The sequence below is a fragment of the Dromiciops gliroides genome, chromosome 4 (genome assembly GCF_019393635.1).
Source record: "Dromiciops gliroides isolate mDroGli1 chromosome 4, mDroGli1.pri, whole genome shotgun sequence".
NCBI classification, from domain to species: Eukaryota; Metazoa; Chordata; class Mammalia; order Microbiotheria; family Microbiotheriidae; genus Dromiciops; species Dromiciops gliroides.
Window position 1 is genome coordinate 208,254,179 of NC_057864.1, and position 485,036 is coordinate 208,739,214.

General features: G+C 37.9%; 5 protein-coding genes and 1 long non-coding RNA gene across 14 annotated transcripts; 2 read left to right on the forward strand and 4 right to left on the reverse strand.

The window, feature by feature from the left end:
- The first annotated feature begins 43,133 nt into the window (after positions 1-43,133).
- Positions 43,134-96,700, forward strand: WIPI1 (WD repeat domain, phosphoinositide interacting 1). Of its 4 annotated transcripts, none has more exons than XM_043963171.1 (13): positions 43,134-43,397; positions 49,043-49,125; positions 55,090-55,259; positions 67,206-67,302; positions 85,864-85,961; positions 86,655-86,747; positions 87,696-87,766; positions 88,447-88,554; positions 93,116-93,280; positions 93,642-93,749; positions 94,546-94,667; positions 95,040-95,140; positions 96,090-96,700. In XM_043963171.1, the coding sequence occupies exons 1-13, from the start codon at positions 43,312-43,314 to the stop codon at positions 96,135-96,137; spliced, it is 1,350 nt and encodes a 449-aa protein (XP_043819106.1). In that variant the 5' UTR covers positions 43,134-43,311; the 3' UTR covers positions 96,138-96,700. The 4 variants fall into 4 exon arrangements, with proteins under 4 accessions (XP_043819106.1, XP_043819107.1, XP_043819109.1 ...); XM_043963172.1 differs by having other exon boundaries at positions 93,119-93,280; XM_043963174.1 differs by lacking the exon at positions 43,134-43,397 and adding an exon at positions 43,491-43,549.
- A 310-nt stretch (positions 96,701-97,010) lies between these two features.
- On the reverse strand, positions 97,011-283,096 carry ARSG (arylsulfatase G). 6 transcript variants are annotated; one of them, XM_043963164.1, is made up of 14 exons: positions 282,808-283,096; positions 278,656-278,709; positions 255,004-255,074; positions 180,881-181,715; positions 161,163-161,350; positions 159,075-159,122; positions 150,463-150,577; positions 148,400-148,537; positions 129,595-129,791; positions 127,550-127,630; positions 113,445-113,553; positions 104,650-104,770; positions 99,498-99,588; positions 97,011-97,800 (listed from the first exon to the last, which is right to left on the reverse strand). In XM_043963164.1, the coding sequence occupies exons 4-14, from the start codon at positions 181,096-181,098 to the stop codon at positions 97,526-97,528; spliced, it is 1,581 nt and encodes a 526-aa protein (XP_043819099.1). In that variant the 5' UTR covers positions 181,099-181,715; positions 255,004-255,074; positions 278,656-278,709; positions 282,808-283,096; the 3' UTR covers positions 97,011-97,525. The 6 variants fall into 6 exon arrangements, with proteins under 6 accessions (XP_043819099.1, XP_043819101.1, XP_043819100.1 ...); XM_043963166.1 differs by lacking the exon at positions 255,004-255,074; XM_043963165.1 differs by lacking the exons at positions 255,004-255,074; positions 278,656-278,709; positions 282,808-283,096 and adding exons at positions 224,335-224,378; positions 225,603-225,752.
- On the reverse strand, positions 115,825-116,055 carry LOC122725836 (small integral membrane protein 1-like). Its single transcript, XM_043963176.1, has one exon. It carries the CDS (start codon positions 116,053-116,055, stop codon positions 115,825-115,827), a length of 231 nt encoding a protein of 76 aa, XP_043819111.1.
- On the forward strand, positions 226,078-275,134 carry SLC16A6 (solute carrier family 16 member 6). Its single transcript, XM_043963170.1, has 6 exons — positions 226,078-226,222; positions 243,390-243,625; positions 263,497-263,640; positions 264,169-264,297; positions 270,495-271,307; positions 273,248-275,134. The coding sequence occupies exons 2-6, from the start codon at positions 243,397-243,399 to the stop codon at positions 273,493-273,495; spliced, it is 1,563 nt and encodes a 520-aa protein (XP_043819105.1). The 5' UTR covers positions 226,078-226,222; positions 243,390-243,396; the 3' UTR covers positions 273,496-275,134.
- A 35,951-nt stretch (positions 283,097-319,047) lies between the features above and the next one.
- On the reverse strand, positions 319,048-334,191 carry LOC122726041. The gene is made up of 5 exons (XR_006352769.1): positions 333,985-334,191; positions 333,017-333,176; positions 322,302-322,366; positions 321,401-321,440; positions 319,048-319,545 (listed from the first exon to the last, which is right to left on the reverse strand). It is a non-coding gene; the product is annotated as an uncharacterized LOC122726041 (long non-coding RNA).
- Positions 334,192-360,184: 25,993 nt separating this feature from the next.
- On the reverse strand, positions 360,185-424,004 carry GNA13 (G protein subunit alpha 13). Its single transcript, XM_044002785.1, has 4 exons — positions 423,518-424,004; positions 420,700-420,926; positions 372,569-372,619; positions 360,185-365,883 (listed from the first exon to the last, which is right to left on the reverse strand). The coding sequence occupies exons 1-4, from the start codon at positions 423,798-423,800 to the stop codon at positions 365,311-365,313; spliced, it is 1,134 nt and encodes a 377-aa protein (XP_043858720.1). The 5' UTR covers positions 423,801-424,004; the 3' UTR covers positions 360,185-365,310.
- Between the last annotated feature and the right edge of the window lie 61,032 nt (positions 424,005-485,036).

A 485,036-nucleotide genomic window follows, 5' to 3' on the forward strand; every position in this document is an offset into this window, starting at 1 on the left:
GTCCACTAAAACCCTTAGGTATTTTTCAGAATAACTATCTAACTGTGATTCCTCCATCTTACTCTTGTGATGTTGATTTTTTGGTACATTTTTTTTACATTGATCCATATTGCATTTCTTTATTACTCTTTATTTTTTTTCCAAATTCTAAACTTAAACATTTCCAGATGCAAAGCAGAACTGGAAAAGAGGGCAATATATGAAACCATCAGCAAGATAATGTGATAGGTGGAGTGGAAGATCTGGACTCAGGAAGGCCTGAGTTCAAATCTGACCTCAGACTAGCTGAGTGACCCTGGCAAATTACTTAACCTAATTTCTGCTTATTGCCATATTCACCTGTAAAATGGGAATAATAATAACAACCTTCCATAGTTGTGTGAGAATCAAATAATAATTATAAAGTACTTAGCACAGTGCCTGGCACAGAGTAGGTGCTATATAAGTATTAGCAATTATTATTATCACCCTTTCATACTCCTTGCTTCTTTTTTTAAAGTATATAATAAATTCCATATTACTTTCAAAACTACCCCACTTGTTTGTGCTTCTTTCCAAACTTCCTTCTTTTTTTAATCAAAAAATTATTTTATGACTTTCTAGTTACATGTAAAGATAGTTTTCAACATTTGTTTTTATAAGATTTCTAGTTTCAAATCTTTCTTCCTCCCTCCCTCCTCTCTCTCCCTCCCTCCTCTCCCTCCCCCCTCCCCAAGCAATCTGATAAAGGTTATATATGTACAATCACATTAAATATATTTCTGAATTAGTCATGCTGTGAAAAAAGAATCAGAGAAAAAGGGAAAAACCTCAAAAAACAAAAACAAAAAAAGTAGAAATAGTATGGTTCAATCTGCATCTAGATTCCACAGTTCTTCTGGGGGGGATTGGAGAGCATTTTTCATCTTGAGTCCTTTGGAACTATCTTGGACCATTGTATTGATGAGAAGAGTCAAGTCTATCACAATTGATCAATACACAATGTTGTTGATACTGTGTACAATGTTCTCCTAGTTCAGCTCATCTCACTAAGCCTCAGTTCACATAAGCCTTTCCAGGTTTCTCTGAAATCCACTTGCTCATTGTTTCTTACAGCACAATAGTATCCCATTACATTCATATACCACAACTTGTTCAGCCATTCCCCAATCGATGAACATCCCCTCAATTTCCAATTCCTTGCCACCCCATAAAGAGCAGCTATAATTATTTTTGTACATGTGGGTCCTTTCCTTTTTTTATGATCTCTTTGGGAAAAAAAACTAATAGTAGTATTGCTGGGTCAAAGGTTGTGCACAGCTTTATAGCCCTTTGGGCATAATTCCAAACTGCTCTCCAGAATGGTTGGATCAGTTAGTTCACAGCTCCAGCAATAATGCATTAGTGTTCCAATTTTTCCACAGCTTCTCCAACATTTATTATTTTCCTTTTTTGTCATCTTAGCCAATCTGATAGGTGTCAGGTGGTACCTCAGAGTTGTTTTAATTTGCATCTCTCTAATCAATAGTGATTTAGAGCATTTTTTTCCTATGGCAATAAATAGATAGCTTTGATTTCTTCATCAGAAAACTGCCTGTTTATATCCTTTGACCATTTCTCAATTGGGGAATGACTTGGATTCTTATAAATTTGATTTAGTTCCCAATATATTTTAGAAATGAGGCCTTTATCAGAAATACTGCCTATGAAAATTGTTTCCCAGCTTTCTGCTTCCCTTCTAATTTTGGATGCATTGCTTCTGTTTGTACAAAACTTTTTTAATTTAATGTAGTCAAAATCATCCATTTTGCATTTCATAATATTCTGTATCTCTCATTTGGTCATAAACTGTTCTCCTTTCCATAAATCTGAGAGGTAAACTATTCCTTCTTCTCCTAATTTAGCTATGGTGTCACCTTTTATATCTAAATCATGTACCCATTTTAATCTTATTTTAGTAAAAGTGTAAGATATTGCTCTATGCCTAGTTGCTGCTATACTATCTTCCAGTTTTCCCAGAAGTTTTTGTCAAGTGCTGAATTCCTATTCCAGAAGCTGGAGTCTTTGGATTTATCAAACAGTACATTACTAACCTATTCCATTGATCATCTAGTCTATTTCTTAGCCAGTACCAAAAAGTTTTGATGACTGCCACTTTCCAGTAAAGCTTCAGATTTGGTAGAACTAGCCCATCTTCCTGCGCATTTTTTTTTTTCATTAGTTCCCTTGATATTCTTGACCTTTTGTTCTTCCAGATGGATTTTTAAATTATTTTTTCTAGTTCTATAATCTGAACTTTCTTCTATCCTCTTCCATATGTTTAAAAAAAAAACCATTTCAATGACCCTCTTTTTTTCTGGCACCACTGTTACTAACTTCCTTCTACCCCACCAACCACCCCCTTCCACATCCACAGAGAGAGAGAGAGAGAGAGAGAAAGAGAAAGGGAGACTGAGACTTGTGGCAATAAACTCAGCCAAGCAAAACATATTCTCACAGTGGACATTTAAAAAAAAAAGAAGAAGTATGTCACTAGTTTTACCTTGAGTTAATCAGTTCTCTGTCAGGAAGTAAGTTATCATTTGTCCCCTGGAGGTATGATTGGCCATTGCATTGAACAAAGCTCTTAAGTCTTTCAAGGTTGTTTTTCTTTACAATTTTGCTTTCCTTGTATAGATGACTCTTCTTGTTCTTTTTTTTTGGGGGGGGGGGCAAGGCAAAGAGGGTCAAGTGACTTGCCCGGGTTCACAAAGCTAGTAAGTGTGTAAGTGTTAAGGGTCTGAGGTTAGATTTGAACTCAGGTCCTCCTGAATCCAGAGCTGGTGCTTTATCCACTGCATCACCTAGCTGCCCCTACTCTTCTTGTTCTGCTCACTTCACTTCCCAAGATTATCTGAAATTATCTCCTTTATAATTTATTAAAGTGAAATATTCCATTAACTTCATATACCACAATTTGTTGGGGCATTCCTTAATTCACCCCACCCACCTTAGATACTAGGTTGTTGTTGCTATTTTTTAAATACTCACCTCAGGATCAGAAAGTTTATTTTGCTGCCAATTATTCCCTCACCAGTATTATCCTCCCTCTACCTATCTCCTCTTATTTCTTTTTTGAGTTTGATGAATGTTTATACCAAATTGTTTGTGAGTGAGTGTGCATTCATCTCCTCCCTGGTTCAGATATCAAAAACATATTTGTATAATAAAAGGAGGTTAGTAAGATTAGGCTTTTTTCACATTTTTTGCCAACAGTTTATAAAATTAATTATTCTATATGCAATTAATTGCTCTTTGAGTGTTTGGTAGAAATTACTTCTAAGTCATCCTATAGTTTTTCCTTTGGAGTTCATTTTTTACTTATTTAATTTCTTTTTCTGAGATTGGGTTATTTAAATTCTCAGTTTCTTGTTTTGTTTATCTGGGTATTTTCATTTTTTTGTAATTATTTAACCATTTTATTTAAGTTATCAATTTTCATCATATAATTGGATAAAAGAGTATTTGATAATGTCTTTTATTTAATCCTTATTTGTTGTGAATTCTTTTCATTTTCCATACCAAAATTTTAGTTTGCTTCACTCTCTTTCAAAATTAGATTAAGTGGGTTTTTTTAAGCTCCTAAGGTTTTTTAAAAATCATTTTAAATTTTTTACTTTAATTTTGTAATCTCTTCTTTGACTTCAGAATTTCCATTTTAGTGTTTCATTTTGTAATGATTGAAATGACGCCACCTGCTGGAGGCACTGTAGAAAAGCTCTGCCATGAGGTGAAGGTCCCTGAGGGCCAGACCATGCGTCTTTTCTTTAGCATCAGGAAGTGACTTTTGCTTTTGGGAGGAAGAAGGGGGAGCCTGGTACTCTGACTCCCTTTCTTTCCTGTGGACTCTGGGGGAGAGCGGAGCTAGAAATGCACTCTCCCTTTAATAGATACATGAATGTAGGCCTTTCTCTCTCTCTTTACCAAATTCTTATTCTCCTTAATAAAATGCTTAAAAGTCTAACTCTTGCTAAAGCTTATAATTTATTGGTGACCACTCATTGGATATTTTAGACAGACTAGCTAGAATTTTAGCCTTAACAGATGGCTGACCACGAAGAGGAAAGCTGAAACCTATCTTCTGATCTTCCGGTTGGGTAAGAAATTTCCCCTACCCTGTTCCTTTAAACTGCTAAGTACCTTTAAATTTTCAAATGGACCTTTTAAACTCCCTAATTACCCTATTTTTTATTTTAGTCTGTTTAACCAGACAAATGGGAGATAAGATCATGTTAATGCTTTGTTTTTGTGGATTTTCTATTTTTATTTTTGTTAGAAGAGCCAGCAAGGTGCTCACACAAGGGTGCTCCCCCTCTTCCAGCCATGCTTTTTCAGAGAAATCTCTGATTTCTGCAGCTTTTCCAAGTTCTAACACTAATTGTTCCTCTAATTTTGCATGCCTGGAGGCAATGACCCAACCTCTAAAAGCTTTTAATCCCCTAGCAGTGGGGGAAGGGGAACGGCCTCAGTTCAAAATCAAGTCTGATTCAAATTGCTGCCCTGGTCCCTCCCCTCCTCTCCAGACCCCACCTTCTACTCCTCCCTTGGCCAAGGCCCTTGATTCCCTTGCCAGGGAAGTCCAGAGATCTAATGCGCATGCACAGCTTTCTCTACCTGCATTTGCAGCTTCAGGCTCAGCCCTTCCCCAGCCTGGCTGTTCTTCTAACTCAACCTTAGAAAGCCCTTTAAATTCCAGATAGGCTTGTTTTGTTCATAATTTTGCTAATCTGCTTTTGTCTTTAATTAGTAACCTTATAAAGCATTTGTATGGTGAAAGGACTGATAGACAATATAGAGGGGTTAAGGAAGAAAAACTTAAGCTGAATAAAAATGTCAATCATCATCATAGTTCAAGACTCCACTTCTTTTGCCATGGAAGGGTACATATTTTACAGAAATGTAGAAGTAAGTAGCAAGGTATTGATATGAGTATTGGGGATTTTAGATATCGGAATCAAGTGTTCTAAATTCACTCAGAGTAATAGTATTAGTTCAGAGGTTACATAGGATTTATATGCTATTACATCTACATTTTGAAATTAATGGTATGGGTCTATTTTCATGCTTTTGAGATTGTGTTTTATACTTAGCTTTTAAAAAAAGAGAATATCTGTAAAAGCTTTTTATAGTCATGTGATCAAGTTTATGTTTTATAATACTCTTACTAATATTAAGTTCATATTCATTTATATTTCCCTAGCTTGAATTTCATTGTCTTTTATTGTTCTATGTGTATTTTCTTCTATTCATTCATCTATCTAATTTTGAAACATTGCAAGATGGTTTTGATTTCATAATACAATGTTAATTCTAGGAGTATTGTGCTCCCATATTCTGAGTTGTTTGTTTTTGCTATTTTTTTTCTCTCAACTGATTATTTGATCAAACTCTTTAAAGCATTTCCCTGGCAAATTGGTTGCCATGGCAAGTGTAAATTGATTCTAGAAGTATTACTTTTGATAAGCATATTCCTTTTTTCTTTTTTTTTCTTTTCTTTCTTTTTTTTATTAGTGAGACAATTGGGGTTAAGTGACTTGCCTAGGGTCACACAGCTAGTAAGTGTTAAGTGTCTGAGGCCGGATTTGAACTCAGATACTCCTGACTCCAGGGCCGGTGCTCTATCCACTGTGCCATCTAGCTGCCCAATAAGCATATTCCAAAAAAAAAAAAAAGAGAGAGGGGAACATTTGTAAAAGTTTTCTTTTTTCAAAAAAAAAAAGTTTTCTTTGGGATTGTGTTGTACTTTAACTTGTATTTAAATATGTTCCAATTTTTCACAAAAGTAATTGTATACTTAGTATAAAAAAAAGGTATTATTTGAAATTGTTGCATAATTTTATATTATATTCTGAGTCAAGGTACATTAACATTTTTTGCGATTTATCCTCAATTTTTAAATCCATATGAGACTCAGATTATGGGAATTTATCATTTAAGACATTAATTGCCTTTATTCTGGGTTATCAGATGCCAGTTGGTCAAGATGCCATCCAATCACAAGAAGAATATATGCAAGAGCAGACAGTGAACTGTCACATGAGGGGAGACATGCATGAAGTCAAGGTATGGCCGAGGGAACAGCTTTTGACAAATGTTGAAGCTGGATTCTCTTGGTTTAATATTTTATTTTATTTTTCCCCACAATACTGTACAGATGGCTGGAAGTTTTGATGCCACCCATCTCCTTCTTCACCTGGCTTCTATGCCCCCTCCTATATGCCTGATGCCACAGACATCTCAATCCCATGCATCTGATTAAATCTGACTCAGTTTCCTCCAAAATGTTCAGTGGCATGGACATATATTCCATCCACCTATTTTAAGCCTGGCATACTGCATGGGCAGTATATATTGCTCAAGTGTGGGAATGCTCATATCCCGTCATTTCTCTGTTCTTTTATGGTAATCCCCATAATTATCTCAGGTGTCATGATAAATACAGTGTTGAATTTGGCATTGACATCTGTTACCAATTATATTAGATTTTTAAATTTCTCATAATGGCATGAGGATAATTAGGCAGGAGATGCAAGAAGTGATGAAACAAAGATAAAAATTATTTTTAAAAATTAATATCGCAGCAATTGTCTTCTCAATTAACCCTCCACAAGGGGGGACTATAGTAATATTAAGTTTTAAAGACTATTTCAATTTTTGTTTTATTATATGTTTCATGTGTAACAACTAAGATTCTGAATTCCCTTAGACATGTTTTTGAGAATTTTCATTGTTTGATTTGATTGTTGACAAAGCTATTTTAAAGTTGTGTCAAGCTCAGTTTTGTAGGAAATTTTCCTGGCTGATTACCAGCATCCACACATCAACCCTTGAAAAGATTTCCATTCCATGACTACACCTAGAGGACATCTGAGAAAAGACTTTCAGAGACTTTAAATGAACAGTTTTGTTTTGTTGTTGTTGCTTTTTTTCTTTTTCTCTTTCTGTTATAATATACACCATCACGTACTCTCTGCAGAGGCCCTCCCTTTGCAAGACCAATGTCAAAGCGCCGGTTCATGAGGACAAAAAATTGCCCCTCTGGACAAAACTTTCCTCTCTCCCTTTTCTATATTGTTATTAACATATTGTTAGTTAGCATAGGTTATTATATTCTGTTATTTTTGACTGTTTCATAAAGGAAACGTCCCGTTTCTTGAAGAAACAAAGCAGGGACTGTAATGATTGGAATGACGCCACCTGCTGGAGACTTACTGTAGAAAAGCTCTGCCATGAGGTGGTCTCTGAGGGCCAGACCATGCATCTTTTCTTTGGTGTCAGGAAGTGACATTTGCTTGTGGGAGAAAGAACTGGGGAGCCTGGTGCTCTGACTCTCTCTCTTTCCTGTGGACTCTGGCAGGGAGCGGAGCTAGAAATGAGCTCTCCCTTTAATAGATACATGAATGTAGGCCTTTCTCTCTCTCTTTACCAAATTCTTATTCTCCTTAATAAAATGCTTAAAAGTCTAACTCTTGCTAAAGCTTATAATTTATTGGCAACCACTCATTAGATATTTTAGACAGACTAGCTAGAATTTTAGCCTTAACAATTTGTTTGTTTTTTTAATTTACTGCTTTCCTAGGATTTTCTTTTATTATTCTGAGAAGGAGATGATAGGTTTCACCAAACTTCTAAAGGGGCTTATGACACACAAAAAGCTAAGGACTCTTGATATAGGGATACACATTTTCCACTGTAAGATATAAAGGGCTTTTTGTCAATGCCCAAAGGCCCCAACCAGAGGAAATTAATCTAGACAGATTGAGTTAAGTGAGACTGATTGAGAGCTATTGACTTTGCTGATTAGCCTACTTAAAGTTAATTAAATTAAAACCACACCTGCCTGACTCCCAAGAAGAAGTGTTCTCAGAGGCTGTGGACTACAATATCAATAGGAGACCAGCCTCAACCAATCAGCTTGAAGGATGGCCCCTTCCTATGAGGGAGACAGGAAGTAGGAAGGGAGGCTGGCTCCCTGGATCTGGCATCTTTTGTTCTGGAACCTCAGGTTGGTGGCTGAGGGAAGGAGGAGAAGGAGTCCATTCTGAACCTTAGGGTAGAAAGGCTTTCTTTCTCAATTTTCTGAACTCCATGTGTTCTCTACTAACCCCTAATATACTTTAATAAATGCTTAATGCCTAAACTGTTGCTGAAGCTTCCTACTTATAAGTAAATCCTAGCTAGTTTCCCCCACACACGGGGGGCAGAAAAAGGCGACCATACACATTAGATTTTAAACATCACACCACTAAGGACTGCTTTGGCTGCATCACAAATATAGGTTACCACATTGTTATCAATTTCTTCAATGAAATTATTGTTTCTGTGATTTGTTCTTTGACCCCACAAATTCTTTTAGATTTAGTTTTTTTGGTCTTCAATTAATTTTAAATTAATATATTGACCCTATATTGAATATATACTTTGTACAATATATTGACCCTATATTGAATGTACATTTTATTTTGTAGACAGTAGATATATTTAATTTTTCTGCACTTATTTATGGAGTTTCTAAGCCCTAATACAAGGTCATTTTTTAAATTATGGTATGCATAGTCAAGAAATATGTATGCTGTTTTTATTCCTATTTGGTAATTAGCAGAGTTCTATCATATTTAACTTTTTTAGTCTGTCTAAGGCTGGATTTGAATGCAGGTCTTTCTGACTTTAGACCTGGCACTCTATCCATTGTGCCACCTATATGTCCTACCACTAAATTAACATACCACAGTTTAGTCAGCTATTCCCCAGTTGATAATGATAATAATAGCTAACACTTACATAGCCCTTACTATGTGCCAGGCATTGTGCTAAGCACTTTACAATTACTATCTCATTTGATCCTTACAACAATCTTGGGAAGTACAAATGAAGAAACTGAGGGAAACAGATGGTTAAGTGACTTGTCTAGGAGTTGCTAGTTCTTTGCTACTACAAAAACAACAACAACAAAACTCCTATAAATATCTTTGTACATGTTCATTTTTCTTTTTCTTAGATCTATTGGGGATATAGTCGTAGTAATGGTCAAAAATATGACCATTTGGGATATGGCTCCAAATTACATTCCAAATTGGCCAGATCAGTACATAGTATTACCAACAGTGTGTTATTGTTCCTGTTTTCCAAGAACCCCTTCATCATCTATCATAATAGGTATGAGGTGGGACCTCAGAGTTGTTATAATGTGCTTGTCTCTATTCATGACATTGGTTTCTTCCTTTTAAAACTCTGTTCATATTTTCTCATCATTTAAACATTGTGGAAGGGTTTTTATTCTTAGCAAGTTGAATCAATTCCTTGGTATCTTGGAAATTAGAACTTTATCAGAGTTGTTGCAAAGATGTTCCTCCCAGTTTTAATTTTCCCTTTTAATTTTAGTTATATTGGTTTTGTTTGTATAAAAACTTTCCAATTTTATGTCATCAACTACCTATACCCTTTGACCCAGCAATACCACTACTTGGTATATTTCTGAATATAATTAGGGAAAAGGGAAAAGAACCTACATGTTCTAAGATGTTTATAGCAACTCTCTAAAATGTTTATAGCAGCAAAGAACTGGAAATTGCAGAGATGCCCATCAATTGGGGAATGCCTGAACAGGTTGTGGTATATGATTGTAATAGAATACTACTTTGCTATAAGAAATAATTAGCTCAATGATCTTAGAAAAACATGAAAAGAATTGCATGAAACAGGATGAGCAAAATGAGCAGAACCAAGAGAACATTATATGTGGTAACAGCAATATTGTTTTTAAGAACAACTTTAGCTACTTAAGTCATTTTGACTATTATAAATACCCAAATTAACTATAAAGGACATATGAAGAAAGATGCTATCTGCATCAAGAGAAAAAACTGATAAATAGATGTATAGAATAATTTAACATAGATATGTATAAATATATATGTATAACAATTTGTGTCTAATGGTAGCAATGGGGGGGGGGGGCAGAAGGGGAGAGAAAAAGAAATTTACCTGTTTACCTGACAATTTTGTTGTATATTTGAAAGGAAAAGCAAATTGTGCACAGTAGATCTGCAGTTTCATTTTCATGTACAATCATCTTTTTTATTGTACTATGTTATGGAAAAGCTTATTTTATTCCATAAATTAAAAATAAAATTTAAACAAAAGGTATTTAGGAACCTCATCGTAAAAAATCTGAAATTTTTAGGTTTAATTGCTAACTTAATTAAAGTCTATTTTCTTTAGTTCAATAAATTAAAATGTTCTTTGTGATTGTGAAAAAAATAAATTTTTGTCATCAAAACTGTTTATGATCTGTGAATTTCTGTCTTTTATTTCATCATGAACTTTTCCACTATCCATAAATCCAAAAGGCAATTTCTTCTTTGCTCCTATAATCTGTTTATAATGTGACCTAATAATAATTGTTACTCTAATACCATTGATATAAAACCTACTATAGACCAAGTACCATGCTAAGTGTTTTACAAATGGTATCTCATTTTTATACTCACAACAACCCTGGGAGGTAGGTACTATTATTATCCTCATTTTATAGTTGAACAAAAAGAGGGAAACAGAAATTAAGTGACTTACTCAAGGTCACACAGCTAGTAAGTTTTGTTTTGGTGGGACAATTAGGATTAAGTGACTTGTCCAGGGTCACACAACTAGTAAATGTCAAGTGTCTGAGGCCATATTTGAACTCAGGTCCTCCTGAATCCAGGGCTGGTGCTTTATCCACTATGTCACCTAGCTGCTCCAGCTAGTAACTTTCCAAGGCCATATTTGAGCTCAGGTCTTCCTGACTCCAAGTCTAGTGTTCTATCCCCTAGCTTCTTAAATTGTGGGCCTCAACCCCATATGGGGTTGCTTAACTTAATGAGGGAGTTGCAAATAATTTGGCAACAGTAAAAGGTTATGTATACCTATATACCCAGGATCACATAAAAATTTCTTGGGAACAAAGGGGTCACCAGTGGAAAAAGTTTAAGAAGCCCTGCTTTATCCACTATACTACCTAAGTCATGTATCTATATGTAATTTATCTTGGTGAGTAGGGTGAGCCTGGCTCAGGCCAGTACCTTGTTACTTCATATTTGATGATGATGATAAAACATGAGGCATTCCTTCATAAGTCATTCAACATTTAACAAAAGTAGTCTTACTTATTCATAGCATCTGAAAGGATATTCAACAAAGGTATCTAGAACTTAGCGTGGGTAGAAGTAGTCCTCCTTGACTCCATATGAAAACATGTCTGATCAATAGGGCAAGATGTGGTGAATCATGTTTTTGGGATACCCATAAAATTTGAAGGTTCCATAGCTGAGTAGGTGGGTTTTTATGTCCTTAGGCAACCAGAAAGCCAAGTCAATATTTTTAGAGGCTACTAGGAAGTCAAATCAAGGCAATCTGAGCTTTAGGCCCTGAACTAATCAAGTCCCAGGGGAAGCATTAGTAGTTTTTCAAAGAAAAACTAGCCTAACTTACATTGAAGAAGGAGTTAGGATATTGCTCTCCCCACACTTAGTATGTGGTTTGAGGAATTGGTCTGTCTCTACTTTCTGCCAGAATGCTTTCCAGTTTTTTCCAATCTTTTTTTAAAAATCAAATAGCAAGTCCTTACTCTAGTCGCTGGGGCCTCTTATATTTTCTCTTCTTATGTTCCCCCTTATGTTGTTGTTCAGTTATCCAGTATTACTCTTCATAACCTCATTTGGAGTTTTCTTGACAAAGATCCTGGAGTAGTTTGCCATTTCCTTCCCCAGCTCACTTTATAGATGAGAAAATTGAGGCAGAGAAGCTCACAGATTTTGTTGACAATTTTTTTTTTCACAATCACAAAGAACAAGGTATGACTTACCCAGGGTCACACAGTAAGTATTTGTCAAACCCTGAAAATAAATGACCAAAAAGTCACAGAGGTTATGCAATTGTTGTTAACTCTGAAAAATATACCAAAGAGCTCACAGAATTAATCATAATTGTTAATTCTGAAAAATAAAATAAAACCAAATAGCTAACAATGGTTATAAGCAAAAAGCATTCCTTATTACATTGGAAGAGGGAAACTAGACATGTGTGCCAGGGCTTCCTCTAGGAGGAGAACAAGGCAGTGAGGCTAAACCTTGATATATATAATTGTGGCTAGACAAAGAAACATGCAGTGTGGTGTAGCAACAGTGGTGAGGCATAACAGCAACAAGGCAAGGTAGCCTAGTGACAAAAAGTCCCTTTATAGCAGGGCTTCATGGCTGGGCCTGCTGGTGCTTGCCCAAGCTCAGGGATCATCATTTCTGTGATTTACCTGCAGCAGAGTTCATCCAGAGGATAAGCACAGGGGGCAGCTAGGTGGCGCAGTGGATAGAGCACCAGCCCTGGAGTCAGGAGTACCTGAGTTAAAATCTGGCCTCAGACACTTAACATTTACTAGCTGTGTGATCCTAGGCAAGTCGCTTAACCCCAATTGCCTCACTAAAAAACAAAAACAAAAACAGAGGATAAGCACAAAGGATTGTTGTTATACCAAGCTCAGGGTACAGCTTGCTTGCTAGACCTTAACTCTGGAAAACAGAAAGGTGTATCCTAATGGTAAAAAGAGAGGGGTGAAAAGAGAGGGTTGGTCTTGGCATGGAGATCTCTGATTCTACCCTCTTTCTTAAATCCCCCTCTACATCTCTCAAGAAAAGAAAAAGAAAGAAAACAAAAGAAACAAAAAAGTATAGTCAAGCAAAGCATGTTCTCACATTGGTCACATCCAAAAATGTATTTCTGTTCTACATATTAGTTTATTATCTCTCTGTTATGCGTTATGAGATTATTTTTATTTTAATCTTTGCTGGAGTACTTGTGTAAGAGCTAGGCTCTTAAGCACTTGCTCAATCTACCACCTTTTTACACATCCAATTTTTAAAAAATTATGTATACCTATCCAGATCCATGATCCAATCCTGGGTTTTATTTCACCAAGTCTCAGTAATATCTATGGGGTCAAATTTGCCTCCTTTCCTTAGGACCTGTAGGTCCCTTTGTTTGTTAAACTTTTGTTTAGATATTTATTTAAAACATTTGAGAATGTGTTTTACTACTGCTTCCTTTCTTGAATTTCGTCTCCTCTAAATTTCTGGGTATCTTAACTGTTAATCTTCCTTTTTTTTTTTTTTTAGCTACTCCCTAACAGATCTAATTTGGGAGATGTACATAGTCTTCTCCCTCCTCTTTCCTTTTTAGTTTAACTTCATTTGATTTGATTTGCAAGCCATCTGACAAATAGATTCTTTGGTAGATAGTTGGTGAATATACTCCCCAGAAATATGTCATCTCTTTATTTTAAGCCATGTTCAAGGGACCCAAATTCCATCCTCAGACACCACCTTCTTAGCCACTTCCCATATTAATTTTTCTCCAATGGACAACAGTGAGGAAAACATAACCTGTGCCCCTATTGTTTTCAATTTCTTGCCCATGTGGAAATTTATTTTGATTTGGGGACCCTACCTTTAGGCTGAGATTAGAAAGCCTTAGGCCCTCAGGGTCTCTTCTGTGTGGGAGGTGCTGGTGCCCCTCCCCCTCTGCTTCAGCTGAGCCCAAAAGCCCCATGGGCTGTACAAGACACCAGGTCAGACAGCTGGGGGAAAAAAGCCCCCAGCCCCCTCTGACCTGAGCGGAGCTATCCAAAAGATCCTGGATAGCCTGTGCTGAGGCACGTGAGGCTGGAGTGCACCCCCACCACCGCCACCAGTGGCAGCCCTGGCTAGAGGATTAGCTTGGTCTGTGGGGGCGCAGGAAGCCCCGAGATTTGAGTGGAGAGAAGAAAAGGTATATATAGACCTGGGAGTTAGACAGCAAGGGATCGTTCAGACGGACGAGAGGAGGCGGAGAAGAGGTCAAGTGGCAGCTGACGAGATTAGAAAGGTTGGAGCGTAGCAGACTAGAGATGGGGCTACAAGGGCGCAGGAGAAGACAAGAAGGACTAGGAGCAGGGAAAAGAGAGGCCGAAGGGCAGACTGACGGAGCAGACAGACAGAAGGTCGGTGAGAGAGAAACACCGGGGTTCAGGGGTGGCAGTAAGGAGAGGAAAGTTAGAAGCAGGGGGATTTACAAAGTGAAAGGGGCTTGGAGTTAGAATAAAGTACCTGAGTGCCCTAGGGCAAGCGGCAGCTAAGGCCCTTATTGTATTAAAGAAGTTCCAAAGAGACACAGTATCTAGAGATGCACAGCAATGCAGTCAGGGTGTATGTTTTATTTCCCTGTATTCTTAATTTTAAATAGTATTTCATAAATAAACTCTGCTTTGATTATTTAGTTAAGAGGCTTCTTAATCCTTTGCTTATCTATTTGGGAGCAGTGTGGTGGAACTTTATAAACGGCCCACATTAAACTGATAGCAGTCAGATAGACAGATAGCCAAATAGTCAACAGTCCCCAGATTAAGTACCCCAATCAAATTACTCCCCCCAAATTAGGCTAGTCATCAAAAATATTCCACAATTGAATGGTGACCTCGGCAGGACTTATGCCCCAATTATAATTTTCCTAAACCTATAATTTTTCATTTAGTTATAATTTTTCATAAATCAAATTATATAATTTTCCCAGATTATATATAGTTATTAATAATTTTTTTTTACACCCAAGACTTCATAATCATTGGCAATACCTTTTAGGTTCCTTCTGGCAGTATCATTTGGTTTTTTGGTTTTTTGGTTTTTTTGGGTTTTTTTTACATATAAGGTATTTTATTTTTTCCGTTACATGTAAAGATAGTTCTCAACTTTTGTTTATACAAGCTTTACAATTTCAGATATTTCTCCCTCCCTCCCCTCCTTCCCCCCTCCCCTAGACAGCAGGTAATCTGATATAGGTTATATCTATATATCTATATACATATACATATATATATATACACACACATATATATACACATAATAACATTAATCCTATTTCTGCATTAATCCTGTTACAAGAGAAAAAATCAGAGCAGTGATGCAAAACCTCAAAATAGAAAAAAAAAAAACCAGCACCCAAAACAAAAGAAATAGTATGGTTCAATCAGCATCTATACTCCACAGTTCTTTTTTTTTTTCCTTGGATTTGGAGATCCTCTTCTATCATGAGTTCCCTGGAACTCTTCTGTACCATTGCATTGGTGAGAAGAATATAGTCCATCACAGTAGGTCAACACTCAATGTTGATGATACTGTGTACAATGTTCTTCTGGTTCTCTGGCAGTATCATTTGTACACATGTGAATTACCAAAAGTGAGTAATGCCATTTTTTCTGATAAATTTTGTGCAGTTCTATTGTGTCTTGGATACCTGCCCTGGGAAGACAATAGACCTCTTTTTCGCTATCATGTATAATAATAGTTATCTCAGTATCTTTGAGCACAGAATCACAAACTATTACTACTCTTCAATTCTTCCTCTTACCTTTACTAAATTTGTTTCATTTAATAGCATCTTTAGCTCTACTTTATCATTCTTTGGAGGGACAAGCACCTTTTCCCTCCTTGTAGTATCTAATTCCCTCTTCAGGAAGAGTCTCAACTTTGTTTTTAAATTCTAACTGTACAGCTAGCCTCTTCCTTCCCTTTCTCCTCTGTGCAAAACTCTTCTGCTCTAACATTCTATCTCACATTGTTTCTGCCTCCACCTCAGATCTATATTGCCCGCCCCCCGCAATGAAGCCTCATTTCTCTTTACTTAAGGAATATTTTATCCACCTTAGAAGTAACTGTGAGCTTCTTGAGAGTGGGGATTGTATTTTACCTATCTTTGTATTCCCAAAGCTTAGCACATTGCCTGGCATATAGTATATGTTTTCTAAATATATACTTACTGACTTAAAACCTGGAATGTAGAGAATCATTCTATATATCCCTTCACCTTTTCCACTAGGAAGACAATCAACCTAGAAAAAGCTATGAGTCACCATGACCAGCTAAGAAGGATGCTGAATTGTAGAGTGCTCCCATGTTAAGGCTGTCTTTTCTTTTGACTTCTCTGTGTCTAGGGTTGAATTACAACTCTTTGCCTCTGACAACTATCAAACTCAGGATTAGAAATTATCAAGTCTGGGCAGCTAGGTGAGCACCGGCCCTGGAGTCAGGTTGACCTGAGTCCAAATCCGGCCTCAGACACTTGACACTTACTAGCTGTGTGACCCTGGGCAAGTCACTTAACCCCCATTGCCTCACCAAAAAAAAAAAAAGAAAAAGAAATTATCAAGTCTGTCTTGGATCAATTTTCTTGGCATGCAAATGTATTTGAATAAGGTAAGGTGAAGTAGTCAAAATAATTGTCTCCCATACAGTTTGCTTAAAGACAATGGGGAAAAAACTGTACATACCAACATTTTATACTTACATGGGGGCAGCTTGAAGACTGCCTGGGTATTTTAGTCTAAAGAAGGGAAAATTTAGGAATACAAGATTTCTATCTTCAAGTACTTAAGACATTTTCAAGTGGGAAAGGGATTTCCTCATTTCTCATTCTAACACAGACCCAGTAGCAATGAATAGAAGGAGCAGAGAGGCAGATGTAGACTTGATATCAAGAAAAAACTTCCTACTAATTAGAACAATCAAAGTACAACATACTTTCTCAGGAAGTGGTGGGTTCAGTTTCAAAGGAAGTCTTATAGGAAAGACTAGATGTTCATTTGGTGTGGGTTAGTGGATAGAGCCCAAAAGACCCTATTTCAAAAATTGGCTTAAATACTCACTAGCTATGGGATACTGGGCATATGCTTCAGTTTCCTCACCTAAAAAATGGGAACAATAAAATACTTTGCGGGGGCGGCTAGGTGGCGCAGTGGATAAAGCACTGGCCCTGGATTCAGGAGTACCTGAGTTCAAATCCGGCCTCAGACACTTGACACTTACTAGCTGTGTGACCCTGGGCAAGTCACTTAACCCCCATTGCTCCTCACAAAAAACAAAACAAAACCAAAAAACCAAAAAACAACAACAACAAAAAACTTTGCAAGGTTCTTATAAGGATTAAATGAAATAATATATGAAAAGTATTTTGCAAACCTGAAATGTAAAGGTGAAGTGTTTTCCAGTGGGGGATTGGTTTGGACTAGGTGACTGCTTAAAACCTTGCTTATTCTGAAATTCTGTGATTCTGAGAGTTTCCCAAGGTAGTCATTTCCCAAACTCCTTTCCAACAACTGGAGTAAACATTTCAGTCACTAGGTGGCATCATTTGCAAATCATCTGCTGTGCTGGTAGGCAAATCCTCTGAAGAAATGAAGTCCTTTTGATTAGTCTTCCTGCCTCAAGTCCATTCTTTACTTAGTTGTCAAATTGACTTTCCTATAGCACAAATCTGACCACATCACACACAAACTCACACATACAAATACACACACATACACACACACACCCCCCCCAATATGTCATGATTCCTGAATCTAACCTTCCTGAGACTGAAAATAGCAAGTTCCTTCAATTGATAAATTGCTATGGTGAAAAACAAACATAATTTATCAGACAAAATTCCCCTAAACCAAATTCTTTATCTCCCACCTAAATAACTAGGAAATTTTATAATGGAGTAAATGAGCCATCATCAATGTCCATAAACAAATCCTTGTCCAGTTCCCTCACACTTCCCCTTTGTATTTATCTTACAAAGGTGGTCATACTGTGACACAGGTCTATGGTTTCTCATTGCCTTCTCCTTTCTCTGTCTTCACATTCCCATCTCTATTAGAATGAAATGAAGAGTTGGAATTGAGTTCAAATCCTGCCTTTAACTTCTTAGAAGCTATGTGACCTTAGACAATTAATTTAAACTCTTTGAGTCTCAGTTTCTTCATCTTGAAAATTGGACTAATAATGTTATAGCAACTACCTCAAGCACTTTTTGTTATGAGGCCCAAATGAGATAGTATTTGTAAACAGATTTTTTTAAAACTCTAAGATAAATGTTATCTACTCCTACTTTTCCTACTGCTATAGCTCCAGATCGCCCTTCTGTATCAGGGGCTCAGCACAGCAGGCCTGGTACACATATCAAGGAAGGCCTGGTAGATAACACCTGACATAAGACAACAACCTCTTAACTGACCTGCCAAACGTGTTGCAACACCAGATCCGCCACAAAACATAAATATCCTGATTTCAGTTCTCCAACTTTGTCTTGACGACAGGCTGACTCTTCAACTATAGGTATAAAACCAGTTGTGCTGGTAATTGCACGCCCAAGAAGCTAGAATATCATTCAAAAGAAATTTATAAAATGTCTCCTATGTTCCCAACCCCATGCTAGGCACATGCCAAAGGGAGTTTAAACAAAGTAACTTGCACCAGGCTAGGCGTATACGCTCAATGAATACTTATGAATAAAAAAACCATTGAAAAATGCTAATAATTCCAAAAAATGGCCATTGTTTTATTTACTTTATTTTTAAAGCATGTGATTCAGTGGAGAAAAAAATGATGACTTGAAATCTGCATCAATGGAGGGAATAGTAAAACCACAAGATCACAGATCAATGTGAATATTTAAGAATACATGAAGGACTGAAGATCCCTATACTGAAGTACAGAACTATCTTGAAGGTCTATAAAATGAAGAACTGTTTGAAGAAACAAAATTCCTTCCAAGAAAAAGAGAGCAAGGCAAGACAGTATATAATAAAGTATTCAGTTGTACGGGGCACCCAGTAAATGTTACAGGAATTAAAATAAAAGGGGAAATCAGTTTGGATCAGGGTAATAGGGAAAGGGTCTATAGAAGAGGAGACCTTCAAGGTGGACCCTGAAAGATGATGGGTAGTATTTAAATGGAAGCAAGAAGAACAGGGGTAAGACTGAATGTATGGGGGCAGCTAGGTGGCGCAGTGGATAGAGCACCGGCCCTGGAGTCAGGAGTACCTGAGTTCAAATCTGGCCTCAGAAACTTAACACTTACTAGCTGTGTGACCCTGGGCAAGTCACTTAACCCCAATTGCCTCACTAAAAAAAAAAAAAAAGACTGAATATATGGGAGAGTATAAAGATGAACCTGTACCGGAATAGAATGTTGGACAGGCAGACAGACGTAGATAAGCAGACAGACAAATAGACATAGAGCACTTATTAAATGTGTTTTAGGCACCATGCTAAGCACAGGAGATACAATATGAACAGGCAAGACAGTTCCTTTAGGGAATTTACAGTGTAAAGCAATAAATAAATACAAGGATTCTACTGGAGAGTATCACAACATCAGAACTGAGTAGGACCTTAGAGGTCACCTAATATTTTATAGAAAAAATAATTCAGTCCCAGAAAGGGGAAATTACATCCAAGTTCACAAAGCTTGTTTCACACAAAGTTTGTTAGATAGGATGTAGGCAAAATTTGGAAATCATTTACTAAGCAACTACCATGTGCCAGACACTATACTAACTAAACACTGAGGATACAAAGGAAAAAACAAAACAAAACACTGCCCTCAAGTATGACATTCTGCTTGAGGAAACAATATGTGCACAGTTAAAGAAACAGGAAATACATAGAAATCAATACAAAGTAATTTCAGAGACGGAGCGAACTGTAACAAAGAACAACAGGAAAGGCCTTGTGGCTGAGCCTTAAAAGGAGCTACAGATCCTAAAAGGCAGCACATTTCAGGCATAGAGGAAGTCTGGGAGACTGAATGTGAGTATGGGGGACAGCAGAGAGGCCCAGTTTGAATGGAAGATAGAGCACATAAGAGAAGAGTAATATGAAATTGGTCTGGAGCCAGATTGTGAAGGACTTAAAATGCCAAACAGAAGAAAATTTATACTAGAGGCAATAAGTAATTGAAGAAAATCTTGAGTAGAGGAGTGCAATGGTCAGATTAGTGCTCTTAAAAATATCCATGGAGTATGGATTAAAAGAAGGAGAGCCTAGAAGAAAGTAGACCAATAAGGAGACTATTGCAATAATTCAGGCAAAAAGTTAAGGGAGCTAAATTAGAGTGATGGCTATAGGAGTGGAGAAGAGGGGATGTGGGGGTGCTTTAGAGGTAAAAACAAGACAACAAATGATTGGATATGGGATATAAAGGATTGAAGACTTGAAGATGACTCCAAGACTGTAAAACCTGGGTGCCTGGAAGGATAACGGAGCCCTCAGTTAATATAGGAAACTATCATAAAGATGACACTGGAACCCATGGGGCCTGCCTGATGAAATCACCGAAAGTTCATAGATCAATCAGTAAAATCTATTAAAGTACTTGCTATGTGCCTGAAACTGTCCTAGGCATTGGAGATGCAAATACAAAAAATGAAATAAACCCTACTTACTAGGAACTTACATTCTAATGGGGGAATCAAGAAGTAAATATCTAAATATATACACCATTAATCTAAAGATTCCCTTTTTTGATTTGTATTTCGAGGCTCAAATTCTGTCTAGGTATAAATTCAGATGTGACTATAAATACTGTCTCTGGCCTTTATTTATCTTTTTCCTGCTCCAATCTTGGATTGCAGTGGATATTAGCCCCACATTTGGGACCTGTTCCAAGGGTCGTCTCTTTGATCTCCTGGCCACTTTAGCCCCAGGGGCTGTCTCCCAAAGAGAACACTGGGTGGGTCTATTGTGTTTATGCTAGAACTGCTCCACCTCTGTACCTCAAAAGCTTTGTACAATAAGCACAAGACATAGAACATGCTAAACCAGTTTATGTATGCACATAGAGCAAATAGCTGTCAGCTGATCAGCACAAACATTGAAACATATGAACCAAAGCTTTCTCACTGAGGTGGAAAAGTGGGTTTTCCTGCTTGAGTACTGATGTAAGGTAGACAGTTGGGGGACAGAAACCAGAGATTGGGGGAGGTAGAGGATAATATTTCTTAGGGGTTGTCTCATTCAACTGGATATGCTTTGTGATACCACATGGATGCCACAGCCAAAGTTCTTTGGTCATCAGTTCTCACAGTCCCTCTGGATACAGGCCCTGGGGACTCAGATGGTAAGTTCTAGCTGCACTCAAAGGTCCCCTGTCAAGATGAGTTTGTCCAATATTCCAGTACCTCACCTCCCTCTTATCTTCTCACCTTTCGAAATCTCCTTCCCAGAATACTCCATGAACCAATCATGGTCACATTCACACACATAATCTCTGGGGTATCTTTCCCCAGAATATCAGTTGCTATGCATTCTGGGTATAATAGCAATTAGCCTAGTTCCCATCACCTAAAGGCCAAATGTGTTACATTTTACCCACACCCCCGTAGATAAGGGTATCTAAGTTCTCTGTCATTAGATCCAGCACCCATCAATGGTGTTTTCCCAGTTGTAGGAGGGTTCCCCAGCAATGCAGTTGCACTAAACCACTTAATAGCTGAATTAGTTTTTACAAAGGAATATTTATATTTACTTCAAAGGAATAGCAAGAATAAACACTCAAACATCCCCCACTCCCATCCCCCAACAGCTGGGAGCATAATCTTCTCCCCATCACCACCACCTCAGTTTCTGGCAAGAGGAAGGGGATTAGGTTCACAGTTTAGCTCAGTTCCTATATAGCACAATCCCAAATTCCAAGTCCAGAGTCCTACTTGGGCTCTAGTCCCTGGCACCCTAACTTCTCAGGGCTTCCTTGCTGGAATGGCTACACATGCAGCCTAGAATCCTGACTCCAAAGTTGCCATGTGCAAACTCCCAGGTCCGGTGAGGATTCTACCGCTTATACTGAGAACTGAAAAGAACAAGGTAAAGAAACCAAAACACAAACCCCAGGCTGATTCTTGGGGCCACTGGGTAAAAGGAGGACCAGGTCAAAAAAAAAAAAAAAAAGGAGGACCAGGTCAGTTCATGACGCACACACTGTGAGTGAATAACAACCTTCACCCTCTCTGGACACAGCAGGAGAAGGTGTATTCCACTCTGGCAGTTGAAAAAGTCTTTTCAACTACATAACCAATGGAAAGAAGCCATTCTGACCCATGTAGTAGGGGAAGGCAGGATGTCTTCTCTCAGAAGCAGGATGCCTCAATGTTAGGTGGTCTGGGCATCTTCCAAAGCCCCCATGACATGAGAATCTGAGCCTCCCCAAACAGGAGCTACACACAAGAAGATGTTGAAACTGATGCCCAGTGAAATAAGTGGAACTGGGAGAACAATGTACATGATGACCACAGTCATGTAAAGCAAAACTACACTGAAAGACATCAGAACTCTAATCAGTACAGTAATTAGCCACAACTTCAGAAGACTAATAGTGAAGTATGCTTCCTTCCTCTCAACAGAGAAGTGGTGAACTACAGGTTTAGAATGTTGTATTTGTGTATGCTTATGTATGTGTATTAGACATGACCAGTATTTTGATTTGTTTTCTTAATTGTACTTATTTGTTACAAGAGATTATTTTTATTTAGAAGTGGGGAGCTATTGGGAAATGACAGTAATGTAAAAAGAAGAGCATAAATAAATCATTTTAAAAGAAAAATAGAAGTAAATGAGATATGAAGAAGTAAAGACAAGTACAGTTTTATCTAGGAATTTGGTTATGAAAGGGAGGAAACTGATTTGACAAGTGGCTGGGTCAAACGAAGGTTATTAGAGATGGGGGACAACTGGGTATATCTATAGACAATATGAAGGAATGTATAAAGAGCACTAAACTTAGAATCGTGGGACCTGATTTTAAAATCTGTATCTGCTACTTTCTACCTATGGGACCTAGGATAAATCGCCTAATTTCCATGAGAATAGGTTTCTTCTCTTAAACAGACTAGATTAACTTTAAGGTCCATTTAATTGAGAGGAAATTATTTAAGGGGCGGCCTCCTGGAGAAAACTAGAAGGGAGAAAATCAAGAGCTCAAGAAGAGAGAAGGGCATAGATATGATAAGGAAAAGAACTCTCTCTTCCTCCTAGACTGGAGCAAATAAGGAGAGAATGGAGATGGATACTGAAGGAATAGGAGATGAAAAATTTGAGAGAAAAGAGAGCTTATGACAGATGGCATTAATTTTCTAAATAAAATATGCAGCAAGGTTCTTTGTTGAGAGGAAGGAGGGTGATAGAACTGCCTTAAGGAGAGAAGAGAATGTTTGGAATAGATGCTGTAGGAAGTGTGAAAGGGGGGAGGGTGTCAATCAGAGAAGAGTATAAGGATAGCCGTGCAGCACTATTTATGCAGTTGAGAGTAAATAACATAATTTTGTAGTGGACCTCATCAGCACAGTAGTGTGACTTCCTTCAGCATCATTTGAGTAGGAAGGAGAAAGGATTGGATTTAGGAGGACACATGGTCACAGGTCAGGGGGGAAAGGGATATGAATGTAAGGAATTAAACTGAGCAGTGATCTATAGATTAAGAAAGGAGATAAGTGAGATGATGAAAGCAGGGGGTGACAGACTGGGAAAGCAGGGAGCTGTACTGTGACTAGGGGATTTGACCTCTTACACTAAATATGTCCCAAACTGAGCTCATTATCCCCACCAGCACCACCACTACCACCAAACCTTCCCTTCTTTTAAATGTCCCTGTTTCTGTTGAAAGTACCAACATCCTTCCAGGGTTCAAGGTTTATAACCTTGTATGTTCTTCACTCCTCTCTCTCCCTCAGCCCACATGTCCATTCACTTGCCAAATCTTGATGTTGCTACCTCTGATACATGTTTCACATCTGATCCCTTCTCTCTATTCATACAGTTTACAAGCTTAGTCAGGTTCTCAACACCTCTCACCCAGATTACGGTAACTGGTGTCATCAATCCCCACTTACATCCTTCTTGTGCTTTCCTTAAGTACAGATCTGACTATTTGAATTCTCTACTCAATCAAATCTAGTGCCTTCCTATTTCCTCTAAGATAAAATATAGGCTCCTCTACTTAGCTTTTTTTTTTTTTTTTTTAGTGAGGCAATTGGGGTTAAGTGACTTGCCCAGGGTCACACAGCTAGTAAGTGTTAAGTGTCTGAGGCCGGATTTGAACTCAGGTACTCCTGACTCCAGGGCCAGTGCTCTATCCACTGCGCCATCCAGCTGCCCCTCTACTTAGCTTTTAAAGCCCTAGACAATCTGCCCCCAACCTATCTGTCCAGCCTCACTGGATTGGATCACCTTTCCTCCTGTAATCTTCAATTCAACTAAACTGGCTTTCTCTCTGTTCCTCAAGAACACCCCATCTATCCTAGTACCTATGCATTGTCTGCTCCCATATCTGGAATGCACACTCCTTTATTATTTCAACCTCAAAGAGTCTCTTCTTTCCTTATGAAGGAGCTTAAATACCATCTTCTACATGAAGCCTTTTCTGATGCCCCCAACTATCAGTGAGCGCCCTTCCTCCCCATCTATTTTGTATGTAACTATTTTGTATATATTTTCTCCCCAACTACATTGTATTTAGTTACATTGTATCTATTTTATTAATAATTTCATAGCTACGCCAAATATATATATTTGTTTTGGGTTTTTTGAGGAGCAATGAGGATTAAGTGACTTGCCCAGGGTCACACAGCTAGCGACAAGTGTCTGAGGCTGAATTTGAACTCAAGTCCTCCTGAATCCAGGGCCTGTGCTCTATCCACTGTGCCACCTAGCTGTCCCCGCCATATATATTTGTAACAAAGATCCTGGAATATATTCTTCCAGCTCTCACTGGCATTGGCAGGCTGAGTCCTCAGCTTAAGGCTGCTTCTTCTCTCCTTATCATTTTAGGGTATCCTAAGGGGCTTGGAGTGTCTTCTGGATGCTATAGCTCACAAGTTCCAACTCATGTGCTTCCCCTTATGATTGTTAATTAATATTAGCCAGAAAATTTGCTCTCATAAAGGAGTATTTTGCTAAGGTGGTATAGAAAGAACAGCTGAAGAAAATATGTCTCTGACAGACTCTCCCATTAGTACATATAGATCTCAGAAGAAAGTGGGCTCAAGATTGGAGTTCATATGATAAAAGGGTAACTCAAAGCTCCAGGAATTCTTTTTCTGGAGTCCCCAAATTGTTCCTCTTAGGTATGGCGGCCTTTTCTGCTGGGTTGCTTGTAGAGTCCTGAGCCTGCATTTGCTTGCTGTATCCAGTATGTCTTTGGTTCCCAATATCCACACTACCATAATAATCGTTGCTATTTTGGGGACACTGATGGGATGTTGAGAAGTCCAAATCTTCCAACCTTTGAAGTTTACAGTGTTCTCAATGGTAGAGAGGGCAGAGGTGTTAAATCTCCCCCACCTCCACAACCACCAAGGGATTCCCTCTCCTCTGAGCTTCCAAGTAGTCAAATGATGGGTTCTGAATTGGTTTGCTATTTTATATAAGACCCACCAGGCAGATGGTAAAGATATCAGTTTAGTAAATTTTATTAATTTGTTCCCATCTAGTTCATGCCTCTTGATTGATTTAGTAGATGCACATTTTGTTAGTTGCATCAAATAAGGTAAAGTGAGATTGACTCAACTGACCCCCTGATAGACAGATAGATAGATAATAGATAGATAAATAGATGGATGCTTGCTGTGGCCCTCATTAAGATGTTTTGAGTAAGGATAATTTTACTTTTTATACTTGTATCCCCAATACCCAACATAATGCCTGATATATAGCAAATACTAAATACTTGTTGATTGTGGTGCAATAAGTTTAAGAAAAAATAGGTTTAAGAGGTACAAATCACATGGATAAATGGAAAGATAGATTATAGCCAGTGGGATTTAAAGTTCTGGATTGCTGGTTGAAATAAATGAAAAATAACTTATTTAATAAATTAAACAAATAATAATACAAATAATCATTAAACTAAATAAATAATCATTGAACTAAATGGAAAATTATTATTACAGAAAATGTAAGGCAACTTATATCAAAAATAATTGATCTGTAAAAGTAGATAAAGGGGATATTAAGAATCATCAGACTTTCTTAAAATCATGACCAATCCAAACACTTAAAATTATAAAAGAAAACCACCCATATCTCTTCAATCCATAAGTAAAAAAAAAAAAAAGTAAGAACAGCAAGAATCTACCAGTTACCACTTTCTAAAAAATGAAAACTCAGGAATTCCATAGTCAAGGAAAAAATATTTCAAGGAGTCAGAAAGGAAGACTTCACACATCATGGGACTACAATCAGGCTTGCACAAGCCTGTGCTTCAACTACAATAAAGGAGAGAAAATGTTGGAATACAATTTTCTCAAAGGTTTAACACCAACAATAATTCATCTTGCAAGAGTGAGTATAATTCTATAGGTTGGCAATGGGGAGAAAGGGAGGAAATTAATACTTAATATAATAAGGAACTTTAAAACATTCCTGATGAAAAGACAAATATAATACAAATTTCAAGAGAAAACCAGAAATGTAAATACATTTGAGGACATGGAAGGAGATGACCACTGATGAAGTACTTTAATTCTAATAGGTGGAGAGGGGAAAAAAATGTTCTTTCAAGACTCTAACATCTTCAGAGGTCCCAGAGGGAGTTGAATAAGTGAAACAGAAAAATCTTGGTAGCATTTTTTTGTTCTCTTTTGAGGGTCTTAAAAGAAGAAATAAAATGGAGCAGAAAAGGAATACACTAGAGAAAAAATGAAGAGAAAGGGAGTACAACTATTTGTCATAATTAACCATCTGAGAAGAAAAATATATAAACATGGAGGAAGATGTAGGAGGAGCAGAATCACATGAACCTCAATTATAATTAAACTGGACAAAAGCGGTGACAGTGAAAATAGTCATGGTTAAAAAAGATCAACAGGGAAACTACATGATATTTAAAGGTACCACTGACAATGAAATAACATCAATATTTAATACACAACAAACAGTTTGACATCCATTTAAGTACTAAAGGGGTGACTACTGATAGTGATAATGATAAAGAAAAGAAAGAAAAAACCTCAATGAAACTTTTTTGTTAATGCACAGAAGAAAATAGAAGGAATTTCAGAGGGTGATAGAGACAAATGGGATAGCACTTTAACTGCATTGAACTTATATACTTGCAGGAAAAAAAATGAGTTCACGACTTCAATAAGATACTCTTTTTTCTGTTCACTGTATATGGAAATATTCATTTTTGTTGAATTTTAAATAATAGCAAATTATAATGGAAATCTTAGAAAACCTAATATGAATCTTTACAAGGCAAAGCAACTTTTAGAATCAACTAAAAGAGAAGAAACAATCAAAAGAATAAAGCAAAGGAAAATAGCAAAAGGTGCAATAAAAGAAAGCTAATAAATTTTAAAATGTGAGGAAATTTTTTTTTTGGTTTTTTTTTTTTAGTGAGGCAATTTGGGGTTAAGTGACTTGCCCAGGGTCACACAGCTAGTAAGTGTTAAGTGTCTGAGGCTGGATTTGAACTCAGGTACTCCTGACTCCAGGACCGGTGCTCTATTCACTGTGCCACCTAGCTGCCCCAAATGTGAGGAAATTTTGAACACAAGTTAGAGAGAAAAGAGAAGGGACAAAAGAGGAGAAGAAAAAGATAAAGAATGAAAATAAATAAAAAGAAACCAACAATTCAAATAAAACTCCCAAACTTGGGAAAGAGTAGACAAATAGATGTAGGGGAGTAAAGAGCCCATTAGAAGACATTAGCATTCAAGAAGTTTAAGCAAAGCTAAACACAGGAACAAAAAAAGGATTCTAAAAGAGGAAGGGGATTTTTAAAAGATATTAAAAAGCAAACAAAGATAGAGATGGAGGAAAACATAAATCCAATACTCATAACTTCAAATGTAAGTAGACTAAATAATCTAATATTAATAATAATAATAATAAACACTCTAGGATTTACAAAGCACTTTGCTTATCTCATTTGATCCTCACAACAACCTTCTGATGTAGATGCTCTAAGTAATCCCATTTTATAGATGAAGAAATTGAGAATGAGAAAGACTGAATAACTTGCCCAATTTCAGATAGTTAATAAGTGCCTGAGGCAAGATCTGAACTCAGGAATCTTCCTAGGTCCAAGTCCATCACTCTATCTATGGCACCATCTGGCTAACTTCAATGTAATAAAAGGAAAGAGGGTAGTAGAATGAATAACAAAACAAAGCATCTGCAAGATATATCAATTAATATTATTAATTATTTTGATTGCGTTCCTAATACTAATCTATCTTCACTAGGAATACAACTGGTCCAATACCAGTACTAGGTATCCCAAAGATATCCCAAAAAGAGAAAAAGAACTATTTGTACAAAAATATTTATAGCAGCTCTTTTTGTAGTGGCTAAGAATTAGAAATCAAAGGAATGTCCATCGATTGGGGAATGGCTAAACAAGCTGTGGTATATGATGGTGATTGGAATATTATTGTGAAAGAAAGGCCTGGAAAGACTTGTATGAATTGATGTATACTGAAGTGAGCAGAACCTAGAGAATGTTGTGCACAATGACAAGAATATTGTTTGATGAAGAACTGTGAATTACAACTATTCTCAGTAATACAATAATCTAAGACATTCCCAAAGGACTAATGATGAAGCATACTATCCACCTCCAAAGAAAGAACTGATATTGATTGAACATGCTATTTTTCATTTTCACCATTTTTTTCTATTATTCAAGTTTGTTTATACAAAATGACAAATATAGTAATGTTTTATATGCATAACCTATATCTTATCTCTTGCCACCTTAGGGAGGACAGAGAGGAGGAAAGAAAGGAGGGATAGAATTTGGAACTCAAAACTTTAAATAAAAATGTTTATTATTTTTAAAAAAGAAATACAACATGGTCATAATTTTTTTAAAAAAATTAATTGTTGAGGAAGCTAGGTGGTGCAGTGGATGAAGCACTGGCCCTGGATTCAGAAGTACCTGAGTTCAAATCCAGCCTCAAATACTTGACACTTACTAGCTGTGTGACCCTGGGCAAGTAACTTAACCCTCATTGCCCTGAAAAAAAAAATTGTTGTAGTCTTTTTGCCAGAATGTTGTTATTGTTTTTTTAAATTTTTGAATCAATAGTTATGAATATTAAGGAAAGAGTTGACAAACAGCAGGAAGGGAAGAGGAAAGATAAACATATTTCTTTTTCTTTGCTTTATTCTTTCTTCGTTTTGGTATTAGGATTACATATGTAACATATATAATATACATATATTTACATACACATGATAAATATATAACAAAAGTGTTTTGTGGAATTATTTCTTCTTCAATTTTTGAGAATTTGTGTAGTATAGGTACTAATAATTTCTTAAAAGTTTAATAGAATTCCCCTATAAATCCATTAAGACCAAGACTTTTTTCCTTTGGTTGTTCTTTTTCTTCTATTTCTTTTCCAATTCTGAGATTAGATTACTTAAGATTTCTATTTGGTATACTGTTAGTTTGGTTATTTAAAAAATATAATCATATTTTTTCTTTAGTGTTCTCAGTTTTATGAGCTTTACATAGTAGAGTCTGATAATTTTTTCTATTCTAGTTATGCTGTGATTTGGTCTTTTTCATTTTGTTGATTGGATTTTCTGCTTTCTTCTTTTTAATAAGATTGGCTAAAAGGGTGGCTAGGTGTCACAATGGATAGAACACTATCCTGGAATCAAGAAGACTCATCTTCCTGAGTTCAAATTTGACCTCACACACTTACTAGCTGTGTGACTCTGGGCCCATTTGCCTTAGTTCCCTCATCTATAAAATGAGCTGGAGAAGGAAATGGCAAACCCCTCCAGTATCTTTGCCAAGAAAACCCCAAATGGAATCTTGAAAAGTCAGACATGACTGAAAAATGACTGAACAACAAAGAGTTTATCACTTGTTAGTCTTCTTAACTAGCTTTTCATTTATTAGTTCTATAATTTTTGATTTTCAATTCATCTTTTTCTCAAATTTTAAAAATTTTCTCTTCTGTGTTTATTTTATGTTTATTTCTGGGCTTTCTAATTTTTGAATGTATGTTCAGTTCATTAGTATTATTTTCCTATTTTGTTAGTGTGTTTTTAAGGTTATAATTTTTCCTCTGAGGATTGCTTTAGCTGAATCCCATAAATTCTGATACATTGTCTCATCATTATCATTATCTTTCATATAATTACTGTTTCAGTGATTTGGTCCTTGACCCATGCCTTATTTAGATGATCATTATTGTCTCCCTTTAGGCCTGTGGTTCTTATTTGTACCCCCTGAATTGACTAGGTTGTTTTTTTTTCTTTTTAATGTATTATACTCAATAAAGGATATGTCATGTTCATTTGCATATATGTGTGTATATATGTAAATTTATTTATTTATTTATTTTTCTGTGCTCTAATGAATTATTTATTTTGGGGAAAGTGCCTCATTGTACCAAGAACTCTGTATGTTATTTAGTGGTCCCATTCAGAAGGCATGATAAATATTTTAACCACAAATTCTTTAACAATATGTTCATATTAGATTTTCCATTTTGTTTCTGTTTCTGTTAGGAAACAACATTGAGAGAGGAATACTAAAGTCATCTGCTTTTATTTTATTATTGCCTAAGTCTTTGCAATTGAGTTAAGTTTTACTTTATGATTTTAATGCAATTTGGAGCATATACATTTTTGTTAATATTTTTATTTAAAGTTTTGAGTTCCAAATTCTATCCCTCCTTCCTTCCCTCCTCTCCCTCCTCCTCGAGGCAGTAAGCAGTCAGATATAGATTATACATGTGCAATTATGTAAAACATTACCATATTAGTCATTTGAGCATATAAATGTAATGATATTTATTTGTTGTCTATGGTCTCTTTAAAAAATGCAATATCTTTAATTCTCTGTTTCCACTCTGAATTTTAATTTTTATTTTGTCTGATAGAATAATTGCATCTTTTTTATTCACCTGATTGGTAGTAAATTTTGTTGCAGCCTCTCATATATATAGATATGTATGTATGTATGCGTGTATATGTATATGTATACATCTTTACTTTTTAGACATGTTTCTTGTAAGCAACGTTGTGTGAGGTTTTGTTTTCTTATACAATGTTACTCTTTCATTTTATTGAATTGTTCGATCTGTTTACATACATAAGTATGAGTTAGATTTGTTTTCTTTAGAGATGTCCAATATTTTTTAACTCCCCCATCACATCTCCCTGGCCCCACCTCCTTTTTGAGAAGAAAGCATTTTTATACAAAGTTCTTTATATGTGTTTGAGCCTTTCTGAATTTCAGATAAGAGTGGGAATCATGAGATTCCCCATTCCTCTGTTTGCATATTGTTTTTCTTGGCAACCTCAATTAAAGAGTAAATCCCTGGGGGCAGGTAGGTGGTGCAGTGGATAGAGCACCCACCCTGGATTCAGGAGGACCTGAGTTCAAATCCGACCTCAGATACTTAACACTTACTAGCTGTGTGATCCTGGGCAAGTCACTTAACCCTCATTGCCTCATAATCCCTTACCCTTCTTCCTTATTTCTCCCCAAGTACATGCCCTTTTTCTCTTAAAGGCAACAAAACAAATATACTCTCATGTTTATATGTTACTTAACATTCTATAACATTTGAAGACAGTGAGATTCAGAAGGGATACTTACTTCTTCTGCCCTTTATTAGAATATAAATACTTTGGGCAGCTAAGTGGTGCAGTGGATAAAGCACCAGGCCTGGATACAGGAGTACCTGAGTTCAAATCCAGCCTCAGACACTTGACATTAGCTGTGTGACCCTGGGCAAGTCACTTAAGCCTCAAAAAAATTTTTTTTAATTAAAAAATTTAGAATATAAATACTTCATCATTGTTTAGCTCCTTCTGCTTGCTCAAATTTAACCTCCTTCCTAGATTCCTTCACTCATGAGATTATATTTCAAAGTTTCTAAGCAATATTGTTCTTTATATCAGGAATAATGCTTGAAAATTCTTTCTGTTATTAAACCTTTTTCCATTATAGGATTATATTCAGTTTTGTCCAGTAAGTTATTCAGTTATAAACTTTTATCTTTCACCTTTGTAGTGCTATACTCCAAAATTTTTCTCTTTAGCAAAGTTGTAGCATAGTCTTCTGTTATTCCTGACTATGATTCTTTGGTATTTGAACTTTATGGCTGCTCGCAATATTTTTACTTTGACTTGGAAGCTCTAGATTTTTACTATCAGTTAACAAGTATTTATTAAACCCACTATGTACCAGGTACTGTGCTAGATCCTGGAGATAAAAATATAATGAATGAAATAATCCCTACTAACAAGGAGTTTATATTCTAATAGGAGACAAAGTACATATGTAATTAAATACAGAATAAATACAAAGGGAATAATAATAATAACTCATATTTATATGATACTTAAGGTCTGCAAAGCACTTTATAAACATCTCATTTTATTCTTATGACAACCCTGGGAGGTAGGTGCTATTATTATCTTCACTTTATAGTTGAGGAAACTGAGACTAATAGAGGTCAAGTGACTTGCCCAAAGTCACACAGCTAGAAAGTATTTAGTGATGTATTTAAGTTCAAATCTTCCTGACTCCAATGCTCTATCTACTGTGCTACCTAGCTGCCTAAATTGAAAAATGCAAAGTTGTTGTTGTTGTTGTTCATTCTTTTTTTTTTTTTTGTGAAGCAATTGGGGTTAAATGACTTGCCCAGGGTCACATAGCTAGTAAGTGTTAAGTGTCTGAGGCTGGATTTGAACTTAGGTCCTCCTGAATCCAGGGCCAGTGCTCTATCCACTGCGCCACCTAGCTGCCCATTGTTGTTCATTCTTGAAGAGGACCATGAATTGCATTTAAATGAGGCAAAGCTGTGCAAAGTCACTAGCCTCACTCTCTCCTCCAGAGCCATCTGGGTCCAATGGCAAGATACATATTAGGATGACTGGAGATTGCACTAGATGTTTGAGTCAATTTGGGATAATGGACTTGCCCAGGGTCACAAAGCTTATAAGAATCTGAGGTGAAATCTGAACTCAGGTACTCCCAACTTTAGGGGCAGTGCTCTATCAACTGTCCTACCTAGCTGCCAAAATTTTAAAATACAAAGTAATTAACTACAAAGTAGTTAGGGAGGGAGTTGGAGGAATCAGGACAAGATTCATGTAGAAGGTGGTACCTGAGTGGAATCATGAAGGAAGATAAGGATTCTATGGGGCAGAAATGAGGAGGGGGTGCATTCCAAGCATATGGGTCATCAACTGCAAAGGCACAGATATGGGAGATGAAATATCATTTGTAAGGAACAAATAAAAATGAAGTTGGAAAGATAAATTGGATACGGGTGGTGAAGGGTTTTAAAAACTAAACAAGCAAACAAACAAACAAAAAACTAAACAAAGAAGTTATGGCTTAGAGACAATTGGAAGCCCCTGGAACTTATTGAGCAAGAGAATGACATAGATATGCACTAATTAAAAATCACTTTGTCAGCAATGTGTAGGATGGACTGGTGTGGTGAGAGACTTGAGAGAGGGAGACCAATTAGGAAGGAGGCCTCTGCAATCACCTAGGCAAAGGATGATAGCTGTTTGAAAAGAGAAAAATGGTTAGATTATAGAGTTGTAGAGGTAAAACCAGAAAAATTTGGCATTAGATTGGACATGTGAAGTGAGGAAAAGTAAGGAGTAACAATAACAATGAAATTATAATGACATTCTTGGGGGTTTTCAGTTTGTGGTTTCTTCTAGGAGGTGACTAGTGGATTCTTTCTATTTTCATTTTGTCTTCTGGTTCTAATAGATTGGGGTAGTTTTCTTTCATTATCTTTTGTAATATGGCATCAAGGTTTTTTGTTGGTCCTGATTCTCAGGGAGGCCATTCTTCCCCCCACCCCCAGGGCAATGAGGGTTAAGTGACTTGCACAGGGTCAGACAGCTAGTGTCAAGTGTTTGAGGCTGGATTTGAACTCAGGTCCTCCTGAATCCAGGGTTGGTGCTTTATCCACTGCACCACCTAGCTGCCCCCTGAGGCCAGTGATTCTTAATTTCTTTTCAACATGTTTTCCAGGTCTGTTGTTTTCGATAGGAAATATCTTACACTTTCTTCGATTTTTTTTTTTACTTTGTCCTAGTATTTTTGTGTCATTGAGTTCTGCTTTTTCCATTTTGTTTTTTTGAACCTGGATAAGATTTTCTACCTTCTATTTTGATCTCTTCATTTTCCTTCTATTTTCTTCCCTTCAGAGCTCTAATTTGTCATTTTATTTCTATTTCTTGCTTCATTTCTTTCAATCACTCCTGTAGTGGTTCTACCCATGTCATTTTTTTCCTTATTAGGCCCTTCTTTGTTTGCTTTGGAGTTAGTCTTTTCTTCCAGGTTTAACTCTTGGGCTTCTCTGAACCCAAAGTATTTCTTTGTGTGTGTGTGTGTGTGTGTGTGTGTGTGTGTGTGTGTGTGTTGTTTTGTTTTGTTTTTGCTGGGCAATGAGGGTTAAGTGACTTGCCCAGGGCCACACAGCTAGTAAGTGTCAAGTGTCTGAGGTCGGATTTGAACTCAGGTACTCCTGAATCCAGGGCCGGTGCTTTATCCACTGTGCCACCTAGCTGCCCCATAGTATTTCTTAACATCTGTTTATTCTCATGTTCTCTATCACTGACCCCTTTCCAGCACTCACAGGCTTCAGTTCTATTCACTGATCCTTGTGATGATTTTCTGGTACAATCCTTCTCCTAGCCTCTGCTGGCTTCTGGCCATCCTTTTGTGTAGGTCTGGGCCACACCTACTACATATTGCCATTTTAACTGGAAGTGTGGAATGAAACATTGTTCATGGTCTCCACTAGGTGGTGGTCTAGGGTAAAGAACAGCTTTGGTCCCATGACTACTGCTCCTTTTATTTAGCTGGCAGGTAGAAAGTCAAAGCACTACCAATGATTTCAATTGCCAGATTTAATGACCATTTCTCAGTCTTGATCCTCTTGAGTTCTTTGCACTGTTCTTTCCTCTTAGAGAACTGTCTTCTTATTAATTCATCATCCATGTGATGCCTAGTCAGGATATACTGAAAGGCTCCATTTTGGGATCTTTTCTCTTTTTTCTCAAAAATCTCACTTGGTGATGTCATCAGCCCTGATAATTGCAATTACCATTTCTATGCAGATGACTTCCAAACCTAAATATCCAGTCCCACTCTCTCTCCAGGGCTCCAGTCCTACATCACAAGTTGTCTATAAACCATTTCAAACTTTATGTCCCATACACATTTTGAATTTAACATGTCCAAAACAGAGCCCATTGCCTTTCTCCTCAAACTCATTCCCTTTCTGGATTTTCCTATTACTATCCTGGGCAGTACAATTTTTCCATTGATCCAGTTTTGCAATGTTGGTATCATCTTTGACTCTTCACTCCCAGATCTAATAAGTATCATCAAAATCTCTCGCACAGTCACCTCCACATACTTGGCTACCACTTAGTTTTCAGGCCCTTGTCACCTCTCACCTGGACTCTTACAATATACTTTTATTTGGTTTCTCTATCTCAAGCCTTTCTTTCACCTCTCCAATATATCCTCCACACAGTTGCTAAGGTTATTTTCTAAAGCACAAGTCTGACCATATCACCACTCCCTCCCCACATACACATACTCAATAAACTCAGTGACTCCCTATTATCTCTAAGGTCGATTACTAATTCCTCTTATTCATTACTTGCCTCAGTGTCCTTGGCAGTCATCCATACTGACCTTTCTGCTCCTCATATTCAACAATTCATTTTAGATCTCTGTACTTCTTTGCATTGGCTTTTCCCCATGCCCAGAATAAATTCCCTCCTTATTGGATTACCTCCTCTTGGATTACCATCAGTTGTGGAAATGTGACAGCTGCCCCTAAGATATCTGGATGATACACTCAAACTGGAAAAAATGTTCTTTGTGATATGAGGAGAAAGCACGTGGGTCCTTAGGATTCCTCTGTAAAGAATTACACTCTCGCACAAGACCTAATTAGGAATAAAAGAACATGTTTACTGGGGTACAAGAGAAACTGGCAGGGAGGAAGGTTTTGCAGAAACAAAATGCTTTCCTCCCTGACTAGCTCGGGGAGCGCCCTTTTATAGGGTTTAGATTGGGTGGGTAAGAGTCTCTTACTGGGTGAGGGGCTGGGGGTCCTCCCACGTTGCGCTAGGGTAGGAGGAATCCCTCCTGAGCAATCTGGTGGTGGGTGTCAACTTTGTCCTGATGGGTCTAAACAGTCTGCTGGGGGTAGGCTCCAGGTGGTCTTCTCCTGGATTACCTCATCCAGGTGCTCAGGAGGACTGGAATGTAGGGTGGTGGTCCTGGAGCATGTTCAGTTCGATCTGGTGCCGCTTATCTCTTTTGGGTGTGTGTGTGTCCTTGATTGAGTTCAAGGAGAGGTCTACTTGATTTCAAGGGAAAACCCCTGAGGTTTCAAGGAAAAAGCTCCTTGAACTTCCCAGAGAACTGTTGGGGTAACCGGGGCCCATAATCCTCCCATGACATTTGGCAGATGAATAAAACTTTTTCTTTGTCTTCTTTAGCTATAGAAATATGTAATATTTACTATGTAAATCTAAGAATGTTAACAACTGGATGCCTCATTAGGCAATCCAGAGAATATAGTATATTGGTCCATTTAATGTCTTTTGTCCAAAGTCTGGTAGTTAATAGACATTTGTATCTTTCCATTTCTCATTATCACTGTAATAGGTGATAGATTTAGGCTGCTGAATTCTTTGATGATACAAATGATCAACAGTTCTTCTAGACAGTCTTTCTTGGTTTCCATCCCTGATTGTTCCAGACAGTTAGTTGTGTAGCAGAGCCCACTCATGCATTGGGGAAATGCCTGTTCTCTCAATGAGCTTTTGCTTCAACCAATCCTTTCAGTCTTCTGGTACTATATTAGGGAATCACCAAGGTCAAAGTATCCACTACTGAGTTTACAAAGCCAGTGTTCTCATAATATGCACTACCAATGTTTGTCTTCATTCTCTAGTAGGCTTCTGCACAGACTGCACTGGTAAGTATGCAGATAAAATATGTAGATAGAGAATTGCAACTTGTATCCTGCTGATATTTTGAATAAGGTGGAATTGTTTTCAACCTGTATACATTGATATTTTTGTAAATACATAGACATATTAAGGTGACAGAAATAAAATGGAGATCATTAAAATATCAATAACGTTTTTCAAGTAACAAAATACATCAAATAACAATGTGAATAACATGCAGTAAATAAAAACTTTCTTAAAGTCACTTAAATCTGTTTCATCAACAAAGCAGAACAATTAAGAACATCAATAAAACATTTTGCACAATAATATTTCATTTTTAGAGTAGAATAGAATAGATAGATTAGGGAGAAAGATTTGTTTGTTTGAGGCCTAAGGACAACACCCAACAAAAACAGAAAAAAAAAACCAAAACTGGTAAGGAAACAGAACATTTCTGGAAGAAATTGCTATATTATGGTGCATTCAAAACCCCAAAACAAACAAAAAAGATAATGTGAAGGTGAAATAATAGAATGCTTAGGGTTGGAAGAAAAACAAGCCCCCCTCCCCAAACACACACACACACACACACACACACACACACACATCCCTTCCAGAGTAGAGAAATGAAAATCCTAAAATAGGATAGGGGCCCGATCTGTGATTTCATTGGTTTAGGAATTTCTCAAGTGAGATAACCACCTTTAACAATGTAGATCAGCATTTTCCCTGAAATTTATAATCTTGGGAAATTGCCTAGAGGATTGAGAGATTAAGTGACTTGCCCAGGGCCATGTAGCTAATTTGTGTAAGAAGAGACTTGAACTCCTTTAGGCCTTCCCATTTTCCAGGCTGGTTCTCCATCCAATACCTGTGTTGCCTTTCATAGATATAAAGAAACAAAGTGATATTAGGAACAAAACAAACAAAAACAGGATTGAAAATGGGGAGGGGGGGGGCACAGTGGATAAAGCACTGTCCCTGGATTCAGGAGACCCGAGTTCAAATCCAGCTCAGACATTTGACACTCACTAGCTGTGTGACCTTGGGGCAAAGTCACTTAACCCCCTTCCCCCTTCCCCCCCTCAAAAAAAAAATCAATGAATAAACGAAAAGATATTTAAAATTAAGCATCTGGGACACAAGAGCCCAAAAAAATGGAATGTGCCAAAATTCTTTCCAGCCAGCATCAACTCAACCTGAGCCAAGGACTAGGTCAATTTCAAAAACTCACCAATAATCCCAAGCAAAAGTGGGGATTGAAATGACTATTTTTAAAAATTATTATTATTATTATGACTACTTAAAAAACTTAAGTCCCAATAATTGGGAATAGTAACAAGAGAAAAAAAAAGACAATCTTTCAAAATTAATCCCCAAGGATAAAGTATCTAGATGTAAAATTGTAAGGAGTCCCCAAGTGTCAGGATTTTATTGGAGAAAAGGATGAGAGGTGCCCATTTGTAACATTTGTATAGGGCCACCAAATACAACACTTGATGTGTCCCACATTTAGGGGGGCCTCCTTTCCCAAGCTTGGCTTGCTTTTTCCTCAAGGACTAATCTCTGTTAGGTCTAGGAGAAATTTTACAATTTGTGTCATTAATTCCTCTCTGCTTATAGACTCTTGATTATGAAAGCATGCTTTGTTAGGGGCCCTATTTCAATGTACCTCCATAGTATCTGTGAGGGAAGCTAGGTGGTAAAATGGATAGATTGCTGGGCCTGGAGTCAGGAAGACCCAGATTCAAATCCAGCCGCAGGGGCAGCTAGGTGGCACAGTGGATAGAGCGTTGGCCATGGATTCAGGAGGACCTGAGTTCAAATCTGGCCTCAGACACTTGACATTCACTAGCTGTGTGACCCTGGGCAAGTCACTTAACTCTCACTGCCCCTAAGAAAGAAAGAAAGAAAGAAAGAAAGAAAGAAAGGAAGGAAGGAAGGAAGGAAGGAAGGAAGGAAGGAAGGAAGGAAGGAAGGAAGGAAGGAAGGAAGGAAGGAAGGAAGGAAGGAAGGAAGAGAGAGAGAGAGAAAGAAAGAAAGAAAGAAAGAAAGAAAGAAAGAAAGAAAGAAAGAAAGAAAGAAAGAAAGAAAGAAAGATCCAGTCTCAGATACTTACTAGTTGTGTGGCCCTGGGCAAGTCTTTTAACCCTGTTTACCTCCGTTTCTTCATCTGTAAAAGGAAGTGACAAACCACTTCAGTATCTTTGCCAAGAAAACATCAAATGGGGTCATGAAGAGCTGAACTACAATAATAACAAGTATTTGTGATGTTTGAATGGAGTCACTGTTTGCTTCTCTTCTTTCCATAAGATTCAATCTTGCTGAAGCCATTGATTTACAAAAATCCAAACCTTTGCCATCTGTACCTGCTCAATACAGATCACACAAATAAGGATTAGTAATCACCAGATTTTCTTTTATACAATGTTGTTGTTGTTCAGTTGTTTCAGACTCTTCATGATCCCACATAAGGTTTTCTTGACAAGGACACTGGAGTTCTTTGGCATTTCCTTCTCCAAGATCATTTTACAGATGAGGAAACTGAGGTAAATGGGGTTAAAATACTTGCCCAGGAGCACACAACTAGTAAATGTCTGAGGCTGGATTTGAACTCAGGTCTTCCTGACTCCAAGGACGAGGGCTCTATGTACTTCACCATTTAGCTGCCCCTTTATACAAAGTAGGGGAATAAAAACTGTAGCAATGAAAGGACAGTGAATAGTGACAGTAGGAAAAGTTCATTTGCATAGGAAAAAGCCAGTGGCTCCTACTGCTGACTACAGATAAAGAATAAACTTTTCTCCCTGTGTTCAATCCTTTTCCCAAGAGAGAAAACTGTCCATGACCTTAAAGGAGAAACAAGCTTTGAGCCAGTCCCTCTTTAATCTGTAAATGAAGGGAATGTACTTTTCCTCTGGTTACTCTAGTCTCTCCAGCTCACCAGTTCTTGGCCAAGGGCAAAGAACACTCATCAACTTCTGATTCAACATTAACTGCTTATGGGGTCTTGGAGAAAGTAGAGACCAGGAAGCATCCACTTGACCTTTATTGCCTTTCTCCCCATGTGATGGGTAACAGGAAGACAGAAGTTGGTAAAAGGTGGTATAGAACCTTGAATGACATGGTAATAGGTATAAATGAGGAGCTAGTCAAGGTTTTTGTAGAGGAGGATGACATGATCATATGTGTGTTTGTTTCTACTGTGATGCAGTGCCAGAGATGACTAATTGCTGTTTTCTAAGTATCTTATTTAACTGTGATTATTATGAAGCCTTTTTTTTCTTTCTGACATAGCACCCCTATTAAAAATGTTTGATCTTTATTATTGGCTTCACTATGGCTGAGTCAGAAAGTGTTTGACATTTCCTGAGCTTTCCTTTTACTTTGACCCATTTGCTGTCTGGAGTCCAGTAAAGATGGTTTTTTGTCATTATTTCTTATAAATTCCATGCTTCTTATGAGGTAGTTTGTGCTGTTGTTTCACTAATTTTTCCAGCATGATACTGGTGAACCCTCACTTCAAGCAAAACTAATGTATCCAAATTTTATACCCTCCCACTAGCATGTTTGAAAAATAAAAGATCCTTAGGAACATGAGGTAGGAAGTTTTAGAGAAATTTTTGGTCTAACCTCTTCGTTTACAAAAGAAGAAACTGAGGTACAAAGAAGTGAACTAGCTTGCTCAAGACTTCTCAGGAAACAAATATCAGAGATGGGATTGAAATTCAGATCTTGTGGCTCAGTGTACCTTCTGTAGAGGCAGTACAGTGTAGAAGAAAGAATATTGAATGTAAGAAGGCATTTGGTTTTGAATCTGGTTCTAATACTAACATGTTGTGTGACCTAGGGCAAGTAATTAAATCCCTCTGAACATAGCCAATGTGCTGATTTGTTTTGTGGTACTTTGTTATAAGGGAGGGTTCTATTGTGAGGAGGGAAGGAGAGTCACTGGAAAATGATGTCAGTGTTGTTAAAAATATGACATTAACAACAACAAAAACCTTTGTTGTCTTCTCTTAAGAGTAATAATGTTGGGGGCAGCTAGGTGGCGCAGTGGATAAAGCACCAGCCCTGGATTCAGGAGTATCTGAGTTCAAATCTGGCCTCAGACACTTTACACTTACTAGCTGTGTGACCCTGGGCAAGTCACTTAACCCCCATGGCCCACCAAAAAAAAAAAAGAGTAATAATGTTAATATTAATATTGTAACCCATATGTCAATAGGTCCCTTAGACCTGGATTTTCTAGGTGGAATAGGTTCAACAGGGAGGAGGTTGGAGGTAGGGAAGTGGGAAAAAAAAAGGACCTAATGGTAATAATTCTCGAAGTCTCCTGTTGGAACATCAGAATTGAGTTTGTGTTTCTCTAAGGGCTCCTAGGCTACCAAACCATTAACAGAGAGCATCTTTATTAAATGCATGGAAAGAAAGAGAATGAACTCTGACCCAAGTTCCTTTAGCAAATCAATAGTTATAATCCTCTATCAGAGAACTCAACTTCCTTGTCCAATAAATTCAGTCACAGTCATTGAAAAGCAGGTGAAATACTATTAGTGTGAATGGAATAGAAGACTTCAGGGCAATCCAACTCATTACTTTGAAGCTTCTCTTGACAATGTTTTCTCCGTTGCTCCCAGGAACATACGACTAACCTCAAACCTGTAGCTGTCTCAGTTACTGCCTCTCAGCACATCCCACAGCTCTCCAGGCACTCACACTGGCACAACCAACTCAGCTTTCCAAGTACATGTGCCTCAAGGCTCTCCTTCAGCCAGTAATGATTATTTTGGAACTGCTTGGATCCTTTCAGCATGAATCCGGTGGTACGCACCCACTACATTTATAACACCTACCTCACACTCACAGCTGTTTTGAAGAAAGGGCCTTTTAACTTTCAAGTGCCAGCTTAGGTTGTCGTGAGCTATTTTTGTTCCATGATCACATATGGCCTATACCACATTGTCTTTTTTTGTTTGCTTGCTTTATGAAAGGAAGAACAATAGGAAAACTTTTAAAGATACACTTGTGCACTTGGTATGAAACAATGTACACAATAAAGTCAGTTTACATATAGCTTTCCAGGAACGAATCAATTCTACAAAGTGAAGTACACGTACAAGTTTACTCTCATTTGTTCTCAAATCTTTTGAGGTCTGTTATGTCCTCTTCACCTTACAGTTGCAGCCTAGAGACCTTAAGCCTTTTGCTTCCCGTTGCAGTGACTCAGAGCCAGATCTAGAAATAGAACCCAGCATTCCAAATGCCATTCTAACCAGTAGGTATTGTGCAAATTATCTTGCTTCTCTAAATAGAACACTGACTACTGTACAGATGACTTAGGTTTATAAGGCTGAGCTGGCAGGTGATGTTCCTTTGACTTGGAACATTTGAGTGAAGTAGCAGCACACCTAAACAGAAGTTTTCACTCATTGCAGAGTATAGTATTTTGAAAACAAGAAGTCTTGAACCAAACCATAAATATACCTTTAAAGTGCCTTATTATTCCTTTATTAGAGAGAAGGAAGGGAACGTGGAGCAGAATGAAAAGACGGCCAGGTCTTTTCCACCCCGGGACACTAGGGCTTGAAATGAAATTCAGGATGTCTAACTCAAAGACTGATATTATCCAATCCACCTTTTCTGCCTTTCCTTGATTCTAGGTCCATAGCTTCTAAATGTGTACCTTCTCTCTGCTCTCCTCCTCCAAGGTTGTTTATTTATAACTTAGGACTCTAAGGACTCCTTCCTTGAGGAATTTAAAGCACTGGAAAGGCACAAGTTAACAGAAGGAATGACTTTCCAAATTTCAAAGAAATGAATTAATTCAATTCAATTCAACAAACTGAATTCCCTTATGGTTCGAAGCTGTGTTCTTTTTCCCTGCCGTTAAGAAACAAGTTTTGGGAAGTATCTTCACCTTGAATTCTAATGCCCTTTAATGAAATCTACGCTTTGTTTACCGGGAAAAGGTTAGTAAAAATAAAGTTACGGAAGCCGGGGATGCAGGACTGCATTAGGCAATGGGGCTGCCTCAAGGTGCACTCACCAGAGGCTCCAGATGTGCCTATCCTTCCTAAGGGACCTCAGCTTAGCACCTCTCCGCCCCACAGTCCAAGCGAAGAAAACACTACCACGTGGCCTCCAGCCACGTAGTTAAACCCTTGGTCCAATGAGCTACGGCGTCGCGGGGCCGGGGGCCGGGTTCCTCACGGAGAAGCACCGCCCCCAGCCGCAGAAGATTGGCCGAGCTGGCAGCCCCACCCTGATGTGGGGTGGCTACCAATGGCAGGCGGCGGTTCGTGGCCCCACCCAGTCAGCTGCTCGGCGGCGCCGGGCTGCCAGCTGTGGAGGTGGGCCCCAGGGTCCGAGCGGGGAGGGGGGGGGCTTGAGGAGCCGCTGCCGCCGAGAGCCTTCACCAGGCGGCTGTTGCAATCCGGGGTGCTCGCGACCCGCCCTCGCCTGTCAGGCTTAGCCCTTTCCCCCGTCCCCCATGGAGGGTGAGGCGGTCGAAGCCCCCTCCGGTGGGGCGGAGGCCGAAGCCGGGCTCAGCTGCTTCTCCTTCAACCAGGATCGCACGTAAGCAGCGCTGCCACCTCCACCCCTCCGAGGCCTATCGCCTTGAGACTACCAGCGGGGAGGGCAGGACCTGTCGCGACCGGCGCCGAGATGACGTCTCCTCCTCCTTTCCTTCCTTTGAGAGCCAGAGGGGGCGGCCCGCAAGGGGAGAGGTGTCATGTCGCCGCTTTGGGGCGATGGGGGTGGGGGAGAGAGAGTGTGAGAGAGACTGGCAGTCACGTGAGGGTCACATGATTCTCGCCCCCCAACTTTCCTATCTCAATGCCTGATTTCAACCCAGCTATTCAAAGCGAGTTCCACCCAAACCAAAGGCCGCTGGGCTTAAACTAGAGAGGTGGGGGTGGGGTGGGGTTGAAGGGGCGGAACGCGGTGGAGGGAAAGGGGAGGAAAGAAGAACGGAAGCAGAAAAAGGAGGGTCGGTCCAATGGTGGGAAGATAGGAGGAGGAGGGGAGGGGAGGGGAGAAAGGGAGCAGTGCTGTTTGGTCAAAGCAGAGAGGAGAAGAGCTTGAGAAATGAGAAGCCGAAGCCCAGCACATAGTAGGTGTTTCATAACTGCTTGTTAACTCCACCTCAGGAACATGCTAGAGGAGGTTAGAAAGGGGATCCAGGAGAATGAGTGTAAAGAGTTGTTTTCCCATTTGTCCCTTGCCACGGTAACGTGGCAACCGCGCTGGGACTTGGGACAAAGATGTGGCAGTCTTTTCACCTAACCCCTTCCTGCCTTGGTGTTAGGGCAGCCTGCTAGCCATTGATCCAGCCAATCTTCAAGCACTATAGCTTTGGCTTTTCTGCTTGGCTTTTTTCATTTATCTCATGTGACAATCAGAAGAGCCTTTTGCACAAAGGTTAACTTTGCCAGAGGAGTTGAGCATCGCATTGTCTTAAGTAAAATTCTGTATGTATTTTTTTAAGTTTAGAGACACTGCTAGGCACTGGGGGGGGGGGGGCGGGGGCGGGGAGGGGCTGTGCCCTCGAGGAGCTTAATATAACTCTTTGGTTCTCCTCTTTGGGCCTGGTTGTTAGCCGTAGTTGCTTAATCATACAGCATGAGGTTGTTAAACTGTAATTTAGTTTTTTTGACCCAATACACCAGACTCCTTTTCAGAAACTATTAAGTGTTTTCCTTACAACCATATGGACAGCCTTCTTTCAGATGTAGCCTCAGATCATCAGAGTTGGCTACCTACCTCCTGTTCTCACTTCTGGTTGTGCCAGTTTTTGTTGTCCTCATCTGTAAAATGGAAATAATAATAGCATTTACATCACAGGGTTGTTGGGAGGCTGCACTATATAAATGCCAGCTATGATTCTTCTGAGTGGATTTTATGCTTCAGAGCTATGCTAATATTGAACATGAGAGTGGTATAATTAAGGTCATCCTGTACTCTATGTAGCCCAGCTCTTCATTCACCCTATTTTTATTTTAAAATATATTGGGGGGGGGGGAGCTAGGTGGTGCAGGGGATAAGGCACAGGCCCTGGATTCAGGAGGACCTGAGTTCAAATTCGGCCTCAGACACTTGGCACTTACTAGCTGTGTGACCCTGGGCAAGTCACTTAACCCCCATTGCCAGGCAAAAAACAAAACAAAACCAAAACACAAACCATATTGTGCTTCGAAACGTGGCTTTGTTTGAAAAGCTTTGTGTAACTGAGCAGCACAACAGCTTGGCCTTGATAACATTTTAAGGTTTTGTAAGATGTGTTTTGCAAGAAGGTAATGTTGTTGAAATGCCTGGGTGATATTGTTCTTCCCAACTGAATACAGGTTAGAAAGAAGGGAGTCTGTCTGCAAATTAATAATAGATGTCTGAAAATTTATGTTAGAATCCATTTTATAATGGATTTGAAGTAGCGATGCTAACTTCTATCATAATTTTTAAACATTATTGAATAAATCTCAGCTTTTACTGAACATTATTTTCAAATCTGTGAGGGATGTTTGATTAACTTCCTCAGTCCCTACTCTCATTTCTTTTTCTTTTTCTTTTTCTTTTTTAAGAAGGAAGTTCTCTATTGGGCAGTCTAATCTCATCTATAAATAAAAGTTGTCGTTATAGTCCCTGTGAACCATGGATTATATGACATGGTTTTAAAATAAATCATTGCCCAGCATCAGACATGTTTAGCGTGTTAAATTCTTTGTAAAGATGTAGGTTGACACTTAAGAATATAAAAGACATAACTTATGAGTGCCTGTGTTAATAACACATACTTTTAAGAAAAGGGGCTTTTTGAAGCCTCTTTTCATAAGCAGCAACATGAACTGACTATTGTGGTAAATCTTAAAAAGAAGCTCTAAAAGTGAAATCCTTGATTCAAATTTAGACTGATCTCTAGATCTTTTCTTGTGGCTAGTGATCAGAATTTTGAATTAATAGGAATCATATTATTTCTCACAGACAAAATGAGGATATTTAGCTCCATAGTTCAAGTAACAGCACTATTTGAAAACTATTATAGAATGCTAAGTATTTCAGTCGATGCTATATGATAATAAGCAACATTTTCCCCTTCCCCCTCCATAAATTTAAGATTTAGGTATATAGTTAAGTGCTTCTTTGTTTATTTTAAAGTAGTAATGTAAGTTCCTCTTGGGATCTTGGTTTGTTTTTTCAGTTACTAAAGCTATACTGGTGCTCAAGCTAAAAGAAACCTTTTAAAAAAATTTTAATTTTATTTTATTGGGGGGGGGCAGGGCAATGAGGGTCACACAGCTAGTAGGTGTCAAGTGTCTGAGGTCGGATTTGAATTCAGGTCCTCCTGAATCCAGGGCGGGTGCTTTATCCACTGCACCACCTAGCTGCCCAAAGAACCCTATTTTAAAGCAAATATTTAACCTAAGACTGGCTTTTTAGCTGGTTGAGGTTGTTAAAGACAGGAACAGTTACTATGCTCTGTAGAAGTTGACTGTATCAGCATATGATTAGAAGGTGTGGAAGTCCAGTCTTATGTTAATGAAAGAAAAGGCTATAGCCCCATAATAATGATCATTGCTTCACTTTAATATATAATATATATAACAATAATTTAATATATTCTTTACAACAAAGTTTAATTTCCACCCTTAATAATTTTACCAAAGTAGGTAATAATATACATTATATTTAGCACTTTAAGGTTTGCAAAGAACATTACAAACACTTCATTTGATCCTCATAACCCTGTGAAACAGTATGTTTCTGTGGTTAGAGAATGCTCTCTTACTCAGCAAGATCTAGATTCAAGTGTTGCTGCTACAAAGTAGCCTTGTGACCCTGGACAAATCACTTAACCTCTTTGAGCCCCAGGCAGAACAGGTATGTATCATAGATTTAGGGAGTTTCCTCCCTGAGCATTCCCTACACAAATGAAATCCTAGGTCCAGACAAAGTAAGAACTTTAGAAGAAGGTATTAAAGGATTAGAGACATTAATTAGCATCGTCATTTTCCAAACTGAAATGGAGGTTACATGACTTGCCCATGGTCACACAACTACTACTGAGTTTTGGTGGCAGAGGTCCAACCCATATTTCCTTGTCTCCAAGGTCCAAAACAAAATCTTCTGTGATCATTCCACCTCTGTTTACTGTTATACTAGGATTCTGTTTCGTTCACTGCTAATGTAGAAGCAGATTATTAAGAACAAAACAATAAGCTGAAAACATAAATTGGGATTCAAGAAGATCTTGACCTGCCTCTCTCTGTAGTCAACTGGGCTTGTTTCCTCATGGAAGTCAAGAGACCCTAGAGTTACATTTAAGAATTAGCTATGGCAGGGGGCAGCTAGGTGGTGCAGTGGATAAAGCACCGGCCCTGGGGGCAGCTAGATGGAGCAGTGGATAGAGCACCGGCCCTGGAGTCAGGAGTACCTGAGTTCAAATCCAGCCTCAGACACTTGACACTTACTAGCTGTGTGACCCTGGGCAAGTCACTTAACCCCAATTGCCTCACTAAAAAAAACCAAAAACAAACAAAAAAGCACCGGCCCTGGATTCAGGAGGACCTGAGTTCAAATCCGGCCTCAGACACTTGACACTTACTAGCTGTGTGACCCTGGGCAAGTCGCTTAACCCCCATTGCTCTGCCCCCCCCCCAAAAAAAGAATTAGCTATGGCATCTATAATCATATGAAAAAATGCTCTAGATCACGATTGATCAGAGAAATGCAAATTAAAGCAACTCTGAGGTATCACCTCACACCTTATCAGAGTGGCAAATATAACAAAAATGGAAAATATTGGATGTTGGAGGGGATGTGGAAGAGCTGGGATGCTAATCCACTGTTGGTGGAGTTGTAAAAAGATCCAACCATTCTAGAGAGTAATTTGGAACTATGCCCAAAGGGCTATAGAACTGTACATACCCTTTGATCCAGAAATACCACTGCTAGGTTTATATCCCAAAGACATCCCCCAAAAGAGAAAAAGACCTATTTGTACAAAAATATCTATAGCAGCTCTTTTTGTGGTGGATGAGAATTGGAAATCAAAGGAATGCCCATCAATTGGGGAATGGCTTAAACAAGCTGTGGTATTTGATGGTGATGGAATATTATTGTGCTATAAGAAAATGACAAGCAGGATGATTTCAGAAGGGCCTGGAAAGACTTGTATGAACTGATATATAGTGAAGTGAACAGAACCAAGAGAACACTGTGCACAGAAACAGCAATATTGTTTGAGGAAGAATTGTAAATGACTTAACTATTCTCAACAATACAATGATCCAAGACAACCCGAAAGGACTGTTGATGAAACATACTATTCACCTCCAAAGAAAGAACTGATATTGATTGAACATAAACTAAAGCATGCCATTTTTTACTCTTTCATTTTTTCTTTTATTCAAGTTTTCTTATACAAAATGACTAATATGGTAATGTTTTACATAATCATACATGTATAACCCATATCTGATTGCTTATGACCTCAGGGAAGTATAAGAGGAGGGAGAGAAGGGGGGATAAAAATTGGAACTCAAAACTATCAATAAAAATGTTAATTATTAAAAAAAGAATTAGTTATGCCACTCAGTTGAAACATGAAAAGCTAAATCATATTCATTTTTATTTTGTCTGAATTGCACTAAATAATTGGTTCAACTTATTTTTAAAAACCTAAACTTACTGATTATTTTGATTTCTTATGAACATAGTTTTAGCTAATATAAATTTATTCTTTAGGATGATGGATTTTATTCATTCATTATTTTTGAGCTGATGGAAAACAACCATTTGCTATTCAATATCACTGTCTTTATTACTTCTTCAGCAAACCAAAAAACTCCTAAGTACCAGAGAGGGGTAGTAGTCAATGATAATTCAGAAATACCCCTATCTCATTGCTACCTAACTTTTAAGAAAACTTTGTATTTAGTAGGTTTTCACATCATTTATAAAGAGGCTGTTCAGTTTTATGACCTTAAATTATTTACAGTTTGTATTTTAAATTTAATTGACCCCTTCATTTTGATTATAGCTCTGCCTACCTGCCAAAATGTACCTGATCGTATAGGAACTTACCAGTTCAGATTCAGAATGTATGTGTGTGTTCTTGGCAGACAATGTGCTTTACTGGGTTGAGGGGAAAGAAAGAGGGTTTGTTTCATTAGGCTACTGAACTACAATGCATGTGGTCATTTCCATTCTTTTATCTATTTCAGATCCCTAGCAATTGGAACCAAAACTGGATATAGGTTATTTTCCTTGAGTTCTGTGGAACAGCTAGACCAAGTCCATGAAAGCAGTAAGTCATTGTTTAATTTCATTCCTACTAAGTCATCATTTTAAATGTTAATTTCTAGTATTGGAAAACCCTCCTCTTCAACCCCTCCCCCCCTCCTTTCCTTGTTCCTAACAAACTTAGTCTTGATTTTCCAGGATTTGAAATGGATCATGGAACTGCCTCATCTTACTTTAAAACAAAAGGTTGGGGGAGGCAATTACTGATCTATTAGGTGATAACTCAAATAAAATTCCATTGTATAAATAACCTTATTTGAAATCCCTTTATTTGAGACAGTTTTGCTAACACTTTTTAAAGGTTTTAGTTACATATGAGAAGCAACATGATGTAGTAGAAAGGGAATTGGAATTGTAAAACCTGGGTTCAGATCCTGACCCTACAGTTGACTAGTTTTGTGACTTTAGTCAAGTCACCTAATCTTTATGGGGCTTAATTTCCTCATTTGTAAGATATGTACAATGATAGACATGATCTACCTACCTCACCAAGTTGTTGTGAGGAAGTTGCTAGTAAACTATAAAGTGCTATATAAATGTGAACTTTTGTTTGTTTTGGGGGTTGGGTTTTGTTTTTTGGGGTTTTTTGTTTGTTTATTTTTGGTGTAGATATGATTTAATTAGTAGAAGGAACTTCCAGAGAAGAAATTCCTTCTGCCAGTGCAAATCAGGAACTGTTCTGCAATTTGTAGTCTTCAAAAATTCTTTGGGATTTTCTGAGAATGTGACTTATCCAGCATCACATAGCCTGTGGACTTGAATCAGGTCCTGCTGAATCCCATTACATCATGCCACTATTATTATTTTATGCTATATTTACTATTTTATTGAACTAGTTAATAAGGATTTATTAAGTATTTAATGTGTGTAGGTACTGTGCTAAGCTCTGGGAATACAAAGAAAGGCAAAAGATTGTCCCTGCCTTCAAGGAGTTTACATTCTATAGATGCAAATAACTGTACAAACAAACTATATGCAGGATAAATAGGAAATAATCAACAGAGGGAAGTCACTAGAATTAAGAGGGATTGGGAAAGACTTCCTGTAGAAGGTGGGATTTTAACTGGCACTTGAAGGAAACCAAGAGGCAGAGACAAGAAGGGAGAACATTCCATGCATGGAAAGCCAATGAAAATGTCTGGAGCTGAGATAGAATGCCTTATTTGAAGAATAGCAAGGAGACCAGCATAATAATAATAGTAATAGCTGACATTTATATAGTGCTTACTATGTGCCAGGCATTATGCTAAGTACTTTACAATTATTATCTTATTTGATTCTCACAACAACTTTGGGAGGTAGGTGCTATTATTATCTCCATTTTATAGACGAGGAAACTGAAAAAATCAAGGGTTAAGTGACTTACCCAGGTTCACACACAACTAATAAGTGTCCGAGGCCAGATTTTAACCCAGGTTTTCCTGACCTTAGGCCTGGCATTCTATCCATTGTGCTACCTAACTGCTCTACTAAATTGAAGAGTACACGGCAGGCTATAAGGTGTAAGAAAACTGAAGAAGACTGAGGGAGGTAGGTTATGGTGGGCTTTGAACTAATACATAACTAGTCAGTCACCTTTGCCTTATTGTTTGTCAGCCTATGGAAGATTGTCAACATTTGCTTCTGTGGCTATGGAAGTATAAAAAAACTTATTCCTTAGCTTTAATAGTAGCACCCACCTTATTTATGTGGTATCAGTATTACAGAGATCTAAAGCTTCTGCTACATATTTTTAAATCATTCAGTCTCACGAATAATTCCCTGGTAGCACAAATAGTTCTGGAAAACTAAGGTTGCACAAGATTATAGGGGACTTTTAATGTCAGGCAAGAAAACTTTATCTTTACTTGGGTGGAACAGGGATCTAATTGTTGTTATTCAGTCATGTCTGATTCTTTGTGACCCCATTTGGGGTTTTCTTGACAAATATTGGAGTAATTTGCTCTTTCCTTCTCCAATTCATTTTACAGGCGAGGAGAATAAGGCAACAGAGTTATGTGACTTGCCCCCGGTCACACAGCTAGTAAGTGTCTGAGGCTGGATTTGAACTCAGGTACTCCTGACTCCAGGGCCGGTGTTCTATCCACTGCACCACCTAGCTGCCCTTAAGTACAGATTTTTTTAAGAAGCTTAGCAGTGAGGAGGAGAGAAATGTGTGACTTGGTAGTGAAAGGGCTTTTTTTTTTTTTTAGATTGGGAAAACCTGAGCAGGTTTGTAGGCAGATGCATTATCAATAGCAAAAGACTGAAGATGAATGAGAGAGAGGATGATCAAAAAATGTGCCCTCCTTTCCCCATCTTATAGAGGGAGAAACTAAGGCCCAGGGAAGTAAACTGACTTTCTCAAGTTCACTCATGGAGTAAGCATCAGAGGTTAAAAAAAAAAACTCCCAAGAACATCATAACAAAAATTCTGTGTACCCAGATCAAAGAAAAATTACCACAAATGGCCAGACAGAAAGTTCAAAACCAGGGAACCACAGTCAAGATCACATAAGACTTGGCAGCTACACCTTTAAAGAAGAAAAAATCATGGCATATGATATTCCAAAAGGCAAAAGATAATGACTTACAACCAAGGATAACTTACATTGTAAGACTAGGGGAAAGAACCTTTAGTGGAATAGCATAGAAGACTTTGGAGCATTCTTTTTTTAAAAAAGGTTTGCATAGTATTTTATATATATTATTTCATTTGATCTTCATGATAACCCTGTGAGGGATAAGTATTATTATTATTATCTCCATTAAAAACATTTTTTTGGCATTTTTATTTAAAGTTTTGAGTTCCAAATTCTAGTCCTTTCCCCTTCCCCTCCCCCTTCCCTGAGACAGTAAGCAATCAGTTATAGGTTCTACATGTGAAACATTTCCATATTAGTCATTTTGTATAAGAAGACATATAAAAGGAAAAAAAACTGAAAGAGAAAGGAAGGAAAGAAAGGATGTTTCAGTCTGTATTCAATCAATATTAGTTTTTTCTCTGGAGGTAGACAGCATGCTTCGTCTTAATCCTTTAGGATTGTATTGCTGATGATATCTAAGTAATTCACAGTTCTTCATCAACAATATTGCTGTCACTGTGCACATCGTTCTCCTGGTTTTGTTCACTGCACCACCTAGCCGCCCCACAGTGTGTAACTTTCAAAGCCATTTAGAGGGATTGATCTTAAGAACAGGGATAGCTCATCTTCTGTGGCCAGAGAGAAAGGATGCTATTATTTAAGATTGGAGAAATGGGGGGGGGGGTGGCGCAGCTAGGTGGCATAATGGATAAAGCACTGGCCCTGGATTCAGGAGGACCTGAGTTCAAATCTGGTCTCAGACTCTTGACACTTACTAGCTGTGTGTCCTTGGGCAAGTCACTTAATCCTCATTGCCCCATAAAAACAAACAAACAAGATTGGAGAAATGGGAGTGAATAACTGAGGGAGTTCTTGCCAGTTGGCCCCAATACTCACTGGAATCACTAAATCATCTGTTGCTAAGAAGAGAATTTTGGAAAGAAGAGAAGGTTTGGAGTTATTGTGGAGAATGAGATGAGTCAATAAGAATAGGGCAGCAGGATTGTTGAGCAATAGCAATACTAGCTGAGCTTATTCCCCATGAATTTGTAGTAGATGAAGACAGCTCAATTTTGTGACAGTGATGCTCAGCAGCCATAGAAGAGCAATAGAAGAATCTTATCATGGACGTTGACCATAGATTAGGATCAGTAGAATTTAGAGGACAGTCAACTCTCCAACTGTATTATAAAGTCATAGTGCTCAAAACTATTTGAATAATAATTTTTTAAAATAACAAAAAAAGATCAGTGGAATAGACTAGATAAGCAAGAAGAAAAAGTTCTAATGGTTGAAGAACATAAATTATTGGGGGAAGGATTTTTTTTTTTTTGACAAATACTGTTTGTTGAAAGAACTGAAAATCAGCTTGACACAAATTAGGTTTAGCCCAAACAGACATCATATATATATTCCATTATAAGGTCAGAATAGATAGCCTGAATATAAAAAGTTACATCATAAATGTAGAGAATGAGAATAGATATTTTTCACAACTATGGCAAGGGGGAAAATTATTAGCCAGACAAAGGATAGAGAAGATCAAAAGAGAAATAGGTTTTCTGATTCTATAGTAGAATTAAAAGGCTTTTTCATCCATGAAATCAATAAAAATAGAAAAAAAAAGAAAAATTGTGGTAGAGGAAAAAATAATTTGTATTAAATATTATTGAAAAGAATGTCTAAGATATATAAGGAAGTGACACAAATATATAACACAGAGAACTATCCCTCAATAAATAATAACTGGTTAAAGGAAATGAAGTTTTCAAAAGGATTGCAAACCATAAATGTCCATTTGAGAAAAATTCAAAATTACTTAATAGAAAGAAATGCAAATGAAAATAACTCCAAGAGTTCATTTCACCATGATCTGGCAAAAGATGACCAAAAAATGAGACCAGTCAATGTTGGAGGAGCTGTGGGAATAAGTATATTAACATACTGGTGGAGCTATGACTTGAACCATTTTCTCTATCAGTTTAGAATTATGCAAAAATAGCAACTGTAATGTCCTAGCCTTTGACCTATTGATCCCACTATTAAGTACAGAGCCCAAGGAAGTAAAAAAGTAGAAATAAAGGTCAAATATTTAACAAAATATTCATAGCAGCTTTTAAATTTTTTTCCTTTTATTGTTTTCCAAAATATATGTAAAAACAAATCTTGACATCAGTTTTTAAAAACTTTGTGTTCCAACTTCTGTTCCTCCCTCCCTTCCCACCCCTCACCCAAAAGAGCTCAAGCAATTCAAAATAAGTTATACATGAGTAGTCATGGAAAACATTACCACATTAGATAGGTTGTGAGAGAAAACAGTTAAAAAACAAAACTTCAGATTAAGGAATTGTCAAAGAAAAAAAATTTTTTTAAATGTGTTTCCATCTGTTTTCAGATACCATCAGTTCTTTCTCTGTATATAGGTTGTGATTTTCATAAGTCCTTCAGGGTTATATTGGATCATTGCCTCGCTGAAAATACCCACATGCTGGAAATAGAGACTAGAAGACTAGGGAAACTAAGGGTATAGATTAAGCTATATGACCACACTTCTCTTGATAATGCCTCTCAATATTAGGTGCAAGAGAGAATTGGAGAATTTTAGAGACTACAGTACTTCTTTACTAGTTCCATGTTTGTCTTACAACCTAGGAAAAGGCAAACTACACTGAGATTTATAAACCTCTGTGGTTTATAAAGCACACTAATTAATGGGTCACCTTGTTATAAAGTAGAAAAAGGAAGCCCAGATGGGTAGTGTGACTTACTTAGTGTCACACAGAAAGTTAGTGATAGAAATGAGATGCCAAGTGCCTTCCACTGTTGATTACCCACAATTTATCCTGTTTACATCTTGTTTGTACATACTTGCTTTTTGACTCTCCCATTAGACCATGAGATCCTTGAGAGCAAAACTGTTTGGGTTTGTTTTTTTTTCTTTCTTTGTATCCTGATCACTTAGCACAGTGCCTGGCACATAGAAGCATGCAATAAATGCTTGTTGACTGACTGTTTTATAGCCCATGGAGTCATCTCTGTCATTTTGAATTTTTAAAAAGTAAATTGAAATGCTTAGAGAAGAAATAAAAGTAACATTGTTTTAAAGTCACAATTAGGGGGCAGCTAGGTGGTGCAGTGGGTAGAGCACTGGCCCTGGATTCAGGAGGACCTGAGTTCAAGGATACTTGACACTTACTAGCTGTGTGACCCTGGGCAAGTCACTTAACCCCAATTGCCTCACCAAAAAAAAAAGTCACGATTAAAACTGTTTACTAATGGTTCATATATTGTGAGTAGAACTTGAAGAAAGTTAATAACTGGAGATTAACTCAAGGCTCCTAAGCTTGATACTCCTGTATAGTATTCTCTTTGTAAATAGCATTTTTTTTTTCTTCCCCATTTAGGTGAAATCCCAGATGTCTACATTGTAGAGCGCCTCTTCTCTAGTAGCTTGGTTGTTGTGGTTAGTCACACAAAACCACGGCAGATGAATGTGTATCATTTCAAAAAGGGTACAGAAATCTGTAACTACAGCTATTCTAGCAACATCCTGTCTATAAGGCTGAACCGACAGGTAAGGAAGGAAAGTCCCCTTTTTTGGACAGTATGAATTAATGACAATGATATTGCAAAAATCTGCATAAAATAGTAAACAGTACTGCTCATAAGCATCCATTATTCTGCCTTGGAAGATGAATTTTTATTCTAAAATAGTGCTTCATTTGACTTCTCTGTCTTCCACTCTCCCAATAAGTTAAATGCTCATTAAGGTGTTTTATGGGCTTTCTGCCTAGAGGCAGCTAGGTGGCACAGTGGATAGAGCATCAGGATGACCTTACTTTGAATCCAACCTCAGACACTATCTCTGTGACCCCAACCAATTCTTTTATGCACTATCTGCCTCAGTTTCATCTATAATAGCCCCTACCTCCCAAAGTTGTGAGAATTCAATTAGATTGTGCTTATATAGTGATTAGCACAATGCCTGGCACATAATAATAAATGCTTGTTTCCTTCTTTCCTTTTGGTTCTCTAGTTCTAATAGATTTATAGTAGTCAAATTAATGTATAAATTATTATAATTGGTGTTGTCCATTTCTGATGTTCCTTTCTCATTGATGATTCCCTGTTTAGTTCAGGCCTGAGGTGTTTCATGTATACGTCTCAGGAATTTTAGGAAGATCATGACATGTGGAGATGTATAGGAGTCCAACTCCCTCACAAATCCCCCAGGAAAGCTCTAAAAGTGAACCACTAAAGGAGTCATGACAAAATCAAAGTGAAACTCTAAACTTTTGTATCCAGTCCAAGACTGCACAAGGAAGCTGCCAGAATCCAGTAAAAACATTTAGAAGAGAGAAAAGCTGGATAGGTAGAAGGCTGGACAGTCATGCAAACAGCCAGGTCCCACAAGAAGAGACAGGGCCAGACCCTAATCCAGCCAGGGAACCTATACTCAAGATTCTCCAAAAGACAGGACCAGATCAGTGCTAGCACAGCCCATTCCCCAACCTTCATGGGAAGAAGAGCCAGAACAGCTCCCAGTGCAGGGCCTGTACCGACAGAGCCCACACAGAAGGCATTGCGGAAAACAGGGGCATACTTGTCCAAGAGTAGTGCTGACCCCAGAGCTTCTGCCAGAGATAGGATCAGACAGTGTCCAAACAGCCCATGCGCAAGTCACAGAGGGGCCATAGTAAGATGAAGGGTCAGGCTAACACCTGGAAGATAAAACACCTGGGGTCTTAGAGGCCTCCTACCAACACAATTGACAACATTTGGTTGGGTCAGGGTCAAAGGGATGGAGCCAACTCCAACTTAGGGACTGCGCCAGGAGAAGGAGACAGAAAAAGGAGCCAAAGCCCAAAGCTAAATTAAGCCACCAGGAGATTAAGCTGCAAACCAAGGATTCCTGTAGATGTTAGGACCTAGTCTTAGCCATGTCATCTAGGACCAAGTAGGGCCTGCCCACACCATCTAAGCATATAAAAGAATCAGGGGGCAGCTAGGTGGCACAACGGATAAAGCACCAACCCTGGATTTAGGAGGACCTGAGTTCAAATCCTACCTTAGACACTTGACACTTACTAGTTGTGTGACCCTGGGCAAGTCACTTAACCCTCATTGCCCTGCAAAAATAAGAAAAAAAAAGTATAAAAGAACCATAGTCTGACCCAAACACAAATCTCCAATCCAGAAACTGACTGGAGATCTGGGTAAACAGAAGAAAGACTACAAGAGTACCTGTAAAAAAATGAAATGATACAAAGATGAACATGCTGGAAAACATCTCAAGGACCAGACTACCTAGTGGTCATGACCAAAATAAATAAATAAATAAATAAATAGCCAGCATTTCATATTTCAGGAAATCAACCAAAAACTGCTAGATCTTTTAGAATTAGAGGGTAAAATGATAATAGAAAAAATGCACCCTGTATCTCCTGTGGTATGAGCAATATTCTCATCCCTGCCCTTGTGCAAGTTAGGCTAAGGGTTTTTTTCTCCCTCAAAAGTTTTTCAAATCATCCTTGAGATTTTGTTGGCTCAAAGGCTCAAGCTCTTGACTTCACTTCTTGGTTACCTGAATACAAAGCATCCCCAAGGAACTCCAGGTTCTATTTGATGCATCTGTGGTGAAAAATAATGGGAATTTCAGGCAATGAAGCTTTGCTCAGATCCATGTTGAATATCTCCTCCTGCTCTGGCTAAGTAAATTTTCTTTTGTTAACCTTTGAATGAATTCTCAGTATCTTTTTTTTTCCCAAAAAAATTGAACCTAAACTCCCACGGGACTGCCTTGAGACAGGCCGAATTTGCAAACTGCCTAAAAAAAAAAAACCCAAATGAAAACATCCAAAAATGTCATAAACCAAAATATACCTTCCAGGTAAAAAAAAAATACTGAAAGAACTCAATTGTATGCCATATTATTATGTCATTATTCATTCTTCTTGCTTTTACTAATTTTGTTTTTTACTCTGACAAGTGGTCTGAATACTCATAGGTAGCTGATAAAAGGAAAACGTCCACATCAATAATGAGGTTTTTTCCCTGATCATTAAAATTTACTTCATTTTTTTTGGCAATAATATTTGCTATTTGCCATGTCTAGCACTTAATTATTTTTCTCAAGTGTTCATGGCATAGCAACCTGAGACTTCTGTTTATTCTACAAGATTTTGGTTTCTTTCATTCTTTTTCCCTGATCCATGGTTTTGCATATAATTCATGACATCTTTATTTTTTCATACCTTTGCATTGAAGTAATCAAATATCAGAATATTTATGCATTTAATTTGGAAGATGTGATAAATTTTTTTAAATTGAATTTAATTTATTTATTCGGTACATTTTAAGGTCCAAACTATCTCTCTCCATCTCTAGTGGTGTGCACTAGAGAAGGCCATCATTTGACACATATATATAGAGGACAATATAGACATGTAGACATATTTATATATATACATATGTCTGTGTATATGTATATGTATGTAAAACCATAATATGTAAACTTCTATTTGTCTGTTCTTTCTCTGGAAATAGATAGCATATTCCTTCATAGGTCCTTTGTAGGTAATTTGCATATTGATAATACTCAGGACAGTTTAGTCATTCAGTTATTCTTTGATTAATATTGCTGTTACTATATGCAACATTCTCTTGGTTCTGTTCATTTCATTCTTGATCATTTCATGCAAGTCTTTACATGTTTTTAAGTCAACTTGCTCATCATTTTTACAGCATAGTAGCATTCCATTACAATCACAACTTGTTTAGCCATTCCCTAGTTGATGGGTATCCCCTCAGTTTCCAATTATTTGCCACCAAAAAGAGAGCCGCTATAAATATTTTAGAACATATAGCTTCTTTTCCTTTTTTCCTGATCACCCTGGGAAACAGACCTAATAATGGTATTTCTTGGTCAAAGGTTATACATAGTTTTATAACTCTTTGGACATAATTCCATATTGATCTCCAAAATGGTTGGGTCAGTTCACAGTTCTACCAGCAGTGTATTTGTGTCCCAATTTTTCTATAACCCTTCCAACATTTTTTATTTTCCTGTTCTATCATTTTAGCCAATCTGATAGGTGTAAGATGATATCTCAAAGTTGTTTTAATTTGCATTTCTCTAATCAGTAATGACTTAGAGCATTTTTCATATGACTTTCATATAGCTTTGATTTTTTTTCATCCAAAAACCACCTGTTCATATCTTTTGACCATTTATCACTTAGGGAATGACTCATATTCTTATAAATATGACACAGTTCTCTATATATTTGAGAGATGAGATCTTTATCTGAGAAATTATTTATAAAATTTTCCTCCAATTTTCTATTTTCCTTCTAATCTTGTCTACATTGATTTTATTTGTACAAAACCTTTAAAATTAAATGTAGTTGAAATGATTCATTTTACATCTCACAATGTTCTCTATCTCTTGTTTATTCATAAATTCTCATATCTGTTCCATGTTCTCCTAATTTACTTATGATAACTTCCTTTGCATCTAGGTCATGAATCCATTTTGACATTATCTTGGTAAATGGTGTGAGATATTGGTCTACACCTAGTTTCTGTCACACTGCTTTCTAGTTTTCCAACAATTTTTACCAAATAGCAAATTCTTATTCCAAAAGCCTAAATCTTTACATTGGTCAAACACAAGGTTACTACCATCATTTACTACTGTGTATTGTATATCTCCTGTGTTCCACTGATTCTCCTTTCTATTTCTTAGCCAGTAAGCAGATAGTTTTGATAATTACCACCTTATAATACAGTTTAAAATCTGGTACTGCTTAGCTTCCTTCCTTCACATTTTTTTTCATTACTTCCTTTGTTATCTTTACCTTTTGTTCTTCCAAATGAATTTTGTTTTTTTCTAGTGCGGTAAAATAATTTTTAGTGCTTTAATTGGGATAATAAGATTAGTTTAGGTAAAATTGTCATTTTTATCTTATTGGCTATACCTACCCTTGAACAATTTATATTTCTCCAGTTACTTAAATCTGACTTTATTTGTATAGAGTGTTTTTTTTGTTTTGTTTTGTTTTGTTTTGCAGGCAGTGGGGGTTAAATGACTTACCCAGGGTCACACAGCTAGTAAGTGTCAAGTGTCTGAGGCTGGATTTGAACTCAGGTACTCCTGAATTCAGGGCCGATGCTTTAACCACTGCACCATCTAGCTGCCCCTGTATAGAGTGTTTTATAATTTTGTTCATTATAGTTCTTGAATTTGTCTTGGCAGGTATATTCCCAGGTATTTTATGTGGGGAATCTCTTACTATCTATCTCTTCTTTTAGGGTTTTGTCGGGGATATATAGAAATGTTAATGATTTATGTGGGTTTATTTTATATTTTGCTACTTTGCTAAAATTTCAACTAGTTTTTAAAATTGAATCTCTAGGATTTTCCAAGCATATTATATCATTTGCAAAAAGAGACAGTTTCATTACCTCATTGCCCATTCTGATCCTTCAGTTTCTTTTTCTTCTCTTATTGCTATTCTAGCATATCTAATACAATATTGAATAATGGTGATAAGAGGCATCGTTATTTTACTTCTGATCTTACTGGGAAGACTTCTAGCTTATCCTCATTACAAATAATACTTGCTGATGGTTTTAGATAGACATTTCTTATCATTTTAAGGAAAAATCCATTTATACCTATACTTTCAGGTACTTCTTTTTTTTTTTTTTGTGAGGCAATTGGGGTTAAGTGACTTGCTCAGGGTCACACAGCTATTAAGTGTCAAGTCTCTGAGGCCGGAGTTGAACTCAGGTCCTCCTGAATCCAGGGCCGGTGCTCTATCCATTGTGCTACCTAGCTGCCCCCCATACCTATACTTTCAAGTGTTTTAATAGGAATTAGTGTTGTGTTTTGTCAAAAGCTTTTTCTGTATCTATTGATATAACCAAAAGATTTTTGATACTTTCTTGATATAAACATGGAGTTCTTCATAGAATTTCTCTGCTTTTTCATGCTTGTCACCCACTGTTGATATGTAAGGTGCAATTGTTTTTCAAGGTCATCTTTTTTTAAATATGTTTTCCAGTACTGCCATGTAAGATAACCAGACTTCCCATGAAATAACATTTCTTATTGCTCTTGTATGCAATAAAACCCACTCTGTTTACTCCTGTTTTTGTTCCTTCAAGCAGTATCTATAAGCCAACTTTCCATTTAGGTGTAGCTTCCTTTTTTCTTCTGGTATCATTTATATCAATCATCAAGAATGATATGATTTAGGGGCAGCTAGGTGGTGCAGTGGATGGAGCACCGGCCCTGGAATGAGGAGTACCTGGGTTCAAATCTGGCCTCAGACACTTAACACTTACTAGCTGTGTGACCCTGGGCAAGTCACTTAACCCCAATTGCCTCACTAAAAAAAAAAAAAAAAAGAATGATATGATTTAGCTCCTCTACCAATATATTCATATCACAGGGGCCCTACTGGATCTCACATTTAGAGTACCATTAGTCAATTTGCAACCTATAGATCATCTAAAACCTGTGGCATTCTCAGCATGGTCTGTTCCTCCCCTTCCCTTCCCTCCCCGGTCCCCATCACTCATGTCATTATCACTACAAAAGTAGAAGGGGCAACATGGGACTAAGAGCCATTTTCTGCTTTTTCTCTGTTTCATAGATAACCATAGCCAAACATAAAACCAAATATCTTTATTAACACATTTTATTAATGGTACAAAATATTTTATATTACTAAAAGGGCAGATTTTAACAAGGAAGAGAACATTGGGAGTTTAAAGGGGAAGGAAGAAAGTAAAAGGCTTTTTTGGGGGGCCTATTCTGCCCTACTGCTGAGATATAAAATTCCCAAAATAATTTTGTTTGTTAAAGGGAGAAAATGTTTTATAAACCTGTTTGTGGGAAGATATTTTCATTGAGATAATGATTTCATTTAGATCACCACTAAATTATGTGGAAATTAGGTTGGTTACAGGTTCTAAAATTCTTCCCTATGAAGTATGTTTTTTATATAGAGCAGAGTGTGGAACTTGAATGTATGAACTGTAGAAGGAACAAGGGAGGAATGATTTATATTAAGTGAATGAGAGGTAATCTGAGTGAATTTCTAATTGAAAGCTTTTAAGGGAAATGTTTGATAAAGTGCTGCTTTTATTGGACTTCAAATTAATTATGTGTCAACAGAGTAAAATGACAACTAAGGGTCATAATGCTCAGGACTAACAGAGTAGTAAAATCCTGGTGATGTCACTTCTGCCATATTATGTCAGCATGACATTGTACAGTGGATGTTGACATATTTGACAGTGTGCAGAGGGGGCAAAATGGTAAGGGGATTTGAGTTCATGCCTTTGTGATTTTTTTCTAAATATGTTTGATTATTTATATACTAGATTTATTTCCCATACACCTTTTTTTTTTTTTTAGTAAGGCAATTGGGGTTAAATGACTTGCCCAGGGTCACACAGCTAGTAAGTGTTTTAAGTGTCTGAGGCCAGATTTGAACTCAGGTACTCCTGACTCCAGGGCCGGTGCTCTAGCTACTGCACCACCTAGCTGCCCCATACCTATGTGATTGAAGGAACTGGGAATGTTTAACATGGAGAAAAGAGTTAGTTACCTTAAAGTATGTGAAGAACTGTCAAATGGAAGAAGAAATAGACTTCTTCTTGGCCACAGAAGACAGAGTCAAGATCAGGGGGTGAAAGTTGCCAAGAAACACCTTTAGAAAAGGAAAAACTTTTTTAATGAATAAAATTGTTTAAAAGTAGAATGGGCATAAATCCTGGTGATCACTTGCTGTAATCTCCTTGCTGATATCTTATTTAAGATTTTAGCATCAATATTCATTAGGGAAATTGGTCTATAATTTTCTTTCTCTGTTTTTGCTTTGCCTGGTTTTGGTATCACCACCATATTTGTGTCATAAAACGAATTTGGTAGAACTCCTTCTTCACCTATTTTTCCAAATAATTTGTATAATATTGGAATTAATTGTTCTTTAAATGTTTGGTAAAATTCACCCGTAAACCCATCTGGCCCTGGGGATTTTTTCTTAGGGAGTTCATTAATGGCTTGTTCAATTTCTTTTTCTAATATGGGTTTATTTAAGGATTTTATTTCTTCTTCAGTTAACCTGGGAAGTTTGTATTTTGGTAAATATCCATCCATTTCATTTAGATTGTCAAATTTATTGGCATACAGTTGGGCAAAATAATTCCTAATTATTGCTTTAATTTCCACTTCATTGGTGGTAACATCACCCTTTTCATTTTTGATACTGGTAATTTGGTTTTCTTCTTTCTTTTTTTTAATCAAATTAACCAATATTTTATCTATTTTATTGTTTTTTTCATAAAACCAGCTCTTAGTTTTATTGATTAATTCTATAGTTTTTTTGCTTTCAATCTTATTAATTTCTCCTTTAATTTTCAGGATCTCTAATTTAGTGTCTAATTGGGGATTTCTAATTTGTTCTTTTTCTAGCTTTTTAAGTTGCATGCTCAATTCATTAATCTCCTCTTTCTCTTTTTTATTCATGTAAGCATTTAGAGCTATAAATTTTCCCCTAAGCACTGCTTTGGCTGCATCCCATAGATTTTGGTATGTTGTCTCATTGTTGTCATTCTCTTGGATATAGTTATTGATTGTTTCTATGATTTCTTGTTTGGCCCATTCATTCTTTAGAATGAAATTATTTAGTTTCCAATTGATTTTCATTCTACTTTTCCCTGGCTCTCTCTTACATGTAATTTTTATTGCATCATGATCTGAAAAGGATGCATTTACTATTTCTGCCTTTCTACATTTGACTATGATGTTTTTGTGCCCTGATACATGGTCAGTTTTTGAAAATGTGCCATGTACTGCTGCGAAAAAGGTATATTCCTTTCTATCCCCATTCAATTTTCTCCAGACATCTATCATGTCTAACTTTTCTAGTAATCTATTCACCTCTTTCACTTCTTTCTTATTTATTTTTCAGCTAGATATATCTAATTTTGAGAGGGGGAGATTCAGGTCCTCCACTAGTATAGTATTACTGTCTAATTCCTCTTGTAACTCATTTAACTTCTCCTCTAAGAACTTGGATGCTATACCACTTGGCGCATACATATTTAATATTGATATTACTTCATTATCTATAGTACCTTTAAGCAAGATGTAATTTCCTTCCTTATCTCTTTTAATGAGATCTATTTTTGCCTGCACTTTGTCTGAGATAAGGATTGCTACCCCTGCTTTTTTTACCTTAGCTGAGGCATAATGTATCTCTCTGCTTCAAATGTGTTTCTTGTAAACAGCATATTGTAGGATTCTGGTTTTTAATCCACTCTGCAATTCGGTTCCGTTTTATAGCAGAGTTCATCCCATTCACATTCACAGTTATTATTACTGTCTATTCCCCTCCATTCTATTTACCCCCTTTGTACTTTCCCCCCCTTCTTTCACCCTATTCCTCCTCACCGACGTTTTACTTCTTACCCCTGCCTCCCCCGATCTGCCCTCCCTTTTTATCACCCCCCCTCTCTTTTCTTTACCCTTTTCTCCCTTGCTTTTGTCCTCCCTTCTATCAGTTCCCCCCTTTCCCTTCCCCTTTTGCTTCCCTAAAGAATGAGTTAAGTTTCTTTATCCCAATGAATGTATATGTTATTCCCTCTTTGAATCAAATCTAATGAGAATAGGGTTGAAACAATGTTCCCCCCTCCTTTCTTTCCCTCTATTGTAATAGGTTTTTTTTCACCTCTTCATATGATATAATTCATCCCATTCCACCTTCCCTTTCCTCTCCTCCCCATAGACTCCCTTTTTAACCCCTTAATTCTTTTTTGTATCATATCAAAGACAATTTATATTTATACCCTCTATGTAAAGTCCTTCTCTCTGCCCAAATACATTTACAATTCTTAAGAGTTATGAGTATTATCTTCCTGTGGAGGGATATAAACAGTTTAACCTAATAGGGTAACCTTTTTTTTTCCCCCCTCTGTTTACCTTTTTAAACTTCTCTTGAGTCTTGTATGTTGAGATCAAATTTTCTATTCAGTTCTGGTCTTTTCACCAGGAAAGATTGAAAGTCCCCAATGTTATTAAATGTCCATCTTTTCCCCTGAAAGAAAATGCACATTTTTGCTGGGTAATAGATTCTTGGCTGCAATCCAAGCTCCTTTGCCTTCCGGAATATCATATTCCAAGCCTTGCGGTCCTTTAATGTTGAAGCTGCCAGGTCCTGAGCAATCCTGACTGTGGCTCCATGATATTTAAATTGCTTCTTTCTGGCTGCTTGGAATATTTTCTCCTTCACCTGATAATTCTGGAATTTGGCTACAGTATTCCTTGGAGTTTTCCTTTTGGGGTCTCTTTCAGGAGGTGATCGGTGGATTCTTTCAATGATGATTTTATCCTCTGATTCTATGGTATCAGGGCAGTTCTCCTTAATAATATCCTGGAGTATGGTGTCTAGATTCTTTTTCTGGTCATGGCTTTCAGGCAGTCCAATGATTCTCAAATTCTCTCTCCTCGATCTGTTTTCCAGATCAGTTGTCTTTCCAATGAGGTATTTCACATTTTCTTCTATTTTTTCATTCTTTTCATTCTGCTTGACTGATTCCTGGTGTCTCCTGGATTCCTTATCTTCCAACTGTCTAATTTAATTTTTAAGGCATTGTTTTCTTCAGTAAGATTATGTACCTTTTTTTCCATTTGGCCAAGTGAATTTTTTAAGGCATTGTTTTCTTCAGTGAAATTATGCACTTTTTTTTCCATTTGGTCAGTCAATCTTTGTGCTTCCTTTTCCAAGCTGCTGATTCTTTTTTCATAGTTTTCTTGTTTTGCTTTCATTTCTCTCCCCATTTTTTCTTCTACCTCTCTCAATTGATTTTTTAAATCCTTTTTGAGCTCTTCCAGGAAGGCTTTTTGTTCTTGAGACCAATTTACCTTCCCTCCTGAGGAGGGAATTTGAGGCTATTGTCCTCATCTGAGTTTGTGTTGGCTTCTTCCCTATTGATACAGAAGCTCTCAATGGAGAGAGCTCTTTTTTGCTTCTTACTCATTATTGCAGCTTATTTATTTATTTTTTAAGTTGAGGTCTGCTCTGGGGGCACCAGGGTCCCTGTTTTGGGCTTCTTGTGCAGGGGTATAGGTGCTGTGTGACCGGCTTTTTACTCTGAGGCCTTTATGGTGTGTGGAGATCCCCCACCCTGCACTTCCTGTCTGATTGCACTTGGCCAGCCAGGCGCCCGATCTTGGCATCTGATCCCGCCTGACCCATTCGTGGCCCTCTCGGCCGGTGCAGGTAGGTTTTTCCACTGTCCTTCTTGGCCACCAGATTTTTGAACCAGGTTCCAGGGGCCTCAGTTGTTTGGCTGTGGCCCGCAGCTCCTGCTGACTTGCCCTGACCCCCTCTGCGCTAGGTTGCTGCCCTGCGCTGGGCCTCCCTTTTGCCCGAGTCAGACCGACCTTTTCCTGAAGTCTTCTAAATTATCTCTGGTTGGAGGACTGTGTCTCTCTGTCTCTTTGCAGGTTCTGTAATTTCAGAATCCATCCAGAGGCTTGATTTAATGTTCTTTTTGAGGGAACAGAAGGAGAGCTCAGGCAGCTTGCTGCTTCCTCTCCGCCATCTTGGCTCCGCCCCCCTCTATGATATTTCTAACAAGTGGTCATCCAGCTTCTATTTGAAGGCTTCTAGTGATCATGTAGGCAGAAGCAAAGAACAGTAGGAAGAGTTCAGAAAGAAGATCTGGATTCAAATCCTGACCCCATTTCTTGCTATCTTTGTGATCTTGGACAAGTCGTTAACCTTTTCAAGGCCTAAGCTATTTTTTCTGTAAAATGAGAAGTTTGACTTAAAAATCTCTAAAGTCCTCTCCAGCTCCAAACCCTATAAAACTTTACCTTTTGGATGCATTAAGTTTTCAGGTAGCTCTAATTGTAAGTTTTTCCTTTGAGTGAAAATGACTTCTTCGCAATTTCAACTCACTAGTTTTAATTTTGCCCCAAGGATCAAAGTAAAACAATGTTAATCCCTCTCCCCATGGCAGTTTGAGGACAGCCCCTTTTCTTCTCTTCCACACATCAAAAATTCCCCAGTTCCTTGAATCAGCCTCTGACATGATTTTGAGTCCACATACTATTCTAGTCACTCTTCATCTGTCCCACTCTAGCTTTTCAGTTTGATTCTAAAATGTAGTACCTAGAAGTAAACCCAATACACTAGATGTGGTCTGACAAGAGCAGAGTATAATAGGACAATTACTTTCCTTGTTTTGACCACGTCATTCTGTTAATGCAACCAAAGATTCCATTAGCTTTTTGAATGATTGAATCCACTCAAAGACCCCAATCTCTGGAGGGTTTTGTTTTACATGAACAATGTGTCATCTAGCAATTTCTTCCCTCTTGTATTTTAAGTTTTTAAAGAACTTCACATTTATTCCTCAGTAACTTCATTTAGTCCACCCTGTACTTATTAAAGGAATTTGGTTCAGTAGCTATCTATGCATGTCTGTGTGGTTGCAGAGGCTGCTGGTGTGCCTGGAGGAATCCATTTATATTCACAACATTAAAGATATGAAGCTATTGAAGACTATCCTGGATATACCTGTAAACCCAACCGGTAAGTAAAAAAAAAATTCTACAAAAAACAAATACTCTAAAGAATTCATGTATGGATGCTTTTCTCTTATATATTAGGTTTATGCTCAGACAGAAAATTCTTAAGTTTTTTCATACTTGAAAAACCTTAAGCTTTTCTTTTTTGCCTTGAAGCTTTGTTTTAAGGATGGTGAATTAAAATTGTATAACGCTGTGAATTGTGTGTAAGAACAGTGTAGGTACCATTGCAACCTCATTGAGACTCTTTTTTTTTTTTTTTTTTTTTTTTGCGGGGCAATGGGGGTTAAGTGACTTGCTCAGGGTCACACAGCTAGTAAGTGTCAAGTGTCTGAGGCCGGATTTGAACTCAGGTACTCCTGAATCCAGGGCCGGTGCTTTATCCACTGCACCACCTAGCCGCCCCTGAGACTCATTTTTTAAAAAGCATAGGGGGCCTTAACCCCCATCGCCCCGCAAAAAAACAAACAAAACAAAACAAAACAAAAAAAAAGCATAGGGGGCAGCTAGATGGCGCAGTGGATAAAGCACCGGCCCTGGATTCAGGAGTACCTGAGTTCAAATCCGGCCTCAGACACTTGACACTTACTAGCTGTGTGACCCTGAGCAAGTCACTTAACCCCTATTGCCTGCAAACCCCCCCCCCCCAAAAAAAAAAAAAAAAAAACATAGACAGAGGCGGCTAGGTGGCACAGTGGATAGAGCACCAGCCCTGGAGTCAGGAATACCTGAGTTCAAATCTGGCCTCAGACACTTGACACTTACTAGCTGTGTGACCCTGGGCAAGTCACTTAACCCCAGTTGCCTCACTTTAAAAAAAAAAAAAGCATAGACAGCCCTTTCAAGGTGATTTATTTGTTCATTTTATGAAATTGATGTTGGCAGTATCTCAGAATGTGAGAAGCTTGTCAAGTTGTTAGTTTTTTTTTTTTAAAGATTCCCTAAAAATGCAAAAGTTGTCATTAGAATAAAGAAGCTTGAAATTGGTCTGTTTTGTACACCAAGGAAAGAGAAAAAGATACATAGAATCTTCTCTCTCTCTCTCTCTCTCTCTCTCTCTCTCTCTCTCTCTCTCTCTTTTGGTGGGGAAATGAGGATTAAGTGACTTACCCAGGGTCACACAGCTGGTGTCTAATGTCTAAGGCCGGATTTGAACTCAGGTCCTCCTGAATCCAGTGCCTGTGCTTTATCCACTGTGCCACCTAGCTGCTTCTTACATAGAATCTTAAAGAATTAAATTCATTTCTAGGGAATCTCTCTGCTCCAGCAATAAGCTAAAGTGGAGTTTGACTAATGGAGGAAACATTGTACGAAAAATTTTACCTACACAGTGGGCCAAAAGTCACAAATATAACTCCTTTATTTTTTGTTTTTAATTCTCAATATGATAGCATCATGTATAGGATACACAGGAAATGAATTTACATTATGTGTAAAAAATCAAATCTCATAAATGGCAAACAATGAAAGTAAAAATTTATTTTCAAAAAATTATTAAGGGGGCATCTAGGTGGCACAGTGGATAAAGCACCAGCCCTGGATTCAGGAGGCCTTGAGTTCAAACCCGGCTTCAGATACTTGACACTAGCTGTGTGACCATAGGCAAGTCACTTAACCCTCATTCCCCTGCCCCCAAAAACAAAAACCAAAAAAACCTTCGGACCCCTTGGTGACTTTTGGCCCACCCTGTATAAGAGCTGTATAGAGAGCTATTAAAGTTTAAAACTGTGCTGTAACTTTTCGGACAACCTGTATATGGTGTAAATCAGTCAGTAAATATCTATTAAGCACAGTGCTGGGCACTGTGCTAAGCAGTGGGAATACACTTGTTTTTCTTTGCAAAGGCAAAAGCCAGCCCCTACTTGAGAAGCTCACAATCTAATGAGGGAGACAACATGCAAACAGTAATGTACAAAGGAGCTATGTACAGGATAAATTGGAGATAATCAACAAAGGGGAGGCCACCAGAATTAAGAGGGATTGAGAAAGGCTTCCTTTGTAAAACGGGATTTTAGCTGGGATTTGAAGGGAGTCAGGAAGCAGAGATGGAGGGAGAACATTCTGTGCAGGAAATGCTCAGAGTTGGGAGATGTAGTATGGAGTTCAAGGAACAGCAAGGAGTCTAGATTCACTAGATCAAAGATGTAGGGAAGTCTAACATTATGAAGACTGGAGGGGGTGGCAATTATGAAGTGATTTGAATGTCAGCAAGATTGGGCCTGCACTTGAGGAAAATCACTTTGGCAGCTGAATGGAGGAGAAACTTGTGGCAGGCACACTGACTAGCAGGCTACTGCAGTAGTCTAGATGTGAGGAGATGAGAGTCTATACCAGGGTGGTAGCAGTATCAGAGGAGAGAGAGAGGTACATTTGAGAGATGTTATAAAGGTAGAATTGAGAACAGATTGGATATTTACCAAAAGGTTGGATATAAAAGTCAAGGATTCCCTGAGAGTTTGGTTTTTTTAAAGGATGATGGAGACACAGAATATTTATATATAGTAAAGGGGAGAGTGAAGATTATTGACCAGGTGAGGGTGGTAGAGAAAGAAAAATGTGTTGGTGAAGATGGAATCGATTTGGATCAAGGACACATGGTATAAGGGTTTGCCCTGATAAGGAGAAGGGCCACTTCTTCATGTAAAACAGGGATGAAGGAGATCGTGGGAGAAGCCATCTGGGGGATTTGAGATGAGGAGGAGGAAAGAAAAGGGACCTCTTGGAGAATGGCTTCAATTTTTTCAGTGAAGCAATTGACAAGATTCTTAACTGACAGGTTGGAAGAGGGGATGCAAAGGGAAGCTTGAAGAGATTTGGAAAGGTTTGGAGCAGCTGTTCTGGTGAGTGGGATAGCAAATCAGGATGGTGTAAAAGGATTGTATTATTGCAGTGAGTCAAGTTGAGATGGTTTAACAATAAATTTGTAGTAGACCCAGGCATCATAGTTTCATGACTTTCTGTAGCTCCACTCGGTAGCACATGAATAGGAGTGAAAGCAGTGGATGAGGGAAATAAACCATAGTTGGGGTTTCAGGATCAGTGACAGTACAAGGGAGTATAGGGCTTAAGTCTAGACGATAGTATAAAGGTAAACCGATTCTCTAAGGGGTTCTCCTCTCTTCTGTCTCTAAGAGGGGTATTAGGCTAGAATTATATCTTTCTTCTAAATCTCAATTATTTGTAGTCTGGGTTTATGATGAGTTTAAAGTAAATTTTCCTGATTGCTCTCAAGGGAAGGGTAACATTTAGCTACTGTCACTGTTAACTACTTAGTTCCCTCCCACCAAATTCTGGTTACAAAAAAGACCATCATAAATAGTTTGTTAATTAAATAGCTCTTTGTCAAAGTAAGCAGTAAACAGAAATTGGGGGAGTTATATAGATTAGACCAGACCAAAGAATTCACACAAGTAAATGAACTCTCTAGCTGGGGTAGCTGAAGGAAACAGAACAGTCTCATGGAGGGAGTCTGGTTTTGGGAATCTTTAGGGTTTCAGGCACTGAGAATAAAGAGACATGGTGGAATCCAGTTTCTCCATATGTTGGTGGCTCTGGGGAACTCTTCATTCCAGTCTTAAAGTGTGGCCACCTTTCTCTCATGTGTCCACCTTACACAACATTCTGGTTTAAAGAAATCTCTCAGCCAATCAGGAATCACATCTTCCTCCACACATACAACAGGCAGCATAACAGGTCTTTCCTAGACTTGGGCAGGAATAGGGTTACAAATGTTTACTGTCAATGTTATTATCAATTTGAATATACAAGAAGAGGAGGGACAAATTACTGTTCCACAAACAGTAAACAGGCCAAATTGGCTGGAATGTAGCACTTGTGAAGGTAAATAATGTGAAAAGTTTGGAAAGATAAGGTGAAATCAGATTGTAAATGAAGTTAATTGTCAAGGTGAGTTTTTATTTTTTCTTAAAGGCAATAGGGAACCACAATTGAGCAGGGGAATGATGTGGTGAAACCTGTGCTTTAAGAATATTATTTTGTTTAAAGAAGAGAAGGAGCAAAGCCAGAAAGAACAACTAGAAAGTTCTTGCTGTAGTCCAGGCAAGAGTTGATAGGGATCTGACATAGGTTGGTGGTAAGAAGGGGATAGATTCAATGGAGTGTTGTAAGCATAGAATAAATGAGACCTGGTCACAGGGTATGAGGGGTGAAGGAGATGGAAAAGTTGAAAATGACTTCCAACTGAGGTGGGCAGGCCACCTAGCTCTCATACACTCACTCCAGCAAAAAGCTAAAATGTGAACCATTCTGAATAATCAAGAAGTCCACTGAAAAACTAGTGATTTCTTCTACCTTACAAGTTAGAAACCCATGGATAGAACGAAAGGGAACCACCAGCAAGGCCAGTGCCAACACAGGTAAACAAGCCAGCATCCTCCCAGTGTGACCGGAGATACATAAAACCTGAAGGGCTCTTATGTCCCAAGGAAGCAAGAGGTGAGGGTCCCCCAGAAAAAGCCCTCGGGTGGGGCTCCAAGAAGCCTCAGGGAGCAGCAGGTGTATAGGGGTTCCAGAGTCTCCAGCACTCTTTCTTAAGATGCCATAGAGTGCCCAGATGATCTAGAGTTCTGAATCTCAAAGATCAGTGGAACATAACCTAGGGGCACAGGGGCCAACATAGGAATTGAGGGGAACCAGGATGAGACCAAGCAGCATTGACCACCTCTGGTCAGCACAGAGCAAAGCCTGACCTTGCACAAAGCCCAGTTCAGGAGCTAAAGCTGGAGAGGTGACTAAACCAAAAAACACCTGTATGAAAAACATATGTGTGTGTGCGTGTCTGTAGCATGTAGTGTATATGTGTGTGTGTGTGTGTGTATGATCTAGAGAATTCTTTTGAAAGGGCAAGAGGAATTCTTAACAACTGCAAGTAGAGACTCAAAAAAAAAAAGATACTACAGAAGGACTAAATGAATACTTAGAAGAAATGAAGCAAAGAAACTGAAGGAAGAAATTGAAAGGCTAATAAATGGCTTAGAAGAGAAAGTAGTAAACCTTACCTAAGTAACAGACTCACTGAAAACTAGAATAGACCAAACATAAATCAATGATTCCACTGGACAGAAAGAAATATTAGAATAAAATCAAAAATTTTTAAGGTACCTGATATCAAAAAGTGATGTGGAAAATGGGTCAAAGAGAGACAATATAAGAGTTGTTGGGGGAGGAAAAAAAGAGTTATTGGAGGGGCAGCTAAGTGGCACAGTGGATAAGGCATCAGCCCTGGATTCAGGAGGACCTGAGTTCAAATCCAGCCTCAGATACTTGATACTTAATAGCTGTGTAACCCTGGGCAGGCCACTTAACCCTCATTGCCCTGCCAAAAAAAAGAGTTATTGGACTCTGAAAGCCAGTGAAAGCCATAATTTAAAAGGGGTGTGTGTGGCTGGGTACTATATAGCTAGTTCTTGCTTTTTGTAAATTTGCATTAAAGATTTCTGAAAGAAATCTGCATTCCAAAAAGACACCTATGTTAACTTTACCGTCCAGTACCATGATCTCTCTCTCTTTTCACTCCTACCCCTTGGCTTGGCACTCAACAGCATCCCACCACTACCTCCACACAAACAAACAAACAAAAAACCCAAAAAAAACACCCTTTAAAAAGACCCTCCAAGTGAAAGCAGAAGAACAGATGCTCAGAGAGATGACCACCACCAGACTGGGGGCTTGGTTCCTGTGTAAGAAAGGAAACGTTTGCCCTGCTCTGCCCACTGCCTCCACGTCTGGCCCCTACACATCTGTCTTTTGTCCATTCTCTGCAGGTACTGAGTGCCTGTCCCTGACCCCTTTGTGTCACCTATCCTCTCATCTTATGTCATCTACCTGTCCTACATCCATGTCTGGCCCTCCTTCTCTCCCTCTCCCCCTCTCCCCTGTATGTTCTTTCCCTTAGTTCTGTCCAGGCCCCCATGTGGCTGGCTCCATGTGTTCCAACTCCTGCTCTCACTTCTCTATCCTCAGCCCACATGTGTCCTTGGACCATGTACTAGTACCTTCCTTCCATGGGCATGAGGCCCCTTTTTATCTCCCTCCCTTCCTTCCCCATTTCTTTGGGCAAATTCGCATTTCATTAAAATCACTTTACATAGAGATATGCAGAATGATCCACTTATATAAAGCAAGAAATGTTTATATTTTGAGAAATACTAAATGAAAACTGTCCAGATAAATTAGAACTAGAGGGCAAAGATAGACAAATGTACAATCATGTCCAGAAAGACTCCTCCCAAAAGAAAAAGTCCTAGAAATCTCATAGCCAAAATCCCATATTTTTTAAAACAATATTTTGTAAGAATATCAAAAGAAGCATTTAAAGTATGAAGGAATCACAAAAGCAGTGGTAACTTAAAACTATAAATGAGAGAAAATCTTGAAATATAGTATTCCAAAAAGCAAAAGATAATGTCTTACAACTAGAATAAATTACCCTGCAAAACTGAGTATAATCATACAAGGAAAAAATTGTACCTCCACTGGAATTGAGATCTTTATTGAATTCCTGATGAAAAGACCAGAGCTGAATAGGAAATTTAAAATCCAAACGGAAGATTCTAAAGAAAGGTGGATTTATTTGTGCAATTGGAAGGAACTATATGTTGACATATTGCTAACTTTCTAGTAGAGGGAGAAGAAACAAATATCTCTTCAGAACTTTAATGACTTTTTTAAAAAATCTGAATCTAGGGGGCAGCTAGGTGGCGCAGTGGATAAAGCACCGGCCCTGGATTCAGGAGTACCTGAGTTCAAATCCAGCCTCAGACACTTAACACTTACTAGCTGTGTGACCGTGGGCAAGTCACTTAACCCCCATTGTCTTACCAAAAAAAAAAATCTGAATCTAAACATCAAATAAAATACATATTCTATGTTGCATAATAGAATATAAAAAGAGGACTGTGCGTGAAACTGCAGATAGATGTTTTGAACAGCTTGTTTTTTAAGTAATTTCTACCTGTAGTTTTCTTTGTGCCTGTGCTTATTTCTGACCTTCTGTCTTCTTCATTGCATTTTTTTAAAAGAGAAGATGTGTCACTGACCTTAATTTCTTTCTGTTGAGAGAGAGAGAGAGAGAGAGAGAGAGAGAGAGAGAGACAAGACAAGACAAGACAAGACAAAACTGACCTAAGGGTAGATTGGTTCTATTCTGAGAGTTTTATGACAGCAAAGAAAAGATATGGTAAAATATATTCTTAATGTAGAAAGGAGGGAGAAAGGGGTGGGGGGGTAGAACTTGCTATTTCTCATAATAGGAATGTTTAAGAAGAAAAATATAAAAACATGGAGGAAAGGGTGGAGAGGAAGCAGGCATCGGATGAACCTCACTCTTATCTGAAATGGACACACCTCTCCAGCTTTAATATCAGTATAGAAATATACTGATATTAAATATGTCAAATTCAACAGCAATAACAAGTGGAGATGGGGGTGGAAGTTAAACTGGAGGATAATACCAAGAAGGGAATAGTAGAAAGGAAAACAAACTTTCTCATTCTAACGAAGAGAATTAAAAAAAAATTAGACTCTAAGGGAATGTACATTAATGGGGGAATCACTGAACAAATTATAGTAAATTAGTGTACTGGAACATTATCATGCTGTAAGAAATGATGAAAGAAAGACTATTTCAAAGAATACTGTATAGCATGAACTGATATAGAGAGAAGTGAGCAGAACTGGAACAGTTCTTAGGACATCCACATTGTAAAGCAAAAAGGATTCTGAAAGACTTGAGAACTCTGATCAGTACAATAACCAACTGCAGTTCCAGAGGACTAATGATGAAGCATACTGTCCACGTCCTGACAAAGATGTGATAGTCCAGAGTAAGACTTAATGTTTTGGATATGCTCAGCTTATGCTGCATATTAGTTCTAAGGGTTTGGTTTTGTTTTTCCAGGGGAGAATGGAAGACAGGTGGAAAAATAGATTTGTGTTCATTGAAAAAAAGTTAAATTTAATTATATAAAATCATAAAAACATCTCTTCAAGGTGTGAAGGGTTAACAAATTTAAATAGAAGGAGTTAGCTGCACAGATGAAATGATAAATCTATTGACATCATCTAGTGAAGTTGTAAGAAGAATGGCTCAGAGAATCTTATCTTTGTATGTTCTAATTCCTAGTGGGTTTATATGTCAGATTGAAGAGCACTCATCTAAATAATTAGGACTGCCCATTTCTAATGTCACTTGGGTTTCCTGAACAACTCATAAATAATGACTATAAAACTACCAGTTCAATCCATTTCCGACATAACCATTATTTTCTTTAATTTTGTGACAATGTCATGCCTTCTCCTGTTGTGTCAAAGATTGCATATGATTTCCTTGAAGCTGTTGAGCAACAAGAAAACTCAATTTCCTGGCAGCCAGCAGTTCTTAATCTGAGCAATTCAGAGACATAAAGCATCAGAAAGATTTACCACCTCTACCTATGACCATGACAGTACTTAGAACCTTTCATGGAATATTGACAGAATAACCCAGTCCACATAGAAATATATATATTTATGCATTATATATATATATATATATGCAAAACCAGATCAGTAGTCATTTTATTCCAGGGTCTGTTCATCCTCCATAGATGTGGTAAACTGTTAATGGAAATTTTGTATCACAGGCCAAAGTTGTTTCTTATCCTAACTGGTGATTGATAGACAGTGATAAAGGCTGAAGTCTTTAATAGGTAGTTGTACTGCCTGAAAAAATACAGTGTAAATTAAAAATCCTAGGAATCCAAGAGGTTTGGATTCTGGCCCTGATTCTGCCAAGTAGATTATAGTTAATATCAATAAAATAACTGTTTGGCACTTAAGAAAATTTTTGTTATTTCTTTACGTAATATCAATTCACAACTCATATTGAAGCCCAATTCCTGGTGAAATTTGGCAGAGGAGGCACACTGGTGCAATTTTTTAGTCTAAGCCTAAAAAAAGTGTGTTTTTAGTTTCACATGACCTAAAATTGTTTCAAAAGCTGGTTGTTTTAGTGTGGGACCTAGGCTAAAAGTTGTTATATCATTTTGGAATTTCTGGTGCCTCCATTGAGACCAGCACAAGTGTTAGTGATTTTGATTGGCTTATTACCAGGTAGAATTATAAAATGGATGAGATTTGTCTTAGCCCATCATTCTAGGTAATGGTAATAGAAAGAATGCTGTCTTAAAGTCTAAAGAAGTAGGTAGACCTTCTGATTCTAACACCAATTTTGTTTCCCTGGTTAGCCATTTGACTTTTCATCCTGTTTCCTCATCTGTATAAAGAGGATAATAATACCCCACAGAGTTGTAGAAAAGTTCTTTGGCCCTTAAGTGCTGCTAACTCCTATTGTTTGTCCTTCTTTGTAGAAGAGGACCATGACATTGGAGAGGTGATGTCATGACTTGCAGTGAATTGAATTTAAGTGAGGAAAGGCTGTGCAAAGTCACCAGCCTCACTCTCTCCTCCAGAGCCATCTGGGTCCAGTGGCAAGATATAGATCAGGACCACTGGAGATGGCCTCCCTTAAAGTGCTATATAAATGTAAATGTTTTATTATTGATGAAAATGTACTGTTTTCATTCTGTACCTACAGTCCACCTCTTCACCAAGAAGTGGCAGGTATAGTTTATCATCAGTTTTTGGAGTCATGCTTGGTCATTTCATTGATCATGGTTCTTTAGTCTTTCAAACAGTTTTTCTTTACAGTGTTATTTTATAACAAACTTCTGGTTCTTTGACTTCACTTTGCATCAGTTCTCCGAATCGGTCCTTTTTGCATTTCTTGTAGTACAATAATTGGGCAGCTAGGTGGCATAGTGGATAGAGTTTGGGGCCTGGTATCAGGAAGACCTGAGTTCAAGTCCAGCGTCAAACACTAGCTTTGTGACCCTGGGCAAGGCATTTAACCCTTCTTGTCTCAATTTCTTCATTTAAATGAGCTGGAGAAAGAAATGGCAAACTGCTCCTGTATCTTTGCCAAGAAAATTCCAAATGGGATGATGAAGAATCAGACACGACTGAAACAACTGAACAACAATAGTGCAATAATATTCCATTACAGTCATATATCATTATTTATTCAGCTGTGCCCCACTGAAACAAAAAGTGCTGCTATAAGTGGTTTTGTTCATATGGCTCATTTTGCTATCTTTGGATTCTTTGGAATATATACACAGTTTAATACCTTTTGAATATAGTACCAAATTGCTCCCCAGGATAATCAGATCAATTCACAAGAACAAAAACAGTACATGTAGTGTCATTTTACTTCCTTTTTTAGTCATCTTTGTCAAACTGATGAGGATGTTAGAATCTCAGAACTGCTTTTAATTGCAGTTTATTATAGAAAGAATTATAGAATTTAGTGTGAGATGTTATAAGCCTAATTTTTCCCAAACTACTTTCCAATTTTCTCAGTAGTTTGTGTTGAATAGTCAGTCCATACCCCAGTATTTGGTATCATGAAGTGTTTGGAACACTGTTTCTGTAATGCTTACTATGTGATAATGTAGTTTGAGATCTGATACTGCTATACCCCCTTCCAACTTTTTTCATTATTTTCTTTGAAATTTTTGACCTTATGTGCCTCCAAATGACTATTATGAAATATAAAATTATTATTATATTTTAATATTCTTTGGCTTAGTTCTATAAAGTTATCCTTTGGTGATTGATTGGTAGGGGTCTGATTTTTGTTTTTTGTTTTCTGTTTTTGCGGGTCAGTGGGGGTTAAGTGACTTGCCCAGGGTCACCCAGCTAGTAAGTATCAAGTGTCTAAGGCCGGATTTGAACTCAGGACCTCCTGAATCCAGGGCCGGTGCTTTATCCACTGTGCTACCTAGCTGCCCCCGGGGTCTGATTTTTAAAATTACTTTAGATGGCATCCTTTTGATTATACTAATACATCCTAACCATGAATGTCTTTTAATTATTCACTTCTATATTTCTATAAGGAGCGTTTTATAGTTTTATCCCTATTTTTCCTTTTCCTTGAAAGCTCTAGACTTTTTCTATGGAATTCTTGGATGTTTTTAGTTTGAAGCTTCTTTCTATTTTCATTTTACCTTCTAGTTCTAATACATCTTGAGATGTTTTCTTTTATAATTTCTTGAAATATACTGTCCAGAGTTTTTCTTTGGTCTTGGTTTACAGGGAGTCTGAATCTTATATCGTCTCTCCTTGACCAGATTTCCAGGTCAGTTGTTTCTGATAATAGATATCTTATTTTCTTTCATTTCTCAAACTTTTGGCTTTATTCCATTCTTTCTTGTCTTGTGGAATCATTTAGTAGTGTTGGCTTCATTCTATTTTTCAGTATTTGGGGAAGGTTTTCCACCTTTTGTTCTAATCTTTTTAGTCTGCTTCCAGTTGTTTTCTCCCAAACTCTCATTTCATTCTTCATTTCATTTTCTTCCCTCTTAGATTATTTCTTCCAGCTCCTCTTTTAGTACTTGTGGTCAAGCCATTTTTTCCCCTCTGAGACTCTTCTTATAGTTGTTCTAGGGTTATTCTCTTCCGAATTTAACTCTTAGGCTTCTCTTACCACGTAGTGCTTCTTTGCTGTGTTTAGTGTCTTCTATTTAATTATATTTTCAGCCTGAGTTTTTGGATTGGGATTTTATGTTTGGAATAATCTTCTCTAGCCCTCTTGGATAGGTTGGGTAAGCCTTGTTTGTTCCTGTCCCCTCTAGTCTGGAGACTATTGATATAACTGACATATGGTCCCACCCTGTTTCAGTTCTTGACTTTTGTTTTAGTTTCCTGCTGGATCATTGTAGGGTTAGGCCTTGGCTAGCTCTCCACTTTGCATGATCTTCAGTTGATTCAGGTCCCTGATAGAGGACCTCAGTCTGATCTTGGAGACTGTTGCTCTTGGGCTTTTTTCAGTAGTCCTTTTGTTGCTGGTAGGCAGGCATTAAATTGCTCCTGTCTCCTAGTTTGACTCCCAGTGCTCAGAGGGGAGTACTCACCCAGGCCCCATGTCCCTGTACACAGGGTCTGTCACAGCAGCTTCTATCTCTCACTTCTGTTCTGACAGTCTAGGATCAAGATCTGGCTTCAGGCACTGAATTATTGGAGTCAGCATAGGTTAGCAGTGCCCTTGTCCGGAGTGTAGAATGACTTCAGGTAGATTTGCAGCAGTTTGCTGTGGTTCGTCTCTTCTCCCTGCCTCTGGGAACTTCCTCTAGGTTTCAGCTATTTTCCTGGTACAACCCTTCTCTCTCTCTCCCCTACTTCTGTATTTATCTGAGCTGTGCAATTCTGGACTAAATGGAAGAAGTGATTTGTTTTTTGTTTTTTGTTTTTAATTGACTTAGGGGCAGCTAGGTGGCACAGTGGATAGAGTACTGGCCTTGGATTCAGGAGGACCTGAGTTCAAATCCGGCCTCAGACACTTGACACTTACTAGCTGTGTGACCCTGGGCAAGTCACTTAACCCCAACTGCCTCACCAAAAATTTAAAAAAAAAATTTTTTTTATTGACTTATCAGTGGTTTTTCTGTGAGCCTTTTCAGATATCTGGGGTTTCCTTGGGAAAACTGAACTTATCTATGTCCTTTGATATCACCATCTTAACTGGAAAGTATAGCTGGAAGTTTCTACCAAAAACTGGCTACTTTTCTTCTGGGGAAATAAAGTTGACAGAAATATGTAATAATGGAAAGTATGCTAAGCTGGACTTCTGAAGTAAGAAAATGTGGACATAAGTTCCAGGAATATTATTTATTGGCTATATGACCAAGTCACTTAAATTCTCTGATCCCCAGTGTATTCATCATTAAAGTGAGGATAGTAATATGTAACAGCCTAACTCAAGGTTCTTGGAAATATTAAATGATATGACATGTATAAAACACCATATACAATATCCCAGAAGTCATACTGAACTTTAAACTATTAAACCTTAACACTCTGTATCATTTTAAGCTATTAGTGCTTAACCTGGTCTAGAAGAGGGCTTCATAAACTTTTTCCACTTGCGACCCCTTTTTTGACCAAGAAATTTTTACGCGACCCCAGGTGTATAGGTATACTAATCAAACATTTACTGATAAATCATAAAATTTATTTTGAAACAATTCTTTGGTATGCATCTTATTTTACTATTAAGGATGGAAGCAAATTTGCATACTAATGAGATGGATGTGCTTGTTGATTCTTTTCATACAGAATTAAATCTTGGTAATATTTGATACTGCATTTGATACTACATTTTTCAGAGTTGATCAATATTTTGATTTTAGAATTGTCAATGCTGAGAATGCCACTTCACATAAATGTACAGTACCAAATGGCATAAGTATGTTTAGGACCATATCAGAAATTGTTGGAAATTCTGTCCTAATCTTGAGCCAAAATTCACTTAGCATTTTTTTTAGGAAACTCAAGTTTTAAACCTGTGTCGCATGATAATGTCAAATTCTTCTTGAACTTTTAATGACAGATGACTGACATTTTTTATTTCAATTGAGTATGGTTTATGAACCCAACTTAGTTTTTTAGAATCAAAATTTGAAGGGAAGTATTTCTGAAACTGTCTCCAGGTACTTCAGATGATCAATTATAACTCTTACTATTAAATCTTTGGAAAGGTTTTTTTTCTTTTTTTTTTTTCTTTTTTTTTTTTTTTTAGTGAGGCAGTTGGGGTTAAGTGACTTGCCCAGGGTCACACAGCCAGTAATTGTTAAGTGTCTGAGGCCGGATTTGAACTCAGGTCCTCCTGAATCCAGGGCCGGTGCTCTATCTGGAAAGGTTATTTTCAATTATAAAATCATCTGTAGCTATAAACATTTCTAAAGAACCATTTTCCACCCTATTCTTCCATATGTTAACTTTTTAAGTAAAACTTTCAATTTTATCTTTTAACATAAATGTTACAATTTTTTCCTTGAAGTGACATGTTTAAATGATTGAGTTTTTCGAAAATATCCAACAAATAACAGTTTTGAAAGCCATAAGTCATTATGAAAAAAATTCTCAAAATTTGAGTCCTGCTCAGTCAAAAATATAACAACCTAACTTTCAATTTCAATAATCTGTTTAAACTTCGCCCTCTTAAGAGCCACTTTACCTCTGCATGTATTAATAAACTTGTGTTAATTGGAGTCCATTTCTTTGCAAAGGTTTGAAAACAAATGACTGTTAAGGACAAGGCTTTTAATGAAGTTAATGATTTTGATAGTATAACAAAGCACAGCATCTAACTGGTGATATTTTTTTGACAATGCGTGCTTCCCAGTGGATCATGCAGTGAGTAAAAGCAACACGTTCATTACCACCAGCTTTAACTTTTGCTACAAATCCAACCTTCTCACCCATCATTGCTCCAGCACTCTGTACAGACTCCAATGCAGTTTTTCTACTGTAAACCTTCATTTGTGAAAAATTCAACTTTAAGATACATATCTTCTCCTTTTGTATGCCCTTCCAAAGGGCGACAAAACAATAATTCTCCATGTATGCTTCCTTCATAAACATATCTTACGTAAAGTAACAACTGTGCCATGTTAGAAATATCAGTTGTTTCATCTAACTGAATTGCAAACTTTGGGCTGCTCCTAAGCCTGGTAATGAACTGCTGGAATTGGCTATTACTAATTTCAGAAAGTCCTTTGGAAACAGTATCATTCGATAAAGGAATTTTATGAATTTCATCTCCATACTTTTTCCCATGAACTATTTCAGACATAGCAGCAAGTAACAAGAGATCTTCTATCAGGGCTTTTTAGTTTTTGCAATTAAATAAGAAGTTTTGTAAGATGCAAGTAAATACTTTTTGTTGACAGTAACAAATTTTCCAAAGCATTGTTTTTCTTTATTTGAAGATTTTCAAAGTCATTCAAAATATTCCTTTGATCTATTGCAGTCTGCTGCATGCTTGGTATTAAACTGTTTTAGTTTGGCTGGTTTCATGCTCTCCCCATCCAAAACTTCATTACAAATCAAGCAAAGAGGTTTTTCCCATACCATCATCATTATTAGAAATAAATCCATATTGCAAAAATGATTCAACATATTTTCTTTTTCTTGTCAATTTAAGTGTACTACAACCTGGTAGTGAAGACTCCGCCACATTGTCATTAGTATTGTTTTCTCTTCTGTGTAAATTTAGCTACTTATCCATAACCAAAAGATATTTTTGTTCTAAAATATAAATAAGTATTGCAAATAATTTCTCAAATGAATACTAGCTTTAGTTTATGAAATTACATTTGTTTGTGCTTAATTATAAAAATTGATGTTCACATTTACACATACAGCAGTGATGGTGGAGAAATATTATTAAAGGGCTTTTGTCTTGCTGCATTTAAACGTTTGTTTCTGTAAAAGAAGGAAATAACAGCAATTTTTAAAATCAAACATTCTAATACAATCCAATCCAAGGATATACTAAATTGATACTTACATGCTGAGGAATGATGGTAAGAAAATATTAAAAGTCTTTATTTTCCATAATTAAACTATTATGTTTCTGGAGGAGCAGAAAACTTTGTATGTACAGTAAAACACTGCAATTTATAACATACAATAGTTTCAAATCTGAGCTGCGGTGTTTTTTTGTTTGTTTTGGTTTGGTTTTTTGTGGGGCAATGAGGGTTAAATGACTTGCCCAGGGTCACACAGCTAATGTCAAGTGTCTGAGGCCAGATTTGAACAGAGGTCCTCCTGAATCCAGGGCCAATGCTTTATCCACTGTGCCACCCAGCTGCCCCCCAGCTGAGGTGTTTCTGACAGCACTCATTGGTGTTGCGTGGCATGATGGCATGTGCTGTGCGGAATGCACATGTTTTATGTTCAAAAGCAAGGCTGCAGTGAAATTATGCTGCCAGGAGCACCTAGGATTCATTACACATTTGATTTTGAATTAATTTTTGGTCGTGCATTCAGAAACCTTTTATTGTTACCAAATTTTTCGCAGCCCCCACATTCATTTCCCACAGTTTAAGAAGCCTTGGCCTAGAATATGTTTTCTGGAGTGTAATTTTGCAAAAGAGCTGCCTAGTATTGAGACATGTTCCACTTTTAGGATTCATACATGCATTACAGTACTTAAGTGACTTTTGGAGGAGAGTTTATAGTTTAAGGAGGAGTAGAGTTATGGGACTTCATTATTAGAGAGAACCTCTACCTAGGGATCATTGGTACATGCTGTGGTTTGACAGACCAAGGATTTGGCACAACAGTCCTTAATGTACCAACCTTTAATTTTGTCCTAGTCGAAAGGCTTATGATTATCTTGCTTTTGCCTTGGAGATGCTCCTTGTTACTTTTTCCTTTGAATTTGGAAATGATGTATGGACTTTGGTTTACAATGCTATTCTCCCAAACTATATTTACAAAATGTATAGCAAAACTTGCTTCGAGTCCCTTCCATTTCCAATCCATCCTAGGTAGCTACTACCAAATTAATTTTCCTGAAACACTCCTTTTTTTAATGAGTCACTCCCACATTCAAAACCTTCAGTGACTTTCAGTGGCCTACTGACCTTTTTGGATGAAATCCAAACTCCTTAGCCTAACATTTAAGGCCTTCCAAAATCTGACCTCTATCCCCACAGAGTTTCCAGCTTTCTCTCATATTCCTTGCTTATACAAACACTCTAGCCAAACTCATTTCTATACTTGAAGTCTTATTCTTCCCTCCCCATTCTCAAATGCTATTCCTTTCCTTTCAGAAGAGCACTTCCTTTCAGTTGCCTTTGGCTTGCCAGTAATATGGATCAGAAGAATGATTGGGATTCCAAGAGCAAGGGTGGTTTCTTTGTTAAGACAAGCCCAAGAAATCTCTCAGTACAGGAGTGGGCAATTAGCACTGCTGCAGAGCCTCCATTGCATATAACTTAGATCCCAGGGCCCAACTTAGCTATTTTCCTGACATTTATCTCTGGTAGGTAATAAGAACAGTTATGATATTGGTTATTGTTAGACATAGGTGGAGGGGAGGCTACGGTTCAAATCAGTGTGTGATTTAATTTTTCCTTTGTTTGCATTTTAATTAATAGATTGGGGTATATTTTACCCCTGTAAACTTTTCTACATTTACATTAATCCTTATCATAGCCAGCCAGCTAACTAGCTAGCTGTGGCCTTTAAATGACTAAGTTCATTCTCTCCTGCCTATTTGTTGTTACTCAGTCGTGTCCTACTCTTCATGGCCCATTTGGGGTTTTCTTGGCAAAAATGCTGGAGGAGTTTACCATCTCCTTCCTAGACAGTTTTACAGATGAGGAAACCGAGGCAAACAGGGTTAAGTGACTTGCCCAGGATCATACAGCTAGTAAGTATCTGAAGCTGGATTTAACTCAGGTATTCCTGACTCCAGGCCTGGCGCTCTTTCTTCTGTGCCACCTAGCTGCCTGTTTAGGTTTTTTCAAACATTTCAAAATCCATATTCTGGTATTCGAGGGGAAAGGGAATTTAACCTTACTAACTTCTTGAATTCAATAATGCAATATAAACTTTTGTGGTAATCTCTTGTTATAAGAATACTCCTACTTCAAAACAGAATGCTTTGGAATTTTGTTTTACTGGATTTGTGTTTTTGATATATGGAATTCTAGACAAGGAAAAGTCCTCTACCAAAGCAGATCAGCACCTGTTTTGCAACATGTATAGCCTCCATGAGGCACTGAGTGTTTGTCTTGCCCAGGATCATAGAATTACATAGACTCAAAGCTAGAAGGAACCTTGGAGGCCATCAAGTTCAATCCCCCTTTCACCCTCTTTGCAGATGAGGAATCTGAGGCACAAAGAGGTTGTGATTTGTCTAGGGTCATTCAGTCTCTATTCCTGAGGCAGAATTTGAACCTATGTCTTCCCATTTCCAAGTCAGTGACCATCCATTATGCCATGTTGCATAGCCACTATATGTGTCAGATGCTGAACTTGAACCTAGCTGTCTTCCTGCCTCTGAAGCCAGCTTTCCAATCACTATTCCATACACCTTTAATTTTTAAAAAATTACTAGATGTAAATAAAAATATATTATTTAATCCACTGGCCTGGCTGCATAGCATTTAAGGTGTATGTGTGGTCTCTTTAACCGGAGAATCCTAAGAAACTTTTTACCCAATGAAATCACCCAATTCTTATCATGGCACAACATTTGGTCTTAGAAATCAGTAATGTCTCTATCATCAGACTCTCCCTTCCAGTATATCAGCCTCCAGTTTGAAATGACCAGCGAGTTATGTTTAATCATCTGTAACCAGTGGCTTCTTACAAGAAATTTCTTTTTTACCAACATAAACAACTGAAGGAGAATGAGAATGAAAACAGGTGCTGTTTCAGAGCCCCGGGGGCTGGAATTTGAAAGCATTTTTTAAAATTCCAAAATCTAATTGCTTAGCTCCAAAAAAGTTCAGTTTTGTTTCCCATGACCAAAGTTAAACAAACACTGAGTTCTTTCCTGGGGCATTCACTTTGGTTGGGATAATAAACAAAGGAAACCGTCCCCAGAGCACTTTTCCTCATTTGCCACTAGGTGGTGCTATAGTTAGTCATTTAAATAGCTGCTTAAAAAACGAACTTATTTCCACTCTCAATCTATCTCCTTTACCAGGTTTGTGTGCCCTCTCTATTAACCATTCCAATTCTTACCTTGCCTACCCTGGAAGCCTGACTACTGGGGAGATTGTGCTTTATGATGGAAATACTCTGGTAAGTTGACTATAACTTGACTTTTCCAGATGTGATTATAACTACCTGCCTGCTAATAAATGAGACAGTTATGGGTAAAATGCAGAGCTGCACAAAGGAGAGATAAAATAATTATCTTTATACTTCCCTGGACACTCTAGTAGGGTAAGGTATGCAGAGGAAGGTGGCAGCCAGGAACAAAAGATATTTGCTTTAAGGCCAGCCAACCAGCTAGTAATCCAAGGCGACTATGAGGCAAAGTGAGATGCTAACTTTGGGATGATTGTCAGTTGGAGATATTTTGGTATGCAGTGTCATAACTCTGGCCAGTGTATAGCTGTTAATGTCTCCTTCTTTTAGGGCTCACAGGGAGTACCACTGATGCTTTGGGAAGAATCTGAGATTAGGGACAGTGATATATCTAAGAAGATATCCACCTTTATTCTGTAATATCATTTGACTTGCCTGTACGACCATCTATCCGAAGGCAGGAAAGGAGATAGGATTATTCTTGGAATTGGTATGCTGACAATTCCATTTGTGAAAATTAATGGTGAAGGACTAGTTTTATGTATGTATGGCCTGTGTGGGAAGAGAGAATGGCAGAGGGAATACAGTAAGATAAGTAGAGAATCTGAGATGAGGATGAAGGAAAAGGAATCTCTGCCTTCTTCCCAAGTTAAATAAATCTCTTTTGTTCCTTGTCCTTAACAGAAAACAGTCTGCACAATTCCTGCCCATGATGGCCCACTGGCTGCCATCACCTTCAACTCTGTGGGATCCAAGCTAGCTAGTGCTTCTGAGAAAGTGAGTGGATATGACTGCCTGTTGCCGAATTCTTTTTCTTCCAAAGTGCAATGACATGGGGAAGAAAGTTTGTGGCAGTGTCTGGACTTCATATTGCTACATTGTGACTGGCAGCATCTGTCCCTACCAAGGATAAGCTTCAGAATGAAGTTTGCTAGTATTTGTGTGTGTGTGTGTGGGGGGGGGTGTGTGGGTGTGGGTGTGTGTATCACATTCAACAAATGAATTTATTCAACCTGTAAATATATACTAAGTGCCTACTGTAGAAAAGGTATTCTGCTTGGGGACATGGGGAGCATAAGATGAGTATAATATAGTTCCTGCCTTCATGGAATTTAAATCTAGTAGGAGAACTAAGCCTTTTGTGCAAAAAGCTAAAATATAAGGCAGCATGTGATGAGTACCATAAGAGTGGTGGTGAAATGTGATGTTAGTAGTTCAGAGGAGAGAGAGCTCACTTCTATCAGGGGGAATGAAGGAAGGCTTCATAGAAGAGTTGGCATTTGGGGGGCCTTGAAAGATAGTTCAGGGGGCAGCTAGATGGCGCAGTGGATAGAGCACCGGCCCTGGAATCAGGAGTACCTGAGTTCAAATCCAGCCTCAGACACTTAACACTTAACTAGCTGTGTGACCCTGGGCAAGTCACTTAACCCCAATTGCCTCACTAAAAAAAAAAAAAAAAAGAAAGATAGTTCAGATTTCCACAGGCAGGGATGAATAACGTTCTAGACATAGGAAACAGTTGCATGAGAAAAGGCATGTTTTGTGCAAGATGCAAGACGTGTTTGGGGAAAGGCACTTGGAAATAGATGTGTCCCGCCCCAGTGATAAAAGGCTTTACTTTGTACTACCTCAAAAAGGCATGTAAATAAGTGATAAAAATGGAAAAATATCTACATGAAACCCTTAATGGCTATGAAATTTTAACTTTGTTGTTTTCCCCCCCAGGGCACAGTCATCCGGGTGTTTTCTGTCCCTGAAGGACAAAAGCTCTATGAGTTTAGGAGAGGAATGAAGAGGTCCGTGTTAAATTTAAAATCCATTTAAAAGTATACCTGGGGATCATACACTGGAATAACTGGGAGACAAGTAGGGTGTGGGAGTTGTGGATATATGTGTCTCCTCTGTTAGAGAATGTGAGAAACAGAAAAATGTAACCAAGTAGTGTACTCCAAGGCTCCACTCAGTGCCTAGCAGAACCAAAAACAAAGAAGCTATTTGACTGATCATAATCCAGCTATTGGAGTCTTTCCTCGTGTGTGCATATGAGGGGTTGGCAAGAAAGGATCCAAGGAGATTGAGTACATAATCCACAGGAAATTATTAATGGCATCCATTTAGGACAGAAAAGTATTATTACTGTTTCCATGCAGAATACTGCTTATTTCGTGAGAAGAGAGATGCAAAGTAGTTATTTGGAACTCTGTCAGATTTTAAAGGCATTGAAGCATCTGGCAGGCAGACAAGGTGCCTCTAATGGCCAATAAGAAAAGAAATGACTCTTCCTGATGTTTTGGACATGATCATAACCTTTTATTGAATCATTTGACCTTGTAACATCTAGTTATTCAGGACTTATGGAAGATGATTTCAGATCACATTAATAACTTTGCCTTCTACAAGGCTTGGTTATCTATCTAGCCTTTCAGTGATATCTCTAGCTTTTTCCTAACCAATGAAAATATTCCCTTGTTACTAGGTATGTGAATATCAACTCTCTAGTTTTCAGCATGGACTCACAGTTCCTCTGTGCATCCAGCAACACGGAAACAGTACACATCTTCAAACTGGACAACCTTACCTCCAGGCAAGTATCACAGTGGGAGTGGAGTGAAGCCGCATCCTCTTCAAACTCCTCTCCATGCAAATTACCCTGATTTCCTTGTCCTTATTTTTCAAACTAAGAAATAAAAGGCATGATTTAGTTTGAAGATATTTTGGTCCCTAACTAGTAAATGTTAGTGCCTTTGATTAGCATAAAAGCCACCTTTTATTTCTGTAAGTCAGAAATATAACATATCCCTTATACTTGATAAAAGAGCCTATGGAAACAGGTGAAGATCATGAAGATCTATCTTTCTAGACTTAGGTGATGCCCATGAATGTGACAAGGCCAGAAGTTGCAGAGTTTTGTTAATGTCGGAAGCATCTTAGAACTCTTTATAACTTCATTTCTTAGCAAGTAGAATGTAAGTATCAGGTTATATTTATTAAGTATTTTTCTTGGGCACATAGACCTATATTAGAAGCTTTTTCTGGTTTTTTCCCTGTATGCCTGCTGTTTCTCTTGAATGTGATATAATGGGAAGCATTTGAACAATCTAGGAAATCCTAAGAACAATAAAATTCCGAAGGAATTGTTGAAAGCCTTAAGAGAATTGGCCAGAGTTGGCCACTGCTAATGCATACTCTCCCCATACATCTTTCCCTTCTCCTCCTTCTCCCCCTCCCCCTTCTCTTTTCCTTTCCCAGCAGCCTCCCTCAGGGCTATTGCAATGGGCCTGCTTTATTTTTTAGTTAATTTTTATTTATTTTATTTGTGATTTCTAGAGTAAAACAAGCATTTGAATAACATAGTATAATAAAAAAGATGATTGCACAAGAAACTGCAAATCTATTATGTACAACTTTTAAATATATAACAAAGTTATCATGTAAGTTTCCTTTTTTCTTTTCTTCTCCTTCCCACCCACTCTAGAGATAGCTCCCATTAGACACAAATAGGTATATATTTGTAAAATCATTCTATACATATTTCTATTTATCAGTCCCTTCTCTGGATGCAGATAACATCTTTCTTCATAGGTCTTTTGTAAATTAATTTGAATATTTATAATAGTCAAAATGACTTGTGCTCAAAATTGTTCTTAAAACAATATTGTTGTTATTGTATACAATGTTATCTTGGTTCTGTTCATTTCATTCTTCATTATTTCGTACTAGTCTTTCCATGTTTTTCTAAAATCAATGAACTCATCATTTCTTATAGCACAGTAATATTACATCACAATCAAATACCACAACTTGTTCAGCCATTCTCCAGTTGATCGCTATCCCTGCAATTTCCAATATTTTGCTACCATAAAAGGAGCTGCTATAAATATTTTAGAATATATAGATTCTTTTGCTTTTTCCCTGATTATCTTTGGAAATAGACCTGGTGGTGCTTGTTCAAAGGGTACAGGCAATTTAATAACTTCGGCAGGGGCAGTGAGGTGCCGCAGTGGATAAAGCACCAGCCCTGGATTGAGGAGGACCTGAGTTCAAATCTGGCCTCGGACACTTGACACTAGCTGTGTGACCCTGGGCAAATCACTTAACCCTCAATGCCCCACAAAAACAAACAAACAAACAAAAAAACACTCTTTGGCAGAATTCTAGATTGCTCTCCAAAATGGTTGGATCGGCTCACAATTCCACCACCAATGAATTAGTGTTTCAATTCTCCCACATCCCCTCCAACATTAGTTGCTTTCTTCTTCAGTCATTTTAGCCAATCTGATAGGTTTAAAATGGTATCTCAAGATTGTTTTAATTTGCATTTCTCTAGTCAATAATGATTTAGAGCATTTTTTCATATGACTAAAAATTGTTTTGATTTCTTCATTGGAAAACTGCCAGTTAATATCCTTTGACCATTTATCAATTAGGGAATGACTCATATTCTTATAGCTTTGACAAAGTTCTTTATATGAGATATGAGACGTTTATCTGAGAAACTGTCTATAAAATTTTTTCCCCAATTTTCTGCTTTCCTTCTTATATTGGATATATTTGTTTTATTTGTACAAAAACATAATGTAATTAAAGTTATCCAGTTTATACCTCACTCTGCTCTCATTTATTGATAAATTGTTCACCTCTCCATGAGTCTGATAAGCAGTATGCTCCATGTTCTTCAAATTTTTTTGTATCTCTTTATATCTAGTTTTATTTTTAAAAAACCTTTTCGGGGGCAGCTAGGTGGCGCAGTGGATAGAGCACCGGCCCTGGAGTCAGGAGTACCTGAGTTCAAATCCGGCCTCAGACACTTAACACTTACTAGCTGTATGACCCTGGGCAAGTCACTTAACCCCAATTGCCTCACTAAAAACAAACAAGCAAACAAACAAAAAACAAAAAAAAACAAAAACAAAACCTTTTCATACAGATAAAATCAGATTTAAATAACTGGAAAAATATTAATTGTTCATGGGTAGGCATGGCCAATATAATAAACATGACAATTTAACCACATTTATATATTCAGTGCTATCCCAGTTACATTACCAAAAAATATTTTGCTGAATTAGAAAAAACAATAGGAAAATTCATTTGGAAGAACAGAAAATCAAGAATATCAAAGGAAATAATGAAAAATGTAAAGGAAGGAGGTTTAGCAGTACTACATTATAAAGTATTAACTATCAAAACTATCTGGTATTGGCTAAGAAATAGAATTGAACGTAGACATCCAATTTATAGCAGCAAATATAGTAACTTTTTATTTGACAAATGTAAAGACTTGAGATTTTGGAATAAGAATTCATTGTTTGGTTAAAATTGTTGGGAAAACTGGAAAGTAGTATGGAAGAAATTGAGCATAGAACAATATCTTACACCATTTATCAACAGATCAAAAAGGGCCTGCCTTAGGCAGTAAATAATGGTAGTCTCATAACAACTGATTCCTTTTCTCAAGGAGCTTAGAAACTCCAGGTTCCATATCGAATTAATATTTATAGAATGTCTTTAATAAGGAAGGCAGTTAAAGCACACAGAGGTTTAATGACTTGACCAAGATTACACTGAAAGTACAGTTGGTTTTGATAGAGCTTGCCAGAGCCAGTCTTTTCTAGAATAAGTCCATTTATTTTTTACAAGAAATAAAAAAAAAAAAAAAACTCCAACCAGGATCCATTAATACTGACCTTCATGTTTCAGTACATCTCTTCCTCAACCCTTTCACACTCTTAGGTTGCATAAACTTGTTGTGGAGGAATCTTTCTGCACAGTCAGGGTGACTTATATTCTGGCTTTTGCCTGCATTACTCTGCTGAAATTCCTCTGATCAAGTTACTGATAATCTTTGAATTATCACACCGAATGGCTTTTTTCTTAGTTCTCATTCTTTCTTGACTCCTTTGAAGCAGTTGGCATTATTGACCACTTCTTTCTTCCTAAAGCTTGCACCTCCCTTGTTTTCCCTAACATTAATGTCCTAGCTTTCTTCTAACTATTCAGGCCATTCCTTTTCCATCTCCTTCACAGGGTGTATGTACTCTTCCATAAATTTTAGTGTACTAAAGGCTTAGTCCTCAGCCTTTTCATCTTCTTTTTATACTTTCGTCATTCATTTTCAGGAACCCATTGTGCTATAGCATACACTTTTTTTCAGTACTAGTGCTTTGGAGTTGTAACGATTGGAATGACGCCTCCTGGCTGGCTCACCATACTGTAGGGCTCAAATTTAATATATGGAGCATTAATTGGGTGACTCGCCAAATATTGGGGTCCTGGAAATAATGAGGGAACCTCTAGGTTCAAAGCTCCCTCCCCTCCGAACTGCCTTTTCAGATATTTCTCCCAGGCCAATGAGAAAGGAGCCTTACGGCTTCTTTTCCACAAAAGGATCAGATTTTTATTACTTGGGAATTGATTAAACAACAAAGGTGAAATTAATAAAAATCAAAGATAAGGAAATAGGGGAAAAGAAATACAGATAAATTCTCCTAACTCTAACCTAAGTCTATACAATCCCCAGTTCCTTTCCAATTAAGCTAATTCAAAGGAATGCAAGGTTTTTTGTGTTCACTCACCATACCAGGGACATCTGCTAGTTTCTTGCATCACCAGGAAAATGGAGGAGAGAGAGCAGGCGAGCAGGAGCATTCTGGAAGTGGCTTAGCCTCCCCTCATGGAGCATTCAGTCTCCCTCCCCCAAAAGGGGAGGTCCTTCAAAAAGTTGCCTATGGAAAGGTTTCTCCTTCTGATCTCAGTAGCATACATAACTTCAGGGTGGGCCAGGTGTGGCCCCTCCTAAATGAGTCAGCTAAAACTCCAATAATTTTTACCACAGAGTGTACACATATGTAACAATTTAAACCAAGAATCTACGTGGCATTTCTAAATGATAAATAGCCCTTGATATAAGAACAATAATCCCTAGGATATTCTACCATAGAAATGGCACCAAGACATGGAATTTTACCTCATCCCACTGAATGCAACAAATAATATTTTGACCTGGTAGTTTTTTGTTTTTGTTCTTTCTTTTTGTTTTTACTATCAAAGCAGAATTTTAAGTCCATACTAATGGCATTAATGCTTTGGTAGGTACTTATGTCTGCAATTCAGATATATCATTGCCTCTTCATTGTCCCCCCCAGTAGTCCAGAAGAGCCCTCAACCTGGAGTGGTTACATGGGAAAGATGTTCATGGCTGCTACCAACTACCTCCCTTCTCAAGTGTCAGATATGATGAACCAGGACAGAGCCTTTGCCACTGTGCGTTTGAATTTCTCTGGTCAGAAGAATATCTGCACCCTCTCTACGTATGTATGGCATTGCCCTCTTCCTTCTCTGATTTACAGAGATTGAGATGGAATAAGACCTTGTAATTTAGGACCTTGTTCACTGAACTAAAATAACTTCTGGTGAGGATGATGTTCTGACTTTGCATGTTGCCCCTCTGTGCAGACACACACTCATGCTAGAAGAATTAATAGCCCCTATTTATGAGTTAATGTTGCTATTTAGTTAAAGTAGCTTTTTTTATGAAGCTTTTGTGTCAGAGGGATTTCATTATGTAAGGAAAAGAGATATTAACACTGACCCCAATAGATTTTTCATCAAAAGGTGGCCTGTTTGCACAATTCTGTCACAGCCAAATTCCATGTTTTCATTTGCTCTTAGTATTCAGAAGTTACCAAGGTTATTAGTTATATCATCTGATGGACGACTTTACATCTATAATCTGGACCCTCAGGATGGAGGAGAATGTATCTTAATCAAGACCCACAGGTAAAAATGATTGTTTTAAGAATGACAAACTTTCAAAAGTGTCAGAAGAGCTGCCTGCTTAAAGTAGGTTCTAAGATCAGGAACATGCTTCAGGGCTTTTGCTTTATTGTCATCAACAATTACAGGTGTTTATAGAGTACCTGACAATGTTGAGTGGGCCTGAGTCCACATATCCTTTAGTTTTCAATGAACATTTTAGAAACTTCACAAATCTTTAAACTTTGCCCCTGTGCCACCTTGTAGGTGACTCTGGGCTCTTAAGACTATGCCAATGGACCACAAGCACTGGCAAGTCCTCCAGAGCTGGAAAGGCTTCAAATACAGGTCTAGTGATAGACTATTTGTCTGCCACTCAAGGACCAGCCTGCCTAAATTCAGAGGGAATCATCTCAACCCTGTACACAGGGACTCTCAAAGACCTTTTACTAAATCAAAGGTATGAACTGTGTCTTTAGATGAATTACTCACACCAGTGAAATCACAGGTTGAAGTTTAACAGTCATTCACAATGTTTTCCTGCTTAGTCCTTTCTTTAGTGCTTAAATGGCTTCTGTAACCAAATACAGGATGATCTATTCCTATAAGGCAGATAGGAATGGTGATAATGTCTTTTTCTTGGTGTTTGCTTCCCTTAGCTATTTTGAAGTTTATGTTACCCCTCTCATAAGTTAAAATATAACCTCAGTTTGTGCTGCCCTAGAAGTGCTGGTGAGTCCATAGACCCTGGTTCTTTCTTTGAAAACATTTTAGTTATAATAAATTTCTTTTTCTTTTTCCCTAAATTGATGAAATTTAGCTTACTTGGCTCAGAAAAGACAGATGAAAATAAAGAAAATGACCTCAGGCCTCCGTTACCTCAGTCTTATGCAGCAACAGTAGCCAGACCAGGCACCACATCTTTGTCCTCAACAGTGCCAGGTGAGCAGAAATCAGACTGATGTGCTGTGATACTTCTAACCATTTGCTTATTCCTCCCAAGGTGATGTTTACAAACATTTTCTTTCCCTTAGTTATTTTTTGCCACACAAGTGATGCACTTTGTCTTTGGCAAACATGAAATTCATGTTGTCCTGATGATTGGCGTCAATCCTTTGAAAACAAGTTGGCTAGTTTTGACTGATATTTTTCAGCTTCATCTTTCATGCATCCATACCAGCAATACAAATGCAAGAAGTTGTATCATGCTTTCTAGTTTTCCCATATTTTTCTGTAGTTCTATCCAGAGCCATCAATTAAATGGGGACAGTCTGGCACTTCTCATTTCTCGTGTTTCTCCTTCTGGCCTTCCAGGTTATTCCGAGGATGGTGGGGCACTTCGAGGAGAGGTTATCCCAGAACATGAGTTTGCAACGGGACCAGTGTGTCTTGATGATGAGAATGAGTTTCCTCCTGTGAGCATTAGGAGCCCCTAAATGAGTGCTTCAGACTGCACAATAAGAAGACATTCTCCTCCAAGAGGCGAAGTCACTTTCCCATTCTGTTAACCTAGCCTATAATAACTAATTATCTCCACTGATATTCAAAAAGCCATAAAATAATTTTTATATCACATGCTTAAAATCTTAAAGAAAAGTAATTAGCTATATGCTTAATATTGGCAGCAGTTAGAATAGTAGGATACTAACCCAGGGAGCTTTTGGATTGACTGGCCTAAATAAGATCAGAGGCCTGAAAAACTTTTCTCTGGCTTTTATACCTTTTATTTATCATAACTAGCAACTTACTATAACAAAACTGGATTTTCCTTAGATTTCTAAGGATGCTTTGGGGGTGGGGTGGGGAGAACTGTTTTTATCCTTGTGGAGATAATATTTTTCCAGTGATAGGCTACTTTTTCAGGATGGAGGCCCACAATATAGAATTGGTAACTGCTGTAACCTTGAAAGGCACTGTTGTGTGCAAGAGGATCATCAGTTATTGTTTCATTGCCATGCCAACCCACATAAGTCTAAGTGTTTGTTTAGTTCAATCTTGCCCACATAGCTAAAGATGGTAGAGTTGGAACTAATGATGTTTATTGATTGTTTCAATAGTAAGTAAGGTGTATTCAGTGTTTACAACCAAGATGAGCCTTTTAAAATGGAATCAATGTATATGTACATTTATAGTCACAATTTTCTGGAATCATGCCAGAACAGTTGTTAAAAGTCTACTTATGAATAAGGTGGGTAGTTTTTCAATAGTCTCAAGTGTGGATTAATGTATGGATAGACTAACAAATCAAGCATAGCATGTCCTGTCCCCTATTGACTTTGCATGGACTCAGATCTCTTTATAACACACCCTGATTAACAGCCGCTTCCTAGAAAGAGTAAGGACATTTTGTTTTGATTTTGGTAGATAATCTTGTGCCGTGGAAGTCAGAAGGGCAAAACGAAGCAGTCATGATGAGAAGCACACCTCAGAATTCAGCACATCCCTTGTATCAGGTGGTTTTGGAAAACAAAACAAAACAAAACAAAACAAGGTGGAAGAATGGATTTGTATTTGTATGAGATAGACACAGGGTGGTGTGGATGGAAGAAGTAACTTCCCAGGTGCTCCACTTTTTTTAAACTACAGTATATTCTTAAATTCTTAACCATGTTTTCCTCAGCCCTGGTTTTTCATTGGGTGTGGTATACATTATATGCACATTACTCTAAAAATATCTTAAAACTACAGTGTAAATGCTAACATAACCATATTGGTATGTAATTGAAATTTTGTAAAAAAAAAAAAAAAGGGCATCCTTTTACAATTTGTGCTTTGTGCAAATGTATTTATGGGGGGAAATCCCATTAAATTGTATTTCTTTGTACAGTATATTACACACACACACACACACACACACACACACACACACACACGGAGATTATTTTACCCAGACAAGTATTTTTGCAATAACTACTGGAGAAAAAAAAACATTTATTACGTTTTGAAGAGATCAGTAATAAAATCATGACAATGCATTTATAAGTTGTTCATTTTTCTTTATGGGCTTGGGGAGCAGGAGGAATTTCAGAAACCTTGAGACTACAATTCCATCTTCTAAAAAACCACAGATAATATAGAAACAGGTTTTGTATGATCAATATCATATTTCTTGCCTTCTCAAAGGATTGGGAAATGGCAAAACAGAGGAAAAGAATTTGGAACTCAAAATTTTTAAAAATGAATGTTTAGGGGCAGCTAGATGGTGCAGTAGATAGAGCACCAGCCCTGGATTCAGGAGTACCGGAGTTTAAATCTGACCTCAGACACTTAACACTTACTAGCTGTGTGACCCTGAGCAAGTCACTTAACCCCAATTGCCTCACAAAAAAAAAAAGTTTAAAATGTTTTAATGTAATTGAGAAATAATTAATGAAATTAATAAAAATATATTTTAAAAAATAAAAACCACAGAGAATCTTGACCATTGAAGGACCTGAATGAATACTTCTGGCCTCATACTCTAGCAATTAATCTGTTGGTTTTTTTTTTTATCCTAACGACATATCAATTGGGATAAACCTAGTATGAATTAGCTATTGGAATTGGAGACAACTATTCTAATCTCTACAAAATCAGCTCTTTGCCTAAAACAGCTGTTTTCCTGAATTGGTTTATTCTAAATCTGGCATGAAAAATAAATGATAGTATATGCTAAATGGTGGTTTTGAAACAAGACCCCAGATTTTGTTTTGAAAACCATAGTGGTTAGAAAATTGAAAATCCCAGAAGACTGAAATCTGGAAGCCTATATGATTTCTTTCTTTTTCTCTGTCTTCCCCTGGCTGAAACATTGAGGCTAATTATGGGAATTGGCATTGGCAAGCTATCTGCAGTACACTGCAACAGGGGATCACTGAAGGATCATGAGAATAGTCTGCTACTGAAGTGTTATCACCTGAGATATCCTGAAGACCATCAAAAAGAACCTTTGTGACTTTAGGCAATATATCCTGGTAGATAGCACTACTGCTGTCTAAGGGTTCACATTCTTTAGGGTCCTCTTGTAGGTTGAAAATAAGAGGAAGTTTGTGATGCAGTTCAGGTCCAACACTCCCATCACAAGCTTTTGCACCACCTAGAGAGGAGGGGAAGAAAAAGAATACATTAAATTCTGCTATTGTGGCCTAGTGTTGCAAGTACCAGAATTCCAGAGGTTGGAATGGTGTGTAAGTATGCCTCAAATTTTATAACAAGTATGCCAGAACTCACGTGTACAGGTGAGTGCTAGCCCCTCCAAGTAGGCTCCTGGAAGCTTATTAATTAATGCCATTGTTTAGTATGCCTTTTGGAGTTAGTCATCCTGTGGCATCCTCTGGTGAATATCCTCTGGTGGCAAATCCTCATTCATGGAGGGTGCAATTCCAAATATGTTTTAAGTGCAGGAAACATCATCAGAATAAGTGTACAGTTTTCAGTTGTAACCTCTTTGAAGATGACAAAAGCTCATTTTATGTATATGTTTTGGTAGTGGTATCAAATTCAAATAAAAATAGGGGCCAGTAAATCATACATAAGAATCCCTGTGGGCTGCATATTGAATTAGAAAACCACATGTTTTTCTTTTAATTGATACCTTAAAATCACCTTAAAAACAGATAGGAATTACATTTTAATCTGGTTCAGACACATTTGGGAGTATTGCAGCCCAAGGGCCACATGTTTGGATACCTCTGCTTTAGGTAGTCCCATCTGAGCATCAGCTTTTATGATGCTAAGGGCTCAATGGCAAAGGTAATTAGCTTTAATATTTTGAGGGGCGAGGCAATGAGGGTTAAGTGACACAGCTAGTAAGTGTCAAGTGTCTGAGGCCGGATTTGAACTCAGATTCTCCTGAATCCAGGGCTGGTGCTTTATCTACTGCACCACCTAGCTGCCCCAATTAGCTTTAATATTAAGCCAGAGGCCCCATCCATCTTGAATAGTTTAATATATTTGATGTGAAAGTATAATAGATATCTTGTGTGAGCCTGAGGTTTTTGAGAATATCATAATAAAGTTCTGTCATTAAAGTTTCGACTTAATTCACTTGAGAGAAATACCAGAAATGCTTTTTCACATTTGCCTCTATCTACCAATATACTCAGGAGAAGTAATTTTCGTACTTGATTAAAATTCCTTTAAAAGTTCAATAATGGCTAGCCCAAATCAAAACCTAGTTTGTGTATCTGAGATTGGCCATCCAGACTGATTCAGCCCCAATTCCTAAATAGTCCTTTGAGACAATTAATGACTGAACCAAAACGCACCAAGAGGACTGCGTGGTTTTCTAAATAGACCTTTTAAGAGTCTATTTCTGATGCTGGCTCTTGCTAAGTAAATTGCACTTTAACTGTCTCTAGGCTTCTACGTAGTGTTCATCCATTTATAATGTATGAATAAAATGGAACAACTATAGTGAAAGAGGATTTCAAGAGTGCAAGAAATAGCTCTGAACTTGCTGTGAGATAGAACAGACTAGAAGGATCATATTGAATAATTATGAGCACAATGGAGTCCATCAGTAGCCTGTGGTTAAATGCAGTTGAGAGAAAGGGGCAGAGGTTGCTTAGGGAATTGTTGAGGTGTTCATCTTATAGAACTCCAGTAAGAGTCAACTACAGCTTCAGAAGAAATTCTAGACTAGGAAGCTCAATGGAGTAGACATAGGGGATACAGCCTGGGGGTCTAAGTAGAAGGGGACTGGAAAATGAAATGAATCTTAATACACCAATAAATGAACTTTCTGTTGAAAAATAGGTTAGGGGAAGTTAGGATAGGAAAAGTGAGTCTTACCAGTGATATAAAAGGCCTTGTATTGCCCTAGACGAACTGTCTCTAGGGCACCATAACTTCCAGCTGCCCCACTGTTAGGATGAAACAGCACCTAAAAGAGGAACCAGTGACTTGATTGCAGTGACATGATGCCACAGGAAAAGCAACGCTTTCCTGTACTTCCCATACACAGAAAGTGACCTAGCTAGCATCCTCACTGGAGCTTCTGAGCAGTTCCCTATACATTCAGACATTTTTCTAAGTTGCTCACCGTATGTAAATTACAACTCTCAATTATCTGTGGGTGTAGGCCACACACACACACACACACACACACACACATACACATACACACAGTCAGATCAAAGATAACCCCATAGATCAAGTTTGCATCAAGCAATTCCTCCTTAGCAGATTTGTCACAGGTTGTGAACTATTCACAGTGACTTCTGATCAGAGAATCTTAAAAAAAAAAAAAAAAAGCAAACCAACAATTTGATTTGATCACAGATGAGAAAAGAAGCAAGTAGAAACAGGAATTTCCCTTTTCCCAAGGAAAGGGTGAAGGATTTTGTAGAAAATGTTTGTAAATTATCATTGTATTTGGTAGGATGATAGGTTTGGTTTCTGCATTCTTACCTCAAATGAATCATGACTATATATCATGGGAAGGAGCTTATATGATTCAAAGTTTCCATTGGGCTCAAAAATTAGAAACATCTGCTGTAGTGGTAAATATCTGTTCCACTAAGTTTAGTTGATTTGTTTTATGATTATTTCACCTAATGTGTAAACCACACTTGTTACCTTTAATGCTTTTGAGGGCCCCAACTACCACTAATGTTATCTTAGCCCACTTCCAAAAATGAAAATAAACTGAAACTTAAAACTCCTTCATTTATTTCTCCCCTGCAGAGAGCCAGGATATTGGCCAAAGCAGATAGTTCATTCTTCTTTCTCAAAAAGAACCTGGCACTTCAGCAAAGCTAACAATTCCATTTTGGGTGTCCTAAGAGATATGCATTATGACTAATAGAATAACAAACATACACATGAACTTTTCATGAGGACACTTCCCTTCTAAGGAGGCCTGTCTTGAGTTAGTAATAACTTCTCTGGGTGTATGAAGAGACTCTACTTCAGCACCTGGTCATGTGCCTTTTGTTCTGTTCTGAAAGCTGTGTGAGGGGGAGTACTGTTTGCTTCAGTAAGTCACTCTGAAACTAGACCTTGACTTTTAGTGCCAAAGTGATTGACCTTTCTCATTTATGTTCAGAAAAGGGATGAGACAAGTAGTCAGTCTTCTCTCCTCCCCTTTCCCCCCCCCATCCTACCCTTTGTCATGCTGTGAGAGTAGGAAAGGAATATTTAGTACTAGAGACCTTCTTAAAGAGATCGTTGTGCATGAAAATAAAATGAGCCCATCTCATTCACATCTGCTTAACTTAGGATGTTCCCAGTTACATTTTTGTACCTAAGGCAGCCTCCAACTGGGCTGGTCTGGGCTGATAATGAACCATCTTGGACAACTTGCATTCCTCGACACCTTGAAACGAGGAAGCGTTGAGGTTGGTCCACATGCATGTTGACAACCTGGTGTACCATCATCATGACATTGTAACTTTCAGTTTCAAAATGAGAAGCAAGAAGGCTACGTTGATTAACAGTGTACTATCCAGAAACAAGGGAGGTGGTGGGCCTTCTTTGTTCTGTCCTGATCAGATGAATGTCAGGAGTATCCTATTTAGTTTGGAGCTCCACATCTTAAGAAGAACATTTGCAAACTGGAAGGCAAAATGCCTCAAATCCAGATCTTATGAAGAACAACTGAAGAAACTAGAGATGTATTTAACCTAAAAAAAGATTTGTTGGAGAAGGGAGGGATATCATTGATGTCTTCAGATATTTAAAAGACTATCATCAGAGTAGATTTAGTCTTCAAGAGTCCAGGATGCAGAACTTATAGAGCCACATGTTTTTTGTTTGTTTATTTGAGTTTTTTTTTTCATTTTGTTTTGTGAGTTTTTTTCAGGGCAATGAGAGTTAAGTGACTTGCCCAGGGTCACACAGCTAGTAAGTGTCAAGTGTCTGAGGCCAGATTTGAACTTATGTCCTCCTGAATCCAGGGTCGGTGCTCTATCCACTGTGCCACCTAGCTGCCCCCACAAGCCACATGTTTTGGCTTAGAGGAAGTGAGGTGGTATAGTGGATAGAGTGCAAGGGCCTGAAGTCAGGAAGACTTAGATACTAGTTGTATGACCCTGGGCAAGTCACTTAAGCTCTATCTGCCCTAGTTTCCACAACTGTAAAATGAGCATAATAATAGAACCCACCTTCCAGGATCAAATGAGAATATCTGCAAAGCACTTAGCATAGGGTCTGGCATACAGTAGGTGCTTAATGCTTCTTTTCTTCCCCTAGTGGAAAAAGGGGCTCTAAGAATTTGAGCTTAACCAATTGGAAAAGGCAGAATTATGGGGTAGTGAGTTCCCCACTGTCCTGCATTTCAACACAGGCTATACAACTACAGGTCACTAATGCTGTAGTAGGAATTGCTCCAGAGGGCAGGAGACCTCTAAAGTCCCTTCCAATGCTGAGATTCTAAGAATCTAGGGAAAGGGTTGGAAGGGCTCTCTCTACTTGCTTATCAGATGGAGACACACACACGAACACACAGGATGATTGTAAGAACAAACGGAAGTCAGTATCTTCTTGCAACCTCCTTCAGTTTCAGATCTCTGTTGCCTGTTCTAGCTCAGGTTCAGTAGGGGTTATAACATTTTATTTGGTGTCAATTCCACCTCTGTGTAAACATGAACATGGGGCTACACTGGAGACTAATAAGAACCCAGAAATGTGGAAAGAAGTACCTCCTACCTTAAAACCTGGAGCAAATAAACTCTTCTGCATCTTGGGGGGGGAGGGGGAAGAGAAGTGAATTTGGAAGTCAAGGCTGAATTCAAATCATTGTCTTCTACCTATGTGACTTTAGACAAGTTTTCATAGAGACTCAGTTTCCTGCTCTGTTGAATTAAGATATTAGGACAGCTAATTTCTTAAAGTCCCTTCCAACTCTAAAATCCTATGTGTCTACAACCAGAAGTCTTTTATTTTAGAAGTAAGGATGTGGAGAGTTGGCCAGACAACTTGTTGTTTAACATAGAGTTGATTGGGGCAGTTAGGTGGCACAGTGGATAAAGCACCAGCCCTAGGTTCAGGAGTACCTGAGTTCAAATCTGGCCTCAGCCACTTGACACTTACTAGCTGTGTGACCCTGGGCAAGTCACTTAACCCCCATTGCCCTGCAACAAAAACAAAAACAAATTTAAAAAAAAACCATAGAGTTGATTTACCTCTCCAAGTCTAGGGATTTCATTTACAAAATGAAGTCTGGGTGCAGAAAAGAGATTTCAGGGATTTTACAAGCCATAGGGGCAGATAGGTAGCCCAGTGGATAGAGTGCCAGGACTGGCATCAAGAAGACTCATCTTCCTGAGTTCAAATCTGGCCTCGGACACTATCTGTGTGACCCTGGGCAAGTTACTTAACCCTGTTTGCCTCAGTTTCCTCATCTGTAAAACGAGCTGGAGAAGGGAATGTCAAACCACTCCAGTATCTTTGCCAAGAAGACCCCAAATGGGGTCATGAAGAGTTGGACATGACCAGAACAACCCAACGACAAGAAGCCATAAAGATAGCTTCTTTGGTTCCTTAACTAGGGAAGTGGTCACAAGGTGTTTTTTTTTAAATAAATGCTAATGTTTTCCTTCAGTAAGCTTCACCTCCTTTTTTCTTTTGGCAAAAGGAAGCTTCATGGAAATTACTAGGTAATGATTAATAGTAATAATAATACTACTATTATAATAGCATTTATATAGTGCTTTAAGATTTACAAAACATTTAACATTTATTATTTCACTTGTTCTTTACAGCAGTCCTGTGAAGAAGTTGTAGTTGTTATCCTCATTTTATAGATGAGGAAACTGAGGCTGAGAAAAGTTAAGTGATTTGCTCCAAGTCAACAAGTTAAGTATCTAAGGCAGGATTTGAACTTGGGTCTTCCCAACTTCAATCAAGCTCTTTATCCATTTATACCATCTAGCTGCCAACAACACTGATATTTCCTGCCTGCTTCCCTCACCTCAGTCATTACTTTAAAAAGAGTCCATTGAAAGACTGATCACTCAAGCAATACCTAGCTTCAGGCAGATCAAATAGGATCAGTGCCTAGACTCGTACATTCATTGCTTCAGGAGGCTGGCAGATGACTGAGCGCACAATGTATATAGAGTCCTGCCTTAGGTGTATGGAGGATGGCAGAAAACTAGAAGGTACATCAGTACCGTTAGACAGCTGGGAGAATTAACAAAAGAATCCTAGATCTAGAAGGGACCTCAGAGACCATCTAATCCAGAGAACCTGAACAAGAGTCACGAGTCAGGAGGACCTGAGTTCAAATCTGGCCTCAGACATTTACTTGCTGTGTGACTCTGGGCAAGTCACTTAACCCTGAATGCCTCCAAAAAGAAAAAGAAAAGAGGTCATCTGGTCTTTTCTTAAAAGATCTCCAATGAGTTGGTCAGCACTCACCACCCCACCCCACTCTCAACCAGAGAGAGTCTGTTCCACTTTTGGATAGCTCTAATCATTAGAAAGTTTTCCTTACATCAAACCTACCCCTGCAACTTCCATCCACCCCCACCCCCAGTTTTGTTCTAGAGGGCCACGCAGAATGAATCTAATTCCTCTTCCCGATAACAGCCACTAAAATACTTGAAAACAGTGATCACGGGCCTCCCAAGTATAAAATAAAGTCACAGAACAAATTAAGAAACAACCTAAGAAGCCTCGTGATACATGTATACCCCAACTTGAAGAAAATCAACATATGGAATTGTTTAGAATCATGTCCTTCATTTCACAAAAGTCTTCCCTTCAGGGATCTTTAAATTGTGAATGTCCTTAATATAGTCAAAATAGGATTTGTTTTCCACAAATACAACTTTTCAGATACCTAGTTATTGCCTAAAGTGAGGCATCCATGTAGAGCAAAAGCTGAAGACTTCTGTGTTTCAGGGATACAAAGCATATAGCAGTCATAGGAGAGTGATACACACACACATACCACACACAGAGAATAGTCTCAGACTGAGCAAAAAACTCTTTTACTCACCCTATGCCCAGTTTGGGAGCGTCCAAAAAGAACTTCTGATATGTCCAGACCATCAAAATGTCGCCTGGGGGGCAGGCTCACCTTGGCCAAAGATGCTATAGTTGGAAAGATGTCAAGCACACTGTAAGGAAACAGATGTTGGACAAGTCATCTGGCAGAGTCTACTTTTTTTTTTTTTAATTTTTTTTTGTGGAGCAATGAGGGTTAAGTGACTTGCCCAAGGTCACACAGCTAGTAAGTGTCAAGTGTCTGAGATCGGATTTGAACTCAGGTCCTCCTGAATCCAGGGCCAGTACTTTATCCACTGCACCATCTAGCTGCCCCAGGGTCTACTCTTTTAACTAGTATTTGCAACAAGTTAGAAGGCAAGGTAAAAAATTCTAATGATAATTTCAGTTGACATGGTCTGCTTTTCTCTCTGTATTTCTGTCATTCATAGGATTTAGCCATGATCTCTGGGTTCTTATCTCACATCACCAACTGACTTTCAGACATCTCAAAATGGATGGACAGTAAACATCTTAAACTCAACATGCACAAAACTGCAATCATTCCTTCCCTCTAAATTCTCACCTGACAAATTCCCTATTACAGTCAAGGGTACCACTATCCTCAAGTCCCTTAGGCTAACAACTTAGCTGTCATCCTCAATTCCTTATCCCCTCCCCCCATCCAGATCCAATTTGTTGTCAAGGTCTTTCGATTTCACCTTTGCAACATCACTTTAATATGTCCCCTTATATCCTCTGACACTTGCCACCATTCTAGTGCAAGTCTTCAATGCCTCATGCCTGGAATATTGTAACAGGTTGCTGGTAGGAGGTCTCCTTGCCTCAAGTCTCTCCCTACTCCAATCCATCCTTCATTTAGTCACTAAAGTGATTTGGACTATCTGAGGACCATGATCCAAAAGAAGAGCCTGGACAGCATATTTCACAACATTATCAAGAACTGCCCCAATGTCTTAGAACCAAAGAAAAAAATAGTCACTGAAAGAATCCACCAATCACCTCCTGAAAGAGACCCCAAAAAGAAAACTCCAAGGAATATCGTAGCTAAATTCCATAATTATCACATAAAGGATAAAATACTGCAATCAGCCAGAAAGAAACAATTTAAATAGCAACAATCAGGATTACACAGGACCTGGCATCTTCAACATTAAAGGATTAGAGGGCTTGGAATATGATATTCCAGAGGGCAAAGGAACTGGAATTACAATGAAAATGTACTACCCAGAAAAATTAAGCATAATCTTTCAGGGGAAAGATGGACATTTAATGACATAGGGGACTTTAAAACTTTCCTAATGAAAAGCCCAGAACTGAACAGAAAATTCAATCTACAAATACAAGGCTCAAGAGAAACATGAAAAAGTAAAACAGGGGAAAGAACAAAACATGTTATACAGTAAGGTTAAAATATTTACATCCCTACATGGGAAGATACTTATAACTCTTGAGACTGTATCTTTATTAAGGCAGATAGGCTTACACACAGACCGAAGGTGTGGGTATGAGTTGATTCTGATGTGATGATATTAAAAAAAACCAAGGGGTAACAAGGATTATATTAGGAGAAAGAAAGGCAGAATGGGGTAAATCAAATCACATGAAGAGGCACAGAAGACCTATTATAATAGAGGGAAAGAAGGGAGGAGTGAGCATTGTTTCAACCTTACTCTCATTTGATTTGGTTCAAAGAGGGAACAACATACACAGGTGGGTATAGAATTCTATCTCACCCTATAGGGAAGTAAAAGGGGAAAGAGGAAAGAAAAGGGTGGGGTGCTGACAGAAGGGAGGGGAAAGAGCAAAGGAGGTGGGACTGATAGAAGGGAGGGCAAAACTAGGAGTTGAAAGAGGAAAGGGCAAAAGGGAGGTGGGGCTGATAGAAGGAAGGGTGGACTGAGGGAGGTGGTAGCCAGAAACAAAACACTATTGAGAAGGGACGGGGAAAAGGAAAGAGAAAATTATAAATAAAGTAGAAAATGGGATGCAGGGAAATACACAAATAATCATAATTGTGAATGGGAATGGGAAAAACTCCTATAAAAAGGAAGCAGATAGCAGAGTGAATTAAAAAAAACAGAATCCTACAATATGTTGTTTACAATAAACACATTTGAAGCAAAGAGATACACACAGAGTAAAGGTAAAAGGCTGGAGGAGAATATATTTTGCTTCAGCTGAAGTAAAAAAAGCCGAAGTAGTAATCCTTATCTCAGACAAAGAAAAAGAAAAAGAAAAAATAGACCTCATTAAAAGAGATAAGAAGGAAACTATATCTTGCTAAAAGGTACCATAGACAATGAAACAATATCAATACTAAACATATGTGCCAAGTGGTACAGCATCCAAATTCTTGGAGAAGTTAAGTGGGTTACAGGAAGAAATAGATAGCAAAATTATATTAGTGGAGGACCTCAACCTCCCCCTCTCAGAATTAGATAAATCTAACCACAAAATAAGAAAGAAGTTAAGGAGGTGAATAGAATTTTAGAAAAATTAAATATGGTAGACCTCTGGAGAAAACTGAATGGGAATAGAAAAGAATATACCTTTTTCTCAGTACTACTTGTCACATACACAAAAATTGACCATTTATTAGGGCATAAAAACCTCACAATCAAATGCCAAAAGGCAGAAATATTAAATGCATCTTTTTCAAATCATGATGCAATAAAATTATGTGTAATTAAGGACCAATTAAAGATAGACCAAAAATTAATTGGTAACTAAATAATCTCATCCTAAAGAATGAGTGGGTCAAACAATAAATCATAGAAACGATCAATAATTTAATCCAAGAGAATGACAATAATGAGACAACGTACCAAAATGTATGGGAAGTAGCCAAAGCAGTTTTTAGGGAAAATTTTATATCTCTAAGTGCCTACATGAATAAAATAGAAAAAAAGGAGATCAATGAATTGGGCATGTAACTAAAAAGCTAGAAAAAGAGCAAATTAAAAATTCCCAATTAGAAATTAACAAAACTGAAAATAAGATAATTATAGAATAAATAAAATTAAGCTGGTTCTATGTAAAAACAGATAAAACTTTGGTTAATTTGATTTTTTGATTTTTTAAAAAAGAAAGGAGAAAACCAAATTACCAGCATCAAAAATGAAAAGGGTGAACTTACCACCAACGAAGAGGAAATTAAAGTAATAATTAGGAACTATTTTGCCCCACTATATGCCAATAAATTTGACAATCTAAATTAAATGGAGGAATATTTACAAAAATATAAATTGTTCAGGTTAACAGAAGAAGAAACAAAATGCTTAAGTAAGCCCATTTTAGAAAAAGAAATTGAACAAGCTATCAATGAACTCCCTAAGAAAAAATCTCCAGGGCCAGATGGGTTTAACAAGTGAATTCTATCAAACATTTAAACAATTAATTCTAATACTATACAAACTATTTAGAAAAATAGGTGAAGAAGGGATCCTACCAAATTCCTTTTATGAAACAAATATAATACGGATACCTAAACCAGGAAGAGCAAAAACAGAGAAAGAAAATTATAGACCAATCTCCCTAATGAATATTAATGCAAAAATTCTAAATAGAATATTATCAAAGAGATTACAGCAATTTATCACCAGGATAATACACTATGACCAGGTGGGATTTAAACCAGGAATGAAGGGCTGGTTCAATATTAGGAAAACTATCAACATAATTGACCACATCAATAACAAAACTAACCAAGATCATATGATTATCTCAATCGATACAGAGAAAGCTTTTGACAAAATAAAGCACCCATTTCTATTAAAAACACTAGAGAGCACAGGAATAAATGGAGCTTTCCTTAAGATGACGCAAACAGTATTTATCTTAAACCATCAGCAAGCAGTGTTTGTAATGGAGATAAGATAGAAATATTTTCAATAAGATTAGGGGTGAAACAATAATGCTTGCTGGCTCCAGGAGAAGAGAGTGAAGGAAGGGTGGGAGAAAAATTTGGAACTCAAAAAAATCTTTACATGTAATTGGAAAAAATAAAATAAAATAATACATTAAAAATGATTCTGCAAGCTAGGCTAACGCAAAATGTGATCTAAGAATTACCAGAAAAACAAGCTGATTTTCAAAGAGGCAAAGGAAATAGAGATTAAATTGCCAACATTTGCTGGATTACGGAGAAAGCAAAGGAGTTGCAGAAAAATATCTACTTTGCTTCAATGACCACACGAAAGCCTTTGACTGTGTGAATCATAACAAAACGTGGCAAGTCCTCGAAGAGAGGTGAGTAGCAAATCATCTTACTTATTTCCTGGGGAACCTGTATGTGGGTCAAGAAGCAGCTGTTAGAACCAAACATGGAACAACTGATTGGTTTAAGATTGGGAAAGGAGAATAACAAAGTTGTATACTGTCACTTCATCTATTTAACTTACATCATGCAAAATGCAAGGCTGATGAATCAAAAGCCAGAATTAAGGTTTCTGGGAGAAATATCAACAATTTTAGATATGCAAGAGGATATCGCTCTGATGGCAGAAAGTGATGAAGAATTAAGAAGCCTCTTGAGAGTAAAAGAGGAGGGGCAGCTAGGTGGCACAGTGGATAGAGCACCGGCCCTGGAGTCAGGAGTACCTGAGTTCAAATCCGGCTTCAGACACTTAACACTTACTAGCTGTGTGACCATGGGCAAGTCACTTAACCCCAATTGCCTCACTAAAAAAAAAGAAAAGAAAAGAAAGAGAGTAAAAGAGGAGGGTGTAAAAGGCATAACATTAAAAAAAACAAAACCTAAGATCATGGCAACTAGTCCTATCACTTCCTGGCAAATAGAGGGAGAAGAAATGGAATCAGAGTTTATATTCCTGGATTCAATGATCACTGCAGAGAGTGACTGCAGTGTTAATTAAAAGGCACTTGCTCCTTGTAAGGAAAGCTATGTTAAATCTGGATAGCATACTAAAAACAGTGACATCACCTTGCCACAAAGGAATGTATAGTCAAAGCTAGGTTTTTCCAGTAGTGAAGTATGGCTGTGAGACTCAAGAGCTGAAAGCCACAGAATCCATGCTTTCAAATTGAATGGCTGAACAGGTTTTGGTATATGATTATGACGGAATACTACTGTGCTATAAGAAATTATGAGCTCAGTGAGCTTAGAAAAACATGGAAAGAAATTGTGGTGCTGGAGAAGACTTTTGAGAGTCCCTTGGACAGCAAGGAAAACAAATCAGTCAATATTTAAAGAAATTAATTCCAACTACTCATTGGAAGGACAAATTTGTAAGCTGAAGCTTAAATACTTTGGCCACGTGATGAAAAGACAAGACTCATTTAAAAAGACCCTGATGTTGGGAAAGATTGAAGGCAAAAGGAGAAGAAGATGAGATGAATGGTGTCAAAGAAGCAACAAACATGAGCTTGGACAGATTTTGGGAGCAAGTCGGGGATATAAGAGCCTAGAATGCTATGATCCACGGGGTCACAAAGAGTCAGAAAGAACTGAAAAAATGAAAAACAATAGCCTACTAGCAAAAATGTTCCTTAGGTTTACTATATAAGCTTACCCAACCTAGGTAAAAGTCATTCACCTAGGAAAAATATATCTGTCTGCTGGAGAGCTGGGAGGTATGGGAGGTGGACAGTATAATATCATGACTATATCTCCCTTCTTATATTTATTTCACTAGAGCTCAAATTCAAACAGATTTGCATTTTCTAGCCACATACAGAACAGTATGAGGCCCTGGAATATGACAAAAGGAAGCAAGAAATGTTTAAAATCTATAATTCTAAACTTCAAAACTTTATCTTGAAACTTCTAGTTTAATCGGTTTGTTACTTCTCTATATCAGAATCCAAAGCTTGTGTTTCCTTATAGTCCTTGGCATTTATTAATTTATTTCACTTGATTTTTATATTTTAAAAAGTTCAGAAGGCTTTCTGAACTTGATAAGCAAATAAATTTATTCAAAGTACTTTATTAAAAAGGGAGAGGAGTCTGTCCTACTAAGATCTACTCAACAAACATTTGTTGAATGCAATAGATGATACAGGCAAGACATGGTGCTGGGCACTGAACATAGGTCATGGTTTTCAGATAATCCAATAATTTTCATATTATCTCTCCTGGACCTATTTTCCAGGTCAGCAGTTTTTCCAAGAAGATATTTCACATTGCCCTCTATTTTGTTATTCATTTGGATTTGCTTTTTTGTGTCTTGGTTTCTCATAAAGTCACTGGCTTCCATTTGTTCAATCCTAATTCTTAGGCAATTATTTTCATGAGAGAGCTTTTCCATTTGGCTTTTCAAGCTGTTGACTTTCTTCTCGTGTCTTTCCTGCATTACTCTCATTTCTCTTTCCAGTTTTTCCTCTACCTCTCTAACTTTATCTTCAAAGTCCTTTTTGAGCACCTCTTTGGCCTGAGATCAACTGATATTATTCTTGGAAGCTTTAGATATAGGGGCCCTGATGTTGACATCTTCCTCTGAGGGTGTACCTTGATCTTCTTTGTCACTGAAGAAACTTTCTATGGTCCTCACCTTTTTCTGTCTGCTTATCTTGCCTTTCTTTTACTTGACTTTTAGCTCCTTAAAGTGGGGCACTGTTTCCAGGCTGCAGTATCCCAAGCTTCAGGAGGTCCCAGGTGGTATGGTTTAAGGAGGAGCAGGTTCTTTACTCACCTGTTTCCTTGTCCATAGATGACCCCAGACCAACTTGCTAATCAATCAGCTTTGTGTGTTGTGGTTGTCAGCTCTGACGAGCCTGTGCCCCTCCCCAACCTGGGCCACTGCTACTCAAGCCTGCCTCCTGGTTCTCAGCAGGAGTGAAAAACCCAAGTTCAGTCTCAACACCAGCATAGACCGCTGTAGTCTCCCCCCTGCCAAGGGCTCAGCCCTCTCACCAGACTGTGAGCTTAGTTCCAGACGACACTGGCGCTTCAGCTGATTCAGAGGCTCTGGGGGTCTCCCTCTCTGGTGAGGCCTTCCTGGGACTGGATCTGTGTCAGGGTGACTATGGGGTTGGGCTCCACTCCTGTCTCAGCACAGCAGCTCCCTCCTTCTGACCTTCCAAGCCGTTCTTGGTTAAAAGATGATTTCAGCACATTCTTCTGTGGGTTTTGCTGCTCCAGGCATTGTCCTATGGCATTATTTGGATGTTTTTTGGAGTGATCATGTCATGAGTTCAAGAGCTCACTGCCTTTCCTCTGCCATCTTGGCACCGCCCTGGAAGTCCCATAATTCTATTTTTTAAAAAAGAATGGGGCAGGGGGGCAGTTAGGTAGTACAGTGGATAAACTACTGGCCTGGATTCAGGAAGACCTGAGTTCAAATCCGGCCTCAGACACTTGACACTTCCTAGCTGTGTGACCCTGGGCAAGTCACTTAACCCTCATTGCCCCACAAAAAAAAAAGAAAAAAGATGATTGCAGTGACATACATCGCTGGAACTTGCCTTACAGAACAGAAATAAACAGGCATTTTTAAAAAAGGTACTTGTGTTGGTATTCAGTCATACTACTGAATTACAAATTCGAGTTGCAGAGAGACAAATTTAGTATGGAAATGAGTTTTACATGATTGCACATATATAACCTATATCAAATTGCTTATTGTCTTAGGGAAGGGAAAGGGGAGGGCAAGAGGGAGAAAATTTGGAATTCCAAAATATGTTTAAATGATTGTTAAAGGGACAGCTAGATGGCACAGGGGTTAGAGCACTGGCCCTGGAGTCAGGAGGATCTGAATTCAAATCCCATTCAAATCCAGCTTCAGATATTTGTTAGCTGTGTCACCCTGGGCAAGTCATAAAAAAGATTGTTAAAAATTGTCTTTATATGTAATTGCAAAAATAAAATACTATTTTAAAAGAGAGAGACATCTAAATCTAAGCCTAAGCTTTATATAAGGAAAAACTTCTAACCAATTAAAGCCATCCTCAAATAGGACAGGCTATCTTAAGATGCATGAAGTTCCCTTTCACCAGAGATTTTTCAGCATAAACTAGATTACTTCTTTGGGGGAATACTGTAAAAGGCCTTCTTATTCGGGGACCAACTAGGCTGTATGACCCTTCTACTTCTTTTTTTTTTTTTAGTGAGGCAATTGGGGTTAAGTGACTTGCCCAGGGTCACGCAGCTAGTAAGTGTTAAGTGTCTGAGGCCAGATTTGAACTCGACCCTTCTACTTCTAAGAGTCTATAATTTTTCATATCTTTAATGATCCAGCCTTATTTGATCCTGAGGAGAAGAGAATTTCCCTAGCCTCTTTGGACAAGCTAGGTTTTATGTTTATCAATTTGTTAACTGCAGTAGAATTAGATTATGTTTAATTAGCATATCAAATTAAGTACCGAAAAACACTTTGCTTTCTTAAATAGGTTCCATTCCTTGGAAAATTATGGGAAAAAAAGTAAAGTATCTTTGATATCCTCCCACTAATGATGAAGTAGAAAAAATTAAGGACCTGGGCTCAAATTCTGATTTTGTCATTGTTACCATGAGACTCTAGATCATTCACTTAGCCTCTCTGGCCCTCAGTTCTTTTATCTGTGAAATGAGGGTATTAGACTCCAATGATTACCAGATGCTCTTGCTCCAAAATACTCCTGCCTTCCCTGAGACTCTACATGCCCAAACCATGTCTATCTACCCTTCCCAAGCAGTGTCCCCTGCTCTAAACCTACCCTTCCTTTCTACATACTATCAAAACTGCAGCTAGCTGCCTCAGCAGCCCAATGAATAAATGATAGTTTCTTGACATTTATGATTTTTCCTATTTTAAAATTTACAGTGGCAAGGCAGTTTTAGCTTCCCACCTTAACAAAGCAGTGCTGGTAACATTGGCCGGCACTCTGTTGGGCCAATAAGCTATAGCTGGTACACGGTGCCCTCCTTCCCATGTGGTCTGCTTGGCTGAGCTTCCCCCTGCAAGAGAAGTTAGAGGCCATTTATTAGCTTATGACTGCAACCTAAAAGTGCTTCTCTTCAGCCAGGGATTTGTGATTAGCAAACTGTTCTTATGAGCTAAGAATTTCCAACAATTAAAATAAAGGAACAATTTGGAATCACTAGAGCAGAGTTACCCAATTCAGTGGAACCCAGGAGGCTGGAAAAGATGAAATCGTGTTTTACAGAAAAGTCTTGAAGGTAACTTGAATTAACTATGAATATTCCTCCCAATCTCACCCTCACTTGAGAGAAACCAAAATTTCGTTATTTCTTTTTTTTTCTTTTTCTTTTTTTTTGGTGAGGCAATTGGGGTTAAGTGACTTGTCCAAGGATCACACAGCTAGTAAGTGTTAAGTGTCTGAGGCCAGATTTGAACTCAGGTCCTTCTGAATCCAGGGCTGGTGCTCTATCCACTGCACCACCTAGCTGCCCTAAGATCAAAATTTCAATAGTTAATGTGCAAAGCACCCTCCCAAGCCAAATATTGTATACAGTTTACACATAACTTAGCCATATATCCCCATGTTTTTCTAGCCTGAATAATGAAAACAATTATGCTGACTTGGAGGAAAGAGGGAGAAAAAGGCATTTGTGTTGATCTGTAGTCATATTACTGCAAAGTGAACTTTTGATGTTCCAGGCCAAGCATAACATACAAGAAATGTTCTAAATTCTTTGTTCTTTCCCATAACCAACTTTGGAGAACCCCCTTTTTTATTTTTTTTGCCTTTTTGTTTTGTTTTGTTTTGTTTTGTTCACACAACAAGTGGCTGTTTATTACAATCCTTCCAGTCTAGGACCTTTTTTCCTTCATATTATTCTGCCTCTCTGAAAAGGCACGAGAAGTGGGGAGGGGGGCATGGAGGCTTAGGCTCAACCCCCAGGACACCCCAGTCCTTCATGGCTCAGCCTCTGCCTCTTTGGCAAGGTCACAGATCAGGAGAGAAGGCTCCTCAGCTTGGGGGGCTACTTTCTCCTGGCTCTGAGAGTCTTTGTGGCACCTGTGTCCAGGGGTCATTGGAAATATCAGGGCCTCAATGCAGATTCACTGGGGCTTCCTTCCTTCAGGGTAGGCCAGGGGATATTATTCCCTAGGATTTAGTGCAGCAATTGAGGGCAAATCCAGGGGAGGGGGCAAAGGGCTAACTTTAGAGTGGATACCTCTGAGAGTAGCTCCAGAGCTGAAGGTTTGAGACCCCCTCACACACATAAAGGGGACACAGCTGTGAGCCTGTGAGTCTAGGGGAAGACCCTGGGCCCTGGGCCTGGGGGTTAAGGCTATGAATTTCCCTGCTGACCCCCGGGACCATGGGAAACTTTTGGCTTTGCTAGGATTCCGTGTTGAACCATTGTCATAGAAGCATGGATTTAGAGATGGAAGGGGCCTTCACAATCTGGTCTCATTTTAGAGTTGAGGCAACTGAGGCCCAGAGATGGTGACTTTCTCAACTCTCCCATGCTTACACAACATAAATGGGATAGTCAGGATTTTAACCAAGTACCTCTTTCCCATACATGATGCTTCCTCTTTTAAAAAATTTTTGCTGGAAATAAGTGGGCCACTGCCTTTCTCTCCCTCAACAAACTTCTGCTGAAATCAGAGTTCATGGCCAGGGGCAGAGCAGGGAGCAGGGAGGAGAGGTCACAGCCTACGGAGGTAGATTTTACCCCCACCACCTTTGACTGGAGCAGGGATGGGTGGAAATGGAACTCTAGAAGCTGTGGTGATGAGTGACCTGTGCCCTGGCCTCTCCCACCTTTCTCGGACCTTTGGCTGTCAAGCCACAGATCCAAAGGAGAGGTCATCTGATCAAGGCAACCAAGGAGGGGCCGGGTGGGAGAGAGATGCAGTCCTGGGCTTCAGTAACTCTCCCTGTGGGTGGAATGTGGTAGGGGAAGGCTGGGATGTGGACAGCTTAGTCTGGAATTCTATACTGGGGCAGGGGAGAAGTCTGTGCATTAGTGTATGTCTTTTTCTGTGTCCATCTGTCTCCATGTATGGCTATCTCTTCTGTACAGGGCCTAAGTGTCTGTCAGTCTTGGTATGTGGCTCTCTCCCTGAAAAAAGAAAAAAGATTGTCCCTGCCTCTGTGTGTGTGTGTATGTGTGTGTGTGTGTATCTATATCTATAAATGTGTGTGCCCCCAGGGGCCAGCCTGGCCCAGTGATCTGAGCCAGAAAGTAAGAGGTCTCTGGGTAGGTGGACGAGGGCTCCTGGTAAAGGTCTCCAGCAGATTCAGACAAGCGCTACTTGCACTTGTGGATATAATAGCCGGTGACGTAGCCAATGATGAAGATGATCCAGAACATAATGATTTTGCCTGCTACCTTCATGGAAATGCCCAGCTTCCTGGTGCATAATTTGGTGTAGATCTGCTCACAGCCGGAGCTCTCGGAGGCCTGCACGTTCATGCTGACCTCATCATGGCTGTTGCTCCACCTGCTGTACTGGACACCGCTCTCTTGGGGTTCCATCATTCTGAGGTGACCTTAAGTTCCAAGTGCAGAGCAAGGAGTTGCTCTGGTAGATGAAGTCCCCCAACAGAAGCTTGTTCTTCTCAGTCTTAGGAGAGGGTGTTGGGTCCAGAGGTGCAGCCCTCCCTCTCTCTCACCTGCAGCTCCCTACCTGTCCTCCCTACCTGTCTTGGATGAAAACTTCCGTTTCTCTCTGGTCTTTGGCAGGAGTTGCCATGGGGCAAGGCCACTAATGCAGCTCACTGGACTGTTCTCTTTTTTGCCTTTTAAAAAAAGTCTCAGGGCAGCTAGATGGCGCAGTGGATAAAGCGCCGGCCCTGGATTCAGGAGTACCTGAGTTCAAATTCGGCCTCAGACACTTAATTAACACTTACTAGCTGTGTGACCCTGGGCAAGTCACTTAACCCCAATTGCCTCACCAAAAAAAAAAAAAATCATTAAAAAAAGTCTCATCTCATATGTAAATAAATAGAACTTTGGAAATACATTTTGGTTATATACAGTTTACAACAGAAAACATTTATGTTAGTGTTCTCTCTAAAAGCCTACTTGTTGGGGCAGCTAGATGGCGCAGTGGTTAAAGCACCGGCCCTGGATTCAGCAGTACCTGAGTTCAAATCCGGCCTCAGACACTTGACACTTACTAGCTGTGTGACCGTGGGCAAGTCACTTAACCCCCATTGCCTAAAAAAAAAAAAAGAAAAAAGAAAAAAAAAAAAGCCTACTTGTATTCAAAACTCATTTCTCCTCAAAAATGAAGAGTCTCAGTTCATTCTGAATCACTCTTGTTAATGGAATGGATGCCTGCTCCTTCATTTCTGGGATGCATTCCCTCCTTTTCTTCATCTGCTAAAGTCTTTCTCATCCTTCAAGGCCCATCTCTGAAGCCACCAACTCCATGAAAAAGCCTTTTTTTAATCTCCTTGCATCGGCCTTCAGTTAAAAAGTGATCTCTCTCAATAGAAAGAGAAATTAAAGTAACAGTAGATGATATAAAATACTTGGGAGTCTACTTGCCAAGACAAACCCAGGAACTCTATGAACACAATTACCAAACACTTTTCACACAAATCAAATCAGATCTAAAAAAATTGGAAAGTTATCAATTGATCATGGATAGGCAGAGCTAATATAATAAAAATGATAATTCTACCTAAATTAATTTACTTATTCAGTACCATACCAAACAGACTACCTAAAAATGATTTTATAGAGCTAGAAAAAATAATAACAAAATTCATATGGAAAAACAAAAAGTCAAGAATATCAAGAGAAATGATGAAAAAAAATGCACAGGAAGGTGGGTTAGCTGTACCAAATCTGGAGCTATACTATAAAGTAGCCATGATCAAAACTATCTGGTACTGGCTAAGAAATAGAGTGGAGGATCAATGGAATATGCTAGGTACAGGAGACACAGTAGTAAATGACATTAATAATGTACTATTTGATAAACCCAAAGACTCCAGCTTCTGGGATAGGAATTCAGTATTTGGCAAAAACTGCTGGGAAAACTGGAAGATAGTATGGCAGAAATTAGGCACAGACCAACACCTTACACCGTATACTAAAATAAGGTCAAAATGGGTACATGATTTAGACATAAGAGGTGATGCCAAAGGTAAATTAGGAGAAGAAGGAATAATCTACCTTTCAGATCTTTGGAAAGGAGAACAGTTTATAACCAAATGAGATAGAGAATATTATGAAATGCAAAATGGATGATTTTGATTACATTAAAAAGGTTTTATACAAACAGAAGCAATGTATCCAAAATTAAAAGGGATGGAGAAAGCTGGGAAACAATTTTTATGGCCAGTACATCTGATAAAGGTCTCATTTCTAAAATATATAGGGAACTAAATAAAATTTATAAGAATCCAAGTCATTCCCCAATTAAGAAATGGTCTAAGGATATGAACAGGCAGTTTTCTGATGAAGAAATCAAAGCTATCTATTCCCATATGAAAAAATGCTCTAAATCACTATTGATTAGAGATGCAAATTAAAACAACTCTGAGGTACCACCTGACACCTATCAGATTGGCCAATATGACAAAAAAAGGAAAATAATAAATGTTGGAGAAGCTGTGGAAAAATTGGAACACTAATGCATTGTTGGTGGAGCTGTAAACTGATCCAACATTCTGGAGAGCAATCTGGAATTATGCCCAAAGGGCTATAAAGCTGTGCATATCCTTTGACCCAGCAATACCACTTTTGGGTCTTTTTCCCAAAGAGATCATAGAAAAGGGAAAGGGACCCACATGTACAAAAATATTTATAGCTGCTCTTTTTGTGGTGGCAAGGAATTGGAAATTGAGGGGTTGCCCATCAATTGGGGAATGGATGAACAAGTTGTGGTATATGAATGTAATGGAATTCTATTGTGCTGTAAGAAATGATGAGCAGGGGGGCAGCTTGGTGGCTCAGTGGATAAAGCACTGGCCTTGGATTCAGGAGTACCTGAGTTCAAATCCGGCCTCAGACACTTGACACTAGCTGTGTGACCCTGGGCAAGTCACTTAACCCTCATTGCCCTGTAAAAAGAAAAAAAAAGAAAAAGAAAAAAAAAGAAAAAAAAGAAAGAAATGATGAGCAGGAAGAGTTCAGAGAAACCTGGAAGGACTTGCATGAACTGATGATGAGTGAGATGAGCAGAACCAGAAGAACATTGTACACAATATCATCAACATTGCGTGTTGATCAACTGTGATGGACTAGATTCTTCTCACCAATGCAATGGTACAAGAGAGTTCCAGGGGACTCGTGATGGAAGGGGATCTCCAAATCCAGGAAAAAAAAAAAAAAGAACTGTGGAGTATGGATGCTGATTGAACAATACTATTTCTTTTGTTTTGGGGGCTGTGTTTCTATTTTGAGGTTTTTCCTTATTGCTCTGATTCTTCTCTTATAACATGACTAATGCAGAAATATGTTTAATGTTATATATATAAAACCTATATCTGATTATCTGCTGTCTAGAGGAGGGGGGAGGAAGGGAGAAAATTGGAAATTGGAAATCTTATATAAACAAATGTTGAAAACTATCTTTATATGTAACTGGAAAAAAATAAAATACTTTTATTTTTAAAAATTGCTGGGGGCAGCTAGGTGGCGCAGTGGATAGAGCACTGGCCCTGGGGTCAGGAGGACCTGAGTTCAAATCCAGCCTCAGACACTTAACACTTCCTAGCTGTGTGACCCTGGGCAAGTCACTTAACCCCAATTGCCTCACCAAAAAAAAAAAAAAAAATTGCTTCCAGTTCTAAAGCATGTAAACATTTAGCCTCTCCAAAGTTCAGTTTCCTTAGCTGTGAAACATGGATAATATGTATACTATTTGTCTCACAGAATTGGTTTTTTAAAAGTCTTTTGTATCCCTTACTATGCAATACAAATAAAAGCTATTATTTTCCTTAAAAAACAAACCAAAAAAAAAGTTCTCTCTCTCTCTCTGCAAATGAGCTGGTCAAATCTATTTATAAAAAGCCAGGAATGGAGTCAGTCTAGTGATAAGATTGTCCCTCATGAGCTAAGAGTTTGTTTCTGTGTCTTTCCTCTGGCTCTGGGAAAGTGGAATGGGCTTAGAGTTGAAAATATTGAGAAATATCAAAACCCAGAGCTGCCTGGTAATTATTGGACAAATGGTCCTTACAGGAATAATGACCTATTCTTCAGAGATTAAAATCAGGTGGCATATAGAGTAGTCATCCCGAGCTATAATGAGGTTGTCCATGGAGATCCTCAATCCCAGAGACCCAAGAGGTTTAACCCAAAGAAAAGAACTAGTCCAAAAGCAGTAACTACTTAGGAATGTATCTGTTTTTTGTTCTAAAGAGGTCGGTATCTGGGGAAGAGAATCTTTTGCAAGAATCTCAGAAACCGGGACAGCTAGGTGGCACAGTGGATAGAGCACCGGCCCTGGATTCAGGAGGACCTGAGTTCAAGTTCGGCCTCAGACACTTAACACTTACTAGCTGTGTGACCCTGGGCAAGTCACTTAACCCCAAATGCCTCACCAAAAAAAAAAAAGAGAGAGAGAGAGTCTCAGAAACCAAGACTCTGAAGAGGAAAAGACAGCTCACTTCATAAGGAGGGCAAAAGTCATGGTTTATTTCTCCTAAGGAAGGATTTTGTTGGTCCATTATTGGACAGCTGCTATTCTAAAGGAACTGGATTATTTTTTGGTTTTGGTTTTAAGGCTCAAGATTCTACTCTAAAAGGTTATTGCAGTGACCACACTTCTCAAAAGGAAGAAATAACACTGTAGCCAAGGACTTCAGTGGAAATTCTATAAGTACATGCCCAGTGGGACCATGCCCAGCAGCATCTGGCATAGACTACATCGATAACAGAGCATCTTCCAAGGGAGCCACATCTGGTATTGACCATGCACTCAGCAGAGTAGTGGCGGATGGTTGAGCCCACTAAAGCAGCATCCGTGGAAGCTGCATGACTAGCAGAAACCATTGGAGAATAGGTCCAACAAGTACAGTGAAATGACGTCACTAGAAGACAGAAGCAGATGTTATTACTACCTCATTAAAATTAAATGATACATTTTAGAAAAACCTCTGCCTAACAGAAGATCAAATATAATCTCTTTGTTATTCTTTGTATATTAAGCTGTTTATATTAATTGATAATTAAGTTAATAATTAATTAATCGTTAAGAACATTTAAATGTTGCAAAGGCAGCAGTCCAAAAAAATAAAAAAAATTTTAAAAGGCAGCAGTCCTACAGAATCAAAGAGTGAGTCACCCTCAGCCACAGGCATTCCCTTCATGTGTGTTCCTCCATGCATGGATCCCGACTACACATGTTCCCCCCCTCCACACATGTTCTCTAAGAGTGTCCAATCTTCCCACGGATGCCGTGTCACAGTTTTATGGGGAAATGTTTAATTGGTACTTTTCTTATTCTGCCACTAGGTGGCACCATAGCGCACAAGGTTCTGGTCCTGGAATCAGGAAAATTAGTGTTCAAATACTGCCTCAGATACTTAATTGCTGTGTTACCCTAAGCAAGTCACTTAACTTCTATCTGCCTATGATTCCTCAATTGTAAAATGGGGATAATAGTCCCTAAATCCCAGGGTTTTTGTAAGGATCATATGAGATAATATTTGTTAAGTACTTAACATAGTGCCTGTATGCTAAACAAGCATGTTCCTCACTCCCCCACTAGTTTTGCTTTGAACTGGGAAAATAACATACTAGATGACTACAATTTTTATTTATTTTTGGTGAGGCAATGAGGGCTAAGTGACTTGCCCAGGGTCACACAGCTAGTAAGTGTCAAGTGTCTGAGGCTGGATTTGAGCTCACGCCCTCCTGAATCCAAGGCCAGTGCTTTATCTATCCACTGCACCACCTAGCTGCCCCCATGACTATAATTTAAAAGGAAGAAACAATAAGATGAAACTGAACCTTGCACAATCATAATGACCAAGTATGGATCTGAAGAAAAGTTGAGAAAATGTACCCCCCTCTCTTGGGTTACCTTACTATGAGTGTGGAATATTGAATATGCCATCAGATACGATAAATGTGTTGATTGTTTTTGCTGAACCAACTTTTTTTTCTCATTCTTTTTTTGTTTGTTTGTTTGTTACCAGGGGTGGCTCACTGGCTAGAGTGAGAGGAAGGATATACTTGGAAATGAATATGACGTAAAAACAGAAGGTTGCAGGCACGATTTAGATTAGGTAATACCATCAAAGTACTCTGGTGAGACCTCACTCTGAACTTCCTGAATCTCTTTCAGAGACGTCCTCTCTCACTTTCTCAATCTCTAGCAGATAACCCTGACCCAGACAGATTCAAAGGTATCACCAACAACCTTTAAATGATAATTTACCTAGAAGCAAGCACAGGCTTCCCTGCCTACCTGCCCATTCTCCCACTGCATGGAAAGTCAAGGATGCAGAATATTGCTTCCCAGTGGAAAAGGTTATGCAACAACCTGATAGCATCAAATTATAAACTGTCAAGGTCTCCTAGGCGCAGCAGGATGCCAAATACACAAACACAACAGAATGCTTCCTCATCACTGGGAGATGTAGAGGGGGGAAGGGAGGCACAGCAATTCTGCTCTTCAAATTAAGCCAAAGAAGCAGACAGAGGGGCATTCATCTTGGGGAAAAAACAAGTCGTCACTTCCACACTAAATAGGAAATTAGGTCTGGGGGCAGTGTCAGGAAGGGGAGGAGTGGTGATTCCTAGGACCCTGCATCTAAGTCATATGCTGCATGGGATTATTATATATTTAGAGATCAGGGGATCTTAACATTTATTTGTGTGTGTGTGTGTGTGTGTGTGTGTGTGTGTGTGTGTGTGTGTAAGACAGACTCCTCTGGCAGCCTGATGAAACCTATGGACCCCTTCTCAGAAAATTTTTAAACACAAAATAAAATGCATAAGTTTGCAAATGAAACCAACTATGCTGAACCATAATATTCAAAATATATATTTTTTAATTGTTCATAGACCCCAGGCCAAAAGCCCCAGTGCCAGAGGTCATCTAACTCATTTCCCTCATTTTACAACTGAGGAAACTGCAGTTCAAAAAGATGCCTCAAATCGCCCAAGATCACACAATACCCAGACAAATCCCCTTCCTCAGCCCTCCAGAGACTCCTAGCCTGTAACTGGGGCTTGTGCAGGAGCTATGGGGCTGTTGTCTTTACACATTCTATCCTTTAGCCTGGACAAAAGACAGAATCCTGAGCCCCTCCCCCTTAACCTATTCTAGCTAATGAGAAGCCTAGGATAGAATGTGGTCCAACCCCCTCATCACTCATAAAAGCGTCAATGCCAAGCTGAGCATCCCCACCAAGAGACAACAAAGTGGAGGGAAGGCTCCGCCTCATGGGCCTCATAGGATCAGCAGCTCCTCTGTGGCGGCCTCATCAGGTAGCAGAAAGGGAGCGCAAAGTAGGGCTTAGTGAAGTGCTTGAGAACCAAAGCAGCTCTCAGCCTGATGCGATAGGCTAGTTTTCAGTCTGCGCTGTGGTACTGTATATCCTACATGACTGTGAACACACCAACCACCTTCAGACACCCTTCCATCTGATCTAAAAGGGTTTCTCCAAGCAGGATCCCCCCAAACCAGGAAATGCTGAAATTCAAATGAGAAGAAAATCCAGTCTAGACACCTGACTGAAACAGGGGACCCCCAGAATTAAGTCTCCAATTTTACAATAAATTCACTTTCTCAGGTATCTAAAATCCACATAATTAAAAATAATTTGGACTATGACCTTGTATACCTGTCATATTTTTAAATTTTCATTTTTTCTAGTATCAAGACTTTTGTAAAACAACAAGAACAACAAAACAACCTGACATTAAGAATATAATTTGAGTTATTTTCAAATTTTGTAACTGAAAAAAATACCTAATTGGTTTTATTATGGAATTATCGCCTTTGTACCTCTCCCAATTCTCCTCCACTAAGTTTTTATCTCCTACAGTCATCTAGGGCAATGGTTCTCAAAGTGTGGTCTGGGAGTTCCTGGGGACCTTCAAGAATCTTTCAGGGAATCTACAAGGTCAAAACTTTTCATAATAATACTAACAGGCTTTAATTTCTTTCTTTTTTTTTTTTTTGAGGGGCAATGGGGGTTTAGTGACTTGCCCAAGGTGACACAGCTAGTAAGTGTCAAGTGACTGAGACCGGATTTGAACTCAGGTACTCCTGAATCCAGCACCGATGCTTTATCCACTGTGCCATCTAGCTGCCCCCAGGCTTTAATTTCTAATTTGGTAAATATCAATAGATAGAACCCCCATAAACAAAAGCATTTTGGGGTCCCCAATAATTGTTAAGATCATAAAGGAGTCCTGAGACCTCAAAACTTTGAGAACACTGATCTAGGGCAGGCTTAGCCAATGGTATGATTTGTGGATCATTTCAGGTAGAGAAATAGGAGGTAGCACAGTATAATTGAGAGGATATTGGATTTGGGGCCAGAGGACCTAAGTTTTTGGGAAGGGGAGGAAGAGAAAGAAGGAGAGGGAGATGAAGAGGGAGAGGGAAGACAGAGACAGAGAGAGACAGAGATACAGAGACAGAGAGAGAAAGGGAGAGGCTAATTGGAGAGAATGATATAGTCAGGAGAACTGGTTTCTCCAGGCAAAGCTACTATTTGTGTGTGAGTTACTTTACCTCTGAGTCACAGTGTCCTTACCTATAAAACAAGGAGGTTGAATCTCTGAGCTACCTTATGGTTTTAAATCTTAAGAGTTAAAAGGGTTGGTTTATCTGTAGGTGCTATCCTTTTTGACAAAGACTACTGAAAAGTGGCAGGATAACATCAGGTCCTCAAGAGACAGGGGGTAGCCCTCCCCAAAGTCATACACTGCACATCCCAAAGGACACATTATGAGGGACATAGTGTGGAAGAGGGTATTCAATCAAATTATAAAAAGCATGTGATCTCTCTCTGTAGTTTAAACCCAGAGTACAACATCCAAAGTCCAGGAAACTCTTGTGTCTATGTATGTGAGCCAAGACATTTTTTCTCCTACAGTTCCTGTTTCCCCCCTCATTACCGCCCCCCTTACACCTCATTCATACTCTGCAAAGCATACTCTTGGAGGGGAGGAACAGGCCTTCCTGTAACTTTAGAAGAGGCCAGGATGTTATATTATACTAGGGAAATTTTTCTTCACAGCCAAAAAGGAAGCATAGTGTAGAGAGCATCCCAAGGAGTCAGGTTGCATCCCAGCAACAATGCTAGCTGTGTGATCTTGGACAAGTTATTTCCTCTCTCTGAACCCCAGTGCCCTTACCAGTAAAACCAGAGGCTTGGACTTAATGTTCACTAAGGTCCCTTCTAGCTTCTCTGATATCTCTGGATGCTTTGCTGCTTCATTTCACATTGTGGTTATTTATAACTTCTACTCTGTAGGTGAGAGCCTTGTGCTAATGAGAACAGTAGGGTAGGGACAGTCCAGTCACTCAGCAGGTCAGTTAGTTTCAAAAACAGAAAAAACAAACCCTTTTCCTGGTCACAGACCACTTCCTCCAAGCCTAATTAGATGTTTCAAAAATGCATCACAAAAGGGATCAACTGAGATATCATATGTCCTATTGATTTCCCCTCTTCTCCCTACCCCTTCTGTAAAGTATAAGGTCCCTGAAGGAAAAATACTGTATCATTTTGATTTTTGTATCCCCAGGACAAGCAAATTGCCTTGAACTTAGTAGGTTCTTAAATGTTTATTGAACTGAATTGAAATGATGGTTCAATAGGTCACCCTTACATAGGAAGATTCTCACTGTTCATGTTCCTTACTTGGCACACTAAAGAAACTTGTTTCCTTGTAAACATCTATGCTGCTAAATGCATATTTATATGCATTTTGGTTTTATAATAAGCAACAAAAACAAAAACAAAAAAACAACTCAACTTTAGATTCTCTTGGCTCCTTTGTTTCTAGTTTCTTGCCCATCACCCCTTTTGTTTTTCATTAGAACATTAAAGAAGCTATACTGACCTAGTCCTATCCCCAGAGGGGACAGGGAGTGTCAATAATTAAACTGTAAGGAAGCAAGAATCATAATTGTGGGCATAGGAAAAAGTACTCATACCACCATAACATCCATATCAAGCATATACCTACCTATTCCACAATCTCAGCCTTTAGTCTATACCAACTTATCCCAAGTACAAGACCAAAAATCAAAAATCAGAACTGGAAGAGGCTTTAGATATCATTTCTTCTAACCTCCTCACTTTACCAATAGAGAAAGAGTTCCAGGGAAGCTAAGTGTTTGCTCAAAGTCCCAACAGAATCAGGACTCCAATAAACTCCTAGCCTACAGATTTTTCCACTGTACCACATTATCTCAGCCCTAGTAGCTAGTCATAAAACTAAAAAGTCCTAGTTTGAAGAAGAGGATCCATCTAGATCAGAATTTTAACACCAAATAGCATTTTATTTTTACTCTCAACCAGAATCATTCTATTTTCTATTTAGACAACCATTTTACTATTAAAATTAGTGGAACACACCCTCAGGAATACTCAAGCTAGCATTCATGCTCAATGGCTGGGTCTGCAACAGGCAGCTGCTACCATGGGTTCCAGAGGCAATCCTATGAACCTGTAATCCTAATGTCATAGCTCATGAGCCCCTACCTGTATGCTTCTCATTAACGATCAGCCAATAGAGTCAACTGGCTCTTAACAAAGGCATTTGCTGGAATGACAGGGTAGGATATTGACAAAACATTTCCCCTCAAACCAAAAATGCACACAGCATACACAGGAAGAATAGGTTCATACTTAAAGTATGACGGCAAGAGGGCACATTGTAGAATACCTATGTGGTAAAGGTAATTCACAAACCCTGGAAACATAGAACCTGGTGATGCTTTCTCTCTTCATCAAGACCTCAGAAAGCTCTCTTTGGATACATTGACTCTGCTGACCATATTGCTTGGCTGGGTTTCTAAGGTCTGCTTTTGTTCATACCTGTCTCCTGTTACTCCTGTCAGGTGTCTCATTCTTCAGAGTTGCTTCCTCCCTCGAGTGATTGCCTCCCTGTGTCTGTATCTATCTACAGGATATATCTCTGCTCCCTCTGCTAGATTGTCTCCTATTGGTCACATAGCTCTGCTTCAAAGTGATATGGCCAATAGGAGGTAGGGAGAGGATAAAGAAACTGCCTCCCCTCTATCAACAGTGATTCCTTCTCTCAGGAGCCTCCATCTTCCTCCACTTCAATCCTATGATTGCATCAAGTGAGTTGGTAAGGATGGAGGAAGGAAGTCATATTTCCCCTTCCTTTACTTCCTGAGCATACACTAAAAGGTAGCCTGGGGACACACCTTTCCCAAGGTGCTGGATGGCAAGGTAAATAGGTCCAGGGTTTTAAAGTTTGCTCATGGATCATCAAAAATCTACTATACTTCTAAATCCCTCTGGATTTAAAATCAATTCTTTATTATCTATTTTGTGATTCTCATAAAATATATTATAGGATCACAAGATCATAGGGGGAAAGAAAGCCAGAAACTGTAGAATTCAGAGAAAGGAAAGATGAAGAGCTTACCATGAATCAATCTAATCATAAAGACATGAAATAAGTGAGATTATAACTGGGCCTTTAAGGATGAGTAAGATTTACATCAGCTGAGGTTAGGGAGCAGTACAGAAGAAAAAATTGTAGAAGACCAAGTAGAAAGGCATGAGAAAAGCTGAAGGTTCTGTTTGGGACCAGTTTGGCCAGAATGGAAGGCTTGGTTTATATGAGAGAACCATAAAAGACAATGCTAGAAAAGGCAGTTACAGGCCATATTTTTCTTCTTCCTGAACTTCCTGAAGTTGATCAGTATGGCTACCATCATTTTACTAGGGCAAGAGTGATACTCTTGAAAGCAGAACGTGAGGGACACAAATCTCAGCTTCCCAGTGTAAGCTACCACATTAAATCCCAGCTGAGTCCCTTTCTACTAAAATAGAGGGGAGGGCCTATCCCCTACCTCTATTAGTTTGCCATAGTCCAGAGAAGGGTCCCACATTTCCTGCCAGCTCGCACTTCTGTGACCATGGGCCATTGTCCCCTGGAAGCAAAAAACGCAGGATATAAAAGTTGAGACAACCTGTGACAATCATTAGTCATCCTAATTCAAAAAGAAGTCAAAGTCAATACATTTGCTACTTAAAGGGTAGTTTTAATAAGTAGTCAACAGATATCCTGACTACTACAACATAGTATTAATGAGGTAAAAAACAACAACACTGGCATTCACATAGTTCTTTATGATTTTTAAATTTATATACACAGAGGCACATATATGTACATATGTACCTGTGTGCGTGTGTATATATGGTATATGCCTTCCATATATACATATATACACACACACACAGATACACATGCATTGTTGATGATGAGTTGTTTCAGTCATGTCTGACTCTTCAACACTCCGTTTGGGGCTTTCTTGGCCAAGATACTGGAGTGGTTTGCCACTCCCTTCTCTAGTGATCTGGATTCCAAGTCCAATGTTCAATCTACTGTGCTACCTTGCTGCCCAAATCTCTTACTGTAGCCCAAAGCTATTTTTGTTTGTTTGTTTTATGGACCATCAACTCTTCCTCTGAATCCAGAATCCTAGAAACTCACTATTTGCCAGCCCTGAGCTTACCGCTGAATTGTTTCTGCACCAAGAGAATACTCATGGCATTTCTGTAGAAACAGGTCATGGTTGAAAGGGTTAAACATTCAGTGGCTCAGCACCCTCAGCCAGGCTCATATTTGGGTTAGAATAGCTTTCCCTCCGGCCTCTTTAATTACCATAAAGAATAATGACTAATTGATACTAAGAAATGGAGTAGGCAAATAGGGTTTTGAAACATTGTTTTATTATTAGTGAGTATTAGGCAGGTATTGAATGGATGGGCACTCAGTGAACATCCCCCCCCCCACTTTACATATGAGAAAGTTAAAGTTCCAAGGTCAAATGACTTTTCCATGATTGTATAGCCAAGAAATGTCAGCATTGGGATTCAATTCCATGTCTCCTGACTTACATCAAGTACTTTTTCCATGATTCCACAAGAAACCAAAATTGTTGGATTCATCCCTGCTTGCTTTTATTTAGAAAAATGTCACTTTATTAAATATGTCACCAGCCCAAGCCAACACTAGTCAACCATCTTACGGATAGGTTCCATTGTTAACAAGTGGGCAAGAGAAGAGAAGGTATAGCCTATCACTATTTTTAGAAAAAAATAACTCTAGGTAATACTGGCTTTTGGATGGTGAGCACATTCCTATTTCTTGAGCACTCTATAACAGCACAAAATTGTATTTAGCTTTAAATGTGGTTCTTCCCCTTAAGGTGCTCATTATTATGCCAATCCTGGCATTGATTTACTTTCAGAAACAGATAGATATGCTCTCCTCAGGCTAGGTATAACTTATTTGAGACCCTTTTATATGACTTTTTATTTCCCTTTTAGATCTGAATCCAAATGAGTAACTGAGTTCAATAAGTCATCACTAGTGACCCTGAAGTCACTAATTCAGCTCAGCTATTGTCTAAATAGCCAAAAGCCCTCAACCCCAGAAATAATATTTACTAAGGACATTTTTATTAGCTAATGGTGAGGTATACTTGAAGACTATATTGGTCTATAATGTCAAAGTGATTCACTGGCAACTAAGACACATATTCAGAAACCACCAGAGTTCATCCAATCAATCCAGAACCTAGGAAAAAGTCAAGTTCACTTCCAGACTATTTGTTTTTAATCTGAGTTATCCTGTTCTTAAAGCCTTGGTCTGAGAGGTTCCAATATTCAATTCCTACTCAGTTCCTCCTACACATAGGAACAACCTGATAAATGTTTACTGAATTGAACTGAACTGAACTGAATGACAGGTATGAGAAAATTGTCATAAGTTTTCTCTCCCTTAATGAAGTATAAACTTTGTTTTTCCTCTATTCTGGGAGTGAGACAGCAAGGATTTTAATCTGGTTTATATATTACATCTTGGTTAGGCTGCTTTTTACTACTTTACCTGTGAACCAGAGGAATGTGTTTTCCTTCACTGTGCTGTCAACTTTGTCCTTTATCCTGCCAACCAAGCTGTCCATCTCCCGTAAGCTTTGCCTGTAGAGCCTTTGACCTGGTAAGTCTGCTGACCGATGAGTCACAGTCAAGGGAACATGCATGTGAGTTAGGGCAAGGTACAGAAAGAAAGGCTGACCACTCTCACTGAAATTGAAATGGGGAAAATAGTCAATTTTCAATTATCTTAATGAGGAATGTCCAGAGCCATTTAGTTAAAATTATATTAAAATTTTAAATTACCTTTCCTCAGCTATCCACAATGCTCTTAGATTATCATCTTTCCCATCAAATTCCACCCCTCCCCTCAGCCCAATCAGTTTGCATAGTTTTTATGAAAGCCCTTCACAACTTGGTCCCTTCCTACAATTTTTGTTTTCTTACACCTTGCTACCTTCCACATATTCTGTGATCTAGGGACAATGGCCTCCTTGAATAAGACATTTCCTCTACAAAATATGGGATATTCCAAGCCTGGAATTCTCTCTCTCCTCATCTCTACCTCTAGTTTCCCTGAATTCTTTCAAGTCCTTGCTAAAGTCCCATCTTATATAAAAAGCCTTTCTTAATCCTCCCTAATGCTAGTACCTTCTCTCTAAGATTAAGTCTAATTTATCCTTTACATATCTTTGTATATAATTATTTGAATGTTATCCCCTCCCTCCTCCATTAGACTGAACTCCTTGAAAACATGGGCTGTTTTTGTTCTTTCTTTGTATTCCCAGTATTTAGCAGACTGCCTGGCTATGCTATATTATGTGCATAATAGGTGTTTAATAAATGTTGGTTGACATGACTTACATGTCCTCAGGTAACAAAGTAAGATTGAGAAAAAGCCATAGTTAAAGTCAATTTATTGGGAAAAAAAATTTATGTGGCATATCTGCTATGCCATGTTGCCATTCATAATATATACCAAATTAACTAAAGCCCATTTTTTTTTTGGCAGGGCTATTGGGGGGTGAGGGGGGGGTTGTTAAGGCCCAGGGCCACACAGCTAGTAAGTGTCAAGTATCTGAGGTCAGATTTGAACTTAGGTATTCCTGAATCCAGGGCTGATGCTTTATCCACCACGCCACCTAGCTTCCCCCTAAAGCCCAATTTAAAAATATATATATTTCTTTGAACTAGCTGTTAATTTACTTTACCTGTAACCACACTTCCATCCCTGTTATTAGTAAAAATAAATGGTTAACTAGCTGTGTGACCCTGGGCAAGTCACTTAACCCTCATTGCTCTGCAAACCAAAAAAAAAAAAAAAAGCACTAAAAATAAATGGTTAAAGGAAACAAAATTCAAGAGCCAAATATAACCACAATAGGTTCTGTGATCTAATCCATTTGACCTAAGTAAATTTTTATTAGTCTGCCAAACTTCTATTGCTAAAGGTCCTTATTTTTTAAAAAATCTGTGAACTTGGGCAGCTAGGTGGCATAGTGGATAAAGCATTGGCCCTGGATTCAGGAGGACCTGAGTTCAAGTCCAGCCTCAGACACTTGACACTTACTAGCTGTGTGACCTGGGCAAGTCACTTAATCCTCATTGCCCTACAAAATAAAATAAAATAAAATAAAATCTGTGAAGTTAACTGCCCCCCTCCCCCACTGCATCCTATTCTCCCACCTCTGGCTCCCTCCTTGAGTGCAGTCTCTGCACTCAAGAATCCACAAAGATCTAAAAAACCTCAAATGGCTAGAATGCGATTCTATTTGAATAGAATGAAATGTGATGGGGATAAATGTAAAATCCTACACCTAGGTCCAAAAATTCTACTTTAAAAGTATAGAAGGGGGCAGCTAGGAGGCACAGTGGATAAAGCACCGGCCCTGGATTCAGGCCCTGAGTTCAAATCCAGCCTCAGACACCTGACACTTACTAGCTGTGTGACCCTGGGCAAGTCACTTAATCCTCATTGCCCTGCGCCCCTCCCCCCCAAAAAAAGTATAGGAGAGGGGAGAGGTGACTAGACGACTATTCTTATACTAAAAACCTGGTGATTTTAGTGGACTGCAATGCAGGAGGGGTCCACAGTAAAACACACAAACCAAAAAGATAATGTTATCCAAGGCTACATTAAGAAAGACACAGGAGCATCAGTGAAATAAGAGCAAATCTAGCAACAATATTCAGTTCTGGGTATCACATAGGAGTCACACAGACAAGCTGCAATTCATTCAGAAAAAGCCTGAAGTTTGAGATAGTGCCTCTCCCCAATTTCCAACTTGGAAACTTTAACTTTAACATAAACTTCCAACTTTAACATAAAGTTCAAAGTCAAGAAATATGCTGGGAAAATGAGCAAACAACAACAACAACACAAAAGGACCTGACTATAAAAAGGTACTTTGGTAACAAGGAAGATCAAAACACAAATTCAAAAGAAGACAATGATGTAAAACAGTCACAAGCAAAGCCTCAAAGGGAAAAAAAAAAATTGAATTGGACACAAGCCCAACAAGAATTCCTGAAAGAACTAAAAATGATTTTATTAATCAAATAAGAGTGGTAAATGAAAACAGGGGATGAGTCCTACAAGAAAATTCTGAAAAGACAGTAGATTGATAAAAAGAGGCACAAAAAATACCAAAGGGGACAGCTAGGTGGCACAGTGGACAGAGTGCCGGCCCTGGATTCAGGAGGACCTGAGTTCAAATCTTCCCTCAGACACTTGACACTTACTTGCTGTGTGACCCTGGGCAAGTCACTTAACCCTCATGGCCCTGCCCCTTCCTCCAAAAAAAAATACTGAAGAAAATAATACCTTGAAAAACAAAAGTATCCAAATGGTAAATGGTACAAAACCTCACTGATGAAAATAATTCCTTAAAAATTAGAATTGGGCAAGTGGAAGCTAATGAATCCATGAGATACAATAAAACAAAATCAAAAGAATGAAAAAAGTATAGAAAATGTAGAGTATCTTATCAGAAAAAACAACTTAACTGGAAAATAGATCAAGAAGAGATAATTTAAGAATTATTGGACTGCCTGAAAGCCATAATCAAAGAAAAGGCTTAGACATCATATTTCAAGAAATTACAAAGGAAAACTTCCCCAATATCAATAAAAAGTGAAAGAATCCACTGATCACCTCCTGAAAGAGATCCTAAAATGTAAACTTCCAGGAATATTATAGCCAAATTCCAAGCTCCCAGGTCAAAAAGAAAATACTGGACAGCTAGGTGGCGCAGTGGATAAAGCACTGGCCCTGAATTCAGGAGCACCTGAGTTCAAAGCCGGCCTCAGACACTTGACAATTACTAGCTGTGTGACCCTGAGCAAGTCACTTCACCCTCATTGCCCCTCAAAAAAACAAACAAACAAAAAAGAAAATACTTCAAGTAGTCAGAAAGAAAATAATCAAATATGGAGCCATAGTCAGGCAGGATCACACAAGATTTCACAGTTACCACACTATAGGAGTAGAGGACTTGGAGTATGATATTCCAGAAGGGAAGGCAACAGGATTACAACCAAGAATAACCTACCCAGTCAAACTGGATATAACATTTGGGGGGAATTTGGGGTGGACATCTAATAAAATAGAGAAATTTTAACCATTTCTGATGAAGATACCAGAAATTAATAGAAAATTTTACTTTCAAATATAAGACTCAAGAGAAGCATAAAAAAGTAAACATGTAAGAGAAATCATAAGGAACTCAATAAGCTGTTTATATTCCTATATGGGAAGATTTTATATATATAAAATTCCTAAGAACATTATCATTTTTAGGGGAGTTAAAAGGACTCTGTATAGATAGAGTATGCAGGAATGAGTTGATTATGTTGGGATGATCTCCAAAAAATGGATAGGTGAAAAGAGGAATATACTGGGAGAAGAGAGAAGGGAGAGGAAAAATTAGATAAATTATCTTACATAAAAGATGCACACAAGAAAAAGTTTTTACACTAGAGAATGAAAATGGAGGAGTAAGGTCAGTGCTTGAACCTCATCTGAATTGGTTCAAAGAGGGAAGAAATACACACACACACACACACACACACATACACATATATACGCACATATACATATGCATGCATATATATATACACACATCCATACATTCAACTAGGTATAGAAAAATCTATATTACCCAATAGAGAAGTAGAAGGGGAAGAGGATGAAAGAAGAGAAGGTAATAAAAGGGAGGACAGATTAAGAGAGGCAGTGGTCAGAAGCAAAACATACTTTTGAGGAGGAACAGGATAAAAAGAGAAACCGAAACAGAAGAAAAGGATAGAGAGAAATATTCATTTGGTAATCATAACTGTGAATGGAATGAACTCACCCATAAAACAGAAGTAGATAGCAGAATGGATTAGAAACCAGAATCACACACAGAGAGCTAAAATAAAAGTCTGGAACAGAATCTATTATGTTTCAGCTAGAGTAAAGAAGACAGGGCTAGCAATTATGATCTGAGACAGTAAAACCATAATTGGGGAAGGGGGTAACCTCAACTTTCCCTTCTCAGAGCTATATAAATCCTACCATAAAATAAGTAAGAAAGAAGTTAAGGATAAGAATAAAATTTTAGAAGAGTTAGATATGATAAACCTCTGGAGGTGAATGGGAATAGAAAGGAGCATTACCTTTTTTTCCTCAGATGTACATGGCATCTTCACAAAAATTCACCATATATTAGGGCATAAAAACCTCACAAGCAAATGCAAAAAAAGCAGAAATATTAAATGCACTATTTCCAGGCCATAATACAATAAAAATTACATTGAATAAAAGGCCATAGAAGCATAGATGAAAAATTATTTGGAAATTTAATAAGCTAATCCTAAAGAATGAGTGGATTAAAGAATAATAGAAACAATCAATAATTTGGTTAAACAAAATTACACTGAAACAACATATCAAAATTTGTGGGATGCAGCCAAAGTAGTACCACGGGAGAAATTTATATCTCTAAATGCATACTTCAATAAAGGAGAGAAGGAACAGATCGATGAATTAGGCATACAAATTTTTTAAAAATACTAAAAAAGAATAACATTTAAAAACCTAATTAAAAAACAAAACAGAAATACTAAAATCAAAGGTGAGCTTAATAAAATTGAAAAAATATTTTTATTTGAAAATTTAACAGCTGGTTTTTTAAAAAAAACCAATAAAATAGATAAACCATTGGCTATTTTGATTTTTTTAAAAAAGAAAGAGACTCTCAGAATGGGCAGGGATCTCATAGGTCTCTCTGATTAGGAGCTCTTTGAGGGCAGAGACTGCCTTTTGCTTCTTTTTTGTATCCTTAGCACTTAGCACAGTGCTGGCACATAGTTGATGCTTAATAAATGTTTATTGACTAACTGAAAAAGAATTCTTTACATCTGTCATTTCTTGTAGCACAGTAATAATATCCTCAGTTCCTCTGTAAAATCAATTGAAGAAGGAAATGGCAAACCACTCAAGTATCTTTGCCAAGAAAACCCCAAATAGGGTCATGAAACATTGGACAAAACTGAAATGACTGAGCAACAATAATACTATCCCATTAAATTCACATATTACAATTTTGTCCCTCATTCTCCTGTTGATACCACCTCTTACTGTTATGACTATCTTTATACCTTTGGGCAATTCTCTTCTTCTCCCTGGGCCTCTGTTTTTTCATCTGTAACAATGGGATAATACTTAAAATACCTGCCTTGTAGGAATGTTATGAGGAAAAAACTTGAAAAATCTTAAGGTGCTAAAGGGGATGATCATAGATTTAAAGTTGGAAGAGACCTCATAGGTTACTTAGTCCAACCTCCTTATTATATAAGGGAAGAAACTAAAGCCCCCAAAAAGTTAAATGGCTTCACCAAGGTCACACAGAAAGTAAGTGAGAAAGATGGGATCTGAACCCAGGTTTTCTGATTCTCAATTACAGCATTATTGCTGGCACATCATGCTGCCTCTCATCATGCTGCCTCTCATAAATTGTTATTGCAATTACAGTCTTGACATGCACTTACGATTGGTGCAATTTAACACAAAAACTGCCTCCAAATTTCCTTCCTATTCTGGAGAAACTTTATCTTATACTTCTTTTAGTTACAAAGGCAGTCGAGTATTTTCTCTCTAATCCTGTGCCAAACAGGTCTTCTCAAAGCTGCTCACCTCACTTCAGGTTCTTCTCTAGACTGTGCCTATAGAAGCTTTATGATCAAATTTTTCTCTTTCAAGGACACTAATCCATAAGAAACGTTCAAGAGCAACAATTCTACTTTCCCCGATGCAGTCCCTCATGTTTCTGCCTCCAATTTCTCTGACAATTTTTTATTAGTGTCTTTTATCATCAATCTTCAGATTGCTACTCCTCCCCTTTTCTCCCCTCCTCAGGCACCACTTTGGCTTCCAGTGTCCTATGCTGTGTCACCTCCTAGGAAGTTATCTTTCCAGCCATATATTTTCTGACCTCTTCTCTTGATATAAACACAAATAAGAGTATGTCTAAAATCCATTGACATTTTTATTAATGTGATGCAAGTCAATTGGGGACAGGACAGGAAAATAACATTTTCAGACCATGCGTGTTTTGTGGAAGAGAGATTCTAGTTATACCAAAAAAGACTGTATAATAAGCCATCCATGTGCATAGGTAGAGAAAAGCAGATTGTCTTGAATGAAACTACCATTGTTTAAATTTTTCTTTAACCTTCTGGTTTCTTACAAATTCAGGTCAGACAGAGAATGTAGCCTTAGTTAGGTGACTAGACGGGTAGATTGGTCACTCACCTGCTTTCCCATGGTGTGCTTAATATCTTTCTAATTAGAGATTGTTGGCCAGGCGAACCTGCCCGCCTTGGAGCACCTCAGTCACCTGGATACATTAGATTTCTTCAGACCCTTCTATACTGGACACCAGGTGAGTAAAAAATATGCTTTTATGTGGAGTTTATACTTTTCTTATTGCTCCTTTGTTCTATAAGTCCATCCCCGCAAAATTTAGGAAAGTCTTCAGCCTGTGTTCCATGGGAATGCCTCACTTTGTGCAACAGAAGTTTATCTGAAAAGTTGCATGTTAAATGTCTTTGTAGAAACTGAATTATATTTTGAAGTCACTCTAGAGGCATAATGAAAAAATTAGAAGGAAAACTGAGTAGAAAACTTGTCAAGTCCACTTTAGAAGGATTCTTGTTCAGATTTGGGTTGGACTAACTGTCCTCTGAGGTCCCTTTCAATGGTGAGATTTTGTAAGTTTGTTTCAATGTTTAATAACTACAAAAGTTCACAAGTTTCTGGTTTTTTTTAAAGGTCTAATCTCTTTTTCCCCATCTAATTTAAGCCTCTTGTTTTGTAGTAAGTGAAACTAGAGAATAGTTGGCATCCATTCATCTTCTCAATCTGGCGTTCTTAACCTGAGATATGTGAATAGTAAAATATATTTTTGTGATATATAACAATGTAATTGGCTTCTTTGTCATCCTAAGTATTTTATTTTAAGGACTTAAAAACATGACTCTGAGATGGAGTTCATAGATTTCATCAGACTGCCAAAGGGGTCTATGAAACAAAAGAGGTTAAGAACCCTTGATCTTTATAATTAGTTTTTCAAATGTGGCACTGCATTGTATACAGATAGAGAGCTAGAAAGGATCTTGGAAATCATACGTCTAATACCCTAATTTTTGTGAATGAGGAAACTGATATACAGACTCAAACCCATGTCTCCAAAACCAGCCCACTCTCCATTGTCCCACACTGTCTTTTTTTTTTTTTATTTGATTGATTTATTTATTTTGTGGGGCAATGAGGGTTAAGTGACTTGCCCAGGGTCACACAGCTAGCACATATCAAGGGTCTGAGGCTGGATTTGAACTCAGTTCCTCCTGAATCCAGGGCTGGTGCTTTATCCACTGCACCACCTAGCTGCCCCATCCCACACTGTCTTTTGAAGATCTTAATGGAATTATGGCTCAGCCTTCCTCTTCTTCAGGGTGAATAATCAGCACTTTTTGTTCTATTTTGCTTTTTTAAAAATAATAATAAACATTTTTATTTAAGGTTTTGAGTTCCAAATTCTATCCCTCTTTTCGTCCTTCTTCTTCCCCCTTTCTGAGACAGTATGCGATCAGATATAGGTTATACATGTGCTATTATGTAAAAAATTACCATATTAGTATTTTCATATAAGAAAACTCAAAAGAAAAAAATGGAAGAAATAAAGTGAAAAATAGCATGCTTTGGTCTGTATTCAATCAATATCAGTTCTTTCTTTGGAGGTGGACAGTATGCTTCATCATTAGTCCTTTGGGATTGTCTTGGATCACTGTATTGCTGAGAATAATTAAGTCATTCACAGTTCTTCATCAAACAATATGGCTGTCTCTGTGTATAATGTTCTCCTGGTTCTGTTCACTTCATTATACATCAGTTCATATAAGTCTTTCCAGAAACATTCTCCACATACAGAAAAAAGAACTATGGATTCTGAATGCAGAATGAACCATACTGTTTCTACTTTTTTTTCTTTTGTGAGGTTTTTCCCTTGTGTTCTGATTCTTCTTTCACAACATGACTAATAAAGAAATGTGTTTAATGTGATTGTACATATATAACCTATATCAGATTGCTTTCTGTCTTGGGGAGGGAGGAGAAAAATTTAGAACTAAAAATCTTATGAAAATAAATGTTGAAAACTATCTTTACATGCAACTGGAAAATAATAAAATACTTTTATGATAAAACAAAACAAAACAAAAACATGTAAGTCTTTCCAGGCATTTCTGAAATCATCCTTTTTGCCATTTCTTATATCACAGTATTATTCCATTACACTCATACCGCAGCTTGTTTAGCCATTCCCCAGTTGATGGCTGTTCCTTTGATTTCCAATTCTTAGCCACCACAAAAGAGCTGCTATAAATATTTTTGCTCTTTTTGGGGATGTCTTTGGGATATAAGCCTAACAGTAGTATTGCTGGACCAAAGGGTATGCACAGTTCTATAGCCCTTTGGGCATAATTCTAAATTGCTCTCCAGGGGCAGCTAGGTAGAACAGTGGATAAAGCACCAGCCTTGGATTCAGGAGGACCTGAGTTTGAACCTGGCCTCAGATACTTTATACATACTAGTTCTGTGACCCTGGGCAAGTCACTTAACCTTCATTGCCCTGCCAAAAAAAAAAATTGCTCTCCAGAATGGTTGGATCTTTTCACAACTCCATCAACAGTAGATTAGAATCCCAGTTTTCCCACACCCTCTCCAACATCTGACATTTTCGTTTTTTGTTACATTTGCCACTCTGATAGGTGTGAGGTGATACCTGAGAGTTGTTTTAATTTGCATTTCTCTGAATAATAGTTACTTACAGCATTTTTTCATATGACCATAGATGGCATTGATTTCTCTGTCTGAAAACTGCCTGTTCATGTCCTTTGACCATTTATCACTTGGGGAAAGACTTGCATTTTTATAAATTTGACTCAGTTCTCTATATATTTGAGAAATGAGGCCTTTATCAGAAATACTTGTTTCAAAAATTCTTTCCCAGTTTTCTGCTTTCCTTGTAATCTTGGTTATACCAGTTTTGTTGGATCAGTGTTTTATAAAAGAATGCTCCGGGGTGGGGGGTGCAGTTAGGTGGCACAGTGGATAAAGCACTGGCCCTGGATTCAGGAGGACCTGAGTTCAAATCTGGCCTCAGACACTTGCCACTTACTAGCTGTGTGACCCTGGGCAAGTCACTTAACCCTCATTGCCCTGCCCCCCCCCCCAAAAAGTTCCCTGGACCTGTAGAAGCCCTCCTTAGGTCATGACAGAGCCTGTAAGATCACAAACTGTTGACACGTTGGGAAGGATAGTGACAAAGTAAAGGAGTAATCAAGAGGTAGGTGATAGAGGTATGTTATTTTTACTAGCAGGGAGTCAAGGAAATTTAGAAAGTTATTGATGTGACATGGAAAACCCCAGGATCAGGGCCTCCTATTTTGAGAATATACTTCCCAAATCTATTCTGCAATCAGAGAGGGGGCAAGCCCAGAGAAAATTAGAACAGTTTTTCAGAAACAGGAGTAGAGTTAGTAATTGCCTCCCCTGTGGGATTCAAAAGCTCCATAATGATCCCTTCCCCTCCCCCCAAAATAGTATTATAGGATTTAGAGCTAGAAGGGGCATTACAGACTACCCACTCTAATAGGATGATTTTATAGATGGAGAAACTGAGACCAAAAGAGGTTAAAGAATATGCTTAAGGTGATACAGATTTTAAGTATCAGATCTGGATGCATGTCTTCTCCTCTCTAATACTCTGCCTCCATCTCCTCCATGAATACTCAATTTTCCTACCAATATAGGTTGTCCTTTGTCTCAGGGCAGTAAAGTGGACCATTATCTTGAGAATTGCCTTGTTAAAACACATGTGACCTACCATTAAAAATCAGGAAAATAGATGGAGATATCCTTCACAAGTATGGCTATAGGGAAAATTCTTAAACAAAAGATAGAGAAGGTCACAAAAGACAAAATAGATCAATTATGTGTCTTTAAAAAAATTTGAGTGAACAAAATAAAGATGTCTAGGATAAGAAAGGAGACTGTTAATTGAGAGAAAGACCTTGATATCAAGATATCAAATATCTCAGATAAGAATGTGACAACTAAGGTATATGGGGAACAGGGAGTTTTCCAACTCCCTTCCCTCAACCAGTAAGGCAAGGGAAAAGACTGAAGGTGTAGCCAGTACTAGAAAGGGCAATTTGTAATTGAGGGAAGGCAGGTTTCAATGATAGTTAGAAGATGCAAGGAATGGGGGAGGGAGGAAAAGATTTAGGATCTCCCATATATGTTCCCTTCTTTCCTCGGACACTTGCCACCACTAAGGTGCAGATTCTCATTACCTCAACACCTCGACAATTGCAATAGCCTGCTTGTTGGTCACTCTGCCATAAATTTTTCCCAACTCCAGTCCATCCTTTAGTTGCTAAAGTGATCTTCCTAAAGCAAATATCTAACCATGTTATAACATGCCACACCCCATTCAATAAATTCTGACATCTTTCTATCACCTCCAAAATCAAAGTTAAAATCCTTGAATTTCAATGCCTGTCATAACTTTTCCCATACACTCACATTCTTACACTTTACACTCCTCATGTACCTTGTGATACAATGACACTGGTCTCCTTGCTGCCCTTTACACACAAAAACTCCATCTCTGGATTCTGGGCATTTTCATTAGCTGTTTCTCATGCCTGGAATTCTTTCCCTCCCTATCTCCACCTTGGCTTCCTTTAAGTTTCAGCTAAAATCCTACTTTCTACAAGAAGTTTTTTCTTTAATTCTCTTAATTCTAGTGCCTTCCCTCTGTTAATTATTTCCAATTTATTCTGTATGTAGCTTGTTTGTATGTTGTCTCCCCCATTAGATTTGAGCTGGGAGAGGCCACGAATTGTCTTTTGCTGTTCTTTGTATCTCCAGAGCTTAGCACAGTACCTGATACCTAGAGACACTTAATATTTATTGACTGACTAAAAACTTAGAAATCCCACTGCTAGACATATACTCTATAAAGGTCAAAAACAGAAAGAAAGGCCCCATATATACCAAAATATTCATAGCAAATCTTTTTATGGCAGCAGAGAATTTGAAGAAAAGTAGGTGACCATTAACTAGGAAATGACTGGACAAATTTTTGTATATGTAATGGAATATTATCTATTCTATTCTGTTCTGTTCTTATATATAATAATATAAATAACAAAAATAAAAATTCAGAGAAACATAGGAAGACGAACTGATGCAGAATCATGAAAACATTTTTTAAAAACAAAAGATCTAAAATATTAAGGGGAATGATGAAAAGAAGTATGGTTGTGTAAGGGTCTAAAATTCTAGCTAAACTATCTAAAATCTAATGAGTGGTCATCAATAAATTATAAGCTTTAGCAAGAGTATTTAAATGTTTAAGTATTTATTAAAGAGCATTAGGATCAGAGAGAAAGGTAAAAATGTAACTATTTCTAAGAGACCCTATCATGCAACCCACCATGGCAAGGTTAGGAACCAAAAGAGACTGAACCCCTCCGCCAGCATACGCTTCCTACTTCCTGTCCTTCTCCCAGAAATGGGAGGCTCCTCAAGGTGTTTGGCTGGTAGCCTTGATAATCAGTACCCACAAGCAAATGTCACTTCCTGACACTAAGGACCTTGACCACATGGCTTGCCCTCAGAGGCCTTCACCTCATGGTGGTACTTTGCTACAGTAAGTCTCCAGCAGATGGCATCATTCCAATCGTTACAGTTGAAAGTAGAATAGCACATCCAGACCTCAAACTAGATTATAAAGCAGCAGTCCAACCATCAAAATGATCCAGTACAGTTTAAAAATATAGAGAGAAATCAATGGAACAGACTAGACAAGGGAGAATCAGAATCAATGGAACTCAATAATCTAGTGTTTGATCAAGTAGAAAATGCAAACTACTTAGGAAGAAGCAACTTATCTGGGACAACTAGAAAGCAGTCTAGCAGAAGTTAGGCTTAGACCAAAACATCAAAAAACATTTCATAATATATTCTAAATGCAGACACAATCTTCATATTAAAGATCATGCCATAAAAAATTAGAAGAGAAATAGCAGATGAATTCTTAGCCAAACAAGAGATAGAAGCAAATGCTAAAAATTTAATTGTTAACTTTGATGGGGCAGCTAGGTAGAACAGTGGATAAAGCACAGGCCCTGGATTCAGGAGAACCTGAATTCAAATCTGACCTCCAGACACTTGACACTAGCTGTGTGACTTTGGGCAAGTCACTTAACCCTCATTGCCCCACAAACAAACAAACAAACAAAAAAATGATAACTTTGATTACATGAAACTGAAAAGCTTCTGCATGGACAACATTAAAGCATGTAGGTTAAGAAAGAAAGTGGTTTAATGAGGAAAACAATGTTTTTCTATAAAAGTTCTCATATTGGTTTGGTATTCAAAATGTACAAACAATAAACATATTATAAGACTAGTAGCTATTCCCCAATAGATAAGTGGCCAATAGATATGAACAAAAAGTTCTCAAAAGAACCACAAACCACATGAAAGAATGTTCTACATCACTAATAATAAGAAAAACATAAATAAAAACAACTCTGTAGTTTCGCCTCACACCTTCAAATTGTCAAACTTTACAAAAATGGCAAGTCAATGTTGGAAGGGTTGTGGCATGCTAATATATTGTTGGTGGAGCCGTGAAATGGTACAACAGTTTTGGAAAGCAATTTGGAATTATACAAATAAAGTGACTATAATGTTCATACCCTTTAAACCAGAGACTCTTTTACTGGACTTACACTTCCAAGGAAGCCATCAATAAGAAGAAAGTCCCCATATACACAAAAATAGTTATAGCCATACTTTTTGTGATAGAAAAGAATTGGAAACAAAGTAGATAGATACCCATTAATTAAGGAATGTATAACCAAACTGTAGTGTGTGAATGTAATAGAATGCTACTGCACTATAGGAAATTATATATGTGATATAGAGAAACATGAAAAAATCTACATGAACTGATGCAGAATGAAGTAAGCAGAGCCAAGAAAAGAATATATACAGTTACAAAAATGTAAATGGAAAGAAAACCACATACCAAAAAATCAAAAGTGAATGTGATAAAATTATAAAGATCAAGCATGACTCTAGTGAAGAGATATGAGAGAATACCTCCGGCCCACCCCTTTGTGAAGGTGTGAGGTCCACAAGTGTTAACATGTTTTTGGACTTTTTCAACATATTGATCAGATGTACTGACTTTTTTTTTCTCTTTAAAAAATACTGTTTGTTATATGGGATGGCTCTCTAGAAGGGATAGGAGAAGAGATAGTTGGATTAACTATGGTGATATAAGAAATATATCAATAAAAAACTTTTTTAAAAATGAATGGCGGGGCAGCTAGGTGGCGCAGTGGATAGAGCACCGGCCCTGGAGTCAGGAGTACCTGAGTTCAAATCCAGCCTCAGACACTTAACACTTACTAGCTGTGTGACCCTAGGCAAGTCACTTAACCCCAACTGCCTCACTAAAAAAAAAAAAAAACTGAATGGGACTAAAAATTAAAAAATAAATACAATGCATGTAAACCTTACTAAGAGAAGGGTGAAGGGTGTGGGGCTTTTCCATTAACATCATGGCATGGATCAGCTGGTCAGACAAACAAGCTGTCCTACAGGAAAGCTTAGCGCAGGGTTTAGAGAGAATGAGACACAGGAGTACATTTCAATTGGGCTGGGGAGGGGTTTAGCAGGAAAGCCCCACAGTCACAGGAATTGTGACTCTAACTGCTTGGCAGGAGGATTATTGAAGAGGGAATTTCTGGGGCAAATATTCAGAGGGTGGGATGAGGGAGTAAAGGGGGCTTCTGGTCAATATAGCCTTCTTTAAAATTTTTCCTCAAAGGATTAGAGGATTTTCCAGATTTAAGTACACTGCAGTGTATCTGCTGTATTTATTCTTTCCCCATCCCATTATCTACCAGGTCAGCACTCTGCCTGCTGCCTAATCTAGCTCAAATCCTGGTTTAGCCTTCAGCATAGTCGTCTTGGAGCCATTGATCTGAATTTAAATTAAAGGACTAGAATTTAGCACTAAAAGAGACCTTAGAAAACACTTAGTTCTACCTTAAAGTCACACAGGTAAAAAGTATCAAGTCCAGAATTCAAACTATACATTCTCCAATTCAAATTTAGCACTCTTTTCACTATACTATGTCATCTTGAGCATCCAAGTAAAAGGTAGGGGAAAAGGCCCCCAGCTCAGGCATACTTGCAATGACAGGGTTGTTCATACTATCTATGCCTATTAACATATGATACAGATGACAGGGCACAGGATTTAGAGTCAAAGAACCTGAGTCTCAATCCTGGCTCCATCACACAGAATTACATCTCTAAATCTGTCCTGTCCACCTGTGCCCCACCCCAATCCTGGGAATTCTCACGGAGCTCTAACTCACTCCAGTTCTAGCCTGACTTCTACTGGCCACCGTCTTCACCCCCTTCACACAGATGGTTCTCAGATCTATTTATCTAATCTTAATCTCTCTCCTGAATTCTGGTCTCAATCTCCAACTGCCTCTCGGACATTTAAACTGTGTGTCCCATATCTTAAACTCATCATGTCCAAAACTGAATTCGCTATCTTTCCATTCTCCCTTCTTCCTAACTTCTCTATTACTATTGAAGACACCACTATCCCCCTAATCATCCAGGCTTACAATTTAGTTGTCATCCTCAACTCCTAACTCTCACTTACCCCACATATCTAATCTGTTGCCAAGACTCATCTTTTTTCCCTTTACAATATCACTGGAATATCCTTTCCTTTACTGGACTATCACTTGGACTTAGTCTCTCTGCCTCATCTTTCCCCACTCTATTCCATCCTCCACCCATCTGACAAAGTAATATTTACAAAGAACAAGCCTGGTCAAGTCACTACCTTCCCCTACTCAATAACTATTAGCTCTAGTATCAAATATAAAATCTTCTGTTTGGCTTTTAAAGCCCTTCATGTCCTGGTCTCTTCCTACCTTTTCAGTCTTATATTTTACTCCCCTCTATATACTACCTTTGCTTCCATGATTCAGTGACACCGGCCTCTCTTGATAGTCCTTACATACAACACTCCATTGACTGATTTTGTGTCTTTCCATAATGGCTGTTCCCAACCCCCCCAACCCCCAGTGCTCCTCCTCTTCCCCTCTGCCTCCTGGCTCCCCTGTCTTACTTCAAGACAGCTCAAATCCTGCTTTCTGTAAGAGGCTTTTCCTAGTCCTTACCCAGTCCCCGTGCTAGAGCCTTCCCTCTGAGATTACCTCCAATTTACATATGTGTGGGTGCACATATACATGTACATATATGCATACACACATGCATACATGTGTGTATACATATTATATGTACATAGTAGTTTGCCTGTTGTCTTCCCCATTAGAATGTGAGCTCTCTGAGAAGAGGGACTAGTTTTGCCTTTCTCTGCATCTCCAGCACTTAGCATAGTACTTGGAATATAGTTAATGTTCCACAAATGCTTTTTGACTTATTGACTTGAATATTTACTATTTGTGAAAGACTGCAGCCTTGGGCAAGTAATTTAACCTTTCTGCACCTGTTTCTTTTTTTTTTTTTTTTTTTTTTGCGGGGCAGTGGGGGTTAAGTGACTTGCCCAGGGCCACACAGCTAGTAAGTGTCAAGTGTGTGAGGCCAGATTTGAACTCAGGTACTCCTGAATCCAGGGCCGGTGCTTTATCCATTGCGCCACCTAGCTGCCCCTCTGCACCTGTTTCTTTATCTGTAGGCATAGGATTAGATAATAAAAATAATAGCTAGCATTTATATAATACCTACTACTATTAAGAATCCCTTCCTGGGGGCAGCTAGGTGGTGCAATGGATAGAGCACCAGCCCTGGAGTCAAGAAGACCTGAGTTCAAATCCGGCCTCAGACACTTGACATGTACTAGCTGTGTGACCCTGGACAAGCCACTTAACCCCAATTGCCTCACCCCCCCCCAAAAAAAATCCCTTCCTGGATCACTTGCATAACTCAATGCAACTTTGAACTATGCCATACAGGGTTACACAAGACAGAAGGGTGATAGTGCAGAGTTCTGACACAAGGTGATCCACTGGAGAAGGAAATGGCAAACCACTCCAGTATCTTGGCCAAAAAAAAAAAAACTCATGGATAGTATTAGCTTGGACAGATGCCAGGAGATAGTGGCAGACAGAAGGGCCTGGCATGTTATGGTCCATGGAGTTACAAAGAGTCAGACATGACTGAATGACTGAACAACAACAACTACTACTACTAACATTTATTTAGCACCATATGCCAGGCACTGTGCTTTATAATGATTATCCTATTTGGCCCTTACCCTGGCAGGTAAGTGCTAGTTACTATCCCCTTTGTACAGTTGAGGAAACTAAGGCAGACAGAGGTAATATGACTTGCCAAGTGTCACACAGCTAGTAAGCGTCTGAGGTCAGATTCTAACTTTAGCCTTCCTAACTCCAGTTATAGAGAATCTTTAAGATTTCTTCCAGTTTGGGGGGCAGCTAGGTGGTGCAGTGAATAAAGTACCAGCCCTGGATTCAGGAGGACCTGAGTTCAAATCCGACTTCAGACACTTGACACTTACTAGCTGTGTGACCCTGTACAAGTCACTTAACCCACACCCCAAATTCTTTTTCTTCCAGTTTTAAATTCCATGAACTCCCTCTCTTCTGTATTTGGCACACTCCCTATGGGTCTAATCAAGGCATAATTTGGCAGTTTTTCCAGACCAGACGAGTCTAACTTGACAGTCTTGGGGAAGAAGACACAGGACGGATTTTTCTGTTAACCTTAGATGAAGTAAACGCAAGATTTTTTGTTTGTTTGTTTTAGTCAGATCCTGTGGAAACTGGAAGGCCAAGGAATTAATTAACTTCAGTTAACTAAACTAATTCAGCCCCACTGAAATCCTCATCAGATGCCTCATCAGTGACCCAGGATTCTTCAAGGAAGAAAAGCAAGTAGGTGACACAGTTTATTAAGCACCTACCATTTATTAAACCAAACCCAACATGGCTTTTTGTTTTCATTTTTTACCAGATAACCATATTCCATTCTCCTAGAAAGATGCATTTGCTTATTTAGAGATTTTCTGAAGTTACCTAGCAATAATGGCCATAGGAGCCAGAATATTTCTCCAAGGGTCCTAAAAACCATGAAGATATACTCTCTGGGGCTACCCAGCCTATCCTCTCAGGTTCTCGTGTGCTTGAAACAAACCTTTCAGTAAAAAAGAAAATTGGGACAGAAAATGTTTGTGATCCAAAAGTGGAGATAACCCTGCTTATCAAAATGTACCACCAAGCCAATAGTTTTGAGTGAGGCAATAACAGGCGGTAACAAAGAAACCCTTCCTCCCCTCCCTCAAGAAGCTCACATTCTTATCTCTAAGATTCCCTTGAAGCAACATAGAACACCTGAGTTCCTCAAGCTCCTGTGATTGCTGTGATCCAAATGAGGTTCACCAATAGGTCAGATACTGTTCAAGAATAAGTATTTTCATGGATCTCTGTACTGGCATGCCAGAGTCATTTAAACATATATGATCTGGGGGTTAAGTGTTTTGCATCATCTAGTAACCCTTTGGTCTGTTTTTCCACCTCAAATAAATCCAAATCATAGAATATGAGAGAAAGGACTGTAGAGCCTGTCCAATTCAAACCCCTCATTGTACAGGAGAGGAATCCAGGGAGGGTGTGAATTCTGCCCATGGTAGAGCTGGGACTTGAACCCAGGTATTGTAATTCCTGATTCAGAGCCAAACGTTGACTGTATTTATCTCTGGTAGCAGAGTGACAGGAAAATAACTCTACTTAGCACAGCAAACGCCACTCTACCCTGAGTTTTCTCGGCATTTATGCGGGAAAAGGGGGGCTTCCCCTGGGACTGGTCCTTGTGAGTAGGGAGGTGGCCTGATTTTTTGGAGGCTATGACAGCAAAAGGGTAAGCCTGGAAGAGGTCTTAACAAGTTGGAAAGGCTTTGGGTGTGAGCAGGGCAAATGTTCTGTGTGTCTGTCATCCCAAAGCCCAGCCCAACTTAATAAGCACAAAGAACAAACATAAACTAAGTGAAAAAGTCTCTTTGGCTAGACCATCTACTAAGATGAGGAGGCCCTAGGAAACTGAGTCATTGGAGGGAAAGACTCACCACACCAAAGAAATCATGGATCTCCTTAAATATCAGTTACCCAAGTGCCCCACCTACCTTGCCTGCTGGATGAATTGTGTAGCTTTCTCTGCAAACTTTTCTGCAAGACTCATGAGATTCACCGGCTGCTCCACAATGATGAGATTCTCATACAGAGGAAGACCCACGTCAGGATAACAGTTTTCCCCAGGGCTGCTGTGTAGAAACCACAAATACTAGTTTTACTCATTGTAATAAGCAAAGCAATTGTGTAGCCTTGTGGGGAGGAAGTGTTTTTTCATTTAGCCGTGTAAATAAACACAAAATCCTTACCAGTCATGCCTAAAATGTCTACCAGCTTCCCATTCTCTACTCCCCTGGGAAGATATGTTTGCTCATCCTGAGCAAATAGATATATTTTCCAGGCTATTGGAATGAATGCTCAAAACACTCATAACTCTCTTCACTAATTTGCTATTGTTGGCCTCGTTTTTATGAATGAATAATCACAGACAGAATCGTAGGATGTCAGAACTGGCAGGGATCTTGGAGATTGTCTAGTCCCACTTCATTTTACATAGGAATAAACTGAGTTCTAAAAAGAGGAAGGTCCCAAGAGTGAGAAAGGAAGGAAGAAAACAGCATTTATTGTTGACCTATGCTAAGGGCTTCATAATTATTATTTCACTTGATCCTTATAACCATTCATTATTGTTATTATCCCCATTTCATAGTTAAGAAAACTGAGACAGTCACAAGTTAAGTGACTTGTCCAGGATCACACAGTTAATAAATGTCTGAGAGTTGATTTGGACTCAGGCCTTCCTGACTACAGGACCTGTGTTCTATTTACGCTATTGTGTTGCTTCTATCACTTAAATTATATTTCTTTATGACTTTCAGATTTATAGACCATTTTCTTGGCAACAATCCTGTGTGTCAGGTGTTCCACAAGTGTGTGCACACATACACACAAACACATATCCTAGCACTGAATTTCAGAACTGAATCTTTCTTTATGAAAGAGACCAAAAGGTCAGCTAGAGTAACCACCAGTGACCAAGCTTAAGAAAAACAGAGAAAATGATGTAGAGTCCCCTTGGATTCCAAACATTTATAATTGTAACTTCACTGAGATTCTCTCCCTTCTAGGAACCTGTGTGTAAGGCCTCAGCCAACAGCCTTTTCTGCTTGGCTTCATTATTTGTTGAAAGGAGATTAATGGTCACATCACGTGTATCTGAGGGCTTGGTGTTTATATCAGGTGACTCACAGGCTTGGAACTTGAAAGTTCCATAGGGTCATCTACAAGGAAAAGTTCATCATTCAATTTAACTAGCAATTATTGAGCCCACCTTTATGTTCTAGACTCTGTGGTAGGTGCTGGATATACAAAGGCAAAAATTTTTTTTTAAATAGTCCTTGCTTTCAGGGAGCTAATATTCTACTTGGGGGAGGGAGGAAGGAATGGGGAATGACATGTACATAGAAAAAATCAGTACAAAATATAGAAAAAGTATATTGGGAGGGGAATGGGTGGGCTCAGAAAAGAAACTAAGGATTTACTCAGGCATGGGGATGAGCACATAACGGTGAAAGATAGAAGGGTATAGGAAATAGCAAATAGGTCATTTTAAACAGATCATAGCAGTGACTCGATTTCCCCAGTCTCTGACCTATAAAAATAAGGAGGTGTACAAAGTGGATCTCTAAGGTTTCTTTTAACCCTGATATCCTATGATTCTAACCAACCGGTCAAATATACACACATAATTCCCCAAGTAATGTGCCTGTGAAAAGAGAATATTATCACTTTATTTTTTCCACTTAGTATAGAGGCTGCATTTGTTTAAGTCATGTTCTATATGAATATAGGTCTTTTTACTCCTACTCCCCAGTTGAATATAAGCTCCTAGGAAGAATTTTTTTTTCACTTTTGTCTTTGTATGCCCAGCACCTAGCATAGTGTCTGGTACATAAAGGTGAATTTAATTGAGTGATGTACCTTGTAAATGGCTAAGAAGGTCTCTGCCTACACCATTAATGTCTACCTTCTCTGGTAGTAAGGTATGACTTCTACTTAATTCAATTTCTATGGACCCACATGTAGATGAGTACCTAAGGGTTGCTTTGGATATTACCTTTGAGATAGAGTCTCTGCAGGTGGGCAGGCCGGGCAGGGTGGGTGATTGTAGCCAGGGGTGTCGCTGCAGCCCATGTCATGGCTGTAAGGAATTCCAAAGTAGTAACTGAAGCCTGTGGTCAAAGCAAGGAGGTTAGCCTCCCAAATCACAGCAGTGTTGTCCTAGCAGCAGCATTCTCTCATGACCTCCTGGTTTTTAATTCCCAATAATTTAATAGCACAAGGTATGCAATTTAAAAGGGATTTGATTCACATCCCCTTCCTTGTATTCAAAGGAAAATGTTGCTAGCTTCTAGCTGTAAGCCTCAATCTGCAAACTTGGAAACAGCATTCTGCAAGTAAAGGATTAACCCACATGTGGAAGAACTGATGACAAAGAATTTATGGAGTACTTGGGCTCCTGGTTCTATCAGATATTACTATCAAGGTGTAACTTTATTTAGGCACAAAGCAAAATCAAATGATATTCAGACATTCTTCCACAGATCTTCTCTCCCACATAAGCAGTTATCTTGAGGCTATATCTACACACAGGAAGAAGCAATATAAGGTGGAAAAGGTATTGGAATTGGAAGCAAAGCATCTGGATTCAAATTCTGACTATTTATTTGGGGAAAGCACCTAATTAACCTTACTGCTCCTCTTCCTTCATTTGTAAAATAAAAAGTCTGACTAGGATGATCTCGAAGGTCTCTTCCAGCCCTAAATCTATGATACCAAGATCTTTCAAAGCTAGTATATCCAGAAGACTTAGATAATACACATATAATTTCAAAATTCTCCACTTGGTTTTGCTTTTGTGTATGGACACAGCCTCAATAAACACAATAATAATAATTCATAATGTTGTAAAATTTAAGGTTTTCAAAATGCTTTACATACATTATTATATTTTAACTTATAACAACCTTGTGAAGTTGGGGCTACTTCCCATTTTAAGAGGAATAATTTGAATAATAATTCCCATTTTACAGATGCTTAAGATGAAGCTCACAAAGATTTAAATGACTGATAGGGTCAAATGGGTATTAATGTGTGAGGTGGGATTCCCTGTTCTTCCAGACTCCAAGTCCAGTCCCCTATCTGATATACCAAAAGAGATAATGTTTAAAAGCTGGAGTGTCCTTATAAGGCTAGTCTCAAAAAGCATTTCTAGTCACAAAGTCCTCAGAGAGTTTGATAGAGAACTACCCTTCTATAGTTTGCTGCTACAGAATTGGATATCCCATAGTTCAGATCACATCCTCAAACTGTAAGTATATTCAGTAAACATTGGCTATAACATGGTGAGCTTAGCTTGGTGAGCATGTCACCCAACACCAGCTTATAATGGAGTTCCACTTTATTGACTCGTAATCTAGTGATCTTCCCATGCCATCACTCAGTTTCCATCTGTAGAGCTTAGGGGGAAAGGAAACCAAATTGTTTCTGAAAAAGGGCTGACCAGAGGAAATGATGTTAATTCGGGAGGGAAAATATATTAGCAATCTCCCATACTCACTATTCAGTTCCCTACCCTTGCATACCCTCTCATTCTCACCCCTTACCTCTTTTATTTTTTTCAATGTGTATTTTTTTTTCCGGTGAGGCAACTGGGGTTAAGTGACTTGCCCAGGGTCACACAGCTAGTAAGTGTTAAGTGTCTGAGGCCGGATTTGAACTCAGGACCTCCTGGATCCAGGGCTAGTGCTTCATCCACTGTGCCACCTAGCTGCCCCCCTTACCTCTTTTATTGAGACAACTTTCTGCCTCGGTCTCTTCAGGCAAATGATATAATAATACCTACCTCATTGGAAGGCATTTAACACAGTGTCCAGCACATAGTATGCACTTAATAAATGCTGGTTACCCCCTTTCCTTATGCTATCCTCTACCTTCCATGCAAAAAGTTTTATGGCCCAAAGCCCTATGGTCCTTTCTAATTGGTTAAGGGCTTGTCTACATACTGTGATGTGGTTATAGGAAAATTCCTTAATTCTTCATCTGCTTTGTTGCTTAACTGGTTAATTCAATTAAAGGGAAAACATCAACACTTACATAAATACAATGTAATTTTGGAAGCACTGATAAGTGGGGAAACCAGGAAAGACACTATGCAGAAAGTAGGACTTGAACTCAACTCCTAAGAGACCTAAGGATACTACCAGGCAGAAGAAGGAGGGAGAGCATTCCATCCATGGAAACAAAGGCATGGAGGTAGAAGATGGAATGTTCTAAACTTTCTCAACTTTCCTTCTATCTTCTCCTAAACCACTAAATATCCTCACTTCTCATTCCCTCCAGTTTTGGAGAGAAATACCCAAGCTAACTCCTTCACCTCTGCTCTCAGTGAAGCTCAGAATTGGAAGAGACAACAGGAGTCATCTCATCCAACTCATACCTAAAACGGAATCCACTTTATAAAATTCTAAGACTACAAATGGTAATCTAGCCTCCCCTTGAAGACTTTCATTTATAGGGAACTCGATATGTTTTATCCTATCCCCTCCTACTTCCTATGTGAACTCCATCAGTCATTCCTTCTCATGAATTATCCTTCATAAAGACAGGTCTATTCAGAAAGATATACCCCTATTCAGAAACAACTTGGTTAGAAACAGAGTGATGAAGTAGGAAGATCACTAGACTGTGAACTACTCAGTAAGGCGGAACTCCATTAAAAGCTGGTGCTGGGTGACACATTCATCGAGCTAAGCTCATCATGTTATGCCCAATGAATGTATACTGGGTGTACTTATGTTTTGAGGATGTGATCTGGCCTAAATGATATCCAAATACTGTAACAACAAACCATGTTATAACAGGGAAGCACTCTATCAAGCTCACTGAGGTTTTCTGTGATTAGAAATGCTTTTTGAGGGCAGCTAGGTGGCGCAGTGGATAAAGCACTGGCCTTGGATTCAGGAGTACCTGAGTTCAAATCCGGCCTCAGACACTTAACACTTACTAGCTGTGTGACCCTGGGCAAGTCACTTAACCCAACTGCCTCACTTTAAAAAAAAAAAAAAAGAAATGCTTTTTGAGGTCAGGATTATAAGGACACTCCAGCTTTTAAATATTATTTCTTTGGGTACATTGGATAGGGGACTGGACTTGGAATCAGGAAGACATGTAGCTTGTCTCTTTCCCCTATATACATATGTTATTGCCTTGGTTCTACGACCCTTAAGAATGACCATCTTATCTCTCTATCCCTTCATTCTTTCATTGCCAAATTTCTAGGAAGTAGTCTACCCTTACTGCTTCATTATTCATTTACTCCTCAACTTTTGCAATTTAACTTCAATCCCCACCACTTCTCTGTAACAGCTCTAAGAACATTAATAATCTCCTTATCATAACATAAGATCTTTTACTTTTCTTTTTCTCCTTGGGGCAATGAGGGCTAAGTGATTTGCCCAGGATGACACAGCTAGTGTCCATTGTCTGAGGCTGGATTTGAACCCAGGTCCTTCTGAATCCAGGGCCTGTGCTTTATCTACTGCTCTACTTAGCTGCCCCCATAATCTCCTTATCACTAAATCAAATGCTCTTTTTCTGTCTTTAGTCTTCTATATAACATTTGACTCTGTTGACCACACTTCCTTGAAATTCTCTTCTCTTGGCATCAATCTCTTTCAACATACTTGTCCTATCTTATCTTTGTTTATTCATACATTCTCCTATGCTAGGAACAAAGATCCTCCCTCCACCTCCATCTACTGAAGTCCCTTGCCCCTTCAAGGCAAAAGGCATTGGGTTCCCCCTTATAGAAGGCTAGGTTACCACTGGTTGGGTATGTTGTCAAGGAGATTCTTAAGAATTCGGGTATGGAAAAAAAAAAAGAATTCAGGTATGGGTTGGCCCATTTAGCTTCTGAGACAAATCAAAGACACTGTAATTCTTTACTTTTCTAAGTCAATCTCTTCCATGAAGTCCTATCTGTTTCAACCTCACCTGAAAGTAATATCTCCCCTCAGATTTCTCATAGCCCATTGCTTAGGCCTCTCTTTTGCATTTATCATACCGTACTGGATCATAGTTCTCTATATGTCATTTCCTGCTCTGACCTCCATTAAAAGATTAGCTCCTTGAAAGCGGGGCTGAACTCATGTCTATATTTTTATCCCTAAAAAGTGCCTAACACAGTGCCTTGTATATTGTAAGCACTTAATAAATGGTTGCTGAATTTGATTGAATTTATTGGAGCTCTGGTGTGGAATTTTTAAAAAGAGGGGAAGAAGCAGACAGTTTTTGGATGTATAAGGGACTTGTGGCTATGATTATCATAGACAGGGGTGGGTGCACAGATGTCTAAAATAGTAGATGTTTAGTAACTTGGGGAGCATGCCATGTTCCACATCGTGAAAAAGACATCTATTATCTCTTATATCTATAGCCTCCTCTCCATTCCCACTACCATCGCCCTCATCCAGGTTCTCTTTGTGACTCAGTCATACTATTGCAATATTCTCCTGGCAGGTCTTCTTCTATCTTCTCTCTCTCCTAATCAATCTTTCACATTCCTACCAGAGTGAGATGAGAGTCTTTCCTATTCACAGATCTGGTCATGTCATTCCTCTGTTGAAGAATAGCCAGTGCCTGCCTTACTGTCTTATAAATAAATGTATAATGTTTGGTATGATAATAGGAGGATCTAACAGTCTCCCTTGCCACCTCTATCCCTGCCATGTGAGATAGGGAAAATGGGAAGCATTTATTAAGTACTTACTATGGGCCAGGCATGGTGCTAAGTGCTTTACAAATATTATCTCATTTAATCCTCACAACAGCCTTGGAAGGTAAGCACTATTACCGTCTTCACTTGAGAGCTGAGAAACTGAGGCAGGTAGAGGTTAAGTGACTTACCCAAAGTCACACAGTTAGTCAGTGTGTAAGAAAAGATCTGAATTTAGGGCTTCCTGTCTCTAAGCCCAGTGCTCTATCCACTACCTCACCTAGCTAGTTGGCTCTTGTCCTTAAAAGGTACTGAAATGGTCAGTGAGACTTAATTGGCCCATGCCATTGATGCAGCTTCCTGGTTGCCTGATTTCCAAAAAACAGAAATAGAAACAAAACAACAACAACAAAAAAACCACCCACACAAAAACACGAGGAGTTGCAGCTGGTCCCTGAGGCTTCTGAGCAGCAGACCAATACAGACAGTGTGACCAATACTGGCACTGGCACTGGCACTGGCAAGCTGTACTCTGCTCAATCAGCACCAAATCCCATATGGGGTTGTGACCCACAGTTTAAGAAACTAGGCTCTAGTCAAACTGGTTTACTTTATTTCCTAAACATGCTTTGAGCTTCCTCTATACCTTTGAGCACAATGTTCTCTAAATCTCTAATGCTTCCCTACTACCTTTTTTTTTTAAATTAAAAATTTTTTTTTCCTCCTACCTTTTTGCTTGTTGAATTCCTACCCATCTTTTTAAAACATCACTTCTTCCATGAATATCTCCCAGATCTCCCAGTTCTGATAATGCTCTTCTTCCAAAGACCTGCCATAACACTGTTGTGTACTTCTTTAACAAATTTGTCATGGACTATTACGTATTATACTTATCTGTATTGTTCCTTTATTGGACTTTAAGTTTCATAGGACTATTTCTTCTCTACATTTTGTATCTCCTCTAAAACAGAACACTTCATGCAGTATTAAAAACTATTAATGAATACTTTTTGAATGAATGAATGACCATTGGGTAAAAGTACATTGGTAGAATGGGTTCAGAGGTAGAAAACAGTAAAGTTATAGGATTTTCAAATTAGTTGCACCCTCAGAAATCACCTAAACTAATCTTTTTAATTTTGTTGAAGAAACTGGGGCTTTCAATCTCAGAGAGCTAGATCCAGTGGATTTCCTGCCTCCCCCTAACTGACTTCATGGTCATGGGTAGGGAGAGTATGCCAGCAAAAACAGATGAACCAGATGTGCCACTTGCCTCAGGTTAGTGACAGAACTAAAAAACAGAATCTAGATATCCTAATTCCCATTGTGCTGCTTTTTGGACCGTAACAGGAATTTTTAAATGTCATAGAATCCTATCCTGAAATATCATGGGGGTGAGGGAGAAGAATATAGAGAATAGAGAAAGATGAGAAATGTAGGAGTATGGAGTTAAAGACTGAAAAGGATCCACTAATCTAATAAGAAAGGACATATAGATTGTGTGATCAACTATGAATAATTTCGCTCTTCTCAGCAATACAATGATCCAAGATAGTTCTACAGGACTCATGATGGAAAATGTTATGCACATCCAGAGAAAGAACTGATGGAATCTAACTACAGATCGAAGTATACTATCTTCATTTTATTTTTTTCATGTTTTTTTTTTCTTTTGGTCTGTTTCTTCTTTCACAATATGACTAATATGGAAATATGTTTTACATGATTGCACATAAACAACCTATATCAAATTGCTCAGGTAGGGTGGAGGAATGGGAGGGAGGGAGAAAATTTGGAACTGAAAATTTTTTTAAATGAATGTCTTTATATGTAGAAAAAACCAAAATGCTATTTTTAAAAGGACATGCAGAGGGGGCGGCTAGGTGGCGCAGTGGGTAAAGCACCAGCCCTGGATTCAGGAGTTCCTGAGTTCAAATCTGGCCTCAGACACTTGACACTTACTAGCTGTGTGACCCTGGGCAAGTCATTAGAGGGTAGATGCTACATCAGGTCTAGAGTAACCCCATGGTACCTATTTTTAAAACTCATGATCACCACCCCGATCTGTGGGCTTCCTCTTAACAGGCAGGCAGTTACCCCAATTAGCTCAAAGCAATGGCATTTACTAATATGGCAGAGGAAGAACAGTAGTGATAAAACGTCTCCACCATAAAACTGAGCTGACATTGTTATAGATACCCACAGTACTTGTGGGAAGAGTGGGCACAAACTTAGAGTATGATGGCAGTAAGGCATATAGCTGGGGAATGCATGCAGCCAAAGCGATTCATTCCTCTGGTACCATTTATTGCTGGGCCTCGAAGTCCTTACTTTTTTTGTGTAAGCTTCTTGTGGTACAACTGACGATGCCCAGAACTAGCTCTCTAAATTCCAAATCCAACTCTCTTCTCTGCTGTCAGGGGTCACACTCCTCAAAGATGCTTCTGGCCTTTTTATCTGGGTCTGTCTAGGGAGTGTGTGTGTGTGTGTGTGTGTGTGTGTGTGTGTGTGTGTGTGTGTGTATACACTCAACTGTTGCCTGCTGCCTGGACTCTCTCAACTTGCTTGCTTGCTGGATGTAGTGTCTTTTTTCTGGGTCAGTAACACCATTGCTAGGCACCATGACTGATGGGTATAGATGGGAAGAACTTTCTTTCTTCTCTTACCAAGAGGTGAAGAGTTGTGTTTTTCTATAACTACTGCTTCTCTTCAACTGCCTCAAATTCACTGGACTGTGTTTTCTAAGGGTCACTGGGATGGGGGGGGGGTGGGTGGGAGGTGGCCAATGATTATGTTTCCTCCTGACTCAGAGAGCAAAGTATCTATACTTTGAAAAGGATTGACAGGGTGTTAACACCTCACTAACTAAGCATACCATTATTTATGATTAAATCCTATAACTGGTATCAACTGAACTGGTTGGGGATGTGAGGGAACCAATCTTACTCCCTCATACATTAATAAAATAGTATTAAATTAGATGATTTCCAAGATCTTTTCCAAATCTCAGACTTAATTCTATGAAACTAGGGATTTCTAATGAAAATGTTCAATGCAATCAACAGGGATTCTGAGGAATCAATAATAATAGCTGACATTTATATATACTTTAAGGTTTGCAAAGCATTGTACTTGTGTTATCATATTTGATTTTGACAACAACCCTATGAGGCAGGTTGTTGTTTAGTCATTTTCAGTCATATCCAACTTTTTGTGACCCTTTTGAGGGTTTTCTTGGCAAAGATAGTTAAGTAGTTTGCCACTTTATTATCCTCACAACCACCTTATGAGGTAGATACTATTTTACAAACAAGGTAGATACCATTTTACAAACAAGGAAGCTAAGACTCAGAGAGGTTAAAATGACTTGCCCATAGTCACAGGCAGGATTTGAACCCAAATCTCCCTGAAACCAAGACCAACACTGTCCCATGAGGCCAAATGATACAATCACTGGAAAGAAAAATACAACAACACTAGAAATTGAATGACTAGTGAAATTAATGTGGTTTCCTTGAAAATGTCATACCCATTAGCTATAAAATAAAAGGATTGGACTAAGTTTCTAACATCACTAACTTTCAAATCTGTGCATCTTTTATCACATAAAAAACCATGAGAGGGGAAAAAAAACTATTCTGAAACATCCTAAAAGAAAAGTCATCAGGACAGAAGAGAGCGGAAAGAAAATGTTATTTGGAAATAAAGCCTAAGTGAGAGGGACCCAAAGCTGTATAGCAGCGGGAGAGGCCTGATGGAGCAGTGTATTCACTGTATAGCAGTGAAATGAGGCTGCTAATGTACTAGGAGATTAACTCAGAAAAAAAATACAGCAGTGAATTCTCTGGTGGAAGGCAGGGAAGTGATTTCAAAGGACACCATCTCATTTTCATAGAGTTTTTTTCCCCTTCAAATAACAAATACCCTCCCTACCCCCTTCCAAGAATCCTTACCACGGAAATTGGGTTGGTAAAGGCCATGGTGACCAAGATGCCATTTGCCTGTTGGAAAACAAGAAAGAAGGTGATCAGTGTGGTTCCCTGTTCACACTCTCCCTTCATTTAGAGGGCTGAGGAAACAGACTGTCCTCCGTTAAGCTTTTCATTTAAGAAAGGAGAGCCAAAAGGTACTAAAAAGAGCTGTGTCAAGCAAGCCCTTGCCTCTAAGGAATGCAAGCCAGCATCCACTGGGAGACAACAAGTAAGAACTAGAGACACAACTAAACAAACAGGAAAAAGAATGGAGAAAGGAAGGTTGGCTACTGGGAAACCTAAAGAATTTGGTGAACTGAAAAGGCTGCCTCTGCCCTCTCTACAGAAAGGATTCAGAGGAACAGAGGAACAAGTTCCTGTTGTCCCTTCCTCCTAACACACAAGTCCCCCCACCCCCACCCCCACCACCCCACCAACTCTCTTGTTCCCTGTGGAGTTAAATTGATATGAATTACTGAAGACAGACTAGGTTTCCATGCACAGAATATCAGGGACACCTGCATTCTTGCCTGTCTCACCATCCTTCCCCTTCTGCCACACGTTAAACATGGCCAAAATGAGAAGGGAAAGAAACAGAAAAATAAGAAATCCACAGGGGTATTTCCTTCACACCTGCCATTCCCAAACTGCAAAGTGCTTGGGTATTCTCAAGGGCTACACAGCGCAAAGCTGAGGGCAGACTAGGCCCTAGAGGGAAACTTAAGCAAAAGGATTTTTTTAGTTTCACAAAAACAATGAATACTATACTTCAGCTTGATTTCCCTTAAAATTATTCCATGGTAAACTGGAAGGGTCTTACTACTGTAGGTAAAAGTAAGGTTACTTTGAGGACTGCATCCTGCTCCTTTTCTAAGCAAAGTAGATCTCTAGTTTACCAGAGGAAACTTAAAACAGCAAACACACCCAGCATGAAGACCCAAAGCATTTGGTTTTGTTGGCATAATCTCTCTGCCCATGAAGTCTGTTTAGGGGGACAGCGGGAAACCCACTGGATCTGACTCTCTGAGATGGAAAGCAAATTTCCCCAACAGCACATGCACTCTCATGATGCTGGTGATCTATTTATATTTTAAGAGAGTTGGGAAAGGAAAGGAGAAGGGAGAAAAATTGTGAGACCCCAAACTCTATTAAATCCATCTTACTTATGAAAGTAAAACAAGGCAGGATGAAACTGGCATGAGCTAGGGACAGAAAGAGGAGGGAACAAGCATTTATTACACACTTACTGTGTGCCAGGCACTGTATAAAACACTTTAAAATCTTATCTCTTTTGATCCTCACAATAACCCTGTGAGGTGTGGTGCTATTATTATCACTGTTTTACAATAGAGGAAACTGAGGCACAGAGGTTAAGTGACTTGCCTAGGACCACATAGCCAGCAAGTGTCTGAGACTATATGTCAACCAGTTTTCCTGTTTCTAAGCCTAATAGCCTAATAATCTGCCATCCCACCTAGCTGCCTAGATGGCTGGGGGCAGCCTCATATGGAAAATGAAGGAGGACATTAGCATGCCAACTTTTCATTGAATTCATTTCAACAGTCATTTATTATGTGCCAAGCACTGGAGATACAGAGACAGAATGAAACAGTCCCTGGGAAAATACAAAGTATGTGCAAAGTAACGCAGCCTAGGGTGCCTGGATGGTACAGTGGCTGGAGTGCCAGGGCTGGAGTCAGGAAGACTTTTCCTGATTTCAAATCCAGCCCATACACTTCCTAGCTGTGTGACCCTGGACAAGTCACTTCACCCTGTTTGCCTCAGTTTCCTCATCTATAAAATGAGCTGGAGAAGGAAATGGCAAACCACTCCAGTATCTTTTGCCAAGAAGACCCCAGTGGGCTCATGATGAGTTGGCTACAACTCAACAACAACAACAAAAACAACTGCAGCCTCATTTTAAGAGGGAGAAAGCTCTAACAACTCAGAGGATCAGAAAAGGCTTTGTATAGGAGGAGATGGGAGTTGAGCAATGCTTAGAGGTAAAATGGGGACTCTGAAGCAGAGGTGAGGAGACAGAGTTCATGCATGTGAAACTTGTAGTATTACCTATCATTCCTGTGATGTAACCAGACTCTTGGAGCACCTGGGCTAAGGTGGTTTCATTGAGTGGAAGGCCCCCCACTGAGCTGATTGCAAAGTTGTGTGTAACTCCATTTCTCAGCCCAAGCCTTCCAGTAAGCAGGCTGGCCCGGGACGGGGAGCAGGTAGAGGCCGCAGCATGAAAATCCACAAACCTGAAAGGAAAAGACTGTGGGAAGAAACTACAAAGCACGGAATGAGTGCTAAAAGGGGAAATTTATTGCAGAGAATCGTAGGACTGGAAAGAACCTCAGAAATCATTTAGTCCAACTGCCTCACTTGAAAAGTAAGAACCCTGAGACAAAGGACAGGGCCACTGAGCCTTTGCTCCAGCACATTGAATATTTGGGGGGGGGGGCAGTGAGGATTAAGTGACTTGCCCAGGGTCACACAGCTAGTAAGTGTTAAATGTCTGAGGCCAGATTTGAACTCATGTCCTCCTGAATCCAGGGCCGGTGCTTTATCCACTGCACCACCTAGCTGTCCCTAGCACATTAAAATTTAGAAGGTATTGATAGACCCTTCATTTCAGCAGTAAAAACAACTGTGCCTAGCACCCAGATAGCAATAATAATTTGTGAAAATAGGAAGTTAGTCCTCTCTTCCCCTCCCCCTACAGTAATATTCCCATTCAAAGTTCTTAAAATGTCCAGGAGTTTGTTTTCCTTCTCATAGGGCAATATCCTGGGGTTTCACCTCCTTGTATCCCATCTTCTCTTCCACCTTGCCAATGAACTGAAGCTTGTGGAAGGCAGAGACCGGGTCATTTTCCATCTTTGAATTCCCAGTATTTAGTACACAATACCCTGTGCATAATGCTTAATAAATATGTGTTGAAAGAATGATGAAGCCTACAAACAATGCTCAGTTAGGTGGGTGAATGAGAACATGGCATATTGGAAAGAATACTGGATTTAGAGATGGAAGAGTTCAATTGAAATTTGGATAGACTTCTTCTCCAAGTGACCTTGGCTAAATCACTTCACTTGTCTGGGTGCATATGCTCTTTATTGTCCCTTCCAGTTTTTACATTTTATGAGACAGAAACCTTGAAATCAAGGAATTTTACATCCTTCCCTTTCAGAAGTTGTGATTAAATTGCTAAATGAACCAATTTGAATTTCACCTCTTCTTAGCCCCTCCCATGGTAGATGGGGGAGGCAAGTAATAAAGCAAAAAAGAGGCTTTATTATTTGGAAAATGTTCTTTTCCAAGTCAACCTGGGAAGGCTCTGACCAACTGAAAGAACAAGGGCTTTAATTAAAGGCTGAAAATAGAATGTAAAACAAGACAAAAATATGAAGCCAGACATTACAGCAGAACGGCTAATAGAAAAATCAATGCACATTAAAACACAGACAGACACAAACCAAAGTAATCTGACATTGAATAAATTAAATGTATTAGAGTTACAGCACTTTAGTGCTGGAAGTGACCAGCTCAACAAGGTAAATAAGGCCCTTCCAACATAGATCACTGCTAAGTTAAACAGGTCCAGTCTCTGTTTCCAAGAGATCTAAAATAGAAGAGAGGAATTTTGAAATTGTTTTTTAAATTATCACTTGAATGAAAACCTCTCTTGTGCTATCACATATTTTGAGGCCTCAAAGGGGAGATTTTTAAAAAAAATAATTTCCTTTCCCCCCCTGTCTGCTTTGACATTAGACAGTTTTAGTAGTATATTTCAAGAAGAGTAGAGAGCAGCACCCAACTCAGCTATCCTGATTGGTAGTTGAGTTGAAATTGCACCAAACACAGCCTACTATATATCTAGCTGACTCCAGACCACACTTCCCAACTCATCCTGGTTCCCACCAAGACACCAGGGCCTGCTAAGTATGGGCCTCTCGCCATTTGACCAGAAACTTATGCATAGCTTCCCTTTCTACTCCACACCCTTCCCTGCACCTCTAGCTCCAGAAATAGTAATCAAATCAATACAAGCATTGCTACTGGAAGGGAGGAGGAGGTTCTGCCATTTTCTAGTCATGTCTGACTCTTCATGACCCCATTTGAGGTCTTCTTAGCAAAGACACTGGAGCGGTTTGCTATTTTCTTCTCTGGCTCATTTTACAGATGAGGAAACTGAGGCAAACTGGGTTAAGTGACTTGCCCAGGGTCACAGAGTTCACAAGTGTCTGAAGTCAGATTTGAACTCAGGAAGATGAAGAAGAAGATCGGGCTCTCTATCCACTGTGCCACCTAGCCACCCTCTTTTATATAGGAAAGGATGTGACAATTAATTGCCCTCTATGTCCATTCACCATCCCTGTGACTCCCCAGACAAAAACTCTCTTCTCAGCCTGCCTAATGTCCTATATGTCTTTTATACCCCCAATTACAATATAAGTTCCTTGAGGTCTAGATCTGTCTCACTTCTGTATTTGTAGCTAATGTCTGGTACATGGTAGGTGTTTACTACATGTTTATATTTCATTCCTCAGTGTCTGAAATTTCACCCTTAAAAATTTAACCTTTAGAACTTTCCTTTAAAATGCAAATGCTCCAGGAAGGAATACACATGAAACTTATCCAATAATTCAGTAAATATTTATAGAGCCTGGAGTCTCTACCTTGTACAAGATACTGATGAATGAGATAGTTCTTATTCTCAAGGAGTTTATAGTTTACAACATAAAATATTCATGTATAGTACCTTATTTTATCACAAAAAGCTGTGAGGTAGGTGATTATTATTTCCATTTTACAAATAAGAAAAATGAGACTCAGAAGTTATGTGGCCTGTCCAATGTTACATGGTTAGTACACAGCACTTGGACTGAGGTGTTTTGACAACATTTCTACTGTCTAGTTAACCACACTGCCTCTCAATTCATACAAGCAATAAAGGATGTTTTCCTTCTAAAAAGAGGAGCAGGCACCTAAAACCATTGGTCAAGAGCAGGGAAAAGACTCAGAAAGAGTTAGTAAGAGGCACCAGTGTTGGCCTTCTTCTTAAAGACTAGTCCTTCTCTTTATACTTTGAAACCCTTTTGATGATACCAATTGTGTTCACCTAGAATGAGTACACTTGGCATGCTTCTTCTCAAATTTCTTTTTACTATTCATATTATCACCTCCATTTAAAAATTTTTATTTATGTTCTTTATTTTTATGTGACCTTCATGTCCACAATTTATCCCCCTTCCCCAGTAAACCATCCCTTATAATAAAGAAAAAAGAAATAAAAAAGTACTATAAAATTAACCAACACATCAACTGAGTATGACAGCATATGCATTATTGGGTACTTACAGCAAAGAAAGGAGAAAGGAGTATTTTTTCCATTCTTTGAGGACAGACTTGGTTATTATAATTACACCCCAAAGTCTGAGAGTTTTGTTGTTATTGTCGCTCTTTCCATTTTACATTGTTGTAGTCATTGCACATAAAGTTTTCTGGTTCTACTTCCTTCTCTCTCTGATCATCAGTTCATGTCTTCCCATGATTTTATGAATTCTTCATATTTTTCTTTTCTTACATTACAATAATATTTTGTTACATTCAAGTACAGTGATTAACCAACCATTCCCCAATCAATGGGAGTCTACAATGTTATCCATTCTCTAGTCAATGGGCATCTATTTTGTTTCCATTTCTTTGTTACCACAAAAAGGGCTGATTTGAATGTTTTGGAATTTATAGAAACTTTCGGGCTTTGAGCTCATTGGGGTAGATCCCTTGGTCAAAGAACACAGACATTTTACTCACTATTTAAAAAAACATAAATTCCTGGCTACTTTTCAGAATGGTTCAGCCAATTCACAACCCCACCCATGATGTATTTTTCAATCATCAATCAGCAAGTACTTATTTAGTACCAACTATGTGCCAGGCACCAAATACAGAAAAGTAAAAGTCAAATGCTTCCTGCTGTATTTATATTCTATCAGGCATGTTGTAGTGCACAGATTCTGAATGTGGAATGGGAGAAGACTAGGTTCAAATCCTACCTCTGATACTTAATAGTTGTCTGACCTCTGGGCCCCAGGTACCTCCTCTGTAAGACTGGGGAAGGGGAGGAAGCTCTAAGTATGTAATCCTATGATCCCTAAAATCACTTATTCTGTCGGTCTCATTTTTCTCCCCTATAAAATGAAGAGGTTGGACTAGATCAATTAATTTTCAATCAATCAACAAGTTTATATTAAGTGCTTACTTGTGCCAGGCACAGGAAATAAGTGCTGGGAATACACAGACAAAAGTGAAAAAGCTTCTGCCCTCATAAGGCTTATATTCTAAAGAAGAAAACAGCATAATGTATATAAATACATACATAACTTATACAAAATGAATACAAGGAAGTTTTGGGGAGAAGGGCATTAGCAGCTATGTAGATTGGGAAAGGCTTCAAAAGGGTAGCACTTGAGCTGGGTGACTGGAAGGAAAGTGGTGCTAGCATCTATGTAGTGCTGAAAAGTTTACAAAACTTTACAAATATTATTTCAAATATTTTACAAATATTATTTACAAATTTGCTTTACAAATACTATTTCATTTCATCTTCAAAACAACCCTGAGAGGTAGATGCTATTCTTATCCCCAAATTACAGATGAGGAAACTGAGGCAGACAGAGGTTAAGTGACTTGCCCAGGGTCATACAGCTAGTAGATCCCAATAGGGAATTTAGGAAGAAGGATAGATTGGAATGAAAGTTTAATTTTGTTTAGGACTCTGAAGTTCTTACAGGAAATCCAGTTCAAAACATCAATTAGACAGTGATGTAGGAAGAATAAATAGGGTAAAGGGAAGCATTTATTAAGTACCTAATGTGTGCTAGGCAAAAACATCTCATATGATTCTATTATGACTGATTATGTAAATCTGGAAGTCAGTTGCATAAAGATGATAGCTAAACCCATAGGAGCTGATGAGATCAACTAAGGGAGAAAGTGTAGAAAAATAAGAGAAAGAAAGACCGAGATAGACTTTTGGAGATACCTCAGTGAAAGAGCAGGACATGGATTTTTCAGCAAAGGAGACTGAGAAGAAATGTCTTGATTTGCCTTTCATTTCATTAACCATTCCCTTATTTTGACTACTGTCACTTACCTCATGATTTAAGGAGCTACAGAAGCTAAGTGATAAATAATGTTTTTACTATTATTGTTGTCAGTTTTACTTATTGCCTACCATAGATATTTTGGGTAAAATAAACTTTTGTAATCCTTTATCGTAATCCTTTTTGCTCGGGTGTTGAGTTAATAGTTTTCTCTGGAGCACTGCCACTTGGAGTCTGAAAAATGTGCTTATCAAAAGTGCCGCAATATTTTTTTAAAAATTTTCTTCTAATTTTTGCAAAGGTTTTGCTCCCCCCCCCACCCCAGCTCAAATAATAGAAGTCCCTGCCAAAGTCAATGTTTATTGGAGTCTAAGCTGAGCAGACAGGCCATCCTTGAGAGAACCACCACCTCCCAAAGTCACAGGCAATAAAATATCATCCTTAGGTTAATTATGGATCCATCATAGGTTTTCCTCCAGACAACAGGCATCTATACCTGAAGGTGTTGTGGATCAGTGACCAATTATGGGTAAGAAAGAGACTGTCCATGGGTGAGGCTTCTATGCTCTAGATAATTAGCATTCAGAAAAGATTGTTCACAAGCTCAGGCACATACCATCAGGCCAATTTGTGCTTATAAATCTTCAATAATGTTTGAAGAAAAAAAAAAAGAATGTTTGAAGAGCACAAAGACTAATAAATAAAGACTGGTGGTAGAAGTGTGGATTTTTTACCATCTAAAAGAAATACATCACAATCAAAGATATCCTGCAATCCTCAAATAAATATGTATACTTCTATTTGTATTAGTGTAGAAAAGACTGGGGGCAGCTAGGCGGCGCAGTGGATGGAGCACTGGCCCTGGATTCCGGAGGACCTGAGTTCAAATCTGGCCTCAGACATTTAACACTTACTAGCTGTGTGACCCTGGGCAAGTCACTTAATCCCAATTGCCTCACCAAAGGAAAAAAAAAAAAAGACTGGTGCAGAGTCAGTTACAAGCCCAGAGGATATTTTTCCTCATTTGAAAGTACCCATTGTGATTAAGAGCAGCATTTGCATTCCAAGCACTGATATTCATCTACAGGAATTAATCTTTGTAATGAATCATATCTTTCAATAAATCTCACTGGAATAGAAGTGAGTGGTGCTTTCACCTTTTAGATGTGCCTGGATAACATTTACCACCATTCATTTAAAGAACATTAATTGTTAGTTGTTAGGTTATGGATTGGGAGAGCCTGATCACCTTTCTTACCCTTCAGATTAACCCCAAGAACCCAGATCACAGAGGGGTCAGACAGGAGAACCAAGAGAAAGCAGTGTCATTAAACTTGCATAAGTAAAGGCTGATCAACAATGCTAAAAAGGATTAGAATTTAGGATAGTAAGGATGTATTAGGATTCAAAAAAGGCATCAGATTTGGCAATTAAGAGGTAATTAAGGGACATCTAGGTATGGATAGAGCACCAGCCCCAGGAGGACCTGAGTTCAAAATCCAGCCTCAGACACTTAAGGCTGACTAGCACTGTGACCCTGGGCAAGTTACTTAACCCCAATTGTCTCACCAAAAAAAAAAAAAAAGTAACAAAAGAGGTAATTTTTTTTAAAAAGAGGTAATTCATAGATGACTCCAAAAAAACATCCAAATAATGCCATAGGACAATTCCTGGAGCAGCAAAACCCACAGAAGAATGTGCTGAGATCATTTTCCAACCAAGGATAGCTTGGAAGGTCAGAAGAAGGGAGCTGCTGTGCTGATACAGGTGTAGAGCCCAACCCCACAGTCACCCAGACATAGACCCAGTTCCAGGAAGGCCTCACCAGAGAAAGAGACCCCCAAAGCCTCTGAATCAGCTGTAGTGCCAGTGTCGTCTGGAACTAAGCTCACAGTCTGGTGAGAGGGCTGAGCCCTTGGCAGGGGGGAGATTACAGGGGTCTATGCTGGTGCTAAGGCAGAACTTGGGTTTTTCACCCCTGCTAGGAACCAAGAGGTAGGCTTGAGTAGCAGTGGCCCAGGTGGGAAAGGGGCACAGGCTTGTCAGAGCTGACAACCACAACACACAAAGCTGATTGATTAGCAAGTTGGTCTGGGGTCATCTATGGACCAGGGAACAGGCCAGGTGAGTGAAGAACCTGATCCTCCTTAAATCATGCCACCTGGGACCTCCTGAAGCTTGGAACAGTGCAGCCTGAAAACAGTGCCCCACTTTAAGGAGCTAAAAGTCAAGTAAAAAAAAGGCAATATGAGCAGACAGAGAAACGTGAGGACTATAGAAAGTTTCTTTAGTGACAAGGAAGATCAAGGTACACCCTCAGGGGAAGATGTCAACATCAGGGCCCCTATATCTAAAACTTCTAAGAAAAATATGAATTGGTCTCAGGCCATAGAGGTGCTCAAAAAGGACTTTGAAGATAAAGTTAGAGAGGTAGAGGAAAAAATGGAAAGAGAAATGAGGGTGATGCAGGAAAGACATGAGAAAAAAGTCAATAGCTTGTAAAGCCAAATGGAAAAGCTGACGAAAGTGATTGCCTAAGAATTAGGATTGAACAAATGGAAGCTAGTGACTTTATGAGAAACCAAGACACAATAAAGCAAATCCAAATGAATAACAAAATAGAGGGCAATGTGAAATGTCTTCTTGGAAAAACTGCTGACCTGGAAAATAGATCCAGGAGAGATAATTTGAAAATTATTAGTCTACCTGAAAACCATGATCAAGAAATGAGCTTAGACATCATCTTCCAAGAAATTTTCAAGGAAATTTGCCCTAATATTCTAGAAGCAGAAGGTAAAATAAAAAGAGGTAACTCATAAATGTGGAGATAGCAGTTTAGAGTGAAAGATGAGTCTGGAAACTAGATCACAAAGGGTTAATAAGTAAGAAAAGAAGAAGTAGAGATAAGCAACATATTCAGATTTCTCTAGGAGTTTGGTTGAGAAAAGAGGGGAAATAATAGGATGATAAATAAAGGATAGCCTGGGAAGATGTTGGGTCTTTAAGGTTTAGGAGATTGTCCTGTTTGTAGACAGCAGGGAGGGAACCAGTAGATGGAAAGAGATCAAAGGTTTGAGAGTGAGATGGGGAGATGATTGTGAGGTCAATAAGTTAGAGAAGATGGGAAGGAATAGGATTTGGATACAGGGAGACAGGTTAGTCTTACATGGAAAATGTCAACCTCTTTATCAGAGTATTAGTGTGTTTATGTTACCACAGCCCTTCCCACACTGACCATTCTTATACTTTGTCATCTTTGCCACTTTGTTGGGGGCGAGATAAAAATTCAGGGTTGTTTTCATTCGTATTTTTTCTTATTGTTAGAGGTTTGGAGCAAACTTTCATATGGTTGCTAGTAGTTTGTAATTCTTTAGAGAACTGTTCATATTTTTGGACCACAAATCCTTTGGAAATTAGCTTTCAGCTTTATATATTTGCATTAAGTCCTTTAGGTATGAGACCCTTCTCAGATATATTTGATGCAAATGTTTTTCCCAACTGACAGCTTCCCTTCTTGCCCTGGTTGCACTGATTTTGTTCATGCAAAGCTTTTTAATTTCATGGAATTCAAATTAATCTGCCTTATGCTGAGCAATCACCTCATCCCTTGATTGAATTGTTTGAATAACAGCTCTCCCCCATCCATTTCTATAAAAGGTACTTGATCTAGTTGTCTTCCAATTTTTCAGTGGTGCAACCGAAGCAACCATTAATATATAATCTATTTTGAGCTTATTTTGCTGTATAATTTAAGGACATTGGTCTAAATGAATTTCTACTAGATCACTTTCTAGTTTTCCCAATAATTCTTGTCAAATAGAGGGTACTTCATTAAGTAATTTATTTTCTCAGATTTATTGAACACTCAATTTCATTTTCAATGTGCTAATACGAACCCACAAATGTCTTTGAAAGTGATGGTCCAACTTGGGTAATCTCTAAGGCTAATGGTTTTTTTAGGCAAAAACTCAGTCAAATTAGTAAAGAAAAGCAAAAGTAAGGTTCTGTTGAAGGGTAAGGCCAGGGTGGGTGGGGGTAGTCATCTAGGGGCCCCTGGCTGAAGAAAGCAATATTGCTTTATGTAGTGAAGGCAGAGTTGATGCTGTGAATAAAGCCTCCTCACAAATGGATCCAAAATTATACTTTCCAGTTAACAATAGCACTTATACCACATAAACAATGATAACCCATCATTCTTTTGGGGGGTGGGGGGCGGCAATGTCGGTTAAGTGACTTGCCCAGTGTCACACAGCTAGTAAGTGTCAAGTGTTTGAGGCAGGATCTGAACTCGGGTCCTCCTTAATCCAGGGCTAGTGACTTATCCACTGTGCCACCTACCTGCCTGATAACCCATCATTCTTTTTTTTTTTTTTTTTGCAGGGCAATGGGGGTTAAGTGACTTGCCCAGGGTCACACAGCTAGTAAGTGTCAAGTGTCTGAGGCCGGATTTTAACTCAGGTACTGAATCCAGGGCCGGTGCTTTATCCACTGTGCCACCTAGCCACCCCCTAACCCATCATTCTTAACACAAGACATAATAGAGATGCCCTCTTCTCCTCCTCTATGCTCCACTGTAAAACCAAGCATACAGTTAAATGCACAGGGTGGCTAAGTTAAATTATGTAGAGTAAAGCATGCTGGCACTTGGCTCTAATTTCAGCTTCTGAGTGATTAAGAATAGGTCCATATTTAGATCTGGAAAGGATCTTTAAAATCACCTAGTCCAATGGGGCAGCTAGGTGGCACAGTGGATAGAGCACCAGCCCTGGAGTCAGGAGGATCTGAGTTCAAATCCGGCCTCAGACACTTAACACTTACTAGCTGTGTGACCCTGGGCAAGTCACTTAATCCCAACTGCCTCACTAAAAAAAAAAAAATCACCTAGTCCAACTACTACATTTAAAAGATGATGAAGCCAAGACCCATAGAGGTAAAGTATCTTGCTCCAAGTCATACATACAGAAAGTAAACAGTGAAGATGAAATTTGAACTCAGGTCCTCTAACTCCCAATCCAATGTTCTTTCCATTATACATTTCACATCTCTCCACAATTTATCAGGGATCTCTAATTGTCAAATCCTATGGCCTTCTCTCAATCTTCAATCTCTATGAAGGAGCTTCTGACCTTGTAGATCACTTTGATACTTTCTAGGTTTTTGGGACACTACTTTTTTCCAGGTTCTCTTACCTATCAAACTACTCCTTCTCAGTCTCATTTGCTGGATCCTCCTCCAGGTCCTGCCTTCTAACTATAGGTGACCCTCAGAGTTCTGTGCTGGACCCTCTTTTTTCTTTTCCCTGTAATCCACTTCACCAGTTCTCATAGATTTAATTACCACATCTATACTGATGATTCTCAAGTCTTCTCATCCTGCCCCCAACCTCTCTGCTGATCTGCAATCTTGCATCTCCAACTAACTTTCAGACATCTTTAAATGGTGACTGATAGACACCTTAAACCCAATATATACAAAACTGAACTCATTATCTCTCTCCCTAAACACTTCCCACCTTCTAACATCCCTATTACTGTTGGCTGACACCATCCTCCAGGCTTCCCAGGCTTATAGCCAAGGTGTCATTCTCAACTCTTCATTATCTTTCCCCTCTCATATCCAATTTGTTGCCAAGGTCTATTGATTTCACCTTTTCAACATCTGCTGAATATGGCTTTTTCTCTCCTCTGACATTGCTACCACTTTGGTACAAGCCCTCATCATCTCATGTCTGAACTATTGCAATAGCCCACTGATGAGCCAGCCTTCCTCGAGTCTCTACCCACTCCAACCTATCCTTAATTCACTTAAATGGCTTTCCAAAAGCCCCATAACATCCCTCTACTTAATGAGCTCCAGAAATTGTCTATCACCTCCAGGATCAAATACAAAATCCACTGCTTGGTGTTCAAAGCCCTTCATAACCTAGCCTTTCCAGTCTTCTTATACCTTGTTCCTTGCCATGCATTCTTCAATCCAATTACATTGACCCCACCCCCCCTTGCTATTCCATGAACAAGATACTCCATCAGAATTCTATTTCAGGCATTTTCTCTATCTTCCATGCATGGAATACTCTTCCTGTTCATCTTTACCTACTGGCTTCCTTTAAGGTCCAGTTAAAATATTATCTTCTACAGGAAGCCTTTCTCTACCCATCTTAATTCTAGTACCTTCCCTCTTTTAATTATTTCCTTTCTATTCTGTATATAGCTTGTTTGTACAAATTTGTTTGCTTATTGTCTCCCTCATTAGATTGTAAGGTCCTTGAGGACAGAAATACCTTTTGCCTCTTTTTGTTTTATCCCAAGAACTTAGCATAATGCCTAAAATGTAGTAGTCATTTAAGAGAGCTGGCACCATTTGCTGACTGACTGATCTCTAATCTTCAGTTTTCTTAGTTGTAAGATGTCTATAACATTTGTCCTTCCTCCCTTACAGTTTTGAAGTTTACTGTGAGGTTTGTTTAAAAAGCACTGGCCTAGATGGTGGAGAGAAGCCAGGAAGCTGCCTGAGCTTTCCCATGTTTCCCTCAAAAACAACATTAAATCAAGCCTCTAAACAGATTCTGGAACTACAGAACCTACAAAAAGAGACACAATCCTCCTACTTGAGATAATTTAGAAGGCTTCAGGAAAGGTTGGTCTCACCTGGGCAAAAGGGAAGGGCAGCTCAGCTGACTCACCAACTCACCAGTGGCTCAGCCAACTCACTGGGAGCTTGACATAGCTGAAGCTCAACGCAGTTGCAGCTTGACACTGCTGAGAGTGGTGCAGCTGAGAGCAGTAAGAAGCCTGCAACAGTGACCCCTGTGCCCCAGGAGTCAATTTCTTTATAAGTTTAAAAATAGACTACAATATGAGTAAGAAACAAAAAAGGACCTTTACTATTGACAGCTTCTATGGTGAAAGGAAGGACCAAAACTCAAACTCAGATGAGTTTCTCAAAATGACTACAAGTGGGAAGATGATCTTGTCTCAAGACCAAAAAACCTTCTTTGAAGAGCTCAAAAAGGCTTTTAAAAACCAAATGAGGGGTAGCTAGGTGGCACAGTGGATAGAGCAGCGGCCCTGGATTCAGGAGGAACTGAGTTCAAATCCAGCCTCAGACACTTGACACTAGCTGTGTGACCCTGGGCAAGTCACTTAACTCCAATTGCCTCACCAAAAACCAAAACGAAAAAACAAAAATTGAGAGAGAGAGAAGAAAAAATAGAAAAAGAAATGAGAGTTACTCTGGAAAAAGAAGCACAAAAACTGGGTGAAGAAAACGATTCCTTAAAAAATACAATGGGCCAAATGGGAGAAAAAATTGGCCAAATGGAAAAGGAAGTGCAAAATCTTACTGAGGAAAAAAAATTGGGCAGATGGAAGACAATGACTCCATGAGACACCAAGAATCCATCAAGAAGAACCAAAAGACTGAAAAAATAGAGGAAAATGTGAAATACCTCATTGGAAAGACAACTGACCTAGAAAATAGATCCAGGAGAGCTAATTTGAGAATTACTGGACTACCTGAAAGCCATGATCAGAAAAAGAGTCTAGATACCATACTCTAGGAAATCAAGGAGAACTGCCCTGATATTGTAGAATCAGAGGATAATACTGTCAAGTTAAAAGAATCCACCAATCACCTCCTGAAAGAGACCCCAAAAGGAAAACTCCAAGGAATATTGTAGCCAAACTTCAGAATTATCAGGTGAAGGAAAAAATGCTCCAAGTAACCAGAAAGAAACCATTTAAATATAATGGAGCCACAGTCAGGATTGCACAGGACCTGGAAGCTTCAACATTAAAGGATTGCAGGGCTTGGAATATGATATTCTGGAAGGCAAAGGAACTTGTATTACAACCAATAACCAACTACCCAGAAAAACTGATCATTATCTTTCAGGGAAAAGATGGACATTCAATGAAATAGGGGGCTTCCAAGATTTCCTGGGGGAAAAAAAAAAGACCATAACTGAACAGAAAATTTGATCTCCAAATACAAGACTCAAGAGAAGTATAACGAGGTAAACAAGGCTGGGGTGGGGGCGGGGGGGGGGGGAATGTTGTTCAATGAGGTTAAACTGTTTACCTCCCTATGAGGGAGAATAATACTTTTAAATCTTGGGATCTGTATCTCTGTTAAGGTATTATTATTAAATTAACTTTGATGTGATGATATAAAGAAACTTAAGGGGCAGAATAAAAGGAGACTGGGGGAGGAGAGGAGGTGGAGGTGGAATGGGGTTAATTTCATTATGTAAAGAACCCATTACAATTGAGGGAAATAAGGGAGGGGTGAGCGTTGTTTCAACCTTACTCTCATCAGATTTGGTTCAAGGAGGGAATAATATACACTCCCATTTGTATAAAGAAACTTACCTTGCACTTTTTTTTTTTTAAGTGAGGCAATTGGGGTTAAGTGACTTGCCCAGGGTCACACAGCTAGTAAGTGTTAAGTGTCTGAGGCCAGATTTGAACTTGGGTACTCCTGACTCCAGGGCTGGTGCTCTATCCACTGCGCCACCTAGCTGCCCTCACTTAGCTTACACTTTAAGGAAGCAAAAGGGGAAGGGGAAAAGGATGGTACTGATAGAAGGGAGGGCAGAAGCAGGGAAGAAAAGGGTAAAGAAAACGGAGGGGAGCTGATAAAAGGGAGGGCAGATTGGGGGAGGCAGGGGTAAGAAGCATAACCTTGGTGAGGAGGAATAGGGTGAAAGAAGAGGGAAAAAGTATAAAGCGGGTAATAGAATGGAGAGAAAGAGACAGTTAGTAATAATAACTGTGAATGTGAATGGGATGAACTCTGACATAAAACAAAAGTGAATAGCAGAGTGGATTAAAAACCAAAATCCTACAATATGCTGTTTGCAAGAAACACATTTGAAGAAGAAAGATACACACAGAGTAAAGGTAAAAGGTTGGAGCAGAATATATTATGCTTCAGCTGAAGTAAAAAAAGCAGGGGTAGCAATCCTTATCTCAGACAAAGCAAAAGCAAAAATAGATCTAATTAAAAGAGATAAGGAAGGAAACTATATCTTGCTAAAAGGTACCATAGATAATGAAGTAATATCAATACTAAACATGTATGCACCAAGTGGTGTAGCATCCAAATTCTTAGAGGAGAGGTTAAAAATGAGCTACAAGATGAAATAGACAGCAAAACTATACTAGTGGGGGATATGAATCTTCCCCTCTCAGAATTAGATAAATCTAGCCACAACATAAATAGGAAAGAAGTTAAAGAGGTGAATAGAATGTTAGAAAAGTTAGACATGATAGATGTCTGGAGAAAACTGAATGGGGATAGAAAGGAATATACCTTTTTCTCAGTGGTACATAGCACATATTCAAAAATTAACCATATATTAGGGCACAAAAACCTCATAGTCAAATGTAGAAAGGCAGAAATAGTAAATGCATCCTTCTCAGATAATGATGCAATAAAAATTATATGTAATAAAGAGCCATGGAAAGGTAGACTGAAAATTAATTGGAAACTAAATAATCTCATCCTAAAGAATGAGTGGATAAAACAACAAATCATAGAAACAATCAGTGATGTCATCCAAGAGAATGACAATAATGAGGCAACATACCAAAACTTATGGGATGCAGCCAAAGCAGTGCTTAGGAGAAATTTTATATCTCTAAATGCTTACATGAATAAAAAAGAGAAAGAGGAGGTCAACAAAGCTCAGCAGCAAGAGATAGAAATTCCATTTAAAAGAACTGTAGACAATATAAAATACTTGGGAGTCTACCTGCCAAGACAAACCCAGGAACTATATGAACACAATTACAAGACACTTTTCAAACAAATAAAATCAGATCTCAATAATTGGAAAAATATCAATTGCTCGTGGACAGGCTGAGCTAATATAATAAAAATGACAGCACCTAAATTAATATTCTTATTCAGTGCCATACCAATCAGACTACCTAAAAATTATTTTATAGAGTTAGAAAAAATAATAACAAAATTCATCTGGAAGAACAAAAAGTCAAGAATACCAAGGGAACAAATGAAAAAAAAAATACACAAGAAAACAGACTAGCTGTACCAAATTTGAAGCTATACTATAAAGCGGCAGTCATCAAAACTATTTGGTACTGGCTAAGAAATAGAATGGTAGATGAGTGGAATAGTTTAGGCACAGGAGACACAGTAGTAAATGACTATAGTAATCTACTGTTTGATAAACCCAAAGATTCCAGCTTCTGGGATACAAACTCAGTATCTGACAAAAACTGCTGGGAAAACTGGAAGATAGTATGGCAGAAACTAGGCATAGACCACCATCTTACATTGTATACCAAAATAAGGTCAAAATGGGTACAAGATTTAGACATAAAGGGTGATACCATAGATAAATTAGGAGAGGAAGTAGTAGTTTACCTCTCAAATCTATGGAGAGGAAAACAATTTATGTCCAGACAAAAGATAGAGAATATTATGAAATACAAGATGGATGACTTTGATTACATTAAATTAAAAAGTTTTTGTACAAACAGAAGCAATGCAGCCAAAATTAGAAGGGAGGCAGAAAGCTGGGAAACAATTTTTACAGCCAGAATTTCTGATAAAGGCCTCATTTCTAAAACATATAGGGAACTAAATCAAATTTATAGGAATCCAAGTCATTCCCCAATTGAGAAATGGTCAAAGGCAGTTTTCTGATAAAGAAATCAAAGCTATCTATTGCCACATGAAAAAATGTTCTAAATCACTATTGATCAGAGAAATGCAAATTAAAACAACTCTGAAGAAAAAAACTAACACCTATCATATTGGATAACATGACAAAAAAGGAAAATAATAAATGTTGGAGAAGCTGTGGAAAAATTGGAGCACCAATGCATTGTTGGTGGAGCTGTGAACTGATCCAACCATTCTGGAGAGTAATTTGGAACTATGCCCAAAGGGCTATGGGACTGTTCATACCCTTTATCACCACTAAGTCTGTATCCCAAAGGGATAATAGAGGAGAGAAAAGCACCCACATGTACAAAAATATTTATAGCAGCTCTCTTTGTGGAAATGAAGGGAATGCCCTTCAATTGGGGAATGGCTAAACAAGTTGTAGTACATGAATGTAATGGAATACTGTTGTGCTGTAAGAAATGATGAGCAGGAGGAGTTCAGAGAAACCTGGAAGGACTTACATGAACTGATGCTGACTGAGAGGAGCAGAACCAGGAGAACACTGTACACAGTAATAGCAACATTGTATGATGAACAATGGGGATAGACTTGGCTCTTCTCAGCAGTGCGATGATCCAAAACAATTTCAAAGAACTCACGATAGAAAATGTTCTCAACATCCAGAAAAAAGAACTGTGGATAACGAATGCAGATTGAACCATACTGTTTCTACTATTGGCCATTTTTTTCCCTTTCTTTTTTGAAGCTTTTCCCTTGTGCTCTGATTCTTTTTTCACAATATGACTAATGCAGAAATATGTTTCATGTGATTGTACATATATAACCTATATCAGATTGCTTTCTGTCTTGGGGAGGAGGGAGGGAATGGAGGGTAGGAGAAAAATTTGGAATTAAAAATCCTATGAGGGGGCAGCTAGGTGGTGCAGTGGATAAAGCACCAGCCCTGAATTCAGGAGGACCTGAGTTCAAATCTGGCCTCAGACGCTTGACACTTACTAGCTGTGTGACTCTAGGCAAGTCACTTAACCCACATTGCCCTGCAAAAAAAATAAAATTTTTTAAAATCCTATGAAAACAAATGTTGAAAACTATCCTTACATGTAACTGGAAATAATAAAATACTTTTATTTTTAAAAATAAGAAAAGAAAAAGCACTGGCCTTAAATCAGAAGACCTGGGTTTAAATTCTTACTAATTTAAAGGAAGTCACTTAACTTCTGTGGACTTCAGTTTTCTCATTTGTAAAATGAACAAGGGAGACTAGATAACCTTTAGGATCTCTTCTAACTCTCTGATTCCATGCAAGTGTTTTTAATGTGCAACATAAATGTAAGCTATTACTATTGATTGATTCTTTAGCCACTGACGTCCCTCAAGTTGTGTCTGGTACCCCTAAGATGACAGGGAGTGGCCACAACTACTCAGGATTTTTGACAGAAAGATCATGGCAACATTGGGAGATTTAACTAAAAAGAGTGGGACAACATGACTGAATATCTGGGAAGATGGAGAGATTGGTGTTGTAGGAAGGAGTACAGGAAGACAGAGAAACAGAAGGGCTCTATGGGGTATGAAGACAAAGCAATGGCAGGAAAAGTCCAAGGAGACTAAACTTTCTCCCCAAATTCAAAAGAGGAAGTCATTGTCTCCCCCTCCTTTCACTCCTTTACTCCATCCCCAATGAAGACAAGAATAGAAAGGGCTACGAACCTATCCTTGTGCTAGAGGATATGGGGAGGTCAGGGCCGCTGAATTCCTGGGCTACCTTCTTTAGGGGAAAGAGCCAACACCTTCTCCTCTAGCACATGTGGCTTCTCCTTGTATGTTTGAGTACCTTGGTTATTTTAACCTTTTATTATGCAAAAATGCCAATATGTTTTGAAAATGCAAGACTATGTAATATAATTGATGTTTTATTTGCTATTCTCTGCAAACTGACAGGTAACAATTTATTCAATATTCTCAAACCAGTTTTTGGAATTTCATAAGCAAGAAAGTGAGATGCAGTAAAGTTTGGTATTTCCCCAAAACTAGCAAGAAAACTAGAGAAAGACTAGCAAAAGTGAGTAATAATGGCAGTCCTAGAAGCATGTTTTTCATATACTTGTCATGATCCAGCAAATTGGTCTCCCCAATCTCTCCCCTTTCCAATCTCTCCTCCGTACAGATACCAAATTTAGGTTCCTAAAACACACACTAGATTATGTCACCACCACTCCCCACTCAAATGTAGTCAATGACTTCTAAGATAAAATACAAAAACAAAAACAAACTAAGAAAGAAAAGCCATGTCTGGAATATACTCCCTCCTCACCTTCACACCTCATAGAAGCACTAGCTTCCTTCAAAACAGCTTAGGTGCTACAACATAAATGAGGAATTTCCTGAACCCTATTCTCCCAGGGCTTTTAACATTTTCACCTCTTGAAATGACTTTGTTTTAATTATATGTATGTGTATTTTATCTCCCCATTAGAATATAAATTCCTCAATTGAAAAGATTGTTTCCTTTTTTACGTTTTTCTCACCAAAATGTAACCCAATACCTGGGACATAGTAGCATAACATAGCACAACATAGAAGGTGCTTTTAAAAAATATTTGTGAAATCAAATTGAATATCAACCAACTAGTAAAAAAACAATAAACAAAAAACACAAACCATAAAATTTTCAGTTTGAGATGTCTACTGCCAATCAGTCACCTCTCTCACTTTCATCATATGACCACTGTGGTTTGAACACTTTGTTAGAGATAAAAAATAAAGAGCTGTACAAAATAGTATTTGCATAAAGAGCCCTTCCAAGTTTTCACTTTGGCCTGGCTGAGAGGATCTCAGAGGGAACCGGCCTAAATGACTATGGCTTAAAGTATTCTCATTAGTATTTATCTGATAATCTGTTAGAGATTTAAAGAATTAATTAGTCAGTACCTCTATGAAGACTTAATATGTTGGACTGAGTCTATAACATTTACCAACTCTGTTTTACAGATTAGAAAAAAATGAAATAGAGGAAGACTGACTTTAACTGGCCTGGTTAGCTTACCAGTTGCACAGACAAGAATGAAATCAAGGAGTTAACTGATGCAGACATGTTATCAGCATTTGTTTGTGGGATGAAGTGATAAAAGATATTTGGAGCCAGTATTTAATGAAAAAGCTGGCTCATTTCAGGGAGACCCCCAATAATGGTCACATTATTTAATTTCTCTGAGCCTTAATTTCTTCATCAGTAACATAGTTGCTCTGTGGATCAAATGAAATGATGCCTATAAAGTACTCTGTAACCAAAAAGCACTTGAAATTTGTGAGTCATTATTTATGATACTATCACATGCAATTAGCTGTGCTTTATATAGGCCAAGGGCAGTGAGGTGGTACAGTGGATAGAGTGCCAAGGCTGGAGTCAGGAACACCTGAGTTCAAATCTGGCCTTGGACCCTTTCTGTGACCCTGGAAAAGTCATTTATTTCTGTTTTCCTCAGTTTCCTCATCTGTAAAATAAGCTAGAGAAGAAATTGGCAAACCACTCCAGTATCTTGGCCAAGAAAACCCCAAATGGGGTCACAAAGATTCAGACACTCCTGAAATGACTCGACAACAACATATGGGACAATTGTGTGTTTCTTTTGCCTGGGGGTGTGCTATTGAATAGCTTATGTTAAAGAGGAGATCATTTTCATCATGAGAAAGCATATATCAAATATGAAATGGTCAGTGACAATAGACTGGGCACCACATAATCACTATAAATAGACCTGGTCTTTGTACCTCTAGAACCTCTTGATTATACTCAGGCCCAGAATGAGATGTCAACCAAAGAGATGTCAACAAAGAGGCATGGTTATCTTTTTAAGACTCACCTCATGGAGCAGCTAGGTGGCGCAGTGGATAAAGCACCGGCCCTGGATTCAGGAGGTCCTGAGTTCAAATCTGGCCTCAGACACTTGATACTTAATAGCTGTGTGACCCTGGGCAAGTCACTTAACCCCCACTGCCCCACCAAAAAAAAAAAAAAAGACTCACCTCATTCCTTCTGCGGCCATCTTATCCAGTTGTGGAGTGTCCTTTATTTCTGCCCAGTTTGCCCCCAAGTCACCCCATCCCATATCATCAGCCAAAATGATTATAAAATTAGGCCTCTTGAGTCCTGTCTTCCCATAGAAAAGAAAATCCACAATAGAGTAAAACAATCCTGTTAAACTTGTACCCAGCAGCAAAACTTTCAGGAAAAGTCCCCCCATTGTTTTAAGGGGCTGGATTCCTATAATCTGGGTCAGTGAAATAGGTGGTACCACTCCAAATTTTTCCTTTAGTTCTCTTCTACTTGTCCCTCAGGAGACAGGAACAACACAGAAAAAAATGTTCTCCCTTCGGGTGGTGGCAACACCAAGAATAAGGTTAACAGACTATGATTCTGGGAGGTGGGCACGTAAGGAAACTTGTAGCCCACAAGATGGCTTCTCTCCCTATTGGTGAACCTTATCACTCACCAGACAGCTAGATCTATATATTACACTGACTTTTGATGTTTACATCTGGAGTCCACTGAAAAAAACTAGCTTTCTTTTTCCTTTTCTTTCTTTTCCTTTTTTTAAAGAAGTTCCAAGGGTTGTTGCCCCAAATTCTTCTACAGTTTCTGTATCACGGTCACTTGGAAAATGACTCAGCTTTGCAGTCATGAAAATAACTAATGTTATTTGAGCTTCAAGGCAGCCTCACATCTGCTTGGGGTGCCGCTCCCTATGAGATGAGTTCAGGCAGCTGCAGAACACCTGGATGTTCTAGTGGATGCATTGGACATAGAGAGAGGGTTCAAATTCCAGATGCTAGAATGCTTCATTTCTTCTGCAAGTTTTTTCTGAAAACATACAAACACACACACACACACACATTGGAGAAGAAAATTAGAGTTGAAACTGCCAGCACAGCTGTGTTTTATTCAGTAGGTTGGGAAAGAATGGCTTTTCCATGACAACAGATGTTTTCTTCCCTATTCAAATATTTAACCTGTACATCAGTTTCTCTGCCTCCAAAATAGCGATGATGCCATTTCCAAATGACCTGATTCATGAGGACTGGAAAAAACAATAATCTTTCAAAAACACATTGCCACATCCCCTGAAGGAGGGGAGTAGAAATAAAGGGGAATGATTCCATTAGGATTCCATTCTTTGTAATAATGATGTTATCAAATAAAATCATTATGCAAAAATTCTCATTAACACAGATTCATAATAATTAATTAATAAACAACTAACATTTATACAGCATTTTAAGGAGAATTAAAATGAACCTTGGAAACCATCTAGTCTAACCCCCTTATTTTGCAGATGAGCAAACCAAGGCCCAAGGACATGAAATCACTTATCCAAGTTGGGATTTAAACCTAGGTCCTCTGACTCTAGAGTCAAGTGCTTTCCCACTTGTACTACATTGCAACACCTTACATAAACTGTAGCATTTTTTAAAGAAAGAAACTATGCTCTCTTTTCAACCTGACATGTATCCTTTAATAAGGTATCTAAAAAGATGATGGAAAACTAGATTATGATGAGTCTGGGCATAGACTAGACTAGAAAGAACTAGAAAAACAGAGAAGTTGCCCTACTTAACTAATTATATCTGTCTCCTTGTGAAGAAAAAGAAAGTAAGAAATTAGAGTGGGAAATGGAATCAGCATGAGGCCAGTGTCTCTAGTACATTAAGGAGTCTTCATTCACAAGGTCACTAAGGAGATCAGTGGGCAGAGGCACTGGGAAATATAAAGGACATGAATTTAGAATAAGACATTCAGGAATGGATATTTCCATTCAGCTAGGACTGGCATTATGACAGATGCTATTTTCATTAGTGCACTAATAAGGTACATGTCTGATGCTACAAAACCATCTAACCCAACCATTCACAGTCAATCAGTCAACAAGCATTTATTAAGTACCTACTATGTGCCAGATACTGGGCTAAATGCTGAGAATACAAAATAAAAGCAAAAAATACATACCCTGCTCTCAAGGAGTTCATAGACTAATGGAGTGTGTGTGTGTGGGGGGAGGACAGCATGCAACAACTTACAGAAATATAATATAACAAACTGGACATAATCAACAGGAAAAGCACTTGTATTAAGCAAGATCAAGAAAGACTTCTTTTAGAAGGTAAGATTTTAGTTGGGACTTGAAAGCAGTCAGAGAAAGCAGTAGATGGAGATGAGGAAGGAAAGAACTCCAGGAATAGGGCACAGCTACTGAAAACACTCAATCAGAAGATGGAGTGTCTCTTGTGAGGAAAAGCAAGGAAGCTAGTGTCATTTGGATGGTGGAGAGAAGCCAGGAAGTTGGGTGAACTCTTCCCAGTTTCCCTGGGAAACAACAGATTCTGGAGCTACAGAACCTACAAAAAGAGAAAGTGAAACAATCTTCCAGGCCCTCGATCCTGACTCAGCAAACTAGTGGCACAGCAGGTCAGCTGTGAGGCTCCCAGCCCCAACTCAGAAAGCAAACTGCCAGCCAGGGAAACCCCACACACTACAGGCTTGATTAGGCCATACCACCCCAGCACAGTGAGCCCCTGAGACCCTAGAGCAGAAAGCCAGTGATCAGGCCCCTAGTCCCCAGCACAGGAAGCTTGGGGGTAATGCCCCCTGTACCTCAGGAGAAGAGTACAACTTTTAATCTAATGAAATAGAAAAAAAAAAACAAAAACAAAAATTAATGAAATAGGCTAAAATAAGTAAGAAGCAGAAAAGAACCCTGACTATAGAAAGCTACTATGGTGACAGGGAAGACCAAAACACGAAGTCAAAAGAGGACAATACTGTCAAAATACCTGCATGTAAAGTGTCAAAGGGGAAGATGAATTGGTGTCAAGATCAAAAAACCTTCTTGGAAGAGCTCAAAAAGGATTTTAAAAATCAAATAAAAGAGGAAGAGGAAAAATTGGGAAAATAAATGAGTTATGCAAGAGTGGGTCAACAGTTTAGGACAAGATCGACTGAAGAAAACAGTTCCATAAAAAATGTAATTGGCCAAATGGGAAAAAAATACAATGAAGAATACAACTCCTTAAAAAGTAGAATTGAGGGGCAGCTAGATGGCGCAGTGGTTAAAGCACCGGCCCTGGATTCAGGAGTACCTGAGTTCAAATCCGGCCTCAGACACTTAACACTTACTAGCTGTGTGACCCTGGGCAAGTCATTTAACCCCCATTGCCCCACAAAAAAAAAAAAGTAGAATTGAGGGGGCAGCTAGGTGGTGCAGTGGATAAAGCACTGGCCCTGTATTCAGGAGTACCTGGGTTCAAATCCGGCCTGAGACACTTGACACTTACTAGCTGTGTGACCCTGGGCAAGTCACTTAACCCCCATTGCCCCGCAAAAAAGGAAAAAAAAAGTAGAATTGACCAAATGGGACAGGAGGTATAAAAGCTGACTGAAGAAAATAATTCCTTAAAAATTAGAATTGGGCAACTAGAAGCCAATGACTATGAGGCATAAAGAATTAATCAAACAGAATAAAAAAATGGACAAATAGAAGAAAATGTAAAATACTTCATCAGAAAAACAACTGACTTGGATAATAGATCCAGGAGAGATAATTTAAGAATTATTGGACTACCTGAAAGCCAGGATCAGAAAGGATGGGAGGAAGGGAGGAATAGAGGAAGGAAGGAAGGAAGGAAGGAAGGAAGGAAGGAAGGAAGGAAGGAAGGAAGGAAGGAAGGAAGGAAGGAAGAAAGAAAGAAAGAAAGAAAGAAAGAAAGAAAGAAAGAAAGAAAGAAAGAAAGAAAGAAAGAAAGAAAGAAAGAAAGAAAGAAAGAAAGAAAGAAAGAAAGAAAGAAGGAAAGAAAGAAAGAAAAGTGGTTAAAGGTAGAAGAGAAGAGGACCCAGGTTAGAACCATACAGGACATTCATGGTTAATAGAGATGACATGGATGAAGATTCAGCAAAGGAAGCTGAGGACTAGTCAAATAGGTAGGATGTGAGCCAGGAGGGAGCAATGTCATGAAAATCTAGAGAGAAGTTAATATATCAAAGAAAAGAGGATGGTTGATAGTGCCAAGAGCTGCAGAAAGGTCAATAAGGATGAGGATGGGGCCATTAGATTTGGAAAAATGGACTGAGAGCAGGGGTAGAGGTTGGTGGGGGGCAGGGAGGGAAATAGGAAAAGAATTACAATCCTGAATCATCTGAACAACTTGGAAGTAGCAATGACTTTGAGTTGAGAATCCTATCTCTCATACTTGCAGTATTTATTTATTTAAAAAAAATTTTTTTGAGGCAATAGGGGTTAAGGGATTTGCCCAAGGTCACACAGCTAGTAAGTGTCTGAGGTCAGATTTGAACTGAGGTTTTCCTGACTCCAGGGCTGGTGCTCTATCCACTACACCACCTAGCTGCCCCCTGTATTCATTTATAAAATGAAATGATGGGGCTGGGTAGCTTCTGAATTTCTACTAGCTCAACAGCTATGATTTTATGAAGGTCAGTAGAGGTGGGGGGATTATGGGTGTGGAATAGCGCAACTACTTTGTGTTGATGAGCTTATTGTTTTGCTGAATTGCTTATTTTCTTCTTTTTTTTTTTAATCTTTCTTATAAGAGATGGCTTACTGGGTAGAGGAGGGGGTAGGGATATGTAAGGAAATGAATGTGATATAAAAATAAAAGACATGAATAAAATTGAATTCTTTTAAAGGATGGGCAGATAGATGTTTAATCAAAATAAAAGAAACTCCAAGACAACAGACACAGTCATCTGGTTGTCAATGAATCCATTGTGCAGAAATGCAAATCTTTCTGAATTCCAAAATGAGACTCATACTTTCAAATTTAATTTTAATCAAGTAGTATTTGTGGGGAGGGTAAAAAAAGCATCTCTCTTTCCCTAGAATAACAATATGCACACAAAGAATGTTTAATACTTGTGGATTGACTCCTGTTTTCTTTTAAAAGCAGCTAACCTAGAGTAGATGGAGTAGACAGAGCACAGTGGATAGAGTACCTGGCCTGGAATCAGGGAGATCTGAATTCAAATATGGCCTTAGACACTAGCTGTGTGACCCTGGGCAAGTCACTTAACCGCTGTTTGCCTCAGTTTCCTCTTCTGTAAAATGGGCCTAATAATTACACCTACCTCCCAGATTTTCATTTTCTTCCTCCTCCTCCTCCTCCTCCTCCTCCTCCTCCTCTTCTTCTTCTTCTTCTTTTGCTGGGCAATGAGAGTTAAGTAACTTGCCCAAGGTTACACAGCTAGTAAGTGTCAAGTGTCTGAGGCCAGATTTGAACTCAGGTACTGCTTTATCCACTGTGCCACTTAGCTGCCCCGCAAGGTTTTCTTCTTAAAGCTACTGAGGTTATCACTCTAAAAGGTTTCATTTTTTGTAAGTAATCTATTTGTGTTAGTCTAGCTCAAACAAGGGATTTAAAGGTATATATTTGCTTAAGAAGAAGCCTGCCCTCCCCCTCAAAAGGAGCAAATAGAGATTGTTTTCTTTATTGTTTTCCAATATAAAGTTTCTTAGGGATTTGCCACTAGAAAAGAATGGACATAAGTTAATTAATCTAACCTTTCTCTTTCATTCCACCCCTTCCCCACCCCCACCCCTACCAGTATACTCTGTAGGGAAAGATTTAATTACCTATCCTGTCCCCAATTTTTTATTGAAGGGAAAAAGTAAGCTAAGATTAAGAGACCTGCTTATAGCCACAGATGGAAGTCAAGGTCAAGGCTGAGACATGGAGCTCAGGTGCCCAGATGAATCTGGCCTTCATCCTTGCTTGCAGAAATCATTATCTCTGCATTTTCCATCTCTGTTCAACACTCTTTTATTCCTCCCACACATCTCATTTTAAAAAATAGAGACAAAGAGAATAGACACAGAAAAGAGGGAAACTTCAACTATGGGGAAAAAAAGATGCTTCATGCTGCCAGAGAGAATAAAACTTCTATTCCCTCATCTTCTAGACTTGGTAATTTGATTCAACAAACACTTATTAGGTACCCACTATGTGCTTAATGTGCTTAACCCACCCAATCTACTGTGATAGGATTACACTGAACTGAGAAGGATGTTAAAGGCCATCTTGTCCAATCCTCTTATTTTACAAATGAAGAAACTGAGGCCTAGGGAGGTTGTGACTTGCCCAAGTTCATACAGCTTGTGAGCATCAAGGGTGGAATTTGAACCCAGTTCCCACAACCCGAGAAACAGTGCTCTTTCCTCTGCACCACATTGCCTGCCCAGAAGCTCTAAATATATCATGCACAGATGAATAATATAGTTCTTGTCCTCAGAGAGTTTACAGTATAGCAAGGCATGTTGAGAATACAGCTGGACAGAATTAGACCTACATTTGAATTCTGACACTCTATATGCCTTGGTAAAGTCACTTAATCTTCAAGATGCTCACTTTCCTCATATGCAAAATAAAAGTGATAATAAGGAACAAGGATTTATTAAGCAACTCCTATGAGCCAGGCACTGTGCTTTGTGCTTTTTCATTTGATCCACATAAAAACTATGAGGTAAGTGCTATAATTATCCTCATTTTATAGCTGAGGATACTTTGGCAGACAAAGTCTCATAACTAGTAAGTCCTTGAGGCCAGATTTGAACTATGGTTTTCCTGAATCCAATCTCAGTACTTTATCCACCTCACTGATACATTAGTATACATACAAAACTAAGAGAATTCCAGATCCTCCTCATATTAAGTAGAACTGTCCAGTGGCAGACTTCTGAGAGGACATGGACAAGAGTCATATAAGATGGACAAGCAATATGGATTGTGATCATCATTGGAGGGAATGCTTACATTACTGAGATCACAGATCTATTGAAATTCTGGAATACTGGAGTATCTATCACATGGAGATATTATAAGGAAAGTGCTCTGAAAACTTGAAAAGGCTATAGGAATAGCAATACTAATAATAGATGAGACAGGGACTCAATTGACCATAATGATTGAGAGCATGAGTTGAGTTGACATTCACATAATACATATATATAGAGCACCAGTACAAATGAAGGACTATGAGAATTTTAAGAACAAGGATAAGGAGGAATCAGGAAAGTCCTTAAGAGGAAACTGAAGGGGATGCTGAGAGATTTTTAAAGATTTCAGTAGGACTTGGCTATCTCACACAATATGTTCCACAAAAAAGGATCACTTATTTCAAGTCACTTGTTACCCCTCAAAAAAAAAGACCAAAAGTTCAGGTTGTTAAACCAGACTCTCCCAGGATGAGCATAAACTACTTTCTAGTACTTTTTCTCCTGGCAAGTAGCTTCCACTATCTGGAGACTATTTGTTTCAACAATAACCTCAGCATGTTCCCCGGTCACACATCCTTAGCAGGGAAGATAGGTGCATTTGAATTTTTTTTTCTGCTTCATTGCATTCATTCATCTTTAGGCTAGAAAAGCCAATGAGTATGACTCATTGGTTGTGAATAGAAGAAAAAGGAAAAGAAACAAGTTGAAGCAAAGAAGATGAAACCATGCTTCACTTGAAAGTTCTTTAGGCCTGAAAGTCTAAAGCAGAGATGTTTTGGAGGAGATACATAAGCTGTCTTCAGATATTTGAAGGGCTATCATGTGGAAGAAGGATTAGGTCTATTTTGCTTAGATTGATTTGTTTTTCCAGAGGTCACAGAAATAAGAATACTAGGTAGAAGTTTCAGTGAAGCATATTCAGGCTTGATATCAGGAAAAACTTCCTAACCATTCAAGCTGTCCAAAAGTATAACAGGTTGCTTCAAGAGACAACCATTTTTCAAGGATACTATAGTGAGGATACCTCTTCACATCAAAGTTAACCTAGAGACATCAGAGATATCTACTAACTGAAATTCTATGATTCTAAGAATAATAATCCAAGGACTAGATAACCAGGCTGAATAGTTGAGAGTTAAATGTTTATCAGCTTCTAGAGACTCCAGGCTTTGGTATCTTACCCTTGGACAAACACACTGGCTCCTGGATGGGCCATCTCTCTATCTATCTAAGGCTCTCCTGGAGAGTCTTAAAAACAGCTGCAATAACAAAAATAAGGTTGAGCACTCTCTTGACAAAATATCTTGTTGGTTTTCTACAGCAACTGGATGAGCTATAGTTAAGAGAGACAAAGATAGATTTTGAAGTCATCTGCATAGAGATAATAATTGAACCCTTAGAGTTTTTACTTTTTGTTTTTGTTTGTTTGTTTTGTTTTTGCGGGGCAATGAGGGTTAAGTGACTTGCCCAGGGTCACACAGCTAGTAAGTGCCAAGTGTCTAAGGCCAAATTTGAACTCAGGACCTCCTGAATCCAGGGCCGGTACTTTATCTACTGCACCACCTAGCTGCCCCAAACCCTTAGAGTTAATGAGGTCACTAAAAGAGAAAGGGCATAGAAAGAGAATAATACTAATGTAATAGCTAACATTTATATAGAGTTTTGAGATTTGGAAAATTCTTTACATGTTATCTCATTTAATCTTCACATAAATACTGTGAGGTAGGTATGATTATTTTACATATTAGAAAGCCAAGAGTGAGAGTATTTAAGTGTCTTGCCCAGTGTCACATAGCTAGTACACACCTGAGGCTGAATTTGAACTCATCTTCCTGATTTCAGACTCAGTATTATGTCTTGTGGAGCACTGAAAAGAGAAGAGAGTTCAGAACTGTCCTTTGGGAAGATACTTAGGTTTAGGACAAGAACAAGAGCAAGATGGCATAGCTAAGTGAAAGAATTTTAAGAATGGGGAGATCTGAAATTCGTAAGAAGAGGAGGACCCAGTAGATAAAGAGAAATTGACCATGAAAGAGGGTCTGATTGAAGGGGCAACATTTCAGAGATATTGGTTCAGGGGTACAATTTCAGGAACCAGACTTAGAAAGGAGAAGGCCCCTCCCTCATTTTCAGAAACTAGAAAGAAAAAAAAAAAGGCAACTAATGAAGAAGAGTATTAAGGAATAGACTAGGAGAGAAAAGGGAGTTCAAGACACACACGGTATATTTTCTCAATAAAGTAGAAGGTATGGTACTCTTCTGAAGGAGAAGGGGGAAGGGATGTTGTAGGAGAATAGAGATAATAAAAGGTGTGGAACAGTTAATATGGAGAATGTGATAGAGTCAATCAGGCAAGAATAAAAGGATTATCATGCAGAAAGGAAGGTCCATTTGAGATTAGATTTTTAAAATATGTGATGGAAGCTATCAGAATAGTTTTTACTTTTAGCTATGTACAGCAGCATGCAAGTAGGAGGAAGAAGGTGGCTGAAACAGCAAGACACTCTGAAGGAGAGACAGGAACCAGCATGTGTTAGGCAAGTCAAACTATCACCAACACCCCCTTGACTATCATGTCCTATTAGACCCTCATGGAGACAGCATAGAACACTGAGCCCAGGAGTCTTGGGAGTAGCAGTGACCCCCAAATCGCCAGACCTGCTTTCAATCAAGCCCCTGCAACCATCATTGAGAAAAGAAATAATTGTGGAAAAGGGGGTCCACCTTCCTCATTGCCACCAACAACTGCTGACCATCTGCCACCATCAGGGAGATAAGCACAGAAGTCATGGGACTGACAGCACCCCACAAATAGCACACCAATTGTGCTTTCAGCCTAGCCCCCACAGCTAGTCAACTCCTGTGGAGAAGGGGCTCTTCAACCCTACCAAATGCCAACAAACTGCCATTTGCAGGGTGGACAAATCAGCCTAGCTGAAGCCTGGGGAAGAAACGGGAGTTAGCATGTGCCAGGCAGGTCAGGCCATTACTTGCAAAGACCAGTGTATGCCCTCAGAATCTGATGGGAACAGCCCAGGACCCTGACTCAAAGAATCTTGCTAATATCAATGCTTCCAGCCCAGTGGGAAGTAACCCCAGGGGATATATAGCCTGGCAACTACTCCTGCAGGTGCTAGAACCACAGCTATTAAAGAAAAGAAAGTCCTCCTCCCCAAAATCTTTGGTCCTGTCAAATGGTTCAACATCAGTGAAAATTACATTAGTGAGACATTGCCATCTGCTTTGCTGTAGCACCCTAAAGACCTGGGCACCTTTTTTTCTGCCCTGCTGCTCAGATTTTTCATATGTATTCTCTCCCTCATTATAATGGGAGCTCCTCGAGGTCTCACTTTTCTATTTATATCCCCAAGCCTTAGACTTTGTGCTCTGTACATAATAAGCATTTTAGGGGGTGGGCCAATGTGGGTTAAGTGTCTTGGCCAGGGTCACACAATTAGTAAGTGTTAAGTGTCTGAGGCTGGATTTGAACTCAGGTCCTCCTGAATCCAGGGCTGGTGCTTTATCCACTGTGCCACCTAGCTGCCCCATAATAAGCATTTAATAAGTGCTTTCTTCACTCATTCATTCACGATGAAGGTCATATAGAGTTGAAGTTTGGCAAGGTATTATTGGCAAAAAATATAAATAAAGGGACAAAAGAGTCAGAGGTTGAGGACAGCATGTAGTTGAACTAGTCATCTACAGAGACAGCACTGGAGGCTTAAAATATAATGGCAGAAGTAGAACTCAAACACTCAATAATATTACCAAAAATAATAGAGGAAAGCCAAAAAACTGAAAAGTTAGAATATGTGAGCTATCTGCTATTTAAAAAAAAATGACTTAGAAAACAGGATGAGATCATTTGAGAATAACTGAACTTGGAGAACCAGCAAAATGATAGAAGAAATAGTGTAGCAGGGGTCTTCTCACAACTACTCTAGCAAAGGATAAAAGGAACACCAGACCAAGAGGTGGTAGGGAAATAGAAGGAAAAACTATAGCGGGTGTCTTTTTCCAGGCCAAATCAGCACAGGGAGACAGACAGAGGCCTGCAGACATTGAAAAAGGTTGTCTAGCCTGGAAGAACCACACAGGTAACTGCTAGTGTAGCTACTGAAGCTGAGAGCATCATGGACCTATAGCTGTCACTTTGAGCTTGGACTTGAGTAGCAGAGCAGCAGAACGATCATGACTATAGCCTGAAGCTTTGACTTTTAGAGGGGACCCTGAAAAAAGAGGGAAAATGCATTTGTGTTGCTTTGATCCTAGAGCCTTAGAATGCTGAGACCAGGGCTAGGACCTGAGGCTGTATACTTGTGCAGGGAGCAGCTGCCTATTGGAACTCCAGACAGGGAGTAGTTTGCAGCTCCATAGCTCAGATTCTGAAAGGGAGTCAGGAGTCTTCAGGATGCTTGCCTCTTGTTGCTGTGCATACCCTGTCTACTCCTCTGCCACTGGGCTGCCCTTGTTGAGAGGATCTGATTCATTATCTGAGCCCTTAGGACTTACATCTCTACCCATTGCCCATAATGCAGTCTATCTGCTGCTTCTGAGGCCCACATCTCTGTTAACTATTGTCTGCTACCGCTGGGGCCCTGTGTCTCAGTCTGCTTCTTCCCTACCCTTATCCCTCAGCATCTTTGTTTTCTGCCCACTCTTCGAGGGTCAATTGCATAATTGTCACTCCTTAGCCCTGAGCTCTTCTGCCCTTTACTGGAACTGAATTCAGTGTTGTTATAGAATTGAGCCCAATTGCTATGATATTACTGGGGTATGACTCTGCCCAACTTTGTACACCTGACTCTACTATTCTCTGCAGAATACTGCAGAGAACTGAGCTTCTGTGTTCAGAAGTAATTTGGGCTCTATGTCTGCTGCTGTCGCTGCGGCCTGACTCCAACCCCCCCCCCCCACACCCACACACACATACTGGGGGATAGAGGGAGAGCAAACAGAAAAAAACAACAAAGCCAGAGACCCCCTTAGGCCAGTACATGCTCTATTACCCATGTGCAAATCGTAGCTATTTCTGCTGAAGTTGGGGAAGTACTAAATACTGCTGGGCCCTGAGTTCTGTGCTCTTCAAAGGTCTCTCACTAAAACCTCCACTAGAATTCATAGTTCATAGTACTGAGGTGAGGTGGAAACTTTTCAAACTGATGCAGCACCCCTGCCTGTCTTTAACTAAATAAATTGGATACAATTGGTACATGTGTCCATGTCCCCAATTCCAGAAATACTTCTAGGTTGTTGAGAATTCTGCATTGTCCTTTCAAGTGCCTCCCACAAAGGTTTGCAATCAAAATCTTGCAACAAAATCCTTCTAGCAAAACTATAGTTGGTCTCTCAAATTCCAAATTAAAACACACACACACACACACACACACACACAGAGTTTCTAAAGCATAATTGTTAGATCACCCCAAAATTCCCAGAGACCTGTGTTGCCATTTTCAAATTGTTAGGGTCCCTCAATAGCTGGTTATGTCCATATAAAATTATAGGAATGAGGACTATTTGTTCAGCTATATAGTCATTTCCAGAGACAACTTAAACAAATATTACTCCTTTAAAGCTGATAAAGTCCTCCTTTCAAGAAATATCCCCCTGAGGTGATAGGTTAAGGAGGCTCAGTAGCTAAACAAAGGAATCTGGTTCTAACAAGTGCTGAGCAGAACAAGTTCTAAATTTGCACATTCTTAGGCTGATGTGATATGATCTCTAATCACCTAATAGTAGATGATGCCTCACAGTAAACAAGCACCATTTCTAGCAGCATTACCAAAAGTGTCACCAGAAGCATCTAATCTTGGTTTTCCTTCCAATTCACTGCTCATCTCCCACTCCAAAGAGGTCATCATATTCCAGTCCTACAAGACTACAATTTTCCTGGGTTAAACCTGACTCAGGTTAGTCCCCTGGTGGTTTAGGTTTGATATTGGTACAAAAGATACTTCTGGGTCATTCAACAGTTAACAAAAAGAGATTTACTTAGCAATAAAAGAAGGATATTCAACAAGGATAGGCATTAAAGACAACTCAAATTGGTTCAGTTGAGCTGAGCTACTTTGCCTATACGTACTAGCCATGATGATCCATCAACCAAGCATCAGAATGCCCCTGAAGTTTCTTATGGCTACTGTATTCTAGCAATGAGGAAATGGTGGCAGCAGTCTGAGCCTTTAGTACCTTAAGTGGACCAAGTTTCAAAGAACACATTAATACCATTTAAGGAAAAATTAGCCTAATTTACATGGGAGAAGGGATTAGAATAGTAATGTCACAATAATCTACAACCAAAGCTTCTCACACAAACAAAACTTGGCAACAAAGTCAACTAGGATTTCAGGAATAAAATGAAGTAAGAGTTTTAAAAATTATATTATAAATGGCATAAAAACACTAGAAGAAAGATTTAGAAAGGAAATGAGATCAGCCCTAGGGAAAAGAGTTGGAATGGAAATAAAGAGTTCACTACAGGAGCTACAAAGTATCACCTAAGTAACAGACTCCCAGAAAATAACAGTGGAACAAACAAGTAAAAAACTCAATGAGACAATGATAAATACTGAGATAAATTGAAAAGAATTAAAATGGAAAAAAAAATAAAAGAAAATGTGTTATCTCCTTTCAATAACAAGTGACCTAGAACAATCCCAAGTATGAGATAAAGGAAAAAAAGAATCAAAGATAATCCTGAGTTTTCAAACATGGGTTACTAGGAGGGTTCATAAGGCTATTAGCAGAAAGAGTTACCCATCTCCTACTTAAGAGCAATGCACAATGTATTATAAAAGATGATTTTTCTCTGAGGTAGAAAGATGAATCTAAGATTAATATAGATCCAATTTTCACCTTGAACTCCCACATAATAACAATAAATTAACCCATTGGAACATAAAAAAAAATAACTGACCTAGAATACATGTCAAGGAGAGTAAACATGAGACTAGCTAAAAACTACACCCCTCCAAAAAACAGAAAACAAAACCATGGATATTCTATTTCAAGAAATGAGTAATTGATCAACAAGTACTTATTAAGTATCTCCTAAGCACTGGGAATTACAGAAAAACAATCTCATGTTCTAATGGGAAAGACAACATGAAAACACTTAAATATAACAAGATACACACAGTGTACATGGAAGGTGTCTAGCTCCTGAAGGAAGATACTTTTTGTTAGTGGAGGACAGGAGGGTACAGAAAAAGATCTGAACTATCTTGAAGGAATCCTGGGAATGACAAGAAAGAGCATTCTAGACATAGAGAACAGCCAGTAAAAGGTGATTTGAGTAAAGAGATAGTGTCACACGTGAGAAACAGCAAGTTAGTTTTGCTGAATAGAATTCATGGAGCACAGTAAAGTATCAGAAGACTGGAAAGCTTGAAAGAAGCAAGTATATCAAGGGCTTTAAAGGGAAAACAAGATTCTATATCAAATCCTAGAGGTAATCAAGAGCAATAAGAATTTGAGTAAAAGAGTGATGTGCTTTAAGAGAATAATTTTGGCAGATGAATGGAGTATAACCTAGAGTTGGGAGAAACTTGGGATGTGAAAACTAGCCAAAGCTCTTAGAAAAGCAAATGGCTTTTGAATAGCAAAGGGAAAACAGACAAACTCCTGATCCCTTCCTGAAAGTCCCAAATGAAAAATCCCAGAAATATCACAACTAAACTCCAGAGCTTCTAGGCCAAATTTTTTAAATACTGTAAGCAAGCAAGAAGAAAGCATTCAAGGGGTCACAGTCAGGAATATACAAAATTTGGCAGCATTATAAAGAGGAGAGTTTGGAAAACTTCATTCCAAAAAGTAAAACATAAAGGCTTCCAAGCAAGAGTAATTTACTGGATGAAATTATATGATCCTACAGGGGGAAAGTGAATCTTTAATCAGAAAGGGAATTTGTGAGCATTCTTAATGAAAAGACCAGAGTTGAGGAGAAAATTTGAAATGCAAACATTGGAGTCAAAAGAAACACAAGATAAGGTTGAGCAATTGGAAAGTATAATACAAGGATGAATTATATACATTCTAAAAATGGGTAAATTAACAAACACGTGTCCCTTCACATTCCTAAAATTATCAATTTTAGAGCCTAGCAATGTTTTTATTAAGTTTTGATGATCTTAGAGAAAAAATAAAAGGGAATACACAAAGGAATAAAAGGAGGAAAAGGGGAGTGAAAATATTTGTCATAATCAAGGTATGCAAGAAGAAGATTAAGCAAACAAGAAGTAAAACTGGGGGATTAGATGTCACTAGAGACTAACTTTTATCTGACCCAGACAAAAGAGAATAGGAGAGACAGAGAGTTTGGTGTTCAAACAATGCATTTAACTAAAGGTAGAAACCATCCAAGAACTGGTGAGGAGAAAGGAAGGAATAAAAGAGAGTAGATTAGGAGGGATTAGACATTAGCAAAAGAAAAGAAGTCGAAATTCTTAGTAAGGATCATGATGGGTGATCTAAAATGAAAAAAAGGATAAGAACATGGTATCAGAGTTTGGATAAAGAGAAAAGAAAAGGGACCGGGGAGAAGAAGCAAATTGCATAAAATAAAGATCACTAATGTTGAGGAAACTCACCATCCACTTTTTAGTAAACAGGGAGATGGAGGAAAAGCGAGAAAAATATAATAGGGTATGATGGATGTACAATCATAACTATGGGGCAGCTAGGTGGTGCAGTGGATAAAGCACTGGCCCTGGATTCAGGAGGACCTCAGTTCAAATCTGGCCTCAGACACTTGACATTTACTAGCTGTGTGACCTTGGGCAAGTCACTTAACCCTCATTGCCCCACCCCAAAAAAATCATAACTATGAAGGTGAAGAGGAAGAACTCAACTACAAAGTGAAGAAAAGGATAGGAGAATGGATTAGAAGGCATAATCTAATATGCTTTTACAAAAAACACATTTGAAACAAAAATTCACACAGAGTTTAGATAAGGGACTGAAGCAAAATCTATTCTACTTCAGGTGAACTAAAAAAAAAGATAGAGCAATCATGTTCTCAGATAAGGAAACAGTAACATTATACTTGATTATAAAAAATAGTGAAACTGCAGTATCCTGAAAAGCACCTTAGAAAATGAATAAATATCAACACATAATTTATGTTCATCAAACAGCATAGCATCTAAATACCTAAAGGAAAAGTTGAACAATTTACAGGGAGAAATATACAGTAAAATTATAATAGCTGAAAACCCAAAAGTACCTATTTCACACCTTAAAAATTAGCAAAAATAAACAAGAATTAAGTTACGGACCTGAATAGAATTTTAGAAAAAAAAATATATATATATGTCTTTGGTAAATACCAAATTGGAAAAGAAAATGTATACATATTGCTCAGTAGTATAGGTGCAATACAAAAATTGACTATGTATTAGGATATAAAAAGCTCATAAAGAAATGCAGAAAAACAGAAGTATTAAACATTATATTCAGTAAATGGCCTTTGAAAAAAGCATTAAAAATTAACTAAAGAATAAACAATTTAATCCTAACATTGTTGGGTAAAAGAACAAATATTGAAACAATAGATAATTTTGTCAAAGCAAGTGACAATGAGACAACATATCAAAACTTTTGGGATGTAGTCAGAGCAGTTCTTACAGTTCTATATATGTGTGTATGTGTGTGTGTGTGTGTATACACATACATATATACATATATACACATACACATACATATACATATACATATGCATGTATATATGTGTATATATTTCTAAACACTTTCATAACAAAAGTGGGAAAGAATTGGTCAATTAGTTGGGCATAAAGCTAAAAAACAAGAAAAGCGTCAAATTTTTTTAAAAAATTAAACAGCAAAATTGAAATTCTGAAAAATCAAAGAAAATATGAACAGAATTGAAAGCAAAAAACAAATAAAACCAAACTGTTCAACAAAATAAGGAAGTGGTTTTTTTTAAACCAATAAAATAGATAAGCCAAAAGCTTGTCTGATTTTTTAAAGGACAAGGAAAATCAAATTGCTAGTACAAAAATGAATAGGAATTCAAAACAAATGAAAAAACAATAAAAGGAAATATTAGAAATATTTTGTCCAATTATACATTAACAAAACAATGTAATGTTTTGCAAAAAAAATGCAATGACAATGTAAAACAATGGCAATAGAAATAAAATGGCTGAATATTTAGGAAAAAAAAACACAATGGGGCAGCTAGGTGGCGCAGTGGATAGAGCACTGGCCCTGTAGTCAGGAGGACCTGAGTTCAAATTTGGCCTCAGACACTTAACACTTACTAGCTGTGTGACCCTGGGCAAGTCACTTAACCCCAATTGCCTCACCAAAAAAAGAAAAAAAAAGAAAAGAAAAGAAAAAAACACACAAAATGCCCAGATTAAGAAAGAGAATTTAAATAATCCAGTCTCAGAAAAATAAATTGAATAAGCCACAAATGAACTCTAAATGAAACAAAAGCTGAGGACTGATGAATTTATAAATAAATTCTATCAAACATTAAAATAATGTCATTTCAACATTTCATATACTGTTTTTAAAAATAGGAAAAAGAAGGATTTTATTACATTCCTTCCATGACACAAAAATGGTTTTAATGCCAAAAACAGGGGGACACAAAATAAAGAAAACATTAGATAAAAATCCCAAAGAAATACGGACACAAAAAATTTCAATTAAATATTATCAAATAAGTTTTAGCAACATATCAAAAAATCATAAACAATTACAGGATTGAATTCATGCTAAGAATACAAGGGTAGCTCAATATGAAGGAAACTATAAAAATAAGATACTCTATTCATAACAAAAACAATCAGACATATGCTTACATCAATAGATGCAGAAAAAGGTTTTGAGAAACTACAACACCCATTTCACTTTAAAATACTATTAATTAATTTAAGCATTATCTACCTAGCATGATATGTTACGGGGATAAACTAAAGGCTTTTCCAATAAGATCAAGGGTAAAGCAAGGATGTCTATTTACATGATTATTATTTGATATTATGCCAGAGATGCTCATGATAACAAGAAAACAAGAAAAAGAAGTTGTGAACAGGGCAGACAGCATAGATTTATTAAATATTTACTATGTGCCAGGCACTGTAAGAAAATGCTGGGAAACAAATACAAGCAAAAAGAAAGACAGTCCCTGCTCTTAAGTTACTTGCAATCTAATGGGGGAAGACAAAGGAAAGTGGGTATTGAAGGTAACCAATGTGAGGACATGGTGTTTATATGGACAGTCAGAAAGGAGGTCCTGGGGGCTAATGGATGTTCCAGGGTGAGTCATGATGATGAAGTCTAGAAAGTCAGAAACACGGTCTGGAGGGGAACAAGTATAGACTAAAAGGAAACAAACATCACTTTTACAGATTTGATACTGGTCTACTTCGAGAACTCTGGGGAGTCAAATAAAATTAACTGATACAATTAATAATTTCAATGAGCACAGTGAATTGAGTGCCAGGTCTGGAGTCAGGGAGACACACCTTCATGAGTTCAAATCTGGTCTCAGAAACTTACTAGTTAGATGACCCTAGGCAAATCCCTTAATCCTGTTAGCCTCAGTTTCCTATCTATAAAATGAGCTGGAGAAGGAAACAGCAAACCACTCCAGTATTTTTGCCAAGAAAACCTCAAATAGTGTCACAAAGACTTGGACACAAATTAAAAATGACTGAACAATAAATTTAATAAAGAAGCAAGCTATAAAAATAAGCCCACATAAATCACTAACCTCCCTACATGTTACTAATGAAATCATCTGCACATTCCAGAGGAAGAAATGAAAGGTTCTAGGTACAGAGTTTCTACAGAATCTCTGAGTCTTAACATGATGACTGACCCTACTGTACTGGTGAATCAGACATCTATATAACTGTGTTACATTGTCTAAAATATCTTTGCTTACTCAACATAGGATTAAACTATGTATTTCCTAGAATCCCTAGATCCCAAACAATAGTACTTTCTGGGAACTTATAGGATCTAGGACAATGGTTCCTAATTTTTTTTCTTGTAATCTCAGGACCCCTTAAATCAAGTGGGGAAGAGCGGTTTCACCTAGGCAGCCTACAACTTTAAATGATCAGGAACAGGGAATAAGCAAGTGGGGGGTTCCTGGTCTTAGGACAATGAAGTATTACAGAGTTAGTAAATGTTTGAGCTGGGACTTAGAACCCAGGTCTTAGTGAAAGACCTGTTTTCTTTCTTTTTCTCATCAGAACTTCCCTACTTTGTACTCCATTGACTTCCACTCTCCTGTGTGTATTGCTTTGCAAGTGTTCTCTTTCCAGGGTGTGATCTGTCTCCCCAACTAGAGTGCATGCTCTTTCAGGAGAGAGACATCAATCTTCTACTCTTCTCTTACTCCCATGGGGCCTAGAAGAGTTTCACGAAGGTCCTTCCTTCTAGGAGCAACCAAAAGCCAATCAGTTTTACTGCAGTAAAGGATTTAAGTTGTACACTGAAAACAAACATGAAAACAAAAGGCTTACCCAAAACTGTGTGTAAATTATGTCAGACTGCATGGAAACACCCTTAGCACCTGTATCACTGAATGCTTTGAAGCCCTTGCTGACTAAAGTCAGGTTTGACTACTGGACAGAACATCAGGCTTGGAGTCAAGAAGATCTGAGTTCAAATCTCATCTAAGACACTTCCTTGCTGTGTGACCCTGGGGAAGTCACCCAGATCTTGTTTGCCTTAGTTCCTCATCAATAAAATGGAGGCATTCTGGAGAAAGAAATGGCAAACCACTCCAGTATCTTTGTAGAGTTAGACAGGACTGAGTGACTGAACAACAACATGTAAGAAAGATTTGTTAGATTCTCCATTTTAGGTAAAACAAAGGATCTATGTAGCATTAAAAATGAATGTTATTTATACTTTTTTGTTTAAAATATCAGTTTTTTCTTTCTCTATAGAACCCTCATTCACACTATCCACAGCCCAAGGCCCCAAACGGAACCCTCCATTATGACATCATCCCCTGCTCCCCCCAAAAAGCAGTTAAGGAAGGGGTGGAAAAAATACCAAATACAATGACCCTGACAGTGTATGTAATGTTCTGCCCTTGTAGTCAATAAATACCAGACCTTTCTACCACAGGACATTTTTGATTCATGGTCTCTATTCAGTAGGGAATAGTTCAATATCACTAATCCTCTATATTTGACAAAGTAGCTTCTAATTGAAATTCCTTGACTTTTTTTTTTTTAAGTGTGAGAGACCTCAAACCAGACTCTATTTCCTGGTGATACTTCATCTAGAAATTGTACAATGCCAGAAAATCCAGTGGTGACATATGATAGATGGCCATCTTTCAAGCTATAACAGATTGTCAGTCCTGTCCTAGTGAAGAATCATATGGCAGGATTTTCCCATGAATTGTCAAGAACAAGTCTGAGAAACCTGGTAAGGAAATAGTTGGGTTGCCTTCCAATGTGGCTTTGGGTAACAGTTCTAGAGGTAAGCATCATTCAAAATCTAACACCATATTACAAGGTGATCCTTCTTTATTTATCTGTTGTATTTGACACTATTGGTCACCTTCTCCTTCTAGATGTTCTCTCATTTAGGTTTTCATAATACTGTTCTCTCCTGGGTAGTGCATATATCTGACTATTTCTTCTGTATTTCCTTTGCTGTCCCATTTTCTATATCATATTCCTAATTATAATTGTTCCCCAAGTTTTCTCATTATAGCACAATAATATTCCATTACATTCATATACCACAACTTGTTCAGCCATTCCTCAACTGATGGCTATCCCCTCAATTAACAATTCTTTGCCACTACAAAGTGAGATGCTAGAAATATTTTTGTACAGGTGGGTCCTTTTCCCTTTTTTATGATCTCTTTCAGAAACAGACCTAAATAATGGTATTGCTGGGTCAAAGGGTATGCACAGTCCCATAGCACTTTGGGAATAGTTCCAAATTGCTCTCCTGAATAGTTGGATCATTTCACAACTCGATCAACAATGTATTAGTGTTCCAATTTTTCCACAACTCCAACATTTATTGTTTTTATTTTTCTGTCATATTAGCCAATTTGATAGTTGTGAGGTGGTACCTCAAAGTTGTTTTAATTTGTATTTCTCTAATCAATAGTGATTTAGAACATTTTTTCATATGGCAATAGATAGCTTTGATTTCTTCATCTGAAAACTGCCTGTTCATATCCTTTGACCAAATCTGATTCAGTTCTCTATATATTTTAGAAATGAGGCCTTTATCAGAAACACTGGCTATAAAAATTGTTTCCTAGCTTTCTGCTTTCCTTCTAATCTTGGCTGCATTGTTTCTGTTTGTGTAAAATCTTTTTAATTTAAGGTAATCAAAATGATCCATTTTGCATTTCATAATGTTCTCTATCTCTTGTTTGGTCATAAATTCTTCTCTCCATAGATCTGAGAGGTAAACTATTCCTTCCTTTCCTAATTTGCATATGGAATCACCCTTTATGTCTAAATAATGTACCCATTTTAACTTGACATTGGTGTACGGTATAAGATGTTGGTCTAGTTTCTGCTCTACCATCTTCCAGTTTTCCCCGAATTTTTGTCAAATAGTGAGTTTTTATCCCAGAAGCTGGAGTGTTTGGGTTTATCAAAGAGTAGATTACTATAGTCATTTACTACTGTCTCCTAAGTCTTCTCCTAAGCCTTCTTTTCTTCTATATTTTTCTCTCTTAGTAACTTTATCACTTATAGGTTTAATTATTTTATATATGCAGACAACATATATCTACATGTGTATACACATATGTGCACGTGGTATGCATATATGTGCACATATGTGTATTGTGCATGTATACACATGCAGACACATACAGAAAGAGAGAACAACCCTTCCCCTCAGCCTCTCACTAGAACTTCAGTCCCACATCACCAATTACCTATTGAACATTTCAAAATGGATGTCTTGGAGACATCTTAAACTCAAAATGTCCAAAATGAAGCTCATTCTCTTCTTTCCCATCATTCACTTTTTGAAAGTTTCCTATTTCTATCAAAGGCACCACTATCCTTCCAGTATTACAAGTTCATAACCTTATCATTATATTCAACGGGTCACTCTCCACTCAACATATTCCATCAGTCATCAAATATTGACATTTGAACCTTTACAATATCATTCACACCCAACTTTTTCTCTCTATTCACAGAGCTACCACCTTAATTTCAGGTCTTCATGATTTCTCACTAGATTATTGCAACAGCTTCCTAATTTGTCTTCCTGCTTCTAGTCTATACTACACACTGCTGCCAACATAAATACCCTTAGCAGGATATGTGACCCACCCAGTCAACTCCAATGGTTTCTTAATGCTTTTAGGGCAAAATGTAAATTGCTCTGTTTAGTTTTTAAGGCCCTGCTCCAATCTATTTTTCCAGTTTCCCACTGGAACATGACTTTGCATCCCATCCTCTCTCTTCATTATATGTGACATCCCATCTCCCATCTCCAGGCCTTTGCACTAGCTGTCACTTATGCTAAGAATGCACTCCTTCCTTACTTCCACCTCATGGAACTCCTCTCTTCCTTTAAATTGCAGATCAAGTGCCATCTTCTGCATGAAGCCTTACTGATACCCCCAATTGCTAGTTCTCTCTCCCTCAAATCACTTGTTTTTAACTATCATATCTAATTGCTTTGTATATGTTTATATTTGTTCACTTTCTATTTATACTATAGGTATTTACATACATAATTCTCTTCCCTATTAGAATGTAAGGTCCTGTGAAGAAGGTTTTGTTTCACTCTTTGTACTTGTATCCTGGGTATCTGACACATAGTAATAGATGTTTAATAAGTACTTGTTGATAAATTCCAATGTCTCATTATGTCATTGAGATATTCATGAGTTCTTGAAAAATAGGTCACTGAAGCACAGGGTCTGATGGTTTTACCAAGTTGGAAAGGTTTTGAGCACTGGCATAGAAACAAGCTGTGTCTGTTTTCTGAGGACTAACTAACTAATGTTGGGTGAAGCTCATCATTGGAAAGCTGGTCAAAAGGTGATGATTTTTTTTTGGCCACATTAACTTATGAAGAATGATTTGGTACAGAGGAAAATGTGTCAGGTTTGGAATTAGAAGACCTGGATCCTTATACCAGCTCTTCAACTGTGTGACTTTTGGCAAATCCCTTCATATCTCTTAGACTCAGTTCCTCATCTGTAAAATGAGAAGGTTGGATTAAATGGCTTCTAAATTCCTATCTAGTTATAATTCTTGGATCTTTTGAGACATGGATAGATAGTAATTTGCCTCAGTGGAGGGTACATCCACATCCATGAGATCATGGTTCTTAAGTATTTGAAAAAAATACTATGTCCAATATACTGTGCTGGGTCTTAGGGGAGATACAAATAATAAGATACAATCTTGGCCCTCAAATCCAGTAGATAAGGCATGTATGCAAGCAAAAACATAAATTAGAATATGGTAAGTACAAGAGAAGAGTACTAGAAGACCAGATGAGAAAGAGATCACCACCAGCTGGAAAGATCTGGGAAAAGTTCATGGATTAAATGAATCCATCTGTATGCCTAACATGTCTACATTCCTTCACTCCTTCAAAATTCAACTCCATTTCAAATTTAAAAAGTCTTCTAGTTGGAGTCTCTTAATTTTCACTTATTGACATCCTGCTGTAAAGTTTTCTTAAGAAATTTTCAGGTGTGTGTTCTATCCCCAACTAGACTGTGAGACATGGAAGGGTGGAGATCATATCTCTTTTTAATCACTTTCCCAGAATAGATGTTGGTACACTTTGGGAGTCAGAAGACAAACAATGAAATAACAAATACTAAACAAATACAGTGTGATTTCCTCTTCCCTCTACCTATCCAGATTCCTGTTCTGCAATCTAGCTTACATAAGGGGACCTTTCAACTCACTTTGCTAAGAGTTAAGTGCTCCTCTCCTTGAAATCCTCCAGGCGCTAGGGAGGATCAAGTGTGCCAGTTTATACAATCAGATTTCTTTCTTTTGGGTCTATCTTCTCTATGTCTTCCTATCCCATGTAGATAGATGTTGTGTTTCCATATAGTTTAAGTGTTTTCAAATAGTTCATGTCTGATCTCAAGCAATATAGATATATGTAGTTGTAGTGTGCATAAAATTGGAAAACTAAGCAAACATTGTATGCAATTTTCAAAGGTATATAAATTAGTGATGGTAAACATGGGAGAAGTTGTTGACCCCACATGTTAAAGCATTTTGTGGATTTATAGAAATGTTAGTGCTACAAACACCTTAGTAAGTCACAAGTAGGGCAGTATGAGACAGTGGAAAAAGTACAGAATTTGGACTAAGAGGACCTGGATTAGATTTCCAGCTCTGTTCCTCACCACCTATGTAAACTCTGGCATATTACTTAACCTCTCTGGCCTTCGATTTCTTTATCTGCGAAATGAGGACATTGAACTTGATTATAGGTATCTTTCAGCTCTAAATTTATATGACCTTGCATGGTAGTATAAATTGGTACCGAGTGAAATGAGCAGAACCAGAAGAACAATTTGTACAATAACAGCAATATTTTAAAGCTCATCAATTTTGAAAGTCTTAGTAACACTGATCAACACAATGACCAACCACAATTCTAAAGGACTCATGATGAAAAATGCCATCCACCTTCAGGTAGAGAGATGATGGACTCATATTGCAGATTTAATCATATTTTCTTCTCTTTTCTCTGCGGGGAGGGGAATATAACTAATGAGGGAATTTATTTTGCATGACTATACATATTTATAATGGGTTTTGTTTTCCTTGCTTTCTCAGTTGATGGAAGGGAGGGGAGGAGAGGAAAAGGAGGTGATTTGAACTTGAAAATCAAACAAAATTTTTTAAAATGTTATAACCTTCTCCCCTACCCCCACCCCCACCCCTTAACACAGAGGGAAACCGAACCTCTCTTCTGATTAGCCTTGACAAGACACATCAAGAAAAATAATTTTTTATACTTTAATTGAAGACAGTAAAGCTGAGTGGATGGAAGTCTGGTCATGAAATGAAGGAGACCTAAACTCAAGCCCTGTCTCTGATACACACTAGCTATGTGACCATAAGTAAGTCTTTTAACTCTCAGTGCCCCTGGCATTGCTAAGACTGTAGTTGTTGGTCTTCACTAAATCATAACCAACCACACCAGGAGTTTTCTACACTTATGAAATCCAGGCCCACCAAAAATGAACTCTGGAAAAGGCAACTTGAACTTGCCCTAAGAAATCCATATTTAACTAGCAAAATCAGGTATGCTTGTGTCCCATACAACCCAAGATAATGATTCTCAACCTGTTTTTGAAATCATAAAGACTTGTTCACCAGAGTCAGTTTCATGACCCACAATTTCTGCTCCTAAAAGTTCTATAGAGCCTACAGCTAATTTTACAACTGAAGCTATGAAAATTTGTTTGGTTCTGATTTTTTTCTTTCTGGAGAATTTTATATTGCCTGAAGTAAAAAGGACAGAATCAAGTGAGAGTTGATTAAGAGGAGATGGAACTTGATTTAGACCTGGAGAAACTGCATAGTGGTTTTAATGATTTGAAACTGTTCACAACCACAGAGGTCCATTTCTTTCAAAAAATCTTCCTAAGTGATGAGGTATGACTTTAATTCACTATGTGGTAAAAAGTTTTAACAGTCGGTTAGATAATGGAGAGACACCAGTTTTTTTTAGGACCACCCTTTTGGGGAGGAGACCAACAGCATGAGCTACGCACGCCAGATTGCCTGCTGAGCACTCGACTTCCAGGGTGCAAGCTTAAAAGGCAAGGAGAGAACGGAAGTGGGGCCTTTTTTTCCTGCTCCGCTGGTCTCCTGGCTGCACTGCACAGACAGACGCGGACTGGAGTTTGACTCAGCCCAGCTCTCGGTTAACAGCACGCACTTGACTCGGTCTCTCGCCCCAAAGGCGGCCTTCCGCTTTTGGTGAGTTTTATACGGAATATAGACTAAGCCTAGACTTAAGACGATTTGTATTGTATTTCTACTTTCCTATCCTTCTAATCAACATCACCTTGTGACTACCATACAATAAAAGCTCTATCTAGAAAACCAGAAGCTTCTTCCATTTACTAGTCTGGGAGATAAATTAAGGGAAAGGTTAAGTAGGGTAGATTTATGATCTAATATCCAATTTTAATCTCACAACTATAACCTCTAAAGGATGAAAGTTGCAAATAACTCACAGAACAATGAATGCTGAGGTTATAAGTAGTCTATAAGCATGATATCTGTGGGAAGCAACATAAAAGGCATTGTTATGGGGTACGTATTGCTGGAAAAGAAGAGACAAGATCAGCAGCCTAAAGGTACATTGTTAGTTAAGTGATCAAAGGATATAAACAAACAGTATTCACATATAAACAAAATATTCACAACTAAATGAAAGAATGCTCTAAATCACTAATAGTAACAGAGATGAAAATCAAAATAACCCTGAGGTTTCACCTCACAACCTGCAAATTGGCAAAGATGACCAACAAATGGCACTAGTCAATTACATTTTGGGGTTACAGGTCCACTACTATATCATTGGTGAAGCTGTGAAATGGTATGACCATTTTTGGAAAGCAACTTGGAATTATGCAAATAAAGTGAATATGAGTGTATATCCATACCCTTCATACCAAAGATCCTATTACTGGGCTTATAACCCCAAGGAAGTTGCCAATAAAAAGAAAATTCCCATCCATATAAACCAAAATATAAATTGCATCATTTTTTGTGATAGGAAAGCAATGGATTGAAAAGAATTTTGCGATCGAAAGAATTGGAAACAAAGTAGATGCCCATCAATTGAGGACTGGTTAAACAAATTGTTGCACATAAATGTAAATGAGTATTACTGTGCTTTAAGAAAAAATTAATTAAGATGAATACAGAGAAGCAGGGAAAGATCTACATGAACTGAGACAGAGTGAAGTAAACAGAGTCAAGAAAACAATACACACAATGTCTATAACAATGTAAATGGGGTAAAAACAACTATTAACATACACACACAAATCAAAAGTGAATACAGTAAAATAACAAAGATCAAGCATGGCTTGAGTGAAGAAACAAGAGAAGACAACCCCAATCTGCCACTTTATGGAGGTGAGAGGTCCACAGTTATTGGGCATTAAACATATTTTATATCTTTTCAATTCATTGATCAGTTGTGCTGATTTTTTTTTCTTCCTCTTCCTTTTTTTGTCTTTTAAAAAATGCTATTTGTTATATGGGATGGCTCTCTGAGAAGGGAAGAGAAAGGATACTGGGGGAAATTATGATGAGGTTTTTAAAAAATCAATAAAAACAAAAAAGAAAAGAAAAGTATATTGTTATCCACAAGATGAAGGCCGCTAGCACATTGGATGGACCTACTATGAAGATTGACAGAAAGCCTGGACAAAATGAACATAAGATGTAAAGGTGTAAAGGAAGGGCAAATGACATCAGCAGAGGGAATGACACATTCATCAATGAACAAAAGTCAAACCACCATGTTACAAAAGGTTAACTTAAGTGATAAGATAACTGATTAGACCTAAACTTGGAAAGTTTGCAAGTACTTTATTTGCCCAACAAAATTACTATCAGCACTGTCAAGAGTGCTTCTCCATTTGAAACATCAAAACATTGACAAACCTTTGTACCAACAGATTGATCCTTACAAAGTATTTTCAAGTACATCCAGGGATGTTGTGAGCTTTACATGAGATAATGGATATAAAGCAATTTGTAAACCTTAAAGTGTTATGTAAATGGAAGATATTATCATCAACCAGGCCTCCAGTTGAATAATAACTTATTCCCTGAGCCTTCTACTACATCCTGTTAGGCTTGAATGATGTTTATGAAGCAATAAAAAGATGTGCTGGTAAATGTTTAACAACCAGGCTCTTGGGGCGGCGGGGGGGGGGGCAGGGGGGGAGGGGGGATGAATGCACAAATACAACATTTTCTTAATTTTTAGACAATTAACAAAATATTTTTTTAAAAAAAAAATATATATACATACAAATAATACACAAACTATACACACACAAACACAAACTTAATATAAAGAGGTAGATGAGCTCCAAGAATTGGGGAATTCAGGAAAAGCTTCCTATAAGAAGTAGTATTTGAGCTGAAGGGAAGCTAGGGATTCCCAAAAGTTGGAGAAGAGAAGGGAGAACATTCTAGACATGTAAAATACAAATAGAATGTCATGTATGGAGAACAGATGGAAGACTATTTTGGTTGGTTATAGAGTAATAGTTAAGAGTTAGAATATATCCAGCCCTAACCTTATTCCTGAGCTTCAGTTTTGCAATATCAACTATCTCTTGTACATCTTGAACTAGATGTCCTGTAAGATCTCAAACTCAATATGTCTAAAACCAGAACTCATTATGTCTCCCCAAAACCCTTTCCCTTGTCCTAATTTCCCTAAAGTGCCAGTCTGACTATATCACCCCACCAATCAATTCCAGTGGCTCCCTATAATGTTTAAGATCAAATATAAAATGGTTTGTTCACCTTCCAAAGACCTTCATAAATTGGCCTTTTCCTACTTTTCCTTTTTTTTTTTGCGGGGCAATGGGGATTAAGTGACTTGTCCAGGGTCACACAGCTAATAAGTGTCAAGTGTCTGAGGCCAGATTTGAACTCAGGTACTCCTGAATCCAGGGCTGGTGCTTTACCCACTGCGCCACCTAGCTGCCCCTCTTTCCTGTCTTCTTACACCTTACTCTTCCTACCCCCACTAACCTACTTGCTGTTCCTGGTGTTTTGTCTGTGTGTGTGTGTGTGTGTGTGTGTGTTTAAATAGAAATAAGTGCTGTAGTTTGTGAAAAGCTTTCTCTGCATCTATTGAGAGAATCATATGATTTTGGTTAGTTCTGTTATTGATGTGGTCAATTATGTAGATAGTTTTCCTAATGTTGAACCAGCCCTGCATTCCTGGTATAAATTCCACCTGGTCATAGTATATCATCCTGATGATAAATTGCCGTAATTTCTTTGCTAGTATTCTATTTAGAATTTTTGCATCAATTTTCATTAGGGAGACTGGTCTGTAATTGCCATTCTCTGTTTTTGCTCTTCCTTATTTAGGTATCAGCACCATATTTGTCTCATAAAAGGAATTTGGTAGGATTCCTTCTTCACCTATTTTTCCAAATAGTTTGTATAATATTGGAACTGTTCTTTAAATGTTTGGTAGAATTCACTTGTTAAACCAATTTGGCCCTGGAGATTTTTTCTTAGGGAGTTCATTGATGGCTTGTTCAATTTCTTTTTCTAAAACAGGCTTATTTGAGGATTTTATTTCCTTTTATGTTAACCTGGGCAGTTTATATTCTTGTAGATTTTCATCTATTTCATTTAATTGTCAAATTTATTGGCATATAGTTGGGCAGAATAGTTCATAATTATTGCTTTAATTTCCTCTTCATTGGTGGTGAGTTCACCCTTTTCATTTTTGATGCTGGTAATTTGGTTTTCTTCTTTCTTTTTTAAAAATCAAATTAACCAAATGTTTGTCTTTTTCATTGTGTTTTTTTTTCATAGAACCAGCTATTAGTTTTATTTATTAATTCTATAGTTTTCTTACTTTCAATTTTATTAATCTCTTCTTTAATTTTCAAAATTTCTAATCTGGGGTTTAATTGGGGATTTTTTTCTAGCTTTTTTAGTTGCATGCCCAATTCATTGATCTCTTCTTTCTCTATTTTATTCATGTAGGCATTTAAAGATATAAAAGTTCCCCTAAGAATTGCTTTGGATACATCCCATAAGTTTTGGCATGTTGTCTCATTATTGTCATTCTCTTGAATGAAGTTATTGACTTTTTCTATGATTTGTTGTTTGACCCACTCATTCTTTAGGATGAAATTATTTAGTTTCCAATTAATTTTTGGTCTACCTTTCATTGGTCCTTTATTACACATAGTTTTTATGGCATCATGATCTGAAAAGGATGCATTTACTATTTCTGCCTTTCTGCATTTGACTGTGAGGTTTTTATACCTTAACACATGGTCTATTTTTGTGTATGTGACATGTATCACTGAGAAAAAGTATGTTCTTTTCTATCTCCATTAATTTTCTCCAGCGGTCTATCATATTTAATTTTTCCAAAATTCTATTCACCTCCTTAATGTCTTTCTTATTTATTTTGTGGTTAGATTTATCTAGTTCTGAGAGGGATGTTGAAATATAGTTTTGTTGTCTATTTCTTCACTCGCTTAACTTCTCTAAGAATTGGGATGCTGTACCTCCTGGTGCATATATGTTTAATATTGATATTACTTCATTATCTATGGTACCTTTTAGCAAGATGTAGTTTCCTTCCTTATCTCTTTTAATTAGGTCTCTTTTACTTTTTCTTTGTCTGAGCTAAGGATTGCTAGCCTGGGTGTTTTTTTTTCTGTTTTTTTTTTTAATTTAAATTTTCTTTTGTGTGTGAGGCAATTGGGGTTAAGTAACTTGCCCAGGGTCACACAGCTATTAAGTGTTAAGTGTCTGAGGCTGGATTTGAATTCAGGTACTCCTGACTCCAGGGCCAGTGCTCTATCCACTGCTCCACCTAGCTGCTCCCCCCCTTTTTTTTTTAACTTAACTGAAGCATAATATATTCTGCTTCAGCCTTTTACCTTTATTCTATGTGTATCTCTCTGCTTCAAATGTGTTTCTTGTAAAAAACATATTGGTTTTTAATTCACTCTGCTACCTGCTTCCATTTTATAAGAGAGTTCATCTCATTCACATTCAGAGTTATGATTCCTGTGTATTTCCCTGCATCCTATTTCCCCCCTTATTTATACTTTTTTCTTTCCTTTTCCCTGTCCCTTCTCACTAGTGTTTTGTTTCTGGCCTCCCTCAGTATACTCTCCCTTCTATCAGCCCCACTCCCTTTTGCCCTTTCCCCTTTCAACTCCCAGTTTTGCCCTCCCTCCTATCAACTCCACCTCCCATTTGCCCTTTCCTCTTTCACCTCCTAGTTTTGCCCTCCCTTCTATCAGCACCCTACCCTTTTCTTTCTCTTTTCACCTTTTATTTCCCTATAGGGTAAAATAAAATTCTATTCTCAACTGAGTGTATGTTATTCCATCTTTGAGCCAAATCAGATGAGAGTAGGGTTAAAACAATGCTCACCCCTCCCTTCTTTCCCTCTATTGTAATAGGTCTTCTGTGCCTCTTCATGTGATGTGATATACCCCATTCTGCCTCCCCTTTCCTCTCCTCCCAGTATAATCCATTTTGTTAACCTTTAAGGTTTTTAAAAAATATACCATCACATCAGAATCAACTAATACCCAAACCTTCTGTCTGTGTGTACTCCTCCTATCTACCTTAATAAAGATATAGTTCTCAAGAGTTAAAAGTATATTCTTCCCATGTAGGGATGTAAACATTTTAACCTTATTGAATAATGTGTTTGGGGGTTTTCCCCCAATTTACCTTTTCAGTTCTGGGCTTTTCATTAGGAAAGTTTTAAAGTCTCCTATTTCATTGAATGGCTATCTTTCCCCCTGAAAGATTATGCATAATTTTGCTGGGTAATACATTTTCATTGTAATCCAAGTTCCTTGGCCCTCTGGAATATCATATTCCAATTGTTCTAATCCTTTAATATTGAAACTGCCAAGTCTTGTGTGATTCTGATTGTTGTACCTCAATATTTAAATTGTTTCTTTCTGGCTACTTGCAGTATTTTCTCCTTTACTTAATAATTCTGGAATTTGGCTACAATATTTCTTGGAGTTTTCCTTTTGGGGTCTCTTTCAAGAGGTGATCAGTGAATTCTTTCAATGACTAATTTTTCCTCTGGTTCTAAGACTTTGGAGGCAGTTCTCCTTGATAATGTCATGAAATATGTTGTCCAGGCCCTTTTTTTAGATCATGGTCCTCAGGTAGTGCAATTCTTAGGTTTTTCCTCCTGGATCTATTTTCCAGGTCTGTTGTTTTTCTGAAGAATTATTTTATATTTTCATCTACTTTTATAGTCTTTTGATTCTGTTTTACTTCTTCCTGCTGTCTCACTGAGTCCTTACCTTCTATCTGCCCAATTCTATTTTTTAAGGAATTATTTTACCCAGCTTTTGCACCTCCTTTTCCATTTGTACAATTGTATTTTTTTAAGGCATTAATTTTTCCCCAGACTTTGACTTTCTTTTGCATAACTCTAATTTTTTTTTCCCAATTTTTCTTCTACCTCTCTTATTTAGATTATAAAAACCTTTTTGAGTTCTTCCAAGAAGGCATTTTGGTCTTGAGACCAATTCCTCTTCCCCCTTAAGGCTTCACATTGTTTTTTGACATTGTTGTCCTCTTCTGAGTTTATGTTTTGATCCTTCCTGTTGCCACAGTAATTTTCTATGGTGAGGCTTCTTTTCTGTTTCTTATTCATATTTTAGCCTCTTTTATGCCTTTTAAAGTTGAGTTCTACTCCTAGGGTATAGTGTGAGAGTAGCCAAAGTTTTTTAAGAATTCTTTTCATAATGTTTTTTTGTGAGATAAAAGTTTAAAAGAGTTCTTTCAGGAAAGAAATCCTCCTCATCCTTTCTCTCTGTATCTCAGTCTCTCTTTAGTTATACAAGTTTACAGTCTATTCAGAAAGACGATTAAGCTGCTAGTCTCTCAAGAGTCTCTTTGCTCTTAAAGAGAAAACAATATGGTCTTTGTGGGCGAAGCTATGGAACCTAGTATTACATATCTAGGCAACTTGAGCCTAGACATTGTTGTATCTTCAAATACACTTGCTTCCCACTTTATCAACTTTTTCAAGTCCTACAATATGTACCTTCACACCATCTCTGACACACAAAGGATGCACATACTTCTGTTCTTATCACCCGCAAATGTCCTATTTCCATAATCCATGACTGAAACTTATCAGTTGATATGGTTGACCACCATTTCCTTTTTCACATGCTCTCAAATTCCTATGTTTCCATGATATTGCTCTGAGTCCCTTGAGTAGTTGTCATTTTTAAGGAAAAGAATTTGGTTTTCTTCTCTTCTTTTATAAATCAGTTGATCTGTTCATATATTTTGTTAATTTTTTAAAAAGAAAAACATTTAAGTTACTAATTTCCTTTCTCCATTCAATGGTCTTTTGCTTTCAATTTTATTAATCTCTTCTTTAATTTTTATAATTTCTACCTCATTATTTAGTTGGGGGTTTCCCCCTCAGACTTGCTTTCCATGTTTCCTTCCTTTCCAACTTTCTCTATACCCCTCCTAAATCTATTCTCCATTCTCAATGCAACCTCTATTCATTCCATCTTTCCCTATTTTCCCAAGACACTCTTTGTTCTGTCCTCACTTTTCTTCCTTCAAAATCTTACTCCTTTAGTTAACCAGTTCAATTTTTCACAGTCTTCAACCCTCCCATCCCTCGCCTCTTCCTCTCTCCCTGGTAAATTTTCATTCTGTATCCACTGACTCTTTTCATGCTTCCTTGAAATATGCTCAGATCTCCTTTTCCTAGCCAAACTCCTAGAGAAGGAGTAGTAGCTGTTTTTCTTTTAAAAATTAACAAAATATATACCTAATTAAATCACCTGTTTTCTTCTTTTTTTCATAAATAATAAACATTTTTATTTAAAGTTTTGAGTTCCAAATTCTACTCCTCTGTCCCTCCCTCCTCTCCCCCCACCTGAGTTGGTAAGCAATTTATATTCCATCTCTGTACTTTTTCACCTCCCACTCACTTCTTTTTTTTTTTTTCAGGACAATGGGGTTAAGTGACTTGCCCAGGGTCACACAGCTGGTAAGTGTCTGAGGCCAGATTTGAACTCAGGTACTCCTGAATCCAGGACTGGTGCTTTATCCACTGCACCACCTAGCCGCCCCTCCCACTCACTTCTTAATGTCTTGAAATTGGATTATATCCTCAAGTATTTGGCTCAAATTGCTCACTCCCAGGTCACCAATAATCTTTATTGCTAAATACACTGGTCTTTTTCCTGTTCTTAACTTACTTGACCCTCTTTCTATCAGTTGATACTGTTGACCACCCCTTCATCCATATGTTCTCAACTCACTGGGCCTCCATGACATTTCTCTGAGTTCCTTCAGTAGTTGGCATTTTAAATTTTTACTTTTTTTAGTGAGGCAATTGGGGTTAAGTGACTTGCCCAGGGTCACACAGCTAGTAAGTGTCAAGTGTCTGAGGCCGGATTTGAACTCTGGTTCTCCTGAATCTAGGGCCAGTGCTTTATCCACTACACCACCTAGCTGCCCCTAGTAGTTGGCATTTTTAAGAAAAAGAATTTTGTTTTGGGGCAGCTAGGTGGTGTAGTGGATAAAGCACTGGCCCTAGATTCAGGAGAACCAGAGTTCAAATCCGGCCTCAGACACTTGACACTTACTAGCTGTGTGACCCTGGGCAAGTCACTTAACCCCCATTGCCCTGTAAAAAACAAAAACAAAAACAAACAAAAAATTTTGGTTTCTCTTCTCTACTCTCTCTCTCTTTTTTTTTTGGTGGGGCAATGAGTGTTAAGTGACTTGCCCAGGGTCACACAGCTAGTAAGTGTCAAGTGTCTGAAGCCAGATTTGAACTCAGGTCCTCCTGAATCCAGGGCCGGTGTTTTACCCACTTTGCCACCTAGCTGCCCCCCTTCTCTCTCTTTTTTAAATCAAGTGATCCATGTATAACCTATATCAGATTGCTTACTACCTCAGGTGGGGGGAGGGGAGGGAGGGATAGAGGAATAGAATTTGGAACTCAAAACTTGAAATAAAAATGTTTATTATTTATGAAAAAAAAGAAAAAACTGATGATTTAGTTATATATTTTATTAATTTTAAAAAGAAAAACAGCTACTAGTTTTATTTGTCAATTCAGTGATATTTTTGCTTCCAATTTTTTTTAATCTTTTACTTAGTTTTTATAATTTCTACTTTGTTTTTAAGTTGGGGATTTTCCCCTTCAGAATTGTTTTTTTGCTGCATGCCCTAGAGAAGGTATTTTGTCTCATTACTGTCATTTTCTTTGATGGAATATCAATTGTTTCTATAAATTATTCTTTGCCTCCCACCCAGGTTCTTTAGAATTGGTCTTTAGAACTTTGTCTCCTTATTGAATACAATTTCATTGCATTATAATCTACCTTTTTGGTGAGGCCTTCATGTCCTAATATATGGATAATTCTGTACATGTATTATGTATAGATAAAAGTATGTAAATTCCTATCTATTCCCATTCAGTAATTGCCAGAGATCAATCATTTCTAATTTTTCTAAAGTTCTATTCAGATCCTTAACTTCTTTTTTGTTCATCTTTTGCTAAATATCTGAAAAAGGTACATTAAGGATCCCTACTATTGTAGTTTTACTATCTACTTCTCCTTTTAATTCAAATTTTCCTTTAAGCATTTAAAAGATGTTATTACATGCAAATACATATATATATTAAGTATTGATACTGATTTTTATCATGCTTTTAAGCATTATTCAACTTCCCTTATCTATTTTTATCTATCTATATTATACACTTATCGGAAATCATGATTGTTACACCTGATTTTTTAGTACAGCTGAAGCTTAATAGATTTTGTATTAACCCTTAATTCTAACTCCATGTGAATCTTTGTGTTTGAAGTGTTTCTTGTAAACAACATATTGTCAGTTTGTTTTCAAACCATTCTGCTATCGTCTTTTGTTTTGCAGGTTCATTGGTTCTATTCGTGTTCACAATTATGAGTGTTAATTGTGTATTTCTTGCTACCCTGTCTTCTTGTATTTTTTTATCTTTGAACCCACCTTCAAAAGAAAGTGGTAGAAAAGAGAAAATTTGCCTGACACTTCTAATCCTATAAGTAAAACAGTCTACTTTCTTTTTGTTGTAGCTCTTCTTTTCTCTTTACCTTACTCTAATCCCAGATTTTTATTCTTTCTTCCTTTCCTTTTAACTCTCCTTCATGTTTCTCTCCTTCCTCTTCAAATTCCTCTGGAATTTGTTTTGCTCATGACTATTCCCTTACCTATCCTGCTCTCCCTCTCTGACCACACTCTACTCTTCCCTTGTTCCTATCTCCTCCTATTCCTGTTTTGAGCTTAACATCATTCTGTATTAAAATCTTGGGGAGGGAGGTGCTTGGAAGAATGTAGTGTTCAGTCTTTATCTGACTCAGATGAAAGTGAGGTTCATGGGATTCCCATCTCCCTCCCCCCCCCCCACTCCTTCCTCCATTATACAATGATAATTTCATTCCCTTTCAAACTTCTGTGATTTTCACTTTTCTCTATGACACCTAAGGATATGAGGGTTCTGAGAAGATGTGGACAATAGTCAATAAACATTTATTAAGTACCCACTATGTGTCAGGCATTGTGCTAAGTGCTGGAGATACAAAGAAAAGCATAAAACAGTTTGTTCCTTCAAGGAGCTTACAATCTAATGAAGGAAGACAAACACATAAAAAGAAGTTGAAAAGTGGAGGTAGGGAAAAGGGAAGGAGGACCCCACACAGGGGTATGAACAAGTCCTGGGCCAGGGTGGGAAATGATCTAAGAAAAGAGATTCCCTGATTCCCCCTTAAAAAGTATAGGATTAGGAAGAAGCTCTTCCTTCAGGCAGGAACTATTTTGCTTTTCTCTTTGTATCCCTAGGGTCCAGCACAGTGCCTTGCAGATGCTTAATAAATCCTTGTTGATTAATTAAGGATAAAATGTACTTAGAAATTTCTTCATCAAGCTCCTTATGCAAGTGTAAGTTAAAAATTCAAAGTATTAATTCTGGTTCAGTGAAGTATATACTTACTAACCTAAACTCTGAGACTTTGGCTGAAAGGGAGTTAGGGGAGAAGTTGGGAGTATTCATAAACAACCTCCCTAATCTTCCCTGCCCCTCTTTGATATCAAGGGTATCAAAAACACTTTTCTCCAGATATAATTTTGACTAAAGACCAACCCCATTTCCTGAGTTTGGGGTGTTAACACATATATGTCCACACTCACAGAACTATAGGTTTTAAACCTTGAACAATTCAATGAACTTAGTCCAAGCTTAGGATCAACAGAGTTGGTAAACGTTTTATTCTTATTTGAAATCCAGTGTCAGACTTGCTTAACCATCAAACATCAAGAGTTTGAGGATTATAACTTTGATGGAAAGCAGGCAGGCCAACTGTGAACAAAGGAATTTATTTTCATGCAAATTTCCCTAAGCAGAAAAGAAAGAAGAGTTGTGCATAAACAGGCTACATAGAGCTTATTTCCCAGGAATGTGTATAAGAGTTTTAAAAGTTAACCATAATGGCTTGCTTCATTGTGATGAAGAACTATGAGGACACTTTGCCTACTTTCTGAGTTGTTGCAAACATAAAAGAGATTAGAAATAATTTCTTGATTTTTCTGGTTCTGTACTGAGATTCCAAAAGTTCTTTTGTTGTTGTTGTTGTTTAGTCATTTCAGTCGTGTCCGACTCTTCATGACCCCATTTGGGGTTTTCTTGGCAAAGATACTGGAGTGGTTTGCCATTTCCTTCTCCAGCTCATTTTTCAGATGAAGGATTGAGGCAAACAGGATGAAGTGACTTGCCCAGGGTCACACAGCTGGTAAGTGTCCCAGGCCTGATCTGAACTCACAAAAAATACTGTGCTCTATCCACTGCAAACTAAATAGTTAGGTGTTTCTCTTTCTTTTGGGCTGGTGGGGATGGAAGGGTGTTGATTAACTTTATAAAGCAATGAGTTTCCATGCTGCCCCCAATGGATTGAATAAGCAAGGCTAAGCTTTGCAGTACTTCAATTCAGACAAAAGTACATATACTAAATTTGAAATTAGCAATGGTGAGAGGGACCTTGGCTTTATAATTGTCTCAAGTACCCAAAAGTAGATAGATGATCTACTTTTCTCCTGGCTAAGCAACAAAGGAAGACAGACAGAGGTGGGTAGGGAAGAGATAAAATGTGCATGCCTAAAATGTGTCAATGTTTATGTTTCAAAAACATTTCTGAAAATTATCAATTGTTCTGGATTATCTGTGCCTATGTATTCTCTTGATAAATGAGAGTTAACAAAATATAAAGACAGAATCATGGATGATAATGAATTTGAAAAACCAGATTTAATTTGGGCCAAACCTGATAGAAAGGATTCAAATTTGCAGTGCCCAAGGCAACTGGTGTACTAAAACTCTGTAAGGAATATGGCGTATGTTGACTGTGACAACAAAATCATCAAGTTGGAAGGAAGCTGAAGATATCAGTTTTCCCTTACCTTTTTAGCTTTCTCTCAAATTACTTTTCTCCATGCACTCTGAGACTCACTCCATCTAAACTTGACTATTCTCTGTCCCAAGAACATACTCTGAGCTTTCTTTCCTTCCTTCTTCTACTAAACTAGAAGCCTTTTAAAGTCAGGAGCTGTCATCTACACTTTGTATCTTCCCCATGAAAGAAGATACTTAATAAATTTCTGGTGAATTGAATTGAATTGTTTCATTCCTGGCAGGAGTATACCTAAACCAAACCCAGTGGAAATGTAATCCAATATTTAAGAACATTGTTGTTAATACTCCTCTTGCAGAACTAACTCCTCTGTAGTCCATTTCTTTTTGTTCCATTATAGAATAGCTAACACTTAACATATACCTCACAATCATCATAGGGAATATAAAATAAGAGTATCATCATCTTCGGCTAAGGAAATAAAAACTCAAAGAAGTAGAGTAATTTGCCACACAGCTAGTAAGTGGTAATGTATCCCTGGTCTACTGAATCTGAGGTCCCTTGATTTGGAGCCATAAGACTTTAGTTAAAACCCTGGGTCTATACCACTTAATAGCTGTGTGACCTTGAACAAGTCACTTCACCATTCTGTGCCTCAGTTCCTTCACCTGTAAAATGAAAGGGTTGGACTAGACAATCTCTTAAGTTCCCTTCCAGGGATAAAATCCTATGATTCTATATTTCTAAATCCATTGCTCCTTCCTAGGTCATATTGCCTCTGTCTTCGATGCATAGAGAGAACATTATTTGATCATGGGGTCACAGAATTTGAGAGCTGAAAGGAAGCTTAGTATCTATCTAGTCAAAGCCACATAAAAGAGATCCCCATTATTACATATCCAACAAATGGTTATCCACCTTCTGCTTGAAGACCATCTTGGCTGCATTCCTCAGATATCTAATAAATCTAATAAATTCCTTTCATGAACTATGGCAGCCAGAACTGAACACAATACACAGAAGATCTGATGAGCTCAGAGTACAACAGGACAAATGATATTGCCTATTTTTGAAAGCTATTCTTAATGAAACCCAAGAAATTAAAAATTGACTTTTTTTTTTTTTTTTGCTTCTACATGCCCGGGGTTGACTCACATTGAGCTCCAAGATCTTTATCAGAACTGCTGACAAGCCATGTTTCCTCCACCTTAAACTTGTTTTTGTTTTTTTGTTTTTTCCATTTATCTCTACTGGATATCATCTTATTAAATCCAGCCCAATGCTCTAGACTGTTAAAAGTCCTTTTGGATCTTGACTGAGTGATCCAGCTTGGAAGTGCAAAACTCAAACAGAAATGAAGGCTACTAATCTGTATATAGGGAACCCTGTGAGACACATATGGACTTAGTTTTAAAATGTAATATTATTATATTTTATTATATGTGCATTTATCTTGTTAACTATTTCCTATATTTTTTATTCTGGTTTGCCCATACTGGTTAGTGTTGTGGTTAAGTGTCTGACACCTCTGACCCAGCTATCCTTCACAGCTTAGTGTCATCTACAAATCTAATAAACATCTATGCCTTTATCTAGGTCATTGATTAAAATGTTAAACAGCAAAGGGCCAAATACCAGTACCTGGAATGTTCAACTGGAGACTTCCAGCCAAGGTAACACTGAACCATTGACAATTGCTCTTTGAGTTCATTCCCATTCAACTAAGTCTGAATCCCTTTGTATGAGCATCTAATCCATCTCTATATATATCTTCTCAACAAAATATATACTACTACCACTACCAATAATATCATTTATATAGCACTTATTATGTGCCAAATTGTATAGTGCCAGTACAAGTATTATCTTATTTAATGCTCACAATGACCCTGCAAGTTAGGTGCTATTATTATTTCCATTTTCTCAGTTGAAGAAACTGACTTTCCCAGCTTCACATAATTAACAAGTGTCTGAGGCTGGATTTGAACTCATGTTTTCCTGGCTCCAGTCCTGGTACCCCATCCACTGTACCTCCTAGCTACATAGAGATACTTTATCAAAAGATTTGCTAAAATCTAATAAACTATACCTATACCCTCATCTACTAGTTTAGAAATCCTAGAAATGAAGATATCTAGCCACACCTGTTCTTGATGAAGCTATGTAAAGCATATAACTACAGCTTTCCTATCTAAAAGTTTTACATCCATCTCTTCATTCTTTCAAGAATTTTCCCAAGAATCAAAGTCAAGCTCACTGAGATTGTAGACTCTGTTCCTTCTTTTTTTGAAAATTGAGATATTTCTCTTTCTCCATTCTTTGTGGTACCTTCCCAGTTTTCCTTAATTTTTCAAATATTACTGAAAGCAGTTCAGTAATCACACCTGCCAATTCTCTCTGCATCCAAGGAGGTAGTACATTTGGGACAGGTGACTTGAATTCATCAAGGGCAATTAATTATCTTCTTACTATCTCCTTGCATATCTTGTTTATCAAGTCTTTGCAAGTCATCTTTGTCTTGTTATTTCTAATACAGAGGTCATCTTTGTCATCTTTAAATTTAATGACTTTTATCAGTCATTGATCAAAATGTTAAACATGTTATCCTTTGCAAAGAAAACAGAAACAAAATAGAATTGAGTAACTCTGCCCTTTTTTAGTTGTCAGTTAGCATCCTATTTGCCTGGGAGCAAAGGTTCTAAACTTTTTTTCTCCTATCATAGCTTTATTTATATTATAGCTTTTTAAAAGCACTGTTTGTTGTCCTTGGCTTTTATTTTCAATTTTACATTATCCTTAATAGTCCACCTATCACACCCTCAGACTTTGAATATCAATCCCCATTTTTAAGCCAAAAACAAAAAGAAGAATGTAATGTATATAGTCTTACTATGTGCTAGTCACCAAGCTAAGTGCCAGAGAAAGTGAGGCATCTGAATCTTCTATATAGAAGTACCTTGTTTGAATTCATACAACCAACTGGTGGTGGAAGTAACATTAACTGAAGTTTGTTTTCCAAGACAAGACTGTTTGTATAGTAATGGTTGGTTTATGTAGAATTAATTCTACCTAACAAAAATCTCTACTAACTGGTAGTTCTTTGCTTTTAAGAACAATGATAACCAATGTTCTTGATGCCTACATCTCTGTAAGACTCTAATCATCAAAGAAAGATTAAATAATACTCAGTATTGTTTTACAATATAAAAAAATTGTATATTATTACAAATGATATTCGGTTTAGGTATATTTTATTGTATATTTACTCAGATAGGTAAGTTAAAATGGTCATCAAAACAAATATTCTAGTGGATCTGTGATCTCATGGTGAGGATATCTGGGTAACAATGTAGGCCCAAGCCATCCAAATATGTTGGGTATCTTCATCCCATTTATGTTAGACTGTGTGCAAACCCAAAACAGTCTATTAGTGACATTACATTACATTCATTTAGAGACCAAACAGACATCCATTACACTCCCAAGCATTTTAACACTGGCTTCTGGGACCTAAAAGAAATTAAGGGGCAAGGAAAAAATTTAATTGAAATTTAATTTGCTTGCCTTTCTTCTCCACCCCTACCCCCCAACTCCAGATATACATCTTTAAGTTTTGAGCTCTCCACACATCGTAGCTATGACTCCTTAAGGATGAAGGCCTTTCTCTGGGCAGACAAGAAAGTCTAATCTGCAGAGACGTGAATTGTGTGACTAGGGCTGGTTTCCTTGGGGAAGATTTGAAGGATAACTTGCAGTATATGAGCTCTTTTCCACAGATATAAATCCCTGATAGGGTTAATTGGTGGTTAGAGGTGAGGAGGCATGTGGAAATGTTTTGCATGACACGTATAACTTATATTGAATTGCTCGAGTTCTTAAGGTAGGGTGGGGAGGGAGGGAAGAAGAGAATTTGGAACACAAAGTTTTAAAAATTGATGTTAAAATTTGTTTTTACATGTAATTTGGGAAAATAAAATTCTAAATAAAAATAAAGTTAGAGGTGAGGATACTGAAAAGCATCTAGCTGTTTATTAGTCATAGGCTCAAGTAAAACTACAACCAGGGTCGGGAACTGGAGCATTGTCCAGGGCCCCCAAAGTGAAATGGTGTCAACACTCTTTTACCAGGTACCATAGAATCTGACAGTTGGAAGAGACTCCAGTGTTCATCTAGTCCAAATCATAACTAAAAGGAATCCACACTATAACATACCTAGCAAACAGTTATCCAATGGTTATCTTGAAAGCCTCCAAGGATGAAACACCACCCCTCTCAAAACAGTCTATTTTGAACAATCCTAAGTATTATGAAACTTTTTTCCCCCTCCGCCACTCTACTTGTCTGCTCTACCTCCATAACAGCAGCACAGCCCTTCCAGGACAATTTTACCTGGAGACCAACTCAATTATTGGTGAGTCCCTACATAGAACTTCCTTATCCGGAGAAGGTAGCCCATTGCCCTATTCACTCCCCATTTTCTGACTCACTTTCTTCTCTGTTCCGCCACCAGATGAGTCTGCTTTATCCTCCACCTTGGCTGCCCGGTTCCCATGAGAGGATTTTCTTTCCCCAACCCCACCTTCCAGCTCCTTTTATGTTTTTTCTTCCCTTATTAGAATGTGAGCTCTTTCAGAATAGGGGTTTCCTTGTTTTCTTATCTTTATATCCCCAGCACCTTTCAAGGCTAAATTTGTCTTTTTGCAGCTTCTAACCATTGTTCCTGACTTTATCCTCTGGAGCCAAACAGAACAAGTAGAATACCTCTTCCAAATGATAGCTCTTCAAATATTTGAACACAGCTATCCAGTCAATCAAAACCATTTAAGTACATACCAGGCACTGTGCTAAGTGCTAGGGGTGTAAAGAAAGTCAAGAGGCAGTCCCCGTTGTCTTCTAGGAGCTCACAATCTAATGGGGGGAAGACAATATATAAAAAGAAACTGAAAAGGTGTAGAGGGAGAAGGGAATATGAAGATGCCCAGCCCCACTCCACTTCCCCCGTGTTCTCTTCTGCCGGCTAAAAACACCCAGTTCTCTCATTCTATCCTCACATGAAATAGACCCAAGGCCCTTAACCATCCCACTTGTCCAGCTCTGGAGGAGCTCCATTTCATCACTGTCCTTAATCTATGGCACCTAGGTCCAAACACAATGTTCCAGAAGAGGTCTAACAGTTTGGAGCACCTTCCTATTCCTGCAAGCTCTGCCTCTCACCAGACAGGATGTTATTTGCTTTGGGGGAGGGCTAATATATCATGGACAACTAGTATTGAGATTTCAATTCACTAGGATTCTCTCACCACCCAACCCCCCAGTCTTTTCCAGACCAACTGATGCCTAACTATATGTGTCCCATATTTGTACCTGTGGAAAGCTGGGGGTTTTTTTGGTACCCAAATGTAACTTTAAATTAATCTCTACTGAATATCATCTTACTAGATTCAGTCCAGTGTTCATTGATTCTTGTCATTCAGTGAAAAGTTGTTTTGTGCCTTTGGCAAATTTGATAAGCATACCTTTATCAAAGTCTTTGGTCGTCAGAGTACTTCACTGAGACTTCCTGCCCCGCAGACCAAAAAAAAAAAAATGCATGTTATATTTTGAATTTCTTGTATTATGCATTATTGTGTATTATTTATATAAACACATGTAATTGATATGAAGAAAAGTGTGCATACACACTTTGCTACTGGAAAACATGTTCCTTTACCATACTCTGTGACTGTGGGCTCCTCTGAGGTGGGGAGGGTGTGGGAAGGGGAAGGGTGGCTCAAAACCAAAGTAAAAGGTTTGAGATGGCCCTTTAGATCGGACATTCGTTCTTCCCTGGAAACTTTCTAGCCAAGGGTAAGCCACCCATCTCTCAGCTGGGAGGGGTTAGCACTGGGAACCGAGCTATGCTGACTCAGCCTTTGCGCATCCGGCTTCTCCCAGCCCTTCTAACGTAACGGTGGCTGCGGCAGGGCAGCTCCGGAGGCAAAGAAGGAACTGGATGCGCTCCCTTTGGGCAATCTGGGACCCTGTTCCTTGAAGCCAGGGTGGGGTAAGGGGCCCAGCGGGGATGTATAAGTGGATGAGAATGTGGAAAGGAAAGGAGTGGGAGACCAAAAGAACCTGGATTTTAAAAAGCCACAAGCGTCTCACACCCAAACTGGAAGGAACCTGTTTTTCAAAGGGCGGCTCCGAGTCACCGCAGCCGCTGCCACAACCACAGTCACAACCACCCGGAGCGCAGCGCAGGACCCTCGCCTCACGCGCTCTAAGCCTCAGCCCACCCCCAATTCCTGTTGGCACAGGCGTGCTTTAGTTCCACAAGCAGCCGTAGGAGGGGAAGGATGACTGGGACGAGAGAATCTAAGAGCTGGCTGCCAAGCCTAGTGCAAGGTCTACAACGCGTCTTTAAGCTGGGGAGGAAAGGGAGGTGGTCACAGGTTCATAATGGGAAGGTGGGAAGCCTGTCTCCATTTGCAGTCCGCTACCACGCTACTCATGCATTTCTACCCATGTTTTGGGCTAGTGATGACCAAAGGTGTAATTTATCCCCCGGCTTCCTAGGGCACGGAAGGAAAGGGCTTCCGCGAGGCTGGGGTAGACGCCGCGTCGCGGAGCCTAGGAATGGGGTGGGGATAGGTGGAAAGATGATGGGGGTGCGGAATCGGAATACGCAGTACACCCTGCGGGAGAGACAGAGCGAAGCGCCCCCCTCCCCTCCCCGCTAAACAGGGACTGGGGCTGCGGCTGCTGTCGCCGCGGCACAGCTGGATGAGGACAGCGACGCAGTTACCTTACACGACCCCAAGCGGGGATGAGGAACACGGGAGCCACCAAAGGGAGGGGGGCTGCAAATAGAGTGACAGGATTGACTGGGAGGGGGCGGGTGCGCCCCTGTTCCGGCGCGCTCCGGCTCCATGTGGGCCGGGCGCGCGCGCGCCGCTTCCACCTCCCTCCCTCCACACCCCGCGCACAGCCTCTTGCAGCACATGGTCGGCGGAGGCGCGCCCCCGAGGCCGGCAGAGACCGGCTGCAGCCGGTATCGGATAAGAGATAGGCATAGATGAGAGGGAGAGAGTCAGGAGGACGGACAAACGGACGAAAAGGGGAGAAAGGGGCATTGTTAGGGTGGGAGGGGGTAGGGTGTGGTCGGGGGTGTGTGTGAGTGTGTGTGAGCTCCAGTCGTCGGAGTGGGAGATAAGGAAATAGGCGGGCGCGAGGACAGGGGGAGGGGTGGGGAGGGGAGGGGAGGGGAGCGGGGACTCTCTGGGTTCTTTCCAGACCGGACAGGGTCTCCTGGGCTCCAAAGGGTTAACCCTTTTTTATGTCTCTGAGCTGCTTATAAAGAGCGGGAGGACAAGCCTCCGCCTTATTGAGAACCTTTTGGGGTTTATTCTCTTCTCTCCTAACTTGGTGAGTTTGCTTTATTATTTACGCGTTTCAAAGTTTGATTGTGTATTTATTTTATTGCAGGGGGGGAGGCGGGTAAATGGGGCTCACGGAGGAAAACACCTCAACATTTTGGAAAGGTTATGATGAAAATATTTCCCCCTTGGCAATTTAAAGAGATCAAATCCTCTCCCTGGTGCAGGGCAGAAAAGGATTTTAGCCTATCTCATACCTAATTTTTGTGGCTTTAAAAAAAATGTTTTTATTTTAAAATGGAGGCCTTGTCTTAAGTGCCCCCCATGTAAGGGGCTTAAGCCTCTGTGGGAGTTGCTGACGGCTGGTATTTAGCTCTGCCTGTGAGAGTTCTGCATGAAGTTCCCTGAACGTCATCAGAATCTGAATGTCAGAGGCACCTTACATTGACTTCGCACTGCACACAAGCTAGGGCGCAGACCCATGCTGTCCCAAGAAAGTAAGGTTATGCTTCAAGGCCAGTTACTTTGTGATGCTTGGCTTTTTCGGTCGGGCTGAGTTTTCCCAGTAGACTCCATCCAAACCATCATGGTTTAATTGTCAAAGTTGTAGCACTCTGTTACTGCCGGCTCCCCCTCCCATCTTAAACTGTTTCTCCCCTGCACGTAACCCGAAGCCAGCCACTCCTGTAGCCGGCAAGTGTCACAGCTGTTTTGCAAAGGAGGATGGCTTTTTAAAGGAAATGGGTTATTTCCTTATGTTCAACAAAGAAGAAATAAAAAATGACATAGGTGGCTAGCAACATTGGATGTACATTTTAGTGAGAAACCAGCCTTGGAAACAACTACTTGGCATCATTAGGTCCTCCACCTGAAATTCCTGTAGCTGCAAAGTTTAAAATTTAAAGCCAGCAATGTATAGTCGAATCTGTTTCTACACTGAGAGTAGAAAAGATATTACAGAAAGTGTGTGGTTCTCCCCCCGCCCCCCCCCCCCAAAAAAAAAAACCCTAGAGTCTGTAGCCACAGACTTTTTGGTAAAATTTTTAGAGCTAAACCACCTTGGGGTAGAAAGCACTGCAATATGACTTTTTAGTCAGTGATACATCTTTCATGGCCAATGTAGAAATAGTTCTGAGGTTCCTTTCACTTAAGACTTTCCAACATAGAGACATACTGTATGTAAATAAACAGTGCAACCAAGTGGAAAAGCAAGTTCTAATGTCTTAATGACTGCCACTAACCGCAGAGTTTTATTTCTGCGGTTTTCAAACGAGGAGTTTCCTCAATGGAAATCCTTCCAGGGAGAACACGGAGAACAGGATTAAATTCTTGGATCGGGCTGCAACATCATGGTCTAGTAAATTGGAGAAAGAGTTCTATCATAGTTCAGTCTACTAATGCAGCATTTCTGGAAAGGCTTGGGATTTTTTACTGTACAGTTTGGACTTTTTGTACAAGTGGACTTTATGTAAGTACAGACTAATTTTTGACAACTATGGACTGGAGCAACTTATTGAAAGCTGTTCTCCAGGGTTACACCTTTAAGAAGAATGGAAATACATGACACATTTGCTTGAGTGGCAGCTATATCAGTTGCTGTTAAGCACTTCCCTGTGTGTCCTTTTGAAACTGTTCTGAAGATAAAGCTGCTAATATGGAATAATCAATGTTGTGCCTTTTTAATGCTTACACGTTGAATGTCATACCAAGCAATAACTATTGCAGTAAAACTCAATGTTTTAACATATTTTTAAGCCCCAGCAGAATGGTCAGTTATTTCAAGTATATTCAGTATGAACAATTCTTAAATTTATCATTAGATTTTTTATTCCCTCAAGAAGGAATTAAAAGTTTGTATTAAATTATTGCTTCCCTGCATCTTTTTGAAGAATACTAGTTTAAAAGTGAGATTCTTGTTGTTACTCTTATTTTATACCCAGGGGAATATTAGCTCTGGAAAGGATCATAAGAAATTGTTTAGTTCAGCCCCCTCCTTTTATTCAAAGAGAAACTCGAGGCCACTAACTAGGTCACAAATTGATAGAGATCAATTTGAGTTATTTCGTGCAACACTGTAGACACTTTATATTTGCTTATCTGCATACATGTTGTATCTGCCCCAATGGAAAGTAAGCCCCTTTAAGGACTACAGCTCTTAAAGTCTTTGTATCTCTTGGGACTAACAGAGCATTTAATAATTATTTGTTGAATTAAACTAAAATAAAGAAAATAAATTCTGAAAGGTAAAGTAATTTTCATAACAAATGTCAGAGAAGATGCTAGATTGTTAGAGCTAAAAGGGACTTTAGAGATTATTTCTAGTCCAAACCTTCATTTTATTTTATTTAATTGGGGGGGGGGAGGGTCGGTGAGGCAATTGGGGTTAAGTGACTTGCACAGGGACACATAGCTAGTAAGTGTTAAGTGTCTGAGGCCAAATTTGAACTCAGGTCCTCCTGATGCCAGGGACTGGTGCTCTATCCACTGTGCCACCTAGCTGCCCCCAAACCTTCATTTTATGAGGGGAAATTGAGGCCCATGAAAGTGGCTTATTCAATCACAAAGTGAATTACTTGCCTCCTTAGAATTCAAACCTACTGAAGCCAATGCTCATAAGACAGTACCATGCTATATTAATACTACTACTAATAGCTGAGATTTGTATAGCACTTTAAGGTTTTCCAAGCACTTATCTCTTAACTACTCTGAGATAGGTAGGACAAATAATTGCTATTCAGTTTTGAAGAAACTGGCTATGAAGGATTAATTTGCACATGGTCACATAGAAGGTTAAGTGTTTGAGGTGGAATTTGAATCCAGATCTAAGATGAGTTTCTTTTCCCTAGTACTGGCATACTGTACAAACACCAAAACTGGCCCTAATTGTTACTCAGTTCTGTGTTTTGTTAAAAATGACAGTATAAAATACTTGGGAATATACTTGCCTAAACAGACCCAGGAACTATATGAGCAAAATTATTTTTTAAAAAACTTTATACAAATAAAATCAGATTTAAATAACTGGAGAACTATTAATTGTTCATGGGTAAGCAGGGCCAATATAATAAAAATGACTATTTGACCTAAACTAATTAATATATTCAATACCATCTCAATTAACAAAAAAAATTATACTGAATTAGAAAAAACAATAATAAAATTAATTTGGAAGAACAAAAGGTCAAGAATATCAAAGGAAGAAATGAAAAAAAGATGTCAAGGAGGAAGGTTTAGCAGTACCAAATCTTAAACTATATTATTATAAGGCAGTAATTATCAAAACTATCTGGTCCTGGCTAAGAAACAGAAAGGTAGATCAGTAGAACAGAGTAGACATATAATTCACAACAACAAATAAATGTAGTGACCTTGTATTTAACAAGTGTAAAGGCCTAAGTTTGGGGGGTATGAATTCATTATTTGGTAAAATTTGTTGGGAAAATTGGAAAGCAGTCTGGCAGAAATTGGGTACAGACCAATATCTTACACCATTTACCTAAGATCAGATCAAAATGGATAATGACAGATATAAAGAGAGCTATTATAAGAAAATGTGAAGAACATGAAATATAGTGTCTATCAGACTTGTGGATAGGTGAATAATTTATGAATAAACAAGAGAGCAACATGAGGTGTAAAATGGATAATTTTGATTACATTAAATTAAAAATGACCTAGGGAAGGGATCCTTAACGTGTGTATATGTGTGTGTGTGTCTGGGTCCTAGACACATTGCAATTCTAATAATAATTAGTACTTAGGTAGTACTTTGTTTTACATATGTTATCCCATTTCATCCTTAAAACAACCCTGGGAGGTAGGTGCTACTGTTATCCAGATTTAATTGATTTAGAGACCAAAACTAAGAAAGGTTAAATGACTTGCCCAGGAGCACAATGCTATTAAAGTGTCTGAAATGGATTTTGAACTAAGGTCTTCCACCATCCAAATCCAGCACTCTCTCCACAGCTAATTCTGGTGAATCCAATGGTACCCTTTTCTTAGAGTAATGTTTTAAATGCATATAACAAAATGCACAGGATTACAAAGGAAACCAATTATACTGAAATAATAATCTATCTAAGCAAGTTGACTCCAGGTTAAAAGAACTTTGTCTATAGGTGGTGCCTATTATGGATGATTTTTTTTAAAATGTAGAGACATTGGGGAAATACCATCTTTTCCATCCTTATGTACCAAAATTATGTACCAAAATTCTCACAAGTAACTACATAGAAATTATTCCAAGGAACCAGACTGCTATTTGCTGTTACTAGTAACGCTATCGTCCTTTTTTCCATTGGTAATTGAACATAATAGAGCATGAGTGCATCAGAAGGTTATAAACATAAACATTTGGGGGAGAGAGAGGAGACTTTGCTCTTATGTAATCTCAGTTAAATAAAAAACAACTAACTTGTTCAAAGCATGGCAGTTTTCCTTCAAAGATCTGAAACTGCAAAATGATAAACAATAATAGGTGAGGTAGTTCATCCTCAGTAGAGTACATTATTTGATGTGAATATTGATTCCTCAACTCTGTGTGTCTTCAAGCAGAGGATGAATGACTTCTTGGCAGGTATGTTTTAGAGGATATTCTTGTTCAGGTACTGCTTGCACCAAATTTTTTTTTTGGAGGGGGGCAGAGCAGTGAGGGTTAAGTGATTTGCCCAGCTAGTAAGTATGAAGTGTCTGAGGCCAAATTTGAACTCAGGTCCTCCTGAATCCAGGGCCACTGCTTTATCCACTGCACCACCTAGCTGCCCCCTGAATTACTTTTGAGGTCCCTTCCAGCTCTAATATTTTCTTTTTTTTTTTTTTAAGTGAGGCAATTGGGGTTAAGTGACTTGCCCAGGGTCACACAGCTAGTGAGTGTTAAGTGTCTGAGGCCGAATTTGAATTCAGGTACTCCTGACTCCAGGGCTGGTGCTCTGTCCACTATGCCACCTAGCTGCCCCAGCTCTAATATTTTCTAATAAGGAGTAGGGCAGGCAATAAGAATTTATATAGTTTCTACTATGTGGCATGCACTGTGCTAAACACTTTTTTTGTTTTTAGTGAGGCAATTTGGGATTAAGTGACTTGCCCAGGGTCACACAGCTATTAAGTGTTAAGTGTCTGAGGCCAGATTTGAACTCAGGTACTCCTGACTCCAGGGCCGGTGCTCTATCCACTGCACCACCTAGCTGCCCCTGTGCTTAACACTTTAAAAATATTATCTCATTTAATCCTGACAACAGCCCTGGAAGGAAGATGCCGTTTTTATTCCCATGTTAAGGTTGAGGAAACAGAGGTTAAATGACTTGTCCAGGATCATCACATAGCTAGTAAATGTCTAAGGCAAGATTTAAATTCAGGTTTTCCTGACCTGGCTTGCCCCTAGGGATTAATGATCTAGGTGTTCAGAGTATATAGTTAGCAGAAAGAAAAAGAAACCTAAAGCTAAATGCCATTTATTAAATCATACACAATTCTAAGATCTACAGCAACTGTCCATAAAATTTTTGGATTTAGGTTTAAGAATTCATCTACATGTACTTTATACATTCTTCTGTGCTTGGTGATTTAATCTCTGACAGGTCAACAGGTTTGGGCAGCCCCCTACTTTCAACAACTATCTGGGCTAGTTCATTTTGTAAATTCATGGTGCTTATTTATAATAGCTCACATTTTATAGGCTTTTAAGGTTTACAAAGTGCTTTTCTCCGAATAATCCTATGACGTAAGCAGTATAAGTAACAGCCCTGTTTGGGGGTGAGGAAATTGAAATTCAGATAAGTGAAATGACTTCTCCAGGCACACAACAAGTAAATAGCAGATCCTGGAACTGGAACCTTGACTCCACAACCAATGCTTTTTCTAGGACATTATGCTGGAAGAGACCTAGGTATCACCTATTTCAATCTACTTTTTATAAATGAAGATTCTAAAGGCCAGGGAGATGAAATGATCTGGTAAAAAACCTAAGACAGTAGTTCCCTGACACACGGAGCAGTGTTTTTTCTATCATACCACACCACGATGACTAGAATTAGAGCTCAAAGGGAACTAGAATCATTTAATCCAGACCCCTCACTTTACAGATGAAGAAACTGATACCTAGAGAGAGGAGGTGAATTGCCTGTTAGCAAGTTAAAGAGCCAAAAGGCAAACCTAAGGTCTTGGTTTCCCAAGTCAGTATTAGAGGGTTTGTTCACTGAATAAGATCAGCATCACAAAAAGGGTCCCTTTCATGACTACAGATTACATCGGTACCTCTAGTCAATGTGGATAGACTCTGAATTATAAAGAAGCAGAAACTTCTGGAACAAAAATTTGTGTCTAATGATTTGAATGTGGAAGAATCATCTCCACTAGAAGGGCCAATTAGTATTCTGCTTTAAACATACTTGAATTGAATGTAAAGGACCTTGTACTTCACACAGTCATGATTTCAGTTTAAAGAGATATGATCTTTCTGTAGAATCTTAACTAGTTTTGTAGTAACGTTTGCATTTCTCTTGATTATAATAATAATAGTTAGCAATAATATAGTGCTAACAATAATATGGTTAACTAGCATTTATTAAGCAACTAGTATGTGTCAGGCTCTGTTTTAAACTTGGGGGATACAAAGAAAGGCAAAAACAATCTGCTTTCAAGGAGGTGAATGTAGGGGGAAGGGAAGTAAACTGTAAGAAAACTAGAAAGGTAGGAGGGAACCGAGTTATAAAGGGCTTTCAAAGGCAAAGAGGATTTTATATTTGATGTTGGAGGCAACAGAGAACTACTAGAGCTGACTTAGGGAGAGGGAGAGGTTTATGATCAGACTTGTGTTTTAGGAAGATTAATTTGACGGCTGAGTGAAAGAAGGATTCTAGTGGGGAGACATTTGAGCCAAGAACCTCAATCAGCAGGCTATTGCAGAAGGCCTAGAGTGAGGCAGGAGGGCTTAAACCAGAGTGGTGGCACTGTCAGAGGAGAGATGGCTTAGGTAGAAATAACAGGAAATGACAACTGATTGGTTATGGGGGGTTTTATCAAGAGTAAGGAGTGGAGGATGACACCTGGATTGTGAGCCTAAGAGACTGGGAAGTTGAAGTTGTATTTGATAGTAATAGGGAAGTTATGAAGAGGAAAGGATTGGGAGTTGTGGGGACTCAGGAGAAATTCAGTTTGAACATGTTGAGTTCACAAAATGATTGGTTACTCTGTTATCCTCACAGAAATCTTATGAATTCTACGTGGTATTGTCCTTAATTTGCAGATGAAGAAACTGAGGCTTAGGAAGATTAAGGAACTGACAAACATAATTGACTAAGAACTGACTGATTTTCACCTATTCTCCATTCCCAGGCCAATGAATTGCCTAGAGATTCCCAAGCTTTCTTTATATACTTCTGCTTGTTATATAGAACAGCTTACCTAGTGAAATTGTGAGAAACTTATCTTCCCAAGTTCAGTCTCATAGCTCTCTGTTCTGTTATCCCATATAAACCCTGTCCCCTGTCCCCAGTCCCCATCTTAGGGTATTCTTAGCACTTGCTAGTTATAACTCCTCTGCCCCGATTAAAGACCTTAGTTCTGTTATATTAATTTTCAGATTAACAGAAATCAGTGGTTACCCAACTAGTGAGTGTCAGAGGTTATGTTCAAACCCAGGTCTCTCCTGACTATAAGTCTGGTGTACCATACTACCTAATGACCCATTATACTGCAAGTTGCTGTAGGATACTTCCCTAATTTAAGTTTTTTTCTAATTCAAGTTACAGTTCTGTAATTTTAGGTGACACATCAGCTGTGGGGAAACAGTTAAATAGTTGACTGACTGGTACAGAAACCTCCTTGGTCTTCAAGAGCACCAAGCCATTACCTACTTTTTGTTTTTATTTATTTAGAATTTTATTTTCCCAAATTACACATGTAAAAACAAAATTTCTTCCTCCCTCCCTCCCTGCCACCCTTAAGAACTCAAGCAATTCAATATAAGTTATACATGTGTAGTCATATAAAACATTTCCATGTTAGCCAGATTGTGAAAGAAAACAGACAAAAACAAAACTTCAGATAAAGGAACTAACAAAAAATTATGCTTCAATCTGTATTCAGATACCATCAGTTCTTTCTCTGTAAATGGACTGCATTTTTCTTAAGTCCTTCAGAGTTGTCTTGCATCATTGTATTGCTAAAAGTAACTAAGTCATTCATAGCAGATCATCTTACAATGTTGCTGTCATTTGCATCAGCTCATATAAGTCTTTCCAGGTTTTTCTGATAGCATCCTGCTCATCATTTTTTTTTTTAATAGTAAACTACATTGGTGGCAGCTAGGTAGTGCAGTGGATAAAGCACCAGCCCTGGATTCAGGAGGACTGAGTTCAAATCCAGCCTCAGACACTTGACACTTAACTATCTGTGTGGCCTTGGGCAAGTCACTTAACCCCAACTGCCTCACCAAAACAAAACAAAACAATAGTAAACTACATTTATATAGTACTTTAAAGAGAGATTTCCTTACAATAAACCCATGAGGTTGATTATTGCAACAACAGTAATAGATAACATTTATATAGTACCTTATAACTGACAAAGAATTTTCTTCACAATAGCCCAGCAAAGTACCAATCAATCCTTATCAATCAATCTCTTCATCCAATCACCATCAATCAATCAACCAATCAATCGTCATCTTCATCTTACATTACTCTTGCCTCTGCTTCAAAAATTTTTTTCACAATTTTTTCCTCCATCCTATTCCCTCTCCATGATATTTACTCTACATTCTTCTTTCACCCTATCCCTCCTCAAAAGTGTTTTGCTTCTGACTGACCCCTCCCCCAATTTGCCCTCCCTTCTTTCACCCCTCCTCCCATAACCCCTTCCCTTCCTACTTTCCTGTAGGGTTAGACAGATTACTCTGCCCAATTGAATGCGTATATTATTCCCTCTTTGAGCCAATTCTGATGAGAGTAAGGCTCACTCACGCCCCTGCACCTCCCCCATCTTCCCCTCCACTCCATATGCTTTTTCTTGCTTCTTTTATGTAAGATACTTTACCCCATTCCACCTCTCCCTCTCCCAGTTCATTCTTCTCTCACACCTTACATTACCTACTTAATAAGGTTGTGTTAGGAAAGTTAGCAGCAATTATCTTTGAGTTTAATGGGTTTTAACTTGTACCTGGTGGAAGAGAAAACAGGAGAAACAAAGGCCACATACTTTTTGATCACTTTCTATATTGCCTAAGATATATGTGCTGGCTAGCTTTTCTGGGAAATGTTCCATGTAATTAGATCCACCGAAATATTTATTATTTTGTTAAAGAAAAGAAGTTTTTTTGTGGGGAAACACTTTTCAACTTTGACTCAATATTATTATTATCCTAATTAATTCAAATCTTTGGTGGACAGGGGAGGGTGGAGCTTGAAGTCCTAATCCCTCCTATTTAAGTAAAACAGGCTAATTGAGAAAGGTTGGGGAGTTAGTTGGAAATTTTCTCTGGGAGTAAAGCCCTTCTCTTCCCTCGGGTACTCGAATAACTCTTTGAGTGTTGTAGCCAGTTATAATAACCCTGATCAGGGGCAGCTAGATGGCGCAGTGTATAAAGAACTGGCCCTGGATTCAGGAGGACCTGAGTTCAAATCCAGTCTCAGACACTTGACACTTACTAGCTGTGTGGCCCTGGGCAAGTCACTTAACCCCAATTGCCTCACTAAAAAATTAAAAAAAAAAATAATAACCCTGATCAAATTGGAAACTAACCAGATGGAAGAAGGACCAGGCCCCTCATTTTATAAATGAGAATACTGAGGCTCAGAGAGGTGACTTGATTTGCCCATGGTCACCCATTGAATTAGGAGGCATCATGGATAAGTGGAAAGATGACTAGATTTAAAGTAAAAAGACCTGGGTTGGGGCAGCTAGGTGGCGCAGTGGATAGAACACCGGCCCTGGATTCAGGAGTACCTGAGTTCAAATCCGGCCTCAGACACTTAACCCTTACTAGCTGTGTGACCCTGGGCAAGTCACTTAACCCCAATTGCCTCACCAAAAAAAGAAAAGGAAAGGAAAAAAAAAGACTTGGGTTCAAATTCTGAACTTGTTTCACCTCTGTGGTTTTCAGCTTTCTCACCAGCAAAATAGAATGATGATATACCTTTGTTGTGAGGAAAAGACCATATAAATAAATTAAAGCAAAATAAATAATCAACCTCTTTGGTGTTTTGTAAGGTAATCTCCCTTTAAAGTACTATATAAATGTAGTTTACTATTAAAAAAAAAAAAGATGAGCAGGATGTTATCAGAAAAACCTGGAAAGATTTACATGAGCTGATGCAAAGTTAAATGTACTATATACAAAATAACAGCAATATTGTAAGATGATCTGCTGCAAGTGACTTAGTTATTTTCAGCAAGGCAATGATCCAAGACAACTCTGAAGGACTTATGAAAAATGCAGTCTATTCACAGAGAAAGAACTGATGGTATCTGATTACAGATGAAAGTATATTTTGTTGTTGTTAGTTCCTTTTTCTCAAGTTTTTTTGTCTGATATGTTTTGCATGACTGCACATGTAATAACATTGAATTGCTTGAGTTCTTAAGGGAGGATAGTGAGGAAGGAAGAGAATTTGGAACACAAAAGTTTTTAAATATCGATGTTAAGATTTGTTTTTACATGTAAGGTGGCAAAGAATTCTAAATAAATTAATAAGGAAAATAGGAAAAAAAATAAACTAAAGCAAAATAGAAATGCACCCTTTTGTTATTAATGCCAGGGCCTGGGTTGGAACTGAACCTGGACACATGAAAAGCTGAGAAGTGCAGAAAACAAAATATGCATCTACTGTTCAAGTCTATGTCATTAGGAAAGGAATACAATGGAAGCTCCTTGAGGGAGGAGACTGTTACATGTTTTCTGTTATCCCCAGCACTTTACAATGCCTGGAACATAAATAGGTGCTTACTGAATTTTTGTGGATTTATAGTTTTTTCTTCATCACTTTGTCAGGGCATTTTTATTGAATACCTAGTGTTTACAAATCTCTCTCCTAACACTGGAGGATACAAATAATCTTGAGCCCTGTCTCCTCCCTTCTGGTAGCTTATGATTTAGTTAGAAGGAAAGTTAGATAAGGTACATTGATTAAGTCATAATATTTAAAAGTTATTCGTCTGGTAAAAACATTTCTTGATTAAATTAATCAGTCTCATAGCTAAAGCAAACAAGACCCTGGAAACCTCACATCAAAGGAATTTGTAAGAGACTTTGTCATAACCTAACGAATTTGTATAAAAGGGAGGAGCTATCATCTCAGAACCTGATAGAGTTGGAGGGTCTGGAAATAGCAAGGAGGAAGCTGAGCCCCTTACAGAGCTAAACTAAAAACTGGCAGCTCAGGCAAACAGCAAAAGGAGAAAGAAGAGGTTAGGGCTAGACAAGTCTATCTGAGAATCTCAGTGTAATGATAATTGAATCCATGGGAGCTAATCACCAAGTGACATAGAAGAAGAAGAGAAGAAATCCCAGGACAATAGTGCCTTGGGAGATTCTCCCATTTAGTAGACGACCTTGATGAACATCAAGCTAAGGAAGGAGACTGAGAAGGAACAATCAAAGTAAGAGACGCCAAGAGAGAAAAGTGTAACAAAAACCAGGAGGAGGAAAATATCTAGGAGAAGAGGGTAATTGAAAGTATAAAAGATCAAGAAGGGTGAGAATTAGGTTTGGCAATTAAGAGATTTTTAGTGACTTTGGAAAAAGCAATTTCATTTGAAAGGTGAGGTCAGAAGCCACTGGGAAATTTTTGAGGAAGAGGAAAGGAAAGGAAATAGAGTTGCCTATTGTAGGTGACCTCAAGGAGTTTAGCCACAAAAAGTAGGAGAGATATAGGATTATAGCTAGTACAGACAAGTGAGGGGTTTTTTGAGGATGGAAGACACAGGCATGGGGCAGCTAGGTGGAGCAGTGGATAAAACACCGGCCCTGGATTCAGGAGGACCTGAGTTCAAATCCGGCCTCAGACATCTGACATTTACTAGCTGTGTGACCCTGGGCAAGTCACTCAACCCTCACTGCCCTGCAAAAAAAACCAAAAAACAAACAAAAAAAATATGAAGACATAGGCATGTTTGAAGGCAGTAGGGAAGAAGACAGTAGACAGTGAGTTTAGAATAGTGAGAAAGTAGGGTCATAACACAGAGGGCAATCTGCTGGAGGATACAGAATTGAATGAGATCACTTGTGCTTATAGAGGAGTTTGTGTTGGCAAAGAGAAGGACCACCTCTTCATGGGAAGGAGACAGTTGCAGAAGGCATTTTAGTGACATGCATTCAAAAAGAGTGAAGAGAGTTTAGTTAATGCTTCAGTTTTGGTTTTTGGGCTTTTTTCCTAGTAAATTGTGACGGCAAGATTCTAAAGAAGATTTGTGAGAAGGTAGCTGTCACCAGGCTGCCAAAGGTATCCACAACACAAAACAAGGTTAAGAATCCTTGTACTAGATGATCTTTAAAGTCCTTTCCAGCTCTAAATATATGATCTATTGAAATAGATCACCTATGTTTTTCCTTAAGATTGTAACTAACTTAATTTTGAATATTCCAGGAATAAAGATGAAACTTGTCTGTGAAGGTACAAGGTTAGCCACATATAAATAATAACTTCATAATGTGAAGGAAAGTTGGAGGAGGTTGGGAGGTCCTTCTCTAGAGGACTGCTGAAGTTCCATCTCAAACCTCTTTGCATTTTAAGGAAAGTCAGTGAAATCCCTATTTTATCTTTGTTCAATCTGTAGTCTGACCCCAAATACATTAAAAAAAGAATATCTCTACCAGAGAGCACAAGCTTCTTATAAGCATTCTTATGTTCTTTTATTCAACCAAGTTTTTATTTTAAATTTGATACTATAAAAAGTGAGTTTTAATTTTTTTTTTAAAGAAACTTTGGAACTTTATGTAGAATTATAGGAATGAGAGATCTGTTAGGAAGGAGGATAATATTTGTCCCTTTTCAAACTTATATGGTAAATTAAAGTCTGAGAATTTTAGAATCAGAAAGTGGCCTATCTTTGGTAATTAATCAAGTATTTTTAAGTACCTGCTATTTGCCTGGCATTGTGCCAAGCACTGGAGATGGAAAGATTAAAAATGAAACATGGTAAAGTTTGCCTGTTTCCTGACAATTTGGGATAGTGCCTTGGGTGGAAAATCACATAGCCATTTTGACTGGGTCCACCACAAATTATTGTTACACATCCTCAATTGGGCCATCATTGCTTCTGTACTTGAAGTCATTATCCTACTCACCACAGTGACTCTTCTGGTCTTTTTCCTCCCTCCTCAAACCACCCATGGCTTCCCTTCTCACTGAGAACCTTGCCTAATTTTTTTTTTTGGGGGGCGTCAGGGCAATGAGGGTTAAGTGACTTGCCCAGGGTCACACAGATAGTAAGTGCCAAGTGTCTGAGGTCAGATTTGAACTCAGGTCCTCCTGAATCCAGGGCCAGTGCTCTATCCATTATCCTCTCCTTTACCCCATCTCACATGATAAGGTGGCTGTAACTACTCCAGCAATCCCATACTATACCATCTCCTCCAACAGATTATCCCCTCTGTCATCCCCACTCTATCACTTCTTTTCTTTATCATAAAAATATTTATTTTCCAGTTGCATGTAAAGAGTTTCCAAAATTTGTCAAGATTTTTAGTTCAAACTTTTTCTCCCTCCCTTTCCTCCCCAAGACAGAAAGCAATCTGATATAAGTTATATGTACAATCACATTAAACATATTTCTGCATTAGTCATGTTGTGAAAGAAGAATTGGAACACAAAGGGAAAACCTCAGTAAAGAAAAAAAACAACCAAAAAGTATAAACAGTATGGTTCAATCTGCATTCAGAATCCACAGTTCTTTTTTTTCTGGATGTGGAGAACATATCCCATCATGAGTTCTTTGGAATTATCTTGGATCATTGCACTGCCGAGAAGAGCCAAGTCTATCACAGTTGATCATCACACAATGTTGCTGTTACTGTGTACAATGTTCTCCTTCTTATGCTCACTTCACTCAGCATCAGTCCACTTAAGTCTTTCCAGGTTTTTCTGAAATATGCCTGCTCGTCATTTCTTACAGCACAATAGTATTCCATGACATTCATATACCACAACTTGTTCAGCCATTCCCCAATTGATGGGCATTCCCTCAATTTCCAATTCTTTGCCATCACAAAGAGAGCTGCTAGAAATATTTTTGTACATGTGGGTCCTTTTCCCTTTTTTATGATCTCTTTGGGAATCAGACCTAGTAGTGGTATTACTGGGTTAAAGGGTATGCACAGTCCCATAGCTCTTTGGGCATAGTTCCAAATTGCTCTCCAGAATGGTTGGATCAGTTCACAACTCCACCAACAATGCATTACTATTCCAATTTTTCCACAGCTTTTCTAACATATTATTTCCCCTTTTTGTCACATTAGCCAATCTATCACTTATTTTCAAACTTTTCCTGTGTACTGGCTGATTCCCTGTTGCCTACAAACACAACCGAAATATTTCCCCCAGCTTGAAAAAACGTTCACTTGATCATTTCATCCCCACTGTTGTTCTGAATCTCTTCTGTTCTTTGTAGTTAAACTCAAAATGGCCATCTACAATAGGTGCCTCCACTTTCCTCTCTCCTTCTTAACCCTTACAGTCTGGCTTCAGACCTTATCTTTCCACTAAAAACTACTCTCTCTAAAGTAATCAGTGATTCTTAGATGTCAAATCTAATGGTCTTCTCTCAATTCCCATTCTCCTTAACCTCTTTGCAGCCTTTAATACTATTGATCACCCTTTCCTCCTTGATAATCACTCCTCTCTAGATTTTGGGGACACCATTCTCTCCTACTCTTCTTCTTACTTATCTGAATGCTCCTTCTCAGTCTCCTTTGCTGGATTCTCATCCAAATCATGCTCTCTAGTCATACTGTCCCTCTGGGTTGTGTCCTCGGTCCTCTTTTCTTTTTCCTCTATACTGTCTCACTTAGTGATCTCATCAACTCTTGTGGATTTAATTACCATCTATGTTGATGATTCTCAAATCTACCCATCCTGCTTCCAACCTCTCAGGTGACCTACAGTCTCCCATCTTCAACTGCCTTTCAGAAATCTCCAACTGAATGTCCAGGAGACATCTTAAATCAAGCATGTAGAGCTCATTCTCTTTCCCTCTAAATCCTCCCATTCCTTTCTTCTTACAGTAGAAGGAACAACATGCTCTCAGTCCCTCAGTCTCACCAACCTAGGAGTTATCCGTGATTCCTCACTATTATCTATTTCACCTTTGCAACATTTCTCAAATATCCCAACTCCCCACTCCACCATCTCCCCTCTGACATTGCTACCACTTTGCTACACTTTTCTTCACTTCACACCTGGACTGCTGCAATAGTCTGTGTGTGGGTCTGCCTGCCTCAGCTCTTTCCCTACTCCAATTCATTCTCTAGCCACTAAAGTGATTTTCCTGAAGCTCAGGTCCAACTCTGTCACTCTCCTACTAAATAAATTCCAGTATCTCCCTGTTGCCTCCAGGATCAAATACAGAGTCCTCTGGCATTCAAGAATCCTTTTATCTTTCCAGTCTTCTTATAGCTTATTCCTGACATGTACTCTTTGATCCAGTGACACTGGCTCCTTACTGTTCCTCAAACAAGACACTTCATCTCTTGGCTCCAGATGTTTTCTCTGGCTGTCCTCCATGCCTGGAATGCTCTCACTCCTAAAATCTGTTACCTTTCCTGGCCTCCTTTAAGTCTCACCCAAAATTCTATGTTTTATAGGAAGTCTTTCCTAAACCTGTTTTAATTCTACTCCTTTCCCTCTGTTAATTATTTCCTACTTATTTTGTATATAATTTGTTAGTATTTATTTGTTTGAATGATGTCTCCCCCCTTCCCCATTATATTGTGAATTCTTTGAAGGCAGGGGCTGTCTTTTGCCTCCTCTGTATACCCGTCACTTAGCACAGTGCTTGGCACATAGCAGGTACTTAATAAGTTTTACTGATTAATTCCACCTTCAGCAGGACTTTCCCAGTTCTTTCCCTCTAAGACTACATCCAGTCTTCTCTGTATATCTTTTATTTTGTAGTCTTTTATATGTTGTCTTCCCCATTAGAATGTGAGCAACCTGGGGACAGGGAATAATTGTAAATCACTTAGCACAATGCCTCTAACATAGTATTACATAAATGTTAGCTATAATTATTATCATCTGCACTTAGCACAGTACCTAGCACATAAGTGATTAATAAATACTTGTTAGCTGACTGACTGATGTCTTGTACTGAAAAATCACCAGCTTTTGTTATGAAATGAATTGACAGCAGAATTTAAACCCTTTGAGGGAAAGGACTGTTTGGCTTTTTTTTTTTTTTTTTTTTGGTCTTGGTACCTCTAACACTTAGCTTAGTGCCTGGTATAGAGTCAGCCCTTAATAAATGCCAAATGAAGTGAATTCCATTGAAAACAACCTATGGGCACCAAGACAAGATATAATTGGGCAGGGCTACAAAGCTTCAAAGCCAAAGTTTTATTTATTTTGGCTACCTGTGACCCTTTTGTAGCTGAAAATTCCTACACCATTTCTAAGAACTCTAAAATGGCAAAACCATTCTAAGTGATAATGTGCACTTACTAGCTGGTTGTCTCTTCAATTCTAATACCAAGAACTCCTTTTAGTTAGTAGAAGTATTAAGCTGAACTATTCATTCTAGAGCAGCTGAGGTGGTATAGTAAGTGCTGGACTTGGAGTCAGCAAGATCTTAGTCTAAATCCTGCCTTACAAACTGTGACCTTGGGCAAGGCACCTAATTTCTGCCTCAGTTTCTTCATCTATAAAATGGACAGAATAATAGGACTTGTCTCCTTAGATGATTGTAAAGATCAAATGAAATAGCATATAAAGTGCTTTGCAAATCTTCAAGTAGTATAAGTGCCAGGTATTAGAGGTAGTTATAATTGCCTAATTATTTTTCTTGCATATTTCAAAGACCAGTTACCAGAGTATAGCCATCTATCCATAAGGCATATAATTTGACTCTGTTTTAGTTTCATATATGTCTTAAATTCATATCAACATAAAAAAATTCAGGTGATCATATGTGTTCTTATAGAGTTTGGTAAGAGACATTAAAATGCTTAAGCTTGACTCATGACCATCTGTGTTAAGAAATGTTATATTTCCTTTTTATTTCAGATTAAGAATGACGCAGAGGATAAAGTCTTGTTGCGGTGCAAATGTTTATTCTCAAGTGCCTGATGGAGGATGGGGCTGGGTAGTGGCTGTCGCATTTTTCGTGATAGAAGCATTTACATATGGTGTCATTAAATCATTTGGTATCTTCTTTAATGATATAAGGGACACTTTTGAGGAAACCAACAGCAAAATCTCATGGATAATATCAATATGCGTGTTTGTGATAACATTTACAGGTTAGTACATCTTTCAGTTTATATCTTAAACAAGTTTTTGGGCTTTTTTTAATTGACATAGATACTTTATGTAATTAGAGCTCATTTCATGAAAGGGCATACCTGCCCATTGTTATTTCACTTATGCCATAAGGTTAGTATTATCATATACTTTTTCCAGCTGCAGAAATAAGAGGAAGAGCTAATTCAGCAAGCCAGTTCAATAGGCATTTATTAAATGCCTACCACATACAAAGGTCTGGGAGAAATAAAACAATTTTTAAAAAATTGTTTCTGCCCATAGGGAGCTTTCAGTCTGATATTGAGAGGACAGTATAGCATATACACAACAGCTGTAATACTAAATAAAACAGAAGTTCATTAGAACTAAAGCTCTGTATGATGTTTGGAGTGATGGAATGTTCATTTTCATTGGAGGGAGGGGAGACTTCATTGAGGAGGTAGGGAGAATTTAAGCAGGGTCTTAAAGGATGGATAGGATTTTAGCAAGCATACATTTAACAGAAGGTATTCCAAACAGGGAATAAGACAAGGAAAAGTATGGAACTAGAAATAAAGTCATAGAATCTACACTGTCAGGGTGGTTCCTTTATCAATTCAACAGTTTTTTGAGTGCCTGTCTAGTTATGCTCATCTAGAACTAATAGTATTCAAGTTAATTCAGTCCTTGGCAAGCTAGAGTCATAGACTCTTAGAATGAGAAGGACCAGAGAAGTTATCTAGTCCAAATCCTACCCAAAGAATGAATAGTAGCTACAATATCCCTGTAACGATTGGAATGACGCCACCTGCTGGAGACTTACTGTAGAAGAGTTCCACCCATGAAGCGAAGGTTTTTGAGGGCAAGACCAGGAGTCTTTTCTTTGGTGTCAGGAAGTGACGCGGGCTAGTGGGAGGAGGAAGGAAGAGACTGGCGCTCACTCTCACTCTTTTTCCTGAGGACGCTGGTGGAGAGGGGAGCTAGAAATGCGCTCTCCCTTTAATAGATAGGAATCTAGGCCTTTCTCTCTCTTTACCAAATTCTTATTCTCCTTAATAAATGCTTAAAAGTCTAACTCTTGCTAAAGCTTGTAATTTATTGGTGACCACTCATTGGATATTTTAGACAGACTAGCTAGAATTTTAGCCCTTAACATCCCTGACAAGCTATCCTCAGATTTTTATTTTAGATTTAATGATGGATGCTGGGGCAGCTAGGTGGCACAGTGGATAAAGCACCGGCCTTGGATTCAGGAGGACCTGAGTTCAAACGCAGCCTTAGACACTTGCACTTACTAGCTGTGTGACCCTGGGAAAGTCACTTAACCCTCATTGCTCCACAAAAAAAAAAAAAAAAATGGATGCTTCTATATTTCCTAGGGCAGCCCATTTGAATTTTAGACAGTTCTACTTGGCAAGTCCCACTCCACCCACCCCCACCCTCATATTGAGTGAAAATTTGTCTTCCTTTAACTTCTGCTCATTGATTATTCTTCTGCCTATTTCTCCCATTTCCATATGATAGTCCTTCAAATATTTACAAAATACTAATCATGTTCTCTTAGCCTTTTTAGGCTTTTCTCCAGGATAAATTTGTCCAGTTTTTATCCAATCCTCAAATGACATGGTTTTCAAGCCTGTTCATAATCATGGTCATTTTTCTCTGGACACACTTCAGCTTATTGCTGATTGATTACCAATGCCCCTTCTAAAACATATTGCCCAGAACTGGACACAGTACTCTAGGCATGGTTTGACTGTGGTTTGAACACCCACTCAAGTGTGTCATAAAAATATTTTTCCTAGGAGAGGATAGATTCAAAGACGAATATATAAAGTGAAAAACAATAGGATTCCTGGCTTTAGAACTGAAATGACAGTGATTTGCACTACAGATTGTGCAGTGTACCTAAAGCCTACATCATAAAATAACAGAAGATGCTCTACTTTACTGTTCTGCATATAAGACACACCACCTCTCAAACTTATGTCAGGAATGTACTGCCTCCTCTCTCTCTCTCTCTCTCTCTCTCATGGAGTCTTTGGTTTCCTTCAAGGTTCAGTTCTAGTCCCTCCCTCCTATAGGAATACTATCCTGATTCTTTACTGTCCAGAAGTTATTTTGTATTAGTTTGTATGTATTTTGTTTTTCATTTTGTGTATAAATATTTTTCTCTAGTAGAATTTAAACTCCCTGAGGGGCAACTTTGGTTTTGTCTGTATGTATAGTGCCTGGCACACAGCAGGCACTCCAAAAAATGTTCTTTGAATGAATGAAGTAGTAGATACCAAGATTTTAATGATGATTAGCCTTTGATGCTTTACTGGATCTATGGTCTCACCAGGGTATTTTCCTTCCTACCCCTACCCCCCATGCCAGACTGAAAGTTCCTTCTACCAGTACAGATCAAAATCTTTTCTTATGCTTTTTCACCTGGATCAATTCCTTTTTCTCCCTTTTTGTCATAGTCTTTCCATTCTGAATATACCTCCTTTCATTTAGTAGATATTTTTTATTTATTCCATTTGCTTTCTATATCACATTGCCTTAAAAAAATTATTCCCCTAACCAGCAACCCTTTCCTTGTAAAAAAGATTTAATCTTTTTTTTCATAAAACTAACCAATACATCTGCCATATATGGCAGTAGTATATGCACCATTCCACAGCCATAGTCCCTAGCCTTTTCTTTTTTTGGTACAATTTTTTTTCTTTTCTCTTTTTCACAGTTACTATTGTTAATTGCTTCCCTCTATCCTATTCCCTTCCCCATGATATTTACTCTATTTTCTATCTTCTTTCATCCTATCCCTCCTCAAAAGGGATTTGCTTCTGACTGGCCCTTCCCCCAATTTGCCCTCCCTTCTTTTACTCCTCCTTCCTTATCCCCTTCCCCTCCTACTTTCATGCAGGTTTAGATAGATTACTCCACCCAATTGAGTGTGTATGTTATTCCCTCCCTGAGCCAACTCTAATGAAATTAAGGTCTTTGAGCCTATTCTGATGAGTGTAAGGTTCATTTACTGCCCTGCTCCTCCCCTATCCCACCCCCCCCATTTCATAAGCCCTTTCCTGTTTCTTTCATATGTTTTCACCCCATTCTACCTCTCCCCTTCTCCCTCCCCCAGTGCCTTCCCCTCACCCATCAATTTCACCCTAAAGATGTCATCATGAGGCAGCTAGGTGACACAGTGGACAAAGCACCCACCCTGGACCCAGGAGGACCCAAGCCCAAATACAGCCTCAGGCACAAGACACTCACCCAATGTATGACCCCAGGCATGTCACCCAACTCCAACCAACCCACAAAAGAAAGATAAACAAAAAATAAATACTTTACAGATATCATCCCTTCATAATCAATTCCCACCTGTGCCCTCTGTCTAAATTTATTTCTATCATTTGCCCTAATACTGAGAAAGTTCTTATGATTTAGATATATCATCTTCCCATGTAGGAATGTAAACAGTTTAACCTTTTAACATCCCTCTTAATTTCTTTTTCCTGTTTACCTTTTTATAACTCTAGAGTCTTATATTTGAAAGTCAAATTTTCCATTCAGTTCAGGTCTTTTCATCCCAAATATTTGAAAGTCCTCTTTTTCATTGAAGTCCCATTTTTTCCCCCTGGAAGTTTATACTGTTTTGATGGATAGGTGATTCTTAGTTGTAATCCCAATTCCTTTGTCCTCTGGAATATCATATTCCGTGCCTTCTGATCCTTTAATGTAGAAGCTGCTAGATCCTGTGCTATCCTGACTGGGGCTCCACAGTACTTGAATTCTTTCTTTTGGGCAGCTTGCAATATTTTCTCCTTGACCTGGGAGCTCTGGAATTTGGCTATAATATTCCTGGGAGTTTTCATTTTGGGATATCTTTCAAGAAGTGATCATCAGATTCTTTCAATTTCTATTTTACCTTCTGCTTCTAGAATATCAGGGAATTTTCCCCGACAATTTCCTGGAATGATGTCTAAGCTCTTTCCTTGATCATGATTTTCAGGTAGTCCAATAATTTTCAAATTATCTCTCCTGGATCTATTTTCCAGGTCAGCTGTTTTTCCAAGGAGATATTTCACACTGCTTTCTATTTTTTTATTCATTTGGATTTGCTTTATTGTGTCTTGGTTTCTCATAAAGTCACTAGCTTCCATTTTGTTCAATCCTCATTCTTAGTCAAGTATTTTCATCAGAGAGCTTTTGTACCTCCTTTTCCATTTGGCCAATTTGACTTTTCAAGCTGTTGATTTTTTCTCATGTCTTTCCTGCATCACCCTCATTTCTCTTTCCATTTTTTCCTCTACCTCTCTAACTTTATCTTCAAAGTCCTTTTTGAGCACCTCTTTGGCCTAAGACCAATTCATATTTTTCTTGGAGGCTTTAGATATAGAGGCCCTGATGTTGACATATACCTCTGAGGGTGCCCCTTGGTCTTCCTTGTTACTGAAGGGTACTCAGGTCCTCCTGAGTTCAAGGCCGGTGCTATCCACTGTGCCACCTAACTGCCCCCTTCTACTTGACTTTTAATTCCCTCTTACAGTATGGCCTTACTTCCAAGCTACACTGTCACAAGCTTTAGAGGGTTCCAGGTGTTTCCATTTAAGGAAGGGCAGGTTATTCACTCACCTGGCCTGTTTCCTGGTCTACAGATAATCCCAGGCTAACTTGCTAATTAACCAGACAGCAAAACTTTGTGTGCTGTGGTTGCTCCCCCCATCTTTTCAATGAAAGGAAGTACAGATGTTCTTTCTTCTCTTGATACAATCTTCAATTTCTTTTTATTGTTATTTTCATTTACATTTTTTTATAATTGTGTATGTTGTTTTTCCAGTTCTGTTTCATTCACTCTTCAGTTTATAAATATCTTTCTATATTTCTCTGAGGTCCTCATGTTTGCCATGTCTTATGGTGAAATAATATTCTATCATATTCAGATACCAACATATATTTAGCTATTCCTCAGTCGATAGACCTCTACTTTTTCCCATTTCTTTGTTAACACAAAAAGGACTGCTATAATTCCTATATGTATAAGTAATCAAAAGACATGAACAAAGAGTTCTCACTTTAAAAAATGCATAGTATTAATAAACATATGTAAGACTACTGTAAGTCTCTAATAATAAGAGAAAAGAAAAATGAAAACAGAGCTAAGATTTCACCTTACACCTAGAAAAATAGGCAACAATGACAATACGGGAATAGTTCATGTTGGAATGCCTGGGTAAGAGGTATACTTACATACTCCACTAATGGTGAAGCTGTGAATTGTTTCAACTGTTCTAGAAAGCAATTAGGAACTATGCTTAAAAACTGAGTAAAATATCTGTACTCATGATTCAGAGCTCCCACTTAGGTTCATAGGATTATAGATTTAGAATTAGAAGAGATCTCCTCAAGTCCAAAAACCTCACTTTACTGAGAAGGAAACAGGCATGAGTAAGTTAAGTGACTGGCCCAGAGTCTCACAGGTAGTAAGTGTGAGGCAGGATTCTAATTCAGGTCTTCTTGAAACCAATTACAGCATTCCATCTACTATGCAACTATGTTTCAAAGATAGAAAGAAAATATTTTCTGCATTGGTTATGAACTGGAAAAAAGTGAATGTCCATCAGCTGGGGCATGCCTGAACAAATTGTGGTACATAAATGTAATCAAATATTACTTACTCTAAGAAAAAATGAATATGAATAATTCAGAGAAAGATGGGAAGATATTTATGAACAGAACCAGGAATATAATACAAATAGTAACTAAAATATAAATGCAAAGAATAAAACAAAACTAAATACTGTATAATTATAATGACCAAGGTTAGTCCTACAGAAGAGTTGAGAAAAAGCAATCTCCCTTCTTTCATAGAAGAGATGGGAGATGGCATGGGTAGGAAAATCATGTAAGTTGAAATGTATTGGTTTGTCTTGCTGAAAAAGCTTTTGTTGTTGTTGTTGAAATATTGTGGGGGTTTTTGGTCTTTTTTATTATTTTTATAAGGCATGGCTTGTTAGGTAGAGAAAGGGAGAAGGATATAATTTAAAATAAAGATGTATGGGGGCGGCTAGGTGGCGCAGTGGATAAAGCACCGGCCCTGGATTCAGGAGTACCTGAGTTCAAATCCGGCCTCAGACACTTGACACTTACTAGCTGTGTGACCCTGGGCAAGTCACTTAACCCCCATTGCCCCACAAAAAAAAAAAAAAAACAACAAAAAAAAAAACAAAGATGTATGGGGGAAGCTAAGTGGTACAGTAGATAAAGCACTGGCCCTGGACTCAGGAGGACCTGAGTTCAAATCTGGCCTCAGACACTTGACACTAGCTGTGTGACCCTGGGCAAGTCAACCCCAATTGCCTCACAAAAAATTAAATAAATGAACAAACAAATAAAGATGTATAAAAACAAAAGGTATAAATAAAAATAAGATTTTAAATTGCTATTATGAATATTTTTTGCATATATAAAACCTTCCTGTCTTTGACCTCCTTGGGATATATACCCAGAAGTGAGATCTCTGGGTCAAAGGAAATGGAAATCTTATTAACATTTTTTGCATAATTCCAAATTGTTTTCCCAAATGGTTGGACAAATTCACAGCTCTACCAGCTCTACCTGTCTCCCTGAAACATTTCAAACATACATACATATATAATATATATACACATATACATACATACATATGTGTGTGTGTGTATATATACATATGTAACTATCTCTGTATCTATATATCTGAGGTAGATTATGGTATAATGAACCTCAGATATTTTGTACATTTTTGTAGTTACTTTGAAATACGTTTTCTCTATTATTCCTTCCTGGTTTTTGTTGTTGCCATATAGAATTACTTTCCCCTGAAACTATTACTAGATTCTATTAATGTCTTTTTTATTTTCTGGGTTTGTTTTGGGGTTTTGGGGGGGTTTTTTGCAGGGCAGTGAGGGTTAAGTGACTTGCCCAGGGTCACACAGCTAGTAAGTGTCAAGTGTCTGAGGCCAAATTTGAACTCGGGTCCTCCTGAATCCAGGGCTGGTGCTTTATTTGTTGTACCACCTAGCTGCCCTCCTGAGGTTTTCTTAAAAAAAAATTCCTGTCTTCTGTGAGCAGGGAGAATTTTGACTTTTCCTTTCCAATGAGTATGCTTTTAATTTTTTTCTCTATTCTTATTGCTATTACTAACATTTTTAGAACTGTGTCAGACAGTAGTATGAAAAATGAAGACACTCTTGCTTTACTCCTCCAATTATTGGGATAACAGTATCTATTGATAAAATCATGGCATTTAGCTTGTTTTACAGTTTTAAGGACTATATTGTTTCTCTAATTTTAAATCATGTTTTCATTTCTATTTTCTAGCATTAAAATACTGGATTTTGAATATACTGAGATGTTTCTTTAAATGTTTGGCTTTGTCAGTAAATAACTATGTATAGAATATTCTAAATAATTTTTGTTGCTGTGAATTCATCTTATTTTGGGGGGGTAATTTTGTTTTCCTTTCTCTTTAGCTATCTAACAGATAAGCTAACAGTTGATCAGTTTTGTGAGTTTCTGACAAAACTTTTACCATGTTTACTGGTTCTTCATCTTCCATTTTGTCTTTTCCCTCTAATTCTCAAGATTTTTCTTTTTGTGCTTATTTTGGTTTGTTAATCTTTTGATACTATAATTTTTATGACATCAGTTCTTTAAGCCTCTATTTTTCTATTTTGTTAATGTATATTTTCAGGGATATAATTTTCCTCTGAGGAAAGCTTGATTTGCATCCCCAAAATGTCAGCTTGTTGTATCATCATTATTTTTCTTTCAAATAGGTGTTCATTGTTTCTATGATTTGTTCTTTAACTGACCCATTCAGGATAGCAATATTAACTCTCCATTTAAGAATTTATTTTTTCCTTATTCTTTGTTAATAATGATTTTATTACATTATGTCAGGAAAGTATGTGCTTAATATTACTCCCTCTTAAGATTTACTTATAATTTTTGTGCCCCAGCAAGCGATCGGTTTTTCTAATAGTACCATATAGTGAGAAGTGCATATTATTAAATATCCCCATTCAGAAGACATCATGTCTTTCAATTTAACTTTGTTCAGTTCTATATTTTCCCTTGTTTATCTTTGTATTAAATTTGTCCAACTCTGAGAGAAAATAATAAAAATCTCCTACAATTATTACATTATGATCTATTATCTTTGATTAACTTTTTCTTTGTGAACTTAGATGCTATGCCATTTTGGTGGATATATGTGTAATACTGATATTGCTTCATTGTCTATGGAACCATTAAGCAAGCGGTAGTTTCCCTACTTACCTCTCTTGACATTCTGAATTTTAATTTTTGGTGTCTGAAAGCAGAGATGCAAATTTTTTTTTGGAATCACCTGGTATATGTGGGAAGAAAGAGAGAGACAACATATTGTTCAGCCTCTTATTTTCATTCTCTATGTGTCTATTTTTAGATGTGGGTTGGTTTTTTTTTTTGTATTCAGATCATTGGGTTTTGTTTTCTTTGGATAGTATTGTCTGTATTCAACAGTTCTGGGAACTCTTCCTGTATTATTTCCTGTAGTATGATATTCAGGTTTTTTAATTTCTCATATTCTTTTTTTGGGGGGGGCGGGGCAATAAGGGTTAAGTGACTTGCCCAGGGTCACACAGCTAGTAAGTGTCAAGTGTTTGAGGCCGGATTTGAACTCAGGTACTCCTGAATCCAGGGCCGGTGCTTCATCTACTGCTCCACCTAGCTGCCCCTAAAATTTCTCATATTCTTCAAGGAGACCTATGATTCTTAAGTTATTTATTTATATCCTGAATTCAAGATCAATCAGTTTGGCATATATAGAATTTATGCTTTTTCAAAACTATTATCTTTTACTTCTTTTCTGAAAAGTTTTCTTCCATTTCTGTATTTCTGAATTTAAAATCTATCATTTTATTTTTCAACAACTCCACTTCTTTGGAAAGATTCTGTATCTGATGTTCAAAATTCTTTATCCTATTATTTGTCATCTTTAATTCTGCATTGAGAACCAATTATGCCTTAATTTCCACACTAGTATCTTTTTTTTTTTCACACTAGTATCTTTTAAAAGTCTTATTTTTCTTTTGAATCATTCTGGAGTTTCTTGCTATTGTTCCATACATAACCTGTGGACAATCGTCAGAATTCTCTTTTTCACTGGGGATTTTGGGTTCATTTTGCTTCATCATGTATAATATTTATTCAATGCGATATGACCTTTCTTGGACTTTTATGCATTTTTTCCTTCTGTTTTTTATGAGTTCGCCTGGTGTTTTATCTGCTTAGCAGCTGGGGTGACTTGTATTCAGTCTTTCTCTCTTAAACTTTTTGTTTTTCATTCATTTCCTTTCATTTTTAGTAGCTTATCTCTTGTTCCCATTCTTACTCTTCAATTTCCATTCCACTAATACACTGTTGCCCAAGGTAGCCCATTTAGCCTCTGTGCATCGAGGGGTATGTAGGGACCCAGTTGGCTTTCTGTACAGAATAAAAACTAAGGAGAAATACAGACCCCAGCTAGGTTTCTGGTTGTCTTTATCTTAGATATAGAAACTCCTTAGGACTCTTCCTTTAACTAGCTCTACTTTGTCTTTCCTCCTCTTCCCCACCATTTATTTGTACTTCTTTTCCTTTGAGTATCCCAGAATCAGAGTCTTGCGCTTATTAATAATAGGGTGGGGAAAGAGGGTTCAGACTAAGTTACTGCTGTAAGGATTACTCTTTTGAAGTTGTGGGGTTGAAATAGCTTGTGTAAATGAACTTTCTACCATCTTGCTGACCATTGACAATCCCAAACGATTCTTGCTTTGTCTGCCAAGAATTCCACTACATATGAACTATACATCATGTTAGAGACCTTGTTCTGTTGCTATCTCATGGAATCTTATTAAATAGAAATGCCTCACAGGGTTCACTTAGTGGACTGTTCTCCACAGTGAAGCATTGTCATTGTGTGGTTTTAAAATCAGAGACTATGACTGCGAATCTTAGATCTACCACTTATTACCTCTGTGACCTTGGGTAAATCACTCAACCTCAGTTTCCTAATCTGTAAAATGAAGATGAATTAAATAATCTTTAAAGTCCCTTCTAGCTCTAAGTCCTATGAGCCTGCTTGGGTTTTAGACCTATGCAACCTCTAAGGGCATAAGTTCTACATATTTCTTACCTACCCACTGAATAAAAATATTATATTAGTCCAAACATTGATTTAGAAGATACAGAACCAACTAGTTTTGTGATTTCTAGGGGGCAAGTTATATCATCTCTTTGAGGCCTCAATTTTCTCATCTGAAAAAGATTTTTTTTAGGTAACTGATGTAAGGCCATATCCAACTATAATTGAAATTGCAATGAAAATAATATTTCTAAGTTGTGAAAGGTTAATTTTCTCAGAAAGCTAATTAATATGTGCTGTACTCAGGTTTCAGAATAAAAAGCCTTGAATTTAATCTCTTCTATCACTAAGGACAACAGTGTTGTCAAAAAGAAGCTTGTTATTTTTTTTAACACCAGCAGAAAGCTAATGTCTTTTCCAACTATCATATTGCCTCTAGATGAAGATGGCACTTTGCATACAAGTCATATTAGATATTGGTTTAAACTTTACTAAATTCTGCTTATGAAGTCAACTTTGACTTCTCTTTACCCTGGTACCAAGTACTTTTCTGAGATACTTTGATGTACTGTCTACTATCCTTTTGCCCCAATTAGTTGTAGTCTTAATAAGCTGTTAATATCAACCTAAGTGAAACATAATTAGGAAAGTAAGTGCTGAGGAGGGGGGAAAAAGCATAGTATTGTATAAAACCAAATGAATTTTGGTTTATTATCTTTTTTTTTTTTTTAGTGAGGCAATTGGGGTTAAGTGACTTGCCCAGGGTCACACAGCTAGTAAAGTGTTAAGTGTCTGAGGCCGGATTTGAACTCAGGTACTCCTGACTCCAGGGTCGGTGCTTTATTCACTGTGCCACCTAGCTGCCCCAATCTATTATCTTTTTTTAAGAATCTATTATCTTTTAATATTGTTACTTATAGCTCTCATCTATTGGTGAAGATAAATGGAAAATTATTTACTTTGGTCACATAAATCATCTATTTTCAAGGATTCAAACAACAAAAAGGCTTGAGGGAGAAATAGCTGGAATTTGACTCTAGATGTTGATTTCTTTTTGAAATATTAATTTAAACATACATTGTGGAAGGAACCCAAAATGACAAAATTCAAAACACCTGAACGAAACCAGATTACTCACAGAAAATCTTGAGTACAAGGAAGCTTTTCTCATGTTCTGAGTCAACTGACTCAGTTTTGGCTGGATTTTCACGGTCTCTACTACTTGATAAAAAAAAAAAAATGCAAGGTTTATCAAGTACCTACTATGTTAAGGATGCTTCATTCGAGGATAATGAGGACAATTCCTGATGTCCAGGATCCAAAAAAGTCAGAACCTAAAATATTAACATAGTTTAGAATGATAGACTGAACTGAATAAAATTCTTCGTTGAGAGCTCTGTCTTTTTGACCTAATTGCCCTCCTAATATTTCTTCTAACAGTTTTATTTCTCTTTTAAATTATTCTGGAATTCCTTGGGGTCATTCTGTGATTTTAAGATTATTCATTGAATTTGCTTTTTGATCAAGGAACTTTGGTTCACTCTCCTTTCTGGCCTCTCCAAGTTTTTCCTCATTCTTGCTTTTGTCTTTTTGTTGGTTTATATGTTTGTATCTCCATTTTTATTTAAGCTTTCTTTTCTTGGGCTTTTATTCTTTCAGCCTCTCTTTTGCATTCTCAGGCACTTGTCTTTGATTTCCCACCACACTCTTTTACCCCCTCCCCTTCCATTGCCACCCAGAACCCCCATCTTAGTTGTCTTGGGTCTGCTCCAGTTGTGAGGTTTGGCCACACAGAAAAGCTCCTGCCCAGAGTAAACTCTTGGTAAGAGCTATGTATCACTGAGTTTCCGAAGCCTCTTTCCCCTCTATACCATGACTGCTATCCAGATTTTCTTCCCTTCTTCATCCAGGTATTTTACCTTTCCTTTAAGTAACTTGAAAGAATCAATGTCTGCTGCCTTTTGTGGGGTAAGGAAGGATTAGAATTGTCACTGTTGGGAGGGACTAGGCAGGGACCCTGACAGACAAGCACAAGTTTGTGTAAGATTGCTTGTACTCATTGCCTCATGTTCTTGGAGATCCAAGTAGGTTGGAAGGGGGTCATGGAATAGAAGTGTCAAATACTTAAGTTCTCTTATGTTATTTCATAAGTTTTTAAACTATCCATTATGGTGTTTCTATCTTGTAGATCCAATTTTAGTTATTCTGTATCTGCCATATAGGGGAAGGTGAATGTTGAAATTTGCTGAAAACAACTGCATCATTTTGTTGGTCATGTCATCTATTTTCTTTTTTAAAAAAGAAACACAATAGAGGCGAATATAAAGTTCTATACTTCAGTTTACCAGGAAAGAGTTTCTATAATAAAAATCTTAGGCTTGTAGTGGACTAGCTCAATGTGAGTTGGTAGGGTGTTAAGTAAAATGATGCTATCTTAGACCACCTTAGGAGAGGTAATGTGTCCATAATGAGGTCAGATCACACCAACATAGCATTTAGGTTTGGAAACCAGATTTTGGATACTGAAAAGTTAAAGAGCATTATGAAGAAGGTGGCTAAAAAAAAAAGTGAGAGGACTAACTAGTAAAGATGCCAAAACCAGGATTGAGTGAAAAAACTAAGGAATGTTTCTCAGAGAAGAGAGAACTTAGGCCATTATAGAAGTTTTTAGATTTCTAGAAGGCTATCATGAAGAGGGATTAGATTTGTTTTACCTAGTCCCAGACAGCAGAACTGGAAGCATTGGATAAGAGAGGCAGAAAAGAAAAAGACTTAATGGAAGGAAGAACTTCCTAACAATCAGAGTGATCCAGAAGTGGAATGAGCTGTTCCTTGGTAGAAGGTTCCCCCTTCACTGGAGGTCTTCAAGCAGAGGATGGAAGGCTACTTGTGGGAAATCATGGGATTTTCAGAGTTGGGACCTCAGTGGCCAGTTAGTCCAACCTATACTTGAAAAAGACTTTCTGGGGCAGCTAGGTGGTGCACCAGTCCTGGATTCAGGAGGACCAGAGTTCAAATCTGGACTCAGATACTTGACACTTACTAGCTGTGTGACCCTGGGCAAGTCACTTAGCCCTCATTGCCCCACTCCCACCTGCCAAAAAAAAAAAAAAAGAAAGAAAAAGACTTTCCCTTGCTCACCAGCAGCATTCTCAACAAGTAGACAGTTCTTTTTCTGGATATTTTCTGGCTCAGTATCTTTTGTAAAATGTGGTAACCAGAATTAGACATGATACTCCAGATGGGTTCTTAGGATAGAGTACTATGGGGATTGTACCTCCTTAATTTTTAGATACTGTGTATCTCTTAATGCAACCTGAAGTCATGCCAGATCACACTGTGACTGACTGAACTTTCAGTCCAGTAAAGCACCAACACCTTTAACTTATGAAGTTGTTTTTTTTAACCCAGTGTAAGACATTTCCTTTATTACTGCTGTATTTCATCTTACTAGATTCAGCCTAATGTTCTAACCCATCTTTGGGGGTTTTCAGTGTTATCTAATACAATGGTGTCAAACTTAAATAGAACATAGGGACCACTAAATCATACAGAAGAATCTCTACAAGCTGCATATCGACTTAGAAAACCACATACTAACATTATCTATGTTTTGTTGTATTTTTATTTATTTGTATTAAATACTTCTCAATTACATTTTAGTCTGGTTCAGCTGCACTCAGGAGTGTTGTGGGCTACATTAACCACTTGTTTGAGACCTCTGATCTAATAGTTTAACTGTAGCGCTCAATTTTGTCTTAACTGCAAATCTGTTAAGCAGGCTATGTTTTTTATCTCCATTACTGATAAAAATGTTAAACAGCACAAGGCCATGCACAGATCCCTGGAATATTCCACTGGAAACTTTTTTCATGTAGACAACAAGCTATTATTAGTTACTTTCTTGGTGTGGCCAAACAGTTCTTAATATACCTAATTGCACTATTTTTGAGCCCATATCTTTCCATCTTTTCCATAAGGAAGTATTAAATAATGAATATTGATTTATATACCTACTGTATACTAGGCAATGTGAATACAAAGACAAAAATATAAATAAAAAAATATAAATATAAATTTTAAAAATGCCTGGCATTGTGAATACAAAGACAAAAATAAAATATTCCTTGCTCTGAAGGAGTTTAAAATATATCCAGGGAATATGTATTTTTAAATACTAAATTTATACAAAGTAATTTTGTCTTTTTGGTAAGGGGAGGAACACAGTAGAAACTGGAGGAATCAAAAAAGATCTCATATAGGAGATGGTGCAAGGAATACAGATAATGGGGTACAGCCCATGCAAAAATTCCAATATATGCGATGAAATGTTTACTTAAGGAATAATGAAGAAGACATTTTGGTGAGACCATATTGTCTATGAAAGGGATTAGTAATGTTCAGTAATTCTGGAATGGTAGGCTGGAACCATATTTTGAAGGATTTTAAATGCCAAACAGAGGAGTATTTTTATTTGATTCTAGAGACAAGGGGAAGCAAGCCACTGAAGCTTTTTGAACAAAAGGAATGTTATGACCCTTACTTTTTAGGAATATCATTTTGGCAGTTGTGTGGAAGATGGATTGAAGAGAAATGAGATTTGAGGCAAGGAGACCAATTAGGAGCCTATTGCAACAGCCCATGTGAAAGATAAAGGCCTGAACTAAGAATGTTTAATTGGCAGTGTCCAATAGATAAATTAGTGACATGGAGAGTGAATCTCAGGAGAGAGAGGAAGGCTAGATATTCAGGTCTAAGAGACATCTACATAAAGATGATAATTAAACTCATGGGAGCTAATGAGGTCACAAAGAGATTGTAGAGAAGGAAGAAAAGGAGGCCCAGGAAAGAACCTTGAAATACAGTCACAGTTTGCAAGTAGGTTATGGATGATCTAGCAAAGGAGTATGAAGAGTAATCAAACAAGTGGGAGGAGAACCAAGAGAAATGAGTGTCACAAAATCCCAAATAGAATGTCTTATGGATAGAATGATCAACAAGGTCAAATGTTGCAGAGGTTCAAAGGATGAGGACTAAGTCAATAAGTACCTACTATGTGCTAGGTACTCTGCTAAGTACTGTGGATACAAAGAAATGCAAAAAACAAAACACAGTCACTGCTCTCAAAGAGCTCATAATCTAATTGGGGAGACAGTATACAAACAACTACATACAACAAAATACAGACATAGATTGGGGTTAATCTTAGAGGGATGGCACTAAGATTACAGAGGACTGGGAAAGGCTTCTTTCAGAAAATAGAATTTAATCTGGGACTTGAAGGAAACCAGAAAGAGGAGATGATGAGGGAGAGGGGGACAGCGATGGAAAATGCCCAGAGTGGGAAGATGGAGTATCTTGTTTGAGGGACAAGAAGGAAGCCAGTGTCACTGGATTGCAGAATTCTTTGGAGTTAATAAGGTGTAAAAAGACTAGAAAAAATGAAGCAACCAGGTTATAAAGGGCTTTACAAGCTGAGCAAGATTTCACATTTGATTCTGGAAGAAGAGGGCCACAGGAGTTTCTTGAATAGGGAGGGAGTGTGTTGACATGGTCACATGGTCCTATATTTTAGGAAAATAATTTGGCAGCTGAGTGGAGAATGGACTGGCTTGGAGACACTTGAGGCAGGGAAACCAACTAGCAGGCTGTTACATTTGTACAAGTGAGAGGTGCTACCCTATATCAGGGTGGTGGCATTGTCATAGAGGAAAAAGAGATATATAGGAGACAAGTTACAAAACTACAGGACTTGACAATTGGCTGGATATGTGAAGTGAGGGAAAGTAGAGAGGCAAGGATGACACCTAGGTTGTGAGTCTGGATGACTAGGTACTGTTAAGGTATAGGAAGGTGGAGGGTTTTGAGGAAAAGATAAATTTTAGACATGTTAGGTCTAAGATATCTATGGGACATCCAGTTCAAGATGTCCAGTAGACAGTTGGAGATATGATGGAAGTCAGGAGAGTGATTCAGGCTAAGAAAAAGCCATTGGTGTTGACAAATAAGAGATCATTGGTCACTTTGGGTAGAGCAGTGTCAACTGAATGGTGGGGCTAGAAGCCAGAGAGTACAGATGTTAGAAGTGAGAAAAACAGAAATGGAAATGAGGAATACAGACTATGATTTGACTATGAAAGGGAGGAAAAATCATATCCCTAAAGTCTTAGTACAATTTTAAGTTTTAATAACTTAAGTATAAATGCTACAAACTTTTTAAAAATTTTAAAAGGTTAATTATTTAAAATTTTAAAATATTGATATTTCTATTAAAATTCAACATAACTGCTGTCTTGTGCTACATCTTACTCTAGTTGTTTTTATTAACTTTGTAAAAACTTTCATCTGCTGCTGCTCACTCTGGGCTGAAAAGATTGCATTTTTGTTCTAACCTTAAGATCATCCAAAGAATGAAGTTTTATTGTCTATGTGACAGACATGATGTTATCTCACAAGAAAAAGTTGAATGGAGATAGATTAGGTTACTAAGGTGGCCAAGCCAAAGGATGTCCTCTTCCAGGTCTTCCAGTCTAAAAAAGTGTCAACTAGAAAATTGAATTAAAAATTTATTATTGATCAAGGGCCTGATCTGGTTTCCCTGTGTATGGATAAGGTGTAGTGAAGAAATACATCATGGATGTTGAGCTGTCTTAACTGGTATGCCAAGATGTTTTAGGGAACATCAACATGGATGCCAAGTCCCCTAATATAATAGCATGGGTTGGGTTGGAGAGAAAGATTTGTGAGATGGATACTAAACACCTTGAGAATGGAAGGAGAATGACACTGAAGCTGGTAGATTATTGCTTCAAGGATTTGAATAGGGTGATACAGCCAGATAGAGTAAAATGGACATATATCTGGAGATTTTGCTGAGTGATAGTGAAAAAGAGGAAGAGTTCTACAATGAAGAGGAATTTGTTAACAGTATAATGGGAAAGCTTGAGAGACTATCAAGTGGTTTGTTAAGATCTAGGCAAACTATGTCTCCAACATTTTGCCCCCCAATATACCAGTTTTCATTATGGGGTTGCTTTCTTAAAATCAAAATGTTAGACTTCATGTTTTCCCCTAGTAATTGTTTTTTCCTATTTAATTCAGTCCGGTGTGTTCTACCCCATAAGAAGCTTTTAAAATACTCTTTGTGATCTTGTGTGTTAGCTATCAAAAGGAAGTAAGATTTGGTTGGCATGACCTGTTCTTGACAAAACTATGCTTACTCTTTGTTATAACTTCCTTCTTTAGAGATTTACTAACCATCCTTTTAAAAACATAGAATTGTGCCAGGAATAAGACAAGCTAGCGTCTATTTTTTGCAGAATCTATTCTTTTCCCTTTTTAGAAAGTTGGCACATATACCCTTCTCTGGTCCTGTGATACCTTTCCCATTCTCCAAGTTCTTTCAAAAATCACTGTCACTGACTCAACAGACATATTTACCAGTTCTTTTTGTACCGGAATTCATCAGGGGTAGCTAAGTGCTGTCTTACTATTGACTTAATTTTCTTGGGTATGCCCTGTTGGCCATTTTTGTTCTACCTTTTCCATCCCAAAGATTTTTCTTATTGGCAGAAAATGCAAACATAAAGTAAGAGATAAACAGTTCTGCCTTCCCTCTGTATTTAGATGTTGTCATTGTCCCATCTATCCTAAACATATTATCTCTTTTGTTACCCTTAGCCTTCCCTGCTAGTCTCAGCTCATTCTGAGATTTCTCACTCATGACACTATTCTTACAGGCTTTTGTATTCATCCTCCTTTACCTGCCTTTGCTTCTATCTTCTGTATATGTCTTTTAAAAATCTAAAATTGATGTTTTTCTTTGTTATAAGGGACAATTGTATTGGAGTCTGGAAAGGTGAGTGCTAAAACATTTTCAATCAAACTTTTAAAAAACAAGTAAAAGGAAATACAGGTAAAAGCATTCTGAAAAGCAAGATGCTACTACTAACAAGAAAAATTAGTTGGTTGAGTGCCTTTGGTGGATAAGGTGTAGTGAAGCACTTTGGTCTTTTTTTTTTTTAGCCAATTCTTTTTTGTTTGTTTGTTTGTTTGGGTTTTTTGGTGAGGCGATTGGGGTTAAGTGACTTGCCCTGGGTCACACAGCTAGTAAGTGTCAAGTGTCTGAGGCCAGATTTGAACTCAGGTCCTCCTGAGTCCAGGGCCAGTGTTCTATTCACTGCGCCACCTAGCTGCCCCTCAATTCTCCTTTTTCTTCCACATGAGAATTACATCTCATTTTATATCTCTAGAATTTAATTCCTGTGTCTTTCCCATCCTTCCTGGGCTTACTTCCTCTGTAGAATCTCTTGTATCCTACAATCCTTTCCCCAAACCCTTTGAAATAATTTCCACCAGGAGAAAAAAAATACTAAACCTCAAGAAGTTTAAATTTGATCACGGTAGCCAACATCCACATTTATAAATACAAAATCTATAAAAAATAATTTGGGAGATGGGAGAAGAGACACTAGCATGTTAGGCCATTACCAAATTTCCTCTCCCTTATCACAAATTCTAAAATATATTGATCAGTTCTTGTTCTCATCCTCATCCCCTATCTTTTCCACTCCAGTAGCTAGTTCTTCCTTGAATGAGAACAACATTTAGAATAGAATTCCCCCTTGTTTGATCCCTTTACCTTTTAGAACATCAAATTACCATTTAGATAAGTCAGGAAATGACTAGCTGTTCTGCTTTTGGCTGAGAGTTTTCTTACGTGTCTAAATAACTGAAGTCCCCAATAACTACTATTTCTGTAGAAGGCATTCTCACTTAAGCATGTACCGCATTATATCAGGAGTTCTTTATCTCTTGTGTAACTGGACCTCTTTGGCTGTCTAGTAGAGCCAATAGACCCCTTCTCAGAATAATGTTTTTAAATGTATAAAATAAAACACATGAAATTACAAAGGAACGCATTATATTGAAATACAGTTATCAAAAACTTTTTTTTTAAAGTTCTTGGAACCCAGGTTAAGAACCCTTGGTCTAAATGGTCTCTGAAGTCCCTTCCAATTTTCATTTTCTTTCTTTGTAATCTGATGGTAAGAACCAAGGCTAATCATCAATGAAATCCCTCCCCCAAACTAAGTATATATTTTGAGGGATTTTTGTACCAGTTGCACCAAACAGTGATTAACATTTGAAAGCAAAAGTACTAGGGAGAGGGATAAAGCAGAATAACAAAAGGCAGAATAGATCAGTTTTTAAAAAGGCAAGAGAAAGGAAAGAATATTAGAAAGTTAGGAAAGCAGGGCAGCTAGGTGGTCCAGTGGATAGAGTACCAGCCCTGGATTCAGGAGGACCTGAGTTCAAATCTGGCCTCTGACACTTGACACTAGCTGTGTGACCCTGGGCAAGTCACTTAACCCTCATTGCCCCCCCCCCCACACACACACACCAAAAAAAACTAGGAAAGCAAAATCACTAGAATATTGGCAGGGTCCATAACCCCAGATAACAATCTATTCATGCATCAAAACCTAGTAAGTTTCAGAAAAAAAAAAGTGTTAGGAAAATTCTTCCCTCCTCAAATTTAGATATAAAATCCAGCACATTTACTGTATCTGGTTTTCTTTTCATCCACTTGATATCTACAAATAACAAAACTACCCCCTGAGCTTTCTTAATTGAACATTTCATAGAACTCATCTGACTTTTTATATACTACCTTACATTTAAGACTTAAGACAACTTAAATCAGCATTCAAACCTATAAGACTTAAATGGTAACTTTATATTCTTTCAATGTAGCTCCTCTGGCCACAATATTGACCAATCGTTTTGGCCATCGTCCGGTGGTGATGGTAGGAGGATTACTTGCCAGTTCGGGGATAATCCTGGCTTCCTTTTCGAAAACTGTTGTTCATATGTACCTCACTATTGGAGTAATCTGTGGTAAGTGCTGCCTTGGGTTGAAATGTTCCAGCTAATTAAGTTTCTATGGGGTGGGAGGAGAGAGGAGAGTTTACTCAAAGATCATTCTAAAATAGATAAATGGGTGACATTTTTTTTTACTTTTGAAATGAAATTCTAGTTATGACTCGTATATATTAAACATTCTACCTGATTTTTAAAAACTTTTCAGAGGACCCTCTTCCTAAAGCTGATTAAAATTAATCCTTTTGAAAAACTCGTTTGTTTTCCCTAAGCACAGTTGAACAATTGCTTTGGGAAGAAAAAATACTTGGATCCGTGGGCAATAAAGAGGATACCATATACATCATCTACTCATGCCTACTACATTCAATAATACCTTCATAAGATGCCATTCTTTATGATGTCCTCGTCCAGGATGAATTACTTGGTTAGAAAAGCTGATGATCTTATTTTCTTATTGAAAAAGAGAGAGCTTTAAAAAGCACTTTAATATCAGTTTGTTCTTTCTTCTTGGTTATTATGGTACTTTCTGACATCTGTTCATAGGTCTGGGATTCTCCTTTAGCTTTCTCCCTACCGTCACCATTCTGTCACTATACTTTGAAAAAAGACGTTCCCTGGTGACTGCAGTCGCTTCTACAGGAGAATGTTTCGCAATGTTTGCTAGTGCACCAAGTAAGTAAGCCAAAATATTTTACAACTGAAAATAACAAAATTCCTTCTCTGTCCTTGCCCACCTTTTAGGGTGGCACAGTGGATAGAGTGCTAGACCTAGAGTCAGGAAGATGTTCAAATTTTACTTCAGACACTTACTAGCTGTGTGACCTTGGACAAGTCATTTAACCACTCAGCCTCAATTTCCTCAGTTGTAAAATGAGGATAATAATAGAATCTATCTCCCAAGATTGTTTAGAGGCTGAAATGAGATAATATTTATAAAGCACTTAGCACAATGCATGGCAGGTAGTGAGTGCATAATAAATGTTACTTTCTCCCCCCACCCCCAATCCCTTTGTCTCTCCACACTAAAATTCCCTGGCTACTACTCCTTTATGTTTTATGTGGCTGCCTCACTTCCTCAACTGTAATTGGGAGTAATTATATAACCTACCTACCAGGGTTGTGAGAATCAAATGAGATATTTGTAAAGCACTTAGCACAGTACCTTGCACATAATAGATGCTTATAAATGTTTGGTTCCTCTCCTTTCCTTCATTCCTCTTGCTACAACACAGTATATGTTCTCATTCTCATCTCTCTCTTTCTCTCCCTCCCTTTCCTCAATCCCCCCTCTTATTCTCTTAAACCCTTGTTTGGGATACCTTCCCTGGACAGTAGTCATTTTCTATTCAGGGAAAGCAAATTATTTCAATTCCATCCCAAGCTAATATCCAGGTAAAATACTGGGTAGGAAATATAAATTATTTTGGATTCTATACCAGTTTTCTCTGCATTGACTCAAATAATCTAGAGCTGCCTGTGCATGAAGACTATAAAATGAGATCTGCTAAGAGTTCACTTAAGAAATACAGAATTAATTCTTGGCCTTGTCATTGTCTTGATGCAGGACCTTTCTCTTCCCTACCACCATTAAAAAAAAAAATCTGTAGAATTAGCTTAATACATGTTTCATATGAGTCTAAAAGACTTTGAAGTACCCAATGATAAAAGATGCCCTAATCCTTTATATATATATATATACACACACACACACATACACACACAAATAAAGGGGGAAGGAGGCACGGACAAAGCAACATATAATAAAAAAAAACAGTAAGATAGCATAATTTGTTAGGTTCTTGGATCAAAGGATTTAGGACTGGAAGGAATCTTAGAAGTCATCTAATCCATCCCCTTCATTTTATTTGTTTGTTTTTTTTTTTAGTGAGGCAATTGGGGTTAAGTGACTTGCCCAGGGTCACACAACTAGTAAGTGTTAAAGTGTCTGAGGCTGGATTTGAACTCAGGTACTCCTGACTCCAGGGCCGGTGCTCTATCCACTACGCCACCTAGCTGTCCCCTATCCCCTTCATTTTAAAAATGAGGGAACAGACCCATAGAGGTAAAACAATTTCCAGCATCATGCAGGAAATAAATTAGAAGAGCCAGAATTTGGGGCAGCTAGGTGGTGCAGTGGATAGAGCACTAGCCCTGGAGTCAGGAGTACCTGGGTTCAAATCCGGCCTCAGACACTTTACACTTACTAGCTGTGTGACCCTGGGCAAGTCACTTAATCCCAATTGCCTCGCTAAAAAAAAAAAAAGAAGAGCCAGAATTTGAACCTAGATTCTCTATCTCTAGATGCAGCATTTTTTTTCTCTTTCTCATGGTTTAGGGAATCACATCCACTGAGTCATTATACTAGTTGATTGTGAATTATAATATAAGCTATACTCAAAAAGAACCACAGTACAGCAATGCACAAACAGCTAAAATTGTATTGAACATAATTTAATATGTACTTCATGATTTTTAAATATTGCAGTATCTTTTCAGGATTATTATTTTGAACATCAGTCATAATGATTTATTTGTCTTGGACAGACCAGCTAACAGAAAATTGCAACTAGTGGAATGATAAGTGACAATATACTGTATTTGGTAATATTCCCTCAAACAGTTTTCATTTCATCTCCTAGAAATCTTTAATATCAGCAGCCTAGAATTCAAATCATTGGCAAAGAGGGAGAAGATTCTTGCCTTTTTTGATTTTTTTTTTTCCAATGAATGGATAACAGGACAATAGTTTTAAAGCTGGAGAGGAACTTAGAGATCAACAAGTCGAACATACACTTTTTTTAAAAATAGGAAACTGAGGCCTAGGGGTAACTAGGTACAGTAGATAGAGCACCGGCCCTGGAATCAGGAGACCCTGAGTTCAAATTTGACCTCAGACACTATCTGTGTGACCCTGGGCAACTCACTTAACCCAAATTGCCTACCCCCCCCCAAAAAAAAGAAACTGAGACCTAAAGAGGTTAAGTGATTTTCCCAGGATCTGACAAGTAATAATTAGCAGAGCAGAATATGAATCCAGCTCTGACTTCGCTGCAACATGCTTTCCTACTATGACACCACCTCCAAAAAGGCATATGTGTTGAATCTTTTCCAATAGTCATAAAGTGCATTGAAGTAAAAAGGTTTTTGTGCCTAAAGTTAAGTTCCAAGCATTGTTCTTATTTTTAAAGATAAATGCCCCAAATAAATTGTGATATCTCATAGGGTCATAGATTCTAAATCTGTGATCATTAATTATATAATTTGTATGCATAACAACGATGCTAATTTCCAAATGCTTAACTTGTTTTTCAAAGTGTTGTTTGTTTTTTAGGTTGCATGGATAGGTGGGTGTTTTTTTTGTTTTTTGAGGGGTTTTTTGCGGGGCAGTGGGGGTTAAGTGACTTGCCCAGGGTCACACAGCTAGTACATGTCAAGTGTCTGAGGCCGGATTTGAACTCAGGTCCTCCTGAATACAGGGCCGGTGCTTTATCCACTGTGCCACCTAGCTGCCCCTGATGGATGGGTGTTTTTGCCAATTTATTAACCTAGAATCTTAGAATTGAAAGAGACTTTATAGGTCATAATCTAGTCTAATCTCTTACCCAAATACTTTACACATAAAGTAAAGAGAAAATCAGTACCCATTTTTACATAGTCTTACTTGTTAAAGTTATTTATTATGTTGAGGTAGAAGCTAATTCTGTAGCTTTAACTCTTTAATCCCAGTTCTGTCCTCCAGAGCTACACAGACTAAGTTTGATCCCTCATCCATATGGCAGCCTTCCATATATTTGAAGACAGATATTACATATATTTTCTCATCAGTTCTTCCAAATAACAGTCAAAATTTGAAAGAGCACTGGATTTGGACCTGGGTTCAAATCCCAGGTGTGCTACTTGCTATGTTTGTGACTTGGGGCAAGTTAGCTAACCTCTCTAGACTTGTTTCTTCGTCTGTAAAATTAGGAAATTGGATTAGCTGATATGTCTACAGTCACTTCCAGATCTAAATCTATGACCCAACAAATGCAATAAACATGTATCATATACGTCTGTTGAATTATAATGCATTCCCTTCTTCACCTAAACATTTCCTCATCCAACCTAGTTTTACATCCCCTCTGCTGGTACTTTGTCAGTGTTCTTAACTGTGGCATCCAGAAGTGAACACAGAAACAATCCTAGCATTTATTTCCAAGTCTAGTTGGAGCCATACATGAAAGAACTCACCACTCATAAGATATTCCACAAGCAGTCATCTGGCCTCTGATTGAAAACCTCAAATGATGGGGAGCACTTTGGGGAAGCTCTAATTCTTAGGAAGTTTCCCCTGAATTAAAATCTAAATTGGTTTCTTTTGAATTTCTACCTGTTCCTCCTGGTTTTGCTCTCTGGAACCAAACAGAATAAATCCCATTTTTCTTCCACGTGACAGCCCTTAATATATTTGGACACAGCTATCCTGTCACCCCTGGTCCTTTTTTCATGTTAAAAACCCCCAAGTTCCTTTAACCACTCCTTCTATAACATGGGTTTCAGGACTTTCCTAGATCTGTCCATCTCGACAATTCTCCATTCTTTCAAATATTAAAGACAGTAGTTCAGTAATCATGACTGAAAGTCTCTTCAGCTTGTCAATGTCCTTTCCTAAAGTGTAGCACTCAGAACTGAACAGAGTACCCCAAATGAAGTCTGATAAGGGTAGAGTAAGGTGAGACTATCCCTTCCTTATTCCAAGAAACAAGGTTTCTCTTAGAGTGGTTCAAGAGATGACATAAGCTTTTGTGGGGGGAGGGGGCGCCATGAGGGTTAAATGACTTGCCCAGGGTCACACAGCTAATAAGTGTCAAGTGTCTGAGGCGAGATTTAAACTCAGGTCCTCCTGAATTCAAGGCCAGTGCTTTATCGACTGGGCCATCTAGCTGCCCCAACATAAGTTTTTATGGGGGACCACATCACATTGCTGACTTCTTATTAAGGTTACAGTTCACTGAAACTCCCAGATTGTTTCCAAAGTGTTCCTTCATCATGCCTTCCTGATCTCTTCTAAGACTGATTTTTTTTGTTGTTGTTCCCAAGTGCAAGACTTTTATTTATTCCTACGGGATGTCCTTAAGTTAGACTCAGCTCAATGCTCTAGCTTACTAAGTCTTTTGGATCTTGATTCTGTCATCCAGTGTATTTGGTCCTATCTCTGTGTCCTCCAAAAATCTGATATATATGTATCTATCCCTTTATTCAGATATGATTAAGATTGTTAAACAACTCAGAGCCAAGACAAATTTCCTAGGGCACTCCACAGTAGACCTGCTTCCAAGGTAACATTGAACCCTTAAAGACTTCTCTTTGAGTCTAGACATTGAGCCAATTCTGAATCCATCTAAATATATTATCTCTAGCTCAGGTCACCATTTTTTTTTTTTGAGGGGGCCTACAAGCTAAGTATACTTTATTAAGTACTTTGTTCAATTCTAGGTAAACTATCTTCTATAGCATTCCTCTGATCTACTTACTCATTTAGTAACCCTTCCAAAAGAAAGGAAAATAAGGCTATTTTTTAAAAAGATATTTCTTCTTTCTTTTGTTGAGGCAATTGGGATTAAGTGACTTACCCAGGGTCACACAGCTAGTAAGTGTCAAGTGTCTGAAGCTGGATTTGAACTCAGGTCCTCCTAATTCCAGGGCCAGTGCTCTATCTACAGCACCACCTAGCTGCCCCAGGAAAATAAGGTTATTTTGGCATGACCTGTTCAGTGGTTCATGGGTAGTACTCCCCATTTTTTTCGTATATCCATATATATCCATATATATATATCCATATATATCCATATATATATATCCATATATATCCATATATATATATCCATATATATCCATATATATATATATCCATATATATCCATAGAGCTTAGCATAGTGCTTTGAACACAGTAAGTACTCAATAAATGCTTTAGTCATTCATTTATTAATTTTTCATTGGCTCATATTGTGCTTCCAGTGAACTAAAATGGTATGATTTGTAAAAAGAGCATTGAATTGGGAGTGAGGTGACCTGGGTTCTAGTCCTGGTTGTTGTTCAATTGTTTTCCAGTCATGTCTGACTATTCACGAGCCCATTTAGAGTTTTCTTGGCAGATACTGGAATGGTTTGCCACTTCTTTTTCCAGCTCTTTTTACAGGTGAGGAAACTGAGGCAAACAGGGTAAGTGACTGAGGCTGAATTTGAACTTAGATCTTCATGACTCCAGGCCCAATGACACTTAGCTGCCCCTATCTACCACTCATTAGCTTGTAAAAACATGTGCTAGTCACTCAGAGCCTCAGTTTCCTCATGTGTATAAGGGGTGGGAATGATGGGAATTATACTAGATGAACTAAAACCAACCACCTTTAATATATTAAAACTTTTACATTGCTCATAGACATATTTACAAATCACAGGCAAATTAGAATCAGCAAGTTATAAATAGAAAAAAGATTAATATCTTTAATGTCAACAATCTCTAGTATGCATTATTGATTTGGTTTACCTTCTACCTCCTCCTAATACAGGGTAAATCTTCCCTTCTTTGAATAAATCCTTTATAGATGGTTTTTGTCCATGCATTTATAGAGCCTGAAATCTAACCCCAGGAGATTGAAGAAATGGGCAAAACAATATTCTTTTTCTTTCCTTGAGTTTTGTATCTAAAACACTTTCCACATTCTTACTTATTTATTCACACTATGATACCTAGCATGTGGTCCCAAATGTAGAGGTTATCTTCGAAATCATTGCTTAATCAGAATCTGTATTGCTTCTTGAAGTTTTCTTATTTGGTCCATTATCAACTTTGACTTTTATCATTTCTTTTCTTCAAATATTCAAGCCATCACAGCATTGAAAGAGAAGATTGGCTGGAGACTCAGTCTCTTACTTGTTGGTGTACTTCAGTTAAGCATGGTAGTCTGTGGATTCCTGCTTCGACCAATTATAATCAAATCACCGGGAACACCAAAAGCACACTCAGCCGAAAATCGGAAAGAAGTACAGTATATGCTTGAAAATGAGAAAACACACACTTCAATAGACTCCATTGACTCAGGAGTAGAATTAACTACCTCACCAAAAAACGTGCCTAGTCATGCCAATGCAGAACCTCAGCCAAAGACTGATGCAGAAATCCTGGTAAAGTCTGGTGATGTAAAACCAAGGGAAAAAGCTTCATTATTGGACTTTTCCGTTTTGAAAGAAAAGAGTTTTATTTGCTATACACTTTTTGGTCTATTCGCTACACTTGGATTCTTTGCTCCCCCTTTATACGTCATTCCTCTAAGCATCAGTCTGGGTGTTGACCCAGACCGTTCAGCTTTTACATTATCTGCAATGGCAGTGGCAGAAATCTTTGGAAGAATTAGTGCTGGTTATGTCCTTGATAGAAAGCCCATCCGTAAAGTCTATATTTTGCTTATCTGTGTCATTGTTTTGACTGTGTCTTTATGTGCCTTTCCTTTTGCTTATGAATTTTGGGGTCTTATAATATGCAGCACATTCTTTGGGTTCATGCTTGGAACAGTAGCAGGTACTCATATTCCTATACTAGCTGAAGATGATGTAGTAGGAATTGAGAAGATGTCTTCTGCGGCTGGAGTCTATGTCTGCGCTCAGAGTATATCAGGACTTGCTGGACCACCCCTTTCAGGTAATTTAAATGTTTATCTTGCTCTCTAAAATGTGCTATTGCTAGCTCTGTGAATTCTGCATTTTATTCCTCACTAGATAAGAGCCTTAGGTTTTTGGAGCTGGAAAGGACCTTAGAAATTAACTAATTTGAATTCCATATATATGAAGTGACTTGATCAAGATCATACACTGAATAATGGCACAATCAGGCTTGGAAGCCATTTGTTCAGTTCTCCTTCCACCATGCTGTGTTGTTGGCAAGAAAAAAGCTTGTGTGGAAATCCCTTTGCCAAAGCTGAATGATGGTTTATCTCTGCTTACACAGTTAAGACTTGAACCTAGGTATTCCTCACTTGAAGCCCAAACCTTTTCTCCCCATTTTCTCCATATTTCAAATACCCCCCTACCCCCAACACACAAAAACTCAGCTATATCCCCTTCTCCAGGGACAGATTATTTTTTGGCATTTGGGAGATATTTCCTTATGTTACAGTTTATCTTAATTCTTTTTTTTTTTTTAATTTTTTTTGGGGGGTGAGGCAATTGGGGTTAAGTGACTTGCCCAGGGTCACACAGCCAGTAAGTGTCAAGTGTCTGAGGCCAGATCTGAACTCAGGTCCTCCTGAATCCAGGGCCAGTGCCCCATCCACTGTGCTACCTAGCTGCCCCCTTAATTCTTTTTTAAACTAATACTATAGTTGTGTTATAGCTTTCTTCCTTCTACCATTACTTTTAAAAGTTTATTTTATTTTATATTTGACAAATGTCGGCCAATGTGAACATTTTCCAATACAAAGAATAGAAAGGATTGTATATGAAATCATGAATCTCTATACTATGTGTAGTTTGTGATTTTTAAAGTATATTTTACTTATTTTGGGGTGAGGCAATTGGGGTTAAGTGACTTGCCCAGGGTCACAGAGCTAGTGTCAAGTGTCTGAGGCAGGATTTGAACTCAGGTCTTCCTGAATCCAGGGCCAGTGGGTGCTCTATCCACTGGGCCACCTAGCTGCCCCTTTAAAGTAAATTTTTAATTTAACACAGTAGTACCAATATTGCCCAGTTTCTATTGCCCCTTCTGAACTTCCCTCTGCTCTCTTCTATGTATTTTTGGAATATTTTTATGTTTGACATTTTTTTGTATAAGTATCAGCTCCCCCCTTACTGAAAAATAAAAGTCTTCCTTTATAATTAAATGTAGTCAAGCAAACCAAATTCATATATTGGCTATATCTGAAAATATATATCTCATTTCCTATTTCTAGTCCAATACTTTTTTGCCAAGAAATGAGAAAACATGATTCACCAATTTTCTGAAGTCATCATTGGGCATTGCATTGATCAGAATTAATTATTGTTTCGATGTAATTTTCCTTTATAATATTGCAGTCATTATAGAAATTATTTTCCTGGTAACTGTAGTTCATACAAGTCTTCCCTGGTTTCTCTAAATTCATCCATTTCATCCTTTCTTAAGGGTCAATAATAATCCATTATATTAAAAACCATACTTTGTTCAGCGACCCCTCAATTGTTAAGCAACACCCCCACCCACTTATTTTATGATTTTTTGCAACAGAAACTGCTGCTGATAAAATATTTTTGTACATATGAGTTCTTTCTCTTGGTCTTTGATCTCTTGGGGGAGATATGGGCCACTGGTGATGGATGTAACATTTCTTTCTTTTTTTTGGTTTGGTTTTGCAGGGCTATGAGGGTTAAGTGACTTGCCCAGGGTCACACAGCTGGTGTGTGTCAAGTATCTGAAGCCAAATTTGAACTCAGGTCTTCCTGAATCCTGGGCCAGTGCTTTATCCACTGTACCACCTAGCTGCCCTCTAACATTTCTATTTTTAACAACATAGAGCAGAAAAACTAGAATGTTTTCTCAGTGAGATTTAAGGAAAGGTCTCCACTGTTTTTGAAAACTTTCCTTACATGTCATGTGTTTTCCTCCAGGTATTCTAGTGGATAGCACCCAAAATTATGCTTCAGCTTTCTACTCCTGCACAGCTGGCATGATAGTAGCAGCCGTTTTTCTGGCATTTGTGAGACCATGCAAAGTTGGACTGTGTCAGCATCCTGTGGATGAAACAAAGTCTGATAGTCAGCAGTCAAAATCTTTACAAGATACACCTGAAGACTTTCTTGAACTGGACCTTGGAAAACATGAAAACAAAGGCAACAAGAAAAATGAGATAGTATGATAACCGTTTTTTTCAAATAAGATCAAATACTGGGTTAATAATACTGAGGAAAAAGTGACTCTTCCCCACTTCCAGAAACTACATCTTCACAGGAATGTATATGTGAACGGAACTATCAACATCTTTTTGAAAAGTTTTCTTTTTGTTTGTTTTTAAGTCAGCCAAAAAGAAACAAACAAAAAAGCTTCCATTCAAAATGCAGTTGTAAGTCATTAGCTATATGAGGATGTGTTAGACCTTCACATTCCTGTTTTTAAAGAGGTGCTATGCATCAGTTTGGTGTTTCCACAGCTCTCTTCCCATGCTGGTAAACTGGGATCTTATGAAATAACGTAACCATGTGACAATGAGTAGACCACTCAAAAAATTCTTAAACACCACTGAAAACTCATTTTTTAGGAAAATAGATAGATAAATATGAATAAAAAATTTAAATGATGACTTTGGTGTTTCCATTTGACAAAACATGGGTTCTTATTTTTCTAAATGAATTAATTTGATGTAGAATTTTAGAACAAATAGTTTATCAGTAGACTGAGGAATTGTAAAATAAGTAACAATGACAACTTGAATTGGATAAATGTGAAGATTACCCCTTATTTTTATGGCCAGTTTTTACCAAAATTATTTTAATACAAAGTACTTTTCCAGAACAGCATTCTCAAATATATTTCCTGTTGCTTTGAGTTATTTCCTATATCTGTGATTGTAGTGTCTTAAATTTAAACCAGTATTTATTTTTTTTAAGTTATTCTAAGATGGTTAAAAACTGATAGCTGTTATAAGAAATTAAGTATGAAAATTAGTAAAAATGCATTTTTACCTCCTTTCAGCTATCCTTTCAATGCCTCAAACATTTGTTTTATAAAGTTACTGTCTTGAAAACCCAGACTATAATGATTTCTCAATTTTGCTTTGGAATGATTTTACATAAACTGTGCTATTTAAAAACAGAGAAAACCCCACTTGGGCAAGAATAGCAAACCACCTTACTAGATGTGGTTTTAGGGTTGGGGTTTTTAAAAAATCATTCATCTCCTAAAAATACTTGAGAATTTTCTTTGATAAGAATTGTATTACACTAAATAGTTAAGGCATTTCTGATTTTTTTTTTTAATTACTGAATTGTTGAAACATTAAGACACTTAGGACTATCACTGAGTTGCAAGGTGCTGTTTACATCTTAAGACTGGGTTGTTATTTGTTGTATTTTTTCCAGCTCACACTACATGTATAGTATTTCCCATTTTCAAGGTGACTTAGGAAGGGAAGTGTGAAGGCAAAAGGGTGGGCTATGCTCTTGGCTTTGATTTATAGAGAATCTCACCTGGTCAGTGATGGCCCTTGCTTGCTGCCCCCATCTTTTATATATCTCTGCTGTTATTTTAAGACAACTCAGGGGAACAAACAAGACAAGCCTGGTTTAGTTACAGGCACATACACAGCTGCATATAAAGTGGCATCACTCATCACTTGCTATGTTTTGTACAGCATTTTATCAGCAATAGATATACTGGACAATCTGTAAAATTGTGTGGGACTTGGGAGGGGGTAGATGGGAATGTAAATGCCCCCCAAAACAGGCACTCTTAACAATAAATAAAGTGGATATAGCAATTCTGTCTCTGCTTGAGAAAAATGTTGAGCTTGTGGCAGTTTGTATTTTTATAATACCTCAGCACTTTATAATAATTTTTCTTTTCCTAAAATGTCCAATAGCAATTTAATGTTAATAACTGAAAAATCTGCTCTTTGTACATTATGAATGTAATAGCATGGATAAGTATGTGTGTGTTTCAGCAGACCAATACTCTAGGTTTTTAAGTGGAAAAAAATAAAATGGGATTGTTCATTTGGACAGTATTGTATCTAATGAAACACTGGTATTGCTAGGAAACCATGAAATTTGCAATAAATTCATGAGGGTATTTTTTTTAAAGAGACTGATTTCTTCTATTACAAAGTTGCCTAAGCACTAAATCTTAATTAGTTAGAAAAAATTTTGTAGTGTAATTAGCAAAGTAGTAAACAACTGAAAGAGGATTAATCTCAAGTACAGCCTTATTTCTTCCATACAGCAGAATCTTTTTAAAAGGTTCATTTGAAATTTTTTTCTATATCTGTATTTTACAATTGAAGTTTATGAAGTAATAATATTCTTAAACCATTATCCTAGCAGAATGAGTGCCAAAAATAATAAAAAAGATCAAGGATACAGTATATTTACTTTATGTAATTATATGTAATGCAATAATAATATGTAATTATCTGTTACAGTATAGTTACATAAAAAAAGATCTCATAGTGTTCCAAGATCACACAGGTTGTAAATGGCAGAGCTAAGATTTGAACGTGAATGAATGAATGAATAAGTGAATAAATAAACATTTATTAAGCACGGAGCTAAGTAATGGGGATACAGATTGACAAGGCAGTCCCTGCTGTCAAGGAGCTCACATTCTAATGGAGAGCAATGCATACAGAAAGTTTCAGCTGCAAGTTAGATGGGAAATCCCATGGGTACAATAGAAAAGCAGATGGTAATACCCCTTCTTTAAAGTGATTTCCACTGATAAGGAAGGAAGGAAAGGAAACAATCATTTAAGTATATACTCCAGGCTAAAGACTTTAAAAATAGCTCATTTGCTCTCTTCAACAACCCTGGGAGGTGTGTGCTAGCTATTACTATTCCCATCTTGCAGTTGAGCCCAGGTCACCTATATATAAGTTTATGATGCTGTAATTGAATGCTGGTCTTCCTGACTCCAGGCCAAAGCACTCTATCCACTGCAATACCTAGCTGCCCCTGATAAAATCAAATTGGTTTCTAATATTTAGCCATTTGACAATGCCAAAGACTTTAGTCACAAGAACTTTCTTTTCTGGATCCTTACTCATCTGCAGCAGTGGCCAGCGGCTGTAGATTCATAGGGGTGGCTTCTCGGAATGATGGCTGTGGGCCCTGGGTTGGAAGTATTGCTATTCCCTAGTGTCTTAGTCCTGAACTACCTCTACCAGGGTCTGAGAGGAGACGGTGACTAAGATGGTGGTGGTGGTTTGACTTTCCTGGCACAAGCTGCCTCCTGTCTTTCCCTCATGGTCCTTGTTGTTTCCACTGGGCTAATCTGAATGGCCAGTAGATAGTAGTTAGGTGGCTGGTAGTTGGTGGAAATGGTTAATTTCTTTACAGAAGTAACTTCCCCAAGTAATGCCTGTGAAGGCTGGGCTAGAAGCTGGAGCAGTAGTTTGGCTGGGGGCAGGGAAGTGAAGGGGGTAAGGGTTGCTGCTACTTCCAGGGATCCTATATTTACCTGCTTTTTGGTGGAAATGAGTCATATGGTGATGACTCCATATCCAAGTAATTTCTCTGCTATAAATAATGCTATAAATAAGACTGGTAATATATGATTTATATTAATAACTTACAGATGTTTTTACCATTTCCTGAGATGATTAACAAAAATATATTGTTTGTTCACAAGATATGATGCAATATCCAAGCATTGTTGTCTCCACCAATATTGTTTAATAACAACATCATATATTACGAGAGCACCAACCATGGAGTCAGGAAGACATAAGTTCAGATTTGACTTCACACACTTACTAGCTGTGTGACCCTGGGCAAGTCACTTAACCCTATTTGCCTAAGTTTCCTCATCTGTAAAATGAGCTGGAGAAGGAAATAGCAAACAGTATCTTTGCCAAGAAAACTCCAAATGGAGGCATAAAGGCTCTGACATGACTAAAAATGAGTGAACAACAAACCAAACCTGACTGCAGCATTATTTTAACAATGGCCAGGGATACAAATTAAATGTTGCTCAAAAATCTTTGTGTTGCCTGTAATACCATTTTGGCTACAGTAGTGTTTTTGCCAAACTAAGTGATAAAGTTAGGCAGGGAATGGTTATAAATATGGGTGAATAGTGTTTTTTACCAGTTGCTTATAAGTAATATCTTTCAAAAGAATGGTTAACAAAAATTGGCAAAGAAGACGTAGGAATGTGAATAAGCAAAAACTAAATGGTATCATTAATAGTTTCAATAAAGAATAAATATACAAAATAAATGCATAAAAGCCATTAGTGTTTCTATAACCAAATCCAGTAGGAAATAACAGAAAGGTAAATCCTATTCAACATAATTACAAAATGCTAAAATATCAGAGGGTTAATTATCAAGACATTTAAGACATGAATACAATTGCAAAACACTCCTATAGAATGCTAATAAAATTAATTTGGAGGAATAAAGTGTTTAGGATCACAAGATTAAAAAAGTAGGGAATAGAACTTCCAGACTTCAAGTAATTTCATAAACCAATAATTACCAAAACTATTTGGTACTAGTATAAAAAAAATAGAGTTGCAAAACAGCTCTACTCTAGGAAGAACTATTTGACAAGAACTGCTAGGAAAACTAGTAAGTTTGCCAAAACATGTAGATCAGCATCTTACATGATATACAATAGGTTGGACATGGATACTTAACTTTTTAATCAGTCATTTTTTTAATGGAGGAAGATTTATGGAGGTATCATTCACAATTATAGCTAGGGAGAAAATTTTTAACCAAACGTCACAGAGAGGATTACAAAAAACCAATTTCATGTAACTGAAATTTAAACGGCTCTTTTGCAAGATCAACAGAGTTAAAATATAAGGAAAATTATTGCATCAAATATATCTATAAATATCTGATAAAGGTCTAGTATCTAAGATAATATGAGGAATTAACACATATACAAGACCAAGAATCATTCTCTTCAATTAAAAGGCCAAAGGATATGAACAAGTGATTCTTGAAAGAATTAAAACTATTAATATCATATTAAAGATTGCTCCAAATCACTGATATTGAGATGAAAATCAAAAGAACACTAGAGTATCCCCTCATACCTGCCAAGTTGGCAAGGATGAAAAATGATATAAACAGTCAATGATGGGAATGTGGAAAGATTGTTGTTGCTGAGGCATTTTTCAGTCATGTCCAACTCTATATGACTCCATTTGGGATTTTCTTGACAAGGATACTAGAGTGGTTTGCCACTTCCTTCTCCAGTTCATTTTACATATGAGGAAACTGAGGCAAACAAGGTTAAGTGACTTGCCCAGGGTCACATAAATAGTAAGTATCTGAGAATGGATTTGAACTCACCAAGTAGAGTCTTCCTGACTCCAGGCCCAGCACTCTATCCACTGTGCCACCTAGCTGCAAATGGAAAGATAGGCACATAAGTATGCTAATGACAGAGCTGTGAAGTGGTCCAAGCATTCTGGTAAGCAATTCAAGATTATGCTTTATTAGTAAAATGAGAGGGAGAAAAAAATACTTTTTAATTGAAAATAATTTTTAAAAACATAAAAAATGAGTAAAATGTTCATACTTTCTCAGTCCCCACTGCTAGACATACTCCAAAAAGGTCAAAGATGGAAAGGAAGACACCTACCTCATGTAATAAAATACTCATAATGTCATTTTTTTTCTGGTAGCAAAGAACTAAAAATAAAAATGTGTCCATTGACTGGAGACTGGCTACATATTTTTTTACCCGAATGTGATGGAATATTACTTCACCATAAGAAACGGCAAATAAAAAGAATTTATAGAATCATGGGAAGACCTTTATAAATTGATGTAGCACATATGATGTAATTGATAAAAGCAGAACCAGATAAACAGTAAACACAATGACTACAATGGCCTAAATCAGAAAAAAAAGAACAAAAAAATTTTAATTCTAAGTAATTATAATAACCCAGGTTAGCCTGAAGAAGACTGAGAAAATATACCTCCATTACAGAATTGGGGAGCTATGGGTGTGGCACATGACATACACTATTAGACAAGGGCAATGTAGTTGGTTTTGTTTAACTGATTTTCTTTCATTTTAATGCTTTGTTACAAGAGATAGCTTTCTGGGTAGGGAAGGGATATACTTGGAAAAGCATGAGATTTTTTTTTAAGATTAAAAATAAAATGAATAGTTTAAATAATCACTCCCACCAGGACTTTACAATAGATAAAGGACTGAAAACTTTCCACATTTCCAATTTTGCATTTGAAAAAAATACTTTTTGTATACAAAGTTAATGTAGAGTTCTAACAGCTTGGCCAGTCATCAGTTGGATAAATAAGGTCACTAGGTCCCCCTAGCGTTAATGGTTTTATAATTCCACAGAACAAGGGGGTGGGAAGTTACCTAAATCAAGTGATTATTTATCTCTTCACCAACTTTGCAAAACTCCTGGTTTCATAGTAGCAAACTCATTCAGACTTAATTCAGTGCAGCTTTTCTTGTTGGTAGGGGTTGGAGTGGGAAGATGACATGATCAACAAGATTGAAATTGCAAAACTGCTTCAGCCAAATTCTTGTATCATATACAATTGACATCTAAATGGGTTTAAGAAATCTTTAAGCTGATACTTTTGAAACCTCTCAAAAGATAACTGAGAAACAAGCAGTGTAATTAATAATGATTTAACCTCAGCTTTTTAAGTACCTCAAACATAAACCAAACCCATCAACCAACAAAGCAGACATTACAACCCCCATCTTTTAAAATGAGGTAATTATCCTGAAATTGTTCATTTCCTACCAACGCCTATCTTCTAAAAAGTAATAACTTGGGGGGGGGGAGTAAAACCTGTTATGCATTTAGCACATTAGTCCAAGAGAGTTAGTTCAGTGCTGCTGCTTCAAAACATAAAGGGCAATTTAGGGACTACTTAATCACCTGGTTCAGAACCCCATACGTAGGAAATTTGTGGTGCAGTGCTGGACCTGGAGTTAGGAAGACCTGAGATTAAATCCAGCCACAGACACTTACTAGCTGTGTGACTTTGGGCAAGTCACTTAGCCTTTGTCTCAGTTTCCTCAGCTATAAAGTGGGGATGATAATAATAGCATAGTTATTAGGATCAAATGATATATTTGTAAAAAAAAAAACAAAAAAAAAACCTCAAAACAAAAATAACCCATTATTTCCTTTGCCAGGGAAAGAGGAAGAAACAAAAGCAAAGCTGTAAGGCAGGGGTTCTTAACTTTTGGGGGGTCATGAATTCCTTTAGTAGTCTCTTAAGGCCTTTTTAAACACATAAAATAAAATACGAAGTAATGCAAAGGAAGCCAGTTACACTGAAACATTTTATCAAAAAAAATTTTTCTTGGGGGGGGGGTGAGGCAATTGGGGTTAAGTGACTTGCCCAGAGTCACACAGCTAGTAAGTGTTAAGTGTCTGAGGCCAGATTTGAACTCAGGTACTCCTGAATCCATGGCCAGTGCTCTATCCACTGCACCACCCAGCTGCCCCATCAAAATATTTTTTTAAAACAAATTCATCGAAACCCAGGTCAAGAATTCCAGTTCCTGGGGGCAGCTAGATGGCGCAGTGGATAAAACACCTGCCCTGGATTCAGGAGTTCCTGAGTTCAAATCCGGCCTCAAACACTTGACACTTACTAGCTGTGTGACCTTGGACAAGTCACTTAACCCCCACTGCCCTGCCAAAAAAAAAAATTCTAGTTCCTAAGACTATGAATCATTGAATGCAGATGACTTAAAAAGTTATTTTATTTCTACAGTTTATATTAAATATATCATAAATTGTGGGTGGAAATCCACTATTTTTTATTGATTTTTTAAAAATAAGGTATTTCCTTTCTAAGGAATAACTTTATACCTATCCGTTAACTCCTTTATGCAGGAAATGGGAGTGTCAATACTACTGGCACTTAACTGCATTATGTCGAAAGGCTATAAGAAAAGCATTTTGCAAATCTTAAGTACTCCAAAACTTTAAGGATCCCATGATTTTGGCAATGTGGGTACGAGTCTCTCCAATGAAGAAGATTTCAACTATGCCTTAGTCCATAAGAATCCCTGCAGCCAAAGAAATTTCATCCTCTGTGAGCAACCTACCTGATTGTGAAACTTTCCAAACCTGGCTAAGTTGGCCCTTCAAAAATAGACCTATATATAGTCAAGTCACGACAACCAGCATTTATTAAGCACCTACTATTTGCCACACACTCTACTATACAGTAGGGGGCCTGTACTTGTGGTCTCTTTCAGACAAAGGCAGTCAGGCAACAGGCAATGAGCTTAACAAATTAACAAATGAGACTTAACAAATTAAGTGCTTACTCATGCCTGGCACTATGCTGAGTTCTGGAAATACAAATCCAAGTCAATAGACAGACAATCCCTGCCTTTAAGGAGCTTACATTCTGGATGGAAGAAGACAACACACAGAAAGGAGCTGATTCTCTGCTGGTCTAGATTTCCAGAACCCCAGGATCCTTCCCCACTACCTGGCGAAACATGGAACATAGACTATGGTAGAGATAAACCTTTAAACTGTTAAACACATTTATTATGTATAAGTATAACATAGAGGTAGGTGACACAGTGGATAGAATGCCAGACTGGAAGTCAGGAAGACTCATCATCATGAGTTCAAATCTAGCATCAGACACTTACTAGCTGTGTGACCTGGACAAGTCACTTAACCCAATTTGCCTCAGTTTCCTCATCTGTAAAATGAACTGGAGAAGGAAATGGCAAACCACTCCAGTATCTCTGCCAAGAAAATACGAAATGGGGTCACAAAGGGTGGGACACGACTGAACAACCACAATTCATAATGGGGATTTTAAAACTTTCTGTGCTTCATGAACACTTTTGAGAGTCTGGGGAAGCCTATAAGAACCCTTAAATGCACCAAATAAAATACGTATTAATACAAAGGAAACCAGTTATACTGAAATGTTGAAAAATATATATGTATACAATATTAAATATATTTAAAAGTTATTTCTGCCATAGCATGTATAGTGTGTGTATATATAGCATATATTGTGTAGTATGTGTGTATGTGTATATGTATGTATATATGTACGTATGAGATGGTTATAATTTCTTCACGTGTGGCTGTGTTGTTATTGTGAATGTCTAAATTAGGTCCTATTCAAATGAGCAAGATGGGGCAGGAGGGAAAAGCACGGAGCCTGGCATATACTAAGTGATTAATCAATGGTCTATCTATCTACATATGGGGAGGGGAGGAGAGGAGAGAAGGGAAAGGGGAGGGAGAGAGAGGAGGAGGGAAAAAGAAGGAGAGAGGGAAAAGAAGAGGAAAAGAAGAAGGGAGAAGGGAAGGAGAGGGAGAAAAGAGGTAGAGCGGGAGAAGGAGGCAGAGGCAAAGTGGGGAGGAGGAGGTATGGGGAAGGTCTATGTCCTAAGCTCACGGAAGGGCCCAAATTCGAGAGCAGAAACAGGTGCTCTACTAAAGAGTTTTTTTAACTTACTGGTCAGTGGGCCGCCCCATCCTGGTGTCCAAATACCGTTTCTCTTCCTTCCTGGAGGCCTGGGCACGTGTGTCTGTGAGCCAGAAAGCTGTCCCTTCCTTCCTTCCTTCCTTCCTTCAGGCAGCGCTGGCCCACCGCGGCCCCGATGCAGCACTTGGGCCGCTGGCCTGCAGGACGCTCAGCTCAGACCGGTTCACAGGCACAGACACGCCCTCTCCAAGGCAGCACACCCACTGACCATGCCAAAAACCCAGCAGGGAGAGCCAGCCCCAGTCCTTCCTGCTACCGAGGGGCCCTGAGCGCAGGACCAGACATATAGTTGTCCAGGAGCTGCCTGCTCCACTTTCAGCAAGCTGCACCGGGTGCACTCTAGATGAGCCGTCTTCTTAGCCCCAACTTGCTTTGAAAAGCATTCGAATTCTGGGAATTTCACTTTCAGTCAATTGTGCCTTCATCCAAAGATAAATCCCTGTCAGATGTTTTCCGCCTTATCCCTACACTTACTTGTTCACATTTCATCCTAGCAGTCATAAAGGGCTTTAAGTTTTGCAAAACCCTTCACGAGAATCCTTGGAAGTAGGACTTATTATCCCCATTTTATAGGGGAGGAAACAGAGGCAGAAAGAGGTTAAGTGATTTCTCACACAGCTATTAAGCATCAGAAGGCAGATTTGATGTCAGGTCCAATTACTCTAAAACGTTGCTCCATGGAGAGACTGCATTCTAATAACCCTGGACACCAAGGATCTTGTGCTGACTGTTCACAGAGGAACAAGCCTCATTTTATAAATGCCCATCAATGAAGGAAGTCATCCCAGCCTAATCTATGACTTAGGAAATGATTTACACAGAGGCCAAGTGGTGAACTTAATTTATATTAGGGGTTCTTAAACTTTTTGTGTCATGGAAACTTGAGAATCTGGAGAACTTTTCTCAGATAATGTTTTTAAGTGCATAAAATAAAATACCTAGGAATACAAATTAAATCAGTTATACTGAGGTGCAGTTATCATTGCAGCAGAACATTATGTAATGCTTCAGCTAAATGGCTCAGTAGATATAGTCCTGGGTCTTCAGTCAAGAAGACCTGAGTTCAAATATGGTCTCAGTCATTTCTTACCTATGTGACCCTGAGCAAGTCACTTAACTCTATTTGCCTTAATTCCCTGGAGAAGGAAATAGAAAACCACTCCAGTATCTTTGCTAAGAAAACCCCATAGACAATATGGTCCACAGAGTCACAAAGAGTCAGACAGGACTGAACAACAACAAATCTATCTATATAAATTATACACACACACACACACACACACACACACACACACACATTTTCATGGATCTCTTTTTTTAAAAAAGCAAGTTCATGGGTCCCAGATTAAGAACCCTTGTTTTATAGAAAGAGAAAACTTTGTTCATCAACACATCACAAAGTGCTTGTGTTTTTGTTTTTAAGTAAATGGAAAAGCATATATTAAAACTAAAAGAAATCTAATAGTCGGGTAACATACAAAATTTAGGAGCAATCAACAAACCTACTGTAAAACAAGTTTTTCTTGTGCAACTTAGATAATAAGTATTTGGTCAGAAGTAGAGAAAACATTCCTGCTTGTGATTTCCCAAGTACACATTATATAAACCACCTGTCATATTGTAGAGTCATTGAATAATGGTCATTAAATGTTGAGTGATACTCTTGAGATGTTTACCTCAACATTGAAAACGAAACAGTGGTCGGTTTACTAGCTTCAGCAGAAAATTAATTGTCTTTTCCTAGTGTGATCTTTGTTTCTTAGCCTAGCAAAGGATGTTGGATAATATGTACATAGGCAAGCCACATATATTTGTTCTAAACTTGTACTTTTATTGGTATGGGCAACTCATTATGTAAAAATCCCTGCCACTGAAAGGGATTGGCTATTTCCCTGTAATTTATAGTAAAGACTATTAATTGAGGCACTGAGAAATTAAATGGCCTGCCCATGGCCACATAGTTAATACATGTTTAAAGGTGTGGGTCTTCCTACTTCCAACATTGGTCCTCTATGGACTACAACATGCTAATATATACAGTAGTGGGTTAGGATTATATTCATTTAATATGTTATAATAAAAAACTAATCCCATAGAAATACAGAATTTTAGAGTTTGGAGAGACCTTAGATTTGAAGCCCAAAGAATAAACATCAATTAGTTTGACACATTCAACTTCCTTCTGGTTTATGGAAATAATTTAATTTCTCAGAAATACACTAAGGATGTGGCCTATAGGATTCTAACTGTGCTGCTCTTAGAGGGAAATAGAAAAACAGTTGGGCACTGGAAACAGTAATTAAAAATGTTATGTTCATATAAGTGGAAAGAACAAGAAAATTAAAGTGAATATTGTGTAATAATGGCCAAGTTGGTACCAGAGAAGAGTTGGGAAAATGTATCTGCCTCACTTCATTTTCAATTGAAGTTTTCTATGGGTTTGAAATATTGTTTATACAGATAGAGACGGTGAATGGATGGAAGGATGAGTGGATGGATGGATGGATGGATGGATGGATGGATGGATGGATGGATGGATGGATGGATGGATGGATGAATAAGCCTTTCTTAAGCACTTACTATGTGCAAAACACTATGCTAAATGCAGAGGGTAGAAATAGAAAAGACAAAACAGAACCAACTTTCAAGAAGTTCACATTCTAAAAGGGAGTTTCAACTTTAAATCAGATGGAAAGTCATAGTCTCTGTGTAATAGCAGCAAAACAGATGATAATGCATCCTCTTTAATGTTATTTCCATTGATAAAAAACCATTTTTTGTTTCTGATTTTGAACTATTTGAAAGTGCCAAGGACAATGGTAACGAGAATTTTCATTTCTAGGTCTTCAGTATCTGTGGTTAGTGAAGGGGGTGGGGCTTTAGCACCTGCAGAAGCAGCTAAAAGATTACATTTCCACAAGCATTTTTCCCCTGGATAATGGTTTGAGAGATTGGACTAATATCAGAGTTGGTAATCTGGAGGGTATTGCCACTGCTGGGGCTTTAGGCCCTCTCTGGTTGTCAATGTGCTGATTGGTTTTCTTGAACTGCCTTTTTTCCTCTTTCCTATAAAATCTTTATAACAAGAAATAGCTCACTAAGTAGAGAGGGGAGAGGAATTCTATTCACATATCTAATTGTGGGATTACACCCCAAAATTCTGTCCTGGGTCTTCTCTTTTCACTCCATACTCTCAGCAGCCTCATCAGCTCACACTGGTTTAATTATAATCTCTATGGTAAGTACTTCCAGATCTAAATAACCATCTTTCTCCTGAGCTTCAATCCTCCACCATCAATAGTCTAGTAGGCATTTCCAACCAGATATTCCATAAGCATCTCAAATTTAGCATGTGCAAAACAGAACTCACTAACTTTCCTCCAAAATCTTTTTAAATTCCCTTATTTCTCTCAGGAGCACCTCCATCCCTCCAGTTACCCAGATTTGCAACCTAAGAATTATCCTTAACTACTCTACTTTGACTCACATACCTAGTAAGTTACCAAGTCTCATAAATTTGAAATCCAAATTCCCCACATGTGTCCCTTCTTTTCACTCACGTGACAACCATCCAAAGTCATGCCCTCATTCCCTCTTGCCTGGACATACCCTCATGCCAGCACCCCCCAATGCCTCCTAATTGGTCTCCTTGCTATCACTTTCTTCCTTCTCTAATCTGTCAAACTGATATTGCTAAAAATAGGTCTGACCAGGTAGCTTCCTTGCCCAATAAACTGCTTCAGCTCCCCATCACCTCTTAGATCTTGTTAATATGAATATACGGATCACCTGGATTTGATGGTGGTGCCTTATTATCCAAAAGTATTTTTTATGAAACCCTGGGTTAATAGGAGCAAAATGCCCTTCAACTGAACTCCAAACTGAACCCAGATAGCTAGCAGATAAAAGACCCTACCTAGTGACTTCTTTTTCCTCAGGATAGTAAGTCCCCATCTTATGGACATCTCAGTGTTCTTTCTCATCCTTGCCAAACCCTTTTTAAAAAATCCTATAATCTTATCATGCCTCCTCTGTTATATTCATTCTTGTTATAGTATTTACTTTTGGGTTGATCTGTAATTGACAATACCCTGTAACCCATGGGCAAAGAAACCTTAAAAACCCTTAGAAGGAGAGGGCTCTGAGTTTCTGTCTTAGGAGGGGAGTCTCCACATGATCGTACTATATATTTCTTCTTGGGACAAAATATTAAATTGATATTATGGTTTTTTTCTGTCTGTCTCTGGTCTAGCTTGTCTTGTAGAAAATATTAAATTCTCTGATGTGGTTCTTAACCATGTTCTCTGACCTGGTTATTTGTAGGAGGAACAAATTGTTGGAGATATAATAAGATATTATAATTTCTCTGATCTGTTTGTAGGAGACAGGCAGATACAAAAACTATATTTTAATATTTAACAATCTAATGCAGATCTTTGGTATTAAAAACCCTTAGGACCTGGCTCCAACCTTCCTTTTCAGGCTTATTATACATTACTCCCCTTCATATATTCTAAAATCCATCCAAACTAGCCTTTTTGTTGTTCCTTTCATATGGAACCCAACCAGTGTCTTCACACAGAGTTGTCCCCCATACCTGGAATGCATTCTTTCCTTTCCTCTGCCTCTGCCTCTACCTCTAAGAACCCCAGTTTCCTTCAGAACTAGGTCAAATATAACCTCCTATGTGGACCTCTCTTGATTTCCCCTCAGCCATTCCTACTTCCCCTCACAAATTAGCATATATATGTATATACATGTAATATGTTCATTTTACATATGTGCATAGTGGTTCCCTAGATAGAATTATAATCTCCTTGAGAGCAGAGGATGTTTCATTTTTGTCTCTGCATCCCCAGCCACTAGTATAGAGAGGTAAATGTTTGTGCATTGATTTATTGTTTGAAAAATGTGATGTAAAAACAAAAGATATAGATTTTTTTAAAGAACAATGCAACACACACAAATTAAGTTGTATTGCTCCATGAAGAAATAAAATCCATAACAAATTTAATAATATTCCATGGTCTTGCTATTCATTTAGTTTCTTATTGCAGATATACCAATCAGTAATCTTCCATTAACTTCCATGGGAAATCACTCCTTTCTAAAATGGCTAACACAGATAACTAAGTAATGTAATCAATAAGAAGATGACTATAATGAAAAGCTTGGATGCATGTGCAATTTTCAAAGACCACTAGGAAAAATTACATATCACTTAGAATTTCTATTTAAAAGGTGTTTCATTCAACAAGCATTTGCTTGTAATACTAGATGCTAAATACTGGGTTAAGTTCTAGCAATACATCAAAAATGAAACAGATCTAGTCCTCAGGGAGCTTATATTCTTTTTTTTTTTGGGGGGGGGAAATTAATAGTAAATACAAAGTAATTTAAGAGGTGGGTGGATCACTAGTCACACTAGAGCTAAGCTTTGAAAGAAGCAAGGAATTGTATTAGAGATAGGTAAAAGGAGTTCCAGAGGCGGAACCTAGATGTCAGAGTGAAGCCAGGAAGCTACCTGAACTTTCTCAAATTTCCCTCAGAAACAACATTAAATTAAGCCTCTAAATAGACTATGGAGCTGCAAAACCTACAAAAAGACAGAATGAAACAATCTTCTAGCTTAAGATAACCTAGAAGGTCTTCAGGAAAGGTTTGTCTCACCTGGGTAAAAGGGAAGTACAGCATAGAGGGTGTCTGGGCAAGCCAGTAAAAGACTCTTAGCCACAGCACAGATGAGCAACTGTAGACCTGATGTCCTAGCTCAGCAAGCTAGTAGCACAGCAAGACAATTGTGAGGGCCCCAACAGGCCCAATAGGCTGGGCCACTCCAGTGCAGTGAGGAAGCTACAAGTAGCTGAGGCCTCAGAGCAGAAAACCAGTGACTGGGCCCCTGGCCCCCAGCAAAAGAAGCTTGGGACAGTACACACTGTACCCCAGGAGCAGAACTCAACTTTAAAAGGCACAAAAGAGGTTAAACGTAAATAAGAAAAAGAAAAACAAACCCTCATCATAGAAAATTACTATGACAACAGGGAGGATCAAAACTCAGAGAAGGACAACAATGTCAAAACACCTAGACACGTAGCCTTAAAGGGGAAGAGGAATTGGTCTCAAGACCAAAAAGCCCTATTGAAAGAGATCAAAAAGGATTTTATAAACCAAATAAGAGAGGTGGAAGAAAAATTGGGAAAAGAAATGAGAGTTATGCAAGAGAAAGTCAAAAGCTTGTAAAAAGAAAATAATGCCATAAGAAATGCAATTGTACAATTGCAAAAGCTGAGGAAAATAACTCCTTAAGAATTAAAATTGGGCAGATGGATGCTAATGACTCAATGAGACAACAGAAAGAAGTAAAGCAGAAACAAAAGAATATAAAAGTAGAAGAAAACATAAACTACCTTTTCAAAAAACAACAGACCTGGAAAATAGATCCAGGAGGGACAATTTAAGAATAAGTGGACTACCTGAGGACCATGATCAAAAAGAGAGCATATTTCATAACATTATCAAGGAGAACTGCCCCAATGTCTTAGAACCAGAGGAAAAAAAATAGTCACTGAAAGAATCCACCAATCACCTCCTGAAAGAGACCCCCAAAAGGAAAACTCCAAGGAATATTTTAGGAGAAAATACTGCAAGCAGCCAGAAAGAAATAATTTAAATATCAAGGAGTGACAATCAGGATTACACAGGACTTGTCAGCTTCAACATTAAAGGATCAAAGGGCTTGGAATATGATATTCCAGAGGGCAAAGGAACTTAGATTACAATAAAAATGTATTACCCAGCAAAATTGAGCATAATGTTTCAGGGGAAAAGATGGGCATTCGATAAAATAGGTGACTTTAAAACTTTCCTAATGAAAAACCCAGAACTAAACAGAAAATTCAATCTATAAATACAGGACTCAAGAGAAGCATGAAAAGGTAAAACATGTTATTCAATAAGGTTTAAATGCTTACATCCCTACATATGAAGAAGATACTTGTAATTCCTAAGAACTGTCTCTTTATTGGAACAGATAGGAGAAGTACACATATACAGAGGGTATGAGTATAAATTGATTTTGATGTGATAGTATTTTTTAAAGACTTAAGGGGTGGGGGCAGCTAGGTGGAACAGTGGATAAAGCACTGGCCCTGAATTAAGGAAGACCTGAGTTCAAATCTGATCTCAGACACTTGACACTTACTAGCTGTGTGATCTTGGGCAGGTCACTTAGTCCTCATTGCCCTGCCCCCCAAAAACTTATGGAGTGACAAAAAGGATTATACTGGGAGAAAAGAAAAGGGAAGGCAGAATGGGGTAAATCACATCACATGAAGAAGCACAAAAGATATATTACAAAAGAGGGAAATAAGAGAGGGATGAGCATTGTTTCAACCTTACTCTCATATTATTTGGCTCAAAGAAAGAATAACATAAACACATAGTTGGGCATAGAATTTTATCTTACCATAGAGGAAGAGGGGAAAGGGGAAAGAAAAGGGTAGGGTGCTGATAGAAGGGAGGGTAAAACTAGGAGGCAAAATGGGAAAGAAAAAGGGAGGTGAGCATGATAAAAGGGAGGGTAGATTGAGGGAGGTGGTGGTCAGAAGCAAAACACTTGTGAGAAGGGGCTGGGGAAAGGAAAGAGAAAAGTATAAACAAGGGGGAAAATAGAATGTAGGGAAATACACAGTAATCATAATTGTGAATGTCAGTAGGATGACCTCTCCCATAAAATGGAACCAGATAGCAGAGTGGATTAAAAAACAGAATCCTGGGGGCAGCTAGGTGGTACAGTGGATAAAGCACCAACCTTGGGTTCAGGAGTACCTGAGTTCAAATCTGGCCTCAGACACTAGACTTAATAGCTGTGTGACCCTGGGCAAGTCACTTAACTCTCACTGCCCTGCAAAAAAAAAAAAACAAAAAACACCCCAGAATCCCACAATATGTTGTTTACAAGAAACACATTTGAAGCAGAGAAATATACACCAAGTGAAAGTAAAAGGCAGGAGCAGACTATATTATGCTTCAGCTGAAGTAAAAAAAGCAGGAGTAACAACCTTTATTTCAGACAAAGCAAAAGCAAAAGCAGACCTAATTAAAAGACAGAACTAGATAAATCTAACCACAAAATAAATAATAAGTTAAGAGGTGAATAGAAGCTTAGAAAAATTATATATGATAGACCTCTGGAGAAAACTTAATGAGGATAGAAAGGAATATGCCTTTTTTCTCAGTGGTATACGACACCAACACAAAAATTGACCATGTATTAGGGCATAAAAACCTCACATTCAAATGCAGAAAGGCAGAAATAGTAAAGTCATTCTTTTCAGATCATGATGCAATACAAATTATATGAAATAAAGGGCCATGAAAAGATAGATCAAAAATTAATTGGAAACTAATTTCATCCTAAAGAATAAGTGGGTCAAACAACAAATCATAGAAAGAATCAATAATTTTATCAAAGAGAATGACAACAACGAAACAACATACCAAAACTTCTGGGATGCAGCCAAAGCAGTTCTTAGGGAAAATTTTATATCTTTACATGCCTACATGAATGAAATAGAGAGAGTGGAGATCAATGAATTGGGCATTCAACTAGAAAAGCTAGAAAATGAACAAATTAAAAATCCCCAATTAAACCCCATATGAGAAATTCTGAAAATTAAAGGAAAGATTAATAAAATCAAAAGTAAGAAAACTATAGAATTAATAAATAAAACTAAGAGCTGGCTCTATGGAAAAAAACAATAAATTAGATAAACTTTTGATTAATTTGATTTTAAAAAAGAAAGAAGAAAACCAAATTACTAGTATCTAAAATGAAAAGGGTGAATTCACCACCAATGAAGAAGAAATTAAAACAATAACGAGTAGCTATTTTGCCCAACTGTATGCCAATAAATTTGACAATTGAAATGAAATGGATGAATATCTACCAAAATATAAACTGCCCAGATCAATAGAAGGGGAAATACAATCCTTAAATTAGCCCATTTTAGAAAAAGAAATTGAACAAGACATCAATGAACTCCCTAAGAAAAAAATCTTAAGGGTCAGATAGGTTTGAAAGTGAATTCTACCAAACACTTAAAAAATAATTAATTCCAATGCTATACAAAGTATTTGGGAAAATAGGTGAAGAAGGGATATTACCAAAGTTTTTTTATGAGACAAATATGGTGCTGATAACTCAACCAGAAAGAGCAAAAACAGAGAAAGAAAATTATAGACAAATATCCCTAATGAATATTGATGCAAAAATTCTAAATAGAATATTAGAAAAGAGATTACAGCAATTTATTGCCAGGATAATACACCATGACCATGTGGGATTTATACCAGGAATTCAGGACTGGCTCAATATTAGGAAAACTATCAACATAATTGACCATATCAATAAGAAAACTAACCAAAATCACATGATTTTCTCAGTAGATGCAGAGAAAGCTTTTGACAAAACACAGCACCCATTCCTATTAAAAAAAAAACCACTAGAAAGCACAGGAATAAATGGAGGTTTCCTGAAGATGATAAACAGTATGTATCTAAAACCATCAGCAAGCATTATATGTAATGGGGATAAGTTAGAAGTGTTCCTAATAAGATCAGGGGTGAAATAAGGATGTCCGTTATCACCACTATTGTTCAATATTGTTCTAGAAATGTGAGCTTTAGCAATAAGAGAAGAAAAAGACCAACAAAGCACAGCAACAAGAGATAGAGAAATTTCATTTAAAATAACTGTAGACAATATAAAATATTTAGGAGTCTACCTGCCAAGGCAAATCCAGGAGCTATATGAACACAACTACAAAACACTTTTCACACAAATAAAATTAGATCTAAACAGATGGGAAAATATCAATTACTCATGGGTAGGCAGTGCTAATATAATATAAGTAACAACTCTACCTAAATTAATTTACTTATTCAGTGGCATTCCAAAAAAACTACCAAAAATGATTCCATAGAGCTAGAAAAAATAACAAAATTAATCTGAAAGAACAAAAGGTCAAAAATATCAAGAGAATTAATGGGAAAAAATGCAAAGGATGGTGGCCTAGCTCTATCAGATCTAAAACTATATTATAAAGCAGCAACTATCAAAACTATTTGGTACGGGCTAAGAAATAGAGTGGTGGATGAGTGAAATAGGTTAGGCACACAAAACACAGCAGTAAACAAATATAGCAATCTCCTGTTTGATAAACCCAAAAACTCTAGTCTCCAAAATAAGAACTCACTATTTAACAAAAACTGCTAGGAAAACTGGAAAAATAGTATGGCAGAAACTAGACATAGACCAACATCTTACACTGTACACCAACATAAAGTCAAAATGGGTACATGATCTAGACGTAAAGGATGATACTGCAAATTAGAAAAGGAAGGAATGGTTTACTTGTGAGATCTATGGGGAGGGGAAGAATTTATGACCAAAGATGAGATAGAGAACATCATGAAATATAGAATGGATCGTTTTTATCACATTAAATTAAAATGTTTTTGCACAAACAAAACCAATGCAAACAAGATTAGAAGGAAAGCAGAAAGATGGGAAACAATCTCTATAGCCAGTGTTTTTGATAAAGGCCTCATTGTTAAAATATAGAGAGAATAGAATCAAATATGTAAGAATACAAGACATTCCCCAATTGAGAAATGATCAAAGGATATGAAGAGGTAGTTTTTAGATGAAGAAATTAAAGCTATTTATAGCCATATGAAAAATGTTCTCAATCACTACTCATTAGAGAAATGCAAATTAAAACTACTCTAAGTTATATACCACTTCACATCTATCCAATTGGCTAACATGACAAAAAAGCAAAATGATAAATGTTGAAGGACGTGTGGAAAAATTGGAACACTAATGCACTGTTGGTGGAGCTGTGAACTGATCCAACCATTCTGGAGAGCAGTTTGGAACCACGCCTAAAAGGCTTTAAAACTGTGCATACCCTTTGACCCAGCAATACCACTACTAGGCTTATATCCCAAAGAGATCATAAAAAAGGAAAAGGACCCACATGTACAAAAATATTTATAACTGCTCTTTTTGTGATGGCAAAGAATTGAAAATTGAGAGGACACCCATCAATTGGGGAATGACTAAACAAGTTGTGGTATATGAATGTAATGGAATACTATTGTGCTGTAAGAAATTATAAGTAGGCAGATTTCAGAAAAACCTAGACTTACATGAATTGATGCTGAGTGAAATGAGCAGAACCAAGAGAACATTGTACACAGTATCAACAACATCGTGTGATGCTCAACTCTGATGGACTGAACTCTTCTCAGCAATTCAATGATCCAAGGCAATGCCAAAAGACTCATGGTGCAAAATGCTCTCCACATTCAGAAAAAGAACTATGGAGTCTGAACGCAGATTGAAGCATACTATTTTCACTTTTTTTTGTTGCTTGTTGCTATTGTTGTTTCTTCTTTCTTGTGTTTTTTTTTTCCATTTGTTCTGATTCTTCTCTTACAACATGATTAATGTGGAAATATGTTTAACATATTGTTATATATAACTCATATCAGATTGCTGTCTTGGAGAAGGGGAAAGGAAAGGGAAGGTGGGAGAAAAATTTGGAACTCAAAATCTTATAAAAGTGATTGTTGAAAACTATCTTTATATGTAATTGGGAAAAAATAAAGATCTGGTAAAGAAAGAAAAAAAAGAGGCAGGTAAGGAAGAAGTTCATTCTAGGCAAGAACAGCCTGTGTAAAGATATAGAGGCAGAATGTTTTTTTTATCAGGAACAGCAATGCACAGGACAATTTGACTGGCTTATAGTGAGTGTGAAGAAGAGTAATATACAATAAAATTTAAAAGGTGAGCTGGATTAAGATTGTGAAGAACTTTATGAACCAAACAAAGGATTCTGTATTTTATCTTAGAGGAAAGATATAGAGACCCTGTAGCTTATTGTGCAGGAGAGTCAGACCTAGGTTGTAAAAATAAATGAGAGGGAGGTACTATTATCACAATTTTATAGATGAGAGACTAAGTGACTCGCCCCAGGTCATACAGTTAAAAAGTATCTAATGCAGGATTCAAACTCAGGTCTTCCTGACTCTCAAATGCAGTACTTTATTGACCATGTCAAGGATGCCAAAAGGAAGAGTTGACAATGATTCTTAGGGTGGGTACCTAAGTAACCAGAAGAATGGTTATATCCTCAATAGAAATAGGTAAGCTAGGAAGAGAGAAAGAGACACCAAAAAACTTTCACGATTTCAAATTCAAATGAGATCTATAGCCAATTGTTGAGACAATGTAGCCCCTAACCTCCTTTAGGGTACCAGAAAATCTTGGGTGGAGGAGAAGAATATGACATACTTGACCTTCAGGCAGTGAGGACCAGGGTAGTCACTGTTACACATTACCAATGAGTAGTAATTCAGTCTCTGAAGATCTCTAATGAGAAGGAATCCTCCACCTCTGAGACACCACATTCTACATTGGGATAGGTCCAATTGTTAAGAAGTTTTTCCTGACATAAAGCCTTATTATTTATGACATCTCATCACTCTTCATTCTGCCCTCAGGGGCCAAACAGAACAAGTATAATCTCTTTTTCTCATGACAGACCTTTAAATACTGTGTAGCAGGTTATTGGAAATTGAATCCTTCAAATAATTGTATAGTAGGCTATTGGAGACTAATTCCTTTGTCTGTGGAGACAGAAAGGTCTCAATGACAAGTTTAAAGAACTTCTGGGAAATGTAGTTTCAGATAGTATTGCTTTCTCTTCCCCTCTCCCCTTCCCCGGGAGAGATGTGGGGACTTTTAGGAATTGTATACAGATAGTGGATAGTGTTTTGGCAGAAAATCTTGGATTTGGGGAAGGAAAGAAGGCCCTCAATTGGGGATGGGTGGGAGAGTGAGAAGGTAGTCTTTTGCTGATAAAAAATGAAATTCAATTCTAAAAATTTAAGATATATAGATTAAATTAAATACAATGTTTCCAATGTTGCCCTGCTTGTCTATGACCCCATCCAAACTTCTTTTGGATTGCATATGTGTGTTTTTTGCTTGTTTGTTTCACTAACACTTTTATTTCCTTTCTTCTTTTTTTTAATAAAAATGACTATCATCGACCCCGGATCTCTCTCTAAAGCTCTCCCTTTTAACAATTAGGGTAAATACAGCAAAGTAAAACAAATCCACACATTGGTATTGTGTTAAAAAAAAAAAAGTATGTTTCATTTTGCATTTCTAATCCATTACCTCCTCTGCCAAGAGATGGGAAGCATGAATAATCGTCAGATTGTTATATATTATTATATTATAATAATCAGTTGTAATTTGTCATTTTTTCAATCATGGTTTTCAAGATTTTCATAGTTGTTTTTCTTCATGATGTCTACTTGTCATATAAATTATTCTCTTGGTTCTGCTCCCTTCACTCTCATCAGTTCATATAAGTCCTTCTAGGTTTCTCTGAATTTCCCTTGTTATTTCTGTCAAGATATTATTAGGAGACACCTTGTTTTCCAGAGCTAAGGCTAGGCAAAGCAAGCCGTGCCCTGAGCTTAGCATAACAGCAATCCTTTGTGCTCACCCTCTGCATGATCTCACCTGCTGCAAAATCACATAATTATTGTGTGCTTTGACCAGAACCAAATGTTCTCTGAGCTTGGCCAGGCACCAGACAAACTCTGACAAGTACCCATGTTCTGGTCATGATGTCCTGTTATGAATCAAACTTGTCTCATTGTTGCTGTTACCCTCATTGTCAGGGCCACAGCTAACTGCTTAGCCATTGGTATAAGCATTGAGATAAAAATAAATGTTAAAAATTGTTTTTATGTGTAATTGGGAAAAATAAAATGCTAAATAAAATTAAAAATAAAGAAAGGAAAAAAAATTAAGATCTTCCTACACTGCCTTGGGTCCCCCCACTAGGGGAAGAGCCCCAGCACATGTATCTATAGCCTCTACTTGCTTGCAAGCTTTTTCCCTTACTTTGAAATGAAGCCTTCTGCTTGATTCCTGAATCTCCTTTCTCTAGCCTGCTGTGTTCAGCTCTGGCTATCCACAAGTTAGAGCCTGGTTCCACCTGGTTGACATTTCCATATACAAAGTAGAAAAGAAAAGGAGTGTTATAGTGGACCCATGAATCTCTATTATGTACAGTTTGGTTTTTAAGTATATTATCAATTCAGCATATTACTTTCAAAATTGCACTATCTGCTGTCTTTTCCTTCTGTTCTCTTTTGTGCTATGGCAAAAAGCTATAAATATTTTTGTACATATATATGTTCTTTCTCTTTCTCCAATTTCTTAAAGATATAGGCTTAATAGTGGTATCTTTAGGTCATGGTCATAGTTTAGTGACTTTGGGGGCATAGTTACAAATTTCTTTGTATTATGACTGCACCAAGTCAATTCACAGCTCCAATGGTGTACCAGTATTATCTGTCTTCTCAAAGTCTCTCCAACAATTGCTATTTTCCATTTTTGTCATATTTGGCGATCTGATAGGGACGAGGTGGAACCTTTGAGTTGTTTTAATTTTGAGTTCTTCAATTATTAGTGATTTGAAGCATTTTTCTTTTTTAAATTTAGTTTTTAGGGGGCAGCTAGGTGGCACACTGGATAAAGCACTGGCCCTGGATTCAGGAGGACCTGAGTTCAAATCCAGCCTCAGACACTTGACATTTACTAGCTGTGTGATCCTGGGCAAGTCACTTAACTCTCATTGCCCAGCAAAACAAAACAAAAATTTTAAAAAAAATTAGTACTTTATTCTTCCCCAATTACATGTAAAAACAATTTTATCATTCATTTTTAAGACTGAGTTCTAAATTCTCTCCCTTCCTCCCTCTCCACCCGCATTGAGAAAGCAAGCAATTCTATATAGGTTATACATGTGTAAACATACAAAACATTTCCATATTAGTCATGTTGTGAAGGTAAACATAGACAAAAAAATTCAAGAAAAATAAAGCGTTTTTTGAGTATGTTTCAATCTGTATTCAGAGACCATCAGTTCTTTCTCTGGATGCGTATAGCATTTTTATCATAAGTCCTTCAGAGTTACCCTGGTTCATTGTATTGCTGAGAATAGCAACTCATTCACAGATGATTATCTTACAATATTGCTGTTACTTTGTATAGAGTACATTTCACTTTGCATCATCTCATGTAAGTCTTTTCAGGTTTTTCTGAGAGCTCATCATTCTTATAACACAATAGTATTTCATCATAATAACATACCACAATTTGTTCAGCCATTCCCCAATTGGTAGGTTTCCCCTCAATTTCCAATTCTTTCCCACCAGAAAGAGAGCTTCTATAAATATTTTTGTATGTATAACTTCTTTTCTTTTTTGTTACCTATCTCTTTCTGGATAAATACCTAGTAGAGGTATTGCAGGTCAAAAGGTATGCATGGTTTTATAGCCCTTAGAGCATAGTTCCAAACTGCTCTACAGTATGGTTGAATCAGTTCACAATTCTACTAACAGTGCATTAATGTCTTGTTTTTCCCCACATCCTCTCCAATATTTCTCATTTTTCTTTGATTTGAAACATTTTTCATGTGAATATTGATAGCCTGATTTTCTTCCTTTGACAACTATCTGTTCATATCCTTTGACTTATCTATTATGGAATGGGTACAATTATTATATATTTGAATCAATTCCTTCTATACCTCATGTGTCAGACCCTTATCTGAGCAACTTAATGCAAAAATTTTCCTAATCAACTGTTTCTATTCTAATTATAACTGTAACTTTCTATTGTTCTAATTTTTTATGTATTTTTTAAATTAATAAAGTATTTTATTTTTTCCCCATTACATGTAAAGATAGTTCTCAACTTTTGTTTATACAAGCTTTCCAATTTCAGATTTTTCTCCCTCCCTCCCCCCTCCCCTAGACAGCAGGTAATCTGATATAGGTTTTATATATATATATATATATATATATATATATATATATATATATATAGACATTAAACATATTTCTGCATTAGTCATGTTATAAGAGAAAAATCAGAGCAATGATGACAAACCTCAAAATAGAAAAACATCAGCACCAAAAACAAAAGAAATAGTATGGTTCATTCAGCATCTACTCCACAGTTCTTTTTTTTTCCCCTGGATTTGGAGATCCTCTTCTATCATGAGTTCCCTGGAACTCTTCTGTACCATTGCATTGGTGAGAAGAATATAGTCCGTCACAGTAGATCGACACTCAATGTTGATGATACTGTGTACAATGTTCTTCTGGTTCTGCTCATCTCACTCATCATCAGCCCATGCAAGACCCTCCAGGTTTCTCTGAACTCCACCTGCTTATCATTTCTTACAGCACATCTATTGTTCTAATTGTAATTTCTTTGTGCAAAACATTTTGAACTTTATGTAATTAAAACTATCCTTTTTGTCTTTTTTGTTTCTTTCTATCCCTTGTCTGGTCATGAACTCTTCCCTTATTAGTAATTGCAAAAGTTATTTTCTTTCTTGTTCCTCTAAAATATTTATATGACCTTTTGTGCCTGTCACTTATCCATTTAGAGCTCAATGCCATACATGGTATGTTGGTCTAGATCTAATATCTGCCAACCTACTTTTCTGTTTTCTAAGTAGTTTTTTTTTTTAATATTGCATTTTTATCTAAGAAATCAGGGACTTTGGGTTAATTGAACATTATGTTTCCATAATTCATTTGCTTCTCTATATTTTATACTTAATATTTTTCACTGATCAACTTTCCTGTTTTTTAGATAGTACTAGATAGATGTGATGATGACTGTTTTACAAAACAGTATAGTTTGAGATCTAACACTGCTGAGCTCCCTTCCTTCTCATGCCCCATCTTTCCCTTGAGATTCTTGACTTTTTGTTTTTCCAGATGAATTTTATTTTTATTTCTTCTGCTTCCCTAAAGCAATCTTCTGTTACTGTGATTGGCATGGTACTAGTTAAGTAAATTAATTTAGGTAATATTATCATTTTTATTATATAGGTATCATCCAATTATGAGCAATGAATATCTCTCCATTTCTCAGATCTGTCTTTATTTTGCAGTTTGTATTTTGTAGAGTATTTTGCAGTTGATTCCTGTTGCTGTTCTTATTCTTCTACATACCTTCTTTTTTTTTTGTGAGGCAATTGGGGTTAAGTGACTTGCCCAGGGTCACACAGCTAGTAAGTGTCAAGTGTCTGAGGCCGGATTTGAACTCAGGTCCTCCTGAATCCAGGGCCAGTGCTTTTATACACTGTGCCACCTAGCTGCCCCCTACATACCTTCTAATATTTGTAATTTTCCTTTTTTTTTCTATGTCTGTCACTGACAGATGTGAGGTAGAACCTCAAAAGTAGCATTTCTTTAAGGATTCATGATATGTAGCATTTTTTATGATTACTGATACCATTTCTTCTTTTAAACACTATCTACTGGGGAATAGTTCTTGTCTCATTCACTAATATTTTAAATATCAGACCCTTATCAGGAAAACTGTTGCAAAGGGTTTTTCTCCAATTCACTATTTCCCTGTTAATTTTAACTGCATTGATTTTTGTATGTTGGCAAAAACTTTTCCATTTTATGTAATTAAAATGATTAATTTTATCTTTTGTGATCCTCTTATCTGATTAAATCCCATTTTTTGGTAAAAATCTCTTTCACTTTGCCTGCATACATACAACTGAACACTGGAAAAAATATATAAAAAAAGAAAAGGGTAAATGAATTATAGAAGGAGTATTAGAAGTTGCATGTATGTTTCTAAAGGTAGATATTAGGATCATAGATTTTAAATTAATCCAACACTTTCCTTCTGAAGATGGGAGAGCCAGGATTTGACAAATTCAAATAAAGTAAGGAACAGTTGGGAAAATAGGTATTCAGATTAAGTGAATATTTTGATTAACTATTAATCATAAGTTCCATACATAGATTACTAGCATTCACATAAATAAATAAAATAAATACACTCAACAATAAAATTATTCTGAACATAATTTAATATTTTTGATGATTCACAGTACCTTTATTGCCTCAGGGTCATTATTATGAATCCCAATTCTCATACAGTATTGAACAATAAAAATAAAATTCTGATTAATTAGAATTTCTACTTGTTAGGAGTCTAAATAAATAAGAGTTTACTTTTTAAAAACTGTCAAATTTCAAACTCTCGAAAATAGTTCATGTTGTGTTATCTGGTACATATTAAGTACTCCATAAATATTTGTTTTGAACGATCTGAATGGGATTTGAATTATTCTTTGTATAAGTAATTAAATTTTATGTAAATCACTCCTAATGTACTTATTTGGGGAATATAGTAAGGAATCTTAATATTCATTCTCTCCGCTAGTTTTTGAAAATTCACCTTATCTTCACTAGTAAATACCTATACTATTCCAGGAGCTCCATGAGACTTAGCATCATCAGTATTTTCACCAGTGCTTTAAACAAACAAAGTATATTTAAATTCCCTGCAAAAAAATAGCTAGTTATAATTTTAGTTAACTACTGAATTTCATTTCTAGTAAAGAACATACTCAAAAACATTCTTTAAACAATGATTAAACTCTTTTTGGCTGGTTGGTTCTTGGTTTGACTCCTTCCTAGAGGTCACCCAATGAGAGACCATGCTTTAGGGAGAGCAGCCATGTGGTCCAGTGAAAAGGACTTCAATCTTTAGCCTCTGTTCTGTTTTAGATGGAATTGATTAATGGAGACCAAAACTTCTTGAACTGTGACCCAATCCCATATGAAGGTCATGCAACTCAATGTGGGGGTCGTGAAAAATTTGACAACAGTAAAAGATTATATATACCTATTTTACATTCCTATATACCCAAGGTTGCATAAAAATTTCTTAGGCAAAAAAGGGTTTTGAGTGGGAAAAATTTAAGAAGCCCTGATCTAGACAAGCACATTAATGCAATATATTACTATTCTGTTAAGAAAAACATTGAAAATGATGAATACAGAGAAGCATGGGAGGACTTATACAAACTGATACTAAGTGAAATAAATAGAAATAGGAAATGACATATTCAATTTTTTAACAGAGTAATAATATTATATTGCATTAATGTGCTACAACTTGTTATCCATTTACCAAAAGATAGGCATCTATTTTGTGTCCAATTCCTTGCTACCTATAAAAAAATACTGTTAATATGGATGCCTTCACAAAATGTTTTTAAATCATTTAAGAAAATGTTACATTTCATTTAGAGGTTAGTGAAAATAGAAGTATAATTTTCCTCTTTTAAAGTTCTTTTTAACACTCATGGTTGTGTTCGTTAAACACTCTTTAAAATCTATCAATCCCATTGGGGTCTATAGACCCCAGGTTAATGTTCTTTAAGGTCCCTTCCCACTCTACATCTATGATCCCATGATCCCATATTCTTCCTTCCCTCACTGACTTCAAGTAGAATTGGTGATTTGTTCATTCGACATTTATTAAGCACCTACAATGGGCCAGGAAATGTTCTAGACACTGAGGATGCAAAGGCAAAAAAAAATCAAAATGGGCTCTGCTCTTAAGAAGCTAACATTGTATTTGGCGGGGAAACTACAAGAACACCAGAAAAGTAAATGCAAAACCTATACAAAGTAGATACAAAGTACAGCCAGTTCTTGCTTAATATAAGCTTACCATTCCACAGACCTCCCACCCCTCTCAAGATCCCACCTGGCCTTGCCCATTCTGGGGCTCTATGGTCCTGAAACCAGAGTGACCTCAGTGCCTGGGGCCATGAAGCCTGTGGGGCTTTGGTGCCTGGAGCAGAGGCCACTGATACATGGTTGCACTTGCACTGCTGCCTGGAGAACTATCTTATTTTTGAGGCAAGAGGAGCAGCTAGGCAGCACAATGGATAAAGCACCAGTCCTGGATTCAGGAGGACCTGAATTCAAATTCGACCTCAGACACTTGACACTTACTAGCTGTGTGACCCTGGACAAGTCACTTAACCCTCATTGCCCTGAAAAGAAAAAAAGGAAAAGAAAGAATTTGAGGGAAGAGCACTAAAAACTTGAGGAATCAGGACATACTTTCTGTAGGAAGTGGCACTTGAGCTAAACTTTGAATGAATCTATGAATTCTACCAGGAAGAAGTGCTGAGGGAGTGTATTCCAGGCATGAAAGGCTTGGAGAATCATGATGGAATGCCATGAAACAGGAAATGCAAGCAGGTAAGTTTGGATGAGACATATTGTGCAAAAGAAGTAAGATAATAAGCCCTGAAGAGGTTTGCCTGGACTCAGGTTGTGATGGACCTTGAAAGTCAGAGATATTGGCATTTAATCCTAGAGGCATTAAAGAACTGTTAGACTGAGAATGATAGCTGTAGATGATTCAGATTATCCACCGAGATATAGTAAGAAACAGAACTGAGGAGTAACTGGGGTGTTTTATCGGTCCTTAAATAAGAGTAGAGAGCATTTTCTTGAGTAGAAGACGCTGTCCCAGATGTTTGTGATAGGGTGGCTGCTATATAGGAACCTAGAGCTTGTGGTGGGGACCCTCCCAAAGATGAAAAAAGCAAGAGGAGACCATTCTCCCAGTCAAGCTGTCAAGTGTCCCAAAAGCTGACAGGGACAATGAAGGATGGTCTCACTTGGGCATTATATCATTAGAACTATGATTCACTGAAGAAAGAATCTACTATCAGATTGAGTTTTTTTGTTTTTTTCACTTGGTAGAAAGGAGTACTTGAACAACCAAAAGTTTCAAAACACAAAGCCCATAGAGAACCATGCCTGGATTATTCTGAAGGAATAACGTGTCTACAAGAAAATTAGGTGTCATTATATAGATTTCTGTTTGTTATTTTGTTAGGATAATTTTCTCTTCTTTTCTTTTTTGGTCCTGAACATATTGATGATTTCAAATCAGTGATTCCATTGATGCGAGAAGTTCTCAGTGAGCAAACTCCCACCACAAATGCAGGTCAGCAACTCTTCTTCAATTTATAATTCTTAATTTGTTGTCTGGGGCACTGAAAAGTAAAATTACTTTCCCAAGAACTCATAGCTAATATTAACAAGATGAAAATCTTCAGAGCACAAAGATAATTTAAATCTTAAAATACTTACTAATTTAATGTCTAAAAATAATTCCAGGTAGTCAATAAGACCACAAAAACTAGATTATATGAATAATCTCATTACTCACCTCAGGATCTTGGAATCATAGAGATCCCTGCAAAGAATAGTTCAAGGGCCAACTTCTGTAAGGCACTTTTCCTGATGCTCCTAGTTGTCACCTTGCATCTACTTTGAATATATTTTGTATTTATTTGTCTGTGTACATATTGTGTCCTCACAATAGGGTAAGTCCTTTGTTTATCTTTGTTACCTAGAGCTAAATAGTAAGGCCAGACATATAGTAGAGATATGTTGAATTAAAAAGACTTTAATTCAAATAAAGGATTAACCCTTTTCCCCTTTCCACTTTTATGCATTCTTATTTTGGTTTATATATTTTGTTTTTTATCTCACCTGTGTTTCTCATTGTATTCTTCCCAGAGAGCCAGTCTTTATAACCAAAATTTAAAATGAGGTAGAAAAACAGTTCAACAAAACTAACACATTGGTGACAAGGTACAAAGGTACATTATTTGCAGTGTTTCATACTCATAGCCCACTACCTCCTCAAAGAAGGAAGTAAGGCACATTCTCATATCTCTTCTCTGGGGCCAATCTTAGCTGTCACAATTTCACATCATTGAATTTCAACTGTTCTGCTTTTGTCATTTTCTCCCTATTTATATTGTAGTCATGATGTATGTCATTTTCTATTTCCATTTATTTCACTTATTATCAGTTTATACAAGTCCTCCCATACTTCTCTGTATTCATCATATTCAATGTTGGTTTTTTTTGGGGGGGCAGGGCAATGGGGGTTAAGTGACTTGCCCAGGGTCACACAGCTAGTGTCAAGTGTCCGAGGCCGGATTTGAACTCAGGTACTCCTGAATCCAGGGCCGGTGCTTTATCCACTGTGCCACCTAGCTGCCCCCATATTCAATGTTTTTTAACAGAGTAGTAATATTATATTGCATTAATGTGCTACAACTTGTTATCCATTCCCCAGAGATAGGCATCTATTTTGTGTCCAATTCCTTGCTACCTTTAAAAAATATTTTTAATATTTTTATGTATATAGCACTTTTCTTTTTTAGTTATTGACTTTCTTGGGCCATATATACATATATATATGTACATTAATATATATGTGTATATTCATAAATGTACACATATGTGTGTGCTGCTCTGAGGGGGTGGAGTTATGTTTATTTTATTTATTTTTTTGGTACATCTTTAGATCCAAGTTGTCTCCCTCCAACATTTCACATAAACATACACACATGTGAAACCATATAATACATACTTCCACATGTCAGTTCTTTTTCTAGAAGTGGATAGCATCTTCCTTCATAAGTCCTTTGTAATAGATTTTAATATTCATATTACTCAAAGTAGCTTAGTTGTTCAGTTACTCTTTGAACAATGTTGCTGTTACTGTATACAACATTCTCTTGGTCCTACTCATTTCACTTTGAATTATTTCATGCCTGTCTTTCCATGTTTTTCCAAAATCAACTTGTTTATTATTTCTTTTTTTTTTCTTTCTTTTTTTTCAGTGAGGCAATTGGGGTTAAGTGACTTGCCCAGGGTCACACAGCTAGTAAGTATTAAGTGTCTGAGGCCGGATTTGAACTCAGGTACTCCTGACTTCAGGGCCGGTGCTCTATCCACTGCGCCACCTAGCTGCCCCTGTTTATTATTTCTTACAGCACAGTAGTATTCTATCACAATCATAGACCATACCTCATTCAGTCACTCCCCAATTGATGGGCATCTCCTCAATTTTCAGGTCTTTGCCTCCACAAAGAGAACTGCTATAAATATTTTAGAACAGATAGGTTCTTTTTTATTTTTCCCTGATAATCTTGAGAAACAGACCCAGCAAGTGGTATTGCTGGTCAAAGAGTTTAGGCAGTTTAATAATTCTTTGGGTATAATTCCAGATTGCTCTTCAAAAAGGCTGGATCAGTGCACAGTATCACCAATAATGAATTAATGTCTCAATTTTTCCACATCCCCTTCAACATTTGTCATTTTCCCCTTCGATCAATCAATTTAACCAATCTGATATGTGTAAAATGATATCTCAAGGTTGTTTTAATTTGGATTTCTCTCATCACAATGATTTAAATATTTTTTCATGTGACTATATATAGTTTTGATTTCTTCATCAGAAAACTGCCTATTCATATTCTTTGATCATTTATCAATTTATCAATTCCTATAAATTTGGTTCAGTTCTCTATATATTAAATATATGAGGCCTTTTTCCAAGAAACTGTCTATAATTTTTCCCCAGAATTTTCTACTTTCTTTATAATCTTGGCTATATTAGTTTTATTTATACAAACCCTTTTTAATTTAATGTAACCAAAACCATCCATTTTACATCCCACAACGCTATCTCTTGTTTATTCATGAATTCTTCTCCTATCCACAAATCTGACAGTTAATATGTTCCATGTTCTAATTTACTTATGATATCTCCCTTTATGTCCAGGGCATCTATCCATTTTTACCTTCTTTTAGTAAATGGTGTAAGATATTGGTCTATACCTATTTTCTGTCAGACTGCTTTCTAGTTTTCCCAACAATTTCTTTACCAGTTCTTATCCCAAAAGCTTAGGTCTTTATGTTTATCTAACATAAGGTTACTACAATTATATATTGTATACTTACTCTATTCCACTGATCCGCCATTCTATTTCTTAGCCAGTACCAGATAGTTTTGATAATTACCACCTTATAAGTACAGTGTAAGATCTAGTACTGCTAGACCTCTTTCCTTTATATTTTTTCATTAGTTCCTTTGTCACAAATGAAAAACCATGAGAAATAGAGCTTCTAGGTAATTAATAATCAATTTATTAATTAGGCTAGCTAATAATTAATAAATTGATGATCAGTTGTTTATCTCAATAACCAAAGACAAAACCATGGAAAAGCTGAAAGCCCTAATATACTTTTGGAAAAAGGGATGCCCCAGACAAGTGAAAATCAACCCAGATTGGTGGACATTTAATGAGGAGCTGGGCTATAAGTCTTCAGATCCTTCTTCTGGGAATGATGAAATAAAAAGAAAAAAAGCTTGGATCCTAATTTAATAATGAGCTATTAATATAATGACAAAATCATAATTTATGTCACCTTTGATATTCTTGACCTTTTGTTCTTTCAAAAGAATTTTGTTGTATTTTTCTAAAATAAGTTTTTGGTAGTTTAACTGAGATGGCACTGAATAAGTAGATTAGTTTAAGTACAATTCTCATTTTTATTATACTGGCTTAGCCCACCCATGAACAATTAATATTTCTCCAATTACTTAAATCTGACTTTATTTGTATAATAATTATTTTACAATTATGTTCATATAGTCCCTGGGTTTGTCTTGGAAGGTATTCTCCCAGGTATTTTATATTGTCTACAGTTATTTTAAATGAAATATCTCCTACGATCTCTTCTTGCACAGCTTTGTTATATAGAATACATAGATTTACAGAAATGCTAATGATTTATGTGGGTTTATTTTATATCCTGTTACTTTGCTAAAGTAATTTTTTTAACTACTTTTTTTAATCTCTAGGATTTTTCAAGTATACCATCCTATCTTATGCAAAAAGAGATAGTTTCATTGCTTCATTGCCCATTCTAATTCCTTTTTTCTTCTCTTGTTACCATTACTAGCATTTCAAAACAATTTTGAATAATATTGGTGATAATGGACATCCATGTTTCACTCTTGATCTTATTGGGAAGATTCCTAGTTTATCTCCATTATAGATAAAACTTGCTGATGGTTCTAGGCAGATGCTTCTATCATTTTAAGGAAAAATCCATTTGTAACTATGATTTCAACTATTTTAATGGGAATTAGTGTTGTATTTTGTCAAAAAGTTTTTTCTGCATCTATTTATATTCATATGATTTTTATAATTTTCTTGATATGATCAATTATGTTAATAGTTTTTCTTATATTGAACCAGTCCTGCATTCCTGATATAAATTCCACTTGGTCACAATGTATAACCATTGTGATATATTGTTGTAGTCTCCCAGCTAGTATTTTACTGAAGATTTTTACAAAAATATTCATGAGTGGAATTGGTTTATAATTTTCTCTCTGTGGTTTTGCTCTTCCTGGTGTAGGTATAAGCACCATATTTGTTTCATAAAAGGAGTTTTAGTAGGACTCCTTATTTGCATATGATTCCAAATAATTTATTTAATATTAGAATGAGTTGATTTTTAAATGTATGGTGGAATTTACATGTAAATCTATCTAGTCCTGGTGTTTTTATCTTAGGAAGCTCATTTATGGTCTGTTCTATTTCTTTTTCTAAAATAGGCTTATCTAAACATTCTATTTCTTCTTTTGTTAATCTGGGGAGTTTATAATCTTGTAACTTTTCTTCTATTTCATTTAAATTGTTAAATTTATTTTTTTTTTTTTAGTGAGGCAATTAGGGTTAAGTGACTTGCCCAGGGTCACACAGCTAGTAAGTGTTAAATGTCTGAGGCCGGATTTGAACTCAGGACCTCCTGACTCCAGGGCCGGTGCTCTATCCACTGCACCATCTAGCTGCCCTTAAATTGTTAAATTTATTGGCATATAATTGGACAAAATTACAAATATAAGAATCAAGAGCAACATAAGAAGGGAAACAAGAAAGACTTAAGGTTTTTTAAAAATAGTATTTTAATTTTTCCAATTACACATAAAAACAATTTTAAAGTCATTTTAAAAATTTTGAGTTCCATTTTTTTCTCCCTTCCTGCCCCCCAAACCATAAGCAATTTGATATACATTACATATGTGAAATCATGTAAAACATATTTCCATATTAGTCATGTTGTGAAAGAAGAAACAGACCAAAAGGAAAAAAGCGCACACACACACACACACACACACACACACACACACACACACACACACACACACAGACTAATCTTTCTCTAGATGTGGATACGTTTTCTATCATGAGTCCTTTGGAATCATCTTGGATCATCGCATTGCTAAGAGTTAAGTCATTCATAGGTGATCATTGCACAATGTTGCTTTTACTATGTACAATATTCTCCTGGTTCTGCTCATTTCACTTTGCTTCAGTTCATGTAAAGGACTAATGGTTTTTTTCACATTCATTTTTATGAATCTTACCTTTAATTTTCAGGATATCCAAATCTGGTATTTAATTGGGTATTTTAAATTTGTTCTTTTTCCAGGGTTTTTTTTTTGGGGGGGGGGCAATGAGGGTTACACAGCTATTAAGTGTCAAGTGTCTGAGGACGGATTTGAACTCAGGTCCTCCTGAATCCAGGGCCAGTGCTTTATCCACTGCACCACCTAGCTGCCCCCATCCAGTTTTTTTTTTTAATTGCATAGCCAACTCACTGATCTGCTCTATCTCTATTTTATTGATGGAAACATTTAAAGATACAAGTTTTCCTCTAATTATTGCTTTCCCCCCACCTCTTAAGCTTTGATATGTTGTCTCATTATTATCATTCTCTTTAGTAAAATTATTTATTGTTTCTATGACTTGTTCTTTGACCCATTCTCTGTTTCCATGGTCCTTTATTAAATATAATTTTATTGCATTATAATCTGAAGAGGTTGTATTTAATATTTCAATTTTTTCTACATTTGACTATAAAGTTTTTATGCCCTAATATATGGTCACTTTTTGTAAAGGCACCAAATTTTCCCGAGAAAAAGTTATATTCCTTTCTATTCCCATTCAATTCTGTTGTTTACTCATTTTTTTAATGATCTGGTTTTTGACTGTTACCTTTATGTTAAGGTTGGCTCTTCTGGGTGTGGCGGATGATGTCTCAGGCTTCAGATTTTTCATGCTAGTGTTTTCAAAGCTCTATACCACAACCAGTATGTGCTCACTCCTCCTTGCTGTCAGCCTGGGACCACATTCAGCCAACAAGCCTGTGACTCATGTTCAGCAGCAATGGAGGCTCCTCCCTGCACTCCCCAACCCTCCTCCCTATACCTGATCAGCTACAGAACCTCCATACTGTCAGGTGGGAAAAATTTTGAAGCCAGGCAACTCAATACAGTTGCCCCCAAGGATTGCTGTTTGTTAACATGCAGTATCTGCACTTTTCTCTGGCCAGATCACCACTTTGTGGGTTAGATCCTTTCTAATGTCCTCCCAAAATTGTTTTAAGGCTGGACAACTTCTTTATTCCAACTTTTAACTATTTCTGCTACTCTAAAATTCACTTTGGGGGTGTGTTTGGAGATTTGGGAGAACCTTGCAATTTCCTGCCTTCTGCCTTCTTCCTGCCTTGCTTCAACCTAATTCTGGATTGCTCTCCAAAATGGTTGGATCAGTTCAGAATTCCAACAACAGGGAATTAGTGTCCCAATTTTTCCACATCCTCTCTGACGTATGTCACTTTCCCCTTCAATCAATCATTTTAGCCAAACTGAAGGGTATCAAATGATATCTCAAGGTTGTTTTAATTTTAATTTCTCTAATCAACAATGATTTAGAGCATTTTATATGACTATAAATTGATTTTTCATTGGAATACTACATGCTCCTATCTTTTGACCATTTTTCAATTAGGGAATGACAAAGTTCTTTGACAAAGTTCTTTATATATTTAAGATATGAGACCTTTATCTGATAAGCTGTTTATAAAAAATTTCCCCCCAATTTTCTAGTTTTCTTCTGATCTTGGCTATATTTGTTTTCTTTATACAAAAACATTTTAATTTAATGTAATCAAAATTATCCATTTTATACCTCATACTACTCTCTATCATTTAATCATAAATTGTTCACATATCCATAAGTCTAATTGGTGATATTTTCCATTTTCTTAATTTTTCTTGTAATATCTATTTATTTTTTTATAATAACCATTTTTATTTAAAGTTTTGAGTTAAAATCTATCTTTATATCTAGGTCACATATCCATTTTGACCTTATCTTGGAAAATGCTGTAACATATTAGTCTATGCCCAATTTCTGCCAGACTGCTTTCTTTTCATAATTTTCTTGATTTTCTGGGATTGCTTTTGTTTCCCCTAATTTTTCCTTGCTCTCTCTTATTTGTTTTTAAAGTCCTTTTAAAGTGTTTCAAAGAACTCTTTTTGAGTTTGTGATATTACTGTTTGGGATGGGACTGGCCTTTTTTACCTCACTCTTTCCCTCTAGATGGGAAGATGGCAGAGTAGGTCGAAAATTCCAAGGCTCTCCAAATTTCTTCCACAACAGAAGGAATATTACTGAAAATGAACATAGAGCAGCAAAAAAAAAAAAAAAGGGGGGGGGTAAGACAACTTGAGAGGACCTCAGGAAAAACAAGACTGAAATGCAAACACCTCCAGGCCAGCTCCACTGAATCAACAAAAAACAAGCCCTGGGGGATAGCTGGAAGCAGCCTAGGCCTCAAGAACTTGCACCTCACAGACTTTCATCTAATGACGAGAATGGGGATGGACAGCTGAGTTGGGGAAGATTGAAGGACCCTCTGCTGTCTCCAGATGACAAGCCTCATGATGCTAACTAAATGTGATCCCTCACTGGGGCTGTGGGCAAGGAGGAGTTAGCACACACTAGATGAATGCAGTACAACAGGGAGCAAGAGCATTTTCTGAACAGTGTGACTGGGGGTCCTAGATGTGGTTTAGGGGAGGAGAGGAATGCCCATGGCCCTGACAGAATTCAGAAAATAACAGTAAGAAGGAGCTAAGGCCTAGGTTAACATTACACAGTTTGGGATTAAAGCCTGATTACAATAATAAACTGCAAAAAATAAAAATAAAACAAAATACAAAATGAGTAAGTCAAAGCGATAGAACCTGATCATAGATAGCTACTATGGTGTAAAGAAGATCTGGACTTCTCCGTATTACAAAATTACATTTAAGACTGGATATGCACCTCTCAGGATTGCTGTTCTGTCCCCTCTCCGCAGGGAAGGATCTACAAAGCAAATAATACCAGCAGAGACTGTAAAACCAGCAATTTCCAGGAAGACAATATGAGGGAAAGAGCATCCTTACCCTTACCCCTCATGGGAGAGGAAAATTATTTTTAGGATATTATTAAGGCAATGTGGACCCTCCTATTTCCCTTGGTTAAGGTGACTTTAAAAAATGGAGTTCTACATGTTTACAAAATATGCTGCCACATTTTGTTATACTTGACTTTATTCATGGAGTAGTGGTAGATATTAAAATTTGACAAGCAATATGGGTAGAGTTAGATTCACAAATGGCATTTCCTTTCTACAAAAGCCAAACATGGCAAATAAATATTGATGATACACCTTGCACAAACTGCTTTTGTATAATTGTTTATACTAAGTCAGTCACCTAACATTTATTAAGTACCTGGCAAGAACTATGCTAAACACTAGACTCTAAACACAGGAGTCTTCATTTTTAAAAGACATAGAAGAGCCCCCTTATAAGGTTTGTGCCAAAGAAAAAGATAGTTCTCATGTTTTAGGCTGTCTGTGTCATGTAATGAAAGCTATATTAAACACTTATGCAGATGAGAGATATGATTAGACCCATAGTATGAATTCATCTAGAGGCAGCTAGATGGTTCAGTGGATAGAGCTCTGGGCCTACAGTCAGAAAGACTTGAGTTCAAATGTGGCCTTGGACACTTACTAACTGTGTGATCAAGGCAGCCAGGTGACTCAGTGGATAGAGCACTTTGTCTTAGTCCACCGGAGAATGAAGTAGCAAACCACTCCGGTATCTTTGCTAAGAAAACCTCATACACAGTATGGTCCACAGGGTCACAAAGAGTCAGACACGAATGAACAATAAATTAATCTATTATATTGCTCTGTAACTAGGCTTAACTATCCTTCTTAATTTTAATATATAACTAAGTATTTTTGAAGCAGTTTTTCTACAACAAAAATATTGAGGAAAGGTTTATCTACTCTTACCTCAATCACACACACACAAAAAAACAACAACAAAAAAAAAACCCAAAATGTTTAATTGGAGAGTACTTATTCTGAATGAAAGAAATTTCTAAAATGCATCACAAGTGACCTCCTCTGGCCAAATGATGGATTTACAATAGATAATATAATTTAAGGGGAAAAAGAATCTCTAAAAATAGACTTTTTCCTCTTAATAATTAAATAGTTGTTTAGATTTTTAAATGTCTGTCTTTCTACCCTAGATAGAGAAAAAAGATAGAGATTTTTGTATAAATGTCTTGTTGCCCATCCTGTTGGCCCTACTGTCTCCCTTATTATTAGCTAGAGTTTTCTTCACTAAGTATGATACTGCTCCTCAAACTCAATTTAAAGGCCACTCTACCAAATAACATTTAATAATGTATAAATTCAATTACAAAATGTTTCTTAAAGAAATAAAGAAATTTGGATGTCAGTATGGAAGAAATTAGATTTAGACCAATACTTCACTCCACATGCCAAGATAGGCTTCAATGAACATGTGACCTAGATATAAAAGGTCACATATAAACAAATTTGAGAAACATAGGGCAGGGTGGGGAATTACTTATAAGATCTATGGATAGATGAAAAGTTTATGACTAAACAAAGGATAGAGAGGATTATTAAAGATAAAATAGATAATTTTTATCTCATAAAATTAAAAATTTTTATCTCATAAGAATTAAAAGTTAGCACAATAAAATCCACTAAAGTGAAGATTAAATGGAAAACAATTAACTGGGGAAAATCTTTGCAGCAAGTTTCTCTGATAAAGTTTTCCTTTCTAGATATATAAGGAACTAATTCAAATTTATGAAAGTGTTATTCCCTAATTGACAAATGGTCAATTTGAACAGGCAATTCTCAAGAGAAGATACTAAGATTGCCTTTAGTCATATGAAAAAATGCTCCTAATAGTTAATAACTAAAGAATGAAAATTAAAGCAGTTCTGAGTTTCCACCTCACATAAATTATATGAAAATGCTCCAAATCTGTAATAATAAGAGAAATACAAATCGAAATAACTCCCACACCCAGAAAACTGGCAAAGATTACAAAAGAAGGGAAGAGTTGATGTTGGTGGGGTTGTGGGAAGATAGGTACACTAATGCCATTGCTTGTGGATCTGTAAATTAGTCCAACCATTTTGGAAATCAATTTGGAATTATTTAAATAAAGTGACTAAAATGCTCATACCCTTTAACTGATATTCCATTGTTAGATTTCTACCTAAGAGGAGCACATTAATAAAAAGAAAGCTTCCATATATACCAAAAATATTTACAGTAACACTTTTTGTGGTAGCAAAGAACTAGAAACAATAGAGGTACTCATCAACCAGGCAATGGCTAAACAAATTGTTGGATATGAATATAATGGGATCTATTCATTAATCTTTGTGCCTTCCCTCTAAGATTATCTACAATTTACCCTGTATATATCTTCTTTGTACATAGTTGTTTGCTTGTTGTCTCTACCCATTAGACTGTGAGGTCCTTGAGAACCGGGACTATTTTTTTTTTTTTGCCTTTCTTTTATTGGCTGACTGGCTATGTTGTAAGAAATGATAAATGTAATAAATAGAAAAGCATGGAAAGACTTATATGAACTGTTTCAAAGTGAGGTAAACAGAACCAAACAACAACAACAAAAACCCCCAGCATACACACTATAACAATGCAAATGGAAAGAAATAACAACCACAAACAATCAAATAGAATATTGCAAAATCCCAAAGAATGAGCATGGCCCCCAAAAAGAGATATGAAAATATATTCTTCCTATTCCTTTGCAAAGGTCAGAAGTCTGTGGGTATGTAATAGCACATATATTTCCAGATTTTTTTGATGTATTAATTGCTTTTACTGGGCTTTTTCTTCTCTTCATCCTTTTTTGTTATTGTTGTTTTGAAGGACTGTTATATAAAATGATTCTCTGGGAGAAAGTAGTGGAGGAGATACATGGGGAAACTTAGATGATGTAAAACCAAAATATATTAACAGAATAATTATTTTTTAAAATACCGTAAGATAAAATTCCTGCACTAAAATCTCAATGCCAATATCTATGAGTAGCATGGAGGTAAACCTAAGTTACTGAAGGCAATGTCAAACTTTGGTAAGTCCTATAAACCTAGAAAAATTTTAAGTGTGGGCCTGAAAATGGAATGCCTCTTGACCACTTATGTCAGAAAAGGCTTACCACCAGAAAATTGGCAACCAGGTAATGAATTCTTTTGGACCGAGGAACTCACTAAGACCCTTTATTGAGGCATAAAAAAGTTATTTATCATACAGTAATAAATGAAATCACAGATTCTCTGAAGTAATGAAGGAAAAAAATGAACAGTGACAGAAGAGGAATGAGTTTAATTTATTGCTGGTAGAAATGTAAATGAGTGAAATCTTTGAAAAGGAACCCCCATATTTTGCCATAGAAGGAAGAAAATTCCAAAAATAGTCATGCCCAACAATTACACTATTGGAAATACATCCTGAGATTATAGCAAAAGACAAACAAAAAATACCTAACAGTTCAAATATTTTTATAACAGTATTATTTGCACCACAAAGCTGGAAGGATACTAAATATCTGGCAAGAAACTTGTGGTTAAATCAACTTAGGTATAATAATATTATATATATATGTATATATATATAAAAGATAATTATATGCAGTAATGTTATTTGAACTGATAATTAGTTTATAAAATTATGAAATGGGACCAGGCATGCCTGATTCTTTGGGTACTTGCTGGGAAAGATTGCAGTTGGCAGCAGGAACAGGGAGGCAAACATACTTTAATGAAACACAGAGGCTATGAGGCAAAAAGCCCACATAAAGGCAGATCAAGCAGCAAAAGAGGTACAGAGTTAGCCGGCAATGGTGTGAGGACATGGAATGGCATGCTGAAGGAAAACAGGAAGTATGGGGAAGAGGATGGGGAGTGGAAAAGGCAGAGAATATCATTCTCATAACTATGGATTAGAGTTGGGATCACTAGGCAGTATGGAGCCAATGGAGATGGAAGAGTGTGTGTGTGTGGGGGGAGGGGTTGAGATATAATTTTATAGGAATTTTTGAGAAAACAGACTAAATCCTATCTGTGACACCTTAGAGTTAGTTCATTAACATATCTAAATCACCTCGAAATTATCAGTAACACTTCAAAGGTATATCTCAAAGTTGTCAGCACCTTTTTTGATGATGTGGAACCCTGAGGTCTGGAATTTGTCTGGAATTACATATGATGGACCAAAGGCCCTGACAGAAAACACCATGACGGCTTCTGCTGATTCATCACATGTTACCAAGATGTGAATTTTGATTAATATAAGATACAATTTGTAAATTCTGCTCCTTTGATCTTTGGGATGGTTTGCATGTGACTTCCAGGTTCCCTTTTGTAATCTTACTTCCTGCTATTGACCCTTGATATTGGTTACTTATAAACTTACTATACTGACCTCTGACAAATCAACAGTCTTACTATACAGAGACAGTTGACTCAAATGACTCCCATGACTCCACTTATAGCAAGTATTTTCCTGTCTGTCCAAATATAACCTATTTGATTCTTTATTATGTTATTTGGGGCATGCCACATTCATCCCATATTAATTTTCTTCTCAAAGAAAATATAGAAATACAGAAAGGCATGAGTTTCTATTTAGCTACATGACTTTGGTCTCATTCCTCCTTCATGAACCATTCTTTCCTATATATTTCCCCATCCTCATCTTTTCCCACATTTGCATTGAAGTAACCAAGTATCAGACTGTATATTGATTTTTTTTTTTGTGAGGCAATTGGGGTTAGGTGACTTGCCCAGGGTCACACAGCTAGTAAGTGTTAAGTGTCTGAGGCTGGATTTGAACTCAGGTACTCCTGACTCCAGGGCCAGTGCTCTATCCACTGCTCCACCTAGCTGCCCCTGTATATTGATTTAATTGGAAGGTTCTTTGTAGAATTCCTCTAGCACTTCACCCTCAGCAAAGTGGTATTAATGTGTAAGCTATAATTATTTTCATGCTGGCCTGTTTGCAATACTTACCATTACTATTTCAAATATACAATGACTAAATATTCCATGAAATAATATTTCCTATTGCTTTTAGGTATATAACATACCTATAATTAATAAACAAATTTCATGGAAATACCATCATTCTCAGGGAAAGGTAGTATACTATTTTGAAATATAGGTTGGAAAATAGCTTCAAGACAAAAAAAAAAAGCTAGCTCACACTATAAAATTAGGAAGATAGTCATGACTCAATCTCCTTGACAGCAATTCAAATAATTTCCCTTGTGTTCAAGAGTATGCCTTTGTGTAATCATATATATGGGAACTGACATAATATTTAGTTGCTGCTTGATAAGGCTTGTCTTGGCTGGGCCTTCCATTTTGCTCCAGGCCCCCTCTCCAGCCATTGATAGCTTCATAAGGCTTGTCTTGCCCCTAGGCACCTTCCACACCATCCCCAAATCTTCCAAGTTTGCCAGCCCTACACAGCTGCTGGATATCCTGAGACAATTCCATCTAGGAATAAACTTCTGTGCATGATGATAACCTACCTAAATTCACTTCTCAGTGATTAACATGCTTCTACACATCATACCTGTCTCATCCCAGTGATTCTGGGTTTTTTTTTTTTTTTTAGTGAGGCAATTGGGGTTAAGTGACTTGCCCAGGGTCACACAGCTAGTAAGTATTAAGTGTCTGAGGCCGGATTTGGTACTCCTGACTCCAGGGCCGGTGCTCTATCTACTGTGCCACCTAGCTGCCCCCATCCCAGTGATTCTGAACCTGTGTTTGCCATCATTAATTTTATTGTAGTTTGTTTTTATCACCTTTATTTCTTTTTAAAAATTGTTTTAATTAATGAACAAAAAAATCAAAGAAATAGATCATTTCCTTGTATAAGTTAGAATGAAAAAAAGATTATATGGGAAACCGCAAAATCAGGAGTACCTGAGTTCAAATTCGGCCTCAGACACTTAACACTTACTAGCTGTGTGACCCTGGGCAAGTCACTTAACCCCAATTGCCTCACTAAAAATTTTTTTAAAAAGCATATAATAAATTTAATATGTTATTTTCAAAGTTTTCATGCTTTTCTATGTTTCCCTCTAAGCTTGCTTCCTTCCAGGTGTTCTTGCAGTCTTGCGATTATACCATCTTTTCCCCCTCTGGGGTTCTATTTGTAGTTTTTGTGGAGTTACTCTTCTTCTGGAGTTTGTCTTTTTGGCATCTCTGGGTCCATATATTTGCTTAAAATGGTTAAAGTCTTTGAGGTACCACCTCACACCTATCGGATTGGCTAATATGAAAAAAAGGAAAATAATAAATGTTGGAGAAGCTGTGGAAAAATTGGAACACTAATGCATTGTTGGTGGAGCTGTGAACTGATCCAGCCACTTTGGAGAACAATTTGGAACTATGCCCAAAGGGCTATAAAACTGTGTATACCCTTTGACCCAGAAATACCACTATTAGGTATTCATTCCAAAAAGATAATAAAAAAGGAAAAGGATGCACATGTACAAAGATATTTATAGCTGGTCTGTTTGTGGTGGCAAAGAATTGGAAATTGAGGGGATGCCCACCAATTGGGGAATGGCTAAACAAGTTGTGGCATATGAATGTAATGGAATACTATTGTATTGTAAGAAATGATGAGCAGGCAGATTTCAGAAAAACCTGGAAAGACTTACATGAACTGATGCTGAGTGAAATGAGCAGAACCAAGAGAACATTGTATGATAATCAACTGTAATAGATTTAACTCTTCTCAGCAATATGATGATCCAAGATCCAAAGGACTCATGATGGAAAATGTTCTCTACATCCAGAAAAAAGAACCGTGGAATCTGGATACAGATTGAACCATCCTGTTTCTACTTTTTTGTTTTTTGTTTTTGTTTTTGAGGTTTTTCCCTTTTGTTCTGATTCTTCTTTCACAACATGACTAATGCAAAAATATGTTTAATATGATTGTGTATTTTTATTTATTTATATGTATATATATATATATAATTTATATCAGATTGCTTGCTGGCTTGGGGAGGGGGGAGAGAAGAGAGGGAGGGAGAAAAATTTGGAACTAGCAATCTTATAAAAACAAATGTTGAAAACTATCTCTACATATAACTAGAAAATAATAAAATACTTTTATGATAAAAAATGGTTAAAGTCTTCTTTAAATCTCTAAACCTCAGTTTGTGATTTGGGACTTTGTATTAGAACTAGGCTCTTCCCACTCCCACATTCTTGGCTGGGGTCATTGGGTCCTGACCACAATTACCCAGGCTCCTGTCTCTAACTCCCATTTCCAAAGATGTATCTGTGTCAGAGTTTTGGTGCATTTCTTCTTGGTTTATATGGATTAAGAGTGCTGCAGTCTTCCAGGAACTCTAGAGCCTTTCAGTTCAAAGTGCTGCAAAACTTCAGAGTCCCTGGGGCATTAGTATGAGTTATGCTAACTTCAGGCCCAGCATAGATGATCAAGGTGCCACGGGTGTCCAATCACCCTGAAGGTTCATCATCCCATCATTGATAGAGTGCTGCAGGCTTCAGATGTCCTCGGAGTATGACTGGGTTCATGCTGCTGGCTCCTGAAGGATTTTTTGGTGTGCCTTTTCTCTGTAGCTTCTGGCTACTTTAAAAAAAAAATGCAGTTCACAGTTAAATAAAGAAACTTATTATATTTTCTCTTTGTAATTCCTGATCTTGAATCCTTCTGGTCCTCTCTTTGTGGCAGGGTATATGTGTATATGTGAGAGATGGGTTCCTTTGTAATAATTTTTGCAGCTATTTTTACTGGAAGTTCATAAGCACCAAATGACAATGACTTAATCCTTCCCCAACTGGCTACCTACCTAAATTGCTGCCTTCCCAAAGTGAAATAGTAGAATGTGATTAACAGTCAGCTTGTATTCATCTACTATGCACCCACTATGTGGTAGGCATGGTACCTAAGTAGTGGGAATTTAAAGAAAGTCAAAGAACAGTCCTTGCCTCAAGGAGTTCATAGTATAAAGGGGGATACATCATGCAAATAACTATGTTCAAACAAGATATAGAAATGATAAATTGGGAGTGGTCTCAGAGGAAAAGCACTAAGGGGGGCTATGAAAGGCTTCTTGCAGAAGATGTGATTTCTGAGACTAGAAGGAAGTTAGAGAAGCTAGGAAGTAGAGATGAGAATTCCAGGTATCGCGAACAGCAAAAACGTATTCAAGGTAAAGCAAGGAGGCCAACATCACTGGATGGCAGAGTAATGGAAGGTATAAGGTGTAAGAAGAATGAACAGGTGGGAAGGGTACAGGTTATAAAAAGCTTTGAATGGCAGAGGATTTTATATTGGATCCTGAAGGTAATAGGGAGTCCCTAGAGTTGACTGAATAGGAAGCTAATATGGTCAGACCTGTGTTTTAGGAAAATCAATTTGACAGCTGAGCAGAGGATGGATTGGAGTAGGGAGACCAAAGATCAAGTCTTCAACAGTCCAGGCATGAGGTAATGAAGGCCTCCCCCCACCATCCCCAAAAGCATATGGAATAAAATGAAAATATAAAAATTAGTTTTGAAGTGAAATAGGACCTCTGGAAGAGAGAAATAGGAGAATAAATAATTAAGAACTGTTATCCACATAACAGATTCCTTAAAATTTAGAATGGACCAAAACAATATAAATGACTCTATGAAACAATACAAAATATTAGACTATAATTAAAATGTTGAAAAAATAGAAGAAAACATATAGTATTTACTATCAAAAATAATTCACTCAGAAGACAGATCAAGGAGAGTTAATATAAGAACTGGATATCATATTTCAATAAATCATAAATGAAAACTCTTTAGATCTATTACAGCCAGAGAGTAAAAGTGGAAATAGAATCTACCAGTTATATATTTTTAAAACAATAAAATAGCTCATTAGTTGGTCTGATTTTTTAAGAGTCAACTCAAATAGCTATATTAAAAAAGGATTCACTTCAAATGAAGAAATAAAGGTCTAATTATATGCCAATAAAACTGATAAATGAAATGGATGAATATTTACAAAAAATAAGTAACCAAATTAACAGAAAAAGAAATACAGAATGTAAGTAAGCCAATATTAGAAAAATTAATTGAACAACTGATAAATGAACTACCAAAGGGGCAGGGGGAGGGTGGGTAATGGTCAGTTGGATTTATGAGTCAATTCCATGAAACATTTAAAGAACAAATTACTTCCAATATTAAATAAAACTGTTTTCAGAAATAAGAAAAAAAGGGCTTATATAAAATTCCTTCTATGATATCAATATGGTATTGATACCTAAACCAAAGAGAAACAAAGCAGACAAAACTAAAGGCCAATATCCCTAATGCATATTAGTTGCAAAAAAACCCCAACCCAATAATATTAGCAAAGATGTTACAGCAAAATATTAGGTTAAAGCACTGGCCCTGGATTCAGGAGTACCTGAGTTCAAATCCAGCCTCAGACACTTGATACTTACTAGCGGTGTGACCTTGGGCAAGTCACTTAACCCCCATTGCCTGCAAAAAAAAAAAATGAGAATAATAATAGCAGGGGCAGCTAGGTGGTGCAGTAGATAGAGCACTGGCCCTGGATTCAGGAGGACCTGAGTTCAAATCCTGCCCCAGACACTTAACACTTACTAGCTGTGTGACCCTGGGCAAGTCACTTAACCCCAACTGCCTCACCAAAAAAAAAAAATATATATATATATATATATATATATATATATATAAAACAGATTGTGAATTCTGACCAGGAATTCAATGTTGGTTCAATGGTAAGAAAACCATAAATATAATACCATTTTAATAAAAAAGATAATAAAAATACATTAATATATGCTGATAAATCTTTTAACCAAATTCACCACCTTTTCTTGCTTAAAACACAAAGGAAAAAAGGAACTTTTCCTTAATATGGTAAGTAGTATCTACCTAACATCAAGAACAGTATAATACCGTACAAATGTACATGTTACAATGCAGGCATGTAATGAAGAAATGCAAAAGTTCTTTCCAATAACATAAGGGGTAAGACCAAGATGTCCATTGTCACCACTTAATGCTACCTACTGACATAGAAATCAATAAATAAATTGAGGGAATAAGCATAGGAAAAGAGGAAACAAAAACATGTTTTTCAAATGATAAAATGGTCTTTTTATAGAATCCTAAAGATCTAACTAAAAATTATGTGCAGCAATGCTTTTAGCCAATCAGTTCGATATAAAATAAATACAAGTAAATCATCATCCTTTCTCTAGATTAACAACAAAACCCAGCAGGAGAGACAGAAAGCAAAATTCCAGTAAAAAAAAAAAAAACAACAATAACAACACATGACTCCAGGATGTATAAAATATTTGGAAGTCTACCTACCAAGACATACACAGGAACTATATGAACACAACCACAAAACACAAATTCCAGAGACCAACACAGACCTAAATAAATGGAGAGAGATTAATTAATCATGGTTGGGCATTCTGATATAATAAAAATTACAATATTCCCTAAATTAATTTACTTACTTAATTTACTAATTTTACAATGCCATATCAAAGTACCAAAGGATTACTTTATAGAGCTAGAACAAATAATGCAACTCATTTTAAGAACAAAAGATGAAGAATGTGAAGGAAAATAATGAAAACAAAAAAATGGAAAAGAAAGGGGTTTCACATTTTGCAAACTATCCTACAAAATAGTAATCATCAAAATTATTTAGTATGGGTTAAAAGCAGAAAAGTAGCTTACTTAAACAGATTAGGTACACAAGATAAAAACCCAAATAAATATAGTGCCATAATGTTCAATCAACACAAACCCTATTATTGAGGTAAGTCCTTGCTATTTAAATATATATATATATATTTCTGGAAAAATATAAAAGCCGTCTGATAGAAATTAGATTTAGACAAACAACTCATGTCATATCCCACAAAAAGTTCCAAATAGATACATGACCTGACTATAAAAGATCATATTTTTTTTAAATTAGAGGAGTGAGGAAGGCAATATTTTCCCCAACTATGTATGGAGGAAGAATTCTTTTTTTAATAAATAAAAGTATTTTATAATTTTCCAGTTACATATAAGGATAGTTTTCAACATTTGTTTTCATAGGAATTTTAGTTCCAAAATTTTCACCCACCCTCCCTTCCCTCCCTCCTCTCCAAGACGGAAAGCAATCTGATATAGGTTATATATGTACAATCACATTAAACATATTTCTGTATTAGTCATCTTATGAAAGAAGAATCAGAGCACATGGGGAAAACCTCAAAAAAGAAGGAAAAAAACAGCCCCAAAGTAGAAACAGTATGGTTCAATCTGCATTCATATTCCACAGTTCTTTTTTCTGGATGTTGAGAACATTTTCTATCATGACTTCTTTGCAACTGTTTTGGATTGTTGCACTGCTGAGAAGAGCCAAGTCTATTGCCATTGTTCATCACACAATGTTGCTGTTACTGTATACAGCGTTCTCCTGGTTCTGTTCTTCTCAGTCAGCATCAGTTCATGTAAGTCCTTCCAGGTTTCTCTGAATTCCTCCTGCTCATCGTTTCTTACGGCACAATAGTATTCCATTATATTCATATACCACAACTTGTTTAGTCATTCCCCAGTTGATGGGCATTTCCTTGATTTCCAATTCTTTGCCACCACAAAGAGAGCTGCTAGAAATATTTTTGTACATGTGGGTGCTTTTCCCTCTTCTATGATTTCTTTGGGATATAGACCTAGCAGTGGTACCACTGAGCCAAAGGGTATGAAGAGTCCCTTAGCCCTTCGGGAATAGTTCCAAATTGTTCTCCAGAATGGTTGGATCAGTTCACAGCTCCACCAACAATGTTAGAGAAAGAATTCTTGACTAAACAAAGCAGAGAAAGGATCTCAGATGATAAATTGATGGATTTGATTTAGACATAAAATTGAAAAGCTTTTGCAAAAACAAAATCAATGGAGTTAATAGAAAGGAAACAGTTTCATAGAGAAAATCTTTGCAGCAAGTTTTTAAAATAAGTTCTGATATCCAAGATCTATAAGGAACTGATTCAGATACATTAGAACAAGATCCATGTGCCAATATCCTTTTGACTTCATCACATTTGTCATGTCTCCTCATTCTACTCCTATGGTCCCCTTCTTCCATGGTGTAGTCCTTCCAAGAACCCCAATTTTAGGGAGGGCCCCAAACCAGGCATCCTTCATTCTTCAGCCTTAGCTGCCTTGCCTTGAAATGAGTAGTACCATCACCACCACCCCCTTTAACTTCCCTTTATGTGCTGTCTTTCCTCATTAGAATGTAAAATCTTTCTAGGCAGGGTCTGTCTTTCTCCTTGTATTTATATCAAGGTGTGTAGCACAGTGCCTGGAATATAGTAAGCGCTTCATAAATGCTTACTGACTAACTCAGTAAATAAATGGTCAAAGTATGTGAATAGACACTTCTCAAGGGAAGAAATCTAACCTATCAATATCCATATGGAAATGTGCTCTAAATCACTATTAATAATGACTAATGTGGTAATGTTTTACATAATCATACATGTATAACCCATATCTGATTGCTTACCACCTCAAGGAGGGAGGAGGATAGGGAGGCAGGAAGAATAAAAATTGGAACTCAAAACTATAAAAAAATGCTTATTATTTAAAAAATAAAAATAGAAATGTAAATGAATACAACTCTGAGCTTCTACCTCATTCATTTGATTGGCAAAGAAAAAAAAATAAAGCAAAATGACAATTGTTGGAAGGGTTGAAGGAAAAGAGGCATACTAACACATGATTGGTGGAGTTGTGAAATAGTCCAATAATATTAAAAAGTATTTTGGAACCATATCCCAAATTTCTCTTTTGATGTAGGCATAGCACTTTTAGGCCTTTACCTGAAAGAGAGCAAAGAATAGGGAAAAGATCCGCAATGTCTAAAAATACTTATAGCAGTTCTTTCTGTTATAGCTAAAAAGTGGAAAATGAGGAGTTATCCATAAATTAGAAAATGTTTGAATTATGGCTAATAATCATAATAAACATTTATATAGCACTTACTATGTGCCAGACACTGTACAAAATGCTTTACAATTAATATCTCATTTGAGTCTCAAAACAACTCTGAGAGACTGTTCTTTAGTTGTTTTCAGTTTTCTTGGAAAGACACTGGAGTGGTTTGCCATTCCCTTCTCCAGCTCATTTTGCAGACCCTGTTTGCCTCAGTTTTCTCATCTGTAAAATAAGGTGGAGAAGGAAATGGCAAACCACTCTAGTATATTTGCCAAGAAAACCTCAAATGGGATCAGAGTCAGACATGACTGAAAAACAACTAAACAACAACAGACACGATTGAAATGACTGAATGACAATATAATCTTACATATACATTATGTATATATATATCATATTCTACATAGACAATTTATATATATATATATATATATACACACACACATATATATGCATATAGGTAGGGTAATACCGTAGAAAGAGTGTTAGATTTTAAGTCAGAGGATTCAAGTTCAAATCCCACTGCTGTCACTTATTATTGTGACTGCAAATCCACTTATCTCTCCAGGTCTCATCTATAAAATGAGGGAGTTGGAACTTTGGATTTCTTCACTTTTTATCCATAATTCCTCTATTTGAACACTGCACTAAACATCCTCCAAGACAATAGAAAATATTTTTGACAAGCCTAAATCTCTCTGTTTCACAAATCATTTGTTATTAATAGAGAAGACCAAGAAGAGCCAATTGCAGGACTTTCCCCAGAACAAACTCTAGGTGGAGACATAACGTGGGATAGAGCGGTGAGGTTTTGGAGAAGTCACAAAGACTGGTCTCTCAAATCACATAAATTCAGATTAAAGATCCCTGGCCACAGGCGAAATCACCACAACTAGCTTTCTTCAACCTTACTATAATTTTCTCAACATTACTAAGTGTACAACCATAGACAAGTGACTTAACCCGTCTATCTCCTTACCCCTGTGTCTTTGAAGAGACTTTCTCCTAATGTTTGGAGGGAATACAATCTACACTGGTAAAGACAGTATTTATACTAATTAAATAATGAGTCACTTTAAATAAATAGTATCATGCACATATTTGCACATGTATTTTTCTCAGTTCAAAAATAAATAATTAAAATAGTACACATACAAGAAAATTTTTTTTGATAATTTCAGGTTAGACATTGAAGTGAATCCAAATACTGCACTATATTATTATATTATAAATGTTATTGGACTGAAAAATTGGACTGAATGTACTGTGCTTAATTTAAATGCATTTAAGATAATCTCTAGTCCCATCTTAAAACATTTCTCTATGCTTAAAATTACAAATTTAAACATGTTCAAATGCTTATAAATCCAAAATGTAAAATATAATTCATTTCATCTTCTCCATTTTACATTCAGTGTCTCATAAAACAGCAAAGAAATAGCAAGGCAGTCCCCAAAGGTTTTCACTCAATATCTGTATAAAGCTAGCTGCAGATTGTGTTTACTCTCATTGATTTTAATGAAAATCCAGTTATAGCAACAGCAATAGTCCTCAGGATATTTACTTTTAGATCATAATAAAATGTCTCACAGCAGCCCTTTAGCTCTTTAATATTTTTCAGGGCTAAACTTAGAATCATCCAAAGAAACTAGAGTATGAGGGGAAATTTTACAAGATTTGCAAACTATTAAAAATCAACAACATTGCATCATGTTCGATGAAATATTATTACTAAAATTAGAAAAAAACTAATTATTAATTTTCAGAATAGTCTGATGTTTGTTACTTAGGAATTATGTTTAGAATGTCAAAATAAAGATTAAAATATTCATTTTGCAAAAGTCAATATGAAAAGCACCATCATAAAGAATGTTCAAACTCTGAGGTATCACCTCATACCTATCAGTGGCAAATATAACAAAAACAGAAAATATTGGATGTTGGAAGGGATGTGGGAAAGCTGGGATGCTAATCCACTGTTGGTGAAGTTGTGAAAAGATTCAACCATTCTGGAGAGCAATTTGGAACTATGCCCAAAGGGCTATAGAACTGTGCATACTCTTTGATCCAGCAATGCCACTGATAGGTTTATATCCCAAAAACATCCCCCAAAAGAAAAAAAGACCTATTTCACAAAAATAATTTTAGCAGCTCTTTTTGTGGTGGCTAAGAATTGGAAATCCAAGGAATGCCCATCAATAGGGGAATGGCTAAACAAGCTGTGGTATATGATGGTGATGGATATTATTGTGCTATAAGAAATTACAAGCAGGATGATTTCAAAAAGGCCTGGAAAGACTTGTATGAACTGATGTATAGCGAAGAGAGCAGAACCAAGAGACCTTTGTGCATGGAGACAGCAATATTGTTTGATGAAGAACTGCGAAAGATATAACTATTCTCAACAATCCAGTGATCCAACACAAAACCAAAGGACTACTGATGAAACATATTATCCACTTCCAATTGATGGAACACATGCTATTTTTCACTTTCCTTTTTTTTTCTTTTTTTTTTAAGTTTTCTTATACAAAATGACTAATGTGGTATTTTAGATAATTGTATATGTAGAACCCAAATCTGGTTGCTTACCACCTCAGAGTGGGGGAGGGGAGGGAAGGAAGAAGGCATAAAAAATGGAACCCCAAACTACAAATAAAAAATGTTTATTACTTTAAAAAATAAAGAATGTTCATTATAATAATAACAATCCTATAGGCATAACTATATGAACATAATTGCAATTACACAGTGAGAGTCATATCCAAGTAACATTAAAAGATTTAGAAGAAGGTTCCCCAAATATCAGGAAATCTCCCTTTTGGTGGGTTTATGGTAGGACAAGAAGAGTTGCAAAAGCTGGGTATGCATGATTTATATCATCGGAAAGAATATTCACATGATGAAATGTTATATTAAGATATCAAGTGCTGGGGCAGCTAGGTGGCTAAGTGGATAAAACACTGGCCCTGGATTCAGGAGGACCTGAATTCGAATGCGGCCTTAGACACTTGACACTTACTAGCTGTGTGACCCTGGGCAAGTCACTTAACCCTCATTGCCCAGAAAAAAAAAAAAGATATCAAGTGCTAATTACATGAGAACAAAAGACATGTTATGATGAACTAAACTAAGTTCTATGTCCTGACCATGGTGTCAGAGGACATTTCATGAGAAAGTAAATTAGCTAAGGGGCAGCTAGGTGGCACAGTGGATAAATCACTCATCTTGGATTCAGGAGGACCTGAGTTCAAATCCAGCCTCAGACACTTGATACTTACTAGCTGTGTGACCCTGGGCAAGTCACTTAACCCTCATTGCCCTACCCCCCCCCCCAAAGAAAGTAAATTAACTGTCATTCATTACACTGTCCCTAGGTAGTCATGGCTTTCTCCCCCTACCACCCCACTTCACATCCCCTTTGGATCAGCTCTGCTCTTATAGAGCTAACTTCTTTCCCACCCTTCCCCTCCCCCTGCTCCCAATTATTTTTATCATTTTTGTGGAACAAATGAACAATCTTAAACAAAATATTAAAATAGTATTGAACTATTTCCCCTAACTGTTCCCGCTTTTTCCTAGCATTTTCCCCTCTGCCCCCTACACCACAACACACATTGGCTCTACCTGCTCTGCAGTCAGTTAGATGCAAAACCTTTGATGCTGATATCTATATCTGTCACAGAAAGATGTGCATCTCTATACAATAAAATGCACCAAAGAGAGGACCAATAAATTAATTACTCATTAGCAAAAAGCAGAAACAAATAATCATACACACACAAAAATGTCACTAAATATCACAATTTTGATAAAACTGCTCCAAGTCTTGCAAGTGTTCTGGAAGTCAGGAGATTCAAGAGGAATCTTATTGCAAAATAAACTAAAAAGAATCCTGACTGGCTGGAAGGCTTCATGTATCAAACTCTTTTCCACAGGGTGGAGGTTTTCATAGTGCTTTATAAGTGCTGGAGTCGGGCAGCTAGGTGGCGCAGTGGATAGAGCACTGGCCCTGGAGTCAGGAGTACCTGAGTTCAAATCCAGCCTCAGATACTTAACACTTACTAGCTGTGTGACCCTGGGCAAGTCACTTAACCCCAATTGCCTCGCTAAAAAAAAAAAAAAAAAAGTACTGGAGTCTTTGAGATGAGGATTGTCTCTGGACCTTGGTCAGTGTGCTGTGTATTGTTTTCATCTGCCAGAAAAACACATATGTCAAATATGTAAACCATACACATACTGGAGATTTTAATCAGCCCTCCCATCCCATTCATATTTAATTTCTTTCTCACTCAGATAGAAAGCAGAAAATTATTTCCAGATGCCACTAGATGGTTAGACAGTATGACTATTTGGTTCTTCTCACTTCTAATTAATTTCTATATCAGTCCACAATCCTATAGGATGAAGCTTAGAGGTAGATAGCATTAAAAACTGAACTTTATTCCATAGCTCAACAATACTTTGCAACAGTCTTCAACTGCATTATTTCCTAGAGAAAAAAAATCCTATGTTAAAATTTACTTGTCCTAGCAAAATATGACATCCAATTTTCTTTTAAAACTTAGGTAATGGGGGCAGCTAGGTGGCGCAGTGGATAAAGTACTGGCCCTGGATTCAGGAGGACCTGAGTTCAAATCCGACCTTTGACACTTACTAGCTGTGTGACCTGGGCAATTCACTTAACCCTCATTGGTTTGCAAAACAACAACAACAAAAACTCAGTTAATATTAATGGTACCAAGAAGTTCTTAATTGGTGCCATAAGAAAAATAATTTATTACTTCAAATTTACTCAACAGTTGATTAATAACAAATGTAGTATAGAAAGCTGGGGGTGTCGGAAAACTGTGGGTACTCTCCTGTAAATCTTTACCCTCAGGTAATTTGGAGGATATGTTAGAAAAGAGGAGTTTCTCACATAAGAACCAGCAAACAATTCTAAAAGGGGAACCACACAGAACACTTGGTAATGTGCCACCCCAATTTACCAGATTCTAGCCCAAGTCTGCCTCCAGGGCTTTAACTTCAGAAGTGTATTTTATAATCTCTCCTAAACTGAGACTATCATCCCAAAATTCCTGCAGTACATTGCACCCTCAGCTCCTGAGTCTAGCAGCTCACTACTCATATACAAATCTGTTGCCAAATTCTGTCAATCCCCCCTTCATAATGTCTCTTCTAGATATCCATCTGACACTGCCATCACTCTGATATATGTCCCCATCATCTGGAGCACTGCAGTAGCCTGCTGGTTGGTCTTTTTGCCTCAAATCTCTTCCCACTCCAGCCTAGAATCAACTGTTATATTAATCCTTCTAAAGTGCAAGTCTGACCATGACACACGAGCCCCCTCAGTAAAATCCAGTGGCTCCTTATCACCTCCAGGATCAAATGTAAAATCCTGTTTAGCATCCGAAGCCCTTCATAATCTGGCCCCCTCCTAGCTTCTCAGTGTTCTTATACCTTCAGTTGTTGTGGTTCAGTCAAGATACTGGAGTAGTTTGCCATTTCCTTCTCCAGTTCATTTTTACAGATGAGGAAACAAAGGCAAACAAGGTTAATCTACTTGCCCAACATCATACAGCTAATAAATAACAAAGCCAGATTTGGACTCTAGGCCCAGCATTCTATCCACTTCACTATCTAGCTGCCCTCTTTTACACCTTATTCCCCCTAATTCTCCAGCCCCCGAGAAGTGATAAAGCCTCCTGGCTATTTCTCACATAAGACACTCCATCTCCAGAGTGACTGGGCATTTCCACCAGCTGCCTCCTGTGCCTGGAATTCTCTCCCTCCTTATTTTCATTTCCTGGATCATCTGGCTTCCTTCAAGACCCAGCTAAAATCTCAACTTCTTTTAGAAGCCGTTCCTGCCTTCCCTATGTTGATCATCTCCAATTAATTATTTCTATATCTTAATTGTACATAATTGTTTGCATGTTTTCTATCCCATATGAGCTCTCTGAGAGCAGAGACTGTGTTTTTTTGGCTTTATTTGTATCTGTAGTGAATAGCATAGTACTTAGCACACAGCTGGCAATTAATAAAAAGTTTGTTTATGTACTGATAGCTGACTGGAAGGAGATCATTCCCTCCATGGGCCTCTTGACAAACTGAAATGTAACTTTGTCTTTCTACCCAGGTTCATACATTTCCCCAAACTTCTAGCCTTGATTAACCATGCAATAAGGATTAGCAACCACCAGCTTTCTTTATATAAAGGGGATCTAGACAGATTGATAGGGTAGCTAGGTGGCACAGCAGATAGAGTGCTGGGTCTGGAGTTAGGCAGATTCATCTTCCTGAGTTCATATCTGGCCTCAGACACTGACTAGCTGTGTGAACCTGGGCAAGTCACTTAACCCTCTTTGCCTTAGTTCCTTATCTATAAAGTAAGCTAGAAAAGGAAATGGCAAACCACTCTAATATCTCTGCCAAGAAAACCCCAAATGGGTTCATGAAGAGTCAAACACAACTAAACAACAAGCAAACGATGATAGAAATAGTAATTAAATAGCTATATTAAGTCAAATAATATTAAAATTAAAACATTAAATAATAGCAAGCCTTTATGTAGCACCTACTGTGTGCCAGGCACTGTGCTAAACACTTTAGAAATATTATATCATTTGATCATTACAACACCTAGTGGGTAGGTGCTATTATTATCCCCATTTCACATTTGAAGAAACTGTAAACAGAGGCTAAGTGACTTGCCTGAAGTCACATAGCTAGTAATTATCTGAGGTGGAATTTGAAGCCAGACCTTACTGACTCCAAGCCCAGTGCTTTATTCATTCTACCACCTGGTTGACAAGTAAATGATAACAATGAAATAACAGAGCAAAAATGGAGAGGTAAAATTCACTGAATATAATGGTAGCCGGTGTTGGTCTACTCTGCTAGCTGCAGCAAGAATAGGTTTTTCTTCTTTAAACTCCTTTTCCTTAAGAAGAGAGTGGGGGCAGCTAGGTTACGCAGTGGATAGAGCACTGGGCCTGGAGTCAGGAGTACCTGAGTTCAAATCTGACCTCAGACACTTAACATTTACTAGCTGTGTGATCCTGGGCAAGTCACTTAACCCCAACTAACTCACTTAAAATAAATAAATAATTTTTTTTTTAAGAGAAGGAGACATAAAATATATAAACTGGTTCAGCTAATGGGAATTGCTTCCTTCCCTGACTGGGAATCCTGGGAAAAGGAAATTGCCTATGAGAGGACACTTGATTAGTTCATGCACCAGCATAATAACATATTAAATGGCTGCAGTAGCAGAAATAATATCAGCCACTGTTCTCAGTCTCTCTCCAGAGAAGAAAGTTGGGGAACAAAATGTCAGGACACTCCATTCTGTGTCCATATGGTGTTAAGATGGAGGATGACTTTCCCATACCTACTGATAGCACTCTTTATTCCTCTACCCCAGCATCTTTCTACAAGAAATTTTCACAAAGCCATCTCAGACATCACTGGCTGGTGGGCTCTGGGATTGCATCTCTCGTCTCCATGGCAACACAGGTTATACAAGCAAAACTGAAATGATGTCACTTTGGGCTATTTATATTATTCTACTAGTGAACAGGATATGTCTCAGCTATTAAAAGTCTATCTTCCCCATAAATCTTGTATCAGGGAGAACAACAAATGTATTAGATGAGTAATCAAAAACTAGATTCATTCTGATAGAACTGCTCCAGTTTCTCATGTGGGATTTTGCTCAGGTAAAAGGACCTAACCCCATTACAGGCCAAAAGGAGATCAAGTTGAGCATATGCAAGATACCCAGTCCCTTGTTATTTTATAAATACATATAATGCAGAAAAACTTTGACAATTGTTATTCCAACTGTATCTTATGAACTTAGCACAGTGCCTGGCACATAGTAGGCACCTAATAGATGCTTGTTGACTGACTGCAGGAAGCAGCAATTGCTGCAGAAATATTAAGCTTTATTAGCAATGAATTACTAATTAAGCATAGAATCTTTTGCAACCAGCCTAATTCCTACATTACTAGGCATAAATACAGCTCCTACTAGAGGATAAAAAGAAGGCTAAACTGTGAGATGTTCTGCCTACCTTGAGGGAAGAATGATCCCTCTGAGGTTTTTATTTTACAAGAAGTTTGGCTCGGCAGTTAGAAACAGGCAATGACAGTGCCTTCTGTGTAATAATACACCGGGGGCTGTGATGGTCAGGCGGTTCCATTCAATCCTCACAGCTTGATCTAGGTCAAAACCTGGGAGAAACCAGTTCAGGAAACTCAAGACACAGAAAGCAGGCTGGATGCTATCATCTAAAAGGGTGAAACAGCCTGTACCTTTTGTACTTTTTTAAGAGTGAGAAACTTTTTATTTGAGCTGTAAGGCTGTCTTTTGAAGAGGCTCATTAGATTTTTATGGATTTGGAGGGGAGAGGGAACGTTCTGAGAAAAGAGAGATAAGGTTCTAGGTTTGTATGGGGTGTGTTTGTGTGTGGGGGGGTAAGTGTGCTTAGGAAAACAGTTCGTAATAAGGTTTGGGGTTTATATGGAGGTATGTGCTTTAAGAACAGTAATCAGGCACCAAGTTTACTTGGGGCAGGCAATCAATAAGGCCATTTCTAATAGGGGTGGGCGTGTCCTGAAGGGCCACGGAGGAGGCTCTAGCTGTGCTTTTTCTCAGGGACACAAGTATGGCGGTGGGTCTTCGGATAGGGCCAGGTCTCGACCTGAACCCCAGCCGGCCCCAGTTTCCTCGATCTCCCATTTTACGTCTCATCCCAAAACTTATCCTCGCTCGACTGCTGCACCCTCCACCCCCCCCTCCCAAAGTTGAGTCCTTAAAATATCCTCTATCCTTACTCTCAGCCCCTCCCAAAATCTCACCTTCCAGCCCACCAGGGTTTCACCAAATAGTCCTCGCTGGGGAAGCCTCCTCTCCCCGATTCTTCCTTCTTCAGCAGCCTCCCTCCCTCCGTCCCTCCCTCCCTCCTATCTCCTCTGGGCAGGCCCCTCCCGCCCGTTTCCCTCCCCCTCCCTTCCCGAGAGGTCCCTCCCTCACGCCCACTTCGGACGCAGCAGAAGACACGAGGCGCCCGCGAGTCACTGACGAACCACAGACTGTCTGCAGATACCCTGCTCTTCCAGAGGCCGACTTCGCCTTCCCGGATGCAGAAACTGTAGACAATCTTCCTCTTCTCTCAGGCTGCTGCAGCACAGCTGAAGTGGGGCGAGGGAAAACCGAAAGCGCAGAAGAGGAAACCCACAGTCAGATCCCGGGCTTGTCCCCTCCCCCCCCCCTTTTTTTCGGTGGCAAAAGGGGAGGAGTTTCCAGTGAAGGCTGTTCCGCTTAGTGGCTTTGTTTCGAATTCAAATCCTCCCGCAGACTCTGCTTTTTTTAGGGTCACTTGGGCAACATTTTTGACACCTCATTTGCAAAGCAAAATAGACGTCCCGAAACAGAGATTGCCCCTCAACTAACTGTATTTAATCGTAAATAATGAGCATTGCATAATAAGTAGACTTGAACGCTTCTCTTCGCCTACACATACCACCCCTCCCCCGTCACAATTTGCATCTTTGCTAGGTTAGATTTTTGTACAGTGCTGAGCGTGACCGATCTATTAACCTGCAATGTTAAAAAAAAAATCCTAGTTTCACCTAATACCTTCTTTATGTAGACTGGGGACAATCAACATTGCTGTACTTTCCCTCCTTCATTAGGTCAAAAGACGGGGGTGGGGGCGAGGTTGGGGAGAAAGGACAAACTCAGTTGAGAACTCGTTAGAGGAAGAATTAAGGCTTCAGAATCGGAACAAATCACAAAGGCAGTGGATATTTTGCTCATATTCTTCAAGAAGCCCTTCCCATCATACATACTGCTATTACCATTCTTCCGTTAATTAACTCCAATTTATCATATGTATTTATATGTGTATATATTCATGTATATGTTTTTATATGTATTTGTCCTGTTTGTACATAACTCTTTGCATGTTGTTTCCCCCGTGTGCTGCTTGAAAGCAGGGACTATTTTTGCCTATCTTTGTATCCCCAGGACTTGGCACAGTGGTTGGCACAAAGTAGGCATTTAATAAAGGCTTGTTGACTGACATAAGTTATGCTTTTCAATAGACTGGTTTTTTTTTTCGATTTCGGGGGGGGGGGAGGGCAATGAGGGTTAAGTGACTTGCCCAAGGTCACACAGCTAGTATGTGTCAAGTGTCTGAAGCTAGATTTGAACTCAGGTTCTCCTGAATCCAGGGCCGGTGCTTTATCCACTGCGCCACCTAGCTGCCCTCTGTTTTGTCCCCCCACCCCCCAATTTGAACAGGAATGCTTCCTGTGCTTTCCCGCGCTCACTCACTCTCTCTCTCTCTCTCTCTCTCTCTCTCTCTCTCTCTCTCTCTCTCTCTCGATTTGGAATATTTTTTTTTAAATAAACATTTTTATTTAAAGTTTTGAGTTCCAAATACTATTTACCCCTCCCTCCCTTCTCTCTGAGGGGGTAAGAAATCAGATATAGGTTATACATGTGCAATTATGTAAAACATTACCATACTAATCATTTTGTATAAGAAAACTAGAATAAAAGAAAAAAGAGTGAAAAATGATGCTAAAGGTCATAAATTGGAAAATAAACACAACATAAGGAGCTAAATGGGAAATGCACTGGAAATAGCCCCTATCATTATTATTTGACAAAGGTTTTGTTTCCAAGTCCTATAGATTTACCTCTAGAACATCTCTCATACACTCCCCCTTCTGTCCCTTGATATGGCTACCACCTTGGTGCAGAAAAGCCTTTCTTTATCCTCCTTAATTCCAGTGCTTTACCTCTATTTTCTCCAATTTATCCTGTACATGTTTTATTTGTACTACATAGTTGTTTGCATGTGGCTCCTTGAGAGCTGGGGTTGTCTTTTGATTTTCTTTGTAACTCCATCATTTAGCACAGTGTCTAGCATATAGTAGGTGCTTAATAAAAGCCTGGTAACTGACTAATGTTAGCTATAAAAATTAAAGGTACTGTACAAGCAGTGGCAAAGAGATGAAACTACTCCACATTTGCAAATCCCATAATAAATTATTTAGAAAACTCCAGAGAATCAGCCAAGAAGCTAATTTAAATGATTAATAGCTTCAGTGAAACTGCTGAATACAAAGTAAATCCACAAAAATCATCAGTATTTCTATATGGTGCTAAGAAAACCCAGGAGACAACTAGAATGAGAAATTGCATTAACAATAACAACAAAATAAATAATATATCTGGTGTATACTGGACCTTCCTTCAGAGCATGCCCACAAAAGGTGTCTTCTAAGGCTCTAGCCTGGGTATTCTTCTCCTTTATTATCTTATTTGATAATCTCATTAGCTCTCATGATTTCAATCATAATCTCTAGGTGGATGATTCCCAAATCTCCATATCCAGCCCAACTCTCTCCTGAACTGTATTTTGCCTTTGGGGCATCTCAAATTGGATGCCCCACAGACATCTTCAAATCAATGTGGCTAAGCTAAAATGAATTCTCTTTTCTCCAATACCCTCCCCTTTTATATCAAGGAGAGAGGAACAAGTTCAGAAGCAAGCAACAGCTGTGTAGATCAGTATGAGGTCTCAGTTCCAACTCCTAGCCCACTAGGAAGCTTTCAGAGGAATAACCAGGGCAGCAATCCCAGAACAAAGGGAAACCTACAATTCTTTCACTTTGAACCTGTAGAACTTTGCAATTGGCTGATAGTGGTTTAGTCCAGCTCCATTCTACTGTTGCATAGACCCAAACCCAGGTCAGTAACTTGCCTAGCTCAGACCAGGGGGGCAGTGATCAGACTGCCATGATTAAGAACACTTTGGGAACACTGAAAAATTACAGGTGCTCAGCCTGAGCTGTCCCTGAGATATTGGAATAGCACAACACTCATTATGCCAAGAAAGCAGCAGTGGGACTTGCCCAGACCTTCCCTCCAGAAGTACAGAGTCCAGGTTGAGTAATATCAAATCTAAAGTCAGGAAACAGACTGAAAGAATGAGCAAACAAAAAAAGAATCCTACCACGAAAAGCTATTATGGTGACAGGGAAGCTCAAGACATAACCCAGAAGAAGAGAATGGGTGCAAATTCTCAAAAAACAAAAACAAAACACAAATTCAACTAGAATACCTGGAAGTGATGAAGCAAGAATTTAAAAAGAAAGTTTTTTTAATAAATGAAATTAAGGCACTAGAGGAAGAAATGAGAAATGCGAGAACTGGAAGAAAGAATTAGAAAGGGTTTAACAGCTTGGCACAAAAGGTACAAAACCTTGCCCAAGCAACAAACCCCCTTAAAATTAGAATGGACCAGATAGAAGTAAATGACTCATGAGACAATAAAAAATATTAAAACAAAGTGAAAGGACTGAAAAAATAGAAGAAAATGTGTTATAAAACGTAGCAAAAACAATTGACCTGGAAGACAGTTCAATGGGGAAGAAATTAGGAATCTTTGGACTATCTGAAAGTCATGACCAACCTTCTCTCACCCTCTTCCCCCCAAAAAAACCCCCAACCCAACAAATCTAGACATTACATTTTGAGAAATAGTAAAAGAAAACTGCATAGATCTCTTAGAACCAGAGGACAAAAAGGAAACAGAATATACTGGTCACTTTCTAAAAGAAACTCCAAAATGAAAACTCATGAACATTATAGCCCAAATCAGACCTTCCAGGTTAAAGGAAAAAAAACAACTGTAAGTGGCCAGAAAGAAAGAATTCAAGTACGAAGGAGTCACAGTCAGGATCACACACAATTTATCAGCCACAGCTGTGAAGGAGTGGAGATCTTGAAATAGGATACTCTGGACGGCAAAGGATATAAGCTTTCAGCCAAAAATAACTCAGCCAGGAATAATATTAACAACAAAAGCTAGCATTTACATAACACCTATTATGTCAGTTGCTGTGCTAAGTGCTTTACAAATATTATTTCCTTTGACACTCAGAAAAACTGAGTATAATTATATGAGTGAAAACAATGAAAATTTAATAACGTAGAGGACTTGTAAGCATTCCTAAGAAAAACACTAGAGCTGTGTAGAAACTTTGAAGTGCAAAAATAGGAGTCAAGAAAAACATAAAAAGGTAAACATGAATGAAAATCATAAGGAACTAACCAAGGATAAATTGTTTATATTTTAATATGAGGAAATGATACCTTTCCCCCCTGAACCTTATCATCATCAGAGTCCTAGAGGGAGTTGAATTAGAGAGAGGGACTCTAATTAGAGGATCAGGAATCCTCTTTAAGACCATGCAAGAGGGTCTAGATAAGAATGGAATGGTAAGGAAAGAGGAATACACTAGGAGAGGAAAGGAAAGAAAGGGGGAACTATCTCACATAATCAATGTGTGCAAGTAGAAATCTACATAAAAAATGAGAAAGGGGCAGGGGAAGCAGGCAACACTTGAAACACTCTCATTTGAATTGGTCAAAAGAGGGAAGAAGAATTCACACATACAGCTGAGTACAGAAATAGATTCACTCAACAAGGAAATAGTAGGGAAAGGGAAGAGATAAAAAGGGGGAAGTAGAAGAAGGGTAGATTAAATGAGGGGTTAGTCCTAAGGGGGAAAAAACCTCTCATTACTGTCTTACAAAAATATCTTGAGCTCTTTTTGATGTGGTCAAGAATTAGAATCTGAGAGACTATCAGTTGGGGAGTGACTGAACAAATTGTGGTATATAAATGTAATAGAATATTATTGTAATGTACGAAATGATGGAGGTGATAGTTTCAGAGAAAAATTGGGAAGATTTGTATGACCTGATGCAGAGTGAAGTGAACAGAACTAGAATAGTTGATAAAACAATGTTGTAAAGATAACAACTTTGAAGTCTTAAGAACTCTGATCAGTGTAATGACCAATCATAATTCCAGAGGACTAACGATGAAACATCCCATTCACCTCCTCCTGATAGAGAGGTGAAGGACTCGAGGTACAGAATGAGGTGTGTGTGTGTGTGTGTGTGTGTGTGTGTGTGTGTGTGAGTGTTTGATATGGCCAATATGGAAATTTGTTTTGCTTGACTGTATATATTTGTAACAGGGGTTTTGCTTTTCTTTCATTCTAAGTTGGAGGTGGGGCTTAAATGGGACAATGAGGTGGATTTTGCTGATAGAAAAAATGATTTAAAGTGAGTTCTTCCTCTAATAATTTAGAAGAAAACCCACAAAAATAAGAGCTATGATATCCAATATTATATGGCAAGTGTATTAGAAACTTACAGAACAAAGTGCTTCATGAGTTCTGAGGGTTATGGTTGTTAGACAACCAGAGAAGTCAGAGAAGTCTTACAGTAGGAAGTGATGTTTGAGTATAGGTTCAATAGGTGAAGATAGGGAAAGTGGGGATTAGAAATCAAAAGCATGAAGGTATGAGAGCATAGTACATGTTAAGAGGGAGAGAGCTGTCCAAGTTGGCTGGATCAGAGAGTGAATGGAAGGAATTATTACCATAAGATAGGAAGATATGCTAGTGTTAGGCTGTGGAAGGCCTTGAATGTCATAGTAATTAAGTATTTGATCTCTAAAACCTTGTGCTTTTAGAGGGAAAATTTTGGGGGGCTATTTCTCTCATTTGAAAAGGCAGAATAATAGATTGAAATGAGGAAAAGAATGGAGCAATCAAGAGAATATGGAGGGAAGTTCTAGCCATGCTATACTAGGGATGACATAACCCCTAAGAATTTTTTTCATGTTAACTAATAATTTTTGCACCCAGAACAAGCAAATATAAAATGCACCCTCAAATGCTGTTAGAAAAGTCTAAAACCACTGAAGCCTGGGAAAGAATTCACCTTGGGTAGCTTCTTTTTCTAATTTTTTTCTTGCTAGTTAGATGTTAAATGCAATTATTTTTAAGTTGCTGCTTCAGTAAAATCCTCTCTTGTTCCACACTTGTTTCCTCTTCTATAATCTAAATTCTCAGAATCTCTTTTTCCCCAGCTTCTAAGATAGCTCCTTCCTTTTATCCAAAATGCCTAGAGCAGACCCAGTCTCATACAATGACTTTGATCGATCCAAGGAGGTATATAGGCTTTGTTTACACCCAGTTCTGGTTGTATGATTCAATCGGAAAAGGTATAATAATAATAGTTAGATTTTATAGATCATTCTAAGGTTTGCAAAGCACTTTACATGTAGTATCTCATTTGATCTTCACCACCTGGGAGGTAGATGCTGCTATTATACCCACTTAACAGATGAGGAATTGAGGCTGGGAGAGTTTAAGTGTCTTGTCCAGGGTCATACAGCTGGCAAGTGATGGCATCATGATTTATTTGTTTGTTTCTTTTGGGGGGGCAATGAGGGTTAAGTGACTCGCCCAGGGTCACACAGCTAGTATCAAGTGTCTGAGGCCCAATTTTGAACTCAGGTCCTCCTGAATCCAGGACTGGTGCTCTATCCACTGTGCCACCTAGCTGTTCCTCTGGCATCATGATTTAAACTCAAGTTTTCCTGACTCCAAGTCCAGCACTCTGTCAACTATGTCTCTAATGTATCATATGCTGAGCTGATCAAAGGAAACACTTGAGAGGTTATTCCTAGTCGATGATTTTGACCCACAAAGTACCTTTAACTCGGGGTAACTTTTCTGGGGGCTCTAGGTGACACAGCACCTTTAAATCCTGCCTCAGACACTTATTAGCTATGTGACATTGGGCAAGTCACCTAACCCCTTTGGCCATTGTAACTTGTACACCTTAAAGTTTTCTCATCTGCAAAATGGGAATAAAAATAAAACCTGCCTCACAGGGTTATTGTGAGGATCAAATAAGAGAATAGATGTTGGCTGCCAAACCATAAGGTACTATATAAGTTCTAGAAGTTATTATATAAAGGCTAGTATATGTTAGTATATAGTATATCATTCATATATAAATGGTATAATGGTAAATAACTATACCAGAACTTTAAGAATATTATATAGGCAGTTTATATGTATCATTTATATTATATGGGCAGTATATATGTTTAAATATGTATATCTATAATATATATGTATAAGAATATGAATATGAATGTGTATGTGAAGATGTATAAAAACATATATATGTAAAAGTATAATTTCTATCCAGCTAGGTGTCACAGTAGATAAAGTGTTGGGCCTGGAGTCAGGGAGGCCTGAGTTCAAATCTTGACCTCAGAAACTTACTAGTTATGTGACTCTTAGCAAATCATTTAACCTCTGTTTGCTTCCATTTCTTCAATTGTAAAATGGGAATAATAATAGCACCTCTCTCCCAGGATAGTTGTGAGAGTCAAATGAGATGTTTGTAAGCTTAGCACAATGTCCGACACATAGTGAGTACTATGTTATTCTTATATATATGTGGAAATATAAATAAATGTAAACACATGAAATATATAAGCACACTACTACACATGTGTACATGTATGTATGTATGGTTTATATGTATGTATTCAGATATACTTATAAGCGTGTCTCTGACCATGGAAGCAACTGTGATTAAATCTGGAACTTTAAAGTGGAGGAAGTAAAGAAACTGACAATAAAGAAAAGTTTAAGGAACGATAAGCCTGGGTGAATATTTCCAAGCAGGGCTGGCTCCTGTTAGGTACTCCAGCTCAGCCTAGCCCCCAAATATCTTTCTTCAAGCTATGGGACTATTTTTCTTCACTTGTTTTCCTTGCATTGACTGAAACTCTGCCAATTAGATTATTTATTGAGTGGCTAAGTTTCCTTTTAAAAATACAACTGCCACTGAGAAGCTTAAAGGGCTATCAACCATTTCTACATTATTGTGTATTTGGTGATCTAGCACTTTGCTTAGTCATCTGAGTAGGTGTAGGACAGAAGACAGGGAAGAGGAATAGAGGAGCTGGGTAATTTTGGAGCATGGGGCTATTTGTGGGAGAAGGCAGACTTGGGTATAGTGCAGTAGTAAGAAGTTTAGGGTGGCATTATGCACTGGGAAAAAGAGAACTAGAAGGCAGGAGAGAGTTTCAGAATGGAAGTTGAGAAGGTCAATAACGACAAAAAATGATACTATCTACATCCCAGGGAAAACATAAGTATGGTACCTTGTTTACCTTAAAGTAAGACTATACAAATTATTAATAATTATATTACTTGAAAATTTTGCCTGCAGTGTGCCCTAGTCCCAGGAAAGGGGGAAGGAAATTATCTTCCTTTTCTTCTCTCCTCTATTGCATACCTTCCCTTCCCCTGCTTAGTACCATATACTTTAGCTACACAACACGTTAAATAGGTTTGTATGGACTGGTCTGGGAACCTAACTATAATGTGTACCATTATTTCTATAAGGAAGTGCATTTCTAGTTCCAAATAACTGATTTACCAGGAAACTTTTAAGCCCAGAACCTCTTAATAATTTGGCTGTCAGTAAGCAGGAAGTTTTGTAATTGCCCGATGACAGAACATTAGCGAAAGTAAAAGGCAAGAAAACTTTTAAGTCCATTAAGTTAAATGTGGCTATCGTATCTTTTATTATTTATGATTTCAGTTACTGTTTCTCGGAACAAACAAAATGTTACAATTTACTTCAGATTTACTGGAACAAGTAGATTCTTATCTCGAATCAGGCTTCAAATTGCTAACTAGTCACTAAAGCACTGAGGCTGTGGTTTCTTTTTCAATTCTTTGATGTTTTCTCAGGCAAGTTATTTTTGATACTTTGGACAACTTTTTAAAAAGGGCAGCAACATCTACCACTTTTACAAAAAGGTTACAGATGAATATAGGAGTTTCCATGCAATGGGAAAAAGGTAAACTAACTGCTTTTTCCTTTCTCCTTCCCCCAATTCTTTTCCTTTCCTTCATCTTTTCTTCCTTTTTCTCCCCACCAAGTGTGGCTTAAGACCTGGGTTCAAATCCTACTTCTGATAAAATACTAGCTGTGTGACCCTGGGCAAGCAACTTAATCTCAGGACTCTCATTCTCTATGGCTAACTTGTATGGAAGATAGCAACCTGCATAGGTAGAGGGAGTTTCCTAAGCAAGGAGTTCCTTACACCAGTGAAATCTCAGGTCCAATCCATGTGTATGTGTAAATGTATGTGTATGTGTAAATGTATGTGTATGCACATGTGTATGTTTGTGTATAGATATGTGTTGTGTATGTGCACGTCCATGTGTAGATGCATGTGTATGCACATAGGTATGTGTACACAAGTATGATATGTGTTCTTATACATGCATATATGTGTGTATATTATATAGGGATGCCTATATATGTGCAATGGCCAAGGACAAATTTTATAAGATGTATATGCTCTATATATCTACATTAAAGTATTTCTAAATTAAATATTTAATAACTAATACATCTATTTCCAACTTAACATTTAGCAAAGACTATAAATTCAATAACTCAATGTAGCAAACATCCTGAACTACTGCACCTACTATGTACAAAGCACCAGGCTAGATGCTATGAGGAATATAAGACAGAAATGTGCCCTTGGAGGTCATAGAAGCATAACTTTAGAACTGGCAGGGACTTGAGAGGTGATCTAATTCAATCCTCTCATTCTATAAATGAGGAAACAAGGATCAAAGATTAAGTGATTTATTAAAGGCCAAACAGGTAGTAAGAGGCAGAGTCAGGATTTAAATCTAGGCCCTCTGACTCCAAATCCAACAATCTTTTTACTGCACTAGCTTGCAATAGCAACAATGATGATAATTTATGATGGCTATTATTCACATTGTACTTTACAGGTTATAAAGTGTTTTGCATACATTATCTCATTTGATACTATTTAAAAGCCCCATGGAGTCAGATACAAAAATTATGCCCATTTTACAGATGAGGCTCAGAGAGAACTGACTTCTCCAAAGATACACAGATTAGATGTATTAAAAAATAATACTTTATAGAAAGAGATAAATGTCAGAAGAGATACACAGAAAGTGATTTGGGACATGTAGTGTTCTTGATTAGGGAAGATTATGAATGGTGGTGACATTTCAGGTAGATCTTAAAGAATGGATAGGGTTTAGAGAGGCAAAGAAAATAGGGGTGGAGAAGGGCAAAGGACTCCAAAGCACAAGGAAAAGTGTAAATAAAACCACAGAGACATGGAAATGCAGAAAATATTGGGGAGCGATTGTAGAGAAAGAAGAGTGCTGAGAACAGGAATTTTTACACTTGGTAGGTAGAAGACGGAAGAAGAATCCATGAAAACTAAAGAGGATCGGTTAGAGAAGAAGAACAGGGTCAGGAGTGTGCAAGAAGCAAGGGGAAGTAATGGTGGAGAGAAATCTCCAAAAATGCATTGAGCTTGAATTTGCTGGCATCTTAGCAATTTGGCATAAGAACAAATATATAACATAATTTCTGATTAACCTATGAGCCTAAAGCCTTTATTTAGGGCAAAGGTTTACAGTTTTTTTTTAATTCATGTTTCCCCTTACCCCCACCAATAAATAAACAAATAATAAATAAATAAATAAATAAACAAACAAACAAATAAATAAATGAACAAGCATACAAGTAATGTATATTACTTATTATGATCACAGGCTTTTGCACTAATATACATTATGTAACACAAAAATGGAAATAAAAATATAAAGGCCAAATAAGCAATATTTTAAAGATTTAAAATTTTATTAATGGCTCATGATTTCTTTTGCTCTTAATATTTCTTATAATTTTAAAAATTCTTGTATATTTCCTGGGTGATAGGCCACACTTATAAATAATAATCACTTGTTAGGAGTTGTTCAGTTAGTTTGAACAATGTAACTAGTCAAGAGGGTGAAATCTCTTTTTAGATTTTTCTTATTGAAAGATGAACAACACAACAATTAATAAATTGGTCATAATATTCAGCAAATAGGTTTTTTTCTGTAGGAATCATGTTACTTGGTGTATATCTACAATCTGCAATTCAAAAATAAAGAGAAATTATATCCAATTTTATCCCAGAAGTTTTCTTTATAAACCCATTCTTTTTTCTTTGCATAGTTGTGCATAATGGATGCTATCACATCTTAATTTCCTATTCTTTTTTAACTTTTAGTTGTGTTTTTATATGAGTGTGAAAAAAACCCCTCAACAACAAGGTCAGTTTGGTTGTACCATAGAATGCAGGAAAGAGAGTAATATATAAGGCTGGAAAGTCAGGTTGAGACCAGACTATAAAAGACTGCATACAACAAAGGAGTTAATTTTTGATCCTAGAGGTAATAGGGAAGTACTGGAGTTTATTGGGGGAGGGTTTAACATGATCAGATCTGTACTTTAGAAAAATCACTTTGGTTAGAGATAGAGGACGATGGGCAACATGAGACCAGGGAGACCCTGGCATGTGAATTATGGCATTGCAATAGCATAGGGGACAGGTGATGAGGATCTGAATTATGGTGGTGGTTGTTTGAATAGAAAAAAAAAACAGATGCAAGAGAAGTTGTGGAGATAGAAACAAGATTTGGTAATTGCTTCAATATGTGGGGTCAATGAAAGTCAAGGTTCAAAGATATCACTAAGGTTATGAATCTGGATCCTACAATGAAGGTGATGCCCTCTGAGAAAGTTTGAAAGAGGGGTTGGTTGAAGTGGGAGTGATAATGTAATGAAATTAGTGATGAAAATCACAATCCATCCATGTCTGCTTTTCCCGTGCAACCCATGATCCCATCCAAAACAAAAATGATGGGGGAAGAGCTTTTACCCATCACTGCACCAGAACATAGAGCCTACTCTCCAATGGGGTACTTGAAGAAGCTATGAAGTGATCTTGGGAGAAGAGGGTGAGTGTGCTGAAGAGTGGGGGGAAATTTTAAAAATGGAACTAGGACAGTTATTGTTTTGGGGACCCAGGTTGCAAGGTTACATTGTAACTGCTGACAGAAGCTGAATCCTGGTACAGAAGGGAAAACAATGAGGCCATGCAAAAGCTCGGAATTGGTGAAGTAAGAACGTCAGAGCATGGCTGTATAGAAGACAAGGCCAGCATAGCCTCTCACAAGGAAGGTGTGATGTATCCCATCCTCCCACCCTTGGTCAGACAACCCTTGAGCACATGGCACAGCTCCCACTTTAAAGACCCCTGACTTAAGCAATTGCTTTCTTATCATCTTCCCCTTTTTCTTTCAATCCCTCAATGGGAAAAAAAAGAGTCTAAGTTATTTGTGTAAATAAAAGAGGAAGTATCTGGCTCAGAATTAACCAAACACAAAATGGTAGCCTTGGTCTATGGAAATATTAAATAATTTTAAAAACAGCCTTTATGGCTTTTATAGACTCTTGGTGGGGGAGGGGAAGGCTGCTGTTCAGCAGAAAACATCTTTGCTTTGGTAAAGTCAGTGCTAGTACCTGACATAAGTTGGGCCAAGCCATACGTAAGTACAGAAAGCTGGCTATGGGGGATAATTTGGAGGCCACTTATAGTGCCTTCCCTGGAAAGTATGGGTACAGTGGAAAGCATGCTGGATTTGGAGTGAGAGGATATGAGTTCAAATGCTACTTTTGCCACTTAATACATTTATCACTTTGGTTAAGTCATTCAACTTCTCTTGGCCCCAGTTTCTTCATCCTGAAAATGAGGGGATTGGAATAGATTCCTCTGTGGTAGAAGCAAAATCCTAACCCATGCCTCTTTACAAGTTAGACTGATTTTCTTTTCTTAAAAGTTACTGAGACTAGCTCTAGTTTTAGTTGGCTCAAGGTGTTGACAGTACTTCCTAGTCTGCATGCAAGGTAGCCATGGGAAGCTCTAGGAGCTCTCAGATGCTTGGCTTGTCAATCACTAAGGGTGCTTGAGCAAAACATTTTGGTTCAGCTGAATCAACTTGAAGTGTCCTGAATGCCTATTCTTGTTGAATAGCCTTCTCCTCTTATGGTTAAGTAAATCTTTTTGTTAATCATTGAATGACCTATGAGTGTTTTGCTTTGTTCCAATATTGAAAAGAAACTACCCAAGAGAGTGACGTCTCAGGCCCAACCACAGAGCACCTTACTTTAGCCCCTTTTATTAAAACAAAACAAAACAAAACAAAACTCTCATCCTACAGTCTTAGCCTCCAAATTTTTATTTCACTGGATCTGCTCTAGCACTAAAAATTTCCACAATGATGTCACTATGACACTGAGAGCTAGGTTAAAACCTATACTTTATGTAGGAGGATTAGCATCATTAGCAATATAAGACTTAAAAATCATGACTTGAAATCTTTTTGCACAGTATTTTCAAGACAGGTTCCCTCAAAAGCCTACTGATGTGAATAGAGATTCTATGAGAAAAGTTGTGATGCTAGAAATATTTTCCTCTCTAAAATATTAAACAGAGATTCCAGTTAAGATGGTGATGGGAAAGGCCATGGGCCCAGCTTTCCCACAAGTACTCCAGCAAAGATCCCAAAAGGCTATCAGATTGAATAATGGTTCAGCAATCCAAACAACAGTAAGGTCTTTCATCCAACTCAAGACTACGTAAAAAGGCAGCCAGAAGTCTGCACTGGAAAAGGGGTGACAGCAGGGAAACTAGAGCCATCCCGGGGTTAACAAGCCTGCCAATATTTTGACCAGAGACGTACCAGGAGCAGCACCAGAAGCAGGTAGCATTCTGTTTTCAGGGGGCAGGAAGCATGGAGTTATGACAGGAGAATTTCAAAGGGGTCAGAAACTTGCAGAACCTGTAGTATCCCTACGTCTGGGCTGCATATTGGTCCTAAGTACCGAATTGGATCAATTACATCCAGAAAAAAAATTGTTTCAAAAAATTGTTGAATTCAATATGCAGAACAGTAAACTGTCAAGCATAAACTTTAAAATAAAGGGCAAATGAGGGCAGCTAGGTGGCGCAGTGGATAAAGCACCAGCCCTGGATTCAGGAGGACCTGAGTTCAAATCCAGCCTCAAACACTTGGTACTTACTAGCTGTGTGACCTTGGACAAGTCACTTAACCCTCAATGACCCACAAAAAAATAAATTAAATAAAGGCAAATATCCTCATTTTACAGATTGGATGAATTATAAAAAAAATATTTGTTGCAAAATGAATTTCTGCAAATAAATGTTCCCATTGGCCTTCACTATGAAATCAGTATCACAGATTTTCAGGGTTGGAAGAGACCGTAGGGACCATCTAATCCAATGTATATGCCCAAAAGAATTCTTACTCTAAGATCCTGGCAAAGTAGGTATCAGACATATCTTGCTTGATAACAAAATCACTCAATAAACAATTGAAAAATCATCTCATTCTACCAATGAGGAAACACACTGTGCAAGACTGAGTTGTTTGTCAACAAGGTCATTTAGCTTCTTAGTGGCAGAATAGCATACCAATCCACATCCCTTCTCATACATTACACTGCCTCAACAACAGACCAATTAAAACACATTTACCATATTTAGGATTATATGCATATAGATGACAACATGCAGTCAGATGGGGGAGCCTATCTTGAATAGGCACTCCAGATAGATAGTGAGATGGAGAAGAGAGAGCTGGATTGTATTTAGGGAATTATACTGTTTTTAATAATTTCAAAATACAACCTGACTTAAAATATCATCTTTTAACATCAATATTCTCTCAGTGATGAGATAGCTGTGAATATTGGCATACCATGATCACTGAAGAATCAAAATTGTGGGTGATCCAAAGAACAATGGGGAGATAAGTGGTGAGCATACCTCCTGCTGAAGCAGTGATGTGAAAGAAGTGGCTTAAAATATGTTGTCAAGAAAATATATGATATTCCAATAAAGGAGGTAGGTCAGTCAAGTTTAGAGAACAAGATAATGGATGAATAGCTTGGGTATTGCATTGGGACCTAGGAAATGTGGAGGTTCTCTAGTATGTTATATAGGTTAATTAATATCACATGAACATGCATACATATGTATTTTTTGTGTGTATATGTGAGTGAAGGAAAATTCTATTTTCCACATTTTAGCCCAAAGACAATTTTATTTATTTATTTATTTGGGTGAGGCAATTGGGGTTAAGTGACTTGCCCAGGGTCACACAGTCAGTAAGTATCAAGTGTCTGAGGCTGGATTTGAACTCAGGTCCTCCTGACTCCAGGGCTGCTGCTCTATCCACGGCGCCGTCTAGCTGCCCCCAAAGACAATTTATTAATGTGAAAGCATTTATGGGGGCAGCTAGGTGGCACAGTGGATTAAGCACTGGCCCTGGATCAGGAGGACCTGAGTTCAAATCCGGCCTCAGACACTTGACACTTACTGGCTGTGTGACCCTGGGCAAGTCACTTAACCCTCATTGGCCCGCAAAAAAAATTTAAAAAAATTAAAAATATAAAAGCATTTATTTGGAATAGGGTTCAGATTTTTCTCTGCTAATGATAAAATTCTCCATTACCCAACTAATTTCTGTTTACATTTTATAGTTGCATTTTTGTGCAACAAAAGACAAAATCCCACAGCAAAATAAACCAAAGAGACACAATTTAACGGTACAGGTTTTGATTTACTAAAATGGAATAGTAAGGTACCTATCCTTGGAGAATGTCTTTTTGAAACCAACTGCTTCCTCTGATGATTCTCCTTACTATCTGTTCAAAGGTAAACATTGATATAGCATGTTGAGATTTTCCAAGTGCTTTACTGTTTTATCTTATTTGGGCCTCACAACAACTCTGTGAGGTAGGTGCTATTATTGTTCCCATTTTACAGATGAGGAAACTGAAGCAAAGAAAGGTTAAGTACTTTGCCTTGGGTCAATCACACCCCCTAGAAGCTGAGTTGGCATTTCAAGTTACCATGTTCCTGACTTTTAAGTTCAAAGCTCTATCCACTGTGCAAAGAGCTCTCAATCATAAATGTCTAAGTCTCCAAGTTGCAAAAAATCAAGATTCTGTACTAAAACTGATTAGGCCTTATATGGAAAGAAGATTGATTAGGTCTTTGATTCAAGTGAGACCAAGGACTTCTTTTTTTTCTTTTCTTTTCCTTTCCCTTTTTCTTTCTTTCTTTCTTCCTTCCTTCCTTTCTTTCTATTTTTTGCAGGGCAATGAGGGTTAAGTGACTTGCCTAGGGTCACATAGCTAGTAAGTGTCAAGTGTCTGAGGTCAGATTTGAACTCAGGTCCTCCTGAATCCAGGGCTAGTGCTCTGAGACCAGGGACTTCTGACCATGATGTTGTCATGATATTACTTCTTACTATATTATAACACAACTCCTGATTGAATTGTCTGACAGCCATGGGTAGAAACCTTCTAGTGAAGTCTCTGAGGAATTGTTTGGAAGGGAGAAAAGCCCTGGCCATAGCTTTGGTCAGTTTCCTCTGCCCTGCCCCTACCCCAACTCTGTAAGCTTTGGGGGGTTGTGAAGATTTGAGATTTCCCATCATGGTCCTAGCATCATCCTCATAATGGTAGATGGCAGGATCTGCAGTAAGGAGGCAAGGATAAGGTAGTTATTATGAAGGAAAGCAGCTTCAAACTATATAAGGGGCTCAGCAGAAAAACTACCCTATGCCTTGTGGACTCCAGAGAAAGGCCTTCTAGGAGTTGTCAGTCACTTGTGTTCTAAACTTAAATCCACTTTCCCCTGGACCCTTTGTAAACATGGGAGAGTGTGTCACAGACTTTGGAGGGGTGGGGAGGGAATTACTATACTACTAAATAACCATTTCTCAAAGCTAAATGTTTGGTTGAGCACATAAGAGATGTGAATGGAAAATGATGGGGGGAAGCACACTGATGAGACTCATGAGTTATTGCATTACAAAGACATCCCAACTTCTCAGTGTCACCCCCAAAAATCTAAGGGGAAATATAGTAGTAGTGTGACTCTCAGTACATAGAGGAGGGTTGGGAATCAACTACATAGGGATAATTAAACCTATGGATGCTAAGATCACTAAGTGAGAGAACATAGGTGAGAAGAGAAGGGGACTCAGGTCAAAGCATTAGGGGAAGATCCATCTTACATGGATGAAGAACCAGCAAAGGAGAATGAGAAAGCATGGCTGGACAGATAGACGGAAGAACAGGAGAACAATGTCACAAAAACCAAGAGGGCTCAGTATCTGGGAGGGTTAACATTATCAAATACTGCTCCCAAGGATGAGGACTGGGTAATGAGATAATTGGTAAGTTCGGAGAGGGCCATTTTAGTAGAATGATGAGTTTGGGAATACACTGTAGAGAGTTAATAGAGGTGGGCATAATAGTGACCATGACTGCATACAACTTTCTTGGGCTTAACTACAGAGGAAGAGAAATATATGATAGCTAGTAGAATGCTATCATCAACTTAGATGGCACAGTGGATAGAACACTGGGCTTAGAGTCAGAAAAACCTGAGCTCAAATCTGGTCTCAGATACTACTGACTGTGTGATCCTGGACAAGTCACTTAAGCGCCATTTGCCTCAGTTTCCTCATCTGTAAAATGGGGATATTAGCATACACTTTACAGGATTGTTGTGAGGATGAAATATTTGGTAAAGCACTTAGCACAGTGCCTGTTATATGGTAAGCACTATATAAATGTTAGCCTTTATTACTAAGTAAGGACTTTTTCATTTTTAAAGGATGATGGAGACATGGGCTTGCTTGTAGGCAGGAGGGAAGGTGTCATTAAATAAAAATTAAAGAGGAAAAGCTGGGAAGGAATAGTGGGGACAGTTTGCTGAATGAGATTAGAGGAGATGGGATCAAGGTGAATGGTAAAAGAATTGGCCTTGGCAAGAAGGGACAGGTAGGTGGCACAGTGGATAGAATGTAGGACCTGAAGGAAAACCTGACCTCAGATACTTACTAGTTGTATGACTCAGGGCAAGTCACTTGACCCTGTTTTAGTTTCCTCATCTGTAAAATGAGCTAGAGAAGGATATTTTTGCCAAGAAAACCCCAAATGGAGTCATGAAGAGTCTGATACAACTGCAATGATACAAGGGCCAACTGCTTCATCCAAGACCAGAGTGAAGGAAGAGATAGTAGATGTCTGAATTTTGTGACATGAAGAACTTATAAGGGAGAAGGATTGGCTCAATTTTTAGCAAAGTTAAGGTCCTTGGCTAAGAAGAGGTAAGGAAGGGTAGGTGCTATAAGAATTTTAAAGAGGAAAGAGAAGTTTTGGAATAGTTGTTGTGGAAAACAGGATATCCAATTAATCAAAAATGTTTACCTTACTGAAATGAGGGCCCAGCTGAGACTCATTAACAAATTTCTAATAGTAATTTCTAATAATTGCTTCATGATTAGAAATATGGTGGCACTCAGACAAAAACACATTACCCCAGCCAAAATATAACAGGTGTTCCATTTGTTTATGGGGCATAATTAATTATTGCATTTATTTTTTAAATGTTTAGTCCCTTTCAAGTCTTCTGAGGATTTTCCAATTTGCCTGAGCTATCTAAAAGGCCTGTGGTTTAATTTCTATAGGATCAGAGCATCACATGTTTACAGAGAAGTGAAAAGAGATGGCATCTCAACTTAAATCCTCTGTTCTTTAATTCATAACTTAATGAAACCGAATTAATGTAGATCTGGTCATAGGCTTTAGAGTTAGACAATATTTAAGAATACTGAGGTAGGAAGATGGTGGAGGAGAGGCTGTGACTCCCACAAGCTCCAGATAAACCCGTCCATTCACGCCCAAATAATGCGGTAAAAATCAAAACCCAGAACAACCTAATGCACATAAGAACAGAGTGAGACTGTTTCTCCGCAAAAGAGGGCGATTCTGATCACCTACTGATCAGGCTGAACAGCTCAGCATGCCGTCCGGACCCAGCCAGGGACAGTGCTTCCAACACGTCAGAGTCTTCAGCACCAGCAGCTTCTGAGGCTCCGATCACGGACTGGTGAGGGGGTTCAGAGGTAGGCCGGGGTGAAATGGAGGCAGTATCTGCTGGAGTTGGGGCAAAGCGCCCTGGGTCTGAACCAGTGGGCTGAATTGAGTGGTGGTGGCCCAGTGGGGGAGGGGTAAAAGCACGCCAAGCTTCCGACCATAGAGAATCAGAGTTCAATCAGACTTCTGTTTCCCGGTAAGAAAGCGGCTGTGATTACTCACAAGCCAGGCAGGCTGAGAAGAAGCCCAATCACCCCCTGGGCCACGCTGTAGCACCAACGGTGTGTCTGGGAAGCAGCGCTACACTTTAAGGAGTAAAAAGCCAAGAAACAGTAAGCCAGGATGAGTAGGCAGAGAAAGCAGAAGACCATCGAAAACTTCTTTGGGGGAAAGGTAGACCACAATACATCCTCAGAAGAAGAAGATAATAATAGGGTCAAAGCTCCAACATCCAAAGCTTCCAAGAAAAATATGAACTGGTCTCAGGCCATGGAAGCTCTCAAAAGGGACTTTGAAGAGAAAGTAGGAGAGATAGAACGAAGATGTAGAGAAAGAGAGGAAGGAATGGAAAGAGAAATGAGAGCAATGCAGGAGAGTCATGAGAAAAAAGTCAACAGTTTGAAAAGCCAAATGGAAAAGGAGATTAAAAAACTGTCTGCTGAAAATAATTGCCTAAGAATTAGGATTGAACAAATGGAAGCTAGTGAGCTTATGAGAAACCAAGACACAGTAAAGCAAATCCAATTGAATGAAAAAATAGAAGGCAATGTGAAATATCTCCTTGGAAAAACAGCTGACCTAGGAAATAAATCTAGGAGAGATAATTTGAAAATCATTGGACTACCTGAAAACCATGACCAAAACAAGAGTTTAGACACCATCCTCCAAGAGATTGTGAGGGAAAATTGCCCTGATATTCTTGAAGCAGAAGCTAAAATAGAAATTGAAAAAATCCACCGATCACCTCCTGAAAGAGATCCCAAAAGGAAAACCTCCAGGAATATTATAGCCAAATTCCAGAACTCCCAGGTCAAGGAGAAAATATTGCAAGCAGCTAGAAAAAAGGAATTTAAATACTGTGGAGCTCCAATAAGGATAAAGCAAGATCTAGCAGCTTCTACATTAAAGGACCGGAGGGCATGGAATATGATATTCCAGAGGGCAAAGGAACTGGGACTACAGCCAAAAATCACGTACCCAGCAAAACTAAGCATCCTCTTTCAGAGGCAAACATGGAACTTCAAGGAGAAAGAAGACTTTCAGGCATTTGTTATGAAAAGACCTGAACTGAATAGAAAATTTGACTTTCAAATACAACACCCCGGAGAAGCATAAAAAGATAAACAGGAAAGAGACTTCATGAGGGATATTAAAAGATCAAACTGTTAACATTCCTATATGGGAAGATAATACAGAGGACACAGGTCTGAACTGAATACGAAGGGAAGTTATGTTTTGTTCTTTGTGGGGTGTCTTATGTATGGGGCCGGATTTGGGCTTGGGGCCTCCTGGGTCCAGGGCTGGTGCATTGTCCACTGTGCCACCTAACTAACCCATAATGACATCCTTAAAATAGGGTTGAGGTGTAGGAGAAATAGACTGGGGGAGGGGGAAGGGGAGAGATGGTCTGGGGAGAGGTTATTCACATGAAGGAAACAAGAAAAAAGCTTATGGAGGGGAGGGGAAGAGGGGGAAGGAATTGGGGAGTGATTGAACCTTAATATCATCAGAATTGACTCAAAGAAGGACTAACATACATACTCAAGTGGGTATAGTAATATATTTTGCCCTGAGGGAGGGGAGGGAGATAAGGGGGGGAGGGGAAGGAGGGAAGGGCAGATTCTGGGAGAGAGTAGTAAAAAGCAAAATACTTTCAAGGAAGGTGAAGACGTTCTGCATAACGGCACAAGTATGAAATATTGAATTGCTTGATTTCATAGGGAGGGTTGAGGAGAGAGGGAGGAAGAAAATTTGGAACATAGAATTAGCTCAAAGACCTTAAACTCATCAGAGTTGGCTCATGGAGGGAATAACATTCACACCCAGTTGGGAGGAGTAATCTATTTAACCTTACAGGAAAGTATGAGGGGAAGAGGATAAGGAAGGAAGGGTGGAAAAAAAGGGAGTGTAGAGTAGGGGAGGGGACAGTCAGAAGTAAAATACTTTTGAGGAGGAATAGTTTAAAAGAAGATGGAAAATAGAGTAAATATCATGGGAAGGGAATAGGATGGAGGGAAATAGTTATGATGACTTTGCTGGGCTAATACGAAGAAAATTCTTTGTCAAGTTTAAGGTACATTATTTAGGGTATGATGAACAGGATACTATTAGAAAAACCTGGAAAGACCTACATGAACTGAAGCAGAGTGAAATGCACTGTATACAAAATAACAGCAATAGTGTAAAATGATCTGCTGGGAAGCATGTGGTTATTTTCAGCAAGGCAATGGTCCAATATAACCCTGAAGGACTATGAAAATGGCAACCCATCTACAGAGAAAGAAGTGATAGTATCTGAAATAGTTGGAAACACATTTTTTTTTCTTTTCTCTTTTTTTTCTTTTTTGGTGAGGCAATTGGGGTTGGGTGGCTTGCCTGGGGTCATGTGGCTGGTGGGTGTTGGGTGTGTGGGGCTGGATTTGGGCTCAGGTGCTCCTGGTTCCAGGGCCGGTGCTCTGTCCGCTGCACCACCTAGCTGCCCCTGGAAACACATTTTTTAAAAAAATGTTTTTTCTCTTTGACAATTCCTCAGTCTGAAGTTTTGGGAGTTTTTTGACTGTTTTTTCCTCACAACCTAGCTAATGTGGGAAAGTTTTCCATGACTACTCATGTATAATTTATTTTGAAATGCTTGAGTTCTAGTGGGTGGGGGTGGGAATAGAGGAGGAAGAGAAGTTGGAACAATTTTTTTTAATTGATGTTAAAATTTGTTTTTACATATATTTTGGAAAATAAAATTCTATTCTAAAAAAAAAAAAGAATACTGAGGTAGTATAAATAGTGAGAGGAATACTGAGTCTGGCCTGAGTTCAAATCTGAAACTCACTGGCTGTGTGACCTTGTGCAAGTCTCCTTGGGCTTGTTTCCTAAGATGAAGTGGTTGGGCCTTTCATGGTCCTCCAGGCTTTACATATATAATCTATGATATATTCCAAAGTTCCCATTTTAGACTTGAGGAAAAGTGAGGCCCAGAGAGGTTAGATGATTTGCCACAAAGTCACATGTAGTAAGAAAAGTCATATTTGAACCAATTTCCACATGGCCTAACTACAGCAGTCCTACTTTGGTATGCCATTGAAGCTAGAGATTGGCAATTTGGGTTTCAGTTATCACACCTTTCCAAGATTAATTTTTCTTTCCCCTAAATTATCACCAGTTGGCATAAGTAGGTTCTAGAATAATATGTGTCCCATTCCATTTAATAGATATTTCTGGAATTTAAACATTCATATTTTAGAGTAACAGCATGATAAAGAACTGGTTTAGGAATTAGGAAGATGTGGGTTCAAGATCTTCTTTCCACATACAAGCTGCATAACCATGGCAAGTCACTTTATTTCTAGGTGTCCCAGGCTATTTTTCAAGATTAAAAGTGGAAGAAAAGGCCTTGATCCTAACTGTTAGAGGAAGCTCTTTTCCATGAACTCTCTACATTGGTCTGGTTAAAAAATAATAATGAGAAGGGTGAAGTTTCTGGGTCACATGACCAGTATAATGGCAGATTCATCCATTTCTCCAAATCACTTTAACACCCCAATCCTCCTAAAAAGTATTATGGACCAGAGGTAATCATGGCTGAATCCAAAGGAGGAAAAAAAAAGAAACCTGACAAGGTAAAATAATTATCTTAGAAATTAACAACGAAGAACTGTAATCCTTAAAACACTCAGCATCCTTTCTAGGTAGCTAGTGCCCAGGGCCCATCTTAGGGCATCCTATCCCAGAACAATAGACATTGACTTTGCACAGCCATATGAGGCTAAAAGAGGAAGTAGAGGGACATGTGGGTAGCTAAAATGTGCTGTCTTTTGACTGGGGCCCAGTCCTAACTTAGAAACCACTGAGACTGCAGATGCTGACTGTAATACCCCATCCATACTACAAAAAAAGCAGTCAATTCTGGTTCCACAAGGCCAGAAAAGAAAAAAAAAACTTGAGGATCAGGGGATTGGGGGCCAGTGTGGTCAGTGGTGACAGGTGTGAAGGGGACTGCAAGCCAGCTAAGGCTAGTACTATTCCCCTAGAGGGTACTCACATTAGGGATGCAGGCTGTCAATCTATCCTTGGGAGGTATACTCACCAGCAAAGAGAAAGGGGCAGGGAGAGGATAGAAAGTGATAGGGAAATTAAAAAAAAAAGGCAAAAACACCAACATTTCAAGGAAAAATGTCTCAATTTAGGTCTAGAGGACAAGCAGATAAATCAAGAGAGGGAGGATTCTAAAACCAAAAGGATGAATATATCCTCAAAAAAAAAAAGTAGAAAGTTCTCTTAAATATATAACAAAGGAGTTCAACTACCATAATACCTTCTAAGAGAACGCAAGAACAAACTCCAGAATGGTTCAAAAGAAAAAAAAAATGAATCCACAGTGGAGAATTAACATATATGGGACCCAAAAATACCGGAGTGGGGGGGAAATCTGGTGGAAGAGAAACAAAAAGGCAACATTTAAAAACTCAAATTATATTTGTCAACACAATTAACTTTGAAGACAGAATTCCACTTAAGGATCATGGGGTCTCCCTGAAAAATGTAAGTAAAAAAAACCTGAATACTTTAAACCATGATCTATCAGTCTATCTATCTAGACATACACTTATCTACACACACACATATATATATAATATATACTATATATATATGAAAACAGCCTACATTTGAATACAAACAACCAAGTATCAATCTAGAGAATCCACAGATCACTTTTAGAAAAACAAAGAATGCTGCCGAACCAACTTCAGTAGAGCATGTATTTTGCATGGTAAAGATGACTGGCTGTGGTAAGCTGTCTGCTCTCTCCCATCATTCTTGTGACCAGTGGTAGGCTTTTGAAAGACAGTTGGCTATGGTGAGAGGTTATATACAGTTGGTGGCCATGGAAAATGACTTTGTTCACATAAGGCCTGAACCTTTGGGCTGATTTACACAGTATTCTGAGTTTGCCAGATTAAACACATTGTGTCGTTTGAAATATATTGAGGGTGCTTGTCTCTGTTCTAGGTTTTAGGGAACTTAGCTGGGCTTTCTAATATATTGCTACTTAGAAATTAGCTTTTAATTAGCATTAAGCTTTCATTAAAGCATATTAAATATTAGTAAACAGAGAGAGCACATTGTTCAGAATCAGAATCCCTACATACCTAGATAGAAAAGGCGGGGGAGGGGGAGTAGGGTTGGCGCATCCCCTAGCATCCCAGCCAAGAGAGCCAGAGTGAGTGAGGGAGAAAGAGCCGAGTCATTGCACCTTGACCCAAGCTAATTGGCCAGTAACATTCAAGTCCATTGATTGGCATGACTTGAGGGTGGTCCATATCAAAATGAGCAGTGCCCTGCTGCTCAAGGTCTTTGAAAGACAGACTCTCTGAGGGCAAAGCTTTTAGGTAGGTGTGGTTCTAATCTCTATCTTCTCTATTCAGAGTCCGAACTCCAACTTTACTGACTCTGGGCTGGCCTTAAAAAAGGTCAGGCAAGGCATCCTCGAGTGGGGGGCCTCTGGGTCCCCCCAAGCCCCGTTATTTTTCTCACAATGTAGAATCAAAAAACAGGGGGAAAAATTTTCAAGTTCTAAAAGCAATGGAGATGGCCAACTGCTTCATTCTGATTTTGAGAAGAGATGGTAGAAGGTATCCAACAGAAAGAAAAGGAATCAAGAAAACCTGAGTTTGAAGGGACCTCAAAGGACACAGTCCAACCCACACCTAAAAAAAAAAAATCTCTATTACAAAATATCAGACAAATAGTAAAAGCTGTTTACTTTAAATATGGCTGAAATTGCAATGGGGGAACATTAAGTGAAAAAGTTTTTAAAAATCCTGTTATAGATTTCCAAAAGGAACATAAAAGCATGGTCATGATGACCTGAATATATTATAATGAGATAATTTCTAAAAAACATGGTAAAAAAAGAGAGAAAAATTAATCTTTGGTACAGTTGGTTTTTTGGGCGGGTCAATGAGGGTTAAGTGACTTGCCCAAGGTTACACAGCTAGTAAGTGTCAAGTATCTGAGGCTGGATTTGAACTCAGGTCCTCCTGAATCCAGGGCCAGTGCTTTATCCACTGCACTACCTAGCTGCCCACCAATACAGTTTTAATAGTGTAAGAATAGTAAAAGACATCCCAGTATAGTAGATGGCTAGATAGGACTCAGGAAGAACTGGGTTCAAGTCCTGACTTTTGTTTGACCTGTATTATCAGTTCAACCATAGACAAATCACTTAATTTCCAAATGTCCCACGAAACTCTCTAAAACTTTAAGGAATGAAAGAGCTGTTAATCTGCATGGGTTGAGAAATTCCACACCTGAAGTTTCCCATACTGATGAAATGATTAACAGTAGCTAGTAGCTACATAGCGCTTTACATGTTATCTCATTTGATCTTATTAACAAGCCTGTGAGGTAGGTGAAATTATCACCCCCATTTTACATAAGGGAACTTACTCTGCAGTTAAAGTGACTCATCCTGGATCACACAGGTATTATTGTGTCTGAGTCAGAATTGAACTTGTTTTTCCTCAATGTCCAGCACTCACTCCACTACTTTTTCTGTTTCAAACTTAAATATTTTTTTTCTCTCCAATGAAAGCACCTTATCTCCTAACCTAACTCCATGGAAGAATCAGGCTCTACAGACACCTTTAATAAGGAAGATTTTGGTAGTAGTAGGACAAGATTAAAACAAATGGCTGGTGGGGACAGCTAGATGGCACAGTGGATAAAGCACTGGCCCTGGATTCAGGAGGACCTGAGTTCAAATCCAGCCTCAGACACTTACTAGCTGTGTGACCCTGGGCAAGTCACTTAACCCTCATTGCCATGCAAAAGAAAGGGAAAAAAAAAGAATTATTTTAAGGGGCCAGCTAGGTGGTTCAGTGGATAAAGCACTGGACCTGGATTCAGGAGTACCTGAGTTCAAATTTGACCTCAGACACTTGACACTAGCTGGGTGACCCTGGGCAAGTCACTTAACCCTCATTGCCCTGCAAAAAAAACAAAAACAAAAACCAAGCAAACAACAACCAAAAAACCCCACAAATGGCTGGAGGCCTGTAACGTGGTCTGATTCTGCTATGTATCATAATTTTTAATGGGCTGGGGCAAAATTTAAAATGTTGACATATTTGAGGCTTAAATCATTTAACAGCTCTTACGCTTTCTAGCCACTAAACTAAATCTTTTGCACCTTTAAATGCCCAAGCTATTGCTTTAAATAACTTAATAGTACTGAATGGTTTGTAAATGTGTTTATTAAATGTCAGTAATTTTTACAATGCAAATATTAATAGCAAAAAGCAAAATGTCTGTGAAGTATGTACAAAAGTAAAAAGCTTTACTATACTAGCAATTTAATCACCTTATAAAATCAAATTATGTTTCCCTCTTTTAGACCTCTTCTAGAAATAATTTATTGCCAATCAAACTAAAGTACAGATGGTAAAATTTACAATGATATCAGATGATACTTAGTCCCTGGAAAGTTATAAAAAGTTCTATGTATAAAAAGTCCCAAGCCACAAATATTTTTATACAGAGCTAATACAAATCATGTTTTATTTGATACAGTATCTATTACGGTTGTTACAAAATATATTTTTAGATAAGGCTTCTTATGGTAACTAAGCTCTCACCACTGTATAGTACAGAAAAGCGATTTAAAATATTTTGCAATTTAGTTACCTGTTTTCAAGTAAAAGGCAAAGATATGGTAAATAGCAATTTGCAGCAATGTTGCATAATTTCCAAGAACTAAACCAATTTTTTTTCTGGTACCATTAAAAAGGAATAGTTGATGAGTGGTGCATGTCCATTACAACACTGCTTTAAGGACAAAAAAACCCTTTTTCACAGATTTAAAGCAGTATCTAGGCAACAGTCCTGTAATGTAAAATACCAGTCACATACAAGGCAGAACTATTTCATTATCATGTCTTCATTGGATTCAATTCTCACCATGGGTCTCATCCCTTGACTTACCAGTGTACAATGCCTGGCAACTTAGTAGATACTTAATACTTGACTGACTGACAAAATTTTCATCAACAGAGTCTGTGGCAGAAAAGGCTGCATTATGAGAATTTTCAAAAAGCACTGCTTGAACCTCTAAGGCTTACAAGGAATATACTTTTGTATATGAACAGTAGTGGTATTTGGAACCAAATGATTAAGCATCACAAAAGTGAAATCTCTTGAAAATGATAATATTACATTCAAGTACAGGTGAAGAGACTGCAAGATAGTGGTCTGCAAATATGTACCTCAAATGATGTTATTACTTACAACACTAAGTTGAATATTTACTTGATGGTACTTGGAAAATACATTTAGTTAAAGTTCAAATTGTCAAACAAAACCCTCAGCTTTATTTCTATATTTCCACCTCTATTATAAGTTAATTAAACCCTGACATCGTACCATAACATGGGTTTTTACCACAAACCTTGTTATTAAATATTTACTTCTGTTTAGTCCATGGACTTATCTGTTCCTTGATGTAAACCTTTAATAATAATACATTCCCTTATTGGCTACCACATACTATGTAACCACTGCATATCCTGCTACAGGGTAACAAATTTCCTATTTATGAATTAATATATATTAAAAAAATTAAGCAGCATAAAAGATCTACTTCAAGGGTACATTGCAAATATTGAAATGAGAAAAGAAAACAAGGCTGACCCAGTTTTTTTTTTAAAGCAAAACAATAATTTTCAATAAGAAAGACATTGGATACTGTTTCTTTTTTAGATTCTCCAAACCAAAATTAAAACAAATGTGGCTTTAAAAAAAAATTACAGGGGGGCTATTTATCATTACTTTTTGTATAGGCTAAACAAGTATGATTTCATGGACTCAAGAAATTCAGAATTAACACTGATATTCCATCTTCTTACACTTGTATATACAAAGAACACATGTTATAGAAAATCTGCAATGGAAAGAATGTGGCTTAAATTGTAAATTTCTTTATTTTGGGCTCTATCCAAATGTATTATCTTATTAAAATGACATTTGAGGACTTTTCCAAATGGCGACTTAAATTTCAACATATGGAAGAAGATAATTTGGTAAGTTTATTTCACATAAATACGAAGAAAAAAACTGGGTATGTATATTAATGCTAAAATACATTTTCTCCAAAAAACAATAATAATTTGAATTTTGGTTTACCCAGCTCTTATCCCACAAAAATTATATTAATCTAAACTGGTATAATGCCCAATTATTCCCAATACTGATTTTTAAAGAATATAACTTTAAATGTCTACTTCAAAATGCTTGTCCAATCTAACTGAAAGTTGGTTTTAAAATTCCACTATAGAGATCAAACAGTAGAAAACTTCCTTCTATTCCCCCCAAACTTCCTTTTTCTCTTTTTTTCATTCTTTGGCCAAAAATATTTTCCAGGCAGCAAAAAAGGAGGCATTTTTGCAACTGAATCAAACACATCAAAAATTTCACGGTTTGGCTTCATTTTGAATATGATAAATCAAATGGCATCATGAAATCATAACTATTTTGATTGGCACAAGCACAACACCTTGGATTTATATCATTAGAAAACTTAAAGAAAAAATATGTATAGTAAAACTGAGGTCCAATTTTTTTTATATTGTTTGACTTAAATAGCAACATTGTGTGGAATACATTTCTCCAAAGCCACTAAAACACTTTAGTGGCATTTCTTGAGAATTAAATTAAAAAGCATTCAGGTTTACAACCACTGAGTTAGTAAACATTACATAATATAATGTAACTAGGCATGTGTTACCCAAAAACACGAGAAAGGCTTACAAAACCAAATGCTCTAAGGCACAATACATTTAAATTGATCTTTTAAAACAACTAAGCCAAAAAATGTTATTTTGGCATATTAAAAAAAAATAAATAAAACTGCAAGCAACCTCATTTATCTTGTCCCCTAAGTTTTTACCATTTTCTTCCCTACATAGTGGTATTTCAAAGGTAAGTTCAGTGCTCCAAAAATTAAGACTACTTCCCTAAGTTTTCAAAGATATGTAAAATGTGATCTAAAGGTTGGATTTAAAAATCCATTATAACTATTACCAAATGTTAAAATAATGTCACTCAAAAAAATCACATTCAATTTGTAGAAATAAACACTTCATTACCAAGATTATTCTATGGTAGGTGTTACTAACAGCTCTTAATGGCAGCCCAAAAAATGCAGATTGCTTTAAACAGGTCAATTTTAGTAACCATATCTTTTTAGTGAATATTTATGGCTCCAATAATATACTTTAAATATGGTTTAGAAAGACTAAACATTTTTCTTTATATATAAAAACATGTTAGTCTTCACTAAATGCTTTGTTTTGACCATTTGATAAAAGTTAGATTTACATAGCTATTTATTGATGAAAAGCCTAATGTAAATATATTTACTGATATTCACTAGTGAAATAATTCTAACCCTGTGGATTTTAAAACCATTTTAAAAGTTCATTTTGGCAAGAAGCACTAGATGTGGAAAAACTTCGGACATGCATGGAAATCTGCTAGTCGCATCATACGATCATAGATCTAGAGCTAGAAGGGATCTCAGAGGCCATCTAGAAGTCTATGTTTTAATGCTCATGCATCACCACACTGAAATACTGAAAGGTAATAATTCTAGAATGATGGTAATAGGACCTGAAGTCAAAGGAAATCTACTTTAACAAGAATGCCAAGAAAAATCCCTGTTTGGATAGTTTACTGTGAAGTTTTAAACTAAAGCCAGACAGTTTAGTGAACTCAGCCCCTGAAAGACTTGATGATACATAGTTTTGACCACACATTCAAGGAATTTCTAATCAATAAAATACCTGAGAAGAGTCAGCTACAGTCAAGTGATCTATGTCACAGTCTTAATCACAATTTTAAAAAAGGAGAAAAAGTTTCATTTTTTAAAAAGCATCGTGCATGTTTTTTTAAAATCCAAGTTCTAAGATTACATACAACCTAAAATACAGTATTTGTTATTGCAACCACAACCATTCCGATCATCTTAATAGTGAGTGCATTTGTAATTATGAAGCAATTTAGCAGGAGTACATTTCAAAAATAATGATTTTTGAAAGGAAGCAGTGGGGAGTCAAATTTAATTTAATCACATATTTAAGTTATATGTGATATAAGCTGAGTTATAACAATTATAACTTCTTAAAAGCATATGGTTTAGCACTTAAAATGTACCTAAAAATAATGGCATTTCATAAATAGAAATTATACAACCACACGTTGTATGCTTTGGACAGATATACCAAGAATTAATAATGATAACCCCATCTAATGATCTGCTGAATTTGAAGGGGAAATGACTGTCCATAGTAAGCTTCAAAGAAACACAAAAATGCTTCAAAGACTGAAGTTACTGAAATGATCAAAATAGCAAAAGAACAGTATCTGTGATGTTGCAATTGTATTTTTTAAAAACAGTAATCACCAAAATCATCTGAGACAAGACTTAAAAGTCTGAGAGCTAAACAAATATAAGAATTCTGAAAAGGTTTTATTTTAAAAGTCATATCATTTAAGTTGCAAGCAGCTTTGATTTACTACTATTGCCAGAATATTCAACACATGGTATGTTGGTAATATATCATCCTTAAATAGGAACAAGGAAGAATTAAGTTACATTTCATGATTTACTTTTGACCAAAATACTACATAGGATCTGCTTATTTATTGACTTTCCTTGTACCATCTGTGAATACTCTTTGATTAGCATCAAATCAGAAATGCCTATGTAAACTTTAAAATATTAAGAACATTACTTTCAAAAAGCACAAATTTTAAAAAATGTACAACCAATAGTTGCATATCAATTAAAAAACAGTAAGGCCAAATCTATAAGCCCATGGAATGCCATAGCTTGGATCAAATCTTTTTCAACAGCCCTTGGAGTCACTGTAAGATAGATAAGTTACTGAGTGTAAGGCAAAAAAGAGATCTTACTTGTTTTTTAGAACTGAATAATCTTAACCACATACCTACAAGTTAACAGCTGCTACAGAAATACAGCTCAGAATTGGAAAAGTGGGCAGAGACTGAAGCCTGAAGTAAATTTAACTGAGGTCTGCTACAGAATTACAATTTGATTTAACTTGAAGCCACAGTGGGAAAGATTCAAAGCTTGAATCTGAGCAGAAGTTGGCAATAATGTGGTATTCAGCAGCTTTCAGCCACAAACCAAAGTCCATAGAAGACAGACTACGGTTTTTAAAAAGTTTAACACAGGATTAAGGTTTTGTAGTCCTGTTGTAAACTGCTATTTATAAAAACAGACAATAACAACAAAAATTCCCAGAAAACAAACAAACAAACACAAAAGGAGATTAAAATAAAGTCTTTTGCACATCACTGTAGCATAAGCTGTTTGAGGTTGTCATGAAGGATAGTGTCCTTCACATCACGAAAAACAAGTCGAATATTTTCTGTGTTAATAGCAGTGGTGAAATGATGATATAAAGGCTTCTGCTGCTGGTCCCGGCGTTTGTTACGGAAACATTCCACCAGGAAAGTTTGGACGTCTGTTAAGCAGTGGGGATCCCCTTCAAATTCTAGGAAATAGTCTTTGATGCTCACAATTTGCACTTTTTCCTCAAGCAGGTCTGTCTTATTTAAGAAGAGAATTATGGAGACATTGCTGAAAACTCGGTTGTTGACTATTGTTTCAAAAATGTTCAGAGATTCTGTAAGGCGATTTGTCAGTCGATCTTCCATAAGCACCTGGTCAAATTCACTTGAAGAGACAAGGAAAAGTATTGATGTTACACTGTCGAAGCATTCAAACCAACGTTTCCTTTCTGATCTTTGACCACCCACGTCAACCATTTTGAAAGGAACATTTTTTATTTCAAAGTCATACTCATGAATGCCTTTGGTGGGTCTTCGTGCAAGCAGAATATCTTGCTGAGATGGAATGTAATCCTAGAGGAGAAAAATTATATTTATCATTTTAAAACGCAATAACAGCTACTGTGATATATAATATAATTATTAACTGGTTTATGGAACAAATGTCCAAAAAAATTTACAAAAAAGTTATTAAGCACTAAAGTTTCAATATAATATCTTAAAAATATTCAAAAGCATATTCTGACAAAAAGAAATGCCATAGATAATCGATATTACTTATTTCACTAAGCAAGGATATTATTTTCCATAATACCACTCTCTTATACAATAATTTACATTTGCTTTCTTCTAATCAAACTTCTCAGCCAAGCTTTCCAAGTACTTCATCAACTGCTCTTTTCATTTATCTATCCAATTTCCCATTATTATGCTTCTACACATGTAGTAGCATGAATGCCAAGCTAATAAATAATCTGTCCTTACTTGAAACATGTCCATCCTGTTCAGTCCTGCCTCTATTGTTCTAAATTTCTTTTCTATCTTCCTCTTCTGCAAAGCTTCTTAAAACTGTGGGTTTCGGCCCCCTATGGGGTTGCATAAATATAGGGGCTGTGAAAAATTTGGCAACAATAAAAGGTTATGTATACTTATTTTATATACCTATATACCTAAGGTCTCAAAAAGGGGTTGCAAGTAGAAAAACTTTAAGATCCTGCTCTATAGTACAATAAACTTCAATTAATTCTTGCTAAGTGTTAGCCTCAGTGCAGTCTAGTGCTATTACAGGAAGGCTCATTCTTTGGGGTTTTCATAAGAAAGGTACTCTCTCAACCTAAAAGTTTTATATAAATTCGAGCTGTCATTATGTGTCTCTCAACTGTCTTAACTCATGTTGGATTGACACAGGATTAAAGTTTTCTAGTACTATCTAGTGCTCTGATATTATGTTTATTAGACTAGCTGCTTGCAGGAGAGAGCTCAATGGGGGTAAACCTACAGTCAGCGTATCTGACTGCCTCTAACACAATTAGCCACATTTTTTAAAAGCACTTCCTTTTTTTTTTTTTTAAAACAACCTCTTTCACATTAGATTCTCTTAAAATACTAATGAAGGGCAGGCAGCAAACTAAGCCACTCCAGTACATGACTTATGTCATTTTAACAGGTTCATTTTTTTTTTTTTGGTGGGGCAATGAGGGTTAAGTGACTTGCCCAGGGTCACACAGCTAGTAAGTGTCAAGTGTCTGAGGTCGGATTTGAATTTAGGTAGTCCTGAATTCAGGGCCAGTGCCTTATCCACTTCGCCACCTAGCTGCCCCAGGTTCATTCTTTAATATTAGCATTTTTCTAGAACTAGATCACATTATTATCATCATTCTAATGTTGTGTTTTTTTTTAATAGAGATGCTAATCAGGGCAATAAAAAAAAATCTGAACCAGGGCTTACGATCTGTATTCTTCATCACCTTATTTTATCCTTTTCCAAATATTAAGCACAATCATGCTTTAATGTTGTTTTAGGATAATTATCCCACTGATAGGACAATGGAGTGTGTACAAATATAGTCACTCCATAATTATTTGTACTTATGTAAGTGACATGGACAATCCAAAGTATATAACATTAATTTAATTTTGAAAACTACTTTTTTTTTTGGGGGGGGGGCAATGGGGATTAAGTGACTTGCCCAGGGTCACACAGCTAGTAAGTGTCAAGTGTCTGAGGCCGGATTTGAACTCGGGTACTCCTGAGACTCCAGTGCTGGTGCTCTATGCACTCACTGTACCACCTAGCTGCCCCGAAAATTACATTTTAAACATAAAACTTCCAAATTTACACACTGTTCCCATTTTTTCATATTATACTTGTTCCAATAATCTAGAGGAGCTACCTTAATTATTAATGATTAAATATAAATTACTTGTTGAGCATCTACTACATGCATAGCATTGTGAGGATGATAATGATTCCAGAACTCAGAGCTGACAATCAATCTAGTAGTGAAACAATGGGAGACAATATAAGATAATTATTTTACTGAGTGGTAAATCAGGTGATACAGACTATATATAAATACAAGGAAAATTCTGTGAAAAAGCAAATAAACAAGGGCCTGGAGAAACGACTTCAGGCAAAGTTATCATGAAAATTCTGTTATGTCCAACTACTGAACACTGTTTGGAAAGGTATTCCAAAAAGTAAAAAAATCTTTTTTTTTTTTCCAACCACATATGGAGAGCTTAAACCAATTCTTTCAGTCATACAAATCTTTTAGTCTCTAGGACTATATAATTGAATTATTTTTGAATTTTCTCTTATTCAATGCCATCAAATTGATATTTTTTTCTTTGAAATTCTTCTACGTTTACTTCTCCATTTCCAATGGTATCACCCTAAATCCTGGTCTTTAGCTCTTCACACATGCATCCTGGTTTTATTGTCTGTATCATCTCTCAATTCGTATTTATCCTGAAACCAATGCCAATTTTTCTCTTACCTAATCCTTGCTCAAAAATTTCTAATGGCTTCCTTTTACTTAATGAAGACCAAATTTCTTAATTGTTAACTCTTTATAATCTGGCTTGCATTTTACCTCCAGCTATATAGCTCATTACCGTGCCTACTTTTTAATCTGTTATTTTAATCATTCTGCCTTAAAAAAAAAATACTTTTTTTCCTACCTTGACTTGAAGTTGACTTCTGCTGATATACAGAAAAAAATTGCAATAGCAAACATATTAATTATGATTTAAGCATACTTGCTTTTAAGACAGTAGGAATTAATTTTTTTCTAGGTTCATGAACTATTGTACTCTTTAACACAGCCTACATTGTGACAGACAGATTAGCTCCAGATACCATGGAAGTTTCTCTCACACATATCCTTTTTTACCCTTCTTCCCTTCCTTCATCTAAGTAAACCTTACATGCCTTTCACAGCCTAGATCCAATTTTACATGTGGGCTTATTCCAGCTTTAAACTATCCTTTCTCTGAACTCCATTACATAACATCAGCATTACAGATTAGCACTTAATGTATATTAGTTTTGCTTTCCCTGATAGATTATAAAGTCCTTAAAAACAAGAGCCTTATCTTACCCTGAACTTTTGGATCACTACATGGTGCTGAGCAGAGAGAGGAGGAACACCACAAACAACAATGAACACATTGCTTTGTCTTATATGAAAAGCAAAGGTTAGTCAACCAATCAGAAAATTTGGTGCAGTTTACTCTATTACTGGTTCCCATAAAAGATTTATGGTGACAGGATTATACTACCCTTGCCTAGGTTCTGGAAAAAATATTTGTAGCTTTTTTTTTTTTAAAGTGAGGCAACTGGGGTTAACACAGGATCACACAGCTAGTAAGTGTTAAGTGTCTGAGGCCGAATTTGAACTCAGGTACTCCTGACTCCAGGGCCAGTGCTCTATCCACTGCGCCACCTAGCTGCCCCCCTGGAAAAAATATTTGTAAAGCACTCTTTACCACCCCTTGTTTGCTGTTATAGAAAGAAATTCTAGAATAATTACTGTGAAATCACTTCAATTATTACTAGAAAAGAAAATAAAATTCTCTTGTTCATTCCACAAAAATAATAAGCACTTATTATGTACAAGGACTTGTGCTATCTTGCAGTTTGGGGCCAGATCAACAGTATTCAGTGAGTGAAGAGCTCTTTTGAATGCATCGGGAATATACAAAAAACCACCTAGAAAGGACAGAAAAACCAATGATCCTGAAATGAAAATATTTTCATTCAAAAAGTTTTAACATCAATTCTTTTTCTATAATTTCTTTTCTTACTTTACAAAAGTAGATAGAAAAATAAAGAAAAAATGAAAATGTCCTTTTCCTTCTCAAATGCATTTTTTTCCCCTTTCTTCTTTCAAATTGTCTTCTTCCTTTGGGCGTTTGAAGGATCATAGTTGTGAATGGGGTATCTTTTAATATGAGATAGGAAGAGTCTGAGTTCCACAAAAAGGAATATTAAAAGTATAAACTTTTTTTTAAACTTCCAGACTAGTTGCTGTCACTGATGGGAGATCAGGACAACATTCTACTCTCCTGACTTCATCTGCTGTTCTATTGCTACTCTAGTTGGATTCATTCCTCCAATTGTTACCAATCTCTTACCCCTTAGTCTCTCCGTCCTTGTGATGGTGAATCCAAGACTACTGTAGGGGAACTCTCTTCCCGAACACCTGTTGCCAACTTTCTAATCCCTACTGATCTCAATGATCCTCCTCCAATTTCCTGTTCTTTATGTGCCTATACCTTCTAATGTGCCCCTGGAACCCCCAATTTATAGTTAACGAACTTTCCTTAATTTTAAGGCTCTTCCTCTAATGCTTCTTTCATCTTCTGGCTCTCACTGAGACTTTGAATCCTTCCAGATGAGACTATATTCCAGGCCTTTTCAGTAGCAGTTATACTTTCTCTCGCACATAACTTACTGGACCAGTAGGGGGAATTGGAACACTTCTTCCCTTCATGGTCCCTTTATCTAGATATATAGAAAGTATCTCTCTATTGCAATCACTCTGCACTTCTCTTTTAAGGTTCAATCTCTACAAATCTATCATGCTTACCAGATTCTGATGGTCATTATCTACCAACTTCCAGGACATTCTCCCTCCTTTTTTCAATGAATTCAGTGCCTGGTTCACAGTATTCCTCTTCATTCCAACTACTGCCTTCTTACCAGGTGACTTCCAAAAATACATGAAGTTCCCTCAAATAAATACCTTAGTGTTCCAGTTCCTCAATTTAATTGACTCTTAAACATTCCACCTCAGGTTCACATAAAGATGGCCACACCCTTGATCTTGCTATCACCTTTAAATGCTCCCTGTCCATAATGAATTCCTTTATTTGATCACCATTTCCTACCATTCTGTTTATCCCTGTACTTCTCTCTTCTCCAGTCTGCTCTTTGTCTTTACTGTGACCTGGTTAATAACCTTCTAACTCCACACAGTATTTCATCCCCATTCTGGCTAAACTCTCCCCCTTCTTGCTGACTAGTTACACTACAAATTTCTGATAAGCAATATCAACTGGGCCCTTACTGCAGCAAGATAATCTTTCTATTCTTCCCTATTTTTCTAACCCATTCCTCACCGAGGTTGTTCCAAATCTCTTTTCTCCCCAAGCCTTCAAATCTCCCCCTCCTTCTCCCACTCAGTTGAGAACTTTGATACTGGAAAAAAAGGGGTTTTTTTGAGATTATTTGCAGAGAACTCTCTTTCCTCCCCATCTCATCTAACAATTCCTCCTTTTCTTGCCCCTTGACTTCATCCTTAACCTACAAATGGAAACCACCTACTTACCAAAGGCAAACCCTATTATTTGCATATACCCCCCCCAATCTAGTGATTTCTTTCTTGTATTATAAAAATGTGTCCAAGTCTCTCCTATCCATAAAAAAAATCCTCATTATGTTCTATTGTCCCTGTTACCATTCTATAATCTCTCCTTTTCTCAGCTGACTTTGAGATGTTTATACTCCGTGCCTTGATTTCCCCTGCTTGTGTTCTCTTAACTTTCTTGTGAGTTTATCACTCCAAAAACTGCTTTCTTCAAAGTCATCAACAATCTTTTAATGCCCCAAACCTAATAAGCTTCTGCTCTCTTCTTATCCTCCTTGACCTTTGTTCAACCTCTTACAATATTGACCACCTTTTCCTCTACTGCATAATCTCTTTTCTCTGGGTTTTCAGGAAATTCTCCTGTCCTGTCCTGGTTCTCCTATCTGTCTGACCACTTCTCAATTTTCTCAGATGATTCAATATTTGTGTAATGCACCCATTCTGTGTGTGTATCTTAAGGCTCTATCTTGAATACTCTTCTTTTTTTTTTTTTTTTTTGGGTGAGGCAATTGGGGTTAAGTGACTTGCCGAGGGTCACACAGCCAGTAAGTGTCAAGTGTCTGAGGCCAGATTTGAACTCAGGTCCTCCTGAATCCAGGGCCAGTGCTCCACCCACTGTGCCACCTAGCTGCCCCTCTTCTTTTTTTCTATGTACTCTCTCATTAGGTGATCTCATTAATTCCCATGGGTTCACAATTATCATCTCTATGTAGCTGTCTCCCAGATGTATAGAAGCAGTCCAATTCTCTCCTGAGTACCATTCCAACATCACCAATTTACCCATTTGACAGTTCAAATTTGATTTCCCAGAGGTATCTCAAACTCAGAATGTCCAAAACTGAATTCATTAATTTTCTCCCCCAACCCACATCTTTTTCAAACTTAAGGTACCTCTATTCTTCCAGTCATCTAGGTTTGTAACCCTGTTGTTATCCTCAAATCCTCATTTGCATTTACCCTTGAACACACCACCAAAAGATTAACTCCTGATTCTGTACCTTTTTACTGACTGTGACATATGCCTAGAATGTATACCCTCCTCACTTCTGCCTCTTGGAATCTTTGGTCTTCTCCTCTAGCACCACTTACTACATAAAGTCTTTCCTGATTCCCCTGTCTACTAGTGCCCTTTCTCCCAAACGATCCTTTATTTTTAATATAACATAAAATATATATTTATATGTATGTATATACACGTATATGTTGTCTCTCCCATTAGAATGTAAGCACACTGAAGGTAAGGATTGTTTCACTATTGTCTCTGTATCCTTAGTGGTTAAGCACAGTGCCTGCAAAGTATTAATAAATACTTGTTGATTAATGAGCAAAAGTATCTCTCTGCTACTTTTAAGTGATAAAAATCCAGAAATATACTTAAAACTTACAGGTTCTCCAAGTTTATCCAAGTTGTCCAGAAAATACTTTACAGATTCACCCTAAAAAGCAAAAATAAAATGAACATATATTAATGCCTCTTTAGGAATGGAAAACTTGGTTGTAACAATTTGTATTGTTTAGTCACTAATACCGAAATGAATAGTTAACTCTTCCAAAAACATTAAAATCTCATCCTCCATAAAATATTGAAGCTTTAGATGAAGATCATAAGTATTTCATTGAAAAAACCCCAACAAAACCCAACAAGTCAACTTGTCTTAAAAAGCTATCTACTCGGCTTTTAAATTCATCTATAATATGCAGTTTTTCATGAGTCTATTTATGAATTTAAAGGAAAAAATAACTTTTGAGAAATTTTAAATTTTTGAGAAACTTTAATAACAAAATTTAAGCTTACTTCTTTTTTTTTTAACCTTAACTTTAATACCTCTGCAGTAGAGAAAATAAAAATCACCTTAAGAGGATGGATCTACATTTAAAAAAAGCTAAACTATTTAAAAATAAACTTGTAGCAAAAGACACACACACACACACACACACACACACACACACACACACACACACACACACACACACACACACCTTGTTAAGTCATAAATAGTGTTGCAGGGTCCATATCTCTACTTTTGGCAAATTGACCATCCTTTCTTTGAACCAGGAAGAACTGGGTTCAAGTTTCTTGGCTAAGTCATACTGTCTGACCCTGGGCAAGTCACTTAACCTTTCTTCTAGACCCTAGCTTCTTAAACTGTATGGTGTCACACAACTGAATGTGGGGGTCACGAAAAATTTGGCAACAGTAAAAGATTACATAGACCCATTTTATATACCTAATATACCCAGGGTTGCATAAAAATTTCTCCAATGAAAAGGGATGGAGAGTGGAAAAAGTTTAAGAAGCCCGGCTCTAGGCAACTCTCTAAGGCTATAAGTTGAGAAGACAGAACTGGCCTGCACTGGTAGGAGTTTCTTCACCAGGGAGTTCCCCATAACAATGAAATCACAGGCCCAGTCCCTATCCCTTCCTCACTGAAGAAAAGGTGAGAACATCTCTCTAGGACCCAAAAAACTTGGTGATATTTCTAGAAGAAATGACTCAGATAATTTTAGAAGGTGAGCAAAGAGAAAATAACATTTAATAGATGAACAAATTCTTTCTTATAGACCCTAAAGGCAATATTAACAGAATGTTTTAAAGTGTCACATCATCTACCTTGAAAATAATAATAGTAATTGATTTTTACAGTGTTAAAGGTTTGAAAAGCTATATACATATGTTTCAAGTGATCCTCCCAATAATTCTGTGAGCTATGAAAGGTATCTGCATTTTACAGATGTGGAAAATGAGGTCTCTGAAGGAGGTGGCAATTATCTTTTGAGGTTTTTGCTTACAATATTGGCATCACTGCTTAAAATATTCTTGGTACTTTTCAATTCACTCCTCATTACATCACACGTTAGACCATTTGTATCCATTCCTTCTCCTATTTCTTAAGGAGAAATAATATTCTATTACATTAATAACTATAATTAGTTTAGCCAGTGTTCTTTGTTTCTAGTTCTCTGTTAAAATATAAAGTGTAGCTATAAATATTTTTGTAAACATGATTAGGTCTTCTTCTTGATCTTTTGGGGGTATAAACCTAATTGTGGTTTCAAAAGCCAAAATGTACACACAGTTCAGTGATTTTTGTAAGCATAGTTTTGACTTGATTCAAGAATAGTTGGACAATTTCTAGGTCTGTATCCCAAAGAGATTTTTTTAAAAAGGGAAAGGGATCTATTTGTACAAAAATATTTATAGCAGCTCTCTTTGCAGTAGCTAAGAATTAGAAATTGAGGAGATGTGGTTCACCAACCTATACTTCTCCTTTGCTGATTCATCATCTATGAATTAGGAAATGGCTGAACAAGTTGTGGTATATGATTGTAATGAAATATTATTGCACTATAAGAAATGACAAGCAGCACAACTTCAGAAAAAAATGGAAAGACTTACAAAAACTGATACAAAGTAAAGTGAGCAGAACCAGAAGAACATTTCACACAGTAACTGCAATGCTGTATGATGAACTTTGAATGACTTGACTATTGTCAGCAACATAATGATCCAAAATACTCCCAAAGGACTCATGATGAAAAATGCTATCTACCTCCAGAAAAAGGATTGATGTCTGAATACAGGCTGAAAAATATTATATCTATTTTTCTTTCTTCAAGTTTTCTCGTGCAAAATAACTAATACGGAAATGTTTTACATGGCTGTACTTTTATAACCTATATCAGACTGCTTACTGACTTGCGGAGAGGGGATGGAGAGAAAGGAAGGATAGAACTTGGAACTCAAAACTTAAAAAAACAAACATCAAAATACAACGAATGCTAAAAATTGTTTTTACATGTAATTGGGGGAAATAAAATAGGAAATAAAATATTATTTAAAAAGAAATAAAAGGAAATATGCTCAAATGGGGGGGGTGATTAGATAACTTTAGTTGTATAAAAAGATATCAAACCGTCTATGCCCTTTGACCCAGCAATTCCACTATTAGGTTTATACCCCCAAAAGAGATCAAAGAAAGAGGGAAAGGATCCACATGTACAAAAATATTTATAGCAGCTCTTTTTGTAGTGGCCAACAATTGGAAATTTAGGGGGCACTCATCATTTGGGAAATGGATGAACAAGTTATAGTAAATGAATGTGATGTAGTACTAATATGCTGTAAGAAATGATGAGGTGGGGAGCAGTGTTTCAGAAAAACCTGGGCTTGTAGGAACTCATGCAAAGTGAAGTAAGCTGAACCAGGAGAACAATTTATAGAACAGCAATTTTGTAAAGCCAATTAACTCTCAAGTACTTAATAACTCTGATCAATATGATGACCAACCACAGTTCCAAAGGATTCATGGTGAAACACGCAATCTACTTCAGATAGAGATTACAGAATGAAACCTATTTTCTTCTTTTTTGGATACCACTGATGAGAGAATTTATTTTATATAACTAAATATATTTCTAATGGATCATTTTTCTTACCTTCTCAATGTGTGGTGGAAAGGAGGATAATTAAGAATTAAAATGAATTTTAAAAGACTCAGTTGTTTTTAATGGGCATTGATATTATTTAAAACATTTCTAAATATGGTTGCTCATTACTTATCTTTTTTCTTTTATATATTTCTATCAATTGACTATCTGTTCTGGATTAGACCTTTATCAGAGTAATTGCAAAGTATGAGAAATGATTATTTATAATCATTATCTTGGGGGACCCTGTGATCTCCCATTCTTTCTTCAGGCAAGCTCTCTTTGAGAGATTCTATCAAATTTCCTCATCTGGATCAAACCCAACCCCAAACTTAAAAGAATCCTTTTGTCTAGATTGCTGAAGAAACTGATGAGATTAAACCATATTTAAAAGGAAACGGTTTTGCCCTGATCCCCTTGAGTGAGGGTCTTACAATCTTTCTCTTATGTCATCCCTGGAATTCATTTTAATATAACTCACCTCTTATCATGTCAACCAGTTAGATTTGAATGATGTTAAACAATTAGATTTGACTGCTGTGTGATAGACCTCCTACAGTGGGGATGGGTATATAAAATGAGACCCAACCCCCAAGAGTGGGTCTTTGGTCTGAGAGACAGCCATAGACCTCCTTTTATTAATAAAATGAATAAATTACCCACAAACTACGTCTCTCATATTTTTAATAGTTTCACAAGAGTTCACTGTTTTCCCTCTAATTCTAACTACCGCTTTTGTTTTGTGATAATACTTAAGTATCTCCTGCTCTAGTGTTTAAAAATATCATCTCCATCTGAAGCTTAGTCACTAAGTGTTTACTAAATGACTACTATGTGTCAGGCAATGTGCTAAGCAGTGGGAATCCAAATAAGGGCAAAAGACAGTTCCTGCCTGCCCTTGAGGAGCTCATGATCTAATGGAGAAGTAAACAAAAATGCACAGTTGAATTATACACAAGCTAAATAGAAAAAAATTAACAGAGGAGAAGCTCTAAAATTAAGATGGATTTAGAGGGGCAGCTAGGTGGCGCAGTGGATAGAGCACCGGCTCTGGAGTCAGGAGGACCTGAGTTCAAATCTGACCTCAGACACTTAACACTTACTAGCTGTGTGACCCAGGGCAAGTCACTTAACCCCAATTGCCTCACTTAAAAAAACCCAAAAAAACAAACAAGCAAAAAAAAAAAAAAAAAAGATGGATTTAGAAAGTCTTCTTGTAGTTTCTCTGCCTAAATTTAAAAAATCATGTCCTATTTTTACTGTTACTTTGAGATGGTAAATGCTAACCTTATTTTTCTGAATTGTGAATTCACGAGAAGCATAATACAGGTGGTTCTATAATGTGTTTCAAAAACGAGAATGTGATCAAATTTGTTCCAACATGTTTTTGAATATTAGGAATATATTAGGAATATTCTGAACATAACTCAAATTTTGAGTTTGTTTCTGTACAATTCTTCCAAAACATCAAGACAGAAAACTATACCATTTCCTAACTCACAACCTTCCCAATGGAGATTTACTTTTACAAGCAAACTTGAGGTCTCTGTCAACATTATATATTTATTGTACATCTTTTGGTGCATAGAAGTTAAGATGGGGAAGAAATGGTATGCACCACCCCCTCTTCCACCCACCCCTTTCTTTTAGGGCCTAGAGTTTTAGGGGCTCTATAGCCTGGGAACAGGCTAATAGCGGCCTCAGGCCTATATTTATTATAATATGGCCACTATTCTAAGATTCATGTATTTCTTAATCATTTAACATGTATAAAAGCCGTGCTCCTTTTTTTTTTTTTTTGCAGGGCAATGAGGGTTAAGTGACTTGCCCAGGGTCACACAGCTAGTAAATATCAAGTGTCTGAGGCCAAATTTGAATTCAGGTCCTCCTGAATCCAGGGCCCACGCTTTATCCACTGCACCACCTAGCTGCTCACCTTTTTTAAAATTAAAAAAAAAAATTAATAGATATTTTTATTTAAAGTTTTGGATTCCAAATTCTATCCCTCCTTCCCACCCCCCTTCCCTGAGGTGATAAGCAATCAGATATAAGTTATACATGCACAACTATATAAAACATTACCATATTAGTTGTTTCATATAAGAAAACTTGAATAAAATGGAAAAAATGAAAGAAAGTAAAAAATAGCATGCTTCAGTCGGTGTTCAATCAATATCAGTTCTTTATTTGGAGATGGATAGTATGCTTTATCATCAGTCTTTTGGGATTGTCTTGGATCACTGTATTTCTGACAATAGTTAAGTCATTCACAGTTCATCAAACAATATTGCTGGCATTACACAACGTTCTCCTGGTTCTGCTCACTTCACTATACTTAAGTTCATATAAGTCTTTCCAGGCCTTTATGAAATTGTTCTGCTTGTCATTTCTTATAGCACAATAATATTCCATCACCATAATATACCAATTGATGGGCATAATTCTTGGCCACCACAAAAAGAGCTGCTATAAATATTTTTGTACAAATAGGTCTTTTTCTCTTTGGAGGGATGTTGTTTTTTTTTTTTTTTGCAGGACAATGGGGGTTAAGTGACTTGCCCAGGGTCACACAGCTAGTAAGTGTCAAGTGTCTGAGGCCACATTTGAACTCAGATCGTCCTGAATCCAGGGCCGGTACTTTATCCACTGCACCACCTAGCTGCCCCCATCATATGATTCATTTTTAAGACGTTATATGCCTGTTCTCCCCAACCCTTTTTCTCTCTATTTATATATTTTTCTTCTAGCACATTCCCATTTATGCAAAATAAGTTCCTCCTTTATTTATTCCATAGCGCTTTCCTTTTTTCTCCCCCAAAACAAAACAAAATCTTAAAAAAAAAAAAGAACCCCAACAAACTCTCATCCAGACCTTGAATTTCTTATGTAACTCCCGTGACTCCTGAAAACAGGATTCTGAAGAGACACCTGTCTATTCTCTATCTGCATCTAAATACTTTATCATTGTTTAAATCTTTCCAGTGCAAATATACTTACCTTTCTTGGTTTTTCTTGACTCCTTTGTTTAGATTTCAAAGTTTCTGTATTTAGCAAAGCTCATATTGCCTTCCTTGGTGCAACCCTTCTACTAACTACTGCCTATTTGTGCAGTCCTGGACTGGATAGAGCTTACTTGTCCCTCCCCAACCACCACCTCATTTTCTTTAACATTAGCCTTGGGGGTGGAGGCAAGATGGCGGAGAGGAAGCAGCAAGCTGTCTGAGCTCTCCTTCTGTTCCCTCAAAAAGAACATTAAATCAAACCTCTGGACGGATTCTGAAACTACAGAACCTGCAAAGAGACAGAAAGACACAGTCTTCCAACCAGAGATAATTTAGAAGACTTCAGGAAAAGGTCAGTCTGACTCGGGCAAAAGGGAGACCCAGCGCAGGGCAGTAGCCCAGCGTGAGGGGGTCGGGGAAAGTCAGCAGGAGCTGCGGGCCACAGCTGAACAACTGAGGCCGCTGGAACCTGGCTCAAAAATCTGGTGGCCAAGAAGGACAGTGGAAAAACCTACTTGCACCGGCCAGGAGGGCGGGCTGTAGGGCCACGAGTGGGACAGGCAGGATCAGGCGCCTGGCCGAGCAAACCCAGACAGGAAGTACAGGGGGTCAAACTGCACACACTATAAAGGCCTCAGAGTAAAAAGCTGGTCAACAGCACCTATACCCCTGAACAAGAAGCCCAAAACAGGGACCCTGGTGCCCCCAGAGCAGACCTCAACTTAAAAAATAAATAAACAAGCTGCAATAATGAGTAAGAAGCAAAAAAGAGCCCTCTCCATTGAGAGCTTCTGTATCAATAGGGAAGAAGCCAACACAAACTCAGATGAGGAAAACAGCCTCAAATTGCCTACATGTGAAGCCTCACGAGGGAAGGTGAATTGGTCTCAAGAACAAAAAGCCCTCCTGAAAGAGCTCAAAAAGGATTTTTAAAATCAACTGAGAGAGGTAGAAGAAAAAATGGGGAGAGAAGTGAAAGCAAAACAAGAAAACTATGAAAAAAGAATCAGCAGCTTGGAAAAGGAAGCACATAATTTCACTGAAGAAAACAATGCCTTAAAAAATTCATTTGGCCAAATGGAAAAAAAGGTGCATAATCTCATAGAAGAAAACACTGCCTTAAAAAATTCACTTGGCCAAATGGGAAAAAAGGTACATCATCTCACTGAAGAAAACAATGCCTTAAAAATTAAAACGGAGGGGCGGCTAGGTGGTGAAGTGGATAGAGCACCAGCCCTGGAGTCAGGAGTACCTGAGTTCAAATCCGGCCTCAGACACTTAACACTTACTAGCTGTGTGACCTTGGGCAAGTCACTTAACCACAATTGCCTCACTAAAAAAAAAAAAATAAAAATGAGACAGTTGGAAGATAAGGAATCCATGAGACACCAGGAATCAGTCAAGCAGAATCAAAAGAATGAAAAAATAGAAGAAAATGTGAAATAACTCATTGGAAAGACAACTGATCTGGAAAACAGATCGAGGAGAGAGAATTTGAGAATCACCGGACTGCCTGAAAGCCATGACCAGAAAAAGAATCTAGACACCATATTCCAGGAAATTATTAAGGAGAACTGCCCTGATATCATAGAATCAGAGGATAAAATCATCATTGAAAGAATCCACCGATCACCTCCTGAAAGAGACCCCAAAAGGAAAACTTCAAGGAATATTGTAGCCAAATTCCAGAATTATCAGGTGAAGGAGAAAATAATCCAAGCAGCCAGAAAGAAGCAATTTAAATATCATGGAGCCACAGTCAGGATTGCTCAAGACCTGGCAGCTTCAACATTAAAGGACCGCAAGGCTTGGAATATGATATTCCGGAAGGCAAAGGAGCTTGGATTGCAGCCAAGAATCTATTACCCTGCAAAAATGTGCATTCTCTTTCAGGGGAAAAGATGGACATTTAATGACATTGGGGACTTTCAATCTTTCCTGGTAAAAAGACCAGAAATGAATAGAAAATTCGATCTTAACATACAAGACTCAAGAGAAGTTTAAAAAGGTAAACAGAGGGGAAAAACAAAAAGGTTACCCAATTAGGTTAAATTGTTTATATCTCTACACGGGAAGATAATACTCATAACTCTTAAGAACCGTAAATGTATTTGGGCAGAGAGAAGGAGTTTACACAGAGGGTATAAATATAAATTGTCTTTGATGTGATGGTACAAAAAAAAATTAAGGGGTTAAAAAGGGAGTCTATGGGGAGGAGAGGAAAGGGAAGGTGGAATGGGATGAATTATATCATATGAAGAGGTGAAAAAAAAACCTATTACAATAGAGGGAAAGAAAGGAGGGGTGAACATTGTTTCAACCCTACTCTCATTAGATTTGATTCAAAGAAGGAATAACATACACGTTCATTGGGATAAAGAAACTTAGCTCATTCTTTAGGGAAGTAAAAGGGGAAGACTGATAGACAAAAACAAGGGAGAAAAGGGTAAAGAAAAGGGGGGAGGTGATAAAAAGGGAGGGCAGATTGGGGGAGGCAGGGGTAAGAAGTAAAACGTCGGTGAGGAGGAATAGGGTGAAAGAAGGGGGAAAAGTACAAAGGGGGTAAATAGAATGGAGGGGAATAGACAGTAATAATAACTGTGAATGTGAATGGGATGAACTCTGCTATAAAACAGAAGTGAATTGCAGAGTGGATTGAAAACCAGAATCCTATAATATGCTGTTTACAAGAAACACATATGAAGCAGAGAGATACTATAGATAATGAAGTAATATCAATATTAAATATGTATGCGCCAAGTGGTATAGCATCCAAGTTCTTAGAGGAGAAGTTAAATGAGTTACAAGAGGAATTAGACAGTAATACTATACTAGTGGAGGACCTGAATCTCCCCCTCTCAGAATTAGATATATCTAGCTGAAAAATAAATAAGAAAGAAGTGAAAGAGGTGAATAGATTACTAGAAAAGTTAGACATGATAGATGTCTGGAGAAAACTGAATGGGGATAGAAAGGAATATACCTTTTTCTCAGCAGTACATGGCACATTTTCAAAAACTGACCATGTATTAGGGCACAAAAACATCATAGTCAAATGTAGAAAGGCAGAAATAGTAAATGCATCCTTCTCAGATCATGATGCAATAAAAATTACATGTAAGAAAGAGCCAGGGAAAAGTAGAATGAAAATCAATTGGAAACTAAATAATATCATTCTAAAGAATGAATGGGCCAAACAAGAAATCATAGAAACAATCAATAACTATATCCAAGAGAATGACAACAATGAGACAACATACCAAAATCTATGGGATGCAGCCAAAGCAGTGCTTAGGGGAAAATTTATAGCTCTAAATGCTTACATGAATAAAAAAGAGAAAGAGGAGATTAATGAATTGGGCATGCAACTTAAAAAGCTAGAAAAAGAACAAAGTAGAAATCCCCAATTAGATACTAAACTAGAGATCCTGAAAATTAAAGGAGAAATTAATAAAAGTGAAAGCAAAAAAACCATAGAATTAATCAATAAAACTAAGAGCTGGTTTTATGAAAAAAAAAACAATAAAATAGATAAAATATTGGTTAATTTGATTAAAAAAATGAAAGAAGAAAACCAAATTACTAGTATCAAAAAATGAAAAGGGTGATGGTACCACCAATGAAGTGGAAATTAAATCAATAATTAGGAATTATTTTGCCCAACTGTATGCCAATAAATTTGACAATCTAAATGAAATGGATGAATATTTACAAAAATACAAACTCCCCAGGTTAACTGAAGAGGAAATAAAATCCTTAAATAAACCCATATTAGAAAAAGAAATTGAACAAGCCATTAATGAACTCCCTAAGAAAAAATCTCCAGGGCCAGATGGGTTTACAGGTGAATTTTACCAAACATTTAAAGAACAATTAATTCCAATATTATACAAATTATTTGGAAAAATAGGTGAAGGAGTTCTACCAAATTCGTTTTATGACACAAATATGGTGGTGATACCAAAACCAGGCAAAGCAAAAACAGAGAAAGAAAATTATAGACCAATTTCCCTAATGAATAATGATGCTAAAAGCTTAAATAAGCTATTAGCAAGGAGATTACAGCAAGTGATCACCAGGATAATACACTATGACCAGGTGGGATTTATACCAGGAATGCAGGGCTGGTTTAACATTAGGAAAACTATTAACATAATCAACCACATCAATAAGAAAACCAACCAAAATATATGATTATCTCAATAGATGCAGAGAAAGCTTTTGACAAAATACAACACCCATTCCTAATAAAAACACTAAAGAGTTTAGGAATAAGTGGAGCTTTCCTTAAAATAATAAACAGTATCTATCTAAAGCCATCAGCAAGTATTATATGCAATGGAGATAAATTAGAGGCCTTCCCAATAAGATCAGGGGTGAAACAGGGATGTCCATTATCACCCCTATTATCTAATATTGTACTAGAAATGTTAGCTTTAGCAATCAGAGAAGAGAAAGGAATTAAAGGAATTAGAATAGGCAAGGAGGAAACAAAACTATCACTCTTTGTAGATGATATGATGGTATACTTAAAGAATCCCAGTGTTAAGGGCTAAAATTCTAGCTAAACTGTCTAAAATATTTAATGAGAGGTCGCCAATAAATTATAAGCTTTAGCAAGAGTTAGACTTTTAAGCGTTTATTAAGGAGAATAAGAATTTTGTAAAGAGAGAGGGAAAGGCCTAGATTCCTATCTATTAAAGGGAGAGCGCATTTCTAGCTCCGCTCTCCACCAGAGTCCAGAGGAAAGAGAGTGAGCCCAAGCGCCAGTCTCTTCCTTCCTCCTCCCACTAGCCCGCATCACTTCCTCATGCCAAAGAAAAGACTCCTGGTCTTGCCCTCAAAGACCTTCACTTCATGGGCGGAACTCTTCTACAGTAAGTCTCCAGCAGGTGGCGTCATTCCAATCATTACACCAGAGAATCAACTCAAAAATTACTTGAAACAATGAACAACTTTAGCAAAGTAAAGTAGCAGGATATAAAATAAATCCACATAAATCATCAGCATTTCTATACATGACCAACAAAGTCCAGCAGCAAGAGATAGAAAGAGAAATTCCATTTAAAGTAACGGTAGATAATATAAAATACTTGGGAGTCTACTTGCCAAGACAAACCCAGGAACTCTATGAACACAACTACCAAACACTCTTCTCACAAATCAAACCAGATCTAAATAATTGGAAAGATATCAATTGCTCATGGATAGGCAGAGCTAATATAGTAAAAATGACAATACTGCCTAAATTAATTTACTTATTCAGTGCCATACCAATCAGACTACCTAAAAATTATTTTATAGAGCTAGAAAAAATAATAAAATTCATCTGGAAAAACAAAAAATCAAGAATATCTAGGGAAATAATGAAAAAAAATTCACAGGAAGGTGGGTTAGTGGTACCAAACCTGGAGCTTTACTATAAAGTGGCAGTCATCAAACCTATCTGGTACTGGCTAAAAAATAGAGTGGTTGATCAATGGAATAGGCTAGGCACAGGAAATGCAGTAGTAAATGAAACTAGTAATGTAGTGTTTGATAAACCCAAAGACTCCAGCTTCTGGGATAGGAACTCAGTATTTGACAATAACTGCTGGGAAAACTGGAAGACAGTATGGCAGAAATTAGGGATAGACCAACATCTTACACTTTATACTAAAATAAGGCCAAAATGGATACATGATTTAGATATAAGAGGTGATACCATAGGTAAATTAGGAGAGAAAGGAATAGTCTACCTATCAGATCTTTGGAAAGGAAAACAGTTTATGACCAAACAAGAGATAGAGTATATTATAAAATACAAAATGGATGATTTTGATTACATTAAATTAAAAAAAAATTTGTACAAACAAGCAATGCATTCAAAATTAGAAGGGAGGCAGAAAGCTGGGAAACAATTTTGTGGCCAGTACTTCTGATAAAGGCCTCATCTCTAAAATATATAGGGAACTAAATCAAATTTATAAGAATCCAAGTCATTCCCCAATTGAGAAATGGTTAAAGGATATGAACAGGCAGTTTTCTGATGAAGAAACCAAAGCTATCTATTCCCATATGAAAAAATGCTCTAAATCTCTAATGATTAGAGAGATGCAAATTAAAACAACTCTGAGGTACCACCTGACACCTATCAGATTGGCTAAAATGACAAAAAAGGAAGATAATAAATGTTGGAGAAGCTGTGGGAAAATTGGAACACTAATGCATTGTTGGTGGAGCTGTGAACTGATCCAGCCATTCTGGAGAGCAATTTGGAATTATGCCCAAAGGGCAATAAAGCTGTCCATACCCTTTGACCCAGCAATACCAATTTTGGGTCTTTTCCCCAAAGAAATCATGGAAAGGGGAAAAGGACCCACATGTACAAAAATATTTATAGCTGCTCTTTATGTGGTGGCAAGGAATTGGAAGTCAGGGATGCCCATCAATTGGGGAATGGCTGGACAAGTTGTGGTATATGAATACAATGGAATACTATTGTGCTGTAAGAAACGATGAGCAGGAGGAGTTCAGAGAAACCTGGAAGGTCTTGAGTGGGCTGATGATGAGTGAGATGAGCAGATCCAGAAGAACAATGTACACAGTATCATCAACATTGAGTGTTGACCTACTGTGATGGACTATATTCTTCTCACCAATGCAATGGTACAGAAGAGTTCCAGGGAACTCATGATAGAAGAGGATCTCCAAATCCAAGAAAAAAAAAAAAAAAAGAACTGTGGAGTATAGATGCTGAATGTACCATACTATTTCTTTTGTTTTTGGTGCTGTTGTTTTTTCTATTTTGAGGTTTTTCATAATTGCTCTGATTTTTCTCTTATAACATGACTAATGCAGAAATAGGATTAATGTTATTATGTGTGTGTGTATATATAAAACCTATATCAGATTACCTGTTGTCTAGGGGAGGAGGGAGGGAGGGAGAAAAACCTGAAATTGGAAAGCCTGTATAAACAAAAGTTGAGAACTATCTTTACATGTAATGGGAAAAAAATAAAATACTTTATTAATTAAAACAAAACAAAACAAAACAAAACATTAGCCCTTGATCCTTTTCAGAAATTTGCTGGATATTATGTGGGAGAGGTAGAAATCAGCTTCAACCTACAACCTACACTACAACCTACAACCGTCACTAACTTAACTGAAGACAGATTTCCTTTCTAGATATTTTAAAACCAAAACCTTTACAGTTTGAAGGCTTTTTTGTCTTCATTTTGAAAATAAAGGCAACATCTGTCCACCGATATTGTGATCTCTCTCCCACTTTCTTTGAACTTTCATATTTTATTGACAGCGGCTCAGAAACCACAGGTCATTTCTTCTTGGCCAGGTGATCTGAATTCATAAAAGGGCAACTAGGTGCTTTCTTACTATTTCTTATTTTTCTTGTATATAAAAACTGTTAGTTTTTTTCCTGTCATTTCCAATGCAAAGGAATTTTCCTTGGTAAAGAAAACAGAAACAAGATTAGAACTGAGAAATCCTGCTTTCTCATTGTCAGTTACTGTCCATCCACCCCCAAACAAGAGTCTTCATTAATCCAGTTTTTTTTTTCTTCCCAACATAGCGCTTGTTCGCAGGTTCTCTTGTACATGCACTTGACCCCTATAAAAAAAAATAACCCTTTCTGTTGTCCTTAAGTTTCCCTAGCTAGCCTCAGGTCATTCTTATCTTTGGCATTCCTGACACTTTTTACAGGACCATGTGTGTAACATGCTCTTTTATTCAATGTTAATCAGCTTTCCTTCAATCCCTCCTTTAAAAATCTTGGTATATGGATACATTTCCTAAAGAGCTACACTGGTCTCTTCAAACAAATGCCATTTTTACTCCTCAATAGACATATTTCCCCATTTTGTGTCTTCAAAATTTCATTCTTGTTAATCTCCCAATCTCTCCTGGGCTAATCTGTGTAGCATTTTAATCTATGGGATCCTCTATCTTTCCCCAGAACCCTTTACAATCGGCTTCCCCTGAATCTAGGGTGCGTCAGACAATTCTGGGATTTTCTTTCCTCTTCTACCACAAATTCTAAGAGGGAGTAGGTATTTTTCTTCCAAGGTTTCCATCATTTTCATTCCAGCAACTAAGTATGTCCCAGTTAGAATCAGATACAGAATAGAATAGAATTTCCCTTTATTGATTCCTTCACATTTTAAAGGATGAAATCATCACTAAAATAAACTGAGAAGTAGAGCAAGCAAGTACATTCTTCAGATGTCTGGATAATTGAAGGTTCCCATCACTACTGTATCATGCCTCTGTGTCAGGCTAGTGATCTATTTCCCAAAATCCTATTTTTTTTTAATGTTTCCTCCACTGATTCAACCAAACACTCTGTCATATTTCCTCCCGCTGGTTCTTATAATTCCTCACCTGAACATACTTTAATAAAACAATGCTATTCTAAACAAGTTCTAACTAATAAATTCACAGTTCCACATACACAAATAGAAAAACAGGCTATATACATACATACATGCATACATGATTGCTGTTTCATTTTATCAGGATGATTTTTGGAAATTATGCAATAAAACATTCCCATGACATATTTTTTCAATCCTTCCCAATATCACTCCCCCTCCAAGAATGCCATTTCATTTAAGAAACAGTATTTTTAAAAAGAGGAAGAGCCCCCCCATCACCAAAAACAAATCAATACACTGAAAAAAATCTAAAAATATATACAACATCCCACATCTTTTGACCTCCCACTTTTGCAAAGAAGTAAGACAGGGTTGTCTTACCCTATCTTTTAGGAGCCATGCTTATATTGTATTAATTTTTCAGCCTTCACTTTTGATTGTTTTGTGGTTCTTCTTTCCATTTACATTTTTGTAGTCAATCTGTATACTGTTTTCTTGGCTCTGCTTATTTCACTCTGCATCAGATTGTACAAATTTTTCCATGCTTCTCCGTATTCATCATAGTTGTTTCTTACAACACAGTTATTATTCCATTACATTCATGCATCATGATTTGTTTGGTAATTCCTCCAGTGACAGGCAATTTACTTTGCTTCCAATTATTTGTTACCACAAAAAGTGCTGCTAAAAATATTTTTGTGTACATGAGAATGTTCTTATCAATTTTATCTTTGGCGAATAAGCCTACTTAGTTCATTATAGGTCAAATAGTATGAATCTTTTGTTCATTTTATTTGCATGATTCCAAATTTCTTTCTAAAATGGTTTGCTGATCTATAACTCCATCAACAATGTGCCTTTTTATCTTTAACTCCACCAATATTGACTTCCTATCTGTTGTCATCTTTAAAAGTAAAATAAAAAGGGGCAGCTAGGTGGCGCAGTGGATAAAGCACTGGCCCTGGATTCAGGAGGACCTGAGTTCAAATCCGGCCTCAGACACTTGACACTTACTAGCTGTGTGACCCTGGGCAAGTCACTTAACCTTCATTGCCCCACCAAAAAAAAAAATAAAAAAGTAAAATAAAAAATGATCTATTCTGGTTTATTATATCCGACTCCTTTTCATGGCACTCTACATTTCAGCAAAATTTGTCACTCATATTTAGTTTTTTGTATTCTATTTCTAACTTCTCTGCCTTTGCTGTGTCCCTCTGTAACTTGGAATGCACTCCCTCCTTACCTTTGTTCTTAGAATTTCTAGTTTTCTTCAGAATTCTTCTCAAGTGCCACCTCCCACATGAATCCTTTCCCAACTGCCCCTGCTACTAATACTCCCCTCCAACAAATTCTTCTTTATTTATCCTATACACATTTCTTATTTATTATTTGTTCACTGTAGTTTCCCCTTCAAGCTCCTTGTAGAGCAAGGACTGTTTTGTATTTATCTTTATACCCCATACTTTTAACAGTACCTGGGACATAGTAAGTGCTTAACAAATGCGTGTGTCAACAAGCTGATTGACACCTGAACCTCATGAGTCTTGAAAAAAGCTAGGGATTTTAAGAAACAGGGATGAGGAAGGAGTGGGTTTAGAGCATTGGAAAGAGAGACATGAGATAAATATCAGGTATGGGGATCATTAAGTAGAATAGTTTGGATGTATGGGAGTGTGAGAAGAGAGGTAATACACAATAAACTGGAAAGGCTGAAGCCAGATTGTGAAGTTTCAAATGTGAAACAGGAGTTTATATTTTATCCTGGAGCTTTTTGAGCAGGGGAGTGACAGAGTCAAGGTTCTGCTCTAGGATCATCGATTTGACAGTTGTATGAAAGATGTATTGGACACAGGAGAGACCTGAGTCAGGGAAATCAATGAAGAGAATGTGACTGATATTGAAATAACTATTTCACTGGAGATATCATTCAATTTTTAAAACTATACAATTTGCCAAAAGGATCAAGACACAATCACATAGTTTAATTTCTGAAAATGGACCTAACCAAATATGGAGAGATGTGTATGTGTGTGTGTGTGTGTGTGTGTGTGTGTATCCGGTGTCTGTTTCAAACTATCCTTAAAAGATTGTTTTCAAGCTCAAAAGAGACTGGGGGTGAAGGAATTAGTACTGTAAAATGAAAGGTGTTATTATTATTAAAGACCAGAGATGCTAAGTGAATTATTCAAGCTTAAATAGGTAGTACTAAAGGTGGGACCTGAACCAAGTTCCTCTAATTCCAAATCCAGTGTTTTTTCCACTGTATAGAATTCTACTCTGATACCTCATCAAGCCATGGAGGTGGCTCCAGGTTTCTTAAGAGCTTTGTCTGCAGAGTGCAAGCTGTGGTAGGTTCTGAACCAACCTAAAATGGCTTTATGGATAAATTTGGAAATGGACTATAAAGGATCATGCCCAGAACATGGGACATCAGATGATGAGGCAGCAATGTAGTGTAATGGATGGTGAATTCAAATTCAGCACATACTAGCTGTGTGATCCTATGCAAGTCATTGACTTCTGTTTGGCTCAGCCTCCATATCTATAAAATAAGGACAATAATAACACCTATCTCCCAGGGTTGCTGTGAGAATAAAATGAGATTTATATTTGTAAAGTGCTTTGCAAACTTTAAGTTAGCATTATTACTCACAACAACTCCTGATACTGTTTATTAAAATGTGGTTGTGGGGCAGCTAGGTGGCCCTGTGGATAGAGCACTGGCCCTGGAGTCAGGAGGACCCGAGTTCAAATCCGACCCCCAAACACTTGACACTTACTAGCTGTGTGACCCTGGGCAAGTCACTTAACCCCAATTGCCTTACCAAAAAAAAAAATTATAATAATAATAAAAAATAAAAATAAAAAGTGGTTGTATTGAAACTTGCATTACACCAAAGAAATCCATGGTTTCTGAAATATGAATCTCTCTCCTCTTTTTCTCTTCTCCCTCCCTTTCTCCTTCCTCTTTCCCTTTTATTTTTAAGCAGGCTTACAACAAGCTGTAAAGGCTTCAAGTACTGTCCCAGAAACAAGTTTGTATGATGACAAGAATATAAAGGAAAACAACCTAAAAAGACAACAGAACTTAGATCAGTGATGACCAATTTTGACTCGAGCAGGAGTGTCAAGTGGCTGCTGCACTGAGGCAAGATCTTTTTTTCTTTTGGGGGGGGGGCACAACGAGGGTTAAGTGACTTGCCCAAGGTCACATGGCTAGTAAGTGCCAAGTGTCTGAGGCTGGATTTGTGCTTTATCCACTGTACCACCTAGCTGTCCCGAGGCAAGATCTTAAGTACCACTTTACTAAGAAGCTTAATGTTCCTTAGTACATTGTCTTCCCTGATAAGAATATTAACTACTTGAGAACTGGGACTAGGTCACTTTTTTTTTTAATTATATCTCAAAGTAGTTAAATAAATGATTTTTCCATTCTATAATTCACTATACTCCTAATAAAAAATAATCATTAGCTATGAAAAAACAAACTTAATTAATAAACATAATATTTTATTTTTAGAATTACAGTAAAATGGATAAATATACATATAGCAGTATTTGCCATTTTAGACATCACTGTTTTGGAAATAGCAAAACATTCCTTTCCATGCCTTTTGAAGTAGTCTTCACTGTTCTTAAATATAATGTACATTTATTTATGTAAGTAATTTTTAAAGTATCCAGTTTTATGAAATTTGGATATAATATGGCAACTTTGATGGTCCTTCAAGTTTATTCAAATGGGGAAGGAGTAACCTTTTAGAGTTGAAGAGCATGACCTCAGCATGACATGACTGCCTTATTAGTCTCTTATCCTTCACTTACTTAATAATTCACGTTTTTTATTCCACTGAAATAAAAACAATTTTGAAATGTTTGCAAGAATAAAATTATGTTCCTATTGTAAAATTTCAAATAAAAATACCAAGAGTATACATTTAAATGACCTCTCTATATTATTATTATTCAAACTAAAGATTGTATTACTGTATTTATAGTCTTCCTTAAGTTGAACCAACCCTGCATTCCCAGTATAAACCCAGTTGAGTCATGGTGTATAATCTAATATGTTACTATAGCCTACTTGCTAATATTTTATTTCAAATGGTGTCAATGTTCATTATTATATGGATATCGCTTTGTAGTTATTTCCCTCTAGCTCAGCTATCAAGATTGTATTATAAAAATTCCAAGATTGGAAGAATCTCTTCCTACTATAAATTGCAAACAGCTTACATAGTTTAGGGATTAATTGTTCTCTAGGTATGATAGAACACACTCTTGAATCTATCTGGTTTTTTCCTTTAGGAATTCACTTATTGCTTGATCAATTTCCTTTTCTGAAAGTGGGTTATTTAAAGCCTATTTCTTCTTTTATTAATCTGGGTATTTTAATTTTTTCAAGTATCCATCCACATTCTCTAAATGATCAATATCGTTAGCATAGAATTGGATAAAATAGTTTCGAATAATTTCCTCTTCTACTGTAAGTTCTCCTTTTTCATTTTGATGTGAACAATTTAGTTTCCCTCCCTTTTTATTTTTTTTTTGGGGGGTGAGGCAATTGGGGTTAAGTGACTTTCCCAGGGTCACATAGTAAGTGTTAAGTGTCTGAGGCTGGATTTGAACTCAGGTCCTCCTGAATCCAGGGCCGGTGCTTTATCCACAGGGCCACCTAGCTGCCCCCCTCCCTTTTTAAAAATCAGTTTAGCTTTTACTATAGGTCTTTTCAAAAATCAGATCCTACTTTTATTTATCAATTCAATGGTCTCATTTTTTGGTTTCAACTTTATTAATCTTTAATTTTCAGAATTTCTACTGTTATCTAATTGGGGATTTTTCATTTGTTTTTGTTCAAGTTTTTTAATTGCATGTTTAATTCATTGATTTGTTCTTTGTCCTTAACTGATGAAAATATTTGGAAATATAAATTTCCCCCTTTTAGACTGCTTTAGTTGCATCCCTTAAGTCTTTGGTATGTTATCTCATTATTTTAATTTTCTTTGTTCTAACTGACCCACCAATTCATTAGAATCATGTTACTTAGTCTCCAATTACTTTACAATTCTTTCTTAAAGGGTTCTATATAATGAATGTAACTTTTGTTGCATTATGAGCAGTAAAAGACATACTTAGTGTTCATTTTTCTACATTTTTTTGGAGTTTTTATGTCTCAATATATCATTAACTTTTGCAAGGGCACAATATATAGTTGAGAATTGTGTAAATTCCTTTCTATCCCCCAGAGAGCTATTATTTATAATTTTTCTTAATTTCTCCTCAGGTCTTTAACATCTTGTTTATGTAGTTTATATTTTTCTAAGTCTGAAGGGAGGGGAAGAGAAAGACTGTTGCATTAAGGTCTCTCAACTATTGAACCTGTTTCCTGAGTAAAAAGAGGATACTTGTATCATTTGCCTTATAAAGTAGTAGTAAAAAAATGTCCTTTGTGACCTAAAAGGGCTATGTAAATGAATCATTTCAACTCCTTTTGGAATCTCTTTTCCTGTAAGGGTGATTATATAACTTGAACACGATACCTTTTGAAGATCAAATGTCATCAGTTATCTTGTTTTTGTTGTGTCATCAGCTATCATGTTCTCAAACCACCCAGGGCCTTTGGAAGAATACTTATAGAATAATAACTCTAAAACCAAGATATATTGATATAAAGAACTCTCCACATCTGGACCCATGTAATAGAGAATTATATAAATCTGTGTCCAAACACGAATCATTTTTGCCACAACCTTTCTTTGCTGGAAAGTTTTAAATGTGGGACTCAACTATCTCTTAAATGGTGGAAGGAGAGTGGGAGAAAGACAACTGCAGAACCTATCTCAGGGAAGTTTAAGTGAGACAAGATGCATAAAGCACATTACAAACCTTAAGGTACTATATAAATGTGAGGTAATTATGTCTACCCCTCAAAGCAGTCATTACACTTTTGGATAGCTTTAACTGCTACATAGTTTTCTTTACATCAAAAGCCTAGATCTGTTCATCAGGAAAGTTCATCCTAGTTGCCTACTAGTCATGCCCTTTGGAAGTCATGCAGAGAAAGGTCTAATTGCTCTTAACACACTTCAGATACTTAAAAAAAAATATCAAGTCCTTCACTGAGTTTCTTCTTCTCCAGGCTAAACATGAGTAGTTCTTTCAATCTATCCTCACAAGACAAAGACTCCAAGCCCTTCACCATCCTGTTTGCTTTCCTCAGGAAGCTTTCTACTTTATCAATGACATTCCTGATCTTTACAATATTTCTGATATGGTCTGACAAAATCACAGTACAGAGGACCCATCCCCATCTTATTCTTGGAAATTACCTTTTCTCTTGTGTGTATTTTTTTTTTAGTGAGGCAATTGGGGTTAAGTGACTTGCCCAGGGTCACACAGCTAGTAAGTGTGTTAAGTGTCTGAGGCCGGATTTGAACTCAGGTACTCCTGACTCCAGGGCCAGTGCTCTATCCACTGCGCCACCTAGCTGCCCCTACCCTTTCTCTTAATGCAGTTCAAGAACACATTAGGGTCTTTGTTTTCATCCACATATCACACTGATAACTATTATTGAGTATGTAATCCAATAAACTCTTCAAGGTAGTTAAGTGAATAGAATGTCAGGCTTGGAGTCAGGAATTTATCCACCTGAGTTCAAATCTGGCTTTAGAAACTTAACAGCTGTGTGACCCTGGGCAAGTCACTTAATCCTATTTGCCTCTGTTTCCTCATCTGTGAAATAAGCTGGAGAAGGAAAAGGCAAACCACTCTAATCTCTTTGTCAATAAAGTCCCCAAGTTCTACCCACTGAGCACCTAGCAACAATTAATCAATAAGTCAATCAATCAGCATTTATGAAGTACTTACTATGCCAGCCCTGGAGATACAAAGAAAGACAAAATAGCTCCTGTCTTCAAGAGAGACATATAAACAAGACATAAACAGAACAAATGTTTTTAGCTTGTATATACAAGACATAAACAGAACAAATGGAAGGTAAACTCAGAGAAAAGGCATTAGTAGCTAAAGGGGCTAGGAAAGGCTTCCTGCAGGAAGTAGCCTCTGAGCTGAGTCATAAAGGAAGTCAGAGATCTTAAGAAGCAGAAGTGAAGAGAAAAACTAATATTGGCATGAGGGACCAAAATTATAAAGACACAGATATGGAGGATTGGAGAAGAGTTGAGTGTAAGGAATATCAAGTAGGCCAGTATAGCTGGATGACAGTATTTGAAGAGGGAATAAAGTGTAAGAAGTCTGCAATGGTTGGAAGGGGTTGTGGGGACCAATTTTTAATTGGGGAGTGTTAGCTAAGTGGCTCGCCGCAATATTGGGACAAGGAAGGAGACCAACAACCTCCCTCAAAACAGAGCAGGATTTATTTAACAAGAATGAACTTAAAAAAAACAAAAAACAAAACCACAAACAGGATCAGTAGGATCAAGGGAAAGGAAATAAAATGGGGAAAGGGAAATTATACAACCTGAATAACACCACTGCCCAGGAATCAGCTGAGAATACACAGCAGCGTCCTGTCGCCTTCCAGCTTCCAGCTAGAAGGGTGAATCTCTTCCCTTCTTCCCAGCAGACCCCAGAGAGCCCCCAGTCAATTGGCTGGCTGCTCTGACAGTCACATGACTGCCCTCACTAGGCTTCCAATCATTATCATTTTGCCAGGCCCATGTCGGCATAGGTGAGTGGTGATGATGTGAGATGCCAGCACCATGGTGACAGCCACAACTAGTGGGTGGAGCACCGTGCTGTTTTCGGAGCCCCAGAGGCCAGTTCACATGCCAAAGTTTAAAACAAAAAATTCTAGCCAAAAGATGGCGTCATAAAAACCTCAAATAACAATTAATTCTTTACAGGGTAAAGTTGTTAAGACTTTTAAAAATGACAGGGGGCAGCTAGGTGGTGCAGTGGATAAAGCAATGACCCTGGATTCAGGAGGACCTGAGTTCAAGTCCAGCCTCAGACACTTGACACTTACTAGCTGTGTGACCCTGGGCAAGTCACTTAACCCTCACTGCCCCGCAAAAAAAGACTTTTAAATGACAAAGAACTTTATATATTTTATCTTGGCGTCAACAGAGAACCACTGGAGACACTGACAGGCCTAATTGTTAGGAAAATGACTTTGGTACCTATGCAGTAAAAGTATTGGAGAGGGGTAGAGACTTTAGGGAGAACAATTAGAAGTCTATTTTAAGGGGGCAGCTAGGTGGCGCAGTGGATAGAGCACTGGCTCTAGAGTCAGGAGTACCTGAGTTCGAATCCAGCCTCAGACACTTAACACTTACTAGCTGTGTGACCCCAGGCAAGTCACTTAACCCTAATTGCCTCACTTAAAAAAAAAAGTCTATTTTAATAGTCCATATGCCTCCATCTTTTCCACAAGAATAGCAGGAGATACTTAATCAAATCCTTTGCTAAAATCTAGGTAAAATATTTCTACAGCATTCCTTTGTTCCATTAATTTGTTAACCCTTTACCAAAAAAGGGAATAAGGTTAAGTCTGACACGGCCTATTTATGAAAGGCTATGCTGGTTTTTTGCAACCTCCTTTTCCTGGTGTTCAGTAGCCACTTCTAATATGTTTTATAATTTCCCTAAGAAGTGCAACCAAGCTCACTGGTTTATAGCTTGCAATTTGTTTTCTTCCCATTTTTGAACACTGGGACACTGCCCTTCTCTAGTACACAACACCTCTCTTACTTTTAGTGATCTTTCAAATATCACAGACAGTACACATTAATCATCATCTCTGTTAATTCTTTCAAGTGATTTGACTTATCCAGGATGACTAGATTCTGTATCCTCACTTATTTTTTGGATTTGTTCTTGAAGAGGACCATGACAATGGGGTGATGTCATGATTTGCACTAAATTGGATTTAAGTGAGGGAGGACTGTGGAAGGTCACCAACCTCATTCTCTCTTCCAGAGCCATCTAGGTCCAGTGGAAAGATACCTATCAGGACGACTAGATATGGCCCTGGATATTTAAGGCAATTCGGGTTGTGACTTGCCCAGGGTCACACAGCTAGTGTCTGGGGTGAGATTTGAACTCAGGTCCTCTTGACTCCAAGGCCAGTGCTGTATTCACTGCACCACCTAGCTGCCCCTAATTTTTTGGGGTATCAACAATACGGGAGTCCTTGCTTTCATTTCCAGAACAAATGTCATTCTCCTAGGCAGAAAAAACACAAGCAAAAACAAACTAAGAAGCTCTGCCTTTTCTCCATTGCCAGTTAACAGAATCCTTTCCACCTAAAGATGTGGTCCTAAGACTTCTTCTTTACCCATATACATTTTTTTTGTAATTTTATTAATTTTTTTTCTTTTCTTTTCTTTTTTTTTTGCGGGGCAATGAGGGTTAAGTGACTTGCCCAGGGTCACACAGCTAGGGTCAAGTGTCTGAGGCTGGATTTGAACTCAGGTCCTCCTGGTGCTTTATCCACTGTGCCACCTAGCTCCCCCTATAATCACCCGTTAATTACCTGAAGCCTTGCTTCTATCTTTTGTACATATATTTTTATTTATTTTTTATTTTTTTTTGAGGGGCAATGGGGGTTAAGTGACTTGCCCAGGGTCACACAGCTAGTAAGTGTCAAGTGTCTGAGGCCGAATTTGAACTCAGGAACTCCTGAATTCAGGGCCGGTGCTTTATCCACTGCGCCACCTAGCTGCCCCTGTACATATATTTTTAAAAGTTGGTAAGTTCCCTGGGCAACCACATTGCTCTCTTCAAACAACTACACTTTCATCTTCAGAAATTCACTCCTGAGTTTCCCATCCCTTCTGAGATGCTTTCCCTTATAAATTTTTAGTCCATGGGATCTTATCTATTCTTACTCTGAGCTTGCTGAAATCTCTTCTTCTAAAATCTAGGTTACATGTCATACTATTCCTGGTTTTCTTTTCCTTCTCTGTCAAAAACTCTAGAAGAAAGTATTCAGTTACCCACAAGATCATCACAATATACAATACTACCTCCTCCCTCCTTTTACCTATTCTGTTTCTTCAGAATAAAATATCCAGTCCCACATTCCAGTCATGGGTTTCAATGAATGATAATCTGCCTCTTTGCATGACAACCTTTAGTTCCTATTGCTTTGGGCACCGAGGCCATGGATTTTTGTCTTCTATAACTTTCAGTTGTCTCAATTCACCCTCATTGCCCTGAAAAACCAAACCAACCAACCAAACAAACAAACAAAAAACTAGGCCTCTACTCCAAAGAGATTAAAGGAAAAAGATGTATGTGCACAAAAATATTACAACTCTTTTTTTGTGAAGGCAAAGAATTAAAAACTGAGGAGGTCTTCATCAATTGGGGAATGGCTGAACAAATTGTGCTGTAAGGAACAAGGAAGGGGATGGTTTCAGAAAAAAACAATGTAAGGAATTGGTTGTGATTTGGGGTTTGTTACCCCATCTTTGGCTGGGATTGGAGGCCCCAGCATGCACCTGTGCACGCTGGCCTCATGCCAGACACCTGTGTGCCTGCATGGGCCTGGCCAAATTATAATGAGGGAAGCCCTGCCATGACGGGAAGCCCAGTGAGGACAGGTCAGGTGGTCTTCAATGTCCAGAACTTGTCTCTGTAGAGATGCTTGTTAGTTCTGTCAATCAGGGCTGCCAGCTAATTAGCTTGGGGCTGTGTGTGTGGTCTGCCCGGTTTTCTGTGGGAGAGGGAGCTTCTGGGAGAGACAAGGGAGGAGAGTGCACTTCAGCGTGAGCGAAAGAGGGAGAGAGATGCTGCACAGCTGATTCTCTTTGAAACTGCTGTTTCCGGGTGGTGGTGAGTTTGCAGGTTGTATTTTTTTTCCTTCCCCTATTCTCTTTATTAACCTCACTGGTGTTTTAAATTTGTTCCCATTAATAAACCCTGTTTTGTTTTTTGAAAGAGACTGTTAATCTCCTTTCTTACCCCAATATTACGGCGAACTGCCCAATTAACTCTCCCCATACTAAATTTTGGCCCTTACAACAGGGAAGACTATATGAAATGCAAAGTGAAGTGGACAGAAACAGAACAATTTACACAGCAACAGCAATATTATAAAGATAATCAACTGTGAATGACTTGGTAACTCTGGTCAACACAATGACCCTTTATAGTTTCAAAGGACTCATGCCAAAAAATGCTATCCATCTCCAGATAGAGAACTTATGGGCTTAAGTCAGAGTGCAGACTGAAGCATTTTTTCTTTCTTTTTCTTCTTCTTGTCCCTGTCTCTCCCCCCCCCCATCCCCCAAATGCCATGAATTCTCCAAGAATCTGGAACTAAGGGAGGAAGGAAGGGAGGAAGGAAGGGAGGAAAGAAGGGAAGGAGGGTGGGAGAGAGAAAGGAAGGAAAACATAGATCATTGGTAACTTTTAAGACAGCCATTTCAGTTGAATGATTAGGTCAGAAGTCAGACTAAATTAGTAGAGAGCGAGAGGAAACGAAGTGGATGCACCAACTGTAAATGGCTTTCTTAAAAAAAAAAATAACCATGAAAAGGAGGAGACATATAAGATGACAGCTAGTGGGGATGAACAGATCAAGTGAGGATTTTTTTTAAGGATAGGAGGCATAGACATGTTTGAAGCAACTAATAGGGACAGATTAAAGATAAGTTAGAGGGCAATCTGCAGGAGAAAATGGGACAGAATGGGTGCAGGTAGAAGAGTTTGCCTCAGAAAGGAGGACTATTTCTTCATGTGAGATGGGGTTGGGGAAGATATCTGAATGATAATGAGAAGGAATGAAGAGGGAGCTCTAGGTGAACGGCCTCATCCTCCCCCCCCTCCCCCCCCCCCCCGAAATATGAGGCAAGGTTGGCAAGGTTCTCTACTGAAAGAACGAGGAAGGGGAACCATGGCGGGAGGGTTAAGGAGGGAAGAAAAGGTTTGGAAAAGGCACTGGTGAGTAGAATATTGAATTCATTGGGGAGGTAGGTATAAAAGCCTTGTGCTGCTGTGGTTGAGATTATGTACCATAAATTTGTAGTGGACCCAGTGAGCACAGTTTCAGATTTTCTCCAGCTTTTTTCAGCAGTATGTGAATAGGAATGACAGGCAGAGAGGATGGTGATAATCCAAGGCTAAGGTTTAGAAGGACAAGACTGGCAAATCTTTTTATATATTTTCTATAAATGCCTAAAGTCAGAATGCTTAATTAAAAGTTGAAATGACCCATTCTTTTAACTGCAGTTGAAATAGTAATACCATAAAAATTTTTTTACAACTGGTTCCCTTAACCCAAACCTCCATCTTCCAGAGTTATCCATCTTCCACAGACCAAGGCAAACAATACCAAATACAATTTATACAGATTATTGGAGACATGTCAGCTCCGTGGCTCAAATCAAAGAACAGAAACAGAACTGGCATAAGTTTAAGGGAATTCTGAATAGTCAAAATTTCTTTTTAAAAATTCTATAATTTTTATAAGTGATGTTGTTTTATTTTTATTTGTACTGATAGCTTCATTTCTAAATACATCCACTCTCCTGTCCCTTCCACCTCCAGTAAACCATCTCTTCTAACAAAGAATTTTTTTTTTAAAGGGAGAAGGTTTGGAGGGGAAAGCAGCTTAGCAAAACCCAACAGCTCAACCAAGACCAACAACACATGCAATATTACACACTCTCACCTATGCTTTTTTTTTCTTTTGTTTTTTGCAGGGCAATGAGGGTTAAGAGACTTGCCCACAGTCACACAGCTACTAAGTGTCAAGTGTCTGAGGCTGGATTTGAACTCAGGTAGTACTCCTGAATCCAGGGCCAGTGCTTTATCTACTGTACCATCTAGCTGCCCCCTTCACCTCTCTGCTTTTAATTCAACTCTTCCACAGGTTCAAACCAAGAAGTTAATATTGATTTCCTTTTTTTATTGTTGTTGCTGTTCTTTCCATTTACATTTTTGTAGTCATTATATATACTGTTTTTTTGGTTCTGCTTATTTGACTTTGCACCCTCTCATGCTTGTCTGAATTTTCCATACTTAAAATTTCTTACACACAACAATATTCCATTTGTATACTACAATCTGGCCATTCCCTACCTGACACAAAATGCACTCAAGCCATCTACTATGTTTCCGGTTCTTTCTGATCACAAAAAGTGCTGCTATGGCTACTGTGGCCTTCTGTCACTATTTCTTCCTTCAGCCCTGTCTCACACAATTGAAGTGACCTTACTCCTCACCAGAGCTCTACTTGTTGAAGTGATTCCATTTTATCCTGTCTTTTCCAATAGATTGCAACACCTTTGTTGTCCCCATTCTTTCACTTATTTTCAATCTTTCCACTGACTTATTCCCTACAAATGGGCCCATGCCTCCCCTAGCCTGAAAGAATTCTGTTGATTCTTCCATCCCTGGACTACCTTCTTTTCTGCTTTCTGTAGCTAAATTGCTCAAAAAGGTCACCTATAATAGGTGCTTCCCCCTTCTCTCCTCTCTCTCTCTTTTTTTTTTTTTAGTGAGGCAATTGGGGTCAAGTGACTTGCCCAGGGTCACACAGCTAGCAAGTGTGTGTTAAGTGTCTGAGGCGGGATCTGAACTCAGGTACTCCTGACTCCAGGGCCGGTGCTCTATCCACTGCGCCACCTAGCTGCCCCCTCTCCTCTCTTTTTAACCCTATACAATGTGGTTTCCAAGCTTATCATTCCACCAAAACTGCTTTCTCCAAAGTTACTTAGTGATCTCTTGGTTGCCAAATCCAAAGGCTTTTTCTCAATTTTTCTCTCCTTGACATCTCTGTAGCCTTTGACACTGTTGATCACTCTCTCTTCCTTGATACTTTCCTCTCTCTTAGACAATATTCTCTTTTACCTATCTGACTGCTCCTTCTCTATTTCCTTTGCTGGATCATTTTCCAGATCATGCCCTTTAATCATAGGTGTCCCTAAGGATTTGGTCTGGATTCTCTTCTCTTCTCCCTCTATATTACACTTCACTCGATGATCTTACCAACTCCCATGGATTTAATTACCATTTCTATGATGATAATTCTCAAATCTACTTATTCTGCCCCAAACTTTGCTGACTGCCAAGCTTGCATCTGCAACTGCCTTTCAGACATGTCAAACTGGATCTTCTACAACACAAAGACACCTTAAACTCAACATATACAAAACTGAACTCATTATCTTTTCCCCTAAGCTATTCCCCTTCCTACCTGTCCTATTACTGTAGAGGGCAACCGCATCCTCACTGTCCCTCAGGCTCTCAACCTAGGAGTCATCCTGGACTCTTCGCTATCTCTCATCCTCCATATCCAATCTATTGCCAGCCTGTCAATTTCACTTTCTCCCCTATTCAATAAACTTCCATGGCTTCCTATCACCTCCAGGATCAAACATAAAATCCTCCTGTTTAGCATTCAAAGTCCTTCAATAACCTAGTCTCCACCTACCTTTCCAACCTCATATTTTACTCCAAAGCCCTGTATCCTTTAATCCAATGACAGGGGCTTCCTGGCTGTTCCATGAAAAGGCACTCTATCTCTTGCATTTGGGCATTTTCTCTGGCTGTCTTCTATGCCTGGAACGTTCTCCCTCTTCAACTCTTCCTACTAATTTCCTTGGTATCCTTTCACAATCCCTCTTGATTCTAGTGCTTCCCTCTTTTAATTATTTCCTATTTATCTTATATATAGCCTATTTACATTTTTGCTTGCATGCATGCTTATCTCTATTAGATTGTAAGATCTTTGAAGTCAGGGGCTGTCTTGCCCTTTTTTGTATCCCCAACACTTAGCACAGTGATTGATCAGTTGAATATACCAATTGTCTTCTGGTTGTATGGATGTTAAACACAAAATGCACTCAAACCAATTTACAAAGGTATCCCCACTTGTGTTCAAAAAAAAGTTCCAATTTTAAAATCTTAGAGCTAATTATTCAATCATATGAGTCATCTGCATAGGAGATGATAGCTGAGCTCATAGGAGCAGATGAAGTCATGAAGTGAGAGTATAGATAGAAAAGAGAAGAGTCCAGGACACAGCCTTGCATGACATGGATGATGAATCAACAAAGGAGAAGTATAGATGAGTGAACTGGAGATAACATACTGAAAACCCAGAGAGAAGAGTATGCAGGAGGAGAGGTTGTTCAAGAGCTTCACCAGTTACAGCAGAGAGGTTCCCCAAGGTCTATTCCTGCTAGACATGTTGGATGCAGACCAGGACAGGAGAAAAGAAGTACTAACATTAATATATACAGGAGTAAGAATTAGTAAGTACATTGGTCCCTCAGTCAAATAGCTAATTAAGGGCTCAGTTGGGACTCTGAATTCAAGTATTTTGACTCCTAAGGCCAGAGTTTACAAGTGATATTATATTCCTTCTGGTATCACAGACCTTAAAGACCACCTAGTCCAATTCCCTCATGTTACAGAAGGGAAAACTGAAGGTCAAAGAGGTAACATAGGCTTATTACTATCTTTTACACCTCCCCCCAACCCCCAAATAACTATATCCAGAATGAGAGCAGCAAAAGGTAATAGAAATATCACTGAAATTGGAGTGAAGATTTAGTTTTTGGGTTTTTTTGAGGGGCATTGGGGGTTAAGTGACTTGCCCAGGGTCACACAGCAAGTAAGTGTCAAGTGTCTGAGGCTGGATTTGAACTCAGGTCCTCCTGAATCCAGGGCCGGTGCTTTAACCACTGCACCACCTAGCTGCCCCGAAGATTTAGTTTTGACACCTAATTTTGAGACCTACTAGCTATGAGACCACAGGGAAATTGCTTTAACTACTCTGAATATCAGTTTCCTCTCCTGTAAAATGGGGATACTTTTAAGAAAGCACCTGTGTTTTAAGTGCTATATAAATGTGTGGTCATTGTCCCAAAATGCATATTTCTGCAAATTTAGTTATGGTAATAAAATGAAAATGTCTCTTCAAAAAGAAACATGAAATTAGAATTTTAGATCCTTGGTTATTTTTCGTTTGTATCTTGAGATTGTGTTTCACTGAGCTCAAGTGATCCACCTGCCTCAGCCTCCCCAGCAGCAGGGATTACAGGTACAACAAATCTATTTAGATCGTTAGTTCTTTTGTCAAAGTGTAATGTGGTCATGTGGTCCCTCACAGGTGGCATACAAAGGTGACTGAAAAAATTCAGATTAGTGAAGTTAAACAAGCATTTATTAAGTGCCTACAAGTGTTAGGAACTGCATTAAGTGCTAAAGATATGAAGAAAGGTTTTTTGTTGTTTTTTTTTTTATAAAGACCATCTTGAAGATCTCAGTCTAATAGGAAAGACAGCATGCAAATAACTGTACAAATAATATATAGACAAGATAAACTAGTGTTAATCTTAGAAGGCAGGCACTAGAATTGAGGGGGATCTTCACAAAAATGCTTCTTACAGAAGGTGGGATTTTAGCTGGAAAATGAAAGAACTCAGGGAAGCCATGAAATAGATGAAGAGTGAGAGCATATTAGGCATGGAAGCTAGACAATGAACATTCAGTCAGGAGATAATGGTGTTATGTTCAAGGGAGAGCAAGGAGGCCAGTGTCTCTGGATTGCACAGTATAGAGTGAAGGGAGGGACAGGTAGGAAGGGACCAGGTTATGAAGGGCTGTAAAAGCCAAATAGAGGATTTTCTACTTGATTGTAGAAGTAGCAGGGGAACCATTATAGCTTCTTGCCCTTAATAATCTGGCTTTTGAAAGGCACAATTTATTTTTAAGAACTATTTTTGACATTTAAATTAGCAAAGATAGCTCAACAGAAAAATTAAGCACTACAAATGTTATAGCTACAGAGCTAAAAATGACAAAAATCTGCACAATTTCCGCCCCAAACCATAAAATTACCAGTCATATTTAAATTTTTTTTCAAATTTCAGGTGGGACAAACGACACAAGTCTTAGCAATTGTTCAGTTTCTTCAACTATTAAAAATGAGACAATTCAAAAAAATTTGAAGTTCTTTAATTATCAAGTCAAATAACAAGAGTACCTAATATCTATATAGCACTTATGGAAGCATACTTTGGCCTTCCCAATCCCTCTGTAGGAATGTATCAAGAATAATGTTTTAAAAAAAAAAAGAATAATGTTGACTCTATTAAGAATAACACTGAGTTGATCTACTGTGATGGACTATATTCTTCTCACCAATGCAATGGCACAGAAGAGTTCCAGGGAACTCGTGATGGAAGAGGATCTCCAAATCCAGGAAAAAAAAAAAGAACTGCGGAGTATAGATGCTAAATGAACCATACTATTACTTTTGTTTTTGATGCTGTTGTTTTTTTTCTATTTTGAGGTTTTCCATCATTGCTCTGATTTTTTTCTCTTATAACATGACTAATGCAGAAACAGGATTAATGTTATTATGTGTGTGTGTGTGTATATCTATCTATCTATCTATCTATCTATATAAAACCTATATCAGATTACCTGCTGTCTAGGGGAGGGGGGAGAGAGGGGAGGGAGGGAGAAAAATCTGAAATTGTAAAGCTTGTATAAACAAACCTTGAGAACTATCTTTACATGTAATGGGGAAAAAATAAAATCCTTTATTAATTTAAAACAAAACAAAACAAAACAACAACAACAAAAAGAAAAAAAATAACACTGAGAGTACATTAGTGTGAAAACTTTGGACTAATCTGAATGAGGAACCTGACCAGCCTTTCTCTAACCATCAATTTATGGTGAGATCTCTGTTCTACTTCATAGGAATTAGTCTAGTTCAGGGGTTCTTAACTTGGGGTCTGTGAACTTGTTTTAAAAAATACTTTGAAAAAAAAATACTTTGCAGGGGCAGTTAGGTGACACAGTAGATAAAGCACTGGCCCTGAATTCAGGAGGACCTTAGTTCAAATCCGGCATCAGACACTTGATTCTTACTAGCTGTGTGACCCTGGGCAAGCTACTTAACCATCATTGCCCCACAAAAAAACCAAAAAGTCTATTAAAAAATACTTTGCTAACTTTATTATCAATAGAATTAATTTTCTTTGTAACCCTATGAATTTTATACATTAAAAAAATAATCTGAGAAAGGCCAAGAACTCTCCTGCTGCTAGTGCCTTTCCTCTAAGACTATCTCCAATTTATTTTGTCTATATTTTGCTCTTTTCATGCTGTCTCTCAAATTAGACTTGTAAGCTCCTTGAGAAGATTATTTTTTTTTGCCTTTTTTTTGTATCCCCAAGTGCTTAGCTAACTTCACTTCTTGTTGGCTTGACCCCCGTGAGGAAAAAAAAAAACCCACCATTAAAATCTTTAATGTGCAAGTTCCTATAGATATACAGAAAATGACTATGTGGGAATACTTTTATTTATACTCTTGTTTTGAAAAGGCTACTAAAGCGATCTTCTTCAGAAGAGATCTATGTCACTCTCTTAATCAAACTCCAGTGGGTCCCTTTAGGATTAAATGTAAACTTCTTTGTTTAGCATTGAAAGCCCTTCAGAACCTGGCCAGTTTATTTTTTCAAGCTTCATTATATGTTACTACCCTTTCCACAATCTATAGTTCTGTCTTTCATCCTCTCTATGCCTAGAAAGCCATCTCTACTACTTTGCCTAAGAATCTCACACTTGATTTAAGATGCAGCTTAAGTACCACATTTACCATCACATTCATAATCATGGAACCTTTCCTAATCCCATTCAACAAATCAGTGATCTCCCTCTAAAAAAACCCTAGGATTTATTCTTCATATACTTCACACACACACACACACACACACACACACACACACACACACACACACACACACACACACCTTGTCTCCCAATGGAATGCAAGTTCCTTGAGAATAGGAATTGTTTCAGTATTTTTGGCTTTATATCCCAAGTGCCTAGCATAGTGCTTGGCATAAATGGCTGCCCAGAGGGAATTGTCCTTGAAAGGGACAATTACCTTTGGGAGAGGTGCTTCAGAGAGGAAGTGGGATGAGAGCCTGCCTCGAAAATAGCTATATTATGTCAAATTAGACATAATGTTTTTTGTGAAAGCTGAATTCTATCTGTAATTAGAAGGATTTTCCCTTATTCCACTATTGTGATATAGTGGAATAAGCACTAGATTTGGAATAAGGGGATCTAGTTTGAATCCTGTTTCTGCTACTTACTACTTATGTGACCTTACACAAGTTATGAACTCTCTAAGACTCAGTTTCCTCATCTGTAAAATGAAGGAGTTGGATAAATTCCCTTAAAGGTGTCTAAGATATACCTCTACTGCCTTGTACAAATTGAGTTTTTCCTTTTTGATTCTGAATTTTTTTGGGGGAGGGGCAATGATGGTGAAGTGACTTGCCCAGGGTCACACAGCTAGTAAGAGTCAAGTGTCTGAGGCTGAATTTGAACTCAGGTCCTCCTGAATCCAGGGCTGGTGCTTTATCCATTGCACTACCTAGCTGCCCCCTTGATTCTGAATTTTTTAAAAAAAGATATTAACAATAGTTAATAAAAGATTAATTCTGTTACTTTTCCCCCTCTTCCCTTCTGGCTTTTTAACTGTTTTACATTGCACAAACAATACTCCAATAGCAGACTAAATTTTGTGTGTGCATGTGTAGGTAATAACTGAAGAAGGAAATGGCAAACTATTCTGGCATCTTTGTCAAGAAACTTCAAATGGGGTTATGTATGACTGAAAAATGACAACATAGGTGGTAAAGCTTATTTGGTTGTGTCAAATAGCATTTTTCTTTGCCTTTTACCATAAAAGCTGTGGAAACTGATCTTGGAATCTAGTTTATTTTTTTACATTATTTTTTTTTGGGGGGAGGGGTGAGGCAATTGGGGTTAAGTGACTTGCCTAAGGTCACACAGCTAGTTAAGCGTTAAGTGTCTGAGGCTGGATTTGAACTCAGGTCCTCCTGAATCCAGGGCCAGTGCTCTATCTACTGTGCCACCTAGCTGCCCCTTTTTTACATTATTTTAAGAATTGTTATAATTCTTTGTGATAATCAGCTTCTTAGAGAACATAGTTTACTTGTTGCTTTCTTCAGTTCCCAACATATCACAGGTGAAAATTCAAACACCTTTTAGTAAAGTGTTTCACATCATTTCACTTTCCGAGACTTAACAAATGATTTTTAAAAAAATTTCAGTTTCTCTAGTTCAGTACCTTCCCCACCCACATTCTGACTGTAATTAACAATGTTTTCTATAGTTATCTATCTCCTATGTGTATATATTCTCTAATACTCAGTTCTCTTCTTTCTCTGCTGTAATCATTAACTAATCAAGGATGATTTCTTTTTTTTTTTTTTTTTTTTTAGTGAGGCAATTGGGGTTAAGTGACTTGCCCAGGGTCACACAGCTAGTAAAGTGTTAAGTGTCTGAGGCCGGATTTGAACTCAGGTACTCCTGACTCCAGGGCCGGTGCTCTATCCACTGCACCACCTAGCTGCCCCTGATTTCTTAATTTGTATTTCTATCCCAACCTCAAGCTCAATATGTGAAAAACAGAACTCCTATTTGACTCTGATCAGTTCCATTTCCTAATTTCTGTGAATGGTGAAATCATTTTTCCAAATAAGTGAACTTGAAAATTGGAGGTTATAACTTCCATCTTTCTTTGCCTCATTAATCATAACCAATTAGTTTGAGTTCTGTTGATTGTACCCCTCTTGTAATATCTTGCTTTGTCTATCCCCTTCTACTACTTGCCACCCTTTCTTACCTCTTGTTTGAATGTTTGCTAACATTGAATGGTCTGCTAACCAGTCTTTTTGCCTCCAAGACTTCATTCACCCTTTTGCCCACTCCATCTGGCACATCATTGCCAGATTAATTTTCTTGATGAAGAAATATGATTCCATTTTATTGAATAAGGGCTAAACTCCTTAGCCTGGTATTCAAGGACCTAATACAATATGGCACCAATCTTAGCACATACTACTTCCTTCTCTTCATCGATTTTATATTCCAATAAAATTGGACTACTCATTAGTCAAAAGAATGTACACAGTTCTTTAACACACTTCCTCTATTTCCTATCCCTGGAATAGCCTTCCCCCATATATCTACCTGTCAAATTTTTACCTGTCCTTTAAGAAAATGCTACCTGTTCCTTTAGGTCTCTCTCCTTTAATCTCTTTAGTCAGAAACTGTGAACACTTTTTACATTTTGTGCAAACAACTATTCTGTATTGTATTTATCTGAATATCTTTCCCATCTCATCTAGAAGATTTAAAGTTCCTTGCCAATATATTCCTGACATTAAGCAAATGTTTAGGAACTACTGACAAATCAATTTGTTTTTTATTTATGTGTATGAGTGTGTATAAATATGAAAACAGTGGGGAAGCTAGGTAGTGCAGTGGGTAGAGCACTCGCTCTGGATTTAGGAGCACCTGAATTCAAATCTGGTCCAAGCCACTTACTAGCCTTCCCTCAAAAGAAAAAAATAGTGTTTTATGGTTGAAAATATATAGTTTGCTTATATTTTTAAATATTTAAATCTATCAAATTATTAAAGGAATCTTAATGAACATTTAAAAACATCTTATTTAAAGACTAGATTTAAAATATTTCTGATAATCACTACCATAACATTCAATTAATGTAAAAATTCTTTAGAGCTTCAGGTAGATGTTCACCACTTAGACTCAAATGAATCTGTGATTGCATCCTTCTTTGCCCATTTTGCGTAACTCTTGTCCATATCCTTCTATAAGATCATCACACAGAGCCGACTCAATATGCTAGAAGACTTCTTTGATTATTCCTAACACGGTAGGGATACCTGTGGAGTAAGTAGGCTGTCCACCATCACTTTCCCTCAATGGTAACCAGCTTATTTTCTCTTCCTATCATAAATTTCTTTGATGCCTATCTTTTGTTACTGTTTTTCCTCACTGGTCATACATTGCAGCCTGCACACATTTACCATGTCTCTTCATTTAATTAATCAATAAACATTTATTAAATGCTTACTATGTGCCAGGTACTGTGCTTAGTGCTACAGATATATGAAGAGAAAAAGAAAAGGGAGTCCCTGCCCACAAGGAGTTCACAATCTAATGAGGAAGACAAACATGTGAACAAATATGGACAAACAAAAGTTATATTCAAAATAAACAGGAAATAATTAACAGAGGGAGGCACTAAAAGTAAGAGGGGTTTTAGGAAAGGGCTTCCTGTAAAAGATGCAATTTTACTTGGGACTTAAAAGAAGCCAAGGAAATCAGTATGTGGAATTGAAGAGGGAGAGCATTCCAGGCATGAGGGACAGCAAGAGAAAACGCCTAGAGACAAGAGATTAAGTGTCTTTTCATAGAACAGCCAGGAAGTCAGTGTCATTGGACTGAAGAGTATAGAGTTGGGAATAAGATGTAAGGAAACCTAGGTTATGAAGGGATTTGAATGTCAAACAAAATATTTTTCATTTGATCCTGGAGGAGAAAGGAAGCCACAGGCGTTTATTAAATAGGGGGTCTGACATGGCCAGACCAGAGATTTAGGAAAATCACTTTAATGGCTAGATGGAGGATGGACTGGAATGGGAGATGAGGCAGGCAAACTCACAAGTAGCCTCTTGCAATAGTCCACATGTAAAATGGCCTGCACTGGAGTGGTGGCTGTGTTGGAGGAGAGAAAGCAGCTTATTTGAGAGATGATGGAGAGGTGAAATCAACAGCTCTTGGTAACAGCTTATATATGTGGAGGGAGAAGTGACAAATAGTTAAGGAGTCAAGGAATTCCTTTTATGTGATCTTCATTTTAAATTCTTCATCGCTTCCACCTGTACTAACATCTCCACCCCAACCATTATGAATGGTTTATTCAAATAAATGTCAAAATCTGGGAAAGTCAGACCAAATTCTTTAGTTGTTATAGATCTCTACCAGGAGGTTTTGCAATGTTCTAAGATTTTATGTTCCTGGCAAAATTTCATCTGCAAAAAGGAGCTTCTGAAGGACCTCATCATCCACAGATAATCCATCTTGAACTCTAAATCTCTTATAATATAGTGATAAACATATTTGATAAGCATATATATGTGTGTATATATATATATATACACACACATATACGTATATGTATATGTATATGTATATAGATGTTTACCAAAGGATGTTGGAAAGAGCAATTTCTATTGTTCTATATTTCAAGGAACCTTGAATAATGTTTAATACAAGGATGGGAAGCACCTTTTTAGAAAATAATCTTTAAGACAGCATTTTGTTTTACCAAATCAAATTTTTTAAAATAAGCAACAAGGAGAATGAAATCTTTTATTTATTATATTTTTCAATCAATTTCAAACTGGCAAAGTTTAGAAATATAGTTTGAGAAAACCTCTTGTTCCCTAAAAGCATCACAGATTTAGGGCTGGAAGGGGCTTTAGAAGGAATTCTAAACCTAAACCTCTTTTTCAAAGATAAGGAAACTAAAGCCCAGAGATGTTATGATTTCCACAGGGTTACACAAGTACTACAGGACCTTTTTTAGCCAAGCTTTCTTTAAATTGGTTTTGTTCTCCACAATTTCTCTATGCTTAAGAATGATATAGTAGTTTAAAATATAAGCTAATTTAAAAAATTTTACAGATGGACAATTATAATCTTATGTTCTCTAATCATCTCTATAACAATACATTCTAGAATTTTCCCAGAAACCTAAATCAACTTCAATGACCTGCACTTTATATAGACAGTTCATTTCCCATTTTTGGACATCAGGACAACATTTTGAGTCCCAAGGTTCCTCTCCTTTTTTTACTGATATTGTCTTAGCAATCATCATTTCCAAGTTCTTGCAGTATCCTAGCATGTAGTTATCTAGGCTGGTGACAAATTCATCAAGGATAGTTGGTACTAACATTATTTATCTCCAGTTTCAAGTCTCTTATTAGTAATTTTTTGTTCTATCATTTCCAATGCAAAAGTCATTCTCTTTGACAGAGAAAACAGAAAATGAAAATGAGAGCTGAATAGCATTTCTTTTTCTGTCCTTAATTATCTTTGTCCTATACACTACAATTGTTGGTCCTAGTTCTGCTTTGATCCTCTTTTCACTCAACATATCTAAAACAGCCTCAGCTTATTCTGAGATGTAGCATTCCTGTCCCTATTTAAAATTGTATTTCTTTTTTTTGGTTTTGTTTTTTGTGGGGCAATGGGGGTTAAGTGACTTGCCCAGGGTCACACAGCTAGTAAGTGTCAAGTGTCTGAGGCTGGATTTGAACTCAGGTACTCCTGAATCCAGGGCCGGTGCTTTATCCACTGCGCCACCTAGCTGCCCCCAGTATTTCTTTTAATATGAACTTAACCATATACACAAACATTTCAACATGCAAAGAACAGGACACAACTGTGAATTTCCATTCTTTTGAAAGCGTATATTTAATAAGGTAACAGGACTGTTCTGTTTGTCACTTTAACTTTTTTGTTTTTATGTATTTTTAATATTTTACTGATCCTCTTTATTATATTTATTATTCCCCACTAACTCCGCCTCACCCCCACAGAAAAACCTCTTTTGTAACAAAAAGTATAGTAAAGCAAAACAACACAATGATCATATCTAAATACAAGTGATCCTCTTTTTATATAACACAACAGGTTTATTGTGCTCATTCTCAGGTACCCTACCCTTGATTCTGTCCAATGTATGTGTATGTATATATGTATATAAAAAATCTGAATCTGTTCCTTGTCCATACACATTGTTCTCTTCAGAGGACTCTTATTTTTCTTCTGCATTAGAATTATGTACCTAGTCCAAAGGATCCTAACTATCCTTTTTCTGAACTCTTTGAAATCTGCTTTCTCCAAATTTATTTTGCATGTCATGTTATGACAAGCTTTCCTCTCGTCTATTATGGACTCTAAGAGGGAAGTGTCAGTTTCCCTCAAAATCCCCATCATTTTCCACCCCAGCAACCAGTTCATCCCTACTACTGAGAATCAGATCTAGAATTCCCTGTTGGTTCTTCTACCTTTTGAAGGATGAAATCATTAAAGCAAGCCAAGAACTTATTATATGGTTTGTTTTTGGCAAAGAGTTCCAGCAGATGTCTGAGTTAATTCATATTCCTTATTATCTCTCTTTACCAGGCTTATGATCTAATTTCCCAAATTCTTCAATCTATTTCTTCTTTTTATCCAGTTCTCTGTAGCATACTCTGATGACAAAAAATCCTTCTGTTTCTCTCCCAATTGACCTTCACCCAAATGTTCCCGGGTCCCTCCCCTCATTCCTCCATTTCCTAGATTTCCTCAAATGAGGGTGCCTTAATATAGAATTTGAGTTACTCCAACTCCTCCAATTCTCCTGTTTCTTTTAAATAAAAAAAGTATGAAACGATACAAAGTAAAATGAGCAGAACAGTAGCAGCAACATTGCATGATGATCAACAATGAATGACACAGCTCTTCTCAGCAACATAATGATTCAAGACAACTACAAAGGACCCATGATGGAAAATGGATGGAAAACATCCAGATAAAGAAATGATGGACTCTGCAGATCGAGATACTTTTTTTCACTTACTTTATTATTTTTTCAAGTTTTCCCCCTTTTGATCTGTTTTTTCTTTCACAACTGTGACTAATATGGAAATGTTTTACATAATTGCACATATATAATCTACATCAAACTTTCTACCATTTTAGGAAGGGGGAGGGGAGGGATGAGAGGGAGAAAAATCGGAAATTCAAAATCTTGTAAAATAAATGCTAAAAAATTGTCTTGACACATAACTGGGAAAAAACTAAAATACTATTTAAAAAATAAGGAACCCATGAGATAAAATTTGCTTCCTTATATTAGGACCTTTAGTTCCTCTTGATTGCTGCTGAAACTTTATACATTTGATACACTGAGTTTCACTACTGAACCCTCTCCACTTTTTTTAGTGGATAAGTTTGTCCCTCTCCCATTCCCTTTTTAGTTTAATTTCTTATGTCTATATGAACAAAAAAAAATACACCCAATGTAGCAGAAAACTGCTATTTCCTACTATGACAGAATTCCTCTGTCCCTAGTTATCACTGAACAATGTTTTAGTAGAAAAGTAGAATTCTAAAAGGAATATATCTTTACATATCCTATATAATCAATCTTATTCTGATAATATAGTAGAATCCATAATATTTTAGTTGGTCATATTTTGACAAAAATAACAATAGCTCAAGTTTACAGAGAACTTTCAAGTTTATAAAGTGATTAATGTTATCTTAATAGCTCCTCATAACAACACTGTGGCATTTGGCAGAGTGTTATAATTCCTATCTTAAAGATGAGGAAAATGAGGTTATATAAGTGAACTGATTCCCCCAACAGCTGGAGGAAAACGAGGTTATACAAGTGAACTGATTCCCCCAACAGCTAGATCTACTAAGTCATAAAGCCAAAACTCAAACCCAGGTCTTCTGACTAAAAATACTGTATTTTTTCTGTTGCACCACAAAGGCTACCCAAAGACAGGTTTCCTATAAATCTTTCCTATTTCATACTACAAACCTTCTCATAGAGCCATGCCATTTTGAACCTTTGGTGAAAAATATATCACACAAATAAAATTTCAGTCTTATAAAAATCTTGTTAAGTCCTAAAGTTTAACAAATTAAACTAAAAAAGTAATTTCCCATTATTTCAATCATTTTTTATAAATTCTCTTTGTTTATGTTCTACCTTCACTGAAAAGTGATACATTGTGTTTAAAGGCAGAAGGGAAATTTGGGGAGGTGTTGGGAGATGGAATGATTAAAACTAATCTTTTAAAAATATAATCAGTAATTACAAAATCTGTTTGAAAAAAATAGAAATGCAGTAAGTGTGAGGTTTAAGCCTGCATTCAATTTCCATTTTTTTTGGACAGGTTTTCTTGTCAATTCCCCCATATTTTCGAACGTGAGAAGAGATCCTCCATACAGGTTATTTTTTTGGTTGTCTGTAAGGCTGTCAACACAAACTTCTTGTGTTTTTCTTTTTTTCCTCTCTATTTTTTACCTATTTGTTATCCAGATAAATTTATCCCTATTTATTTTTCTAGTCAGTTTTTCTCAGTTATTAGTAAGATCTAGTGTTTTAGATAATGCTTAAGATAGATAAATTTGTAATGTAGCAGGCTTTCTTACTAGGAAAAAGAAAAAAACCCAAGATTCATATTTCTTTTGCCATAGTTAAAGGTATTTTCTTGGATTACCTGAGATAATAATAGTATTTTGAGTTATTTAATGGGATTTTTAAAGAGGTGGCAGGGAATAGAGAGCTAGCCTTAAAGTCAGGAAGATCTGGGTTCAAGGCCCACCTATGACACTCAAATATACTGGCTATGTGATTTTGGGTAAATCACTTAACCTCTCAATGAACTCCTTAGGACTAAACTTCACAATAGTATCTGCACTGGGATACTGATAAATAAAAGTTTAGAATTAAAATGGTTGAGAATTAAAGTGTCTTTCTTTGAAAAATATTTTTTCCCTTAAAGAACTGAATTTACGGAATTCTATTCTAGCACTTATATAGTGCTTTATGTTTGCAAAACACTTTGCTCACAATAGTTCTGTGAGGTAGGTAGTGCAGTCACTATCTCAACTTTACAGAGTGTGAAAAGTATGCTAAAAGAGATAAGTGCCACACAGAAATCTTTGATGTAAAAAATCCCATTAACATGGATAGGAAAGAGGAAATTCCCATCTCTTTGAACCTATAAAAGTAATAAATGATCATTTATGTTTCATAAAAAGTGTTTTGGTGTATATCAAACATATATACTAGAAAAATGATCAAACCTTTATACAATATGCTTCATAAGTTATACAATTCCCTTGGTTATTCTTCTCAGGTATTCAACTACTCCAAAACTATAGTTCCAGAAATTGTATATTCCCAAATGTAACCAGGATATGAGAACATTAATTATAGCTGGACTTCAGAGACAGGAGGACCTAGGTTTGAATCTCAGCTCTGATAATACATTAAAAGTGTTATCACAATAATTCCTGTAATAGTTACCTCATAGGATTTGTTGTGAGGATCAAATGAGATAATATGCAGAGAGCCCTTTGAAAACCTCACAGCATTATATTAGTGAACTATTTGGGTAAGAGATAATAAGCACAGAATGGTACAGTATCTTTTGTTTTGTGTTAGTTTCGGAAAAAAAAAAAAAAAGGAACTTGAGAAAAATCATAGCAGCAACTGAAACTAATGCCAAAATTATTCTATGCAACATTCAGTTTTCTTGTATCAAAGGTTGGCATATCAAAGACATAATTACTTTGCTAGTTGCTTTAACTACAAAAGAATAAAACCAGAAATCCACTTATTAAGTCTTGGGTTTTAAGTTGTCATTATTAAGAAGTATCAGAGAAAATCATAATCTCTTAAGTCAAAGGGCAATAGTGAATTACAAAGGTATTCCTTCTTTTCAAATTAATTAATGTTATTTGCATTTAAATTAATTTTAAATATAAATTTGTTTTCTCAGTTATTCCTCTTCTACAATTTATCCTCTTTAATTTTCCTCTTATATGGTAGTAGTTTTAAGGATGTACTCCACTATTCTGATTCAGCATTTTTTTTCACTTTGCATTATTTTTAAAAGTCCCTTCCAGATTTCTTTGTAGTTCTCATAATTGTATTGTAGTATTAGTCCATTACACTAACATATTGCAAAACTCTGACTTTTAACTAGTCCCCATTGTTGAGGTATTAGGATTTTTTCCCCAGCTTTTTGCTTATAATGTTGTGATGGAAATCTTTTAAGATACAGTTCTTTTTTGTTTTCCTAACAATGTAATTATTAGGTTGAAGGAAAAGGTATCACTTTCCAATTGAATAATCATCTGTTTATTATTTTCAAGTAATATCTGTTTATAAAGGTGCACACTGAGGTAAAGTACAGGAGGGATCTGTACATATAGCTAGAAAATGGGTTGGCCAGATGTTGTACAATTTTTTAACTTGCTCTGTATAAAAATATTTTAAGCCATCATGTAAACTTCTCAAGGGTAGAGATTTTTAGTCCTGTCTCCTTTCACATGGGAAGCGCTATTAAGTGCCTTGTTGAATTATGATTATTAAATTCCTATTTTAAAATTGATTAATATAAATAACCTTAAATTTAACACATCCAAATTTGAACTCATGATATTTCTCCCTAAGTCCCTCCTTCCTATAGACTTCCTTATTTCCATTAATGGCATTACCACCAAACAGATTTGCCTCGGTCCTCATCTTCCACAGCTCTAACTCCCATATCCCAACAGTTGCCATGTCTTGTCAATTCCACTTCCAAATGCCTGACATCAGTCCTCTTTTCTCTGTACTCAGATGGCCACTACCCTAGCTCAGGTCCTCATCTAGGCTACTGTACAAAACAATGCCTCTGTTTGCCTCCACTCTCTCGTCTCCAATTCATTTCTATAGCTGGCAGAAGGCACCTGGAGAGAATATCTTCAGCTGAATGATGAGACACCAAGTAAAACCACAGAGAGTTAAGAGAGTGAAAATAAAGGAAGGAGAAGAGCCTATCTATCATATATGGCTTTCTCAAGGAGTTTAGTAATAAAAAGGAAGACAGGAATGGGAAAATAGGGAAGGATGGATAGATCAAAGGAGGCATAGATATGTCTACTGGCAGTAGTGAAGCAGTCAGTAGACAGGGTGAAATTAAAGATAAATGAGAGTAGGGATAATAAAGGGGAAATCTACTGAAGAAGATGGAATGGAATGTGATCACTTATGTATGTAGAGGGGCAGGGATGTGCCTTGGTAAGGGGATGGTTAACCTCATTATATCAGATAGCTGTAAACCCACCTGGTAAGTCACAAACTCTCAGTACTCTTGCATTAATAGAAGGTATTTTGTCATCTGGGAGTTCCCTATAGCAGAGCTTCTTAAACTGTGGGTTTAAGATCCCTATATGGGGTCAAGTAACTGAATGTGGAGGTCGCGAAAAATTTGGCAACAGTAAAAGGTTATGTAAACCTATTTTATATACCTATATACCTGGAGTCGTGTAAAAGTTTTTTTCTGGTGAAAAAGGGCCATGAGTAGAAAAAATTTAAGTCCTTCCCTATATCAATGATATCTCAGGTTCCGCTGCTATTACTATAGTCTTTATTATGGTTATTCAAGAAATTATGTTCTTCAAGCTAACAATTTTCTTCCTAAACTATACCACAATTTTTAAAATTGAAAGTTTCTAACAACCAAAAGTGAAAACATAAAATTAAGAAATAAAATCTCCTTTTATCTCATTCAGCAGGGTACAAAATATTTACTATTCTTTCCTATGAAACATTCTAAATTACTTTTTATCTTTCAATTGAACAGCTTAAGTTCTCCTCCAATCAATATGTTGATTAGCAACAATACATTTTTTTCTTTTTAAAATTTTTGCTGAAGGCTTCCCAGATAAAGAGGGTGAGTTGGTGTATGAAGGAGAGGGACACACACACACACACACACACACACACACACACACACACACACACAGTTTAAATGCAATATAAAAAGTAAAAGTCATTAATTAATTTTAAAAAAGATCTTAACTAAGTCTTGTGCAGCTTTCTGACTATATTAAGAAAGCAAAAATAATTTGTAAAAATCATTTAGGGGGCAGCTAGGTGGCACAGTGGATAAAGCAAGGGCCCTGGATTCAGGAGGACCTGAGTTCAAATCTGACCTCAGACACTTGACACTTACTAGCTGTGTGACCCTGGGCAAGTCACTTAACCCTCACTGTCCCATCCCCACCCCCCAAAAACCATTTAAAGGCAAATGGAAAAAAACACAATCCTTCTCTCTTCCCTTGTACAGCAGATGTTAGCTACAGAACATTAATCATTGTTGATGGTACCAATTTTCTGTCACAAGATCTGCCTTTCTATGTACCTCACACAAAGTAGGTGCTTAATATGTTTGCTGAATTGAAAAATATCCTGTATAATGTCCCTGTCTAATGTCAACAAATTTTTAAAACAGTATTTACAGATTATCATACCCATAACCAAAGTTATTAAAGAACGAGGACAGGAACTGGATCTGTGATGTCCATTAGTATAGGAAATGCCTAGAGAAACAAATTCCAGCTACCAATGCTGGAATTTGGCACCTTCTCTACAACTTACAGCCTCAAAGAGTTGCCTAAAGGACTGAGAGATTAAATGACTTGCCCATGGTCACAATAACAGTACGTGTCAAGAGGCAAAACATGAACCTAAATCTTTTGAACTTCAAAGCTAGTTTTCTATCCATTACACCATGGATCTTCTCATATAGGGTAAACAAATCAATGGAGACTGGAAAGGGATGTGAAATTGATTTTTTACTTCTAGACTCTATTGAGAACTTACAGTTGAAGAGAAAAAACTTTCACAAACTGAAATAGAAGAAAATGACATAAGGCTATAAACTAAGAGTTAGATTGTATAGATGAAGTAAATATTATAGACTACAGAAAAAAAGGATTTTCTGATCACCTCCTACCCCCTCCACTGTCATGAATACTGTGAAAATAGTTTTAATAGTCAAGACTGCTTAGAAATAACTGTGGTTTGCACATCATTTTGCAGTGACACACATATACAGAATGTCCCAAGTTTTAGTGTAGTTTTAACTGCAGAGACTTTTGGGACTACCTGTACATGGATAATAATAATTAACATTATTAAACATGTTTCAGCTATCAAATAGTTTATTTCAGAGTAACACTTTTCAAGATTGGAACCACCTCTACATTTAAAAAGAGTCTACCTTGTTCTTATTTGAAATCTTTTCAGTTTTTGCAAAATACAATTAAAGCATTCATGACTAAATTACAAAGGATTTCTTTCTCCATCTTCTCACACCAAGAATTTCCACTGGCTGTCCTCCATGCCTAGAACTCTCTTCCTCCTCATCTCTATCTCTTGGTTTCCTTTGAATCTTATTTAAGTCTCTTACCTTCTCCTAGAAGCCATTCCTGGTCCTTTTTTTTTTTGGTGGGGCAATGAGGGTTAAATGACTTGCCCAAGGTCACACAGCTGGTAAGTGTCAAGTGTCTGAGGTCACATTTGAACTCAGGTCCTCCTGAATCCAGGACCAGTGCTTTATCTACTGCGCCACCTAGTTGCAACCCCCCCACCACAGGTCCTGTCTTAGAGCCTTTCTTGAGACTGTCTCCAATTTATTCTCTATATAACTTGTTTGTCCATAACTGTTTGCATTAGACTGTGAGCTCCTTGAGAGGGACTGGATTTTTTTAGCCATTCTTTGTATCCTTAGTGCTTAGCACAGTGCCTGGCACATGAAAGGTGATTAACAAATGCTTGTTGACTTGACTAGTGGGACTTTTTGTTCCTGAAAACTTAGGAATGATATTTTAGGGAACAATAATCTCCACTAAAGTTCTACTACAATGTCTCATTGTGACATGAAGGTGACCACGGGTTCTCAAAGATCATGCCATGGAATCCAAGCTCTTACAGGTCTTATCACAACCAAGAAGGGGACATTTCTGACTTTGGAAGACCGTCTAGCTGAATTCATTGAGGATCGTCACCCAACCTGATCATAGAATGATGAAATGTTTTGGTCACAGCCTCTCATAAAAAATTGTCTACTAAATCACAGAACAGCAAGCCTTAACCTTTGTCTCATGGACCCCTCTGGGAGTCTGGTGAAGCTTAATAGATAAGAATAACGTTTTTAAATGCAAAAAATAAAATACTTATGATCACAAAATGAAGCCAACCATATTGAAACAGTTGCAAAAATTTTTAAAAATAAGTTCATGGATTGCAAGTTAAGAATCTCTTTCATAGAAGGATTTCATTTTGGCACAAGGAAGAGTCAAAGATAATACCACAGATTCTTATCTGTGGTATACGTCACATACATATATATTCCAATTTACACATGTACTAATTCATAGTATATGTGATTTATCAATAAAAGTATATTTTACTATTGATTAAACATAATAAGGTCCTTAACTATAAAAAGCTACTATTAAAAAACAAACCAAAACCTCTAACATGAAGCAAAAGGACTAAAGCACTAAAGCAGGGTTTCTGAATTCAACAATATTTAAGCACCTACTATATAGAGAGCCAGAGCACGTAGGTGTCAACAGTGGGTAGAGTGCTGGGTCTGAAGTTAAGACTCATTTTCCTAAGTTCAAATCCAACCTCAGACACCAGACACCACTTACTAACTGTGTGATGCCGGGGAAGTCTCTGAAGCCCGTTTACCTCAGTGTCCTCATCTGTCAAATGAGTTTGAGAAGGAAATGGCAAACCACTCCAGTAGTACCTTTGCCAAGAAAACTCTAAATGGTGTCATGGAAGAGTCATATACAACTGAAAAATGATTTAAACAACATATATAGTGCCAGGCACTGGGGGTGGGTGGGGTGGAGGGGGAACCAAAGCAATTATATTTAACTGTTATCTACTACAAGAATAAAACCTGGAAATTTTTTTTTTAAGGAAAGCTCTTCCTTAATGGACATTATGACCTCCCTTGCCAAAAAAAAAAAAAAAAGAGAAAAGAAAAGAAATGTTTTTTAAGCACTCCAATTTCATTAGCCCTTTTGTGGTTTATTTTGTTTTCTTTGCTTAGTTAAAAAAAAAAATCACACGGACAGTGGTCATCAATTTCATAGATCAGGATTCTAGATAGACTCATTTTGCTATAGTTCATTTTTTTTAAAGGGGAGGGGAGTGCTTAATAGTATTCCTTAATATATTTCACCTGAATGTTTTTATAAAAAACATTTAAGACGAATATTTCTTACCAGTTGAAATTCTCGACGTCGGTCATAAGCGTGCTGGATACCACTATCTGCCCATAATGCTCTTATTGCAGGAAGGTATTGCAAAAAAACCTGTGTTTCCACCATTCCCTGTGCTGCCATAGCTGATCGAGTGTCAAAAGCCATCATTTTGTCTCCATTGCCTTGATTTGAATTATCTCCCCAAGGAATATGAAGTTTCTCTCGAGCATCTACAAGGACCCTCACACCTTAAAAAATAAACAGGGTGAAGAAAATTATTAAAACTTGAAATTGTTTGTACATTTTTTAAAAAACTGGTATTGATTAAAACTTAACACTGCTTTAAGTTGATCACTTTTACAATCTCTACAAATACCCAGAGTATAAGTTACCAAGAGTTTTATAGATAAAAGTGGGTACTCATGATATCATTAACATTACTTTTTATTCTAATGAATTTTGAATCAAATCAAATCATTTCATAAAATAACTTCTGAAAAAAACACAAACAAAACAAAAAAAAAACCCAAAATAAAATAACTTCTGGAGTAGATAAAAACTGTTGAGAAAAAAATACTGCCACTTTTTTCTTTTAATGGACACTTTATTCACTCTGGCAGAGCAAGGCAGTAATTTCAATTCAATAAACATTTTTGTTTTTATTTGGAATTTTAAATGTAATCTAAAGATACTTATTCAGAAGACAACTAGCATCAGGATCTGAAGCTATCTGATGCTTCCCATACACTCTGGTCAACATCAAGATCAAGTCATCTAGGGCTTCCTGCTTGTCAAATCAAGTCAAGTTAACAGAATGGCAGTCTTCCCTGAAAAGGAGAGTTTGAGTGTGTGTATGTGTTTTAATGAGGACTGCTGAAGGGTAACTAACCTTACAGAGATTTTATTTCATAGATCCTAGGCCTAGGTATTTAAGAACCAATATTTCAATCACTAAACCTCTGATCTATCTTAGTAGCTATGAACCCAGATTCCTGGGATCCATCTGTAGAATGCATAGAAAATGGACTCATTCAGATGGATAAGAAAGACCCAAGAATAGGTGTTCAAAGATACTACTAGCTAGCCTTCAAAGCATTTTTTAAAGTCACTTAAATTGCTCATGAGTTAGTTAAAAGGTTAGCATCCATTTATTAATATGCCTTCTAAACAATATTTACCTACTTGGGCTTTACTCAATTTCAGATAGGAATGTTAAAACCTTTTTTTCAAAGAACAGGTTTTAATTTTAAGAAGGGGGGTGAGGAGATAGTAAGGGACTGAAAGGGAGTATCTTTATTTTGACTTAAATCAAACAAGGAAGGCTAAGTATATATGAAGATAATGAAGTTGTAAAAGGCTGAAGTATACTAAGGCTTAATTTAACTTTCTTAACCTATTCTTCTGAGAAGACCTTTGGGAGAAAAAAATAACACAAAGTAATTATTTTACTACTCTCTGAAGTAATCCCACTAAGAAATTACTACTATAAAAGACTTGAAATCCAAGACTACTTGAAGTAGCTACTCAGAAATTACATAAAGAAAATCTCAAAACACGAAAACTAGTAGATTGTAGGCAACAAATGACCTTGATCTCAATTTCTTCGAATTTCCTTCATACCAAAAACATCCATTTTTCTTTTAAACTCAGCCAAAAAAAGTATAGGTTGTTTGTCCCAGGGAGGAGATTTATGAGAAACATGCACAAAAAGTATTTTTGAATATAATAAATCAGCATGGTACAACACAGAGACAGCAGAATTTGAAACCAGAGGATCCCATCTCTCCCACTTACTATTTGTAAGACCTTCGGTCAGTAACAATTTCTCTGGGCCTCAGTTTTCTTATCTGCAAAGTGGGGTTGGGAAGGGAGGAGGTGGACCAAGTGGTTTCTAAGATCACTTCGCTCTAGATCCTGGTGCTTCTGCTACAAACTCCTGCCAAATCATTTTATGCAACCTGAAAATGTAGCTACATAAAAGAAGGGCAACGGACCTTAACATTCTTTTTTCCCGATTCAATTAGATAAAGCGATTCCTATGTAAGTGCCCATTACGGTGCTAATTAAACTGTGGCTCAATTGGGTGTCCCGTCCACACCAAGAAACTATACAAAAAAAACAGAAGCACTTGGGACTGTGCAAATAGCTGGGATGAAGTAGAATAACCACTATTAGGACTTTTTTGGGGGGAGGAAACACCTCTGCCTACAGAAACCGGTTGCCACCAGCACAGCCTAAGTCTGACAACCTTTAAATTTTTTTTAAAAAAGAGCCCAAGACAACCCACGAGAAGCCCCCACAGGCCGACGCTTGTGGCTCCGGAGAAGACTCCGATGCAAACAAGCAACAAAGTTTCCCTTTACTCAAACAAACAACAAAGTTTCCCTTTACTCAGGGTTTTTTACCAAAGGGAGGAGGAGGAGGAGGAGGTCAGAAACGATAATTTAAAGGACAGTGGTCAGCCCGAGGAGGGGAACGGTACCGGGTGGGGAGTGTCCGGCGGCCAACGTGGGGCCAAGAGGACTGTCCCGCGCGGTCCCTTCCACTGACGGTGGGGTGGCTCCCCGCCGAGTCACCCCACCCCGCCACACTTCCCTTCAGAGGCGAGGCCGGGGCGGGCGGCCTCTACTCGGGAGCACGGGGGTGGGGTGGGAGATGATGCCCAGGGAGATTCCTCTACACTTCGGGGGCAGGGTCTCCGGCCGCCGGACCGGTGGGGGCCCCCTTCCCGGTCCTAGGGGTCGCGGGCTTCATTCCCGTGGCCTCGGCCCCCGCCCAGCCCCGCCCCGCCCCGGGTCAGTGGGCCCTTGGGCTGACAAGGTCCCCCCGGGCCCCTCACCTTTGATCACGTTGCTGTAGATAGTGGCGCGGAACTCCTCCCGGGCCCGCTGGTCGAAGTCCTGCCCATGGATGATCCTCATCTGCTTGAGGAAGGTGGACTTGCCGCTCTCGCCGGCGCCCAGTAGTAGGATCTTCACCAGCCGCTTCACGTACGTCTTCTCCCGCGACAGGCATTTGTCGATCTCCTTCGACTTACGCTGTTGCTCGGCCTCGCCGCTGGTCAGCAGGCAGCCCGGGAAGCACACGGACAGCACGGAGCGGGACGGCAGGAAGTCCGCCATCTTACCGCCACCGCCTCCGCGGCCTCCTCCGCCTCCTCCTCAGCCGCCGCCGCCGCCGCCACCCGCACCTCCGGCGCCCTCCACCTCCTCCTCTGGCGGCGGCCGCCGGCCGGGCACCGCAGATCGAGAACGAGGAGCGCGGCCCGAACGCCGGGGAGGGAGGGAACGAAGGCGGGAGGAATCGAGCTGGGCGGGCAGGGCAGGGCAGGGCGGGACGACGGGGGTGGGGGAAGGGGGGGGGAGGAGACGGGGGTGGGGGGAGGACGCGAACGCGCACCCCCCCCCCCCAGAGCCTCGTTTCCTTCTGGGCGGGCTACGGAGCGCGCAACGAGTTCCTCCTTCGGCCAGCGCGCGCACCCTCAAGCCTGGGTTCCGCCTCCTCTGCGACTGAGAGAACGCGCAGAGCTTCTCCATTCGTTTCCCCCTTTCCTCCCCTCCCCACCTGCCTCTACGAGTCGCGAGCGAGCTGGAGTTGGTGGGAGAGGCCGAATGAGAGCAACACGTCACGTGACCTTCACAGGACTGCGGGCTCCTTTGGAGTCAGTAGGGTTGCTTTGCTACTCTCCAGTGCCCCAGAGTGAGGAAGTTGTTTGAGGTCGTGGTGCGAGCCTCAACTCTCTGCAGCCCTGGCGAGTATGTCAGCGCCCTAGGTAGTTGCTTGTTTGGACCACTCCCTGTGCGATGGGTTAAATGATAGATCACCGTCCTCCCTTTCCTGATTTCCCACGAAAATTGGCTGTTGGTTCTTGGATGTGTAGCCGAACCGCAAGGGAAGAATATTGTCTTTTTTTTTTTTTTTTTGGCGAGCGGAGTGGGAAGAGATTGACTTGGAGGGGAAATATGCAAAAAGCTATCGGTTCCACAATTTGTCTTATTCTCCTATATAGCCTTTCAGTTCGTGGAACAATTGATCTTAGCACTTCCCAACCCCACCCTGTCCATTCTTTCCCTGTCTGTCTTTTCCCTAACAAAAGCACAAAATTACTCTTTTAAGATTATGTTGGCGGCTGTGTATGGCATTCTTAGATGTGTGGAAGGACAGTTAACAAGCATTGATTAAGCAACTACTGTATGCCAGGCTTAGCGGTTGAGTATACAAAGAAAGGCAAAAACACAGCCCCTACGTTGCATTATGCTAGGAAGGACAAGATACAAAACTACATATGATATATGTGTATATGTATGTATGTATGTGTGTGTACATATACATACACACATATACATACCATGTAAATGAGAGGTCATCTCGAAGGGAATGGGGGCGGAGAAAAGATCTTGCTGAAAGAGGGATTTGAGCAGTCTTTTCTTTGAAGGAATTGGAAATATATGATGGTTGTTCAGTCATGACTAACTCTTCGAGACCCCATTTGGGGTTTTCCTGGCAAAGGTACTGGAATAGTTTGCCATTTCCATCTCCAGCTCATTTTACAGATGAGAAAACTGAGGCAAAAGGATTAAGTGACTTGCCCAGGATCACACAGCTAGTAAATTCAGAAGTCGGATTTTAACTCGGGTCTCCCCAACTCCAGGTCTGGCATTCTCTCCACAGCACCAATGGGACTTTAACTCTGGCCTTTTACATCCCTAAGAAAGTTTTGTATACCGTGCACAAAGATTACTGAACTAAGAGAAGCCTCAATAAATATTGAGTGGCAGCAGCCGGAGGGGTGAGGTCATGGTAAAAATTCCCCTAGACCGGGCATTCTATAATGCAGACCCTTCCCTATGAGGAAATAGATAAGCAAACAAGTTGAGGATGGAAGCAGAGAGAAGCTGGTTCCTGCCAGGTTATAGAGGATGTGGCCTGCCAACGGACTCTTTTTTTCCCCCTAATCCAAAAAAAGTTCAGGCAGGACACCTGAAAATACTTCTGGGAATGGAAACTTGAAAATCACAGCTGCTGGTAGTGAGACTTAAGTGGTGCCAAGGAAGCAGAATTTTTCATTTGTCCTTTACAGCTGTAAACGGAAAAACCATTTTTGCTTCTGCTTTGCTTCTGGCCTGGCAACCTAATTCTCATTCGTTTGTGTAAGAGCATGGGATATTTGCAGCTGCTTCTGTATAAAATCCTGCTATGCTGTAGACATTGTGGAAAGAATTCTTACCTCCAAGCCCCAAATGCAAGATTGGCCAGCAGAACAAGTAGGTAGTAAATGGGCAGAGGTGGATGAGCAGTCGTCCTAACCTTCAAGATGCAAGACTGTGAAATGGGACATTCACTTCATTCCTTTTGAGAATTCAATAAACATTTATTAAACCTCTCCTGAGGGTACAAAGGAAAAAGTAGAACAGGCCTTGTTCTTGAGGAGCTTATATATTTATTCAACTGGTGGATACATCGATATGAGATACAAATAGTCAAATATAAGATACAAATAGTCAAAGGAAAATTGAGAAGAAATATAAATGGAACCACTGGGGGAATCAAAGCAGGCTTTACAGGGAAGATAACACCTGAATTGAGCCTTGAAGGAAGACAAGGATTACGGGAAGTTGGAATGAGTAGGTTTAGCCAAAAGAAAAAGTAATTACAGCCAATGAACCCAATCCATTCTACAAATGCTAATCTGAATCTGCTTTCATTAAAAAGGAAGGAGAAAAGCCTGTAAGTCAGAGAGTTCACATCTTCCTTTTCCCTCCCCACCAAAGTGTACAGTGTGCATTCAAGAATCAAGGGTAGCCAGGGGGCAGGTAGGAGTTCCTGCTGAACCAGTTCATGTTGTTACAAGCCAAGTGTCAGAGGAAGGTGTTCAAAGTCCTATGCTTAACCTTCCTTCTGAATAAGCTTGACAACCCTGATGATTATTTCTGGAAGGCAGAACTTTGGAGCCCAAACCTAGAATTGGGCTGCCATCTGTATGACTACTCCCAAATGCTGTCTGCATGAGTTCCTTGAAAAACATTTAAACTGGGGATGAGAATGAAGCAGTGCAATACTTGGCAGAGCGGTATAAATAAAAGCATTCGTATTTAATATTTAAATGCCCACAGTGCAGATGGTCCAACAGAGGAGACTGAATAGTTCGGTAGGAAGAGAACTAATAGAGCACTGTCATGAAAATCCAACTAGGGAGAAAGGAAGATCAAAACATTTTAAAGATGAGCATTGAAAAAAGGTCATCAAATTTGACAACTAAGATATCCCAGGTAACTTTAGAGAGAGCAGTTTCAGTTGCATGATGGAAGTTGGAAAACAGGTTGCAAAGGGCTGAGGGAAGATTGAGAAGAGAGAAAGTTGGAGGCAAGGATTGTGGACAACTTTTCCCAAGGAATTTGGCTACTAAAGAGCCATAGATCTGCTTGATCTATGGTAGAATTAAGTGAGGGTCTTTTAAGGTTGGGAGAGACCTGGGCATATTTGTAGGCAGCAGGAAATGCTGGAGTAGAGAGGGAGAGATTGAATTATGCATGCTACTTTTAATTTATAGTTACTGTTTTCTTTATAATAAAGTCAGTAACTGATTTGGACTAAATCCAAGTGTATTCTGGTAAGTGGGCAGTGGTTTTGGTATGGCAGTCTATCTGTTTCATTTCAATGACATTCTGCATGGCAAATAGATTTATTCTAGGATTGGAGTATTTCTTCCTGACAGCATGTTACCAAATGGAGTTAGACACTACCAGGAGCTATCCAGGTTTGATGATTAATTAACATGTATTTCTATTCTTTAGTAGCCAATAAACACATAGATAAATAAGATAGTATCTATGATAAGATAACTGAGATAATTGACGAGTTCTTTGTGTAATTTGATTAGTATAGATCTAACCTACAACAATGCCCTTCCCTTCCTAAAATCTCAAAGTTCATCATAATGCAGAAAGTCATACGCCACCTTTGCAAGGTAGATAAATACATGATGTGACCTATAATGACTTGAGCCCAGATCCAGGTGCTGTTTTTGTGATCTTGAAGGGAAGAAGAGAATAGGAATTTATATAGCACTTAATATGGGCCAGGCACTCTGCTAAGTGCTTTACAAATATTTTCTTATTTGATCCTCATAATAATGCTGCAAGCTAGGTGTTGTAATTATCCCCATTTTACAGTTGAGGAAACTGAGGCTGAGAGATATTAAGTCTCTTGCCCCAAGGTCACACAGCTAATTTGGTCTAAGACCAGATTGAAACTTCCTGATTCCAGGCCCTAGGTTCCATTCATTTCACCATCTGACTGCCTCTAGTCTTGAAAAAGACACCTGAAAATGGGGGCTGGGGTCGGAGATAGGACTGAGAAGGGTTGGACTAGATGGGAGCAATATGACTTAAAAGAATTTTACCTAACTTTCCTCATTAAAATAACAACAACAACAACAACAACAACAACAACAACAACAACAAAAACCCAAACCACCCACTGAAGACATCTATAGTGGCTGCACTCTTTATAGAAGTTGTCCTTGCTGTTAGTTAGCATGAAGAAACAAACACTGAAGTTTCTGATAGGTGGAGCTAATAGGAAAATAAGGAAATCCTAGAGCCTTCCCATGTCAAAAGTCTAATACCCAAGTTCCCAAAGTTGAAACTTAGGGGCTAGTAGCTAACTTTACTCATCAAGAGATGGCACAGAGAGCCATGTGACGGCTGTAGGGATGAGATCATACGTGTAAAAATAGTTTGTAAACTATGGTCTGATATACATATCAATCAACAAGCATTTATTTTTCCCCTGTCACATGTCAGGTAGTGTTATTATTTATGTGTGAAGTAGGACTTTAATTATCATCTCTAGGCAGATGATCCCAGATCTTTTTGTATCTATCATCTATCTAATCTAATCTAATCTAATCTAATCTAATCTAATCTAATCTAATCTAATCTAATCTATCTATCTGTCTGTCTGTCTGTCTATCTCCAGTCCTAGTCTCACTTGAATTTGTCTAATATCACAACCTGCCTTTTGGTCATTTTGAATTTAAAGTCCCATTGGCAATTCAAACAAAAAATATCTAAAACTCTGTTGAGTGGGATGACTGTGGTAAAATAACCAATACTTTAGATCTTAACTGTGATGAGTTGTTTTTCTTTAATATTTGCAGCATTCCCCTTGTTTTGTTGTTGTTCAGTTGTTTCAGTCATGTCTGACTCTCCTTGATCCCTTTTGGGGTTTTCTTGACAAGGATACTGAAGTGGTTTGTCACTTCCTTTTCCAGCTCATTTTATAGGTGAGGAAACTGAGGCAAACAGTGACTTGCCCAGGGTCACAAAGCTAGTGTCTGAGGCTGGCTCTGAACTAATGGCTCTATCCACATTGCCACCTAGTTGCTCTTCTGCCAGTCTAATAATCCTCTCATAGAATGATAGAATTTCAATCTGGAAGGGATCTTAAAGATCATGGTTTCTCATTTTACAGATGAGAAATTTGAGGCCTTCAGAATTAAATCACATAATAGTAGTAATAACTTTTATAGAGCACTCTAAGGTAAGCACTTTATATGTTATGTTGTTTGATTCTCACAACAACCCTGTGAGGTAGATACTATTATTATCTCCATTTTACAGCTCAGAAAAATGAGGCCCTCAGAGTGAAACTAAGTCATGTATTAAAAGTAATAGTTAGCATTTATATAGCACTTCAAGGTTTGCAGAGCACTTTATATAGGTTATGCATTTGATTCCCATAACAACCCTGTGAAGAAGGTGCTATTATTATTCCCATTTTACAGATGAGGAAACTGAGATCAAGAGATGTTAAGTGACTTGCTTAGGGTCACAGAGCTAGTTGTTGTCTGAGGCAGGATTGGAATTCATGTCTTCCTGTCTCTAAGGCCAGCATTCTTGTGCACTGTGCCATTTAACTTTACTTATTACAAAGGTAATAAGTAACAGGGTCGGGATTTTAATCCAAGCTCTCTGGTTAGGCAATCCAATGTTCTTTCCACCACAAACTAGTTTGCATTAAGGTATCTGTAGCACGACTCGAGCTAATTAGATTTGGAGTTGGAAGAGACATTAGAGGTCATTGTATCCATCTCCAACTGTTTCATTTCACAAATGACAAAACGAATACCCGCAGCAGTTAAGTGACTTATTTGCCCAAAATTCCACAGGTAGCAGCAGAGGCAGTTTTTTAACACAGTCTCCTTAAGTCCAAATCCAGTGCTATTTTTAGTACCCAAGTCCAGTCAATTAGAGTCCAGTCATTTTGTTATAACAAATCCCGATGGTGTTGTCTTCAGAATAAGCTGTTTGTATTAAAGATTTCATTAAGAATCTAAGCAGAGGAAGAAGGGATTGATTTTAAGCAGTGGAAAAGATGATTTTAATTATTGGGTGCTTTGATTTCTGCTTTAGAAGAAGGCCCATGAACTGCTTACTGTATAGCAGCTGTGACCTCAGCTCATTTACAGCCTTTATTGTCTTAAAGATACCCAGAACAATCCATCTAAAACAGTGTTTGTGTAATGTACCATGTCTCTGAGAGTAGCCTTAGAACACAAAATTAAAGTTCAGCTAATGATGTTGTGTACATTGTGGATGGTTTTCTTCTAAGCAGCTCAAAGCACATCTTGAAAACATTTCATTTATTCTCACAATAGTTGGGTAATATGGGGTTTTTGGTTTGGACAACTGTATAATAATTTGTAATTAAAGTTAATCAAAAATATAAACTAGGTATGAACAAGTTCTATATAAATTTGGGAGAAGTAGAGTCAAGCCAATTTTCCCAGGTACCCTGTGTGTTCGAGGGGAGAGCACACCTCTGATTTGGGTAGATGTCTCTGTGACAACTATTCTTACTTTTTACCTACTTAATAAGTATCCTTTCTAAAAGCTAATTAATTCTGGCTAATCAGTGTGAAGATTTGAATAGGGCTCAGAAGCAGCACTACTAGAACCCTGAGTAGGTATCCCATCTGGGGACCTGGGCTTGCCAATTCAAGTAGGATTAGATAGCTGTTGCTGTAAGAAGAGCTACATATAACGTTTAAATTTTATTACCTAAACCTCAGAGCTTCACCATTCCAGTTCTTCACAATTACCTCTAGAATCAAATATTAACGCCTCTGGTATTTAAAGTCCTTCACAACCTGGCCCCAGCTTTCCTTTCCAGGTTTATGTAATATTTCCCTTGGAGGTTGCTAGGGCCATCCAAAATGGATTTCCTATCTACAGGCCTTTTTACTGACTGTCCCCTGTGCTTGGAATAAATGCCATCCTGACTTGCATCTTTTAGAATCTATAGTTTCCTTCGAGGATCCGTCCAAGTTATACTTTCTACATTAAGCCTTTCCTGATTTCCCCAGCTAAATGTGCCTCCCTTCATCAAATTTCCTTGTATCTTTTGCATGCTCATAGGGTTTCCTGACTATATTGTTGGTTCCTTTATTTGGCTTTGTATCTCTTGCTCCTTGTACAGTGCCTTGCACACAGTAGGTGCTTGATACATTCTTGTTGATTGATTAATGAAAGCTGAGTTATAAACAAGCAAGGTTCCTAATTTTAAATGTGATATTTCTCCTATGGCAGAATTTAAAACTTTAGAATCTGAATTCACCCTGCGTTTTAAAGCTTTCTGCTGTTCCCCACATGTCCTAGAGAAATTTTCCAAAAGGCTTTTTTTTTGTTGTTTTTAACATATAGCTCCCCTTCCCTAGGAGCACTGATTAGCATGCTTGGACCTGCAGCTTCCTTAAACCACTCCCCTGGCTGTTTGGCTCAAAATGGAGCATTGCATGCCATAACCTGCAGCCCTTCTCTCTACCTAGGTATTAAATAGCAATCAACTCTATCAGGTTGTGACTACCATCCAGGAGTTGCAGGTATCCTAAAAAGCACTGAGGTTTTTCAGTATGGTCTTTTTGCTAACCCTGGGTGTCACAGAGTAAGCAAAGAATGTCACCAACTAATTTATTTTAATATTGGTGTGTATTAAAGAGGAAAAGAAAGTATCCAAGATGAAATTCGAGGAAAGGCAATAATTAAATGAGTCAGAATGAACACAGGTTTTTAGAAGGAGAAAAAAAAAAGCATAGCCAAAGGTCACTTTCTTTTAGTTATATCTTTTTCTTAGTGACCTTAGACCTCATCTATTCCAATCATCCATTCGACAGATGAGAGATGAAGTGATTTGCCCCAAATTACATAGAGCTAGGGGATGAGACCTAAAGAGAGATGATAAGAAGAGAAGGGAAGGATAGCATATAATAGATGGATAGATGGATGGATGGATAGATAGAGATGATAGGTATGTAACTCTCTCTCTATATATAGATAAAATGCATATATAATATATACACATACATATAAGTATGTATATATATGTGTGTGTGTATATATATATATGTGTGTATATATATATATATATATATATATATATATATATATATATATAAACTGGTTTTGTCAATATTTCTTCCAATCAAGGTTAAATGACTTGCCCAAAGTCACACAGCTAGTAAGTGTTTAAGCCTGGAGTTTAACTCAAGTCCTCCTGACTCCTGGGCAGGGGTTTTATCTACTGTGCAACCTAGATGCTCCCCTCCTTTGAATGAATAATTAAAACCCTAAGCTTGGTATCATGGAACCTTGAATCATCACCTAGTCTATTTTCTGGGGTTGTCTTGTGGCATAGAAGAGACCCTGGCTCTCGAGGACTATGCCAGTGAAGACCAAATTCTATGAAACATACCAAACTGTAAAGGCTTTGGATCTGGGCCCAGCATTTAACTGTGTATCTGTTGCGTGAAGACAAGTCTAACTAAATTCAGAAGTTCCTCTTCAAAAAATTGAACAGCCAGTGATTGTTTTGATCATAGCAATTAAAGTCCTATGTACTAATACATGAAAGGGTTGGAAATGCCCCCATGTGTGAAATTAGGGCTCTTTTGAAGAAGTATTATAATTTTAACCTATAAATCCTATCTTCCTTGCTATATGGAAAGGTCTTTGAGCATAGAGAAAGTCTTATCTTCATCTTTATATCCCCAGTACCTACCACCTTGCATGTGGTAGTTAAATAGGCAATAAATATTGAATTGAACCTAACCAAATAAAACAGATAATGGTTTCTAGTCCAAATGTACAACAAACCAATATTTCTTGGCAGCCTTTTGAATATTTAGTTATTTACTGTTGTATTAGTAAGGTTTTCCTTATGTGTTGCCTAGACTTCTCTTACTAGAGTCTAAAGACATTTCTTCTTCTTGCCTTAGTGAAGAACAACTGTTCACCCATATGTACCAAGTACCAACTGGTAGATCATTTTCTGCTAGTCAGGCTCAGTCTGATTTCAACTGTGCAAAAGGACACATCTCTTAAATTTAAAATCTATTTAAGTCAAAAGAGCAAGAACAAGAATGAAACCACAAAGAAAACAGTGTTAACATTGCACACTTTAATTGCTCACTAAATAAGGCCAATGCCAAGGAAAAGTGAGCTGTATTAAACTGTATTGTTCATCCTATAAACATTGAAGTTAGACCTGACCTCACAACCTTCTGAGTTCACAGGCTGTGTGGCCCAAGCTGTGAAGTTTGGCATAATGGAGAAACGTAGAAGCAGAAAGCTAAAGCACCACTTGTTAAATAATTCATTAGAGAACAAATAGAATTTGAGAATTGGAAAGGTCCTCAACAATCATCCAGTCCAACCCATACATGAAAGGTATTCTTATACCTAATAAATCACCATCTAGTCACTTCTGGAAGTCCTTCAAGGAGGGGGAAATGCATCATATTTCTAAGTAGGCCTTTCCATTATGGGGCACCAATGATTATTTGGAAGTTTTTCTTGACATTGAGTTTGAGTTGACCCCTTTTCAACTCCCACCCATTACTCTGGGTTGTCACCTCTGGGGTCAAACAGAACAAATCTAATCCATTCTTCACATGGCATCCTTTCAAATACAAAAAAAAAAAATGACACAGATCATATCTTTCTTGTGCTCCCTACATGGCCCTCCTTTTCCTCCCCACCTCCTAGTCATCACTGTAAGATATTCATTCCCGTTTCCTTCAATCCTTCCCAGTTCTCATATGTCATGCACTCAGGTCCCTTAACCATTCTGGTTGCCGTCTGGACACTTTCTAGATTATTGTCCTTAAACCATGATGCAACAGAACTGAATATAATACTACAAATGAGATCTTTTCAGTCATATCCAACTCTTTGTGACTCCATTTGGGGGTTTCTTGGCAGAGTTACTGGAGTGGTTTGACATTACCTTCTCCAGCTCATTTTACAGATGAGGAAACTGAGGCAAACAGGATTAAGTGACTTGCTCAGGTTGGTCCAGCTACTGAGTCTCTGAGGCCAGACTTGGAAATCTATTTCAGAACTGCTTCTCTAACCATGCTTCCTACATCCCAGATTTGGGAAGGTGATTTTTTTTTTTTATTCAAGCATAAGACTTCACATTTGTCCTTACTGGACTTCATTTTATTGGATTGAGCCCAGTGCTCTAGCTCATCAAAATCCTTTTGCATCCTGACTCTCTGTGGAGTACCACCTGGGGACGATGAACCATTAATAATTACTCTTTGAGTCTGGCCATCTAACCAGTTCTTTATCCATATACCTGTATTATTGTCTAATCCACATCTTTCCCACAAAAAATAGTATAAAAAACTAATCAAATCTAAGAAAACTGTATCCATATCATTTGCCTAATATATTAGTTTAGTTATTCTGTCAAAAAAAAAGGAAATAAAGTTATCTGGCATGACTTATTCTTTTTTTGTTTTGTTTTTGTTTTAGTGAGGCAGTTGGGGTTAAGTGACTTGTCCAGGGTCACACAGCTAGTAAGTGTTAAGTGTCTGAGGCTAGATTTGAACTCAGGTACTCCTGACTCCAGGGCTGGTGCTCTATCCACTACGCCACCTAGCTGCCCATGACTTATTCTTGATGAAGGCATGCTTGCTCTTTTTAACCACCTCTTCCATTTGTAGGCATTTGCCAACCATCTTTAAAATGACTCATAGAATTTTCTCAGGAATTGAAATCCAGGTTGCTGGCCTATAGTTTGCAGACTGTTCCCTTCCCTTTTTTGAAAATTGAACATTTACCCTTCTTCAATTTTGTGGTTCCTCTCTATTTTTCCATGGTTTTAAAATTGTCACTGACTGGCTCAGCAATCACATCTGACAATTATTTCAAGATTGAATATCACATTCATACTTTCATAGTATTGATCTTTAAGGCCAATATTTAACCAATATACAAAGAGCTATTCACTAACTAACCAAACAATTTAGCCAAAGTCCAGCAATGATAGTTAGCAGCAATAACAGCAATATAGCAAGTATCAGCAAAGCAAATTTACAAATAACAACTGTAATGGCATTCCTCTTGCATCATAGGTAATATGTAACATTTGGTGTTCACTTTGGTATCATTAAACAATAAACATTAATATTCATATGCAATATACTAAGAAGTACATGGATTCAGTACAGTGGAAGCTAATACTAAGGAAAGAAAAGTGAAAAAGCAAGCAATACACAAAAATAGAAAATAAATCTAAAAATAAAAAAGTACTTGAAAATAGTATTCAAAATAAAAAAATCTGAATAACTTCAGTTCAAGAGAAAATAAAATCAACTATCATAACTATAATTAAAAGTGTATTTCAAAGGGAAATTACATTATCAAAATTGAAGAAAAGATCTACAGAATTAAAAAAAAGTAATATTCAGTAATCACCCTTAAAAATACCAAACTCTGGGAAAATATTCAACTTTAAACCCAAACTATAAAAGCAAAAATCAATTAGCATAAAATATAAAAGTGAAAATTCTATAACAGTATTAAAATTATTATAGTGCTATTATATTTAAGGTGTACTGCAGGAAATTCTTAAACCAAAGAGAAAAAAATTGCACTTAAAGTCTTAAAAACGAAGAAAAAAGCTGAAAATGAAACAAACAACCACCAAAACCCTCAGCATCACCTTCCCACTTGTAAGGAGCAGTGGCACTGTGAAGTTAAGTTGTCATTATGGAGCAAAGATGGCTACTTGGCTACAGGGCTATCCTTTTACTCCCTCTCACAATGAAAGGGGCAGGGTTTATTCCTTCCACTGGGCTGACTAAGGGGCATTACCAGGGGTGTGGCTGGAACCAACTGGAACTTGTTCTTGAAATCTGATTGTTAAATTTTCAGTGGGTGAACATTTATCTCCCAGAAATTGGCAAACACTAAAAATCAGGGCTTGATTTATTGTTTTGTTGGTTGTCTAGATTTAATAAAATGATAGAGAAAATGTTAATAATGTGGATTAAATTTAAAAGTTCTTTTTGTGTATGTTTATTTTTTGTCTGCAGAGCCAGTTGTTAAACATTTACCATCACACTACTGGGCATTTCTTCCTCTTTTGCTTCAGAGGCTGGGCTCTAGCCTGAGGACCCCAGCCTAGAGAGCTGTGGCCCTCGGTCTATCTGGATCTCTTTCTCTGCTGTTTTAGGAAGCTTAGTAATGAAGTTTATTAATAGAATAATCACATTATAGAGCCCCCAAATCAGAATCAAAGCTTGGTCATTAAGGCAAGGCAACAGGCATTTGTTAAACTCTTGTTACGTGTCAGGCTATATATTAGGGATACAAATATAAGCAAAAAGAGACTCCCTGACCTCAGAGTTTACATTCCAATGAGGGAAGATAATACACAAAAGGGGAGATGGAGGTGAAGGGCAAAAGGTACCCACGAGAGGGGATGGTGCCAAAGTTCTGAAAGTCAGAAGCAAAATGGAAAGGGAATAAAAGATGGTTAGTTTAGGCCTCTCTCCAAAATGGGGGCCCAGGGAGGAACTCACCAGTCAAAGGAGAGGCATAGCTTGGCAGAGGACTGTTCCAGGGTAAGAAGGCCTATTTGTCTCCTGACCTATTTAAATTCTTGTGTATTCAGTGTCACTGCTGGTGCTTTCCCCACTCTTTCTACTAAATTAAAAACATAGTCAACTCAAAAGCAATTAAGACCAAATCTTATCTTCATCTAGAGATAGCCAGCTTTAAGGTACCATTGAAAACAACAAATAAAAGTACAGTAAACTGGATTTAAAAATCTGTCCTTTTGAATTGAAAGGGAGGAGGGAGAAAGAAAAGAAGGCATCTTATCAGCCACTTGTTTTCTTAGCCAGGTAAAAGTGGCCTATGCTCTGACCACTCTTCTGTCTCTGGTGAACAAAGATGTGGCCACCTTGGCCAAGCCTGAGCAAACTCAATGACATTCTCCTCTACCTCTGCCATGCACCTATCTATGTATCTGTCTGCCATTGTGTGTGTGGGGGCAGGGCAAGGAGGATTAAGTGACTTGCCCAGGGTCACACAGCTAGTAAGTGTCAGGTATCTGAATCCGAATTTGAACTCAGGTCCTCCTGAATCCAGGGCCAGTGCTTTATCCACTATGCCACCCAGCTGCCCCCTTCCTGGTCTGTCTGCCATTCTGTATGAGTGTGCTGAAATAAACTCTAATCAGCTCAGGAGATCTGATTGTTAAATTTTCAGTGTGAGCCTTTACACTTTAGAAATGAAATCAGCAAATTACAAGTCAAGGTTTAATTTATTGTTCTGTTAATTGCTTAGACTCAAGAAGGTGATAGAGAAAATAATAATGAAGGTTAAACTTAAAAATTTGTCGGGTATACATTTTTCTCTCAGAAAGCCAATTTTTTGTTTGTTTTTGTTTTTTTGGGTTTTTTTGTGAGGCAATTGGGGTTAAGTGACTTGCCCAGGGTCACACAGCCAGTAAGTGTCTGAGGCCGGACTTGAACTCAGGTCCTCCTGACTCCAGGGCTGGTACTCTATCCACTGCACCATCTAGCTGCCCTAGAAAGCCACTTGTTAAACATTTACTAGCACATATACATAGGTATAAAAAACAAAAACAAGAAAACCAGAAAAGGTTTGGTTTTGTTTTTTGTTTTTTGTTTTTGCTGAGATCCAAATAATTGGTACCTAAGATACAGGCCTTAGAAGTTTGGGAGAGGGAGATGAAGTCCAAGAAGGATTCTCTGAAGGCTTAAATTGGGTCTTAGATAACTGATAAGATTTAGGTAAATAGAAAAGAAGGAGAGGGGGCATTCCAGTCATGGAAATACCCATGTTTCAGAGTGAGGACACCTTGGGGACAATGAGTAGAACATTTTAATTGGAAGAGAGGCTTTAAGGGGTGGTAGTAGGGGGAGATAAGATTGGAGCCAGATTGTGGAAGGCTTATACTGCCTGCTGGGTTTAGAAGTTAGGACAGTGGCAAGCCATGGAAAGTTCCTCAACAATGAATTAATGCCTACAGAATTTAGGGACAACTGGAAGGTGCAGGATGGATTTGAAAGGAAAGAATCTGTAGTCAGGAAGAGTAGTATCCTCTGAGGATCTGAACTACATACAGGCAGTGAGGTTGCACAATGGTTAGAATGAAAAACTTGGAGTCGTCTGAGTTCAAATCCTGCTTCAGACATGTACTAGTCATGTCAACTTGGGCAAGTTAATTAACTTCCCTGTGTCTCAGTTTCCTCATTTGAAAAATGGGAGTAATACTGGCATCTACCTCACAAGGTGGTTGTGAGGACCAAATGAAATAAGATATGTAAAGCACTTTGCAAATCTTGAATGCTAGCTGTGATCCATTCATAGTAGTGATATTGAGAATAAATAGCAGCATAAATTCAATAGACATTAATTGCTAGGGAGAAACTGACAGGACATTATGACTGATGGGATATGAGGAATGAAGATGAGACAATAAGAGGAATAAGCCAGTGACTCAGAGTTGAGACTGTTGGGGTGTCTGGAAAAATGATGTTTCCATTGATAGAAATAGAGAATTTCAGAGAGCCTTTGGAAGCAGATTCACTAAAATAGTCAGCTGGTCTCAGGGTATAACATACTCCTCCCTGTGTTTATTTGTGTGCTTAGGAATATTTTTGCCTCCAAAATTTATAATTTATACTATCCTCCCCACCCTCTGATTCACACTGGGACCCTGGACTTTACTCAGAACTTCTGTTTTTTTTTTTTTTTTTAAAGAAGCCGAGTTCCAATCAGCTTTTTAAGGCACTGGATTCAGTCATAGAACCACAACCTCTGCCCTGCTTCCTTCTATCTAGATAAAAAGCACTCTGCATTCTTAGAAGCCAGGAAAAAAAAAACAACAACACAAAAAACAAAATACCCTGGACCCAGATCACTATGCTATCTCTAAGGCAGGTTTTAATTGCCATCGCCTTTCCCAGAAAGTATTATGAGGTTCAGAGCTCAGTCATATCAATAAATATTCACTTATTTTTCTGGAATGGCATTTCGGTCATGATAAAGGGAGAAAAGCGAAAGAGCCATTTCTTTGCCTCTCAGGCATCCTGAGTCATTGGGAATCATGAATCACTGGGTGCAGGTGGCCAAGGTCAAGAGGAAGCCTTGTGACCAGTGCTGGTGGCACACCCAGATATGACCAAAGAACACAGGCAACTAAGTGTAGGCTAAACTGAGTAGTTGCTGCTTATTTTGCTAGACAAACATGTGAATCTCTGGGAAAACATTTTAAGAAGTCTAAAGTGATATATACAAATGTAAGGTGGTATATTTTGAGTATACTATTTTTGCCATCAAAAGCATTTAATATACTCTCTGCTATCCGGAATGGACCAATCATAGATAGCCATGTCCTCTAAAAGCCTGGGATCCAGGATCCTTCACTTTTTGATAAGAGTCCTACTGGCAGCTCAGATCTTTGCAGCAAAATGGCCAAGCATTAGAGGCCATGGTTCTACAGTGATTGCTAAGATGCTCTTAGCTTTTCTGTAGCATAAATCCTCTAGGGTTTGGCAGACCTACAAGCAGAGGCCCAAGCAGGCATTTCCTTCCAACATCAGCCCAGCACAGACAGGCTATTCTGGGTCAAGCTTGATCTATCTTCAGACTACACCGAGGGATATAGTTTGTGTAAACACACAGACATTGCTAGTGCATTGTGTAAACAGAGATTATCACTCGCTACAACATTTCCTTTTGGGAGTTTTCTCCTCTAACTTGATCTTTGATTTCTTTTTTTCTTATCTACTTGAGCTTCCTACTGCCTTATAAGGAAGCAAGTAAAATCAATTTTCTGGAATTGTCTTGTCTTCTTGTCTGTGGTCTAAGCAGCTGTCCCTTGCAGTAGAATTCCCATCAGAGTAAAATAGTCCATTTCACAAATAAATATACAAATAAACATTTGAAGAAATTAAAAAATTCTTTTTAGTGAAGGTGTTCCTTAAGATTTATTTCCTGAAGAAGCTAGTGGGGGATAGAGGAATTGGTAAGGATGATCCCAGATATTTATGTGTTAAGGAAAATAAAAAGAATTTTTACTTTATTTCCCCTTTATGAGGTGTGATGTTCTCTTCAGTGGAATTAGAGGAGCAGCTTGCCATTGGCTGGCTGAAGAAAAGCCATACCTCTGGTAGCCTATTAAAAAAAAAAGCAAGTTTATCAGCTCTGGGAGGCAAAAAAAAAAAAAATCAACCCAATTCCAAAGTTCCAAAAAGTAGTTCTGCCCTTAGACAGAAGAGAAGAGTACAACATATGAAAGATAAACCCAGTTTTGTGAGGGAACCAACTTTTGCCTTTCCCTTTGCACTTCTACCAAAGGGCAGTGGAAATGAGGAAGGAGTAAATTCGTCTCTCTTCTCTTCTCCTTCATTGGTCATAGCACTTTGCATTGAAAGTACCCATCCATTAGGAGGCACCACACTCAGAAGATAGTCAATGAATGAAGCTGCAGGGACTGTGACTCCTTACAGTAGAGAAGAGAGCCAGCTATGGATTCAAAAGACAGCTAAACTTAGCAGTTCACAGTCAGATTTAGAGAGGAGTAGGACCAGGGAAACCAGATTGAGACTTACCAACAGAGATACTTCTCTCCAGAGAGGAATAGGGTAAGGATACAATGGGAAGAGAAAGGAAACTGTAGTCTTATGGTACATGGGTTGTCTTGGCCATGTGTGTTCTTTATCTTTGCATCTTACCACCAGTGTATGTATGTACCCATTCTTCCCACTGACCTTGCGAGTATTTTGGGGCCCCAGATTTATGGAGAGAATGCTTTGAAGGTACTATTCTAATTCTGCCATCTTAGCTTTTGCTTTGAGCTAATTGTTTCTACTAGTTGATTAGTAGTGATAAGTTCACTGATGGGGGCTCATTAGGAATGCAGACCCACATGCTACTTTTGAACCTAAGATAGTAACAATTCTGATGGGGACCTAGCTTAGTTATATAAGTACCTTTGGATGGTAGGCCTATAAGGACTTCTTCATAAAGAAATAGCAAAGATGTTTCCAAACCATCTGTATTGTCAAGCTTCTTATACCTTTCTTCTCTCTATAGATGATCACTCCCTATTTCAAAGAGAATATTGAGGACATTTATCTGTAACGATTGGAATGATGCCACCTGCTGGAGACTTACTGTAGGAAAGTTCCAACATGAGGAGAGGGCCTCTAAGGGCAGGACTATGAGGCTTTTCTTGGGCGTCAGGAAGTGACGTTGGCTTGTGGGAGGAAGAAGGGGGAGGCTGGCACTCTGACTCGCTCTTTTTCCTGAGGATTCTGGTGGAGAAGGGAGCTAGAAATGCGCTCTCCCTTTAATAGATAGATGAATCTAGACCTTTCTCTCTCTTTACCAAATTCTTATTCTCCTTAATAAATGCTTAAAAGTCTAACTCTTGCTAAAGCTTATAATTTATTGGCGACCACTCATTAGATGTTTTAGACAGTATAGCTAGAATTTTAGCCCTTATATATCCCTATCTGCCAAATTTACCCTCTTTTTTATTTCAGTGCATTTCTTATGCTATACCTCCTCATCTTTCCCCTCTAGTTGCAGAAGGAGGGATATCCTTTCTCCTCTCTAAACATAACCTGTCCCTGATCTCATTTCCAGATCCAAAAGAGCCTTGCTCCTACATACTATCCTTTTATCCTATACATTTAATCTTTCTACTTCACTGGTTCCTCACCCTCTGCTTTCAGAAGTATAACAGAAGTACAAGTGAGAGAAGAGAATGTGGATCTGACAGAACTCTGGAGCTGCATTCTTATTCTTTATCAAAAATTGTCAGGAATTTAAGTGGTCACAGTCTGCTGCTAGCACTAAAGGGGCCTCATGGAAGAATTAGAGGAGCTAGTCGATGCTGAAAGCAAAATAGCATTTGCTGTGTTTAAGGGAAATCAGCCTACTAGCTCCTTGATACTGGGATGGCAACTGATACCACAAAAGCCAGCTAGGGAAAAGGATGAGGAGGGAAAGTGATAATCAGGGATATCACCATAGACCTGAGACACAATATTCTTCACTGTATGATCGGAAGAGGGAGTATGGTGAGAGGGTGCTCCCAGGACTTGGAGCATAGTTATATAAAACAAGCCCTCACTGGAATTTAGCTTCAAGATTATGGGAGATCTAGGATCCATGTTTTATAGGAAGGGCAGAGTTCCTGCTCAGGTGAATCTCTGGCTTCTCATTCCTAAGGTCACTAGCAGGGAATAAATAAATAAAAATAAAAAATTAGAGGTTTTTGCCAGAATACTACAGTGGAGGAATAAGGTGGCCATCCCTTGGGCAAGTAGACCATTTTGTAAAGTAGCTCTTCAAAAAACTAGCCTATGTGAGTAAACCACATTCCAGTGAGGAGGGATTAAAGGGGAGCAAAAGCATCTCAAAGTGAATCCTAGTCCATTGAACTGTGATACTTGGGAAAACCACTGAAATCCTAGCAAAGTATCCCATAATTTCCAGTATCCCATTCTTATAGTGGAATAGAGTTAATACGGAATAATTTGAAGAGTGCAAGAGATGCCACTTCAGCTAGATATTGGAAAGACAGGATTTTCTTTTCTTTTTTAAAAACTTAATAGTCTTTTATTTTTCCCAATTACATGTAAAATTAGTTTTCAACATTCATTTTTGTAAGATTTTGAGTTCCAAATTTTTCTTCCTTCCTTCCTCCCTTCCTCCCTCCCTTCCCCCCTTCCCAGGACAGCAAGGAGTCTGATATGGGTTATACAGTACAATCATATTAAACATATTTCTACATTAGTCATGTTGTAAAAGAAAAATCAGAACAAAAGGGAAAAACCATGAGAAAGAAAAAACAAAACAACAAAAGTGAAAATAGTATGCTTCTATCTGCATTCAGACTCTGTAGTTCTTTTTCTGAATGTGGAGAGCATTTTCCATCATGAACCTTTTGGAATTGTCTTGGATCATTGTATTCCTGAGATGAGCTAAGTCTGTCATATTTGATCATTGCACAATGCTGTTGTTACTATGTATAATGTTCTTCTGCTTCTGCTCACTTCACTCAACATCAGTTCATGTAAATCTTTTCAGGTTTTTTTTTTCTTCTGAAATCAGCCTTCTCATCATTTCTTATAGCACAATAGTATTCCATTCCATTTATATACCGCAACTTGTTCAGCCATTCCCCAGTTGTTAGGCATACCCTCAATTTCCAATTCTTTGACATCATAAAAAGAGCTGCTAGAAATATTTTTGTACATATGGGTCCTTTTCCCTTTTTTATATATCTCTTTGGGATACAGACCTAGTAGTGGTATGACTGGGTCAAAAGGTACACACAGATTTATAGCCCTTTGGGCATAACTCCAAGTTGCTTTCAAGAACGGTTGAATCAGTTCACACCTCCATCAACAATGCATTAGTGTTCCAATTTTCCCACATTTTTTCCAACATTTACCATTTGCCTTTTTTTGTCATATGAGCCAATCTGATAGGTGTGAGGTAGTACCTAAGGGTTGTTTTAATTTGCATCTCTCTAGTCAATAGCAATTTAGAACATTTTTTTATATGACTACAGATAGCTTTTATTTCTTCATCTGAAAACTGCCTGTTCTTATCTTTTGACCATTTATCAATTGGGAAGTAATTTGTATTCTTTACAAATCTGAGTCAGCTCTCTATATATTTGAGAAATGAATCCTTTATCAGAAATGATGTCTGTAAAAAATGTTTCCCAGCTTTGGAAAAACAGGATTTTCAACAGATGAAATTGGAAGGAGAGGAGGAGGGAGAACATTTTAGGCAGAGAGAAGAACCTTGCCATGGCATTGAGGCAGAAGAACCCAGTTCATATCCAGGGGAATAGCAAATAGTCTAGATTGGCTAAAGCATCAGACTGTGGTTCAATTATCCAACCAATAGCTGTTTATTAAGTGTCTGCTATGTATAAATCATTGTCATACGCTTTGGGGACAAAGCAAAGATAATTAAAATCATCCTTTCCCTCCTGGAATTGACAGTCTTGCAGAGAATATACAATATAATAACAAGAGAAGAATAGAATAGCAGAAGATTAAAGTTGTACACAGTACCATGTAAGGTCCAAGGAAGAAAAGATCCTTTCTGCTTGGGTGACCAAAGCCGACTTCATAGAAGTGCCATTTGAGATAGAGCTTTAAGATTGGGTAGTATTCTAAAAAGGAAGGAAGGAAGCAAATGTTTGCCAAGCACTGTGCTAAGCATTTGATCCTCACAACAACCCTGGGAGGTAGATACCCATTTTACAATTGAGCAAACTAAGGCGAACAGTTAAGTAATTTGTCTAGAGTCACATACCTATTAAGAACCTGAGGTCAGGGTAGTGAAGTCTGGTCGGCTAGGTAATGCAGTGGATAGAGCACCTGCCCTGGAGTTCAAATTTCACCTCAGACACTTAGCTGTGTGAACTTGGGCAAATCTCCTAACACCAACTGCCTCCTCTCCCCACCCTCCCCTGCAAAGAATCTGAAGTCATATTTGAACTCATGTCTTCCTGATTCCAGGTCTGGTATTCTGTCCACTGTGTCACTGAGCAGCAGAAATGGGGGGTGAATAGGCATTCTAGGCATAAACAAAACACTGGACATAAGGCAGGATGGTCTAGTACAATTTTTCTACAATATGAAGTGAAGTTGGAAAGGTAGGAAGCTATTAGGTTATAGAGGATCATAATTGCTTGTAAGTAGGAGGTGGGTGAGAGGGAGAAGTCAAACATAGCTTCAAGATTTTAAACATAGTAATTTCAATCTTTGACAGAAATTGAGAAGTCAGAAGGAAAATAAGAACGTAGGTGTGAAAAGAGGGAATGGTAAAAATTTGTTGGATGCTGAGTGACACGGGGCTTAGGATAAATCAGAAGAAGTTTCTCCTATGAGAAGCAAAACCAAAGATGATCAGATAACAGAACAGACATATAGAGGAATCAAGGAAATATTAAAGTTTAGATTGACCAACTAGATATCAGAAGAGGCATACCTAAAAAGTAAGGGGAGATAAAATTCTATAGCAGGAAAGTCAATTAGGCATGGCTACTACCTGATCAGAGCTAGGAGACAGAGATAACCCCAAAGGTCAGGATCATCATTTCAAAAAATCCCCCCTTGACTCTCAGGAATATGACAAGCATCCAAGCTTTCCCCACCCTACCCCAAAAGGGAACTTTCCAGTTTTCAAGTGGACACTCCATCTATCCTCTACAAAAAGCTTTTGTCTTCCTTCTGTTCTAAGAGGAGAATGTTTCTAAGCCCGCCTCCCCAAGGGGTAAAGTCTTTGAATTCCCACTTGGTCACTTTCTCTAGCACCAAATAAAAGAGCACTTTAATTCTAATTGGATTGTGCATGAGAGTGTAATTATTTATTGAGGAATACCTAAGAACCACCACCTCTCTCCAATGACACTAAGTTTGATCTTTGAGATCATATGTCATGGTAAGTCATACAGGTGGAAATTTCCATATAAGGGACCAACACAGGATAAGATAGAAAAGTAAGATTGAAGAGCAGTTTGCAAGAGTCTGACCTTATTTTGCAGCACTGGGGAACCCTGGGAGGGTTTTCAGCAGAGGTGTTATGCAGTTGTTATTGAGCTATAGAAGTAGGACTGGAAGAACTTTAGAGATCACCTAATTCACCTTCTTTCCCCTCTCTTAGAGAAAAAATGGGCCCCAGAGGTGGAATTACTTCCCAAGATAACATAGTTAGTTGAAAGACCAAGGCTGGCATCCAGATTTCCAGTCTCTTCAGTCTTATGTTCCTTTCACCACACTATACTGCATAGCAGTCCTTTGGGAAGAGTTATTCTCTTTGTTTTAATTTTCAAGGTCTGGGAGTGTTATGAGTTTTGTTTTGTTTTTGTTTTTTACAATGCTCAGTATTTGGTGGCTACAGGGCAGCCTGTGTTTTGAATAAAGAAGGACCCTCCAGCAAAGAACAAAGAGGCAAAGAGCTGAACTAAAATTTCCAAGGCAAAAGCTCCCATCTGATGTTACTGTAAAGGAAAAAAAAAGAAAATATTAAAATCATATGGGAGCTAACAGAAACAAGACTGTAGCAGCTGGATTTCAAAACTCTGTCTTAATGAAAATAGTTAAGCACTTGTGGGTATAAAACAAAACAAATAAACTGGTGAAGGTGTTAATATTTCTGTTTCCTTTGCATTTAGCAGAACAGTTATCTCTGTAACTAGCCCCAGACTTGTCCTTTCCCACAGAACCCAGTTTGTATGATTATTCACCTTAGATAGGCTAATGCAATACTCACTTTGGACTCCTAATGGGGCATGGCATCTCAGCTACATAGGATAATCCACTAATGGACTGGGTCAAGTAGTTCACTCAAGCCGCTGAGTTGGCTCCTCAGGAGATCAGTTGCTGAAGGATTGCACTGAGTAGGATCTACACCAGCAGTCAGCCACCCGGTGTTACTTCCAGGCTGGGTTGGACAGGCTGTTTAGCTACTGGACTACTGTTCAACTAGGCCAGGCAGGCCACATAGTCATTGTTCTGTAGTTTCCTGCACTGGGCTGGGAAGATTGCCTAATTATTGAGCTCTTCATAGAGTATGGATCAGTCTTCTGGAATTCCTGGGCTTACTTTTCCATGGGCAGCTGCAGACTTTGACCACAGTAAATTAATGGCCCAGTTAGAGCCGTTACTCTCAGTTTTACAATGCTCTTTTTAACTGCTGTGTCATGGTGACCTTTCATGTGCTCCAAATCAGGGATTGGCTGATTAAGTGAAGATGTTGATTATGCAGATTAAACTTTAAAATGTGTCCTGCAGACATTTACTAACACACCACTGGACAGAATCCTCTCCTTTCAAAACCTCAGGTTTATTACCTCAAACAAGAAGTAGGAGAGGTCCTACCTTTCCTGTTTAATTGTTCAACAATCCTCTTGGTTCTGAGGTGCCTTCTCTCAGTTTTGGACTCCATCCTTATTTATGTTGCTCAGTGGTGTCCAACTCTTCCTGACCCCCTTTGGAGTTTTCTTGGTAAAGATACTGGAGTGGTCTACCATTTCCTTCTCCAGTTCATTTTACAGATGAGGAAACTGAGGTAAACACGGTTAAGTGACTTGCCCAGGGTCACACAGCTAGTGTCTGAAGTAAAATTTGAACTCAACAGTACTCTATCAAGTGCACCACTTACCTGCCAGTCTTTACTTACAAACATCAGCTAAATTACACTTCTCAGACTTCAGTTTGAGTTTTATGCAGATGGGGGGGGACAAAAGTATTGAAGTAGTCTGTATCTTGGTGCATGTTCATGTATTGCTGGCTTCTTCATTTACAATTGAGCTAGTTAAAACTCTGACCCGTTGTCTAAGGTGTAGAATTTTTCCTTTGCATCTGAAGACCTTCCCTTTATATTTTAATGACTGTCTTTTGCGCCTTCCTGCCTTCGTTTTTTGTTGAAGTACAAATAATGCATGTTATCCTCTTGCACTCACATAGAAAACTGCCTGCTTCAGGAAGAGATAGAAAAAGAAATTTCATAACAACAGACAGTATACCTGCCAAGACACAGTAACTATATGAATACTACTGTGCTTGAATACACTTTACACAAATAAAAAAAAATCTAAATAATTAGAGAAATATGAATTACTTGGGATTAGGCCAAGCCAATATAATATAATAAAAATTACAATACTACCTAATGTAATTCATGTATTTAGTACCATATTAATCAAATTACCAAAGGGTTACTTTTTAGAGCTAGAAAAAATAGTAATAAAATTCATCTGAAGGAACAAAATGTCAAGATTATCAAGGGCATTAATGGGGAAAAATAGGAAGGAAGGGGACTAACATGGGGTTTAGGATAAATCAGAAGAAGTTTCTCCTGTGAGAAACAAAACCAAAGATGACCAGATAACAGGAAAGGCATATCAGGAATCAAAGGACTATTAAAGTTTAGATTGACCAACTGGATATCAGGATAGACACACCGAAGAAGTAAGGGGAGATAAAATTCTATAGCAGGAAAGTCAATTAGAGCTAGGAGACAGAGATAATCCCAAAGGTCAGGACCATCATTAAAAAATATATGAGAAACATCCCAAAAGGGAACTTTCTAGTTTTCAAGTGGACACCCCATCTATACTCCATAAACACTTTTGCCTTCCCTCTGTTCTAGGAAGAGAATGTTTCTAAGCCCTCCTCCCCAAGGGGTGAAGTCTTTGACTTCCCATTTGGTCACTTTCTCTAGCAGCAAATAAAAGACCACTTTGATTCTAATTGAACTGTGTGTGAGAGTATAATTCTTTATTGAGAAATACCTAAGAATCACCGCTTTTTGCAGATGGCAGGGATCTAGCAGTACATGATCTCAAACTATGCTAGAGAACCACAGTCATCAAAACAATTTGGTATAGGGTAGAAAATGAGAAGTTGATCAGTGAAACAGCCTAGAACAGGGGTTAGCAAATTTAGCCCATTGTATACTTTTGTATGATGGCTCACAAGCTTCTTAAAAATACAATATAAAGGACACGTTTACTGACCACTGGCCTAGTGTTTGATAAATCCAAAGATTGCATCTAATGGGGCAAGAACTCACTATTAGACAAGAACTGTTGGGAAAATTGGAAAGCAGTCCAGTAGAAAGTAGGCATAGAGCAATATTTCACTGTATACTAAGAAAAGCTCTAGATGGGTGTATGATTTAGGCATAAAGGGTGACATCATAAACATTTAGAGGCATGTGGAAGAAATTACCTCTTGGGTCTATTTATAGGGGGGAAATTTGACCAAATGAGATAGAGAGGTTCACAAGAAGTAAAATGGACAATTTTGATTGCAAAATTTTTTTTTTAATTATTGCAAAAGCCAATACATCTAAAATAAGAAGAAAACTGTGAAATTGAGTAAAAAAATCTTTGCAGCAAGTTTCTCTGTTTCTAAGATATATAAGGAATTGAGTCAAATATATAAGAATAAGAGTCATTCAACAATTGATAAATGGTCAAAGGATAGGAACAGGTAGTTTTCAGAGGAAGAGATCTAAACTATCAAGTAGCCATATGAAAAATACTCTAGATCACTAATAATTAGAGAAATGCAAATAAAAACAACCCTGAGGTACCACCTGCCTCCCATCAGATTGGCAAAGCTGACTAAAAAGAAAAATGATAAATATTAGAGGGACTATTAGAAAGCAGGTACTTAAATGCTGTTGGTGGAGCTGTGAAGTGTCTAGCCATTCTGAAAAGTAATTTGGAACAATTCCTAAAAAGCTATTAAACTGTATATTCTTTGATGCAGTGATACTGTTACTAGCTCCATACCCTAAAAAGTTCAAAGAAAAGAAAAAAAAGATCCATATGGATAAAATATAGCATCTCTTTTTTTGTGGTGACAAAGAATTGGAAATTGAAGGGATTCCCATCAATTGGGGAATGACTGAACAAGTAATGGTGTATGAAAGTGATAGGATAGTATTGTGCTATGGGAGATAATTAAGGGAATGTTTTCAGAGAAATCTAGGAAGACTTAAATGAACTCAATCAATCAATAAACATTTATAAGTACCTTCTATGTGCCAGGCACCATGCTAAGTGCTGGAACTGAACTGATGCAAAGTACAGTGAGAAAAACAAGGAGAATGATTTCTACAATATTGTAGAACAAAAACAATATTGAAAAGATATAAAGATAATTTGGAATTGTAAATAAAATAAAATTGATTAAAGAAAAAGAAAAATCCCCTGTTTTCTGCATCACCTCTGATCTCCTAGTGAGATGAATGCTGTTGGAACCAATAAGATCAAGGGATGTGAATTGACTGAGTGGCAAATATTGTTATCTGTTTGTACTCAGGGCATCAGATATAAGGTGTTATCAATGTAAGATATGTATATACATTGGATGTCTAAATGTATAGGTAAGTGGCTCAAGGGGAGGCATGGACAGATGTCTCTGGGAATTTGTTCATGCCTCTGGGAGAGAGAATGTGATTCGTGCCTTGAAGAAGCAGCATAAGGGACCTTAAGCATGGCTGTTATAATCTCCTCTGAGAGAGGGGTACTGGACTAGAATTAGTTCTTTTTGATTTCCTAAATATTGTTGGACTAAGGGCATGATTTTTTTTTTAGGTTCAAAAAGTTGCTTTGTTTTTTAAGCCATTAAGTTCCTTAATCTGTATCCTTTAAAATGGGAGTGTGACCCTAGCCTATATGCACAGGGTAGACTCATTCCTAACAAATCTAAGTTATTTGGGGCTGGGCCTGACTCAGACTAGTTCTATGGTAGTTTAAGTTCAACAATGGAACAAAATGAGACACTTATAAGTCATTCAACAGTTAACAAAAAAAAGATTTACTTACCCATAGCTGGAAAAGCGTATTCAACATGAATAGACATTGAGGATACCTCGAGTTGATACAGCTGAACAAAAATTCCTTGCTTGAGTTACCTGTCTGGATCCACCTGCCTAGCATCTGAGCTTCCTTGGAGTTTTTCATGGCTGTTTTATATTCAGGCAAGAGGAAGTGATGTCAATAATCTAAGCCTTTAATCCCCTAAACCAAAGCAGGTCTAGAGGAAGATCTTGGTGCCTTTTAAGGAAAAACTAGTCTAACTTGCACAGGTATTGCACCTCTCACTTCCACAGAAAACCATTTCAAATATTCAATAGAGATTTACCTAAGGAGATAGCAAACAGAAATTAGAAACATTTTTTCCCTTATGTGTTTACTGCTTCTAAATTATTTTTTTTCTCTTTCCTTCTTGGAATTGTTCCCCCCAAAAGAGTCTAGAATCATGAATATACTATCTCAAAGCAGGAATTAAGAATGCTTCTCCTCTCTAAAGCTCTTCCCCTTAGAAAGTAATACAATTATCATTCTCTCCACCAATTAAAAGTGTCTTCTGCAAAATTGTCCAGGTTTGAATAGAAACCAGGTTACAGTGATACACAAAAAATAGAAAGGCTCAGTGGTTATGTCTGTAGATATAACTTCAGCATCTAAGAAAAGAAAGGACTTCCTCCAAGACCAATGTGACAAGCTGAGCTAGCTGCATGAGGTAGTAGTTTACAGGAAGTGGTATGCACTCAGAAGTCACAGTCCATAATTTCTAAACTATCACCTTATGAGGGCGGCCCACCAACTTCTCCTGAACTGGTCTCTAGGATTGGTATTTCAGGAAAGGCTTGTTACAGTACTAGGGGGGAGGGACAGCATTTACTTTGAACATATGCTATATTATTTGCAATTAATTGGCTGGATGAATATTTAAGAATCTGCTAGGTGCATTGCATACTGGCGGAGATTCTTGGTTTAGACGTGGAAAGAACCTTAGAAGTTATTTAAATCAACCCTATCGTTTTATGGGTTAGGAACCACAGGCCTAGAGAAGTTGACTTAGTCACTCATCTTGTCACAAGTGATGTTAAAAAGTCAGGATTTGAACCCAGGTCTTCTGGCTTTAAATCTGTCATTCTTGCTCATTCCCCTGTACTGCTTCTTTAACAAAATCTGTAATCCTATTATGTGAATTGTATATTTCAACCTAACCCAACCTTCTCATCCTGAGCCATTCTTCTCCATTTCATTGTTGTCATTAAGTCATTTTTCATTCATGTCTGACTTTTTGTGACCCCATTTAGAGTTTTCTTGGCAAAGATATTAGAGTGGTTTACCATTTCCTTCTCCAGATCATTTTACAGATGAGGAAACAGAAGTAAACTGGATTAAGTGACTTGTCCAGGGTCACACAGCTAGTAAGTATCTGAAGCCTAATTTGAACTCACATCTTCCTGACTGCAGGCTTGGTGCTGTATCCACTACATTACTTAACTGCCCTACTAAGGACTCTTGTCCATGCCCTACCATAAATACTCCATGGGATGTTCTTACCCATTAAGGAGATATGGGGGGGGGGGTTGAAATTTGGTAGGAAGTGACTAGTCAGTCCTCTCCAGGAGAAAGAAACTACTTGAAGGCAAGGAATATTTAATTTTTACCTTTGTGTCCATAGTATCTAAAATAGTGTATGGTATAGGGCCATTTATAAAATCCTTATTGAGCTGAATTGCATTAAATTTTACATGTAGGAATTTAAATATAATTTAACGGGCAGCTAGGTGGTGCAATGGATAGAGCACAGGCCCTGGATTCAGGAGGACCCGAGTTCAAATCCGGCCTCAGACACTTGACACTTACTAGCTATGTGACCCTGGGCAAGTCACTTAACCCCAATTGCCTCACCAAAAAAAAAAAAGACCAAACAATAAATATAATTTAAAATATACACTAAAAACTATTATTTTGGCAACCTTGAGCAAAGTGTTTTACTTCTCTGACCACCAGTTCTCTCCTCTGTAAAATGACCGCTATGCTAGATAATCACTCAATCTTTGTTTCTATAATCCCGTGTGATAAATTTATAAGAAAAACACAAAATCCATGAGATCATGTGAGGTATAACTCTCATAAGGTTTTGTCTGTTCAAACTTTAGGGGCTCCTAACCATGAGGGAAGTTATGAGATTCTCTTCTCTAAACCTTCTCTCCTTGCTGCAGCACTTAGCACAACGACGGGCACATAGTAAGCTCTTAATAAATATTGATTGATTGACTAACTGAATTATGACCTTGTATTACCCTGCTTGGCCATTTTCAGTTTTGCACATTATACCTCTTAGTATACAGAATCTCCTTTTTTCATTAGCCAGTGCCAAATTTTGACTAAAGTGACATATCTCATGATTTGAGGTACAGCTGATTTATCAATTTCTATGTGTAGGAGTAAGGCAGGTGATTGATCAAGCCATTGTTGTTGTCATTGTCATCATCATTCTATTACTTATTGTACACTAAACTGCAAATGTAATCTCAAATTTAGATTGCTTTTGTAAAAAGGAGTTTTTAAAAAACAAATGTAATTTATTTTAATTTTTTGCTTGTGTTAAGTTTTCTTTGAAGCATATGCTTGCATGCTAAAACTTCAATTTTTAAAAAAATAATTGATACAAACCCCTTCTCCTCTTCCCCTCCCTCTATCTGCCCTGATAATTGTATCTTTCATTAAGTTCATCCTCAGGCTATTGATTGGTATCCAAGCTATGATATTAATATTGCAGGACTGTCTAGCTTGAGATAACTGCCACCTCCTAATTTCACTGGATCTAGATTATTTATGTGAACCATCTCATCACAGGATTCCCTCCCCCAAGCAACAGGTGCCTACTGAAACTGCTGAAAGTCTTCAACCTATGCTAAGGCCAAGATGTCTCAAAAACCAATCATGTTTGCAGAAAAGACTATCTATTCAAAGGAAGAATAACTGTGGTCAAATTATTCATTTAAATTGTGTGTATGTGTGTGTGGGGGCAGTTTGAGGTTTTCTTTAATAGGGTTAAAAATGTGTGACATTTACTCGTTTTCTTCATTTCTCAGTTTCAAATTTGGATTGATGATCTTGGTGGCCAGCAGAACTGCTCTCTCTCTCCATGATGACTTTATGATTCTTGGAAGAAACATTGTGAACCATCACTAAGTCTGAAGATTTGTTGCATATCAGGAGCACTTCTAGCTCTGACAATGTGCACATCAAATTTCCTGAATCTCCTGGGTAGTTTATGTCTTAATTCTTTATGTCTCTATAATCCATTATTGAGAATCAGTGTTCGGCCCTCAAATTGCCTTTGTATGCCTTGTTGTCAATACCTCTTGGTTTATGCCAGTTTCACTTGAATTTGATGTGTCAGTCAACCTGGTGGCCTGGTGTTGGACGATCTCTTAGATTTTCTTCTTGACCATTTTAAGTTTCATAATGGGCAGGCATGTTGCCTGTGAGTTGTTGGCAGCCCCACAGTGGGCAGTACTGAGGAAGAGAATAAGAAAGTAGTGTTCTTAAATCTTGAGATATGCCTTATTGATAAGGAGTAATAACAGAATCAGAAACTTTTATCTATATAAGCAAGTACCAGCTTCCAGCTTCAAATTACATTGCTTCTGAAGACTTGTTTTGTGGCTCTCACATGGATATTGATGCTTGTATCAATGTAAGGGCAGGCTAGTGGAGGAGCAGAACAGATTTGATTACATAAAAATAAAAAAGATTTTGCACAAACAAATTTAATATACTAAAAATAGGAAACAGGAAGACAGTAACTGGAAAAAATTTTTTTTGCAATACATTTTTCTGATAGAGGTCGTATTTCTAATATGTAAGTAACTGATTCAAATGTACAGACCTAAAAGCCATTCCTCAATTGATAGTCTAATGATATGAATAGGCAGTTTTCAAATGAAGAATTCCAAGCTATCAACAATCACGTGAAAAAACCCTAAATAATAATTAGAGAAATACAAATTAAAACAACTTTAAGGTTCCATCTCATACCCATCAGATAGGCAAAAAATTTAAAAAGTTGGAAGGACAGTGGGAAAACAGGTATACTGGTAAACTGTTGATGGAACTGTGAATTATTCCAGCTATTCTGGTAAACATTTTGGAACTATGTTTTTTTGTTTGTTGGTTGGTTTGTTTTTTGTTTTTTGTTTTTTGTTTTTTTAGTGTGGCAATTAGGGTTAAGTGACTTGCCCAGGGTCACACAGCTAGGAAGTGTTAAGTGTCTGAGGCCGGATTTGAACTCAGGTACTCCTGAATTCAGGACTGGTGTTTTATCCACTGTGCCAGCCAGCTGCCCCCTATTTCGGAACTATGACTGGAAAATTACCTAATTGTTCATACCCTTTGACCCACCTATACTACTACTAAGCAAATTAAAGAAATCAAAGAAAGAAGGAAAAGATATACATGTTAAAAATATTTAAAGCAGCCCTTTTCATGGTAGCCCGAAATGGAAAACTTAGGGGGTGTCTCCTACTAGGGGATGATTAAACAAATTGTGGCATATGAATGTAATAGAGAAATGATGTGAGCAATTTCAGAGAACATGGGGAAGACTTTATAAACTGATGTAGACCAAAGCAAGCAGAACTAGGAGAAATATTTATACAGTAATAGCATTGTAGAGAAAAACAACTTTGGAAAACTTTAGAAGTCTGATCAATGCAATGATAAAGCTTGATTTTAAAAGAAAGAACATGAGACATAGAACTTATTTCCTGACAAAGAGGTAATGAACTTAAAATGCATAAAGAGACATATATTTTCAGACCTAACTAATGTGGGAATTTGTATTGGCAGACTATGTGGCTATGTGGGATTTAAATAAATAAATATGTATATACATGCATATACATATATGTATATATATACATATACACATATGTACATATACATTATCTATCTATCTATCTATCTATCTATCTATCTATCTATCTATCTATCTATCTATATAACTATCATCTGTCTATCTATCTATCTGGCAAGCTATTAAAATCTTAAAGGCCTGGAGGAGAAAGTCCCCTCATCTGTAAACACTGAAGGAGGTATTAAGAGCATTCTCATTCCCTCAGGTCAGTATTCTGAGAGGGGTAGCTAGGTGGTTCAGTGGATAGCACACTGACTGACCCTGGAGTTAGGAAGGACCTGAGTTCAAATCTAATCTCAGATACTTACTAGCTGTGTGACCCTGGGCAAGCCACTTAACCTAGATTGCCTCAAACATCCAGGACCATCTACAGTCATCCTGATGTATGTCTTGCCATTGGACCCAGATGACTCCAGAGGGGAGTGAGGCTGGTGACTTTGCATAGCTCTCCCTCACTTAAATCCAATCCATTGCAATTCATGACATCACTTCCCAATGCCATGGTCCTCTTGGAGAATGAAGGACAAACAGCAATTCTTCTGAGATCTGGTTGTGTATTTCAGTAACTCATATCCTTCAAAGCTTTCTGGTATATTGTGTGTTGGGTTTGGCTTTCACCCTTTAGTGGCACAGAGGTAACATTTACCTCTGGTGATAATTATCCATTTAGAGTTATTTGCTCCTAAATGTTGGGAAATTGGCAGGAGATGTTGGTATATAACATCTCCCACCATCCTTCCCTAAGTGGTGATGCCCACTTCACAAACTTGTAAATAGGTCTGTCTTTGTAAACCCCATCATGACCCAACATATAGGTGTCCTCTAGTTAAAACTCTAACTTAACCCATGCCTTGGCTTTGACATTATTTTCATCGAGCATATATCCTACCCTTTTGAACTCCTCTCTTGGTTGAGGATCTTAGGGATATTGGCTTGGATTTTTAGGGTTTTTTTTTGGGGGGGGGAGGTATTTTTTTTGTAAATTAAAAAAATTTGAAACAAATAAAAAATGAGAAAAGAAAAAAAAAGTTGCCATGTACACAGTAGAACATAGGAGATGATTCAATATAAAACAATCAATTTCCATTTCAAGAAAACCTATATAATAAATACTGCACATTGGTTTCAAACATGCTCAACTTTTCTTTGCTTCCTTGTTGGTTTTCCTTTGTTCTCTGCGTACTTTTTACTTTGTTATTTTTCCTTCTTCCTCTTCCCCCCCCCCAATCCCACCTGAAAGAAGGCTGCAATTAAGCATGGAGATATATGTATGTGTGTGTGAGTATACACACACACACACACATACACACATATTTCCTGGGTGAGTTACCCTTGGTCCTAACTCCAGCTCTTCTGCTCTACAGAATATAGTGTTCCAAGACCTATGGTCAATCAATGTAGTGGCTGCTGGGTCTTATGTAATCCTTATTGTAGCTCCATGATATTTAAATTATTTTTTTCTTGTTGCTTCCAATATATTCTCCTAAACCTGGGAGCTTTGAAGTTTGGCTATGATATTCCTGTAGGCTTTTCTCCTGGGATCCCTTTCAGGTGGTGATCAGTGGATTTTTTTTTCTGCTTTGCTTTCTTGCTCTAGAACTTCATGCCAATTTTCCTTGATAATTTCTTGTAATACTGTATGAAGATTCTTTTTCAATTGTAATTTTTAGGTAGTCTGATTATTCTTATATTATTTCTCAATCTGTTCTTCAGGTCATTTGTTTTTCTGGTGAGATGTTTCACTTTCTCTTCTATTTTTTTCATTCTTTTGGTTTTATTTTGTGAATTCTTATTGTCTTAGAACATCAGTATATTCCCCTCACTAAATTCTAGTTTTCATTATTTTCTTCCTTAAATTTTTTGGTTCTTTATTTCAAGTTGATTGACTTTCTTCTCATAATTTTCTTGGATTGCTTTTATTTTTTTTTCTAATTTTTCCTTAATCTCTCTTATTTTGTTTTTAAAGTCCTTTTAAAATTCTTCCAAGAAGTCTTTTTGTGTTTAGGGCCATTTGATGTTTCTCACTGAAAAAGGAGTGTTTTTTTTTTAAATCTTCATTATTTTCCTCTGAATATGAACCCAGATCTTCTCTATCTCCATAGTAATTATCTAAGGTTGGGTTCTTTCTCCTTTGCTTCCTCATTTTCATTTATTATTTGTTTGTTTGTTTAGTTACTTTGTTTTATTTTGTTTTTATGGGTAGCTAGGTGGCACAGTGATAGAGCACCAGCCCTGGAGTCAGGAGTACCTGAGTTCAAATCTGGCCTCAGACACTTGATACTTACTAGCTGTGTGACCCTGGGCAAGTCACTTAACCCCAATTGCCTCACTTAAAAAAAAATTTGTTTTTAGCAGTTATTTTCTGGGGTCTGTCTCAAGGCCCAACCTTGCACTCTCCTCTTTACTCCTAAGCCATGGCTAGGCCCCCAGTCACACTGTCCTGCAAATGATCTTGCTCCCTGCAGTCCCTCTGGTGGCTGCAAACTACAGCTGTCCTCTCTGCCCTGGAACTGAAACCAGGGACTCTGTTCTCTTGCATGTGCCCACAGCCCACAGGGACCTGCCCCTTGATCCTGCATTTACCAGGTGGGTGCTAGCTCCTCTCCACAGTCACAGTGCAGGATGGGTCTGGTCAGCACAGCTGTGCTTGGTGAAAATCTCCACCCCTGGAAGTCAGGTCTTTTCTGGGATCTTCTCAAATTGTTTAAGAAGACATTTGCTTTACCCCATGTTCATTTATGATGCTCTGAAGTGATGTTCTGTCTTTTTTTTTTTTTTTTGGTGGGGCAATGGGGGTTAAGTGACTTGCCCAGGGTCACGCAGCTAGTAAGTGTCAAGTGTCTGAGGCTGGATTTGAACTCAGGTACTCCTGAATCCAGGGCAGGTGCTTTATCTGCTGCGCCACCTAGCCGCCCCCTGTTCTGTCTTTTTTGTGGAGTAAACTTGGAGAGAAGAAAGTTTTCTTTTTCTTTCTTTCTTTCTTTCTTTCTTTCTTTCTTTCTTTCTTTTTGAGCAGAAAGTTTTCTGACCTACTCTGCCATCTTCTCCCTTGGCTTGGGTTTTTGATGGATAAAAAACTGTTTTCTCCCCCCACAGGGAAGGGAAATAGTAGGAAGGACTTTTCCAACCCAATTTAAGCATATCTCCCTCATAATGGTGTTCTTAAATGAGATGTTTTCACCAAAAGATGCTTTCCCAGCAACCTGCCACAGTGGCCAAAAGTCACTGTAAACCCAATAGCATCCTAAATGATGGTTTGGCTGATACTTTGTGGGAGACCATAAAACAACTGCTAGTTTACAAAAAAAGTTCGCTGCTATTTTTTCTTTTTATGTCATCTATATTTTCCAATTTGGGTGACTAGGTGGCTCAGTGCATAGAGTGCTGGGCTTGAAGTCAAGAAGACTCATCTCCTTTAGTTCAAATGTACCCTCATACACTTCCTAGCTGTGTGACCTTGGGCAAGTCATTTTACCCTGTTTCCTTCAGTTTTCTTATCTGTCAAATAGTTGGAGAAGAAAATGGCAAACTTTCTCCTATCTTTGCCAAGAAAATCCCAAATGGAATCAAGAGGAGCTAGACATAAATGAAATGAATAAGGAACAACAAATATTTTCTAAATGTTTCTCTGCCTACCTTCTCTCAGAGAGTCATCCCTTATAACAAGGAATAAAAAAGAAGAAAAAAAGTTTATTTTCATTTTGCATCAGTTCCTATATACTTTTCTGTGCTTTTTTGTATCATATTCATTATTTCATACTGTATAGTAATATTCCATTAGATCTATGTCACATAGTTTATTTAACCATTCCTCATTCTATGGGTATCTGCTTTATTTCCAGTTCTTTGATACTTCAAAAAGTACCAATATAAATATTTTGGTATGTATAGTACCTTTATTTTTACTTTTGACATCCTTGGAGTATATGTCTTAATCCCTATCTTTTATCTTAATAGTTCTCAAGGATCAGGACCATAAGGGTCCCTGTAATACAGAGGAAAGTACTATACCAAGAAGATCCCCATCCATCACTGTTCATTGGACCATAGGCCCACATTGAGAGCAAGAGTTTGGATGAGTTCCATATGAGTCTATGTTCTTGACAGAGGGAATTCTTTCTGCCTCAGGTGGACTGTAGGATGAGATTATAAACAGGGGTATGCTCCATTCTCAGAGCCCCTTGAATGTGCTTTTGTGATGAATAAGTCATTTGCATTAGAAAATATTCAAATGCAATGTTCTAGTTGTTAGAATTTAAGCTTCTTGCAAGTAGAGATTCACTGTACTTGTATCACCATCACTTTGCACAGCACCTAGAATACTATAGATGCTTAATAAATGATTGCTAATTGATTGATTAGGAAAAAAAGAACATTACTGGCACAAGATCTGTCACTAGGAGGTAAATTCACTTACGGATCCAAAAGAACTCAGGGAGGTCCATAACATTGACTGACCCACCATAGTTGAGTATCATTTCAATGGCTTGAATTCACATGGAGGATTTAATGGAATGTGTATACAGTGATCACAAATTCTAGGAAGAGAGCATGGAATTAACCAGAAAACATAGTTTGCTGGATTGACTTCAGCTTCATACATTTAACCTAGATCGTTAATTAATAAAGAAATGCCACAATAATCAAAGTACAAATGTACAAGGTTTTCTGGTTCACAACTAAACATGGAGGGGGGTGCGGTGAGGGAAGGAAAAGAAGCAGGAAGAGAAGAGAATAAGCATGTATATATTATCTCCTATGTGCCAGGCACTGTGCTAAGTGCTTTTTTACAAATATTATTTCATCCTCACAACAGCCCTGCAAGGTCAGGGCTATCATTGTCCCTCTCTATGGTTGAGGAAACTAAGGCAAATAGAGCAACAACTTGCAGGCACCCAGCATGTGATGAAAAGACTGATGCACAAAAAATAGTAGGCCTCTATGACAAAGGAGGAACTCCCTAGGGGGTTTAGAATGGCATGTGTATTGATGGCAGCCTGATAGGGCAAAAAGACATGGCCTGTACCTTAGTAGGGCAGACTCATAGGAATAATAGGATCTCATAGGAATATATGCTGCTGTTTGGAAGGCAGAGGACTTGATGGGATGAACATTTGGACAAGGAGGTAAAAATCAAGTGTGGGATTACTGATTACTATTCAGTGGATCTGTACTCACAGGAAGGGTTGGGTACCTACCATAGAGAAACCACAGCTCTGTCCTTCCTTCCAAAGCTAGCAGGCTTCAGGACAAAAATAGACAATCCCAACACAATTGGGCATTTGCCCAATGACCTATATGTTAACTGTCACTCCTTGTACTTTTCCAGGGGAAGAATGAATTTATATAATCTAGAAACTAAGGGAACTAGAAACTTCCTAGTGTAATTGTGATAAAAATTCACCCAGTCTACTTAGTAGATGTCATGGTGTCAGACTTTTGGAGTGTCATATAAGAAACATAAATTTGTCTTTTTCTATTTAGAAGTGTTGAGTTTAATGCTACATGTTACTAGAAGGAGTAGCGGAAAATCTGGTAGTTATCATTTGGATGTGTTGGGGTTGCACAAGAGTCCAAATACCTAGATCACAAACCTACATAGAGACCCCAGAAGGATACACAACCAGCTACAAACAATTGGCCCTTCAGTCCTCTCTTAGGAGATGACCTTTCTTCCCACTTTACTGAAAAGATTGAGGACATCTTTTGTCAGCTTCCTCACTGCTTTTCCTTTACTCTACCCAAGCCTCTCTATATTCTTCCTTATTCTCTCCGTCTTGTGTCCAGTCTTTTTAAAAAATCAATTTCCCCCAAATTACATGCAAAAACAATCTTTAACATTTAAATTTTGAGTTCCAAATTCTCTCCCTCTTTCCCCACCCCACTCCTCATTGAGAAGGCATGTGCAGTCATACAAAACTATGTTTCATGTTCTGAAAGAAAACCTAGACCAAGAAAAGAAAAAAAGATAAAGTAAAGAAAAAGTACGCTTTGATCTTCATTTAGACTCATCAGTTCTTTCTCTGGAGATGGATAGCATTTTCCATTATAAGTCCTTCAGAATTGTTTTGGATCATTTTATTGCTAAGAATAGCTATCACTCACAGTTGGTCGTTGTATAATATTGTTGTTATTGTATACAATGTTCTCCTGGTTATACTCATTTCATTTTGCATCAGTTCACATATGTCTTTCCAGGGGCAGCTAGGTGGCTCAGTGGATAGAGCACCAGTCCTGGAGTCAGGAGTACCTGAGTTCAAATCCGGCATCAGACACTTAACTCTTACTAGCTATGTGACCCTGGGCAAGTCACTTAACCCCAATTGCCTCACTAAAAAAACAAAAAACAAAAACATATGTCTTTCCAGTTTTTTCTGAGAGACATGTGTCCAAGTCTTAGAGGATAATTTGGTGCTCCACTTTGCCAAGTCTAATCCTTCCACTTGTACCCCTGATGTCATCTCTTCCTGTCAACAATCACTGTGTTAGTTTCTAGGGATACAAAAATAAATATACAGTCTCTATCTACCCTTGAGGAACTTACATTTTCTGCTAAAATGAGTACACTGTGATATGTACAAGTTTGGTTTAATACAGTGCAGGAATGATAAGAGCACAGGAGGGAACCAGACAAAGTATTTTTAGGATATTTGATGAGGAAGAGAACACTTTAAGTTGGTAAGGCTTAGAGAACCTTTCATGGAAGATGTGACATTTGATCTTGAGTCTTGGAGGAAAAGAAGGATTCTGAAGGGTAGAAGTGAGGAGAGAGTGCATCTTGGCCTTTGTAAATGAACATTTATGTAAATTCCAGGGGGTTTTAATCACAATGCTTCTTTCTGGCTCAATGCCCACAGCTACCATCCTGGGATGCAACCCTTATAGAGATGCAGTGTTGCAACTGTTCCTGCAGGTGCTATAGTGAACATCTGCTGAAGAGCCAGTAAAGAAAGTTCTTGTCACTAAATCCTTGGCATTGTCAAATGGTTCATCATCAGAAACTGATATGAGTTTATCAGTGGAAATGACATTAAAGAAGAATTGTTAACATCTACTTTGCTGCTGCATCCTAGTGGATAGAGAACTGGCTCTGAAGTTAAGAGGACCTGAGTTCAAATCTCACCTCAAATACTTAATAGCTGTATGACCCTGAGCAAGTCACTCAACCCCATTTGACTTAAACATCTGGGGCCATCTCCTGTCATCCTGATATGTGTCTTGCCACTAGACTCAGATGGCTCTGGAGGAGAGAATGAGGTTGGTGATGTTGCACAGCCCTCCATCACTTAAATTCAATTCACTGCAAGTCATGACATCACCCCAATACCATGGTTCTCCTTGAGAATGAAGGACAAAACAATTCTTTGCTGCACCCTGAAGACTGTGGGAACTTTCCATCTGACTTGCAGCTGAGACCCTTCATATGTGTCGTCTCCCCCACTATAATACTGGTGTGTGTGTGTGTGTGTGTGTGTGTGTGTGTGTATGTGTGCAATGGAGGTTAAGTGGATTGTCCAGGGTCACACAGCTAGTAAGAGGCTGAGGTCAGATTTGAACTCAGGTCCTCCTGACCCCAGGGCAGGTGCTCTATCAGCTGCCCCTGTCACCTAGCTGCCCCAAGTCCTGTCTTACTTTTATTCTAGTATCCCCAACATTTAGCACAGTGCTTACACATAGTAAGCACTTAAAAGCTATATGCTTCATTCATTTACTATGGACTTTTCCTCTACAAACTCAACTCATTAGGATAATAACAATTAGAAAGAACAAATGAGAAACATTATTTATTTGGTGTCTGTTTCATTTTGGGGCTTCATTGTCATGTGGTCCCTATAGGATTGTTGTCATTGTCATGTCAGTTTTAGTCATTTCTGACTCTTTGTGACCCCCATTTGCGGTTTTTTTTGTGTGTATTTTTTTTTTGGGTGGCAAAGATACTGAAGTGGTTTGCCCTTTCCTTCTCCAGATCTTTTTACAGATGACTAACTGAGGCAGATATGGTTAAGTGACTTGCCCAGTATCACACAGATAGGAAATGTTCAAGGCTGGATTTGAACTCAGGTCCTCCTGACTCCAGGGCCCTATAGGATAGGAGGTCTTACATTTTTTTTTGTGGGGAGTCACAGACCCCTTTGGAAGTCTGCTGAAGCCTGTAGACTCCTTCTTAGAAGAATGCTTTAAAGTTCATAAAACAAAACACATGGAAAAACAAAAGAAACCAATGAAATACAGTTATCAGAAATTTTTTTTGGGGGGGGGGCCAAGAGGGTTAAATGACTTGCCTAGGGTCACACAGTTAGTAAGTGTCAAGTGTCTGAGGCTGGATTTGAACTCAGGTCCTCCTGAATCCAGGGCCAGTGCTTTATCCACTGTGCCACCTAGCTGCACCCTATCAGAATATTTTTAAAAGAAATTCATGGAACCTAGGTTAAGACTCCCTCCTATAGGACAGGACCATCTTCTTGGAAATTGTGGTATGGGTAGGAGGTAGCAATGCCTTTCGAAAATCCCCAGAATTTTTGTTTTCCTTTTTTTCCGTCCAAAACCTTTGGGAGGGAGATGGTAGGAAGAAAAGGGGAGAGCAACAGGGTTGCCAGAAAAAGAAAAAGAAAATTAAAGAGGGTGATTGAAGCATTTTTAAGGATACACAAAAGAGAACAGAAGGAAGGCCATAAGGAAACACAGACAAGCAGGGCAACTTTGAAAGTTTCATGCTGAATTTATCATATACTTTAAAAAAAATTAATTTTTATTCATTTTGAACTTAAATACAAAAAGGTACAAAAGAGAACATTTTCATCTACATAGCACAACATAAAAAGAGGATTCAATAAAAACCCAACTTTCTGTTGTTGCGTTAAAACCCCCAGCAACCACAGGTTCTGGCATTTGCTATTTATACTCATATACAACATTACATCTCTTGACTGTACTTTTTGTGGAGGAGGCCCATTTTTACACACACACACACACACACACACACACACACACACACACACACACACACTTTCTCTCTCTCTCTCTCTCTCCCTCCTTCTCTCCCCTTTCCTATAATGTTCCCCCCTCCTCTGCCTTTTGGAATACATGGATACTTTTAAGTCTTAAGTATTGCTTTCCTACATGCATACTTTCTTGATATCACTAGTTGTAAGTGTGTGCTCCATCTTTACAGCTTCTTTTTGCATCAAATGTTTGCTTACCTGTATACGTATTGTTTCTCTCCCCCCTTCTTTACCCTCCATTTGTTATACAGTGGAAGCAAGGACAGATAGAAAGGGCAGTTTTATATTTGTCAGTGTTTAGCACAGTGCCTGGCATATAGTTGGTAGTAATAAATAATTAATTTCTGAACTTAGTGTTCCTCACACATAAAATTATTATAGTTGCACTTGTACTTCCAACTTCAACAAGCTGTTACACAGAAAGTGCTTTGTAATCTGGTAAGAAATATATAAATATTATATAGTAAATACATAATACTTTCCAGTTTACAAAACATATTCTATCTTGCATTCTCTCCTCACTTTGCCTAATCTGCTATGTTATTTTCTGTCATTATTTAAATGGCTTGTCATTTCCTCCAGGAAGTCTTCTTTAATTTTTTATTATACTTATTCGTTATTAGTTTTTTAGAAGAGAACTAATTCTTTCTCCTAATCCTGCCCACTCTACATATAAAATCTTCATGGCTTCTCTTCTTTTTATTTTATCTTGTGTGTGGGTGTGGGGGGGTTATTTTTGGAGGGTTATGTGACTTGCTTAGGATCACACAGCTAGTAAGTGTCCAAGGTCAGGTCTTCCTGACTCCAGTGGCTGTTGTTCTAACAACTGTATCATCTAGCTGCCCCATGGATTCTCTTTTAATAACTATTTTAAGGGCAAACCGACTTACCTTGAAAATGCCATTATCTATGGAGAATAGAATAGCGGAGAGGCTGAAGGGAAAGGGAATAAGCATTTCTATGGCAATGCTAGGCATTGTTCTAAGTGCTTTACAAATATCCCATTTGGTTTTCACAGAGACCCTGTGAGATAGATGCTATTATTATCCTCATTTTAGTTGAGGAACCTGAGGCAAACTGAGATCAAGTGACTTGACTAGGGTCATTCAGCAAATAAGATTCTGCAGTCAAATTTGAACTCAGGTCTTCCTAACTCTAGTGCTCTGTCCACTGTCCCATCCAGCTGCTTAAGTTTCATTAAGGCCTGTGTTTGAATATCAATTTGAATACTGACCATGGGCAAATTATTTAGCTTAGCTTCAGTTTACTCATTTTTAAAATTGGTAAAATAATATCTGTAATCCTTACTTCATAGACTTGTTGGGAGGCAAATGAGACAATGTATGAGAAGCATTTTGTAAGCCTTAACAAGCTATACACATGTTAAGCATTATTACATTATCATTATCATTATGTGATATAAAACCCCGTTATTGGGAGCAACCAGGTAATGCAGTGGATAAAGCACTGGCCCTGGATTCAGGAAGACCTGAGTTCAAATCCGGTCTCAGACACTTGACACTTACTAGTTATGTGACCCTGGGCAAATCACTTAACTCCCATTTCCCAGCAAAACCCCCACAAAACCCCCCCAAAAAAAAACACCCCGCAAAAACAACAAAACCAAACCATTATTAACAATTTGATTTAATGTTTTTATTCTATAGTCTCTATGTGTCCTATACATTTGTCCACTTCAGCATGTCTGGGTAACTAGGTGGCACAGTATGCTGCCTGGAGTCAGGAAGACTCATCTTCCTCTGTTCACATCTGACACTTATTAGCTGTGTGATCCTAGGCAAGTCACTTAACCCTGTTTGACTCAATTTCTTCATCTGTAAAATGAGCTGGAGAAGGAAATGGCATACCACTGCAGTTTCCCTGCCAAGAAAACCCAAACTGGGTCATGAAGAGTCAGACACAGCTGAAATAACTGAACAACGATAACAAGAGATACCAAGTTTATTATAAGTCTAAGGTGAAAGGAAAGAGGAATCTACTAGAAGAAAATGCACTAGATTAGGAGAGAGAATAACTGAGTGTTACTTCTGCCATTTGTCATCTGTGTCACCTTGAGCAGGTCACTTAACCTCCTCCAGTCTGTTTCCTCATTTCGAAAATGAAGTGATTGGATAGCTGGATGATTTTAAAATCCCACCCTTCTCTAAAATTTTTTTGGTTTCTTGAGCTATAGGAGGAGAGTGAACTGGATTGCCTTGGGAAATTTCATAGAGGTTTTTTTTTGGTTTTGTTTTGTTTTTTTTGCAGTTATGCCAAGCATCTTCACATTAGTCAAGTTGTTAAAGAAAATGGACAGAATAACTTTAGAAAGAGGAACTAATAAATAAAATTATACTTCAGTCTGTATTCAAATACCATCAGTCCTTCCTCTATTGATGGTTTGTATTTTTCATATGTCCTTCTGATATCATCCTGCTCACCATTTCTTTCACAGTTACTATTGCTAACTGTATCACCCTCCATCCTATTTCCTATCCTTGATATTTACTCCATTGTCTATCTTCTTTCACCCTATCCTTCCTCAAAAGTGTTTTGCTTTTTACTGTCCCCTGCCCCAATCTGCCCTCCCTTCCTTCATCTCTTCCCCCCTGCCTTTTCCCCTTCCCCTCCTACTTTCCTTCAGGGCAAAATTTATTACTATACCCACTTAAGTGTTTATGTTATTCCCTTTTTGAACCAATTCTGATGAAAGTAAGGCTCACTCGCTCCCCCACTCCTTCCCCATTTTCCCCTCCACTCCATAAGCTTTTTCTTGTTTCTTTTATGTGAGCTTTTTTTTTTTTTACAGCCTTCTACCTCTCTCTTTCTCTTTCTTCCAGTGCATTTCTCTTACCCCTTAACTTTATTTTAAAGATGTCATCATGGGTCTGCTAGGTGATACAGTGGACAATGCACCAGCCCTGGATCCAGGAGGCCCTGAGCCCAAATCCAGCCCCAGTCATAAGCCACCTCATCCTGCCTGCTCCACAAAAAACATGGACAAATGCTTTACAGATATCATCCCTTCATATTCAATTCACACCTGTGCCCTCTGTCTATGTATATTCCTTTCAGCTGCCCTAATACTGAGAGAGTTCCTATGAGTTGGAAGTATTATCTTCTCAAGTAAGAAAGTAAACAGTTTAACCTTTTAATGTCCCTCATGAGTTCTTTTTCCTGTTTACCTTTTTATGTTTCTCTAGGGTCTTGTATTTGAAAGACAAATTTTCTATTCAGTTCAGGTCTTTTCATCACAAATGTCTGGAAGTCCTCTTTTTCATTCAAGTCCCATTTTTTCCCCTGAAACATTATACTCAATTTTCCTGTGTAGGTGATTTTAGGTTATAGTCCTAGTTCCTTTGCTCTCTGGAATATCATATTCCATGCCCTCTGATCCTTTAATGTAGAAGCTGCTAAATCCTGTGTTATCCTGACTGTGGCTCCATAGTATTTTAATTCCTTTTTTCTAGCTGCTTATAATATTTTCTCCTTGACATGGGATCTCTGGAATGTGGCTATAATATTCCTGGAAATTTTCCTTTTGGTATCTCTTTCTGGAGGTGATTGGTGAATTCTTTCAATTTCTATTTTACCCTCTGCATCTAGAATATCAGGGCAATTTTCCCTTACAATTTCTTGGAAGATGATGTCTAGGCTCTTATTTTGGTTGTGGTTTTCAGGTAATCCAATAATTTTCAAATTATCTGTCCTGGATCTATTTTCCAGGTCAGATGTTTTTCCAAGGAGATATTTCATATTGCCCTCTATTTTTTTCATTCAATTGGATTTGTTTTACTGTGTCTTGGTTTCTCATAAAGTCACTAACTTCCATTTGTTCAGTCCTAATTCTTAGGCAATTATTTTCTTCAGAAAGTTTTTCTATCTTTTTTCCCATTTGACTTCAAACTGTTGACTTTTTTTCTCATGACTCTCCTGCATTGCTCTCATTTCTCTTTCCATTATTTCCTCCCTCTCTCTAAATCTTCCTTCGATCTCTCCTACTTTCTCTTCAAAGTCCCTTTTGAGTGCTTCCAAGACCTGAGATCAATTCATATTTTTCTTGGAAGCTTTGGATGTTGGAGCTTTGATTGTTACTATCTTCTTCTGAGGGTGTATTCTGGTCTACCCCTTCCCCAAAGAAGCTGTCTATTTTCTGCTGTTTTCTTTGCCGACTTATCTCAAGCTAGAAGTAGATGTCTGATTGAAATCTGATTCTCTATGGTCAGAGGCTTGGCGTGCCTGCCCCCCTCCCCTACTGGGCCGCCACCACTTGATTTGGCCCACTGGTTCAGAACCAGGGTGCTTCACCCCAACTCCAGCAGAACCTACAGCCACTTCACCCCAGCCAACCACTGAATCCCCCCCACCGGTGTGTGAGCTGAGCCTCAGAAGAGGCCACTGGTGCTGAAGTCATGAGGCATCTGTTCTTGGATGGGTCCAGGCTGTGTGCTGAGCTCCTGTTTCAGCTAATTAGTGAGTGAGGTAGGAATCAAACCCAGATCTTCCTGACTCCAAATCCAACATTCTATCCACTGTATGACATAACTGCCTGCAGAGACTTCTTTATCCTTCTCTATAACCACTATTGGGCAGCTAGTTGGCACAGTAGTCTGGAGTTAGGAAGACTCTTCTTCCTGACTTCAAATCTAGCTTCAGATACTATCAGTGTGACCCTGGGCAAGTCACATAACCCTGTTTGCCTCAGTTTCCTCATCTGTAAAATACTCCAGAGAAGAAAAGGGCAAACCACTCTAGTCCATTTGCCACGAACACCCCAAATGGGGTTATGAAGAGTCAGATGCTACTGAAATATGATTTAAAAATTACCACTATTGTTACTGGGCACCTTGGTGTTGCTACCAGCTTCTCTGTCCTTTGATCCTGCGTGTGCCTTTCTCCTGCTTCACTCTCCTGTTCTTCTTGGCTGACTCCATTCTCTTTGAAATGGTCAAAACCCTCCCCTTTCTTTGGAGCTCTTGATAATCACACTAGGGACAGTTAGGTGGCACAGTGGATAGAGCACTGGCCCTGAAGTTGGGAGGATCTGAGTTTAAATCTCACCTTAGACACTTACTAGTTGTATGACCTTGGGCAAGTTACTAAACCCAAATTGCCTTAAAACATCTGGAGCCATCTCCAGCTGTCCTGATGTATATCCCGCCATTGGATCCAGATTGTTCTGGAAGAGAGAGTGAGATTGGTGACCTTGCACAGCCCTCCGTCACTTAAATCCAATTCACTGAGAGTCATTACATCACTGCAATGTCATGATCCTTTTCAAGAAGGAAAAAACAATGATAACTCCCTTTCAAGACAACAGCTAACTGTCCCTCTTGGACTATAATTCTCAGAATTCGTAGCTAGTTTTGGACTTTTCCATGATAACTAGGTGGCTATATTGAGTGTCAGCTAAATAGAGTGCAAGAATTGGAGTCAGAATAACTCACCTTCCTGAGTTCAAATCTGACTTCAGATGCTTACTAGCTGTGTGACTCTGGACAAATCACTCTAACCTCATTTATCTTTGTTTCCTTATCTGTCAAATGAGCTGGAGAAGGAAATGGCAAACCACTCCAGTATCTTTGCCAAGAAGACCCCAAATGGAGAGTTGGACATGACTGAAACAACTGAACAACAACAAAAAAATGGCTTTGGGGGAAATCGGTCTCAAGATTGTGTTTCCTCCTTGGGGTGTGAAATCTTGAAGATCCTTGCAAAAATCAGTTGTGGTGCATTTGTCATTAAGAATGACAGAACACGGGGGCAGCTAGGTGGTGCAGTGGATAAAGCACTGACCCTGGATTCAGGAGGACCTGAGTTCAAATCTGGCCTCGGACATTTGACACTCACAAGCTGTGTGACCCTGGGCAAGTCACTTAGCCCCCATTGCCTTGCCAAAAAAAAAAAAAAAAAAAAGAATGACAGAGCACATCAAATTCATTACCAGCACTTATGAGAACAAGAATGGTTAACCCGATATTCCAGGAAATCACCTATTGATACAATGAATAATAAATCTAAATCAACAGTGCATGCAACAGCCACAGTCAGTGGAGAGCATCACTTGATGGGCTTCTTCAGTGACTATAAGTCTAAATTGCATATGTGACAGAAACATTAACAATAGAAAATGAATATTAATATGACACAAGGAAGTATGCTTAACAGCAAGCAAATTTAAAAGCAATAATAGAATCAATAGGCCTGCAAAATAGCCAACCATTCAGCCCCAAGAGCAGCATCTATAAAAATAGGTGACAGGATGAGCTGCTGTGACCCTCTGGGTGGGGGAAGGGCCTCAGACCCTCTCCTCGACTGCAGTCAGCATGAAGCCCTGCTTTTGTTTCTCCTATTTTGGTCCTTCCCAGCCCTCCTACTGACTCCAGACTTCACCATCAGGACTCAGCTGTCTTTCTTCTCACCTTTGGACATGCCTCATCTGGGACGGCTCCTTTTCCCATATGTGAATTCTTTCTAGGGACCTCTATTTCAGGGCACAGGCTGGCTATGCTTCATTCCCCTCCTGGTTGTACTTTGGACTCTCTGGACTTTGCCACCATGCCCCTTTTGGGGTACCTTCCCTCCCCCTTCTCCCCACTTTTCAGCTTCCTTCTGTGAGATTAAAATTGGATATTAGATCATAAATCTCTATGTGTTATCTTCTATTAGAATGTAAGTCTCTTAAGGTCAGGAACTGCCTTTATTTTTGTTTATATTCGTCTCCCTAGGCATTAGCACAAGGGCTCGGTACATAATAAATGCTTGATGGGTGCTTTTTGCTTTGCCTTGCCTTTTAGATGAGGGAGATTTAAGATAGCCACAACTTTGGAGTTTCAAAAGTTTTAGGGAGAGACAGAGAGTAGAGAAAGAGAGAGAGAAGAGAGAAAGGACGGGGGGGGGAGAGAGAGAGAGAGAGAGAGAGAGAGAGAGAGAGAGAGAGAGAGCGAGTGAGCACAGTTAGCCGGGAGCTGGAGCCCATGCCAAGATTTCTGGGAAGCCAGACAATGAGGAGTAAAGTCCCCAGCAGAGCAGTAGCAGAGATCCTGATGCATTTGAAAGTGAACTTGGTGGGGTGCTAGCTACTTAGAAACAGTGTTAAATCTGAATCCACTCTCCTTAGAGATTGGGATGAAATAGGGGAGAGTGTGCTCCCAGGTGCTTGGGGACAAATGTTGATATTTCTGTTCTTGCTATAGCTTTAAAATAACTAGCTGACATTTGGATAGCACTTTGAGATTTGCAAGGAGCTTTATATATAAAATCCTGTAAGGTAGTTGTTATTATTATCCCAGTTTTAAAGATGAGGGAACTGAGGCACACAACCATCAAGTGATTCATTCAAGGTCACACAACATATAAAATTCTAGGCAGGATTTGAACTCAGGTATTCGAGGTTCCAAGTCCAAATCTATCCAATTATGTTACCTAGTTCCTTAAATGTCCCTTTGTAAAAGTTAATTAATGTTAATTGTTTAAATTCAGTTGGGATGTTAATTACTGACAGGGTGGGAGGGGAAGAAGAATTAGATTTCAGCCATGACCTAAGAGAAAGATGCTCCATTGCTCCACAGGGGTATCTTAGACCTCGGAGGGGGTGGTGTAACTGGTTTTGCTCTGGGAGAAGGAAGCCAGAGTAATTGCTACAAGAAGAAAAACAAAACAAAATAAACATGACAGCCCTTGGAAGGAGAATGAAGACCAGAATATAGGAGAATGAAGACCAGATATCCCAGGACCACCAGCCAGGCTCTCTGGAAATCTGAAAGGGGTGGAGTGGAGAGTGGGATTCTCCAAATCCTTGACTCTTTGGAAACCTCTGAAGCCCTATCCTGCTGCTTCTGTGGTTTTCAGATAGACACCTTCACCTCTTTCTTATTCACCAAAATCCAAGCCAATCTTCCACCTTTTGCTTCCCTAAGCCCTCCCTTGGGAAGTTATCCAGTGACTACTGGGTATTTTACTGGTGATGAAGTAGGCAATGGAAAGTGGCCTTATTAGTCCCAAATGATAGTAAGCAAAGGGCTATACTGGCTCAGTCTTTGTCACTATCTATACTAGTGCCCACTCAGATGGGGTCCATATTTCTGTTCCCTCCACTGGGGCCCATGCTTCTGTCTGATGTAGCTGTCTATGGAGTTATGCCTTCCTGTTTGTGAGACCAAGTGCTGTCCCCAGATGCTGCCATCGATGGGACCTGACCTTGTCCTTCTATACTGGAATACTGTCATTTCCTCCCCTACCCCTCAGCTCCCATTCCAGGGCCAAGTAGGTCAGGAGCATTACTATAGGCATTGCCATTGCTGGGGACTGATTCTGCCTCTTTGTGTCAGGGCTGAGCATTTCCCCCTGATGGGTGGGTGGAATACTGCCCCTGGTTAGACCACCATATTGATGAGGTCAGGAACATTCAATTCAATAAACATTTATTAAGCATCTTCTATGTGCCAGGCACTGTGCTAAGCACTAGGAATACAAAAACAGAGGCAAAAGACAGTCTCTGCCTCCATCCCAGTTTATTATAGTCTAATTGACAACATCTGCAAAGGAAACTTCAGGCAACTTGGAGGTGTTACCCCTTTTGGCAATTAACATCTCCAATGTAAGAAACATGCCTTGCTACCAGCCAGGTTTCACTGAGGGATCCAGGAACCCCAGACATCTCAAACTCACAAGGATGCCACCAAGGCTAGGTATGTCTAGCTCTGAATCCTATGCCCAGGGAAAGAAAAAAATGCAAAAAGCAGAAAGACATGAAAGCCAGAGACTCCTGGCAGGACACATGATTTAATTGATATATGCAAGCAGTTACCATTTCTGCTAAACTGGAGAGGATGCCTAGGGCCTGAACTTTGAAAGTGATCCTCACCTACCCTTCTCTGGGAGACAGAGACAGAGAGACAAAAAGAAGGAGGAGGGAGGGAGGAAAAGAGAAAGATAGAGACAAGAGACAAAGACAGAGAGACACAGTAACATACAGAGAGAGAGAGAGAGAGAGAGAGAGAGAGAGAGAGAGAGAGAGAGAGAGAGAGAGAGAGAGAGACTCTCTTTTTAATATTTTTAAAGTGATCCAGCCTCCTATAGCTGATAGGGTTGGCCGATAGAAAAGTCTCTGGGCTCTTTTTGAGGATCACACAATGCATTTCAAGCATACCAAAAAGTCCCAACAAAGTCCATGTGGCACAGATCCCAGTGTCCTCCCAAATGCCACATAAAAAATCCCAAGAAGTTCCTTCAGCACAGTGTTTTAGACTAGTCCAAAACTATAGTCTTTAGAGGGTTAGAGGTGCTGAGAGACAACTATCACCTTGAAATTAAAAAAAAATGTAAGAAATGATAGCTTGATGAAAATATCTTCAGGTACCATTTTTTAAGACAAGGAGCATATTTATATGTCTCTAATCACTGAAAGTTCACAGACAATTCTCTGTCTCTCTCTGTCTCTGTCTGTCTCCGTCTCTGTCTCTGTCTGTCTGTCTGTCTGTCTGTCTGTCTGTCTGTCTCTCTTTCCTACTAGGCAATAATCGGAAGAGGGTACCTCACAGTAAGTAGCTACCACTGATGGAAGCATCATCAGAAGTGCCACTAATGGAGGCCAGCTGATGCTCACCTTCCTCTATGCAGCCCATACCTCACTTTGATGGGATCATTCTGAGCCAGTCCTTCCAACTTTTCCAACTATTGTAGGAAAGGCCTGACTAAAGCCTACCCTCTGGCTCAATATTGCAATGAAATGAAATATTTGTAGCTCTGCCAATTAACAAAAGGAGATTTACTTAGCCAAAGCAGGAGAAGAATATTCAACAAGGATATTCAATTAGGACAGTGCAGTGCATTGATTCAGCTGAAAGTTGCTACCCTGTCTCTCTTTTTTCCATGGCGGTTAGCCAGTCAAGCATCAGGGTCCAGCTAGAGTTCCCGGTGGCTTTTTTGTACACAGACTACCAGGAAGCCATGTCAACAGCCTGAGGCTTAGCCCTCTGATTCAATTAAATCATTTAAAAATAATAATGTTATTGATTATTTTTGTTTTTCCATTGCCTAAATTTCTTTTTGTATCCCTCCTCCTCCACCCATCTAGAGAATGACTCTTCAAAACAAAGAATATTTTTAGAAAGAAAAATAATGTTTAAAATAGTAACACTGATCAACACATTAAAAAAAAATCTGATGTTCTATGCAATGTTCCATGAATCCCAAAGTCTGCAAAGGAACAGGAGGGTGATGTCTTTTCATATCTCTTCTTTGGGATCAAGCTTCTTCTTCTTTTTAAAAAACCTATAACATTTAGTTTTAATTGTTTTAGGATTGTTCTGGTTGTTTTTTCCATTCTTGTTATAGTCATTGAGTGTATTGCTTTCTGTTCACTTTTTGTTAGTTCATTTTTACATCTGTTCATGTGTCTTTTCTTGCTTCATCATATTCATTGTTTCTTATGGCACAATTTTATTACAATAATGTCCTTTGCTAGCACAAAAAGTGATGTTGTAAATATTTTGGTGTATATGGAGCTTTTCTTTTTGTCAGTGACCTTTCATATATGTCTTGTAGTATAAACTTTGGGTCAAACTGGATAGACATTTTAGTCACTTTTATTTACATAATTCCAAATTTCTTTCCAGAATGGTTACATTCGGGCAACTAAATAGAGTAATGGATACAACACCAGCCCTGGAGTGAGGAGGACCTGAGTTCAAATCCAGCCTGAGATACTTTTTAGTTGTGTGACCTTGGGTACTACTTAATCCCAATTTCTTCCAAAACCAAAACAAAACAGAATGGCTGTACCAATTCAGGGCTCCACCAATAATAGTATTATTGTGCTTGTCTTACCACAGCTTCTCCAACATTGATTACTTCCTTCTTTGCCAGTTTGCAAAGTATGAGGTAAAACCTCTGGGTAGCTTTAATTTGCATTTTCTTATTATTAGCAACTTGGGTCATTTTCTCCCCATGTGGTTGTTAACAGTTTGCAGTTCTTCTTTTGAGAACTGATTGTTCATACTTTGACTGCTCAATTATTGAGGAATGACTTTTGGTTTTATATATTACTGCTAGATGTCCATATGTTTTGGATGCCAAACCCTTTTGAAATGTTTTTCTCTTATTGGTGAATTTGGGAACCTCCATTTTGAGGAAGGGCCCAGATTGGCCATCCTTCATTCACTAGACTTTAGCCACGATGCTCCCAGGTGGGTACTTTCTTCCTCCCACCCTCAACTTTTCAGTTCCCCTTTTATGTGTTGTCTCCCCCCATTAGAATATAAGGTCCTTGATAGCAAAAACTATCTTTCTTTTTTGCTTGTGTTTGTGTCCCCAGTGCCTTGAGCAGTGCTGGGCACATAGTAAGCCTTTATTTTTTTAAAAATAGTATTTTATTTTATTCCAATTACATGTAAAGATAGTTTTCAACATTCATTTTTGTAAGATTTTGAGTTCCAAATTTTTCTTCCTGAAGCCAGCAAACAATCTGATATAGGCTATATATTATAATCATGTTAAACATATTTCTACATTAGTCATATTATGAGAGAAGAATCAGAACAAAAGGGAAAAACACAAGAAAGAAGAAACAACAACAACAACAAACAACAAAAGTGCTAATACTATGCTTCAATCTGCATTCAAACTCCATACTTCTTTTTCTGGAGAAATGAGTCTTTTGGTACTGTCTTAGATCATTGTATTGCTGAGAAGAGCCAAGTCTATTACAGCTGATCATCACACAATGTTGGTGATATTGTGTGCAGTGTTCTCTTGGTTCTGCTCATTTCACTCAGCATCAATTTATGTAAGTCTTTTCCAGGTTTTTCTGAAATCTGCCTGTTCATCATTTCTTTGTTTGTTTGTTTGCTTTGTTTGTTTTTTAGTGAGGCAATTGGGGTTAAGTGACTTGCCCAGGGTCACACAGCTAGTTAAGTATTAAGTGTCTGACGCCGGATTTGAACTCAGGTACTCCTGACACCAGGGCCGGTGCTCTATCCACTGCACCATCTAGCTGCCCCTGCTCATCATTTCTTATAGCACAATAGCATTCCATTACATTCATATACCACAATTTGTTCAGCCATTCCCCAACTTGTGGGCATTCCCTCAATTTCCAATTCTTTGCCACAAAAAGAGCTGCTATAAATATTTTTGTACATGTGGGTCATTTTTTTTTTATGATCTCTTTGGGATATAGACCTAGTAGTGGTATTTCTGGGTCAAAGAGTATGCACAGTTTTATAGCCTTTTGGGCATGGTTGCAAATTGCTCTCCAGAATGGTTGGATCAGTTCACAACTTCACCAACCGTGCACTAGTGTTCCAATTTTCCCACATCTTCTCCAACATTTATCATTTTCCTTTTCTGTCATATTAGCCAATTGGATAGGTGTGAAGTGGTACCTCAGAGGAGTTTTTAAAAAGTAAATAGAGTATAGCATACAGTTCTGAGTACCACATTTTAGAAGGAACACGGAACAAGTTTAGGCAGGATAACCAGGATGATGAGAGGACTTGAAATCCTGTCATACATGATTGGTGAGAAAAATTAGAGATTAGAGAAAAATATTTAGATAGAGAATAATTGTCTTAAAGGGTATATGGTTGTTTTAAACTATTTAAAAAATTGCCATTTGAAGGATTAGGCTTTTTCTTCTTAAATGCTACAACTGATGGATGTTCAGGGGAGTAAGATTTCAGTTTGACATAACAAAAAATTTTCCTGTTAGAGATGCATCAAAATTGTATGGCTGAGAGGGGTGGGCTGGTGATTAGGACTAAATAAGTTTTCTGTCACCTGAGTGTTAAGTGTAGGCTGGTTGACCATTTGGAGATGTTTGTCAGATTTGTGATGTGATTGTGAGTTGGAATAGATGACCTCTGAAGTTTTCTCCCAGCTCTGAGATTCTATGATCCTGTTGAGTAAGGTCTAGAGAAGGATGGTGTAGAAGTAGACCCAGGGATCAAGGATTATTTTAGTCCCTTAGAAGTAGGGAAGTGTGGAGTGGGACAGGGAAGAGTTTCTATTCTAAGCCTCAATAAATGTCTGTTGAATTGAACTGGAGGGATAAGAAGGAGGTAGTATCAGAGGAATCAAGTTTTTAGTTAAGGAGAAAAAGGGGATGATAAGAATATAAGAGATTTGTTCACATTAAATTGGAATCCCTGAGGACTCAGAAGAAGGAACTAACAGGAAGGCAGATTGGCAGGGGGTATAGAGATAGCGGTAGGGATGACAGTATAGGAGAAGAAAGCAATGGGGAGAGGGCCTTGCTTAGGCCATGAGCCTTCAAAGCAAGAATGAAGAAAGAAGGAATTGGAAAGGTAGATTGAAGACATATATTGGGGATAGGAGATGGAAAGTAAGTAAGCAGAATTTTGCTTTGGGAATATCTAGTACTAACCAGCCCCAAGGTTTCAACTGAAATGTTAGTGTTGGGGGTTAGGCTGAAATAACAGAACAGAGATTTTCAGAAATAGAAGGGACCTCAGAAGTCATCTATTTCAACTCATATCTAAATTGTAAATTCCATATTAAAAGCATCCCCATCAAATGGTCATGCAGCCTCAGCTTGAAGACCTTCAGATATGGGAAATTTATTGTTTACTGTTAGTCAGTCGAAGCATCAACAAGCATTAGGTTGATACCAAGTGCCATGAAAGGAAGTTAGGTGGCACTGTGGCTAGCGTTCTGAGACTGGAGTTAGAAAGATCTGAGCTCAAATCTGACCTCAGACCCTTATTATCTATGTGACTCTGGGCAAGTCACTTAACCCTGTTAGCCTCAGTTTCCTCATATGTAAAAGGAAATGGCAAGTTACTTCGGTATCTTTGCTAAGAAAACCCCAAATGGAGTCACAAAGAGTGGGACAGGACTGAATAAGAAGAACAACAAAATATCATGCCCTGTGTGAAGCAGTGGGGATACAAAGAAAGGCAAGAAACAAAAGAAAACAGTCCCTGCTCTCAAGTACAGCACAGTCTACTGGAAAGGACAATATGCAAACGACTATCTACAAACAAGCTACATACAAGACAAATTGGAAATAACCAAGAGAACGTGCTGGTATTAAGGGAGATTAAGAAAGGCTTCTTGTAGAAGGGATGTTTAAGCTGGGACTTGAATGAAGGCCAATGAGGCCAGGAGATAGAGGTGAAAAGGAAGGGAATTGGGGCAGCTAGGTGGCGCAGTGGATAGAGCACTGGCCCTGGAGTCAGGAGTACCTGAGTTCAAATCAGGCCTCAGACACTTAACACTTACTAGCTGTGTGACCCTGGGCAAGTCACTTAATCCCAATTGCCTCACTAAAAAAAAAACAAAAAACCAAAAAAAAACAACCCATGGTCAAAAGAAAAGGAAGGGAATTTCCAGGCATAGAGGACAGCCAGTGAAAATGCATGGGGTCTAGACTTGAAGTGTCTTATTGAATTGGGGGCTGATATAGTCAGAACTGCTTTAGGCAATTTATTCTGCTTTGGAGTAGCTCTAATCATTTCTAATTTTTTTTTTTTATCTTTACCTAAAATCTGTCTCTTTACCAAAATCTGGTATCTTCTAGCCATTGATCTGCTTCTACAGAATGTTAGATCTGGAAAGAGTCCATTGGAATCATTGATCCTAATTCTCTCGTTTTATTTATGAGGAAACAGATATACCCTGTGTGTGTGTGTGTGTTTGGTACATGTGCATACTCATGCTAAGAGCTTTGCCCAAGGTCACAGACCTTGTCAGAATTAGAACTCAAAACTTAGTTTTTTTCTGACTCCAAGTTCATTGCTTTTGAGTCTTTAGCACATGGGCTTCCTCAGGTAGCAGACCTATCCTGAAAAATCTGCCTCAAGATCACTGTTCTAATTCATTTCATACTACTCTCCTTTATAAGGCAGCTAGGTGGGACAATGGATAGAGTGTCAGGCCTGGAGTCAGGAAGACTAATCTTCCTGCATTCAAATCTGGCCTCAGACATTTACTAGCTATGTGACCCTGGGCAAGTCAATTAACCCTGCTTGCCTCTGTTTCTTCATCTGTAAAATGAGCAGGAGAAGGAACTGGCAGAACTACTCCAGTATCTCTGCCAAGAAAACCCCAAATGGGGTCACGAAGAGTAGGACATGACTCAATAACAATTCTCCTTTAGTCACACTAGATTCCCACCAACTGGTCTACTCCTATTCTCAGAAACTGGCATTCATTTCCCTTCTCTGTGCTTTTGTACAAGTTATATTCCCCCATATCTGGAATATGTTCTCTTTTCATCTCCATTTCTTTCTTTCTTCCTTTCTTCCTTCCTTCCTTCCTTCCTTCCTTCCTTTCTTTCTTTCTTTCTTTCTTTCTTTCTTTCTTTCTTTCTTTCTTTCTTTCTTTCTTTCTTTCTTTCTTTCTTTCTTTCTTTCTTTCTTAGTGAGGCAATTGGGGTTAAGTGACTTGCCCAGGGTCACACAGCTAGTAAGTGTTAAGTGTCTGAGGCTGGATTTGAACTCAGGTCCTCCTGACTCCAGGGTCAGTGCTCTATCCACTGTGCCACCTAGTTGCCCCTCATCTCCATTTCTTAAGTGGGGTGGAGTCGTGGTGGTATGAGGAATACACGCTTAGCTTTGGATTTACACAGGAAGACTTGGTTTAGTCCTGGAGGAACCTGGCTTCTATGGAGATCTGGTGTTTTTCTTGAAGTCTTTAGCTCCAAGCTCCTATCCCAGATCCCTAGGGAGAATCAGTTAAAATTTAGATATAGTTTGTCTCTAGGGTCTCCTCCAAAGAGAGAAGTAGAAAGATTTTTAGTATGCAATATGAGTTAGATATAAAAAGAAATGTTTACATAAGATTTACAGGTTTGTACTAACAAAGACTTTAAGCAACAGTAGTACATTATAACTTCTGTTATACTTTCCTGGAAGGTTGATTTTCTTTAAAAAATACTTTATTTAACATTCACTTAAACATTTAATTAATTTAAACATTTTTGAGTTCCAAATTCTTTCTCTGTCTCCAGTCCCTCCCCTACCCATCAAGAAGGCAAGTAATATGATATTATATACATGAAGTCATGCAAGCCATATTGGAAGATTGATTCCCTTGAATTCTTTTTTGAGACTGCTAAATTGGCACTTCATCTTCACTTTTTCACTTCACTGCACTGACATTTTCCTCCAGGTCTATGTCTTCTAGAAAGCTAAGCCAAGGCTTAGATTTGTCCTCTTGCCTGTATCATTTTCAGGAATTTATCACTGATCAAAAAGGGGAAGTGATTTCTTTTCAAAAGTGCAGCCATCACTGACCAAGGAGTAAGGAGCTCCCAATCTTTTTGTTTTTTTTTTGTTTTTTGTTTTTTTGCGGGGCAATGGGGGTTAAGTGACTTGCCCAGGGTCACACAGCTAGTAAGTGTCAAATGTCTGAGACCGGATTTGAACTCAGGTACTCCTGAATCCAGGGCCGGTGCTTTATCCACTGTGCCACCTAGCCGCCCGCTCCCAATCTTTTGAACTCCTAAGGTTGCGTTCAAGGTTGAAATTGTTCATCTCAGAATCTTTCTTGGTCACCAATACCCAAGAAAGAAACAAAGCACAAGAGACAGAAACTTGAAGAAGATATGGTAAATGAGACCATTACAATGGTTGGTTGTTGTCCTTTGTTCTTGAAGAGGACCAAGATGATATCACTATGTGAGAGTCAAGTTATGCTGTGTCTGACTGTGACTGATCAGACCAATATGAGCCTGGAATGCTCTACCACAGGTCAGACACAGATAGTCCATGTGAACAATTGGGGTGGATTCTCTAAATTTGGGAATCTCATATTTCTTTTGAGTGACTGCAATTCTGCTCTACTTATAAAACACAGCACCTTCTTTGACATAGGCATGCCATGCTAGGCATTCCTTTGTCAGTGTCCCCCATGTCATGCAATCAATTCCAAAGTTCTTCAGAGAAACCTTGATAGTGTCCTCATATCCCTTCTTCTGACTACCATGGGAGAGCTTGCTTGTGTGAATTCTCTGTAAAATAGTCTTTAAGGCAAGTGTACATTTGAAGGTATACTGAATTCCTTCCCAGGTGAAATCATCTGTCTAGTATTAGCCATTGGTATAAAGAAAAAGGCATTGGGAAGATCAATAATCCCATGCCACTCACCTGATGCCTTGGCTATTTGAGTTGCCATGTTGACAAGATCAAGAACAGCCATATATCAAACTGTAGGGCAGCTAGGTGGCTCACAGGATAGAGTTGGGCCTTGAGTTAGGAAGACTACTTGAGTTCAAATCTGGCCTCAGACACTTCCTCATTGTGTGACCATGAGTAAGTCAATTACTGAACAACAACAACAACATCTCTCCTTTATGCACTCTGAATTAAAACCCTGTTTGCCTCAGTTTCCTTGCCTGTAAAATGAGCTGGAAAAGACTCCAGTATCTTTGCCAAGAAAACCCCAAATGGAGTCATAGGGAGTTGAATGTGCCCAACATAACTGAACAACAAAAAGCGTTATTATAAAAGGAATTTTCATAGTGCTCAACTCTAGTTTTTTTTTTTTTGCTTTCTTTTAAAGTAAATAGTATTTAACTTTTTCTAATTATATGTAGAGACAATTTTGAACATTCATTTTTTATAAGATTTTGAGTTTCTGTACTCATCTCAGCTGGTGATTGTAGCTGGTCTGTTTCATACTGAGTGCCTGAGTTTTTTGGAGTTGCTAGACATGTTTTCTAACTGACTGGGGAGTTGGGACTCCCTGACCAGCTACATAATATGGTGATAGAAATGAAAGAAACTAGAGTACAGAAACTCAAAATCTTATAAAAAATGAATGTTGAAAATTGTCTCTACATGTAATTAGAAAAAATAAAATACTTTTTGTTGTTCAGTATTTCTAAGTGACCCCAGGCCCCAAACTATGCTTTGTCTGTACTATCTTTATGTCATGTCACCATTCTGCTCTGGTATTATCTGAACTAGACTTTCAGAGACTGTGTATGCCCTGGAGAATCTAAGCCACCCAAGTCTCCTGCCTACTGGCCTTGCAGTCCTGATTGGTGAGAGCCTACTATGGCCAGACTTCTTAGATCACCAACCAGGGAAAATTTCTTGGTATGTTACCTTGTAACTCTGCCACTGCTTCTGTACCCTCAAATCAGACCTCCAGAGACCATACCTGGGAGGAACTAATTCAGACTGTTTTGGAACTCCTGCCTTGGGGTTGTGCTGCTCCAAAGAATGAGAGTACATCTTATTTACTAGGTTTCAGATCCCCAGCCTTCTTTCTTCCTTGTTCCCTCACCCCACACCCTTCACCTCATGCTTTGAGATGAGTAATCAAATCCATACAGTCATTGCTTCTAGAAAGTGCATGTTAAACAACTGTCCTGTGGCTCCATTTGCCTTCATTCTCCTCCCAGATTAAAGCACCCTTCCCTAGCAATCAGTACTCAATATACACAATCTTCCCCTATTATAATATAATCTCCTTGAGGACCCCTCTATTACTACTCTAATATGAAATGTTATATGCCAGGCATTGTGTAAAGGCATGGAATGGGGTGGAATAAACCCCAAAAGGACAAAAATCTCTCTTCTCAAAGAGATTATATTCTTTTTTTTCTTTTTCTTTTGAGATTATATTCTAATGGGGGAGTAAGTGATTAATAAATGCCTTTCTATTCATTCATTTTAAAATTAACTTGCATTTATTTATCTGTATATACATAACCCCTGGTAAAATGTAAAATCCTAGATGTCAGACACTTTTTCTTGGGTTTTTGTATCCTCAGGGTCTTAGGCCACTGCCTATTAAACTGTTTACTAAATCAAATTGAATTCAATCTAATTTTACATAGGGGAAAAAAAGGGATATTTTTGAGTGATGTTGCCATCTTGTGGCCTATTCTGGTATTATGAATAAAGAAATTTGAAGTCATATTTTCTTTGATGGAAGGTAACTAAAGACATAAATAGGACAAATTCTTGGCATGTACACTACAGGATGGACCAGAGATATTTCACTACTGCCTTGGTGTTCCTTAAAGTTCTTTAATTTAATCCAAAGAAATTGTGTTCTTGTTTTTTTTTTTTTTTAACTTTTTTTTTTTTTTGCAGGGCAATAGGGGTTAAGTGACTTGCCCAGGGTCACACAGCTAGTAAGTGTTAAGTGTCTGAGGCTGGATTTGAACTCAGGTCCTCCTGAATCCAGGGCTGGTGCTTTATCCACTGCGCCACCTAGCTGCCCCCGTGTTCTTGTTTTCTCAGTCCATTTATCTGAAGTTGAATAGAGGATGGGTATAGTCCAACCTCTGTTGAAGCCTTTTATTGATCACTGTGTACCTTGTGTAGATAACACTTTCAGATATCTCCCCTTCTTCCCCCCAACGAACCTTTTATTGTAACAAAGAACAATAGTGGAATAAACCCACTCAACTCAGAGACAAATCTGCACCCACAAGTCACCACCCATCTGGCTAAGATAACACCAGGAACATTATATTCGCTGTCATGTTATTTTGGTGGGGAATATATTCACAATGGATGGAAACCAGATTCTCTGAACCAACCTGAGTTGAAAGTCATTGCAGGGGGCAGCTAGGTGGCACAGTAGATAGACCACTGGGCCTGGAGTCAGGAGGACCTGAGTTTAAATCTAGCCTCAAACACTTGACACTTATACCTGTGTGACCCTGGGCAAGTCACTTAACCCCAATTGCCTCAACAGAAAAGAAAAACAACCAAGAAAGTTATTGCAGCCATGTGAGATTGAAAATATGCTGGAGTGGAATTCTGGAGACTTTGCTTTCTTGTCTCATTCAACCATTAATTTCTTGTAAGACCTTGGGTAATTCAGTTCATCTCTGTGAGCCTCAATTTCCTCTAGAATGAAGGGGTTGTACTAAATAATCTCTGAGGTGCCTTGCAGCCCTAATATGATATGCTATGTATGACTATACCAACTTTTTTTTCCAGATCATATAATTTATTGTCGTCAGCACAGTTTGAAAGTTCACCAACATGCCAAGAGTACAAAACTAAAGAGCATCTTGTTATTCCTCCCTCAGGAAAATAGACTATGCCATCTTGAAGAAAGTATCTCCATTCTTCTATTATACAATTCCATCCTTAACCCTCCACCCCCAACTCCTTAATGGCTACAAAAGGTGGGGAGAAGGAAAGGGGAAAGGCTTCTTTATGAACATTTTGAGTCATAGCATCCCAGAATTGGAATGGATTTTAGAGATCTTCTAATCTAACCCTCTCATTTTATAGATAAGGACGTAAAAGGCCAGAAGAGAAAGTGAGTAGCTTAAGACCACCCAGGTAGTTAAAAGGCAGCTAGATAGCACAGTGGTTGGAGCCTGAACTAGGAGTCAGGAATGCCTAAATTCAAATCCTCCCTCAGACAATCACTAGTTGTGATCCCTACTAGTGTGATCCTAGGCAAGCCACTGAGTCTTTGCTTCAGTTTTCTCATCTGCAAAATGAGGGGTGGTAATAATAGCACTCACTTCCCAGGGTTGTTGCAAGGATCAAGTGAGACAATATTTGTAAAGTGCTTTGTAAACCTTAAATCAATATACAAATGCTAGCTACTATTATTATTACTTGTAAACCCAGGACTTGAATCAAAATGTTCTGACTCCAGATTCAGCGTTCTTTATGCTATGCCATACATTTATCATCATTCTTACTAACTGTGCTATTGTATATTTGACAGCATCTGTCAATGATTGAGGCACTGAAGTGGTCTGTTAGCCTTGTCTCTATTCACTCCAGACATGGACAGTGATTGTT

Bases quoted from the DNA above. Each gene is read 5' to 3' on its own strand.
- ARSG (XM_043963167.1), bottom strand. From the start codon at position 181,098: ATGGGGGGACTTTTCCTGAAAGTTTTGCTGCTGGGTACAAGTTTAACA. The intron at 159,123-161,162 runs GTAATACTACAA...GTTTTCCAACAG, and splicing joins TTACATCACAGGAATGATAG to GCAAATGGCATCTTGGTCAC. The intron at 127,631-129,594 runs GTAAAGTAGTAA...TTTTGCTTCCAG, and splicing joins CACATTCCTCTGGTTCACAG to GGGACAATGGCCCATGGTCA.
- GNA13 (XM_044002785.1), bottom strand. From the start codon at position 423,800: ATGGCGGACTTCCTGCCGTCCCGCTCCGTGCTGTCCGTGTGCTTCCCG. The intron at 420,927-423,517 runs GTGAGGGGCCCG...TTATTTTTTAAG, and splicing joins CTACAGCAACGTGATCAAAG to GTGTGAGGGTCCTTGTAGAT. The intron at 365,884-372,568 runs GTAAGTTTTAAG...TTTCTCCTCTAG, and splicing joins TGGATAAACTTGGAGAACCT to GATTACATTCCATCTCAGCA.
- LOC122725836 (XM_043963176.1), bottom strand. From the start codon at position 116,055: ATGATGGAACCCCAAGAGAGCGGTGTCCAGTACAGCAGGTGGAGCAAC.
- SLC16A6 (XM_043963170.1), top strand. From the start codon at position 243,397: ATGACGCAGAGGATAAAGTCTTGTTGCGGTGCAAATGTTTATTCTCAA. The intron at 264,298-270,494 runs GTAAGTAAGCCA...CAAATATTCAAG, and splicing joins AATGTTTGCTAGTGCACCAA to CCATCACAGCATTGAAAGAG. The intron at 271,308-273,247 runs GTAATTTAAATG...GTTTTCCTCCAG, and splicing joins TGCTGGACCACCCCTTTCAG to GTATTCTAGTGGATAGCACC.
- WIPI1 (XM_043963171.1), top strand. From the start codon at position 43,312: ATGGAGGGTGAGGCGGTCGAAGCCCCCTCCGGTGGGGCGGAGGCCGAA. The intron at 87,767-88,446 runs GTCCGTGTTAAA...CCTTGTTACTAG, and splicing joins TTTAGGAGAGGAATGAAGAG to GTATGTGAATATCAACTCTC. The intron at 94,668-95,039 runs GTGAGCAGAAAT...CTGGCCTTCCAG, and splicing joins TTTGTCCTCAACAGTGCCAG to GTTATTCCGAGGATGGTGGG.